The sequence below is a fragment of the Rhinoraja longicauda genome, chromosome 2 (assembly GCF_053455715.1).
Source record: "Rhinoraja longicauda isolate Sanriku21f chromosome 2, sRhiLon1.1, whole genome shotgun sequence".
In the NCBI taxonomy this organism is placed as follows: domain Eukaryota; kingdom Metazoa; phylum Chordata; class Chondrichthyes; order Rajiformes; family Arhynchobatidae; genus Rhinoraja; species Rhinoraja longicauda.
Genome location: NC_135954.1, coordinates 48854092 through 49379737, shown reverse-complemented (window position 1 = coordinate 49379737; position 525646 = coordinate 48854092). Strand labels below are relative to the sequence as shown.

Sequence of the window (525646 nt, the reverse complement as noted above, 5' to 3'; positions counted from 1 at the left end):
GGCTATGACTATCCCGCGGTCTAGGCTTAAGCTCAGGGGTGACCGCGCTTTTGCAGCTTCTAGACTGTGGAACAGCATCCCACTCCCCATCAGAACTGCCCCCTCCATCGACTCCTTTAAGTCCAGGCTCAAAACCCATTTCTATTCCCTAGCGTTTGAGGCCCCCTGAGGAGGCGCTGTAAACTGTTTATGTATGTGCTGTTAGATTCGTGTGCTAATGTATGTTCTTTTTTCGTACCTGCACTGATGTACAGCACTTTGGTCAACGTGGGTTGTGTTTAAATGTGGTATACAAATAAAATTGACTTGACTTGACTTGACTTATATACTAGACCAAGTGGACCCGTTGGGCCCTCACCTCTCCTGCATTGGTGCAGCACCCTCTCCTCCCCCCTCCACTCTCCCCCCTCCCCCTCACCTCTCCCCCTCACCTCTCCCCCTCCCCCTCCCTCCCTCCTCCCTCCCCTTCCCCCCTCCCCTCCCTTCCCCTCCCTCCAATCCCCCCACCCCTCCCCCTTCCCCTCCCCACTCCATCCCCCTCAACCCCTCTTATCCTCTCTCCTTCCCCCCTCCCTCCATCCCCCTCCTCCCTCTCCCCCTCCCTCCCTAGGAGATAGATTTAAACTTTTAAATGTGAATAACTTTTAAAATATGACACCAATTTCAATGAAACGTCTTCCATTAGCACCAAAGGGACGATGGTGAGTAAGGTGGGCCTAAAATTGTCACGCTATTGTGTACCGTTTTGGCTGTAGTTCAGGAACAAACAAACGAGAATTTCAGTATATAGATCTCATTCTTTTAAAAAGAATAGTATAAAAGATTTGATTCTTTTAAACTCCAAAGATTATGGTTGCATTTATGCATTCTCCCCTCAAACAGCTAGCCCACCATCCCTAAATATTTGCTGCATTCCTTTTATGCCAAGATCATATGGTGCTGTCATATCAAAGATCTATATAACTGCAATAAACCTTAGGCATTGCCAATAACCATACACACAGAAAAAGGCTGTCAGCCCAACCCTCAACCACCCATTAACTCCAATTGTACGTTCATCCCGTTTATTCTCCACACATTTCAATTCACTCCCACAATATTCTACCACTCACCCACAAATTACGGGCAATTTGAATTGGCTAATTAACTTACAAACCCACTTGTCACAACCTTGCACAATAACGGTGAACATATTGTTTGCTTTCATAATCACTTGTTAACCTATTTAACCAAATCTGCTTTTCTCTTAGGTGCACCAAAGTGGATTACCTCACATTCCTGCACATTACACCTGCCATGTTCTCATCCTCTCACTCAGCACGCTGACTACTGAAGTCTCTTGGCATCATCCTCTGTATTCATAATCCCATCTTATTTTCACCAAATTTGGAAATATGACATATTGTCCCTTCAACCAAGTATAGGACTATATACAGGGTGTGAATAGCTGGGACATAAGTACCAATTCTTGCAAAACCCCACAGCCTGGCAAGTTGAAAAGGTTCTGTTTATTCCCACTCTTTGCTTCCTTTCCAATAACCAATTCTCAATCAATGTCAGTACATTACCTCAATACTCAAAGTATTCTAACTTTGTTAACCGATCTCCTGTGTGGCACCTTATTGAAAGCCCTGTAGATATTGGGACACAGCCTCCTCTCGAGGCATCTACACGCTATGCACAGTCTATACTATCTCTTCAGAACAAACAGCACACTGTCAATTGTTTCACAAAATGCTAGAGTAACTCAGCAGGTCAGGCAGCATCTCGGGAGAGAAGGAATGGGCCCATTCCTTCTCTCCCGAGATGCTGCCTGACCTGCTGAGTTACTCCAGCATTTTGTGAATAAATACCTTCGATTTAGACAATAGACAATAGACAATAGGTGCAGGAGGAGGCCATTTCGAGCCCTTCTGGCCCTTTGAGCCAGCACCGCCATTCAATGTGATCATGGCTGATCATTCTCAATCAGTACCCCGTTCCTGCCTTCTCCCCATACCCCCTGACTCCGCTATCCTTAAGAGCTCTATCCAGCTCTTCATTTGTACCAGTATCTACAGTTATTTTCTTATACTGTCAATTGTTTCATTCATTACGTTAAATTTATATGTGATTAACCCAGTGTCAATAGTAATATTTATTCACACTTTGCATAATGAATATATGACAATATAACATAAATATTTTTCAAAAGGAGATAATGTCATGAAAAGGTTAAAGTGCAAAACCTTTTTGGCTTGCTTTTCCAGCTGTCTGCATTCCACAAGTTGCTGGTTGAGTCTGGTGCCACCTTTGACTGCAACTTATTAATGCTCTGTCGTTCACTGATAAGTTGAAACCACTTCCTTGACATTTGCTGTTGCTGTGGTTTTATTCAGATTTGAGTAATTCTCCAGGCTGAAAATGAGCATTAGAAGTTCCTGTCAGAGTGAAAAAAAAGTCTATAGATCACAGTCATTTCAGGGAAATGAGCAAGATTTTAAAAAAATGAAGACCCATGTTGCTCTGTAAATTTTTAATCTTACTCATAATACTGCAAGAACTGTTCATGTGGAGCACTTTGTGAGATAAAGGCTGTTTCGGTTAAGCAGTATGTAATTGAGGCCTGGGCCATTCTTTCATTTCTGACAGAAGCCAAGCTATGTTTGTGTAAATTCACAGAGGACTTCCACTTTACAGAATACAATGGATGATTAAAACAAGTTGGAATTAAGGACATGAAATTCCATTATTTGATTCATTTTCTACGTTTTTTTCTTCATTCCTTCAAGTCCGTTACAGCTACGATTAAAAACTGCTGATTAACAGAGTTCAAAACCCCATGTCTTTATATAAATTTATAGAAATTTCCTATTCAATTCAGTTGGGTTTAAATCAATTTATAGTTGAATGACAGCATACTAATACCTTCCATTTATTTATTCACAGAATGCATTTGATATATCTCCTGATACTTAATTATTTTGAGCAGATTTTCTTTGTGGGGGGATGGTGGGGAGGTAAATTCTTTGTGTTGCCATTATAATTGAAAGTGAAATTTGTTTTAAGATCATATTGGAATATCTTGCTTAGAGTATATAAATCTTCAGATGTATACTGATATGTTTAAATGTATTTCTCTACAAATAATCCTATTTATAAGTAATAATTATATGAAATAATTATATGAAATAAATTATTTTCTTGCAGAATATTTCCCATCTCTATTTACTGTTGTCTGCAGAATGCTGTACATATTTTCTCCAATCTAACTGGCTTTATGCTCACACCCACAAATTCTGGTAAACATTACAAATATCAGTTTCTGTATAGGTGTCTATGCTTTTCCCTATAAATCAACTTGGCGTCAATTAAGGCTTCATTATGCTACTTCCATCATTTGTTTTATTTTTTTCTCCACACTTCAATTACTATACTGTCGTCCTTTGGACCACAAATAGCATTTCTTACGTGTAAGTCTAGACTTTTAAGTACAAAATAACCATTTAATGTTGCCATTTTTCATTCTCGTGGGGCAAACCTTTGTGTCTATTTTTGGTTCATTACTAATCTCACCTGCTTTATCCTTTTGAAGGTATTACAAAAGCTGGAGTAACTCAGCGGGTCAGACAGCATCTCAGGAGAGAAGGAATGGGTTTTTAATCTCCTTGACTGCCCAAACCTACAATAAACTTGCCATTTCCGCTTATATCATCTTTGTGCCTTTGTGCTTGTTTAAAACTGAAATATCTCTACTTCCACTTTTGACAAACGTCTTTCAATTAAATCATTAATATTGTTTCTCTCTTCACCTATATTGCCTAATCTTCAGAATATTTTCAGCATTTTATTTCCCTTGTTCACATTGTTTGATCTTATGAAATAACGTACACGTTTTGTTACACTCAGCAATACATACCAAACCACTATAGTCTCATTTCTTAGAAACATAGAAACATAGAAAACAGGTGCAGGAGGAGGCCATTTGGCCCTTCAAGCCAGCACCGCCATTCATTGTGATCATGGCTGATCATCCACAATCAGTAACCTGTGCCTGCATTCTCCCCATATCCCTTGATTCCACTAGCCATGAGAGCTCTATCTAACTCTCTTTTAAATTTATCCAGTGAATTGGCCTCCACTGCCTTATGTGGCAGAGAATTTCACAAATTCACAACTCTCTGGGTGAAAAGGTTTCTTATCAACTCAGTTTTAAATGGCCTCCCCTTTATTCTTAGACTGTGGCCCCTGGTTCTGGACTCCCCAAACATTGGGAACATTTTTCCTGCATCTAGCTTGTCCAGTCCTTTTATAATTTTATACCTCTCTATAAGATCCCCTCTCATCCTTCTAAACTCCAGTAAATACGAGCCCAGTCTTTCCAATCTTTCCTCATATGACAGTCCCTCCATCCCAGGGATTAACCTTGTGAACCTAAACTCAATAGCAAGGACGCCCTTCCTCAAATTAGGAGACCAAAACTTCACAGATGTGGTCTCACCAGGGCCCTATACAACTGCAGAAGGACCTCCTTCCTCCTATACTCAAATCCTCTCATTATGGAGGCCAACATGCCATTAGCTTTCTTCACTGCCTTCTGTACCTGCACGCTTACTTTCAGTGACTGGTGTACAAGGACACCAAGGTCTCATTGCACTTGCCCTTTACCTAATCTGACACCATTGAGATAATGATCTGCCTCTTTGATTTTGCCGCCAAAGTGAATAACATCACATTTATCCACATTATATTGCATCTGCCATGCATCTGCCCACTCACTCAACCTGTCCAAGTCACCCTGCAACCTCCCAATAAGGGGTAGGCCATTTAGAACGGAGATGAGGAAGAACTTTTTCAGTCAGAGAGTGGTGAAGGTGTGGAATTCTCTGCCTCAGAAGGCAGTGGAGGCCAGTTCGTTGGATGCTTTCAAGAGAGAGCTGGATAGAGCTCTTAAGGATAGCGGAGTGAGAGGGTGTGGGGAGAAGGCAGGAACGGGGTACTGATTGAGAGTGATCAGCCATGATCGCATTGAATGGCGGTGCTGGCTCGAAGGGCTGAATGGCCTACTCCTGCACCTATTGTCTATTGTCTATTGTCTATTGTCCTAACATCCTCTTCGCAGTTCACACTGCCACCCAGCTTTGTGTCATCTGCAAACTTGCTAGTGTTACTTCTAATTCCATCATCCAAATGATTAATATATATTGTAAATAGTTGCAGCCCCAGCACCCACCCTTGCTGCACCCCACTCGCCACTTCCTGCTATTCTGAAAAGGACCGGTTTATTCCTACTCTGTTTCCTGTCTGCCAACCAATTCTCTATCCATGTTCAGGGAGGAGCCAGCGCTGCCGTCGCAGCTGCGGCTTGCCTGCAGTCCGTCTGTTTTTTGTGTTTTTTGTTGTTTTTGTCTGAATTGTAGTTTTAACATGATGTAGTGTTGTATGTTATGTTTTGGGGGGGGGGGGTGGGAGGGAACGGGAACTGTAACATTCTCTCTCCCGAACGGAGACGCGACCTTTGTTCTGTGTCGTGTCTCCGTTCCCGTTGCGGCCTACCACCGGCCATGCACCTGGGACCACCTGGGGCTCTGGTTCGCAGAACCCACGGCCCGGACTCACCACCTGCGGCGCTGGCTGCCTGCGGATGCTGCGGGAACGGCTGCGACTCGTCTCCGGAGGCTCCGGCGCGGGCCGCGTGGACGTCGGAAGCCCGCAGGCCCCTGGATGGGGGCCGACATCGGGAGCTCTGGCAGCGGCAGAGGCAGCGTGTTCGCCCGCCCCGAATCGCGGGGCTTGGGTCGGCCCGCCACGGACCTTTCACCATCCGGCGCGGCCTGAAATAGGCCGCGGGATTTTTCACCGCCCAGCGGGGGCTTCAATATCGGGAGCCCCGACCGCCCCGACGTGGCAACTCCAACAGCCTGACCGCGGGACAAGACGGCAGGGAAGAGAAAAAGACATTCTGGCCTTCCATCACAGTGAGGAGGGACTGGAGGAGACTCACTGTGATGGATGTTTCTTTTTGTTTGGTGTTAGTTGTGATTGTATGTGTTATTGCATTTTTATTGATTAATCTTATTGGTCTTATTGTTCAACTGCGGGTAATTTTTCATTTCACTACACATTTATGTGTATGTGACAAATAAACGACTATTGATGTCAGTACCCTACCCCCAATACCATGTGCTCTAATTTTGCTCATCAATCTCCCGTGTGGGACCTTATCAAAGGCTTTCTGAAAGTCCAGATACACTACATCCACTGGCTCTCCTTCATTCGTTTTACTTGTCACATCCTTAAAAAAATCCATAAGATTAGTCAAGCAGGATTTCCCCTTCATAAATCCATGCTGACTTGGACCAATTCTTTTACTGCTATCCAAATGCGCCGTTATTACTTCTTTAGTAATTGACTCCAGCATCTTCCCCACCACCGATGTCAGGCTAACTGGTCTATAATTCTCTGTTTTCTCTCTCGCTTCTTTCTTGAAAAGTGGGATAACATTAGCTACCTTCCCTCCAATTCCCAATTGCATTTCTCGCCTAATGCAAATTTCTTTCAATGCCTCTGAATCCCTAGATACTCTGTCCTCTAGTACATCTGGGAGATTGTTTGTGTCTTCCTTATTGAAGACAGAACCAAAGTACCTGTTCAACTCTTCTTCCATTTCCTTGTTCCCCATAATAATTTCACCTGTTTCTGCCTTCAAGGGACCCACATTTGGCTTTACTAATCTTTTTCTCCTCACATACCTAAAGAAGCTTTTACTATCCTTCTTTATATTCTTGGCCAGTTTACCCTCGTACTTCATCTTTTGCCCTTATTGCCCTTTTTTTCTTCTTTTTTGTTGTTGTTACCTTCTGTTGTCCTTTGAACATTTTGCAATCCTCTGGCTTCCTGCTACTCTTTGCTATGTTATACACCTTTTCTTTTAGTTTTATTCCATCCCTAACTTCTCTTGTCAGCCACGGTTGCCTCTTACTTGTAAAGTGTATTATCAAAACAGCCACTCGTGTCAAATCAAAAAAGGAGCAACACTGAAGCCTAGAATCAGAGGAACATTTTTTTCCAAAAGGTAGCAAGGAGAATTTGTAAATAAAATGAATATTCTGAATTAAATGTTTTGGAGTATAAAATTCAATAATTTGTAGTTTGTAAATGAAATGAGGTATTAGCGAGGAGGGAAAAGTTCGTAACGTAGATTGTGATGCTCATATTCATTAAAAAATTTATGAGTCACATACCTTTAAAGTAAACCAGGTGGTCACAAAATGAGTTTCATACAATTATGACATGCTTATCTGTTGTATATCTTCTGTCAATATTCAGCATCCAATTATGCACTCGCACACAAATAATTAAATTCACAGCTCTTTGTACCCTAGTGCAGTGATAGTTAAGGGGGCTAATTTCCAAAGTGCATGTGGTTACTTTCTTTCCAAGACAGGGCAAATTTAAACGTTTTTTTAATGTAATGGTGCCCAGCAAATGAATTGTGCACACAAATGACTCATATGGATGATTGAGAGGATCTTGTGGGATAGAAGTTTAACATTGTGCTAACTTTCATTCTGACTGGTAGATTATTGCAACTGATGTGGGTGTTGGTGGAAGGTTGTTTTTCGGGCTGGAGGTCTGCGACTAGTGGTGTGCCTCAGGGTTCAGTGTTGGGCTCATTGCTGTTTGTCATCTATACCAATGATTTGGATGAGAACATGCATGGCATGATTAGCAAGTTTGCAGATGACATAAAAGTGGGTGATATTGTAGATAGTGAAAATGGTTGTCAATAATTGCAGCAGGATCTTGATCGGTTGGGCAGGTGGGCTGAGGAATAGTTGATGGAATTTAATACAGAGAAATGCGAGGCATTGCATTTTGGGAAGACTAGCATGGGCAGGACCTACACAGTGAATGGCAGGGTTCTGGTGAGTGTTGTAGAGCAGAGGGATCTAGGAGTGCAGGCGCATAGTTCTTTGAAAGTGGCATCACAGACAGGGTGGTCAAAAAATGAGTGGTCATTAACAGATGAAATGAAAAAAGCTCAGAAAATGTGGAAACACATAGCAGGTGAAGAAGCATCTGTGGAAAGAGAATTTGGAGTTAATGTTTCAGACACATTATCAGTGCTGGTAAAGAGAGAAAACAAGTTGGCTTTAAGCTGGAGAGAAGGTCTGGGAGAAATGGATAAGATAAATGAAAGATTTCTTACAGGGTGAAGCCTCAGTGACTGTTATGATAAGTTGTTGGTGAAGCCATCTGGTTGATAGTTTGAAACAGGAAGATGTAACGACGGGAAAATAAAATAAACAAATGAACATAAGAGCTGCAAAATCCAGAGCTGCATGAAATCTTTAGACTTTACTTTAGACAGCATGGAACCTGGCCCTTTGGCCCACTGAGTACATGCCGACCAGCAATCACCTCCGTACACTAGCACTATCCTACACACTTGGGAGAATTTACAATTTTTACCGAAGCCAATTAACCTACAAACTTGGATTTTTTGGAGTGTAGGAGGGAACTGGAACACCCGCAGGAAACCTATGCAGTGACGGGAAGAACGTACAAACTCCATACCAGACAACACCGGTAGTCAGTATCAAACCCTGGTCTCTGTAAGATAGCAAATTTACTGATGCGCCATTGTGTTCTGATGGAGAAAGAAAAACTAAGTCAATCCAGCTAATGCCTCCTAAAGTAGACACCATTCTCTAAAACCATCTCCAAAGCCTCTACATCCTTTCTGTAGTGGGGTGACCAAAACTGCATACAATACTCCAAACGCAGCTGAAACAACGTCCTATAAAGCTGCATCATGACTTTCTGATTCCTATGCTCAATGCCCTGACCAACTAGGGCAAGCATGGCATATTCCTTCTCTACCACTTTATCCACTTTCATGAGCGTGCTTTTTTCCACGACTGATTTTCCTCTCCCTGGTGTAGAGGTGCCCTATTGTCACGCTCCAGATATGACAATAATCAACTAATGTTCCCACAGAAAAATTATTGACCTTTTGAGCGGTTAGGTGTGAATTGGAAGCTTCTCTACATTTATGTGGAGATCAAAACTTTTGGGTTTTCTTTTCAGATTATATGGAGCAGCATGTTATTTATTGTTGATCACTAATTCAGTAAAATAAATATGTTCAGCGATCGCGTGATAACTTCTAGCTGGAAAGTGGTTGTTGGATCAAAGATAATCTTGATATTTACATGGGTGAGGTTTCTAATTAGGAAGTAGTGTTGGGGGTTGCAAGGAGGCAGGTGTTTGGCACAGGAGGACCTCTGAACCCAGAGGTCTAAGTTTCAACTGTGGTGTCAAAGTATTCACTATTTTCACATCCCTCCTCCACCACAAAAGCTGGAGACAGCCTCATTGACAGGTAACATCCATTGATGGCCAGAATTCCTCAAAGGAAGCTACACTGCTGACAGGGTGGGTTCTTCCTGCTGGGAACAGTGGTGATGAGTTGTATGAGCATGGTTTGAGGGATTCCAAGGGGCAGGTCCAAAGACAGGGAAGATATTCTTTGGGATAGTTCAATCAATTATGAGTTGGTATGAGGAGGGAATGCAAAGAGTGTTTACTCAACGATCAGCACTGTTGATGAGTGAGAAACAGACTTGTTTGGGAGACCAAGGGGGCAAGGTGCGGAAAACTGCATCTGCTGCTTTTGACCCACAAGTTATGCATTCATTCAAAGCATTCACCTCTTGCATCTAGCAATTCTCACCTCCCTTTATCCTCACATCTGGGAAACCTGGGCAGCCGTTGTCACGGCTGGAAGAGGGATAAAATCTGCAGTTGTTAGCATAAATATATTTAAATAGGAAAGCAATTTGTGGAAGCAGACTGATGCGTCCTTCTATTCATCTTCTCCACTGTTCAGAGGGATAAAGGATTTGAGATGGGTTTGACGTCGTTTACCTTTTAGTTCCTAAACATCCTACCCACTCCAAATTCTCCTTTTTTGGGTAATAAAGATTATGTGAAGCATTGTCAAAATTTAGGATTTCTGTATGCAGATTGAAAGTTTGGAATGTTATTTTCCTGCTCTTCTCAGTGCACCTCCCAAACGTCCTATAATTCTTATTTTCACTAATGCGTTAATTCCAAATGTACCTTGGTTTGATTCACTACTTTCTTCATAGAAATAATAGTTGAAGAATAAGGAATAGTTGAAGAAAAAGGAAGCAGAATTAGGTCATTTGTCGCCCATCCCTGCCAGTTCTGATATTTGCTGATTTCCTTCTATGCCACATTCTTGTACTAACCATGTATCCCTTGCTTCCCTTAATACCAAAATACTATCAATATTCATCATAAATATACTCCCTGACTGATCTTAAACAGAGCATATAGGGCCTAGATTAAAATTGTGGATTAAGAGCTTCTATTTATGTAACTTCCACAAATCAAATAAACACATGCCCAATCTATATCATATGTACTGTGATGTCTTGATCATGTTCACCAATTGATTTTACACTTTAATTTAATCTCATAAATACAAATATAGGTATTTGAATTTCTATGCTATTATCTCAGTAAATGTCCTTTCTAAATCGTGCAACACAGCAATGTTGATCCACTGTCAGTAGCAATTTGAGTCATATGTACAAACTGCAATAATTTTACTCTCCACTTATCAACATTAAGTAGCATTAGCATACTCTCTAATCATAATACAATTTATTGGTAATACTTCTAATCTTTATGGGGTATAAACAGCAATAAAAATCTAACTCTGCTGAATAAAATCACTAATTTGACATCAATTATCGTGTAACACATGTTTGACATGGAGTCATCACAGACCAAAAAAATGTGGATCACACACAGGAAAACAGCTGAGAACAAATGGAAACAGTTCTGCTTGTATTCCATTTGAAAAGAAACATGAGATTGGACTCCTTGAATGAGCGCCTATTCCAAGTGCTAGCAGACCTCATTTATGAGGATAAGTATTCAGCGACTGGGCAGAAACAGAGCAAAGGAGACCAAAAAATCAACCTAAAGAAGGGTTGCAATAAGAAATGTTACCTGTCATTGCCTTGTAGAGATGCTGTCTTGTAGAGACCCGCTGAGTTATTCCAGCACTTTGTGTTCCATACAAGGGGGAACAGATGGATTTAGACATATCCAGTCTGGTCCTCGGGTCAAAGACTCCAATTTCTTGTTTTTTGTCAGTTTGCTCTTATATCTCAAGAATCTGCAGTAACCGTCTAAGGAGAATGGCACCTTTGAGTACATCATCTGATGTCCAGTATATTAACACAGTCGGAAATGGGCAAGTCTGGAAATTTCATACAGCCAGCATGTACCAGACATATCTGGTATATAGAGAGTAATTAGTGAGCCACTGAGGAATGTTCATGAACAAAGAACTAGGGGTCTACGTCCGTGGTTCCCGCGTAAAGTGACAGCAGATAGATAGGGTGGTGCAGAAGGCTATATGACACATTTGTCTTCATGGAATGTAAGAGTTGGGACATTATGTTGCAACTTTACAAAATACTAGTTAGGCTGCACTTGGAGTGTTGAGTACAGTGCTGATCGCTCACTCAAGGAAGGATATGTTTGGATTCGAGGTCATGCAGTGAAAATTCACCGATATTGCATGGATTAGAAGAGTATAACTATGGGGAGGGTTTGGTAGACTGGGTTTGTTTTGCCTGTAGCCAAGGAGATTGAAGGGTAACCTGATAGAAGTATAAAAGATTATGAGAGGCATGGTTAGAGTAAACAATCAAAATCTTTTGCCCAAGGGGGTGAAAAATAAGAGGGCAACAGATAGCAGATAGAACAAGGAACATAGAACATAGAACAGTACAGCACAAGAACAGGCCCTCCGGCCCACAATATTTGTGCCGCACATGATGCCAAGATCATCACTTATCTGCAAGAGGGAGAGGGGACATTCCAAAAGGGCATAGGTTTAAGGTGAGATGAAAAGGGTTTGAAAGGAAAGTTTTGTTTTGCACAGAGTGGTTAATCTCAGACAACGTCTGTCACCGTGATCTCCAAGTTATCTTTTGTGATATCATGAGAGGTAGAGTCATAGAGGGGAGATACATTTCCTCCCGGTGGATGCAACAAGGACTACAAACCATCATGGCTGCCAGCAAAAGACTACAAAACCCATAGTCAGCAGGGCTGCCTGCCCTGCTGACACTGATTGCTGCTGACACTGATTGCTGCTGACACTGATTGCTGCTGACACTGATTGCTGCTGACACTGATTGCTGCTGACACTGATTGCTGCTGATTGCTGCTGACACTGATTGCTGCCCAGGTGAACCAGATGAGCTGATTGCCTCAGTGAGAGAGCTAAAAGGGAAGGGAAGCAGTATATTTAAAGAGAGCTAAAAGGGAAGGGAAGCAGTATATTTAAAGAGAGAGACAACGACTGGAGCAGAGAGGGAGAGAAGCAGTGTTTGAGTTATATTTTGTAGGAACGCAGCAAGCTACAGTTTTGATTTAACTACCTGTTTTGGTTTTGTGTACCTGTCTGCAAACAATTAAGTTTACTTGTTTTTGGAAAAGACTAAATATATGGAATTTAAGTTTGAAAACAAAAACTTTTCTGTCTTCATTTCCGGCACCCACACCTCCCAACCTTCAAGAGAAAAGCTCCCGACCTCTCAAGACATCACACTTTGAATAAGCGGAGTGCTTTCTCACATTTTGTTATAGCACTCTATACAGAAATTCACTCTGACCCATCCAAGAACATCTAGAAATTGAGAAAATGTATTTTAAGAAATCAGATCAAAATGTGATATATGATTCGGCTTGCAGGCCATGGGTGACTCTGGAAGTTGCATGCAGCCAATGTGCACAACAGTGCAAAAGAATGAATCATGCTGCTTACACATGAAAACATTAGGTGATCTGCACAAGCTCATTGCAATAAACTGCTATGAGTCTATCTGTGGCGATATGGAAGCCCATGTTTCAAGTGAAAATAAACTTCCAGAAAATGTGCTTTCTGACTTCTTTCTGACATTGAAAATCCAGTGACTGAACTTGCAAAGCTAAAGGATGGTGCATGTGGTCATCTAAGTCTCATAGCATAGCAGCCAGAACTCTGGGGTTGTAACTTCTGCCTAACCATGTTTAGTTGCAACTTCAATTACCTTCTCCCTTTTTTTTTATATTGATAGAATGTTTTCTGCTCTTTGACAATGCAAGGGCTCAGAAATAAAATCAAAATAAATAATTTTCAAATAGTTACTTTGGAAGCATGAAGTGGTGAAAGATTACCACATTATGGAAGTCTTGAAAATGAAAATACATAAAACGTAAATTTTGATTGTCAATACATAAATTGTCATGAGCCATTGTTTTAGTTATTACAAGTGGACCGTTGGGTCCAAACCTCTCCTGCATTGGTGCAGCACCCCCTCCTCCCCTTCACCCCTCCCCCTCACCCCTCCCCCTCACCCCTCCCCCACCCCCTTCACCCCCTCCCCCTCCCTCCCCTCCCCTCCCCTCCCCCTCCCCCTACCCCATCCCCAAGACCCCCTCCCCATCCCCTCCCCCAACCCCCCTCCCCCATCCCCTCCCTCCCCTCTCCCTCCCTCCCTCTCTCCCTCCCTCCCTCCCCCTTCTCCTCCTCCCAGCATCCCCTCCACGCATCCCCTCCCTTCCCCCTCGGCCCAATCATGGAGTTGTTGCCGGGCGGAGAGTGCCCCCATGGCCGTGTGCCAGCAAGGGGGAGAGGGAAAAAGTAGTGATGACGTCGGCCCCGTTTCTCCTGCAGAGCCGAAGCGTCTCCTGCAGCTCGGCTGCAATCTGCGGCGGGGAACGGTGGCGACGGCATGGACCCGATGCCGGGCGGGGAGCGTCTCCCGAGGCTGTGGGTGGGTGAGAGTGGACAGGGAGAAGGCACTGACCTCGGCCCCATTTCTCCTGCTGCGATCAGCGGGGAGCAGCGGGGACGGCCATCTTGTTGGACCCTCTGCCACAGCCTCTGCGGCGCGCTGCAGCATGGGAGGAAGGTCAGGCACTGGGCACATAGGGACGGGCACCGGTCATCCTGCTGTCGTTCGGGGGGGGGGGACGACGCATTTATTAAAAGTTTATAAGGTAAATTGTTTTTAAAAAGTGACAAAAGTGGGTTTATTCACACCACAGAGGAATGGTGAGTAGGGTGGGCCTAAAATTGTGGCGCCGTTTTGGCTGTGTAGAGGGCATGGTACACAAAAAACACAAACAAACCAAGAGTTTTAGTAGTATACTAGACCAAGTGGACCCGTTGGGCCCAAACCTCTCCTGCATTGGGGCAGCACCTTCTCCTCCTCCCTCCCCCCTCCCTCTCCTCCCCCTCCCCCTTCCTTCCCCCTCCCCTCCCCTTCCCCTCCCCTCCACTTCCCCTCCCCCTTCCCCTTCCCCATCCCTTCCCCTCCCCCCCACCATCCCCCTCAACCCCCCTTATCCTCCCTCCTCACTCCCTTCACCCTCCCTCCCTAGGAGATAGATTTAAACTTTAAAATGTGAATAACTTTCAGCAATTTCAGTAAAACTTTTGTTCGGTGAATTGCACTTCACATTCTGTAGCTTGTGCTTATTGCCATTTATCACAGCAACAAGATAACCATTACAGCTAATGCCTGCAGCAGTCTTGTTAACTTGATTTTTATTTCCCAGTGCTGTTTTATTACCACCAGTAGAACATCATCACCGTGCCAAACAATCACATTTTCTTTTTAGTTGCAACAAATCTTGTTAACCATAGGAGCTTGCTATTTACCCAGCAGGTAGGCACTCTGAGCAAAGAATCACTTACATAAAATTGAGTAAAGATGTCTCCTCTTTCTTCTGGAGAGAAGAGTTGCCCGGCTGTTGTGTGGATTAGAGGTCTTTCGTTATGGAGAGAATGGATAGGCTGGGTTTGTTTTCGCTGGAGTGGGAAACAGAGAGTGGTTGATATATGGAACATGATGTCAGAGGAGGTGATAAAGTCATACACAATTATCTGTTTAACGGGTATTTAGACATACATTTATACAGGAAGACATTGAAGGATAGGGTTCTCATATGACAAATGGTATTAGTGTAGATGGGCAAATAGGTTGGCATGTACTTGATGGGGAAAAGGGCCTGTTTGTATCCTGTTATGACTGAAACATTCAACCTTTAAAATCTCTCAACCATATTTTAAGTTAAATTTATATCCACTCTGTTTTCTATTCTTTCAATTAATGAATGTTAATTTTGCTTAATGGTCACAGTTTTAGGAATATTTCTAAATTTATACTTTGCTACATTCCTTTTGGTACTTAAAATTCTTTTATTGCAAGAACCAACTTTGAATTATCAGTAAATATGATAATGGACCTCACCAATTACTTACTGCAGGGTTGATCCCATCTTTTTTTATTAGATGTATTTTCATATTCCTGCAATTTAAAATGCACTCCCTTAGTTCTTCCACTTTGTGAGTATGAGGTGAAAATACACCCAAGTACCTAAACAACATAAAAAACTGCAGATGCTGGAAATACAAAATAAAAACAGAGAATTACATAAACACCCAACAGGTCAGGTAAAATTGTGGAAAAATAGTTAAGGCTGATGAAGTGCAGAAATTATGCACTCAAAAATTAAAATCAAGCTTGGACTCAGACTGGACAAGATGAGAAAACAAGCACAGATTGAATGCAAAGTTAGCATGAACTAGACACTGGGGAATTTATTTGCAGTATCTGCAGTTTCTTTTGTCTCCAAGACAATTAGTATTTTGGCCTTAATGGCAAGAGGATTTAAATACAAGAATAGAGACTTCTTGACCTATTATATGGGTCTCTGAAAGCATCCTACCATGGAGGTCTAGCATGCAGGTCTAGTCTCTCTATCTAAAGGAGGATATACTTGTTAAGTAAACATGTAGCAAAAGCTTACTTGCCTGATCCTCAGGATAAGAGACGATCAATGAGGAGACATTAACTAAGAATCCACAAAAGTACACTGCCGATGAGGAAGACTTGACAAATGCATTCAATGCATTCAAGAGAGAGCTGGATAGAGCTCTTAAGGATAGCGGAGTCAGGGGGTATGGGGAGAAGGCAGGAACGGGGTACTGATTGAGAATGATCAGCCATGATCACATTGAATGGCGGTGCTGGCTCGAAGGGGCGAATGGCCTCCTCCTGCACCTATTGCCTATTGTCTATTGTCTATTGTCAAAGAATCAAAGCTGTGGGAGGCATTGTATGGCTTGATACACATTGCAGTGGGGTGATTGGATGCAATGGGACTTAAATTTAGACTCGGGCACAAAAGAACTAAAGACTCATAACAGGTATAACATAACAGGTATAACAGAGCTTTATTTGTCGTTCAGTACCGAAGTACCGAACGAAACTACATAACAGTCATAGAAGAAAAAAAAGAACACAAGACACATAACCCCAACACAAACGTCCATCACAGTGACTCCGAACACCCCCTCACTGTGATGGAGGCAACAAAACTTCCACTCTCTTCCCCACGCCCACGGACAGACAGCTCGTCCCCGACCGACCCGCACAGTCCCCGCACCGGGCGCTGAAACGTCTCGCGGCCGAACCGGGCGATGAAAGGCCCACGACCAAGCCTTGCGCAGCTAAGTCCCGTGGCCGAGCCGCACCAGCGATGTAAAGCCCCGCAGCCGAGCTGCACCGGGCGATGTTAAGTCCCGCAGCCGAGTTGCACCGGGCGGTGTTAAGCCCCGCAGCCGAGCTGCACCGGGCGGTGTTAAGCCCCGCAGCCGAGCTGCACCGGGCGATGTAAAGCCCCGCAGCCGAGCTGCACCGGGCGATGTTAAGTCCCGCAGCCGAGCCGCACCAGCGATGTAAAGCCCCGCAGCCGAGCTGCACCGGGCACTGTTAAGTCCAGCGGCCAAGCCGCACCGGGATGTAAAGTCCAGCGGCCGAGCCGCACCGGGGGATGTAAAGTCCAGCGGCCAAGCCGCACCGGGTGATGTTAGGCCCCGCAGCCGAGCCGCACCCCGCGCCGTGAGGAAGAGAAAAGTCCCCCCCCCCCCACACCCACCCACACCACCACCCCCTCCCACACATACACAACCAAAAAAAATATATAAAAACCATCCCAACACCGACACACAACAAAAAAAGGAAAAAAAAAAGACGGACAGACTGCTAGTCAGCCGCTGCCGTTAGGCGCCGCCATCTTGGAATATCAAGTTAAGAGTGGATGACAGAGCATGGGATTCTACATTTTACAAGTAGAATGGACGCATATGTTTTTTGGAGCACACCATAATATTGAAATTGATGACAAAGGCAAAATGTGCAACTCATCTGATTAAATAATGTCAGAAAGCAATCATACCCAGAGAGATTAATGGGATCAGATATAAAAAACAATGTAACAGATTTCCATCCAAGTTAAAATATGCTTTGGTTGATGAGATAATGGGATAACATTTCCAATCTGTCAACCTCAAAGAGAATAGAAATATATAGATTAGGGAATTATACACCAGGTAAAGCGATCCATGGTTATTATAGTTGTGTTAAAGAATGTGTTTTGACATTGCAATTTTGGTGCTTCATGAACTGAGTGTGACAAGACAAATTCACAACGAATTTAACTCATCCCATCGATGAAGACAGGTTCATGAATCCTCAGTTTTCATTTCCTGCAGACAACAATTGATGTGGATGCTGGTTTATACCAAAGGTAGACACAAACTCTTGGATTAACTCAGCGGGTCAGGCAGCATCTCTGGAGAAAAAGGATCCCATTCCTTTTCTTCAGAGATGCCGTATGACCCGTTGGATTACTCTAGAACTTGTGTCTATCAGTCAGCTCCTTGAAGCTGCTAACATTAAGAATCTGAAGAAGGGTCTTGACCCGAAATGTCACCTATTCATTTTCTCCTGAGATGCTGCCTGACCCGCTGAGTTATTACAGCATTTTGTGTCTAACATTAAGAGCAAGATTGTTATTCTGGCACCATTGAATCAGATTAATGATAACACTTCTGTGCACCTGCACCTCCTCCAACTTCATCTATTGTATCCGCTGTTCCAGATGTCAACTTCTCTACATCGGCGAGACCAAACGCAGGCTCGGCGATCGTTTAGTTCAACACCTTCGCTCAGTCTGCCTTAATCAACCTGATCTCCTGGTGGCTCAGCACTTCAACTCAACCTCCCACTCCCAGTCTGACCTTTCTGTCATGGGCCTCCTCCAGTGTCATAGTGAGGCCCACCGCCCAAACTGAGTAAACCATTTTGAAGGTAAAAATTAATATCAAGTATGTCAGTTTAAAGCAATAACATTATTTAACCTTAAAAAGAAGCCACATTATTTCAATATATAACATAACAAGCCAGAACAATGTCAGATAAGTAGACATAAAGTAGTAAATAGGATCCCAACCTTTTTCCCCAGAGATGCTGCCTGACCCACTGAGATACTCCTGCACTATGTGCCTATCAATCAGCTCCTTGAACCTGCCAACATTAAGAGCAGGATTGTTGTACTGGGACCATTCAATCAGATTATTGATATAGACAATAGACAATAGGTGCAGGAGTAGGCCATTTGGCCTTTCGAGCCAGCACCACCATTCAATGTAATCATGGCTGCTCATTCACAATCAATACCCTGTTCCTGCCCTCTCCCCATACCCCCTGACTCCGCTATCATTAAGAGCTCTATCTAACTCACTCTTAAAAGCATCCAGAGAATTGGCCTCCACTGCCTTCTGAGGCAGAGAATTCCACAAATTTACAACTCTCTGAGTAAAAAAGTTTTTCCTCATCTCTGTTCTAAATGGCCTACCCCTTATTTTTAAACTGTAGCCCCTGGTTCTGGACTCCCCCAACATTGGGAACATGTTTCCTGCCTCTAGAGTGTCCAATCCCATAATAATCTTATATGTTTCAATAAGATCCCCTCTCGTCCTTCTAAATTCTAGTGTATACCAGCCCATATCACTGGGAGTATATCCTCCAAGACCACCTCCAATAAGATCATGGAGGTTATGGTACAACTTCATGAAACATTAGTTAGGTCTCAGCTGTTGTACTTGTACACTTGTGCCGATGTGCCATCCAATCTTCTCAGTTATCACATTTCCCCCGCTTTGCACTTTATCACAGAACTTTCCGTTTGCTTTCTCAGCCCCTCATCTCAAAATCACATCCTAAAATGTGTTTAAGTTTCTCCCAGTTATGATGAAAAATCATCAGCCCTTAATGTTAACTTTGTTTCTCTCTGTGCGGATGTTGACAAACCTGCATTGTATGCCCTGAATTTTCTATCTTTATTTCAGATTTCCAGCAGATGCAATATTTTGACCTTTTTAACTGGCCAAAGCATGGTTGCAAATCATAGAAATTTATAAAACTGAAGGTCACTAGACTCATTGGAAATAATGAAGATATTAAAGCAGTTGAGTAGGGATGAGTCCGTCTTACTGCTTAACTCACATTCAGCTGTGATATTAAGGTGGGCATCTTCTAAAACACTAGTCCAAAATGGTACAAATGGTGTCAAATAAGTATTTCAAATTGACTGAAGTCGTATTCTGCCTCCGCTACCCATTACCAGTGGACACTAGTGTTGCTCATCATACACTCAGCAACAAGTTCGCATCCAAAGCAATTCATGGCAAAAGTGTTCACACGTATATCTGAAGGCATTTTGGCATCCAGAAGAGACATCATAGTACCCAAACAACAAGTATGATCAATCATATTGCACATCAATTTTTCTGAAAGATATAACCCAATGAAAGCATTAAAGCTAATAACTTTCACATTATTAATAGCCAAATACATATTTAAGAGATAACTGGAATATACATTTTGAGTTACTTTATGCATTTACTGTATTAAGCTCTTTTGTGTATTTAAAATAACTTTCTTTGAATTAAGCTCTATTTCCAGTCTGAATCAAATTCATCTATGCCCTCTTGTGCTCTGTAATTGACTGTTTCCGATTATATGACTAGTCATTAAATGCTTATTACATCTTACAATACTATCATCAACTTATCTATGATTGCTTTCCATTAGCTAACCAGAAGAACCTTTGATTTTACTCATTCGTCTTAATTTTCTAATAATTTTAATAAGATAGAGTTTCAATGGCAGGAAAGCATCCTTCTCTACCAGTGGCATATCACATCCTGCACATAATTATCCTATGAAAATTGATGCATTAATGTGTAAGTGAAAATTTAATTGACTCAAACATTATATGTTATAATAAATTTCAAGCCAAAAAGATTTCTAAGATCATTGGGAAGTACTTTTTTTGTATTCCAAGTTCACTCCTAATTTGAAAAACATTTAGTTATATTATATCCCGTATTAATGCATAATTTTAATAGACAGATTTCCATTAGTTGGGCATTATATCTTGATAATTTATAAGCAAAGTACAATATGTATTATTTGGCCCATCAGCTGCATGCAAATTAAAATTAGTACATTAGTACATTTAGTTCCAATAAAGGTTATTCTGGTTATTCTGATTCTGATTAGTGCTCTTGCATTGCAATTAATTTCCAAAACTTCAGTTTGTCTTTTGTAGTTTGAGAAATTGCTATGTTGTTGTCAACACACATAATAAGAAAATATTTCATTTATTGTAAGCTAAATGCAAATACTGGAAACTTGAAGTGAAAACTGTAATCGCAGGAAACACTCAGCAGGTCAAGCAGCGCCCGTAAAAAGAGAAACAGGGTTAACATGCCAGGTCAAAGACCCTTCATCAAATGTGATAATAACTGTTTGTCTTTCATAGATAGAAATATGAGAAAATGAACAACCTCCAAAATATTATTTTTATGGGTGCAAACCTTTGACTGATCCTTTTGATGAACAAAACAATTCAAGGTAAAAATGATTGATAATTTTCGACATTTGGAATTTTGTGACTTTTTATGTTTCCATATCGGATTGGACAAATGTGAATTAGGACTCTGGTGAATCATGTCTAAGAAGATAAAGGTTAGTCTATTTGACTTACATGTTAATAAAATAAATGAATGGGTAGGATTCCATATTTTTTTGTTCTTTATTTTGAAAGTTTTCAATATAGCTAAGTTTCAGAATTCTAAGCTGAACATGGTGGTGTATTAAGGTGTTTTTTTAAAGACATATTCAAGAATAGGAAAGCGCTCAATAAACAAAAGTTTAAAAAAGGTTTAAAAAAAGGACAAAATTAATCTTTGAATCTTTAAAGGGGAAGCACACATTAGATTTATGCTTTAAAATTATTGCAACTGTTCCTTCGTAGGAATCAATGGTCAAGAAAGGGGAAGCAGAAGTTTAAAAAAATCAGGATGCAAGCAAAAAAAGAACACATGGAAAAGACTAGATAAGGAAGTAAATGCAATGCATGTAGTTGGAAGAGTTGGGAAAGCGGAACAAGATCGAATTGCTGGGTGCGCAGAAGATTTGAATTGAGTAACTTTCTTCAAACATTACAATTTTCCCTTGCAGTACAAGACATTGGAATCCAGAATCCACAACAAATCCTTTGAAGAATACAACTATGAAATTTAATTATGTTCATAATAAAAACTGTTCTTACCTTAAGTAAAAACTGTAAGATCCATACAGCATTAGTAAAAGAAACAAAAATAGACAGTCCAGGAAATGATAAGACAATTTGAAAGTCCAAAACTGGTTAAATTTCCAACAGCAAATTCATCTGACCATCTCACTGTAAAATGAAAAAATAGAGTGTTTTCAATTTCAGATGCTCAAAATATGTGATTCTTTAAATTACGTTACAGGATTTAAACTTGCATGGAAAGGTGCCTATGAAAAATAAGGACTTTAAAAATAGTGGGCATAAAATTCAGCACTCAGGAGTTATTTTCACATCCAGTTTCTGAACCTGTCATTTAGCATTGTTGGCCTTTCACATACATACATACTTGCTTCCCAATTTTGAGTTCGGCCAACAATATAGTTTTTTTTCTTTGGGGATTTGCGTTGGGATTTGTTTTTCTTTAATTTCAGGTTAAAAGAAATGGTGTCATCACATGTTATCAGTAATCTGATTTATGAATCAGAAAAGAAAAAATGTAAATAGAATCATTATGCAAGATGTGGCCATCAACACATTAAAAACGACGGCCAGTAATCTGCTGCAGAATGCCTCTAATTCATCTAGCAGAACCTCTAGAGACTGCAACAGGGCTGGTTAATTGCCCTTGCACCTATTTTTAAATAAAATTGCAAAAGCATTACTAATTGCTGATAATTTTTTAGGTTTTGGTTTAGCATAGTATTGTCAGGTATACCAAGGTATAGTGAAAAGCTTTGTTTTGCATGTTATTAAATCAGATCAGATAATACTATACGTGAGGAAAGTTTAAATATTTCACACCCTACGTGAGTGCACCTTTTTCCTTAAGAACATTTTCTTGGCTGAGGTTTTTGTATCGTGTGTGCCTGTGTAATGGTGAGTGCCATTAGATTCATCAAGTTCAGGAACAATCTGCTCTAAATACAGCTGCGTAATTTCCACCGCTGTTTGCAATCAGAAAATCTCGGAGTGTGAGGGATGGCTTATAGTGGTATATAATTAGAGAGCATTGGTTAAGGAGAGGAGTAAGATTTAAAGGGTATCTGAGAGGCAACTTTTCAACACAGAGGTTAATAGGTATGTGGACTGAGCTGCCAGAGGAAATGGTACTGGCAGGTACAATTACAAAGTTTAAAGGTTATTTAGACAGATACGTGGATAGGAAAGGTTACATGGGAGAAGGATACGAGCCAAAAGTTGGCAAATTTGATGAGGTCAGGTGGACAATTTGGTTGGTATGAACAAGTTTGGCTGAAGGGTCTGTTTCTGTGCTGTGTAACTCTGCAATTCTGTAAAAGCATTAGTTAATATGCGGATTGGTCTCTGTGAAGTTTTGGGTTATAAATGATATTTTAAAAAGTATGTAAAATGATGTATCACACGTAGATACCAATTGCAGTACAGGTATATAAAATCTATTGGAATACCGATCCCTTGGGATTATGAAGGTATCACAAAGGTATCACAAAATGGGTGACCCTTCTTCAGACTGATGTCAGGGGAGGGGGCGGGACAAAGATAGGATGTAGTTGGAGACAGGACGACAGAGGGAGAACTGGGAAGGGGGAGGGGAAAGAGAGGGACAGAGGAACTATCTGAAGTTAGAGAAATCAATGTTCATACCGCTGGAGTGTAAACTGCCCAGGCAAAATATGAGATGCTGTTCCTCCTTTGGATTATGAGGTCCACAGGTATTGCTGTTAAGTTGAACTTATTGCAAAGTTGGTAAGACAAAGAAATAAGTGGGTGGTTAAATTTAAGAACCATGTTGTGCAGCCCTAGAGAGAGATAAAACAAAGAAACAGTCCTTTTGGTCCACTAAGGTCGCACAATCCATCAATCCATTTACACTAATACAGCATTAATTCAATTTTCTAGACTTCTCATATTCTTTGTAACTCCCTCCCCAGATCCTACCATTCACCTACACATATTGTATGTTCTTGGTGTACACAAGAACATACAAAATGCACACATTCAGTACCCGAGGACAAGGTCTCTGACACTGAGGCATCAGCTTTACTGTGCTTGCCTGTATGCATCCGTTGAATATATCCCTATAAACAGTTAATTATACAATTAATGGAATATATTAATAAAAGTGGTCATTGAAAATCTGAAATAGAAACAAAATAAAAATGAAATCCCTAAAGATGCTGAGGGTATTCATCAGTCAGGCATCATGTGTGGAGAGAGAAAGAGTTAAATAAGTTAATAAGTTCATAAATTATAGGAGCAGAATTAGGCCAATTGGCCCATCAAGTCTACTCTGCCATTCAATCATGGCTGATCTATGTTTCCCTCTCAACCCCACTCTCCTGTCTTTTCGACAAGAATCTGTCAATCTCTGCCCAATGACTTGGCCTCTACAGCCGCCTGTGGCAATGAATTCAACAGATTCACCACCCTCTGATTGAAGAATTCCTCCTCATCTCCTTTTTAAAGGTACATCCTTTATTCTGAGGCAATGGCCTCTGGTCCGAGACTCTGCGACTAGTGGAAACATCCTTTCCACATTCACTCCATCCAGGCCTTTCACTATTGTGGGCGGCACGGTAGCGCAGCAGTAGAGTTGCTGCTTTACAGCGAATGCAGCGCCGGAGTCACAGGTTCGATCCTGACTACGGGTGCTGCACTGTAAGGAGTTTGTACGTTCTCCCCGTGACCTGCGTGGGTTTTCTCCGAGATCTTCGGTTTCCTCCCACACTCCAAAGACGTACAGGTATGTAGGTTAATTGGCTGGGTAAATGTAAAAATTGTCCCTAGTGGGTGTAGGATAGTGTTAATGTACGGGGATCACTGGGCGGCACGGACTTGGAGGGCCGAAAAGGCCTGTTTCCGGCTGTAGATATATGATATGATATGATATGATATTCAGTAAGTTTCAATGATGTCCCCCCTCACTCTTCTAAACTCCCGCACGTACAGGCCCAGCGCTGCCAAACGCTCATCATATGTTAATCCAATCATTCCTTGGATCATTCTCATAAACTTCCTCTGGACCCTCTCCAACACCAACACATCCTTCCTCAGATACGGAGCCCAAAGGTTAATGTTTAAGTTAATGTTTAAGGTCAATGAACCTTCATCAGAACTTGTTCAGTTAAACATTTTCTTTCAAGCAGTTGTTGGGAATGGAGTTGTCAGTTTTTGAATGTGAGTGCATCTTTAGGATTTTTGTTGGCAGTTGTTTGTGTATTTGTTTGAATAAAGTATGTTTCACAGGAAACTCTATCCTTGTTACTTACCTTATTGAGCAGGAAGACAGAAGAGCCCATAAGGTTCTGCATTGGGGGCTCTCCAAAGTAAAATAGCCAGAATACACTGTGGCAAGGCTAAATTCATGGGATACGATAATATAGTCATTTTTGGCCATCGATTTCACATTCCACTTCTCTTCTCATCTGCCGGTTCATTACAGTCAGACTTAAACTTGACACGATTACTTCCCCCTCATCACGATTTTGTTCCTTTGTCCTTTCAAATATCCTAGAGGTTCAACCCCATCAGCTACATTGTAAGAAATGGAAGTAATCTCCAGTCACTCGATCTAACATATGTACCAACTCCGATAATGCCACTCGGCAGATATTAGTTTAGGGAATATTCAGGGATATTCTGTTTGTTTTTAATTATTTGGTTCTGGTAACTTTCAACCAAGCCTTGTATTCAAGGAGTTGTGCACTCTGGATTCATTACTTTGTTTTGCGAGATACAGGAGTTTAAATGTACATTCTTCATTTTCAGTCCCTTTGTTTCCTCTCATTCTCTAATTGCCCTCTTTTCATATTGTTTATTTTTTCTTTCTCTAATTGCTCCAACAAATCCATTATCTGGATAACTTTAACTCTTATCCTCACAATAATTCTTATCTCACTCTATTATATACAACCCCTTTGTCCTATCCTATCCACTATCAACCTCTTAGCAACTTAAAACTAACATTTTCTCTCTTTCCTTGTTTCGATGAAGGGTCCCCAGTCTGAATCCTGAACTCTGTTTCTCTTTCCACAAATGCTTGTGGAAATGTTTGCAGAATTTTCTGTGTTTATTTCCAATCTTTACCGCAGCATTAGATAAATAATTAACTTTCTCTTCTATTTATCCATAAAATTTTAATTCCATTTCCTTTCTGAACATCTACGGAATGAACTTCTACGATTTTGCATAAGACTGGTGAGTAATTTACCAGTGCAGCAGCTGGTCTGATCCTACCATACCGGGGCTGAAAAGGTTAAATAGTCCAAGTAACTTTCAGTGGGATAAGTGGCCTGCCGCTGCACTGGGTGGAAATGTCATGCTGGCATATCAATGAAGGATGTAGTGTGGTCTCAGAGAGGCAGGAAGGAAGCAAAGTTTTCACTGGATCATTGCAAAATCGAGGGAGGAAGAACTTCATGCACAAGCACAGCCAACTGCTTCCAGGGAACATTGCAGAATCGGTATGAATTTCAACGATAAAAAGAATAAAAGAGCATGAGAAAGAGGAACAGGTGTAGGTTATTGATTGAAAGATACAGCATGGAAACGGGTCCTTCTGTAAATCTTGTCCGCAACGACCATCGATCATCTGTTATCCAGTCCCTTAAATCCATTCTGTTTTTTATCACATTCATGGTTGATCTTTTACCTCAAACATAATTTTCCTGTTCTATCCCCTACTTATCTTAGTTTTGAATGCAACCAATTACAGAGGCTCCACGGCCCTCCAGGATAGAAAACACCTTTCCTTTCAAGTGACAACCTTTCCCCTCATTTAGGTCATCAGTGGCCTTTAAGATGATGACTTCTCATTCTAAACTCCTTACCTATCTTCCTCATATTTAACTCGTCAAGCCCTTTAACAATTTTATGTATTTCAGATGGTCCCCTCTCAGGCACCAAGACATGAGTTACACTCAGTCATTAAAATGTAACCAATTTTATCATGTGTAACCAAAGATTTTTAAAGATTACTTTTGGGGCAGCTGTGGTTCTTGAAATAACTGTGGCAAAAGAAAAACAGTTTAGTTTTCAGATCACTAAACTTACATTGAAACCATTTCTGTTGAAAGTTCATTAAACTGAAACATTCACTTGGTTTCTCTCTGTGTAAATGCTACCCTACCTACTGAGTATTTCCACATTCTGTTGAGTCATAAATGTTCATGCTAAATGGGGTCTGAGATATAACAAGCAGGATATCTGCGTTGTATACTCATCTTTGGAGCATAGGCAAAGGAAGCTTATTTTGGGGGTTTAGTCCGAGTCTCCAAGATATAATCTAGACTTGCCCAGATGTCACTGACACCAAAAGAGCTTCTAGAATTATCAGGCACAAATACATGTTAATAATTTGAGTTAATCGCAAACAAATTGAAATTTAATCCAAGCAAGTGTGAAGTGCTGCACTTTGGGAGGTTGAAAATAAGATGAAGGTATACAGTTAATGGCAAATCCCTTAAAGTATTGACGTGCAGAGGGATTTTGGGATCCAAGTCCATAGATCCCTGAAAGTGGCACCACAAGTAGATAGAGTGGTAAAGAAAGCATATGGTATGCCCAACTTTAATGATCAGGGCCATGAGTATAGGAGTCAGAAAGTCAAGATGCAGCTCTATAGAACTTGTGGTTTTGGGTCAATTTACTTATGTTAATCATTCATTCATGATGAGTCACTGGGAGGATTATCAAACATCAATTATACCACAATAATCTGCTCACCATTCCCCAATTAGTTTATGCCAAGACAAGAAGACCTCCTTTGTGAAAATTCAACCTAAACGTGGTTTACTGGAAGTAGTTAAGAATAACATTAGATCCAATGAGGAGTTATGCCAGGCTGCTAGAAAAAGGAACAACCTTGAGGATTGGAAGCATTCAGGATTCAGCAAAAATGGCCAACAAGATTGATTAGAGAGCAAAAATGGGATATGAAAGTCAATGGCTACAACATAAAAGTTCATAAAAAGATTAGTGAAGTCAAATATAGCTCCCCATTATAGCTCCCTGACAGTAGAAAAAGGAGAATTTATAATGGGAAACAAAGAAATGCCAGAGCAATTAAATACTTTGGTTCTGTCTTCAGGGAACAGGACCCAGATAATTTCCCAGAACTACTGCGGAACAAACTTATTTTGAAAAGGAGGAATTAAAGAAATTTGGTATTAGCAGAAAAAAGTGTTGGAGAAATTAAAGAAAGATAATTAATAGCCAGGGCATGGTAATCCATATTCCAAAGTACTGAAAAAAGGAACCAGGGAAACAGTGCATGCATTGGCTGTCATCTTCTGAAACTCCACGGATTGTGCAATGGTTCCTGCACATTGACAGCGGTATAATTAAAGCTCACTATTCAAAAAAGGAGAAAGAGAGAAAGCAGAGAACTACAGGCCGATGTGTTTTGTATCAAGATGAGAGAAAATGCTGGAAGAAAGGATGTGATGACAAAATATCAAGAAAGGATGAGAGGGGATCTTATAGAGATGTATAAAATTATAAAAGGACTGGACAGGCTAGATGCAGGAAAAATGTTCCCAATGTTGGGGGAGTCCAGAACCAGGGGCCACAGTCTAAGAATAAAGGGGAGGCCATTTAAAACTGAGGTGAGGAGAAACTTTTTCACCCAGAGAGTTGTGAATTTGCCACAGAAGGCAGTGGAGGCCAATTCACTGGATGAATCTAAAATAGAGTTAGATAGAGCTCTAGGGGCTAGTGGAATCAAGGGATATGGGGAGAAGGCAGGCACAGGTTACTGATTGTGGATGATCAGCCATGATCACAATGAATGGCGGTGCTGGCTCGAAGGGCCAAATGGCCTCCTCTTGCACCTATTTTCTATGTTCCTATGTTTCTAAAATATCAACATCACTAGAAAACATCACTAGATTTATGAAAGAGATATCACATTTGACACACGTACTTTTAGTTTTGAGGATGTAACTCGTAGAATAGATAAGGGAGATCCAGTATACGTGATGTATTTGTATTTTTACAAAGCTCCACATAAGAGGATACTGTGCAAGGTGAAAGAACATGGAATTGGGGGCAGGGGACAATGGTTATGTACTGGCATGGATTGAAAATTGGTTGACACACAGGAAACTGAACGAGAATAAATGGGTTTTTCCAAGGTTAAAGTCTTTCTCAAATGCAGTTAGGAGGTTGTGATAAAAACTGGCCTAGCCAGCAACACCTGCATCCTGTTAGTAAGTATAAGAAAATTACCATGTTGGGAGTAGCTCTGGTTGTATTTAAGACATCAATGCCACCCAGAACATAACAGCCTGCTTGACTGGCAATCCATCCACCATCCTAAATGCTCATTCATCAGTAAACAATTGCTGTAGAATTGCTGTAGTATCCACATGATGTACAGTGGCAACTTATGTGGACTTCTTCAATGTGACCTTGTAATTTGATCATTTCTATTGCTTAGAAAAACCAGGGAAGGACACATGTGAACAACAGTACCTGGAAGTTCTGTAGTTCAGTACTACCATCTGCATGCATGAGCACCACTGCTGCATGAGCACCTTCACAACATGGGATTTGATGGTTCGTATTGGTATAATATGCAATCATGCTGACCCTATCATGATGCCATGATTGAATATCATTTTACTTCCTTTTTAAATATTCTGGCTGCATTAAAATGATACTCTCTGATGTGCTAAATTAATGTCTGGTTTTCCATATGAGATTGAATTCCCATAACTGCCAAGTTAATATCAAATTCCAAACGTAATGCAACAAAATAAACATAATCATTAAACTAGATTTACTGTAAATCCCCCTGCAGGACAAATAGGTTTCAGAGAGGAATTCTGAATCTTTAGAGAAGTAGGTATCCTTGACTAAATGAAAGATCCTTTAATTTCAGTGAGATTCATTAGACTGGTTCCTGAATAGCAGGTCTGTTCGATGAGAGGAGATTGAGAAGAGTTGGCCTGTATTCTCTAGAATTCAGAAGAATTGCAAGAGAGCTCATTGAAGCTTACAAAATTCTTATGAGACTCTATGGGATAGAAGTAGCGCAGGTGTTTTCCCTGGGAGAGGACTCTAGAATCAGGCGTTACAATGAAGGGCATGCTCGTTTGGACTGAGAAGCGGAGAAAATTATTTCCTCACAGGCTAATGAAGTCTCATTTACCATAAAGATCATTTACAATAAAGGTCCATATATTCATGGATACTGAGGGAAATAAAAGAATAAGAGATAGCTCCTACAATCACTTAGAAGAAGGGTTCCAACCTGAAACGTTAACTATCCATGTTTTGCTAACATCCCAACTTCTTCTTGTAGGAAGGAACTGCAAATGCTGGTTTACAATGAAGATAGACACTAAATGCTGGAGTAACACAGAGGGTCAGGAAGCATCTCTGGGAAAAGGAATAGGTGACATTTCGGGTCGAGACCCTTCTTCAGACTGTCTCGACCAGAAATGTCACCTATTCCTTTTCTCTAGAAATGCTGCCTGACCCACTAAGTTACTCTGGCATTTTATGTCTATCCTAAATTCTGTGCTGAGTACCTTTGACTGATGAAGGCCAATGTACCAAAAGCTTTCTTGACTACCCCATCTACCATTTGGCACAATTTTCAAGGATCTGTGTACCTGAACCTTTCGATCCTACTGCTCTACAACACTCCCCGGGGCCCTGCCATTCACTATGAAAATTCACTTGCTCCAAACAACCAACTCACTGTGAATCCCATGCATCTTATTCTTCTGGATCAATTAGGGATTTTGTCAAATGCCTTACTAGATCCCATGTAGAATACATCCCCTGTCTAACCCTCATCGATCACCTTTGTCACCTCCTCAAAAAACTCGATCAAAAAGTGAGACATGACCTGCCGCATACAAAGCCACGTTGGCTTCCCTAATTAGCCCACTCTCTTCCAAATTTGAGTAAATCCTATCCCAAAGAACACTCTCCAATAGGTTCCCAATTACTGATGTGACATTTATTATCCGATACTTTCCTGGATTGTCTCCACTAATGTTAAGCTTCAATGCTCATCTGCAGATATGGAAAAAAATATGAAGTAGGTTGAACAGTGGGATAAAAAAAGTGCTGGAGATACTCAGCAGGTCGGGCAGCATCAACAAGAGAGAAATAGAATTGTTTCAAGACTATGGCCTATCATCTGAATGAGAAAAGTTAGAGAACAAGCTTTTTTTAAATTGTTAGCCAAGAGAGAAGGGAGGGAAGCGAATGACCGCGATAAGGTTGTGTTTAGTTAAAGCTTTACTGGTGGTACAAATGAAAGAGGAATTTGCAATGACACAAAGAACTGTAGTCGCTGGAATCATGAACAATAAGCAAAGTGTTGGAGGAACTCAGTAAGTCAGGCAGCATCTGTGGAGGGAAGTGGACAGACAAGTTTTGGGTCGAGATTGGAGTAGGGGAGAAAGCTGGAAAAGAGCAGTGAAGGCAAAGGCTGGCAAATGATAGCTGGATAAAGGTGAGGGAGTATTTGATGGGCAGGTGGATGGAGTGAGTCACTAAGGTGGATGGAAGTCAAAAGAAGACAAAAGAAAGCTATGGAGAGAAGAGTCGGAGAGAAATGTATAGTCCGAGGGAGGGATATGGGTGGAAGGGGACAGGGAGGAATGGAAAGAGGAAGGATAAGAAGGATAAGTGGGACGCCAATGGGAGATGAGCATATGGAGGGGAAAGGAGAGGGAGCGGACGAGCACAAGTGTTCAGCGAAATGAAAACCTAGTCTACGCTTGGTGTCGGCATTCTAAAGGAGGCCACATTGGGAGCACTGAATGAAGCAGACAGAGTTGGAAGAGATGCATTTAAACATCTGTCTTACCTGGAAGGTTGCTGGGATCTTTGCATGGAAATGAAAAAAGGGAATTGGTGATGGAAGGAGCCCTGTTCCTGCAAAAATTAATCATCCATGATTGCATTACTTCTATTTTTATAAGATATATTTGGTTCTTCATACAGATTGGAATTTTAGTACCTGGGATGTCTACATTCAGTTGCCGGATAGGCCAGAGATATAGAGGTTTTGCCTATAAATGCACTTTATTCTATTCATTAAGGATTATTGGAAGCATTGATCTATTGTAAATGTAATTGAGCCTGATTGTGAAAGTTTCTCCATACACAAGGACACAGTCACTATCAGATGTGTTTCTTTAACCAGTGAGTTTGCAGCGTGGGTTTTCTCCGAGATCTTCGGTTTCCTCCCACACTCCAAAGACGTACAGGTATGTAGGTTAATTGGCTGGGTAAATGTAAAAATTGTCCCTAGTGGGTGTCGGATAGTGTTAATGTACGGGGATCACTGGGCGGCACGGACTTGGAGGGCCGAAAAGGCCTGTTTCCGGCTGTAGATATATGATGATGATGATGATGATGATGATAAGAATTTAGGATGGCAGCCATATGTTATTTTTCTTTTTTGCAGGAAGTCTTGTCACATTTATCAGATTTGGCATGGAAATAGTTGGTGTGAACTAGTTATGTTTTCGCATTCTGTGACAGTTTACATCAAACACTTAGAGCATTTACCTCATGAAATTTGCCATGCTGAATAAATTATCCACCTGCTATTCCAGCCCTTCCCACACACACTGATCCAAAAGATTTTTGCCTGGCAATCATCGATTTATTTTGGAGAAAATAACAGCTGTTCATCAGAAATAGGTTCATTTCTTTTTAGCAGCTAAATGATATATATGTATATATCTTTCCCATTATTTTGCTATTGTCTTTCTATACATCTTTGGCTCAACATTCATTTGTTTTTCTTGTTTCTGTGAAATGTTTGTTCACTACAAAGGTTTTACGTGACAGTAAGATTTATTTAATGCTAGCATTGATGATAATGCTGATGAGGATTTTTAGTTTAGTTTAGAGATACAGTACCGAGTCCACACCGACCAGCGATCACATTGACACTATCCTTCACTAGGGACAATTTTTACATTTTATGCCAAACCAATTAACCTACAAACCTGTACGCCTTTGGAGTGTGGGAGGAAACCGAAGTTCTCTGAGAAAACCTATGCAGATCACAGGGAGATCGTACTAACTCCCATAAAGACAAGCACCCTTAGCCGGGATCGAACCCGGGTCTCTGGCGCTGAAAGCGCTGTAAGGCAGCAACTTTACCATTGTGCCACCATGGATGATGAGAAACTTTTGTGAAAGGGAAATCATCTACAATTCACCCTGTAGCATGATTATTTATTTATTTTACTGCCTTTTCCGGTTTGGGCTAGTACATAAAGATGAAACTAACCAAAAATAATGCAAACACACATGGATGTCATTCTAGATACTCAAAACGACAAGAATCCTAAAATTGCACAAGGACATGAACTGAGCAACTTATACTGGGAGTGTGTCTGTCAGTACCCTGGAACGGTAGCCCCTCTAATGGGCAGTTAGGTTTCATCAAATTAGAGACAATCAATGAGCAGTGATGTATTTTATGCATAGTGCTGCGACCATTGCATTTCCAGCCATCTTAAGGAGGCAGGTACTGTTACTTCTAAAAAATGATATGTGTTCCCTTTGTGGATCTTGAGAATAAGGTCCTTAATAGCATTAATGAAAACAGGGTGGCATGGTGGCGCAGCAATAGAGTTCGATCCTGACTGCAGATGCTGTCTATACGGAGTTTGTATGTTCTCCCCCTGACCGCGTGGGTTTTCTCCAGCTGCTCCAGTTTCCTTGCACACTCCAAAGATGTTAATTGGCTTTGGTAAAATTGTAAATTGTCCATTGTGTGTAGGATAGTACTAATGTACAGTGATCACTGGTCGGCATGGACCCTTTGGGCTGAGGGGCCTGTTTCCGCCCTGTATCTCTAAACTAAACTAAATATCCATCTGCCTTCTTTAAGACGAGGAGAACTCTTGATGATCTGTATGTCAATGTATTATAATTACTTTTTGTTCTGCTCCTCTTTTTTTAACCAACATTTTAGAAGAATGGGAAAAATGTTGCTTTTTTCCTTTCACTAAACTTCTTTATCAGTTCATCAGTTTAATTTATTGTCACGTGTACAGTGAAAAGCTTTTGTTGCGTGCTAACCAGCCAGTGGAAAGATGGTACATGGCTACAATCGAGCCATTCAAGTGTACAGATACATGATAAGGGAATAACCTTTGGTGCAAAGTAAAACCAGTAAAGTCCAATCAAAGAAAGTCCGATGGTAGTTCAGGACTGCTCTCTGGTTGCAGTGGGATGGTTCAGTTGCCCGATAACAGCTGGGAAGAAACTGTCCCTGAATCTGGAGGTGTGCATTGTCACACTTGAAGATGACAGAATAATGGAAAAAACTTATGAGGCTAGGTAGTATTTAGACATCCATGCTTGCTCCACGAGCGAATGTCATGACTGCAGTAATTGTTTGAGGTCATGTGGCTGCCATCCACTAGAACTCTCATTCCTCCAGATGTCTCACAATTGGATCAGAACATGAGTGGCAACCAGATATCCTGATGACATGTCTTAACGCTCAAACCACCGCAACCTCTTCTCCACCAGCAATTCCCAGGAAGTTCCTGGCAGGTCAGTTTAGTCTTAAAATCACTGATCATCAGACATTTAAAAACAGAAAAGCCCTAGTAAACATTGAAATTAAAATATCATAAAATGACATGGAGTCACACAGAACAGAAACATGCCTTTAAAGCCCATCATGTGCATGCCAATCATCAACTACCCATCTATACTCACCATTTTAGCAGCACTTGGTGCATAGCTTTCTATGTCTTGGTGATTTAAGTACTCAACCAGATGCATATTACATGTTGAGACAGTTAATTATATTTAATTTATTAAATCATCTATATTTTAAAGTGCATTACACTTCTAACAATTAATTGAAATTAAATACAGAGAAATAAGGTACATATATAATATGTTTAACAAAAATGTACTTGTTAATTATGAACAGCAGCCTCATTTGCATGACTGGAGATGCACTAGATATTCCATCAATGGGAGATCTAAAAATAAGGAGCCGGATAATAGGAATATCTGCCACAGCTCAATAAAGTGCTGGAATACCCATAGACCCATAAAGGTAGAATTAGATGTCAGGCGCATGGAAATACAAAATGAGTTGAGCTGCATTCGGCCTACATGGAACATAGAACAGTACAGCACAGGAACAGGCTCTTTGGCCTACAGTGATTATGCCAAACATGACAACAAATTAAACTGATTTCTTGTGCTGCACATGATCCATTTCTCTCCATTCCCTGCATGTCCATGTGCCTATCTAAAAGCTTTTTAAATGGCACTATCATATTCACCTCCATCACCACCCCTGGCTGTGTGTTTCAGGCAACTACCACTCTTTGTGCAAAAATCTTGCTCCACGCATCTCCATTAAACATTCCTCCTCTCACCTTAAAATTTTGCCTTGTGGTATTTGATATTTCCACCCTGGAAGAAAGATTATCTACCCTAACATGCTTCTCATAATGTTATAAACCGATCCAGTCTCCCCTCAGCCTCTGACGTTCCAGAGAAAACAATCCAAATTTGTCCACTCTCTCCTTGTAATAAATACTCTCCAATCCAGAAAGCCTCCAGATAAACCTCTTCTGCACACTCTCCTAAGCCTTCATATCCTTCCTGTAATGGAGGAAACCAGAAGAGAACATAACATTCCAAATGTGGCCTAACCTATACTAAAGATAGACACAAAAACCTGGAGCAACTCAGCGGGACAGGCAGCACCTCTGAAGAGAAGGAATGGGTGACATTTCGGGTCGAGACCCTTCTTCAGACCTATACTAAACATTTGTTTACTTTTATATTTGTAAGTTCATTATTATATCTATCACGCACATACAAAATATGGTGCATGCTAGATGCTACAAGCTGGAGCTGTAAGCCGCAGTCAGCATCTGTTATCCGCAGTCGGCTATGTGCTTTTCTTGGAACTGGTACCGTGGGACAGCTAGACTGCATACACAAAGAAAAGTCCCGTTTATTTCTGCAATAAAAATAAAAATGCTGCAACAATCAGCAGATCATGCAATATCAGTAGAAAGACAAAGGTAAAATATTTCAAATTAATATCCTCTTATCTAAGCCCAGAACATTGGGGTCAATCACTGCATCATGACCTTCTGTCTCTTATACTCAATGCTACAACAAATGAAGGCAAGCATACCATATGGTTTCCTTACTACTCTATCTACTGGTGATGCTACTTCAAGGAACTATGGACTTGGACACCAATATCTCTCTGCACTTCAATGCTCTTACGCATACTGCCATTAACTACATACTTTATCCTTTAACTTGACCTGACACAACACCTCACACTTGCTCAGATTAAGCCCCATTATCTATATCCTGGTGCATACAATGATAGCCTTCTTCACTGTCCTTTTCTTTTGAGCAAATGTATGACTTTCTTGTCATCCAAAGTTCCCTGACTTGGCCATCCTTGCCCCTCCTCTTTATTGGAACATGCTGTTCCTGAACTCTGATGAGCTGGTCTTTAAGTGACTCCCACATGTCAGATATGGACTTAATGCCAGCTACTCTCACTCATAGGACATCCATGCGATCCACCCCAATGTTCTGGGCTTAGATAAGAGCCTGTTAAATTGAAATATTTTATCTTTGTCTTTCCACTGATATTGCATGATCTGCTGAGTGTTGCAGACTTTTTTTTAATTGCAGAATTCCAGCATGTACCACATTTTGTATTTGTGAGATAGATATAATAATGAATTTGCAGATATAAAAGTAAAAAAATATTAAGTAAGACTAAACCTTTACATATTTCAACTAGTAGAATAATTCCATACTGCAGTATTATTGGTAAATGAAAATAAATTGACCAACATGATTCCCACTGAATAAGGACAATGTGGGCACACATGTGCCATTTTTTGCTGCTTTCCTTTATTTTTAATTTAGAATGTGGTAAATAGGCAGTAGAAAAGGGAGGTGGAGGAAACCACTTTGCAGAAGTCTATGGGGTATTAGCAAGATGAGCGACGGAAATAAACGGGACTTTTCTTTGTGTATGCAGTCTAGCTGTCCCACAGAACCAGTTCCAAGAAAAGCACATAGCCGACTGCGGATAACAGATGCTGACTGCGGCTTACAGCCCCAGCTTGTAGCATCAATGTGTTTAACGTTTTTTTCTTTCGGTGTCATTCCACTATGTTTCATCATGTCAAGGGTTACTAAACATCTCTGTGACTAATCCATGAATAAAAGACTAAAACACCACAAAAAATATATATTTCGAAGGGAAACTGTTAAACGTACTTAAGAAATACTTATCTCGTGTAATTTATATAGGGATCCATGCTACTCTTCCTTTCTATTTTTCAACTGAGTGATTTGTTTTGCAAGCATTCTACCAACATACCTATTTTAACAAATAAAATAATCAACACAGGAAGCAATTTGTGTGCAGCAGATGTGCGTAATGCATAACAGAAATAAAGGAAACTAATTTATCCCACAGTGTTGACACTGAACTCATGGCAGCTTAAGTCTTGTAACAGTCCTTTTGACACCCTTTATAGAAAAACCAATCACTCACCGGAAATGGATTGTGAGTTCTACAGTGTCTGAGTGAAATATTTATTGATAATTAGAAATGATTCAATGGGGCTGACCATCTTATACAACTTTAACATATCTTGGATGCTAATTCCAACTCTACACAAGTCATAAGTAATTGAAAAATCATAATGTATTTGAAGATCCCAGGAAACATTTTTCAACTTGCCTTTCTTGGGTCATTGGAGTGAGTGCTGCAGTTTAATATTGCAAATTCAATGCTGTGAAAAAAAAGATTTTATGAGATGCTGTTCCTCCAATTTGCATTTAGTCTCACTCTGACAATGGAGGAGACCTAGGGCAGAAAGGTCAGTGTGGGAATGGGAAGGAAAATTGGCTAAAAGCAAATTGGAGGAACAGCATCTCATATTTTGCTTGGGCAGCGATATGAATATTGATTTTTCTAGCTTCAAGGTGAAGGAGGCAAAGAAGATGTGCGGGGCATGTTCACACAGAGGGTGGTGGGTGCCTGTATTGTGCTGTTCAGGGTGGTGGTGGAGGCAGATACGATAGTGGCTTTTAAGAGGCTTTTCGATTTGCAAGAAATAGAGGGATATGGATCAAGTGCAGGCAGATGAGATTTGTTTACCTTGGTATCATGCTCGTCACAGACATGGCGAGCTGAATGGCCTGTTCCTGTGCTGTACTGTTCTATATTCTATGTTCTAATTCACTTGCTTGTTTGCCAAGATGTTTAATGAACTACGTTCATACAAAATGAATGAATGAATGAATGAATAAGTTTATTGGCCAAGTATGCATATACAAGGAATGTGCCTTGGTGCTCCGCTCACAAATGACAACACAAATATACAGTTAACAATTAAGAATAAAGCATAAACACATCAAAACAATAATGATACACCATTAAGGTCTAAACATGTGGGTGAAAATAAACCAGAGCAAAAAAGGGACTACAGACTTTGGTTATTGAGTAGAACTATCACTCGTGGAAAAAAACTGTTTTTATGTCTGGCTGTGGCTGAGATCAATCAAAAGAACTAATAACAAAGCAGACAGACTAAAAGACAAGTGATTTCTACCCAGAATGTGCTGGTGTAAATCATTCAGCAAATCAAAAAGGTTTTTAATTCTGCTAATATGAAATTAAATTTTCAGTTTAAGTAGTGGTATTTTCTTTCTTCCAATGAGTTGTGTAGGATAGAATCTCGGCCAAAAATAAATGCATGAATCTCTGGGAGCACATTTTCTTTTAGTCCGATTGTACTATGTCCATAAATCTTTGTGTAGAATGTTTCATTTTAATTTAATATTGGCAGATTGTAGGTGAAGGAATTACAAGACTTACCCCATAAAGCGCATTGATTCTGTTTTCCCACTAAGGCTGCATTAAACTGATGTCAGCAAGCTGCTACAGTTTAGCTTGATCTATGCATAGACTTTAATAATGTGAAGAAATTGGAACTAATGAATGTTGGGTTTGCCTTTTGTGTATTCAAGGGTTAATTTCACAATCCTTCAGTCCCAGAGGGGAAAATGCACTCAGGCAGAACAAACGGTAGATGAGCTACATCACTGCAGTCATTGCTTTCTTGTGAGTGTGCAGGATTAATTTAGTTTTTATTCAATCACAGAATACGGACATCACTGACAACACCAGTAATTATTGTCCACCCCTAATTGCTTCTGAGGACGCAGTTTAGAATTAACCACATTGGCAAGCCCTGAGTCACATCTAGGACAAACCAGGTAAGATTGGCACATTTCCTTCCACAAAGAACATCCAAGAGAAAGGGGTTTTAATGAAAAATTAAGTGTTATGCTCTCTGTAATTATTGGTGGTTTTTTATTTACATTTCATATTTATTTTATTATTTGCATTTATATTCCCCAGCTGCTGGGATACAAACTTGTGTCCCTTGATCAATGATTCAGAACTTTAGCTGCCGGTCCAGTATCTTACCCACAGCCCTTATGGTAGTAATTGTGGAATTCCCTCATATTATTAATTTTGCACATGATAATTCAAATCAGTAATTTCCCTTAGCACAAAAGACTTCCCAGGTTGGATGTCAGCAGTGTAATTGTTGTAGATGACTATTCAGTACAATTCTGAAAAAGAATGGTATGAAAATCTGAAGAAGAATCCCGTACCGACACGTTGCTTGTCCGTTCCCTCCCGGATGTTGCGTGACACACTGATTTCCTCCAGCACTTTGTGTTTTGCTCAAGCTTCTAGAATCTGCAGTTTCTTGCATCCAAACTCGCGGGACTTGGTGTCAGCACTCATCTCTGCAACTGGATCCTTAACGTCCTGACCAACAGACCCCAATCAGTGAGGATAGGGGACAAATCATCCTCCACAATAATCCTCAACATGGAGGCTCTGCAAGGATGCGTTCTCAACCCCCTTATTTACTCCTTGTACACCCACGACTGTGTAGCCATGTACAAATCGAATTCAATTTTCAAATTAGCAGACGACACCACCATTGTGGGCCGGATATCAAATAGTGATGAGATGGAGTACAGGAAGGAGATTCAGAACCTCCTGTCCTGGTGTCGAGACAACAACCTTTTTCTCAATGTCAGCAAGACAAAGGAGATAGTGATCGACTTCAGGAAGCGAAGCGGTACACATACCCGAGTTTGCATTGACGGTGCTGAAGTAGAGATGGTTGAAAACGTTCAAATTTCTAGGAATCAATATCACCAACAACTTCCCCTGGACCACCCATATTGAAGCAACGACCGAGAACGGACGCTAATGCCTCTACTTGTTTGGAAGGCTTAGGAAGTTCAGCATGTTCCCTACAACTCTCACCAACTTCTACAGATGCACCATAGAAAGCATTTTATCAGGATGCATCACCGTTTGGGTTGAGAACAGCTCCATCCAACTGCAAGAAATTGCAGCGAATTGTGGACGCAGCCCAGACTATCACACATACCAACCTCTCTTCTATTGATTCCAGTTATTCCTTACGCTGCTTTGGTAAGACCAGCAGCCTAATCAAGAATGAGTCACATCCTAGCCACTCCCTCTTCTCCCCTCTCCCATCAGGCAAAAGGTATAGAAGTGTGAAAAAGCACACCACGAGATTCAGGGACTGTTTCTTCCCAGCTGTTATCAGGCAACTGAATCATCCCACCACGACTAGAGACCAGTGCTGAACTACTATCTACCCCTTTGATGAGCCTCGGACTGCCCCTGATCGAACTTTGCTGGCTTTGCCTTGCACTAAACTTTATTCCCTTATCATGCAGCTAGACACTGTAAATAGATCGATCGCGATCATGTATTGTCTTGCTGCTGACTGGTAAGCACACAACAAAAGCCTTCCACTGTACCTCGGTACACGTGACAATAAACTAAATTGAACTGAAGTCCTTGCTATAAAAACCTATTATTATTTTTAATACTGAAAACTCAGGATACTGGAAGCTAACATTAGCCTTTTGGGTTTTTTCCCCACATTTCTTGCTTTACTTACTTTTAATTTGTGTAGTTTTGTTTGCTGCTTCAGTGATTACCCTCTCCTGTATGCTTTTTAATCAATGGTAAAGTGAAACATTCTTAAAAATAAACTAGAATTAGGAGCAGTGTTATGTCACAGCCTCAAACTTATTCCAAATTCGGTCGGAATGTAGGTGATCGGATCTTGCCTTTAGCTACAATTCGATACCTATTCCTCTAATCCTTAACTCTCTTACAAACTAAAATCTGAACTCTTTCAGCCCTGAACGCAGGAAAAAAATCTATTTCCAGTCACAGGCCAAAGGACCACAAAGTTTGTGACAATTTCAAAGAAAAAAAAGTCCTCCTCCTTTCGTGTTTAGTAAATGTCCCTTATTCTAAAACCAGTTCAGACCATTAGTAATTTTATATGTGCAGTAAGATCACTGTTACTCCTATACTCCAATAATACAGGCCCAACCTCTATAAGAGAGCTCTTTCATCCCTGGAACCAACAGAGTGGAACTTCCCTGAAATGCCTCTGATTCAGGGCAGTAAAATTCCAATTAGCTAGCTTTTAATTGTTTTGAAATCTATGGACACAAGCAACTGCTGATGCTGGTTAACAAACAAGTTGCCCGAGAATAGGTGGGAAGATGGGGAGAAGAGGGAGTGACCGTGGTGAGACTCATCCTTGGTGATGCTGGTGGCCTTGCTGAGGCAGCGTGAAGTGTAGAGAGAGTCAATGGAAGGGCAGTTGGTTTGTATGATGGTCTTGGCTACGTCAACATCTCTCTGCAATTTCTTGTGGTCTTGGATGGAGCTGTTCCCAAACCATGCTGTGAAACATCCCAATAAAATGCTTTCCACGATGCATCTGTAGTTGGAACTCAAGGGGAAATCTGAGGATTAGAGAGTCATAGTCATAGAGTGATACAATGTGGAAACAGGCCCTTAGGCCCAACTTGCCCACACCGGCCAACATGTTCCAGCTACACTAGCCCCAAATGCCTGCGCTTCGTCCATACAGTGCATTCAGAAAGTATTCAGACCCTTTCACTTTTTCCACATTTTGTTCCATTACAGCCTTATTTTTAAATGGATTAAATTCATTTTTTTTATCATCAATCTACACATAATACCCCAAAATGAAGAAATGAAAACAGTTGTTTCGAAATTTTTGCAAAGCAATTACAAAGAAATAACTGAAATATCACATTTACGTAAGTATTCAGACCCTTTGCTATGACACTCAAAATTGAGCTTAGGTTCAACCTGTTTCCATTGATTATCCTTGAGATGTTTCTACAACTTTATTGGAGTCCACCAGTGGTAAATTAAATTGATTGGACATGGAGGAAACCAGGCACCGCTCATCACCTGGCCAATACCATACCTGCGGTGAAGCATGGTGGTGGCAGCATCGTGCTGTGGGGATATTTTTCAGCAGCAGGAACTGGGAGACTAGTGAGGATCAAGGGTAAGATGAATGGAGCAAAGTACAGAGAGATCCTTGATGAAAACCTGCTCCAGAGCGTTCTGGACCTCAGACTGGGGCGGGGGTTCACCTTCCAACAGGAAAACGACCCTAAGACAATAGACAATAGACAATAGGTGCAGGAGTAGGCCACAGCCAAGACAAGTTCAATGACATGGCTTAGGCAGCAACAGGGCATTGAGCAGATGCCACCTCCCTGAAACAATATCTTTGATATTATTTGTTAACAATCAACATGAGCTCAGGGCGTCACCAGCTGTAATCAATTTTAATATATTTTGAATGCCTTTGCCATTTAGAGACATCTAAACACCATTAACATTTAAGTAAAAAAAATTAATATGCAATTATTCAATTAAAAAAAAATAATGGTAGCCAATATGAAAGTACTTAAATATTTAAAACATTAGGTAAAATACATTAAAACGTACCTTCTGCCTTTGTCTCTTAAATTTGTGCGTTAAAATTTCCCTTCAACCCAATTCAGCTTCAGATTCTGTGCCTATTCAAGAGTCAAGAGAGTGTAGATCCACTGGAGGGACAAGTAGCAGCGAAGCAAGCTGACTTATCTGGCAATAGTCTGCACAATGCAGACCACTATGATTTATATCCACATACTACCAATAACTGAATGATGTGTAAGTTAATGAATCACATTTCAGAATTAACTCCATTCTCCTAATAGAAAAACAAAATATATGAAGATTGGAAATCTGAAATAATTTGAGTATCTGAAATCTAAAATAAATTATTTAAATCATCTTTGTACCCTCATATGAGATTTGTTATGAATCTAGACTGGTTTTATTCAATCAATAATGCATTTAAGTCATTCATATCTCCTATCTTTGTCTGCTTAGTTTCTCTTAGCCATAAAGAAATGCTTCTGCCTCATAGCTTATTGTGTGCCAGATAACTTCATTTTCCATCCCACTGTAAAATATTTATTGTCCTTCACTCATCGTTCAATAATTTCAATATTTTATCTTTCCTCTCAAGTTTCCACTGGTAATCCCTTAATTTGCTATGAAACAGCAATAGATCTTGAGGTACATCAGCAATCCAATCCTAAACCTGTTCATTCATCCCCAGAAATGGTAGATCCATCATCATACCAGTGGAAAGGCTTTGGTCAAGCATTTTAGATGCCAAATAAATGAAAAGGGTGGCATTTAAAACCAAAATTTAGCACAAAATATAATTTGGTAAAGGACTGAAACCAGCCCCTGAAATTACTTCCTACGGGGTGTTTTAACACCTGCTTGACAGATGCCTGCTTGTATTCATTACAAAATCTGCACAGCATCTCAATGGTTGGTGACATCAACACCAACATTTTTCAATTAAAAACATTTAGTCACTCTCAAGTACTAAAGGGCATTACTCAAAAAGATATTGCTTCATGGTCATGGTTATTAGTGATATGAATAAAGCCTTTAAAACATATCACAGACTTTCTGGAAGACTTTATCAAGACTGCAAAAAATTTGAGTGACTACACTTATGTCTCAGTGATCGTTTCGCTCAACACCTTCGCTCAGTCCGCCTTAACCAACCTGGTCTCCCGGTGGCTCAGCACTTCAACTCTCCCTCCCACTCCCAGTCTGACCTTTCTGTCATGGGCCTCCTCCATTGTCATAGTGAGGCCCACCGCAAATTGGAGGAACAGCATCTCATATTTCGCTTGGGCAGTTTACACCCCAGAGGTATGAACATTAACTTCTCCAACTTCAGATAGTTCCTCTGTCCCTCTCTTTCCCCTCCCCCTTCCCAGTTCTCCCACTATCTTCCTGTCTCCTACTACATCCTATCTTTGTCCCGCCCCTCCCCTGACATCAGTCTGAAGAAGGGTCTCAACCCAAAACGTCACCCATTCCTTCTCTCCTGAGATGCTGCCTGACCCACTGAGTTACTCCAACATTTTGTGTCTGCCTTCAATTTGAACCAGCATCTGCAATTATTTTCCTACACACTTATATCTTGTTCTTTTTTGCAGTCTTTTTTCTTTTTACTTGCTTATAGAATTTTACGTGTAATTTATGTAAAATTTATGTTTTTGTGTATTTGGCTGAGTCTCTGTGCTGGTGTTGCTGCTGTGGGCAATATTTGCATTGCTTCTGTACCACACCACACTATTGCATAGGCCAATTTGACTTGACGTGAATTGACTTGATTTTGTCTGGTAATTCTGACAATTTCATTTAAAACGAGTAAGTACTGGACTACTTCCTTTACGTATGTCAGGAGAAGTAGGGCAGTGCTTGTCAAGGGCATCTAAAGCTAGGAATTTCCCTGTGATCTGGGCACAGAGTGGGAGGAAGACAAGAAATGAGATAATGTGGTACTGGTTGCTGGTGGAGAGAGGAAGAGGAGACAAGGAGGGCTATGCAGAGTGGTTCCTGTCTGCATGCAGATGACTCATATGGATTAATACTATAAGACCAATGGCCACACATTTAATAACCCATGTGTCCTCTCACGGTCACTGAGCCATTCCACAATGTGCCACTCTGCGCATCCAGAACCGCTCATACTGTGAATGAAAGTGGGTGCAGAAAGTCTACATATATTGCTTCTTGAAACTTGTTTCTTATCAACGGGTACTTACCCTGATTAATGCCTGCAGATCCATTCATTTGATAAGTTTCAGATAACCAAAAACAGGTTCAACTGTCCTTTCTTAATACCACATAACCCAATTAAACATGTTTGCAACCCTTATCCAAACACCACACATACTTTTTTGAAGAACTCTACTCTATGTTCCTATCTGCCTATTTATCGCACATTATCTAGTGGATTTCGCAAAATAGTTTATTTATCATTTTCCCAAGGTGTTTCATTTCTGTTACATGGTATTTTACATAATCAATACTTCTCCACGCCAGACTCATAACTTGCAGAGTTTGCTAATCTGCCAGTTTCTAAATGATTCTGAGCAAAAAGCTGTTTGGTGCAAATTCAGTTAAATTTTTTAAGTGTGAGTTCAGAAGATTTTGCTTTAAAACAAGGTCAGTGTTATGTGATCATGAATCTGCTCTGCCAAAGCAGTCATAATAACAATTAAAATTACCTCCATTACTGTGTTCTCAAAGCTTTGTTTCCATAAATTAATTTGATGATGCTTTACTATTGAAATTAGCCAAATTGTTCAGACTTGATCAGCCCCAAACAGAAACATTGTTGGCTCTGCACTATGCATTTATAGAGTTATAGAGTCATAGAGGTTTACAGTGTGGAAACTGGTCCCTCCGTCCAACTTGCCCACTCCAGCCAACATGTCCCGTCGACACTAGTCCCACCTGCCTACGTTTGGCCCTTAGCTCTAAACATGTCCTATCCACGTATCTGCCTAAATGTTTCTGAAACGTTGTGATAGGACCTGTCTCAAAAACCTCCTCCGGCAGCTTGTTCCATACACACGCCACCCTTTGTGTGAAAACGTTACCCCTCCTGTCACCATTAAATCTTTCCCCCCCCCCCTTCACCTTAAACCTATGTCCTCTGGTTCTCGATTCCCCTACTCTGGGCAAGAGATTCTGCGTATCTAACCAATGTATTCCTCTCATGATTTTGAATACATTTATAAGATCACCCCTCATCCTCCTGCACTCCAAGGAATAGAGTCCCAGCCTGCTCAACCTCTCCCTATACTCAGGCCCTCGAGTCATTGCACCATCCTTGTAAATCTTCTCTGCACCCTTTCCAGCTTGGCAACATGTTTCCTATAAAATGGTGCCCAAAACTGAAAACAATAACTCTAAATGCAGCCTCATCAACATCTTATACATGACCTCCCAATTTCTATACTCAATAGATAGACACAAAAAGCTGGAGTAACTCAGCAGGCCAGGCAACATCTCTGGAGAGAAGGAATGGGTGGTGTTTCAGGTCGAGACCCTTCTCTATACTCAATACCCTGACAGATGAAGGCCAAGGTGCCAAAATACCTTTTGACCACCTTATCCACCTGTGATGTCACTTTCAATGAACTATGTACATCTAGATCCCTCTGCTCTACAACACTCCCCAGAGCTCTACTGTTCACTGTATAGATCCTGCCCATGTTAAACTTCCCAAAATGCAACACCTCATTTCTTTAACGGTAATCCATTTATAATTATAATGTTAATATTTACGTGTGCAAGAAGGAACTGCAAATGTTGGTTTAAATTGAAGATAGACACAAAAATATTACGTTTATTATTATTATTATTAATATTTACGTGTCAGTCAGACATCAAATAATGATGAGACTGAGTATAGGAAGGAGATTGGGAACCTCATAACTTGATGCTAAGCCAACAACCTCTCCCTCAATGTCAGCAAGACAAAGGAGATTGTGATCGACTTCAGGAAGAGAAGTGGTACACACACCCCGGTATACACTAAGGGTGCAGAAGTAGATATGGTTGAAAGCTTCAAGTTCTTTGGAATAAATATCACCTGTAATTTGTCCTGGATCAGCCACATCGAAGGAATGGCCAAGAAAGCACACCAATGTGTGCTTCCTTAGAAGGCCCAGGAAGTTTGGCATGTCCCTAACAATCGTCACCGACGTCTACAGGTAGACAATGCTTCTACAAAGCATTTTATTGGGATGCATCCAGTAAATCATGCCATACATAAGTACATCAGATAATGCAAAAGGGAAAACAGAGTGCAGAATACAGTGTTACAGTTACGGGGCAAGAGTCTGATAACAGCAGGGAAGAATCAGGTGTATGTGCTCCCAAGCATTTGTATCTTCTGCTTGATGGGCAGAAGATATAAACGCTAGGGATAGGGCAGGGGACAAAACATTCTACATGATGATTCTCAGCCCCACAGGGCTGCAGCCTCAGCCTCTCACTGTACCACCAATACATTCATGAGTTTGCAGCCAAATACCTCTCTAACACCTTTAAAAGGTTTTCAGACTACATCACAATAATGAATTCCAAATCAAACAATGATGGGACGGAGTACAAGAACGGGAAAATACATTCTGGCCTTCCATCACAGTGAGGAAGGACTGGAGGAGACTCACTGTGATGGATGTTTCTTTTGTTTGGTGTTAGTTTATGATTGTATGTGTTATTGCATTTTTATTGATTATTCTTATTGGTCTTATTGTTGAACTGCGGGTAATGTTTCATTTCACTACACATTTATGTGTATGTGACAAATAAACGACTATTGAGATATAGAGCAGAGTAGCATAATATCAAGACAACATTCTCTACTTCAATGCTGGCAAAGAAGCTGGTTATGAACTTCAGGAAGCAGGGTGGAGAACACGCCCCTGCCCACATGAATGGCGCAGAAGGGGAGATGGTTGAGAGTATCAACTTCCGAGGTGTAAATATTATCAACAATTTGTCCGGGTCCAATCATATTCATGCCGTGGCCAAGAAAGCACATCAGTGCCCGCACTTCCTTGGAAGGCTGAGGAAATTTGTCAAGTCTCCAATGATTCTTACCAATATCTACATAATAGAAAGATAATTTCCAGATACATTGGACGGCAACTACTCTGTCCAATACTGCAAGAAATTTCAGAAAGTTGTGAACAGAACCCAGTCCATCACACTAACCAGCCCTCCTCCACTGATTCCATCTACTTTTCATGCTGTTTCGGAATCCCAGCCAACATATTAAGGACCACCCTCTTCCATCGAGAAGATATACAAATGCTGGAGAGCACATACTCCAGATTCAATAACAGCTTCTTCCCTGCTGTTATCAGGCTCTTGCTCTGTAATGATAACACTACATTTTGTGCTCTTTTTTAAACTCTTTTGCAGTATCTGATGTAATGAATAGCATGCAAAGCAGGATTTCACTGCTTCTTGGTAGATGTTACAATAATAAACTAATAAACCAGTGCTATCCATAGAAACATAGAAAATAGGTGCAGGAGGAGGCCATTCAGCCCTTTGAGCCAGCACCGCCATTCATTCTGATCATGACTGATCATCCACAATCAGTAACCTGTGCCCATCTTCTCCCCATATCCCTTGATTCCACTAGCCCCCAGAGCTCTATCTAATTCTCTCTTAAATTCATCCAGTGACTTGGCCTCCACTGCCCTCTGGGGCAGCGAATTCCACAAATTCACAACTCTCTGGATGAAAAAGCTCCTTCTCTCCTCCGTTTTAAATGGCCTCCCCTTTATTCGAAGACTGGTTCTGGACTCCCCCAACATTGGGAACATTTTTCCTGCATCTAGCCTGTCTAGTCCTTTTATAATTTTATATGTCTCTATAAGATCCCCTCTCATCCTTCTAAACTCCAGTGAATACAAGCCTAGTCTTTCCAATAGAATATCCATACATATATTGCTACAGTAGAATTTCATTACCGGAAATAGTTATCAACTTCCTGACCCGTAGGCCATAGTCAGTAAGGATAAGTGACTAAGCATCCTCCATGATAATTCGCAACACCCAGGCTCCATAAGGATGGGCTCTCTGCTCCTTACTGTACTCCTTATTCACTCTTGACAGTGCGGCCAAAAATGTTCTAACCATTTAGAAGTTAGCAGATGACATTATCATAGTGCTCCAGAAGTTGAATAATGATGAGAGGGAGTACAGGAAAGAGATAGACAGCTTAGTGACCTGGTGTCAAGGCTACAAGCTTCCCCTCAATGTCAGCAAGATGAAGGACTTGATCACTGACTTCAGGAAACGGGGTGGTGTATAAGCCCAGTCAGCATCAACGGTGCTGAAGTGGAGATGATCAAGAGCTTTAAGTTCCTCGGTGTAAATATAGCCAATAATTTGTCCTGGACCAACAACATTGATGCTACAGCCAAGAAAGCACACCAACACATCTACTTCCTCAGAAGATTAAGGAAATTTGGTAAGTCTCCAATTATTCTTAACTGTGTTTCACATGCACAACAAAAACTTCCTATAGAAATGCATCACAAGTTGGTTTGCTAACTGTTCTGCCCATGACTGTAAGAAATTTCAAACTTGTGGATGCAGCCTAGTCCATCACAAAATCCAGCCTTCCCCCTCCGGTGACTCCATCTACACTTCAAAGGAGCCAACTCTGGAAAGCAGCCAACATAATTAAGGATATTTACACCTTGGCCATTCCCTTTTCTTCCCTCACCTCTCAGGCAGCAGATAATAAACCAATATCAATACCAGTCCATTATCTTAGGATCCAATTATTTCCACCGCATTACCTTTCTCCAAAAGCACTATAGTATTCTCCATAGCCCCCTTGGCCACATCCCATATTCTATTTCCCAATCTTTCATCTTGTAGTTTGCATTGTTAAGGTCTGGTTACCTAGTATAGCTGATCATCTTGTATTTTTGTTTATTGTATATTTATCAGTTATGTTGTTGCACTAATGTGTCTGTAAAAACTGCAGCAAGTGAGAATATAATTCTTCCATCCCTGGTGCTTATGGCAATTAAACACTCTTGCTCTTCACCAACACGTTATTCTGTGTGTTTCCTCTCTCTGTGCCTCCTTGTCAGCTCAGACACTGATCTCCTTTATGAAAGCAAAACTAAATTTTAATTTTCAAAATGATGTGGCTCATAAAGCACACAAACCTGTGGAGAGGGAAAGTCAGTACTATTCATAATCCAACAGTTCCAACTGTCACACTTCTGCAGCTTATCACATGCGTCAGTGTGGTTTGGAATAAAGTCAAGATTTAATCAATTGTGAACTCATGAACTATGGATTGGCTACATGATCCCATCTGCCATTGTAGCCCATACTATTGGTTAACCAACCAGGAGCAATCTTAGTAAACTCAACAATCTTCTCCTATTTGAAACTGCACCCCAACTGAGTTTGACTGTTGGTAGTTACATTGACCTTTTTAGTTAGCATGGTTGCTAGATGCTGCAGTAATGCATCTTGACATTTTAATAAATCTTAACCTGTTTTGAATCTTCCTCCATATCAAACAATAAAAGGATTATCTATCTATTTTCCTGTGACATTGCCAGGAGAACAATGATGCAAGGAGAAAATGGATGTAACTATCATGGTGCATGACCAATCCACACCACTGCACGTTTTGCAGGAATTATTGTGAAATAGCAGCCACGACCAATGTAGCATGATATTATACCATATCTTTTATTGAGGAAGTTCTTATGTTTGTGATGCTGGTATTTTAAATCATTTCTGCATGATGCCTCCAATACACTACTGTAGGATCCAGCATTGCAAGTGCTTTGTACTTTCCTTAAAAGAAAGATATAGTAAGATGAACACTTATTTCCAAAACAGAATCAATGTTGGGATAGCTTTAACGGTGATTAAACATGCAAGTGGATATCAATCTGGCATTTCAGACACTGTAGTGGACACTATGGTGCAGAAAGAGAAAAAAACACCAAAAAATAACTTCGGAAAGGTAATGAGAGGAATGATGGGAGTGCTACATGAATTCAACGTCGGGTCTAATGACATCTCACTGTTGGACAAAATGAGTGACTTCATTTTCAAATAGAGTATTCTGCCAACTGCATCAATAGCTTCAATCTCAATTCACTGGTTCCATCACGCACCTGTAAACTAACATTCAAAACTAACATTCAGGCATTTTACCTCAACCCCAACAGTTATAACTACTTAAGGATTTAAGTCCACAACTTTCAGCTCACGGGCATGTTGAACCAGTAATGCTACGTTACTAAAATATATTGAACATGATAGGCGCACATGCTTCCTTCTTTGTTGCAGCAGACTGCAAAAAGGATTTGGACAAGGACAAGCATGTCTGAGGGTGCATTCTTAATTTCATCCAATTTGCGTGCCTTTAGCTCACATCCCCCTAAACCTTTCCTTTCTGTGTACCTGTCCAAACGTCTTCTAAGCATTATAATTGTACCTCATCTCCACCACTTCATCTGGCAGTTTGTTCCATATACTGAGCAGTTTCTGTGTAAATGCCAATGTTCCCCATTTCTCTCCACATCCCAATCACTAATTTTGTTGAATCGAGCAGTCCTGGCATTGAGAGGCCAGGTCCAGAAGTGGTGAAAGGGTTCTAAATGATGCAATTGGATGATGCTAGGGGTGAGAAGGGGATTCTTGATTCTTAGCATCAAAGAGATAAACCCATGCTTCTGCAAAATGCTGCCTTCGGGGACTGGGTATTTAGTTATAGCACAGTAGTCAAGGTGAAAGAGGTAGTAGTTCCCATTATTTATAGCTGGTCCCTAATTTGAGTATTTGTGCAATGTGCAGTATCCACTTACTCTAGTAAATAAGGCTGCCCCATTATCTAAGACTGTACCTCCAATTCTAGAGTCCTCGGCCAAAGAAAACTTCCTCCACCATCCCTTCAAGTCCTGAAATAATTTGGTATGTTTCAGTGAGATGGCCTCTGATTCTGCGGAATGATCGATATTTCAGACATAGCCCCAGTTTATTCAATTTTGCCTTCTACAGAAAATCATACCTGGCAGCAGTCTGGTGAATCTTTGTTGCACTTCCACTTTGGCAAATATATCCTACTTTAGATAAGGAAGCCAATATTGGACACAAAACTCATCAAGGTCTATACAATTGCACTAAGATATCTTTACAGCTATATTTAAATCTTCTTACAGTAAAAACAAATGCACGATCAGCTTCTCTTCTCATAGCATACATGAGCATTCAGTTACAATATTCAGTACAATATTAACTACTTCCCATTAAATATCAACAAATCCCATTTGGTTTTCTGGACTTCCTCTGAGAACTTTATTAATAACCTCCTGAGATTCTAAATGCACCACATCCACATCCATAGTTCCCCCCTTTTCTATTCTACAAATCACATCCCCAAATATTTCTAAAAGATTAGGCAAACATGATTTCATAAATCCACAATGATTTTGCTCAATCCCATAATTATTTTCTGAGTTCTATTGAGGCACACCATCATGTATTCCCTATAATTAAAGTTAGACAGACAGGTTGATTTTTTTTATTTTCTCTCTCCTTCCTTCATAAATACTGTAGGAGGTCACATTTGCTACCATCAAATCCACAGGAACTTTGTAACAACTTGAAAGGTGATAACTCATTTACTCAATAACTCTTTAACCACATCCTTCAACACTCTGGGAAATACATCATGTTCAATTCTATTCTATTTGTGTTTTTCAGTGCAAATTTAACTCAAAGAAATATGCATCTTGCCAAACTTTTTGGAATTACACTATTCCCTCAATATCCAAAAATCTATCGATCTCTGTCTTGAATATATTCAGCCACAGAGTAGACAATCACAAAAGGTTACTATCCTCTGGATGAAGAAATGTCTTCCAATCTCAATCTTGAATAATCAAATCTTCATTTTGAAATTGTAACTGTGCTTTGGGGAAGGAGAAATATCAAGCTGCTTTGTCAATTGTCAAGCTACGTAAGAATTGTGTACATTTCTATGAGATTAGTTCCCATAAGCTTTAGGGCATGACACTTTCTTTGCCTACCAGATGCAAACAAAAACCACAAGTTTAAAAAGCATAAAACAAGCAGCTGTGCTATTTGTTTCACATAACGTTAGGAAGGCTCAGATTTAAACTAAAAACAGAATATGCAGAAACCGTTCAACTTCTGTGAAAAGCAAAACAACTTTAGAATTTCAGATCAGAAACCTTTCGTCAGAATTAGGAAAGTGAGATTAAAAAAAAGGTAATTTTAACATGCAGTCTAGAAGTTTAGGGTTTAGGGCTTTAGGTTTAGTTTTAGGTTTAGGCTTATTATTGTCACATGTACCGAAGTACAGTGAAATGTTTTGTGTGGCATGCTAACTAAACTGATCAGATATACTATACATCAATACAATAAGGGCAAACTCAAGTACAATAGATAGATTCAATGAGGCATAGGTCTGCTTAATCAACCCTAGTTGGAAAATAACCCAATTGCAGGCATCACTCTGGTGAACTTTTGCTGTACTCCTATTTTAATTATAACTATTGGAGACCAGATCTTAGCACGATACTCAGGTACAGTATCAATAGGGCCTTGTATAATTGCTGTGAGGCATTTTTATTCTTGTACTAAAATCCTCTTACAATAAAGACCTATGTACCATATGCCTTCCTAATTCCTTACTGTACCAGCGTGATAATTTCCATTGATTTGTATATGAGGATGTTCAGGTCCCTTTCAACACCAACCCCTTTCAATCTCTATCCATTTCAAAAACTCTACATTCTCTTTTATTTATTTCTGTGTGAATGGCCTAAATTTTCCAATATTGTATTCCATGTCCTCGAATATTCCCCCAGATGTTCTATAACCCTAGACACCTTTCTAGATCCTTCTTACACCCTCATGCTACCCTGATTTGTATCATTAATAAAGTAACCTCCATACATTTCTTCATTGCCTGGGTGTATTCCAGCCCATTTTATGTCTTGCACATGTTTCATTGCTGCCAATTCAGTACATAGTACTCTCAGAGATATTGTTCACACTGTGTTGGAGAAAGAAAAGTAAATAATTTAGATCAGCTAGGTTGATTCTGAAAACCAAAATTAAACTGCACATTCTGGGAATTCTGAAATGCTAATAAAAAATGCTGGAAACATTCAACTGATCCAAAAGTATCTTTGGAAAAAGAAATAGACTTAACATCTCAGGTGTGAAGCCCTTCATCAGAACTGGAAAGAAGAGATAAAAAAAGGCACATTTTAAGTTGCAGAGGCAGGAGTAGGGGGGATGGAGAGGATTAAAGGAATATCAGTGAAAGGGTGAGAGAGGTCAAATGGGATTAACAGAGCAGCTTGATGGTGATCGAGTTTGTGTCATTTGTTCCTCATTACATGACTGTTGGACATGCCCTGCCTGTTAGTCAGTACTAATGGAGAAAGAAAAACTGATGTATATCACAGATGGATGACCTACAGCAGAAATAGCCGATTCAAATATATTTTTCTTTTTCCATTAATCTAGACTGCATGTTAAAATCACCTTTTTTTATCGCGCTTTCCCAGTTCTGACGAAAGGTCTCTGATCTAAAATCATAAAGTTGTTTTACTTTCCACAGAAGTTGAACCGTTTCAGCATATTCTGTTTTTAGTTTAAATCTGAGCCTTCCCTATATTATGTGAAACAAATAGCCCAGCTGCTTGTTTTATGTTTTTTAAACGTGTTTGGTTTTGCTTCTGGTAGGACAAAGAAAGTGTCATGCCCTGCTTCCTATTTTTCCGTTCCTTATGCTACTGGAATGGGAAGCTACAAGTTTGCCAGCAGCCATGCTCAGCAACATTTTGTCTTGACACGAGATCGCAAACTTATTTTTCCTTTCAGTACTTTGTTTTAAGACATATTTCACTAACAAAATATCACAGATTTGGAACAAAATCTACTACGTGTAGCTGTTTTTTCCATATAGTTTAACACATCTCCAGACCTTACTACATTCACTGAACGGCTGTTATATCGATCATAAAATGGTTTATGTGAGCAGTTACATATGATAACCACAAGATGTGCCTTTCATGTGACACAATTTAACACATTCTCATCACTGAATAATAAGTATACTGCTAATAAAGATAAGAAATTCTGGGCCAACCAAACTACATAAAAGATGACTTAGCACTCTTCAATATGCTAAATCTTGTGTGGAGGTATTGCATCATACATTTCCAAGAAGATTACATATCGGAAGTTAAAAAAAAAAAAATCCGTTTTCTGGATGATACAGCTCCTGAAAAAATAATTGCTGTTTTTTGTTGACTTAAATTAGGAACAATTTAGATTCAAGTTCAGAATAATATTGCATGTGACGAACAATTTTTTGACAATATGATTTAACAATGGACATCCTTTAAATGACAAAGAAACAAAATATTTAAATACGGTAACTTTCTAAATATTAATTATTTTCATGAAACAATTATGGCTTATTACATTTATAAAATTTAATGGACACATGGAAATTAATAATTTTCAGGACATCATCAAATTCTCTTTTGATATAAATAAATTGTACTGGAAGTTTTATTTTAGTTTGAAATAAACTAGGTTATGAGATGACCAGACTGGCTTGGAAAATTGTTTGGAAAATGGAGGCTAAGATGGATAGAGTCAAGTCAAGAGTGTTTCATTGTCATATGTCCCTGATAGAACAATGAAATTCTTACTTGCGGCAGCACATTAGAATATGTAAACATATTACACTGTAAACAATATAATAAATGAGAAAAAAAGTTCAGTGTGTGTATATATACACACATACTCACATATATACAGATCATATATAAATATATATTATGTCTAAACTATATATATACAGTATATACACAGACACACGCATACATACACATAAAAAACAAACAAACAATAATAGTGCAATAATAGTCTATTCAGAGCTTATTTGAGGTTGTAGTGTTTAATAGCCTCATGGCTGTAGGTAAGAAGCTGTTCCTGAACCTGGATGTTACAGTTTTCAGGCCCCTGTACCTTCTTCCCGATGGCAGGAGTGAAATGAGTGTGTGGCCAGGGTGGTGGGGTCACTGATGATGCTGGCTGTTTTTTTTTGCAGTAGGGACTCTGGTAAATCCCTTCAATGGTGGGGAGGTCAGAACTCGTGATGGACTGGGCAGTGTTCACAACTTTTTGTAGTCTTCTTCGCTCTTGGGCATTCAAGTTGCCGAACCAGGCTGTGATAGTGTGAAGATTGACATAATGTGGAGGACAGCAGGTTCAAAAGCTTTTGGATGTTGTACTGGAGGGAGTAAAGATGTTCTATATTCATGGAAGGTGAGGAGGCCAAAAGGCAAAAAAAAAAAAAAAAAATCTGTGACAGACAAGAACAGGATTTAACTAGGAAGCAATGCTGCTAAAAGTTCACAGCATTTACCCAGCAATTGTTTTTAAATGCTTAAGTATGTAACATTAAAAAAAAACAGGTCAAATTTGACCAATTACCTCCTAATCAGTCTCTTCTCAATCTTCAGCTAAGCCATGGAAGATGTTATAGCAAAATGCTATCAAGCAATAGGATCAGTGAATGAACCTTCAAATGCCTTATCTCACCAGCGCACCATACAGGGAGCTGCATCAGGCATAGCTAAACTGAGGTGCCAACCTAGTGAAGTTGCAACGCAGTTGTAACATTGATACTAAGGAGTAAAGAATCCATGAAATAGACAGAGCTAATTGATCACATCAAATCCCTTGTAATCATACCACATCTGGTCATGAATACAGGTGAAAATATAAACATCTAAAGAGAGGAAAAGACTCCAAGAATATATCTATCCTCAGAGATGGCTGGCCCCAGGTCATAACAAAGTGGAAGCATTTGGGACCAAGTGCCAAGTGGATGATATGGCTCAGCTTCCTCCTGAGATCCCCACCATCACAGAAACCAGTTGTCAGCTAATCAGTTCATTCCACATAAAGCCAGGTGACTGCTGAGAGCACAGGATAATATAAAGCATGGTAATATTTCAACTGTAGTCCTGAAGAAGTGTGATCAAGAACCAAGTATTTTTAGGCAAGTTACTCCAGAACATTAGCATCCACTCAGCAATATGGAAAAATGTTCTGTCTACAGAAGCAGGACGTGGTCAAATTGAATATTTACAATACAATCATCAGGAAAGTAATTGAAGGTGTCTTTGAAAATATTGAGTGGCATTTAGCCTCCAATAACCTGCTCACCAAGTGGCCTTTGCCAGGATCATATAGTTCTGGGTCTCCTCATAGCCTCAGCACAAACAAGGACAACAATTCTGAATTCCAACGGTAAAGTGAATGCCACTGACATCACATGACTCAAGGATCACTGTTAAAAATAAAGCAAATGAGCATTAATCAGAAAACAGGAGTTGTACTTCACATAATGGGAAATGGTTATCATTATTGGAAATCAATCACCAGCCTTGCATTGTCACTACAGGAGATAGGCAGGGAAGTGTCCTCAGCCCAATCATCTATAACTACTTCATCATTGACCTTAAGTACATATTTAACAGCAATGATTTCCTCCACACTATGCTGAGATTGTGCAGCAAATGCGAGAAGATCAAAAATCCTGACATTTGCTCTTGTGAGTAATGCAGCACTTTTCCAGAAGAACTCAGGCACTCGAAGAGTTGTTTAAGCATTACAAAAGTTTGTTCAATGTTACTTTGCTTGACAAAATGGTCTTCTTTGTATGAATGCAGGAATGTATTGCTGGGTCATACACAAGAGTCATCAGCCTTGCCATTAGCTGATTGCCCAGTCACACATTAACCACCTATTGGTTTGTTGTGACAGCTCAAAAGTAGCATACACAAAATGAAGATATGTTGCTGTTGCAAGTATACTGGGCATGAGCACCGATTTTGAGCAGTGGATTCCATTTTGGTTCCTATAAAGAGCACAGTAAAAATATAGAGTTTGCAAAACAATATGTCCACAACCAATGGTAAGCTCCACCCTACGGATCCTGTAATCATGGTTCAGTCTCTGTGGGGGATGCAAACGAAACATGATTACTTTTCTTAGTGACCTCCTTTATCTAACAATGGATGGCCAACTTTGACAAGCTGTGAGAATTTGCAGCTTCAGCCTGGAACAAGCTAAAAGCATCAAATTTTACTGTCAAGTTCAACTGAATACCAACTGATAGTGCAGGCCTTGTTATGCTTCGTGGTTGTTTTTGTGGTTTCAGCAGGAACATTTAATGAGGGCATCTTTGAGGAAACCCAGATATCTTAAACACTTTTCCTTCCTGAATATCAGTCGTAGAATTGCTCACTGATCAAACCTGTGGAAATGGCCTCTGCTTCTCGTGCATTTATTCTTCTCCTTCCCTTTTAGTTCCTTACCCTGGTCTGTGTCCTGTGCATATTCTTCCATACATGTTGTATGCTATTGAAAGTCATTATTTATACAATTGTGTCTGAGAGAAACTGGTGCAGAAGACTCAAAGTTAACAAAAACAGTCTTCATCACCTCCCACACCACTTCCTGTAGAATTTTGCAACTGAGACAACGATAAAAAACAACTAACTCTTTGCAGAATCATAGCAACAGCTAAAAGAAATCAACAAGTAACTAACCTTTGATAAAGCTTTTAAGGAGAACTGGTATAGGGCCCTTTCTTCTGCTGAAAGCAGGTTCGGCAGGCAAGGGGAACAGAGAGTATTAGATGGATCAATGAGTTCATAAACACCAGATGTTGGAGCAGTTTGTAATACCAGTGGAGATCTGAATCTGCACACTTCCTAAGTACATTCACGGTCTCAATGTTAGACAATAGACAATAGGTGCAGGAGAAGGCCATTCGGCCCTTCGCGCCAGCACCGCCATTCACTGTGATCATGGCTGATCATTCACAATTAGTACCCCGTTCCTGCCTTCTCCCCATATCCCTTGACTCCGCTACCTTTAAGAGCTCTATCTAACTCTCTCTTGAAAGCATCCAGAGAATTGGCCTCCACTGCCTTCTGAGGCAGAGAATTCCACAGATTCATAACTATCTGGATGAAAAAGTTCTTCCTCATCTCCGTTCTAAATGGCCTACCCATTATTCTTAAACTGTGGCCCTTGGTTCTGGACTCCCCCAACATCGGGAACATGTTTCCTGCCTCTAGCATGTCCAATCCCTTAATAATTTTATATGTTTCAACAAGATCCCCTCTCATTCCAGTGTATACAAGACCAGTCGCTCCATTCTTTCAACATATGACAGTCCTGCCATCCCAGGAATTAACCTCATGAACCGACGCTGCACTCCCTCAATAGCAAGAATGTCCTTCCTCAAATTTGGAGACCAAAACTGCACACAATATTCCAGGTGTGGTCTTACTAGGGTCCTGCAGAACTGCAGAAGAACCTCTTTGCTCCTGTACTCAACTCCTCTTGTTATGAAGGCCAACATGCCATTAGCTTTCTTCACTGCCTGCTGTACCTGCATGCTTACTTTCAGTGACTGATGAACAAGGACACCCAGATCTCGTTGTACTCCCCTTTTTCCTAACTTGACCATTCAGATAATAATCTGCCTTCCTGTTCTTGCCACCAAAGTGGATAACCTCACATTTATCCATATTAAACTACATCTGCCAGGCATCTGCCCACTCACCCAACCTGTCCAAGTCACCCTGCATCCTCATAGCATCCTCCTCACAATTCACACTGCCACCCAGCTTTGTGTCATCTGCACATTTGCTAATGTTACTTTTAATCCCTTCATCTAAGGGTTAACACCCTTCATGTACGTTGTGAGGCAATTTTCTCCAAATACACATGAGTACCATAAAAAACTGTCTTAGAATTCAAAGAGTATTAGAGATAGCTGGTAAACAAGCTCTAATGATCTAGTTTCTCACCTCATCGTTCTCCCAGAGTAAAGAAATTCAGAAAAGCACTAGTTCTTAATGTATGGGTGCTAAATCATTTTTAATAATAAATGATTACCTAAATAAATGGCCATAAGTAAGACACACTAATTTAAGAACAACTTGTGTCTTGTTGGAAAGATAAATCAATGAGTATTTTTGGAATTTCAAATAAGCAAGTGACAATATTTCGATGCTAACAGTCATGGTTCACACACACTACAGAAAGAGAACACTCTGAGAATGAGTATTGACAACTTTATTAAAAATCAAATCGTAACAAATGATCAAAAATCAACATTGATAGTTATAAAGTGCCATTTGCTGAAAGAAGAAAAGGGTAACGAACATTCTCTGTTAAAAATCAAAAGATATTATTTTTCTACCAGTAGAGACTGAACAGATCTTGGTCTTTACCTGTGACCGAGTGTTTGACTTCTTGAAAATTTTAATTTGTTGTGCCAAGAAATGGGGCAAAATACACTGTTGGAAAGTAGTTGCTGAAAATCATCTTCACAATGAAGTTTTAGTTTGTCACAAATAACAATTACTAATCACAGTATGTATTAGGCATTCATGAGTGTTGTATTCACTCAACTTGAAATGTAATAGATATGAAGACTTGAATAATTAAAATATGTGTGCTCAATGTGATCCCTTCAAGACCTCAAAAATGTTTAAATAGAATTGTGGAAGAGATATCTGATCAATAGCTCTGAAGAACAGGGAATTTTTTTTTTAATTACTTAAATAATTTTACTTAAATAAAGGAATGGAGAAATTAATACTGCTTAACTTTTCTATGAGCAATGGTAAAACATGATACTTTCTGAATAAATCTTTAATCATTTTGGAGAGATCATTCTTTTGGGATGGCTTGAACCTATAACAATTACATTAAGGGTTTTCACAAGTGTCAAACAACAGAGGTATCAAATTCAAAAAATCTGCTTATTCTGAGGTAAGCCTTTATCAATGAGGAAAGTGAGGCTGGCTCACAAGATGTGAAGATGAAATACTTCTCACAAACAAATTGCAAGTTGTATATCAACTAGCTTAGGTGCAGAATCATAGAGAGGGGACAGCAACACCATTTAAATCAAATCTATACATACATTTTACACGTTTACAATCATGCTACATTTTAACAATGATTAAATTGTCAGATAAATAGAATTTAAGTTAAATTTATATTGTATTTGGAACAGACTGCATTGCACAGTAATCAGTTACCTTCTTATTATGGAGGAGGTATAGGCACTGCAGAAAATGCAAAACACATTACAAGGATGATACCAGATCTGAAAGGACCAACTAGAAAGAGAAACGCTAAGAATTGATCTGTTAGAGGTCTTCGGAAATACGAAGGGGTCTAACAGGGAAAATGGAGAGAAGATATTTCTAATTGAGAAGGAATCCAAACCTGATGGCCATAGATCTAAAATGTCACCCATAAATCCAATATGAAGTTAGAGAGAAACTTCTTTATTCAGACTGATGAAAATGTGAAAGCTGTATCACATGAGGAAATTGAGTTGACAAGTATTGATGAATTAAAGATAGGTTATATGAATGCAGGAGGGTGAAGGGATTAGCAAGATTTGTTGATTGGTTGAAATTTAATGGAGGGTGGAGCTTCATGTGCTACACAAAGACCAACATAGATCAACTGCTGATTTGCCTCACACATGTTTTTCATTAAACGAGAATAAGCAAAAAGAGGACATGTTATTCTTCATTCGATTAGAAACCTGGTACTTTATCCAGTCATTGTTGTCCAGGATCTCTCCAATGGCTATATCTTTGCTCTCCACGTTCCCAACCGGGCCACTCCCAGTCTCTCCCAGCTCCCCACTGACATCTCACCATTCTTTTTACACTTGTCTCTACTGTTTACCTCGTCCTACAATCTCGTGTCTTCATCAGGATATTATCAGCCATTCCAGAACTACCCCATCAAAGCTCCATCTAGAGTGTGGAAGAACAGCTGGTGAGGATGATGAATCTTGCATATAACGGATCCTTGTCTTGGACAGGAATCCCTAAAAAATATGTTAATTTGGTTGAATGAAAGGAATAGAATACAATAAATATACTTTTACTTGCATCTGTTTAGCATTTTGACCAATCTCTACCTTAAAAAAACTGCTCTCAGTTACGTTTCATATATAGTGGCTGCAGAAGCACATATTTCCTACACCCATGTGGCTACACAACCGTATACATAAAGAAGCTGTTACATATATAAAAGGATGTGAAGGTAGCAGAGACCTGATTCAATGCTGACATTGGGTGCTTTCTGTGTGGAATTTGAATATTTTCCCATTGAATGCATGAAGTTATTCCAGGTGCTCTGATTTCCTCCAATATCCCAAAGATGTGCAGTTAATTGGCCAATGTAAATTTCCCTTAGTATGTAGATAACTGATAGAATCTAAGAGCATGGATGTGGGGAGTTGATGGGAAATGAGTTACGGCAGGATTACTGCAAATATGTATGGTTCACAGTTGGTGATTCAAAGTGTCAGTTTCCAATACATGGTATTGGGGGTAGGGTGTTGACATGGATAGAAAATTGGTTGGCAAACAGGAAGTAAACGGGTCCTTTTCAGAATGGCAGGCAGTGGCGAGTCGAGTGCCGCAAGGCTCGATGTTGGGGCCGCAACTGTTTACCATATATATTAATGATTTGGAAGAGGGAATTAGAAGCAACACTAGCAACTTTGCGGATGATACAAAGCCAGGTGGCAGTGTAAACTGTGAAGAGGATGTAAGGAGGTTGCAGGGTGACCTGGACAGGTTGAGTGAGTGGGCAGATGCGTGGCAGATGCAGTATAATATAGATAAATGTGAGGTTATCCACTTTGGCGGCAAAAACAAGGAGGCAGATTATTATCTCAATAGTGTTAGGTTAGGTAAGAGGGAGGTGCAGTGAGACCTGGGTGTTCTTGTACACCAGTCACTGAAAGTTGGCATGCAGGTATAGCAGGCAGTGAAGAAAGCTAATGGAATGTTGGCCTTCATAACAAGAGGGTTTCAGTATAGGAGTAAAGAGGTTCTTCTGCAGTTGTATAGGGCCCTCGTAAGACCACATCTGGAGTATTGTGCACAGTTTTGGTCTCCTAATTTGAGGAAGGACATCCTTGTAATTGAGGCAGTGCAGCGTAGGTTCATGAAATTGATCCCTGGGATGGCGGGACTGTCATATGAGGAAAGATTGAAAAGACTAGGCTTGTATTCACTGGAGTGTAGAAGGATGTGAGGGGATCTTATAGAAACATATAAAATTATAAAAGAACTGGACAAGCTAGATGCGGGAAAAATGCTCCCAATGTTGGGCGAGTCCAGAACCAAGGGCCACAGTCTAAGAATAAAGGGGAGGCCATTTAAAACTGAGGTGAAAAAAAACTTTTCTGGAATTCTCTGCCATAGAGGGCAGTGGAAGCCAAATCACTGGATGGATTTAAGAGAGAGTTAGATAGAGCTCTAGGGGCTAGTGGAATCAAGGAATATGGGGAGAAGGCAGAAGGGAGAAGGGTTATTGATTGGGGACGATCAGCCATGATCACAATGAATGGCGGTGCTGGCTCTAAGGGCCGAATGGCCTCCTCCTGCATCTATTTTCTATGTTTTCATGTTTCCATGCTGTATGTCTGCTTAACTATAAGAACTGGGATGCAAATAGATAACCTTGCATAATTTCTAGAAAAGAGAAAGTAAAGACGACGTGATCAAAGATCCCATTTGGAGCATTGTGTACAGTTCAAGTCACTACACAAATGGACAGCGTAGTTAAGGTGCAGAAGAGGTTTACCAGGATATACTTGGATTGTTTTTGCTGGAGCATCGGAGCTGAGGGATTACATGAAGTTTATAAAATTATGAGAGACATCGAATGCGCATATTCAGAGCCTTGTTCTAGATTGTAGGGTCCAATACTATGAATGAATGAGTGAATGAATAGTTTATTGACCAAGTATGCATACACAAGGAATGTGCCTTGGTGCTCTGCTCACAAATGACAACACAAACATACAATTAAGAATAAAGCATAACCACATCAAAACAATAAGGATACAACATTACGGTCTAAACATGTGGGTGAAAATAAACCAGAGCAAAAAAGAAAATACAGACTTTGGTTATTGAGTAGAACTATCACTCGTGGGAAAAAAAAATGTTTTTATGTCTGGCTGTGGCTGCTTTGACAGTCCGGAGTCGCCTTCCAGAGAGAAGTGCTTCGAAGAGTTTGTGGTGAGAGGGGTCAGAGATGATCTTGCCCGCTCACTTCCTGGCCCTTGCATAGGTTTAAGGTGAGAGAGGGAAAATTTAAAGGAGATTAACAAGAAAGGGAGGTTCCTAAAATGTGCTGCCTGGGGATGTGGTAGAAGCAGATATGATAAGGACATTTAAAAGGCATTTAGACAAACACATGAACAAGGAACAAAAGAATGCAGACCAAATGCAGCCAGAGTGGATTAATTTGGATTGGCATCATGGCCAGTGGATATATTGTGGTCCGAAAAGTCTCTATCTGCGCTATATTGTTCTATGTTGTACCCTGTTGATGTTATAACCATTCTTTTTTATTTTCTGAGTCACCAGGGAAGCACAATGTATAAGGCAGCACAATGGTGCAGCTGGTAGAGTTCTGTCTCACAGCACCAGAGACCCGGGTTCGATCCTGACCTCAGATGCAGTCTGTGTGGAGTTTGTAAGTTCTTCCCCTCACCACATGGGTTTGCCCGGGTTGCACTGGTTTCCTTCCACATCCCAAAGACATGCTAGTTTGTAGGTTAATTGGCCTCTGTAAATATCCCCAGTGTGTATTGAGTGGATGAGAAAATGGGATGACATAGAGCTAGCATCAATGAGTTACCGATGGTCAGAATGAATTTGTTAGGCCAAAGGACCTGTTTCCATGTTGTATGTTCAATCAATCCAATATTATCACATATTTTATCTATTACAATAGACAATAGACAATAGACAATAGGTGCAGGAGTAGGATATTCGGCCCTTCGAGCCAGCACCGCCATTCAATGTGATCATGGCTGATCATTCTCAATCAGTACCTCCTTCCCGCTTTCTCCCCATACCCCCTGACTCCGCTATCCTTAAGAGCTCTATCTAGCTCTCTCTTGAATGTATTCAGAGAATTGGCCTCCACTGCCCTCTGAGGCAGAGAATTCCACAGATTCACAACTCTCTGACTGAAAAAGTTTTTCCTCATCTCTGTTCTAAATGGCCTACCCCTTATTCTCAAACTGTGGCCCCTGGTTCTGGACTCCCCTACCATTGGGAACATGTTTCCTGCCTCTAATGTGTCCAACCCCTTAATAATCTTATACGTTTCGATAAGATCCCCTCTCATCCTTCTAAATTCCAGTGTATACAAGCCTAGTCGCTCCAGTCTTTCAACATATGACAGTCCCGTATTACCTTTTTCCTTTGCCCCAACTTGAAATCTGGTCATTACGGTGTTGTAATGTGCAACATTGATTACTTTATTGAATGATCCTTTAGGCTGGCAAGCAGCCTGAGCTGACCAATTACATGATCTTGGACACATTCTTTCCTGCAGCAGGTTACCTTGTGCATCCCTCTGCCGAGAGGCAGATTCCGAGCTAATCAGAGACTCAAACAATTCAGGCTTCTACCATGGGTTGCTTTGACAGCCAGTGAGAGCCCTCTGGCTCATTGGCTGTGAAATCTGTCATTAAATTGAAGTTTGTGAATGTCTTCAGTTTTCACACTCTTTCAAAAATACTTTTTATAAGATTATATGCACTAAAGTCACTAAAATCTAGTCAAAATATTTAAATCCATTGGATAAAAATAAAAAGGAAATTAGTTTGTATTTACTTTTGTCCTCCAGAATATTTCAAAGGGCATAGCAAATAAATTTCCCAGACTAAACACTGCATATTCTGGAGGTCTACACATAACCTCTGGACTCCAAGCAGGGTCCATTCACCTGACAGATCTGTCCTGAGGGCAGCATTCATCCATATGTTGAATTTTAGAGTGCACTTCAAACTGCACCAAAGGATCTCAGCTAAGTGGCTTAAGGATGACAGACACAAAGTAAACATAGAAAATAGTTGCAGGAGGAGGCCATTTGGCCCTTCGAGCCCAAAGTACCATCATTTAAGGAAAGATTGGGGCCCAAGGAACAGGTTGCCCTACACGGGTGGGTTTAAACTAAACAGTGGGGGTGTGGAGTCAACAAGATTAATGCAATAGCAAGGAGAGACATTAGCTTGGATGCTGTAGAATCGGTATGGGTAGAACTGCGAAATAGCCAAGGGCAGAAAATGCTTGTTGGAGTTGTACACAGACCACCAAACAGCAGTAGGGAGGGTGGGATAGCATCAAGCAGGAAATTAGGGACGCGTGGAGCAAAGGTACAGCAGTTATCATGGGTGACTTTAATCTACACATAGATTGGGTCAATCAAATTGGTAGCAGCGCTGAGAAGGAGGATTTCCTGGAATGTATACGGGATGGTTTTTTAAATCAATATGTAGAAGAACCGACTAGAGGGCAGGCCACCCTAGACTGGGTATTGTGTAATGAGGAAGGATTAGTTAGCAATCTTGTTGTGCAGAGCCCCTTGGGCAACAGTGACCATAATGTGGTTGAATTCTGCATTAGGATGGAGAGTGACACGGTTAATTCAGAGACTAGGGTCCTGAAATTAAAGAAAGGAGACTTTGAAGGTGTGAGATGGGAATTGGCTAAGATAGACTGGCAAATTATGCTTAAAGGGTTGACGGTGGAGATGCAATGGCAAAGATTTAAAGACCGCATGGATGAACTCCAAAAACTGTTCATCATTGTCTGGCAAAAATAAATAAAACGGGGAAGGCAACTCAACTGTGGCTAATGAGGGAAATCAAGGGTATTGTTAAATCCAATGAAGAGGTATATAAATTGGCCAGAGGAAGCAGCAAACCGGAGGACTGGGAGAAATTTAGAACTTAACCGAGGAGGACAAAGGGGTTAATTAAGAGGGGGAAAAAAGAGCATGAAAGAAAGCTTGCGGGGAATATAAAAACTTACTCTAAAAGCTTCTTTAGATATGTAAAAGGGAAAAGATTAGTGAAGACAAATGTAGGTCCCTTACAATCAGAGACAGGTGAATTTATAATGGGAAACAAGGAAATGGCAGAACTGTTAAACGAGTACTTTGGTTCTGTCTTCACGAAGGAAAACACAAACAATCTCCTGGAAATACTAGGGGACCGACGATCTAGGGGGAGAGAGGAACTGAAGGGAATCCACATTAGTCAGGAAATGGTGTTAGGTAAATTGTTGGGACTGAAGGCAGATAAATCCCCAAGGCCTGATGGCCCGCATCTCAGAGTACTCAAGGAGGTGGCCCTAGAAATTGTGGATGCATTGATGATAATTTTCCAATGTTCTCTCTCGACTCTGGATCAGTTCCTGTGGACTGGAGGGAAGCCAATGTAACTCCACTTTTTAAGAAAGGATGGAGAGAGAAAATGGGGAACTATAGACCAGTTCGCCTTACACCGGTAGTGGGGAAGGTGTTGGAGTCGATTATTAAAGATGTTATAGCAACACCTTTGGAAAGCAGTGACAGGATTGGTCAAAGTCAGCAAGGATTTATGAAGGGGAAATTGTGCATGACTAATCTTCTGGAATTTTTTGAGGATGTAACAAGTAGAATAGATAAGGGAGAGCCAGTGGATGTGGTGTATTTGACCTTTCAAAAAGCCTTTGACAAGGTCCCACACAAGAGATTAGATTGCAAAACTACAGCACATGTAATTGGAGGTAGGGTATTGGCATGGATAGAGAACTGGTTGGCAGACAGGAAGCAAAGAGTAGGAATTAACGGTTCCTTTACAGAATGGCAGGCAGTGACTAGTGGGGTGCCGCAAGGCTCGGTGCTGGGACCCCAGTTATTTACAATATATATTAACGATTTAGACGAGGGAATTAAATGTGACATCTCCATGTTTGCAGATGGCACAAAGCTGGGTGGCAGTGTGAGCTGCAATGAGGATGCTCTGAGGCTGCAAGGTGGCTTGGATTGGTTGGGTGAGTGGGCAGATGCATGGCAGATGCAATATAGAGTCATAGAGTCATAGAGTCCTACAGCACAGAAAGAGGCCCTTCGGCCCATCGTGTCCGTGCCGCCCATTACCAAACACAGTCTAATTTTAATCCCATTTTCCCGCATTTGGACCGTAGCCCTGAATGTTGTAGCATTTCAAGTGCCCATCCAAATGCCTCTTAAACGTTGTGAGTGTTCCCGCCTCCACCACCACCCCAGGCAGTGAGTTCCAGACTCCAACCACCCTCTGGGTGAAAAAGTTCTTTCTCACATCCCCCCGAAACCTCCCTCCCCTTACCCTGTATCTATGTCCCCTCATTGTTGAACCTTCCACCAGTGGAAGAAGTTCCCCGCCATCTACCTTATCTATGCCCCTCATGATCTTGTACACCTCGATCATGTCCCCTCTCAGCCTTCTCTGCTCCAGGGAAAACAACCCCAGTCTGCTCAGTCTCCCCTCATAGCCAAGGCCCTTCATCCCTGGCAGCATCCTGGTGAATCTCCTCTGCACCCTCTCCAAAGCTATCACATCCTTTCTATAATGTGGTGACCAGAACTGTACACAATACTCCAGCTGTGGCCTCACCAGTGTTCTGTACAATTCCATCATTACCCCCCTACTTTTATATTCGATGCCCCGGCTAATGAAGGCCAGTAACCCATATGCCTTTTTAACCACCCTGTCCACCTGTCCTGCTGCCTTCAAGGACTTGTGTACCTGTACTCCAAGGTCCCTCTGTACCCCTGTCTTCCTTAGGGTCCTTCCATTCATGGTGTACTCCCTCTCCAAGTTATTTCTGCCAAAGTGCATCACCTCGCACTTTTCAGGATTAAATTCCATCCGCCACTGCTCCGCCCATCTGACCATCTCATCTATATCTTCCTGCAGCTTGCAGATCCCTTCCTCGCTATTCACCACCCCCCCCCCCTACCTTTGTGTCATCTGCAAACGTGCTGATCATGCCCTGTACGTTGACATCCAGATCATTTATGTAGATTACAAACAGTAAGGGACCCAACACCGATCCCTGCGGCACCCCACTGGACACCGGCCTCCAGTCACAGAAGCACCCTTCTACCATCACCCTCTGCCTTCTGTCACTAAGCCAGTTTTTTATCCATTTTGCCAAGGTGCCCTGGATCCCATGGGCTCTTACCTTCTTGACTAGTCTCCTGTGTGGGACCTTGTCAAAAGCCTTACTGAAATCCATGTATACCACATCCACTGCACTACCCCCATCTACCTCCTTGGTCACCCCTTCAAAAAATTCAATCATGTTAGTCAGACACGACCTTCCATTAACAAAGCCATGTTGACTATCCTTAATTAACCCTCGATCCTCCAAGTGAAGACTGATTCTGTCCCTCAGAATCTTTTCTAGCAGCTTCCCCACCACCGATGTCAGACTCACCGGCCTGTAGTTCCCAGGTTTATCCCTACTGCCCTTTTTAAATAATGGCACCACATTAGCTATCCTCCAGTCCTCCGGTACATCCCCTGTTGCAAGAGAGGCTCTGAAAATTTGTGCCAGAGCCCCCGCAATCTCCTCCCTTGCCTCTCTCAGCATCCTGGGATACATCACGTCAGGGCCCGGAGACTTATCCACTTTTAAACTTGCCAGAGCCTCCAGCACCGCCTCCCTGTCAATAGCAATATGCTCAAGAACATCACAACCCTCCTGCTCCATTTCTAAGTCTGCATCGCCCTCCTCCCTCGTAAAAACAGATGCAAAAAATTCATTTAAAACATCTCCTACATCCTCTGGCTCCACACACAGCTTTCCACTATGGTCCCTGATGGGCCCCACTCTTTCCCTCGTCATCCTCTTACCCTTGATATACTTATAGAACACTTTGGGATTTTCTTTTATTTTGCCCGCTAGTGCTATCTCATGGCCCCTTTTTGCTCTCCTAATTTCTTTTTTAAGAACCGCCCTACACCTTCTGTATTCCTCTACAGGAGGAATTTATTAAATAATAATAATAATAATAATAATAATAAACATTTATTTTATATAGAGCTTTTCCAAATGCTCAAAGACGCTTTACAAAACAGTCAAAACATAAAAACAAACAAACTGACAAACTGACGCAGAAGCGGTGAACAAATAGCGCCAGCATCCTCTCACGTCAGGGTCCGGCAGTAAACAATAAAAACACAAGACACACAATTACAATTTAACTCAAACAGCCATCACAGTGATTGCTCCAGGCACACCCTCACTGTGATGGAAGGCAAAGAAAAGTCTTATCTCCTCCTCATTCTTCTCCCGTGGTGCCACGAGGCGATCGAGGCTCCCGACTTTTGAAGCCCCCACCGAGCGATGGAAAGTCCCAGGCCGAGCCGAGCAGGCCGATGAAGGTCCTGAGCCCCCACCGGGCGATGGAAAGTGCCGCGGCCGAGCCACGCAGGGCGATGAAGACCCTGCGAGCGGGTCGATCGTACCTCGCGCTTCGGGGCGGTCGAAGCTGCTACGGCTGGAGCTCCCGAAAGCTGGTCGCCAGCCAGGGACCTGCGAACTCCCGATGTTGCGGTCTGCAGGGCCCACGGACGAAGCCTCCGAGATGGTAAGTCCAGGCCCTGCGACTGGAGTCTTCAAGGTCGATCCCAGCTGGAGGCCGCCGACTCCATGATGTTAGGCCGTAGCGCAAACGGAGATACGACACGATAAAGGTCGCATCTCCGTTGAGGAGGAGATTGGAAAAAAAGGTTTCCCCCACCCCCCCACCACATATACAGAGTTAAAAATAAATCAAAACATACATTTAACGATAACAATAGACAAAAACAAAAAAAAAGACAGAGAGACTACCGGTGAGCTGCAGCTGCAGAACGCAGCCACGCCCCCTCAGGTGGCAAGAACAGGAAGGTAGATTATTATCTGAATGGTGTCAGATTAGGAAAAGGGGAGGTGCAACGAGACCTGGGTGTGCTTGTACATCAGTCACTGAAAGTAAGCATGCAGGTACAGCAGGCAGTAAAGTAAGCTAATGGCATGTCTGAAAAAGGGTCTCGACCCAAAACGTCACCCATCCCTTCTCTCCGGAGATGTTGCCTGACCCGATGAGTTACTCCAGTATTTTGTATCTATCTTCAAGCTAATGGCATGTTGGCCTTCATTGTGAGAGGATTTGAGTTTAGGAGCAAGGAGGTCCTACAGCAGTTGCATAGGGCCCTGGAGAGACCGCACCTGGAGTATTGTGTGCAATTTGGGTCCCCTAATTTGAGGAAGGATATTATTGTTATTGAGGGAATGCAGCAGGTTCACTAGGTTAATTCCCAGAATGGCAGGACTGACATATGATGAAGGAATGGGTCGACTGGGCTTGCATTCACTGGAATTTAGAATGAGAGGGGATCGTATTGAAACATATACAATTCTTAAAGGATTGGACAGGCTAGTTGCAGGAAAAATTCTCCCGATGTTGCAGAAGTCCAGAACCAGGGGTCACAGTTTAAGAATAATGGGTAGGCCATTTAGGACTGAGACGAGGAAAAAAAAATCTGTGACTCTGTGGAATTCTCTGCCACAGAAGGCAGTGGAGGCCAATTCACTGGATGTTTTCAAGAGAGAGTTAGATTTAACTCTTAGGGCTAAAGGAATCAAGGAATATGGGGGAATAGCAGGAACGGGGTACTGATTTTAGATGATATATTAAATCATATTGAATGGCGGTGTAAGAAAATAACTGCAGATGCTGGTACAAATGAATGGCGGTGCTGGCTCGAATGGCCGAATCGCCTACTCCTGCACCTATTTTTTTTCTAGTCAATGCCTATTCTCCCAGCTTGTCCAGACCTACTTTCTCTGGATTTGGAGAGGTATGCAAGTTTAAACCAACATGTACACCATGCTCCTGGCGAGAAGCCGACTTCAAACATTGTGTCCAGTTTTTCTGACTCTGCAACGTCTTTGACCACTCATTGGCTGACAAAGGCCTTTTAACAATATTCAAATGTCTCTGATATGTCAACTAACTTTTCAAATTATTTGAAATAATTTAAATTAATAAAGTTGTTAAAATATACCAATAACATACCTAACAGTGTTTATAAAACAACTACATAGACATACTTGGGGGCATTGTTTTTTGTCTTTGGACTATTATTGTATGTTTAATATATATTATATGATATATTTTATTATGATCTTTACAGAGCATTATGTTGAAATATCTGTTGTGCTGCTGCATGTAACAATTTCATAGTTCCGTTTGGGGATATATGACAATAAAATACTCTTGACTTGAGTAAAGTGACATAATTGTTTATTTGCAATGTCATTTTTGCATTGGGTCAAATTAATGGAGCTTCACCAGCTGCAAAATGCTCTTTAGTGAATCATTACTTCTCTGAACTTAATGAAGAGCACTGGAGCAGACAGTCTGATGCGTTAACATCTGACCTTCAGCATGCCTTGTACTTTTGTGCTCGATAGCCCATGTGTGGATGTCAGATACATCCTGAGACACATCAGGCCGAGAGCCAGCAGTTCCCTTCAGAAGTGCAGGCTCCCAGTTAACATGATTCTGGCCACTGTTTCAATTCCTAAATGGTAAATTCGTGCTTTTTAGTTCCAGGGGGCCCATGATCAAGTATTCTTGAATCATCTACAATCTATATAACTGCACATTAGTAATTTTTTTTGTTCTGTGTCTCCTTCACTATTCAAACATGTATCATCTAACAGAATATTCGATGGTTCACACAAATCTGTAAAAGTTCTATTATTTCACACTAATTATGTTCATTGAGTGCTATTTTATGGTGTCTTGTAATGCTGAGTATGATTTTAAATATTTTCAGGATTGACAAAGAATATAGAAAGGTACAGTTCCTTCGGCCCATAATGTCTGTGCCAAACATAATGCCAAGATAACAGAATCTCATCTGCCTGTTCATGAACCCATATCATTCCATACATATCCATGGGCCGGTCTAAAATACCTTATATAATATTATTGAAAAGTTAATATTAAATCTGCTTCCACCATCATTGTCAAGTCACGTTGTCATTAACATTAATAAGTAGAGGAATTTCTCGGACAATAACTTTACTCAAAGACAAACAGTGACTCCGAAACCAAAGTGGTAGGGAAGAGACACTGAGAGATTCAGTAACAATGAAATGTAAATAACAACACTGGGGATTTCCTTTGGGGTTCTTCTAATTGCCCACCAAGTTTTATGGAAACCCCATTTAAACTCCTATCAGTAGCTTCCCAGTATCCTATCAAAGTCATGGTGCCTGATAGGCAGAACCCCAGGGGAAATTTTGGGAAATATTGTTTTCGATTCATTTACTATGCCTGTCAATGATATTTGGAATTTCTCTTCCAATATCTGTAAAAATATAAGCATAGTTTACTACTAGTCTATTTCCTCAGAAGACTGAGGGAGTTCGGCATGTTTCCAAGGACTCTTACCAACTTCTACCGATGCACCATAGAAAGCACAATGCCTCGCAGCTTAGCTTGGCAACAGCTCTGCCCAAGACTACAGCAATTTTAGCGAGCTGTGGATGTAGCCCAGTCCCTCGCACAAACCAGCCTCTCCTGCATAGACTCCACCTACATTTCATGATACAAAAGCTTGAAAGCAGATTCAGGAACAGCTTCTTCCCCACAGGGAACAAACTACTGGATGGCCCTCCCATAAGTTAGGATGTAGTTCCAATTCCAATCATCCAACCTTAATGGACCTTGCACTTATTATTGTCTGTATTTTCTTGGTAATTGTAATGCTATAATGCTGTAGCATTATATTCTGCACTTTGGTGTTTTGCATGGATTGATTGTACTCATGTATAATATGATTTGACTGATGGTATGCAATGAAAAGCTGTTCACTGAGTCTCACTTCACGAGAGAATAATAAACCAATACCAATACTGAGTAGATATGGCATCATCATGAACATATACGTACCTTTTCTGCATTTCACAACAAACAATTGGGCACAAATGTCTAGTAGAAGCATACTAACAGCAAAAGTTGAACATCATACTCCATTGCATCATAAAGAACCTTTGGAGGATTCATAAGGAATATGAAAACTAACTAAAAATGTCTTTAAATATACTGTATGAAGGGAAAGAGGTTTAGTGCAAACAAATCAGAAGGCAGTGGAGGCCAATTCTCTGAATGCATTCAAGAGAGAGCTAGATAGAGCTCTTAAGGATAGCGGAGTCAGGGGGTCTGGGGAGAAGGCAGGAACGGGGTACTGATTGAGAATGATCAGCCATGATCACATTGAATGGCAGTGCTGGCTCGAAGGGCCGAATGGCCTCCTCCTGCACCTATTGTTTATTGTCTATTGTCTATTGTCTAAATCCCTCTCTAGTCAGAAACAGGGGAAATTATAACTGGGAACAAAAGGCAAGGGAAAACAATTAAACATATACTGTGATTTTTATCTTCATAAAAGAGGACACAGTTAGGCACTTCCCAGAAACGGGGAGGCTATTTGTGTCCCCTTTTATGTGAGAGGGAGGGACTAAAGTAAATCACTATAGTGCTCAGAAAATTAATGGTGCTAAAGTGACAAAACCCCGAGGCCTGATAATCTACATTCCAGTGTACTGGAGGCAGTGGTCTGGCAATTGTGAATGCATTGGTGATCATCTTCCAAAATTCTTTGGACTCTAGAGGAATTCTTACAGATTGGAGGTCAGCAAACGTAACCTCACTTATTAAAGGAGGAAGACTAAAAACAGGAAATTACAGACTAGTAAGCTGTCATCAGTAATGGGAAATGCTAGAACTAATTATAATAGATCCATAGCATACTGTAGCCTTTGAAAAGAAAGGGACAAAATCAGCGTGGATTTAAAAATTAGAACTCATGCTTAACAAATCTTTTGGGGGGGTTTTGAGGATATACCAACCAGAATAGATAACGGAGAACTAGTGGATGTGGTATATGTGGATGTCCGAAAGGTTTTTGGTAAGGTCCCATATTAGAAGTTAATGTTCAAAATGAAAGCATGTGTAATTGTAATTCATATACTGGGATGGATTAAGAATTTTTTTTTAGTCTTGAAGCATACCGTACGTATAAATGGGATATTCTGCTGATATCAAGAAGGAGGAGGCATTAGGTCCCCTCAACAACATTAAGATAGTTATTCCCACGGGCCTAATGGAATCTAATCCATGTTGTTGAGAACAGCAAGAGAGAAGATTGCTGGTACTTTAACAGAGATCTTTGTATCGCCATTTGCCATAGGCAAGGTCCCATGTTGTTCCTCTGCATAAGGGAAATAGGGACAAAACAGAAAGTTATAGACTGGGTGATCAATGACCAACGACCTGAACGAGTTCTACTGCAGGTTCGATAAACATAAACATAAACCTGGGACCCCTCCCCCCCCATCACCACTTCACACCTACCCACAGCTTGACTCCGTTCTGCAAAGACTGAAACCTTCCCCATCCACTCCTCCCCAGTCACAACTTCACACCGACTCACAGCCTGACTCCAGTCTGCGAAGACTGGCCCCTCCCCCCCCCCCCCCCCCCATCCGTTTGCAATCACCACTTCACACCCACTTACAGTGTGACTCCAGTCTGCAAAGACTGGGCCCTCGTCCACTACCCACCCTCTCCTTGCTGCCCAACATCAGTCTGGCCACTTCTCCATTTCCAACAATAGAAATGGAGGAGGTGGAGAGGCTATTCAGGAGACAGAAAAGCCGGAAATCTCCAGGACCAGACAATGTTTCCCCCTCTACCCTCAAGCTCTGTGCCAAACAACTGGCACTGGTCTACACAGACATTTTCAACCAATCCTTGCAAACCTGCACTGTCCCTGCCTACTTCAAAGTCTCCACTATTGTCCCTGTACCCAAAAAGACAAGGATCACTGGTCTTAATGACTACAGGCCTGTCGCACTGATCTCTATTGTCATGAAGATCTTTGAAAGACGTGCTGGCCCAGCTGAAAAATATCACAAACCCTCTGCTGGACCCTCTGCAGTTTGCATACCAGGCCAATAGATCGGTGGATGACGCAGTCAGCCTAGGCCTGCACTTCATCCTCCAGCACCTAGACTGCCAGGGGACATATGCAAGGATTTTTGTTGTGGACTTTAGCTCTGCATTTAGCACCATTGTGCCAGAGCTACTGCACTCCAAACTCTCCCAGTTGATTGCGTCTGTCAGTGGATCATCAACTTTCAGACAGACAGGAAGCAGCATGCGAGGCTGGGAAAGCACATCTCGGACCCGCAGACCCTCAGCATAGGAGCACCGCAAGGCTGCGTACTCTCCCCTCTCCTTTACTCCCTCTGCACCAACGGCTGCATCTCCACAGACTCCTCTGTCAAGCTCCTCAGGTTTGCGGATGACACTACCCTGATTGGACTGATCCAGGATGGGGAGGAATCTGCCTACAGATGGAAAGTTACACAGCTGGCGTCCTGGTGCCATCGCAACAACCTGGAGCTCAATGCTCTCAAGACAGTGGAACTAATTGTAGACTTTCGAAGAGATCCTCCTCCCCTCCCCCCACTCACCATCAACAACACCATAGTCACATCTGTGGAGTCATTTAAGTTCCTTGGAACCATCATCTCCAGGGACCTTAAATGGGGGGGTCACCATCGACTCCACAGTCAAAAAGGCCCATCAGAGGATGTACTTCCTGCGGCAACTGAGGAAACATCACAGGCAATGATGGTCCAATTCTATACTGCTATCACTGAGTCCGTCCTCACCTTCTCCATCATGGTCTGGTTTGGCTCAGCCACCAAGCACGACATCCGGAGGCTGCAAAGGATCGTTCGCACAGCTGAGAAGGTTGTTGTCTGCAACCTTCCTCCCATTGACGAACTGTACACTGCAAGGGCCAGGAAGTGAGCGGGCAAGATCATCTCTGACCCCTCTCACCCTGGCCACAAACTCTTTGAAGCACTTCTCTCTGGAAGGCGACTCCGGACTGTCAAAGCAGCCACAGCCAGACATAAAAACAGCTTTTTTCCACGAGTGATAGTTCTACTCAATAACCAAAGTCTGTAGTTTCTTTTTTCCTCTGGTTTATTTTCACCCACATGTTTGGACCGTAATGGTGTATCCTTGTTTTGATGTGTTTATGCTTTATTCGTAATTGTTAACTGTATGTTTGTGTTGTCATTTGTGAGCAGAGCACCAAGGGACATTCCTTGTATATGCATACTTGGCCCTTCAAGGGTCTCGACCCGAAACGTCACCCATTCCTTCTCTCCTGAGATGCTGCCTGACCTGCTGAGTTACTCCAGCATTTTGTGAAATAAATACCTTTGATTTGTATCAGCATCTGCAGTTATTTTCCTGCGTACTTGGCCAATAAACCTATTCATTCATTCATTCATTCATTCATTCATTCATTCATTCATAAACGTATTCATTATTATCTCAGTGACAGGGAAATTATTAGAGAAGATTCTCAGGGATTGGATCTACTCACATCTGGAAAAGCATAGACTTATTATGGATATTCACCGTTGCTTTGTGCTGTGGAGGTCATATCTTACAAACATGACTAAGTTTTTTGAGGAGGTGACAAAAATAATTGATTAGGTTAGGACAGTGCATATTGTGCAAAATGGACTTTAATAAAGCTTTTGATAAGGTTCCTCATGGTAGGCTGATCCAGAAGATTAAAACACATAGGATCCATGGAGGCTTAGTAGAAAGGATTCAAAAGTGGCCTGGTCATAGATTATCAAGGGTAGTAATGGAGGGGTGTTATTCTGACTGGAGGTCCGTGACTAGTAGTGTTCTACAAGGATCAGTACAGATATTTCTGATGTTGGTAGACACAAAATGCTGGAGTAACTCAGCGGGACAGGCAGCATCTCTGGAGAGAAGGAATGGGTGTCGAGACCCTTCTTCAGATTTCTGATGTTGGTGATATACTTACATTATTTGGCTGATTAGTAAGTTTACAGATAACACAAAAAGTAGCAGGGTTATGGATAGTGAGGAAAGTTGTCAAAGGATTCAGTAGGTTATAGACCAGTTAGACATTTGGGCAGATAGCTGGCAGAGTTTAATCTAGACGAGTACGAAGCGCTCCACTTTGGGAGGTCAAATGTAAGAGGAAAGTGCACAGTGAATGATAGGATCTTAGGAGCATTGATGCGCAATGATCTTGGGAAGCAAATCCATAGTTCCCTGAAAGTGGAAACACGCATGCGTAGGGTGGTAACGAAGGCATACGGCACACTTCCCTTCATCAATTGGGGCATTATTGGAGACACAAGAATCTGCAGATTATTAAATCTTGAGCAAACAAAACTGTTGAAGGAACTCAACAGGTCGTATCTGCGGAGAAAAATTGACAATTTGATGAAGAGTCCCGACTCAAAACATCATCTGTTCATTATCTGCACAGATGCTACCTGACCCATTGAGTTCTTCCAGCATTTCACTTTTTGTGTTGATTATAAAAGTTGGGAAGTCACGTTGCAGCTGTATGGAACTTTGCTTAGATCGCATTTGTGGTATTGTGTGCAATTCTGGTGGCCACATTAGAGGAAGGATGTGGAAGCTCTGGACAGGGTGCAGAAGAGGTTTATCAGGATGTTGAGCAAAAAACAAACTGCTGGAAGAACTCAGGAGGTCAGGTGGCATGTGTGGAAGGAATGGATAGGCAATATTTTGGGTTGAGACTCTTCTTCAGAGTGACGGAGTAGGGGGAGAAAGGTGGAAAAGAAACATGTTGATGGGGCAAGGCCAGCCAGTGATAATGGGATACAGATGAAAAAGTGACAAAAGGGGTGTCAGGTCAGATAAGGAAAGGTGTGAATTGTAAAGCCGGAGCAAAGAATATACGTGGAAAAGGACAGGGAACGGGAAGGAAGTGGATAGAAAAGAAATTGGAGACTCAAGGATGGATGTTGCTAACAAATTTAGCTCCCCTTCCCATTTCCATAACAACCGTTTTTTTGTCCTTGCCTTCCTCTATTACCAGTGAGGCAATATGTAAACTGGAACAGCACCTCATATTCCTCTTAGTTAGCCTAAAACCCAATGGTATGAACATTGAATTCTCCAATTTCAAGTTGCACTCCATACATCCCCTCTCTTTCCCATGCAACACCACCCCTCCCCCTCCCCCATCCCGGTGTGCAGGCATTTCTCCCACCACCTCCCCAGTCACTCTGCTCTTCTCCTTTCCTCCATATGATCACCTCCCATCCCCAAGTCACATATTTTCTCTTCATCCTAACTCTCTCCCCTCACCCCTCTCTCGTTCTTCTTATAAACATATTTTTCTCTGGATCATTTGAAGCTGAGTTGTGGCCGAATAGAAGTATATAAAGTTATGAGATGATTGAAAGTGTAGGTGGTTAGTCTTTTTCCCAGAAGGGAAATGTCAAATACTACCAGGGGGGGTGGAGATGCCATCTCCCCTGGCAGCATGTTCCAAGCACTTCCTATGCTTTGCAACATTTAAGAGGCATTTAGACAACGCAAGAACGGGCAAGTAATAGTGTGATGGAGATCAGGTGCAGACAGATGTACAGCTTAAATTGGCATCCTAGTCAGCACAGACTAGAACACTAATTCTGGCTGAAGGACCTGTTCCTGTGCTGAACTGTTCTATGTCTATATCTGTGGCACAATATTTAAGTTGCCAAACTAGTAACTTAGAGGCCTGAGTTTAAATCCCACCATGGTAGCTATGGGATTTAAATTTAGTTATAATGTGGAACTGTAAGATAAAGAGGTTTTAATAAACTTTATCATTTATAATGAATGAGGATCTCGAAATTACTGTTGTAATAATCCTTCTAGTTCACTCATGTATTTTAGAAAAAAATAAATGTAATCTTTAGCTTGTCTAGCCTATATATTAGAACAAAACCACCAAAGCAGTTGACTCATAACTACCCTCTGAAATGCCCACAAAATTATTGTTTTACCCCTTTGCTGAAATCATCATGACAACGACTGCAGTAGTTCAAGAAAATAGCTCACACCATCTTCTCAAGCGCATTAATGGTCAGTGGCAATAATGCTAGCTTTGAAAGCAATACCAAGATCGTGAGAAATTAATACTCTAATTTTTTTTTAAATCTGTATCCAAATTTGATATAATTGTGTACCCTGGAACTATAAGATACTACTTATGTGTGTACAACCACAAAATCTTACACTACAAGAAACCATTCAGCTGGTTGCCAGACCACTGGAACAACACTTCATATTGTCCCATTATCCATAATGCAAATAGAAATCCTTCTCAAATATTTTATCACTCCCCTTTAAAAACTGTTACGGATTTGGTTCACATTATTCTTCAGAATATTTAATGTCCCAGTAACCCACTGCATTAAAAAAAAGTAAAACTCTTCACTATTTATACACCTCTTTATACTATTCCCTTCAACTTGTTTTTCCTGAATTTCTACCGCCAAACGCCTCTTAATTTTAAGCATTTTTATCAAATTCCCTCTTGACATTTTTGTTCTAATAAAAAAGAACCACTGTACTCCCTGATCAAAACAGAACCACCGATCTCTGGTGACATACAGTACCAATGAATCTGTAAAATCCTTCTGTACAATCAACAAAACTTTGACACTACATCAAAACAATACAGTCAATTTATTGGCTGGGGCCAATAATTGTTTAGGTCAAGTCCTATATTTTTGTTTTGACACCCTATACCTCTACGTATGGTATGCATAAACAGAGTTTTATATCTTTATCAACTTCTTCTTTACCACTTCCTGTTCCTGTATTTCTAAAAAAAATCTTTTCCTTTTTATGTATCTTCTCTTATAGTTCGTCTGAAATCATTTTTTATTATACCACAGTAATCTTTCTTTGGAAGTCTACAAAAATTGCAAAACAATTCAGAGAGTAGGGACAGGAAAACATATATGTGGCAAAGGTGTCACAGCTACTGAACATGGCTGAGCACGACATGGAAATGGAGCATTGCGTGAAGAAATGTGAAGTTGTCAACTCTCTTCAACAGTGGCAGTAAAGGACCAAGGTATTGCACAGTATTGAACCGTTTACCGAGATATAGTGAAACACTTTTGGTTTAAGTACAATCCAGGCAGATCATGTCATACATGAGTATGTTAGGTAGTGCAAAATAGAAAATAAACTGAGCATGATAAGTTATACAGCATGGAAACTTCCTTATCTATGTATCTACTTCTCCCCTGACATCAGTCTGAAGAAGGATTGCGACCTGAAATGTCACACATTCCTTCTCTCCAGAGATGCTGCCTTTGCTGCTGTTCCTCCAGCATTTTGTGTCTATCTTTGGTTTAAACCAGCATCTGCAGTTCCTTCCTTCACTGAATAAAATGTTACAGTTACAGATAAACAGCAGGTAAAAAAAGTGCAAGGGCCACAATGAGCTAGATTGGAAGATTCATAATACATCCATAGAGTCATAGAGTTATACAGCATGGAAACAATCACTCCGGCCCAACTTGCCCACATTGTCCAACATATAACCATATAACATATAACAACTACAGCACGGAAACAGGCCCGTTCGGCCCTACCAGTCCATGCCGACCACTCTCTCTAACCTAGTCTCACCTACCTGCTCTCAGACCATAACCCTCCAATCCCCTCTTATCCATATACCTATCCAATTTACTCTTAAATAATCAAATCGAGCCTGCCTCCACCACTTCCACCGGAAGCCCATTCCATACTGCCACCACCCTCTGAGTAAAGAAGTTACCCCTCATGTTACCCCTAAACTTTTGTCCCTCAATTCTGAAGCTATGTCCCCTTGTTGGAATCTTCCCCACTCTCAAAGGGAAAAGCCTATCCACGTCAACTCTGTCCGTCCCTCTTAAAATTTTAAAAACCTCTATCAAGTCCCCCCTCAACCTTCTACGCTCCAAAGAATAAAGACCCAACCTGTTCAACCTCTCTCTGTAGCTTAAGTGCTGAAACCCAGGCAACATTCTAGTAAATCTCGTCTGTACCCTCTCCATTTTGTCGACATCCTTCCTATAATTTGGCGACCAGAACTGCACACCATACTCCAGATTCGGCCTCACCAATGCCTTGTACAATTTTAACATTACATCCCAACTTCTATATTCGATGCTCTGATTTATAAAGGCAAGCATACCAAACGCCTTCTTCACCACCCTATCCACATGAGATTCCACCTTCAGGGAACATTGCACAGTTATTCCCAGATCCCTCTGTTCCACTGCATTCCTCAATTCCCTACCATTTACGCTGTACGTCCTATTTTGATTTGTCCTACCAAAATGCAGCACCTCACACTTATCAGCATTAAGTGTGAGGTGCTGTAGTTGTTATATGTCCTGTCTAAACTAGTCCTACCTACCTGTGTTTTACCCATACCCTTCTAAAGCTATCATATCCAACGGTAGAGTTGCTGCTTTACAGCGAATGCAGCGCCGGAGACTCAGGTTCGATCCTGACTATGGGTGCTGTACTGTAAGGAGTTTGTACGTTCTCCCCGTGACCTGCGTGGGTTTTCTCCGAGATCTTCGGTTTCCTCCCACACTCCAAAGACGTACAGGTATGTAGGTTAATTGGCTGGGTAAATGTAAAAATGTAAAAATTGTCCCTAGTGGGTGTAGGATAGTGTTAATGTATGGGGATCACTGGGCGGTGCGGACTTGGTGGGCCGAAAAGGCCTGTTTCCGCGCTGTATCTGAAATATGAAAAATATATATATCCGTGTACCTGCCCATACGTTTCTTAAACATTGCGATAGTACATGCCTCAACTACCTCCTCCAGCAGCTCATTCCAAACACCCGCCACATTTTGTGTAAAAAAGTTACCCCAAGCATCCTATTTAATCCTTCCCCTCTCACCTTAAAGCTCCTGTCCCAGTTCGGCGATTTTTTAGGCGACTACAGGCGATTAGGCTGTCGCCGCACGGTTGCCAGGGTGTCACGGGCATGGTCGTGAGAAGTCTCCAAAGAGTCGTAGCATTTTTCTGGTCATCGCTGGATTTTGTGATTGCATGAAATTTTTCGGTGACTGTTGGTTTGATGCCAATGAGCGTAGCTTGACGTCTCCAGACGTGGGCGCTGTCGTAGGATGTCGCCTGGTGAAGTAGGTTGTCGCCCGGTTGTCGCCAGGTGATTAGGGTTGTCGCCGGTGCTGACTACGGCGAATTCCAAGTGTGGACTTGATCTGATCATCCATCAGTGTAATGTGTCCATAAATGATGTTAGGTTTTGTATGTTTTTGCACTTGTATTCTGTTTAAAGTTTGAATGTTAAAGTTTGAAGTTTGAAGTTTATTGAAATTTATTGAAGTTTATTACAATATTTTTGTATGCACTGTTGTATGTCCTTATCAACCTTTTAAAACATTTTGTTTGCATATCAATAAAGGAAATTCTTGACATTTTGATGGAAAATTGATGTATGAAGTTATTGTATTTCAGAGTAGTTTCTCACGGCATCACTTTCAAATAATCACGATGCAGAATGATTGGAAACGCTACGGTACACCCCCTTTTATAGGGAAAGTGGATGAAACGTCAATTGTCTTCAGTTGTCTTCAATCTTCAGGGTCATAGCTTGTCGTAGCTTGTCGCGGGTGGACGTAGGCTTTCTTTAGTTGTCGTAGGTTGTCGCCTCTGTGGTGGTAGGTTGTCGTAGGTGCGGTTGTAGGTTGACGTTCTACTTGCGACGATTGGGTCGCCGGTATTTAGTTGCTTGCCGTAGCTTGATGTCGACTAGGTGGTAGGTTGTTGTAGCTTGTCGTAGACATTGTCGTAGGGGGGGTCCAGTTGCCAGTTTTTCGACGACATGCAACGACTATGCCTGTCGCCGGCAGTCTTCTTAAAAAACGCCTAACTGGGGCAGGGCCTTAAAACTTTGTCCCCTACTCTGGGCAAGAGACTTTGTGCGTTTACCCAATCTATTCCACTCATGATCTATAAGATCACCCCTCAGCCTTCTGCACTCCAAGGAATAGAGTCATAGAAACATAGAAACATAGAAACATAGAACATAGGTGCAGGAGGAGGCTATTCGGCCCTTTGAGCCAGCACCGCCATTCATTGTGATCATGGCTGATCGTCCACAATCAATAACCCGTGCCTGCCTTCTCCCCATATCCCTTGATTCCACTAGCCCCTAGAGCTCTATCTAACTCTCTCTTAAATCCATCCAGTGATTTGGCCTCCACTGCCCTCTGTGGCAGAGAATTCCACAAATTCACAACTCTCTGGGTAAAAAAGTTCCTTCTCACCTCAGTTTTAAATGGGCCTCCCCTTTATTCTAAAACTGTGGCCCCTGGTTCTGGACTCCCCCAACATTGGGACCATTTTTCCTGCATCTAGCTTGTCCGGTCCCTTTATAATTATCTGAATGGTGTCAAGTTAGGAAGAGGGGATGTTCAACGAGATCTGGGTGTCCTAGTGCATCAGTCACTGAAAGGAAGCATGCAGGTACAGCAGGCAGTGAAGAAAGCCAATGGAATGTTGGCCATCGTAACAAGAGGAGTTGAGTATAGGAGCAAAGAGGTCCTTCTACAGTTGTACCGGGCCCTGGTGAGACCGCACCTGGAGTACCGTGTGCAATTTTGGTCTCCAAATTTGAGGAAGGATATTCTTGCTATTGAGGGCGTGCAGCGTAGGTTCACTAGGTTGATTCCCGGAATGGCGGGACTGTCGTATGTTGAAAGGCTGGAGCAATTAGGCTTGTATACACTGGAATTTAGAAGGATGAGGGGGGATCTTATTGAAACATATAAGATAATTAGGGGATTGGACACATTAGAGGCAGGAAACATGTTCCCAATGTTGGGGGAGTCCAGAACAAGGGGCCACAGTTTAAGAATAAGGGGTAGGCCATTTAGAACGGAGATGAGGAAGAACTTTTTCAGTCAGAGAGTGGTGAAGGTGTGGAATTCTCTGCCTCAGAAGGCAGTGAAGGCCAGTTCGTTGGATGCTTTCAAGAGAGAGCTGGATAGAGCTCTTAAGGATAGCGGAGTGAGGGGGTATGGGGAGAAGGCAGGAACGGGGTACTGATTGAGAGTGATCAGCCATGATCGCATTGAATGGCGGTGCTGGCTCGAAGGGCTGAATGGCCTACTCCTGCACCTATTGTCTATTGTCTATGTTTCTATAAGATCCCCTCTCGTCCTTCTAAACTCCAGTGAAACTCCAGAGTCCTAGCCTGCTCAACCTTTCGCTACAGCTCAGTCCTGACAACATCCTTTTAAATCTTCCCTGCACCCTTTCCGGCTTGACAACATCTTTCCTAAAACACGGTGCCTAAAACTGAACACAATACTCTAAATGTGGACTCACCAACGTCTTATATAATTGCAACATGACCTCCCAATTTCTATACTCAATACTCTGACTGATGAAGGTCAATGTGCCAAAAGCCTTTTTGCCTACCACATCTACCTGTGACGCCACCTTCAAGAAACTATGTACCTGGACTCCTAAATCTATGTGCTCTAAAATACTCACCATAGCCCTATCATTCACTGTGTGGGTCCTGCCAATGTTAAACATTCCAAAATGCAACACCTCGCATTTGTCTGTATCAATCTTCCATCAACCATTCCTCAGCCCACCTGCCCAACAGATCAAGATCCTGCAGTGCGGAACCCTGAGGAGCACCACTAGTCACAGAACTCCAGTCAGAAAAGCAACCTTCCACCATCACCTTCTGCTTCCTTCGATGAAGCCAATTTTTTGTCCCTTCAGTTATCTCTCCTTGGATCCCATGCGATCGAATGTTCCAGAGCAGCCTACCATGTAGAAACTTGTTGAATGCCTTGCTGAAATCCATATATACATCTATAGCTTTGCCCTCATCAACCTTTTTGGTGACATCCTCAAAAAACTCATTCTGATCTGTGAGACACAACCTGCGACGTACAAAACAATGCTGACTATCCCAAAATCAGCCCTTGTCCATTTAAATGGCTTGCAGCCTGTGGCATTGGAGCCAGAAAATTAGAAGTTGTTCATGGAGAGCATGCAAGATGTCCAGGATGTAGGTGGGAAGGAGTAAGACAGGAGGGAACATGGTAGAGGGACCTCCTGTTAGGAAATGAGACGGGTCAGGTGACGGAGGTATGTGTTGAGGAGCACTTTGGGTCTAGTGATCACAATGCCATTAGTTTCAATATAATTATGGAGAAGGTCAAATCTGGACCAAGGGTTGAGATTTTGGATTGGAGAAAGGCTAATTTTGAGGAGATGAGAAAGGATTTAAAAGGAGTGAAATGGGACATTTTGTTTTATGAAAAGGATATAATAGAGAAATGGAGGATATTTAAAAGTGAAATTTTGAGAGTACAGAGTCTTTATGTCCCTGTTCGGTGGAAAGGAAAGAATAATAATTTGAAAGAGCCGTGGTTTTCCAGGGAAATTGGACACTTGGTTCGGAAAAAGAGGGAGATGTACAATAAATATAAGCGGCAGGGAGTAAATGAGGTTCTTGAGGAATATAAAGAATGTAAAAGGAATCTTAAGAAGGAAATTAGAAAAGCGAAAAAAAGATATGAGGTTGCTTTGGCAAGTAATGTAAACGTAAACCCCAAGGGGTTCTACAGATATGTCAATAGCAAAAGGATAGCGAGGGATAAAATTGGTCCATTAGAGAGTCAGAGTGGACAGCTATGTGCTGAGCCGGAAGAAATGGGGGAGATATTAAACAATTTATTTTCTTCGGTATTCACCGAGGAGAAGGATATTGAAATATGTGAGGTAAGCGAAACAAGTAGAGTAGTGATGGAAATTATGAGGATCAAAGAAGAAGAGGTACGGACACTTTTGAAAAATATAAAAGTGGATAAGTCTTCAGGTCCTGATAGGATATTCCCTAGGACATTGAGGGAAGTTAGTGCAGAAATAGCAGGGGCTATGACGGAAATATTTCAAACGTCATTAGAAGCGGGGATGGTGCCGGAAGATTGGCGCATTGCGCATGTTGTGCCTTTGTTTAAAAAAGGTTCTAAAAGTAAACCTAGCAATTATAGACCTGTTAGTTTGACGTCTGTGGTGGGAAAATTAATGGAAAAGATACTTAGGCACAATATATATAATTACATGGATAAACAAGGCCTGATTCGAAACAGTCAACATGGATTTGTGCCTGGAAGGTCATGTTTGACTAATCTTCTTTAATTTTTTGAAGAGGTTACCAAGGAAATTGATATGGGCAAGGCTGTGGATGTTGGCTATATGGACTTCAGTAAGGCATTTGACAAGGTTCCACATGGAAGGTTGATTAAGAAGGTTAAATCGTTGGGTATTAATAGTGAGGTTGCAAGATGGATTCAACAATGGCTGAATGGGAGATACCAGAGGGTAATGGTTGACAACTGTATGTCAGGTTGGAGGCCAGTGTCTAGTGGATTACCCCAAGGATCTGTGTTGGGTCCACTGTTGTTTGTCATTTACATTAATGATCTGGATGATGGTGTGGCAAATTGGATTAGTAAGTATGCAGATGATACTAAGATAGGTGGTGTAGTTAATAATGAAGTAGATTTTCAAAGTCTACAGAGAGACTTGGGCCTTTTGGAAGGGTGGGCTGAAAGATGGCAGATGGAGTTTAATGCTGATAAGTGTGAGGTGCTGCATTTTGGTAGGACAAATCAAAATAGGATGTACAGGGTAAATGGTAGGGAATTGAGGAATGCAGTGGAACAGAGGGATCTGGGAATAACTGTGCATTGTTCCCTGAAGGTGGAATCTCATGTGGATAGGGTTGTGAAGAAGGCATTTGGTATGCTTGCCTTTATAAATCAGAGCATCGAATATAGAAGTTGGGATGTAATGTTAAAATTGTACAGGGCATTGGTGAGGCCGAATCTGGAGTATGGTGTGCAGTTCTGGTCGCCAAATTATAGGAAGGATGTCGACAAAATGGAGAGGGTACAGAGGAGATTTACTAGAATGTTGCCTGGGTTTCAGCACTTAAGCTACAGAGAGAGGTTGAACAGGTTGGGTCTTTATTCTTTGGAGCGTAGAAGGTTGAGGGGGGACTTGATAGAGGTTTTAAAAATTTTAAGAGGGACGGACAGAGTTGACGTGGGTAGGCTTTCCCCTTTGAGAGTGGGGAAGATTCCAACAAGGGGACATAACTTCAGAATTAAGGGACAAAAGTTTTGGGGTAACATGAGGGGTAACTTCTTTACTCAGAGGGTGGTGGCTGTATGGAATGAGCTTCCGGTGGAAGTGGTGGAGGCTGGCTCGATTTTATTATTTAAGAGTAAATTGGATAGGTATATGGATGGGAGGGGATTGGAGGGTTATGGTCTGAGAGCAGGTAGATGAGACTAGGTCAGAGAAAGTGGTCGGCGTGGACTGGTAGGGCCGAACGGGCCTGTTTCCGTGCTGTAATTGTTATATGGTTATATGGTTATATGGTTATAAGAAGGCAGAAATAATGGCCCTACTAAGGCAGTCCTGCCTATGAATCCTGGGTAGGGGATAGAAATGAGCAGTACATAGAAACATAGACAATGGGTGCAGGAATAGGCCCCACTGCCCTTCGAGCCAGTACCACCATTCAATGTGATCATGGCAGATCATCCTCAATCAGTACCCGGTTCCTGCCTTCTCTCCATATCCCTTGACTCTGCTAGCCCTAAGAGTTCTATCTAGCTCTCTCTTGAATGCATCCAGTGAATTGGCCTCCACTGCCTTCTGAGGCAGAGAATTCCACAAATTCACAACTCTCTGCATGAAAACGTTTTTCCTCATCTCAGTTCTAAATGGCCTACCCCTTATTCTTAAACTGTGGCCCCGGTTCTGGACTCCCCATGGGAACACGTTTCCTGCCTCTAGTGTGTCCAATCCCTTAATAATTTTATATGTTTCTATAAGATCCCCTCTCATCCTTCTAAATTCCAGTGAATACAAGCCCAGTCGCTCCATTCTTTCATCATATGACAGTCCTGCCATCCCGGGAATTAACCCCGTAAATCTGCGCTGCACTCCCTCAATAGCAAGGACGTCCTTTCTCAAATTAGGAGACCAAAACTGCACACAATACTCTAGATGTGGTCTCACCAGGGCTCTGTACAACTGCGGAAGGACCTCTTTGCTCCTATACCCAACTCCTCTCGTTATGAAGGCATACATACCATTAGCTTTCTTTACTGCTTGCTGTACCTGCATGTTTACTTTCAGAATCAGAATCAGAATCAGAATCTGAATAGCCTATATTGTCATCCAAAAAAACAAGTCTTTTGGAAGAAATTCCGTTACCCACAGTCCAACAATAAGAGCAATAAAAATAAACAATAACACACACAATCATAAACTAACACAAAACAAAAACAAAAAAACATCCATCATAGTGAGTCTCCTCCAGTCACCTCCTCACTGTGATGGAAGGCCAGAATGTCTTTTCTCTTCCCTGCCGTCTTCTCCCACAGCCAGGCTGTTGAAGTTGCCACGTCGGGGCGGTCGGGGCTCCTGACATTGAAGCCCCCGCCAGGCGGAGAATATCCCGCGGCCTGTTCCAGGCGGCACCGGATGGTGAAAGGTCCGCAACGGGCCTTTCAGTGACTGATGTACAAGGACACCCATGTCTCGTTGTACTTCTCCTTTTCCTAACCTGACACCATTCATACAATACTCTGCCTTCCTGTTCTTGCCACCAATGTGGATAACCTCACATTTATCCACAATTGCAGATAAGTTGAGGAACCATCAGGTTGGAGGCTTTGGAGGAAAAATCTCGAAGAGATGTGATGTGTTATGGTTTGGAAGACAGTAGCCTAATGATTGATGATGTGAGTTATGGTCCAGGGGTAGGTATAAGGAAGTGTTTTAGAGCTGCTGCCCTGCCTCGGCAAGGAAGAGGTCAGTCTACAACTGCCCTCGTCTAAGGTTAATGATGAGGTTGGGATTGGTGTAGAGTGAGCAGAAAGATGTGCATTCAGAGGGGTTGGGTGAAGAGAGTGGAGAAATCAAGACAGTTGATGTTGCACGACAGTTGGAAATGAAAAGATCAAGAGTGGGTAAAAGGTCTGAAGTGGGTGTCCAAGAGGTAGAGGAATGTTGGAAACAACCCCCACTCTTTCTCTCAACCGCAACACTCTCAAGGAATCCTTGCCAAAGAAATAGGTGTGGAAATTGAGGTGAATGAAGAAGAGCTCAACATTATGATAGGCCTGGAATGCATTGAGGTGCAGTCGCAAGGATACAAAGGTAGTAGATTTTGTGAAAAACTGTTCATTGAAAATGCATTGTGTAGGACACAAAGGATTGGCACTAAGAGATCTAAATACTAGTTAATCTCACTGCAAAATATAAAATTCCTGAGGAAAATAATTTCTTGGAACAGATGTGTGATGGTATGGATGATAGTAACTTAATATTCATTGATGTGTGTTACGGTCCAGAGGTGAGTATGAGGAAGTGTCCTGAACAATAAAAATACATGAAGCTATAGACTTCCTTTAATTATAAATCAGATAATTCCTTTACTGTCTCATCATTATTGCTGGTGGACGATTAAATAGCAAACAGGTAGGAGATACAATAATTATGTCTGCCTCTTCTATATAACCATTCAGAACTGACCTCCAAAGATCTGTTACTTCTGGTTTAAATTCCATCTGCCACTGCCCCGCTCAACTTTCTAACTGACCTACATCCTGCTATATTCTTAAACAATCTACTTTGTTATCTACAAGCTCACAAATTTTGCATAATTTGCAAACTTACCAATCACTCCCCCAACATTCTCATCCAAGTTATTTATATATATCACAAACAACAAAGATCCCAATACTGGTCACAGTGGTGCACCACCTTTTGCAGATTTCCAGTCTGAAACACATGTTCATCAACCAGTCGATTTTGGATCCAGTTTGTAAACAAACCTCAGATCCCTTATGCCTTGACTTTCTGGTCCAGCCTATGTGGGGTCTTGCCTAAAGCCTTACTAAAGGAAATGTAAACCATGTCTACTGCTTGCCCTCTACAATTTTCCGAGTCACCTCCTCAAAAAATTAAATCACATTTGTGATTCATGATCTCTCTTGCACAAAATCATGCTGACGCCTAACTGGACCCTGTCTTTGCAAGTCAGAATAAATCCTGTTCCTCAGAATCTTTCCCAACAATTCCCCTACCACGGACGTAAGCTTATATTTTCCATGCTTATCCCTACTACCCTTTCTGAACAAGGAGACGACTATCTACAGGTACCTCACTAAGTACTAAGTGGTACTCACTAGCTACTCATGATTTATGAAGATGCAAAAATCTCTGCCAAAGCCCAACAGCCTGCTCCTTGCTTCCATTAGCATTCCATGATAGATCCTGTTAAATCCTGGCAATTTATCCACACTAATGTACGCCAATATATCTGGCACTTCCTCCTTCAAGAAACTGGATCTCCCTTTTGGAAAGGATTTTAACTCCCTTTCTCATTCCAACACTGAACTTTCTGTCCTGGGCTTCCTCCATTGCCAGAGTGAGGCCATATGCAAACTGGAGGACAAGCAACTAATTCTGTTTGGGTAGCATACCAATAGTATAAACAATAAATTCTCCAATTTTTGGTATTCTCTAATTAACCCCCTCGCAACCCTCACTCCCACTCTTCCTCTCCCCCTTCCCTCCACTGTGCCCCAATTGGGTTCTTAACAGTTTCTCCCCTCCAAACCACTCCCTCCTGTTACTTTACTCCGACTGGCTTCACAATCCACAACTCTTCAAACCTGCCTCACACCATCTGTTCTTATCTCTGGCCTTTGTTCCAACCATCTGCCTATCGTAAAGCCCCCCTTCCCTATGTCAACCTATCATCTGCCATGCCATGCCCTGCCTTTCCCCTTTTCCAGCTTTGTTCTCCCCCTCTACTATGTCTGAAGAAGGGTCTTGACCTGAAACGTCACCTGTCCATATTGAAGATGAAGATGAATGAATGAATGAATGAATGAATGAATAAGTTTATTGGCCAAGTCAGTACACATACAAGGAATGTGCCTTGGTGCTCTGCTCGCAAGTAACAACATGAACATACAGTAAACAATTAAGAATAAAGCATAAAACATTAAAACATTAAGAATAATGGGCAGATGCATGGCGGATGCAGTTTAATGTGGATAAATGTGAGGTTATGGTGGAAAGAACAGGAAAGCAGATTATTATCTGAATGGTGTCAAGTTAGGAAATGGGGGTACAAAGAGATCTAGGTGTCCTTGTTCATCAGTCACTTAAAGTTAGCATGCAGGTACAGCAGGCAGTAAAGAAAGCTAATGGCATGTTGGCCTTTATGATAAGAGGGGTTGAGTATAGGAGCAAAGAGGTCCTTCTGCAGTTGTACAGGGCCCTAGTGAGACCGCACCTGGAGTACAGTGTGCAGTTTTGGTCTTCAAATTTGAGGAAGGATATTCTTGCTAGTGAGGGTGTGCAGCGTAGGTTCACTAGGTTAATTCCCGGAATGGCGGGACTGTCATATGTTGAAAGACTGGAGCGACTAGGCTTGTATACACTGGAATTTAGAAGGATGAGAGGGGATCTTATTGAAACTTATAAGATTATTAAATGATTGGACACATTAGAGGCAGGAAACATGTTCCCAATGTTCGGGGAGTCCAGAACCAGGGGGCCACAGTTTAAGAATAAGGGGTAGGCCATTTAGAACAGAGATGAGGAAAAACTTTTTTAGTCAAAGAGATAGATGTAAATCTGTGGAATTCTCTGCCTCAGAAGGCAGTGGAGGCCAATTCTCTGGATGCTTTCAAGAGAGAGCTGCATAGAGCTCTTAAAGATAGTGGAGTCAAGGGGTATGGGGAGAAGGCGGGAACAGGGTACTGATTGTGAATGATCAGCCATGATCACATTGAATGGCGGTGCTGGCTTGAAGGGCCGAATGGCCTACTCCTGCACCTATTGTCTATTGTCGGGTGGCTAGTACGGGTGGCTGCGGTCCTTGAATTACTGCTGATCATTGATTGCAGCTGTGTTGCTTGGGAAGTATTGTGTGGAGATAGTAAGGAGTAAGACCTGTGTGATCTCCTGGACAAGTTTCGATCGCCTAGCTTGGGGTCGGAGAGGAATTTCCCGGATTTCTTTTTCCCAAATTGGCCTGGGTTTTTATCTGGTTTTTCGCCTCTCCCAGGAGATCACTCAGTTCTTTTGGGTGGGCGTTTGGAGCGGTTGGAGTAGCGGCCGGGCGGTAGGTTTGGCAACCGAGCACGGGGCTTTGTTTTCACAGAGACCCAGGAGCGGTAGGAGAAGTTGGAGTAACGTCCGGGCGGTAGTTTTTTGGAAACCGAGCACGGGGCTTTGTTCTTACAGAGGCCCAGGAGCGGTTGGAGCGGTTGGAGCAGACCACTCTGCAACGTTCCCAGTTAAGGGGGAGTATGAGTGCCAGGGCAGTTTATTGTTCTGGGTGTCGGATGTGGGGAATCTGGGAGTCTGATAGTCTTCCAGACATCCACATCTGCGCCAGGTGCGACGAGATGGGGCTCCTAAGGGATCGTATTAGGAACCTGGAGCGGCAGATTGATGACCTCCGTCTGGTCAGGGAGAGGGAGGTGGTTATAGAGAGGAGTTATAGAGAGGTGACCACTACAAGACCACGGGAGGTAGACAAGTGGGTCACGGTTAAGGGGGGCAAGGAGCAGAGGCAGGGACTAGAGAGTACCCCAGTTGATGTACCCCTTGGTAATAAATACTCCTGTTTAGGTACTGTTGGGGGGTGCAGCCTACCTGGGGGCAGCGACGGCGCCCGGGCCTCTGGCACGGAGTCAGAAGGGTAGGGAAAGGAAGAAGAGAGCGATAGTGATAGGGGACTCTATAGTGAGGGGGTCAGATAGGCGATTCTGTGGACGCAGTCGGGAGACCCGGATGTTAGTTTGCCTCCCTGGTGCCAGTGTCCGGGATGTATCTGAACGTTATGGCGAGTCTGGAGGCTCGTTCTTTGTTGAAGAAGTTTATTGCGACAGCAATATTCGATCACAAAGTTTACTGAACGAGATTACAGACAACCATTAATTCTAACTGTTCACTTCGAAGAAGTCTCCCAACTGGTTTTTGGGCGCCAAAACCACACGTGACGACGCTGTCCAATCAGCGGTCTCACTCCCTGAACCAATCCCTACGGTCGCACCCACACGTGACCTTGCTGGCCAATCTGAGGGTTCGACACCCAGGACCAATCTCTATGGTCGCTACATGACCCCCCCCAGAACCCAAGGTACGGAACATAGCAGGGAGCCGGATTTTGCGACCAGAACGAGTAAGGAGAGGGGCAGCCGGAACCACAGGAGCGGGGGGTCCTGGACCGGGTGGAACTGCAGGAGCGGGGGGTCCTGGACCGGGTGTAACTGCAGGAGGACGGCCCCGCCGAGGCGGTTGGCCGACCAGGACCGGGCTGTCCGGATCCAAGTGCGCAGGTTTGAGCCTGGACACCAAGACGAGCTCACTCCTGCCGCCCACGTCCAAGGTGAAGGTGACCGTCCCTTTAAGCAAAACCCGGAACGGCCCTTCATAGACCCTCTGCAATGGGGAACGATGGGCATCCCTACGCAGAAACACAAACACAGTCCTTCAAGGCAGGCGGTTCATGCACCATGAAACACCAATGACGCGAAGTAGGAACCGGAGCCAGGGAACCCACGCGTGCCCGGAGTGCTGCTAAAACCGACGGAACTGAAGGCAGCTGACCAGAGGACTCTGGCAGCAAATCTCCGGGCACTCGAAGTGGCGAGCCATATACTAGTTCCGCGGACGAAGCACCGAGATCCTGCTTAGGAGCGGTCCGGATGCCCAAAAGGACCCAGGGAAGTTGGTCTACCCAGTCCGGGCCCTCCAGCCTCGCACTGAGGGCCGCCTTAAGTTGCCGGTGAAACCTCTCCACGAGCCCATTAGCCTGTGGGTGGTATGCCGTGGTGTGTTGCAACCGGGAGTCGTACAGCTCTGCTAACGTGGCCCAGAGGGTAGAGGTGAACTGTGGCCCTCTGTCGGTGGTAATAACGGACGGAACACCAAAACGGGCCACCCAATGGAGGACCAGGGCCCTGGCACAAGAGGCAGCGGAGGTATCGGACAATGGGAAAGCCTCCGGCCACCGGGTGAATCGATCCACCACCGTGAGCAGATGGGTGTAGCCCCGGGAGGAAGGTAAAGGTCCAACTAAATCCACATGAATATGGAAAAATCGGACCGCTGGGACCGCAAACTCTTGTACCGGCGGCTGGACATGGCGTTGCACTTTAGCTGTCTGGCAGGGAACGCAGGAACGGGCCCAAGAGGCTACCTGCTTTCGCAGGCCATGCCACACAAACCGAGCGGCCACTAAGGCAGAGGTGGAGCGGATGGACGGGTGCGCCAGCCCGTGAATGGCATCAAACACCCAGCGCTGAAGGGAGGGCGGCACCACCGGCCTGGGGCGGGGAAGGGAAACATCACACCAGACTTTTGTGCCTGCCGGCCCGCAGGCCACCTGAGCCAACTTCAACCCTGAAGTGGCCGACTGGTATGCCGAGGCGGTGTCCGCCAGGAGCTGTGCCTCCGCAAGCTCTTGGGGATCCACCTCGCAGTCTACCGCTGAAATGGGGGAAACAGCAGGCCGAGACAGGGCGTCAGCAACGGCATTAAGCTTACCCGCGACATGACAGACATCGGTGGTAAACTCAGAGATGGCAGTCAGGTGCCGCTGCTGTCGGGCCGACCATGGGTTGGACAATTTGGAAAAAGCAAAAGTCAACGGTTTATGGTCCGTAAAGGCCACAAACGGGCGGCCTTCTAGGAAATACCTAAAGTGATGGACAGCTAAGTAGAGAACCAGAAGCTCTCGGTCAAAGGCGCTATATTTCAGCTCAGCCGAACTCATTTGCCGGCTGAAAAACGCCAAGGGCTGCCAAAGGCCACCGACCCGCTGTTCCAAGACCCCTCCCACCGCCACGTCAGACGCATCAACCGTCAGGGCTCGGATGGACAAGCATGGTGGCGTCTGCCAAAGCCGCCTTAGCTGCTGCAAAGGCCGACTCCACGGCCGAGGACCATACTAACTCTACAGGTTTGCCCGCGAAGGCACTGGAAGAGCGGGCGCATGACCCATGCTGCTGCCGGGACGAACCTATGGTAGAAGTTCACCATGCCCACGAACTCTTGCAGACCCTTCACTGTGGTGGGCCGCGGGAATGCACGGATAGCCTCCACCTTCTCGGGTAAAGGGATGGCGCCGGCAGGGGTGATTCGATGCCCTAAGAAATCAAGAGAATGGAGGCCAAATTGACACTTGGAGGGTTGGATGATGAGCCCGTGGTCTTGGAGCCGCTGGAATACGGTCCGCAAGTGGGCCAGGTGTTCCTGCTCCGAGGGGCTGGCGACCAGGATATCATCTAAATAAATGAAAACAAAAGGCAAATCTCGACCAACACGGTCCATGAGTCGCTGAAAAGCCTGTGCCGCGTTCCTTAAACCGAAAGGCATACGCAACCATTCGAACAACCCAAACGGAGTGATCGTGGCAGTCTTTGGTATGTCCTCCGGACGCACAGGGATCTGGTGGTAACCCCGCACCAAATCGATCTTGGAGAACACCACGGCACCTTCCAGCCCAGACGAGAAGTCCTGGAGGTGCGGTATGGGGTAGCAGTCGGCCGTGGTGACGGCATTGAGGCGCCGGTAATCGCTGCATGGTCTCCACCCCCCCAGATGCTTTGGAGACCATATGCAATGGCGAGGCCCAAGGGCTGTCGGACTGACGAACAATGCCCATTTCTTCCATCTTCCTGAATTCTGCCCGCGCCACCACCAGCTTGTCGGGCGGTAACCTCCTGGCCCGAGCGAAAATGGGGGGGCCCTCGGTGCGGATGTGGTGGACTACGCCGTGCCGGGCAGAAGGGGCGTCGAACCATTGGACAAGCAGCTCTGGAAACTCAGCTAGGACCTCAGCATACGGGTCAGGGGCCGCGACGACGGCCTGGACAATCGGGCTGGGCGGGGCGGCGGCCAGCGGAGCGGCGGGCTCATCGCTGCTGGCGGAGGGTCGAAGGTCGTTACCGCGGACATCGGGGACTAGTGAAAAGGCCCAGAGGAAATCTGCGCCCAGGATTGCCTGGCTGACGTCTGCGATAATGAATGGTCATTCGTACGTGCGGATGCCGAAAGCCAGGGACATTGTCCACGTACCATACGTGCGGATGGGACTGCCGTTAACCACGATGAGGGTAGGACCTGTCTTACCCGATCTGGTCTCGAGGTCGGTCGGCGGTACGATACTGACTATGGCTCCCGTGTCAACCAAAAATTCTGTGTCCGTGAATTGATCTCGGACGTAGAGGCGTTGGTTCTGGCCCATCGCAACCGCCTCTATGTACGATCGGCCGAGGCATTTCCCGAGAAGGTACAAGGTGAGCGGCAGTTGCGGGATTCTCCACCCCATCGTAGATGGTAATAACGCCAGCTGCGCTTGTGCGGATCCTTTTGACGGGCTTTTGGAGAAATGGCGGGAGACGCGGCGCCATTTTGCTGCCGCTGTGGCTCGCCCGCTGATGCCGAGACCTTGTTGATTGAACTGCTTCTTTTTGATTTGGACGCCATGAGCGCATCGGCTTTTTCTGCATATGCCACGGGGTCCTTAAAAGAACAATCCGTGAGCATAAGTTTGACATCTTCGGGAAGCTTCTCTCGGAATGCCTGCTTGAACATGAGGCACTCCGTGTGTTCACCTGCTAGCGCTAACATTTCAGCCATGAGAACGGGCGGCAGCCGATCTCCGAGATCCGGTAGGTGCATAAGCCTCTTAGCTCGGTCATGCCTACTGAATCCAAAGGTTCGTAACAAGAGTACCTTCAGTGCCTCATACTTGTCTTCTGCGGGAGGGTTGACGATGAACCGCATCACCCGCGTGGTCGTCTCCAGCGGTAGAGTGCTGACGAGGTAGTAGTACATTGTCGCGTCCGTTGAGATGTTTCTTAAGTGAAACTGGGCTTCGGCATGGACAAACCAAGATTGTGGTTGATGTGCCCAAAACGACGGAAGGTGAACGCTGACCGTGCTTAGCTGCGGTGTGCCGGGCGTAGGAGCCAAAGACGAGGCGTCTTGTTCACTCATGATAAATGATCGGCTGGATCACGTCGGGGTCACCAATATGGCGAGTCTGGAGGCTCGTTCTTTGTTGAAGAAGTTTATTTTGACAGCAATATTCGATCACAAAGTTTACTGAACGAGATTACAGACAACCATTAATTCTAACTGTTCACTTCGAAGAAGTCTCCCAACTGGTTTTTGGGTGCCAAAACCACACGTGACGACGCTGTCCAATCAGCGGTCTCACTCCCTGAACCAATCCCTACGGTCGCACCCACACGTGACCTTGCTGGCCAATCTGAGGGTTCGACACCCAGGACCAATCTCTATGGTCGCTACAACGTGTCCAAGATATCCTGAAAAGGGAGGGAGAGGGTCCAGAGGTTGTGGTACATATAGCTACCAACAATATAGGTAGGATAAGGGAAGAGGTCCTGAAAGGAGAATTTAGGGGGCTAGGAAGAGAGTTAAAAAAAAGGACTTCCAAAGTGATAATCTCAGGCTTACTGCCTGTGCCACGCGATAGTGAGAATAGGAATGGAGTGAGGTGGAGGATAAATACGTGGTTGAGGGACTGGTGCAGGGAGCATGGATTCAAGTTTCTGGATCATTGGGACCACTTCTGGGGGAAGTATGACCTGTACAAAAAGGACGGGTTGCATCTGAACCTGAGGGGAACCAATATCCTGGCGGGGAGATTTGCTAAGGTAATTGCGGAGACTTTAAACTAGTACGGTTGGGGGGAGGGACTCAAACACAGATAGCTAATAGGCAGTGTGTGAGGCAGGAGGCAGAAAAGGGAAACACTCAGACCCAATATGTAGGAGAGAAAGAAGTGAAAAGAAATAAATTGAGAATAAGAAATGATGGGTCCCTTAAATGTGTATATTTTAATGCTAGGAACATTGTAAGAAAGGTGGATGAGCTTAGAGCCTGGATTGACATCTAGAAGTATGATGTTGTGGCGATCAGTGAAACATGGTTGCAGGAGGGTTGCGTTTGGCAATTAAATATTCCAGGATTTCATTGTTTCAGATGTGATAGAATCGGAGGGGCATGAGGTGGGGGTGTTGCATTGCTTGTCAGGGAGGATATCACAGCAGTGCTTTGGCAGGATAGACTAGAAGGCTCGATTAGGGAGGCTGTTTGGGTGGAACTCAGAAATGAGAAAGGCTTAGCAACACTTATAGGGGTGTATTATAGACCGCCAAATAGGGAACGAGAATTGGAAGAGCAAATATGTAAGGAGATAGCAGATATTAGTAGTAAGCACAGAGTAGTAATTGTGGGTGATTTCAATTTTCCGTACATAAACTGGGAATCACATTCTGTTAAAGGGGTGGATGGTTTGGAGTTTGTAAAATGTGTGCAGGATAGTTTTTTGCAGCAATACGTAGAGGTACCTACCAGAGAAGGGGCAGTGTTGGACCTCCTGTTAGGAAATGAGACGGGTCAGGTGACGAAGGTATGTGTTGAAGAGCACTTTGGGTCTAGTGATCACAATGCCATTAGTTTCAGTATAATTATGGAGAAGGTCAAATCTGGACCAAGGGTTGAGATTTTGGATTGGAGAAAGGCTAATTTTGAGGAGATGAGAAAGGATTTAAAAGGAGTGAAATGGGACATTTTGTTTTATGAAAAGGATATAATAGAGAAATGGAGGATATTTAAAAGTGAAATTTTGAGAGTACAGAGTCTTTATGTCCCTGTTCGGTGGAAAGGAAAGAATAATAATTTGAAAGAGCCGTGGTTTTCCAGGGAAATTGGACACGGTTCGGAAAAAGAGGGAGATATACAATAAATATAAGCGGCAGGGAGTAAATGAGGTTCTTGAGGAATATAAAGAATATAAAAGGAATCTTAAGAAGGAAATTAGAAAAGCGAAAAAAAGATATGAGGTTGCTTTGGAAAGTAATGTAAACGTAAACCCCAAGGGGTTCTACAGATATGTCAATAGCAAAAGGATAGCGAGGGATAAAATTGGTCCATTAGAGAGTCAGAGTGGACAGCTATGTGCTGAGCCGGAAGAAATGGGGGAGATATTAAACAATTTCTTTTCTTCGGTATTCACCGAGGAGAAGGATATTGAATTATGTGAGGTAAGGGAAACAAGTAGAGTAGTGATGGAAATTATGAGGATCAAAGAAGAAGAGGTACGGACACTTTTGAAAAATATAAAAGTGGATAAGTCTCCAGGTCCTGATAGGATATTCCCTAGGACATTGAGGGAAGTTAGTGCAGAAATAGCAGGGGCTATGACGGAAATATTTCAAACGTCATTAGAAGCGGGGATGGTGCCGGAAGATCGGCGCATTGCGCATGTTGTGCCTTTGTTTAAAAAAGGTTCTAAAAGTAAACCTAGCAATTATAGACCTGTTAGTTTGACGTCTGTGGTGGGAAAATTAATGGAAAAGATACTTAGGGATAATATATATAATTACATGGATAAACAAGGCCTGATTAGAAACAGTCAACATGGCTTTGTGCCTGGAAGGTCATGTTTGACTAATCTTCTTTAATTTTTTGAAGAGGTTACCAGGGAAATTGATTGGGGCAAGGCTGTGGATGTTGTCTATATGGACTTCAGTAAGGCATTTGACAAGGTTCCACATGGAAGGTTGATTAAGAAGGTTAAATCGTTGGGTATTAATAGTGAGGTTGCAAGATAGATTCAACAATGGCTGAATGAGAGATACCAGAGGGTAATGGTTGACAACTGTATGTCAGGTTGGAGGCCAGTGTCTAGTGGAGTACCCCAAGGATCTGTGTTGGGTCCACTGTTGTTTGTCATTTACATTAATGATCTGGATGATGGTGTGGCAAATTGGATTAGTAAGTATGCAGATGATACTAAGATAGGTGGTGTAGTTAATAATGAAGTAGATTTTCAAAGTCTACAGAGAGACTTGGGCCTTTTGGAAGGGTGGGCTGAAAGATGGCAGATGGAGTTTAATGCTGATAAGTGTGAGGTGCTGCATTTTGGTAGGACAAATCAAAATAGGACGTACAGGGTAAATGGTAGGGAATTGAGGAATGCAGTGGAACAGAGGGATCTGGGAATAACTGTGCATTGTTCCCTGAAGGTGGAATCTCATGTGGATAGGGTGGTGAAGAAGGCGTTTGGTATGCTTGCCTTTATAAATCAGAGCATCGAATATAGAAGTTGGGATGTAATGTTAAAATTGTACAGGGCATTGGTGAGGCCGAATCTGGAGTATGGTGTGCAGTTCTGGTCGCCAAATTATAGGAAGGATGTTGACAAAATGGAGAGGGTACAGAGGAGATTTACTAGAATGTTGCCTGGGTTTCAGCACTTAAGCTACAGAGAGAGGTTGAACAGGTTGGGTCTTTATTCTTTGGAGCGTAGAAGGTTGAGGGGGGACTTGATAGAGGTTTTTAAAATTTTAAGAGGGACGGACAGAGTTGACGTGGGTAGGCTTTTCCCTTTGAGAGTGGGGAAGATTCCAACAAGGGGACATAACTTCAGAATTAAGGGACAAAAGTTTAGGGGTAACATGAGGGGTAACTTCTTTACTCAGAGGGTGGTGGCTGTATGGAATGAGCTTCCGGTGGAAGTGGTGGAGGCTGGCTCGATTTTATTATTTAAGAGTAAATTGGATAGGTATATGGATGGGAGGGGATTGGAGGGTTATGGTCTGAGAGCAGGTAGATGAGACTAGGTCAGAGAAAGTGGTCGGCGTGGACTGGTAGGGCCGAACGGGCCTGTTTCCGTGCTGTAATTGTTATATGGTTATATGTTATATGGTTATATGGTTATTGTCTATTGTCTATACTACAACATTATGGTTTAAACATGTGAGTGATATAAACCAGAGCACTACAGACTTTTGGTTATTGAGTAGAGCTACTACTCGCAGAAAAAAAGCTGGTTTTATGTCTGGTTATGGCTGCTTTGACAGTCTGGAGTCGCCTTCCAAAGGGAAGTGCTTCAAATAGTTTGTGGCCAGGGTGAAGGGGTCAGAGATGATCTTGCCCGCTCGCTTCCTGGCCCTTGCAGTGTACAGTTCGTCAATGGGGGGAAGGTTGCAGCCAACAACTGTCTCAGCTGATCGAACGATTAGTTGCAGCCTCTGGATGTTGTGCTTGGTGGCTGAGCCAAACCAGACCATGATGGAAAAGGTGAGGATGGACTCAACGATGGCAGTATAGAATTGGACCATCATTGCCTGTTCTCCAGGGATGCTGCCTGACCTGCTAAGCTGCTCTGGCACTTTGTGACTTTTTGTGCTTTTTATCCAGTTTACCTCTCTAAGTCTCCAATGGGGATGAGAAGCATTCACAGGAATTGACTGAAGAGCCAGAATTGATTTGTCTTGTACTTTTTGGCCAGGGAGACACCTGAAGATTTACTGGGTTTTTTTAATAGATGCTGGTCTTGCAGCTGTATTAAAATAGCTTGGCGAGAATAATGACTGATTATAATTCCCTGATTTTAAACTACTTCTTCACATGTTGGTATGAATGAATGAATGAATGAATGAATGAATGAATGAATGAATGAATGAATGAATGAATGAATGAATGAATAAGTTTATTGGCCAAGTATGTGCATATACAAGAAATGTGCCTTGGTGCTCCGCTCACAAATGACAACACAAACATACAGTTAACAATTAAGAATAAAGCATAAACACATCAAAACAATAAGGATACAACATTACGGTCTAAACATGTAGGTGAAAATAAACCAGAGCAAAAAAGAAACTACAGACTTTGGTTATTGAGTCGAACTACCACTTGTGGAAAAAAGCTATTTTTATGTCTGGCTGTGGCTGCTTTGACAGTCCAGAGTCGTCTGCCAGAGGGAAGATTAATTGACATTCTGGCAATGCCAGAGCCATTCCCTTTTACTGAGTTCCTTTTCACTGCCTGATTCTTGCAGAGGACTCTGTATTTCCTTCTTGTCAAAGTTGACATTTTCCGTCAAGTGCAAAACAATTTGGTGAAAGCACAAATACATGCCACATTTGTGCCATTTGCCATTTCTGGAAATGAACTAATTTCTCATTGTGTTTCACAGTAGACACATGGGATTGCTGTCCTGAAGTTTAATAAAAGTCCTGCAGTTGGAATAAAAATGGTGTTTTAACCAGAACTGGGGCCATCTCTCAAGAACTCTTAAGAAATACATTAGAAGGACATCTTTAACAGAAAAATACTCATTGGCTATCCAGTTTGTCCACAATATATACAGGTATAAAACAGGCATTTTTAAGAAGATGAATAGCCAAAAAAGCAACAATATCACATACACATCATTTATTATAATTCTTTCACTACAACAGAGAAACAAATTTAAGTAAACCTTGATATGATCTATGCTTTATGCTCTGAGTTTTTCTCGTAGTTTCTTTCATAATACTATTACTTTTTCAAGCAACAAGCGTACTTTCTTAATCCAAATTTCCCAATAATTATTTCCTAAAACTTGGCATACAATTCCTTCAAAGAAGCAAATAATTGTCCTCTATTATGTTTATCCATTTATTTCTTTAATGTATATAAATTCCTTCTTTAAAATTGCTGAGTAATAGATCATGCATCAATACATTCTGTAATTAATTTTTCAACTCTGTACTATAGCATAGAGAAAATCTCACATTAATCTGATTAAGAAAAACCCATTAAAAGTTACATGTTATGAATAAGTGCACTTCCAAATCTAATGGTATATCAGCTGTTTAGGTGTGGTGATCAGTGGCCTCTCCTAAACCACCTACTGTCCATTTAAATAATACCTACAAACATTCATAATCCAATCAGTTGCTTCACACCCCTTACAATTATGTACAATAGGCTGAGAAATGCCATTGGACCTAATGTCCCTGAAGTTGCAGCTCACCCACCCATCATCCTATCCCACCCCATTACTTCCAACCTCTTAGCCACTTGCAGATCTTGACATGGTAAAATGAAAATCATTGCTATGAACACGCAAATGTCATACTGGGTTGAATAGTCAGATCTGTTAATGTCACCACAATAATTGGTATCACCTAAAGCCATCAACACTGAGTGCTGAATGGCTGGAAACTGCCGAGAAACCTCCATGGGTTGGGCAGAGAAGCAACCAGGTGTGCGGTACTAGGTCTTGCCTCCAAAAAAAGAAATGCTACCAAACAGCAGATGCCATGATGGACCGGGCTGAGGTTTTAGTCTGGACCACTGATGGGGCATCCCAAAAAGCATATGGATTGAAGCTCCTGAACCCAACCTGACTCTTACCCCTTCCCCCACCCCACTCCCCTCACTTGAATCAGCCTATTTTGTGAGATGCTGAGTTTTTCTAGAACTTTGTATCTTCGTTGACTTCAAACAAACTCTGTTTCTGCTTTCTTTTAGGACCATCAGCTAGGCCAAGAGACAGAAGTTGCTAAATGGACACTGCAAGTATTTTTGTGCCAGCTGCCTGGGCCATTGTGATCAAATGAAATGTGAAGTTTGAAGTTTACAGCCAGTGGGTAGACTGGATGCAATATTTGCCATTACTTGGCAAATGCCAATGACAACAACCTCTGGTAAGAAGTTGCTGCTTCTGTAGGGTGAAGTAGTCTGAGCACTCAACATGGTATGGAGCATTCCCTAACATTGCTCAAATTTGAGAGGTGTGACAGGGAAATAATGTGTTATTCAACCCAGTGAAATATGAAGGAGCATTAATATTAGAGGAAATCAAACTCTTCTTTCATTTGGGAAGGGATGAGGCCAAGACAATATGCTATAAAATCATGGCTATTGCAGTTGATCGGTCTTATGTTTTGGTTCACGAGTGGGGAAAAAAGCTGGCCACTTTTAATAAAGATGGAGATGCCTTAAGTAATTCGAAACTGAATATTTGCACAACCTTAAGATGACAGTTTAAGCTTCGACTTCTCTGATGTTCCCCATCACTTGGAATAACAGCCGGGTGGCGTGTGGTCCACACTTCCCCATTGCCCTTGGCAGCATGTAAAGGACTCTGGCCGTGCTTGCACTCTGCTGCAGCTCCGTTGCCGCGATGAGCGAGCAGCGGCCGGTGCCTCATCCCAGCGCTCGGCTGCAAGGGCATCTGCCGCGTCCGAGCCCTGGGCTCTTCCACCAATCCCAGCACGAGGGTGTGCGCGCGTGGCCGGCGCATTGGAAGGAGGAAGTCGAGCGGGGAGAGATGTACAGCTGCAGGGACTCCAAGTGCTGCCTGCACATGGAGCAGGAACTGCCGGGCTGTGTCTGCCGCCAGCGACCAGGGATCCAGGTAAGGGAAGAACGGCCACGCAACTCGTCCAACTTTGCCCGAAAGTTCGCCCCACACCGCGTAAAACTGGCACATTCACACACACACATCCACGCAGGGACTAAAATGCTGTGGGATTGTCAATTGCAACAAAAAATAATGCGGAAAGTCTGATTGTATTTTGCCATAGTTTGTTGGGGCACCTGTTAGCCTGTTAAGCTTTGCTGTCATCGCTGCCTCGAATCGCCTGTGACCGAAATGACTTCGGAGGCCCATCATTCGCAATCTGAATAGAGTTTTATATCTATATATCTATCTATCCATAACTTTTGTTGGGGTGTTATTCATAAAACTTTGTAGCGCTGCAGAATCCCGAAGCACATTACTGCGTATGTCAAAGCTGTTGCGATGGATTAGTTTCCATTGTAATTTATTGTCAGAGTTTGAATGCTGAATTATATGACTTCGTAATCTATTGGAATATTTTTTTTGCAGTGAGAAACTATTATGCGGTGTTATCGTTTATTAATTCAGTTCAGAAGCTGGCACACTTGTTCATGTCCCAGCGCTGGTCGAGGAATTTGCATACCACAGTGGTGCGCTTCTCTCTCCCCGGGATGTTTCACTTCTGAAAGTTTCGAATAAATGTAATTCTGGAGATTAATTGAAGACTTGTTTTCTCCCCCATTAGAATCGCTAACATGCACGGTCTAGAGAATGAGGAAGGTTAGTTGAACTATCTTGAGGAAGTTGGATAAAACAACTTCTGTTTTTCAGATGTGGTATAGAGAACTTTATTCGATCGCTAATTTCAACAAATTTGCGACTTATATTTATTTGCGGCCACGTGTAATTGTTCCAGATTGTCAAATAAATTGGGCGAACCTTCGCATATGAAAGAGGAGGCTCAATTTGCTCCATTCCTACGGAGAATTTGAAAAATAATAATGTTGTGTAAATTAGTCATTTCAGAATTATATAGGATTGGGGTGTGCAGCAGGAGGAACTCATTTATTTTGAAGGCTTGCTATTAGCCAAATTAGTATTCAGGTATTTGCATAAATCTTTATTTATCTGGATGGATTGGGGGAGGTTGGTGAACCTTAAATTGAACATTGGGTATTGGAGGTACATTTTGGAATTTGGACATTAAAATGAACATTGGGCATTGGAGGCACATTTTGGAATTTGGACATTAAAATGAACATTGGGCATTGGAGGCACATTTTGGAATTTGGACATGTTGGACATAAGTTTGTAAATTTTGGAGTTCAAATTTGTTATTTGATAATCCTGATAACGAATTGCATTACTGGTTTTGCAAGATTTCCTTTTGTAACTGTTGAATATGACATCTCTGGATGTCAATCATGGGAACTTGCAATCCTGAAAAAAAAAACTGTAAATTATTTCCACCCCACTGAACGTCAACCCACCCCCCCCCCCCCCCCCCCTCCCTCCCTCCCCCATTCTATGCTGTTCGCCATTGCTCAAAACCAGTGTTCATAAAGTGCCATTACAGAAGGGTAACAGCTTCCCATCATTTGTTCCAAATCTGTGGAGCCATCTGTCAGTAAAACAGGAAGGCACGGGTTCCCTTTCTCTCCTTGGTTTGTTTCGCTATTTTAGGGAGATTCACTTCTCCCTATGTAGGAGTTAACTGACAAAATTGGTCACCGAGCCTTCCTGAAGTGAGGACAGAGTCTAAAGCTGCGTTTCTGCCCATCTGCCGTTGTATGAGGTGTATTCATTATTAATCAAGGCAGAACTGATGCTGCTCAAATATGCAGTCCTGCTTGGGTAAATGAGACATTCTTCTGTAAATTGCTTCATTTTTGATTGCTGATTGTACAAGTGTCACAAAGCTGACTCAAGGTTCATCGATGCATGCTCAGTAAATTAGAGAGAACATAACTATAGATCAACCAGAGAATGAATTCTGTGCTTCTCTTCACATACAATGACCTAGGGCCATTTAATTTTCTGCTTAATTTTGTTGCAGTCAGTTTGCATTTTTGGGTTATTATGGAGTGGGAAATTAACAATAAATAACAAATTTTGTCAACCTCTGCCTATAATGAAATTTCTATAAATCTTTATAATCTGCGAAAGAACAGGATCTCCTTGTCAGATAGTAATTTACAGGTTTTTTTCAAGATTATTTGAAACTGAAGGGAGAAGGGAATATCTTTCCATATCCGTTAGTGAGTTAGAATAGTAAGCAGTTTCATTATCATCTATCTAGTAACTCGCCACATCATTCCTTTCCTCACCACAGAGTGCCAGCAGAATATGGAAACTGAAGAGGCACAGGACATTTCCCAGCTGTCAGGTGAGACAGGTAAATGGCACTTATGTATTTGCTCCAAACTCTTATACAGTTATCTCTCAGACATTAATACGTGTTTGCACTTGAAATTCTCAATGTTTTGTGCTGTTTTTTAGGAAGTTAACTGCACAAGTTTTATGCTATAGCACACAAGACAGTTGAACTTTCATGAACTGTTGTAGTCAGGGTGGAGAAGACACACCCACAGCCAACTTCTTCGATAACACTTTTTTAGGCCGATGCTAGGCTTGCAAAACCTAATAATCCATATTCAGGATACTTATCTACAATTAAGGTTTATTATAAAAAACAGGAATTGTATCAGTAGCACAGACAGAAACAGTACATAATGGATAGAGGAACTTAAAGGAATGACTCTTGGGATTGATTGCACAATATGGAACAAAACAAAATTCTTTCTTTGTATGAATGTAATTCTTGTGTTATTTGTATTTTGTAATCCAGCCATATTGTATTTTTCCCAATAATATATAAACAAAGGAAGCATTTTGAGAAATAGTTATGTTGAGAGCAAGAAATTACCTTAGTTTAATTTTCATATTTCCCTTGATAGTTATGTAGCTTAAAATATATTTTCCTCATTAACTTTATATATATTGAATGAATAAAGTTTATTCAATTATTTGCTTTTTAAATATTACCTGTTTAGTTCTTTCTGGTTGAGGCTTGCTTCTCAGCACCCTGAGTAGAATTTTCTCACATATGTGGCACAAATATGAAACATTAAATGCAATGACTCATGTCACACATCCACCCCCACATCTAGACTACATTATCTGCAATAACGTTCCACATTAGCCACTGATGTTCTTGAGTGCCAAATCCTCACATTCACAAACATGAAACATGCCTGTCCTCAACGATATCAGCCATTCCATTTGCTAAACTGTTACTATTACATTTTTTTGTGTGACGACCATAGAAAAATGAAATAAAATTACTAAATAACGTATTTTTCAACAAAAAAAACTGATTGGTTACCTTTAAAGTGAGGCCACATAACCTGAATGGAAGTGTATGATGTGTGTCACTGTAATTGCAATTCAGGTCATTTCCAATGTGGCAATTATTCCCCTCAGTCCAGGTTCCTCCCAACAGCTGCTTATCATCTCATCCTGTACTTAATGACAGCTGTTCAGCTTTCTGTCCAAGTCTTTTAAAACAGCCATGTATTTCCTGGTTCAGGTCTTTTTTAGGACCAGCATCTACTCCAAAGTTCAATAGCTTGCAGGTGGATCCCTCTGCAATCTACTTCCACAGGAGTGAACTGTGATAAAAAGCCCCTTGGTAGATTTTGATCATGATTCTGGTTTACATCCTGAGATGGATTTCTGTAAGAGAGTACAAAAATTATGAATTTAAAATTTTAAATCAAATATTGGAACAAGCAGAGCACCTGGCCATGCTCATGGAGCACCAAGATGTTAAATATAACAGGTAACATTGGAGGTCAAGCAGCTCTTGTGAGAATCTTCAGAAACATGATTTCTCCCTCCACAGATGCTGCTTGACCTGCTGAGTATATCACGATTTTCTGTTTTATTTTTGATTTCCAGGAACTAGAGTCTTTTGCATTTAGCCATTGACTTTGGGTATCCAAAGGGCAAAACAACTCGAGTATTTTTCCTAAACACATATTAGCACATATCTTTTCACTAAGTATATTCTCTATTGCCTTCTACTTCTAATCGTTTTTATTCCTTTCTGGCCTACAAAAGACCATCTTTCATGACCTCAGGATGTGCTAAATTGATGTATTTGTCATTTATTATCTTTTAAAATGAATGTTCTCTATTGAAAAATGAAAGAAAACAAATGATGTCAAAAAAGACATTGGGCTAGATTCCTCGTTGAGCAGCATAATGTCATTTTGTTAGATTTCCATAGAAGATGAGAATTTTCATTGAAGTTTGTCTTTTGCAAATCTGTGCCCTCTGCAGCCAACCAGACTGATGAATAATAAGCATGGCAGATTCTGAACTAGGAAGTGTTAATTAGAATAATGAATTCAATGTCAAATCAGGTGCGGGAAGTAAAATAAAGAAAAGGAAAGAAAGAATTAATTAAGAGAGAGAAGGGGAAAAAAAGCATGATTGGTGTCTTAAAGATCTTTGAACAAAACCTTAGAAGCTGAAGGAAGTAGACTTCATATTTTTAAAGGATAAATTTCAATTCCTGAGAAACAATTAAAACAACACATCATTAAAAGAGTACCCTGACAGGAATGCTGGTAAAATTTGTATAAGATGCCACTTTTAATAATTCATTTAATACCAGAGACCAAGATGTTATTTTTGTACAGTTAATAAAGAAACAAAATATCTCTGATGGCTTATGTTAACGGTAATATTTTTGAATGAAGGACCTAGCACTAGAAGGTGGAATTAGGTTAGGGACACTTGTTTGGTCTTTACAGGCTCAATGAACCAAATAGTCTCAATCCATGCCATAAATGTAATATGTTTTTATTATTGCTATGATTGCAGACAGTATGGAAGTCTGCATTGGACATTATTCCATCTTTTCTTACAACAATCTTTCAGTGAGGCTGGCAGCATTTCTAATTCAATACAGCTAAAGTAAATATGCCAACCGTGTATGTATTTGTCAGAATTTGCTGTCTGATTCGCACATAAATAGCAAAGAGTTGTGATCAACTCATCATTTCTATCATAGCAAATTCCAGACTACTCTTACTTTAGCTGCATTGCATTGGAAATACTGCCAGCCTCACTGAAAGATTGTTGTAAGGAAAGATGGAATACCTTCCAATGCAGATTTTCATACTGACTGCAATCATTGCACTAAAAAACAAATAAACAACATATTTGAATCGTTTATTATCCACCACATTAACCATTCACTTATTCCAGCATCAGCAGACCATGAATGGTTATGTTACCTCAGCAATCCAATCTACGTACTTGCCATGGTTTTCTTATCAAAGCCTCCCAAGTTGGCAATTCCCGCCACTGAGGGTAATGGCAATAGGCACACATCTACAACTCCATTTCTAAGTAATATACAATTCCACATTAGTTCCATTTCTACCATTCTTCATTGGCCTCAGATCAAAATCTTGGAATTATTTTCCTTCCTGCACCCTCACCATGTAGACTGCAACATTTGTGAAGGCAACTCATCACCAGTTTCTCATGGGTAATCTTCTCAAGCAATGTCTAAATTTCATGAATAAATAAAATTTCAAATATATTGTTGAAAGAATAATTATAAATACAGTGTCAACAAATTTTATAGTGAGTAATTTAATGTGACCAAGATTAATCCGCAACCAATTTCAAACCGAGCTCAACAGTAACTAATTTGATGTTTCTCACAAAGTTAATTTATCACAAATTAAAATTTTGAATGTGGAACAGGTATCAACATTTGTGCAGGTACAGGATTAAATTCATAGAAGGAATTCTGTGTTTTCGGAACTGCACTGCACTGCACTGTGACATACTTTTTCAAAGATTCTATTTTGTCTTTTTGCGGCAAGTTTTCCTGTTATGTGGTGTGAAATTATGTACATTACATAGAAGAGTGAAGGGCAACATTTGCCTCCTCGTTAAATGAATTTTTCTCAACTATTCTTAAAGTCTTACCTAAATTTATTTCACAAATACTTGCGCAGAGAACCAAAAGCATTGGAAGACTTGAAGATGCAGTGTACACTTTTTTACTTGTAGTAAAGCAATGGGAAGAGTAAAGGCCATTTGAAACTCTGTGCTTGTTTATATCAACAGTTATTATTCTTCATATTTAGGTATGTTTAGATTTAGTAACGTGAATGAGAAAGAGTTAGTTGAATGTAAACCAGTGTCAGAGCAGGCAACTATAGTTCCTCGAGTCAGATCTGCTATTCAGTGAGACCATGGTTAATCCAATTAAAACCTCAAGTCTACATTCCCAACTGCACCTGCTAACCTTCCACCCATTTGGCTACTTGCCTCTGCCTTAAAACATATTCAAAGTCATCACAGTGGTGTAATTAATAGGTTCTGGATCAATCCTAATCTCCGGTGTTATTTGTGTAGAGTTTGCATGTTCTCTGTGGCTGAATGGGATTCTTCAGGGTGCTGTGGTCTTCTTCTTTCATGTCCATCATCTACGTTTCAAATGTTGACATCGCTGTCATCGTCCGTCCTGAAAAGGGAGCAAGCTTCCGGCGACAATCAGTGGGAGCCATTACTTGCTACAATAGATGATGATGGTAGCAAAATTAGCTCAGGATACTTCCAGTTTCCAGCCCCGCGACATGGACACTCCTGCTATAGGGCCAGGGTGCTGTGGTTACCTTCACAATGCCAAAGATGTGAGGGTTGGTAGATTTATAGACCACTATTAATTGTTCCTGGTTTATAGTTAGGTTAATGTAGGGAGAATAAAACAGGATTAGTGTAGGACTAGGGTAAATGGGTAATTGATGATTGGCATGGACGAGGGCCATAAAGCCTATTTTTGTGCTGTATGTTTGTATGGCTTTATGACTGCTTTAGCAAAAGCATTTGAGGACTGAATTTCCAAATCTTGACCACCTTCTGAAAGAACAAATTTCTCTCCTATGTGCTTAAATAGATATTCTTTTTATTTTAAACATTGACCTCGTTCTGGATTCTCCCACAGAAGGAAACATCCTCTCCACATTGAGCCTCTCAGGACACATTTGGATTGGGTATGTTTCTGGGAGAAAAGATAGACATTCAGGAGGAGATATAAGGGTTCACACCCAATAAAGGAAAGTAAAACACAAAATCTAGACCTCAGTGGATGTCATGGAACACGTGGTGCAAGATAGGGTAAAAAAAGACGGAAAACTTGTTACAAACACTGAGAGCTTAACACTGCAGCATAACTAAAGGATGCAGTGTTGAAACTAAAAAGGAAGTTCAGAGTGCCTATGCAGAAATATTTGCAGGTAAATTCATGGAAAAGCAAAGGGAAAGACTAACCCAAGAGTAGTTACTAGCAGAGACCAAAGCAGTTAGTTAGGAGGGGCACTGAGTTTAGTTTAGTTTAGAGATACAGCGCGGAAACAGGCCGTTCGACCCAGCAAGTCCGCGGCGACCAGCGATCCCCGAAAACTAATGCTATCCTACACATACTCGGGACAATTTACAATATTTACTGAAGCCAATTAACCTACGCACAAATGCGTCTTTGGAGTGTGGGTGGAAAAAAGAGCACCTGGAGAAAACCTACACAGGTCATGGGATGAACGTACAAATTCCATACAGACCGCATCCGTAGTCAGGATTGACCCAGGTACAAAAGCTTTTAAATTACGATGTTGCCTCTGGCTTCAAGGTAAAGGTGGATGATATGGGCATTGACATTAATAAAAATAATGCAAAGTAGCATAATGAACATAGAGAGGACATTCAAGGGTTTTAATGCCTAAAAATGTTCCCAGGCCCATATAAAATACATGTCAGTTTCCAAAAGAAAGCCACTGAAGGCTCCAATGATAATATTCTAGTTCTGGAAAACTGCAGCCATCTTGCAGAGAACATGAAGACTGATAAGATGGAGCCATTATTTAAAAGGGAAGAAAGTCAGAGGATCAAATAGTCGAAGAAATTCAGAGGATCAGCCTAGATCAGCATTTAGACAGTCAGGGTTAAATCAAGACAGTCAGCATGATTTAATTAAGTGGACGTCATGTGTGACCAAGTTAGTTGAATTTTAGAGGTGGTAATAATGAGGGTTACATACAACATGCTGGAAAGACGTAAACCACCATATGTGCATCTATTACCCAAGTTGAAAAAGTTAATGTTTCAATTTCAATCATCAAGCATCAAGCAGAATAATATTGAGATTAGCTTTATTAACATTTGGTGAATTAATTTCCAGGTTCCGTATTAACCAGGCATGGACCTGTTTTTCACCTGTCTCATTCTCTTCTCAACCCGTATTCCAACTCATATCATGGAGTTTGGCTTACCCAAGATGATTAACGTTATCTCAAACCTGGCATGAGCATGGGCTCTCTTGTTTTTACGTCTTTGCTCTTCTCCTTTGAAAAAAATGGTCTTAACATGTACTCATTAAATTAGAGTTGCTCAAGTCAAACATATATTGAGAGACAATAAATAGATCAAACTCATAGTAGTTTTACATGGCAGAAAAGGGAATAAACTTTGTATTAGATTCCTCCATTTTAACTGCTTCAGAGGATCAAATAAATCACAAAATACATGTATTTTATATAACATTAATTTTAAGTAAGGAAAAAACAAATGATGGATTGGATGATTTAGGAAATCATTATATTCAGACCATAAGATCAAACCTGCTTCATGCAGAAACAAGGAACTGCAGATGACGGTTTAGACAAAAAGACGCAAAGTGCTGGAGTAACTCAGCGGGTCAGGCAGCATCTCTGGAGAACATGGATAGGTGACATTTTGGTCGGGACCTTCTTCAGATGAAACGTAATTTATCATGTCCTCCAGAGATGCTGCCTGACCTGCTGATATACTCCAGCACGTTGTGTCCTGCTTCATGCAGAATGGTTTTAGCTTTTTACAATCCACTGCTGTTTTTGACATCAGAGGCCAGATTGTACCATCCTCCATTGTTCAGTGTGTCTATGATTTCCCCCTCTGCCCACTGCAACAAGAAGCACAGGACATGCTCAAATTTAGAAGTTGGATGTTATACATCCGACCTCCCTCTTTGAGTCTTTGAGAAGTGGTGTTCAATCACACAAGGCAAAAGAACCAGATACATTTTGTATCTGGCCTCTAAATGTTATGCTGGTTTACCTGATACAGTCCCACTCATTTAAGAGGGTTCACCAACCAAGACAGTTAAGGTAGGTGACACAAAGTGCTGGAGTAACTCAGGAGGTCATTCACCAAAGATGCTGCCTGACCTGCTGAGTTACTCCAGCACTTTGTGTCTTTGTTTTGTAAACTAGCATCTGTAGTTCCTTGTTTCTACATTCAAAAGATGAGTGATTTTCTTTTTCTTTATTAAATGAATTTTTTTTTTTGTAAATCAACTATGTTTTAAATACATTCATTGTTAATAATATTATTTTTAAACATTGTAAATTTTGAATGTTTATAAATGTATTTCAACAGTTGTAAGGATATTTGACATGAGTATAGTTAGGGTGGGTTTTGAGGTTCCACCACTTGAGATCTACTCGCTCTTCATGGAATGCTTCATTTCAAGTTAAACCTCTTGCTTAATCAGACATGTGAAACCTGGAAAGGTTAGTGTAGCTGGTTGAATAATGTCTGAATTGTAGGGTGGGAGGGGGGTGCATGCCTACAATAGCAATCTGTTTTCCATATATGTATTCAAGGGAGAGTTAGATAAAGCTCTTTGGGCAATTCTGAATTTAGTGTTGTCCAATGAGCCAGTTTTAATAAGGGAATTCAAGGTAAAGGTGGTAGCGACCATAATATGATTAGTTTATGATTAGTTGCAATTTGAGAGGGAGCAGGTTAAATCAGGAATGTCAGTGTTGCAGTTGAACAAAGGGGACTATGAAAGCATGAGAGAGGAGCTGACCAAGGTCGAAAAGAAAAGGATCCTAGCAGGAATGACAGTGGAACAGCAATGGCAGGAATTTCTGGGCATAATCCAGAAGATGCAGGATCATTTCATTCCAAAGAGGAAGAAAGATACTAAGGGGAGTAAGAGGCAACTGCGGCTGACAAGGGAAGTTAGAGATGGAATAAAACTAAAAGAAAAGATGTATAACATTGCAAAGAGTAGCAGGAAGCCAGTGGATTGAGCAACTTTCAATGAACAACAGAAGATAGCAAAAAGGGCAATACGGGCTGAAAAGATGAGGTACGAAGCGAAGCTGGCCAAGAATATAAAGAAGCACAGTAAAAGCTTCTTTAGGCATGTTAAGAGAAAAAGATTAGAAAAGACAAATGTGGGTCCCTTGAAGGCAGAAACGGGTGAAATTATTATGGGTAACAAGGAAATGGCAGAAGAGTTGAACAGGTACTTCGGATCTGACTTCACTAAGGAAGACACAAACATTCTCCCAGATGTACTCGTGGACAGAGGATCAAGGGAGACAGACGGACTGAAAGACATTTGCATTAGGCGAGAAATAGTATTGGGTAAACTGATGGGACTGAAGGCTGATAAATCCCCAGGGCCTGATGGTTTACATCCCAGGGTACTCAAGGAGGTGGCTTAAGAAATCGTGGATGCATTGGTGATCATTTTCCAATGTTCAATAGATTCAGGATCAGTTCCTGTGGATTGGAGGGTAGCTAATGTTATCCCACTTTTCAAGAAAGGAGCGAGAGAGAGAAAACAGGGAATTTTCGACCAGTTAGTCTGACATCGGTGGTGGGAATGATGCTGGACTCAATTATTAAAGAAGTAATAACGGTGCATTTGGATAGCGGTAAAAGGATTTATGAAGGGGAAATCCAGCTTGATTAATCTTCTGGAATTTTTTGAGGATGTGACAAGTAAAATGGATGAAGGAGAGCCAGTGGATGTAGTGTATCTAGACTTACAGAAACCCTTTGATAAGGTCCCACACGGGAGGTTGGTGAGCAAAATTAGAGCACGTGGTATCGGCGGTAGTGTATTGACATGGATAGAGAATTGGTTGGCAGACAGGAAGCAAAGAGTAGGAATAGACGGGTCCTTTTCAGAATGGCAGGTAGTGGAGAGTGGAGTGCCGCAAGGCTCGGTGCTGGGGCCGTTACTATTTACAATATATATTAATGATTTGGATGATGCCACCCAGCTTTGTGTCATCTGCAAATTTGCTAATGTTACTTTTAATCCCTTCATCCAAGTCATTAATGTATATTGTAAATAGCTGTGGTCCCAGCACCGAGCCTTGTGATACCCCACTAGTCACTGCCTGCCATTCTGAAAGGGACCCATTTGCTTTCTGTCTGCCAACTAATTTTCTATCCATGTCAGTACCCTACCCCCAATACCATGTGCTCTAATTTTGCCCACTAATCTCCTATGTGGGACCTTGTCGAAGGCTTTCTGAAAGTCAAGATACACTAAAGTCAAGATGCTCTCCCCTGTCCATTTTCCTAGTTACATCCTCAAAAAATTCCAGAAGATTAGTCAAGCATGATTTACCCCTTCATAAATACATGCTGACTCAGAACGATCCTGTTACTGCTATCCAAATGCTCCACAATTTCGTCTTTTATAATTGACTCCGGCATCTTCCCCACCACTGATGTCAGACTAACTGGTCTATAATTTCCTGTTTTCTCTCTCCCTCCTTTCTTAAAAAGTGGGATAACATTAGCTACCCTCCAATCCACAGGAACTGATCCTGAATCTATAGAACATTGGAAAATTATCACCAATGCTTCCACGATTTCTAGAGCCACCTCCTTAAGTACCCTGGGATGCAGACCATCAGGCCCTGGGGATTTATCAGCCTTCAGTCCCATCAGTCTACCCAACACCATTTCCTGCCTAATGTTAATTTCCTTCAGTTCCTCCGTCACCCTAGGATCTCTGGACACTAGAACATCTGGGAGATTATTTGTATCTTCCTTAGTGAAGTCAGATCCAAAGTACCGGTTCAACTCGTCTGCCATTTCCCTGTTCCCCATAATAAATTCACCTGCTTCTGTCTTCAAGGGACCCATATTTGCCTTAACTATTTTTTCCTCTTCCTGGTTGGCAGACAGGAAGCAAAGAGTAGGAATAAACGGGTCCTTTTCAGAATGGCAGGCAGTGGAGAGTGGAGTGCTGCAAGGGGCTGCAACTATTTACAATATATATTAATGATTTGGATGATGGAATTAGAAGTAACACTAGCAGGTTTGTGGATGACACAAAGCTGGGTGACAGTGTGAACTGCGAAGAGGATGTTAGAAAGTTGCAGGGTGACTCGGACAGGTTGAGTGAGTGGGCAGATGCATGGCAGATGCAGTATAATGTAGATAAATGTGACTTTATCCACATTGGCGGCAAAAATAAGGAGGCAGATTATTATCTCAATTGTTTCAGATTAGGTAAAGGGGATGTGCAGCGAGACCTGGGTGTCCTTGTACACCAGTCGCTGAAAGTAAGCGTACAGGTACAGCAGGCAGTGAAGAAAGCTAATGGCATGTTGGCCTTCATAACGAGAGGATTTGAGTACAGGAGCAAAGAAGTCCTTCTGAACTAGTATAGGGCCCTGGTGAGACCACATCTGGAGTATTGTGTGCAGTTTTGGTCTCCTAATTTGAGGAAGGATGTAATTGCTATTGAGGCAGTGTAGGTTCACGAGGTTAATCCCTGAGATGGAGGGACTTTCATATGAGGAAAGATTGGAAGGACTGGGCTTGTATTCACTGGAGTTTAGAAGGATGAGAGGGGATCTTATAGAGACATATAAAATTATAAAAGGACTAGACAAGCTAGATGCAGGGAAAATGTTCCCAATGTTGTTGTCCGGAACCAGGAGACACAGTCTAAGAATAAAGGGGAGGCCATTTAAAACTGAGGTGAGAAGAAACTTTTTCACCCAGAGAGTTGTGAATTTGTGGAATTCTCTGCCACAGAAGGTAGTGGCGGACAATTCACTGGATGAATTTAAGAGAGGTAGATAGAGCTCTAGGGGCTAGTGGAATCAAGAGATATGGGGAGAAGGTAGGCACAGGTTACTGACTGTAGATGATCAGCCATGATCACAATGAATGGCGGTGCTGGCTCGAAGGGCCAAATGGCCTCCTCCTGCACCTATTTTCTATGTTTCTAGTGTATCTAGACTTTCAGAAAGCCTTTGATAAGGTCCCACACGGGAGGTTGGTGAGCAGAATTAGAGCCAATGGTATTGGGGGTAGGGTATTGACATGGATATAGAATTGGTTAAACAATAGACAATAGGTGCAGGAATAGGCTATTTGGCCCTTTGAGCCAGCACCACCATTCAATGTGATCATGGCTGATCATTCACAATCAGTACCCCGTTCCTGCTTTCTCCCCATACCCCCTGACTCTGCTATCTTTAAGAGCTCTATCTAGCTCTCTTTTGAAAGCATCCAGAGAATTGGCCTCCACTGCCTTCTGTGGCAGAGAATTCCACAGATTTACAACTATTTGACTGAAAAAGTGTTTCCTTATCTCCGTTCTAAATGGCCTACCCTTTATTCTTAAACTGTGGCCGCTGGTTCTGGACTCCCCCAACATTGGGAACGTGTTTCCTGCCTCGAACGTGTCCAATCCCTTAATAATCTTATATGTTTCAATAAGATCCCCTCTCATCCTTCTAAATTTCAGTGTATACAAGCCAAGTCGCTCCAATCTTTCAACATACGACAGTCCCGCCATTCCGGGATTCAATCTAGTGAACCTACGCTGCATGCCATCAATAGCAAGAATAGCCTTCTTCAAATTTGGAGACCAAAACTGCACACAGGTGCGGTCCAGTACTCCAGGTGCGGTCTCACTAGGGCACAGTACAACTGCAGAAGGACCTCTTTGCTCCTATACTCAACTCCTCTTGTTATGAAGGCCAACATTCCATTGGCTTTCTTCACTGCCTGCTGTACCTGAATGCTTCTTTTCAGTGACTGATGCACTAGGACACCCAGATCTCATTGTAGGTCCCCTTTTCCTAACTTGACACCATTTAGATAATAATTTGCCTTCTTATTCTTACCACCAAAGTGGATAACCTCACATTTACCCACATTAATCTGCAACTGCGATGCATCTGCCCACTCACACAACCTGTCCAAGTCACCCTGCAACCTCACAGCATCTTCCTCACAGTTCACACTGCCATCCAGCTTTGTGTCATCTGCAAATTTACTAATGTTACTTTTAATCCCTTCATCCAAGTCATTAATGTATATTGTAAATAGCTGCGGTCCCAGCACCGAGCCTTGCGGTACCCCACTAGTCATTGCCTGCCATTCTGAAAGGGACCCATTTATCCCCACATTTTGCTTTCTGTCTGCCAACCAATTTTCTATCCATGTCAGTACCCTACCCCCAATACCATGTGCTCTAATTTTGCTCACTAACCTCCTATGTGGGACCTTGTCGAACGTTTTCGGAAAGTCAAGATACACGACATCCACCGGCTCTCCCCTGTCAATTTTCCTAGTTACATCCTCAAAAAATTCCAGAAGATTAGTCAAGCATGATTTACCCCCTCATAATTACATGCTGACTCGGAACGATCCTGTTACTGCTATCCAAATGCTCCACAATTTTGTCTTTTATAATGGACTCCAGCATCTTCCCCACCACCGATGTCAGACTAACTGGTCCATAATTTCCTGTTTTCTCTCACCCTCCTTTCGTTAAAAAGTTGAATAACATTAGCTACCCTCCAATCCACAGGAACTGGTCCTGAATCTATAGAACATTGGAAAATGATCACCAATGCGTCCACAATTTCTAGAGCCACCTCCTTAAGTACTCTGGGATGCAGACCATCAGGCCCTGGGGATTTATCAGCCTTCAGGCCCATCAGTCTACCCAACACCATTTCCTGCCTAATGTTAATTTCCTTCAGTTCCTCCGTCACCCTAGGATCTCTGGCCACTAGAACATCTGGGAGATTATTTGTATCTTCCTTAGTGAAGTCAGATCCAAAGTATCGGTTCAACTCGTCTGCCATTTCCTTGTTCCCCATAATAAATTCACCTGCTCTGTCTTCAAGGGACCCATATTTGCCTTAACTATTTTTTTTCCTCTTCCTGGTTGGCAGACAGGAAGCAAAGAGTAGGAATAAACAGGTCCTTTTCAGAATGGCAGGCAGTGGAGAGTGGAGTGCTGCAGGGTGCTGCAACTATTTACAATGTATATTAATGATTTGGATGATGGAATTAGAAGTAACACTAGCAAGTTTGTGGATGACACAATGCTGGGTGGCAGTGTGAACTGCAAAGAGGATGTTAGGACGTTGCATGGGGACTTGGACAGGTTGAGTGAGTGGGCAGGTGCTTGGCAGATACAGTATTATGTAGATAAATGTGAGGTTATCCACTTTGGTGGCAAAAATAAGGAGGCAGATTATTATCTTAATCGTGTCAGATTAGGTAAAGAGGAAGTGCAACAAGACCTTGGTGTCCTTGTACACCAGTTGCTGAAAGTAAGCGTGCAGGTACAACAGGCACTGAAGAAAGCTAATGGCATGTTAGCCTTCATAACGAGAGGATTTGAGTATTGGAGCAAAGAAGTCCTTCTGCAGTTGTATAGGGCCCTGGTGAGATCACATCTGGAGTATTGTGTGCAGTTTTGGTCTCCTAATTTGAGGAAGGACGTCCTTGCTATTGAGGCAGTGCGGCGTAAGTTCACAAGGTTAATCCCAGGGATGGAGGGACTGTCATATGAGGAATGATTGGAAAGACTAGGCTTGTATTCACTGGAGTTTGGAAGGATGTGAGGGGATTTTATAGGGACGTATAAAATTATAAAAGGACTAGACAAGCTAGATGCAGGAAAAATGTTCCCAATGTTGGGGGAGTCCAGAACCAGGGGACACAATCTAAGAATAAAGGGGAGGCCATTTAAAACTGAGGTGAGAAGAACCTTTTTCCACCCAGAGAGTTGTGAATTTGTGGAATTCTCTGCACAGAAGGCAGAGGAGGCCAATTCACTGGATGAATTTAAAAGAGAGTTAGATAGAGCTCGAGGGGCTCGTGGAATCAAGGGATATGGGGAAAAGGCAGGCAGCACAGGTTACTGATTGTAGATGATCAGCCCTGATCACAATGAATGGCGGTGCTGGCTCAAAGAGCTAAATGGTCTCCTCCTGCACCTATTTTCTATGTTTCTCTGTTTCTAATGGAATCAAGGGATATGGGGAGAAAGCAGGAACAGGGTACTGATTCTGGATGATCAGCTATGATCATATTGAAAGGCGGTGCTGACTTGAAGGTCCGAATGGCCTACTCCTGCACCTATTTTCAATGTTTCTATATTTACCTTTATGCATTATCATTTTATGTTAAGGTAGACACAGTTGGCTGAAGGGATAGTTTCCATACTGTATGAATTTGACTCGGCCACCTTTATTCCTTCTCTATCCCTTTCTAGTCCTTCCCTTTAATACTTTTTACTTTTGTATAATTTTACTTATCTCCTTTTACACTATAATTAAAACCCAAGTATAATTTGAATAACAGAATAATTTTAGGTTGGATTTGAATGATTGCATGATTCCCTTGGCATCCTCTCAAGTATATACCCTGTTAACCAGTTTAAACATTTTGATGACTGGAACACTTTGCTCATGAATTGGCTATAATTTAAATTAATTCTTGAAATGTGTGTAAACCAATAGTCATTGTTTTTCTTTCACTTAAACTGATTAGATGGGAAATTATTGAAGTTATTTGTATATAAATGAGTTCAAAAAAAGAATTTTGTATATAATATTTAACGTAATAAGAACTCGAGGAGTTGAACGATTACATTGATATAGACTAAAAAGAAATAGAAAGGGAAAAAGACTGACTGTGTCAAAGTCATACTGCGTGGAAACAGGCCCTTCAGCCAATTGTGTTTACATTAACAGAAAATGATAATAGAGAAAATAAAGTATGGGAATAAATAAGCCGTTTGTATATTGGTCAGCCTCTACATACTGAGAGGCCACTAGGCTCAGGAGGAGGTCCTCAGCTATTTACATGGGACTGTGCATGACTCCCAGAATCAGCCCACTCCTCCATCAAGGTCCCTCAAGGTCCCCGTAAATCTGCACTTAACTCACTTGCTCTGTACATCCTCAAGTTGGATACTGTGATCTGAATGCTCAATAGACATCTGCAGGCAGGAGGGTGCACAGTTCCTTCATCTAGAACACCCCTGAAGACATACAGAACACAAAGCTGGAGATGGACCTCTGCTTTCTGTTAATGCTGTTATTTTAACCACTCACTAATCTCCCCAACATTCAGAGAAATTAAAAAATCAAATCACTATTTAAATTTAGAATAAAAGGAATGATGTAAAACACATCTAAGTAGTTTGAAATAATTGAAAATCTTTAAAATTGTGAAAAAAAGTTGTGCCTTCTTACTTATCTTTGAATCTGCAGCGTTAGAATTCCGTACTGTATTCAGCGGGGAGAGAGGGGGGGTGGGGGTCAGAGTCCATGCCAGGCATGATGGGAGCAGGATTGGAGAGGCAATTTTCCATTGCATTACTGAGAAATCGCTGGCATGGGGATTAAGAGGTGTCCAGAAATAAAGCAATGTCACATTTTCAGACTCTTAAATCTGTCACTCAGTCCTGGAATTAAACCTGTGTATTCAAGTCCAGGATTGAAGTTGTGATGACTCAAATCCTGTGGTCCCCTTCAGAATTGCCAGCAACAGATAATAGTTGGCAAGAGACAACAATTGCCCTGAGGTGTGTTAATAACAAAGGGAAATAGACTTAATATATTCAAATTTGCTGATAAAACTAACTAAAATGAAAGGTGATCTTTTGGAAACAGAATGCAAAGAGCCAGGAATGGATTGGTTAAGTGAAATAGAAAGTATTTGGCAGATTATAATGTGAGAAAAAATTGAGGATATCCACTTTAGTAAAAGCATAGAAATTGCCTGGAAATTGCATTCCATTATATTGAAAACTGGTTTAACCCAGTATACAGAATGAATTTTTTGAGTAGTTAAGATGGGCAGAGAAATGGCAGCTAAAATTTTATGAGATGATGCATTTTGGGAGGACTAATAAAACTAGGCTATACACAGTGAGAGGTATGTAGGAGCCGAAGGACCTTAGTGCATATGATATGCATTCAAGAGAGAGCTAGATAGAGCTCTTATGGATAGCGGAGTCAGGGGGTATGGGGAGAAGGCAGGAACGGGGTACTGATTGAGAATGATCAACCATGATCACATTGAATGGTGGTGCTGGCTCAAAGGGCCGAATGGCCTACTCCTGCACCTATTGTCTATATGGCCCAGGATCTCTGAAAAAGGCAGCACCATAAGGCACGAGGAAGGTATACAACATACCTACCCATTATTACCAAGGCATAGAATATAAGGGCAAAATGGTTATAGGACAACTGTATTAAATATTGGTTAGACATCTGCTGGAGCACTGTATGTGGTTCGGCTTGACACTCGATAGGAAGGATGTGATTGCACTGGAATGTATATAGAGGATGTTGTCTGGGATGGAGAGTTTGCAGAAATGTGGAGAGGCATGAGTGGCTGGGTTTGTTTTCCATGGAGTGGAGATGTTGACAGGGAACTTGATTAAGGTACTGTAATTGATCAGAATAAACAGAATATAACAACAGAGAAAGTGCAGACATAAAAGAAGTCTGCAAGGCCTGCAACAAGGTAGATAGGAAGTGTAAGAAAATAACTGCAGATGCTGGTACAAATCGAAGATATTTATTCACAAAATGCTGGAGTAACTCAGCAGGTCAGGCAGCATCTCAGGAGAGAAGGAATGGGTGACGTTTCGGGTCGAGACCCTTCTTCAGACAGATAGGAAGATCAAGAATTCATCCTTAGTATTTGAGAGGTCCATTCAAAAGTTTGATAGCAATAGGAAGCAAATTGTTCTTAAATCTGGTGATATTTGTTTTAAGCTTTTGAATCTTCTGCCTGACAGAAGAGGGTGGAAAGAGGGAATGTCTTAGGTGTGAGTGGTTCTGTTTTTCCCAGGACCCTAGCTTGATCCAGAATCCATTCTCGGCCTACTTGATGGCTTTATAACGATCATAAACTAATTTCTTGTACAACTCAGGCTTGTTTGACTTGAAAACTGCAAACTTAGAGTTCACCTGGGAGTGGACCTCATGGCTCATCCATGGTTTCTGGTGGGGAACGCTCATTTTGTCTTCTTTGGCACATGTTCCTCTACAAATCAAATTAAGTGAATTCCCACAGCAGGTAGTAGGGACAGCACTTCACCATTAGATATTCCAGGTCCAGGGAGCTTTGCCCAAGCACCAAAAGGTCAAGTCAAGTCAAGTCAATTTTATTTGTATAGCACATTTAAACACAACCCATGTTGACCAAAGTGCTGTACATCAGCGCAGGTACTAAAAAAGAACATACAATAGCACACAAACCTAACAACACATATAAACAGTTCACAGGTGTTAATTAGGAAGCAGACCCCCGCAGCCCTAATTTTGCCTGGGGTTGCTTTACAGTCCATCCAGAGAAGGTTGTATCACAGTCAGGTTATATTCATTTAGATAGACACAAAGTATTGAAGTCACTCAGTGGGTCAGGCAGTATCTCTGGAAAAAAGGAAAAGTTGACATTCCTTAGTACTTTCTTTCCCAAAGTACACATATTTGACATTTTGGGTCAAGACCGAGAGTCTCAGTCTGAAGAATGGTCTCAACCTGAAATATTCCCTATTCCTTTTCTGCAGAAATGCTGCCTGACCCGCTGAGTTACTCCAGCATTTTGTGTCTAGCTTGACAGGACTTTTGCTGTTCTCCAGTTTGAGTTTTAGGATATCAGAGGCAAGAGTCACTATAAAAGGTTAGCCATTTCAGTCTGAGATAAGGAAATGTGTCTTCTCTTTTTCAGAGAGTGTCAGATACTCAGTCATTGATATATATTCAAGATAGATATGAATATAATTTTGGATATTGGGAATAAAATAAAAGAGGATTGGATGGGAACAGAGACTTGAAGACCAGAATCAGCCATGCTCCCTTGAATGGAAGGACAGTCTTTACTGTCTGTATAACTTACCTGTACTTCTTATTCATGCTATATTCCAAGAATTCATAGACAAAGATAATTAAAGAACAGTTACAGTTAATACATGGGTACACTTTCCTTCCAAAAGTACACATATTTGACGTTATTCTGATATAGGTGCTGCCTGACCTGCTGTGTATTTTTGTTTCAGATTTGCACTTTTTATGATGATTGTTTTTTTATTTATATATTGCAACCAATTTATTTTTATTAAGGGAGTAAAGAAGCTCTTTCCATAATTGACCAACCAGAAGAACTTGAGCAGATGCCCGTCCCCGAAGATTTATCAACCAGCACCGGGGGCAAAATCAACCTGCAGGGTGACACGGTTATTGGTAAGTGTGAAATCTTTGGAATGAATTTGAAAAGATTTCTCTCCTAGAGTTAATGCTCTGCAAGGACCTCCTCGTTTTCCTTTGTAGCTAACTCTGCCATCCTCAACTTCTAATTCTTTCTCCCTCGTGTATTTATTTAGCTTCCCCTTAAATGTATTTTAATTTAGATATAGATAATGTGCTATCAAAATGTGTTGCTCGGAATTCATCCCTTGTCAGTATCGTTAAACATCCGATATGGAGGTGGTAGCTCAAGTTATTCTGCAAAAATCAATTCTGGAGGCCAATTACTTTGAACTATCATTATTGTGCATTGTGTTTAGAGTCAGCAGCTGGGATTAAATTAATGTGCATGTGGCTTTTCAAAATAACATAGTCAATTTGACTATCTCCAATATATTTGCTCTATCAATGACTAGAAAAGAAATTTGGTTTCCATAAGTCTACTAAATAAAGCAGGCTTTAATGTGTATAAATTCATAATCAAATATGCCATACAAAATAGCAAATCAGTTTCAGTTCAGTTTATTGTCACGTGTACCGAGATACAGTGAAAAGCTTTTGTTGCGTGCTAACCAGTCATCAGAAAGACAATACATGATTACGATCGATCCATTTATAGTGTACAGATGCATGATAAGGGAATGACGTTTAGCGCAAGGTAAAGCCAGCAAAGTCCGATAAAGGATAGTCCGAGGGTCACCAAAGAGGTAGATCGTAGTTCAGGACTGCTCTCTGGTTGTGGTAGGATGATTCAGTTAAAATCATCTTTTAAACGTAAAAAAATGCTCAAGATATTTCCAGTCTGGCCTTGCATGATAGATTGGGCCAGGATTATTTCTATTACGTCATGAGGAAATAATTTAGAAAGAATCCTGACTGGCCTGATGGATTATTTATGATCCAACAATGTACCTATAATAACCTACCATCATAAGATAATTTGATTTTAAAGATTGAAATAAAAGCAGAAGAACATGAGCACCAGGTTTTCTCATGTCTGATCCTTGGCCTGTCTCGGAATAAGCAGATCTCATACGTAGAGACCAAGTGTGACAAGATATTTTTGAATTTGGTTTGTGGTGAGCCTATTAATTTAAACTTAGGTTGTGTTTGGGCCAGAAAGGGGAGAAGTTAGGCAGGTTTGCTGAGAAGTGGTAATACCTCCTGCAGAGAATGTGAGGAAGGCAAGTATGAATAGGCTTGCAATTTTCCAAGTTGAAAAGCCTGCTTGCACTTGTTTATTTCCCTCTGAGAAGACACATTTCTCTAATGGATTCTAAAGATGATAAATGACACCCCACCCAAACCCCCACCCCTGAACAGGTAACATTGGCTGAAATTCTATTTCAGGTCTCCATCATGGATGACTGAAAAAACATATGACCAGAATGTATAACCCTACAAAATTGGTTGTAATGAACAACCCTGTATCTAAGTTGTTAATAAAATAAGAGTTTAAATTTTAATTACATTTCCAAGGGAATGCCATTTATTACATTCAGCCATTCAATTTCCCGCAATTACTATTTGTAGATATGTAATGTGTCCCTGTTCAGTAGCAAATTGCAATTACCTATCGCCAAAACAGTATTGTCCAACAGCTGTGCTTTGCCTTAGAAAGGATTGGACTATGAGTGGCTAACTATTCAAAACAGATTCAAGTCATATATTTATGAAACAGTACTAAAACAGTGTGCATGCATCTGTTGTTTCTATTACTTTTTAACACTACAATCCAAAAATGCTTTCAAATACTCAGAGAAACAATGTAACTAATTTGCTAAATTTGTTATCACCTTATTTTATTTAAATTTGTTTCTGGGATATATACATTGTTATTAGTATTATCTTTTTATTGTCAAATGTACCAAATACAGTAGGAAAATAAGTTTGCATGCTATCTAGTCAAACATACTATACAGAAGTACAACCAGTAGTGCAAAAAGAAAAATACCAGAGTATAGAATATAGAGTTACAACATTATAGAATTCTCTGTGGAGATAAAAAAAGATGCCAGGTCAACCATGAGATATCTTTGAGATCGGGACTACACCCTAGATTATGTGAGGACTGTTCAGTAGCCCTATAACATCTTTAATAATGTTCATTATTTTCTAATGGGTAAAGGGGAGAAGACGGAGCGGCCAAGGTGAAATGATGCTTGATTATTTTAATTGTTTTCCCAAGGCAATATGAAGTATTGATGGAGTTGATGGGGGTTAGGCTGGTTTGTGGGCTGGGCTTCACAACTCTCTGCAAATTGTTGTGGTCTCGGGCAGAGCTTCTGCCAAACCAAGCTGTGATGCATCCCAATAAGATGCATATTTCAGATTTCTATCTTCTCGGGTATTTACGTTTTAAAAGGAATCTCCGCAGTAACTTTCTGCAAAATATTTAGAAAACCTATTATTTCTCCGCTGCACCTTCACCCATCCCCAGACCCAACCTTCATACCTCTCAGCAATATAGCCCAATCCATCATACAGACCAAGCTCCGTGCCATCGACTCCTTTACACCACGTTGCCTCAGGGAAGCAGCCAACATAATCATTGATCTTTTGAAGCTCAGTCATTCCCTCTTCTCCCTTAATTGGTAAAGGCAAGTAACTGAAGTGTTAGTGGGCAAGCCTTTTGGGATCACAATTCTATTAGCTTCAAAGTATTCATGGTTAAAGACAGGGTAGGCCCACAAGTTAAGATTCTGAATTGGGGCAAGGCCAACTTTGATGGTATTAGACTGGAACCTACTAAAGTTGATTGGAGTAGTTTATTTGTGAGCAATGAGACCTCTGGAAAATGGGATGCTTTTAAAAGACGAGAGTTCAGGGTATTAGTGAAGGACAAGGCAGGTGGAGTAAGGAAGAATTGATAATGAGAGAAATTGAAGCTCTAATCAGGGGGAAAAAAGAGGCATGGGCCAGGTATAGGCAGCTGGGATGAAGTGTAACCCTAGAGGAGTTTTGGAGACTGAGGAGCATGCATAAGAAGGAAATGAGGGTAAAAGGGGGCAGGAGATAGTCTGGGACATAACATTAAGGAGAAGATAATTAGGGGATTGGACACATTAGAGGCAGATAACATGTTCCCAATGTTGGGGGAGTCCAGAACAAGGGGCCACAGTTTAAGAATAAGGGGTAGGCCATTTAGAACGGAGATGAGGAAGAACTTTTTCAGTCAGAGGGTGGTGAAGGTGTGGAATTCTCTGCCTCAGAAGGCAGTGGAGGCCAGTTCGTTGGATGCTTTCAAGAGAGAGCTGGATAGAGCTCTTAAGGATAGCGGAGTGAGGGGGTATGGGGAGAAGGCAGGAGCGGGGTACTGATTGAGAGTGATCAGCCATGATCGCATTGAATGGCGGTGCTGGCTCGAAGGGCTGAATGGCCTACTCCTGCACTTATTGTCTATTGTCTAATCCAATGAGATTTTATATACATTAAAGGAAAGAGGATAACTAGAGAAAGAAAAGGGTCCTTCAGAAACCAAAGCCGACATTTCTGTGTGGAGCAGGTGTTGGACTGAGGGAAAAGATAGATGCATTGGGATAGACAAAGGCTGAATAGGGATACTCAGCATGGTTACATACGTGGGAGAATGTGTCCTATGAATCTGAATACGTTTTTTGAAGGAGTAACCAAAAAGGTTGATGATTATAAAGTCGTAGACCTTCTCTATATGGACTTCAGTGAGGCCTTTGATAATGTTCCACATAGTAGGTTGCTCTAAAAGTTTAAATTGCATGAGATCCAGGGAGAGCTAGCCAACTGGATAAAGAATTCACTTCGTGGAAGGAAGCGGAAATGGATGGTAGAAAGTTATTTTTTGGACTGGAGGCCTGTGACAATTATCTGCCCCATACCCTACTACAGGGTCATATATTTTTCTGCTTTATCAATGACCTTCCTTCCATAATAGGGTCAGTAGTCGCGATGTTTGCTAATAATTACACAATATTCAACCGATTCACAGCTCTTCAACAAACGTGGCAAGAAATATTTGTGCCACAAAAGTGCCAGCAAGGACTATTTCCAACAAGAGAGATTATATGGCACGCTCTTGTTCAGATATTATCATCACTGACACCCCATCATCGATGTCCAGGGGATTAGCAATGACCAGGCACTCAACAAGACCGGTCATATTTTTAATGTAAATGTAATTATTTAAACATAATAGGACAATCCTAATGCAATAATCTGGAGCAAAATTCAAAGGTTGGAAGAACTCAGTGGGTTAAGCAGCAACTGGAGAGGCAAACTATTAAGTCTCTGGACAGGTCAAGAGTGTAAAGTGAAGAGTTGTGTTTGTGTGAGTAATTTTCCATTCCAATCAGTAAAAGAAAGCCATTTCGCATTAATGCATTAATGCAGTGGAGCTAAACATTAATATTACAAAACTGTAATTCTAAGTCTTACTAATAATTACTGAATGTTGTCAATTCAAGTCTCATGCTCTCTATGTTTTTTTCATCTGAAATAACTATGTAGAAAAATCTGGAGTTATATCACCAGATTGCTATTTTGTTACTGGAGGCAGAAGTTTCCTGCTGGGAATGCAATTTCACTACATTTCTTAAATCATTTTTATTCATTCATAACATTTTTAGATTTTCAAGCTTTGGTTAGCTGATACCAGATATTTCATGTATAAATTGTTCCCAACATACCCTTGTAATTTACATGGCAAGCTTCAGTAGACAGGAACATGGCTCACAAAACTTTCAGGTGCCAGATAAGTAAAGCATGCAAAAATTGCAAATAGCCAAACAGGCAGAACAAGTTCCACAATGGAGCCCTACCCTCGATAGACACCAAACATTTTTAAACCTGTCCTACAACAGCTTGCATCAACATTGTACAGTGATATTGAACAGAAAGTCGTGTAGTTCCTCTGATGCACATTTTGGTATTTGTATAATAGGAACACATATGAAATCAAGCACTGAAGTCAACAAGCTATGTTATTTTCCATTCATTAAAGTAAGGGCACATATATCCTCACCCGAGTTCCTGTGAGCATTGAATTGTAATCTTTATACAAGGATATCTTCAAAGTACTTTTAAACCATTGCTATCTGGAGTACTTGTATAACAAGGAAGTGAGTTTTTGTGTGGGTTCTCCCAATGCTCTGTGTTACTAATGCTGAATTAGATCCGCCAGCAAATTCTGCCTTTTAATTATTAGCGGCTTTATTTCTATGATGTGTTGCGGAATATTGACTATAGTAATACAGATGGGCGCTGATGGTAATTAAAATCTATCATCTCTGTAAAGAAAAGTAATAACCATATAACCATATAACAACTACAGCATGGAAACAGGCCTGTCCGGCCCTACCAGTCTACGCCGACCATTCTCCCTGACCTAGTCTCATCTACCTGCACTCAGACCATAACCCTCTAATCCCCTCCTATCCATATACCTATCCAATTTACTCTTAAATAATAAAATCGAGCCAGCCTCCACCACTTCCACCGGAAGCCCATTCCATACAGCCACCACCCTCTGAGTAAAGAAGTTACCCCTCATGTTACCCCTAAACTTTTGTCCCTCAATTCTGAAGCTCTGTCCCCTTGTTGGAATCTTCCCCACTCTCAAAGGGATAAGCCTACCCACGTCAACTCTGTCCGTCCCTCTCAAAATTTAAAAAACCTCTATCAAGTCCCCCCTCAACCTTCTACGCTCCAAAGAATAAAGACCCAACCTGTTCAACCTCTCTCTGTAGCCTAAATGCTGAAACCCAGGCAACATTCTAGTAAATCTCCTCTGTACCCTCTCCATTTTGTCGACATCCTTCCTATAATTTGGCGACCAGAACTGCACACCATACTCCAGAGAGAATTTGATCAATTTGAAGTGTTAAAGAAAATAATAAGAGCGTGTTAATGAAATTAACTTTAATCTCTATCTTAAAAACATTTTAACTTAATTTCAACTTTTTTAATGACGATAAGAGTTTGCAGTGATCTTTACAGTTTTGACATGTCTAAGTATTGCCTAGACAGAACATGGGAAGGAAAATCTGGTGAGGGGGATTAAAGGGGATATTAGAAATTGTCTAGTTTTACTTCCATTTAAATTAACAGAAGAAAAATCAAAGTTCTCTAGCGGGACATGTTGTCCAACACAGCAGATAATTGTACCTCTTCCCTGCTTGATGACCATGCAAGATGCACCATACAGTCAACATTTTCACTGCACAAATAAATGATTTAAAATAGTTTCAATATCCTAAGAAAATGCCGTAATGTATAACCCATGCATGTATTTTTGCCATTGCAATGAATATTACAGAATATTCAGCAGAATATTTAGCCCATCATGGCTTCAATAATAAGATAAACAGAGTTAACATTGCAGGTTCGTGACCTTTCATAGGAACATTCTGAAGAAACATTATCAACTGAAATACAAAGTCTTTCTTTCTCCATAGATGCTACCTGACCTGCTGTGTAGTATTGCCATTTCATATAATTTCATTTTTCCAGCATCAGCTGGTCTGCTTTGGATCTTGGGCAGTTCCTTCTCTCCTCCATACTTTGCTCTTGCCATCACTCTGATAAAAGTTAATCGGCATCTCATCTTTCCACAAGACCTTTTTCCAGAACACTGGTTGCTCTTTTAAGTACTTCTTGGCAAACTGTAACCTGGCCATCCTATTTTTGTGGCTAAAGAGTGGTTTGCATCTTGCAGTGTAGCCTCTGTATTTCTGTTCATGGAGTCTTCTGAGGACAGTGGTTATTGACAAATCCACACCTAACTCCTGAAGAGTGTTTCTGATCCGTCGGACAAGTGTTTGGGGATTTTTCTTTACTATAGAGAGTATTCTTCTGTCATCAGCTGTGGAGGTCTTCCTTGGCCTGCCAGTCCCTTTGCAATTGGTAAGCTCACCAGTGCTCTCTTCTTAATGATGATCCAACCAGTTGATTTTGGTAAGCCTAAGGTTTGGCTGATGTCTCTAACAGTTTTATTGTTTCTCAGTCTCATAATGGCTTCTTTGACTTTCATTGGCACAACTTTGGACCTCACGTTGATAAACAGCAATAAAATATTCCAAAGGTGATGGAAAGACTGGAGGAAAGACTAGGTCAAGTCAAGTCCATTTTATTTGTATAGCACATTTAAAAACAACCCACGTTGACCAAAGTGCTGCACATCTGATTAGGAAAAAAAAAAAGAAACATACAGTGGCAGGCAGCCAAACACAACGGCGCGGCCATCTTGAACAAAATGTTTAACTAAAGCAGAGAGTTCTCTTATACCTGCGTTAAGGAGGCATTTAAACACACCTGATCAATTACAAAACACCTGTGAAGCCATGTGTCCCAAAAATTATGGTGCCCTGAAATCGTCGTGGCTATCCCTCGAGGTCGAGGATGATGGTCTACGTTCCGATGTCAGAACAAAGACATCTGTGCGTGTTTTTGTTCAACGTGTACTTGATGATGCACTCCAAGAAGCACACGGTCGTTCATAAATCAATCAACTAATCCCAATGGCAAGGGAACCAAGACGATTGGAGCTGATAGATTTGTTGCAGCCTTCATCCGCCTTCACAGCCATTGAGTTCAAGATAACTTTGTCCGCCTGGTCCGCCGTTGAAGTATTGTACGTTGGATCGTTCTTAGTCTGGACCCTCATCCTCAACCTTACCGCCATGGATGGCCCTACCAGAAGCTAGTGCTTCCGACGGTATCACTCTTGGAATCATGGGGGCACGCAAGCCTCTTCACCACAACAAGGTGAACGATCCGAAGAGAGGGGACTATGTATAAACACTGCTGTAATTTCTACATGGTGAAACCAACATGTGTAGAAATGGTCTATATTAAAATTTGATAAAGTGCACTTTAACCACATGTGATTTTTTTCTATTACAAATCTCAAATTGTGGAGTATAGAGGCAAATAACTAAATGATAGGAAAGGTGAACCAAGGTCTTTGTCCCAAACATTATGGAGGGCACTGTATGCCAGATTACACCTACATCCCAATTTTGCTCTTTTTTGGTTCTAGCTGAAGGGCTTGTTGATGAGTTTGGTGCACACCAGGGACCATTGTGAAGGTGCATGTGGGCATCAATGCATGTACGCACAAACACACACACACATATGCCAACTCACACGCAGCCCATAAGAATTGTTTGAAAGTCTGACAGTGAGTGTGGGGCATTGATATATAATATGTTCCCACTGTTTCATTGGAAGCAAATTTTAGTTTGTGTCGTGTCTTGTAAGTCTGACTAATTTTCACATCTCACTGCTCTAATGAGATGAAAGACAGAGAATTAATCACTAACCTTTTTCTTTTGAATTTTACAATTGTCCTTTTTCTATACAGCACCATTTCCTTTCTCTTGAAGATTACATTTTGCACCCATGTACCACTGAGTTTGTTCCATAATTTTTATTGCTACATTGATCCTGAACTGTTGGCAAATTCTATGTATTTCATGGATTTGTACTGCTACACAGGCAGGAACACAGATCTTGAAAATGTGACAAAAAATTGAAATACTCAGATGTGTTATAATTGTAATCCTCGGAACCAAATGTCAATTGTTGTAAACTTATTGTCAAAAATAATAGAAATATTATTACATTGCATTACATTAAAACAAATTAATTGTACAGCTGACAAATGATTGGCAGCCTAGAAATTATTACACATTAGGTTCGTGGAATTATAGAGTTAATTATCTAATGAGTTTTGTATGTCATAAAGACTACATGGACACAATTGGCATGGCAATTATTACGGATTAGATTTTAGAAACAGGAAAATAGGTGCAGGAGGAGGCCATTTGGCCCTTCAAGCCAGCACTGCCATTCATTGTGATCATGACTGATCATCCACAATCAGTAACCTGTGCCTGCCTTCTCCCCATATCCCTTGTTTCCATGAGCCCCGAGAGCTCTATCTAACTCTCTTTTAAATTCATCCAGTGAATTGGCCTCCACTGCCTTCTGTGGCAGAGAATCCCACAAATTTGCAGGTCTCTGATTTTGATATATCAGAAAGGAAAAAATATATAAATCGGAAAAATTATAGTAAAAATACATTGTTTATAGAGTCAAGTTATTTCTTGAAACACAAAACATTTAAAATATTGTCGATAGACCCAAAGAGCTGGAGTAACTCAGCAGGTCAGGCAGCATCTCTGGGCAAAAAGGATATTGTAAGGTTGCATTTCCATATGAATTCTCTAAAATGATTAATTCAACTTCACAAGAACATCTGTTGGAAAACACAGAGAGATTTCAGTAGATGACTGGACCAACTATTGTAAAAAATAACAATATATTAAGATTCATATTTATATATGTGTTCCAAAAATTGAGTTAAACTCCTCAGACACAAAGATTGTATCCGTCAAGGTTCCTGGCACCACACGCTACAAAGTAGTTTGCCGTAACAATTTAACACAAGTTTGTTAACTTGACTATAAACTAATAAATATATATACATTCAAGCATATTTCTTAACAATTTTGTACTCTTATATCATTCTTGGATATTCTAACGTTTGAAGATAAAGGAAAAAATCTAAAAAGTCGTCACAAATTATCATTAACTAAACAGTAAAATAGAGATATATATACATTTCAAATTGCTTATTTAACAGTGCAGTACCTAACATGCCACTTTCCTGTCTATTTTTAATTTTAAGCAGATTTAAGCAAATAATTAGTGTGCAATAGTGTCACTCCCGACATCAGTCTGAAGAAGGGTCTCGACCCGAAACGTCACCCATTCCTTCTCTCCAGAGATGTTGCCTGTCCCGCTGAGTTACTCCAGCATTTTGTGTCTACCTTCTAGTGTGCAATACATGATCAGCATTTCCTGTTCACTGTGGAAGTGCTTTAGCACTTTCATCTCCACTGTATAGTCATTTTTAAATTAAAAAATTCACTAGTATAGTTGGAGTGGGTAAGATATAAACATAGACCTTCATACCCACTGCTCCATTCAATATGATGATGGTTAATCATCCACTTTAGAATTCTGTTCCCACTTTCAACCCATATACATTCTGTTCCCATATACATTGTTCACTTCAGCATTAATAAATATATCTTGCTCCTTAATTAATATATTTAATGACCTGGCCTCCATTGCTGTCTGTGATAGAGAATCTCGCAGATGCACCAAAAATTCCCTGCAAAATGGCATATCTCTGATTCTAAAATCTACAGCCATCAGGAACATTCTTATTGTACCTATTCCATCCAATACTTATGTATTCTTCTGTTTGTGTTTAGGATAACAGTTTTCCCTCAGGAATTTAAAGTACTACTTTAAATTTAAAGAACTACTTTATTGTTATGAAAATAGATTTATTTATTTTACTAAAATAAAATAATCTGATAAAATTTCAATAATAATTGGCCAGGAAAGTCAAACCTGGACTATTAGAAGATGCTTTTTTACTAGGTTCAACATAAAGAAGGCAGAAAATAGTCCAACATGTTTGCAAAAAAATTGTAGAACGGCTAAGAACTGTCACAAAGCAATTTTATGTAAAAGATATAAAGATAAGCATAATGATCCCAAAAACTATAATGGGGTGTTTATAGTACATTGAAAATTTCATTTCATTTCAGTATAGAAATATTTCATTTTATTGGCAATTTTTCTTTGATGGTTTCAGTCAAAATGAGGAGATAGAGAACATATGAGATATTTTGTTCCAAATCAAGAAAACATGTTAGTGAGTCCATTATTTAACGTCTTGTTGTGGCAACCTCAAAAAGACATGGCCAGGTTCATAAGAATGAAATATATGATAATTATGGAAGGAATATCTCCAACATTCAGAGATCAGTCCAAAGAAACAGAAATTATTTGTATTTTTGAAAATAAAATTTAGAGGCAATCTGAGTGTAATCTTTGAAATCTTTGAATAGATGAAAAACATTTTAATTTTAATTACAACATAGAATGAAGATCATGTGGCTGTTGTGGAAATATTTATCTCAAAATAATTGACATTTAGGATGATGTTCCAGCATGAACTCCTTAGTTACAAAAAATGCGGTTATAAGGCGGTAACGATACGATACAATAGAACTTTATCTATCCCAGGAGGGAAATTTATCTGAAGTTATAAAAACTTTAAATATTTAAGTAGCATTTAGAATGATATTCAAGGCAGGCATATTTGTAAGTTGAAAGTTCATTGTCATTGGAAATTTATATCACATAAATCAACCTTTTCCAAAAAACTTGTAACTAAGCATTTTAGTATTTTGCAGTGAATCAGTAATGGCCTTACCTTATTCAATAGTTTATCATGATTTAAATCCTAAACATGGATATTGTTGTTTTATGCATATAATTTTAATGAAATTATATTTCCCTTTAGCTTTGACATAGAAATTCTATGGGTGTTTTAATAATGTAACTACGATCCCTTTTATGTGGAACAAATGTGGCAAATCATATACAGCACACTTCAAGATGTAGAGGATTCTTGATTTTAAAACTGAAAGAGGATCAATAAAGGGATATTTAGTAATAAAATGCCCTTAATTTAATCCATTGCATCCAAAAAGTAAACAACACATTAGCCTGACTCATAACTTATGCCATTGTCTGCTCCAGTAATTTAAAATTATTGCTTTCAGTATCAGTTAAACAACAGTGGTTGGCTTCAGAATTCACTGAATTTTACTTTTTTCATAATGAATTATTAACAATTTTAAGGAATTCAGGTGGGAACCTTAACGACTGAGAACAACTTTAAAAAAATACTCTACATGTTAGTATCTAGAAATCAAATTGAGCAACACCATATTTTTGTGCACTATGTTAATGAAAGATAAAACACAATTGAAAGATTGTGAATTGTACATGGTCTGTGATTTTCATTCCAGAGCCTCCGTGCATCTGATGTGCTAATGCACAGATGCAGCTGGCAATTATAATAGCGTCCATTGGCATGCAATGCACACCTGAAAATCAATTCCATATTTTTAGTTTGCATGATCATTGTTTGCATGTGCCACAGGGCCCTCATCCAGAAAAGGGCTTGAACAAAGCCTCTGTCACCTATGCATACCAAGTTGAACCCCTTTCTGTTCCCACCTGACAACTGACCCGTCCTCAGCCCCAAACTATGACCACCAATTGCACACTCACAGTTACTGATCCCTCCCCATTACTATCAACATAACTACCAATCCTATCCCATTACTGTCAACATCACTGTTCAATTAACAATCCTATCCCACAACTCCAGCCACAGTCATAATTGCACAGACAGTTATGAACACCACTCTTTTGATTACCAGTTTAGATTAGAGGTACATGGACAGAGGCCCATTGGCCCACTAAATCCATGCCGACCATCAATTAACCGTTCACACTAGTTCCATGTCATCCTGCTTTCTCATCAACTCCCTACACAGTACGGAAAGTTTACAGAGGCCAATTAACTTACAAACCTGCACATCTTTGGGATGTGGGAGATAACCGGAGCACCCAGAGGAAATCCATGCAGTTAAGGGGAAAAAGTACAAACTCCACACTGACAGCACCCAAAGTCAGGATTGAACTCAGGTCTCTGACACTGTGAGGCAGCAGCTGTAACAGCTGTGCCACTGATTTACACAGTTTTATCTCACAATAACTAATTTTATCCAGAGTGATTCTATTCTCTCTATCCCACGTATCCCCAACTACTCTAACCATTGTGAGCTTCCAGCCACACTTCCAAATATCATATTCTCCCCATTTCAAACCTTTCTCCCAGGCGTATTCCTCTGGACCAAGCCAAGGTTTAGACTCATCGAATCATTTTTTCTATGCCCTGCAATGCCTGTGCAAGATGAAGGTCTTGAGTGTTCCAAGGTCTAATCAGCCGTACATATCATATCATATCATATATATACAGCGCGGAAACAGGCCTTTTCGGCCCACCAAGTCCGCGCCGCCCAGCGATCCCCGCACATTAACACTATCCTACACCCACTAGGGACAATTTTTACATTTTACCCAGTCAATTAACCTACATAACACTCTTGATGTTTTATTTTACTGAATTTCGGAGTCACTTAGTTGCATTACATACTTTTGCAAGCTAATTTCTAGGCATAACTATTTCAGTGGTTATTGAAATGGATTCTGATTTTTTACAAACATAACCAGCAACATTGATTGGTGTAGTTGTGAATTAGAGAAAGGTAGAAAATGGAAGAACTTACATTGATACACAGAACTCTTGAAATAAGTCACAACATTGTAATCTTGATAATGTTTGAAAACTGCAGTTCTGTTCTATGCTGCATAAGATCCTGAAGATTTAAATGAGATTAGTATTGCCTTAATATAAATCTGAAGCAGAAACCTAATTTTGTTGATTGGTGTTATGTGACATGCCAAGTCTGACAATGTTCCTTTTTCAGAGCAGTACTATTTACAGAATTAATGTTGTTTTAATGAGTATACATTGGTTACTGAAGCGTTACCAATAGCAGTGCAGGTGTCAGCTGTTAAATGTCAGTGGTGAGCAGAAAAGGTACAGGCTTGTGTTATTTATGACAGAATGATTAAGGCCACAAGAGCTGATAAACTCAGTCTGCCTGAGGGAAGAAGCTCTTTGCTGTGTGGCTTCAGCTCAGACACTGTGCTTAGTGATCTAATCTGCAGCAAGAGGAAGTTGTTTTTATCAGAGAAAAACATATCTTCTTTTCAGATCAACCTCATCTCTCTGGAGAGCTAAATTATCTTGCAGAATCTAACGGTGACTGCAACAGAGCTCAGGCATGCAATGAACAGGGGATGGAATCTTTAAGTGCGCAAGAAAGAACCAGCGGCAGCAGGTTGCTAACCTCAGGGTTTTATTTTTAGCTTAAAACCCTGATATGTTAACAACAAAAATGTTTTAGGTTTTCAGTACTCATTCTTTCTGGTGTAGAGATGCTCGATGTTTCAACAAAGGATTTCATTCTACAATTTTTCAGTATCTTTATGGTTCAATTTGCACAGGTTACATTAGGCTATATTATAGAGTCAGGATGAGAAGCATATAATTTCAGTAATAAAACAGAGGGGTGTTAGGAGATACAAAAGACGATTAAACATTGAAGAAAAAATATAATATTTTATCTCTAAGATTGACTGATCTCCCAATTTTTTTTGTAATTGACAAGTTTAAGTTTTTGTTGGTTATAAAATGAATTCAAAATAATCCTTGAACTATATATTAATGTCAAATTACTGAAATATTATTTTTTTCCGGTGCCTAATTCAGAGATTAGGAAAAGTCCTATGTGATTATTATGTTCCAGGTCAGTTCTAAAAACATTTTTTTTAATTTCATTTCTCTTTTGAAGTAGAAAAACAAAGGAACTGAGTATGAGCATTCTGAACATTTTGTGCTGCTCTTCAAATCTGGCTTTTTTAGATGAAGTCATACGTAAATGTTTTTGGTAATTTACATTTGCTTAAAAATTGGATTGCACCTTTTTTGATTACACAAAGTATATTGGAAAGCATTTTTAAAACTAATCAGACCCTGCATCAAAAATCATTACATTAGTCAAAGTTCAATGAGAAACATCTTCAGGGTTGTTTACACACTGAAACAAAATGGGATCCACACCATTCAATTCAGCGCAACTCCCGACACTCAGCTACGCAACAATCAGCGATGGGCTTCAGTTCTCAAAACAACACTCGTATGACAAACACACTTTTTGGCTGCCATGGAGAAGACAGGGGCTGCTGGGAAGTGGGAAGGAATTCTTGCGTTCCCTTGCAAGGACTTGCATGACCGGATTAGCAAGCTATGTACTAGGATACAGATCCTCTGCGCCACCGGGGCAAGAAAATTTACATTGTCACAAAATATGTCAAGGTGATCTGAACACCACTGTTTACATTTTCAGAATAGAGACCCTTATTCAGAAGTGTACTTTATGTAACTGGAGCAGGATTTCTTTCATTCATGTGTTATAATTAGTGCAGGTGGACCTGCAGAGCTGGATATGCAGGATTTTTATGTGTCATCTGGATTTCCCCACCCTAACATTCTATGAGTCTATCCAATTGTCAGTGGATTCTGTTCATGGTAACAACTGGAATGTGGAGGGGTCATTTGGTTGGATTTGGGGACTATAATTTTACAAGTTTCTTACAGGGAGTGTCTGTCAGGGCATCCATTAGACCCATGCAGATAATTGATATTTTCTGCACTCACATGGGAAATTGAATGCTGATCAGGAATCCTCCTGATACCTGCCTTCCTCCTCCTGCTCCTCTGTGCTGCTGCTCTGCAAGCTTGGTCTCAGGTTCCAAGTCTCCCTCCTCTTTGTCTGGCACCAGGTGTTACCTTTGGATTGCAAGATTATACGATATTCTTAGCACACACTGCAGTGAATAAAAACAATAAAATCTCATCCTGAGAAAAAGAAGAATATGATTGTGGTACTTATGAAGCTCTTGTTGAATCTATGCTCGGCTGTTTTCTTTGGAGAATATTCTTGCATGAGCAACTATGGATGACTCTGTCCTCTATGATCCATTCCTCTGGGTACTCGCCACTGAAAATGTCCATCTGTGTGGGCACTCTCAAAATGAAAGAGTTGTGTGTATTTCCCAGAAACATAATTTCATCAAGAGAATGTTTTTGTAATCTACATCAAGATCCATGTTGAGAGAATGGGAACTTTCCCGGCTGATGAAAGGACTTGGGACTTTCATTGATACATGGCTGCTACGCACTTGTGGGAAGCCAGAAATGCTGGCAAATCTTAGTTACATTGCGCCTGCTATTCCTTCCTCAAGTCTAAGAAACCATTTCTTTACAAATGATGTGACCACAATGCTGTGTAACGGTGAGCAGCAATTTGTGAGACACGGCTGTGGCCACATGGAATGATTCAGTGGTGAGGATGTTGCCTATGACCTCCAAATAGAGTGTGGTTTGGACATATAGGCCTGGCTGAATGCTGCTTTGGAAAACTGAGCTTGTGAAAGCTGTCTTCATTAGAGAGCTCCAAGTGGGTAATGGTGGAGGAACTTTCAGGCCTAATGTCTCAGACCCACCCTGTCATAAAATATCATAATTTTGTGGCCATCTATGTTACAAACCCTTACAATAATGGAGTGCTGCCTGCAGTGTCACTATTGACTAACCCAGGGAATAAGTATATCTGCAGCTAAAACCTAGAGAATGTTACTCCCTGTTAGTCTTTGCACATTCTGTACACTTAAAAATGTGTCTAAACAACCTGCATATACTTCTGATACCAAGCATTCAGATATCCCAGTGTCAGAGGATTGTCCCTTTAAAAGCAACAAATTAGCAGAGTGTGCTTCCTCATTCTTGTAATGGCTGAAGTGTGGAGTTTTACACTCCTTTTTTTGTTGTTGCAGTTGGGAAGAAATGGTGTGTGACTCATAACATCACCGGGAAAATGTTGGAAATGATCCAATTTTGCGATTGGCTCAATTTCAACTGGAAATAGAAACATAGAAAATAGGTGCAGGAGGAGGCCATTCGGCCCTTTGAGCCAGCACCACCATTCATTGTGATCATGGCTGATCATCCATAATCAGTAACCCGTGCTTGCCTTCTCCCCATACCCCTTGATTTGATTCCCCTAGCCCCAAGAGCTCTATCTAACTTTCATTTAAATTCATCCAGTGTATTGGCCTCCACTGCCTTCCGTGGGAGAGAATTCCATGAATTCACAACTCTTTGGGTGAAAAAGTTTTTTCTCATCTCAGTTTTAAAAATAGCCTCCCCTTTATTCTTAGACTGTGGCCCCTGGTTCTGGACTCCCCCAACATTGGGAACATTTCTAGCTTGTCCAGTCCTTTTATTACTTTATATGTTTTTATAAGATCCCCTCTCATCCTTCTAAATTCCAGTGAATACAAGTCTAGTCCTTCCAATCTTTCCGCATATGACAGTCCCGCCATCCCAGGGATTAACCTCGTGAACCTACGCTGCACTGCCTCAATAGCAAGGATGTCCTTCCTCAAATTGGGAGACCAAAACTGCTCACAATACTCCAGATGCTGTCTCACCAGGGCCCTGCACTACTGCAGAAGGACCTCTTTACTCCTATACTCAAATCCTCTCGTTATGAAGGCCAACATGCCATTAGCTTTCTTCACTGCCTGTTGTTCTTGCATGTTTACTTTCAGTGACTGGTGTACAAGGACACCCAGGTCTCGTTGCACTTCCCTTTTTCCTAATCTGACACCATTGAGATAATAATCTGCCTCCTTGTTCTTGCTGCCATAGTGGATAACCTCACATTTATCTACGTTTATACTGCATCTGCCTTGTATCTGCCCACTCACTCACCCTGTCCAAGTCACCCTGCAACCTCCTAGCATCCTCTTTGCTGTTCCCACTGCCACCCAGCTTTGCGTCATCTGCAAGATGATGGATTTACACTGAACTTAATTTAATATTTGTTGTTTGGACCTAAACATGAGGGCTATGCAGTTGAATTACAAGCAGTTCTGCCATAAATATGGAGAAGCTAAGATTTCTCTATAGCCATACAACTGTTCAGTTGGGCACCAAAGAGCCTATGTACAATATGGATTGTTCTTTGGCACATCTCAGCTCGACCATTAGTAAAATTCTACAATGCTATCTTTGAACCATTTCAACAAATGATTCCAAGGTTTCTGTATGAATAACACCTCCCCAAATATATTTTCAGATATTTGTGATCCTTGGTGTGGCCTGTCACATCAAGTTCTTTGGTGGAACTAAGCTTCATAAGTTCTAAACAAGCCTTCTGTAGAGTTTCCATGTCTTACTATATTTATTGACTTTGAAGTTCTGTCTTTCATTAATGTTTACTGAAGTATTTTCAATTATTATCTTTTCTTCGTTCCCTTTAATTAATATTTGAGTGATCTGTACCTTCAATTGTACTGCTTGCATTTTGTGCTGTTTACAAAAAACAAATGAAGGTATACTTTTCCCCAAACTTGGAACTCTGAGCCTTCTTTCTAAAAAGAACCCATAAAAACAAGTGCTTTTATACAGTCAGTAATATATTATTTCCAACACAATTGTGACATTTTTGGACATTCCACAGGATGTAATGAAGATTGCTCAAACTTTGGAAGTTTCACAGGATGTAACACATCTTGCTCAATAAGTAAAGTGACTTTGAATTCTGAAAAATTTGTTGAAGAGGAAGCCTGAGGCAAATTCCTGAGATGTCAAAAAACATGCACTTCAATAAAGGATATATGCAGCACTTTCATCTCTTTAGTTTAAAAACATACTGGGAAATTGTGGCTGCAAAATCCAGCTCTGTAGTTGACATTGTTTTGGACATGTCAACTTGCTCCTAGATTAGCAAATGATCCCAGCAAACCTTTAAAGTGATTTTTGTGCTGAACATAATACTGTTGAAAGTGCTAACTATGCAAATATTTGCCAGAAAGATGCAGAGTTGGTGGATCATGATATAGAAACATAGAAACATAGAAAATAGGTGCAGGAGTAGGCCATTCGGCCCTTCGAGCCTGCACCGCCATTCAATATGACCATGGCTGATCATCCAGCTCAGTAACCTGTACCTGCCTTCTCTCCATAGCCCCTGATCCCTTTAGCCACAAGGGCCACATCTAACTCCCTCTTAAATATAGCCAATGAACTGGCCTCAACTACCTTCTGCGCCAGAGAATTCCACAGACTCACCACTCTCTGTGTGAAGAAATGTTTTCTCATCTCGGTCCTAAAAGACTTCCCCCTTATCCTTAAGCTGTGACCCCTGGTTCTGGACTTCCCCAACATCGGGAACAATCTTCCCGCATTTAGCCTCTCCAACCCCTTAAGAATTTTATATGTTTCAATAAGATCCCCCCTCAGTCTTCTAAATTCCAGCGAGTATAAGCCTAGTCTATCCAGTCTTTCTTCATATGAAAATCCTGCCATCCCAGGGATCAATCAGGTGAACCTTCTCTGCACTCCCTCTAAGGCTAGAATGTTTTTCCTCAGATTAGGAGACCAAAACTGTACACAATATTCCAGGTGCGGTCTCACCAAGGCCCTGTACAACTGCAGCAGAACCTCCCTGCTCCTATACTCAAATCCTCTTGCTATGAATGATGTCATACCATTCGCTTTCTTCACTGCCTGCTGCACCTGCACGCTTGCTTTCAATGACTGGTGCACCATGACACCCAGGTCACGTTGCATCTCCCCTTTTCCTAATTGGCCACCATTCAGGTAATACTCTGCTTTCCTGTTCTTGCCGCCAAAGTGGATAACCTCACATTTATCCACATTATATTGCATCTGCCATGCATTTGCCCACTCGCCTAATCTATCCAAGTCACTCTGCAGCCTCCTAGCATCCTCCTCGCAGCTAACACTGCCACCCAGCTTCGTGTCATCCGCAAACTTAGAGATGTTGCATTCAATTCCCTCGTCCAAATCATTAATATATACTGTAAATAACTGGGGTCCCAGCACTGAGCCTTGCGGTACTCCACTAGTCACTGCCTGCCATTCCGAAAAGGACCCGTTTATTCCTACTCTTTGCTTCCTGTCCGCCAACCAATTCTCTATCCACCTCAACACTGAACCCCCAATACCGTGTGCTTTAAGTTTGTACACCAATCTCCTATGTGGGACCTTGTCGAAGGCCTTCTGAAAGTCCAGATATAACACATCGACTGGTTCTCCCTTATCCACTCTACTAGTTACATCCTCGAAAAATTCTATAAGATTCGTCAGACATGATTTGCCTTTCATAAATCCATGCTGACTTTGTCCGATGATTTCACCACTTTCCAAATGTGATGCTATCACATCTTTAATAACTGACTCTAGCATTTTCCCCACTACCGATATCTGTTAATTTGCACTGATGAGCTAGTCACACAGAGCTGAACATTCGCACAGCAACAGGAAACAACCCCTACCACCTCTCTATACCACCAGCACTGATCTACAAATACATGCAATCGGTGTTGCTGTTATACCACAAGCGCATGGTACTTCCTGTGGTCCTTTAATGTTGCTAAAGTCCATAGAGAAAGAGGCCTTTGCCTTGGCTTCAAACTTCTGCACATGTCAATTGATTGCAGATACAGTGCATCAATAAACTCTCCCTTTGAAATGTAGCATGATTTGGAGAATGATCAAAGGGCATGTTAAAGTGGAAGAAAGAATGGGAGGAGAATAAGAGTATTCAACCTAAATGTGATTCAAGGAAAAGTTCTCCAACTTGAACCGTAAGGCAGAGTAAGTCATCTGGGCTTCAGTAAAAGCATTTCATTACAATAAATCAACTGTTGAAACCAGGTCTCCAACTTGGCAATAAAAGGCTGAGGATGGTTTTACCAGTAACTGTGAATGTTACTATTAGCTGTGAACCATTATCCATTCAGATTATCCTTCCAAACTAGAAAATGAGACATTTGCATCATCTTGTATATTGATGTCCATGAATGCATTAGGCATGTCACTGATCCACTCTAATCCAAGAGCGTCTTATAGTTTTTCATGCCAGAGAGCAGTAGGCATTGTGAAAATGTATCTTTTTCATAGTGCAGGGAATTATTGACTTGCAAGCATGGCATTCTGCAGGCATTAAATGTCATTTAAGTGGTGTTCTGAAGGATTCAATCCCCTCTATCCTGCCGGTAAATGATCTAATGCAGGTAAATATTTTGTGTTCTGGCAGTGTTAATTGCACGTGAGCTATTGAAATAAACCATGCATTGTTTTGGTCTCCAAATTTGAGGAAGGATATTCTTGCTATGCGTAGGTTCACTAGGTTAATTCCTGGAATGGCGGGACTGTCGTATGTTGAAAGGCTGGAGCGATTGGGCTTGTATACACTGGAATTTAGAAGGATGAGGGGGGATCTTATTGAAACATATAAGATAATTAGGGGATTGGACACATTAGAGGCAGGAAACATGTTCCCAATGTTGGGGGAGTCCAGAACAAGGGGCCACAGTTTAAGAATAAGGGGTAGGCCATTTAGAACGGAGATGAGGAAGATTTTTTTCAGTCAGAGAGTGGTGAAGGTGTGGAATTCTCTGCCTCAGAAGGCAGTGGAGGCCAGTTCGTTGGATGCTTTCAAGAGAGAGCTGGATAGAGCTCTTAAGGATAGCGGAGTGAGGGGGTAGGGGGAGAAGGCAGGAACGGGGTACTGATTGAGAGTGATCAGCCATGATAGCATTGAATGGCGGTGCTGGCTCAAAGGGCTGAATGGCCTACTCCTGCACCTATTGTCTATTGTCTATTGTTCCTGAACAAAAGGGCTCCCCTGCTCAAATTGCTCAGGAGGTTGACTTGGTGAACAAAATATATGATAGATATTGAACAACTCATGATAGTGATGGTTTTACATTTACCACCAGTCATATTGCAAGCAGCTCCAGACGCGTATAAGGAACATGAGAAAAGGGTAAGGAGCATGGGGTGGTGCAAACTAGGCAGCACTTTTCTGCATTAATGTGTTACAATAGACATGCCAAATCACCATTCATTACCATTTCCACTTCCTATGTCGACTCTGGCAATTATCATCTTAGTGTTTACCTGCTGCTATGACAAAATAAAAGCCAAAAAGGAAATGTTTCAAACAAAGTTTATCAATCAATGATGCCTGATTGCTCAAAAATGTGAACAAAATACTCCTGTACACCCCATCAATGCATATCTCCAGCATAGCTCTGCCTAACTGGGTGCTCTCCTGCAGGGCTACTTCAGCAGTTGTCACTTAGCTCAACTAAAACCACTTATTTTCACTGGAAGAGACTGCAGGTAGCTATGGAAACAACCTCAAGCATCTTTGGGCTGAAGAGCCCAACACAGCTTCTAAATACAGCTTCACAACATGAGCAGTGGTAGTCTGAGATTGATCAGCTGGCTGAAAGGCAACAGTAGAGTTACTGGCAATATAGCAGCAAATAAACATTGCCATTCCCCTCAACAGCACCTAGAAATCCTCAATGCGGTGGAGGGCAGGATCTATAACATCTGATATTTGCGGTCTCAATTGCATTGATATGCATTAATGGCAGTAAATCCAAACTGCAAAACAGATGTGTGAACTTCGATGGCAGCACCTCAACACTGGTTGGCATCTATTTGTGTCAGAATGGAGATGAGATAGTTGGAGTGCCTGTGTTCAGAGTCTCATACATGGCATACACAAAGAAAAAAACAAGACTACAAACTCCACACAAAGCTCTGCACAGAATTGTTGCTGGAGTTCTCTGAGGTTTCATGACATTGTGTGCAGGCTTGCTGGAAGAACTGCCAATGCATATGTATATTCATCAACATTCTTCCACAAGCTGTCCATTCAAAATACTCGCCTGAAGCCTGTGCAGAAAAACTAGTCTATGATTTCACTTCCAAATTGTGCTGCTCAGTGATGAAGTGATGAACTGGAAAGTGATGAAATGCCTTTATCTTTTCTTTCTGTGTTCATTTCTCAACCCGAAGACTGTGCTTGCTGTCTAAAATGAAGAAGGCATAAGGCTGGATTTAGTGAGGGGGCATGAGTGAGTGAGGGCAATTTTACATCATATTCCTATTGTTAATGAGAAGAAATTGGAATGAGAACAAGTTGTGAGAAGGAAAATGTGGTGCAAAGTTTTCACCATCTTCAATGAATTCTGTCCAGGACCTCTTTATGGCCATATTAGGCTTCAGGTGAATACTTTCGATGGCCTGCATATAAAAACATAGCACAAAAAGTAAGGAAATTTGTGTTTGATAGATTATTTCTTTGTTGCAACAATGCTTCTTGGCAATAAATCTTATGCCGTTGGAAAGCCTGTTTATTTCCCTTTTAAATGGTGCCACATTTGTAAGGAACATACATTTGTGGGATGAGCAGCAGAGCTGAGTATATGGGTTGCGCCCATGAAAAATTTGCCAAATCTTCTCTGCCAATGCCAAACAGCTTATTCTGCTGTTGCTATTGACTCTTGTTTTGAGCTTCTGGTACCCCCAGGTGCTGACAATCAGGTGCCTGATTGGCACCTGATTGGCAGCATCTGTGAGCATGGGCCCTGCTACAGTGGTCAGTAGGTGTCTGCTCCAAGAATCGGCATGCCACGTTTGACTGATCTGGATAGGGCCCGTGCGATAGGGCAGCTTCAAGCTGGTGTTCCGCAAAACCAAGTTGCGGCATTATTTGGAGTGAGCCCTAGTACCATCTCCAAAGTGAAGGCCAAGTTCCATATAATGGGGGATGTCAGAGACAGGCCGCGAAGTGGGCGTCCCAAGAAGACGACACCCGAAGAAGACCGTTTCCTCACCCTGTCAGCACTTAGGAACCGTAGGCTGTCTTCTACAGATTTGCAGTCAAGGTTTGCAGGACGATATGGCCGACGGCTCTGTGCCCAGACAATTCGGAACAGACTGCACGCAGCTGATCTCCGGTCTCATAGGGCTGCTAGGAGGCCTGCCATGACTGCCCTTCACCGTCAGGCCCGTTTGCGCTGGTGTCGGCAACACGTGCACTGGAACCTGAACATGTGGAGGAACGTTATGTTCAGCAATGAGTCCAGATTCTGCCTACGGCAGTTGGATCATAGGGTCAAAGTGTGGAGAAGACGCGGAGAACGCTATGCTGATTGCTGCACCGATAGAGTAACATCTTTTGGTGGAGGCAGTGTGATGGTGTGGGGCGGCATCTCCCTCACTGGAAAAACGAGGCTTGTCATCATTGGAGGCAATCTCAATGCAGAGAGATATCGAGATGAGATTCTGCAACCAGTGGCAATCCCATATCTCCACAGTCTGGGACCGAACTCTATCCTCCAAGATGACAATGCTCGCCCCCACAGAGCAGGGTTTCTCAGACTACCTCCAGAATTTGGGAGTGGAGAGGATGGAATGGCCTGCCAGCAGTCCTGACCTCAACCCCATTGAACACTTGTGGGATCAGCTTGGGCGTGCTGTTCGTGCCAGAGTGACCAACACAACCACGTTGGCTGACTTGCGACAAATGCTGGTTGAAGAATGGGATGCCATCCCACAACAGTGTGTGACCAGGCTGGTGACCAGCATGAGGAGGAGGTGCCAGGCTGTTATGGCTGTGTATGGTTCTTCCACACGCTACTGAGGCTCCTGTTTATTAAATGAATAAATTGTTAAATTGCCAATATGTCTTGTTTCTTCAGACTTCAATCATCCAATCCACCAAACAACACCGAACAAGAGTCAATGGCAGAATAAGCTGTTTGGCATTGGCAGAGAAGATTTGGCAGATTTTTCATGGGCGCAACCCACATACTCAGCTCTGCTGCTCATCCCACAAATGCATGTTCCTTACAAATGTGGCACCATTTAAAAGGGAAATAAACAGGCTTTCCAACGGTATAAGATTTATTGCCAAGAAGCATTGTTACAACAAAGAAATAATCTACCAAACACAAATTTCCTTACTTTTTGTGCTATGTTTAGATGAAAATTAATGGATATGCTTTGGCAGGCCTTCCAGCAAGTCTGCATTGATAGTATTCATTATCAATTCTTCCCAGTTGTTTTCCCACTTTTTCTGCAACTTGCACTAAGTATCTGACAACTTATTTGTAGAACATAGTACAGCACAAGAACAGGCCTTTCAGCCGACATTGTCTATGCTGAACAGGATGCACAGACCATCTCATCTACCTGCGCATAATCCATATCTCTCCATTCCCTTGCATGTCCATACGCCTATCCAAAAACCTCTTAAATGCCACTATCGTATCTGCTTCAACCACCACCTCTGACAGTGCGTTCCCAGCACTCACCACCCTCTGTGTAAAAAAGTTGTTCCACACATCTCCTTAAAACTCTGCACCTCTTACCTTAAAATTATTCGTCCAGTTTTTGATTTTTCCTTCCTTGGAAAAAGGTTCCGACTGTCTACCCTATGTCTCTCATAATTCTATAAACCTCTTATCAGCTCTCCCTGCAACCACTGGTGTTCCAGAGAAAACAATCCAAGTCTGTCCAACCTCTCCCTGAAGCGAATACCCCCTAGTCCAGGCAACATTCTGGTAAACCTACTCTGCACCCTTTCCAAAGCCTTCATATCCTTCCTGTAATAAGACGACCAGAACACCATGCAGTATTCCAAATGTTGCCTGACCAAAGTCCTATAAGGCTGTATCATGATATCCTGACTCATACTCAATGTCACATCATATGATGAGAGGCATGCCATATGCCTTCTTTACCATCTTCAGGGAGCTATGAAGTTGGACCCCAAGATGCCTCTGTACATGAATGACATTTGCTCAGATTAAACTCCATCTGCCATTTCTCTGCCCATTTTTGTAGCTGATCTATATCCCACTATATACCTGGACAGCCTTCTTCACAATCCACGACCCCAGCAATCTTGGTTTCATCTGCAAACTTACTAACCAACCCATCTATGTTTACGTCCAAGTCATTTATATACATATCACAAACAGCAGCAGTCCCAGCACAGATCCCTGCAGAATTCCACTGGTCACAGACCTCCAACATGAATATTGTCCTTCCACTATAACCCTCTTGCTTCTATCAACAAGCCAGTTGCAAATCTATATAAACAAGTCACTATTATTCATTTGCATCTTAATTTTATGGATCAGCCCATTATTGGGAACTTTATCAAATGCCTTACGAAAATCCACATAGTCACAGTCAACCACCCTATTATCCTCATCGATCACCTTCGTCATCTCCTCAAAAAACTCATTCAAGATGTGACATGCCATGTACAAAGACATGCAGACTGTCCCTAATTAACCTATTCTCCTCCAAATGGGAGTAAATCCTATCTTGAAGATCCTCTCCAATAGCTTCGCTACCACTGACAATGAGGCTCACCATCCTATAATTATCTGGATTCTCACTACTTCCCTTCTTCAATAAGGGAACAATATTAGTTACTATCCAATTCTCCGGGACCTCGCCTGTAGCTAGGAAGATGCAAATATCTTCATCAAGGTTCCCAAAATCTCCTCTCTTGCCTCAATAACCTGTGATAAACCCCATCAGGTCCTAGGGATTTATCCACCTTAAGGCTCTTCATCGCCATAATCTCCTCAGACTACCTTTTTTTGTGTTGCTGGAGCATATCCAGGCTCTTTGCAAAAATGGCACATCTTTCCAGTGCTCTTTCATGCAAGGAGGCTTCTCTGTACCATTGACAAACTATGGAGCCCACTCTCTCCCATAAACCATGATTGTGAAATGCTTCCCAGTGCAGCATCATGTGAAACTCACCAATACCTGCTGAGACTCAATGCATCAGTTTTGAAGTGCTGCCTGCATTTGATGGTGGAGGGAAACAGTGTCCTCAATAATGTTTGGGACAAAGACCCATCATTTATTTATTTGCCTCTGTACTCCACAAATTAAAATTTGTAATAGAAAAAAATCACATATGGTTAAAGTGTACATTGTCAGATTTTATTAAAGGCCATTTTTATACATTTTGGTTTCACCATGTAGAAATTACAGCTGTGTTTATACATAGTCCCCCCATTTCAGGGCACCATAATGTTTGGGACACAGCAATGTCATGTAAATGAAAGTAGTCATGTTTAGTATTTTGTTGCATATCCTTTGCAAGCAATGGAAATGCAATAATGCAAGCAATGACTGTTTGAAGTCTGCGATTTATGGACATCACCAGTTGCTGGGTGTCTTCTCTGGTGCTACTCTGCAGCCATCTTTAGCTTATGCTAGTTTTGGGGGCTAGTCCCCTTCAGTTTTCTCTTCAGCATATAAAAGTCATGCTCAATTGCGTTCAGATCGGGCGATTAACTTGGCCACTCAAGAATTGACCATTTTTTAGCTTTGAAAAACTCCTTTGTTGCTTTTGCAGTATGTTTGGGATAATTGTCTTGCTGTAGAATGAACCGCGGCCAATGAGTTTAGAAGCATTTGTTTGAACTTGAGCAGATAGGATGTGTCTGCACTTCAGAATTCATTATGCTACTACCTTCAGCAGTTATATCATCAATGAAGATAAGTGAGCCAGTACCTTCAGCAGCCGTACATGCCCAGGCCATAACACTCCCACCACCATGTTTCACAGATGAGGTGGTATGCTTTAGATCTTGGGCAGTTCCTTCTCTCTTCCATACTTTGCTCTTACCATCACTCTGATATAAGTTAATCTTCGTCTCATCTGTCCACTAGACCTTTTTCCAGAACTCTTTTAAGTACTTCTTGGCAAACTATAACCTGGGCATCCTACTTTTTTGCAACTAACCAGTGGTTTGCATCTTGCAGTTTAGCCTCTGTATTTAGAAACATAGAAACATAGAAAATAGGTGCAGGAGTAGGCCATTCGGCCCTTCGAGCCTGCACCGCCATTCAATATGATCGTGGCTGATCATCCAGCTCAGTAACCTGTACCTGCCTTCTCTCCATACCCCCTGATCCCTTTAGCCACAAGGGCCACATCTAACTCCCTCGTAAATATAGCCAATGAACTGGCCTCAACTACCTTCTGTGGCAGAGAATTCCACAGACTCACCACTCTCTGTGTGAAGAAATTTCTGTTCATTAAGTCTTCTGCGGACAGTGGTCATTGGCAAATCCACACCTGAAGAATGTTTCTGATCTGTCGGACAGATGTTTGGGGATTTTTCTTTATTATAGAGAGAATTTATAGAGAGAATTCTTCTGTCTTCAGCTATGGAGGTCTTCCTTGGCCTGCCAGTCCCTTTGCGAATAGTCAGCTCACCCGTGCTCTCTTTCTTCTTAATGATGTTCCAACTAGTTGATTTTGGTAAGCCAAAGGTTTGGCTGATATCTCTAACAGTTTTATTCTTGTTTCTCAGTCTCATAATGGCTTATTTGACTTTCATTGGCACAACTTTGGTCCTCGTGTTGATAAACAGCAATAAAAGTTTCCAAAGCTAATGGAAAGACTGGAGGAAAGATTAGGTGCTGAGAGCTCTCTTATACCTGCATTAAGGAGACAATTAAACACACCTGAGCAATTACAAACACATGTGAAGCCATGTGTCCCAAACATTATGGTGCCCTGAAATGGGGGGACTATGTATAAACACTGCTGTAATTTCTACATGCTGAAACCAAAATGTATAAAAATACCCTTTAATAAAATCTGACAATGTGCACTTTAACCACATATGATTTTTTCTGTTACAAATCTCAAATTGTGGAGTACAGAGGCAAATAAATAAATGATGAGTCTTTGTCCCAAACAATATGTATGTTACATATGCATCAGTAACTGTATACAGATCTAATCCAATGTTCTTCCCTAAAATGGAGGTGATGAAGTTGTTTTTATGTGAAATAAGGAAATTGTGAAACATCTTAGTACAAGTTTCTAAGGAAGTCATAATTCTTGCCATGGAAAGTTTCAGAGGCTGAAAAATAGATTTTGTATATCACCAACAGTTTCCCAAAAACATTACTAACTTCTGATTGTAAGTTTGCTTTTTTGAATATAGAACTGGCCCTTCAGCCCATAATATCTGCACTGTACACTGATGCCAAGACCAACTCTAATCTGCCTGCACACAAACCATATCCCTCCATTCCCTGCATATCCGTATGCTTATCCAAAGGTCTCCAAAATGCCACTATCGCATCTGCCTCCAATATCATTCCTGTCAGCACATTCCAAGGGCTCACTACCCTTTGTGTAAAAAATGTTGCCCCTCTCACCTTGAAGCTATGCCCTCTAATATTTGATTTTTCCATCCTTGGAAAATGATTCTGTCTACCTCATGTATACCTCTCATAATTTAACATACTTCTATCAGGCCTCCCTTCAATCTCTGGCATTCCAGAGAAAACAATCTAAGTCTGTCCAAAATATCCTTGTTAATACACCCTAATCCAGGCACCATTCTGGTAAACCTCCCCTGCAGCCTTTCCACAGGCTCCACATCCACCCTGTGTGGATGCAATCTGAACTGCAAGCATTACTCCAAATGCAGTCTAACCAAAGTCCCATAAAGCTGCATCATGACTTCCTGACTCTAAGACTCAATGCCCTGGTCAAAGAGGGAAGCATACCAAATGTTTTCTATTCTGAAAACAAAGGAGAGGGCACATTTTAGGGCACATCAGGGAGTCATAAGTGGTGTTAAAAAATCACAACAATTTTAAAACTGAGGTCACAGTTCATAACTTTTTTTGCAAAATGACAATATGGCAATGGAAATAAGTTGGAAATATTGGTTTGCCCTATGCCGGCATTGCAGAATAAACAAATTTGATGTTATCAAGGAAAGTTATATGATCTGTGGATAAATCTTCCAACTCCATAGCTCCTATAATCAAATTTGATGTTGTCAAGAAAAGTTATTTGCCTTCATCGTCAGGGCATTGAGCGTAAGAGTCAGGAAGTCTTGTTGCAGCTTTATAGGACTTTGGTTAAGCTGCATTTGGAGAATTGTGTGCAGTACTGGTTGCCACATTACAAGAAGGATGTAGAGGCTTTGTCAAGGGTGCAGAAGAGGTTTACCAGAATGCTTCCTGAATTATACGTTTTTAGCTATAAGGACAAACTTGTATTATTTTCTCTGGAACATCTGAGTTTGGGGTCAAACCTCATAGAAGTATATAAAACGATAAGAAGCATAGACAGAAACGTTTCCAAGCTTGGAAATATAAAGTCTAGAAAGCGTAACTTTAAGGTGAGAGGGGCAAGTTTAAAGGAGATATGTAGGGTAGGTTTTTTCTATAGAGAGAGATGGGTGCCTGGAATATACTGCTGGGGGTGGTGGCAAAGGCAGATGCAATAGTGGCATTGAAGAACCTTTTGAATAAGCACATGGGTATGCAGGGAATAGAGGGATGTGGATATAGTTCAACTTGTTGTCATGTTCAGCATGGACATTTTAGGTTGAAGGGCCAGTTCCTGTACTGTACTGTTTTATGTTATATTTTGACAAATTAAAGTATAAAAGCTAAATCCAAAGGGCTAGATTACCCCGGACCTAGCATGATGCTCAGAGCCCTATACCTGTGCACATCTTTTTCCAGATGAGCTGTTGAAGCTAGTGTTAACATTTGTAGGTCAGCCCTAACTTATGTAAAGCTAAGGATCAAATATAAAATGAAAAAAAAACAAAGTGGTGGAACATCTCAGTAGGGCTGTGGAGGGGAATAGACAGACAACGTTTTGGGTTGCTGGAGGAGGGTGAAGAAAAGCAGAAAAGAGAGGTAGGATGGTTTAAATTTAGCACTACCCACTACAGCACTTCTAAAATGAGTTTATACACAGCTACATGGTCTTGACTCATTCAGTGTGAGTTTTTGAATGCTAAACAGTTCCTACCACACTATTAATTTCTACAACTATTAAATACCAGATCAGTACTTCCAAATGGCAAAGTTGATTTGTGAGCATCTGACCACATCTTGCATTGTTTTAAATAAATATCATTCCAGATTAAAAAAACCTGCATAAAATTGTACAATTAATAATGTATCATGAGTATGCTGAAGTATCTAAGTAAGCTTTGCTGATCAGGTATTCTACCACCAAAGCCTATTTATACAGCATATGAGATTCAGTCATGAGTTCACCTCACCAGCAGTTTTGGAAGCAAATACGCTGGTTGCGTTTCTTGTAATTATCATCTACATCTTTAAAACATGCTCTGGTGATATTTGCTGCAGAGTGTTGCAATTGTTCATTACATTGAAGTATTTATGTAAATAATACAATCATTTTTTTCAGACTCAGATGCTACCATTTTGATCACAATTAGAATGCCTTTCTTTTCTGGAGTTCCTAAAAATGTTAGCAAACATTCTTTGATCGCAATCATTCTTTGATTGTGATATTTAATAAAACCTAACATTTTAAACTTTGTTAAAAGCCTTCAAGTATAAACTCTCAGGAAATATTTTTTGTTGATGTTTTCGCTTGGATTTGACTGGAATCCCTGAAAGCCATTTCAGGATTAATTAATTTTACGCCATAAGTAGCTATCTTGGACAGGCAAGGAAAGTCCCAGGTGTTGTGCGATTTAATTGATCAAGGGCTATAGTTAGTGCGCTCCATGCTTCTGGATAATAAGGCAATAAAGCCACTCTATTTACATACCAAAATGATTTTAACATCTGCTAGGTAAAAAATATGTCACAATCTGCCCCCTCCAAACTAGCCAGTCATCACACTCTGGTTTGTCATTAACAGGGAAAGATGGTGCTTTATTAAGACTTATTTTACAAAGTATCACGAAGCACTGTACGTTATTGATTAGATTTGGACCTGTAAAAGTTACTGGAATTGTTGGATTGTTGTAAGACTCCTACAGATTCTCGAAGGAAATTTAACATATTTACCAATTGCTGCATATATATGACCATTCCTCACCATGGTGACTCTAGCTTGCCCTGAGATGTGCCATAACAAGCCACTTGGTTGCTCACGCCACTTGTGGGTGGATAATAAATGCCAGCCTTGTCAGCAAAACCCACATCCTGAAAATAAAACAAAGCCAGAGGAAGTCTTTTTTTTAACGAATGATTGATTTTAATATAACTGCATGCATTCCTGCAAATGTGGTTCATGTGCTTTGCAAATACAATTTTTTGGAAACAAATTTCAAACATAATTTAGCTTAACTCCCTTAACTTCCCCAAGGCCTGGGTAATTTATATTTACGAAAAATGTATTCAGCACTTTATGCGCTGTGCAATCGGGAACAGAGGTTTTTCTATTGCCCAGCCAGGCAACTTCCATGATTATTTTGATTTATACTGTTGGTTTATAATTTGACAAATTGACATATTCTTTAGAAATGAAAATGGACACTTGCCATTTTTACTTCTAAAACGCTAAAATGCTGAGAAATATATTCTGCACTAATAAACCTAAACCTAAGCCTTCCGTTGCATGTTTGCTGATGACAAGTTGTGAGTTCTCTCGAAAAGTGACAATCCGGCATTGGGTGAAACACCATAAAAATTCACATTTGGAGGACTTTCTGATTTTTTTACTGAATTGTACTGAATTGGCTGAATTCTGATTCAAGAGAAAAACAGTTACAGTTTCCCATCATGCAAAATATAGGCAAATATCCAGACACAGTGTGTAGGAAGGAACTGCAGATGCTGGTTTAAACCAGAAATAGACACAAAATACTGGAGTAACTCAGTGGGTCAGACAGCATATCTGGAGAAAAGGAATAGGTGACTTTTCGGGTTTTGACTTCTTCAGACTGAGAGTCAGGGGAGAGGGAAAGCAGAGGCATGAAAAGGTACCTTGAGGATATTCTCTGAATATCCATATGCCCATCTAAAAATCTTTCAAATGTCACTGTCATAGTGCCTCAGCCATCACCACAAGCACTTCATTCTAGGCATGCACTGCCTTCTGTGTAAACAAAACTCGCCCCCACATCTCCTTTAAACTTTGCTCCTCTCCACTTTATGCTACCATCTGGTATTTGATTTTTCTATTCTGGCAAGAAGGTTCTAATTGTCTACCCAATCTATGCCTCTCGTAATTTTCAATGCTTTAATTGGGTCTTTCCGCAACTACCTGTGTTCCAGAGAAAACAATTCAAGTCCGTCCAACCTCTCCCTGTAGCAAATACCCCTTAATCCAGGCATCATGCCAGTAAATCTCCTCTGCACCCTTTCCAAAGCTTCCATTTCCTTCCCATGATGGGGCGATCAGAACTGCACACAACACTCAACATTTTTGCCATGACTTGAGAGGCTAAGCAACAGTGAAAGGTTGGGCAAGTTGGGCAGATTAAGACATCATTCCTTGGAGTGCAGGAGGCTGAGGCATGATCTTATAGAGGTAGATAAACTCATGGGGGGAATAGATAGATTAGATACACAGAGTATTTTACAAAGGGTAGGGGAATTAAGAAGCAGAGGACATAGGTTTAAAGTGAAAAGGGCAAGGTTTAACAGGAAACAGGACTGATGTCAGTTGGGAGGGAAATACATAGATAAGGAAGTGTGAGTGTGTGTAAACAGGGCAAAGTGAATGAGGTTCAAGGAAAATGTAGACAATAGACAATATGTGCAGGAGTAGGCCATTTGGCACCGAGTCAGCACCGCAATTCACCATGATCATGGCTGATCATGCACAATCAGTACCCCGTTCCTGCCTTCCCCCATATCCCCTGATTCCGCTATCCTTAAGAGCTCTATCTAACTCTCTCTTGGAAGCATCCAGAGAATTGGCCTCTACTGCCTTCTGACGCAGAGAATTCCACAGCTTCACAACTCTCTGAGTGAAAAAGTTCTTCCTCATCTCCGTTCTAAATGGCCTACCCCTTATTCTTAACTGTGGCCCCTGGTTTGGGACTCCCCCAACATCGGGAACATGTTTCCTGCCTCTAGCGTGTCCAATCCCTTAATAATCTTATATGTTTCAATAAGATCCCCTCTCATCCTTCTAAATTCCAGAGTATACAAGCCCAGTCGCTCCAGTCTTTCAACGTACGACAGTCCCACCATTCTGGGAATTAACCTCGTGAACCTGTGCTGCATTCCTTCAATAGCAAGAATGCCCTTCCTCAAGTTTGGAGACCAAAACTGCACACAATACTCCAGGTGTGGTCTCACTAGGGCCCTGTACAACTGCAGAAAGACCTCTTTGCTCCTATACTCAACTCCCCTTGTTATGAAGGCCAACTTTCCATTGGCTTTCTTCACTGCCTGCTGTACCTGCATGCTTCCTTTCAGTGACTGATGCACTAGGATACCCAGATCTCATTGTACTTCCCCTTTTCCTAACTTGACACCAGTAGAATAGATCATTGTTAGCCGGGGAAGGTAACAACAAAGCAAACAGAGATAAAATGTAGTTGGTGAAGGGGGAGGGGTGCAGAGAGAGGGAAAGCAAGGGTTACTTGGTTGGAGAAGTCAATGTTCATACCGCTGGGGTGTAAGCTGCCCAAGCAAAATATGAGGTGCTGTTCCTCCAATTTATGCTGGGCCTCACTCTGACAATGGAGGAGGCCCAGGACAGAAAGGTCAGTGTGGGAAAGTGTTTAGCAACCGGTTTTATCTCTGCTTTGTTGTTACCTTCTCCCAGCTAACAATGATATATTCTACATTTTCCTTGATCTCCATTCCCTTTGCCCTGTTTTCACACCTTCACACTTCCTTATCGATGTATCTCCCTTCCCCCTGACATCAGTCAGAAGAAGGGTCTTGACCCGAACTGTCACCCATTCTCTGCAGAGACACTGCCTGTCCCGCTGAGTTACTCCAGCATTTTGTGTCTGTCCTCTAGTGGTTTGTTTTTCACTCCAGATTGCAGCATCTTCTGTCTCTTTAGTCTCCTAATTTGCACAAGAATTGCTCTCCACGCCTTCCTCATTCTGAAATAATCATGCAAAAACATACAGGCCAGTTCTTTTGCTCCTTTGGATAGGCACACCACAACATTTATTCGGACATATTTTTTAAAAGATAATCAGTCATAAACTAAAACACAGATACAGAAAACTGAAATGAAAACAGAAGAGAGGTGGAACAACTCAGCTGGTCAGGCAGCATTTGTGAGAGAGATTCAGAGTTAATCTTTCAGGTTGATTATCTTTCATCAGAATTCAGTCATTTCAGTTTCACTCCACAGACACTGTCTGACCAGCTGGAATTTCCAGTATTCTCTGGTTCTATTTTTATAAAAGGACTCCAATCATTTTTTTTTTTGTTAGTGATAATTTACAATTATGTTCCTAACAATTTCAGATTTTTTAATGTACAAGCAGTAGAAATAAACAATAATAAATTTGAATAGATAAAATAGGAAATCAGTGGGCAGAATTGTTTCAGTTTCGTTTATTGTCATGCGTTGTCACATGTACCGAGGTACTGTGAAAAGCTTTTGTTGCGTGCGAACCAGTCAGTAGAAAGACAATACATGATTACAATTGAGCCATTTACAGTGTCACAATCGAGCCATTTACAGTATCACATGATAAGGGAATAACGTTTAGTTTGCAGGTGTAAGGGGTTTCTGCGCCGAGCTTTCGCCCGACCTAAGGTCCCTGTGCCTTGCTCTGATCCCTTGACCAGGCCGTGCACACTGGTTCCCCGTGAGTGGTTCGACCCACTCACCCCTTACGGTTCTAGACACTGGACTTAGGTGCAGGAGCTCTTATAGTGCAGAAAAATTCAACCAGACCAGATTTTAAAACCAGGGTTTAAATGAAAAAGGCTTTTATTCAGCACTTGGGACTATTGTCCATGAATACTTATACAGTTCTACAATACATGTCTATGAAACACATACCGAATCACACGAATACTTATAACTATGAATCATAAAACACAGTTCTATAAGACATATACACGAATACCTTTTACTTATGAATTCTTAAACACAGTTCTGCAAGACACATACACAACTGTAAGATGGGGAACGCACAACGCATCGCAACCTTGACCGACACATATTTTAGTACACACCCAACGTTTATTCACAACCACCCTCCCCTCTACACTAAACTATGTCCAGGATATGTAGGATTTGGAATGCATGCTCACCATGGGGCTATTACTGGGGTTACTGGCTGTTCGTTTGGCAGTATTTCTCCTCGAGTTGCGTGCTTGTTCCTCTCTCTTGCATCCGTTTTTCTTGCCTGTCTTTTCTTCCTCCTGCATTCGTTTTCTTGCCTGCTTGCGTTTCTTGCAGGTTTTCTTCTAGCTTCAGCTTCTTCTTCCAGTATTTCTTCTTCAGTTTAAAACCCAAAAGTAGTGGCCAGTTATACTGTTTCTGACCCGTCCTATCTCCCGCCAGATCTTGGAATCTCTTTGTTCAAAAAGATATGTATGAGGTTTTCTTCTGATCTGCGCTTATGTTCGGGGATACCGGGGATGGCCAGAAGGTGTAAATTGGGATTTCATTGTGAGGTGATGGGTGTTAACTGGTTTCCCATCACCTACCAGGTAGTTTTCTATGGGCTATTGTGCCCCCTCACTGAGATGAATTGTTTAGGTCGGCTTGGGGCATTGTGAGTATGCTGATGTCAGCGCCCCAGTGTCTGGACTCCGACCTGGTTTCGTAGGTTTCTGCATGGCCAATACCCATCCTTTGTTCTGGCCATGGCTTTGCAGAAAACCTAGAGACTGGGATGTAAGGTTTTTACCTTTTTTTTGTGGCTGGTCACGAGGTCCTGCAGCCATTTTAGGACCCACAGATTGTGACATCCTTTGGTAAACTGACTGCAGCCTTTCTCCGCTATCAGCCCCAGTCTCCCGTTTAAAATGTCCAAACTGCAGCTCTTTGGTTTTGTGTTGATTTCAGAATGAGGGAAAACTTCTCAAATCTTACAGTCCCTCCTGTTGATTTGCATAACCCCAGCTTATCGAATCAATTAAATAATGTGGTTGAGCAATGTTTTCCCGATTCTCCATATCCAGACCCCTGAGGTTTTAACTAAACTAGTGTTTCATTGCGAACGTACAGTCCCCATCTCTTAGACTGATCTTTACTGCCCGTGTCCCGGGCAAAACTATATTACATGTACATTTTCATATCGGACATATACACCTACACCTTGTCCCAGGCCGATGCCTCCGCCATCCTCCTACTGGTGTCAGCTGCAATGTAGGACATGAAAACAATACAACAGTAAAACGATACATTTTGTACATTTCTTCACAATCACTCTTGATACAAATTTGAAGAAGACAATACAAAAAACACAGTTTATACAAATTTTAAAGAGGACAATATAAAACACAGTTCACTCGGTGTGGGGGGGGGCACGTCCTCCTAGCAGCTTGCGGCTGGGTCCTGCTCGCTCACCCGCACGTAACGGTCTCTCCATTCTCCTTGATATACCCGGTAAGTCTTTCAGTTTCCCTGGGGCACCACTCCGGCAACCGCACCTCGGTGAGGTTTAAAATCACCGAGGCTACCGCGTAGTGCACCCCCTGGTACAATACCTGGTCAGTCAGTATCAGTACCAGGCCATTCCCGGGCCCCTTAGTGGTTTTTGGGCACTCACCCTCCTGTGCTACTGCCAGCGGAACTGTGGGAGGTGTCATGCGTGGTCTGGTGATGAGTTCAGTGGCGTTTACCGGGATCGGGGAAAGGGGGACCCCACAAGCCCGCGAGCTAACATCCCACCTCATCCCCTTACCGTCATCCTGCCACTGTCTCTGAAAAAAATATGCTGTTGCCCGTGGGGCAACGATACCTTGAACCCCACAAAAAACATATAAATCCCCTCATCCGGTTCCCACCATTTGTCCCAACACACACTCAACTGTTCTTTAGTCCCAGAAATAGTTCTGTGAGTGTTGTTGTTAAGTCTCTCCCACTCAACAGTGGAGTTGGCCATTGTCCTGCTCATTTTCCTCAGCCACCACCGCCTGCTCGCGGGGACCTTCCCCGTGCATACCAGGCAGATCCTTTTGCCAACGGTGGCGCTGATCTTTTGGGCGATGATCTTGATTCTCGGGCACAATAATGAAGAGTCCCGATAAGCAAAACCTGGGGCGCTGGAATACTCTGAAGAGTTCGATCCCAGCCACCCCGGCCACCGGCCTTCATGGAAGTAAACTGCGGTCTCCTCCGCTTCTCTCCTTCCAGTCCCATCGGTCGTGATGGGAGCCGTGTCCCCGGAGCAGCCGTAGACGATGATGTCCTTGGTGTGGCCCCGATAGGTCCACCCACATCCGATCGCCGTGGCCAAGATCCACCATACGAATGCCTCCTTCCACTCCAGAAAACAGATAAAGGAGAATGGTATAGCCAGCCTCTTGGGGAGCGCTTGGCTTTGTTAAACGCCTCTGCGGGCGGGTCTCTTGACCCCCAGCCTGCACCCCACACCCACACATCCTGGACGCATCATCTTTATTTAAACGCTAACTATCCCCACAAAACTTATCTAAAATAGCTTATCCTTATCTAAAATTTACCTAAAATATAATACAGTGCCGCCTTCCCAGGGCGGCTCAGCTAATCCCTGTCAGGGCTGCAGCGGGTCGTCTCCTGCGGCTGCACCACGCTGTCTCCCACCTTTGATCCTCCGCAGCCTGTCGCTGCCTGGCGGGGGCTAGGTCCCCTCCGGGATGTAAGCTCCCTCCTCCCTACTTGGCTCCTGTACCTCGGGGTGTGATTGACCTCTGGCCAAAACTTCCTAAGTTGGGGTTTCCTGCTGGACCTACGGAGGATCACCTTAGACACTGCCCCCTGGACAGCCTGGCTGAGGACCGGTTCCTGCCGTGCCGCAGCTCGGGTACCCCCTGCAGCTGCCAACCCTGGCCCCGCCTCATCCAGCTCTGCCCCCTTGGTGCTGGGTATACCCGCGGCATCCGGCCTCACTCTACCTGTATCTACAGGTGGTGAGCCTTCGCTCGCTACCCCCGCCTTCCTGGTGCATGAGTCGGGGACGTTACTGTCGTCCCCCTCCGACTCCTCTTCCTCCGTAATGGGATCCAGCCCCTGGTTGAGCTGATCAGGCTCTTCCTCACCTGAATCCCACCCAAAACGGGAGACCCTCCATTCCTGGAGAATTTCCTCCCCCCTCACGCAGGCAACCTTGCCTGTCTGCGTGACCTGCCTCATCCTTGGCTGTGAACGCGCGCCAGCCTGTTCCTTCCCTGTGAACCCCGCCAGTGCGAAAGGGACCTCCGTGGACAGGGGAGAGTCAAAGGGTTGCTCTGTGTGGACCACGGTGCATGAAGCCCCCGTGTCCAACAGATAACTGCCCCTTTGCCTCTCCACTACCATCTCCACAAGCGGTCTCTTCCACGCTTCGTAGCGGAGAGGACACAGATAGGCAGGCTGCGTGGGCTGATGTCATTGGGGAATGTCCAGTGCCCCCCTCGCACCCGGGGAGCCGGTAGCGACTGCCACCTTCCCCTGGGCGGCCATGAGGGACTGCATCACGTCGATCATCGTTTCGATGATCTCGGGCTTAACTGGGACATCGGTGCGCTGGGTGGTGCCAACCCTATCTTCCTTGGTGTGGGCCCTGCAATCCTTCTGCCAGTGTCCCACCTTACCGCACCTGAAACACTTGGACTGTGTGGTAGGGTTACCCTCCTGTCGCCACTCCTTTTGGGCCGGTGTAGTAGCCTCCGCTACGTACACCTTCCCTTTTTCGAGTCGGGTAGACGTACTCCGGGTGTTTCTATACCCTACCGTGAGATGGTCCAAAACCGCCTCCTCCGTGCTATTTGTGGGATCAAACCAGGCTTTCGCCTGTTCCCTGACGGCTGCCAGGCTGTTTGACACCAAGCAACGGAGCCACTGGGCTCTCCCATTCCCGACCAGGTCATCCCGCGCGGGGACGTGCGGGCAACTGCTCTGATATACTGTCCACAGTCGCGCCGCAAAAACCCTTGGGGGTTCTCCCTCCATCTGGAGGGTCTTCCCTAATCGGGCAAATGGACCCTCATCGCCTACCCCCAAGACTTCCAGGACCTCGTCCCGCAGGAGATCGTAGGTCCTGGTCCCTCTTTTACTCTCGTCTGAGAGGCATTGGAGGATCGAGCTGTCTAGGGAGAACAGCAACATTTTTGCCCGTTCTCCCTCGTCGCAACCGTTGATTGCGGCGGTTTGCTCGATCTCCCTGAAATGTATTGAGGGGTCCCCTGATCCGGACAATTTTGTAACATGCCCGATCATGGCTCTTAAATGCTGGGAGTTGTGGGGCACCACGATCTCGCTCTGAATGGGTCCTGTGTCCCCATTGTCCAGGGGGGGTCCCCGTCGGGTTTCCAGGACCGGGCACATGGGTGCCGGTGCCGAGTATTCTACCGGGAGCTCCTCTCTCTCTCTCTCCCCTACACTACCCCTTTCCCAGTATGCCTCGTAGCTAGGGGGATCGCGGAGTTTGGGGGCTGAAACCACCATGGTCTTTCTAGGGATCAGAACCGGGACCTTCACACCCGCTAGTGACTGGCCCGCTGAGGGGTTCATTAAACAAACCAGCCCGCTTGCTTTATTTAAAGCACTCCGCAGACCCTCTATCTCCTGCAGGCATGCCCCGTGGTCAGCCCCTTCTGACCTGTCCTCCAAAACCATTTTATAGGCTGCCCTAACTCCCTTAAGTTTCTCTTCCTGGGTCTCCAGCTGGTGGCTCAAGGAAGCGCACTGCTCCCTGAGCTTGCCCTTACTGCGCATAGCCTCAGTGATCTGGCACTCCATCAGCTCTACCCTGGCTTTGTGGCGGTTGGTCACGACCCGGCGCTCTTTGTTTAAAGAGTCCAGAGCCTCAATCAACTGGTTCCCACCCGCAGCCTTCTCCTCTACCTCCTCCTGAAGGTCCCTGATCTGGGCTGCCTGTGCCACAACCACGCGGTCCAAAAGCTGGACCTGCTTTTTATAGCAGGTCAGCCAGACCGCCTTCTCTACAGATTTCTTATGGGCTTTACTGGCCGTCCACCGGATTGCTGCTTCCAGTGGGCGCTTGTCATCTAGTAACGCACACATCCATTGTTTGGTGATATTCACCTTACTAAAAACATAGTCCGCAATGCGCTCGTCCATTAGGTCCCTAGTTTTAAAATCCTTTTCTGGTATACTATCATCCTGCTGCCAGTGTCCCTTCGTGGTCGCCATTATCTGTAAGGGGTTTCTGCGCCGAGCTTTCGCCCGACCTAAGGTCCCTGTGCCTTGCTCTGATCCCTTGACCAGGCCGTGCACACTGGTTCCCCGTGAGTGGTTCGACCCACTCACCCCTTACGGTTCTAGACACTGGACTTAGGTGCAGGAGCTCTTATAGTGCAGAAAAATTCAACCAGACCAGATTTTAAAACCAGGGTTTAAATGAAAAAGGCTTTTATTCAGCACTTGGGACTATTGTCCATGAATACTTATACAGTTCTACAATACATGTCTATGAAACACATACCGAATCACACGAATACTTATAACTATGAATCATAAAACACAGTTCTATAAGACATATACACGAATACCTTTTACTTATGAATTCTTAAACACAGTTCTGCAAGACACATACACAACTGTAAGATGGGGAACGCACAACGCATCGCAACCTTGACCGACACATATTTTAGTACACACCCAACGTTTATTCACAACCACCCTCCCCTCTACACTAAACTATGTCCAGGATATGTAGGATTTGGAATGCATGCTCACCATGGGGCTATTACTGGGGTTACTGGCTGTTCGTTTGGCAGTATTTCTCCTCGAGTTGCGTGCTTGTTCCTCTCTCTTGCATCCGTTTTTCTTGCCTGTCTTTTCTTCCTCCTGCATTCGTTTTCTTGCCTGCTTGCGTTTCTTGCAGGTTTTCTTCTAGCTTCAGCTTCTTCTTCCAGTATTTCTTCTTCAGTTTAAAACCCAAAAGTAGTGGCCAGTTATACTGTTTCTGACCCGTCCTATCTCCCGCCAGATCTTGGAATCTCTTTGTTCAAAAAGATATGTATGAGGTTTTCTTCTGATCTGCGCTTATGTTCGGGGATACCGGGGATGGCCAGAAGGTGTAAATTGGGATTTCATTGTGAGGTGATGGGTGTTAACTGGTTTCCCATCACCTACCAGGTAGTTTTCTATGGGCTATTGTGCCCCCTCACTGAGATGAACTGTTTAGGTCGGCTTGGGGCATTGTGAGTATGCTGATGTCAGCGCCCCAGTGTCTGGACTCCGACCTGGTTTCGTAGGTTTCTGCATGGCCAATACCCATCCTTTGTTCTGGCCATGGCTTTGCAGAAAACCTAGAGACTGGGATGTAAGGTTTTTACCTTTTTTTTGTGGCTGGTCACGAGGTCCTGCAGCCATTTTAGGACCCACAGATTGTGACATCCTTTGGTAAACTGACTGCAGCCTTTCTCCGCTATCAGCCCCAGTCTCCCGTTTAAAATGTCCAAACTGCAGCTCTTTGGTTTTGTGTTGATTTCAGAATGAGGGAAAACTTCTCAAATCTTACACAGGCTAACTTGTGATTTTTTAAATTGTGCATTGTGCATTAATTGCATACAGGGGAAGAAAAGTAGAAAACTTATATTGTGATCGTTTTTTATACTGTGTAAAAGATGACAAAAAAAAGACCCTGAATTGTTATCCCAACTAAGGGGTAGGTGAAGATGATCAGTGGAACAGGAATTTGAAAAGCAGTAGAAATCAATTCCACCACAATTCTATACCTCTGACCCCTTAACAGAAAGCTCAGGATGTTGGAACTTCCTCCATCTTATGCATTTTCTCACCATCTACCACCCTCATATTGATGCAAAGTCCACAGGCTGCCCATGGAATTTTCCCTTGCTATTCCAACAATAGGATCTCTGTTTTGATTCCAAACTTCAAAACCTAAATTCATTACTCACCTTTTTCCTACCAAAGCACCTTTAACTATATTTACTTTTTATGTTATGTTCACCCTTTGCTTTAATTGAGCTACTTAAGTAAGGAGGTGGTTGCTATTCCCTTCACCTATACCTCCTCCTGCAACTATAGTCCACCCTTCTTCTGGCAATAATGCGCCTGCCCTTCTGCTTCCATCCAACTCTACTGACACTGTTGTTCATCGATTAAATAATTTGTTCTGTGCATTAGCTGGAAGGTAATTTTAATCATTAAAGTTGTCACATTTGTTACGTACTTAGCCAATGCACTCATATTCAAAATTTCAAGTTACTTAAATTTTAATTTATTTCTCATTTATCCTCTGGTAATTAAATCTCTAATATATCTTAAACTATGTAGTATGTTTTTTTATGTCTGCCTAAATGAGACGCAATACAGAAAATTATCTGTAAAATCCACCATTCACTTATTGTACAAATGACAAAGTCAGATATCAGAGACATTTCTATGCCAAACTACTGGCATTTTACAGCAGGGGTGCAATGAGTTCAGGATTCCCACCCAATTGGGGAATGTGTTAACTACTGGCCATTCTCTACTGTCAGTTGTCTGGTCATACTTTGATGTTGAAATCCTGCTGGAGTCCAGTAGCAGACACAAATATGCTGCAATTTCCCAACAGCTTCCATGAATCCTGCTCACTGAGTGTGTGCCCTGTAGACCTGGTACAGGGACAATGATGCTATCCATTTGAATGAAGACAGGATCTATGGGGGACCTAGAAAAGTTTTAGGTGGTTTCTATTGGCAAACTGTAAGATCCAAGGTAGTGTCCAAGCCAAACGACTTCTTGTGTGATAGTCACAGAAATTGATCCACAATCACACATTACAATCGTTCCGCTCTTTTAAATCTCTACTCCGACAGCAACATTTCTTATTTTAACTATGCTCTTCTGAATCTCCTCTCAGGTATTTTGCACTAAACGTTATTCACTGTATCATGTTTCTGTATGTTGTGGATGGCACGATTGTAATCATGTATTGTCTTTCTGCTGACTGCTTGGCATGCAACAAAGGCTTTTCGCTGTACCTTGGTACAGGTAATGATAAACTAAACTAAACCAAACAAACTAACTATATTAATTATTTTAAAGTGTTTAGATTTTTATAATGTCTAAACTTTTTTGATTTTTGATTGATTTGATTTAATTTTAATTGGTTTTGAATGTTTCCGAATGCCAGGGGCTTTGGTATCACCAACAGCAAATAAGCTTTTCTGCTATTTCATAGGGGGTGTGGTTTGTTCTCTTATGGCAGTTGTTTAAGGTTATGTTTATGCTTAGAGATACAGCATGGAGACAGGTCATTTGGCCCGTCGAGTCCATGTCAACCATCAATAACTCATTCACACTGGTTCTACATGATCCTACTTTCTCATTTATTTCCTATCCCCAGGAGCAATTTACTGAGGCCAATTAACTTATTAACATGCACATCTTTGCACGTGGGAGGTAACCAAAGCACAGGGAAGAAATAAATGCAGTCACAGGGAGAATGTGCAAACTCCACAAAAATAGCACTCAAGGTCAGATCGAACCCAGGATCAGAGGCAGCAGCTCTACCAGCTGTTATACTGTGGTACCCAACCTTACCCTTCACAGGACAGAAAGGTTAGAGTGGAAGTGAGAGAGACTGGCAGCTGGAAGCTCTGGGGCACACTTGCAGATTGAACAGAGGTTTTTCACAAAGTTTTCACCCAATGTGTGTTGGTTTCCCCATGTTGACAAAACATACCATAAGCAATGAAAGCTGCATGCCAAATTGGGGTGGTCTAGTGACAGGGCAGGCAATGATTCTGACTCACAGCTCCAGGGACCTGGGTTTATATCTGACCTCCAGTGCTAGCGGTGGATGTTGCATGTTCTTCCTGTAACTGCATGAGTTTGCTCCACATTTCCAAATGGGTGCAGATTAATAGGATAAATGGCCACTATAAATTACCCCTTAAAGTGTAAGTGACCATGGGAAGAATTGGGAAGCAATGTCAATGGGTATATGTGAGAGAATGCAAGGAAATAGGTGGGGAAATGAGATTCATAGATTGCTCCAAGAGCTGACATAGACTTAATGGGCTGAATGGCCTCCTCATTTGAGAGGAAGTATGAAAAATATGAAATAAGTACAAGTAAATTGCTGCTTCACTTGCAAGAGTGTTTGGTACATTGGATGGATGAAAGAGTGGAGGTAAAAGGGTAGGTGTGGCACGTCCTGTAAGGGCAAGGAGAAAGGAAGTGGTTATAGGTGGAGATGGAAAAGCATACGTTTCTGAAGTGAGTTTATTATTTGCTCTTAAGTGTTCCATTGCCAAATAATGAAATGATCATCATAAATCACTCAATGTCGTTTTGAACACTTATCCTCCTTATTTAAACTGGAAACTTGCTGAAATTCACTTTAAATTCTGCAACAAGGTAGTGAATTGGAATGATTTAATAAATAGACTTTTTATTTGAGAGGTAGTATGAAAAATGAAGTTGTTATTATCTTTTAAGGTGAAAACTGGTTGATTTAGATTCCAGAGTATATTACACTTCAATGATTACTATTACTTAAGAAGTGAAGAGTCTGGTTTATTTTAATGTAAAGTATTCAAACTGATTAAATATTGTGATATTGGACATTGGACGTAATTAATTAATATAGCTACAATTAATATCAGATGTACAATAAAACCTAAATCGACTGAAGATATTTAGTAATGCATGGCATTTTTCCTTAACCAAATCTAAATTGAAACCTCATTTTAAAAATCTGTTCTAAATGTACAATAGATTAGTCAGTATGTAAAGCAGAAAGGTTAATATTTTAGTTGGAATATAATGTAATTGAGGCTTTAATTTATTTCATTTGATATGCAAATTGAGGATTGTCACTTTGATGATAATATTTGAATGGACAGCAGTACCTGGAAAGGTTATTATGCAAAACCATAAGAATGGCCGGATTTAATAACCTCAGGCATAAAAATGTTGTTCTACCTTCCAAATTATGTGCTTCCACTGATAACTACAAACGTAGCACTCAAAACCATGCTTTGAATGGCTTATTAACTGACTTCCATTTGTAAAACTTAGAAAATGCTCCATAATATAGCATAAGTTATAAATTGAACTGACTTGGATGAATTATGGGAAAAAAAATCTTTAAATATACTGAATGCAGCTGCCCGGAAAAGACCCCTTTTTTCTTTTTCTCAAGTATTATTTTTTTCATCAGAGCTCTGAACTTGATGTAATCCAGTTTCAAAATGTAATCATAACTGAAGTATTTTCAATTATTTTTGATAATAAAATTTTAATTATTAATTCATTTTATTATTATCTATGGCATCAACCTGAAACAAGATTGAGCAGTCATTTTGAAAGATATGCGAAGAGGAATTGCAGATAAAATTAGCTAAATTCAGCTCTTTTCATGCTGCAGACTATGCTCGGACCAGAACACTATAAAATTAGAAACACTGCAGTTTTAAAGGCGTCATTGTTGCAATTTATGGAAGAAATCATTTGTAGCTATTCCTATCTTCCAGGAAACATTCAGAGTTATTTGACACTACCCTTTTTGTGAAAGGGATTGCGTATCCTTAGTGCTATTAATTAGCCAGCAAGTCAAATAAGATTGCTCGATTTGGTCCTGCCAAGTTTCGGAGAAAAAAAACCTTTGAGCAAATTTTCTGCTTGTGCTTTAAAGGAATACTACATAAACTGGCATTGGTGTCAGAAAATCATTTGATTATTTTATAAAATTTTACAATACAATTAAAGTTGTACTATATATTCTGCACTTAGAGCACACAAATAAATCTTCCCTGACATCTTTTCTTAAGCTTGTAATGATACAGAAAGTGGCCATTTGATCCATCAGGTCCATACTAGTTCCCTTGGAGCAATCCCATTAATCCCATTCCCGTTTTATTTCCCTATACTTGTGCAATTTATTCTTTCTCGCATAGGCCCGTAAACTTCCCTTTGATTTTTTTTTTGCATCGAGGCATAAGATGAACATTAATGTTCCCAATGTTGGGGGAGTCCAAAACCAGGGGCCACACTCTTAAAATAAAGGGGAGGCCATTTAAAACTGAGGTGAGAAGGAACTTTTTCACCCAGAGAGTTGTGAATTTGTGGAATTCTCTGCCACAGAGGGCAGTGGAGGCCAAATCACTGGATGAATTTAAGAAAGAGTTAGATAGAGCTCTGGGGGCTAGTGGAATCAAGGGATATGGGGAGAAGTTGGGCACAGGTTACTGATTATGGATGTATTGTGGATCAGCCATGATCACGATGAATGGCGGTGCTGGCACGAAGGGCCGAATGGCCTTCTCCTGCACCTATTTTCTATGTTTCTATGAGGTAGCTAATTAATCTTGCAGGAAGACGTTGAAATGCATTATATGTTATACATTTATCTTTATTGTTCTTGTCCTTTACTGTTATTGTAGAATATGGCCTACAAAAAATACACACTTTCTCTTCTTCCTCCTCATATGTAGTTGAGTTTAGTTGAGATTGAGTTGACTAGTTTATTGTCACATGTGAAAAGCTTTTGTTGCATGCTAACCAGTCAGCGGAAACACAATACATGAGTACAATTGAGCCATCCACAGTGTATAGTTTTTAGTTTAGTTTGGAGATACAGCTCGGAAACAGGCCCTTCGGCCCACCAGGTCCGCACCGACCAGCGATCCCTGCACATTAACACTATCTACACACACTAGGGACAATTTTTACATTTACCAAGCCAATTAACCTGCATACAATAACAATCACAATAAAACATTATTAGCCAAGTTTGTTTTGTAACATACGAGGAACTTCATTTGCCATACAGTCATAACAATAAAAAGCAACAGGACACACAAAATACATTTTAACATGAACATCCACCACAGTGACTCCTCCACATTCCTCACTGTGATAGAAGGTGGAAAAAAAAGTTCAATCTCTCCCTTCTTTGTCCTCCAGTGGTCGGGGACTCTAACCTTCCGTTGACGGGATGATCTTGACTCCCGCAGCCGGCGGCGAGCCTTCCTCATCGGGGGGATCAAGCTCCTGCATCAGGGTGGGGGGGATCTCAGCTCCCCCGCGCAGGCGATCTACCCCAGGTTGGGACCAGTCGAACCTCGTGCAGCTTCACGTCTTTGTACGTCTTTGTACCTGTACATCTTTGAAGTGTGGGAGGAAACCGAAGATCTTGGAGAAAACCCACACAGGTCACGGGGAGAACATACAAACTCCATACAGACAGCACCCGTAGTCGGGATCGAACCCGAGTCTTTGGTGCTGCATTCACTGTAAGGCAGCTACCCCACCGCTGCACCACCACATGATAAAGGGAATAACATGAATAACATTTAGTGCAAGGTAAAGTCCAGTAAAATTAGATCAAAAATAGCCTAAGGGTCTCCTATGAGGTAGATAGTAGCTCAGGTCAGCTCACGAGTTGTTGGTAGGATGGTTCAGTTGCCGGATAACAGCTGGGAAGAAACTGTTGCTGAAATTGGTGGTGTGCGTTTTCATACCTTTTGCCCGATGGGAGAGGGTTGAAAAGGGAGTGGCCAGTGTGCGACTAGTCCTTGATTATGCTGGTGGCCTTGCCAAGGCAGCATGAGGTGTAAATGGAGTCAATGGAAGGGAGGTTGGTTTGCGTGATAGTCTGGGCTGTGTCAACACTTCTCCACAATTTCTTGCGGTCTTGGATGGAGCTGTTCCCAAACCATGCTGTGGTGCATCCTGATAAAATGCTTAAAATGTAGGTTATTATATTGTCACTATTTCACTGGGCATGTTGATTATATGTTGTCTTTTATTTCTTCCAGCAAATTCCATTAAAGTAGAAACTCCAAGTGATGAAGAGAATGGAAGAGCCTGTGACACAAATGGTGAAGAGTGTGCTGAAGACTTGCGCATGATAGATACTTCTGGGACTAAATTGAATGGACCACACAATGGCCAAGGCAACAAAGCATTTTCTGGAGTTGGTGGCATTCGACTTCCAAATGGCAAGCTGAAGTGTGATATCTGTGGAATAATTTGCATTGGCCCAAATGTCCTCATGGTGCACAAACGTAGCCACACTGGTAAAAACAGGCACCGCTTTTTACTGTTTTTTACCTTCATCACTTTCATTTGGATTTTACTATGCTGCATTTTTGCATGTCATTTCCCAAAACGTTCATAACCGAAATAGTAAAATGCTTCACATTTATAATAAGAATGTGATGCAGAGATTAAAGTCAGAGCCTGAAATGCATTTTTAATAAGTTTCCTTTTTTTCTTACTCATTGGCATTTTTTTTAAGAACCATTGGAAAAAAACATATTAAAAACAACATGCCACAACCTTCAGAAATCAAATCTGTTTATTCAGAAACTGCTGATCAGGAAGAGCAACTCTTAACACACAATGATGCAGACACTCCATATAAATGAGTTTGAATCTTCATTGTGATGTGCCATTTTGATTTTTTAAAAATTAGATTTTTCAGATCAAATTGACCCAGCCACTGAAGCGTTGAGAAACTGGCAGGTTTAGTCTGAATGCCTAATGCAATTTCAAGTGTTCATCTGGCAGAAATTAGAGAACAGCAGCAAAGACACATCTTTATCTGAAATTCCTCACATATGATATTTAGGCGTTTTATTTTGCTAATAAATATACTCTGTCTTGCAGGGGAACGCCCCTTCCAATGCAGTCAATGTGGTGCATCTTTTACTCAAAAAGGCAATCTACTTCGTCACATTAAGTTGCACTCTGGTGAGAAACCATTCAAGTGCCATCTTTGTAACTATGCCTGTCGTCGTCGAGATGCACTTTCAGGTCATCTACGGACTCATTCTGGTGGGTACAATTATCACCAGTGTATGCAGTGAGTTGTCTGCCTGTTGGTCAAAAAGTAGACAGAATCACGAAAACAAACAAAGAAACATGTTGCTTATAATGCAGAGAAATGATTACCATGTGCACATATTGCTCCTCTTTCCATTCTTTTAATAATGACATTAACTTCCATTAAAATAATGAGAAGATGACTGAAATATTAACCGATAATGTGAAATTTGAACAACAGCAGCTTCCAGAGTTCTTGTATTGATTGATTGTGAATCTTATCTACAGTTAGTCTTCTCTTGGTTCCTTTGAATTTCCTGGATCACTTTACTGACACATCAGTTAAAGTTTATGTATGGATGGCCCATCAGATAAGATAACTTGTTTATAAAGCTTTGTTTCACACACCAATGAAGCCATTAGCAAAGCTGTGCCATGTTAAATGCTAATTAACAATTTGTCTTTGTGCTTCAATGAAAAAAAGCATCTGGAATTATAAACTTAATCTTACTCGATATGTCAAGAAGCAAGAGGTGCATGTGTGGCACTGAGTCATTTGAGATGTTGCTGAATTGGGAGACAATATAAGTCAGTGAACATGAGATTGACAGAGTAATAGGACTTGGTGCAAGCCAGGATATCAGCTGCAGAGCTTTGGATGAAATGAGGAAGGATATTCATGATGGTTTCCATTCAGGTTCCTGCATTAACAAGTGGAAACGAGGCTCATGTGTCGGTAGACCTTAAGTGAAGTAGATTTAAACACCAAAGTATAGTTGGACTGAGATGGGAAAAAGTAAGGTGCAGTTCTGAGTTGTGCATAGTTGATTTTGTGAGAAAAGGTTAGTTAAGTTGAGGCCCTCACTCTTGTCTCCTCGGGACCCGCAGCTCTGCCCTTGCTCCCCCTCCCCCTAGTCACAACAGAGACAGAGTCTCCCAGTCCTTACCTTCCACACCATCAGCCGTCGCATTCAACACATAATCCTCCGAAATCTTGGCCAACTCCAACGAGATCCAATCACTGGCCACATTTTCCCATCTCCATCCCTTTTGCCTTCTGCAGAGACCATTCCCTCTGCAACTTCCTGGTTAACTCATCCCTTCCCACCAAAGCTACCCCCTCCCCAGGTGCCTTCCCCTGCAACCACAGGAGTTTGTGGTGCACGTGTGGTACTGAGTCATTTGAGATGTTGCTGAATTGGGAGACAATATAAGTCAGTGAACATGAGATTGACAGACACCTATACCTCCTCCCTCGACTCTGTCCAGGGACTCTGACAGTCCTTTCAGGTTAGGCAGAGGTTCACTTGCACCTCTTCCAACCTCATCTACTGTATCCATTGTTCAAGATGTGGACTCTTATACTCAGTGAGACCTAAACATAGACTAGGCGATCGTTTCGCTGAACACCTTCACTTTGCCTGCCTGAACCTACCTGATCTCCTGGTTGCTAAACACTTTAATTCTCCTTCCCATTCCCACACAGACATTTCTGTCCTAGGACTCCTCCATTGTCACAGTGAGGCTAAACGCAAATTGGAGGAACAGCATCTCATATTTTGCTTTGGCAGCTTACACCCCAGTGGTATGACTGTTGATTTCTCTCACTTCAGGTAGCCTCAGCATTCCCTCTCTCTCTATCCACCCCCCACCCAAGTCGCACTAGCTTCTCATTTTCATCCAACAAACAGCTAACAAAGACCAGTTCCCTTTATCATCGTTACATTTTTACATATCTTTTATTCATTGGTCATAATCTCTCTACATCACCCTCTATATCTCCCATTTCCCTTATCCCTAACCAGTCTGAAGAAGGGTCTCAACCCGAAACGTCACCCATTCCTTCTCTCCAGAGATGCTGCCTGTCCCGCTTACTCCAGCTTTTTGTGTCTATTTTTGGTTTAAACCAGCATCTGCAGTTTCTTCCTACACAGGTTAGTTAAGTTAGAGTGTATCAGTAAATAAGGTCAGATTTATAGAAGAGAATTTGAGGAAAGGCTAGATAGAATGGATGTGGAGAGGATGTTTCCAGTGGTGGGGGAGTTCAGGACCAGAGGGCACAGCCTCAGAATGGAGGCCAAGTCATTGGATATTTTTAATATGGTTCTTGGTGAGTAAAGGTTACGGGGAGAAGGCAGTAGAATGAGGTTGAGAGGGTAAAATAGATCAACCATGTTTGAATGGCGGTGGAGACTCGATGGGCTGAATGGCCTAATTCTGCTTCTATGTCTTCTAGGTCATGATGATCTTATGATGAAAATGACAGTTTAATTAAATGTAACAATAAGGACAGTATTTAACACAAATGCTGATCCTGAATATGCCTTTAACAATTTTTAGGATGCTGATAAACGTGGCATAATTTTTAAAATGCATTATATTTGTAGACAGCGTACTAGGAAATAACATATGCATAAAAAGGTCCAATAGGTGCTCTAATACTTTCTCTGTGGCAGCTACAAAAAGAGGTAAACAAACCATGAGCTGTGAACAATTTGCTTTAAAGGCCAGGTCAATCAGCAAAATGTATGGGTTTATTTAGTTCAGCTATTAAAAGAGGAGCATTAGACTCCATTTATATTGTAGATTTGAATTCCTGTACGTTACCCGATCGTCCGTTCTAATTTTAGAACAAGATTTTTAAAAGCAGTTTTGATTCTGTTAATAATAATAATAAATTTAAATAATAAATTGTATTTATCAAATGTAGGTTGGCACAGGGTCAACGGTACAATGAAATGTATTTGACAAGACAATGGGTCACCTCAGCAGTAATATTCCAAGGATAAATAAGATTTAAAATGACATTAGTAAGGTAAAAAGACAATATTAAAAATAGTTAAAAAGACAATATTAAAAATAATCAACATATATGATTTGAAATGTGTTTATGAGTTCAGAAGCCTGATGGCCTGATGGTAGAAACTGTTCTTAAGCCATACTCCTGTATCGTCTGCCTGACGGTAACAAGGAGAACAGCCTGCGTGCTGGGTGGCTGTGGTCCTTGATAATGCTGCGTGCCTTCTGCAAGCATCGCTGGTAGAAAATGTCCTGAATGGCCGGGAGACAGTTGCCAGTGATGTGCTGTGCCGTCTTCACCACTCCCTGTAGTGCTGGAGTTTGAAATCAGATTAATTCTGCACATTGGATCATGAATTAAAATTTCAAATTCTTCTCTTACATTCCAGAGCTTTTATTTAGACTTTAGAGATACAGCATGGAAACAGGCCCTTCAGCCCACCGGGTCCATGCCGACCAGCGATCACTATCCTACTAGGGACAATTTACAATTTTTCTGAAACCAATTAACCTACAAACCTGTATGTCTTTGGAGTATGGGAGGAACCTGGAGCACCCGGGGAAAACCCATGCTTTTGACCCATCGAGTCCGCACCAACCACCGATCGCCCGAACACTGGTTCCATCCTACACACCAGGTAATCTACAGAAGCCAATTAACCTACAAACCTGCATGTCTTTGAAATGTGGGAGGAAACTGGAGCTGCTGGAGTGAACCCACCCAGTTACATGGAGAATGTACAAACTCCGTACAGACAGCACCCATAGTCAGGATCAAACCTGAGTCACTGGTGCAGTAAGGCAGCATCTCTGCCACTGCGCCACTGTGCCACCCCTATTTCCAGAGTAGGAACTTGGAGAATACCTCGCATTTACTTTGCAAGGGACAAAGGGGAGCCTGCCTAAACTTAATAAAGGCAATTACAGTACTATGAGGGCAGATTAGGAAAATAGAGTAAAGGGACATTTCATAAATTTCAGCAGAAGTGTATTCCAGGCACAGATAAAGCTAAATGAGAAGGTGCATCATTTGTGGCTCACTAATGAAGTTAAGGATGCGACCAAATTAAATGAAAAGCTAGACAATGATGCAAAAGATTAGTGGTGGCTGGTGATTGGGGAAAGTCTTTAGATAAAAGATGGGAAAAAATGCGTGGTCTACTTTGAAAGGATAACTGAGAAAGCAACTTATTATTTAAATAGAGTGAAACTACAAAATGTTGTAGTGAAAAGGGATCCACGGGTCCTAGTGCACAAAGACAAAAACGTTTACAAAGGACAGGATGGCACAGTGGCGCAACGGTATATTTGCTGCCCCGACAGCACAAGAGACCTGGGTTCGATCCTGACTACAGGTGCTGTCTGTATAAAGTTAGTACGTTCTCCCCATGACTGTGTGGATTTTCCCTGGGTGCTCTAGTTTCCTCCCAAACTCCAAAGACGTGCAGGTTCGTGGGTTAATTGGCCTCAGTAAAATTGTATATTGCCCCTAGTGTGTAGGATAGTGCTAGTGTGTGGGGATCACTGGTCGGCACGAAACTCGGTTTCCACACTGTATCACTAAACTATACTAAAGACAGCAAGGTATTAGGAAGCCTGTTCGAAAGTCACGCTTTATTGCAAGGGGTATGGAGTACTAATATCAGAAAGTTATGACGATATTTCACAAGTGCAATGGTGAGACCATAAATGGAGTACTGTGTACAATTTTGGTCTTTACCTTTAAGGAAATATATACTTACATCAGAGTGCAGAGATGCTTTAGTAGTTTTCTAAGATGAAAGGAAGTCTTGATTGGGTGACTCGGTAGCACATCTGTCAATGGATCTGAAACATTAGACAATGTTTCAAACTCACAACATGGGAAACAAATGCAGTAATAGATTAATAAATAACATATAACAGACTTTCAGGGATTTATGCAGCACAATGATGTAGTTATTACATCTGCAGTTCATAGTTCCAACGCTTTGGGATCAATCCTGTTCTTTGATGGTGTCTATGTAGACTTTGCACATTCTTTCTGACGGCGTGGATCCCTTGAGTACTCCTGTTTCCTTCCACATCCCAAAGAAATGTGGGTGGCAAGGTCAATTGGCCACTGTAATTTGCCTCTAGTGTGCAGTTGAGTGATAAAAGTGGGAAGGCCTTGATGGGAATATGGGAGAATAGGTCACAGAGAATATTGATAGGAGAATGGGAATACGCTGTGTGCCAGCGTGGACTCAATGAGATAAGATGATCTTTATTTATGTAATGAGGAAATAGGGGAATTAAAGTTTTGATATACAAGGAAAGGTTGAAGAGGTTGAACATAAACACATTGGAATTTAGAAGGATAAAAGGCAATCATCTTGAGACATAAAAATATTCTGAGAGAACATAACAGGGTGGATGCTGAGAGAGTTTCTTCTAGTAGAGGTATTTAGAACTCGATAAGGCATAATTTCAGAAGAAGGGATCACCCATTTAAGATGGGGATAAGAAGGTCATGAGTCTTTGGAAGTCCTGTGAAGGTGGAATCATTGAATATATTCAAGACTGAAATTGACAGACCCTTCAACTGCAAAGAACATTGGGGAAAATGGCAGGAGAATGAGTTTGAGGCCTAAATTGAATCAATTATTATTTATTGATTCACAAGCAGACTTGTGGGGACAGTTGCTCTATTCCTTCTTTTAATGACCTATGAAGGAAATTTTATATTGTTGTTGTGCCTTCTGTGCAATGAGATGTTAATCTAGGGCCCATTTTTCTATTCTACTTAGTTACTGTTCATTCATCTCATTTCCCTTGTGCAAATTCATTGTCGCATTTACCTATTTAACAACTTTGCTTCAAGAAGTATTTGTTGGCTGTGAAGATATGCAATTCTTTTTCTTTATAGCGAAGCAGTGTATTGCTTGAGTCATCTTGCATATCTGAATCATTTTCCGCTGCCTTGCAATCCTCTTAACTCTTCATTTACTGAAAATGATCTTGCAATCAATACCAGTGATCAGTGTTTGCTATACTGTGCCATTTTGTACTGAACAAGTGACCTGCATAATTGTAATAACTGTTCTTCCCGCTAGCCTATGATGTGGGCAATAAGTTATAATATTGGAATATTTAAAATCAGGTATCACTAAAGAACCTCATTAACCATTTTTGCAGATTTCATTTTTAGTTGATGTTTGGTTTACATTTTTATTTTATACTTGTGTATAAAGTGTTGGTATTACAGAGATTTCATAAATCGTGTTATATTCTTTAGAATTGGGCCCTCCATAGGCATCACTTGGTGCTCTATTTCCTGCAAAAGTACATGTTGAAAGTTATATGATGGATTGCTGGTAAACAAGCGTCATATGGGATCCCTAAAGTCACACCTTTTACAGCCATGCAGTTCGCAATAAATATGCATTGTGTAAGGCAGAGTGCCGAGACCAAGAAGCAGGGCAGTCAGTGAGCTGTCAAAAGGCTCTTTCAACTTTGATGATCAGAGACTTTGAGAAACAGCAAAAATGCATTCAAATAATTCAAATATTGAAAAAATTTCAATAACAACTTTAGTTTAAGGCATGTTCTATTTAAATTTGAAATTAATTGAAAATATATAAATTAACATAAAGTTGAAAAGAACGCTTACCTGCAGTTCCTTTGTAATGAAGGCTGGTGGCCAGGTTAAAATGAATGGATCCATGCTAGATGCTCGGGCAAAAAACAGTTAAAGCAGAGGAACCGGCTCCCAAGTGTATCTGAAACCTAGTCGGAGTGGGATCAGGAATTACCCCTGGACTCTGTCATGAGTGCAGAGGTGCTGAACATGGTTGCGTGCACTGCAGCAACCCAGTGGTTCCCTCCAGAAACATTGTCAGCATTTTGCATCCCTTTGTGAGGCAAGTTATTTAGTTTTCTACCATAGCACAATTCATAATAGCAAAGCTCTTTAATGATCATAAAGCCTTTATCCCCACACTGTAAGAAGAGTTAACTATTTTCTAATGCTTTACTATTTTCTTTTTAACCCTGACCCTGCAAGAACTATTAAAATTCAGATCCCTCCATTATTCACATTTCATTGCATGTTACCATTAAACAAACTAAAACAGGTGGTGCAACAAAGTCTAACATATGAAGTACTTCAAAAGCTTACTGTTAAAATAATATAATCAAAGACACAAAGAGGTAACTGGGGTAACTCAGCAGGTCAGGCAGCATCTCTGGAGAACATGGATAGGTGTTTTGGGTTGGGAATAGTGGGAGAATCTGGATTTCAATAGTTCTGGTAGAGTCAGGGTTAAAAAGAAAATCATAAAGCATTAGTAAATAGTTAACTCTTCTTACAGTGTAGGGATAAAAGCTATATGATCATTAAAGAGCTTTGCTACTGATTTTGGGAGTGGAAAGAAAGCTGTAAAAAATTAATATAATAACAAATAACATTTGGTCTTAATGTCTAGAAACCATCTTAAGAGCTAGAATCTCACTAATTAAATGCCAATATCGTGCTCCCTTATGTTAGATGTCTAAAACTAGAGGGCATAGTTTTAGGATAAGGGGTAAAAGGCTTAGAGTGGATCTCAACATAGAAAATAGGTGCAGGAGTAGGTCATTCGGCACTACGCGCCATTCAATATGATCATGGCTGATCATCCAAAATCGGTACCCCATTCCTGCTTTAACCCCATATCCCTTGATTCCATTAGCCCTAAGACCTACCAGGAAGTATCTTTTCACCCAGACAATTGTTAGAATCTAGAACGTGTTGGGTGGTGAAAGCAGATGCATTCATAACATTTAAGAAATAACTAGATGAGCACTTGAGTCACCAAGGTATAAAGAGCTATAGACCTGAAGTGGGTACCTGATAATGACCATGGACATGATGAACCAAAGAATCTGCTTCTATGCTGTATGACTCTATGACAATGTGACTTTGCATTCATATCTTAGTTAAGCAGCCTGGTTCAATTTCATAACTGCTTCCTGAACACGCTAACTGTTTAATCACACATGAGACTAGGTTTAATTAAATATTTCATTTAATCAAGCAGACCTTGAGGTTTAATAAACATGCAATTATTACAAACGATGCAGTTTGGGCCCAGGTTAATGTCTGATAACTGAACAATTAACAAAATTAAAACATATGAAGTCTATACTATAATCCTCTCAATGACTCTTTCTGTTTATGTTCAGTTGGAAAGCCTCACAAATGTAGCTATTGTGGGCGAAGCTACAAGCAACGCAGCTCACTGGAGGAACATAAAGAACGCTGCCATAATTACTTGCAGACCATGGGATTGCACAGTGCTATATATTCAGGTAAAAGAAAATCCTTTTCATGAAAACAAAAGCTTTAGCTGATGTCATCAAACATCATAATTATCCCATAAAGGTGGGAAACAACACAAGGAAAATACCTCAGGCTAGAAACTAAATTGTGTAGCCTTCATTTCAGTATGGCTTGTTAATAAGAAGGCAAGAGAAACAGCAGATGATGAAATCTAGAATAGAAACAGAACGCTGGAAGAAGCAGGGGATCTTGACCTGAAACAACTTACACCATCATCTTACACCTTTTGCCTCCACAGATGCTCTTTGATCCATTGAGTTCTTCCAGCATTTGTTTTTGCTGATTAATAAGCATTGGTCTGGATGATATGTGATAATGCCCCTCACCCAGCCACCATTCTCCCTCCTAATTAGCAGAGGCCCAAGGCCCACAGATTAACTCACAGGAGACCTTGATCTCCGTTGTTAATCCCTTGTTAATCGAAATGTAACCATGTTCACCGACTGCCCCAACAACACAATACAATACCATACCTTTCACTGCCACCCTTGTATGGTTGCACCCTGAGCCCCACCCAAAACTCTCATTTACCCCTCTCCCCCCACCCCCAACAAATCTTAATCACCACACCAAGAAAAATCCAAGGGTGGTAGGGGGGAGCAAACACACAAAATATGTCTAACTCCATTCATTTATTCACAAAATGCTGGAGTAACTCAGCAGGTCAGGCAGCATCTCAGGAGAGAAGGAATGGGTAACGTTTCGGGTCGAGACCCTTCTTCAGACTAAAATATGTCTAACTCCCTTGTGTCACCTCCATGGCAGCTTTTGCACATTTGCCCTGGCAGCCTTGATTGGGTACTTCAAAGCCGTATTCTTCCCAGGAACCATAATGGCGACAATAAAGCAACTGCAATGCTTGAAAGCAGTTGCAATTAAAATCACACGGGTCCTATTTTAATCCACCAAATTGGGAGATGAACTTAATAATGAACTTTAAAAAATAATATTCCCCAATTCCATGTTTTTTGGGAGTCCTCTGATCGGACATTAATTATAAATACAAATTTTGTTTACTGCACCATTTAAGGATGAAATCTAATTTCTAGGTTAAGATCTTAAGTGCTAGGTTAAGTGCTACGGCATTAGATTGTGTATAAATTCAAGTGTATGGCATTCATAGGAAATGGGTCTCAAGAGCAACAGTGGGTCATTGCAACAAAGCTAATGAACAGAGAGAGAGCAGCTGGAGTGAATGGCGGGTACATGTTCACTTCTTGTGTATTCCACCAGAAATCTGATCCAGGTTTGTTACTACTGTTTGTGCTTCACAGAATTGTTTTAATCATTATAAAACAAGAAGAAAGACACAAAAAGCTGGAGTAACTCAGCAGGACAGGCAGTATCTTTAGTTTAGTTTAGTTTGGTTTAGAGATAAAGCGCGGAAACAGGCCCCTTTGGCCCACTGGGTCCGTGCCAACCAGCGATCCCCGCACATTGACACCATCCCACACCAACTAGGGACAATTTTTACATTTACCAAGCCAATTAACCTACAAACCTGTACGTCTTTGGAGTGTGGGAGAAAACCCATGCAGGTCACGGGAGAACGTACAAACTCCGTACAGACAGCACCCGTAGTCGGGATCGATCCCGGGTCTCTGGCGCTGCATTCGCTGTAAGGCAACAACTCTACCGTGAGGTTTCGGGTCGAGAACCTTCTCCAGTCTGAAGAAGGGTCTCGGCCTGAAACGTTACCCATTCCTTCGCTCCAGAGATGCTGCCTGTACCGCTGAGTTACTCCAGCTTTTTGTGTCATTCTTCGGTTTAAACCAGAATCTGCAGTTCCTTCCTACACATTATAAAACAAGAAATGTCCTAGTGCTTTCACTTCTCTATTTTTGGATGGAATCCACACAAGGGTGGGGTGAGATGTGTTCCACAAACAACTGGCATGCTTGCCTTCTTCGTTAGGACATTGAGTATAAAAGTTGGGAAGGCATTTTGCAGCTGTATAAAACTTTGTTTCGGCCTCATTTGGAGTATCCTGTGCAGTTCTGGATGCCACACTACAAGAAAGGCATGCAGGCTTTGGACAGGGTGCAGAAGGGGTTCACCAGAATATTATGATCTAGTTACCTAGTATTAATGATAATTGATTATTTATACATTATTTTATATTAGTTGTGTGTTATGTCAATGTGCCTGTGTAGCTGCAGCAAGTAAGAATTTCATAGTTTTGTTCCTCATGAATATGATAATCAAACACTCTTGACTTGACTCTTGAATAAAGAGTATTAGTATTATATGTAGAGGTTGGACTAACATGGGTGTTTTTGTTGGAGTATAAGAGGCTGAGGGGTGGCTTGATAGAAGTAAATATAATTATGAAGGACATAGGTAGAAATGACCAGTGGATGGTCATTTTTTTTCCCCAGGAAAGAAATGTAAAAAAACTAGAAGGCATCGGTTTAAGGTGAGAAGGGGAAAGTTTAAAAGAGATTTACAATAAAAGTTTTTTTTACTCAAATGATAGGTGTCTGGAAATGCCAACGGGAAGTGGTAGAAGCAGATACATTACCAATGTTTAAAAAACATTTAGACAGAAACATGAACAGGCAGGGAAAAGAGATAATATGGAACTTGTGCAGGAAAATGGGATTAATTTAGATTGGCAGCATGGTCACAGAAACACAGGTGTAAGGGGAAACTGTTCTGTGTTTAAGTGCTAGGATAAAAGTATATTTGCAGTTCCTTATTTCTGCAATGCAAGTCCTCCATGCTATTTTACTCCTCATTCTTAGGACTCTATATTGAGGAAGTAATGGATTTGTGCAACATCTGAAGTTTGTCACCAACACATACTGTTCTCCATTGAGTTGCACAATATTCCATAACGGAATTTTTCTTTTTTTTTTCTTCATTGCCTTTTCCAAATTCAGGAAGAAATGTCCCAAAATTAAAGCAAAGTTCCATGCAAAATCTTGTAAAAACATGCAAGAAACATGGAAGAAACATGCATAAATAACTTCATGGACTTTGTTTGGTAGGACTGTATTTGAGTTATTTTTAACTATAATAAGCTATCTATTGATTCTTATAATTTATCCTGTAATAATACTTTAGTAAAAGATTACTAAATACACTAACAATCCACTTTTTTATTAAAGAGAAGCTTTAGAGTGATGAAGTTTTAAAAGCTGAAAGAGCCAAAAAAACAATTAACAGACAACTAATTGGCATTGTGACCTCTTTTTTTAAAAACGGATTTGCATTTTTCTTTTTCTTTGTTTTGTAGTGAAAGAAGAAAGCAAATCACATGTACTAGCTGAAGGAGCGAACAAGATCGGATCAGAAAGAGCTATGGTACTGGACAGACTTGCAAGTAATGTTGCAAAACGTAAAAGTTCAATGCCACAGAAGTTTGTTGGTAAGCAAAAGAGAATTAAATACAATACCCCTATCTGTTACATACAAACAGCACTCCGATGTACATTGGTTTACTGTTTGCTAATGCCGGAACATATAAATAAGTTCTATTTTTATAATCTGCCCTGGCTGAATTTGAACTAGCTTTCTACAATTCCCCCATTTCATTCAAGACCTAAAATGCACCTGGATTAAAATATTGACACATGGCTTCCATTTTTTAATCTCTTTATTGAAGAGAGCTAAAATGAAATAGAGTATAAATTAGGGTGGAGAAGAGGGATATTAGGAAATAAGTAGAGAGAAGTGTAGTACTTTTAAAGCAGGATTGTTACCATTTGGACCATTAAATAACCATACATTAGAAAACATTTACTTTAGATTTTTGTTTGTCAATTTTCAATGCTATTTTTCATTTTGTTAACATGAAACAACATCATGAGGATATTTAATTTCTCTCCAATCAAAGTTGCTAAGTTTGGAAGGATAATGGCTCAACTAAGAAGGGCCTGATAGTTTAATATTTAATAGCAATTATTTGAATATTTTTGAAGAATCATTCAGAGTAAGGGGAAATGTCACCAATTGTAAGAAAGACTTTTAAAAAATGAAGTAATTCTAGTTAAGAAACAAAAATGGAAATATTTTGGTTAAAATTACTATTTTTTAAAAATAATTAAATACACACACAGAGCCTGAAACAATATCTGGATTTCAAAGTTAGCTTAGTTTATTTATTGTCATGTGCACTGCGTGCAGTGAAAAGCTTTTGTTGCGTGCTAACCTGTCAGCAGAAAGACAATACATGATTACAATCGAGCCATTCACGGTGTACAGGTGCATGATAAAGGGATTAACGTGAATATTTAGTGCAAGATAAAGCCAGTAAAATCTGATCAAAGATAATCCGAGGGTCTCCAATGAGGTAGATAGTAATTCAGGACTACTCTCTAGTTGTGGTAGGATGGTACAGTTGCCTGATAACAGCTGAGAAGAAACTGTCCCTGAATTTGGAGGTGTGCATTTTCACACTTCTATACCGTTTGCCCGATGGGAGACGGGAGTAGAGGGAGTGGCCAGGGTGTGACTCTTAGCTGCATTGAACATCCTAAGCTTACGTTAGTAATATTCAGTTCCAAAAGCTGCATTCTATCATTTGCTCAATTTAAAACATTGCTTACATTGGTTCATGTCAAGTTTGAATGAAATTATTATCACAATACATTTCCCAGTTAGAATAGGCAAGTAACTGTGATGTAAATTGAATTTATCAGGTGCAATCAACTTAATACTTTGGTAATTCAGGGAATGGCCATCAATATCACTAACAATCCACTTTTTTATTAAAGAGAAGCTTTAGAGTGATGAAGTTTTAAAACTTAAGAAGAGGTACGGACACTTTTGAAAAATATAAAAGTGGATAAGTCTCCAGGTCCTGATAGGATATTCCCTAGGACATTGAGGGAAGTTAGTGCAGAAATAGCAGGGGCTATGACGGAAATATTTCAAACGTCATTAGAAGCGGGGATGGTGCCGGAAGATTGGCGCATTGCGCATGTTGTGCCTTTGTTTAAAAAAGGTTCTAAAAGTAAACCTAGCAATTATAGACCTGTTAGTTTGACGTCTGTGGTGGGAAAATTAATGGAAAAGATACTTAGGGACAATATATATAATTACATGGATAAACAAGGCCTGATTAGAAACAGTCAACATGGATTTATGCCTGGAAGGTCATGTTTGACTAATCTTCTTGAATTTTTTGAAGAGGTTACCAGGGAAATTGATAAGGGCAAGGCTATGGATGTTGTTTATATGGACTTCAGTAAGGCATTCGACAAGGTTCCACATGGAAGGTTGATTAAGAAGGTTAAATCATTGGGTATTAATAGTGAGGTTGCAAGATGGATTCAACAATGGCTGAATGGGAGATACCAGAGGGTAATGGTTGACAACTGTATGTCAGGTTGGAGGCCAGTGTCTAGTGGAGTACCCCAAGGATCTGTGTTGGGTCCACTGTTGTTTGTCATTTACATTAATGATCTGGATGATGGTGTGGCAAATTGGATTAGTAAGTATGCAGATGATACTAAGATAGGTGGTGTAGTTAATAATGAAGTAGATTTTCAAAGTCTACAGAGAGACTTGGGCCTTTTGGAAGGGTGGGCTGAAAGATGGCAGATGGAGTTTAATGCTGATAAGTGTGAGGTGCTGCATTTTGGTAGGACAAATCAAAATAGGACGTACAGGGTAAATGGTAGGGAATTGAGGAATGCAGTGGAACAGAGGGATCTGGGAATAACTGTGCATTGTTCCCTGAAGGTGGAATCTCATGTGGATAGGGTGGTGAAGAAGGCGTTTGGTATGCTTGCCTTTATAAATCAGAGCATCGAATATAGAAGTTGGGATGTAATGTTAAAATTGTACAGGGCATTGGTGAGGCCGAATCTGGAGTATGGTGTGCAGTTCTGGTCGCCAAATTATAGGAAGGATGTCGACAAAATGGAGAGGGTACAGAGGAGATTTACTAGAATGTTGCCTGGGTTTCAGCACTTAAGCTACAGAGAGAGGTTGAACAGGTTGGGTCTTTATTCTTTGGAGCGTAGAAGGTTGAGGGGGGACTTGATAGAGGTTTTTAAAATTTTAAGAGGGACGGACAGAGTTGACATGGGTAGGCTTTTCCCTTTGAGAGTGGGGAAGATTCCAACAAGGGGACATAACTTCAGAATTAAGGGACAAAAGTTTAGGGGTAACATGAGGGGTAACTTCTTTATTCAGAGGGTGGTGGCTGTATGGAATGAGCTTCCGGTGGAAGTGGTGGAGGCAGGCTCGATTTTATTATTTAAGAGTAAATTGGATAGGTATATGGATGGGAGGGGATTGGAGGGTTATGGTCTGAGAGCAGGTAGATGAGACTAGGTCAGAGAAAGTGGTCGGCGTGGACTGGTAGGGCCGAACGGGCCTGTTTCCATGCTGTAATTGTTATATGGTTATATGGTTAATATAGAGTAAGGAAAAATTCTCAGGTGTTTAATAGGTTATTATGGTTTCAGAATAGTTCAAGGCATTTTTTAAAGTTTATTAGATATTGGCATCAGTCACTTTTACTCCATGGCATGAAACTCAAATAATCAATTTAATGTTAGGTAGCAGAGTTTGCAATTGAAGCAAACATAGATTAATTTACAACTTTTTTGTGCTATTATGATTTTGCAGAACTGCATATAAATTGAATGCACTGCACAGAGTATGGTGATTGAGGATTTGATGGTGCATAAAAAAAGGAATTGAATAAAACAAATTACAGAGTGATGCGGAAAGAACCAGAGAAGGAGGATGCTGGGCTGCTCTGTAAATAACTGACAATGACTCACCTGATGGGAAGGGTGCTCTACAATCCAATTATTCTGTGAATCTGTCAGGAAAATATGATTATTTATCTGGGAGATATTGTTAAGATACTTTTTTAATGCAAAATTTAACCCATAAATTAGCTTTTAAAATGATTATTCATTAAATGGAGTCTAGCAATAACTCAATTATACCTGGCTTAGCTTAAATGAGAAGTTTAAACAAAGGCGATCTTGGAAATGGCATGATATGAGATCCAAAACTCAGTACGGGTCAAATGAGATCAAGGTTGCTAACAATCTTGTTCAAAGTCAAACTTCTGCAGGGAGAAGAAGCAAAGGAATGATGAAGACAGAAGGTGGTAATTTCATTCTTCTAAGTACTGAATTGGTAGAAGTTTTTCCCTTATCAAAACCAGACTCAAAATGTAGACAAAATATAAGGGTCAAAGAATATTTTGCACTTCTTTTTGGAAGTACGACCAAAAGAAACAGGGAAAAGTCATTTCGGAAGATTGTTGGCGGGAAGCAAAAGAAGCCAAGGGTTAATTTTGCAATCTAGGGTGACCCTGAAAAAGTTAGGCTTATGATTGAAAAGCCCAGAGAGGAGGGGGTGAAGAGCAGGTGGCAAGTAAAGACCAGGACCAATCGGGGCAAGCAACAATTGACCTCAGGCAGGGTGGTGCCCTGGTAGGCTCATTGTTGGCTAGGAAGAGTGTGATCTCGAGGGATACAATGTGGTGAACGGTGGAACTGGTTAATGGACCAGGGCGGGCAGTTGAGTGAGAATAAAGGTTTCATATGAGAGGCATGGTGGTGGGACATAATGAGAAGTTTCAAGAAAGAGGAAGTACTAGAATAGAGAGCAGATAATGTTTCAATTTGTTGTTGAGAGTCAGATCACAACCAAGATGGTTTTTAAAATGCACTGGGTGGAATGTGTAGCCAAAAGGTGTAGGTACATAAATTCAGGAAGTATTTTTCATCACCTACAATTAAGATTTCCATCTATTGAACAGTTTAAAACATAAAATACCTCATTAGCAAAATATGAATAAAATTAAACTGAAACAGTAAAATTTGTTCTCAATGCATAGCAAGCTGTGCAATTTGAACTGAATTATATTTTAGAACAAGAAATAATGGATTAAACTTCATAGTTTTATGCTCTTTGTGCAAATGTTCACGAAGCAAACACATCTATTGGGAATTCGGATATGTAATATTCCACACTCCATTTACACCCTCACAACTCTCTGCACATTAGAAGTCCTGTGTCAAGAGTACTAATTTTACATTTACAAGTGAAGTTTGATGCTTATTTTAACTGCAGAATCTTAAGAAAGCTTGTCACCCCAATGGAGCCAAGGAAAAGTGTTACCTAAAATGGGAATATTAATAGAAGACAGTAAGACTTTTGAACTAGTGACATTACATTTTCTGCAAAGATTTAGAAGTATTGGAAATCAGACATAAAGGACAATTCAACCTATTGTTTCTGTGCCATTTTCAGCACTTCAACTATAAATTTGCTGAGCACTGTTATAGTGTAGGAAAGGTGCCAGTTAATTTAAACTGCAGCTCCTCCAAACAACAATGCAATAATGCAATGCAATCATATTGTTTTTATGCTGTTGGTTGAGGACTTCACAAAGACTTGAACTCTGAGGATGACTTTACCCCACTTTCCAAACATAGTGCATTGGATCTCTTACCTCTATCAAAGAGACCAGAGAAGCCTTGGGTTAATTTTTCATCTAAAAGACAAGACCACAAGATCATTTTGAAAAGTAAATACATATATATATAGAAAGCTAGAAGGAGACGCTAGTGACAAAAATATGATTTTAACGCATGTTTTCTGAAAAAATGCAGTATGCCCCCCTTCATAAATGCTTCATATGTACAATCCAGGATTTCTGCAAAGAGTAAATCTAAGTTCATGATGTCTGAAAAAACCCCTGTCGATAATAACCGATTGACTCTGGCTCATCAAAATATCACATTACTTTTCAAAATGACAAATGAACACCAGAACCTATAAGTTGGATTGTCCCCTTTATGGTGTACTTCATTTGAGTGCTATGTTTTACACTAAAGACCAATTGAGGAGGTGGGGGTTACTTTAAAAAGTTGGGCAATTGGGATATCCTGGCTTTAAGAATTCATTATTACACTTCTTTTGCTTGGTCCCTACTGGGAATCAGATCGTCATTTTAAATGAACTTTCCTTGAAGATGAAACAGAAGTGAAGGGGTTGTCAAAACTGATTAGGAACAGGGTGGAAAGGGAAAATGGCACACTGGTCTCCTCGTGGAAATACCCTTCTGTAATAGAGTGTCTGAACCTGCCCTAAACTCTATCCCAAGTCACCGGGAGCAATGGGTCCATTCCTGTCAGGTTCCTTGCATTTGCTTATGGTTCCTGACTTTGTGTATGTTTTGCTGCTTGTTTCACTGTGAGTGAAAAACAAAGGTTACAAAGTTTTGGTCCATTTTCTGATGAAAAGGATGTAGTGAGATCCATGCACACTGATGACATCATTACATGTTCAGATGCTGATAGGGATTGCTACCTGCAGTAGAGTGAATTGTGACCAGAGGTAGCTGGTCCAGTTTCTCAATGTAAAGGATGTTAACAGAAAACATTGCAGAGCTCACGACCCCCCCACCCCAAATCTGCAAATGGCAGATCTCACCACATCTTTCCCTATTATGTTGATTTAGTTTACCATGACCCTACACAGCACCTGACTTAAGCTTAATATCTTTCCTCGTATTAATGTTTATCCTCCATCACAGCTGTATTTATTCTGTGATCATATTGGAAGTAATTTGGTTCATCTATATTCATATTTAGTAGTATGAGAAGTTTGCTGGCAAATGTATTATATGTATCATTAGCTGGTTTGCTATTTCTACCAGTCTTACATATATTTTATTCAGTATATTCACTTGTATCATTTGTTCTCTAGAACACATCATGAATGCCACTTCCCAATCAACAATTCATGTTGACTTTTTCTTTTCAGGCTAAGCAGTTATCTTTATGATTTATGAACGTTTTGCAGCTGCAGGATCCTTTGATTGTTTAGCTAGAAGTCTTATTTCTCTAATCTGTGTAAAATAATACCATATTGGTTGTTCATATGCTAATTACACAGGTGAAAAGACGGTGCAGCTTGGTATTTCAGAGCTTCAGTGTGACGCTAATTCAAATTATGAAAAGGAGAGTCAGATGATGCAGACTCATGTTTTGGATCAAGCAATTAACAATGCTATCAATTATCTAGGGGCTGAATCCTTGCGTCCACTTGTCCAAACTCCTGCTGGAAGCTCTGAAGTGATACCGGTGTTAAGCAACATGTACCTCATGCAAAAATCACATTCAGATACTCTCGGGCATCCTAACTGTGCCACAACCCAAAATGGCGCAGTTGAAAATCTAATGCTTATGTCAAAAGCTAAGTCGCAAACATCTGAAAGAGAACCTTCTCCAAGCAACAGTTGCCCAGACTCGACAGATACCGAGAGCAATAATGAAGAACGGAACAACCTTATATACCTAACCAATCATGTAGCTCCACAGGCAAGAAATGGATTGCCATTGATAAAAGAAGACCAGAGATCTTATGACCTGATGAGAGCGGGTATGGAACCTAATCAAGAAATCATCAAAGTGGTTAGTGCTGATGGAGAACATATGAAAGTTTACAAATGTGAGCACTGCAGAGTACTTTTTCTGGACCATGTGATGTTTACAATACACATGGGGTGCCATGGATTCCGTGACCCTTTTGAATGCAACATGTGTGGATACAGAAGCCAGGATAGATATGAATTCTCATCACATATAACAAGAGGAGAACATTGTTTTCATATGAACTAGTGAATCATTCCAGACTCATATTTTGACTTTATTTTTCATTTTGTGCGATTGATTTTAATGTGCACAAAAAACAACAGGATAAAGGATAAAGAACTCTTGGTTACATGTTACCTTTTTGAACTTCATTTATTTGTCTGATCTAAACTGTTTACTGTAATATGCGAAGAGTTTAATATACTGGACAGTTTCATGTTTCTCCACATCTGAAAGAGAATTCTCAAAATTGTATTTATCATAAAATGGCACTTAAATTATTACTTGATTTCTATGATCAATTGAACCGTATATATGTGAACAGTTCAGCAGAAACCTCAAATACATGGACAGAAAAATGCTTCCATTTTTATTAGTTTGTAAGGTGTAGTTGCTAGAATTTTTCAACAATTTGGAGCTTTTCAGTTTTGCATTCTTTATATATGGATAATGTGTGAGTAATTTAGTGTTGTAAATTGTAGAATTAAGCACACCTATAGTCTTGTTTCTTGGACCATGGGCTTTTTTGTATATACTTATCAGTTAAACTGAGTATCTTAGTACATTAATTACATGTTAAAATTCAATATTACCTACGGTATCTTAAGGTTCATCGCGTATGTAAAAGTCACACCTAATCACATTGGCTACATTATTGAAAATGTTTCCTTAACAAAAATGTCACCTTACATTGGTGTTTTAAATTTATAAATGTTTATTAATGTAAATCTATATTTCGGTGCCGATAGTGTATGGTTTATTTATTATGAGATGTGTTAAGTTTTAAACTGGATTGATCAAAATGAAATATTGATTGGATAGTTGACACAAGTTAAAATGTATCAACTTTCAGACTCATCTAATAGGGGTGTCACAGTATGTTATGCCTAAATCCCCCTTTATCTTTAACCTTTTGAATATTTACTCTCTTTTATTGCAGATTTGAATCCTGCATTAATTTTAGTTTAAAAGATAATGCCAAAATAACTATCTCAAATATTCCTAACTTGTTTATTAAGTTTTGGTAATGATGTTGCAGCTGCACTACTTGTTACTAAATCATTGACTATTGGAAATGGTTGTTTAATTTTATCTCCACGAAATCTCTAAAAGGTTTTGAATATCTTTAATGAAAATATTTCTTAATCACTTTGCTCTGTTCAAAAGAACCAGAAAGTTTCTAAAGCCTCATATCACTGGTAGAATAGAGTAACCGGCATTGTATATCCGGCTATTGGAAGCCCACAAAGGGTTAATAATCAATAATGATTCATGGGAATGGAGATCATTTGGGGCACAAATAGAACATATTGGCAGACCCGAATTTCAAAGTCTGTTTAATCACAGAGAATCTCTTATTTAAACTCTCCCGATACTTTCAGACCCTTCTATATGCAAAACAATGAACACGGAATACAGTGTAAGAAGTAATTTATATTAGGTCTTTCCCATTTGCTCACATATTAAAACATTAAAACCCCTATATGCCATCTTTTCTACTTTTTCACTTTGTCACCCCACTTTAAAAGAAGTCTAAACCTCAAACTCTTTTCTCTATCCATTTAAAGTTTTATCATTTTGTTGGCTCATTCTGCCTTCCAAAATTTCTTTCAACTGAATTACATTTCATTGCTTGATTTGTTACTAAAGATATTATTCTGAATGTGAACATCGGAATTAAAAACAGAAATTGCTGTAAATGTTCAACAGATCAGGCAACCTCTCGGAAGAAAAACAAGTTAGCATTGCAGATCAATAATCTTATTCATTAGTCATTGACATGAGATATTAACTCAGTTTCTCTATCCACAAATACTGTCAAACATTTGGTGCATTGACAGCATTTTGTTTTGTTTTATACCTTATCTACTATTTACTATTTACATCCGAGATGTCTTCATTCTTTAGGGAATGGGGGTTCCCCTCTCCCATCATAGATGAGGCCCTCACTCATGTCTCCTCGGTACCCCGCAGCTTCACCATTGCACCCCCTCCCCCTGGTCGCAACAGAGACAGAGTCCCCCTAGTCCTTACCTTCCACCCCATCAGCCAATGCATACAACACATAATCCTCTGAAATTTCCACCACCTCCAACGGGATCCCACCACGAGGCACATTTTCCCATCTCCACCCCTTTCCACCTTCCGGCAGAGACTGTTCGCTCTGCAATTCCCTGGTTAACTCATTCCCTTTCCACCCAAACCAACCCCTCCTCAGGTACCTTCCCCTGCAACCGCAGAAGATGCAACACCTGTCGCTATACCTCCTCCCTCAAATCTGTCCAGGGACCCCGACACTCTTTTCAGGTTAGGTAGAGGTTCACTTGTACCGCCTCCAACCTCATTTACTGTATCCATTGTTCAAGATGTGGACTCTTATACATTAGCGAGATCAAACATAGACTGGGCGATCGTTTCACGGAACACCTTCGCTCAGCCCACCTGAACCTACCTGATCTCCCGGTTGCTGGACACTTTAATTCTCCATTTCCATTCCGACACAGACCTTTCTGTCCTAGGTCTCCTCCTTTGTCACGGTGAGGCAAAATGCAAATTGGAGGAACAGCATCTCATATTTCGTTTGGGCAGCATACAGTCCAGTGGTATGACTATTGATTTCTCTCACTTCAGGTTCGGTAAAGGTTCACTTGCACCTCTTCCAACCTCATTTACTGCATCCATTGTTCAAGATGTGGACTCTTATACATTGGCGAGACCAAACATAGACTGGACGATCGTTTCACAAAACACCTCTCTCTCTATCCCTCCCCCACCCAAGTCACACTAGCTTCTCATTTTCACCCTACAAACAGCTAATAATGGCTTGTTTCCTTTATCATCGTTACTTTTTTGCATATCTTTCATTCATTGTTCTTTATCTCTCCACATCACCCACCGTCTATGTCTCTAGTTTCCCGTATCCATAACTAGTCTAAAGAAGGGTCTCGACCCGAAACGTCACCCAATGCTTCTCTCCAGAGATGCTGCATGTCCCGCTTAGTTACTCCGGTTTTTTGTGACTATCTACTATTTTCTTTTTTGTACCTCTAATTCACTGCTAGATTAAAAACTAGCCTTTAAATGCATTATGTCTTTCCAATTTTCCTTACCTTTAACATTACAATGCAATTCATTCATTGTCCAACTCTGGAAAGATATAGCTAGATGATACTATTCCCTAACTTTGATATATTTCCAAATTGTAATCCACTCCTGCTAAATGCCAGAAAAATGTTACAGCATGTAATTAGAATATAAAAGTGCTTACATTATATATCATTTTGACATTATCAAAAATTTTAAGATCGTGGTTTCTCGTTTAAATCAATCCTAAAATGTTTAGGCTACACAATTACAAATCAGCCATGCTCTAATTGAATGACAGCTTAGACTTAAGGGGCTTCTGTTTCTATGTTCCTTTTCAAATATAATGCAGAAACATTTTATCATGTGAAGTTTTCCATGTTGTTACTTACGCATGTCCTAAATTTTGTAGCATTTTATAATGCTTTATATTGTACTCAATATGATCAATAATTCTCCAATGAAGCTCTGAAAAAATACAAAAATATTTGAATCATTATCCATATGTTCTTTGAATAAAGACAATTGATTCATTTGTTCAAAATCCAGGTTATTTTGATTCAAAGGGCACACCAAACATTTACATTTTAAAACATATTAGCTTCGGTTTACTAATCACTTTTAAGAGATAAGGTTGATAGAAATGTAATGTTTCATTTTTCAATTTTGTTTAGAAATTGTATTATAGTGGTAATTTTTATCTATGAAAAGACTACGCTTGTCTAAAGGAATACAATTAAATATTTTAAAATCTTCAAAATGTCTATCATTTGTTGTTAAATATTAGGATGTCCTAAGAAAAAATGTATTAATGTTTATACAGTAAAACACAATTTAGATTCCTGTGGATAGATTCACAAGATTGAGAAATTACCAGTATCATCTTTAGCCATGATAAAATTGTTAAAGGCAATCATACACATTTGTCAAGAATTGCCAGAATAAAGGGTAGATTTGTGCTCATTTGAGACTGATAGATTCGGAAGTGAGTTCATTTTAATCTGTTTTGGATGATGTAACATTGTCTTTCTTACTATACTGAAGTACAGGAAAAAGCCTCAAAGGAGGCATTGGAAATGTTTGGACCATTGTGTGATATTTTTCAACCTCTGGATAAGTGACAGATGTTGGAGTTAAATTCTGGTTATGTGGCAGGTATTGCATTTAATCTGCCCCTTCTAGTCCTAACTAGTCTCCTCGTATAAATAACATTGAACTATTTCCTCTTATTGCAATGTGAACAAAATTATCATCTTAATGGTTAGCATTCACCTGGTCAATACTAGCCTCTGAAACATGAATTTTCCTACAAACATCGGGACATAATATAGCATGAATTTTAATTCTAAGTGAATGCCAGTTCATCGTTGGTGTGATTGCATATGGGGAAGGCATTCATTCCATACTCCTACCTGCCTTGCCCCTTACTCTAACAGGAACCGAGAGCACATACCTTGAACTCTCACTATCACACTTTTAACAGCATCCCACTTTCCCAATATTCCTTTGCCCGCAAACAAAATGCTCCAATCAACATAAGCAAGTTCCTGTTGAATGCCTTAAAACGTTGGTCCCAATTTAACTTGTGGATCAGTCCTGGACCTATCCATGACTATTTTAAAGTTAATAGAATTGTGGTCACAGGTCCCACCCACTAACACTGTATCACTTGCCTTGCCCAATTTCCTAAGAGTTTGTCAGGATTTGCAATCTGCCCGTAGGGCTCTCTACATTTTGCCTGAGGAAAATTTCCTGAGAACTCTTGACAACCTCCACCCTATCTAATGCTTTGACACTATGACAGTCCCAGTCTATAGCAAGAAAGTTAAAATCCCCAAACATGACAATCCTATTAGTCTTGCAGCTGTCTGCAATCCCCCAGCATGTTTGTTCCTCTAACTCCCATTGACTATTTGGGAGCCTGTGGTATAATGCAAAACAAGGTGATCATCCCCTTATTATTTCCCAGCTCCACCTTCATGGCCTCACAAGACGATCCTTCAATAATGTAATCTTAGACTACTGCCGTGATGTTCTCTTTAATCAGTAAAGCAACTGCCCTGCTCTTTTACCCCCACTCCTGTCCTGTCTCGAGCACCTGTCAGTCCTGTTACACCCTTAACCATTCAGCTGTCAGTGCTGTCCCACCCTCAGCCAGATTTTTTTATTGGCTTTAACATTCCAGTCGCACATACCTATCCACACCCTGAATTCATCTATCAGGACACTGGCATTGAAATAAATACAATCTATCCAACCTTCTTTCTACGCTACCTGCCATGCCCCTATCTATCCTGTCTATGATCATTGACCTCTGTACTGACTTCCAATCTCCCACCTGCCTCACTATTTGCATTGGATCCCATCCCACAGCCAATCTAGTTTAAACTCTCCCGGATAGCACTAGCAAATCTACCCGCCAGGATATTGGTCGCCCTCCAGTTCAAGTACAATCCATCCCTCTCGTCTAAGTTACCTCTGCCCCAGGAGAGCGCTCAGTGATCCAAAAATCTGAATCCCTGCTCCCTGCACCAACTTCTCGGGCACATCTCCTATCTTCCTATTCCTACCCTCATTAGCACGTGGCACTGGGAGTAATCTGAAGATCGTTACGCTTGAATATCTGCTTTTTAACATTTTGCCAAGCTCCCAATAATCACTCTGCAACATCTCATGTTTTCCTACGTATTTTGTTTGTGCCAATATGCACGATGACTTCTGACTGCTCACTTTCCTCACTTTATGTTCTGCAGTTGCTCAGAGATATCCTTGAGTCTGGCAAATGGAGGCAACTTGCCATCCTGAGTCCCATTTGCTGCCACAGAATCTCCTGCCTGTCCCCCTAAACAGGGCGTCTCCTATTACTATAGCCCTATCTGACTTCAGCCTGCCTCGCTGTGCCTCAGACCAAAACCTGCTGCCAGAGATTTGACTGCTGTTGCTGCTCTTCTCTCAATGGTCATCATCCCAAATGGATGCAAACGAGTCTACTTGTTTTGGCAGGGAGAGGAGCGTTCCTGCACTCTGCCCACTCCCTTTCCTAGTGGTCACCATCTCCTTTCCACTTGTTGCTTAGGTGTGACCACCTTAGTGTAACTCATATACATCACAGATGTCCTGGAGTGGAAAGCTTCATCTTGAGGGCAGGTGCTACAGAGATGGAAAAACTAAAAGAAAGGGGTGGTTTCATTGCAATAGACAGGGTGGAAGGAGGTATGGTCAAGATAGCTGTGGGAATCAGTACATTTGATGTAGATATCTGTTGCCTGAAATGGAAATAGGGAGATCACAGCTTCACCATAACCTTAAATCCCTCCTGCACATCCCCTGCCTATGGATTTCTGCACGTTCCTCTGGCTTTACCAACTGCTGACGGCAGAGAACTGTAATATACTAATGCAAAATCAATGAAAAACCATAAATGGCTATTTGGTCATTTATGCCAGCCCTACGTGGTTTCTGCACATCTCCACTTAAGCTCATGGGAAGATTAGGCACACTGCATTGACAATTTTCTTCAGTTCATTCCCCCAGTGCCTGCATTCATGGTCAGCCATCTTTAACTTTTTTAAATATAAGATGCAACATGGAAACAGGCCCTTCGGCCCACCTAGTCCATGCCAACCATCGACCGCCCATTCACAGTTAGACATAGACATAGAAAATGACATAGAAAATAGGTGCAGGAGGAGGCCATTCGGCCCTTCGAGCCAGCACCGCCATTCATTGTGATCATGGCTGATCATCAACAATCAGTAACCTGTGCTCAACTTCTCCCCATATCCCTTGATTCCGCTAGCCCCTAGAGCTCTATCTAACTCTCTCTTAAATTCATCCAGTGATTTGGCCTCCACTGCCCTCTCTGGCAGAGAATTCCACAAATTCACAACTCTGGGTGAAAAAGTTCCTTCGCACCTCAGTTTTAAATGGCCTCCCCTTTATTCTAAGACTATGGCCCCTGGTTCTATGTAATCCCTTTTTCTCATCCACTCCATACACAAAGTAACACAAAGCAACACAAAGTAACTCAGTGGATCAGCCAGCATCTTTGGATAACATGGATAGACAGAATCTGAAAAAGAATTGCTACCCTAAATGTCACCCATCAATGTCCTCCAGAGGTACTGTCTGACCCGTTGAGTTGCTCTAGAATTTGCTACTAATTATCCTATTTGGGATTCAGACTTATCATTTCCCTTGTTACTTGGTTATTCCATTTTTTTAAATCACATTTTACAATTACAAGATGTCATTACTGATCACAATCAGACATTTTATGAAAATACAAATGGAAACAAGGTAGCTAGATTTGAAATTATTTTACAAATGGGTAGAATTGCAGAGGAAATGAGGCAAGCAATTTTGGAACAAAAAGGAGAAGCAAAGGAAATATTCTTTCTTTTTTCCCCAGAAAAAAAACACATGATCCAGCAGGACAAGAATAGGCGTGACATCTCCTTCCCCATTTCTGGAAATGACAGCCTGCCTTCATTGTTGGTTCATTTTTAGCAGTCTAACTTTAGTAAGCTTGTAGTTTCAAACTGAAACCTGTTCTAAATTCCTGATGAATTGATTAAAAAGTGTACTCCATTGGCCCAGTGTTCTGCTTCATGTGCGAAGACCCATGAAAGCAACAAGTCTAAAAACTGAAGAATGGGCGGAAGTTTTTGACATAAGAAGTGAAAGCAGCTAATTTTACTTAAATCCATGGTGAATATGAAAGGGACATTATGTGTGCAAGATTATCCCTTTATGCAAATATTCTCACTGACTGTGTTGTTTCCAGTTATGCACTGAAAGAAGCCATGATGCATCTGCTTCCCGTTTTCTCAAGTGAAAAACCTGACCATCTGCTTGGCCTCATCCCGACTGGTCTATTTGGTTCAGCTCAACTACCTCACACTGCCACCTTAGGTTCTACCGCCTACTGCAACTACTTTTAAAAAAAACTTTTTTTGCTCACAAAGCAGAACCTACTAACCCACCCCAAGAGACAGGAAGGTGCTGCTATGTGCAACTTCCAGTCACTGACAGCAGAACTACAGATCTTAATCATACGTGTCATGTATGGTGTGAGTTGATAAAGCTGGAAAATGTTCCATTCCTTTCTGCACCACTGCAGAAGATAATTCTGCTTCTAAGTTCAAACTATGTAAAGTGCATTAGAAAAACAAAATTAAACAATTCTTAGATTTTCACAACGGGTGATCTGACCACATATAGGGATTGGAGACTGTGTCTGTAAGTCCTTTACACATGATTTAGCTTAGCAATCAGACAAATATATACTTTGGAAGCCTTGTCACATACTTTATGTTGAGAACAGTACTGCATATTTTAAACTGTCACTGCACTCAAATTATGTGCTGACTCAGAATCTAATATCATCAAGTTATCTAATTCAAATTGGGCCACTTAAGGCAATCAAAAATACTTTTTGTTGAGAATTACCATACTTTAAATTTGCCCAGATATTTACTATTTCAACAAGGGACCATCAAATGAAAGCATTAATTCTGCTCCTTGATCTACTGATTTGCTAAGTATGTCAGCCACACAGCAACCTGAGCAGCAGAAGCATGGGGTGCATGCATTCTGAGAGAGAAACCAAAATGCTCCAAATCGCTCCAGTCTAATCACACAAGTATACTGGTGGAATAAGTGGATTTGCTTGAAGCACTACACTGGGTGTAGGCCCACACCCCAAGATTAACCACTACTAAATAAAAACTTACTCAAACGTGCATTTCATGTGGTTTGAGATAAATTCATATCAAGTGGACACTTGTTTATGCTTAATGTAAACGCAAAGACACAATGCTGGGAGTAAGAGATAAGAAAACTGAAAAGTATATAGCATATCTGTTGTATTTGAAGTGAAATTGCAAGTAAATTCACTTTGGATCAATCTATGCAGACACGGTCAGGAAAAACATGAAGGCATGGGTCAGCTGGTTCAAGTGTATCCCTGGAAGGATTAAATGGGTTGGAGGTGTATACTTATGGAAATCAGGAGAGTAAAAAGGATGCATTAGATAGCTCTGGCAGATAAGAATAAGGAGATTTCAAAGAGATTTTATGTTTATTATGGAGAAATTACAACTGGAAAGAGAAAAGGGCCCCTCAGAAACCAAAGCTGTCGTGGTCATCTGTGTGTGGAGCCGCAGTGGACCACCAAGTAGATATATGTTTAGAACAGTCTATACTACTGTCAAGAAGATGGTGGACATCCCAAGACATATGAAGGTAAATAAATCTCCCTTCTACTCCAACAGTCTGAAGAAGAGTACTGGCCCAAAATGCTTCTATTCATCTCCCTCTACAAATCCTCCTGGCGTGCTGAGCTCCTCCAGCAATTTGTAACCATATTAATGGCCTGTGGGGTGGCATTCCCCCTTCTATACCGTATTAACCAGTTCTTGCACAACTTTGCACTCTGTGACCTACACCACAGCACACCCTGCTCATCCATCATTCCTCTCCCTGCTGGTCAATTTCAGCAATACTCTTACCAGTGAATAAAGTGAAAGGAAGCAGTGTATTGATTGTTGACAAATGATTGTCTCACAAATAATCCCCTTCATTAATAAAAGGTAGCAAAACCATGACCAAAATTAAAATCCAACATAACTGGAAATCAAAGCTTCCCAACATATTAACTTTTGTTGACAGCTAGAAAATTGGATCCTATTTGTCAACTATGATACTTCTTCCTACTCAAATAGATTGTAGTTTATGTAGATTTGCTTGAGGCAATATTGAAAGCAGTTTAATAATTATAATGTAGTTTAACAAGATGCCTAAGCTTGCCAGCCTTGCCCTTCACCCTGACAGGAACATGCTGCCCCTGAACACTTGTATCTCACTTTTGAAAGCCTCCCACTTGCCAATGTTCCCAAGATCTGCAAACAGACTCCCTCGATTGACCTCTACAGGTTCCCACCTAATGCCTCCAAAATTGGCCTTGCCACAATTTAGGACCTTAACCTTTGGACCAGTTCTATGCTTCTCCATAACTACTATAAAACTGATAGAATTATGGTCACTGGTCCCAAAGTGCTAACTGACTGACACCTCAGCCCTTTGCCCTACCTTGTTCCTTAAGAGAAAATAAATTCTGGGGAAGTTGAAATCTCCCACTAATACTACCCTAATATTCATGCAACTATCAGCAATTCCTCTATACGCCTACTCCTCAAATTCCCTCTGACTGTTAGGGAGGTGGGGGGAGGCTATTAACACAGCCCCACCAGGTTAACTGGTAATTTGCTTCCTGTTTCTAAGTTCTACCCATTTAGACTCACTGGATGTGTAGGAAGGAACTGCAGATGCTGGTTTAAACCGAAGATAGACACAAAATGCTGGAGTAACTCAGTGGGACAAGCAGCATCTCTGGAGAGAAGGTATGGGTGACGTTTCTGGTCGAGACATCTGAATAAGGGTCTCGACCTGAAACGTCACCCATTCCTTCTCTCCAGAGATATTCCTGTCCTGTTGAGTTACTCCAGCATTTTGTGTCTAGACTCACTGGATGATGCCCCAAGAATATCTTCACTGAACACTGTAGTTATATCCTTCTGGATCATAAAGGCATCCACCCTCTTTACTTGCATCTCCATTATTTCATTTTGACAGATTGAGGGAGTGCAGAGTAGGTTCACGAGGTTAATTCCCAGGATGACAGGACTGTCATATGTTGAAAGAATGGAGCGACTGGGCTTGTATACACTGGAATTTAGAAGGATGAGAGGGGATCTTATTGAAACATATAAGATTATTAAGGGATTGGACACGCTAGAGGCAGGAAACATGTTCCTGATGTTGGGGAAGTCCAGAACCAGGGGCCACATTTTAAGAATAAGGGGTAGGCCATTTAGAACGGAGATGAGGAAAAACATTTTCACCCAGAGAGTTGTGAATCTGTGGAATTCTCTGCCTCAGAAGGCAGTGGAGGCTGATTCTCTGGATGCGTTCAAAAGAGAGTTAGATAGAGCTCTTAAAGATAGCGGAGTCAAGGGATATAGGGAGAAGGCAGGAACGTTGTACTGATTGTGGATGATTAGCCATGATCACAGTGAATGGGGGTGCTGGCTTGAAGGGTCGAATGGCCTACTCCTGCACCTATTGTCTATTGTCCATTGACAATGTTTTATACTTCAACACAAACTAAGAAACAAAAGTATGTAATATTGTTCAATTAGTTTACTCTTGGGAAAGCTGTTATCCAGCAGAGTGGTATCAAGGCCAGAAAATAACACTGTTAATGGATCCAGAGCCAAATGGAAACAACTTCAAGATAACTCAATTGGTGCCCCCCAGGTGCATAGTTGATCTTTGTTGATCTTTCACTTGCATGGTAAGTTCAAGGTATCACAAAATGCTGGAGTAACTCAGCAGGTCAGGCAGCACCTTGGAGAGAAGGAATGGATGACGTTTCGGGTCGAAACCCTTCTTCAGACTGATGTCGGGGGGGGGGCGGGACAAAGAAAGGATATAGGTGGAGACAGGAAGACAGTGGGAGAACTGGGAAGGGGGAGGGGAAGAGAGGGACAGAGGAACTATCTAAAGTTAGAGAAGTCAATGCTCATACCGCTGGGTTGTAAGCTGCCCAAGCAAAATATGAGGTGCTGTTCCTCCAATTTCCGGTGGGCCTCACTATGACACTGGAGGAAGCCCATGACAGAAAGGTCGGACTGGGAGTGGGAGGGGGAGTTGAAGTGCTCAGCCACCGGGAGATCAGGTTGGTTAAGGCGGACTGAGTGAAGGTGTTGAGTGAAACGATCGCCAAGCCTGCGTTTGGTCTCGCAGATGTAGAGAGGTTTTTGCATTTATTCACTGTTTTAGGTCATGAATGTCCATTGTATTCAGTAGATATGTCAATTACTTCAATTTCAACAGTAAATCTGCACTGCTTAACTAACATGTGGGTGCCTTAATTTAATGTAGAACATGATTTCATAACTGGATGATAATAGAAGACAGTTAATACGGCAGAAGTGAATAAAGTGCTTCAAAATGTGGCTATTTAAATACTTGTAGTTCCTGGATTTGCTGAAATTATAGTTATACTGTTCCCTTGTGATCAGCCCCACCTTGTGGTTAATTGTCACTATGCTACTACATTCTGCGTCTTACCTTAGTTCCACTGTATTTGCAATATATATGATTTTGACCTTTGTGAAAAGACCTCAAATGGTGCCCAAGCAACATATACCTTAACATTTAAGGTAACACGAGACCAAGTGAAATCGTTGGGCCCAAACCACTCCGCTCGCCCCCCTCCCCCGCCCCTCGCCCCCCTCCCCTCGCCCCCCCTCCCTCCCCTCCACCCCCCTCTCCCTCTCCCCCCCTCCCACTCCCCCCTAGGGTTGCCTCTCCTGCATTGTTGCAGCCCTCTCCTCCCCACTCCATCCTTCCCTCCCCCTCCCTCTGCCCCTCACTCCTCTCCCCCTCTCCCCTGTCCCTCGCCCTCCTCTCGCCCCCTCCCCCTCTCCCCCTCCCCCCTTTCCCCCTCCCCCCTAGGGTTGCCTCTCCTGCATTGGTGCAGCACCCTATCCTCCCCCACTCCCCCTCCACTCTCCCCCCTCCTCCCCTCTCCCTCCTCCCCCTCCCTCCACTCCTCCACCTCCCTCCCCTCCTCCACCCCCTTTCTTCCTCCTCTCCTCCCCCTCCCCCTCCCCCCCACCCCTCCCTCCCTCCTCCCCTTTCCCCCCTCCCCTCGCCCCGCTCCCCCCTCTCCCTCCCCTGTCCACCACCCCCCCCCCCAGGGTTGCCTCTCCTGCATTGGTGCAGCACCCTCTCCTCCCCAACTCCCTCCCCCTCTCCCTCCCCCCTCTCCCTCTCCATCTCCCCGCTTTCTCCCTCCCCCCTCCCCCCCCCTCTCCATCTCCCCCCTTCTCCCTCCCCCTCCCCCCCACTCCCTCTACATCTCCCCCCCCCCTCTCGCCCTCCCCCCCCCCCCCCCCAGGACTGCCTCTCCTGCATTGGTGCAGCACATTCTCCTCCCCCCTCCTCCCTCCCCTTCTCCCTCTCCCCTCCCTCCTCCCACCTGGAGTCCCTGTACAGCATCACCTCTTTGGCCTGAGTCACCTTAAACTCCTCCTCCAGGGACTTCAGAGGCAGCTGGAGTTTGGTGTTATTAGCGTAAAGGCGATGCTGCTAAGCCTCCTGGGCAGTCCCAGCCACCTCCTGAGGAAGCTGCTGACTTTCCTCTCCAAGCTCTCTATGATGGAGATTGGGGCTTCATAGACAAGCAGTGGCCAGAGTATCCTTGGCAGGATACCATGCTGGTAGATCCATGCCTTGAACTTGCCGGGAAGCCCTGACCGGTCCACTGCTCTCAACCAGCTCTCCAGCTCCTGACAGGTTGCCTGGACTGATGCTGTATCCTTCAGGCTGCTGTTAAACACCTTGCCAAGACTCTTCCCTGGCCTTTCAGAGACAGTTGGGATTGGTGTCCGTTCGATGCTGAAGCGGAACCTGTCCATGACTTTGCCCTTCTTCAGCACCAGTTACCTTGATTTTCCTGGCTTAAACCTCATCCTTGCCCATCCAATCAGTTTCCCCAATCCTTGCAGGATCCACCTGTCTCCTAGCACTGACTCAGTGGTGACAGTCGAAGTCGACAATCATCGTCAGCCTAGCTGTGGAAAGGTTTTGAGCAGTGGAGAAGAAGCCTGCCAGAACACCCTTCACCATGAACCAAAGAGCAGCAAAGATCCACAACATCCGGCAGGAGCTGAAGTCTCTCAAGAAGCAGTACAAAGAGGTCAGTGAGGAGCACTGGCTGAGGAGGAAGCTGCTGACCGTAGAGCTGAGTGGCACCGAAGACACCGGAAGGAAAGAGCCAGGAAGCGAACATCCTTCATAGCCAACCCCTTCGGCTTCACCAAACAACTGTAAGGGCAGAAGCGCAGTGGGAGTTTGGCTTGCTCTAAAGAGGAGATCGACCGGCACATCCAGACCACCTACAGCAACCCCGTCAGGCAGCAGGAGCTGGGCCAGTGCAACATCCTGGTAAAACCACCTCCACCCATCAAGGACAGTGCTCTGGCTTGACCTGGCCAATGTCTACGGCTCCATCCCACACAAGCTGATCCAGACAGTCATGGCCAAGCATCATGTGCCGGGCTAGGTGGCAGATCATATCCTGGACTATTACAACCAGTTCAGCATGAGAGTCACAGCAGGGGCAGTAACATCAGAGTGGAACAGACTGGAGGTTGGGATCATCGCAGGCTGTACCATCTCTGTGATCCTTTTTGTCTTGGCGATGAACATGATCAAGTCTGCTGAACCAGAGTGCCGGGGCCCTCAGACCAAGTCAGGAATACGCCAACCACCAATCAGGGCCTACTTGCAAATCTTCTCATTCACGTGTAAATTAAAATAACAAAAAAACAGCAGATGTATACACAAAATGCTGGAATAACTCAGTGGACCAGGCAGCATTTCGCGAGAAAATGTATACTTGACGTTTTGGGTTGGGACCTTTCTTCAGACTTGAAACCGTCTGAAGAAGGGTCTCAACCCAAAACGTTACCCATCCATTTTCTCCAGATATGCTGCCTGACCCGCTGAGTTACTCCAGCATTTTGTATCTATCTTTGGTACAAACCAGCATCTGCAGTTCCTTGTTATTACAAAAAACAGCAGATGCTGGAAATCTTAAATATAAACAGTATTTTGGAAATGTACTGCTCCCCTTTAATACAGACCCTCCCAGAAATGACCAGAAGTGAATGAACAGACTAGGTCTCTTTCCTTGTGAGGAAAACTGGCCTAATATGGCCTTTAAGATAATTTGATTGAATGGATATAAAGGAAATGTATCCATTTGTGGAGAAGAGCATAGGAGGTTATCATAATAAAATAGCACAAATCAATAGGAACCAAAACAGATCAGGCAGCATCTGTTTACCAAAATGTTTCCTGGATTAGTGGGCATTAGCTACATGGAGAGGTTGGACAGACTTGGAATGTTTTATCTGAAGCGTCGGAAGCTGAGGGAAGAGCTGACAGAAGTAATGAGAGCCACAGATTGGGTTGACACTTCAAATCTTTTTCCCAGGATTGAAATATTAAAAACTATAGGGCAGAGTTTTAAGGTGAGAGGGGCAAAGTTTAAAGGAGATGTTTTCGCCAAGGGGGTTGAGTGCCTGGAACGCACTGCCAGAGTTGGGTTTGGAGGCAGATATGATAGTGGCCTTTAAAAGGCTTTTAGATTGGTACATGAATCCGCAGGGAATGGAGGGATATGGATCATGTGCAGTCAGATGAGATTAGTTTATCTTGGCATCGTGTTCCGCAGACATTGTGGGCCGAAGGGCCTGTTCCTATGTTGTACTATTCTATGCTCTATATATGATTAGAGAAACAGGGCTAACATTTTATGTAAAAGTCCCGTCCTTAGAATTGCTTCTTTTTAGGAGTTTTGGTGATTATGATTGAATTATTCATAAATAATGCAACATTTCACTTATTGTATTTAATTACGTTTACATCGATAAACTCCTTCGCTCCTGTATAAATTGGTGCAGAACAGTTGACGGAAACGTGTTGCCTATTCCAAAATTCCGATAATCTGCAATCCTCTTATTCTGAAAGTTTTAATCTGCTTTCCCAGAAAATACACCTGTCACCAGCCCTAATTGTAATGGATTGTGATTGTAATTCAGATAGTGAGACCCTGGGGTAGGTATTGCATGAGTAACCTTGTGTGCTTGTGTGTGTGAGCATAACGCTGTTTTAGGATTTTAGGTAAATGCAATTGTGATTGAAGTTTTCTTTAAAAATGAAACATATTGCTTATTGTATTTGATGACATTTACAACATCAATGTACTCCTTCGTTCCTTTGTAAACTAATGCAGAACAATTTACAGAAAGGTATTGCTTATTCCAAAAATCTGCAATCCACTTATTCCAAAATAAGTTGGAATCTGCTACCCCAGCAGACACCTGCCCGCAGTCCTAACTCAGACAGTGAGAGCTTGGGATAGGTACTGCATGATTGACTGTGTGTTTGTGTGTCAGTATAAAGCTGTGTTTGCACTGAGATACGTCTTGTGTCCTTTTGATTGTCTAATAGCACCAGGGAGTGGTGACATTTGACGTGACGCTCCAGTTGAAACATTTAAAAATCTCATGATTTCTTCTTACTACCTCTCCGTTCCAGTGCTGAGAAAGTCATTAGATTCAGTGCTTAAAGTCTCCTGTCAATCTTGGAACTCTCAGAACTACTGATCTTTGACACCACACCTTTGGCACAACTTAGTTCAAATAAATCAATCAACCTGGGCCAAGGGGTAAGGGTAGCTCCAGATGTGCTGAAACGACAGGGGTTTCCAGCCTCTCCCCTTTTCCAGCGTACTTATAGCTACCGTTCAATCACTCCAGAACAAGTTTAAAGAGCTTATAGCAAGGTTGCTCTGTTAAAGATCAGGGACTGCTGTGTTCTTTGTTTCACTGAAACCCTCTGACCCACTTGACCCTGCTATACAGCCTGGGCGTTTCTCCATTTATTTAATGAACCATACAGAATCCTCAGGCAAGGGTAAAGGTGGTAGCTTCTAGTTTTTTGGTCAATGCTTTGCGGTGCACTGATGTGACTGCCTTAACTCAATTCTGCTTCCCTGACCTGGAATACCTGTTTATCTGATGCCATCCCTTTTATCTACTTTTGGTATCTTTCCAAATACCTGAGCCATGTCTCCTGACTCTTTATTTACTTTTTTCACAACAAAATTGTAAGAACAAATTAGCTGCGTAAATAAAAGGTAAGCCCCAAATAGTCAATTGGTGATAGCAATAATTCACAATTCAAACATTTATAAATCAAGGAAACATGCAACTTTTCAGCTGCTCCAATTGTATACCGTTGAACATTTTAGTCGAACTTAGTATCTCTTGCTGACGTGCTAGGAATTTATTACATCTATAGAAGTATTTTAGTTGAAAACCTTGCAGGCCTCACGGCTTACCTATGCCTAAGTAAATATTTTGACCCAAAAGTATAGCTGGTTTCCATTTATTTTGGCTTGTCTATGGATGTTACTAATTATTCTATCAAGTAAAGATGTCAAGATTCCAGCATCTGCAATTCCTTCTGTCTTCAGAGATATCAATATATTTATTTCAAAATCCTCCAGCATTTTTGTGAATTCTGCTCCCTTGATATACAAACCAAGCATTAGTCTGTCAAAAGCTTTCAAATGGTTGACGGCATTCAATTGAAATCCCGTGATCATTTGTATAATTGCAATGCAACGTTTGATCAAAATGACAAACTACTTGGAGTAGAACTGGGCCTGCAGTTGAAATGTTTAATCTATGCCAAAACCTCAGTACTTTCACTGGGAAATGAAGTACACAAATATAATTTGTCTGTAGATACTAAAATATTCTACAGTCTGAATTACAGTACACCGTTCCTTTGGAACATAACAAGTTAAACTGATTTGAATATAATTTGTACCTTAAGCAGTGTTTAAATTGTAAAAGTCAATTTTAATGGATATGCATAGGAAAACAAATATCAATATAAGCATTTCTCAAAAATGAACTTTGAAGAGCTCCTACAATCTAAAACAGTTTTGCCATGGTCATCGTCCACAACCAAACGTTTTATTCCATTCTTCATACAGTTCCAGATCTTTTGGAGAGACACTTGGCCTAACATTTACAAAAGCATTTTTAAAGTCTATGAAGGCAATAGGCCGAACTTGATCTGGTGTGATGGTGGAGATGTCTGCTATCTGAATGCTGCGAATTGGCCCCAAGGCTGCCTCCCGACACAGCTGAGTCATGTCAGCCCCTGAAAATCCCTTCGACTGTTCAATGATTACCTCAAATTCCTCTTGACTCAAGGAACAGTTTTCACAGGACATCAGCTTCACTACGATATCCTTCCTTGCTGATCCTTCAGGCAAAGGTATGTACAGTCTTTTGACCAGACGCCTACGAGCTGCTTCATCTATTTCCTGGGGGCGGTTTGTGGCTCCTACCACTAAAATTCGATCTTCTGCAGATGTAGTAGCGCCATCCAACTGTATTAAAAACTCCGTTTTTATTCTACGAGAAGAATCGTGCTCTCCATCGACTCGTTGAGATAAGAGAGAGTCAATCTCATCAATGAAGATGACTGCAGGTTGGTGGCAGCGTGCTACAACAAACATTGCACGTACCATTTTTTCACCCTCACCAACCCACTTGGATGTCAGTGAGGAAGCACTGATGCTGAAGAAAGTAGCTCCTGATTGACATGCAATGCATTTACCAATTAGAGTTTTACCTGTTCCAGGGGGGCCAAATAAAAGGATTCCCTTGGGTGGTCCACGGAGCCCTGTAAAGATATCTGGTCTCAGCATTGGCCAAACAACTATTTCCTTAATGGTTGCTTTAGCAAACTCCAACCCAGCTATATCATCCCAGTTCACTGGAGGACCATGGTCCATGATCTCACTCATAATTAACTGAATCATCTTTGGCTCAAGATTCTTCAAACGCTCATCCACAGGTTGGGACGGATCAAAAGAACTGTTTCCATGAGGCAAAGACATCTCACCATTTTCATCGCCATTATCCTGTTTTGAGACTGGAGAAATAAATTTTCCAAATAAACCTCGAGACCTGGCCGTTCCCAGTGATTTCTTTGAGGTGTTGTACGCCGTTGCTGTTGATACGGGTAGTCGCTGTGGTAGATTACCACATTTTTTCAGTTGTTCCACTTGCAGTTGATCCTTCGCAGTTTTAAAAGTAACCATACATCTGTCATCAATGGCACATCCATCACTTTTCATACTTTTTGTCATGCTTTCAAAACCTTTTTGATTGGTATTAGTCCAACTTTGGTTTTGAAAGTGTCCATAAGGCACGTCATTATATGATTCGCTGCCTCCATCTCCAGATAAGGAGGAAGATTTCCTTTTTGATGAACTACTCGAAGGAACAATGAGTGATTTGCTATCAAGAGCCAAACACTGTCCAGAAACAGTGCCTCTCTGACTTGCCTGAGCTCCAGAATAACTTGCCGATTTGCTTAATTTCAGCAGGGGGCCATCATGAATATTTTTACAAGGTCCCAACGCGGATATATTTGAAGAATCCAAAGCATTCATCTCATCATTCCCTGGATTAGCAATCAATGGATTTTGCACCATTTTCATACCTGTAAAGGCTGTAACTGTGGATGAAATGTCTGAAAATTTGTTTCGGACAATATTTTTGGGGGGAATTTCAAAGGACGGAATAAAATTTTGAGATGCTGAACATTCGGCATCACTGGAAGATCTAGGTCCCATTTTCATATGGTCTGAATTTGCTTTGTGATTAGGTTTCCCAACCACTGTTGCAACATCAACTGCTGAAACTAGCAGGTCTCTCGTTTTTTTGCTAGAGTTAAACATCTCCTGCACACATTTTAATTTGCAAACATTGTCTATCGTCAAAGACGACTGCCACTGACTGCTGTCATTTTTCTGACATCTTGATAAACTCAGCGCACTGTCGGCATAATTATTCAACCCAATTTCTGCATTGTCTGAATCAATAACAGCTGCATATTTTTCAGTACATCTTCTAAATAAGCTGGCAGCACATTGCTCCGAGATGTCGGCATTTGCCCAAGCATACTGTAACTGCAACAGATGCCCGCGATAAGCATCTGCTTTCACTCCAGGGGTGCAGTGACTAGATATTATATTGAAATAATGCTTCTGCCATTCACTGAGGTGCAGCACATCATGAGGCTGCATGTTACTTAACCTGTGCAGAAGAAAGCAGAGATTAACATTGCCATAATTACAGGAATCTTAACTTTGGATGGCAAACTCATACTCAAGATTTTTACCCTGCATAAAAACAGGTTAGTCTAAATCAACAGAAAGCTGCATTTCATATTTGCTCTAAGGATCACTTTGCTTGACCCAGTTGACACCTTTAAATCATAATCAGTGCATCTGTGCCCTGAGTTCTGAATGTCTGAGGAAGGGTCTTGACCCGAAACGTCACCCATTCCTTCTCTTCAGAGATGCTGCCTGTCCCGCTGAGTTACTCCAGCAGTTGTATCTACCCTGAGATCAAGGTTGGGTGCTGAGATGGTATTGCTATTAAAAAAAGACCCTGTAGTTTTTAGCAAAAAGTAGGCAGCAAGGAAAATGCCAACACTCTGCATACAGCCCTACAGCTTCATTCTCCATCAAGAGCCAACAACACATCCTCACATCAGCCCCTTCTTTTCCTCGTTTCGCAACTCCGTCCACTCCCCTAAAACTGTTTTCCCCTCCCCAAGCCCTTCCCCTCTCTCTCCCTCTCTCCCTCCACCCCTCCCTCCCTCCTCCCTCTCTCTCCCTCCTCCCTCTCTCCCTCCTCCCCCTCCCTCTCTCCCTCCTCCCCTCTCTCCCTCCTCCCCCTCCCCCTCTCTCCCTCCTCCCCCTCCCTCTCTCCCTCCTCCCCCTCCCCCTCTCCTCCCTCTCTCTCCCTCCTCCCCCTCCCTCTCTCCCTCCTCCCCTCTCTCCCTCCTCCCCCTCCCCCTCTCTCCCTCCTCCCCCTCCCTCTCTCCCTCCTCCCCCTCCCCCTCTCTCCCTCCTCCCCCTCTCTCCCTCCTCCCCCTCTCTCCCTCCTCCCCCTCTCTCCCCCTCTCTCCCTCTCTCCCTCCTCCCCTCTCTCCCTCCTCCCCCTCCCCCTCTCTCCCTCCTCCCCCTCCCTCTCTCCCTCCTCCCCTCTCTCCCTCCTCCCCCTCCCCCTCTCTCCCTCCTCCCCCTCTCCCTCCTCCCCCTCCCCCTCTCTCCCTCCTCCCCTCTCTCCCTCCTCCCCCTCCCCCTCTCTCCCTCCTCCCCCTCCCTCTCTCCCTCCTCCCCTCTCTCCCTCCTCCCCCTCCCCCTCTCTCCCTCCTCCCCTCTCTCCCTCCTCCCCCTCCCCCTCTCTCCCTCCTCCCCCTCCCTCTCTCCCTCCTCCCCTCTCTCCCTCCTCCCCCTCCCCCTCTCTCCCTCCTCCCCCTCTCCCTCCTCCCCCTCTCTCCCTCCTCCCCCTCTCTCCCTCTCTCCCTCTCTCCCCCACCTCGGGCTCGCGCCGCCACCTCGCGCTGTCCGGGTGCGCCAACAATCACGGACAGCGCGGCAAGATGGTTGTTGGAGGCGCGGCCGGACACAGCGCCGCCCCCTGGCGGCCGGACACAGCGGCGGCGCCGCCCCCTGACGGTCGGACACAGCGCCGCCCCCTGACGGTCGGACACAGCGCCGCCCCCCTGGCGGCCGGGCACACAGCGGCGGCGCCCCCTGGCGGCCGGGCACACAGCGGCGGCGCCCCTGGCGGCCGGGCACACAGCGGCGGCGCCCCCTGGCGGCCGGGGGGGGGGGGAGAGGCGACCCCAGGCGGCGGCTGCAGCGATTTGACAGGCGACCTTTTTCCAGCCTCAAAGCTTCCCCCGAGGAGGAGATGTTACCGGCGACATCACAGTATGTCAGAGAGAACATTAAAATAAAAATAAAACATAATGTAAACGGTGATTTTTGATGAGGAAGAGATGTTAAAAGGCAGATTTGATGATAATACATTGGCAGTTGTAATATTCACACTAATGTCTCATTGAAGTGCACCGGGCACCGGGCACCGGGCACCGGGCACCGGGCACCGGGCACCGGGCACCGGGCACCGGGCACCGGGCACCGGGCACCGGGCACCGGGCACCGGGCACCGGGCGCAGGTAGATAATGCCCTGGACCTGCATTCTAATTCAGGATGTAGTTACCAATGTGGCAAAAGTATAATGAAGAACCTCCTGGCTGGAGGTTCAAACCTGGTAGACCATGATGAACAATGGTGAACTGAAGTGACCTGAACGTAAATGTGATGCCCATAACATGCACACAAGGGGATAGTTTGTCATTTTACCGCAGTGAGTCCAGCTCCGACCCTTGAAGCACTAATCTCTAGAATTACCATACAGAGAAAGCTGACTAGGTCCATTTTCCAAAACTAACCACATCTTTAGATTGCATGCATCCAGGGAGAGCTAGTGAACTGGATACATGGTAAGAAATGGGCTGGTGGTGGAAGGTTGCTTTTCTGACTGGAGACCTGTGACGAGTGGTGTGCCTCAGGGATTGGTGTTGGGCTCATTGCGGTTTGTCATCTATATCAATGATTTACATGAGAATATACAAGGCATGATCAGTATTTTTAATATGACACAAAAATAGGTGGTATCATAGACAGTGAAGATTGTTATCAAGAATTACAGCTGGATCTTGGACAGCAGGGCAAATGAGCCAAGGAATAACTAATGGAGTTTAATTGAGGTTTTACTTTAGTGTAGTTTATTGTTGCATGCTAACCAGTTAGCTGAAAGACAAGGTATGTGTAAGCTGTTGGATTTTGGGATGTCAATAGAGGGAAAGATGTTCACAGTGAACAGTTGGACACTGGGAAATGTTGCAGTGCAGACGTATTGAGGAGTAAAAGTGCATTGTTCCTTGAAATGGTTCAATGGAACTGCTAAGTTCCGGTTCTGGGGCTGTGCACACGGCAGCCAGCCACCAATCGATCGTTTTTCCTTTTTTTAACTTATTTAATTCCTATTTATTTGGTAATTTTTTGGTTAGTTATTTCGATTTTCACACCGTGGTGTGGATGTGCAGTTTACAAAGGAGTACAAATACCTTGGAGTTTACCTGGACAGTAAACTGGGCTGGTCCAGGAATGCTGAGGCCCTGAGAAGATGGGACAGAGCCGGCTGTACTTTTTGAGAAGGCTCCTCTCCTTCAACGTGTGCAATAAGATGCTGCAGATGTTTTATCAATGATGGCTAGTGCCAGCTTCTTCGCTGTTGTGTGCTTGGATAGCAGGGCAAAAGGCTGCGGAAGCTAACAGGATTAACAAGCTCATCAGGAAGGCTGGCTCCATCCTGGAGCGGAGTTGGATTCATGGGAGGTGGTCTTGGAGGGGATGATGCTCCTCAAATTGCACAGCATCTTGGACAATACAGCTCACCCTGGTCAACCTGAGGAGTACTTTCAGCAACAGACTGGTTCCACCAAGATGCAATACAAAACGCCACAGGAGATTCTTTTTCCCTGTGGCTATCAAACTGTACAACTCCTCCCCCTTTTGTTGTGGGGTAGACTAACTCCCCTCCCCTCCAACCCCCACCTCCCCAATCTTTACACATCCCCAATCCTTTTCACTCCTCACTTTAAATTCATGTATCTTGTGTTTTATGACTGTTGGCAGACCAATTTCTCTCCTGGGATAAATAAAGTTCTATCATATCGTACTGTCACATATACCGAAGTACGGTGAAATTCCTTTTTTTTCTATATGGTTCAGTAAAGTATTACTATTCCTAAACACAATCTTAGATTAAGTACAACATATATGGAAATAGTTTACTGAGACAATATACCCAGAGTCATCAGGTTTTGGCACCATTTCAAAGCCCAAGTAACTTTAAGTGCAGCACACTCTCTTATACAATTTAAAATATTACATAGACTACATTATTCCAAAACTAAATTACATAGTATTTTTCCAAATATATCTGCCATTTGTGATAAATGTCAGCAATTGGAAGCTAATTTAACGCATATATTTACAAACTGTGAAAAAATTACTAAATTCTGGTCAGAAATATTCAAAATAATTTCGAATGTGATTAATATGAAGCTGACCCCTGACTCAAATTTAATAATACTGGGAATATTAGAAACAGATCAATTAACAACAACGAATCAAAGAATTTTTATTGATTATAGCTTAATAATTGGGAAAAAATTAATACTGAAATTTTGGAAAGGTCCTACATCCCCCACAATTAAAATGTGGATTACAGGAATGTCGGAGACACTCCATCTGGAAAGATTGAGACTTGTACTCATGGACAGGTTGATTCTTTTCAGAGGAATATGGTCTCCATTTATCGTATATTTAAAGGGTCAAAATGGCTTGGTGCGAGGACCTGACCGCGGCCTGAATAATGGAATGGAGGAAGAATTATGAATTGTAAATCATCGATATATCTCCAATGATGGATAACTTTTTTAATACTCCATTCATTTCTCCAATTTGGACTTCTTATTTTTATTTTATTTTTCTCTATCTTTCCCTCTTTGAAAAAAAAAAAAAAAAAGTATAGAAATGTATAAGATATAATAATTTATTAATATGTACTTATGACTAATAAAAATATTTATCAAAAAAAAACTTTAAGTGCAGCTGAACAGGAAAGCTGGAAATTGTGCAGAGAAGATAGGGCGGCACGGTAGCGCAGCGGTAGAGTTGCTGCTTTACAGCGAATGCAGCACCGGAGACTCAGGTTCGATCCTGACTACGGGTGCTGCACTGTAAGGAGTTTGTACGTTCTCCCCGTGACCTGCGTGGGTTTTCTCCGAGATCTTCGGTTTCCTCCCACACTCCAAAGACGTACAGGTATGTAGGTTAATTGGCTGGGTAAATGTAAAAATTGTCCCTAGTGGGTGTAGGATAGTGGGATCACTGGGCGGCACGGACTTGGAGGGCCGAAAAGGCCTGTTTCCGGCTGTAGATATATGATAAGATTTACATTATAGTTTACCTATTAGGAGTCAGGTGTCACTACCAGAGCCAACAATAACGTGTAGTCAAAGGGCCTTTTACATATCACAAACGTTTCCCAAGAATTTTATTAAACAAAATTTGACATTGAGTCATATTACCGATTAGGGTGGATAACAAAATACTTGTTCAAAGGATTATCTGGATGGAGAAAAGAGAAATAGAAATATTTATTAAGGTAGCTCCAGAAACTGGGGAAAGTTGAGGCCATGGTGGGATTTGAAATTAACAATCTGAAACAATTTGATATCTAATATATTGTTTTTCAATAATCAATTTTCAGTAAAGGTAAAGAAATGCTTAGGATGTGTAGGAAAGGACTGCAAATGTTGTTTTAAATCGAAGGATAGAAAGCCAACTTCAACCTTTCTGCACGGTGACTCTATCGACTCTCCTCGAGCCAACAACAATATCAATCCCACCACCATAGACCTCGCCAGATACCTTGCCCGCAGCCAGCTTGTTACAACGGGATTGACGACCTTCAATGACAAGCCCGAGAATTACTGGGCTTGGAGATCCTCCTTCCAAAGCGTCGTAGCGGGCCTGGGCCTTTCACCCGGAGAAGAGCTAGAACTTTTGATAAAATGGCTTGGAAAAGAATCCTCGGAGCAGGCAACAAGAATTAAGGCTGTCCACATAAGACGTCCATCAGCAGGTTTGACGATGGTTTGGCAGAGGCTTGAAGAAACCTAAGGCTCACCTGAGTCTATTGAGCATGCCCTCTTTACCAAGCTTGAGAACTTTCCCAGGATGACCATCAGAGAGCCGTACAAGCTACGTGAGCTCGGGGACCTTCTGTCAGAAATCGAAGCGGCAAAGTTCGATGGGTATCTACCCGGTTTGTCTTACCTTGACACCTCCAGGGGAGTTGCACCGATTGTTGAAATGCTTCCTTATAACATCCAGGAAAAGTGGACCACCTTTGGGTCTAAGTATAAACTCCAGCACAACATCTTTTTCCCCCCATTTAGAGTGTCGACTTTATCCGCTTGGAGGCAAAAATCAGAACGGACCCCAGCTTCAATCTCTGCTTCCCCAATCCAGCAATTGACAAAAGAGAGAAAATAGAGAGACATGGTAAAACTCTCATATCCGTCCACAGGACACAAGCATCTCCAACAACTCCTGAGACACAGGAAACCCGTGACCCAGCCAAGCTGTGTCCCATTCATGCTAAGATACATCCATTAAAGAAGTGCAGAGCCTTCAGAGAAAAGAGCCTGGAAGACCGCAAGCACTTCCTTAAGGAACATTCCATTTGTTTCCGCTGCTGCTCCTCCACGAGTCATTTTGCCAAGAACTGTAAAGCAGAAGTGAAATGTACTGAATGCGACAGTGACAGACACCTCTCTGCTCCACATCCAGACCCAGCCCCCTGGAAGTCCAAGCCATCTCCCCCCGCATCTGAGCATGGCGGGGAGGAAGAGGTAGCGGCAAACCAGGAGATCACCTCCAGATGCACAGAGGTGTGCGGTGTAGGGGTCAGCGCGAGAGCATGTGCTAAGATATGTCTCATCTCAGTCTATCCAGAAGGACGTCGTCAAGAGGCACGCAGGATGTACGCCATCTTAGATGAACAGAGCAACCGCTCTCTCGCAAAATCAGAGTTCTTCAATATCTTTAAGATCAAAGGAAATCTTCAGCCACATACGCTGCGGACATGCGCTGGGCTAACCCTAATGCAGCAAAAGCCCCTTCAGCCCAACTGATCCATGCCAATTGCCCATCCACGTGCCCATCTAAGCTATTCCCATTTCCATGCGTTTGACCCATATCCCTGTAAACCTATCCTATCTAAATACCTGTTTAAACGTTATTGTACCTGCTTCAAACACTTTGTTTGGCAGCATTTTCAATACAAGTATCATCCTCTATGTGAAAAAGGTGCCCCTTAGGTTTCTCTTAAATCTTTGACCTTACATCTATTGTTTCCCCAAACCTGGGAAAAAGACTGTGTGAATTCACCCTGTTGCTGTTGCAAAGCAGTTACATACTCTTACTCTACACATAGCCTCCCGGCTTTAATAAAAGCATAAGATGCTGTAATGCTGGATCGATCTGCATTGAAAGATTACTTTACCCCTTCCGCTTTAGCCATTTTTGATGAATTCTTCTTAATTGTATCCAATTAGTGGGTTTGATAATATTATTCATCCATATACTTAATTAAGCCGAGGGAAAAAGCAAAGTGAAAAAAAGTGCATGGTTTTTTAAAAGTTCAATATTGATCATATTAATTTGCTAAATTTACATTATTCTTGGAATGAGGGCTGCTAATATTGCAAGTCAAGTCAAGTCAAGTCAAGTCAATTTTATTTGTATAGCACATTTAAAAACAACCCACGTTGACCAAAGTGCTGTACATCTGTTTAGGTACTAAGGAAAAAAATGAAACATATCATGAAAATGAAACAAACATATCAGCACATACAAAACATACAAAACAAGTCATTGCGAGCTTGATAGTATAAAGGCCACTCAAGTGTTTAATGTTGAGAGAAACTGTATTTGTGTGGAGGCAATCGATGATCTAACATGTGACTAATTATCCCATCACATGATGCCACCTTCTAAACGTAGAGTTATTGAGTAATAGAATCATACAGCACAAAAGCAGGCACTCTGGCCTGACTTGTTCATGCTGACCAAGATGTCTATCTAAGCTAATCGCATTTTTCTGCAATTGACCCAAATCATTCTATCTTTGCTATCCACGTACCTGCCTCAAACTTATCGTCTACATGTGGAGCCATGAGAGATGAGCAGGGTCTTAAATGAATATTTCTTATATGTATTTCTTGGATGTTTTTAAAAGAGTGCTGACAAAAGCTAAGCTCACGATATGTACACCCCTGTTGGAATGAAGGGCAAATCAGGCAAACGTTAGGAAGCTTGGCTGACGAGGGAAAGTGAGGCGTTGGTCCGAAACAAGAAGGATGCATGGGTCAGGTATAGGCAGCTGGGATCAAGTGCATCCCTGGAGGAGTTTCAGGACCCAAGGAGAATACTGAAAAAGGAAATCGGAAGGGCAAAAAGGGGCCAGGAGATAGCTCTGGCAGGTAGCATTAAGGACAATCCCAAAAGATTATCTTGAGGGAAAAGGATGACTTGAGAGAGAGTGGAACCTCTCAGGAATCAAAGCAGTCATCTCTGTGTGGAGCCACTGGAGATGGGCAAGGTCCTCAATGAGTATTTCTCCTCTGTATTTATCGAGGAGAAAGACAGGAGGACAGAGGAACTTGGGGCAGTCAACGGAAATGTCTTGAGACCGGGTAGGCACCTACAGTCTGTGTGTCCTTTTTGTACTTTATTTGTTATTTTTGGTAAGTTTTAAAAGTCTGTGTTAATGTTCTCTGGTTTGTTTTATGTGGGGGGTGGGGAGAGGATCAGGGGAAACTTTTTGTTCAACCTCTTACCTTGCCGGAGATGCGATTTTTTCTGGATCGTATCTCCAGTCACTGTGCGGCCTAACATCGTGGTGCTGGAGGCCTTGCCTGGGACTGACTTTGAGCCCCCGTGGGGCGTGGATTTACCATCTGAGCGTGCTGGACCCTCCTCCTTTCACAGATGAATCTGAAGATTGAAGGTCTGTGCGAGCCCAAGCTCGCGGCAAATTTAGTATATCCCGGAACGGCCCATCGGTGTTCCGTGGAGAGGGTCTGGGACGTCGACATAGGTCTACGGGCTGGGATCCATCCCACAGGCCGGGAAATCTATGTGGACGGCTCCAGCACGGTGTCAGCTGGCGAACGACTCACGGGATGTGGAATTTATGACCCCAAGGCAGGCATTGCCTTGGCAATTAAGCTCCCCAGTATCATGAGCGCGCAGCAGGCCGAGCTGTCCGCAGTGGCGTACGTTATTACCCTCCCAGAGAGGTTCCCAACCCCGTACACGATCTGCTCGGACAGTATGTTTACCTGCAATTCGTGTACCGAGTACCTGGCCATCTGGTCCCGTCGCGGATACACTTCCTCAGACGGGAGGCCCTTAACGGTTAAGCCTCTGCTAGAGCAGATCTTGGCCGCAGTAGGGGAGAAAGGGGAGGTTTTTATACATAAGGTGAAGGCCCATTCCACCACAGAGCCCCGGGGGGAGGGCAACAAGCAGGCGGACGCCCTGGCTAAGGAGGGCGCCCGCAGTGGCATTTTCTGGGACCCCTATGGGCACAGGCAGATAGCAGCGATCCAGGGTAAGGAGGGTAGCGTCGGGACCCCAAAGGTCACATTGCCTCTGGACCTGAGGACCGTCCAAGCTCAGGATCCTGCTTTAAAAGCCGTCCTCAGAGCTGTTAGTGAGGGCGAGCAGGTAGAGGGTCTCTACGGTAAGGCGACCCTCTCTGTAAAAGAAGGCATGCTCTTCCATGCCGAACAGTGGGTTGTGCCACAGCAGCACAGGAGGGAGTTCCTCCAGCTGGCACATGAGGGTCCAGGGGCAGGGCACCCCGGACCGGAGGTTACGTGGCAGCGGGTAGAGCAGGCGGGATGGTGGCCGGGGCTTAGGGACGAGGTCCGTGAGTTCTGCGCCAGCTGCCTCGTCTGTGCTGCCAATAACCCAGACCCCCAGAAAAGGAAAGCGCCCATGGGACACGTCAGGAGGGTGGAGGGACCATGGCAGTCGATCCAGATCGACTACATCGGGCCCTTGCCCATCACCCAAGGAGGCTATAAGTACTGCCTCGTCCTGATAGACGTGTTCTCCAAGTGGGTGGAGGCTTTCCCCTGTAAGGCAGCTACAGCACTGGGTACTGCCAAGATCCTGGTCCGGGAGGTGTTCTCGCGGTGGGGGCTCCCTCGTTTTGTGGAGTCCGACCAAGGGAGTCATTTCACCGGACAGGTGATGCAGAACACCCTCATACTCCGAGGCATTGAGGGGAAGTGGCACGTAGCCCACAATCCTCAGTCATCAGGGATTGTGAAGCGTATGAACAGGACCCTGAAAGAAAGGTTGAGGAAGGAGGCTATGGGCTCGCCCCAAAAATGGGCAGTCCTGCCTCTAGTCCTCATGGGGATCAGGGCCGGCCAGTCTAAAAGCACGGGGTATTCCCCGTACGAGCTGATGACCGGCAGGGTTATACGCACTCCCACCCATGTTCTGGCCCCGGTGCTCACGGAGGGTCAGCTCGAGGAGGTTAACAGGGACAGGTTTGTCCAGAACCTCTTCGAGCGTCTGAAGCAGGTCCACGGGCAGGCGGCTGGGAACATGGGAAGGCAGCACCTGGGCAACAAACTGTTGCTGGAGTCGCGCAAGCTGCAGGAGTGGGAGGTAGGAGAATTGGTAATGGTTCGGAACTACGCTATGGTAGGTAGTTTCGAACCACTCTACATGGGGCCCTACAGCATTGTACATAAAGCCAGCCCCATGGTCTACGCCGTGAAGATGCCCCGGCGGGTTAAATGGTTTCACATCAACCAATGCAAATCGTATAAGCCGGGAGCACAAGGGTCAACCACAGGGGCCAGCCCTGTGAGTGGGGACTCACAGCCAAGGATGAGGCAGGTCACGCAGACAGGCAAGGTTGCCTGCGTGAGGGGGGAGGACATTCTCCAGGAATGGAGAGTCTCGCGTTTTGGGTGGGATTCAGACGAGGAAGAGCCTGATCAGCTCGACCAGGGGCTGGATCCCATTACGGAGGAGTCGGAGTCGGAGGGGGACGACAGTAACGTTCTCGACTCAAGCACCAGGAAGGCGGGGGTAGCGGGCGGAGGCTCACCACCTGTAGGTACAGGCAGGGTGAGGCCGGATGCCGCGGGTATACCCAGCACCAAGGGGGCAGAGCTGGATGAGGAGGGGCCAGGGTCGGCAGCTGCGGGGGGTACCCGAGCTGCGACACGGCAGGAACCGTTCCTCAGCCAGGCTGTCCAGGGGGCAGTGCCTAAGGTGACTCTCCGTAGGTCTAGCAGGGAACCCCAACCTAGAAAGTTTTGGCCAGAGGTCAAACACGCCCCGAGGTACGGGAGCCAAGTGAGGAGGAGGGAGCTAGCGTTTCAGAGGAGATTTAGCCCCCGACAGGCAGCGACAGGCTGCGGAGGATCAAAGGAGGGAGACAGCGTGGTGCAGCCGCAGGAGACGACCCGCTGCAGCCCTGACAGGGATTAGCTGAGCCGCCCTGGGAAGGCGGTGCTGTATTATATTTTAGAATAGATAAGGATAAGTATTTTAGATAAGGATAAGTAATTTAGATAAGGATAAGTATTTTAGATACAGATAAGTAATTTAGATAAGTTTGTGGGGATAGTTTAGAGTTTAGATAAAGTTGATGCGTCCAGGATGTGTGGGTGTGGGGTGCAGGCTGGGGGTCAAGAGACCCGCCCGCAGGGGCATTAACAAAGCCAAGCGCTCCCCAAGAGGCTGGCTATACCATATTTTTTATCCGTTTTCTGGAGTGGAAGGAGGCACTCGTATGGTGGATCGTTGCCACGGCGATCGGATGTGGGTGGGCCTATCGGGGCCGCACCAAGGACATCATCGTCTACGGCTGCTCCGGGGACACGGCTCCCATCGCGACCGATGGGACTGGAAGGAGAGAAGCGGAAGAGACCACAGTTCACTTTCATGAAGGCCGGTGGCCGGGGTGGCTGGGGTCGAACTCTTCAGACTATTCCAGCGCCTCAGGTTTTGCTTATCGGGACACTTCGTTATTGTGCCCGAGAGTCAAGATCGTCGCCCAAAGAGTAAGCGCCACCGTTGGCAAAAGGATCTGCCTGGTATGCACGGGGAAGGTCCCCGTGAGCAGGCGGTGGTGGCTGAGGAGAACGAGCCGGACAATGGCCAACTCCACTGTTGAGTGGGAGAGACTTAACAACACACTCACAGGACTATTTCTGGGACTAATGAACAGTTGAGTGTGTGTTGGGACAAATGGTGGGAACCGGATGAGGGGATCTATATGTGTAAGTGGGGTTCGAGGTATCGCTGACGTGCGGGTGGGCGAGCAGGACCCAGCCGCAAGCTGCTAGGAGGACGGGCCCCCTCCGCACCGAGTGAAATGTGTTTTGCATTGTTTTCTTTCTTTATTATTAAAAAATTGTATAAAGAATGATTGTGAAGGAATGTACAAAATGTATCGTTTTGCGGTTGTCTTGTTTTCATGTCCTACATTAAAGCTGACACCAGTAGGAGGATGGGGGAGGCATCGGCCTGGGACAAGGTGTGAGTGTATAGGTAGACATGAAATGTAAATATTTGTAATGTAGTTTTGCCCGGGACACGGGCAGTAAAGGTCAGCCTAAAAGATGGGGACCGTACGTTCGCAATAAAACCTCAGGGGTCTGGATGTGGAGAATCGGGAAAACATTGCTCAACCACATTATTTAATTGATTCGATAAGCTGGGGTTATGCAAATCAACAGGAGGGACTGTAAGATTTGAGAAGTTTTCCCTCATTCTGCAAAACAACAAAACCAAAGAGCTGCAGTTTGGACATTTTATACGGGACTGGGGCTGATAGCGGAGAAAGGCTGCGGTCAGTTTTTTAATAAGGGATGTCACAATCCGTGCGTCCCAAGATGGCCGCGGGACCTCGTGACCAGCCACAAAAGCAAAAACCCCACAGCCCAGTCTCTAGGTTTCTGCAAAGCCACGGCCAGAACAATGGATGGATATTGGCCATGCAGAAACCTGCGAAACCAGGTCGAAGTCCAGACACTGGGGCGCTGACATCAGCATACTCACAATGCCCCAAGCCGACCTACACAGTTAATCTCGTTAAGGGGGCACAATAGCCCATAGAAAACTACCTGGCAGGTGATGGGAAACCAGTTAAACCCATCACCTCTCAACGAGAAACAGATTAACAGACCGTCTGGCCATCACCGGTACCCCCGGACATAACGCAGATCAAAGAGAAATCTCAAATACCCATCTTTGAAACAAAGAGATCCCGAGATCTGGCGGGAGATAGGATGGGTCAGAATTAGTATAACTGGCCACGATTTTTGGGTTTTAAACTCAAGAAGAAAAGACAGGCAAGAAAGGCACGCAAGAAAGGCACGGACAACAGGAGCACAAGGACAAGGACAGGAACACAGGAACACAGGCAGCGTAGTCGGGTTGCGCTGAGCAGAGGCGATCGCGAACGATAACGACCCCTGGGCAAGGTGAAGCCCGGGACCACTCGAAAGACCGAGACGACCGCCGACAACCCTTCCACAGCTACCTAATCAGAGGAAACAGCACGAACAGCCAGTAACCCCAGTAATAGCCCCATGGTGAGCATGTACCCCGATCCTGCACATCCTGGACATAGTTTAATGTAGAGGGGAGGGTGGTTTTAATTAACGTGGGTGTAAGTGTATATGTGTTGGCCAATTTTACGATCTGTCGTACGTTCCCCATCTTACAGTCAAGTATATGTCTTATAGAACATTGCGTTTAAGATTCTGTGTCAAAGCATTCGTGTAGTTATGCATATGTCTAATAGAACTGTGTAATAGAACTGTGTCAAAGTATTCGTGTAGTTGTGCATATGTCTAATAGAACTGTGTAATAGAACTGTGTCAAAGTATTCGTGTAGTTATGCATATGTCTTATAGAACTGTGTCAAAGCATTCATGTACCATAGTCCCAAGCGCTCAATAAAAGCCTTTTCCGTTTAAACCCTGGTCTTCAAATCTGGTCTGGTTGAATTTTCTGCACTATCAATGCTCCTGCATCTAAGTCCAGTGTCTAGAACCGTAGGGGGTGAGTAGGTCGAACCACTCACGGGGAATCAGTGTGCGCGGCCTGGTCGAGGGACCAGAGCAAGGCACAGGGACCTTAGGTCGGGCGAAAGCTCAGCGCAGAAACCCCTTACAGAATCGAGGACCAGAGGACATAGGTTCAAGGTGAAGGGGCAAAGATTTAATAGGAATCTGAGGGGTAACATTTTCACACAAAGGGTGGTGGGTGTACAGAACAAGCTGCCAGAGGAGGCTGGGACTATCCCAACGGTTAAGAAACAGTTATACAGGTACATGGATAGGACAAGTTTGGATGGATATGGACCAAGCGCAGGCAGGTGGGAATGTCGAGTTCGACTTCGCGTTCGCGGTCAGTTGGATGACAATAATCGCCTTTTAGAATCTGGGGCTTTTGATCTACCTGTGTCTGCCCAAAAGGCCGAACAGTGTAGCTGGGACATGTTGGCCAGCATGGGCAAGTTGGGCCAAAGGGCCTGTTTCCACACATTATCACTCTATGACTCCATGACTCTATTTCCCATGGAGAAGATCATGGAATAAAGAATTCAGGATAGAGAAAAGTGATGTCTTGAAACATAGTCACCTTGCAAAAGAGGAGGTGCTAGGGTCTTAAAGCACATAAAGGTGGATAAATCCCAAAAACCCTGATCAAGTGTATTCTAGGACACACTTATGGGAAGTCAGGAAAAATTGCTGGGGTCTTGGCAGAGATATTTGTATTAGAATACAAGAACCTCAAACAACAGATGTTCCAGCACAGGAATGTGTGGAACTTCATTGGTCACAGTCCTCCAGTCTGAATAACACAATTTCATGCTGTCTTCTATCAGTAAGCCAGTTATGAATCCATACAACCTCGTCACTGTGAATCCTATGCATCTTAATCGTCTGGATCAGCCTACCCTAAGGGACTTTATCAAATGCCTTACTAAAATCCATGTTGACAACATCCACCATCCTACCCACATTGATCACATTAGTCAGCTCCTCCAAAAACCTGATCAAGTTAGTAAAACATGACCTGTTGTGGACAAAGCCATCCTTATTGTGCCTGAGTAAACCATTCTCTTCCAATTGGGAGTAAACCTTATTTTATGCTTTGGGCAATAAAGCAAAATAAAGTGCCAAGAGATGGTGGACTTCATCGCAGATTACCTGCAATCCATCACACAGTCTATCTGGCGGTGCAGCCCGGGTACTTGCAGCCACTCATTGAGGAATTGTAAAGGTAAGAAGACACTAATGGGAATTATCTACAGGCCCCCAAACAGTAGCCTGGATATAGGGTATAAGTAGCAGCAGGAGTTAAAACTGGCATGTAACCAAGGTAATGCCACTGTGGTTATGGGGGATTTCAATATGCAGGTAGACTGGGAAAATCAGGTTGGTTCTGGACCCCAAGAAAGGGAGTTTGTGGAGTACCTCCAAGATGGATTCTTAGAACAGCTTGTACTGAAGCCGACCAGAGAGAAAGCAATTCTGGATTTTCTGTTGTCCAATGAACCAGATTCAATAAGGGAACTCAAGGTAAAGGAACCATTGGAGGCAGTGACCATAATATGATTAGTTTTAATCTGCAATTTGAGAGGGAGAAGGTTAAATCAGAAGTGTCAGTGAGGCAGTTGAACAAAGGGGACTATGAAGGTATGAGAGAGGAGCTGACCAAGGTTGACTAGAAAAGGATCCTAGCAGGAATGACGGTGGAACAACAATGGCAGGATTTCTGGGCATAATCCAGAAGATGCAGGATCATTTCATTCCAAAGAGGAAGAAAGATTCTAAGGGGAGTAGGAGGCAACTGTGGCTGACAAGAGAAGTTAGGGATGGAATAAAACTAAAAGAAAAGATGTATAACATAGCAAAGAGCAGCGGGAAGCCGGAGGATTGGGGAACTTTCAAAGGACAACAGAAGGTAACAAAAAGGGGCAATACGGGCTGAAAAGATGAAGTACGAGGGGAAGCTGGCCAAGAATATAAAAAAAGACAGTAGAAGCTTCTTTAGGTATGTTAAGGGAAAAAGATTAGTAAAGGTCCCTTGAAGGCAGAAACGAGTGAAATGATTATGGGTAACAAGGAAATGGCAAAAGAATTGAACAAGTACTTCGGATCTGTCTTCACTAAGGAAGAAACAAACAATCTCCCTGATGTACTAGAGGACAGAGGATCTAGGGAGACAGAGGAACTGAAAGAAATTTGCATTAGGCGAGAAATAGTATTGGGTAGACTGATGGGACCGAAGGCTGATAAATCCCCAGGGCCTGATGGTCTGCATCCCAGGGTACTGAAGTAGTTTGCTCTAGAAATTGTGGACGCATTGGTGATCATTTTCCAATGTTCAATAGATTCAGGATCAGTTCCTGTGGATTGGAGGGTAGCTAATGTTATCCCGCTTTTCAAGAAAGCGAGAGAGAAAAGGGGGAATTATAAACCAGTTAGCCTGTGGGGAAAATGCTGGAGTCAATTATTAAAGCGGTAATAACGGCGTATTTGGATAGCAGTTAAAGGATTGGTCCAAGTCAGCATGGATTTATGGAGGGGAAAACCTGCTATTGAGGCAGTGCAGCGTAGGTTCATGAGATTGATCCCTGGGGTGGCGGGACTGTCGTATGAGGAAAGATTGGAAAGAATGGGCTTGTATTCACTGGAGTTTAGAAGGATGAGAGGGGATCTTATAGAAAATAATAAAATTATAAAATGACTGGACAAGCTAGATGCAGGAAAAATGTTCCCAATTATGGGGGAGTCCAGAACCAGGGGCCACAGTCTAAGAATATAGGGGAGGCCATTTAAAACTGAGGTGAGAAGAAACTTTTTCACCCAGAGTTGTGAACTTGTGGAATTCTCTGCTACAGAAGACAGTAGAGGCCAATTCACTGGATGAATTTAAAAGAGAATTAGATAGAGCTCTAGAGGCTAGTGGAATCAAGGGATATGGGGAGAAGGCAGGCACGGGTCACTGATTGTGGATGATCAACCATGATCATATTGAATGGCGGTGCTGGCTCGAAGGGCCAAATGGCCTCCACCTGCACCTGTTTTCTATGTTTCTATGTATCGCGGAGAGCGCGCCCCAGTACCCCAACAGTTATGAGGAGCTGATGAAGGATATTGAGAGAATGATCATGCCAGGGGTAAAAAAATGCAACCAACCAATCCATTCCCTGGCTGTAGAGAGCGCACAGGCTCTTCCCCACAAGAAACGCTGCTATTGCAATTAAAACACAACTCCTTGCCATGGACGTGAACATTGGGCTGGAAAAATAAACACATAAAAAATAAGATGCTTAGGACAGAATAAGAGTAAATGTGGGCGAAAGCTTTTGGCCACTTGTTATTGGGAACATTTTCGAACAAAGATCTGTGAAATGATCAATAACATTGGCAAAGTTTTCTGCCATTTGCAAAAAAAATCCTGCTGGAGGATTTCAACAGGTCATACAGCATCTGTGGGGGCAAAGGGATAGGGCAAAGGGATAGGGCAAAGGGATAGGGCAAAGGGATAGGGCAAAGGGATAGGGCAAAGGGATAGGGCAAAGGGATAGGGCAAAGGGATAGGGCAAAGGGATAGGGCAAAGGGATAGGGCAAAGGGATAGGGCAAAGGGATAGGGCAAAGGGATAGGGCAAAGGGATAGGGCAAAGGGATAGGGCAAAGGGATAGGGCAAAGGGATAGGGCAAAGGGATAGGGCAAAGGGATAGGGCAAAGGGATAGGGCAAAGGGATAGGGCAAAGGGATAGGGCAAAGGGATAGGGCAAAGAGGTGGCCCTCTGCATTTCTCCACCAGTTTTTTTTTTTTTAATTCAGATTACAGCAACCAGTCTTTTTTGTCTACATTTTCTGTCGTATGCTTGGTTTTTATTCAATCTGATCATTATGGTGTTTTTCTCCATGTCACTCATTGGCACAGTCCTTATTTCCATGCTTAATATCCTGCTGCCCAGTCCTTTCCCAGTCTTCTGAGCAATATACTGTCTGGATCCATCGGCCTCATTGGCTATTCCTGGGTATGACTCTCCCTGTGTTATTCTGCCTTTAAAATATAGGATAGATAATTTGATAACTATATATCAAACTGATTATATAATGTCAAGCATTTAAAACATGAAAACGTATGTAGATAAATCTATTTATTCTTTGTTCAGTGATACCAAGCATTTTTTCTCCCAATTTAGTTTGATTATTCATTTTTAATCAGAAACCTTCAAATTAATTTCTATTTTGGTTAATGATATATGGTATTGGTGCATATTCCCTAGATTCATGTTCCTCCCAGATGCAAAGCGCCAATAAATCTAACTGCCATTCTGTACAATACAATATATCTTTATTGTCATTGTACAGGGGTACAACGAGATTGGGAATGCGACTTCCGTTCGATGCAATAAATTAATTAGCGAATCAACAGAAATTTAGACAACCCAGAGAAACAAAATTAGAAACAGTTAAAACAGTATAAAGTGCAAATAGGTCTGTGCCGGGTCGCTGTGCGACGTGACCATCCGAAGGAAACAGTTCAGGGGGGGGGGTGCATTCAGCAGGACCGGTTCATAGCAGCTATGGCCCTGGGGATGAAGCTGTTCCTGAGTCTGGAGGTGTGGGCGTAGAAGGCCTTGTAACGTCTGCTGGATGGTAGAAGTTCGAACAGACTATTGCAGGGGTGTGAGGAGTCTTTATGAATGCTGGTGGCTTTCCTGAGGCATCATGTGTTGTAGATGCCCTCCAAGGCTGGAAGCTGCGTCCCGATAATCTTCTGAGCTCTGTAGACTACCCGCTGAAGAGCTCTCCTCTCTGCCTCCGTGCAGCTGAGATACCACACAGAGATGCCATGCGTTAGGATGATCTCTGTGGTGCAGCGGTAGAAGGTCGTCAGCAGCTGTTGGGGCAGACCAGCCTTTTTCCGTTTTCTTAGGAAAAACAGTCATTGCTGTGCCTTCTTGACCAGCACAGCAGTGTTAGTGGACCATGTGAGGTCCTCCGAAATGTGTGTGCCTAGAAACCTGAAGCTGAACACTCTCTCCACACTGTCCCCGTTGATAAAGATCGGGGCTTATTCCCCGATCCTCCTGAAGTTGATGATCAGCTCCTTGGTCTTAGAGGTGTTTAGGGACAGGTTGTTATCTGAGCACCAGTCCGCCAGGTTCTGCACCTCCGCTCTGTAGTGTGTTTCATCACTGTTGGTGATAAGCCCGATCACCGTTGTGTCGTCTGCAAACTTGACAATGGTGTTGGTGGAGAATGCAGGAACATAGTCGTGTGTGAAGAGGGCGTAGAGCATGGGGCTCAGAACACAGCCCTGTGGTGTGCCGGTACTCAGGGTGATAGTGGAGGACAGGTGCGGGCCCATTCTCACTGCCTGCGGTTGCTCCGTCAGGAAATTCAGGATCCAGTCGCATAACGATGAACTGAGGCCTAGCTGGTGGAGTTTGGTGTTGAGCTTGGTGGGGATGGCCGTGTTGAAGGCAGAGCTATAGTCTATGAATAGCATCCTCACGTACGTGCCCTGTCTCTCCAGGTGAGTCAGGACAGTGTGAATAGCATCCTCTGTGGATCTGTTTGCCCTGTATGCAAATTGATGCAAGTCCAGGGATGCTGGATTTGATGTGTGAGAGGACCAGCCTTTCAAAGCACTTCATGAATATTGGTGTTAGGGCAACCGGACGGTAGTCGTTCAGGTTGGTGATTTTTGTTTTTTTCGGCACCGGCACTATGGTAGCCGACTTCAGGCACTTGGGGACCGTTGCCAGAGATAAAGACAGGTTAAAGATCCTGGTGAATATCTCAGCCAGCTGTTCAGCACAGTCCCTAAGTACCCTTCCTTGAACTCCGTCCGGGCCTGCAGCTTTGCGTGGATTGACCCTTCGCAGAGCGCGCTGTATATCCAGTGTGCTCAATGTTAAGACCAGTCCCTCCGCCTCGGACGGGGTTCTTCCACTCAAGGTGGTGTTGCCAGTTTCAAAGCGGGCAAAGAAGGTGTTCATCTCGTTGGCCAGTGTGACATCACTGTGTTAGCAGGCAGGGCTACTCTTGTAGTCAGTGATGTCCCTGACACCCTGCCACATGCTTCTGGTGTCCGTGGTATTGAAGTGGTCTTCCATCCGTTGCCTGTGGATATCTTTGGCCCTTTTTATACCTTTGTTCAGGTTTGATCTGGCAACACTGTATGCATACATGCCCGCATACAAACCCCTCATCCGCAAGACCAAACCTGCAATAAAGACGGTCAAAATATGGCCCGAGGACGCCACCCTACAACTCCAGGACTGCTTTGATCACACCGACTGGGACCTGTTTGCACAACAGGCGACCTGTGGTTCAGAGGCAGACTTGCAGGAGTACACATCCACTGTATATCAGAAAATGGCTGAGGACGTACAGAGGTCGTTCCATTTGTTTTATTATATTGAATGCAACCTTTAGATTTGCAGATATATCAAAGTTTTGAGCCCTTAGTAAATTTTAATTGGCCCAAATCTTATCACAAGGAAGTTGTGGAATGGAGAGCAGAGTATATGATTAAAGTAGAAATATACGGAGCATATTATACAATGAGGGGAAGATTATACGATGGGAGAAGAATGACAAACAGATTATCCGATGGGAAGAGAAAGAGAAAAATGGCAGATTGGTTAAATGAAATTACAAAGGAATGTAGAAGGAATACTGGAAATTTAGAATTAGATCCCTGGAAGTGCTCAATTTTAGAAATTGTCGAATTCAATGTTAACTTTAAAGATGAAAAATTAAGTGTTGTTTATTGAGTTTGCATTCATCTTCAACTAAACAGTTGAGGAGGCCAAGGACTGAGAGTAAGAGTGGAGTAAGATGGAGAATTTAAAAGACAGGTAACAGAAAGCTTGAGGTGATGTCTGCAGATTAAATACAGGTGTTCTTTAAAGTGGTTACTTGATCTGCGTTTGCCCGTCCCAGTGTAGGAGAGATCGCGTTGTGAGCTAAAAATGCCATATGCTAACTTGAAAAAAGTTTGAGTAAATCTGCTCTCAGGAACAGAAAAATGAATGCATCCCAAAGAAGGGTGATAATTTGTATTATCATTGATAATAGGATAATAGCATGACTGACACAGAAAGTGAAACAAAGATGAAAGATTTTGTGTATTTGCCAGAGTTCCCACTCCATCGAAATTCTCACCTCAACACAATGTTTAGCCACTCGACTTGACACCATTAGTTGTGATCATTGAACAAAATGAACAGTCCTAAAGAGAAGCAGTGCCCTCTCGCTGAATTAAATCTTTCCCAGAGCAAAGTTCTAGTATCTCCTTAAACCCTAATTGACATTATGTGAGATATATTAGTTGAATTCAGCAGTAATTTACCTGGCATTGAGAGTTCCAAATGCATAATGTATTTTGCCTGCCAGACACTGGTGTGCAGGAATGGTTAATCTCTATGCAAAGCACATTTGAAGGCAGGAGCGCCACATGATAAGGAAACTTTTTGTTATTTGTTAAAGGCTTCGATGTGCTGCCCCCAGGGTGGACCAGAGGCGCAACGGTAGAGTTGCTGCCTTACAGACCAAAGACCCGGCTTCGATCCTGACTATGGGTGCTTGTCTGTACGGAGTTTGTACATTCTCCACATGATGGGGGTTTTCTCCGAGATCTTCGGTTTCCCCCCACACTCCAAAGACGTACAGGTTTGTAGGTTAATTGGCTTGGTATAAATGTAAATTGTCCCTTGTGTGTTAATGTGCGGGGATCACTGGTCAGTGCAGACTGGGTTGGCCGAAGAGCCTATTTCCGCGCTGTATCTCTAAACTAAACTAACTGTGTTCCAAGTGCCGGCTGCTCTTGAAAAGGTGTCGCAGTCCTCTTTCTTACAGTTTGGCTTTCTGCCCAACCAATTGTTCCAGCGCTTTTGATTGCAACATGCGCCTTAATTTAGTTCAACAAAGAAACTGACAAGTTACTAAAGTTCCTGCCATCTCCAAATCATTATTGGGTTAATAGAGTGGTCACTCTATTGTCTCCTTGCCACTAAACAATTATGGATCAATCGCCACTTGGAGTCTCGAGGTGCAGACATAACATGTCTTTGTTCAGTTGTACAAGAATACAATGGTGATGAGTCCCCCCAGACAATGATTGACAGTTAAGAGATATGATGTGGGAAGAGGAATGAAAATGTCTGGCATCTGGAAGATTTAGATGGCCCAGACACAGCGTGTAGGTGCACTAGGGAAAATTTACATTTATAGAAAGCCAATTAACCTACAAACCTGTATGTCTTTGGAGTATGGGAGGAAACCGAAGATCTCGGAGAAAACCCATGTGGTCACAGGGAGAACGTACAAACTCCGTACAGACAGCATCCATAGTCAGGATCGAACCCGGGTCTCTGGTGCTTAAAACGCAGTAAGGCAGCAACTCTACCCCTGCGCCACCGTGCCACCCTTATGACATAGTATAAAGTATAAAGTTGATCAAATACCACATGGGAGGCTGATCCAGAAGATTATGGTATGGGATTAACAGTGACTTGGTTGTATTGATTCAGAATTGACTTACTGATAGAAGATCGAGGGTTGTGGTGGAAGGACAATGAGATCGATGACCAATGGAGCTTCACAGGGATCTGTGCTGGGAACACTGCTGTTCATGATATATATAAATAACCAACCATAGATGGGTTGGTTAGTAAGTTTGCAGATGACACCAAGATTGCTGGGGTCACGGACTATGGGGAGTACACACCTGCAGAAATGGGTGAAGAAATGGTAGATGGAGTTAATCCAAACAAGTGTGAGGTGTTGCACTTTGGGAGATTGAATGAAAGGGGAAAATATACAATTAATGGCTTGATCCTTCATAGTATTATTGTATAGAGGGATCTTGGCATCCAAGTCCATAACTCCTTGAAGTGGCAACACAAGTAGATGGAGTGGTACAGTTGGGATATGGTGTGATTGCCTTCTTAGGTCCGGGAACTGAGTGTAAGAGTCCGGAAGTCATGATGCACCTTTATAGAACTTTGTTCAAACTGCTTTTGGAGTATTGCGTGCAATTCTAGTTGCCCCATTACAGGAAGGATGTAGAGGCTTTGGAAAGTGCAAAGGAGGTTTGCCAGAATGATGCCTGGGGTTGGGGTTATTAGCAACAGGGAGAAGTTGAACACAGTTGGACTGTTTTCTCTGGAATGCTGGATGTTGCTGGGAGACCTGAAATTATGAAAGGCATAGATAGGGTAGGCAGAATCTTTTTTCCAATATACTAGATGGCACAGCTTTTAGGTGAGAGGGGCAAAGTTTGCAGGAGATGCGCGGGGCAGGTTTTTACGTAGAGGGTGGCTAGTCCCTGTAACGCTGCATTTTGTGCTCTAGTGGTGATTGGATTATTGAGAGGATGGCTCGTTTTGATGGGGGCAATCAATGATGTGGTATGATGGATAGCTAATTGTCCGCTCACAAAATGACCATATCTCATCCATATCCACCAACAGAATTCAACAATAAATCTGCATGACTTTGGAAGAGGCATCATCTTCTATTAAATGGACAGTGCTCACCATGAAGCTCTGCACTGCATTCCCATACTCTTTTATTTGGGTTCTGTTTGCCTATGTTCTCATTCTCCGAGTTTATCGCCGTGATCATGCATCAGAGATAATTCCCTCCCATGCACTCTCTGCTGTTGAACACGCTTTTCCCGCCCCCTTCCCAGTTCTGACAAATGTTCTTGGAGCTACAACGTCAACTCTGTTTCTCTATAGATGCGATCTGACCTGCCAAGGAGTATTTCCAGCATTTTCTCTTGTAACACGGGTCAACGGTGTTGCCGTCAAATGTAAGTACAGTTTATTCTACGCCATTTCAACAGTAGACTGGCCAACATTTAATAACCATACAGTTTACACTGCTGTAACCCAGCAAGACCACGATCCGCAACTCTGCTTAAAGCGGTGGAAAGTGTTTGGTGGAAAGTTCACGCGTAAAGAAAATGCTTGGTGGAAAGTTCACGCGTAAAGACAAACTGTCACTTACGGGGAGATTTGCATTAAAAAAAAAAGGTAAATGCAAATAGTTAACACCATTAGTTTACTTTAAATCTCACCATAGTTCCTTGGCCCGAAACTCTAACTTTATTTCTCTACACGTATGCTTCTTGACCCACTGACCATTTCTTGTGTTTGTATTTTCGTTTGATGCTGGTTGGTTAAGACCAGCAATATGAAATATACTTCACGTGCATTATAATTGGACCGATGAACGATCTCCAATGTGCGTCGAATTATATAAAACAGTTCTAAGCAACCGAATTGGACTGGAAATGGAAACAGTTCTCCGCGAACAGATGAGATGTAGCTGTGATTAGTTTAACTTGACATCATATTCACACAGACATTGTGGGCCGAAGGGCCTGTTCTTGTGCTGTATATTTCTATGTTTGGAGGGATAAAAACAGAAAACGTGAACACGCTCAGCAGTCCAGGTAGCTTCTATCCAAAGAGAAGCAGTTAACCTTTCAGGTCAAAGCCCCCCAGTGTCTCTCTACCATTGCTGCTTGGCCTGCTCAGTGCTCTGAGTGTTTTCTTTTTATTAATCCGTAATTAGATTACATTATCAACTATTTCTTCATCTGAAGAGAACCGGTCATTTCATTATGATAATAGATAAATGTAGATTTATACACACACTGAACTTTCTTTCTCGTTTATTACATTGTTTACAGTGTACTATGTTTACATATTCTGTTGTGCTGCTGGAGGTAAGAATGTCATTGTTCTGTCTGGGACATTTGACAGTAAAACACTATTAGATTTCCCATTAGCTTCAGAGGCAGAGGTTTTGTTTTATGCTTTAGGCATTGCCACATTTTCCTACCATTTACTAATACGTTGAAACCTCTGATGTTCCTTTCAGTCGGAATTTGAACTAAAGCGCAATGGACTGCGAGGAGTTCCGTGCAAGGGGTAAAGAGATGGTGGACTTCATCGCAGATTACCTGCAAACCATCGAACAGCGTCCAGTCTATCCGGCGGTGCAGCCCGGGTACTTGCGGGCACTTATCCCGGAGAGCGCGCCCCAGGACCCTGACAGTTATGAGGATCTGATGAAGGATATTGAGAGGGTCATCATGCCGGGGGTAAGCAAATGCAACAAACCAATTCATTCCTTGGCTTTAGAGAGCGCGCAGGCTCTGCCCCATAAGAAACGCTGCTATTGCTATTTTAATTCAACTCCTTGCCATGGTGGATGTGAGCAACAGGATGGAGAATTGACTACATGAGGACGAAAGCTCTTGGCCACAAGTTTATCTAAAAAAAAATAGAAAAATGATCTGTAAATTGATTTGTAGCAATAACATTGGCGAAGTTTATGTCGTTTGCAAAAAAAACTGCTGGAGGATATCAGTGGGTCAAGTGGAGCAAAGGGATGGTCGATATTTTGTATCAAGTTCCTACAGCAGATTGATTTTTTAATTATTTTTTTTACGGAAACTGCAGTATTGTATGCCTCCGTTTTCTATCGTTTGTTCGGATTTTATTCAATGTGAATTTTTTTGTTGTTTATTTTTTTCTCCCAGGTCACCCACTGGCAAAGTCCTCATTTCCACGCTTATTTTCCCAGTGCTCTCTCCTTTCCAAGTCTTCTGGGGGATATGCTGTCTGGAGGCATCGGCTGCATTGGCTTTTCTTGGGTATGACTCTCCCTGTGTTACTTTAGTTTTTAAATTTAGGACGGATAGTTTGTGAACTTTATGTAGTGGCAAGCATTTAAACTAGGCAAATCATTTCAGGAGAAGATTAATTTTGAATATTCAAATTCTTTTTATTTTTGGCACATAAATAGTTTTGATACCTAGTTGTGGATTAATGTACAGTTTCTCCCAGACTCAAGGAAACAATCAATCTAATTGTCACTCCATATATCAGGAAAAGGCTGAGAATATACAGAGGTCCTTCTATTTGGTTGATTACATTAAATGAGAGCTATGATTTGCAAAGTTTTGAGCGCTTGGTAAATATGAATTGGTTCAGATCTTATTTAATTTTAATTGGATCAGACAATACATGATTACAAACGATCCACTTACAGTGTCTAGATACATGATAAGGGAATAACTTTTAGTGCAAGGTAAAGCCAGCAAAGTCCGATCAAAGGTAGTCCGAGGCTCATCAAAGAAGTAGATAGTAGTTCAGCACTGCTCTCTGGTTGTGGTAGGATGATTTGGTTGCCTGATAACAGCTGGGAAGAAACTGTCCCTGAATCTGTGGTGTGCATTTTCACACTCCTACACCTTATGCCTGATGGGAGAGGGGAGAAGAGGGAGTGGCCAGGGTGTGACTAGCCCTTGATTACGCTGCTGGCCTTGCCAAGGCAGTGTAAAGGATAACTGGAATCAATAGAAGGGAGTTTGCTTTGTGTGATAGTCTGGGCTGCATCCACAATTCGCTGCAATTTCTTGCGGTCTTGGATGGAGCTGTTCCCGAACCAAGCTGTGATGCATCCTGATAAAATGCTTTCTATGGTGCATCTGTAGAAGTTGGTCAGAGTTGTTGGGGACATGCCAAACTTCCAACGTTTTCTAAGGATGTAGAGGCATTGGTGTGCTTTCCTAGACATCTATATACTAAAACTCTTGTTTGTTTGTTTGTTTGTTCCTGAACTACAGCCAAAACGGTACACGATAGCACGACAATTTTAGGCCCACCTTACTCACCGTCATCCCTTTGGTGCTAATGGAAGAAGTTTCATTGAAATCGGTGTTATATTTTTAAAGTTATTCACATTTTAAAGATTAAATCCATCTCCTAGGGAGGGAGGGGGAGGGAGGGAGGAGGGGGAGGGGAGCGTTAGGGGGGAGAGGGGAGGGGGGAGAGGAGGGGGGAGGGGGTAGAGGGGAGGGGGAGGAGAGACGAGAGGGTGCTGCACCAATGCATGAGAGGTTTGGGCCCAACGAGTCCACTTGGTCTAGTCGATTCAAGGAGAATCTTGGTCCAGGAGAAGTTGTTGGTGATATTGACTCCTAGGAATTTGAAGTTTTCATTCATCTCTACTTCAGCACTGTCAATACAAACTTGGGTATGTGCACCGCTTCGCTTCCTGAATTCAATTACTGTCTCCATAAGTGAGTGTGAAGGGAGTGTGGGAACTGAGACCCCCAGTGAATGAAAGAGAGTGCGTGAATCTGACCCCAGGAACTCGATGGGGAAGGAATGTGGTATCCAGAATCCTGGTGAGTGGGAACGGAGCGCAGGAACCAGGTGGCTTTTGAATCTGATGGGAGTGTGACAAACATCACCTGTTGTGCACAACCATTGTAAGGGGTTTCTGCGCCGAGCTTTCGCCCGACCTAATGTAAGATTTGAGAAGTTTTCCCTCATTCTGAAATCAACACAAAACCAAAGAGCTGCAGTTTGGACATTTTAAACGGGAGACTGGGGCTGATAGCGGAGAAAGGCTGCAGTCAGTTTACCAAAGGATGTCACAATCTGTGGGTCCTAAAATGGCTGCAGGACCTCGTGACCAGCCACAAAAAAAAGGTAAAAACCTTACATCCCAGTCTCTAGGGTTTCTGCAAAGCCATGGCCAGAACAAAGGATGGGTATTGGCCATGCAGAAACCTACGAAACCAGGTCGGAGTCCAGACACTGGGGCGCTGACATCAGCATACTCACAATGCCCCAAGCCGACCTAAACAGTTCATCTCAGTGAGGGGGCACAATAGCCCATAGAAAACTACCTGGTAGGTGATGGGAAACCAGTTAACACCCATCACCTCACAATGAAATCCCAATTTACACCTTCTGGCCATCCCCGGTATCCCCGAACATAAGCGCAGATCAGAAGAAAACCTCATACATATCTTTTTGAACAAAGAGATTCCAAGATCTGGCGGGAGATAGGACGGGTCAGAAACAGTATAACTGGCCACTACTTTTGGGTTTTAAACTCAAGAAGAAATACTGGAAGAAGAAGCTGAAGCTAGAAGAAAACCTGCAAGAAACGCAAGCAGGCAAGTGAAGACGGACAGGAGGCAAGAAGCGCAGAGAAAACCGGGTTCAAAGTCAACTGAAGTCAAGAAGAAAGTCGGAAAGAAGAACGGATGCAAGAGAGAGGAACAGGCACGCAACTCGAAAAGAAATACTGCAAAAACCGAACAGCCAGTAACCCAAGTAATAACCCCATGGTGAGCATGCACGGGGACCTTAGGTCGGGCGAAAGCTCGGCGCAGAAATCCCTTACACTAAGGTCCCCGTGCCTTGCTCTGATCCCTTGACCAGGCCGCGCACACTGGTTCCCCATGAGTGGTTCGACCCACTCACCCCCTACGGTTCTAGACACTGGACTTAGATGCAGGAGCGTTGATAGTGCAGAAAAACTCAACCAGACCAGATTTGAAGACCAGGGTTTAAATGGAAAAGGCTTTTATTGAGCACTTGGGACTATTGTCCATGAATACTTATACACAGTTCTATTAGACATATGCACCACTACACGAATACTTAGACACAGTTCTATTAGACATATTCTTGACTGTAAGATGGGGAACGTACGACACATCGCAAACTTGACCAACACATATTCATTTACACACCCACGTTTATTCAAACCACCCTCCCCTCTACACTAAAACTATGTCCAGGATGTGCAGGATGTGCTCACCATGGGGCTATTACTGGGGTTACTGGCTGTTCGTGCTGCTTCTCCGCTGCTTTCCATGAGGGTCGTGCTTGTCCCGTGAGTTTCTTCCTTCCGTTTCTTGCGTTCCTGGCCAGTCGTTGCGAGCGTTGCTGTCCCTGCTGCGAGCGTTCCTGGCCAGTCGTTGCGAGCGTTGCTGTCCCTGCTGCGAGCGTATCTTTCTTGCTTGTCCTTTTCGTCTTCCTCCTGGCTTGCGTTCCTTGCAGTTTCTTCTTGCAATATTTCTTCTTGAGTTTAAAACCCAAAAGTCGTGGCCAGTTATACTATTCTGACCCGTCCTATCTCCCGCCAGATCTCGGGATCTCTTTGTTTAAAAGATATGTATTGAGTTTTCCCTTTGTCCTGCGTTATGTCCGGGGGTACCGGGGATGGCCAGACGGTGTTAAGTGGTATTTCGTTGCGAGGTGATGGGTTTAACTGGTTTCCCATCACCTACCAGGTAGTTTTCTATGGGCTATTGTGCCCCCTTAACGAGATTAACTGTGTAGGTCGGCTTGGGGCATTGTGAGTATGCTGATGTCAGCGCCCCAGTGTCTGGACTTCGACCTGGTTTCGCAGGTTTCTGCATGGCCAATATCCATCCATTGTTCTGGCCGTGGCTTTGCAGAAACCTAGAGACTGGGCTGTAAGGTTTTTGCTTTTGTGGCTGGTCACGAGGTCCTGCGGCCATCTTAGGACCCACAGATTGTGACATCCCTTGGTAAACTGACCGCAGCCTTTCTCCGCTATCAGCCCCAGTCTCCCGTTTAAAATGTCCAAACTGCAGCTCTTTGGTTAGGTGTTGCTTGCAGAATGAGGGAAAACTTCTCAAATCTTACAGTCCCTCCTGTTGATTTGCATAACCCCAGCTTATCGAATCAATTAAATAATGTGGTTGAGCAATGTTTTCCCGATTCTCCACATCCAGACCCCTGAGGTTTTAACTAACTAGTGTTCCATTGCGAACGTACAGTCCCCATCTTTTAGGCTGACCTTTACTGCCCGTGTCCCAGGCAAAACTATATTATAAGTATGTACATTTTCATGTCAGACATATACACCTACACCTTGTCCCAGGCCGATGCTTCCGCCATCCTCCTACTGGTGTCAGCTTTAATGTAGGACATGAAAACAAAACAACAGCAAAACGATACATTTTGTACATTCCTTCAAAACAATCACTCTTTATACAATTTTGAAAAAGGTCAATGCAAAACACAGTTCCCTCGGTGCGGAGGGGGCCCGTCCTCCTAGCAGCTTGCGGCTGGGTCCTGCTCGCCCACCCGCACGTAACGGTCTCTCCATTCTCCTTGATACACCCGGTTAGTCTTTCAATTTCCCTGGGGCACCACTCCGGCAACCGCACCTCGGTGAGGTTTAAAATCACCGAGGCTACCGCGTAGTGCACCCCCTGATACAATACCTGGTCAGTCGGTATCAGTACCAGGCCATTCCCGGGTCCCTTAGTGGTTTTAGGGCACTCACCCTCCTGTGCTACTGCCAGCGGAACTGTGGGAGGTGTCGTGCGTGGCCGTGTGATGAGTTCAGTGGCGTTTACCGGGATCGGGAAAAAGGGGGACCCCACAAGCCCGCGAGCTAACATCCCACCTCATCCCCTTTCCGTCATCCTGCCCCTGTCTCTGGAAAAATATGCTGTTGCCCGTGGGGCAGCGATACCTCGAACCCCACATACATATATAAATCCCCTCATCCGGTTCCCACCATTTGTCCCAACACACACTCAACTGTTCATTAGTCCCAGAAATAGTTCTGTGAGTGTTGTTGTTAAGTCTCTCCCACTCAACAGTGGAGTTGGCCATTGTCCTGCTCGTTTTCCTCAGCCACCACCGCCTGCTCGCGGGGACCTTCCCCGTGCATACCAGGCAGATCCTTTTGCCAACGGTGGCGCTTACTCTTTGGGCGACGATCTTGACTCTCGGGCACAACAACGAAGTGTCCCGATAAGCAAAACTTGAGGCGCTGGAATACTCTGAAGAGTTCGATCCCAGCCACCCCGGCCACCGGCCTTCATGGAAGTAAACTGCGGTCTCCTCCGCTTCTCTCCTTCCAGTCCCATCGGTCGCGATGGGAGCCATGTCCCCGGAGCAGCCGTAGACGATGATGTCCTTGGTGCGGCCCCGATAGGCCCACCCACATCCGATCGCCGTGGCAACGATCCACCATACGAGTGCCTCCTTCCACTCCAGAAAACGGATAAAAAATATGGTATAGCCAGCCTCTTGGGGAGCGCTTGGCTTTGTTAATGCCCCTGCGGGCGGGTCTCTTGACCTCCAGCCTGCACCCCACACCCACACATCCTGGACGCATCAACTTTATCTAAAACTATCCCCACAAAACTTATCTACATTACTTATCCTTATCTATCTTACTTTATCCTTATCCTTATCTAATCTAAAATATAATACAGCGCCGCCTTCCCAGGGCGGCTCAGCTAATCCCTGTCAGGGCTGCAGCGGTTCGTCTCCTGCGGCTGCACCACACTGTCTCCCACCTTTGATCCTCCGCAGCCTGTCGCTGCCTGGCGGGGGCTAAACCTCCTCTGAAACGTTAGCTCCCTCCTCCTCACTTGGCTCCCGTACCTCAGGGCGTGATTGACCTCTGGCCAAAACTTTCTAGGTTGGGGTTCCCTGCTAGACCTACGGAGAGTCACCTTAGGCACTGCCCCCTGGACAGCCTGGCTGAGGAACGGTTCCTGCCATGCCGCAGCTCGGGTACCCCCCGCAGCTGCCGACCCTGGCCCCTCCTCATCCAGCTCTGCCCCCTTGGTGCTGGGTATACCCGCGGCATCCGGCCTCACCCTGCCTGTACCTACAGGTGGTGAGCCTTCGCTCGCTACCCCCGCCTTCCTGGTGCTTGAGTCGAGGACGTTACTGTCGTCCCCCTCCGACTCCTCCTCCTCCATAATGGGATCCAGCCCCTGGTCGAGCTGATCAGGCTCTTCCTCGTCTGAATCCCACCCAAAACGCGAGACTCTCCATTCCCGGAGAATGTCCACCCCCCTCATGCAGGCAACCTTGCCTGTCTGCGTGACCTGCCTCATCCTTGGCTGTGAGTCCCCACTCACAGGGCTGGCCCCTGTGGTTGACCCTTGTGCTCCAGGCTTATAACTACCTACCCTACCACAATCGTGTTTGTGGGTCACAAACGCGTTCAGGTTGTTCCCCACACCCTCTTGCAGTTCGGCCGGGACCTCCGCCACCATGCGCTCGAGGTCGTAACTCTCGGGCGGCTTCATGGTGCACAGAGTCCCTTTCCCCTCTTTTCCCCTAATCCCCTTCCCACCCCCTGCTGTCCATTTCATCAGGATACACTCCCATGTGGTGCGGAGTGCTCCCAAATGAATGGACAGTGGGATGGAACGCGCGCCAGCCTGTTCCTTCCCTGTGAACCCCGCCAGTGCGAAAGGGACCCCCGTGGACAGGGGAGAGTCAAAGGGTTCCTCTGTGTGGACCATGGTGCATGAAGCCCCTGTGTCCAACAGGTAACTGCCCCTTTGCCTCTCCACTACCATCTCCACAAGCGGCCTCTTCCACGCATCGTAGCGGAGAGGACACAGATAGGCGGGCTGCGCGGGCTGATGTCATTGGGGAATGTCCAGTGCCCCCCCCGCACCCGGGGAGCCGGTAGCGACTGCCACCTTCCCCTGTGCGGCCATGAGGGACCGCATCACCTCGATCATTGTTTCAATAATCTCGGGCTTAACTGGGACCTCGGCGCGCTGGGTGGTGCCAACCCTATCTTCCTTGGTGTGGGCCCTGCAATCCTTCCGCCAGTGCCCCACCTTACCGCACCTAAAACACTTGGACTGTGCGGTAGGGTTACCCTCCTGTCGCCACTCCTTTTGGACCGGTGCAGTAGCCTCCGCCACGTGCACCTTCCTTTTTACTAGTCGGGTAGACGTGCTCCGGGTGTTACTATACCCTACCGTGAGACGGTCCAAAACTGCCTCCGTGCTATTTGTGGGATCAAACCAGGCTTTCGCCTGCTCCCTGACGGCCGCCAGGCTGTTTGATACCAAACATCGGAGCCACTGGGCTCTCCCATTCCCGACCAGGACATCCCGCGCGGGGACGTGCGGGCAACTGCTCTGGTATACTGTCCACAGTCGCGCCGCAAAAACCTTTGGGGGTTCTCCCTCCATCTGGAGGATCCTCCCCAATCGGGCAAATGGACCCTCATCGCCCATCCCCAAAACTTCCAGGACCTCGTCCCGTAGGAGATCGTAGATCCTGGTCCCTCTTTTACTCTCATCTGAGAGGCATTGGAGGATCGTGCTGTCCAGGGAGAACAGCAACTATTTTGCCCATTCTACCTCGTCACAACCGTTGATTGCGGTGGTTTCCTCGACCTCCCTAAATTGCAGCGAAGGGTCCCCTGTTTCGGACAATTTCATTACATGCCCGATCATGGCTCTTAACTGCTGGGAGCTGTGGGGCACCACGATCTTGCTTTGAATGGGTCCGGCGTCCCCATTCAGCGCGGTGGGTCCCCGTCTGGTTTCGAGGACCGGGCACATGGGCGCCGGTGCCGAGTCCTCGACCGGGAGCTCCTCTCTCTCTCCCCTACACTACCCCTTTCCCAGGATGCCTCGTAGCTAGGGGAATTGTGGAGTCTGGGGGCCGAAGCCACCACGGTCTTTCTGGGGACCGGAACCGGGACCTTCGCAACCGCCAGCGACTGGCTCGCTGGGGGGTTCATTAGATAGACCAGCCCGCTTGCTTTATTTAAAGCACTCCGCAGACCCTCTATCTCCTGCAGGCAGGCCCCGTGGTTGGCCCCTTCCGACCTGTCCACCAAAACCATTTTGTAGGCTGCCCTAACTCCCTTAAGGTTCTCTTCCTGGGTCTCCAGCTGGCCGCTCAGGGAAGCGCACTACTCCCTGAGCTTGCCCTTACTGCGCATGGCCTCAGTGATCTGGCACTCCATCAGCTCTACCCTGGCCTTGTGGCGGTTGGTCACGACCCGGCGCTCCTTGTTTAAAGAGTCCAGAGCCTCAATCAATTGGTTCCCACCCGCAGCCTTCTCCTCTACCTCCTCCTGAAGGTCCCTGATCTGGGCTGCCTGTGCCACAACCACGCGGTCCAAAAGCTGGACCTGCTTTTTATAGCAGGTCAGCCAGACCGCCTTTTGTACAGATTTCTTGTGGGCTTTACTGGACGTCCACTGGATCGCTGCATCCAGTGGGCGCTTGTCCTCTAATAAAACGCACATCCATTGTTTGGTGATATTCACCTTACTAAAAATATAGTCCGCAATGCGCTCGTCCATTACGTCCCTAGTTTTAAAATCCTTTTCTGGTACACTATCGTCCTGCTGCCAGTGTCCCTTCGTGGTCGCCATTATCTGTAAGGGGTTTTCTGCGCCGAGCTTTCGCCCGACCTAAGGTCCCCGTGCCTTGCTCTGATCCCTTGACCAGGCCGCGCACACTGGTTCCCCGTGAGTGGTTCGACCCACTCACCCCCTACGGTTCTAGACACTGGACTTAGATGCAGGAGCGTTGATAGTGCAGAAAAACTCAACCAGACCAGATTTGAAGACCAGGGTTTAAATGGAAAAGGCTTTTATTGAGCGCTTGGGACTATTGTCCATGAATACTTATACACAGTTCTATTAGACATATGCATAACTACACGAATACTTAGACACAGTTCTACTAGACGTATGCACACTTACACAAATACTTTTGACTCTGAATTCTAAAACGTACAGTTCTACAAGACATATGCATAACTACACGAATACTTAGACACAGTTCTATTAGACATATTCTTGACTGTAAGATGGGGAACGTACGACACATCGCAAACTTGACCAACACATGTTTACTTATACACCCACGTTAATTAAACCACCCTCCCCTCTAAACTATCTCCAGGATATGCAGGATTGGGGTACATGCTCACCATGGGGCTATTACTGGGGTTACTGGCTGTTCGTGCTGCTTCTCCGCTGCTTTCCGTGAGGGTCGTGCTTGTCCCGTGAGTTTCTTCCTTCCGTTTCTTGCGTTCCTGGCCATTCGTTGCGAGCGTTGCTGTCCCTGCTGTGAGCGTTCCTGGCCATTCGTTGCGAGCGTTGCTGTCCCTGCTGCGAGCGTTCCTGGCCAGTCGTTGCGAGCGTTGCTGTCCCTGCTGCGAGCGTTCCTGGCCAGTCGTTGCGAGCGTTGCTGTCCCTGCTGCGAGCGTTCCTGGCCAGTCGTTGCGAGCGTTGCTGTCCCTGCTGCGAGCGTTCCTGGCCAGTCGTTGCGAGCGTTGCTGTCCCTGCTGCGAGCGTGCCTTTCTTGCCTGTCTTTTTCGTCTTCCTCCTGGCTTGCGTTCCTTGCAGGTTTTCTTGCAGTATTTCTTCTTGAGTTTAAAAACCCAAAAGTCGTGGCCAGTTATACTATTCTGACCCGTCCTATCTCCCGCCAGATCTCGAGATCTCTTTGTTTAAAAGATATGTATTGAGTTTTCCCTTTGTCCTGCGTTATGTCCGGGGGTACCGGGGATGGCCAGACGGTATGTTAATTGGTATTTCGTTGCGAGGTGATGGGTTTAACTGGTTTCCCATCACCTACCAGGTAGTTTTCTATGGGCTATTGTGCCCCCTTAACGAGATTAACTGTGTAGGTCGGCTTGGGGCATTGTGAGTATGCTGATGTCAGCGCCCCAGTGTCTGGACTTCGACCTGGTTTCGCAGGTTTCTGCATGGCCAATATCCATCCATTGTTCTGGCCGTGGCTTTGCAGAAACCTAGAGACTGGGCTGTAAGGTTTTTGCTTTTGTGGCTGGTCACGAGGTCCTGCGGCCATCTTAGGACCCACGGATTGTGACATCCCTTGGTAAACTGACCGCAGCCTTTCTCCGCTATCAGCCCCAGTCTCCCGTTTAAAATGTCCAAACTGCAGCTCTTTGGTTAGGTGTTGCTTGCAGAATGAGGGAAAACTTCTCAAATCTACACCATCAGGTGATCAGATGGTTGATTATCAGAGTTTTATTGTATTTCTGCTCTAGGGTCTCATCTAAGTTGCCTGACATGCAACAAGGCAACATTGTGACTGTAATTTGGGAGGTTATTTATTGATTAAAGCACTCTTGGGCAGCCTGAGGCTGTGAATTTTGCTATTCAAAATTGTGAAGAACAGTACAAAAATCAAGTCCTCCTCACTTTCTGTCCGATTTCCGGTTTCATTGATCCCTGTGCCCCCAAAAATTCCCCATCCGCACTCACCACACCCCTTAATCATCTGTGGTTGAATATTCATCTGACTGTCTAACAAAGCCTGCACCCGACTGACTGTAGAGGAGATTGACACTATATTCTTCATTTTATTTCTTCACTCTCTCAGAGAGGCAGTGTGGCACTTGGTGTGATCAATACTGTAGCAGCTCTATGGATGCAGCTGCCTTCCTTGATTATTAAAGTGACCTGCTCTTCTAGATCTTAGATGCAGTTGATAATCACAGCCATAATTGCTGGACAACTTGCTCTTTTGTGATGCTTCTTTCTGCCACTTAAGGTATTCAAATAATTACAAGACTGTTTCAGTTATGGATGAATTTCCATGGCGCTTACCCCAAAATGGAATCATAATTACCGTATAAATTCAACAGAAACTCCAGTTACGTTTCGCAAAGCAGGAGACATCTTTAGCCATTTAATTCCATGTGCCGACAGTGTTTTTTTAAATGAACTAACTAGTAATTTATTCAATGATAATCTTTAAACAAAATATTTGACATTGAACAACATTACAATGACCATGGAAGTGACTAAGTAAACGTGAGGTGTAAGTCACTGTTTGATTCATGCTTTAGGCTGCAAGCCCTGCACACACTGAGTTGGAAATGATGATGCTTGACTGGCTGGGGAAGATGCTAAAACTTCCTGAAGAGTTTATATTTGGGACTGGAGGGACAGGTGGTGGAGTGATACAGGTAAGAACAAACAAGGTTTAAGTTTATTGTCACATGTACCAAGGTACAGTGAAAAGCTTTGCTTTGCATGTTATCCAAAGAGATCAAATATACCATGCATAAATACAATCAAACATACCATGCATAGATACAATCAAGTCAAACATAAGTACAATAGATAGAGTAAAGGGGAAGATACAGAATACAGAATATAGTTCTCAGCATTGTAGAGTATTGTAGTGCGTCAGTTCCATAGATAAAGTCCACTGTCCTCAATCGGGGAGAGGTGAATCGGACAGAACCCTAGCTTACGGCAAAACCATTCATAAGCCAGATAACAAAGGGCAAGAACCTGTTCCTGAGTCTGGTAACCAGCATTAAATACTTTTTAAATTTCTGTCATATCTTAGTTTTTCAAAACTGCTTGAAAAATAATGGGGAATTCTTGGTACCAGATATTATGAGTATGCCAAAAACAACAATCTCTCTGATAAGGAGAATTTCAAATTACCACCATTTGCACAGCTACATCATCACATTTGCAAAGAAATGCATTTATCAACAACCTTGTTATTTGCTTCATGAAGTATGAATACACCTCTCTGAATGCTGTTACTCGTGTGTTTTAGAATGAAATTGATTGCCAGCTCAGTAGTGGAACTGGTGTTAAAGATAGAGTGTCAGACAAGCATTTTAGTTTTCAGGAGTCAGCATGGATCTGAAAATGATAAGATGAACCTAGCATTTTTTTAAAACAAGAAATTACTAGAATAGTGTAAGGGAATGTTCATCAACATTCATTTTATGCCATCCAGAAAAATTTAGATAAGGCCCCTCGTAAGGAAATTGGCTAATTTACTGTCCTAGCATTCAAGTTGCTGCTTAATTGTACACTGTAAAGCATCCTTCGTGTTATTAACCCAAGAATGGAACCTCGATCGATGGCGCGGTCCAGTCCAGTCGCCGTCGTGGTAGCTCTGCGGGAACTGTGCGTTTTAAACTGGTATGTGTAACTGTAATTATTTTTGTGCACAACCCGCAGGCATTGCCACTTTCATTTCACTGCACATCGAGTATGTGTATGTGACAAATAAATTTGACTTGACTTGACTTGACTTCTATAATTTTGAAAAATTAAAGGTTGGCAAGGAGTGATTTTTATGTTTATTTAGGGGTCAGCCAGTGAATGTACACTGGTGGCACTTCTTTCTGCAAGAAGGAATATTATCACACAAATTCAGACAAATAATTCTGCTTGTGAAGAAAGAATGATCATGTCTAAACTGGTGGCCTACACATCAGATCAGGTGAGCACTGCAGTCATCTCTCTTTCTCTCTTTGTTGAACTGATCCAATCAAAGATGAATTGATGATATTAAGTTATCTGTAAGATATTTGTGATGTTTCATTAGAAAACCTCTGAACACTGACAGACAGCTAACAGGGTACTCAAAAAAAAATATATATTATAAGAACTCTTATTTTCTGTGATTATTTTCTATATGGTATTTAGAAAAAAGTGACACTTCTAAAGAAAGGCAAAGTGTTTTTGTGATTTACTGGATTTAACTGTGATAATGTGTTTAGTTGTAACAAATGAGTAAATTTACTAGGATTTAAATTATTTTGTGCAAAGGTTTCGCCACAAACATGTTGGAATTCTCATGCAAGAATTCATGACAGATTATGGCAGACACCTAAATCAGTTAGGTTTCTGCCCTTGTTATCAACATCTTAAATGATGATAAACTTGGCGAGGAGGGACTAGTTGTGGAGGAGGAGGGGAGGGAGGGAGGCCGAGGTGATGAGCAGGCAGAACTTCCCATCCCATATGGCTTGGAAGCATGTCTGAAATATTCCTGATCCCTAGAGAATTCTTAAGGTTGGGCCTTTTATAGACCATGTGCTATATGTACAGAGAAAAGGCATAGCTTTGGTTATACATGTTTTCAGTACTTATATCTCAAAGTTAAAAAAACCAAAACAGATAGTTCCAGAGGAACTAATGAGAAGGAAGGAACTTTAGCACTGAACTTGGAAAAGACGTGCCTCTTCAGTTTGATCTGCCTCTAGCTCTCACTCTCGGAGAAACATTAATTAAAGCAGGAAATGTTGGAATTGCCCAGTAGGTAGGGCAACATCTGTTGAGGTAAATGGTGATTTAACATTTTAGATAACATTTTCAGTATCTGAAGTGTTTTGCTTTTGAAGTGTTAATATGCATCCTGACTGTAGGGATAGCAGCTATTACAGGTGTGGATGTTCAATATTCAATAAGGATGGTGAATCTGTGGAATTCTTTGCCACATAAGACTGTGGAGGCCAAGGTAATAGATATTTTTAAGGCAGAGATAGATAGATTCTTGATTAGCACGGGTGTTCAGGGTTTATGGGGAAGAAGACGAGAATGGGGTTAGGAGGGAGAGATAGAGCAGCCATAATTGAATTGCGGAGTAGACGATGGGCCGAATGGCCTAATTCTGCTCCTATCACTTATGACCTTAATATTGTTGTTTGAATAATCCCATCCCTGCGACTCTAAAAGTGACTCTAAAATATTATTACCACCTGTCCAACTTTATTTCTCCTAATTTCAGTTCTTTAGGAAAAATGGGAGTTACAGCCATAGAGAAGGAAATTAAGCAAAAGTGCAAACTAATTTAAATTAATCCAGAGAGCAATACAGTTAGGCTAATGAGGAGGTAATTACCAAACTGGAGAATTACTATTTTATGGTAGTCATCAATATTTTTTCCGATAGGGTATTCCAATAAATAACAGAGGCAGTGAGACAGAAGGTAGCAAACTCATTTTTAGATTGTTTACATGATTCTCTCTTGTACAAATAAATTCATCAATTTATCTTAAAATTTACTCCATAGGAAGGAACTACAGATGCTGGTTTACACCGAAGATAGACACAATGTTAGACTAATTCAGCAGGTCAGGCAGGATCTCTGGAGAAAAGGAATAGGTGACCTTTCGGGACGAGACCCTTCTTCAGTCTGAGAGTCAGCCTGATTCTGACTCACTAAGTTACTCCAGCATTTTGTGTCAAAATTTAATCTGTCAGCCTTGAAATTGCATAAAATAGTAATCATCAGAAACATATCCGTTTGTAGGTTACAGGGAGAAATTTGAGAGGAACTGTATATTGTATGAAATCAAGCAAAACTAGGACATTTCAGTCATCAATGTGTGATTTCCTATGCATTGAAATGAAGGGACAGAAAATTGTAATTGGTCAACATCCCATGTTGTGTTTGCTCTAAGTGCCTTTCCAGTTGGAAATGCCAGATTGCAGAATCATCCCAGCAGAATGGGAAAGATAATTCAATGCACTGCTTTTTCTTTCATCATTGGACTGTGTGAAAATAGTAACTTATTGATTTACTTAATTCATTTTCTACCACACATGAAGCATGAGTAAAACATCCACAAAGATCAAAGCTAGAGACTGATTAGCCCCATCTGCTCTGTCAATGAGCACACAGAAAAAGTCAACTGGCAGATTGGACTCAGCTTGGCTCACGGAGGCATTTGTCAGGTTGTGGAGATTACTCTTAATTCATTTATAATTTTCACGGAGCATACCCAAGGAGCAGAATAGGCTGAACCAGCTCCTATTTCTCATGTAATACCTTGGTGATGAATACTGGTTTGAATTCCCACTCATGCTGGGCACTGGTTAATCCAAGCTGTGAATTGTGCACGTGAAGACATTAGATTAATCTGTAATGTTCTCAAGTAGTCTGCTGCCAGGTATTATCTGGGCTCATGATTGACAATTTAGATGGTAGTTCAGATGGTGGTAAACCGGTGTAATGGTTCCGTTGCAGAGATTCGTCAGTAAGCCATTTTCTCCATAAGTCCAAAAGTTTGTTTTCCATCTTAATCAATATCCTATTATTCTACTACCCTTGTTTTAATCCTTTCATTTCACCTTAACACAACTCATAATTAACCTAATGGAATATGTACTGTATTCAGACATTGTAGGATACTATGAAACATTTCATTGTTATTATTACTAGCAAGGAAATTGTTTTAAAAATGCATGGAAGAATTTGCGAAATAGTTGGATTTCTGTAAATGAGATCATTCATAACCTACGGAGCTACTGTCCAGGAAGGCTCCAGGGAACTAAAACGTCATTCTGTCAGCAACACTTGGGGGAAGGTGGGGTGGACTAAGTTTTAGTGAGTTTGATTGATTCTTAATCATGGTTTAGTAGGGCTATCAGTTTTGGGGAGCGATAGTGGAGTTGCTAATTATGTTTGTTATTAAACCAAAACTACTTTTATATTTCCTCCAGTCTCATTATTCTGTTGAACGAGCAGGAATGATTGGTGGCATCAAAATGAGAAAATTATCCACTGATAAGAAATTCAGTCTTCGTGGGGAGACACTGAAACAAGCCCTGGACGAAGATAAAGCTTTGGGTCTCATCCCTTTCTTTGTATGTGAATATTTCCTTTTGTTTTCTGGTCAGAATTGACTTTTATTAAACTTCAGAATTTAGTTCTCAACATTTTGTCCCTTCCTACCAGACCAAATTATTGATGGTTTGAAGTATTATCAGGGCTATAGAAAACTGCATTCTTGTATTTTGTGCTGTGCTATTAAGGGATAACTTGTGTGAGAGAGGTTCATCACTTTTCAAGCATTGCTGAATGGTGCAGAGACTGGGGAATTGATGAGCAGATTCAGTTCACTTCTAATATCTTGGTATGGAGCTCTATCTCTTTAATGTTGGTACTGTCTTATAAAGCACTTTATCCAATTGTATTACTATTTTCTAACCCTCACTACTCACCCTTTCCTCTTTATACAGGCCACCATCACTCTCCACTCTAAGTCTTGATGCAGGGTTTTGATTAATTGTTTTAGGTTTGTGGAAGTGCGATTCACAGATAAACAATCTGCTCTTCAGCAGAGATATTGGCAGAGAGGCAACAAAGAAGAATAATACAGACACTTGGTTATCAAAAATTGCAGCAGGATCTTGATCAGTTGGGCAGGTGGGCTGAGGAATGGTTCATGGAATTTAATACAGAGAAATGTGACATGTTGCATTTTTGGAAGTCTAACAAGGGCAGGACCTACACGGTGAATGGCTGGGCTCTGAGGAGTGTTTTAGAGCAGAGGGATCTAGGAGTGCAGGTACATAATTCCTTCAAAGTGGCATCACAGATAGATAGGGTGATCAAAAATGTTTTCGGCACATTGACGTAATCAGTCGGAATATTGAGTATAGAAGTTGGGAGGTCTTGTTGCAGTTATATAAGACATTGGTGAGGCCACAATTAGAGTATTGTGTTCAATTTTGGTCACCATGTCATAGGAGAGATGTTGTCAAGCTGGAAAGGGGGCAGAGAAGATTTACGAGGATGTTGTCAGGACTTGAGGACCTGAGCAATAGGGAGAGGTTGAGGTTGAGTAGGCTAGGACTCTATTCCTTGGAGCGTAGGAGAATGAGGGGTGATCTTATAGAGGTGTACAAAACCATGAGAGGAATAGATCGGTAAATGCACAGAGTCTTTTGCCTAGTGTAGGGGAATCGAGAACCAGAGGACAAAGGTTTAAGGTGAGGGGAGAAAGATTTAATAGGAACCTGAGGAGTAACTTTTTATACAAAGGGTGGTGGATGTATGGAACGAGCTGCCGGAAGAGGTAGCTGAGGCAGGTACTATTGCAATGTTTAAGAAACATGTAGACATGTACATGGATAGGAGAGGTTTAGAGGGATATGGGCCAAATGTAGGTCGGTGGGACTAGTGTAAATGGGGGATGTTGGTCGGTGTAGGCAAGTTTGGGCTGAAAGGCCTGTGTCCACGCTGGATGACTCTATGACTAATTATAATATTCGAGGTTTATTGATGTGGAGGATCAGCCATGATCAAATTGAAGGGCAGATCAGGTTTAAATAGTTAAATAGCCTATTCGTGATACTACTTTTCTGTTTTTATGATAAGCTTGCAATATTTGCAGTCCACCAGAAGCTTCTGATCAAGGCTGTCGATTTTATTTTGGTTTTGCAGCAAGACACTCCAACATACAAGGTTAATGCCATAAAAAATACAGTTACATCATTACATTCTAAAACCACGTGATTTATTTATGTACTATACATATATATCTATTTAACGTGTTTCAATTTTATTCTTCTTGGTATCTAAAGAATCTATAATAAACCCAAATGTCTCAAAATAATCCTTAATTAGGTCATGTGATGTTCAGAATTTTAGTCTTAATGGCTGTGAACAATTCAGAAACTAACCGCCTCTTATTCCAGGAAGCAACTGAATGAAACTACTCCACACTGACCCCAAGACACCAATTTTGTTCTTCAGATGTAAAGGCCAAAACTCCTCAAAATACTTATAGGATGATGCCCTCCTCTACATTGGCAAGATCAAGTTCAGACCTGGCAACTGGTTTGCAGAGCACCTGAGCTCCGTCGCAATGGCCATTCTGAGCCCATGATTGTATGCCTTTTCAACTCCCCTTCCGTTCCCACACAAATCTGTCCATCCTCAGCCTTCTCTGCTGCAGTGTGAGGCCCAATGCAAACTGGTGGAACAATACCTCGTATTCCACCCAGTATAGTGGGTTATGAACATCCAACTTATGGACAGCCCATATGTATTAACAAGCTCCCATATATATTATTAAGTTCAAATGCACAGACATTTGTTTCCTTATTATGGTTCACTTTCTCATGTAGCTATGTGTCATCAGAATTTTGAATGCAGTACAGTCTGTATTTTCATCTACATTATAGGTAACAATTGTATGTTGGTGAGGGACCAGGACTGATCCTTTTTGGACTCCATGAGTAAAAGTCTGTCAACCTGAAACACTCCATTTATTCTTGCCTTTATCCCTTTAAACAATCCTCTAATCATAGTAAATGTTACACCAAAGCCACGAGTCCTTATTTTATGGAATAATCTTCAATATGTACCTTATTAAATTCCTTTTCAAAATCCACATGCAGTGCATTAGCCATACGGTATTCAGCAGAGAGGGAAAATATTCCCACTTATTTGACATAGAATAAACAAAAACAAGTGCTTTCTCTGATTGCTAATTTGCATTATATTTTTCTTCTTGTATCTTCAGCTTTGCGCAACACTTGGTACTACTGCCTCCTGTGCATTTGACAACATTATGGAACTGGGACCCCTCTGTAAGATATATATATATACATATATTTAACATATTTAAATATCCCATTTAAAAGCTTTAAAGTTGAGATCTGGCCTTTGATTTATTTCAGACCTGTAGCTATATATTTTTCTGTACGAAGTATTCAAACATTTTGATGACATTTTTTTGGTTGTCTTATGGTTGGTCATCATTGATCTTCACTATGAACTTGGTACACCCTTACAGAGAGATGTTTCAATTTATTATGATCATATTATTATTGAAGTGAGCATGTCCTTGTATTTACATAACTGTATTCTTCCTAAAAATAGTTTTGATAAAGAGATGCATCTTGAAAATTGGAAGAGAAGGTGTGTGTTATCTATCTATTCCTCTACCCATCTTATAAAAATATCTACAGTGATAGATATTCACTCTGGAGTGTCTGCCTCCACACTCCAGGACGTAGAGGTGCTGCATCACGATGCCAGGGATCTGGGTTCAATAGTGACCTCGGATACTGTCTGTATAGAGTTTATATGTTCTCCCTGTGACTGTGTGGGTTTCCTCCAATGTTTAGTTTTGAGATACAATGCGGTAACAGGCCCTTCAGCCCACCGAGTCCGCGCCGACAGCGATCCCCGCATATTAACACTATCCTACACACACTAGGGACAATTTTTTACATTTACCAAGCCAATTTACCTACATACCAGTACGCCTTTGGAGTGTGGGAGAAAACTGAAGATCTCGGAGAAAACCCATGTGGTCACAGGGAGAACATACAAATTCCATCCAGACAGCACCCGCAGTCGGGATCGAATCCGGGTCTCCGGCACTGTAAGCGCAGTAAGGCAGCAACTCTACTGCTGCGCCACCATGCCGCCCTGTACATTTCTGCACATCAATTCTGCCATTAACTGTTTACTGTCTCCTTACATTTAACCACCCAGAGTGCAACACCTCACACTTGCTCAAATTAAACTCCAACTGCTATTTCTCTGCCCATTTCAGTAGCTGATTTATATCCCACTGAATCCTTTGACAGCCTGCCTCACAGTTTGAAACCCCATCAATTTTGGTGTAATCTGCATACTTACTAACCAACCAATCTATATTTATATCCAAGTCATTTATATCAAAAACAACAAAGGTGCCAGCACAGATTCCTGCAAAACTCCACAGACCACCAACCAGAATAATACCCTTGCACCACAACCTTCTGTCTTCTATGAGTTCTGAATCCAAATAATCAGGTCACTGTGGATCCCATGAATTTTAATCTTCAGGATAAGCCTACCATGGAATGAATGAATGAATGAAATAATGCTTTGCTTTATTGTAACATGTGACAAGTCACAGTGAAATTCCTTGTCTGCATACCCAAGGTATGCAATAGTCGCCACATAAAGGGCCCAGTCAAAGTTACAGAGCATCCTGTGCCAGGTCATCATTTGTTCTCCCCCCCCCACGGTGGTCCCCCCACGCCGAGTTGGTTCTCCTTTGTTCCTCCCCCCAGCAGCGGCATCCTCACTACCACATGGTCCGTCCTCATCCGTTGGTCGGCGCCCACATCGACTGCCACACCGACTTCTCTACTATCGTCGCCGGGTCCCCCCCCCGACGCCTTCAACCCAGGCCCCATCTGCGGGCTCCGTCGACCAAGGCTCCATCGGCCACGGGGGCTCCGACTCCTACCTGTGAGGCTGCGGCCCCGGCATCTCTGCGGCCTCTTGGGACGGGCCTGCGCCATCTCCGTGAGGCTCCGTCGCTACCTAGGCTCCACCACCGCTGCTGAGGATCCACCGCCACCAAGGCCCCCGCCACCGCCGAGGCTGCACCGCCGCCGAGGGTCACTGTTGCCAAGGCTCTACCAACCCAGGCAGGCTTCACCACCCGACTTCTCCGCGGCCTCCTGGGAGGCATCTGTTGCTCGCGGCCTCTTCGAAGGTGCGGACCTTATCAAATGCCATCGTAAAATCCATGTAGACAATATCCACGATCCTACCATCATCGATCACCTTCATCTGCTCCTCAAAAGAATTAAAATTGCTCATAAAGGATGATCTGCCGAGGACAAAGCCATGCTGACTATCCGAATTAACCCGTTCTCTGCCAAATGCACGTATACCGTATCCTGACAAATCCTACCACTGGCAAGGGCCGCACCACCCTATAAAAGATACAAAGACCTTCATCAAGAGCCAGCAACATTATGGGGGACCCCTACCACCCCAGCAAAGGACTGTTCCAGCTGCTACGGTCAGGCAAACGCCTCCGCTGTCACGCTGTGAAAACAGAGAGGATGAGACGGAGTTTCTTCCCACAGGCCATCAGGACTGTTAACTCTCATATCACCAGGGACTAATTTAATTTACTGTATTAATTTATTTTTTGTGTTAAAAAAAAATAATTCTATTCTGTTTTGTAGTTTTAGCACAATCCGCAGGTGTTGCCACTTTCATTTCACTGCACATCTTGTATATGTATGTGACAAGTAAAGTTGACTTGACTTGACTTGCAATCGCCTCGCTCAATAATCTGGGATAGATCCTATTAGGCCCAAGGGGTCTATTCTCCTAAATGCTCTTCAAGAGACACAACATCATCTCTTTCTTGTTCTCAATATGCCCTGACCTATTACAGTACCTTGCACTGATCTCACTGTCCTCGTTGGTGAATACAGACGCAAAGTACTAATTTAATACCTCATCATACATCCTCCAAAAATAAATTACCTCCTTTAGCCTTGACCTTCTCTGTGGTTGCCTTCTTGGTTTTAATGTAAGTGTAAAAAGCCTTGGGATTATCTTTAATATGACCCATTAATTACATTCCATGGCCCCTTTTAGCCATTCTAATTCCCCGTTGAGTTCCTTCCTGCCTACTTTATATTCCACAACAGATTTCTAAACCTTATATATACTCCCTTTTTCTTTTTGGTCAAATTTACAACCCCTTTGGTCATCCAAGGTTCCCTTGCCTTGCAATCCTTATCCTTCCACTGTAGTGGAACTTTCAAGTCCTGAAGTCTGATCAGCTGGCCTTTAAATGACACCCAATTTACTCTCTCTAGTTTTTGTCTAACAATGCTACAATTTGCCTTACCCCAATTTAATACCTTCGCCAAGGTTCGGACTTATCCTTATTCATAACAATCTTAAAATTTATGGAGTTATGATCGCAGTTCCCAAAATTCTCTTCCACAGAAACACCAGCCACCTGACAAGGCTCATGTCCCAGTACAGAGTCTAGTCTGGTCCTTCCTTTAGTTGGACTATCCACATGCTGTTTCAAGAAACCCTCTTGGATGCACCTAAGAAATTCTACCCCATCTAAGCCTTTTGCACTAAGTCTGAGTTGGACACTAATGTTGGAGAAGTTAAAGGGTATACCTTTCTATCCAAACAGTTCACTCCCAAATTTGATATCCAATTTGTTTCAGGAAAGTACAGACTTAGATGTACCTGAAGGGTTGAAAAGAAGTTTCCAGGTAGTTCAGTTGCTTAAGAGCAGTTCAACTGGTTAACGTAAAACATGTATCAATAAAAAGGTTAATGAGTAAAGCCAAGAGACCATTGTGAATTTGCCTATGGTCACCACTGGAATAATATTTCCATAAAAAACAATGATATCATATCTAATCAATTTCAGGAAATTTACATTTATATGCCAATGTTCTATTTTAACCCTTTAATTAAAGATGCTAAATAATGTAGAAAACATTACCTTATTAGTTTCAAGTTTCTTTAATGCAATTTTAATAATCTTTCAATGTGTCCTTTTCGCAATAGAAATGTACATCACTCCATTAAAGCATGGTGAGTTAACAAAGAAAATTCATGTTCCACAATCTAACATCGAACAAAAGGAAAAATGTTAGACTTTTAAGTGGCTGCCTGGCCTCAATTAGAATGTTGTCAAATTGCAAGGTCTTAATCTCCAATAAAGAGACTCGAGGGCAAATGTTTTGATGTCAAATAGTGTTGCACTGTTGGAGGTGCAGCCTCCAAATTTGATATTAAATTGAAACTATATTTATTCTCTCAAGTCTGCAAAAAATTATATTACAATGAAAAAGGGTTCAGGTACCTTTAACCATGCCTGTCACATAACATCACACAAAAAAAAATGAGTTTTTACATTATTGGTGCCAGGAGGCTTCACTGGGTTAAAATACCAGTTTTTTTTCCAAGTAATAACACATTACGTTAAGTTGCACAAGCATTTCATTAGCTATGGAATTCTTTTGTGCAGTGCCCTACCAGGGGCTCAAACACACTGGATAAGGTGTACACCAATGTAAAGGACGCCTACAGAGCTCTCCCCTGCCCACCCCTGGGACAATCCGATCACCTCTCACTGTTTCTACTGCCCGCATACAAACCCCTCATCCGCAAGACCAAACCCACAATAAAGACGGTCAAAATATGGCCCGAGGATGCCACCCTACAACTCCAGGACTGCTTTGATCGCACCGACTGGGACCTGCTTTCACAACAGGCCACCTACGGTTCAGAGGTAGACTTGGAGGAATACGCATCCACTGTGCTCTCCTACATCAACTGCTGTGTGGAGAATGTCACGGGGGACAAGGAGATAAAGATGTTCCCAAATCGGAAACCCTGGATGAACAAGGAGGTTCAGAACCTGCTGAGGGCACGCAACAATGCCTTTAAATCTGGTGATACTTCAGCATACAGTGTTGCCAGATCAAACCTGAACAAAGGTATTAAAAGGGCCAAAGACACCCACAGGCAACGGGTGGAAGACCACTTCAACACCACGGACACCAGAAGCATGTGGCAGGGTGTCAGGAGCATCACTGGCTACAAGAGCAACCCTGCCTGCCCCCACAGCGATATGGCACTGACCAACGAGCTTAACACCTTTGCCCGCTTTGAAACTGGCAAAACCACCTTGAGTGGAAGAACCCCAGCCGAGGCGGAGGGACAGGTCTTGCAACTGAGCACACAGGAGGTACAACGCGCTCTGCAAAGGGTCAACCCACGCAAGGCTGCAGGACCGGATGGAGTTCAAGGAAGGGTACTGAAGGACTGTGCTGAACAGCTGGCTGAGGTATTCACCAGGATCTTTAACCTGTCATTATCTCTGGCTACGGTCCCCAAGTGCCTGAAGTCGGCTATCATAGTTCCGGTGCCGAAAAAAGCAAAGATCTCCAACCTGAACGACTACCGCCCGGTTGCCCTAACGCCGATAGTCATGAAGTGCTTTGAGAGGCTGGTCCTCTCACACATCAAATCCAGCATACCTGACTCACTGGACCCACATCAATTTGCATACAGGGCAAATAGATCCACAGAGGACGCCATCTCTCTGGCGCTACACACTGTCCTGACTCACCTAGAGAGACAGGGCACGTACGTGAGGATGCGTGAGGACTTCCTGCTGGAACGACCGCAGGCAGTGAGAATGGGCCCGCACCTGTCCTCCACTATCACCCTGAGTACCGGCACACCACAGGGCTGTGTTCTGAGCCCCATGCTCTACTCCCTCTTCACACACGACTGTGTTCCTGCATTCGACACCAACACCATTGTCAAGTTTGCAGACGACACAACGGTGATCGGGCTTATCACCAACGGGGATGAAACAAACTATAGAGTGGAGGTGCAGAACCTGGCGGACTGGTGCTCGGATAACAACCTGTCCCTAAATACCACCAAGACCAGGGAGCTGATCATCAACTTCCGTAGGTCACATAACGGGGAATATGCCCCGATCTCTATCAACGGGGACAGTGTGGAGAGAGTGTCCAGCTTCAAGTTTCTGGGCACTCACATTTCGGAGGACCTAACATGGTCCAATAACACTGCTGCGTTGGTCAAGAAGGCACAACAAAGACTGTTCTACCTAAGAACACTGAAAAAGTCTGGTCTACCCCAACAGCTGCTGACGACCTTCTACCGCTGCACCATAGAGAGCATCCTAACGCATGGCATCCCTGTGTGGTACCTCAGCTGCACGGAGGCAGAAAGGAAAGCTCTACAGCGGGTAGTCCATAGAGCTCAGAGGGCAATCGGAACACAGCTACCAGACTTGGAGGGCATCTACAACACACGATGCCTCAGAAAAGCCACCAGCATCCACAAAGACTCTTCACACCCCTGCAACAGTCTGTTCGAACTCCTTCCATCGGGCAGACGATACAAGGCCTTCTACGCCCGCACCTACAGACTCAGGAACAGCTTCATCCTCAGGGCCATAGCTGCGATGAACCGGTCCTGCTGAGCCGGATGGTCACAACGCATAGATCAACTTGCACTTTACCCTGTCTAAATTACTTAAATTATTGCATCGTATGGGAGGCGCATTCCCAATCTCATTGTACCCCTGGGTACAATGACAATAAAGATATATTGTATTGTATTGTATTGTATTATATTGTATAAGGTTTTCAATAAAGGAATTTCTCTCTAACTTTCATGCTGTTGATGCATGTGACAGATGTAACACCACATGTTATTAAACATTCCTCTTCCCTTCCAGGCATTTGTACTTCACTGCATAAAATATAAAAATTCTATTGCGTCACTGATTAACATTGTATAATATTTCAGGTAATTCTGAAAATATCTGGATGCATATTGATGCAGCTTATGCAGGAAGTGCTTTCATTTGTCCAGAGTTCAGACCGCTTTTAAATGGAGTGGAGGTAAGGTCTTCAACCTTTGATGCACTATTCTGATTTATTTGTTTGTTACTTATCAGATGACAACCAAAAATAACACTTAACCAATACATATACTGAGTAATTGAGCTGCCACTACGCAGCCTACCGAGGGTCGTTGTTACAAAAAAGACACATCACATAAGTCTACTGGTAAACAGGATCATAGTATGCATCCACAGAAAGATACACACACAGGTACTGAATATGCCGTTCGGCAGAATTCCCCTTTGGACATCTTGTACTGGAACATCAATATGTTTGAGACAGATCATTGTGTATCTTTCACTGTGTTCATGATCTTCCTGGCTGGTGGTGAAAGGAGCCCTACCTTTCAGGTCCTTCCTGTATGGTTGGAATATCATTCCCCAGCATTTGATAGCATTTGATGTCAGTCGTGTGCATCCCCAGAAACAGCTCATAGATCAGAGAGCAGACCTCCCAACCCTTCCGAATTTGGCGGAAAGTTTCCACTTTCTTATTTCATTTCCGCCATTCCGATTTCGCCTCACATTTTTCCGCAAAACACCTGCCTCGCCGCTCGCCTTGCCCCGCCCCACCGCTCGCCTTGCGTCATCGCTGGCCCGGCCTTGCCGCAGTACTCGCCTCGCCGCTGTACTCACCTCACCTCGCCGCTGTACTCACCTCACCTTGCCGCAGTACTCACCTCACCTTGCCGCTGGCCCAGCCTCACCTTGCCGCTGTACTCACCTCACCTTGCCGCTGTACTCACCTCACCTTGCCGCTGTACTCACCTCACCTTGCCGCTGGCCCAGCCTCACCTTGCCGCTGTACTCACCTCACCTTGCCGCTGGCCCAGCCTCACCTTGCCGCTGTACTCACCTCACCTTGCCGCTGGCCCAGCCTCACCTCGCCGCTGTACTCACCTCACCTTGCCGCTGTACTCACCTCACCTCGCCGCTGGCCCAGCCTCACCTTGCCGCTGTACTCACCTCACCTTACCAGAGAAATTTGAAATTTGCATATATTTAGCATAATATGCAAACATGCCAAGAACCCTTCGTAGAGAGTTTAATGTAGCTGGAACAGGTATCTCTTGGAGTGGGCGGAGTCTTTCTGGATCAGGCTTGATCGTATTATTTCCAACCCAATAACAGAAAACTCTGCTTTAAGTTTCGAGTAGGTCAGTAGGACACATTATTGGCAACCTAGATTCAATTGTCATCTCCTTATGCCAGTTTACCCACTAAACAAAAGTCAGATTCGTTTCTGGAGGGAGAGACAGATTGTATTCTGTAATGATCTTTGGCAAATATCCTCCTAGTGCATCATATTAACTAGTAATATGTGAGCACGCTGGAATAATTTTGGAACTCTTACATAAGCCGATGATTCATGTTGTGTAATGATGCTGCATAACCATATCTGGTCATTGCATATAATGTTTTATCATTTTTGTTTCTTGGTTAGTATTCAGATTCTTTCAACATTAACCCTCATAAATGGCTTTTGATCAACTTTGATTGTTCAGCTCTGTGGTAAGTTACCCATATTTTGTTTGTAACACATTTTCATCTTCACAAGATATTTCCACTTCAGATGCTTCTTGCCTAGGACCTCAACCCCAGCTTGTTAAACATACTTTACAGCAGCAGGAGCAAGGCCCACTGTGCCCCCAAAATTCAGTCATTTTGATTTCAATGGAATTGAATTTCAGAAAGAGAATGGACAGTGTACATATGTACACATATGTACACATATGGACAATATGTACATAAGAACAAATCTTTCCTCATCTCCGTTCTAAATGGCCTACCCCTTATTCTTAAACTGTGGCCCCTGGTTCTTCACTTCCCCAACAACAGGAACATGTTTCCTGTCTCTAGTGTGCCCAATCCCTTAATAATCTTATATGTTCCAATAAGATCCCCTCTCATCCTTCTAAATTCCAGTGTATACAAGCCCAGTTGCTCCATACTTTCAACATATGACAGTTCAGCCATCCTGGGAATTAACCTCGTGAACCTACGTTGCACTCCCTCAATAGGGGTTGAAAGGGAATAGTAGATCATCCATGATCATCCATGATTGATTGGCAGAGTAGACTTTTTGGGCCGAATGGCCTAATTCTGCTCCTATAACTTATGAATTTACTATCCATTTGGAGCAGGAGTTCAGCAGACAAACTGTTCCTGGATGTATTTCCTCCAAGAGTTTCTTCCCATTGTGTTTGAATACTGCTTTCCTGAAAAATAAAAAAAATGACTGGATTTGCGGGAATATACTTAATCTTGCATTGATATATGAAGTCTCACCCAACAGAGCTACATTGACTCCAGACAATAAATAATAAATTATTCTTCTCAGCCAAGCAGCAATTCTGATAGTGCTCTACTCATTGGATCATTAATGTTGGTTAAGTTTGGAGTTCTTCATTGTGTATGTTTGCAAAATAATGTCAATCATATTTATGGAAAATTAAAATTTGAAAGAGAATACCATCATGTAAAGCCCCAAGTGTAAATGTTAAACACAAATTTGGATAATACAGCTGCAATTATCATATTTATAAATGGCTATTAACAAGAACTTGACCTGTTTGCTCTTGTTTGCAATGGTGGTCTTTTGAAACCTACATTCCAAAGTGCATGTTCACTAAATGTAAGGCGTCGTGCAATTCTATAACAAAATAAAGGTTTCAGAGGGTATGCAAAAAATATTTTTGTTCATTGTGGTATCTATCTTATTAAAAGTCAGATCTTGCGTTAAATGTATATGTATATATCTGTGATTTCGCTGATTACGGCAAAACGGTAAACCGTAGCGCCACGATTTTTGCGCCGCCTTAATCACCACGCGGACAGCTGCTGCAAAATGGTTTTTTAATTTATTTTGGTCGCATATTTTTTAAGTTACAGAGGTTTTAAAGCGCTGCCCCCCTGATTTATCGAAGGTTTTAAAGAAGGGGGGCGCTGTGGTGCGGATTTAGTTTTCAGCGTGTGTATGTCTACGATTTCGGCTGATTTCGGGAAAACGGTAAAGCGTATCGCCACGATTTTTCCACCGCCTTAATCACACCGCTGGACGCTTGCCGAAAATGATGTTTTTATTTAATTCGGTCGTATATTTGTTAAGTTACAGAGATTTAAAAGTCAAGACTTTTTTTTCTCAGTTATTTCAGCTGATTTCGGAAAAAACGGTGAACCGTAGCGCCACGATTTTTGCACCGCCTTCATCACCGCGCTGAACGCGGCTGGAAAATGATATTTCTATTTGGATCGGTCGCGTATTTTTTAAGTTACAGAGGTTTTAGTAAAAAAAAAATTAAAAACCCAGCCGTTTTTTCAATTGCCTTCAGCGAGTGACGTCAAAAAGCTCGCGCAACCCCCCTCCTACTGATTTATTGAAGGCTTTCAGCGTGGCGCTGCTGTGCGTATGGGCTCACCTCTCCTCTCTCCCCTTGCTTCTCTCTTCTCTCCCACACCCGGGAGACCCTCTCCCCGCTATCCCCCCCCCCCCCCCCGGACCTTTCACTGATGCGCTCCCCCCCCCCCCCCCCCCCGGGACCTGTTGGTGCTGGGGGCAAGAGAGAGTAGGGGAAAGGGGTGTGCTGGGGAAAGGGGGGAGAGTAAGAGTGTGTCTGGGGGAGAGAGAATGGTCGTCCGGAGGGGGCTTGGTGGTGGGGGAAATGGGGATACTGGGAAAAGGGGAGGTCTTGGGGAAAGGGGGGGGGTGTGGGGAGAGTAAAATTGGGCTTGGGGGAGGAGAGAATGGGGGGGGGGTGGTGGGAATGGGCCCAACCGGCCCTCTTCCCTGGTAACTAATAAAGATGGATATGCATTAAATGTGATTTCATGTGTTTCTTTAGGGTGAAGAAAAGATCCGTAATCATCGATGCCTTTAACTTGAAACCTCTTTACCTAAGACATTATCATGAGGACTGTGGTAATTTTTTAATGTTACAATTTCTCATAGTATTTTGGGATACTAGAGTTAATAGAGGGCCAAAAAGGGGCCAATAAATTTATTTCATAGATAAGATTAAAGAAAACATATTAAATACAAGAGGGTAATTAGTGAGAGAGTGGAATTAAGTCTTGGAAGCAGAGTTTGTAGTAAAGGCACTAAACAACTACTTTGCATCAGTATTCGCCAAAGAGAAGGATGTGGAGGATATTGAGATCAGTGTTGGATGTAGTAATAGATGAGGCCATGTTGAGATCCAGAAGGACGTGATATTGGGGCTCTTGAAAAGATTAAGGTCTATCCCATATTATTGGGAGAACCAAGAGAGAAGATCGCTGGAGCTTTGATGAAGATCTTTGTATCCTCTCTAACCACGAGTGAGGTCTCAGCAGCATGGAGAGATGTTTTTCCTTTTTATGAGAAGGGAAATAGTAATGATCCAGGAAATTATAGACCGGTGCGCCTCTGATCAATGTTAAGGAAGCTGTTGGAGAGGATCCTTAGGGATAGGACTGAGCTACAGTGAAAGAGAATGAGCTAATTATGGACAGTCAGCATGGATTTGTCCTGGGCAGGTCATGTCTTACAAATGTTGGTTGAGTATTTTGAGGAGGTGATGAAGCTGATTGATAAGGGTAGGGCAGTGGATGTTTTCAAATGGACTTTCCTAAGTCATTTAACAAGGTCCCTCATGAGAGGATGCATGAAATGCAAAGTGGCTTGTTAGTTTGGGTTCTGAACAGGCTTATCCATTGAAGACAGAGGGTAGTGGTGGAAGAAACATAGAAAATAGGTGCAGGAGTAGGCCATTCGGCCCTTCGAGCCTGCACCGCCATTCAATATGATCATGGCTGATCATCCAACTCAGTATCCCGTACCTGCCTTCTCTCTATACCCCCTAATCCCTTTAGCCACAAGGGCCACATCTAACTCCCTCTTAAATATAGCCAATGAACTGGCCTCAACTACCTTCTGTGGCAGAGAATTCCACAGATTCACCACTCTGTGTGAAAAAAAACTTTCTCATCTCGGTCCTAAAAGATTTCCCCCTTATCCTTAAACTGTGACCCCTTGTTCTGGACTTCCCCAACATCGGGAACAATCTTCCTGCATCTAGCCTGTCCAACCCCTTAAGAATTTTGTAAGTTTCTATAAGATCCCCCCTCAATCTTCTAAATTCCAGCGAGTACAAGCCGAGTCTACAAGCCGAGCCGGAAGGGTGTTATTCAGACAGGAGCTCTGTGACCAGTGGTGTTCTGCAGGAATCAGTGTTGGAAACTGTTGTTTGTGATATATATAAACGACTTGGATGGAATGTAAATGGTTTGGTTAGTAAGTTTGAAGATGACTCCGCAATTGGCTGAGTTGCAGGCAATGAAGAAGGGAATGGAAGTCCATAGCTCTCTGAAAGTAGCAAAGCAAATGGATAGGATGGTAAAGAAGGCATATGGAATGCTTGCCTTTTTCAGTCAAGCCATTGAGTATAACTTTCAAGATGTCTTGTTGAAGCCTCATAAAACTTTGGTTAGACCACATTTTGGACTATTGTGTGCATTTATAGTCGTCCCATTACAGGAAGGGTGAGGAGGCTCCAGAAATGTGCAGAAGAGGTTGACTTAATCAAATATTATTGCAGGTTATGATAACACCTCTTTTTATTCTGTATTTCCAGAACTCATTACTGATTACAGAGTAAGTAAATTTGCAACGTTACAATAGATAATGACGGGATTTCATTCAAATTCTGGACAGATTTTGCATCCTAACTGATGGTTAAACTTGTTAAATATGTTAATGGTTATTTCTATCTCAACTCTGTATTTCACGTGTGTGTGTGTGTGTGTGTGTGTGTGTGTGTACATAATATACATCCATTATAATACAATAATGTATATTAATCTATATACTAAAACTCTTGTTTGTTTGCTTGTTCCTGAACTACAACCAAAATGGTTCACGATAGCGCAACAATTTTAGGCCCATCTTACTCATCGTCATCCTGTGGTTCGATGGAACAGGTTTCATTGAAATCGGTGTTATATTTTTTAAGTTATTCACATTTAAAAGTTTTTAAAAACACGCATGCGCAGTTGGGGCTCCGTTAATCTGGTACTTGCGTAAGATGGCCGCCGCATTCGCACTTGCGCTAAACAAACGTGTCCGCACCTGCGCAGTTGCGGCCGGTTGAGCAGGGCTCGGTCGCCTGTCTCTTGGGGGCGGGAAGGCCAGGTCTGGTGCCGGGGAGGCAGCCGGAGCCTAGGCCTGGGCTTGGAACGTGACTGGGTAACAGCGAGCCTGAGGTGTGCCATGGGGAAAGGCGGTAGCAGCAACAATGGCGTTGAGGTCGGGCATTGGTGGAGGCCGGGGCCTGGGCCTGGCGCTGGGCCTCCCTCGGCTCCCCCATCCCCCCCCCTCTCCCCGGCCGGCTCCGCGCCTTCCCCACGCCACCCAGAGTCCAGCGGCTCAGCAACAGTGGGAGAGCCGCTGCCGTCAACCATTGAACATCCCTGCACAGGGACAGCACAGGAGGGGGAGGGGGGGAGGGAGGGGAGGGGAGGGGGAGTGGGAGTGGGGGAGGAGAGGGTGCTGCACCAATGCAGGAGAGGCAACACTAGGGAGGGGGGGAGAGGGAAATAGGGGGAGGAGAGGGTGGGGGGGAGTGTGGGGGAGGAGAGGGTGCTGCACCAATGCAGGAGTGGTTTGGGCTCAGTGTCCACTTGGTCTAGTGTATATTAATACTCTCTAGAGTTATAATAGAAACATAGAAAACAGGTGCAGGAGGAGGCCATTTGGCTCTTCGAGCCAGCACCGCCATTCATTGTGTTCATGGCTGATCATCCACAATCAGTAACCTGTGCCTGCCTTTGCCCCATATCCCTTGATTCCACTAGCCCCTAGAGCAGTATCTAACTCTTTTAAATTGTTGCCTCTTATTCCCCTTAGAATCTTTCTTCCTCTTTGGAATGAAATGATCCTTCATCTCCTGGATTATGCCCAGAAATTCCTGCATTTGCTGTTCCACCGTCATTCCTGCTAGGATCCTTTTCCATTCGACCTTGGCTAGCTCCTCTCTCATGCCTTCATACATTCTTAGAGCAGCACTATACTACAAGCTGCTCTAAGAATCCATCTCGGAGGCACTCTACAAACTCCCTTTCTTGGAGTCCAGAACCAACCTGATTTTCCCAGCCTACCTGCATATTAAAAATCCCCCATAACCACAGTGGCATTACCTTTGTTACATGCCAGTATTAACTCTCGCTGCAACTTAAACCCTATATCCGGGCTACTGTTTGGGGGTCTGTAGATAATTCCCATTAGTGTCTTCTTACCTTTACAATTCCTCAACTCTATCCACAGTGACTCTATATCTTCAGTCCCTACGTCACCCCTCGCAAGGGACTGAATTTCATCCCTCACCAACAGAGCTACCCCACCTCCTCTGCCCACCTGCCTGTCTTTTCTATAGGACATATAACCCTAAATATTCAGTTCCCAGTCCTGATCCTTCTGCAGCCACGTCTTTGTAATCCCCACAATGTCATATCTACCAATCTCTAACTGAGCCTCAAGCTCATCCATTTTTCTTCTTATACTTCGTGCATTCATATATAGTACTTTTAATCCTTTGCTCATTTCACCTTTCACATCAATTCCTATTACACTTGGCCATTCTCTCCTATTCCTTTGTAGGCTTTCTGTCCCGTTAATTCTGGGGTCTTTCTTAACTTTTCCTATACTTTCTTTCCCTTTAACTCCATTTTTATCTATCCCATTTGAAATGTACGTATATTTTATATATATATATACTATATGCCTATATATAATGTATGTATATTTTTATATATACAATGTATGTATGTTTTAATAGATATATTTGGTTTTCTTACTGTTTTATTTTCTCCGACAGTGTTACTTCGTTAATGGCAGTTATTCCCTGATACCCTGTCAATCCTTTTGTTTACCAAGACCAGCAATGTTGTCAGTATATTTGAGAATTTGGAACTCTATAAACAAACCCAATCATTTTGTATGCCCACATGTCTATTTGGTAATGTTCAAAGTTCAAACTCCTGACTGCTTTTTATCCTTCCTCACTGACAGATGGCTGAAGCCATTTTTGATCCTTTACTGTCATCTGGTGGAGATCAATTATGTTGCACAAAAAGAAATTCCAACGGGGAAGTCCTGTTCAAATTTGTTCTAGTGTTAATTTAGTTTTAGAGATACAACGTGGAAACAGGTCCTTTTGTCACACAGAGTCCACGCTGACCAGCGATCACCCATACACTAGTTCTATCCTACACACAAAGAACAGTTTACAGAAGCCAATTAACCTACAAACCTGCATGTCTTTTAAATGTGGGGATAAAACGGAGCACCTGGAGAACACCCCCATGGTCACAGGGGGAATGTACAAACTCCGTACAGACAGCAACCATGATCAGGATTGAACCTGGGTCTCAGGCGCTGTAGGGCAGCAACCCTGCTGCTGCGCCACTGTGCCGCCCACGTGTGGCTTTTATTGAACGAGACATCGAGGTGCGAAAATTAGTGCATCCTATAATTTACAAGATTGTCACCTGTCACAATAAAGCACGAATCAATCTGAATCATCAAATAGACATATAGATCCCAACCATATAACCTTAGTGTCCTATCTCCATGTAATCACTTCCTTTCTTTTGTTTTCCCTGCTCATTTTTGCTCATTGGAATAAATATGTCAGTCATACACCTTGGCATTTTGCCACTTCTCAATCCGTATCTGAAATGTTGCCTATCCATTCGCTCCACAGATACTGCCTGACCTGTCGAGTCACTTCGGCACTTTGCATTTATTTTGATTAAAATTTGGCAGTTGGCAGTGAGAAGAGCTGTGGTGCACTTAAATCTATTATTTTGTTTTATGATCGTCCATCTTATCTTCCTAAAAGAGGGAACAGCTTTAAAAAAGTGACAATTGCATTAAGGCTGTTACCTTATCATGTAATTAACTGCTCTTTGATTGTGCAACAATTGCCTGTAAGGGTGGCTGAACCATTTAGAGAGCACCTTGCATTAAGTCCACTAAGTTACACCAAGTACCCAGAATTCACAAGACTGTTGAAATTGTGGGCTGTTGTATAGAGAGGAATATTATCTTGAACTGATTCTCCCATTATAAGAGGCAGTGCATTGAGTCTAGGTTGTTTTTATTTCCTTCTTGCAACATAAAAGAAAAAAGAATCAATGATTTTTATGCTATGAAACATTATGATTCACAGCATTTTATTACAGAGGCTATGATAAGCATTTGTTTGACTGCCCTTATGATGTTAATGTTTTGACTGATGTTGTTTAATTCAGCACTGGCAGATTCCCATGGGGAGCAGATTCCGCTCACTGAAAATGTGGTTTGTCTTCCGATTGTATGGGGTAAAGGGACTTCAAGAGCATATTCGCAGGGTAAGTTACACATATTATTGTGGAAAGTACCGACAGAGCATGTACTAAATGTGTTCCCAGAATACTTTGATTAAAAATATATTAATCCATTTCATGTGCCTATAAATGGTATTTGGATGCTTACAAAACTGATTCAATAGATTTTTTTAATCATTTTTGGCATCACTGCCAAAATTTACTGGACTTAGTTTCCTTTCCCATGTTGGACAAGTGTGGTTGATTTTACTCGTGTTCGGCTGGTTTACCTTATTAGCATGCAAAACAAAACTTATACCAATACCAAGTATTGCATCACCTGCAATTGCATGCCATAAGAAATGTGTGTTTTTGAAGATGGAAGATTAAACCAGAGAATTGTGATGGGAACAGTCCTTTAATATCTTGAAGGAAAGAGGAAAGCGTGTTTAAGTGAAGAAACATCTGATTGAAAATGGTGGAAACTCATTCATTCAATGTACATACAAGTGGGGTGTGGTGGGTAAAGAGAAGAAAATAAAGAAGACTATTATTGCTTTGGTTGAGAGAAAAGATGAGAGCTGATGTGTGGGAGATGGGACAGATGTATTGAGCACTATATCAACTCTGGAAAAAGCCAAGTTTAAGGAGAACACCCAAAACTTCATCCTCAATATTGATGGTCTCCCAGTATCCACCTCCCCTCACATCCGGAATCTTGGAATCATCTTTGATCAAACCCTCTCCTTCGACAAACACATCAAACACATCACAAAGGCAGCCTTCTTCCACCTCAAAAACATTGCCCGTCTCCGTCCATCCCTCTCCTCCACAGCTGCAGAAACCCTCATCCACGCCTTCATCACCTCCCGTCTGGACTACTGCAACAGCCTCCTCTATGGCGCACCCTCAAAAATCATCAGTAAACTTCAATACATTCAAAACTCCGCTGCCCGTCTACTCACCCACACCCCGATCCGTGACAATATCACCCCCGTCCTTTACAAACTCCACTGGCTCCCCAACCCCCAGAGAATCCAGTACAAAATCCTCCTCATAACCTACAAAGCCCTCCATAACCTGGCCCCATCCTACCTGACCGACCTCCTCCACAGGCACACTCCCACCTGCACCCTCCGCTCTGCTGCTGCCAATCTCCTATCCCCCCACATCCGGACCAAACTCAGATCCTGGAGGGACAGGGCTTTCTCCATCGTTGCTCCCACCCTATGGAACTCACTACCCCAAACCGTTAGAGACTCCTCCACACTCACCACATTCAAAACATCACTGAAGTCTCACCTGTTCAGTACTGCCTTCAACCACTGAAGGTCACCTCACCTTCTGTCTCCTTTCTCTGCTCGTTTACTTATTTACTTATTTATCTATTTATTCATTTCCCTATGTTCTCTAAATCCCTGTAAAGCATCTTTGAGTATATGAAAAGCGCTATATAAATGTAATGCATTATTATTATTATTATTATATTGTGTGAGACTGGCATACTGTAACTCATGGACAAGACACAATGGGCAGTAGTCATTCATATTTTTATAGAAGGGTTAGAGTTTATTAAGTACAACTGTTGAATTCATCCATCTCCTTTTACTTTAGTACAGTTTAGCCCCGACAATACTGAATGCCAAGGTACATAAAGGGCACCATATCTGAGGAAGAATGTGCTGGCTCTGGAGAAGGTCCTGAGGAGGTTTATAAGAATGATCCCAGAATGAGTGGGTTTTCAAGAATGAGTAGGTTAACCTATGATGAGTGTTCGTTGGCACTGGGCCTCTACTCGAGTTTAGAAGAATGAGGGAGGACCTCATTGAAACATACAGAATAGTGAAAGGCTTGGATAGAATGGATGTGGAGAGGATGTTTTCACTAGTGGGAGAGTCTAGGACTAGAGGTCATAGCCTCAGAATTAAAGGATGTTCTTTTAGGAAGGAGATGAGGAGAAGTTTATTTGGTCGGGGGTGGTGAATCTGGAATTCTCTGCCTCAGAAGGCTGTGGAGGCCAAGTCACTGGATATTTTTAAGGCAGAGATAGATAGATTCTTAATTAGTACAGGTGTCAGAGGTTATGGGGAGAAGGCAGGAGAATGGGGTTAGAAGGGAGAGATAGATTAGCCATCCATTTATTTAAAAGATGTTGAAAGGAAAATGCAAAAACAATAAAGAAAGATTTTGCTAGTTCTTTAATTTTTTGTTTCGATAGATTCGATAATGGTGGACTTTTTTTTGTGCAAAAAATTATTTACTTAAATGTATATTTATTTCAACATCTACCCATTTTGTTTTTATTATAGCATGTGGCTCTCGCACATGAATTTGAGATTTTGGTACGCCAAGATGAACAGTTTGAGATTATTGGTGATGTGGTATTGGGTCTGGCGTGCTTCAGAATGAAGGTTTGTAAAAATATTCTTAATATGACATGTGCTACATTTTCCAGTTTAGCATGGAGGCTTGTCATCTGGTGCAATATATCGAACTACAGACCAAGTGTTGAGTTTATTTTATCATGATCCCCAATCAATTTGTGCAGTGCATGACCAATCGTACAGATTTGCATTATTACCATTAAATAATGAAAATTATGTAAATACACAATCGGTATCCAAAGGCAAATATAGTTATCTTTCTTGTATGCTGACTAAGTAAATTCTATCTTATGATAGCATACTACGACATTTGAGTGAATCAAGGGTAGATGTAAATTATTTTCAAAAATCATTTTTTTCCTATTTATGAAGTTTAATGTTGGAAATGCAGTTTAAAGCTTTACATGAAATATACCAGCCTTGAGAAATGTTTACTACTGAGCAGTTCCTAGCTCCCATCGTTCTTACTAAAAATAGTCCCTGTTCTTACAAATTCTCTCACAATAAATATGTGGCATTATTTTTCTCTGCCATTAAGGATGAGCCTCCAAAATGTGATTCCAGTACTTCAGTCATGTTGCAGATGGATTCATGAACCAGCAGTTTAGTTAAAATTATCCATTTATTGTTGAAATCCTTTCTGTTAAAACCTATTAAACTTGAACTTGAATGGCACCATCCATCCAAAGATCCTATTTCTCCTCAGCAACTCTATTTTCAAGATGATGTCAAGGAACTGCCAGGGTATGTCAAATTGACAAGGTGCATCGACTTAAGATTGTCATTCCACAGTAGCTTGGGGGCATTCATGCCTCATCAAGTTGCGAGGGCATTCATGTATTTCAATTAATAAATCTGTATTTAATATTGATGTTGAGAGCACCCAATCACCACCCTTTCTTCACCACCTTCCACCACCTCCGGTGGGTCTGTCATCCTGTTGAGATTTTCTAGCGATTATGTTGGGAGAATCCAGATCTTTAGATGCAAGACTTTGCGCCTCGGTCATTCCTTCTTCGATCTGTTCCCTTCAAGCAAAAATACAGAAGCTTGGTAGTGCATATCACAAGACTCAAGAACAGCCTCTTCTACTCTCTTATCAGGCTTTTGAATGATCTTTCCATAAGCTACGGCACTGATTCACCTCTGCCCCATTGTGGACATTGGACTTGGGCTAAGGAACTGGTGCTTTATAGTGCTGAGAACTATATTCTGTGTAGTTCCCCTTTGTTTCACTAAGGTGGTGACTATATTACTTGAGTTTAGCTTGATCGTATTTACATATAGTAATGTACTTTGGTACATGTGACAATAATAAAGCTAAACCTAAACTGCAAAGTTATGTTTTTATGAGCACAACTATGAATGAATGAATGAATGAATGAATGAATGAATGAATAAGTTTATTGGCCAAGTATGTGCATATACAAGGAATGTGCCTTGGTGCTCACCTCACAAATGACAACACAAACATACAGTTAACAATTAAGAATAAAGCATAACCACATCAAAACAATAAGTATACAACATTACGGTCTAAACATGTGGGTGAAAATAAACCAGAGCAAATAAGAGACTGCTTATGTTAGGCTGTTCATTGATAAACCTATTACTCTCTCATTTTAGACACATCCCCCGATATATGTGAGAAGGAATCTGATAGATTATCAGGGATGAGAATAGCGTTGCCACTTCTGTGCAGTATACAATTAGATTCTAATGTAGAGTGGTTACATTTAATTCACTTATTCATGAATGAATGAATACTTTCATGAAAGTCACCGTGAAATTCTTTGCTTGCAAACCTTGCCAAGGTATGCAATAGTCACCCATGAAGGGCGCTCACAAAGTTACAAATTCCCTCCCACCCCCCCCCACGCCAGTTCCCGCTTTGCTCTTCACCCCCCCTCCCCCACCCTCACGGCGGTCCCCCCATGCTGGGTCCCCATTGTTCATTGTTCTTCCCGGCGGTGCCTCCCACGCCGGGTCCTTCATTCCTTCCCTCGGCAGCAGCGTCCTCATTCCCATGTATCCGTCCTCGTCCATCGGTCAGTGCCCCTATCGACCGTCGTACCGACCACTCCACAACCCTGCCGGGTCCTCTCCTGAAGCCTCTGCGGTGCCAACCCAGGCCTCAGCCGCGGGGTCTGTCAGCCACTCCTCCAACCCGAGCTCCATTCGGACCGGGGCTCCGACCAGATCATTATAATGCATATCTAACGAATAATTCAATGTTGGTATATTTCATATTTTAGGGCTCCAATAATCTAAATGAAAGACTCATTAAAGAGATAACCAACATGGGGAGGATTCACATTGTGCCTTGCCAACTTCGAGAGAGGTTTGTGCTCCGTTTCGTTGTATGCACTGAAACCGCCAAAAGTGAACATATTCAATATGCCTGGAAAAATATAAAGGAGGCTGCCGCTAAAGTGGGTCAAATGTAAGAAAATATAAGAAAATAAAGTGCATGAAATACAAGTCGAATGTAAGGCAGCACATTTTGAATTGTAAAGTGTATTTGAAGTATAGAAATATATTTTAAGTTCATGAAATATCTGATCTGTGGGGCAGATTTTGCTGAGCAGAGAATGCTGAAAACAAATAACTGCAATGTAATCTAATCGTTAAATAACTTGTGATTGTGTATTTGACAGCGTAAATCTTATTTTCATGGGTTGATGGTGTGTAACGTAATTACAACTTTTAAAAATATATTTTGATTAAAATTATTGCCAATCATATTTGGTTCTTCATTTTTGTCATGCCTTACATATTTTAACTGGTGCGTCTGATTGCTGTTATACTTGAGGCCCACTTTCCTTGCTTCTTCAAGGATGTTAACAGTCCTTTAGTTGTTTAAGAGCTGACACAGAATTATTAATTAGTTCACACAATAAACTCAGCCAAGATGTTGAGTTATACAGTTTGAAAAGTAGTCCTTCGGCCCAACTCATCCATGTCAACCAAGATCTCTTCCTGAGCTAGTCCCATTTGGCTGTATTTGGCCCATATCGTGTGAAAGCTTTCACATCCATGTATCAGTCCATATGTCTTTTATATGTTGTAATTTTACCCACCTCTTCCATTTCCCCCTCCGCTGCCAGCTTATTCCGCACGGCTACTACCCCCTAGGTGAAAAACCTGCTCTTCTGGTCACATTTAAATGTTATTCCTCTCAACTTAAACCCGTGCCTTCTAGTTTTAAACTCCCCAACCCTGGAAAAAATTATTGCCAATCACTTCCACCTTATCTGTGTCCCTCATCGACATACTAAAACTCTTGTTTGTTTGTTTGTTCCTGAACTACAGCCAAAATGGTACACAATAGCGCGCAAATATTAGCCCACCTTACTCACCGTCGTGCCTATGGTGCTAATGGATGAAGTTTCATTGAAATCGGTGTAATATTTTAAAAGTTATTCACATTTTACATTTTAAATCTATCTCCGGGGGGGGGGGGGGGGGGGGGAGGAGGGAAGGAGGGAGGTGGAGGGAGGAAGGGAAGGGGGAGGAGGGAGGATAAGGGGGTTGTGGGGTTTGGAGGGGGGAGGGGTGGGGAGGAGGGAGGGGGGAAGGACGAGGGAAGGAAGAGGGGAGGGGGGGAGGAGAGGGTGCTGCACCAATGCAGGAGAGGTTTGGGCCCAATGGGACCACTTGGTCTAGTGATTAAATAAACCTCTACAAGATCACTCCTTGGCCTCTTTTGCTCCAGGAAAAACTGTCCCAGAGTATCCAGTTTCTTCTTCGAGCCCTCCAGTCCTGGCAACATTCGTGTGAATTCTTATTGTACCCTCTTTATCTTAATCATGTCCTTCCTAAAATATGGCAACTGGAACATAGAAACATAGAACCATAGAAAATAGGTGCAGGAGGCCATTTGGCCCTTCAAGTCTACAAACAGTAACCTGTGACTGCCTTCTCCCCATATCCCTTGATTCCACTAGCCCCTAGAGCTCTATCTAACTCTCTTTTAAATTCATCCAGTGAATTGGCTTCCACTGCCTTCTGTGGCAGAGAATTCCACAAATTCACAACTCTCTGGGTGAAAAGGTTTCTTCTCACCTCAGTTTTAAATGGCCTCCCCTTTATTCTTAGACTGTGTCCCCTGGTTCTGGACACCCCCAACATTGGGAACGTTTTTCCTGCATTCAGCTTGTCCAGTCCTTTTCAAGCCTAGTATTTCCAATCTTTCCTCATATGACAGTCCCTTCATCCCAGGGATTAACCTCGTGAACCTACGCTGCACTGCCTCAATAGCAAGGACGTCCTTCCTCAAATTAGGAGATCAAAACTGCACACAATACTCCAGATATGGCCTCACCAGGGCCCTATACAACTGCAGAAGGACTTCTTTGCTCCTGTACTCAAATCCTTTCACTATGAAGGCCAACATAGTATTAGCTTTCTTCACTGCCTGCTGCACCTGCACACTTACTTTTAGTGACTGGTGTACAAGTACACCAAGGTCTCCTTGCACTTCCTCTTTACCTAATCTGACACCATTGAGATAATAATCTGCCTCCTTATTTTTGCCGCCAAAGTGGATAACCTCACATTTATCTACATTATACTGCATCTGCCATGCATCTGCCCACTCACTCAACCTGTCCAAGTCACCCTGCAACCTCCTAACGTCCTCTTCACAGTTCACACTGCCACCCAGCTTTGAGTCATCTGCAAACTTGCTAGTGTTACTTCTAATTCCATCATCCAAATGATTAATAATAATAATAATAATAATAATAATGCATTACATTTATAAAGTGCTTTTCTAAACACTCAAAGACGCTTTACAGGGTTTACTAAAACATAGAAAAAAAAAAGATAAATAAGTAAGTAAACGAACAGAAAAAGAAAAAGAAGGTGAGGTGACGGTCAGTGATTGAAGGCAGTGCTGAACAGGTGAGACTTCAGTGATGTTTTGAATGTGGTGAGTGAGGAGGAGTCTCTGACGGTTTGGGGTAGTGAGTTCCAGAGTGTGGGAGCAGCGATGGAGAAAGCCCTGTCCCCCCAGGATCTGAGTTTGGTCCGGATGGGGGGGGGGGGGACAGGAGGTTAGCAGCAGCAGAGCGGAGGTTACGGGTTGGAGTGTGTCTGTGGAGGAGGACAGTCAGGTAGGATGGGGCCAGGTTATGGAGGGCTTTGTAGGTCATGAGGAGGATTTTGTACTGGATTCTCTGGGGGATGGGGAGCCAGTGGAGCCTGTAAAGGACGGGGGTGATATGGTCACGGATCGGGGAGTGGGTGAGTAGACGGGCAGCGGAGTTCTGGATGTATTGGAGTTTATTGATGATATTTGAGGGTGAACCATAGAGGAGGCTGTTACAGTAGTCCAGACGGGAGGTGATGAAGGCGTGGATGAGGGTTTCTGCAGCTGTGGAGGAGAGGGATGGACGGAGACGGGCAATGTTTTTGAGGTGGAAGAAGGCTGTCTTGGTGATGTGTTTGATGTGTTTGTCGAAGGAGAGGGTTTGATCAAAGATGATTCCAAGATTCCGGATGTGAGGGGAGGTGGATACTGGGAAACCATCAATATTGAGGATGAAGTTTTGGGTGGATTTGGTGAGCGTTTTTGGTCCAATGATGATGATTTCAGATTTGTCGCAGTTGAGTTTGAGGAAATTGAATTGAAGCCAAGATTTTATTTCAGTGATGCAGTTTGTCAGGGTAGAGTGTGTGGTGGTGGAGATTGACTTGGTGGAGATGAGGAGCTGGATATCATCGGCATAGCAATGGAACTTGAGACCATGACGGCGGATTAATTGACCAAGGGGCAACAGGTACAGGATGAAGAGGCAGGGGCCGAGAACTGAACCTTGGGGGACACCTTGGGGGAGGGGAGCGGTGGGGGATTTGCAGTTATTAATGGAGATGAACTGGTGCCTGTCGGAGAGGTATGATTTGATCCAGGATAGGGCTGTGCCGGTGATGTTAAAGGTGGTTTCAAGTCGGGTGAGGAGGATGGAATGATTTATGGTGTCAAAGGCGGCACTGAGTAGGATGATCCTCAAGTTAAAAGTCCTAAATTGAGGGAAGCCTAATATTGATGGGATCAGGCAGGAACTTACAAAAGTTTATTGGGAGAGGCTGTTTGCAAGTAAACAGATGTGCAGCAAGTTGGAGGCATTTAAAGGTGAGATCAGGCTGATTCAAAGCAAGGTGAGATCAGGCTGATTCAAAGCGAGGTGAGATCAGGCTGATTCAAAGCAAGGTGAGATCAGGCTGATTCAAAGCAAGGTGAGATCAGGCTAATTCAAAGCAAGGTGAGATCAGGCTGATTCAAAGCAAGGTGAGATCAGGCTGATTCCAAACCGACATGATACTGTTAGAGTGAGGTGCAAAGCTGGAAAGATTGGAGGATGCAATTACATAGGCATGTGATATTGAGGATCTGGTTCTCAAATAATGAGAAAAAATTAAAATTCTTAGAAATAGAATACTTTGCTTGTAACAACTGGGGCAATGCTGTAATTCTGCGTAAAAGGGATTTTGGAAAGTATCTGAAAACATGCAATTGAAATGAGAGTGAAGAAACAGCAGCCAGGAAATGCTGGTTTAAGTGGTCATCTTTAGCGAAATATCCATGACACAAGCCCCGGTGACCACTGTTCTTTGCCCGGCCGGTTACTCCAAGTGCCTACGTACAACGTAAGAGGAGCTGTATTCTGTCCGCGATTGGTGGTTGAAGTTGGGTCGGAGAGCGGTTTGGCAGTGCTCGTCTCTGAGTGGCTGAGGTCGCTCATATATATGAAAAAATCGCTTAGCCCGAAGCGGCAGAGAATAAAGTCCTGGTCAGCGGTCCTGTCGTTAAATGTAAGTATTGTTGGCTCCACGTTGTTATTTCAGCGGCAGAATGACACACATATAATCACCGTGCAATTGCAGGTGTCAACACAGATGGTTCTCGTAAATACGGTGGGATTACTCCTGGTCAGATTTATTATAAACCTCGCCCCGTTAAGTACAACAGACAGTGTTAAACGACCACAGCAGAATCTGTAATTGTTGCAGTGAAGCTAGAGCAGTAAACATGGAATAATATAAACAGTTCTCAGCACTTCATCGCAGATTTCCTGCAATCCATCGAACAGCGAATTGACCTGGAGAGGAAACAGTCCACGTTCAAAGAGCACCGGTCTTTGCGTAATCCTGGTAGATACGTCCAGATTTCCATGTAGTTTTCAGGCGTGGGTTTGTTTTGGGCTTTGCGGGCGATGACACGTTTCCCAATCATTACATAGAGCGATGGCATTTCTGATGTTCCTTTTGAATAGGATCTGAACCAAAGCGCCATGGACTGCGAGGAGTTCCGTGCAAGGGGCAAAGAGATGGTGGACTTCATCGCAGATTACCTGCAAACCATCGAACAGCGTCCAGTCTATCCGGCGGTGCAGCCCGGGTACTTGCGGGCACTTATCCCGGAGAGCGCGCCCCAGGACCCTGACAGTTATGAGGAGCTGATGAAGGATATTGAGAGAGTCATCATGCCGGGGGTAAGCAAATGCAACAAACCAATTCATTCCCTGGCTTTAGAGAACGCGCAGGCTCATCCCCACAAGAAACGCTGCTATTGCAATTTTAGCACAACTTGCTATGGATGTGAGCAACAGGATGGAGAATTAAACACACGAATGATAAGATTGCATAGAACTGAATAAAAAGCAATGTGGATGAAAGCTTTTGGCTACTTGTTTATCTGGAAAAAAAGTAGAACTAAGGTCTGTGAATTAATCTGTAACCACAACATTGGCAGAGGTTGTTGATTTTCAGTCGTTTGTTGATTTTTATTCAATGTGCCTGCTTTGCTGTTTTTCTCCCAGGTCACCCACTGGCAGAGTCCTCATTTCCACGCCTACTTCCCTGCTGTCATCTCCTTACCCGGTCTTCTGGGCGACATGCTGTCTGGAGCCATCGGTTGCATCGGGTTTTCTTGGGTATGACTCTCCCTGTTTTGTTTACATTAAGCTACAGAGGTTGTAGGCATTGAACGTGGAACCATACCTGGGTGACAGCAACATCAAAAGCGACATTTTAATCTACTTCTCAAATCCTTAAATTATTTTTTTCTTACATTTTCTTTTTATAACCAAATCTTCAAGGATTCCAATTGTTGGTGAATATGTGCTTTGGCAATGACCCCTCATATGAGTTTATATAGTTCTCAGAAAAATTGATTGTAGAAACATAGAAACATAGAAAATAGGTGCAGGAGTAGGCCATTCGGCCCTTCGAGCCTGCACCGCCATTCAATATGATCATGGCTGATCATCCAACTCAGTATCCCGTACCTGCCTTCTCTCCATACCCCCTGATCCCTTTAGCCACAAGGGCCACATCTAACTCCCTCTTAAATATAGCCTCTGAACTGGCCTCAACTACCTTCTGTGGCAGAGAATTCCACAGATTCACCACTCTCTGTGTGAAAAAAAACTTTCTCATCTCGGTCCTAAAAGACTTCCCCCCTTATCCTTAAACTGTGACCCCTTGTTCTGGACTTCCCCAACATCGGGAACAATCTTCCTGCATCTAGCCTGTCCAACCCCTTAAGAATCTTCTAAATTCCAGCGAGTACAAGCCGAATTCCAGCAAGTACAAGCCGATATAAATGTAGATATAATGTAGATGTAGATATAAAAAAAGTTGTTGCAAGTAAAGCAAAGCTCAAATCAAGGAATCAATCTGTATGTATTATTACTCCAATTGTTGGTATATTATAAAGTGGTTCTTCTATCCCTTTGGTTTCTGATTTTCTCAAGTGCAGTTAATGTTCTCATTTCTTCTGTTGGAGTGTCACTGCACAATTATCTATATTAGATTTATCAAATCACTGTTATAGAGCACAATTTTATACTTACATTCAATAGATGTTGGCCTTCATAGCAAGATGATTTGAGTATAGGAGCAAGAAGGTCCTACTGCAGTTGTACAGGACCCTGATGAGACTGCAATTTTGCTCTCCTAATTTGAGAAAGGACATTCTTGTATTCAGGGAGTGCAGCGTAAGGTGAACTAGGTTAATTCCCGGGATGGCGGGACTGACATACGATGAAAGAATGGATTGACTCGACTTATAATCACTTGAATTTAGAAGGATGAGAGGGGGTCTAAAAGAAACATATAAAATTCTGAAGGAATTAGACAGGCTAGATGCAGGAAAAATGTTCCCGAAGTAGGGGGAGTCCAGAACCAGGGGTCACAGTTTTAGAATAAGAGTAGGCCATTTAGGACTGAGACGAAAAAAACCTTTTTCACCCAGAGAGTAGTGAATCTGGAATTCTCTGCTACAGAAGGCAGTGGAGGCCAATTCAATGGATGTTTTCAAGAGAGAGTTAGATATAGCTCATAGGGCTAACGGAATCAGGGGATATGGGGAGAAAGCAGGAACGGGGAACTGATTTTGGATGATCAGCCATGATCATATTGAATGGCGGTGCTGGCTCGAAGGGCAAAGTGACCTACTCCTTTCTATGTTTCTATGTCCTTTGTTCTCACTTTCTTCTTTCTCTTTTAAACATTTGGTACATATTCCGCTACAAGACCTCTAATAGAGAAGCATAATTGGCTGTTTGTCAATTCACTGTGTGATATTATGACAATGTCAGTGCCTCGCCGACTCTTCCTTGATTTCCTTGACTTTTCATCGGCATATACTTTTTGGACCTAGATTTGTTTTTCTCTTTTCTGCTTTGTTAATTTGTCAATGTTAATATTCCGGTTATGTCCATCTTTCTATGTCGTAGCTATCGCAATGTATTTTCCAGCAAAAATCATCTCTTGTTTCTCTGTCATAAACTGTCAAGCTTAATTTTTGTCCCTATTTTATCATATTTTTTGTTAATTATGTGTTTACAGAATACTCTGATATTTCCTTTTCTGTCCTCGGGTGCTGTCGACTTTGTTGTTACTAGGAGGAATAGATGTGGTACCAGCAATAAATCTCTGGGACAATCTAAAGGAATTGTAGGATGTAAAGAGAAGCTGTTACAAGTGATGTTGGGGCCGCAACTGTTTACCATATATATTAATGATTTGGATGAAGGAATTAGAAGTAACACTAGCAAGTTTGCGGATGACACAAAGCTGGGTGGCAGTGTGAGCTGCGAAGAGGATGTTAGGAAGTTGCAGGGTGACCTGCACAGGTTGAGTGAGTGGGCAGATGCAGTATATATAATATAGATAAATGTGAGGTTATCCACTTTGGCGGCAAAAACAAGGAGGCAGATTATTATCTCAATGGTGTCAGGTTAGGTAAGGGGGAAGTGCAGCGAGACCTGGGTGTCCTTGTACAGCAGTCACTGAAAGTTGGTGTGCAGGTACAGCAGACAGTGAAGAAAGCTAATGGCATGTTGGCCTTCATAACGAGAGGATTTGAGAATTGGAGTAAAGAGGTTCTTCTGCAGTTGTATAGGGCCCTGGTAAGACCACATCTGGAGTATTGTGTACAGTTTTGGTCTCCTAATTTGAGGAAGGATGTCCTTGTAATTGAGGCAGTGCAACGTAGGTTCATGAGATTGATCCCTGGGATGGCGGGACTGTCATATGAAGAAAGATTGAAAAGACTAGGCTTGTATTCACTGGAGTTTAGAAGGATGAGAGGGGATCTTATAGAGACATATAAAATTATAAAAGGACTGGACAAGCTAGATGCAGGAAAAATGTTCCCAATGTTGGGCGAGTCCAGAACCAGGCGCCATAGTCTCAGAACAGAGATAGATAGAGCTCTTAAGGAAAGCGGAGTCAGGGCTTATGGGGAGAAGGCAGGAACGGGGTACTGATTGAGAATGATCAGCCATGATCACATTGAATGGTGGTGCTGGCTCAAAGGGCTGAATGGCCTACTCCTGCACCTATTGTCTATTGTAATAAAGGGGAGGCCATTTAAAACTGAGGTGAGAAGGAACATTTTCACCCAGAGAGTTGTAAATTTGTGGAATTCTCTGCCACAGAAGGCTGGGGAGGCCAAATTACTGGATGGATTTAAGAGAGAGTTAGATAGAGCACTAGGAGCTAGTGGAATCGAGGGATATGGGGAGAAGGCAGGCAGCGGGTTATTGATTGTGGATGATCAGCCATGATCAGAATGAATGGCGGTGCTGGCTCGAAGGGCCGAATGGCCTCCTCCTGCACCTATTGTTTCTATGATTGTCTGCCATGTCATTCATTGAACTAATTTCACCTGCCAGATACATTTAAGAGAATGCTGGATAAGTAAATGTAGGAGAAATGAATAGAAATATATGATCAGGAGAAAACTAAAGGTAATATTTCACGTTCTTGATTTTCCTCAGAACTGGAACAAATTAGAGATATGAAGTAGTAGCAGAAAATACACGAAGACATTACATTTTAATGAAGAGGAAAAAAAGGGAGATGGTTTGTTATGGTGTGGAAAAGGGGAGAGATTAAATGATAAAAGGAACTACTGTATGTGCAAGGCAAACGAGGCGATGGTGGGCCACAAAAAGAAATTTCATATAGGTTCGATGAAGTTGTAAATTGGAATAATATTCATTATCTGAAATTGTTAAAGTCCAGCTCCAGTTCTCTGAACTGTAATCTGGCTGATTAAAAGATGAGGTGCTGCTCCTTGATCTTTTCTTCATAGCTTTCAATAGTCCTTTGCTCTTTTGTTCATTCAATTTTCTCTAAATAGATACACTGGTGTCTGCCCAAACCTTATCCCGTGGGATAAGCCTCTTTGCACTCACGGTAGCATAATAATTTTTCTTTATCTCTTTCATCAAAATTTTATTGACCATGTTAAATTGAACTTTTCATATCAATGCCATTTTATCAAATGTTTTTACATTTTGAGCTAACCACTTAGAATCAGAGTTAGACAACTCAGCATGAAACACCCCAACCAATTGTCCAGGTTTGCCCATAGCCCTCTAAACCTTTCCTATCCATGTATATTGTTATTGTAGTTGCCTCAACTACTTCCTCTGGCAGCTCGTTCCATGTACCCATATGAAAAAGTTGCCCCTGAGGCTCCTACTATATCTTCTATTAAACCAGGTCCTGCCATGGTTTGACTTCCCGAAATGCAACATGTCACAGTTTCTGAACTAAACTCTATTAGCAATTCCTCGATTCCCTTGCCCAGCTAATCAAGAACCCGTTGCAATTTTTGATAACTATCTTCACTCTCTGTGATACCACATTTTAATATAATTTACAAATGTACTAATTATGCCTTGATTAGTAATTCTCATCCAAATCCAAATCCTTGATATAGATGACGAACAGCAACATGCCCAGTACCGATCCCAGAGGCACACCACTAGTCAGTGGCCTCCAATCCAAAAATCAATCTTTCACCACCACTCTGCTTCCTACAATCAAGCCAATTCTGTATCCTGTTAGCTAACTTTCCTGGGGATCCTATGTCTTATTGAAGGTATCACAAAATGCTGGAGTAACTCAGCGGGTCAAGCAGCATCTCAGGAGAGAAGGAATGGGTGACGTTTTGGGTCGAGACCCTTCTTCGGACTGATGTCGGGCGAAGGGGCGGGACAAAGAAAGGATGTGGTTGGAGACAGGAAGACAGTGGGAGAACTGGGAAGGGGGAGGGGAAAGAGAGGGACCGAGGAATTATCTGAAGTTAGAGAAATCAATGTTCATACCGCTGGGCTGTAAGCTGCCCAAGCGAAATATGAGGTGCTGTTCTTCCAATTTGCAGTGGGCCTCACTATGTTAATGGAGGAGGCCCATGACAGAAAGGTCAGACTGGGAGTGGGAGGGTGAGTTGAAGTGCTAAGCCACCGGGACATCAGGTTGGTTAAGGCAGACTGAGCGAAGGTGTTGAGCGAAACGATGGCCGAGCCTGCTATGTTTTATTGAAGCGCCTTGTAATTTTATCTGCTTCAGTCACGATAATCCCCCTATCTTGGCTCGCTTTAGCTCTCTTTATTTTTTCTATTCGTCACCAATCAATTCTTTCTGCCCCATGTGACATCTGAAAACGTTAAAAAGAAGTATAAAGTTGGCTTAATTGACCATTACATCTTTACACATGTACATCCTCATCCATAAAACATCGATGGTGTTAGCCTTTTCTGTGGTTTTATTTCAACACTTGCCCATTTTATGACTTAATGAGCATTTAAAGCCTGTTAGAAATTTTCCAACAAATGACTATTACAAAAACTGAGGTACAACTGAACGAAATTTATTGAGAGAGAGAGAGTCATACAGAGCCAGGCCTATCCTTCGCAACACCGGGGACAGGTAGAACCTCAGCACGTAGTGGCACTTGGTGCCCACGTGCCTTGGCTCTACGCTCCGCCTGATGCAGCCACACACGAAGGTGGCCATCAGGATGAGGGCGACGTTGGGCACGCATTTACCCCCGTTTTCTGCCGACTTGTGCATTGTGGCTCGTCGCACCCGGTCCATCGCCGACCCCCAGATGAAGTGGAAGACGGCCCGGGTGATCCCCCTGGCATAAGAGGGAGGGACGGGCCACACTTGCGCCAAGTACAGCAGCCCCGAAAGCACCTCACACCTGATGACCAGATTTTTCCCCGTCATGGAGAGGGAGAGCTGCTTCCACAGCTCCAGCTTCTTCCCCACCCTGGCTATCCGCTCCAGCCAAATTCTTGTTGCATGCCTCAGCCTTCCCGAACCAGATCCCCAGCACCTTCAAGAAGTCGGGCTTGATGGTGAAGGGGATGGAAGATCGGTCGGGCCAGTTGCCAAAGAGCAATGGCCTCGCTCTTCCTGCGGTTTACCCTGGCCCCCGTGGCCAACTCAAACTGGTCGCAGACGCTGATCAGTCTGCGGACCGACCCTGGATCCGAGCAGAAGACGGCGACATCGTCCATGTACCGGGAGGCCTTGACCTGAGTGCCCCCACTGCCTGGCAATGTCACTCCTCTTATGCTCGCATCCTTCCTGATGGATTCAGCAATGGGCTCAATGCAACAGACAAACAAGACAGGGGAGAGAGGGCAACCCTGCCTGACTCCAGACCTGACGGGGAAGCTGTCTGATTCCCACCCATTAATTTGGACTGCACTACAGATATCGGTGTAGAGCAGGTGTATCCACTTCCTGATTCCCTCCCCAAAGCCCATTTTGGAGAGCACGTCCCTCATGTACATGTGCGATATCCTGTCGAAGGCCTTCTCCTGGTCCAAGCTGACCAGGCAGGCATCCACCCGTCTGTCCTGCACGTAGGCAATGGTGCCTCTCAGCAGCACCAGGCTGTCTGAGATTTTCCTGCCAGGTACAGCACAGGTTTGGTCCGGGTGGATCACCTGTCCCAGATGGCCTTAGACAGGATCTTGTAGTCTACATTTAACAATGTGATGGGTCTCCAATTCCTTATGTCATTCATCTCCCCTTCTGCTTGTAGATTAGGGTGATGCTGCCCTTCCTCATAGTCTGACATGCTGCCGGCTAGAAGTATGTCGTACACTTCCAGCAGGTCCGGGGCCCACCCAGTCCCACAGAACCGAGTACAACTCTGTCGGTAAGCCATCGCCTCCGGGTGTTTTACTCGAGTCAAAGGAACGGATGGAGCCAGTCAGCTCCTCCAGGTTCAGTGGTTTGTCCAGACTCTCCCGCTTGCTGTCGTCCAAGACTTCCGTGATGGAGGACAGGAAGTTCTGGGAGGCGGTGCTGTCTGTGGTCTTTTTATCGTACAGATCCTTATAAAAGGATCTGCAGATCCTCAGCATGTCTGTCTGCAAGGATGTTACCGAGCTGTCCTCCTCCCTAAGGCTTTTGATCACAGAGCTCCCCCTGTGAACCTTATTGTGTCTCACAGTAATACAGTTTAGTTTATTGTCACATTGGTACAGTGAAAAGTTTTTTGTTGCGTGCTAACCAGTCGGCATAAAGACAATATATGATTAAAATCGATCCATTTACAGATACATGGTAAAGGAATAACGTTTAGTGCGAGGTAAAGCCAGCAAAGTCCGATCAAGGATAGTCCGAGGGTCATCAGAGGTAGATAGTAGTTCAGCACTGCTCTCTGGTTGTGGTAGGATGATTCAGTTGCCTGATAACAGCTGGGAAGAAACTGTCCCCGAGTCTGGTGGTGAAAGTTTTCACACTTCTATACCTTTTGCCTGATGGGAGAGGGAAGAAGAGTGACCAGGGTGAAAGTGGTCCTTGATGATGGCTGGCCTTGCCGAGACAGTGTGAGGTATAAATGGTCTGATTGAGTTTTTTTAAGAGGTCTAGGAGTGCAGATATATAGTTCTTTGAAAGTGCCGTCACAGGTAGATAAGGCGGTCAAGAAGGCTTTTGGCACTGACCTTCATTTGTCATGGTTTTGAGTATAGAAGTTAGGATGTCAACTTACTGTTGTACAAGGTGCAGGTGAAGGCACGTTTAGCGTATAGTGTTCAGTTTTGGTCGCACTATTATAGGAAAGATGTTAAGCTGGAAAGAGTGCAGAGAAGATATACGAGGAAGTTGCTAAGACATGAGGGCTCAGCTATAGGGAGAGGTTGGGCAGGTTAGGACTGTATCTCTTGAAGCATAAGAAGTTGAGAAATGATCTTATTGAGGTGTACAAGATCAAGGTAATAATCTCTGGATTACTACCAGTGCCACGTGCTAGTCAGAGTAGAAATAGGAGGATATTTCAGATGAATACGTGGCTTGAAAAATGGTGCAAGGGGGAGGGATTCAAATTTCTAGGACATTGGAACCAGTTCTGGGGGAGGTGGGACCAGTACAAACAGGTCGGTCTGCACCTGAGCTGGAATGGAACCAATGTCATTGGGGGAGTGTTTGCTAGTGCTGTCGGGGAGGATTTAAACTAATGTGGCAGGGGGATGGGAGCATGAGCAGAGAGATAGAGGGGTGTAAAATGAGGGTAGAAGCAATAGGTAGCAAGGTGAAAAGTAAAAGTGGCAGGCAGACAAATCCAGGGCAAAAATCAAAAAGGGCCACTTTTCAACATAATTGTATAAGGGGTAAGAGTGTTGTAAAAACAAGCCTGAAGGCTTTGTGTCTCAATGCAAGGAGCATTTGTAATAAGGTGGATGAGTTGAATGTGCAGATAGTTATTAATGAATATGATATAGTTGGGATTACGGAGACATGGCTCCAGGGTGACCAAGGCTGGGAGCTGAACATCCAGGGATATTCAATATTCAGGAGGGATAGACAGAAAGGAAAAGGAGGTGGGGTAGCATTGCTGGTTAGAAAGGAGATTAACGCAATAGAAAGGAAGGACATTAGCTTGGAGGATGTGGAATGGATATGGGTAGAGCTGCGAAACACTAAGGGGCAGAAAACGCTAGTGGGAGTTGTGTACAGGCCACCTAACAGTAGTAGTTAGGCATCTACTGGCATGGGGATGGCATCAAACAAGAAATTAGAAATGCGTGCAACAAAGGTAAAACAGTTATAATGGGTGACTTCAATCTACATATAGATTGGGTGAATCAAATTGGCAGAGGTGCTGAGGAAGAGGATTTCTTGGAATGTATACGGGATAGTTTTCTAAACCAACATATAGAGGAACCAACGAGAGAGCAGGCTATTCTAGACTGGGTATTGAATAATGAGGAAGGGTTAGTTAGCAGTCTTGATGTGCGTGGCCCCTTGGGCAAGAGTGACCATAATATGGTTGAGTTCTTCATTAGGATGGAGAGTGACTTAGTTGATTCAGAAACAACGGTTCTGAACTTAAAGAAAGGTAACGTTGAGGGCATGAGACGTGAATTGGCCAAGATAGACTGGCAATTGATTCTTAAAGGGTTGATGGTGGATATGCAATGGAAGGCATTTAAAGACCGCATGGATGAACTACAACAATTGTTCATCCCAGTTTGGCAAAAGAATAAATCAGGGAAGGTAGTGCATCCATGGCTAACAAGGGAGATTAGGGATAATATCAAAACAAAAGATGAAGCGTACAAATTAGCAAGAAAAAGCAGCCTACCACAGGACTGGGAGAAATTCAGAGTCCAGCAGAGGAGGACAAAGGGCTTAATTAGGAAAGGGAAAATAGATTATGAAAGAAAACTGGCAGGGAACATAAAAACTGACTGCAAAAGCTTTTATAGATATGTGAAGAGAAAAAGATTAGTTAAAACAAATGTAGGTCCCATGCAGTCAGAAACAGGTGAATTGATCATGGGGATCAAGGACATGGCAGACCAATTGAATAACTACTTTGGTTCTGTCTTCATTAAGGAAGACATAAATAATCTGCCAGAAATAGCAGGGGACCGGGAGTCAAATGAGATGGAGGAACTGAGTGAAATCCAGGTTAGTCGGGAAGTGGTGTTAGGTAAATTGAATGGATTAAAGGCCGATAAATCCCCAGGGCCAGATAGGCTGCATCCCAGAGTGCTTAAGGAGGTAGCCCCAGAAATAGTGGATGCATTAGTGCTAATTTTTCAAAACTCTTTAGATTCTGGAGTAGTTCCTGAGGATTGGAGGATAGCTAATGTAACCCCACTTTTCAAAAAGGGAGGGAGAGAGAAAACGGGAAATTACAGACCAGTTGGTCTAACATCGGTAGTGGGGGAAAATGCTAGAGTCAGTTATTAAGGATGGGATAGCAGAACATTTGGAAAGTGGTGAAATCATTGGACAAAGTCAGCATGGATTTATGAAAGGTAAATCATGTCTGACGAATCTTATAGAATTTTTCGAGGATGTAACTAGTAGAGTGGATAAGGGAGAACCAGTGGATGTGTTATATCTGGACTTCCAGAAGGCTTTCGACAAGGTCCCACATAAGAGATTAGTATGCAAACTTAAAGCACACGGTATTGTGGGTTCACTATTGATTTGGATAGAGAACTGGCTGGCAGACAGGAAGCAAAGAGTAGGAATAAACGGGTCCTTTTCAGAATGGCAGGCAGTGACTAGTGGGGTACCGCAAGGCTCAGTGCTGGGACCCCAGCTATTTACAATATATATTAATGATTTGGACGAGGGAATTGAATGCAACATCTCCAAGTTTGCGGATGACATGAAGCTGAGGGGCAGTGTTAGCTGTGAGGAGGATGCTAGGAGGCTGCAAGGTGACTTGGATAGGTTAGGTGAGTTGGCAAATGCATGGCAGATGCAATATAATGTGGATAAATGTGAGGTTATCCACTTTGCTGGCAAGAACAGGAAAGCAGACTATTATCTGAATGGTGGCCGATTAGGAGAAGGGGAGATGCAGCGAGACCTGGGTGTCGTAGTGCACCAGTCATTGAAAGTAGGCATGCAGGTGCAGCAGGCAGTGAAGAAAGCGAATGGTATGTTGGCATTCATAGCGAGGGGATTTGAGTATAGGAGCAGGGAGGTTCTGCTGCAGTTGTACAGGGCATTGGTGAGACCACACCTGGAGTATTGCGTACAGTTTTGGTCTCCTAATCTGAGGATAGACATTCTTGCCATAGAAGGAGTACAGAGAAGGTTCACCAGATTGATTCCTGGGATGGCAGGACTTTCATATGAAGAAAGACTGGATAGACTCGGCTTGTACTCGCTGGAATTTAGAAGATTGAGGGGGGATCTTATAGAAACTTACAAAATTCTTAAGGGGTTGGACAGGCTAGATGCAGGAAGATTGTTCCCGATGTTGGGGAAGTCCAGAACAAGGGGTCACAGTTTAAGGATAAAGGGGAAGTCTTTTAGGACCGAGATGAGAAAGTTTTTTTTCACATAGAGAGTGGTGAATCGGTGGAATTCTCTGCCACAGAATGTAGTTGAGGCCAGTTCATTGGCTATATTTAAGAGGGAGTTAGATGTGGCCCTTGTGGCTAAAGGGATCAGGGGGTACGGAGAGAAGGCAGGTACAGGATACTGAGTTGTATGATCAGCCATGATCATATTGAATGGCGGTGCAGGCTCGAAGGGACGAATGGCCTACTCCTGCACCTATTTTCTATGTTGCTATGTTTCTATGAGAGGAAATAGGTGAGGTAAGCGAAACAAGTAGAGTAGTGATGGAAATTATGAGGATTAAAGAAGAGGAGGTACGGACACTTTTGAAAAATATAAAAGTGGATAAGTCTCCAGGTCCTGATAGGATATTCCCTAGGACATTGAGGGAAGTTAGTGCAGAAATAGCAGGGGCTATGACGGAAATATTTCAAACGTCATTAGAAACGGGGATGGTACCGGAAGATTGGCGTATTGCGCATATCATCATATCGTATCATATATATACAGCCGGAAACAGGCCTTTTCGTCCCACCAAGTCCGTGCCGCCCAGCGATCCCCGTACATTAACACTATCCTACACCCACTAGGGACAATTTTTACATTTACCCAGCCAATTGACCTACATACCTGTACGTCTTTGGAGTGTGGGAGGAAACCGAAGATCTTGGAGAAAACCCACGTACAAACTCCTTACAGTGCAGCACCCGTAGTCAGGATCGAACCTGAGTCTCCGGCGCTGCATTCGCTGTAAAGCAGCAACTCTACCGCTGCGCTACCGTGCCGCCCTTTGTTGTGCCTTTGTTTAAAAAAGGTTCTAAAAGTAAACCTAGCAATTATAGACCTGTTAGTTTGACATCTGTGGTGGGAAAATTAATGGAAAAGATACTTAGGGACAATATATGTAATTATATGGATAAACAAGGCCTGATTAGAAACAGTCAACATGGATTTGTGCCTGGAAGGTCATGTTTGACTAATCTTCTTGAATTTTTTGAAGAGGTTACCAGGGAAATTGATAAGGGCAAGGCTGTGGATGTTGTCTATATGGACTTCAGTAAGGCATTTGACAAGGTTCCACATGGTAGGATGATTAAGAAGGTTAAATCATTGGGTATTAATAGTGAGGTTGCAAGATGGATTCAACAATGGCTGAATGGGATATACCAGAGGGTAATGGTTGACAACTGTATGTCAGGTTGGAGGCCAGTGTCTAGTGGAGTACCCCAAGGATCTGTGTTGGGTCCACTGTTGTTTGTCATTTACATTAATGATCTGGATGATGGTGTGGCAAATTGGATTAGTAAATATGCAGATGATACTAAGATAGGTGGTGTAGTTAATAATGAAGTAGAGTTTCAAAGTCTACAGAGAGACTTGGGCCTTTTGGAAGGGTGGGCTGAAAGATGGCAGATGGAGTTTAATGCTGATAAGTGTGAGGTGCTGCATTTTGGTAGGACAAATCAAAATAGGACGTACAGGGTAAATGGTAGGGAATTGAGGAATGCAGTGGAACAGAGGGATCTGGGAATAAATGTGCATTGTTCCCTGAAGGTGGAATCTCATGTGGATAGGGTGGTGAAGAAGGCGTTTGGTATGCTTGCCTTTATAAATCAGAGCATCGAATATAGAAGTTGGGATGTAATGTTAAAATTGTACAGGGCATTGGTGAGGCCGAATCTGGAGTATGGTGTGCAGTTCTGGTCGCCAAATTATAGGAAGGATGTCGACAAAATGGAGAGGGTACAGAGGAGATTTACTAGAATGTTGCCTGGGTTTCAGCACTTAAGCTACAGAGAGAGGTTGAACAGGTTGGGTCTTTATTCTTTGGAGCGTAGAAGGTTGAGGGAGGACTTGATAGAGGTTTTTTAAATTTTAAGAGGGACGGACAGAGTTGACGTGGGTAGGCTTTTCCCCTTGAGAGTGGGGAAGATTCCAACAAGGGGACATAACTTTAGAATTGAGGGACAAAAGTTTAGGGGTAACATGAGGGGTAATTTCTTTACTCAGAGGGTGGTGGCTGTATGGAATGGGCTTCCGGTGGAAGTGGTGGAGGCAGGCTCGATTTTATTATTTAAGAGTAAATTGGATAGGTATATGGATGAGAGGGGATTGGAGGGTTATTGTCTGAGAGCAGGTAGATGAGACTAGGTCAGAGAGAGTGGTCGGCGTGGACTGGTAGGGCCGAACGGGCCTGTTTCCGTGCTGTAGTTGTTATATGGTTATATATGGTTATATGGAAAAAGATAGGGTAGATGCATAGTCTTTTACTCAGAGAAGAGGAATCAAGAACCAGAAGACATAGGTTTAAGATGAAGGGGGAATGATTTAAATGGAATCTGGGGGGTAACTTTTTCACACAGTGGGTGATTGGCATGTGGAATAAGCTGCCAGGAGACATAGTTGAGGCAGAAACCATAACAACATTTAAAAGACATATGGACAGGTACATGGATAGGAAAGGTTTAGAGGGATATGGGCAAAACATGGGCAGGTGGGACTAGTATAGATGGGGCACATTGGTCATCATGAGCAAGCTAAGCTGAAGGGCCTATTTCGTACTGTATGACTATGACAAATTTGTCACTCTAGATGAATGTATCTTTCACCAATTTCTCTTGTTTTCCTGTAATCCCTTCAGTTAACCTCACTAGATGCTAAACCTTAATAGTTGTCTAAAAGAAGACACAAAGTACTGAAGTAGCTCAGGAGGTCAGGCAGCATCTCTGGAGAACATGAATAGCTCGGGAAGGGTCATCGTCTATCCATGTTCTCCAGAGATACTGCGATGCAATCTCACAGTATCTTTCCTATGGTGCATCTGTAGAAGTATGAAACAGTCATTGGACACTTGCTGAATTTCCAGTCTCCTGAGGAATATGATGTGTCCCCTTGGCTGTCGGTTCAATGCAGTTGGTCCATGACAGATTATTGGTAATAGTATTGGTGAGGAACTTGAAGCTCTCAACCATTTCCACTTCAACAGCATTGATGCCGATTTGAACATATACTTCATGTTTCCTGTAGTTGATAGCGAACTCCTTCATCTTGCTGACATTGTTGGAGAGGTTGTTGTCCTGACACCATGTTACTGAGTTCTCAATCTCTTTCCTGTACTCTGTCTTGTCATTGTTCATGATTTGGCCCACCACAGTAGTGTCATCTGCAAACCTGTAGAGAGAGTTAGAGCTGAATTTGGCTGCACAGTTGTGGCTGTATGGAGAGTATAGTTGGGGTCTGAGAATGCATCCTTGCAGGGCACCAGTATTGAAAATTATGGTAGAGGTGGTGTGGCACCTATCCTCACTGATTTGGTCTGTGGATCAGAAAGGCAAGGATCCAGTGGCAGAGGGGGCTGATAATTCATGGATCCATGAGTTTGGGGATGTTTGGATGTAATTATGGTGTTGAAGGCAGAACAATGGCCAATTAATAGGAGTATAACATATGAGTACTTACACCTATTCACCCAAAAAGCCACATTGCAATTACCTTGTTTTAAACAGCAAACCTTCTCCATACTGCAACATTAATTCCATGCTACAAGTCTATGCTTTTCTCACGTCCCTAGAAAAGACTATGTTAAGCAACATCTGCAAAACTCTAGTTACTACACACCTAGACGGCTCTCCTTTTATCTATGCAATCATATCTTCAAACAAAAACTTATTTTTATTAAACATGCCTTACCTGTAATACTTCCTGACTGGGTGCCTTTATTTGTGCATTTCTAATTAATTTTATCTCAAGTTCGTTGAGTCAATAGAGATAAATGAGTCCATACCAGCTCTCCCTTTCTCTCCCTCTGGAATCAGTGTTATGGAACTTATTCAAACTGTATTTTTAATGAAAGTTAGAAAATTGCACCTGCATCTTAATTATATTTATTCCAATTTAGCCTATGATGCATAATTGAAATGCATTTCCTTAGCAAACTAAGTTCTACTTTTTTACAGAACCTTCATTTTTTGCAAGTATTTCTAGCAATTTTCTGTATTGCCCACCAACACACATATTCTCAATTACACTGTCAATAGACAATAGGTGCAGGAGTAGGCCATTCAGCCCTTCGAGCCAGCACCACCATTCAATGTGATCATGGCTGATCATTCTCAATCGGTACCTTGTTCCTGCCTTCTCCCCATACCCCCTGACTCCGCTATCCTTAAGAGCTCTATCTAGCTCTCTCTTGAATGCATTCAGAGAATTGGCCTCCACTGCCTTCTGAGGCAGAGAATTCCACAGATTTACAACTCTCTGACTGAAAAAGTTTTTCCTCATCTCCGTTCTAAATGGCCTACCCTTTATTCTTAAACTGTGGCCCCTGGTTCTGGACTCCCCCAACATTGGGAACATGTTTCCTGCCTCTAATGTGTCCAACCCCTTAATAATCATATGTTTCGGTAAAATCCCCTCTCATCCTTCTAAATTCCAGTGTATACAAGCCTAGTCGCTCCAGTCTTTCAACATACGACAGTCCCGCCATTCTGGGAATTAACCTAGTAAACCTACGCTGCATGCCCTCGACAGCAAGAATATCCTTCCTCAAATTTGGAGACCAAAACTGCACACAGTACTCCAGGTGCGGTCTCACTAGGTCCCTGTACAACTGCAGAAGGACCTCTTTGCTTCTAGATATTGTGCTTCCTATCTCTGCTGTAACTTACCTTATCAAACTAGGGGTCCAGAGCTGGTTTTGTTAACAGCCTCTTCTTGATCTAAGATGGAAGCAGGTCTAGTTGAATAGAGCCAATCATTTTACTGCCGTTCTGAATGAAGAATATGAAAATCTTATCTCATGGTGTTGAGTTGCTGCAGGTTGCACAGCATAATGTGTTAACAGAGGAGGTCATGATAATGTAATTGTCAATATGTTGACATTACGCTAACAATCACATTTGCCAATTACACTTAATTTTCCTTTCAGTTAAACAAACAGACAGTTATATTTGCTCTGTCACAGTCGGGGAAGCAGTTGTACCACAGCTTCTGTCAGGCCATTTCCTAGTTGCTACAGGAACTGAACATGATAACATATTCTAAAGAGAAACAATACCCCTCTGGCTTTATCCATTGGGAATCTCGTTTACTTGATAAATCTTACCTGACATTGGGTAAGATGGGTTCTTTGTATTTTACTGCTCCTTTGTTTCAGTATATTTACTGTTACTATACTGTGCAGTAGCAAGTTGTGTAGATTGGAAAACAAAAAAAATGAACAGATGTTAACAAAAATAATGGAAGAAGTACTTAAAATGCATCCTGTTTGTCTCCTAATTTCTTAAAAGTTTACAAATTAAATTTTTGATTATTAATTTTGCTTGAAACTTTGTATGAATGCATTTACTAGAAAATTGGGTTACGCTGTACATATTGAAGAGTGCCAGTGGAAGCCAACAGATACATTTGGATTGGAAGTGTGGTGAAGAATTTTGGGTGGTATCCTTATTCTGTTTTCTGCTTCATGTAATTAGCAGCTTGCTGTCCCTCAAATACAGTGAGCATCTGTTATCTGTCTCTATGCCAGGATGTGGGGATTGTAAAGACTTCCGGCTGGATTTCCACTGATAGGATGCATCACATTACCTTTTTTCTGATGGGAGTGGGGGACATTTCAACCAGTCCTGCTCAGCGTGCCTTCCTTCTCCATATTTGCAAGTCTTAGTCTTTTATCTAAGATCTCACTCTAACTGCTCCCATTCATTCATTGACCAGATACCCTTATTTATATCTCACCCCTCAGTTATCAGGAACAACCCTCTCCCTACCCATCCTGCAGCTTAGTAAGCTTCTTTGTCCTTTATCCCAGTTTAGTTTAGTTTTCAGTTTTTAGAGATACAGCGTAGAAAAAAGATCCTTCGGCCCATCGAGTCCGCGCCAACTCGTGATCCCCACACACTAACACTATCCTGCATACACTAAGTACTATTTACAATTTTACAAAGCCAATTAGCCTACAAACCTGAACGTCTTTGGAGTTCTGATGTTCAGTTCTGATGAAGAGGCTTCTGTCTGAAACATAAACATGTTTCTCTTCCCACAGATGTACCACGACCTGCTGAGATTCTCAAGCATTTTCAGTTTTGTTTTAGATCTATAGCTTCTGCAATTTTTTGTGATTTGCAATACATTCTGAATTGAGACAGTATTTTCCTGTTTGGATAATTGGTAGCTGTAATTAAATGTCTCCTATTATTAAATGGGAATTACCATGATGCTTTCACTGGCAACTTATAATTTGACATTTCTCATGTAGTCAAACTCATCAGAAACTATGGCAATAGGACTCATTTCTGGACAAAGAGGTAGTTTTTCAATAGCTAATTAGAGAGCTGGTGACATGGGTTGCAGCCAAGTTCAATGTGTTTCACACACTTGCTGGCAAGCACCAAGGTGATTAGAAGGAACAAGGAACTGCAGATGCTAGTTCACAAAAGAAGACACAAAGTGCTGGAGTAACTGAGCAGGTCAGGCAGCATCTCTGGAGAATGTGGATAAATGATGTTTTGGATTGTGGCCCATCTTCAGATAGATTGTGAGGGGAAGGGGAGAAGCAAACTTTGTACATTTTAATCACCAAGGTGAATAAATGTACCTAAATGACTCGTCCCCAGAAAGCATTCCTGCATCCTTGTCAATCACCATGACCACCTAAAGAAAAACTAAACATTCCACCCCCACCTGTGCAAAGCAATTATGCTGGTTAAGAAAAGACAAACTTTTTACTATCACTTTTTCTCATTACATGTGTCAATTAACCTACAAACCTGTACATGTTTGGAATGCAGGAGGAAACTGGAGCTCCCGGAGAACACTGGTAACAGGAGAATGTCGAAACTGCCTATAGCCAGTACTTGTAGTCAGGATCAAACCCGTGTCTTGCGCTGTGCCGCCAACCACGGTGAAGAGAGGGACTCGACTCCCCTGGAGAAGAAAGTCCATGGCTGAGGCTCGGAGACTCACTCCATCCCTCCTTCCCACTTACTTTCACTTCTTCCATTCTTGTTCATTTAACCATGACCTGGAAGGATCCCAACCAAAAGTGTCGCCTATCAATTCCCTCCATAGATGCTGCCTGACCCATCGTATTATTCCAGCACTTCGTGCTTTGCTCAACATTCCAACATCTGCAGTTCCTTGTGTTTTCACCCTTTATCTTATTTTTCATGGTCGGCCCCACTCTTATTTTCATTCCTCACCCACCTCCTTCATCTGTTGTCTTATCTTTCATATCTTCCCATTGACCCACATCATCACTATACGAAGAAAACACGTAAACTATTGGAGTAACTCAGCGGGTCAGGAAGCAGCTCTGGTGGACATGGATAGGCGATGCTTCAGGTCGGGACCCATCTTCGGACTAGTTTTACTATGGAGGTGAAAGCAGGAAAAGAGGTGGGGGCGCAACAAAGCCTGGCAAGTGATAGGTGGGTACTGGTAAGGGAGGGTTTTAATTAGCAGATGGGTGGACAAAGGCTGAAGATGAAAAAGAGACAAAAGAATGACACTTTCAGATGTGCAGTCTTTTGGGTGAGATGGTAAATCAAGTCCACCCATATGAACATTACCTCATGTAGCATCGTAGAAAAGTTGCAATTGTCTTCCCAGGGAACTGATTAATATTTATGTGAATGAACATTGTGAAAACTGATATTTTACTTCATTACATTGCTCTATGTAAATTGGCTTCTCTGTTTCCTACATCACACCTCAAGAGGACGTCATTGGCTCTGAAGCTTTTTGAGAAAACCAGGGCAGACATGAGCAGCCTCCCATTTTCTTTCCTACCACCTCTCTCATTTTCCCATTCACTTGCCTCTCATCCTTCATTCCTATCATCCTTCCCTCTCCAATTTGTACCCAACCTATCTGTTGTATTCAAAGATTTAATCCTCCCCCTGCCCTCTACCGATGATACAATCTCATTGGCTTTATGAGATTGTGCCAATCTCAGTAATTGAGATAAGTGAAAAAATGTAAAACTTCAACCTTGCTTTAGCACTTTGCAGAGATAGTGACTTTAGACTTTAGACTCTCGAGTACACCAGCTTTATCCTACACACTAGGGACAATTTACAATTTTACCAAAGCCAATTAACGTACAAACCTGCACATCTTTGAGATATGGAAGAAAACCTAGGTGACCACAGGGAGAATGTACAAACGCCATACAGACAGCACCCATAGTCAGGATTGAACCCGGTGCTGTAAGGAAGCAACTCTACAGCTGAGCCATTGTGCCCTCCATAGTGTACCACTCTCATTTTAGATTGATGTGATCACTTCTACATGAACCGGCAGGAATAAACTCTATTTCTATATTTATTAAAGTGACCATTTTCTTGGGATCGGATATGTGATCAGCAATAACAGAAGGGACCTGCCAGGAGACTTGTTCTGCTGTCAAACTATCACACCGCACCTTTGTGATGATACTCTGTTGTGACACTTCTCTCTCTCTCTCTCTCTCTCTCCAGAAGTTCAAGTAAAGACTAAAATATGGTTCAATGTATTTTAAGGCAGTTATTCCAACGCCAGCAATGTCAATTCAGTGAAAACCTCAGTGGCAGATTGGGAGAACTACAGACACTATGACTAGTAGAGAACATACAGTGCTGGAGGAACTTAGCAGGTCAGGCAGCATCTGTGGACGGAATGGACAGGTGATGTTACACCCACCACTTGCCAGGCTTTGTCCTGGCCCATCTTTCTTTTCTAGCTTTTCCCCCCTGCTATAATTGGTCTGATGAATGGTCCCAATCTGAAATGCCTGTATATCCCCTCCACAAGTCAAGTCAAGTCAATTTTATTTGTATAGCACATTTAAAAACAACCCACGTTGACCAAAGTGCTGCACATCTGATTAGGAAAAAAAAAAGAAAGTTACAGTGGCAGGCAGCCAAACACAACACAGATGCTGCCTGCCCCACTGAGATTGTTCTGCTCAAGATTTCAACATTTGCAGTTCCTTGTGTTTCCACTGTGACTAATGGTATTGTTGTTCTCGAAATGCCATCTATCCATGTTTTTCAGAATTTATGACTGACTTGCCGATTTACCAGCACTTTGTGTTTTTTTAAGGCAGCATCTGCAGTTACTTGTGTTACTAGTATTGCTGTTCTTCTTTTACTCACTGTATTCATGATGCCCCTCAGTAAAATATTTTTACATTGAAGAGTATTATTCAAATAAAAATAGCTATTGGCAGGATTTCAATTTAAGGTCACCAAAGATACGTGAACTCCTTGCCCTTTAGGCTGCAAGCCCTGCATGCACTGAGTTGGAGACGGTGATGCTCGACTGGCTGGGGAAGATGCTGAACCTGCCTAAAGAGTTCCTCACTGGGACAGGGAGTGAAGGTGGCGGAGTGATACAGGTAAGAAAGGTTTCAGTAACAAAAAATGAATTCTGTTCTGATAAATGTTGTCAACATTTGCAGGAAGAGCAATAATGAATTAATGGAACGTGCATTGCTTGTGTGTTTTAAAAAAAAAAAAAAACAGCAATTTTTGGCAAAAAAGAGCTTTTGAATTTTAATCGCTACAGATCTGCATTACTGAAGAAGCAAAAGAAGGTAACCCAATTAAAGTTAATTTCTGTGTTGAATCAGTGCTTATGATTTAAATGGAGAAATAGGAAGTCCTTTCCCAGAGTTTATTATTGTTAATTCCTTATCAAATAGTCCCTAAATAGTCAATAGTCAATAGTTGTTTATTTGTCACATACACATAAATGTGTAGTGAAATGAAACATTACCCGCAGTTGAACAATAAGACCAATAAGAATAATCAATAAAAATGCAATAACATACAATCATAAACTAACACCAAACAAAAAGAAACATCCATCACAGTGAGTCTCCTCCAGTCCCTTCTCACTGTGATGGAAGGCCAAAATTTCTTTTTCTCTTCCCTGCCGTCTTCTCCTGCGGTCAGGCTGTTGGAGTTGCCACGTCGGGGCGGTCGGGGCTCCCGATATTGAAGTCCCCGCTGGACGGTGAAAGGTCCACGGCCTATTCCAGGCCGCGCCGGACGGTGAAAGGTCCGCAGCGGGCCGACCCAAGCCCCGCGATTCGGGGTGGGCGAACACGCTGCCTCTGCTGCTGCCGGAGCTCCCGATGTCGGCCGCCACCCAGGGGCCTGCGGGCTTCCGACATCCACGCGGCCCGCGCCGGAGCCTCCGGAGACGAATCGCAGCCGCTCCCGCAGCATCCGCAGGCAGCCAGCGCCGCAGGTGGTGAGTCCGGGCCGCGGGCTCTGCGAACCAGAGCCCCAGGTGGTCCCAGGTGCATGGCCGGTGGTAGGCCGCAACGGGAACGGAGACACGACACAGAAACAAAGGTCGCGTCTCCGTTCGGGAGAGAGAATTTTACAGTTCCCGTTCCCTTCCCACCCCCCCCACAAACATAACATACAAACCCTACACCATATTAAAACTACAATTCAGACAAAAACAACAAAAAACACAAAATACAGACGGACTGCAGGCAAGCCGCAGCTGCGATGGCAGCGCTGGCTCCTCCTTCAAAATGGTGATTGCTGGACTACTCGTCCAATTGAGCGGCCACGATGGTGCAGCGGTAGATTTGCTGTCTTACAGCGCTTGCCGTGCCAGAGACCTGGGTTCGATCCTGACTATGGGTGCTGTCTATGGAGTTTGTACATTCTCCCTGTGACTGCGTGGGTTTTCTCCAAGATCTTTAATTTCCTCCCACACTCCAAAGACGTACAGGTATGTAGGTTAATTGGCTTGGTTGTCCCTAGTGTGTGTACGATAGTGTTAATGTGCAGAGATTGCTGGTCAGTGCAGACTTGGCGGGCCGAAGGGCCTGTTTCCATGCTGTATCTCTAAACTAAACTAAAAAAAAGCTTTGCAGAAGCAGGAGCTGATCATCAACTTTAGTGACAGAAAATACAAATTAATTATCACAAATATTTGGAACCGCTGATTCATGTTGGAAGGATTCTGCAAAACCGCCATTAAAAAAAACTTAAGTGAGTGAGCCAGGGAATTGGAATTCAATTAACCTAATTTCTGTTGTCAGGAGATTATCAGAATCTTTAATTGAAGATAAAGTGACTGAGCACCTGGAAAATTTTAATCTGATCAGAGAGATAGAGATACAATAAAAGAGTTGCAATACTGATCAGGAAGATTGTCAAAGTGGCAAATCTTGAGCACTTTGAGGGCTCATGCAGAGAGGAAATATGGATAGAACTCTGGAATAAGAATGATTAAATTATAATGTTAGGATGAGACACAAGTTTTGGCGATAGCCCATGGAAGATAAATAAGCAGATACGTAAACAGATCATGGAAAGATGGGAAACATTATTGAAATGGGTGGCTTTAATATCCCCAAGGCCCATTGTTGGCTAGGGAAGGTGTGATGTCAAGAGGGATTTATTGTGGTGAACTATTCCCTCTTGAATGTGAGGGGAGTGTAGGCAGATGTAACTTAAAATTAGAGAATTCAACATTCAGTTGTAAACTACTCACGCAAAATATGAGGTGCTATTCCTCCAATTTCCGTGTGGCCTCACTCTGGCAATGGAGGAAGCCCAGGACAGAAAGGTCAAAATGGGAAGGGGAGTTGAAATGATTGGCAACCAGGAGATCCTGTAGAATGGTAGCAACATTTAAAAAGCATTTAGTTAAGACCATGGAGAAGCCCCAGATAAAACCTGATAAAATCTGGTGCTGGGATTTCTCTACCATTTATCACAAGGAAGAAGTGTGGTTCTGAGGAATTAGACTGAATAGTTCTAGGTATTCTTTAATTGTTTGACTTCCTTTGAATGTTTCTTAAATTATTTTGTCCTTTTTTTTGTAAAGTTTAGATATTATCGTTTTTAACATTTGTTTTGGAATAATTATATTTGTGAATGTCAGATACAGTAACAAAAAAGTCTCGACACGGAACAGCACCTATCCATGTTCTTCAGAGATACTGCCTGACTTGCTGAGTTACTCCAGCACTTTGTGTCCTTTTGTGCGTTAACCAGCATCTGCAGTTCTTTGTTTCTACAGTAACATTCATAATGTTTTTTGTAACAGTTAAGACAGGGATGGGGATTAGTTAGCTGGCAAATGTTTTCTCTGTGGATTCATGGTCATGGTTCATTCCAAACCTCATTACCACCGTACTGTCCTACTTACCCCACCCGAAAATTGTAAAGTGGCTGAGACGTAGCATCGATGGAGTTAAGTGGATGTTGATTTGTGTACAAATTAAAAATGAACAGCAGATAGGGTGAGATGAGTGAAGGTTTAGAGAGACATGACTGAAGGTAAACACCACCGTACATCTGTTGCGTTGAATTATTTTTCTCTGTGATGTAAGTTCTATGTGAAGAACCAGGAAGGAAAAAGCAAATACTAGAGGGCATAGTGTTAAGATGAGAGGGACAAAGTTTAAAGGAGATGCGCGGGGCGGGTTTTTTTTTAACACAGAGGGTTTTGAGTGCATGGAACATGCTGCTGGGACAATTGTGACATTGTAGAGTCTTTTGGTTGGACATATGGACATGCAGGGAGTGGATAGATATGGATTATTGCAGGCAGATAAGAGTTGGTCTTGGCGTGTGTTGTAGTTGCGCTGTATTGTTCTATGTTCTATATTCTAAGAACAAATGAGAGACTGGAAATTTTGCAATGAATTCTCCTTTTCACTACCTACAGGATATCTCAGGTGTGTATCAATAACAATTTATTTACTGAAAAGAGAGGAATTAGGATAAAACAGTCTGTCACTGGCACTGTAAACATTTATTGCCATTACATCTGGAAATAAACATAGCACAAAAAGTAAGGAAATTTGTGTTTGGTAGATTATTTCTTTGTTGTAACAATGCTTCTTGGCAATAAATCTTATACCGTTGGAAAGCCTGTTTATTTCCCTTTTAAATGGTGCCACATTTGTAAGGAACATGCATTTGTGGGATGAGCAGCAGAGCTGAGTATATGGGTTGCGCCCATGAAAAATTTGCCAAATCTTCTCTGCCAATGCCAAACAGCTTATTCTGCTGTTGCTATTGACTCTTGTTTTGAGCTTCTGGTACCCCCAGGTGCTGACAATCAGGTGCCTGATTGGCAGCATCTGTGAGCATGGGCCCTGCTACAGTGGTCAGTAGGTGTCTGCTCCAAGAATCGGCATGCCACGTTTGACTGTTCTGGATAGGGCCCGTGCGATAGGGCAACTTCAAGCTGGTGACATTGCTCGCCCCCACAGAGCAGGGTTTCTCAGAGACTACCTCCAGAATTTGGGAGTGGAGAGGATGGAATGGCCTGCCAGCAGTCCTGACCTCAACCCCATTGAACACTTGTGGGATCAGCTTGGGCGTGCTGTTCGTGCCAGAGTGACCAACACAACCACGTTGGCTGACTTGCGACAAATGCTGGTTGAAGAATGGGATGCCATCCCACAACAGTGTGTGACCAGGCTGGTGACCAGCATGAGGAGGAGGTGCCAGGCTGTTATGGCTGTGTATGGTTCTTCCACACGCTACTGTGGCTCCTGTTTATTAAATGAATAAATTGTTAAATTGCCAATATGTCTTGTTTCTTCAGACTTCAATCATCCAATCCACCAAACAACACCGAACAAGAGTCAATGGCAGAATAAGCTGTTTGGCATTGGCAGAGAAGATTTGGCAGATTTTTCATGGGCGCAACCCACATACTCAGCTCTGCTGCTCATCCCACAAATGCATGTTCCTTACAAATGTGGCACCATTTAAAAGGGAAATAAACAGGCTTTCCAACGGTATAAGATTTATTGCCAAGAAGCATTGTTACAACAAAGAAATAATCTACCAAACACAAATTTCCTTACTTTTTGTGCTATGTTTATAAGGGTTCTATGCATCCTTGTACGATGCACTGCAGTAATTAGTCTAGGCATCTCTGAAAGCACCAATCATTTATCTATAAGAATAAAATTGTCATCACATGTGAATTCAATTCACCTCCAATCCATTCATTATTGCTGGACCAAAAACAAGTGAACACCCTACCTGACAGTATATTCACAAAATGCTGGAGTAACTCAGCAGGTCAGGCAGCATCTCGGGAGAGAAGGAATGGGTGACGTTTCGGGTCGAGACCCTTCTTCAGACTGATGTCGGGGGTGGGACAAAGGAAGGATATAGGTGGAGACAGGAAGATAGAGGGAGATCTGGGAAGGAGGAGGGGAAGGGAGGCACCAGCAGGCCCTCTGAGCAGGCACCAGCAGGCCCTCTCTCTGAGCAGGCACCAGCAGGCCCTCTCTCTGAGCAGGCACCAGCAGGCCCTCTCTCTGAGCAGGCACCAGCAGGCCCTCTCTCTGAGCAGGCACCAGCAGGCCCTCTTTCTGAGCAGGCACCAGCAGGCCCTCTCTCTGAGCAGGCACCAGCAGGCCCTCTCTCTGAATCTTCTGCCTCGTGATTTACCCTACCTGACAGTACTGTGCGTGTCACCTTGCTTCCCACAGGTAATTTGGGAGACAAAAGATGTTGGTACTGCAACAATATCTAAATCCTGTAAATAATATGTATCAAAGAGAGCCTGCACTACTCAAGAAGGAACAGGATAACACAATTAAAGGAGCTAATCTTTACATTGAATTATTGCTTGTGCTTTAAATGGAAATATAGGAGGTCCTCTCCCATAGTTTACTATTGTTAACTCTATCCAACAATCCTTAAGATGGTGTTTGCTGATGACACTGTGGTGGTGGGCCGGATCTCCAACAACGATGAGAAGGCCTACCGGGAGGAGGTGGCTGATCTGGCACTCTGGTGTCAGGACAATAGCCTCCTCTTGAATGTCACTAAAACAAAGGAGCTGATTGTGGACTTCAGAAGGGCTAAACATCCAAGGACGTACACGCCACTGGAGATAAATGGGTCTATTGTGGATAGGGTGAGCAGTTTTAAATACTTGGGAGTCCGCATTACAGAGGATCTGACGTGGGCAACGCACATTGCCGCACTGGTGGGTAAGGCTAAGCAGCGCCTTTACCATCTTAGACAATTGAGGAAATTCAGAGTGTCTCTGAGGATCCTTCATTGCTTCTACTCTGGGGCTGTAGAGAGCATCCTGTCCGGCAACATTACAGTCTGGTTTGGGAACAGCTTTGCCCAGGACAGGATGGCCCTGCAGAGAGTAGTGTGTTCGGCAGAACGCACCATGGGAACTACACTCATCCCCCTGCAGGACCTATACATCAGGAGGTGCAGATCCAGAGCAAGCAAGATCATGAGGGACCCCTGCCACCCCAGTAACGGACTGTTCCAGATGCTACGATCAGGCAAACGCCTCCGCTGTCACTCTGCGAAAACGGAGAGGATGAGACGGAGCTTCTTCCCACAGGCCATCAGGACTGTCAACTTTTATAACCCCAGAGACGAAATTTTTGTCGACACTAATAATAACTTATTAACTTTATTTATATGCTGTAACTGTAATTCTTTTTTGTGCACAACCCGCAGGCATTGCCACTTTCATTTCACTGCACATCGTGTATGTGTATGTGACAAATAAATTTGACTTGACTTGATTGCAATAGCAGACAGGATAACAATTGTGTAGCATATTAGGGCTTGCTTTTTTGCCACCATTTGCATGAGATACTTGCCAAAGGAGCACCCAGGTGTTTTCATTGTTCGTGAAGAAGAATAGTCTAGGTGAGGATATGGTAGTTGGGTTCAAACGGATTCATCCTCTACTATCTGCTTGACTTGCAGATAAATTAATGTAGAAAATTCCAGGTGTCTCTTTTTGTATGTATTCAAGGGTTGGTTGTAATTTCCTTGGTTGAAGTAAACTTGGATTGTGTTGGTAATAATATTGATTGTGTTGAAGATAGACACTTCTTTCAGGCAGTGAAAGCAATAACCGCTCATGAGTAGTGATCTTTATTTTGATTAAAAAATAGCTCAAATATCACAGCGAGCAGAGCATCCGTTCCATTATTTGATGCTTATCATTTGCAAATGTCACTCTCTTTCCAAGAAGCCTGTGGTTACTTGAAATTTCAGCTTGCACAGAATTATTAATTGTTTGTGATAGAAAGAAACCTTTCCACTTAATTGGAATCTGTGAAGCTGCTCCTGACAATGATTTCCTGTGAGGGAGGAAATAGTGACAGCATAATAGCAGGCAGCATAAATCCACTTTTGTTTCAAAATATAATTTTGATGTTGGCAAAGCGTGTGTCTGAATGCAATTTTGTCATCTATTGTGATTGCCACCTGGCAGTGAGCAGATTACAGATACATTTCAGCAGGCATTAGAAAAAGGTAGAAGATGGAAAAAGAACACATCTATCGATTTTTTATGTGGGAGAATGTGCGTCATTTTGACCGTGTTTCTTCTCTGTTTATCTCACCATAGCAACAATTGTCCATACTATGCCGACAGCGGAGAAATAACGTATCTTAGCAACTTAGTATGAGTTTCCTCCTAGAATTGGTGTGGAAAGCAGCGTGCTCATAGAGTCATAGAGTCCTACAGCACAGAAAGAGGCCCTTCGGCCCATCGTGTCCGCGTCGCCCGTTACCAAACATAGTCTAATTTTAATCCCATTTTCCCGCATTTGGACCGTAGCCCTGAATGTTGTAGCATTTCAAGTGCCCATCCAAATGCCTCTTAAACGTTGTGAGTGTTCCCGCCTCCACCACCACCCCAGGCAGTGAGTTCCAGACTCCAACCACCCTCTGGGTGAAAAGGTTATTTCTCACATCCCCCCGAAACCTCCCTCCCCTTACCCTGTATCTATGTCCCCTAGTTGTTGAACCTTCCACCAGTGGAAGAAGTTCCCCGCCATCTACCTTATCTATGCCCCTCATGATCTTGTACACCTCGATCATGTCCCCTCTCAGCCTTCTCTGCTCCAGGGAAAACAACCCCAGTCTGCTCAGTCTCTCCTCATAGCCGAGGCCCTTCATCCCTGGCAGCATCCTGGTGAATCTCCTCTGCACCCTCTCCAAAGCTATCACATCCTTTCTATAATGTGGTGACCAGAACTGTACACAATACTCCAGCTGTGGCCTCACCAATGTTCTGTACAATTCCATCATTACCCCCCTACTTTTATATTCGATGTCCCGGCTAATGAAGGCCAGTAACCCATATGCCTTTTTGACCACCCTGTCCACCTGTCCTGCTGCCTTCAAGGACTTGTGTACCTGTACTCCAAGGTCCCTCTGTACCCCTGTCTTCCTTAGGGTCCTTCCATTCATGGTGTACTCCCTCTCCAAGTTATTTCTGCCAAAGTGCATCACCTCGCACTTTTCAGGATTAAATTCCATCTGCCACTGCTCTGCCCATCTGACCATCTCATCTATATCTTCCTGCAGCTTGCAGATCCCTTCCTCGCTATTCACCACTCCCCCCCTACCTTTGTGTCATCTGCAAACTTGCTGATCATGCCCTGTACGTTGACATCCAGATCATTTATGTAGATTACAAACAGTAAGGGACCCAACACCGATCCCTGCGGCACCCCACTGGACACCGGCCTCCAATAACCGAAGCACCCTTCTACCATCACCCTCTGCTTTCTGTCACTAAGCCAGTTTTTTATCCATTTTGCCAAGGCGCCCTGGATCCCATGGGCTCTTACCTTCTTGACTAATCTCCTGTGTGGGACCTTGTCAAAAGCCTTACTGAAATCCATGTATACCACATCCACTGCACTACCCCCATCTACCTCCTTGGTCACCCCTTCAAAAAATTCAATCAAGTTAGTCAGACACGACCTTCCCTTAACAAAGCCATGTTGACTATCCTTAATTAACCCTCGATCCTCCAAGTGAAGACTGATTCTGTCCCTCAGAATCTTTTCTAGCAGCTTCCCCACCACCGATGTCAGATTCACCGGCCTGTAGTTCCCAGGTTTATCCCTACTGCCCTTTTTAAATAATGGCACCACATTAGCTATCCTCCAGTCCTCCGGTACATCCCCTGTTGCAAGAGAGGCTCTGAAAATTTGTGCCAGAGCCCCCGCAATCTCCTCCCTTGCCTCACTCAGCATCCTGGGATACATCTCGTCAGGGCCCGGAGACTTATCCACTTTTAAGCCTGCCAGAGCCTCCAGCATCGCCTCCCTGTGCTCTTTGATATACAATTAGGAAACAAGTCACTATGTTAGAAAGAGTGAAGAAATTGCAACTGTTAATGGACAGTGAGTTTCTCACCACACACAGACATGATTCAGAAAAGCCTCCTTTTAGACAAAATTTTGCAGTGGTTGATCATGAATGGTAAAGTTCTGGCAGTGTGGTCCTGAAATTTCTTCCCTCATATATCAGGTGTTAAATTTGAATTGATTTGAATGAAAATATACAGCGTGGAAACAGGCCCTTCGGCTCACCGAGTCCACGCCAACCAGCAATCACCCATATGTTAATTCTATCCAACACACTAGGGACAATTTACAGAAGCCAATTAACCTACAAACCTGCACGTCTGTGGAATGTGGGAGGAAACTGGAGCACCCAGAAAAATAAAGCGGTAACATAGAGAACATGCAAACCATATGGATAGCACCCATAGTCAGGATTGAACGCGGATCTCTGTCGCTGTAAGGCAGCAACTCGACTGCTCACTGTGCTGCCCAAGATGCAGAAGCCTGAGCATTATGAAGACCCCTGGATGGTGTTGGGCAATTTGGCTTAATTCCACAAAACTCCCGATTTAACAATTTTGAGGCGATTGCAAAGAAAGGAATTCATCATATTTCTGTACACAGAACCTCTATTGTACACAAGAACAGAAGGAATTTGGAGCAAGAGCAGGTCGCCTGGTGTCTCAAGCCGGGCCCGCAATTCCATATGATCATGGTTGACATGTGCTGAACTCAACTCCCCTTCTGTGCCAGATCACAAGACAGGTTGAAACTCTATAATCCTGTGACCAATGGATCGGCATGTTTTGAATCTGTAATGCAGATCTACATTAATTAATTTTATGTAAGATCTGCACTAATCTGAGCTAATTACCAGTACAACTTTTGTAATCTCAGCCAACAGAGTTTCTGATTTACGGAAACGTTGGGTTACGGACTGCTCTTGGAAACGTTATGTGACCAAGAGAGTGCCCAAAAGAACAGTACTAAAAATAATAATTCTCCTGCACAGATTAAGATGATTGGGGGCAATTTCTATGGTCTAGTAATTGTTGTGGTTTGCCACTGGTCAGATCCCAGAGTTTCACCTGCATCCTCAAACCCCTGAACTTTCAAAAATGTATCGAACTCCACTTGAAATGTGTCTAATGATCAATAATTCAAAAGCAAAAAAAAGTATTTTGGTCTTTTGATGAATTGGCAGATGCTGTAAATACTTGACAGATTGGGCAACATTTTAGGAGGGAGAAACTGAGATTATATTTATGGTTGATGAATTCTGGTGAAAAGTAATTGATTTGAAGCATTGACTCTATTTCTCACATCAGATAGTTTGCATCACTCAATAAGTACTTTCTGCATTTTTGTTTCAATTAAGCTTACTCACTCTTTTTAATTTTGTAAAATTACAACAGTGAACTTTTAAAAATGATGATTTAACTTATTTAGGGTACAGCCAGCGAAAGTACTCTGGTGGCACTTCTATCAGCAAGAAGGAAGGTAGTTATCCAAATTCAAGCAACCAGCCCTGATGTTGAAGAAAGCATAATCATGTCTAAACTGGTAGCCTACACGTCAGATCAGGTGAGCACTGCCCTGTCTTTTAATCCAATCGAATGTGAAACAGCGACGTCAGGCTACTTGTAAGGTCTTTAGAAATCTACAATATTGAGAATGTTTGAATGGTGAAATATAGCTGGACTGTTAACTATTATAACTCCAGGGACTAAATTTTCTGTATTAACTTTAATTTATATGCTGTAACTGTAATTCTTTTTTTTGCACAATCCGCAGGCATTGCCACTTTCATTTCATTGCACATCGTTTATGTGTATGTGACAAATAAACTTGACTTGGCTTAACAACTCAAAATATAGAGTATCAAAAACTCTTTATTTTCTGTAATCATTTTCATTGTGTTCTTCGGGGAAACTGATGCAGCCTCAATTGTTCTGTAGAAGGAGGCAAAATATGTCTGTTTAAGAGGATCTAAGATTTAAAATGAAGGCCTGTTTCAAGAAATGTCAGGATATGGATTATGTTAATTTGGACATTTTTGCTGATTTCATCATGGAAATGGCAGCATCTTCACAAACATGGTTGGGAAACATGGCAGAAATCCAGTTTGGTGCGGATTCGGCTATTTTTAACCATTTCAGACAGTCTTGAAGGGAGAAGAAGGTGGTGGGAGGTAGGGTCCTGGCTTTTACATTCTTGTACATGTTGGTGTCGTGCAGAAGCATCTTTGGAATTTTCTACTGTATTCATGGAATTGGACAAAATAGTCTTACAATCAGACTAAGCCCAGATAAAAATGTTGTTCTGAGACCAAACTGACCACACAATCAACAGGTCAGTTAATCTGAAATGGCTCATCAGACTTGGAGAAAGAATCTTTCACTGTACCTTTCACTGTACCTTTCACTGTACACATGAATATTTCACTGTACACATGACAATAAAACTAACTCAAACTGAATCTCAATAAATATCTGTTTGCTTCTGAGGAAGTTCAAATAGAATTGCACATTGCACAAAATAAGAAGAAAATGGGAAGGAAATTCTGAGCAGTGTATCCAGATTTCTAATTCATTGAAAGGGATGGGAAATTGGGGCTGCACACTGCTGACTTTCATTGTAAATTCCAAGTTGGAAACTCCAGATTCCAGAATAGCCTCTGGAATGAGGAGTGGGAAATGAAACCATTCTAACCATTCTACATAATGTCAAAATGACATATGATAGATTTTCTTCCATGCTCATTGATCTTATAATGGACGTGGAGATACACAAGTTAAGCTTGGACAAAGATTAAACACTCCAACGCCTAAGGAGTGCACTGGAAACTTGGAAGGAACTGTAGATGCTGATATGCTGATTTTTTTAAAACAACGTGCTGGAGTAGTATAGCCAGGCAGCATCTCTGGAGGACATGGATAGGTGAGGTTTCAGGTTGGGACCCATCTTCAGGCTAAATGTAGTAGGGGAGAAACCGGGAAAAGGGATGAGAGCGGGAGAAAGCTGGCAAGTAATAGATGGGGAGGGGGGGGGGGCTAGGTGGATTAAGGCTAGAGATGAAAAGAAGACAAAAGGATGTAGGAAAAGAGAAGAGGAGTGAAATATGAAACCAGAGGAATGGATATTGGTGGTAGATGAAAGGGGGTGGGGGAGGGGGGCTGGATAGTGGGAGGAATGGGTGTGCATCTGGGTGAGACACAGGGAAGGGGGAGAATTCAAATGTTCATACAATTAGGTTGTAAGCTACCCAAGTAGAATATCAGATGCTTTATCAGAAGGTGTTGGGAGACCTGGACATGACAGTGATAAGCCATAATCAAGAATGAAAAATGGTTCAATGGGTTCTTTATTATCATGTGTACCAAGGTACAGTGAAATACTATTTTTGCATACAGAGGACACATGTTGCACATGGCTGTCAGGAAATGGTTGTCATAAACCCATTTGAGATGAGAAAAAACTTTTTCACCCAGAGAGTTGTGAATTTGTGGAATTCTCTGCCACAGAGGGCAGTAGAGGCCAATTCAGTGTGAATTTGAAAGAGAGTTAGATAGAGATCTAGGGGCTAGCGGAATCAAGGGATATGGGGAGAAGGCAGGCACGGGTTACTGATTGTTGATGATCAGCCATGATCACAATGAATGGCGGTGCTGGCTCGAAGGGCCAAATGGCCTCCTCCTGCATCTATTTTTTATGTTTCTATGTAAATACTAACCAAATTGCTGGTCCTCTTTACTGCCCCCGGAGAACCTTGTCCTGAGGGCAGCTGGTGCACATGGTTGTCAGGAAAATATGGTGGCAAACCCAGATCTCTGACAGTATGTAAAATACTAATCAAATTATTGATCGTCTTTACTGTACCAGAAGCACTGTCGGCACTGCTGATTTCCATCTTCCACACCCAACCCCCCGGTCTGAACAGTACTGCTGCTTGATTGGTTGGCATGAACAAGTAGGTCCAAAGGGCCTGCTTCCGTGTGCTGGATGTGACTCTATTACAAAATATTCAACTAGGTTAATTTTTTAATTTTTATTAAAATCTGCTCTGTGTATCTTTTATAATTGCTCATTGTTTTTATTGCTTGAGGTTTCCTTTCATGTCCTTCAGATACACCATTATAATTTTTTGCCTTCATACATTCACAAACATTGGCTAACCTTGCCCTTCAGGGAACAGATTGGAAAATAAAAAAGACCACCTTCTATGATTTCCAACAAAGGTGAGATGCCTTGATAAGAGAAACTTTGTGTTTCTGGTTTGTGCTATCAATGGTTGCAGGACAGGGCAGAAAATGAGCATTCAGCAAACCAAGCCTAATATACTATGACAGGAGTTCCATGGCCTTCACATTCACTGCAACTCTTAGTGACCGTCAAGCTCTCAATATAGGAAGGAAACTTGCATACATTTCTGGACCGCCGTACACTGCCTGCCATTTTGAAACTTGCATACATTTCTGGACCGCCGTACACTGCCTGCCATTTTGAAACTTGCATACATTTCTGGACCGCCGTACACTGCCTGCCATTTTGAAACTTGCATACATTTCTGGACCGCCGTACACTGCCTGCCATTTTGAAACTTGCATACATTTCTGGACCGCCGTACACTGCCTGCCATTTTGAAACTTGCATACATTTCTGGATAGCTGTACACTGCCTGCCAATTTGAAACGATTTAGCGACCTGTTCCTCAACCACATGAAACAATGTTTTTTTTGGTCACAATGAATCTTCGACCTGTTTGTCATTTCATATTGGATAATGTCACAAAGAGAGGGCTTAAAAAACAGGGCTTCTCAGAAAATATTAAGGAGCATCGGACTTCTTGGTGAAGGGCACAAATTTGATGTTTATCAGTAAACAATGGGATTCAATGATGTTGCTGCTTTAAAAACTCTGATTCATTTTTAACTGATTCAATCTAACTAACCATCATCTAATCAGCAATACACTGTTTAGTTAAAGTACACAAACCCATCTGTTTCATATAATTTATTGATTTTGTGTGTAAATTCTCCTAACATAATTCTTTGAAAAAAGTAGAGATTGAAAATGGGTTTTACATTTCTCATTTTCAGATTTCATAGAGATTTTCTTTGCAACAAAATGTAAGGTTGTTTTAATACTAATCTCCAATCAACATCTTAAATGCTAAATGTGTAGGTAAAGACAAAGGTCAATTAATACTTGGTTATAATTTGTTTGATGAGCATGCTTCAGAGTGCTCATTTAATTCATTTAACTCTAGAATCTTTTGTGTGCTAATTACATTAAATTGAGCGGTGAAGTATAACTGCTGCTGACTGGCAGATGAAAATTTAAAAGACAACATTTCGACAAGCGTTGCAGGTCAGAGTACTTTCCTTCTGTTTGAGGATGTGCCTTGAGGCACAAGTGACCTTTCTTATTTGATTTAGTGAATATGTCCAGCTCTAGAGACGGAAGCAATGCATGATCCATGGTTTGTTCTTAGTTCACCAGATTGCTTGTTGTATAATATCTGCGTCTTAGAATGCAGACATAATTTCTCCAGCTGCCCATTGTAACAATGTTTTAAATTTATGATAATTTGAAAGATGGTCTGTAATAGTGAATTATAGCCAATAACATTACAATTCAAAGAAATTATATTTTGGTATAATAGCCTACTGATAGAGTAAACTAATCTTGACAATTACAGAAGAGCTCAGTTTGAATCTACTAATTGTGCAGTTATGGTCAGAGATAGGGTGAATGAGTAGCAGTGGTCAGATTATTCATAGCGATAAATGGTGGACTGTACCTCCTGTTAGAGTAATAACAGCTTGCAATGTCAGGATAGTTCATTTAAAAAAGAATCATTAGGTTATTTGTTTAAGTTAAAGCCTTGTTTAGAAATATCAATTTCCTTGTACTGATGGTAATTAGAACTGAGGTTTATTGATGAAAAAATGATCAATGATATTCACATTCAAACATAAAACATCAGCAGACTCGGAGCTAAGAACAGAATCAAAGGTTGCTTTTTTATGCGAATCATAAGTGTTGAACAATGTGCATGGCTCACTTCAGTGATACAATACTGATTGTGTGCAAGAGCTCATGTATATGTAAATGTGCTTTCATATTTTAAACCATATTAGACCCCAAATGCATCAACAAATTAGGCCTATTCATTTGAAAATGATATGTTTTGATTTCAGAGGCAAAAGGGATTAAAAGAAATCAAGAACCTACTTGGGACGCAGCTCTGGTACTTGCCAGAATGGAGTCATCAGGGTTAGCTGGTGACGCAGGGCATTGACAGTGCAGAATAACACAATCTGGTGCTGCTTTGTCCAATTCAGCCAGATGTACTGAGAAAGGAGGACATGAGGTGGGAGAACCACTTGGTGGTGGGGTGGGGGGGGGGGGGGGGGGTTGGAGGGGAGAGGAGAACAAAGGAGGACCTGGCGTGGGATACTTTGTAACTTTTGTTGCCACCCTTTATGTGGTGACTCTGCATACATTGGGTGGGCAAAACAAAGAATTGCATTGTGACTTCTGAAATGTCATCATTATCCTGAAGCCAGTTTAGGGATGAGGCTGTGGTTTAGCTTCCAAGGAACAGTACCCTTAATTCCTGTGGGAATGGAAATCAAAAAAGTATGCAAGGTCAGAAATTTCAAAATAAAAAGTGCTGGAAATACTCAGCAGGTCAGGCAATATCTGTGGAAAGTGAAACTGTGTTAATGTTTCTTTTCTGTGGGTATCGTTTAAATTATTTTTGTCTGATTTACCAAATAGCATCCTTGGCATTGCATTGCCTCTCCATGTGCACAGATATAACAACTCGCGTTGTGTGTGTTGGCTTCCACAGCCATGTTAAGTCTTGACCAGTAAATGGGATCCACACGACCAATGTCACGTCCACCTCCCACCAATGCAACCACACTCCTTGCTATTATTTTTCACCTTACCTCAACTCCCTCCCCGAACCCATACTACTGTTTGGTAATTTCCACATTTTACAAGTCTGTTGTAAACCTCAAATGTCATAACGAATATCCTTTACATTTGCCAAGGAAAATTTGCTAGAATCTTTATGCTCCCATCATCACTGGATTGTTTTTGGAGTAACTCAGCGGGTCAGCCAGCATCTCTGGAGAAAAAGAATAGGTGACATTTTGGGTGGGAACCCTCCTTCAGACTGCCCATCCACTTTGGGAAGTGGGATGCAGCACACATGCCCTCGTCAGCATCAATGCTGCCAGAGTGGTGATGGTCCAGAGCTTCACGTTTTGGTGTGTAAATATCACCAACAATTTAACTGGTTCAACCACATCTAAGCTATAGCCAGTACACCAACTCATCGGCCTCTTCAGAAGACTAAGGACATTTGGCATGTCTACAATGAATCGTGTCAACAACTATAGATGCACCGTGGAAATCATTCGATCTGAATGTATCACATCTTGGTGTGGGAATTCTCTGCTCAAGATGGTAAGAAATTGCAAGGAGTTGTAAACAAATTCCAGTCATCAGGTAAACCAGTAAGTCTCCCTGTGGAGGAAGGAACTGTGGATGCTGGTTTAAACCGAAGATAGCTTTGTATGTATCTTCACTATGTCTCCCTCCCACCCTGGCAAGTCTTTCTTTCCCCACTCCCGTCAGGTAGAAGATATAAGACCCTGACAACACGTACCACGCAATTCAAGACCAGCTTCTTCTGTGCCATTATCAGACACTTGAATGTGCCTCACATATGCTAGGGATAAATTTGTGATTTTCCAATTTACTAATTCGCAGCCCTTGCACTTTATTTTTACCTTCACTTTCTCTGAGCTATGACAAAAAAAAATCTATGCTGTTTTCTCTTTTGTACTGTCCATGTATGGAATGACTTGGCTGAATAACACGCAGAACAGTATTTTGCTGTTTCTCAGTGTGCGCGTCAATAATAAACCAATACCAATAGCCTTGAAAAAACTTGCTAGAGTTCATTGGTCATAGGTCATAGGAGCAGAATTAGGCCATTTAGCCCATTGAGTCTACTCCGCCATTCAATCATGGCTGATCTATCTTTCCCTCTCAACCCCATTCTCCTGCCTTCTCCCCACAACCCTTGATACCCTTACTCATCAGTTTATTTTCTTGGCTTAACATTGAACAATCCTTTCTAAATATAATACAGGTGCTGACATTGCTGAGCTCATGTTGTCTGAGCTCTTGCTGGAATGTTAATTTGGATTAGGGTCTAAAAGGCTCAGGTGAACCACAAAGTCACAGTTCATTGCTCTCAGGAAGAAAGAAACTTCCAAAAATCGTTTACATTTTGCAGTACATTTGATTCTCCTTAGGTAGTTTAATATTGCAATTTTTTTTTTCTTGGCTGATCAGGCCCAATTTTTAAATAACCCTTTTTTTCTTCCAGTCTCACTCTTCTGTTGAACGAGCAGGATTGATTGGAGGGATCAAAATGAGAAAACTGTCCTCTGATGACAAATTCAGTCTTCGTGGGGAGACATTGAAACAAGCTCTGGAAGAAGATAAAGCTTTGGGTCTCATCCCTTTCTTTGTAAGTGAATATTTCCATCGTCTTTGGTTGGAGATTATATTTATAATACACGTTATTTATTTTTATAATTTTCTGCCTTTTTGGCTCAAACCATACATTGTCTGCATTTTTAAATCGCCTTTGGAAAAGATACATCCTCACATTCTGTGATAATAAAGGCGAGCTTTGTGAGGTGAGTCACTTGACTGCTGCACCTTCTGGGTATTTGGAAGCAGACTTTTGTCATCAGTCCTGATTTCTAAGCATGGATTTGTGCCTTACAAACCACAAATGTTAGTGCCCTTCATGCATCATTTTTTTTACAGCTGTACATCTGGTGACGTAGTAACTGGATTAGTTCAACTGTAAAATGTCAATCGTGATTCTCATCAAAGTGAAATACTGCGTAAAACATTGCAACAGAATGGAATCATAGGATTGTTACTAAGCAGAAGGAGGCTATTCAGTCCACCGAGTCCATGCTGAATTCTCAGGGAGCAATCTATGTTACTATTCTTTTGCTCTTTCTCTACCTCTGCAAATTGCAGAATCAGTATTCCTGCCTTATTTGAATAGACATCAATTTATGTGATGCTGATAAAGACCAGTTTCAACTTTATCTTCTTGCTACCTGCAACATTTCAGAAAGGTAACTCTGTTCCTTTACCACAATCACCCATTATCACTGGATCGTGCATTAATGTTCACCCTTTCTTTGTTGTGAAATGAAACTAAAAGATAAGCTGCAGCTTATCTTTTAGTTTTGCATTATATTATTGCATTATATCCGTTTGTTGTAAATGTAGTAGGGCGCAAATTGTATTCTGCCTCGAGGCAGGATGACCATTTTCAATACATTAATTCCAACAATTAAAAGTATTAGTATAACAAATCTAAGGACCCGAAAGTCAGGCAGATAGCTCTAGAATAGTTCTGGCAGTCTGAATTTGTTATTTCTAAAAATCTTTGCCAAAAAATTAAGCTTGGTTGGAACATTTGGTGTTATTTGTTTAAACTAATTGAGCCTGCAGAGATTCCTATCCTGTTTGCACAACTAACACATGGCCACAACAACTAATCTTAATCTTATTATACTTCAGTTTTCCTTAGCCCTGGGGTATAATATGTTTCTGAACAGTTGCATTCAATAAAGTAAATGTAATAATGCATCAATAAATGTAGTTGCTTGGAGTGGAGATGTTTTAGATGCAATTAGCTTTCCAAACCTGGAAAACCGCAAGCAATCCAAGCAATATAGATAAGCAGTATTAAGGTCAGCTGATGATCTGTCTTTGTATTCATCCTTTAAAATCCAAGTGACAATTGATAAGCATCAAGAAACAATTGAAAATATTCTTATAATTCCAGACCTAAATTATATCTGCATGGCTCCTAAAGCTGTGAGTGCATATTAATTACCCAAGAGCACTAATTAATTACTCCATCGCTGCTCCCACCCTCTGGAACTCACTACCCCAAACCGTCAGAGACTCCTCCTCACTCACCACATTCAAAACATCACTGAAGTCTCACCTGTTCAGCACTGCCTTCAACCACTGACCGTCACCTCACCTTCTGTCTCCTTTTTCTGTTCGTTTACTTATTTATCTATTTATTTTCTTCTCTATGTTCTAGTAATCCCTGTCAAGCGTCTTTGAGTGTTTGAAAAGCGCTATATAAATGTAATGCATTATTATTATTATTAAGAGCAGATTGCCCATAAATGTAAATATGATTTGGGATCCACTGCTTTGTATCCTTGATTTCTTTGTTAATAATTTTTTATCCCAATCCTAACTAAAAAGGCAATATGGGGAGAAAAGATGAGGTTCGAAGGTAAGCTAGCCAATAATATAAAGGAGGATAGTAAAAGCTACGTGAAGAGGAAAAAAATAGTCAAGGCAAATGTGGGTCCCTTGAAGACAGAAGCAGGTGAATTTATTATGGGGAACAAGGAAATGGCAGACGAGTTGAACCAGTACTTTGGATCTGTCTTCACTAAGGAAGATACAAACAATCTCCCAGATGTTCCAGTGGCCAGAGATCCTAGGGTGACGGAGGAACTGAAGGAAATTCACATTAGGCAGGAAATTGTGTTGAGTAGACTGATGGGACTGAAAGCTGATAAATCCCCAGGGCCTGATGGTCTGCATCCCAGGGTACTTAAGGAAGTGGCTCTAGAAATTGTGGACGCATTGGAGATCATTTTCCAATATTCTATAGATTCAGGATCAGTTCCTGTGGATTGAAGGGTAGCTAATGTTATCCCACTTTTTAAGAAAGGAGGGAGAGAGAGAAAACAGGAAATTATAGACCAGTTAGTCTGACATCAGTGGTGGGGAAGATGCTGGAGTCAATTATAAAAGACGAAATTGCGGAGCATTTGGATAGCAGTAACAGGATCGTTCTGAGTCAGCATGGATTTACGAAGGGGAAATCATGCTTGACTAATCTTCTAGAATTTTTTGAGGATGTAAATAGGAAAATTGACAGGGGAGAGCCGGTGGATGTGATGTACCTCGACTTTCAGAAAGCCTTCGACAAGGTCCCACATAGGAGATTAGTTGGCAAAATTAGAGCACATGGTATTGGGGGTAGGGTACTGACATGGATAGAAAATTGGTTGACAGACAGAAAGCAAAGAGTGGGGATAAATGGGTCCCTTTCAGAATGGCAGGCAGTAACTAGTGGGGTACCGCAAGGCTCGGTGCTGGGACCGCAGGTATTTATAATATACATTAATGACTTGGATGAAGGGATTAAAAGTACCATTAGCAAATTTGCAGATGACACAAAACTGGGTGGTAGTGTGAACTGTGAGGAAGATGCTATGAGATTGCAGGGTGAGTTGGACAGGTTGTGTGAGTGGGCGGATGCATGGCAGATGCTGTTTAATGTGGATAAGTGTGAGGTTATCCACTTTGGTAGTATGAATAGGAAGGCAGATTATTATCTGAATGGTGTCAAGTTAGGAAAAGGGGACGTACAACGAGATCTGGGTGACCTAGTGCATCAGTCACTGAAAGGAAGCATGCAGGTACAGCAGGCAGTGAAGAAAGCCAATGGAATGTTGGCCTTCATAACAAGAGGAGTTGAGTATAGGAGCAAAGAGGTCCTTCTGCAGTTGTACAGGGCCCTAGTGAGACCGCACCTGGAGTACTCTGTGCAGTTTTGGTCTCCAGATTTGAGGAAGGATATTCTTGCTATTGAGAGCGTGCAGCGTAGGTTTACTGGGTTAATTCCCGAAATGGCGGGACTGTCGTATGTTGAAAGACTGGAGTGACTAGGCTTGTATACACTGGAATTCAGAAGGATGAGAGGGGATCTTATTGAAACATATGATTATTAAGGGGTTGGACACGTTAGAGGCAGGAAACATGTTCCCAATGTTGGGGGAGTCTAAAACCAGGGGCCACAGTTTAAGAATAAGGGGTAGGCCATTTAGAACAGAGATGAGGAAAAAGTTTTTCAGTCATCCCTCATCCTCCTGCACTCCAAGCAATAGAATTCCAGCCTACTGAACCTCTCCCTATAGCTCAGACCCTCAAGTCCTGGCAACATCCTCGTAAATCTTCTCTGTACCCTTTCCAGCTTGACAACATCTCTCCTGTAACATGGTGCCTAGAACTGAATACAATACTCTAAATGTCACCTCACCAATATCTTAGTCAGAGAGTTGTGAATTTGTGGAATTCTCTGTCTCAGAAGGCAGTGGAGGCCAATTCTCTGAATGCATTCAAGAGAGAGCTAGATAGAGCTCTTAAGGATAGTGGAGTCAGGAGGTACGGGGAGAAGGCAGGAACGGGGTACTGATTGAGAATGATCAGCCATGATCACATTGAATGGTGGTGCTGGCTCGAGGGGCCGAATGGCCTACTCCTGCACCTATTGTCTATTGTCTAAAACAGTCAACAGACTCCATGTGGCTCAGCTAATCTGCTGCTGGAACCCTCGTTCATTCTGTGTTGCAACTAGACATAATTATGTCACTGCAGTAAGAATTTCATAGTTTCATTCCCAGTGCATGTGACAATTTAACACTCTTGACCATCTTGACTCCTGCTTGCCTGGACAATGTTCTCATGACATGCCCCTGGATATTTTGTGTAAATGGCGCCATGTAAACCAGTTATTTTGTTGCCTGGAAAATGCCATAACATGGATTTTCATGTACTCAACCTTCATGTGACTGCATAGCTTCTGGGCTATTAATTAGATATAACATACATATGAATGTCAGAATGCTGCCTGGATGGGAAGGTATTAACTTTAAGGAGAGGTTAGATAAACTTGAATTGTTATCTCTGGAGCATTGGAGGCTGAGGGAAATATATAGAATTATGAGACGCAAAGGGTAGATAGTCAGAATCTGTTTTCCCAACTTGGATAGGTTGGGTGAGTGAGTGGGCAGAAGCACGGCAGATGCAGTATAATGTGGATAAATGTGAGTTTATCCACTTTGGTGGCAAGAACAAGAAGGCAGATTATTATCTGAATTCCGGTTGCTAAGCACTTCAACTCTCCTTCCAAATTCCCATGCAGACCTTTTTGTCCTCGGTCTCCTCCATTGTCACAATGAGGCTAAACGCAAATTGGAGTAACCGCATCTCATATTTCGCTTGGGCAGCTTACAGCCCAATGGGGTGAATATTGATTTCTCTAACTTTAGGTAGCCCCGGCATTCCCTCTCTCTCTATCCCTCCCCTATCCAATTCGCACCTGCTTCTCGTTTTCATCCAACAGCAAACAATGGCCTGTTTCCTTTATCAGCATTACTTTTGCATATCTTTTATTCATTGTTCTTTATCTCTCTACATCATCGCCTATATCTCCCATTTCCCTTATCCCTAACCAGTCTGAAGAAGGGTCTCGACCCGAAATGTCATCCATTCCTTCTCTCTAGAGATGCTGCCTGTCCCGCTGAGCTATTCCAGCTTTTTATGTCTATCTTCAGTTTAAACCAGCATCAGCAGTTCCTTCCCACACATTATCTAAATGATAAGGGAGGGGCCGTGGTAGTCTGGGGCATTGACCTCTACCGGACTGAGGTCAGGCGACAGCTCGCAGACACCTCCTCCTGAGTATCCGAGTAAAGAGGTCCTTCTGCAGTTGTACAGGGCCCTGGTGAGACCACATCTGGAGTATTGTGTGTAGTTTTGGTCTCCTAATTTGAGGAAGGACATCCTTGCTATTGAGGCAGTGCAGCGTAGGTTCACGAGGTTAATCCCCAGGATGGCGGGACTGTTATTTGAGGAAAGATTGGAAAGACTGGGCTTGCATTTACTGGAATTTAGAAGGGAGAGAAGATCTTATTGAAACATATAAAATTATAAAAGGATTGGACAAGCTTGATGCAGGAATTTTTTCCCCAATGTTGGGGAGTCCAGAACCAGGGGACACAGTCTAAGAATAAAATGGAGGCCATTTAAAACTGAGATGAGAAAAATCTTTTTCACCCAGAGAGTTGGAATTCTCTGCCACAGAAGGCAGTAGAGGCCAATTCACTGGATGAATTTAAAAGAGAGTTAGATAGAGCTCTAGGGGCTAGCGGAATCAAGGGATATAGGGAGAAGGCAGGCACGGGTTACTGATTGTGGATGATCAGTCATGATCACAATGAATGGGGGTGCTGGCTTGAAGGGCCAAATGGCCTCCTCCTGCACCTATTTTCTATGTTATCCTTGACCATGACCCCACAGACGAGCACCAGGCCTTAATCTCAAACGCCATTACTGATTTCATTACGTCCGGCTGTCTGCCCTCTAAAGCCTCCAACCTTATCGTTCCCCAGCCCCGCACGGTCCGATTTTATCTTCTCCCCAAAATCCACAAACAGTACTGTTCTGGCAGATCCATTGTTTCTGCTTGCTCATGTCCCACCAAATTAATTTCCACATACCTCGATTCCATCCTATCCCCCCTGGTCCAATCCCTCCCTACCTATGTCCAAGACACCTCACACGCTCTTTGTCTCCTCAATCACTTCCGTTTTCCAGGCCCCCACTCCCTCATCTTTACTATGGATGTCCAGTCACTCTACACCTCCAGCCCCCACCAGGAGGGTATTAAAGCCCTCCACTTCCTCAACTGCAGAACCAGCCAATTTCCATCTACCAATACCCTCCACCACCTAGCAGAGCTGGTCCTTACCCTCAACAACTTTGTCTTTCTGTTCTGGGCCTCCTCCATTGTCAGAGTGAGGCCCAGCGCAAATTGGAGGAACAGAACCTCATATTTTCCTTGGGTAGTTTACACCCCAGCAGTATTGACATTGACTTCTCTAACTTCAGATAGCCTTTGCTTTCCCTCTCTCTCCATCCCCTCCCCTTTCCCAGTTCTCCCACTAGTCTTGAGGGCCTGTCCCACTTAGGCGATTTTTTGGCATCTGCCGGCGACTGTCAAAGTCGTAGCAGATCGCCAAAATTTTCTTTTACCCGACGACAATGCCGAGTCAGGTCGAGATTACACCGTCTTTGGAAACATAGCGAAAATTCCCACGCTGTCAATGCTTCTCCGGTGTCCTGATTTTCATTGAAATCACTGACAAGTCGGTAAGTACTTGAGAGTTTTGAACTTATAACACCTTGTATGGGTTACTTAAAAACCAAGCTTCACTGTAACAAGGAATAAACTGGATTTAATTCCAGTTTACTAATAGTTGTATTAAAAAATAATAATTTTAAAAGTGGTTAAGTGGATATTTGTGAATAGTGTGTGGGCATTCTTTGAAAATCTAAGAGAGATGCATATCTGGATCCTGGGTTGAATATCTGGGTTTGGAGCCCACTTTAAATGTGATGGCTGATGGCCATAAACATCGTGAAATTCCCACGCTTACCTGACCGTCAAACTGTCGCCTCCAATCTACCTGTCAAATGCCCTGACGGTAAATAAATTGGTTAAACACAAGCATTTTATGGTATTTTGAAATTACTTTACTTATTTTAATATTACGTGCTTCTAAATGCATCTAAGAGAACCTAGCAAACCTGGGGACAGCAGGCGACAGACAGTGCCCACAATAAGCAACGATACCTGGCGACAAGCCAACTGTCACCGACAAAAATTCAAATTGGATGATTTCTCAGCGACGCGCTGAGATCCACTACGATTTTTGGAAGACTCCTCACGATCATGCCCGCGACACCACGGCGAACTGTCGGCGACAACCTAGTCGCCGGCAGTCACCTTAAAATCGCCTAAGTGGGCCAGGCCCTTTACTGTCTCCGACTACATTCTATCTTTGTCCCGCCCCCTCCCCTGACATCAGTCTGAAAAAGGGTCTTGGCCCGAAACGTCACCCATTCCTTCTCTCCAGAGATGCTGCCTGACCTGCTGAGTTACTCCAGCATTTTGTGTTTATCTAAATGATATCAGATTAGGAAAAGGGGAGGTGCAACAAGACCTGGGTGTGCTTGTACATCAGTCACTGAAAGTAAGCATGCAGCTACAGCAGGCAGTGAAGAAAACCAATGGCATGTTGGCCTTTATTGCGAGAGGATTTGAGTTTTGGAGCAAGGAGGTCCTACTGCAGTTGAACAGGGCCCTGGTGAGACTGCACCTGGAGTATTGTGTACAATTTTCGTCTCCTGAATTGGGAAAGCACATTATTGCCATTGAGGGAGTGCAGCGTAGGTTCACCGGGTTAATTCCTGGGATGACGGGACTGACAAATGATTAAAGAATGAATCAACTGGGCTTATATTCACTGGAATTTAGAAGGATGAGAGGCAATCTTATAGAAACATACAATTCTTAAGGAATTGGACAAATTAGATGCAGGAAAAATGTTCCCGATGTTGGGGGGGGGGGACTCCAGAACCAGGGGTCACAGTTTAAGAATAAGGGTAGGCCATTTAGGATTGAGTAGAGGAAAAACCTTTTCACCCAGAGAGTTGTGAATCTGTGGAATTATTTGCCACAGAACGCAGTGGAGGCCAATTCACTGGATATTTTCAAGAGAGAGTTAGATATAGCTCTAAGTGCTAACGGAATCAAGAGATTTGCAGAGAAAGCAGGAATGGAGTACTAATTTAGGTTGATCAGCCATGATCATATTGAATGGCGGTGCAGGCTCGAAGGGCCGAATGTCCAACTCCTGCACCTATTTTCTATATTTCTATGTTTGTTTGAGTTAAATGAATATTCCTAAGATAGATACTGTCTGAAGAAGGGTCTCGACCCGAAACATCACCCATTCCTTCTCTCCAGAGATGCTCCCTGTCCCGCTGAGTTACTCCAGCATTTTGTGTCTATTCCTAACATACATATGCACATAAATTATGCAGATATGCAAGTATAGGGTAAAGCAATGCCTCATTCTAATGGTTGATATTTTATGTAGTCAGAGATTGCATGATTTCTTAAGTTTTAACTCTTTAATTATCTTAACAATTTGCTAGTCTAATCCGATTGTAACCAAAACTCTACGTTCTGGTCCAGCTGCGGTAATCTTTCACCTCTTTGCTCATCATAACTCTGCTTCCACCAACACTTTGAGGAAGACAGTGTCAATGACTCTCAACACACCATTGTGCTGGAATTATGCATAAGTGGCATGCATTATTGCCATGAAACACATTGATAACAATAAAATTAATAATTATTTCTACTCCAATGCTCCCCTTGGCACCATTTTAAATGCATAAATATTATCAAATACCAAATGCTTTATAATTCTTGTTGCTCTTTTGTAGTTCCCTCATGCTTCATTTTTGAAGTGAATGACATGTCATTGCCTACGTTATTTAGTATGGAAAGTCATGGGAATAAACCTACACTTCTTGTGTTCTGTGGAGCATTAACTTGAAACACAAACTCTACACTTCATTACCTGAAAAATACTTTGTTTAAATATTTACTTGATGACCATGCAGGAACGGGTGTGGATGTGTGCTGAACAGCTCCAGAGGTCCAGGTGCACTGCTGACTCAGATCAGTACCACCTGGATTGGCAGGCTGTGGAAGCTGTCCACTGGCTGTGGGCAGCACGGTGGCACAGTGGTAGAGTTGCTGCCTTACAGTGCCAACTGTAAAATCCTGACTACGGGTGCTGTCTGTATGGGCCTTGTACGTTCACCCTGTGACCGTGTGGGTTTTCTCCGGGTGCTCAGGTTTCCTTCCACACTCCAAAAACGTGCAGGTTTGTAGGTTAATTGGCTTTGGTAAAAATTGTAAATTGTCCATAGTGTGTAGGATAATGCTGCAGTATGGGGGTGATCGCTGGACAATGCGGACTCGGTGGGCCGAAAGGTCTGTTTCCACGCTGTATCTCTATAAAGTCTCATCCAAAAGTCTAATTCAAGTTTCTGGAGATTCAGCAGGGATGTTGAGTTCTCGCAACAACTTAGTGTCAGAGCTGCTGTTGGATTGAGGTGTGGCTAATTGGAAGGCAGTCAAATTCTTCTAGGTAAGAATGTTTCCATTACATTTTCTATGTAAACGTTTTGGGGGGAAAAAAACAAAGAAAACCTTCATGCATTGGAGTTCTAGGCCATGCAGCTCCACCATCCAATAAAATCATAACCAAACTGATTATAATCTGATCTCCACACTCCAATCTACCTACAGTAATGCTTCATCCCCTTGTTCATCAAGAATCGATCTTTGATTTAAACAATTCACGACCCTGCTTCCACCACCCTTTGAGGAAAAGAGTTTCAAAGACTCAACATTCCATGCGAAAAACTTTTGTCTCAAACAATAGTTCTGCCACAGAAAAAATATACTTAGGGCTACAATGGGGCAACTAATAGGAGATGATTGATGAGGAATATGTGGAAATGGTGAAGGCATATCTGGCGCTCCCTAAAGTCTGACTGAGATATTTAGGAGCCTGGATGACAGCATTAGTTTTGTATAGTTTAGAGATACAGCATGGAAACAGGCCCTTCGGCCCATCGTGTCCACATTGATCATCGATCACCCATTCACACTAGTTCTCTGTTATCCTACTTTTGGATTTACTCCCTTTAAATTAAGGACAGTTTTTACAGAGGCCAATTAACCTACGTGTCTCTGGAACGGGGAAGGAAACCAGAGCACCTGGTGGAAACCCATGGAGTCACAGGAAGAATGTGCAAACTCCACACAGACAGCACCCGAGGTCAAGATCGAACGTAGTTTTCTAACGGTGTGAGGCAGCAGCTATACCAGCTGAGCCACTGTGCCACTCCTATCCTGTACAGAATGCTGTCAATATAGTCAGAATCAATCATTGCACAGCATTGGTAAACATGACAATAAACATAACTAAACTAAGCCAATGCATCATCTGCAGTATTCAGGCAGCAGACAAGATTTATGTTAGTGGTAGTTTTGACATTTGCCATTCAAACCCAGTTTCTTGCCACTTAGGCTCAGACTGCTAACATCAAGGCCTGGATAGAGTGGACGTGGAGAGGATGTTTCCACTAGTGTGAGAGTCTAGGACCAGAGGACACAGCCTCAGAATAAAAGGACGTACCTTTCGGAAGGAGATGAGGAGGAATTTATTGAGTCAGATGATGGTGAATCTGTGGAATTCTTCGCCATAGAAGGCATAGAGGCCAAGTCAATGGATATTTTTAAGGCAGAGATTGATAGATTTGTGATATGTAAGGGTGTCATGGGGCAAAGGCAGCCGAATGGAGTTGAGAGGGAAAGATCAGCCATGGTGGAGTGGACGATGGGCTAATTGGCCAAAATTCTGCTCCTATCACTTATAATCTTAGATTCAACTGCTGGCAGGTGCCCCGATGGTGCCGTGGCAGAGCAAGCTGTCGGACAGCAAGTACTGAACATATTAACGTTTTGCCTGAGGGGCATGGCAGTGGTTCTGTGACATTTTAACTTGCTGTCTCGTCTCTTAAAGAGAGATTGCTCACAGGGCCCTTACAGATGACTAATAGTTGGCCTATGTTGCCGCCACACACAATGTGACATTGCAGACCTAGATTAGAGCTACCACAAGCCAGCTGCAATCTCCTCAACAATGAATTCTTAAAAATATATATTTCATTAATTTAAGACTTATAGTTTGAAAGTTTGCCCTTTTTATTAATTTATTGTGTCTCTTCACTGGCTGGATTGAAGAAGATTATATTTTGATTACTATCCTTTCTTTGTCCCGCCCCCCTGACATCAGTCTGAAGAAGGGTCTCGACCCGAAACGTCACCCATTCCTTCTCTCCTGAGATGCTGCCTGACCTGCAGTTACTCCAGCATTTTGTGAATAAATACTGTGAATGATCTGATTGTTAACATGCTTTAATATGTTCTCTTTCATTCACAGCTTTGTGCAACACTTGGTACCACTTCCTCGTGTTCATTTGACAATATTATGGAGATTGGACCAATCTGTAAGAATTACTTTAGATCTTTTCTCTAATCTATTAAAACGATGGCATAATCTAATATTTTGTTTTCTGAATCCCCACAATACATTATTTCTGTGTATAAAAACGAAGAATTGTATATTTCTCATTAAAAGTCATCAACATGAACATTTGGATCAGATCACAATGAAGGTCAGCAGACAAGATGTGTAGGGAGGAACTGCAGATGGTGGTTTAAACCGAAGATAGACGCACAAAGCTGAAGTAACTAAGCGGATCAGGCAGCATCTCTGAAGAAAAGGAATCACTGATGCTTCGGGTATTAAGAAGTGTCTCGACTGGAAGCGTCACTAATTCCTTTTCTCCAGTGATACTACCTGACGCGCTGAGTTACTCCACTTTTGGGTCTGTCTAGGGTTAGCGGACAGTTCTGTGGCCCATTCTGGACAAGGTATGATGGAGCACCAGAGGTTTTTATTGTATACAGTAATACTTGGGAATATAATTTATAATGCAGGTTGTAGCGTTACCAGACTTGTAATCCTTTCTAGGATATGTACATACCTTTTGGTGCACATGAGACATTAGGAAGAGGAAAACAAAGATGGCCTGTTAAAAGTATTAGCCTTGGATCACTGTCACCAGTGACCTATCTAGCAGATGCTTAATCTCCATTGTGACCACTTCTAATCTCTACTTGTGCCTACATCTGAAATAGCAAATGGTCCATTTTTTCAGACGAGATATGAACTGAAACCTCTGGCTGCAAAATTTGCTATGCACCATTTAAAGAAGATCAGAGTAAAAAGTTTCAGTCTATGCTTATCCCACAACTGACCACTAAAATAATCAGATGGTAGAACTTTGCTGCAAGGATATTAGTAAATGCAGTTTGATATCTTACAACAAAATTAACCAAATGGCAGTTCAGAAGCAAGCTGGTGACTGTGAATTCTGGAGGTGTACTTAATGCTGCAGAGTTAGAATTTATTGCCTAAACTTAAAGACCCCTTGAAAAAAGTTTCTTGCAGGACTATTGGCAGTTCTCGACTGGTCCATGGGTCATTTTAGATAAGGACAGCAGATTTCACACCTGAAGGATATTACTGAACTGGATGAAGTTTTGTGACAATTGATACCTTCAAATAATGTGTACTTCCATCCATCAGATACATGTATTATGATTCCACTCCCATAATTATGTTGCAGGCATGTCTATACATTTCATGGTTTTTTATTTCATGGTGTAAAATTATCGAATATTATTTCTTCACTGATTAACGTTGTGTGATATTTCAGGTAACTCCGAAAATATCTGGATGCACATTGATGCAGCCTATGCTGGAAGTGCTTTCATCTGCCCAGAATTTAGACCTCTTTCAAATGGAGTGGAGGTAAGAGCTTCACCCTGTGGTGCATTGTTCTGAATCTGTGCGCTGTGAGTGCCCTGAGACAAAGAGCCTGGTTACTTGGCTCAAGCCCTACAGGGCCAAGTATTGGGATGGTCAGGAGGATTTGCTTGCATTTACTAACATATAAATAGTATATTACAATGGCAAAAAAATTGTATGCTCTAGGGTGGGTTTAATTTTTTTAAAATTTTTAACATTTTTCCCCGCATCAAGGACTGGACATGCTAGATGCAGGAAAAATGTTCCCATTGTTGGTGGAGTCCAGAACCAGGGGCCACAGTCTTAGAATAAAGGGGAGGCCATTTAAAACTGAGGTGAGAAGGAACTTTTTCACCCAGAGAGTTGTGAATTTGTGGAAATTCATCCAAATCACTGGATGAATTTAAGAGAAAGTTAGATAGAGCTCTAGGGGCTAGTGGAATCAAGGGATATGGGGAGAAGTTGGGTACAGGTTACTGATTATGGATGATCAGCCATGATCACAATGAATGGTGGTGCTGGCTCGAAGGGCCGAATGGCCTCCTCCTGCACTTATTTTCAATGTATCAAAGCAGATCCTCATTTTGACAAGTATCTGTGCAGTGCTAGACTGCTTGTGATGTGAATCATGGCAGACAATACGGTGATGGGGTATTTGTGATCATGTGCCCACCATGAATGCCCGGTAGCAGTATGCAGAGTAGAGAGAATGTGACTCTGATAGTGTGCCATTTAGAGTTCAACATTGTAGTCTGAAGCAGGGTTCTGACCCGAAAAGTGCCTTACTCCTTTTCTCCAGAGATGCTGCCTGACCCGCTGAGTTACCCCAGCATTTTATGTCTATCTTCGGTGTAAACCAGCCATCTGCAGTTCCTTTCTACATATTGTAGTTAATACCCTTTTTTAACGAAGGAGCGTTGTGTTTATTCAGCAAAAAGAAGAATTAAATGGACAATGCATCACTGCCATTACATGAATCATTAACAACCTGTAGGCTAGTTACTGGCTTCTGATTGATTTGATGCCTCTGTGCATGTTTCACATTGCAAATGTCCAGCAGGATTATGATGTTCAGAATTGTAGGACATTTAGATGACTACGAACTTCCTACACAAATCACAAACCAAGACACTGAGATGTCTGTGGGCATTACCCTTACAATCAACATGAAGATGAGCAGTGAACATTGTCCCACCTGGACCGCAGTGAGGAACAGTGTGCAAGACATTTACACTTCAAAAAGAAACTCCTCGTTAAAATCTGCCAGCCAGACTAAGATCAAAGACGGGCAAAGGCTGAATCACCCGATCTATTAAGGGGACCATAGCGACAAATTATTACGCATTTTGTTTTTTTCAGGCTATTGCATGCAATCTTTGTTTCCTGTGCTTTCTTTCGTAATTGAAGTCATCAAAATAGTTATTTCAAAGTGAGATAATTACGTTTAATTTATCCTTGCTGATAACAATAAACAAAGAAAGCCTGCAACTCTGCACGGATTGCAGCCATTGACTTGTTACTCATCACCTTGCAGACACCACCCATGTCAACCCTAATCTACACTGGAACTAAGAGTGCCCATTTCTTCAGAGTGCCTTTAATGAGTTGCTATAATTACTGACTCATGCCAACCTTTATACTGACAACAATCCTAAATCTGTTAGACAAATAGCCGTGTCTAGAAATAGACTGAAAAGTTACAATGTTGGCAGATAACATAATAATAAAATTCAATAAAGCTCTCGTCCTTAGTGCAACCAAGCCAGTTTATAGTTCACTATATGAACTAATATAGTTCATAACTTATTTGGAGTTTGAAGTGTTTAAGAGTACAATGGTTGTTGAATGTGCTGCATTGAGCATAATGCACGTTTAGATTTCCTAGAAACAGACAAAATTTTGAGAAAAAGAATTAAATTAACACTGGAGCATTTACTGGACTGATTAATGCATTAAACCTGCCTCTGCAGTTTCCATCAGGGCTTCTCTGAATGCTGGAGGGCAGGTCAGGGCTGAGAGAACTTTTCCCATTGCGGACCCAGTCCAGCGTCAGCAAAGGTTGCCAAGGAGATGAGAGAAAATGTGGGAAGGAGCAGAATGTGGACACAGAACCACTTTGTGCGTCAGGCCTGGACTCTCTCGATTCAGTAAATTGACCTGTTCAACTCCTTAAAACGCTGTAGGTCAGAAGCAAGCTGATCAAGGAGCCAAAGATCACTGCAAGCAACTCGCATTAGATTTTTTTTAAAGGTTGCCATCAGTGAAGGGAACTCTTGTAAATTATCCACCGTTCTGCTGGTCATGGAGCAGTGAGGCCATTCACCCGGCAGTGCAGGTTTTTGGTTGCTGTGGGAAAAGGCAATGGAAATACTGAACAGGTCAGGTGGCATCTGTGAATTGAGAAATCAAATAAAATTGCAGACCCTTTGTCAGAACCAGAAAAGAGTGATTTCAAAACAGAAAGTGGTTTTAAGTTGCAGAAAAGGTGATGGGAGGTATGGGTAGGACAAGGGGAATGCTCTTGATAGGGTGAGAACTGGTGAAATGGGTTAATGGGCAGTTGATGGGTGATTATTTGTGCATTGCTAAACAAGTCTACAGTAGAGTGACAAATAAAAATGTTATTAGCTCTGAATTTATATCCAAGCCTCCACTCCATCTTCAATCCAAGTTCCTTTGGTGACCAGCAGCCCCATCATTTGCAGTTCTGGTTATAGGTCAGCAGTTATGAAGACCCACTCCAAACTGCTTTAATTTATTAAGAATGGTCTTTTCCTTCAAGTGGATATCAAATGTATAGATATTAACCTTAGGAAGAATAGGCTGTTACGTGTCATGTTGAGCCCTATGGTATCTCCACCAATATATTGGGCACCTTCTCTATGAAAAGGTTGTGCTCCATGCTCATACTTTGTCACTTCCCAACCCAAGCCCCATTTGAACGAGGTATTTTTTGAGATCTTCAGGTTGCATAGCATCCATTTGAAATTGATGTTGCAATATAAATGAATACTACTCTGTTGATCTTTGCCTGTTCTTATTAATGTCTCTCTTAAGTAATGCTTTTTCCACATTTGCTCTTCTGCATAAGTGCTAAGTAAGCAATAAGTGGCAGCAGCCCTTAATTAGCTGCTGGTACCGAAGAATGTGAACTACGGATTTGGCGGATTTGATTTGGCGCAGCAAAGGCCCAAATGCCATATTAACCCCATTATGTATCAGCTCGCAAATGTGCAGCACATAACTTCTCTACAAATCTCTACAGCTGTCTCTACAAATTGTACAGGTTATGCAGAAGTCATAAGGCATAAGGTGAACAGTTATGATATTGTGTAATTAGACGTTCAATCACAGCAAAATATTTTTCAGTTTTCATTCTTTTTTCAGTTTTCCAATTCTTTCAACTTTAATCCTCACAAGTGGCTTTTGGTGAACTTTGATTGCTCAGCCATGTGGTAAGTTACCCACAAGATGCCTCAACTGAGAAGTTGTATACTTAATGCTTGTACCTGAAGATATTCTCCTTAGTAGAAATAGAACAGAACAGTACAGCACAGGAACAGACCCTTCGCCCACAATGTCCATGCTGAACATGGTGCAATGTTAAAGTAATCTCCTCTGCCTCAAGAGATCCATTCTCCTCATAGAACATGCCCTTCAGCCCACAATGTCTGTACCAAACATGATGCCAATTTAATCATCTCTGCCTCAAATGAACCATTCCCCTCATAGAACATCGGACAGTGCATCACTAGAATGTGCCCTTGCAGCCCACAAAGTCTGTGCCGAACATGATGCCAAGCCTAACTCTTCTAATCCATATCCCTCCATTCTCTGCATGTCTATGTGGCGTGAATAGATCTATTTAATTTGCAATTGACTGCAATAGCATTGGCAAATGATTTTTCTTTGTATTCGCTGTCATCATATCCCAACCATGTTCAGTTGTTTCTTCAATGATCATTTTCTTTCTTAAGATCAGAAGTGATCTCATGTAAATTTTTACATCATAAGATTAGAGTAATGGTATCATATCTGAAATGGAGCAAGAAAGAAAGAAAGTATGTTGAAAGACTGGAGCGACTAGGCTTGTATACACTGGAATTTAGAAGGATGAGAGGGGATCTTATCGAAACATATAATATTATTAAGAGGTTGGACACGTTAGAGGCAGGAAACATGTTCCCAATGTTGGGGGAGTCCAGAACCAGGGGCCACAGTTTAACAATAAGGGGTAGGCCATTTAGAACGGAGATGAGGAAAAACTTTTTCAGTCGGAGAGTTGTAAATTTGTGGAATTCTCTGCCTCAGAAGGCAGTGGAGGCCAATTCTCTGAATGCACTCAAGAGAGAGCTAGATAGAGCTCTTAAGGATAGCGGAGTCAGGGGGTATGGGGAGAAGGCAGGAACGGGGTATTGATTGATAATGATCAGCCATGATCACATTGAATGGCGATGCTGGCTCGAGGGGCCGAATGGCCTCTTGCACCTATTGTCTAAGAAGAAGGAATCACAAATATTTTGTTGCTTTTAGGGTGAAGAAAAGATCAGAAATTATTGGAGCTTTTAAAATGGATCCAATTTATCTAAAACATGATCATCAGGACTCTGGTATGTTTCAGATTATTGTTTTTATTCAAATTCTGTGAATGTGGCTAACGGAGCTAACCTTGTCTGAATGCATACCATGTTACAAAACATGTTTCATTTGTTGCAGCTCCGTGCATCTGCCTAGTTCCTGGGTGTGATCATTCTGACAGAACAGGTCCTGTACACATTAGATAAAAGTGCATAGGAAGGAATTGCAGATGCTGGTTTATACTGATGTGGGCTCCCATATATTGGCGAGACCAAGTGTAGACTTGCCGATCGTTTTGCTGAACACGGGCTCAGTCCGCCTTGGCCTAAACAATCTCCCAGTTGGCAAACATTTTATCTCCCCTTCCCATTCCCTTACTGACTTTATGACCTGGGAATTCTCCACTGTTAAAGTGAGGCCACAGGCAAATTGGAGGAACAACACCTCATATTTTGCTTGGGCAGCTTACAACCCACTGGTATGAATGTTAATTTCTCTCATTTCAAGTAACTCCTATATCCACTTCAAAGTATTGCTTCTTGATCAAAATCTTGTGACATTTCTTCCACAGTCTCCACAGGATTTAATTCTTGCTGACTTGGCACATCATAGAGTTTGGCTAAAGGTCATTGTGGATATGGCTGGAGTAGCTTACTTAGGCATTCCCAATGAATGTGTGAACTGGGGATGCAAGGTGAGCAGGAATATGCAATTATTATATAATAAATATGTATTCAGCCTAGATTTAAAGGGGCAGATGCCAATTAAAATGACCATAACCCTATGATGTGATGGTCAGCAGGAATTAGCAAATGGGAAGGAGGTCTGAATGGGGTGTGGAGTGGCAAGGTGTGCAAAGGGCATGATGATAGTAAGGATAGATCAGTCAATTATATTGTGGTTGCCTGGTACCCTTCCATTAGTTGTCCAGGCAGCAACCTTTCAGGAAAAGGGGACATGAGACTGAGAATGTTCCCATTAGCCTACCACAAACAGTTCATTTCAAGATATCATAAGAGTGAAACACTGGTTATAGACACAAAAAGCTGGAGTAACTCAGTGGGACAGGCAGCATCTCTGGAGAGAAGGAATGGGTGACCTTTCAGGTTACCCATTCCTTTTCTCTAGAGATGCTGCCTGTCCCCTTGAGTTACTCCAGCTTTTTGTGTCTATCTTCGGTTTAAACCAGCATCTGCAGATCATTTTTACACCTGAAACACTGGATAGATCGAGACAAACTTATGACTTTGAAACCACCTCTGTCATAGGTACTAAATTTCAATCAATTAAGAATAGGGATTTGGAAGAAATTCTTGATGAAATAATCCTGAAATGTAGTGATACATTTATCCCCAACCCTAAACGAAGATTCACCAGAATGGAATCCCAGCAGTGCAAGGTATAATTTTGTCCCAGGATTCGGTTGCAAGGAGTTCCTGCCTTATGAGACCATCCTTTCAATCTAAGGAAAATCAAAACAATTGCGAATGCTGGAAATCTGAAAAGCTCAGTAAGTCAGGCAGCATCTATGGATATGGATACTCTGAAGAAGGGTCCAGACCAAAAAATTTCATGTTTCCGTTTCCTGCACAGGTGCTGCCTGACATTCTGAGTTTCTCCAGCACTTTGTGTTCAAGATTTCAGCGTCTGCAGTTTCTTGGGTCAATGGACAGGGATATGTGTTGACTCTCTTTCCGCAGATGCTGTCTGACCTGAGATTGTTTCTGTCATGTTCTGTTTTTATTAACGATATAACATGTCTGATCATAAACTGGCAATTGCAAAAGGGCGGCACAGTGGCGCAGCGGTAGAGTTGCGGCCTGACAGCGCTTGCAGTGCCGGAGACCCGGGTTCGAACCCGAATACAGGTGCTGTCTGTATGGAGTGTATACGTTCTCCCCGTGACCTCCATGAGTCTTCTCCGAGATCTTCGGTTTCCTCCCACACTCCAAAGACGTACAGGTATGTAGGTAAATTGGCTTGGTAAATGTAAAAATAAATTGCCCCTAGTGTGTGTAGGATAGTGTTAATGTGCGGGGATCGATGGTCAGCGCGGACTTGCTGGGCTCAAGGGCCTGTTTCCGCGCTGTATCTCTAAACTCAACTAAACTAAAGACATTGTTTCCCACCATTTGTATCCTATAAATGTGAATTACATATAACACCCGTCACCTGTTGTTCAATATTGATGTTGCCAATAAAAGGCTCAGCTTTTCCCTTTGTCGTTGATCAGGGAAAAATTACTCGCAGTACAGAATGTTCCAAATTTGAATACAAGGTCCTTGATTTGGCACCAGTACAGCTACTGTGTTACTGAGTTTCCACCTCTTACCTGAGGCAGTCAACTCATTTTCAAATGGACACAGGCACTCGAGACTGAGATTAGATCCTGGCTGCCAAAACTGGCTGAACCACCTGTGAACACTAGACTATTAGTTTAAAATATTATATAAAACATTACTGGTAAATTGAGTTTTAAATCAAAAGAGTAGTTTATTTATCATGGTCTGAGCTGCCCCCAACCCTTCGATCCTTCTAGTTCTCCCCCAGTCCTCCAATTTTTTTGTCCCCATTCCCATACCTTCCCCCATCATCTAGTCTCACCTCCCCCCTCCCACCCTCTTTCTGTTTCCATCCACCTAATTCACATATACTTCACCCACATGTTTTCTGAAGGATGGTCCTGACCAAAAACACGTCTGCAAGTTCTCCAGGATGCTACCTAACCTGCTGAGTTACTCCAGCATTTTGTCTCTTTCCTTGGTAAACCCACATTTGCAGTTCCTTGTTTCTACCTTGCACCCCAGACCCTGTGTCATCCTGGTTCCATCTGTCATTCACCTCTCACTCAATGACTTCCACTATCGCCCTCCGTACTAATCTGATTCCAGCATTGGCGGCATCTTTTGCGTTACTGCTTATTCCCTTACTTCAGCTGCCTGCACATTCACCATTCTTTCCTCTCAACTGGCCCCTCTCGGTTTTTTTCCTCTTCAGTCAGTCTCCATCCATCAGCTACCTGCCTCTGCCTCACAACACCATTCCTTCCCCTCCCCTGCCTGGCTCCATATACCCATCATCCTTCAGCCCTCCTCGGTCCACCAATCACCTCTCGCTACCGTCTCGCCTCCGTATGTAACAAGTAGAATGCGTAAGGGAGAGCCAGTGGATGTGGTGTATCTGGACTTTCAAAAAGCCTTTGACAAGGTCCCACCCAAGAGATTAATGGGCAAAATTAGAGCACATGGTATTGGGGGTAGGGTATTAACATGGATAGAGAACTGGTTGGCAGACAGGAAGCAAAGAATAGGAATTAATGGGCCCTTTTCAGAATGGCAAGTAGTGACTAGTGGGGTGCCGATTTAGACAAGGGCATTAAATGTAACATCTCTAAGTTTGTGGAAGACACAAAGCTAGGTGGCAGTGTGAGCTGCGAGGAAGATACTATGAGGCTGCAGGGTGACTTGGATTGGTTGGGTGAGTGGGTAGAAGCATGGCAGATGCAGTATAATGTGGATAAATGTGAGGTTATCTACTTTGGTGGCAAGAACAGGAAGGCAGATTATTATCTGAATGATGTCAGATTAGGAGAAGGGGAGGTGCAACGAGACCTGGGTGTGCTTGTACATCCGTCACTGAAAGTGAACAAGCAGGTACAGCAGCAGCCAGTGAAGAAAGCCAATGGCATGTTGGCCTTCATTGCAAGAGGATTTGAGTTTAGGAGCAAGGAGGTCCTGCTGCAGTTTACAGGCCCCTGGTGAGACCACACCCGGAGTATTGTCTGCAAATTTGGTTGTCTGGAGTATCATGTGCAATTTTGGTCTCTTAATTTGAGGAAGGAGATCATTGCTATTGAGGGAGTGCAGTGTCAGTTCACCAGGTTAATTCCCGGGATGGCGGGACTGACGTGTGATGAAAGAATGGGTTGAATGGGCTTGTATTCGCTGGAATTTAGAAGGATGAGGGGATCTTATAAAAACATATAAAATTCTTAGAGGATTGGACAGGGTAGATGCAGGAAAATGTTCCTGATGTTGGGGGAGTCCAGAACCAGGGGTCACAGTTTAAGAAAAAGGGGTAGGCCATTTAGAACTGAGATGAGGGGAAATCTTTTCACTCAGAGGGTTGTGAATCTGTGGAATTCTCTGCCACAGAAGGCAGTGGAGGCCAATTTACTGGATGTTTCCAAGAGAGAGTTAAATTTAGCTCTTAGGGCTAAGGGAATCAACGGATATGGGGAAAAAGCCGGAACGGGGTACTGATTATGGATGATCAGCCATGATCATATTGAATGGCAGTGCTGGCTCGAAGGGCCGAATGGCCTTCTTCTGCACCTATTTTCTATGTTTCCCCTTTTCTTCTTTACACCGGCTGCCTCTCTCTCACCTCATTCCTGGTGTTAGGTTTCGACCCGAACCATCGATCATTTCTTCCCCCCACAGATGCTGCTCCACCCATCTGTGCCAAAGGAGGTAGTTGAGGCAGGTACTATAACAGCATTTAAAAGACACTGGACAGGTGCATGGATAGGAAAGGTTTAGAGGGATGTAGACCAAAGGCAGGTAGGTGGGGCATCTTAGTTGGCCCAAAGGGTCTGTTTCCATGCTGTTTGACTCTGTGACCTGCTGGCTTCAACCAGCAGATTCTCTGCTGCTCCAGATTCCAGTATGTGCCGTGTGTTTTGTCTGCATATTATTCTGCCTGCTCTGACAATCTTCAATATCAGTTACTCAAATATTTAACAAATTATTTGAAGCTGCGTTGAATTATCTAAACAAATTAATTTCATTTTAAAGTAACTTTTCTCTTTTTATTTCCAGGACTCATCACTGATTATAGGGTGAGTGCTCTTATCAGTGATTGCTGCAGTTAATTGCCGCAGTTTTAGTCAGCTTTAGCACTGTAGCTTATGTATGTTTGCTATTGTAATTTGGGTTTCCTTAATGTTTTAGCTGCACTTCAAGGCTAATGCGATTCTTCCTTGAAATAATAACGAATCTGGACTCTGTATCGTCAAAGTGCTCAACAATCGTGAGATGTGCAATCAAACCAAATCCTTTTCCAGTGACACACATGTGTTATCAGATAACGTTCAGAGCAGAAACTCATTGCTGGTGTTTCACCAGAGATTCAGAAGTCAACTTGGAATCTCTGCTGCCATCTAGCTGAGAAAGCTAAGCAGTGCTGAAAGAAAATACATTGGGACCTTAGCTTCGCTTAGCTTAGCTTAGTTTAGAGATACAGCATGGAAACAGACCCACTGGCCCACTGAGTCCACGCCGACCACCAATCACCAATCTATCCTAGACTCAAGGGATAATTTACCGAAGCCAATTAACCTATAAACCTGCACATCTTTGGAATGTGGGAGGAAACCGGAGCATCTGGAGAAAACCCATGCGATCACAAGGAGAATATGCAAACTTGCACAGACCCGTAGTCAGGATTGAACCCAGATCTCTGGTGCTGCAAGGCAGCAACTCTACTGCTGCACCAGCGTGCCTCCTCTAAAAGTTTAAATTCCCATACTGGGAACCCGGGCCGCCTGGGTGAAAACCAGGAATCCTAACCGCGAGACCAAATGGGACCTTCTGGTTAAAGATGACTTTAAACAATGATGCCCTTACAAAATGAGCCAATGAGGTATGAGTGTCATTCACAATTTAGAAATCATCTACAGTTAAATGAATGCATATAATACAACAAACATTTGGAATAAGAATATTAGAACAGAGAATGTAAGAGGCATAAGCCGGGCGGCCCTGCTAAACCTATTGCACCATTCGTAATATCAAAACCTCAGCTCTGCTTTCCTGCCCATTCTTTTGACTCGCACAGTCCAAAAATCTGCTTCAGCCTTTAATGTACTTCATGTTTTCTGGAGTTGGTAATTCCAAAGATTCAGTAACCTCCAAGAGAAGAAATCTCTTGACCTTTGTTTAAAGTAGCTGCTTTAAGGAGGCTATCTGTTTGTGTTTACCATTCCGCCACCAGGAGAAATATCCTCAGAATATTTACGGTCAACTCCTCTTAAAATTATTTATTTTTCAGTGAGATCAGTTTACTTTTTCCAGAGTATAAGGTCATTCTGCTGATTGTTCCTGATAGGATGACGCATGTATGAGGGTTAGTGTATTTTTGAGTTCTGAGTGTATCATTCGGTATAACGTTTATACATTGTTGTACTGGTGTTAGTTTGCACATGATAGGCTTCAATAAAGAATGTTCCATTGACAGCTCCACCTCTGTTACTTGCCTTAGTAAGTATCAAAGAACCACCAGACATGATGTTACAGAGATGTTCCTGATGAGTCAGAGATGTTACTGCTTGACAGTGTCGTAGGACAAAGATCCAGTGTTGTTCTGCACAAATGACTCAATCCATGCCAATGAATCTCTTCAAATATACCAGTAATGATGGCAAGCAGTGCACATGGTGAATTGAAGAACTATCCAGCCATTTTCCCTGTATGTGGAACAGGATGAACAATATTGTCAAGGTTTAGGAAAGGACGGAGAAAAGGATAACAGAAAACATGATATTTTTGCTCATGGTAGGGCTGGAGTCATGCGACATGCTGATGGCACTACTAGTGCCATGAATCATGGGCTTGTACAGGAATGCAAGTTGTTTTGCTATAATGCAAGTGGCGTGTCAGCACTTATTTGTATTACATAGGATAAATTGGTTATAATGCAATTTGGATCGTGAACCAGAGAGCTACTTAAAAACTACTTTTGATATTAAAAACAGGAAGAAGATTGTTTTGTGTGTGTGTGTGTAAAAAAAAATGTCTAGGGGGAAAATAACAGTTTCCGTGTTATCTCCCCACAGAAATCAGACACCATTGTCTCTTGAGAACACAGCTGCTTCTTTAACTGCAGCTGGACATTGACATTCTCAAAGCAATCACTTCTATACATGTGCAACAGTACCTTATTAAACAATATAACATGCAGCCTTTAGACTTTAGCTTGTAGTAATAAAAATAAACTTACTACAATTGAAGAAACATTAGCTGGTAAACAAAGGTCGAATAGAGTTACAGCTTCAGTTCCAATGAAGTAGTCATTGGAAAATGAGAGATCTATGTCTATCATACCATTACCTTGTACAGCAAAAGGAAATACAACCGGAGATGAGGTGCGGCAAAGACAGACGACAAGAGGGAAATTATTGCAGGTGGAATTTGATGAAGACACATGTGAGCATGAGGCTAACGAGACGAGCTAACATAACTTTATATGAGACTTCCTTTGGTCAGAGAGTAATCTGTCTGACGTGTGCAAAGTTTGCAGGAGCAAACTAAGGAGAGCAAGGAAAGTTTGATCACTCTTGAGTCAAGGATAGTGGTGAAGCCTCATGGTGGTGAAGCCTCATGGTGGTGAAGCCCCATGGTGGTGAAGCCCCATGGTGGTGAAGCCTCATGGTGGTGAAGCCCCATGGTGGTGAAGCCTCATGGTGGTGAAGCCTCATGGTGGTGAAGCCCCATGGTGGTGAAGCCCCATGGTGGTGAAGCCTCATGGTGGTGAAGCCTCATGGTGGTGAAGCCCCATGGTGGTGAAGCCCCATGGTGGTGAAGCCCCATGGTGGTGAAGCCCCATGGTGGTGAAGCCCCATGGTGGTGAAGCCTCATGGTGGTGAAGCCCCATGGTGGTGAATGGGAATGTGGTTTTTCCAAACATGAAGAAACTACTTTCAATGATGTGAGGAGAATATTCTTTGAAAGCCATGGATTTGAAGTGCTGACCATTTGGGCTTCTTCCTGCAAAGGCTGGGCATGTGTCTGTTTTGTCGCAGGTGAAGGAGAATTTGAATTGGGATGATGGGCAACTTGGAGAGAAAAGTATGTCAAAATCATTGTTACTGACAACAATTGATAAACACTTTCAGCCTGTGGTGTCTTTAATGTTAACAGCTGATGTTCAGAAATGTTGATTACTATGCATTGTTATAAAGGCACTGGCAGCAATTATAGAATAAGATCCAGGAGACATAGTTGATTGGCATTATCAGTACCTCTTAGATACTTCACAAATGTTGAAGACTAGATGCAAATACATTTATAATTTATATATCTCCATGAATATTTTTTAAATTGTATGTTGTTGCCATTTTATGATTTAATATTGGGTTGCTGTCCCAGCCACTGCAAGTTTACTGACTTCAACAAGTATGATTTATTGGTAGCTCTACATCAACTACTTGCCTCAGTAAAAATCAATGTTGCAGAACCATCATTCCTTTAATGCCACAACTGCACTTTGAGAAAATTACATCATATATACTGCTTTCCAAACCGTTGTATAGGATAGAAGTGGGGAATTTGAACAAAGATTTTAAGCTCTGCACGTTCTTAACATGTTCTTTCTGCTATCTAGTAACTAGTACATCCCCACTGCCTTGTCTGCTAGGATTTGTACATAACTGTTTTAATAAAACCAGTCACCTTGTTACACCATTGCATTTATCACCACACTCTTCGTCTTCACACCCTTTCTCCCATGGCCTTTCTCCCATGACCCTTCTCCCATGACCTTTCTCCCATGACCTTTCTCCCATGACCTTTCTGTTTCAACTCTTCTGAAGAAGGTGTATCTTGCTGGGATTTAGAAGATTGAGGTGGGATCTTATAGAAACTTACAAAATTCTTAAGGGGTTGGACAGGCTAGATGCAGGAAGATTGTTCCCGATGTTGGGGAAGTCCAGAACAAGGGGTCACAGCTTAAGGAAAAGGGGGAAGTCTTTTAGGACCGAGATGAGAAAGTTTTTTTTCACACAGAGAGTGGTGAATCTGTGGAATTCTCTGCCACAGAAGGTAGTTGAGGCCAGTTCATTGGTTATATTTAAGAGGGAGTTAGATGTGGCCCTTGTGGCTAAAGGGACCAGGGGGTATGGAGAGAAGACAGGTACAGGATACTGAGTTGGATGATCAGCCATGATCATATTGAATGGCGGTGCAGGCTCGAAGGGCCGAATGGCCTACTCCTGCACCTATTTTCTATGTTTCAATGGCCCTCTAATGGAGGAAGAAATAAAGAAGGAACAGCCGCAGCACATGAATGTGGAATGAAAGAATGGCAGGGGACACGAGCCCTCTCGAATCTGTAGGCAGGATGTTTCATCAGCGATCCCCTGGAATCTCTGTATTTATTCACACGTCCACGATTGTTCACAGCTGCTGTTTCACAACGTGGGATCTTGAAGATATTAAACTGCACTACACAGCTTGTTGGTGACATTTTAAGAATTGTATCATGTAACTAACATGTCCAAATGTGATTAGACTGTGATGTTTGGTGTAGAATTTGCCAGGAATCTGTCTGCTTTGTGGCAGAAAGCCACTGAAAGAATGCTGTCCTTCACTATAATCTCTCGTATTTATTTAAATACCCTTTTTTTGATTTACCAGCTATTATCTTTAGAGAAAGAGATATTGCACTAAAGCTGTTCTAAGATCTTTGGTGTTCGATCCTTTAAACAACATTGTCCAAGAGTCGGTAACTCTTATCTTGCACCTTTTCTCAGATATTTTCCTAAAATTCACTGAAGTGCAGACCTACATTTGGACATTGTGAACAAAGCTAAGCTGTGGCTGATTTTGAGAGACTGAGTAGTTAGAAACCAACAAGATTAAGGAAAGAATAGCATCACATTTGGAAAGTGGTGAAATCATCAGACAAAGTCAGCATGGATTTACCAAAGGCAAATCATGTCTGACGAATCTTATAGAATTTTTCGAGGATGTAACTAGTAGAGTGGATAAGGGAGAACCAGTCGATGTGTTATATCTGGACTTTCAGAAGGCCTTCGACAAGGTCCCACATAGGAGATTGGTGTACAAACTTAAAGCACACGGTATTGAGGGTTCAGTGTTGAGGTGGATAGAAAATTGGTTGGCGGACAGGAAGCAAAGAGTAGGAATAAACGGGTCATTTTCGGAATGGCAGGCAGTGACTAGTGGGGTACCGCAAGGCTCAGTGCTGGGACCCCAGTTATTTACAGTGTATATTAATGATTTGGACGAGGGAATTGAATGCAACATCTCTAAGTTTGCGGATGACACGAAGCTGGGTGGCAGTGTTAGCTGCGAGGAGGATGCTAGGAGGCTGCAGAGTGACTTGGATAGATTAGGCGAGTGGGCAAATGCATGGCAGATGCAATATAATGTGGATAAATGTGAGGTTATCCACTTTGGCGGCAAGAACAGGAAAGCAGAGTATTACCTGAATGGTGACCGATTGGGAGAAGGGGAGATGCAACGTGACCTGGGTGTCAAGGTGCACCAGTCATTGAAAGCAAGCATGCAGGTGCAGCAGGCAGTGAAGAAAGCGAATGGTATGTTGGCATTCATAGCAAGAGGATTTGAGTTTAGGAGCAGGGAGGTTCTGCTGCAGTTGTACAGGGCCTTGGTGAGACCGCACCTGGAGTATTGTGTGCAGTTTTGGTCTCCTAACCTGAGGAAAGACGTTCTTGCCTTAGAGGGAGTACAGAGAAGGTTCACCAGATTGATCCCTGGGATGGCGGGACTTTCATATAAGGAAAGACTGGATAGCCTGGGCTTGTACTCGCTGGAATTTAGAAGACTGAGGGGGGATCTTATAGAAACATATAAAATTCTTAAGGGGTTGGAGAGGCTAGATGCGGGAAGATTGTTCCCGATGTTGGGGGAGTCCAGAACCAGGGGTCACAGCTTAAGGATAAGGGGGAAGTCTTTTGGGACCGAGATGAGAAAACATTTCTTCACACAGAGAGTGGTGAGTCTGTGGAATTCTCTGCCACAGAAGGTAGTTGAGGCCAGTTCATTGGCTATATTTAAGAGGGAGTTAGATGTGGCCCTTTTTGCTAAAGGGATCGGGGTATGGAGAGAAGGCAGGTACAGGCTACTGAGCTGGATGATCAGCCATGATCATATTGAATGGCGGTGCAGGCTCAAAGGGCCGAATGGCCTACTCCTGCACCTATTTTCTATGTTTCTATGTTTCTAATCGAAGGAAAGAAGCCTCCTCTTGTTATTGCCTCTTGCATTGGCAGAGACTGACCCCTTCTGCAGCTTCCTTATGCTTACACTGCTCTCCATTCCTTAAGAATAAGTCACATAGGAACTCTCACCAATTCCCATGATAGTTAATCACATGTGTTTGCCTCTGCTGACTTTTTGATACGATTGCATTATTGATGATCGAGGAAATTCCAGGCTTGAAATGTTTGAAATGTATCTCCACGTCTAGCATTTGGAGAATTTATGCCAAGTTGATTATTTAAAGCTTCATGGAAAACACGAGGAGTTATGTAGCAGATTTAAATCACTATGACAATTGGTAGAAGATAATATTTTAAATGACAATGTTTACATTCAGCACTGGCAGATTCCTCTGGGACGCAGATTCCGCTCTCTGAAAATGTGGTTTGTGTTCAGATTGTACGGAGTAAAAGGACTTCAAGAATTTATTCGCAAGGTAAGGGACCAGCATTAACAAGTACTGATTAATATTGAAAACACCCTTAAGGTGCATTGTAAAATCCTTGCAATAGCAGTGTACTATCTGTTTACCCCATTTTGGTAAAGCCACAGGTGGCATATTCATCTCGATCACTGGAGTGGCTAAGTAGAATAAGAATATCTTGACAGTTAAATAGTATGAAAGTCACTGCCTGTTCCTTTAAATGCACTCTGTGAACTTTTGCACAATATTTAAGCCTGGAGTACGTTCTGAAATGCCCAATGAACTTTGCAAGTTCCCCATGAGTAGTAAATGTAAAAAAGTACAATACTCTGCCTGTTTAAACAAAACTTGTATGTTGAACTCAAAATCAAGTTTAGATCAATAAGGGAAGGTACTTATGGTGTATGACATGTGATCATGCGCACAGAATTTGTTGGGAAACCATCTGATGCACAAAAATGAATTGTGCTTGGAAATGCCTTAGCAGTTCCCCAGTGGGTATCATTTCACCTGGATCATTTATAAACGATATAAAATCGTTTATACAATTTAAGCTTGGTTAAATCATTTCATGAGAAATAAATGCAACATGCAGCTATTTTCTAATCTTCCAAAAACGTTGCTGTATGGCCACAAGGTGGCGCAGCAGTAGAGTTGCTGCCTTACAGCGCCAGAGACCTGGGCTCCATCCTGACTACTGGTACTTGTTTGTACGGAGTTTGTACTTTCTCCGGTTTTCTCCCACACTCCAAGGTTAATTGGCTTGGTATAAATGTAAATTGTCCCTAGTGTACAGGATAGCATAAGTGTGTGGGGGAACGCTGGTCGGCGTGTACTCTGTGGGCCTGTTTCCATTCTCTAAATTAAACTAAACCTCACATTATGGGCTTTCTTTTCCATTATTTTGATTTTGTGACAGGAATCTTTTATTTTTGGTTAAATGTATAATGATGAAAAGCTAGTATTTCAATGTCTACCCATGTTGTGTTTACTGCAGCACGTGGCTCTAGCACATGAGTTTGAGAGCTTGGTACGTCACGATGAACGTTTTGAAATTGTTGGTGATGTGGTATTGGGACTGGTGTGTTTTAGAATAAAGGTATGTATAAAAAATATCGTTAATAGTTTCAGAGCTCCCGTTAGATTCCTCTCCTAACCTTTCCATATTAGCGTGGAATTCTACATTTGTAGTTGATATCCACAGCCACTGGGACCATTCCTGGTTTGTAATGGATCTACATTGTAGTTGATATCCACATCCAATGGGACCAATCCTGGTTTGTACATGGATCTACATTGTAGTTGATATCCACAGACACTGGGAATGTTCCTAGTTTGCACTTCCATGTACTTGCAAGCTAGGCTTCTTTAGTGTGGTCCACAACAAACCTCTGCTGAATATTGAACACAAGAACACAAGAGAGGCTATTCATCTCTTCTGGCACTTTCTTTCGAATTATTGAAAAAATCCCCTACATCTCTGTTCCTTTTCCAAATGCAATCACACTGATCGATTACAGGCAACCGCATGGTGAACAGGAGATAAAAGAATGGACATGAAGACAAATACTTGGGATTAAAAATAGGGCTATAATACCAGGAAATTTCAATTTTCCAACTATTAACTGGGATTGCCTAGGCATTAAAGGCTCAGAGGGGGCAGAATTTTTGAAATGGTTTCAGGAGAGTTTTTTAAAACAGTTTAAAGATAGGCCAACATGGTAAAGAACATTACTGGATCTTGCCTTGGGGGATGTAACCAGCCAGGTGGAGCGAATATAAGTGAGGAGCATTTTGGAGATAATAACCATAACTGTACACTGATGAGCCAAAACATTATGACCACCTGCCTAATATGCTGTTGGTCCTCTGTGTGCCAACAAAAACAGCGCCGACCCACCGAGGCATGGACTCTACAGGACTCCTGACGGTGTCCTGTGGCATCTGGCACCAAAACATTAGCAGCAGATCCTTCAAGTCCTGTAAGTTGCGAGGTGGAGCCGCTGTGGATCGGACTTGTCGATCCAGCACATCCCACAGATGCTCAATCGGATTGAGACCTGGAGAATTTGGAGGCCAGGGCAACCCGTGAACACTTCATCATGTTCCTCAAACCATTCCCGAACAATGTGTGCAGTGTGGCAGGGCGCATTATCCTGCTGAAAGAGGCTGCCATCAGGGAATACCATTGCCATGAAGAGGTGTACCTGGTCTGCAACGATGTTTAGGTAGGTGACACGTGTCAAATTGACATCCACATGAATGGCTGGACCCAGGGTTTCCCAGCAGAACATTGCCCAGAGCATCACACTCCCTCCACTGGCTTCCCTCAGTGCATCCTGGTGCCATCACTTCCCCAGGTAAACGGCACACTCGTACATGGCCATCCACGTGATCGAAAATAAAATGGGACTCATCGTACCAGGCGACCTTCTTCCACTGCTCCAGGCTCCAGTTCCGACGCTCCCGTGCCCAATGTAGGAGCTTTTGACGGTGGATAGGGGTCATCATGGGTACTCTGACCGGTCTATGGCTACGCAACCCCCTACGCAGCAGGGTGCGATGCACTGTGTATTGTGACACATTCCTCCCGTGGCCACCATTAAAACTTTCTGTGACTTGTGCCACAGTAGACCTGTCGGTTCGGACCAGACGGGATAGCCTTCGTTGCCCTCACGCATCGATGAGCCTTGGGTGCCCAACACCCTGTCGCCGGTTTGTGGTTTGTCCCTCGTCGGACCACTGTCGGTAGGTACTCACCACTGCTGAGTGGAAGCACCCCACAAGAGATGCTCTGACCCAGTCGTCTGGCCATAACAATTTGGCCCTTATCAAAGTCGCAGATCTTTACATCTGCCCATTTCTCCTGCATCCAACACATCAACTTCAAGAACTGTCTGTTCACTTGCTGCCTAATATATCCCACCCCTTGACAGGTGCCATTGTAACAAGACAACCAATGTTATTATCAGTGGTCATAATGTTTTGGCTCATCGGTGTTATGCAAAAAGATGTAGACAAGGAATAAAGGTATTAACTTTGGGGAAGGCCCATTTCATTGAAATAACACAGGACCTTGCTAACATTGATTAGGAGCATTTACTTGCAAGTACGCCTACATCTGCATAGTTGGAACCCTTCAAAGGAGAAATAACAAGAGTTCAAGGCCATTTGTGTTTCTGCAAGGAATAAAGCTGGGGTTAACAAACATAGATAACCGTGGATGTTGAGGATAAAGAGATATAAAGAAGCATGTGGCAGGTATAGAGAATTAATGGCAGATGGCTATTAAGGTTAAGTGTAAGTTCGAAGTTGTCATAAGCAAGTCAGAAGTTGTTTTATAAATGTATTAATAACCAGGGAACCAGTGGGGCCCATTAAGGACAAGATGGGCAGAAAGTATTCAGACCCCTACACTTTTTACACATTTTGTTACGTTGCAGCCTTATTTTAGAATGGATTAAATTCATTTTTTTATCATCAATCTACACACAATACCCCATAATAAAAAACTGAAAACAGGTGTTTGGAAATTTTTGCAAATTAATTAAAAAGAAATAACTTAAATATCACATATACATAAGTATTCAGACCCTTTACTCAGTACTTTGCTGAGGCACCTTTGGCAGCGATTACATCCTCAAGTCTTCTTTGGTAATGACGCCACGAGCTTGGCACACCTGTATTTGGGTAATTTCTCCCATTCTTCTCTGCAGATCCAATCAGGCTCTATCAGGTTGGATGGGGAGCGTAGATGCACAGCTATTTTCAGATCCCTCCAGAGATGTTCAATTGGGTTCAAGTCCAGGCTCTGGCTGGGCCACTCAAGGACATTCACAGACTTGTCACGAAGCCACTCCTGCATTGTCTTGGCTGTGTGCTTAGGGTCGTTGTCCTGTTGGAAGGTGAACTTCCGCCCCAGTCTGAGGTCCAGAATGGTCTGGAGCAGGTTTTCATCAAGGATCTCTCTGTACTTTGCTCTGTTCATCTTTCCCTCAATCCTGACTAATTTCCCAGTTCCTGCCGCTGAAAAACATCCCCACAGCATGATGCTGCCACCACTATGCTTCACCGTAGGGAGGTATGGTATTGGCCAGGTGATGAGTGGTGCCTGGTTTTCTCCAGACGTGACGCTTGGCATTCAGGCCAAATAGTTCAATCTTGGTTTCATCAGACCAGAGAATCTTGTTTCTCATGGTCTGAGAGTTCTTTAGGTGCTTTTCGGCAAACTCCAAGTGGGCAATCATGTGCCTTTTACTGAGGAGTGGCTTCCGTCTGGCCACTCTACCATAAAGGCCTGGTTGGTGGAGTGCTACAGATATAGTTGTCCTTCTGGAAGGTTCTCCCATCCCCACAGAGGAACTCTGGAGCTCTGTCAGAGTGACCATCGGGTTCTTAGTCACCTCCCTGACCAATGCTCTTCTCAGATTGCTCAGTTTGGCCGGGCAGCCGGCTCTATAACGAGTCCTGGTGGCTCCAAAGTTCTTCCACTTAAGAATGACGGAGGCCACTGTGCTCTTCGGGACCTGCAATGCTGCAGAAATTGTTTTATACCCTTCTGTGTCTCGACACAATCCTGTCTCGGAGGTCTACGGACAAGTCCTTCGTCTTCATGGCTTGGTTGTTGCTCAGACATGCACTGTCAACTGTGGGATCTTATATAGACAGGTGTGTGCCTATCCAAATCATGTCCAATCAATTTAATTTACCACTGGTGGACTCCAATCAAGTTATAGAAACATCTCAAGGATAATCAATAGAAACAGGATGAACCTAAGCTCAATTTTGAATGTCATAGCAAAGGGTCTGAATACTTATGTAAATATGATATTTCAGTTATTTATTTTTAATTATTTTGCAAATTTTTCTAAACACCTGTTTTCATTTCTTCATTCTGTGGTATTGTGTGTAGATTGATGATAAAAAAAAGAATTTAATCAATTTTAAAATAAGGCTAAAACGTAACAAAATGTGGAAAAAGTGAAGGGGTCTGAATACTTTCTGATCATAAAAGTGGGAGGTATGTTCACTAGATTGTTAAAGCAACGGACAAGCTACTTTTCTTTATAAATAGAGGCAACAAATTCACAAGTGAGGAGATTAAACTGACTTCAGTTAGTATTAGTCTGGGTACCACATATCAGAAAATATTCAGAGTACAGATGAGTTCTCAGGAAATTCAGTTGTGACGAGAGGTTGGAAAATTGAGACTATTCTCCGTTGGATTGGAGAAGTTGAGAGATGAGTTATTAAAGGTTTTAAATATGAGGGGATTTTGCAGATTGAAAATCAATGTTTTTTCTGCTGAGTGGTGAATAGCTGGAAATTATAGAGGAAAACAATTATTGGCAGAGAGAAGAACCATTTTCACCCTTAGAGATTGGGAGAACTGGAAACTGGAAAGATGTTTGAAGTTTGTTCCATAAATAAGTTACAAAAGAGAGTTGAGGGACTGTTGGGGTTATGGACCAAAGCAGGAAAGGAAAAAGACAAAGTATAACTGCTCCTTCAAAGAGCCAGCATAGGCATGGCATGCCAAATATCCTCCTCCTAAGCCATAAGTTTCTAAACCTCTACAACAGAAAGTTTGTATTTAATCAAAATATGTAGCAATATATTTATTCAAGGCCTATTTGGTGTATTTCTTTTATATTTAAGGGCACAAATGATTTAAATGAAAAACTCCTGAAAAAGATAAATGATGCAAGGAAGATCCATATTGTGCCATGTCAACTTCGAGACAAGTTTGTCCTCCGTTTTGCCATATGTGGACGCACAGTTGAAAGTAAACATATCCTATATGCATGGAAAATCATACAAGAGTCTGCCATAAATCTTCAAAATGGCATCTCCAATGCAGCACATCTTACTTTGTAAAGCATATTTGCACTAAATGAAGTAATTTTAATTTTATTTTCAATTATTTGTCCATTTTATTGATCAGAAATTAATGTCTAATATAACTCGAATAACTTTTGACTGTGATTTCATTGTGAATTTTGTTTTGTAAGTTCATCAAATAATGAGTATTTAAAAATACAATTAAATTACTGTTCATCATTTGTGTGACTTACGCTACCGTTATGCTTTATGTATGTTTGTATTTGTGAGTCTGATTGCTACCATATGTGTGACAGTGATGCTTGTTCCATTCTCAACTATAGTTAATTCTACATCTAGCCTAACTGTTTGATGGTGCAATCAGGAGTACAGAGTTATTGTTGGAATATATATATTTTTAAGTTTTAAACATTTAAAATATATTTACTCATTGCATTGAAAACCAACCAACCAATTAACGGTATCAAATACACATTGCAAATGTTAGACTATTTACAATTACAAAAAAAATAAATGTTCTGCAAGCTCTAAACTGTACTTTACAAGTTATTTTTGTGCATGACTACTATTTAATACTCTGATGGACCACTGGTGGTGTTATCTTATCCTCAACATATCTACTGTACAGCCTCAGGTGTTTTGAAATACAATCCTGATTATTATTAGTCCATCATTGGTAGATTTGACTGTGCTGCTTAGTGTTAAACTCTAACATTTTTCCTTTAAATTATTCCTTTCTCTCTTTGTTTTTGATATTCTTTAAAACCCACTTCTTTGACCAACCTTTTGGTTACAGCCAAACTCTTTGTGATGTTAATATGTTGTCCATTAACATTCCATGAAGTATTGCAGGACATTTTATAATAAGAGTTCCAAACAATTCATACCATATATTGACTGCCCAATCGATCACCTACCCCAACACCCTTACCAAACTATTGTGGAATAATAATTACTTAGAAATAAATATGTAATAAGATTGACTTTTAACAGATGATTATATTTACCTAGCATTTTACAATAAATATGGCTTAGAAACAGATCATTTGGCCCATTCAGTCCACCCTGACAGTTATGCTCCATTTAAACCTTTTGTCTTTCCATTGTAAGTTTACTAATATCCTCCAATTAACTTATTGTCCATTATTGTCTATTCTCTTTCTCCCTTAATTATTACCAACAGATTTAAAGGTTGTGTTTTATTCTTTAGCATAGTTAAAGAATAACAATGGTGCTGGCTCGAAGGGCCAAATGGCCTACTCCTATACCTATTGTCTATTATTTAAATTACTTTTCTTTAAATCCCAAGCTTACATTATCATTATAAATAGGCTCTAACATTTTTTGGATGAAAGATGTTAAGCAAACTGATTTGTAATTGCTGGTATCCAATCTAATGGAATACTAATGTAAGGAATTTTGGAAAATTAAAACCAATACATCAGCTATCACATTGGCAACTTTTAAGATCTTTAGATGAAGTTGCTCAGGCTGGAGACTTGTCAGTTTGCAACTCCAACAATTTCCTGATGTCCTGATTATATTAATTTTCCTGAAGTCTTCCCTTACAGTTCAGTTTTTGATTTAGAGATAAGTTTGGATTGTCACCTGTGGCTGTCATAGACATCCTCTCTTTTACTCCCCACCTCTAATTCTATCAGGAAATGTTTCTGTCAGTAGGTGGGTACTAGAAAAGAGGAAAAATTTGACCTCTGGGGAAGTAAGGAAGGACAGGTGACTGAAGTGTTCCATGTCCATAATTTTATTAATTTAAAAATAGTTATGGAAAGAAATGGGACTGGTCCACAAGTTAAAGTCTAAAGTTGTTTAGTGGAGGCTGTTTGCAGATCAGGAGGTGATTGAGAAGCGGGAGACTTTTAAACATGTTACAGTTAAGATCGATACTGGCTGCAATGGGGAACACTGGATAAGGTATTGATGCTGTGGTCAAGAAAAAGGAGACATATTCAGATATAGTCTGAAGAAGGGTCTAGACCTGAAACATCACCCATTCCTTCTCTCCTGAGATGCTGCCTGACCTGCTGAGTTACTCCAGAATTTTGTGTCTACCTTCAGATATAGGCAGCTGGATCGTGAATATCTTGAATAAAAAGCTATTGGTGTACACAATAGGGAAATCAAGGGAGCAAAAATGTGATGAGATCACTTTGGAAGACAAGATTAGATCATATGGGATTGAGTGAGCTAGCCAATTGGATACTAAATTGGCATGAAAGTAGGTGGTGGTGAAGTGTTTTATTTTTTCAGACTGGAGGACTGCAACAAGTGCCACAGACATTGGTGCTGGGTAGATGGCTGTTTTTTATATTAATGAGTTGGATGTGAATATAGATAGTATTGTAATTTTGCAGACAATCCAAAAATTGATATAGTATAGGAGTGAATTAAAAAGATCATTTAAGATTAGAATGGGATCTTGATTATTTGGGCCTATGAGCTGAGGAATGGGGGATAGAATTTAATTCAGATGAAGGTCGATCATTGCATTTTGGCAAGGCAAACCAGGGTAGGACTGACACAGTAAATGACAGTGCCTTGGAAAATGTTGTAGAACAGAGACTTTGGGATGCAGGTCCATAGTTCCTTGGAAGTGGAAGCACAGATAAACAGGGTGGTGAAGATGGTCAGTATATCGTGTATAGGAGGTGGGACATCATCTTGCAGCTATAGAAGATATTAGTACGTCCACATTTGGAGTACTGTGTACAGTTCTGGTCAGCTTGCTACAGGAAGGATACAATTAAACAGGAAAGGAGATTTACAAGGATGTTGTCAGGTCTGGAAGGTCTGAATTACGTGGAGTGGTTGGATTTTTTTCCCCCTGAAGCTTCGGAAACTTGGGGGTGACCTAATAGAAGTTTATAAAATTACGAGGGACTTAAATAAGGTGAATAGCCACAGTCTCTTCCCCAAAATAGGAAAGGAAGGTGAGGAAGAAAAGGTATAAGGTGAGGAAGAAAATATTTAGAAGAGACCCAAGGGGCAACTTTATCCACACAGACTGGTGTCTACACAAAAAGACATGCCAGAGGAAGTTGTAAAGGTCAGTACAATTACAATGTAAGAGAATTGGACAGCTACTTGGAGGGAAATTGGCCAATCACAGGCAAACGGGACTAGCTCCATTAGGCACTTTGGTCAGTAAGGATGTTTCAGTGCTTAGTTTCAGTAAGGATGTGTAGCTCTATAACTAAAGTGACTGCTGCTAAAAAAAGCTGAGGAAATGTACCAAATAGAAACAACAGATAAGGTGAAAATTGCTGGAAAGAGCTGTGATTTGGTATAGAGGATGCATCTCATGTTAAGGGAAACGGGTGATATTTGAAAAGGACTGGCTATAACCTTTCAATTCTATCCACATACAGATGTGCCAGAAGGCTGAAAAATAATAAATACGAGATCTTTGTTTGAAAATAGACATGTGGGCATTTCCAGCAACTACCACCCAGCCACTTTAACTTACTTCATAAGAAAGCTACTCATTTTCACACATTTACAAAAAAAAACTTTTTCTGCATGGAGATAAAATTATTAATTAAAAACAAATGCAATAACGGAGACTGAATATGAATTTATTAAAGACAGATTTAATAAGCTGATGAATTTGGCAAGGTAAAAGAGCAGAGCCACTAATAGTTAATGAAATGCTACCTGAAAATCCACATTGATGAAATCATTAAAAAAATTCTGGCTAGCAATTTTGGGACCCAAAGGAAAAAAAGGTAGAATTGAAGTGACATGAGTCTGACCACAAGTCTGTCCCCAAGATCAATTGCTTTCAGACAGGAGGAAGATACATAGTAGCATTCCATATTTAGGTTGAAATTTAATGGTAAAATATAAAATTACATATTGTGGGTGGGCTGTAAATTGTAAATGTTGCTGTTGTAAAAGGTGTGCAAGAACAAAGTAACCAAGTCAAATTCTCTTTTTGCAAATGCTAACACTTCTATGACTCCCAAAAGTGAATTTGAGAACTGCTAATTGTGGTGCAATTCCAGATGATCAGTTCAACCTGTTATTTTAAGAATAGTCCCCAAATTGTCTATTGTTGAAATGTTGTCTATTTCACAACTGATCCAAGGAAGGAGCAGGCTTTCATGTTGAGCCAACAGGCTGATGCTTTTCAATTAACTAGATATTATATTATAATTTTCTTTGATAGTTTTAAGTGAACTTTTGCTTATACTGGGCTTCTGTTAAGAACATTGATTTTAGCACTTTGAGTTGAGATACATTTTCTCCACGAAGCAGATTTTATTCCGTGTATATAATGAGCATGTTGATAGGAAAAGAAGCACCCAGATCTTTAAGTGGAACTAAGCAAAAATTTGGGGACCAATGTTCTAATGCAGAAGGCACTTTGACAAAGGTAACAAAATTAAATTACTGGTGAGCGAAAAGAACAGTCTGAACATTTGTATTAAGTAGTTGCAAATGAGCAAGTTTGCATTAATGTTTATTTCTAATTACAATAAACAGAATATATCAGTCCCTTATTTATACAAAAATACCTGGACAGTTACAGTTAAGTTCACAAGCCTTATTGCTATTTACACCAAGCATATTATGAATACAGATTTCCATTAAAAAAATTAATACCTCCAAGCATTCCCTGAAAAAAAGGTTTGCTGCATTCCATTTCCTAGTCATCAGTTTTGCATTATGTGAAACTTAAGCAAATCCCATCAATGGAAAAGGTGCGTTGATTGGTCAAATGATTGATTATATCTTAATGCAGAAACATATTGAGGAACAGACCCATTCAAACTGAAGCACATTACCTATTTTCATTTTGATGGGTAAATTAGTTTGCTGTTAAATGTGGACAAATATATCGTGTATGTTAATAACCAAACATATTTGGTATATTCTTCTCAAGCCAAATACGATATGATATATAGTGATTTTTTTCTTCACAAACTAAGAAAAAAAATCAACAGGCTTCATCAACCCTGAGAGTCTCCTTTTACTGTACATTCATATCACAAATACAAAAATAAAATATCAGTCATTGGCTTTTTATTGATAGCCAGCCAGATTGTTGGGCCAGTCAGATTGAAACCCTGTCAGAATTTCAGTAGAAGAGCTCAGTCAAGCTGATAATAAGAATATAGTTAGTAGTATATGCATATTACCTGCTGAACTAATGGATAAAACTAAATGATGCATAACTATTGAATGTTCAAAATATTAACCATCACATTATCATAAGGGCTCCTACACACCTTTTGCTTCTCTAAATTTAAATATAATTTACAATCATAAATATGCAAAAAAGACGCAATACTGATTTAACAATTCTGGCTTGGGGTTTCCAGATAATATGCAAGGATCCTGTTCTCAAAATTATTCAAAAATTTTCAGAATATATTTTATGGATTCGATGATATTTGATAAAATTGAAATGCCTTCACCAACATTTACTGTGTAGAGCAGTTTATGCAAATTATTACAAAAGCGCATGTATATATAGTATGGGTACATTAAGCAACCATTATTTGAAGGGGCACTATATGACAAAAATGAAAATTTACTTGTAGTAAAAGGAAAATAAACAACATCCTTAAACTAAAAATCTTTTTGCAAGCAAGTTGACGGAATTTGTAAGAGAATCAAACAATTATGAGCCAAAAATGTAATCTGTAAACTGTAGTATTCTACACTTCTACACATTCTTTCAAACCAGGTCTGTCTTGATAGCTTTTATTTAGAACTGCATTGTGAAAACAATTTGGTAGTTTTACACTGCTGTGTCATCTGAAATGAAGTCATTAATCTTATATCATAACATTACTATTTTAAAAATGGATTCAGTGTATTTGAAAACATTTATAGTGCTTTTGTGTAATTGAAATAAGAGTTTAATTCTTGTGATCTGATAACTCGAGGACCCTAACCTACACAATGCAAATGCTGGACAATTTAACACCTTTGTAGATATCACGTAAAAACAAATACCACTTGGTGATTTAACAATGGGTCAAAGCTTAGCAGAAAAGAAATGCAATTTGGTGCAGTGCAGCAAAACTTCAAAAGACAAAATCCACATAGTAATGCGACATAATATTTGCCTGGATTTCTAGTCCAGAAGTGTTAGGAACAATTTTCATTTTGTCTATAAGTAGCAAACTGACATTTGCCAATTGAACAGCCGGTATATGCCATATCTAACTTTTTTCCTCCACTGAAATCATTGCATAAGAGATCAATCAGCAATTGCTAGTTTACTGTCTGTATCTAAAGGTCATCTCCATAGTGCCTGCTTTTATTTTATACTTGCCAGCTTTTCAATAAACTTCACAGGGTACATTAAACTGGATTAACTTTAATCCACCATAGTTTCATAAGTTGATTTGAAGAATTTAATTCACAGCAGTAAAATGTGTTGGATATGAATTTTTGCTTGACCTATTATTTACTTGACTTTGGACAAATGATGTGCTTGTGGATATTGTAAATGACTATGTTAACCTTCCAAAGCAGCAGTTACAGAACTCTTTTTTTTTCAAGATGCTTACATCTGAACACTATTCACAACAGGTTGCATTCAAGAAGCAAAAGAAACAGTAAGTGCTGCAGGAAATCATGTCTCTTTAGCAATGCCATTTAAAAAAATTTGAATGGACAAATTGCCAGCCCATATTAGAATATAAATTCATTTCTTTAATTCAAATACAGTATCAAGATTACCCCAGAGCAGGTGCAATAGTCATGTTTTTTGCTGTAATATACAGTTTATGTAGTTCATCTTGAATATCATTATCAGAATGAACACAAAGTGACTAATAAAATTTAAAAATACTCTCAGTCACTCACACCATCTTCTGCATTTTTACCACGATTTTGTGAATAGGTGCGGTCTCAATTTAGTCTTCGATTTATGGTTTTACTTGATTTCACAGTTTTGTTGAAAAATAGTTATTTCCTCCAAAAAATCCCAAAGTCGATGCAGAGATAAAGGTAGCATTTCTTGTCATAGATTGTCATCTTGTCAAATCAACTATCATAAAGAAATCTGGGCACAGTAATGCTTTAGCTTACAAGGAAGAATTCCTCGGTTCAGTTGATAAAATTCAACAAGTTGAATAAGATCAGTAAATCTGGTATTTCCATCATCAAGACTGAAGACATGCTGTCCATTTTCCTCACACTACAAAAGTAAAAGAAATTGAATTGAATACAAAACTATGACAAAAACAATTAATATCCCAGAAGATACAAATGTTTGACACTGGAACATACATTTATTATGGGTATTTTATGTTCATAAGACAAGAGCAGAATCAAGTCTACTCTGCCATTCGATCATGGCTGATCTATCGTTTGTTCTCAACCTTATTCTCCTGTCTTCTCCACATAACCTTTTACTAACCAAGAACCTGTCACTCCACTTCAAAAATACCCCAAAACAGCCTCTACAGCCATCACTGGCAATGAATTCCACAGATTCACCACCCTCTGGCTAAAGAAATTCCTCCTTATCTCCTTTCTAAATGTACGTCCTTTTATTCTTGAGTTTTGCCCTCTGGTCCAAGACTCTCCCACTAGTGGAAAAATCCTCTCTACATTCACTCTACCCAGGCCTTTCTTTATTCGGTAAGTTTCAATGAGATTCCCCCCCCTAATCCCCCCTCGTCCTTCTAAACTCCAATGAGTACAAGCCCAGAGCCGTCAAATGCTCATCATACGTCAACTCAATCATTCCCGGGATCATTCTTGTAAACATCCTCTGGACCACTTCCAACTCCAGCACATCCCACCTCAGATATGGGACCCACAATTGCTCACAATATTCCAAATGCTGTTGGACCAGTGCCCTATAAAGCCTCAGCATTACATCCCTGCTTTTGTCGTCGAGTCCTCTTGAAATGAATGCTAATATTGCATTTGCCTTCCTTACAACCGATTAAACCTGCAATTTAACTTTTGGGAGTCCTGCAGCAGCACTCTAGTCCCTTTGCACCTCCGATGTCTGAATCCTCTCCCCATTTAGAGAATAGTCTACGCCTTTACTCCTAGTACCAAAGTGCACGACCGCATACGTTGCTACGCTGTATTCCAGTCAGCCACATCAACCCACTCTCTCAACCTATCCATGTCCTCATACAGATTTTCTGCTTCTTCTATATTACCTGCCCCTTTATCTATCTTAGTATCATCCGCAAACTTGGCCACATAGCCATCAATTCCATCATCCAAAGCCAACCAGAAAAAGCCCCCTTTATTCCCACTCTTTGCTTTCTGCCATTCAACCAATCTTCTATCCATGCCAGTATCTGCCCTCCAATACCATGGCTCTCATCTTTTTTAGCAGCATCACATGTGGCATCTTATCAAAGGCCTTCTGATAATCTAAGTAAACAACATCCACTGACTCTCCATAGTCTATTCCGCTGTTTACTTCTTCAAAGAATTACAACAGATTTGTCAGGCAAGATCTCCCTTTCACTAATCCATGCGGACATCGGCCTATCACGGAAACCTCATCCTTAATAATGAACTCTCAAGTCTTGGCCTGGGGATTGGCCACTCCAGGCCAGGCAACCAGTGATAGGGATCAAAGCGGCATCCATGGAAGGGGGTGCTGTCACAAGCTGCAAAATTATTTCTTGACACCTATACTCAATGCCCCTCCTATGAGAGAAACCATATCATGAAGTTATGCTAACCGGCCTATAGTTTCTCCTCTTTTGCCTTGCTCCTCTCTTGAACAGTGGAGTAACATTTGCAATCTTCCAGTCCTCCTGGACCACTCCCAACTCTAATGATTATTGAAAGATCACGACTGATGCTTCCACAATCTCAAAAGCTACCTCTCTTTTAGAACCCTGGGTGTCATCCTACTGGTGCAGGTGACTTATCCACCTTCAGACTTTTCAGTTTCCCAAGCACCTTCTCCTTAGTAATAGCAACTCCAGTAACCTCTGTCTATGGGTGACACAGTGGTGCAATGGTAGAGTTGCTGCTTCAAAGCACCAGAGACCTGGGTTCGATCATGACTACTGGTGCTGTCTGTATGAAGTTTGTCTGTTCTCCACGACTGCATGGATTTTCTCCGGGTGCTCCAATTTCCTCTCGCATTCCAAAGACGTGCAGATTTGTATTGTAGGTTAAATGGCTTCTGTAAATTGTCCCTAGAGTGTAGGATAGAACTAGTGTATGGGTGATCGCTAGTCAGCGTGGACTCGGTGGGTCGAAGGGCCCATTTCCACACTGTATCTCTAAACTAAACTGGCACTCATGAATTTCTGGCATATTGTTGCTATCTTCCGCTGCGAAGACAGACTCAAAAACATTTAAATCAATTTGTCCAGCGTTTCTTTATCCCCATTACAACTTCTCCATCATATTTTTTCAGCAGTCCAATGTCCACTCTTACCTCTTTTACTCTTTATATACTCTTTACTCTGAAGACACTTTTGATTTCTGCTTTTATATTATTGGCTAGCTTACATTCATATTCCATCTTTTCTCCCCTTATTGGCTTTTTAGTTGCGTTCTGTTGGTTTTTAAAAGCTTCCCAATCTTCTAGCTTTCCTCTAATCTTTGCAATATTATATGCCTCTGCGTTTCCTTTTATGCTGCCCTTGGCTGCCCTTGTCAGCTACAGTTGGCTCTTTCTCCCCTTAGAATCTTTCTTCCTCTTTGGGATGAAGTAATCCTGCATCTACTGATTACTCCCACAAACTCCTGCCATTACTGTTGTACCCTTATTCCTGCTGGGGTCCCATTCCAATTAGCCAGCTCCTCCCTCGTGCCTCTGTCGTTACCTTTACTCACAGTAATACCGACACATCTGATTTCATCTTCTCCCTCTCAAACTACAGATTGAATTTTATCATATTATGATCACTACCTCCTAGGTGTTCCTTAACTTAAAGATCACTAATTAAATCCGGCTGATTACACAACACCAAATCCAGAATTGCCTTTTACCTAGTAGGCTTGACCTCAAGCTGCTCTAAGAAGCCACCTCGAAGGCACTCTGCAATTTCCTTCACTCGGGAACCAGTACCAATCTGATTTTCCAAGTCGATCTGCATATTGAAATCCCCCATAACCACTATAACATAGCCTTTCTTACATGCCGAATGTATCTCCCAATGTAATTTGTACCCTACATCCTGGCTACTGTTCAAAGAGCTATATATAACTCCCATCAGTCTTTATACCTGTGCAGTTTCATAACTCTCCCCACAAGGATTCTACATCTGATCTTATGTCATCCCTTGCTGACTGAATTTCATTCCTTATCAGCAGAGCCATCCCATTCCATATGCCCACCTGCCTGTCTTTTCAATAAGATGTGTATCCTTGGATTTTCGATAGGATGTGTACCCTTGGATGTTCAGCTCTGATCGTCTTCCAGCCACATCTAAGTGATGCCCACAACATTGTACCTACCAATTTCTAATTGCACTATAAGCTCATCCACCTTGTTCCGTATACTGCGTGCATTCAAATATAACATCAGGTCAGTATTCACCTTCTCTCCTCTCAAATTGGTCCCCATTTGGCCTGACCTTAGACTTATCCCTTTTAAATCTTTCTGAACTAATACTGCTTTTGGAGATTTCAGTAACCTCAGGTGGACTCAGTCCCATTGGAACAGCTCCCTCCTTCCCCATAAAAGACTTGAAGGATACATTTTAGTTTTTAAGGTCATTAAATTTACAGAAATAATCAGTTAATTAAAAAAGATTGAAAGTTTTGTACTTTTTCCACATTTAACAAACAGATATTGTAACTTCATCTCCATCAGTCTGAAGAAGGGTCTCGACCCGAAACGTCACCCATTCCTTCTCTCCCGAGATGCTGCCTGACCTGCTGAGTTACTCCAGCATTTTGTGAATATAGATATTGTAACTTTTCAGGTATGGCCAAAAGTTTGACATTCTACAAAGTTTTGGAATTAAAGTTTATGATTCATTCCAGGTTCACCACCCTCCGGCTCAAGTAATTCCGCATCTCCTTTCTAAAGATGCGTCCTTTTGTCCCAGACTCTCCAAATAGTGGAAACATCCTTTCCACGTCCACTCTATCCAGGCCTTTCATTATTTGACATATGATGAAAGAATAGGTCGACTGTATTCAATGGAATTTAGAAAGATGAGAGGAGATCATATGGAAACATATAAAATTCTTAAAGGATTGGACAGGCTAGATGTAGGAAAAATGTTCCCGATGTTGGGGGAGTCCAGAACCAGGGGTCACAGTTTAAGAATAAGGGGTAGGACTGAGATGAGGAAAAACCTTTTCCCCAGAGAGTTGTGAATCTGGGGAATTCTCTGCCACAGCAGGCATTGAATGCCAATTCACTGGATGTTTCAAGAAGGTTAGATTTAGCTCTTAGGGCTAAAGGGATCAAGGGATATAGGGAAAAAGCAGGAATGGGGTACTGATTTTAAATGATCAGTCATGATCATATTAAATGGGTGTGCTGGCTTGAAGGGCCGAATGGCCTACTCCTGCACCTATTTTTCTATGTTCTCTGTCTTCTATTTGGTAAGTTTCAATGATACCCCCCTCATCCTTCTAAACTCCAGCGAATACAATCCCAGAGCCGTCATACGCTCATTACACGTTAACACAATCATCACCGGGATCATTCTAGTAAATCTCCTCTGGACCCTCTCCAACGTCAGCACATCCCTCCTCAAATATGGAAAACTGCTCACAATACTCCAAATACGGTTGGACCAATGTCGTTATCATTACATTGCTGCTCTTATATTCTAGTCCTCTCAAAATGAATGCATACATTGAGTTTGCTTTCAACCTGCGATTCAACTTGCAAATTAACCTTTTGGGAATCCTGCACCCGCATTCTCAGTCCCTTAGCATCTTTGAACCTTAAATATTACTCTGAATAGGAACTGCCACTGTTTTATATTCACTGGAGATAATGTCAGAAGAAATTAAAAAGGAAATTTATATTGACCATAATAAGACCTTGATAGAAATTGAAAGACAATGAATATTAGTTGCAGCCTACGTATTCCCTTTTGTGAGGATATACGACAGATAATTATTACATCTATACTGTCAAGTTGCCATCAATGGTACTTGTTAGTTACAGACAGATAGAAGCAATCTTATTTTAAACATTGTCGACAAAACACTTTTGCAAAAATGTTAATGATTGCATAGGTTATAAAAGATTAAAAAAATTCAAAACATTTAAAAATACAATTGAAAACTTACCGGTAATATTTGGAAATGTCTGATCTTCAGCTGACAGTACAATGTTAGCACAAATGTCTTTGGGTTACTCTGACTATCTCTCAAAAGAAATAACCTGCATCATAAAAATCACAACTATAATTACATTTAAATTATAGGTACACTTTACTGTGAGTAAAATTAAAGAACAGAGTTCCCAATGAATAAGTGCTAGAAGAGCAAAACACACAATGCTGGAGGAACTCAGCGGGTCAGACAGCATCTCATTGGGTCAAAGAGCTTGGAAACAGGCTCTTCGGCCCAACTTGCTCACGCCGACCAACATGCCCCATCTCCGCAAGTCCCACTGGCCTGTGTTTGGCCCAGATCCCTCTAAACCTATCCTATCCATGTACCTGTTTAAATATTTCTTAAACATTGAGATACTACCTGCCTCAGCAACCTCCTCCGGCAGCTCGTTCCACACCCACGGTCCTTTGTGTATAAAAGTTACCCCTCAGGTCCTTATTAAATCTCCCCCCCCCCCCCCCCCCCCCTCACCTTAAACCTATGGTTCTTGATTCCCCTTCTCTGGGCAAAAGACTGTGCATTTACCCAATCTACTTCTCTCATTAATTTGTACACCTCTATAAGATCATCCCTCATGCTCTTCCACTCCAAGGAATAATGTCCTAGCCTGCTCAACTCTCCCTATAGCTCAGGCCCTGGAGTTAACATCCTCGTAAATCTTCTCTGTACCCTTTCCAGCTTGACATCTTTCCTATTGAAAATATCAAAACTGGTGACCAAAACTGAAGGCAATACTCTAAATGGGTCTTTTTTTATAACTGTAACACTCCCCAGAGCCCTGTCATTCACTTTATAGGTCCTGCTCTTGTTAGACTTCCCAAAAACAACACTTCACATTTCTAATAATAATAATAATAATAATGCATTACATTTATATAGCGCTTTTCTAAACACTCAAAGACGCTTTACAGGGTTTACTAAAACATAGAAAAGAAAGTAAATAGATAAATAAGTAAACGAACAGAAAAGGAAAAAGAAGGTGAGGTGACGGTCAGTGATTGAAGGCAGTGCTGAACAGGTGAGACTTCAGTGATGTTTTGAATGTGGTGAGTGAGGAGGAGTCTCTGACGGTTTAAGGTAGTGAGTTCCAGAGGGTGGGAGCAGCGATGGAGAAAGCCCTGTCCCCCCAGGATCTGAGTTTAGTCCGGATGGGGGGGGGGGGGGACAGGAGGTTAGCAGCAGCAGAGCAGAGGGTACGGGTTGGAGTGTGTCTGTGGAGGAGGTCAGTCAGGTGGGGCCAGGTTATGGAGGGCTTTGTAGGTCATGAGGAGGATTTTGTACTGGATTCTCTGGGGGATGGGGAGCCAGTGGAGCTTGTAAAGGACGGGGGTGATATGGTCACGGATCGGGGAGTGGGTGAGTAGACGGGCAGCGGAGTTCTGGATGTATTGGAGTTTATTAATGATTTTTGAGGGTGAACCATAGAGGAGGCTGTTACAGTAGTCCAGACGGGAGGCGATGAAGGCGTGGATGAGGGTTTCTGCAGCTGTGGAGGAGAGGGATGGACGGAGACGGGCGATGTTTTTGAGGTGGAAGAAGGCTGTCTTGGTGATGTGTTTGATGTGTTTGTCGAAGGAGAGGGTTTGATCAAAGATGATTCCAAGATTCCGGATGTGAGGGGAGGTGGATACTGGGAAACCATCAATATTGAGGGTGAAGTTGTGGGTGGATTTGATGAGCGTTTTTGGTCCAATGATGATGATTTCAGATTTGTCGCAGTTGAGTTTGAGGAAATTGAATTGAAGCCAAGATTTTATTTCAGTGATGCAGTTTGTCAGGGTAGAGTGTGTGGTGGTGGAGATTGACGGTGGAGATGAGGAGCTGGATATCATCGGCAAAGCAGTGGAACTTGAGACCATGACGGCGGATTAATTGACCAAGGGGGAACAGGTACAGGATGAAGAGGAGGGGGCCGATAATTCTCTGTATTAAATTCCATCAACCATTCCTCAGCTCACCTGCCCACCTGATCAAGATCCTGCTGCGATTTTTGACAACCATCTTCACTATCTACAATACCACCCACTTTGGTGTCATCTGCAAACTTGCTAATCATGCCTTGTACGTTCTTGTCCAAATCATTACTATAAATGACAAACAGCAATAGTCACAGGCCTCCAGTCCAAAAAACAACCTTCCACATCACCATCTGCTTCCTTCCATGAAACCATTTTTCCATTCATTCAGCTATCTCTTAGCTGACTATCCCTGATCAGCCCTTGTCCATCTAAATGCATGTCTATCCTATCCCGCAGAATACTCTCTTGTGACATTCCAACCACAACTATTAACCTCACTGCCTTTAGTCCCCAGGCCTTTCCCTGCAGCCTTTCTTGAGTAGAGGCACACCATTTTCACCTTCCAGTCTTCCGGCACCTCACCCATATTTAATGACAACTCATAAATCTCAGCGAGGGCACTTGCAATTTCCTCTCTGATCCGGCCCAGGAGAATTGTCGAATTTCATATGGGTCAGGATCTTCCACGAATCGCAACAAATTGCCACAATTTAGAATTTCAACTCACGGGCTTGCCCTATCTCTATCCATAACTATCTTAAATCTAATAGAACAGTGGTCGTTCCATGAAGGCTTATCCACAAACTTGTCACCCACATGCCCTTCCCAATTTCCCACGACTAGATCAAGTGTTGCCCTCTCCCATGTGGGGCCCTCTATATATTGCCAGACAAAACTTTCCAAAAAACATTTGACAAATTCCACTCCATCTAAACCTTCTGCGCTATGACATTCCCAATCAATATTGGGAAAGCTAAAGTTTAATACATTTTTTAAGATACTTTCTGAAAAGTATACTTTCTAAAGCTTCTTTAGATATGTAAAAAGGAAAAGATTAGTGAAGACAAATGTAGGTCCATTACAATCAGAGACAGGTGAATTTATAATGGGGAAACAAGGAAATGGCAGAACAGTTAAACGAGTACTTTGGTTCTGTCTTCACTAAGGAAGACACAAACAATCGCCCAGAACTACTAGGGGACCGAGGATCTAGTGGGAGGGAGGAACTGAAGGGAATCCGCAGTAGTCAGGAAATGGTGTTAGGTAAACTGTTGGGACTGAAGGCAACAGTCCAGAGTCTGATGGTCTGCATCCCAGAGTACTCAAGGACGTGGCCCTAAAAATCGTGGATGCATTAGTGATCATTTTCAAATGTTCTCTCAACTCTGGATTAGTTTCTGTGGACTGGAAGGTAGCCAATGTAACTCCACTTTTTAAGAAAGGAAGGAGAGAGAAAACAAGATATTATAGACCAGTTAGTCTTACATCAGTAGTGGGGAAGATGCCCGAGTCGATTATTAAAGATGTTATAGCAGCGCATTTGGAAAGCAGTGACAGGATTGGTCAGTCAGCATGGATTTATGATGGGGAAATCATGCTTGACTTATCTTCTGGAATTTTTTGAGGATGTAACAAGTAGAATGGATAAGGGAGAGCCAGTGGATGTGGTGTATCTGGACTTTCAAAAAGCCTTTGACAAAGTCCCATACAAGAGATTAGTGTGCAAAATTAGAGCACATGGTATTAGTAGGATATTGACATGGATAGAGAACTGGTTGGCAGACAGGAAGCAAAGAGTAGGAATTTTAACGTGTCCTTTTCAAAATGGCAGGCAGTGACGAGTGGAGTGCCACAAGGCTCGATGCTGGGACCATATATTAGTTTATATATTACAATATATTATATATTACAATATTTTATATATATATTATAATATATATTATTGTACAGTATATATTAACGATTTTGACGAGGGAGTAAATGAAATATCTCCAAGTTTGCGGATGACACAAAGCTGGGTGGCAGTGTGAGCTGCAAGGAGGATGTTACGAAGCTGCAGGGTGACATGGATAGGTTAGGTGAGTGGGCAGATGCATGGCAGATGCATGGCACATGCAGTCTTATGTGGATAAATGTGTAGATATCCACTATGGTGGCAAGAACAGGAAGGCAGATTATTATCTGAATATCAGATTAGGAAAAGGGCAGATGCAACGAGACCTGGGTGTGGATGTACATCATTCACTGAAAGTAAGCATGCAGATACAGCAGGCAATGAAGAAACTAATGGCATGTTGGCCTTAATTGCGAGAGGATTTGAGTTTAGGAGCAAGGAGGTCCTATTGCAATTGTACAGGGCCCTGGTGATACCGCACCTGGAGTATTGTGTGCAATTTTGGTCTCCTCATTTGAGGAAGGACGTTATTGCCAATGAGGGAATGCAGCGCAGGTTCACCAGGTTAATTCCTGGGATGGCGGGACTGACAGATCTGAGCACAATAGTCCAGTTGTGACCAAACTAGTGTTTTATAAAAGTTTGTCATTACTTCTTTGATTCCGTATTCTAACCTTCCATTTATTTTTCATTCTTCCCACTGAAATGTAAAAATGTTCATCTGTGCATCGCAATTCAGCTGCCACCAGTCTGCCCAGTTCTGGGGTCCTGCCTATATCTTCTTGAAGTCTATTGTTATCAGCCCCACAACTCTCAATGCCTTCAAGTTTTGTGTCATCTACAAACCCGAGAATCGTATCTGGTACGTTGAAGTTCAAGTTATTAATTCATATTAAGAAAAGTTGAGATCCTAGCAAAGTTATGGCCAAGATCTATTATTTTCAACCGTATTTCACTCAGCAACTAATAAATTGTATTGGATGAGATGACTTTTGCACTTGAGAGCAGGTAGCCTTTTTAAGATATGAAATAGATGGCCACTGGTGTCAATGGCCTGGTGTCATTATTTTACATCAGCCATTTTACTGTACTAACCCTACGATTCACAACCCAGAGCAATCTCATGAACCTTGATTGTGCACTATCTATCACATGTATATTTTTACATAAGAGACTAAACCAGTATACATTATTCTAGATGTGATTGCACCAGGCCCTATATGGTTGAACTGAGATATAATCAAAGCTCTTGCTAATTTTGAGGTCTTCCATAATCTTTTAATCTTACCACTGCAGCATCTTCCTGGTAAAGATTTACGTACAAGTAGTTCTTCTAAAATGTGATAGTTATATTGCCTAAGAAACCTTGTGTTATAGAAAATACAATCATAAAACCAATTCTGTCAAGAGGGGCAAGGAGGTTAGGAGATAGAGTGGAAGACTCAAAGTTATTTTTCTTGCAGGATTTTCAAAAATAAAAGTCTTCTCAATAGTAATAAGTTTACATTTGTTACTGCAAGCTACAAATACCGAAGACAGTATGTTACATTGTTTAATTGCATATCATTCCACAAGTGTCAAGGGAAGAAAATGCTTGTCAATTTCAATAACCTCCTGTGATTAAAGTAGCAGCTGAGCAGCTGTGTTCTTCAGAGACAATGATATTTGATTACTATGGGAAAAGTATTTTCTCCCCATATGATGTTTAAATCGAAGGTGGCTGTTTTTCTGTTGTCAATTCCAAAGTAACTTTTAAATGGTTCTCTAGTTCCTGATCAAAATCGCGTTATAACCAATTTGGCGTGCACAATGCAAATACTATTTCTTAATTCATCACTCATGTTCTATTGAATTCATGCTATGGACACACGTGCTATAGCAGAACTATTTTCTGCTTCAACGAGTAGTATTCTTTTGAAAGTGCAAAAGATTGGAAGAATGTTAAAATGCACGTGCACAAATTCCTGGATGTTATGGATTCAGAGAATATACAGCACAGAAACAAGCCCTTTGGCCCAAATCATCCAGGCCGACCATGAGGTCTATCTGAGTTAGCCCCATTTCCCTGTGTTTGGGCCACATCCATCCATCTAAACATGTATGAAGTTTATTCTGAACAAATGTGAGGTGTAACACTTTGGGATGTCCAATGCAAGGGGAATATGTACAATTAATGGCAGTGTTGATGTTCAGAGGGATCATGGGGTCTAAGTACACAACATGAAAGTGGCAACACAAGCAGTAGTGTGGTAAAGTAAGTACATGACAGTAGGCTTGAAAGTATGACAGTAGGCTTTCATTAGACAAGGCATTGATTATCAGAGTGAGAGGGATAAAGACTTTAAAGTGAGGGACAAAATTTAAAGATGTGCGAGCAAGATTTTTTTTAAACGGAGGGTGGTCAGTGTCTGGAATGCACTGCCGGGGAAGGCAATGCAGGCAGATACGACAGTGGCATTGAAGAGATATGTGGGGAATGGAGGGATATTGATTCTGTGTAGGCAGTTGAGAGTTAGTCTTGGCATCATTTTTAGCACAATGTGGAGCCGAAGGGCCTGTTCCTGTGCTGTGCTGTTTTTATAACTATTATGGCTATTTATAATCTCCTTATATATTTGCTCTTTTAATTCCCGCTGACTAATTGGAAGCTTATAGTACGATAGCATCAATGTGATCACTTGTTCATTTCTGAGTTCCACCCACAAACCCTCGCTGTACAATTCCCCCCTGCATTATCTTCTCTCAATACTGCCCTGAAGTTCTCTCTGATCAAAAAAGCAACTCCTCCTCTATCATGCCTGAAGCACCTGTACCCAGAAACATTGAGCTGTCAGTCCTGCCCATGCCTCAACCTCACAGGATATTGGTCTCCCTCTAGTTCAAGTGCAACCCATTGCTTTTTTATGGGTCACCTCTACCGAATGAGATCATAACAGTCCAGGAACCTGATTCCTTCTTTCCTTGACTTCCTTATTCTATGTTCTTCAGTCTCAAATTTATAAGAGTCTTCCACTTGTTACTCTTTTTTTCTTTTTACATGCCTATTAAAGATTTGACAGTCTCTTTCTGTTCTTTATGCCAAGCTATTATCATGTTTCATCTTGCCTTTATCAATTTCTTGGTTGTTCTATTTGTTCTAAAATGGTCCCAATATAATGCTATAAACCTATTTCTTGGGTTTAGCACCAACTGTTTAAAATCCATTTGTCATTAAAAGAGAAAGAAAATTCAGTCACATTTCGAATAATTAGCAACAGTTTGGCAGAAAACATTTTGTTATAAATACTGATCTTCAGGTTTTGGACAAAAATTGCTTGATTCGTAACAGTATGCAGATAAATTGACATATGGAAACTTTTTGGGATTATGAAAGCATAACGATTTTTCCTTTTATTTCTTACCCGTCCACAGGGCCCTGCTTTTCAATTATACTATGAGCTTCTTTTCGAGTGATCCGTCCATGAAACCATGGTTGTGTTCTGTGAATAGCTGGACATTTAAACAAATCATGTTTAGTTTCAAACTTTGTGAGGCTTCCGCTATTAAATAACTGAATAAAATCAAACTTTCATTTTGCTTATGACTTACTGTGACAGAGCGTAGGAGGGTGTAAAGGACTTGAGCTACCCAATGTGTTCATCCGTTGACCACGTTTCTGTCAATTATATCATTAAATGGAAATAGGTATTAAGTTATGCTGATATTGCTAAATGCTTAATTGTAACATTGAGTCATTAACTTAATGATAGAAGGTTTGATCGCATGGAATCTAAGGAGAGTTAGCCAACTGGATTTAACATGAGCTTGGAGGAAAACATCAAAGGTTGTTATGGATGCACAAAGTGCTGGAGTAACTTAGCGGGTCAGGCAGCATCACCAGAGAACATGGATAGGTGACATTTTGGGTCGGGATCCTTCTTCAGACTGAATACGGGTCCTGACCTGAAACGCCATCTATCCATATTCTACAGAGATACTGCCTGACCCACTGAGTTACTTCAGTACTTAGTGTCTTTTTTTAAACCATGGATCTGATGGGTTGCATTTCTGATTGGAGGCCTGCAACTAGTGGTGTGCTGCTGGTATTGGCCCCTGACATACTTTAACAATATAGATGACAATGCTGTTAACATTGTTCGTAAATTTGCGGATGATACAAAATTGGTGGTAAAGTAAAAAGTGAAGAAGAATATCTAAGTTTACAACAAGATCTAGATCAAATAAGAATGTGGACCAAGGAAGGACTAATGGAATTTAACTCTGACAAGTGTGAGATATTGCACTTTGGTATGTCAAACCAGGGCACAATCTACACAGGAAATGATAGAGTCCAAGAAAGCATTGCAGAACAAATAGATCTGGGAGGGCAGTTGCATGGTTCCCTAAAAGTGGCGAGTCAGGTGGAAAGTGTGGTGCAAGCTTAAAAATGCACTTCATTGGCAAGAATATAGAGTACACAAGTTGAAATATTGTGATACAGTCATATAAATTGTTGGTCATAGAGTGATACAGTGTGGAAACATGCCCTTCGGCCCAACTTCCCCACATATCCCTTTAAACCTTTCCTCTCCATAGATTTGCCATGCTTGCCACAAATAATTAGTTTGAATTATTTGGTTCACTATTTGATACAAACCACTGTCCAATTATCTTGTTTAACAAAAGAGTGCTGAATACATTAAGATGTGGAGACTGATTAACTTTTGAATGAAATTCCTTCTTGCAGCACATGAAATGTTATGTTGGGATATTTCTTGGCCCATGGACTTTTAAGTTCCAGACTAATATAATGCCTGTTACGAGAATGAGTACTAGATAAACTATTAATAAACAAAGTGCAACAAAGACAACTCTGGGCAGTTATTTTTAACTTTCAGACTTTTTGGAATCCCTCAATAAACTTCAAATGAGAAGTACGGATTTCTTTACCCTCCATGTTTGACCTTCTTCCATTGCTGCACTTTGGGCCTCTGCAGGATCTTCAATAACTCGACCTGTCTGACCAGAGAAGTCCATTGCAACCAAGGAATTTTCAGATATGCTTCTCTGAAAATGAATGGCAATGTAAACAAAATAATACTTTGAAAGGATAGGTCTCTCATAATGCTGGTGTATTTCTCAAAAGAAGAATGAATATAGAAATCAAATATTTTTTCCCCCAAAATGTTATCCTACCGCTGGTGTGGAGAAGTGGGATAGCAGTGTTTTCCTTTGTTGGGGTATCCGGAAGTTCTGGTATAAAAGAATCCCATACTAGAGACAGAAATTAATGGGGGAAAAAATTGCTCACTGCATTCTTTAAAGAGAATTCATGTAAAGAGAACTTTAAGATATCACAGTAGCCATACATTTATTTCCTAATCAAGGAGTCATATTACAAAATCTACAATTACAACACAAAATTACAAGTCGCAACCATTCTGTATGTTCTTAAAGTACATTTTTAAGTAGCCCTATGTTAATGACAAGCAAAACAGAAAGTGAGCTCTCAAATTTTGAACAGAAAAGTAAAATACAAGGTAAAACGATTTGATGGCATGGCTGAGTAGTGACAGAAACAAAGGAATACCTTGAAGAGTCGGAAGGCTGTCATCCAACATGTCCTACTCGGTTCATCTTCTGCACAAAACAATCGAAGGTCTTTTGCTTCATTTTTCATTTTTATGGGCTGCATTAAGCAAGAAGCAAGAACATGACTGCTTTTTAAGAGATATTCATGTTTTCATTTTAGTCCATAGAAATATGACTAATTGTTTACCTTCTCTTAAAAATGAGAGTACACAGAGCTTGAAGCATCTTCTCAATAAATGGAATAGCTTGCTTGAGAAAACCTCTCTGTTGCAAAGACTTGAGGGCCTGATCTATCGGGAGAACTGTTCCTGGCACTGCTCAGCTCAACCCAGGGGTTGTTGTTGTGGTCTGCAGGGGGGTTTGGGGAGATATGGCACATGGAAATGCCCCAATCCCACCCAGCATAAAATGCCCACAGCTCTGCAGCAGCTGTCAAATCCATCCAGGCAGTCTTCCAATCACTCTTTCATGCATCTTTGGAGTATGTGTAAGATGGGAAGGACCTGATCGTTCGACATCCAGCTTCCTGGGTAATGTTTTGTGTTTCCCCCAGTACCCACATTTAAAGGGAGAACACAGCAAAGGATATATACATAAGAAACATTTTTAAAGCAGTGTTTTGAAACGTCAATGAAAAATTATGCAGTACAAAACTTACTTTTCAGAATAAACTCAAGAATGGACAAAGTGGCAGAGACTGAAAATTCTTGGGCAGTGATTGGAATTAGGTGTAGTTTGTAAAAAGGACAAAAGGCAGACCAGTAGTTTTTAAAAAAACTCTAAACTGAACAAAGTCTATTTTACCGGGCTGGGTTATGATTTTGCAAAAGTGGACTGTAAACAGTTACTAGATCGTAAATCAAACTCAGAGCAGTGGAAAGGAGGAGGTCATGAAAATTCAAATAAGTAGGTTCCCTTTAAAATAAAATGAATATGGCCCAAATCTCATATCCCTGTGGATGTCACGAAGCAAACTGCAGGAAAAAGCAACAAAGGGAAACTGTTGAAAGATGATGCAAAGTGCTGGAGGAACTCAACAGGTAAGGCAGCATCTCTGGAGAACATGGATAGAACACTATTTATGTTCTCCGGTGATGCTGCCTAACCAGCTGAGTTACTGCACCACTTAGTATATTTTTTTGTAAACCAGCATCTTCAGTTCCTTGTTTCGACAAGCCTTTGAAAAATACTGAGCACTCAATACAACGGATGTCTGAAATATTTAAAAGGAAATTCGGAAAACAATAAAAAATGAAAATGCTGGCAAATTAAATCAAGGAACCCCCCAAAAAGTTAAATATTTGAAGAGAAAAAGGATTAAAAAGCAAACTATGGGCCTCCATTTGGAATCAAAGACGACAGGTTGAGTGTCTAGTTCAGAAGACATGTATAATTTCACATCTGTATTTTTGGAGATTGATACAATTCTAGTCTTAGCCAGCCAATGGCTCACGTGATTGCACTTTCTACTTTGCATTCCCTTCTATCTGCAGAGACCTTCATCCATATAACCATATAACATATAACCATATAACAACTACAGCACGGAAACAGGCCCGTTCGGCCCTACCAGTCCACGCCGACCACTCTCTCTGACCTAGTCTCATCTACCTGCTCTCAGACCATAACCCTCCAATCCCCTCTCATCCATATACCTATCCAATTTACTCTTAAATAATAAAATCGAGCCTGCCTCCACCACTTCCACCGGAAGCCCATTCCATACAGCCACCACCCTCTGAGTAAAGAAGTTACCCCTCATGTTACCCCTAAACTTTTGTCCCTCAATTCTAAAGTTATGTCCCCTTGTTGGAATCTTCCCCACTCTCAAGGGGAAAAGCCTACCCACGTCAACTGTCCGTCCCTCTTAAAATTTTAAAAACCTCTATCAAGTCCCCCCTCAACCTTCTACGCTCCAAAGAATAAAGACCCAACCTGTTCAACCTCTTCTCTCTGTAGCCTAAGTGCTGAAACCCAGGCAACATTCTAGTAAATCTCCTCTGTACCCTCTCCATTTTGTCGACATCCTTCCTATAATTTGGCGACCAGAACTGCACACCATACTCCAGATTCGGCCTCACCAAAGCCCTGTACAATTTTAACATTACATCCCAACTTCTATATTCGATGCTCTGATTTATAAAGGCAAGCATACCAAACGCCTTCTTCACCACCCTATCCACATGAGATTCCACCTTCAGGGAACAATGCACAGTTATTCCCAGATCCCTCTGTTCCACTGCATTCCTCAATTCCCTACCATTTACCCTGTACGTCCTATTTTGATTTGTCCTACCAAAATGCAGCACCTCACACTTATCAGCATTAAACTCCATCTGCCATCTTTCAGCCCACCCTTCCAAAAGGCCCAAGTCTCTCTGTAGACTTTGAAACTCTACTTCATTATTAACTACACCACCTATCTTAGTATCATCTGCATATTTACTAATCCAATTTGCCACACCATCATCCAGATCATTAATGTAAATGACAAACAACAGTGGACCCAACACAGATCCTTGGGGTACTCCACTAGACACTGGCCTCCAACCTGACATACAGTTGTCAACCATTACCCTCTGGTATCTCCCATTCAGCCATTGTTGAATCCATCTTGCAACCTCACTATCCATTTGTTTATCAAGCATTTGTTTACCTTTGCATTATGAATATTTAAAGATTCTGCTCCCACCACCATTTTATTTAAAAAGTTTAATGTACAACCACTCATTTTTACAGTTATTTCCTAGTTCAAGATTCTCCCACCAGAAACAGCGTCAACACATCCACCCTGTCAAAAACAGGTCAAAAACCTAGTCGTATCTCGCACATCCAAAGTCCGATAGATACAGGACTACCCGTGCAACCTTTGCTCATAAAACAATCCTTCATTCTCATAGTCTATTTTCCCTTTTTTGGAAACCAATTTATTGGTTGCCTTTTGTTCAATTCTAAATTCTTGGATATACTGTGCTTTCAATCTTAAACCTTTTCTCTGGATTTAATACTATTTTTAATGTTTCTGTAATCCACAGTTGTATCACTTTTTCTGTTTGTCTTCTTGTGCCTAAAAGCAAAATATATTAGTTGTAAATATATGTAGCATTTATTTAAATGCCAGTCACTGTCTATCAACTAGCATTACCTTTAATGTAGTTCTCCAATCTATGCCAGGATACATCCCCCTGCCCACAGATTCTGATGATTAGATTGAAAACCCTAATGTCAGATTGAGCTACACTTTCAAATAATGCAAAAATCTAATGGCTAATCATTCCTGTGCAATATTTATAAAAATATTAATTTACTTTATATCACAGCACTGTATAGGCCATCAAGAAAACAAGAGGTGATATAGGCACTGTTGATTTGGGGGAGGAATCTTAAGAATTCAAGAGAGTACCAACCGAGGGTCCAAAACTTAAAGATAGATAAATTATCAAACCTGAATAAAATGTATCCCAGGTGCTTAAAAGACAAAATGGAGGAAATACTACAGACTCCAACTATAATTACTCATGCATTTTAGCCACAGATGTGGTACCAGAGAACTGCGAGGTTGTGGGTGATGTATTAGTTGTTTATAAAGGGAGATATAGCAAGATTGATTGCCCTGCAGTTACTCAATGTGTTATCAGTAGAAGGCAAATTGTTGATACATTCCAAAGGACAACATAAATTGGCAGTTAGTAATGTATAGATTAAGCAAAGATAGCCAGTATAGACTTATTATATCAAAGTCATATCTGACAGAAGCCGATTTGCTGAAATGGGGAGTTTCAATGAGTAGAGTATTTGATGTAGCTTATATGAATTTTAGGCGGCCTTCGATGAAGTTCCACATGGCAAGCCAATTAAGAAAATAAAATGGAAAGTAATAATGGATTAAATATTGGTTCAGACGCAGAAAGCAGAAGGTAATACTCGATGGCAATTTTATTGATAGAAGGGCTGTATACGTAGTGCAGATCTATGGGCCTCAGTACTAGGTCTCTTGCTCTTCCTGGTTTTATATAAATGATGAAGCTCACAGAGGCATAATTAACATATTTATCAATTATTTAAATCAGCAGTGTGGAAGGAAGTTTTAGACTATATCAAGGTACCAATGTACTGATAAATGCTAAATAGGTAAATGGAACGATTTAAGTGTGAAGTGATGCAAGTGATGAGAGTAAGTAAAATAAGAAGATACACTATACTGCAGAAAGTGGAAGAATATTAAAATACACATCCATAAATTCCTGGAGGTTAGATTCAGAATTATACAGCAGAGAAACAGGCCCTTCGATCCAATTCATCCATGCCATATCATCGCATCATCTGCGATCCCTTGATTCCGCTAGCCCCTAGAGCTCTATCTAACTCTCTCTTAAATTCATTCCGTGATTTGGCCTCCACTGCCCTCTGTGGCAGCGAATTCCACACATTCACAAAAAAGTTCCTTCTCACCTCAGTTTTAAATGGCCTCCCCTTTATTCTAAGACTGTGGCCCCCTGGTTCTGGACTCGCCTAACATTGGGAACATTTTTCCTGCATCTAGCTTGTCCAGTCCTTTTATAATTTTATATGTCTCCATAAGATCCCCTCTCATCCTTCTAAACTCCAGTGAATACAAGCCTCGTCTTTTCAATCTTTCCTCATATGACAGTCCCGCCATCCCAGGGATCAATCTCATGAACCTACGCTGCACTGCCTCAATTACAAGGATGTCCTTCCAAATCACAAGGATGTCCTTCCTTCTTTGTTATCTTATCTTCATATGTTACCACTTCCATGGAAATATGTATCTATATCCCCGAGTTACTCCAGCACTTTGTATTTTACTCAAGACGCAGTTTCTTGCATTTACATGGGATAATGAAGGTCCAGTCAGGAAAAGGGAGCCTTATGTCTGCTATAGGCAGCTCAGTTAAGTACACAGTTAAGAAAGAAATCAGGAGGCCAAAATGGGGGCATTAGGTATTCTTTGCAGATAGCCAAAGGAAATTCCTAAGAGATTCTATAAGTCTATAACAAGCAGAAGAGTAACTGGGGAATGAAAAAGTGCCCTTAGGAGCTTGGGAGATGGGCAAGGTCTTAAAGAATAAAGAAATACTGATCAGAAATTGCTGGGGCCTTGCTGTACCGTTTTCAGCCACGGGTGAGGTACCGGAAGACTGCAGGGCATCTAACGAGCCTTTAAGATAGGCCACAATGCTGAGCCAGGCATCGATAGGCCGGAGATCCTAACATCAGCGGTGGGAACTTTACTGGAAGGGATTCTGTCTGCATTTGGAAAGACGAGGATTTGATTATAAATGAAAGGCTTCCCAGTCGGTTCGGACCAGGCGGGATAGCCTTTGTTGCCCTCGCGCATCGATGAGCCTTGGGCACCCAAAATCCTGTCGCCGGTTTGTCCCTCCTCGGGCCACTGTCGGTAGGTACTCACCACCGCTGACAGGGAGCACCCCAGAAGCCTTGCCGTTTCAGAGATACTCTGACACAGACAATTTGCCCCTTGTCAAAGTCGCCCAGGTCTTTACTCCTGCCCATTTCTCCTGCATCCAACACATCAACTTCAAGAACTGACTGTTCACTTGCTGCCTAATATATCCCACCTCTTGACAGGTGTCGTTGTAACAAGATAACTAATGTTATTCACATCACCTGTCATTGGTCATAATGTTTTGGCTGATCGGTGTATGTTGTCTGTGTCGACTTTTGAAAGGCTTATGACAATATTTTGCATGGTAGGTTGGTCTGGAAACTGAGATTCGAGGGATCCAGGGTGAGCTAACCAATTTGATTAAAAAAGTGGTTTGGTTGAAGGAATGATAGGGTGGTAGAGGAGGGTTGCTTTTTTAGGTTGGAGGCTTTAACCAGTGGTGTGCTGCTATAGAGATCGATAGTTACATATATTAACAATTTGTATGACAATGTAGGAGACATCATGAGTATGTTTGCAGATAACAGTAAAGTTGGTGCTATGGTGGATAGCGAAGAAGATTATCTAATGTTAGAACACGATCTAAAACAATTTTAAAAGTGGGCAAAGGAATGATAGCTGAATTTAACCAAGTGATACATTCATGTGAAGTTAAACAAGGGCAGGATATATACAGTGATCCCCATCACCACTCACATCTTCCCATCCCCACCCTTCTCTGCTTTACACAGAAACTGCTCCCTCCATGATAGGTTCACTCATCCCTTCCCACCCAAGCCAACCCATCCTAAGGTACTTTCCCCTGAAACCGCAGGCAATGTTACACCTTCCCCTCTACTTCCTCCTTCACATCCATCCAGGTACATTAGCAGTCCTTCTAGAAGAAATAAAGGTTCACATGCACCTCCTTCAACCTCATCTACTGCATTTGTGACTGGATCCTGGACTTCCTGCTGGAACGACCGCAGGCAGTGAGAATGGGCCCGCACCTGTCCTCCACTATCACCCTGAGTACCGGCACACCACAGGGCTGTGTTCTGAGCCCCATGCTCTACTCCCTCTTCACACACGACTGTGTTCCTGCATTCGACACCAACACCATTGTCAAGTTTGCAGATGACACAACGGTGATCGGGCTGATCACCAACGGGGATGAAACAAACTATAGAGCGGAGGTGCAGAACCTGGCGGACTGGTGCTCGGATAACAACCTGTCCCTAAATACCACCAAGACCAAGGAGCTGATCATCAACTTCCGTAGGTCACATAACGGGGAATATGCCCCGATCTCTATCAATGGGGTCAGTGTGGAGAGAGTGTCCAGCTTCAAGTTTCTGGGCACTCACATTTCGGAGGACCTAACATGGTCCAATAACACTGCTGCGCTGGTCAAGAAGGCACAACAAAGACTGTTCTACTTAAGAACACTGAAAAAGTCTGGTCTACCCCAACAGCTGCTGAAGACCTTCTACCGCTGCACCATAGAGAGCATCCTAACGCATGGAATCCCTGTGTGGTACCTCAGCTGCACGGAGGCAGAAAGGAAAGCTCTACAGCGGGTAGTCCATAGAGCTCAGAGGGCCATCGGAACACAGCTACCAGACTTGGAGGGCATCTACAACACACGATGCATCAGAAAAGCCACCAGCATCCACAAAGACTCTTCACACCCCTGCAACAGTCTGTTCGAACTCCTTCCATCGGGCAGACGATACAAGGCCTTCTATGCCCGCACCTCCAGACTCAGGAACAGCTTCATCCCCAGGGCCATAGCTGCTATGAACCGGTCCTGCTGAGCCGGATGGCCACAACGCATAGATCAACTTGCACTTTACCCTGTCCAAAACTGTTACAACTGTTCGTTTCGTTGGGTTGCTGCTGTCTAAATTACCTAAATTAGTGCATCGTATGGGAGGCGCATTCCCAATCTCGTTGTACCCCTGGGTACAATGACAATAAAGATATATTGTATTGTATTGTATTGTATTGTATTTGGTGGTCCCCATGTGGCCTCTAATCAACGATACCCACCATAGACTAGGTGACTGTTTTGCCAAACACTTGCACTCGGTTTGGTTGCTAAACATTTGAACTCACAGTTGCTAAACATTTTAGCTTCCTTCCCATACCAACCTTTTTGCACTGAGCCTCCTTCACTACCAAATTGAGGCCACATGTAAACTGGAGTAAAAGCAGCTCATATTCCACTTGTGCAGCTTATAACCCAAGGGCATGAACACTGAATTCTCCAATTCTAAATAAGTAACAAACAACCCCCCCTTTCCCCCTAATCTTTCCTCGAATGAATAAAGGCATAGACTATTTTCTAAATGGGGAGAGCATTTAGAAATCGGAAATGCAAAGGGACTTGGGAATGCTGGTGCAGGATTCCCAAAATGTTAATTTGCAGAAAAGGAATAGGTGATGTTTTGTGTCAAGACGAAGGGTCTCGACCCAGAACATCACCTATTCCTTTTGTCCTGTCTGACCTGCTGAGTTACTCCAGCTTTTTGTGTTTATCTTCGGTTTAAACCAGAACCTGCAGTTCTTTCCCATAGGTTAATTTGCAGGTTAAATCAGTCATAAGGAAGGCAAATCCAATGCTAGCATTAATTTCAAAAGGACTAGAATATAAAAGCAAGGATGTAATGCTGAGGCTTTATGAGGTGCTGCTGAGGCCATATTTGGAATATTGAGACCAATTTTGGGCTCCATATCTGAGGAAGGCTGTGCTGGTTTTGGAAAAGGTCTAGAGGTGGTTTACGAGAATGATCCCGGGGAAGAATGGATTAACGTATGAGAAACGTTTGAAGGCTCTGGACCTGTACTCGCAATAGTTTAAAAGGATGCAGAGGGATCTCAAAGACACCTACTGGATGATTAAAAGCCTAGATAGAGTGACCGTGGAAAGAATGTTTCCTGTAATGGGAGAGTTTAGAACCAAAGGGCGCAGCCTCCAAATAATGGGATGTATGTTTAGAATGGAGATGAGGAGAAATCTCTTTAGCAAGACAGTAATGAATCTGTGGAATTTATAGCCTCAAATGGCCATGGAGGCAAAGACTTTGGGTATTTTTAAGGCGGAGATTGATAGGTCCTTGATTAGGAAGGGGTCAAAAGTTACAGGGAGAAGGCAGGAGAATGGGGTTGAGAGAGAAAATAGATTAACCGTGATTGAATGGCGAAACAAACTCGATGGACTCAATGGCCTAATTCTGTTCCTATGTCTTATGGTCTCTATCTCTTCCTCTGATTTCACATTTTTACACCTCTTGTTACCTCACCCCCTTATCTGTCTTTTGTCTACTTCCCATCTCTAGCTTTTATCCACCCAACTGCTGATCAAAAGCCCCCCCCCGTATCCACCTATCACATGCCAGGCTTTACACCACCCCACTTTCAGATTTTTCTTCCCCCCCCCCAAACACAGCCAGTGTGAAGAAAGGTCCCGACTGGAAACATCACTAAAACAATGTTGTCCTGAAAATGCTGCCTGACCTGCTCAGTTAATCTAGCTAGCACTTTGAGTCTTTTTTTTGTAAACCAGTATCTGCAGTTCCTTATGTCTCCAATATTCCATTTGTTATTTTCTTCAGTGTTCTTTCACAAAAGTTGATTATAAAAGTACTTTTCAAAAACTTTGTGGCATGATCAATTAAGTTAACATAGATTTCTATGAAATAAAGCAAACTAATGTATTTGCAGAAGCAATGTAATTAGAAAAAAATACCTTTATACAGAAACCATAGTCAGTTGGTGCACTGTATGTTTTCTTTCCAGCTATTAACAAAAATATATTATTATCTTCAATGTCAGCCAACAGCTGCAGATGTCTTGGTTCCTGTGCAAATGACAACATGAAAAACATTCAGTATTTGCAAAGCAGCTGCCAGGAAATTAATTTTATTCATGAGAAAGTGATTTAGACACAACTTAAGTAATTATGCAGCAAAACTATCATGTTTCAGGCGAGAGGATTCAACTGCCAATGAAATCGTAACGTTCAAGCAAACAACTACAGAATGGGCATATTTAATTGCATTTTAATTATTAGACTCACTGGACAAAGAACTAAAGTTTACATCATTGTTAACTGACATGTCACCTCCTTTTCTCCCACCTGGCTCCATCTGCCAACCATTCTTCATCCTCCTACACCCCTCCCCCTCATCATAATACTGGCTCTCTTGCCTCTCCACTCTAAGACCAGATGCAGGGTCTTAACCCAAAATGTTGTCACAGATGACATTGAGGGCGGGCAGCGTAGGTTTACCAGGTTAATTCCCGGAATGGCAGGACTGTCGTATGTTGAAAGACTGGAGTGACTAGGCTTGTATACACTGGAATTTAGAAGGACGAGAGGAGATCTTATCGAAACATATAAGATTATTAAGGGGTTGGACACGTTAGAGGCAGGAAACATGTTCCCAATGTTGGGGGAGTCCAGAACCAGGGTCCACAGTTTAAGAATATGGGGTAGGCCATTTAGAACGGAGATGAGGAAAAAAAAATTCAGTCAGAGTTGTAAATCTGTGGAATTCTCTGCCTCAGAAGGCAGTGGAGGCCAATTCACTGAGTGCATTCAAGAGAGAGCTAGATCGAGCTCTGAAGGATAGCGGAGTCAGGGGGTATGGGGAGAAGGCAGGAACAGGGTATTGATTGAGAATGATCAACCATGATCACATTGAATGGTGGTGCTGGCTGGAAGGGCCGAATGGCCTACTCCTGCACCTATAGTGTAAGAAAATAACTGCAGATGCTGGTACAAATCGAAAGTATTTATTCACAAAATGCTGGAGTAACTCAGCAGGTCAGGCAGCATCTCAGGAGAGAAGGAATGGGTGATGTTTTGGGTCGCGACCCTTCTTCAGACAGATACTCCTGCACCTATTGTCTATTGTCAAATTCCTCCAGCATTTTATATTTTGTTCCAAATTCCAGCATCTGCATTCTCTTGCATCTCTTCCAAAACTTATATATCAGGATAAATATTTTCTCAGAACTACATCGAATTTCCATATATTTTGCATTGTTACTGTATTAAATTCAGGCAGCAGGAAAGAGGAACTGTCAAAAGTTTGTTTAAATAAGAACCACCTCAATTTCTGCTGTTCTAAACCTTTGAGATTGATCCACGAAGATCCATATAGTATGGAAACAGGCCCTTCAGCCCACCTTGTCTGTGCCGACCTGCATTTGCCTCATAGCCCTCTAAACCTTTCCTTTCCTCATATCTGTCCAAATGTCTTTTTAAAAGTCATAACTGTATTAGTTTCTATAGCTTCCTCTGGCAGCTCTGCCTTTATTCAGCTATGGTATTCCCTCGGAGTGAAAAGGTTGCCTCTTAAATTTCTTCCATAGAGGTCTATGCCCTCTAGTTTTAGAATTCTCTGTCTTGGAAAAAGACTGAGCCTTCATTTTATTCATGACCCTCATGACCTTGCACGTCTCATTAATAGGTCAGATGGTATGCTTGCCTTCAGTAGCTGAGGCACTGAGTTCAAGTCAGGAAGTCAAGCTGTTGCTTTATAAATTTTTGGTTAAGCCGCATTTAGAATATTGTGTGTAGTTCTGGTTTCCCCATTACATGAAAGACACAGAGGGAGATGGTGCACTGGAAAGGGCTTTACTGGAAAGGGATTTACTGGAAAGTTGCCTGGATTAGAGAATATTAGCTATAAGGCGAGGTTCTATAAACAGATTGTTTTCTCTGGAACTTCAGAGGATGAGGAGCAACATGATAGAAGTATATATAATTATGAGAAGCATATATAGCGTTGACTGTCAGACCCTTTTCCCCAGGGCAGAATTGTCAAAGACAAGAAGGTATAGCTTTCAGGTCAATGTTTAAAAGAGATGTGCAAGACAAGTTTTTTTTAGCATAGAGAGTAATGGGTGACTCGATCATGTTGCCTGGGTGGTGGTGGAAGTAGACTTAATAGTAGCATTTAAGGGGCTCTTACACAGGCACATGGTTTATGCAGGGAATGGAGGAATATGGAGTAAATGCAGGCAGAGATTAGTTTAGCTTGGCTCATGTTCAGTACAAACATTGTGGGCTTGAGGGATGTTTCCTGTGCAGTACTGTTGTATAAGATCTTCGATAGAAAAATTCTAAATAACTTACCTTTGAAGATCCTTTTGAGGAGATGTACAGCCCTGATCTTCGTAAAAAAACACACAGCTTCTTCCAAGACTTTTTCCCCAATTCCTTCACATGCAAGGATCCTTGAATTTCTGGGCAACTGCTAGAGTTCAAGAAGTTCTGTAACAAAATTAACAAAATATTTTAAAATTTATGTCCAAAAATATTTCTATTCCAAAGCGGCTGCTTCATTTTTTGTGGACAGCAAGAATGGGCACAAGACAAGATTTAACAGACCTGTAGACTATCCGTTGCATCAGTTGCATTGTTTTCTTATCCTGTCTACATATTCAGCCTCTACTACTCCTCTGTTTATGATACCATTGTTCATGCATCGTCTCTACCTTAGACCCAAATTCCAAATTCTCTTGGTGCGCTTTGCAATTTCCATCTTGTAAGTTTTATTTTCCACATATATATTCCTAAAGTTTTTGAATTAATCAAGCTAAATGCATTAAAATGTTTTTGTTAAATTAACAATTTCGGTCACCTGATTGACTCCAATAATGGAACATGAGCAGGTTGGGCCTGCAGTTTAGATGGATGTGAAACGATCTAATTGAAGCATAAGATTGTGAAGAGATTAACAATCTCAGCATGTTGAGAGATTGGTTCCCTTGGTAGTGTAATGCAGGATTAAGGGACAACGTTACAAAATAAATATGGCCCATTTAAGAAGGAGATGTAACATTTTTACTTTGAGAACCACGGATCTTTGTTCTGAACCGCAGAGCAATGTGGAGAGAGAAGTGCTGTCTTGCTGAAGAGATGTCCAGATTTTTAAACTAGAACAGAGTCAAAGGAGATGGGGAGAGAGTGGGCCTTACTGAATGGGTGTAGGCTCAAGCCATCTACTGACTTATTTCTGCTCCTATTCCTCTTGCTCTTAACCCGCCCCCTCCCCTGACATCAGTCTGAAGAAGGGTCTCGACCCGAAACGTCACCCATTCCTTCTCTCCCGAAATGCTGCCTGACCTGCTGAGTTACTCCAGCTTTTTGTGTCTACCTTAAATGTACTTAATTGTTTTTCCAATGTGCTTTTTCCATGTGTAGTTTGGCTTAAATTTTGTTGAAATGCTTTTAAAATAATAAAATGTTGGCACTTAAATACAATACAAAGACCACAATTTTGGATGCGAGCTCGCATGGAGTGGGGCACATCTGGCTGTTAAAGCATTTCCTGGGGCTGGGTCTGACATCAACTATAGGAGGACCAAGCATAGTATACCATCTTTCCAATTAGGAACTGGCTACATACGCTCCTGCAAATCAGATGAATACATTCCATAAACCACTAATCTATTAACTTGTCCCTATAAATCAACACTGATCTTTGTCCACCAGTGTCTGTACTTATGATATGTTTGAATCGTTTTTCACCTTGTCCCTAAATATCACTCATTTTTTCAGCCTGCTTAGCACAAAAGTCCTGATTCAGGGTCTTGACCCAAAATATCAATAATTCCCCCCCCCCACCACCACCACTACAGATGTTGATCTACTTGCTGAGTTGTTCCAGCAGATTGATTGTCGCTTCAGATTCCAGCATCTGCAATCTCATGGCTCCACTATAGTTCTGACTTTGCCTTTGTCAAAAAGATTCTCACACCTTCCACTCAGCTGCACCATGCTTACTAGAATTCCCTCCTTAAATCCTTATAGTTCTTGACAGTTTTATGAATGACTAAACACAACCTTCTTAGTCACTGTTTGACCACCAACTAATAGCTTGGTAACAATTTTAGTTGATTACGTTATGTAGCATGCTGACTTTATGAATAATATTAAAGTGCAAGGAAATTTGATTTTACAAAGTGTTAAACAATAGAAGCAAGCAGTACACTAATCGTTATTACTGTATCTCAAACTTTAATTTATATGCGCAAAATATCGTAACTCTATACTGTAATCTGTTCTTTAGTTTAGTTTGTCACGTGTTCCTATGTACAAAGTTTTGTTTGCATCCAGTCAAGGAAAAGACCAAAGATGATTACAATCAACCCGTCCACAGATAAAGGATAAAGGGCACAACATTGGTGCAAGATAAAGCACGATTAAAGATAGTTCAAAGATCTCTAATGAGGATGGGAAGTCAGGACTGCACTCTAACTGATGAGAGGACCGTTCAGTTGCCTGATAGCAGCCAAGAAGAAACTGTCTCTGAACCTGGAGGTATGCTTTTTCAGACTTCTGTGCCTCTTGCATGATGGGAAAGGGAAGAAGAGGGAGTGCTCGGGGTGAGATTGGTCCTTAACTATGCTGGCGGCCTTGCTGAGGCAGCATGAAATGTAGATGGAGTCAATGAAGGGGAAGCTGATTTGCGTGATGGTCTGGGATACGTCCACAACTTTGCAATTTCTTGCGGTCCTGGATGGACCTGTTCCCAAACCATGACTTATGACCAAATATGTAAGATTTGAGTCCTAGGCCTCCTCCATTGTCAGAGTGAGGCCCAGTGCAAATTGGAGGAACAGCACCTCATATTTCACTTGGGTAGCTTGCACCCCACCGGTATGATCATTGACTTCAAATAGCCCTTGCTTTCCCTCTCTCTCCATCCCCTCCCCCTTCCACCAGTTCTCCCACCAGTCTTACTGTCTTCAACTACATTCTCTGTCCCACCCACTCCCCTGACATCAGTCTGAAGAAGGGTCTCTCCTTCACACACTTGGGGTGAAGAAGTCTGTCACTGAGGAGCTGTTCAACGCAGTGACAGTGTCCTGCATGGGGTCGGAGTCGTTGTCCAGCAGTGATGATAGCTTTGCCATCAATCTCCTCTCTCCCACCGCCTGCACTGAGTCGAGGGGGCATCCCAGGACAGAGCTGGCCTTCTTGATCAGTTTATCAAGTCTCTTCCTGTCAGCATTACCTTCTATACATTTAGCTCTCTCCAAGATTTCTCAATGCTGTCATCATCTAAACATTGCACTCTGATAAATTTCAATTTATTTCAAACTTACATACATGTTGTTCTTTGTTACTAATTAAAAAAGATTTTCATATTCACAGAAAAACTTTATGCAAAGTTTGCAAAAGCACAAATAGCCTACCTGCATGAGCTGCGAGGGTGGATTACTTCCATTGAATTCCTGGCAACAGGATACCATCTGCTCTGGAAAGAAACTCTGTCCAAGCAAATAATATGATTCAAAGATTGGCTAATAGACACATTTCATTCTACATTTGTCCTCAGGATCCTTACCTATGACAATATTTAACTAAAAATACAAGAAACTTTAAACATTTGAAATCCAATAAGGATTTGCTGATTAATTTATTTTCACTGCAAAGACAACTATTTACAACAATTAATTCTCATGTTTCACTCCAGATTCAACTTGCAAGCTACAAATTTAAGGCTTGAGCTTCTTAAGGATGCTCAGGACTCTTACTTTATTATCCCATTAAAAAAATTAACAAAGGACAAACTGCAAAAATACAATAATCCACTATCTGATTGTTGGAGATTCTGATGTTTTACATCTGGAACACCAGTTGGTTTCTTGTGGTCTCTTTAACCTTTAAATTTACTGGGAAATTTATTATATAACTGTTACATCTTAAAGTGAATATAGAAAGTGTATTTGGGTCTCAATAGGAATAATAACTAATAGTCAAGAAAATGTGAGTCAAAATCCTGAGGTGCCATATTACTGGGGTTTTACTGTGTTAACTAATAAAACATAAGTGCTGGAAATACTCAACAGACAGGCTGCATCCTTAAAAAAGATAAGTGGAGTTAACCTCGCAGAACTACCCAAGGGTCCCTAGCCTGACACATTAACTTTGTTTCTCTTTCTGCAGCTGTTTGCTTGACCTATTGAATTGCCAGGATTTCTGTTTTTTGTCATTTAAGATTTCCAGCGCTTGCAGATATCTCGTAACATAAATCAACATTTCTGAAATTGAAAATATTAGCAGAGTTACAATGTCAGTAGATAAATAATCCACATATCCTGAAAAAGAATCCGGAGACTTTCGGAGACTTCAAATTCTAACAAGACAATGTGGAAGCTTAAATCATTAATGAAGAAGTGGAGAAAGACTTAAACTGACGATCGGTAATCATGGTCGTGAAATTGGAAAAAACTTTCTTTTTTTTTTGTCTGTGCAGTTTAAAAATTTCCGCCAAATCAGGAAAGACTTGCATTTGACTCCAGACCCAGAATAGATTATCAACTCTGAAATGTCCCCAGAAATAGCCTAGCAAGTCACTTGGTTACACCAAACCAAGAGCGAGCAAAAATAAAACTGGTTTAGATATGCCAATCCAATCAACAATGCAAAGTCCTTCTCACAAACAATTGGGTACATGAGAGTAATTTTGGAAAGCTGTCTAAGCATAAGCACAGGAGGCAGCACAGATTTCATCACATTATGTGGCACTGACACCTTATTAATTATATTGGATTAGGAGCTCTGGGCATCACGAGGCACTGTGAGCCTCCAGGAGCAACACCACAGTATTCTCAGTGACTCCTCATAACCCACACGTGATGATTAGGTCAGGAGATTAAACTTGATTAAATGTAGGAAGGATAAAAAAGCAGGCAAGGAGCAACACCAGGCATAACTAGAAATTAAAAGATAATCTGGTGAATCTGGAATAAATAGCATGATTTAACGCAAAAACTACAAAAAGTTTGCTATTGACAGCTAACTGATAACACAATGGAGAGAACAGATCAAGACTCTACAATCTTATTTTAGCCAGGATGGTGGACCATAAAACAATCAAAGGCCCATCCTCAATAACAGCAGAGGGCAGCAGGCAAGTGTAAAGGCAAGGTTGAATGATAACCAACCATCTTCAACCAGAAGTGATATTGAATTAACTATCTTGACTTCCTTTTGCAGTCAGCAACAAACACTGGTTTGCAGTCATTTCAATTCACTCTACATGATACCAAGAAATGGCCAAATGCTCTACATGTAGCAAAGAATTGGAGTCTTGACGCCATCATTGAAGATTGACATCACAACTAGCCACACATTGAGCCAACCTGTCGCAGTAGAACTTACATAATGAAGGACAGCTTGAAGGAGGATGAATCTATTCCATGAATGGACTCATAATATTCTATGTGTTGAAACTATGTGAAGCCTTTTCTTCAGACATTCAGTTGAAGGAATAGAATTGAGGAACAGGCAAGCATAAATAAGCCCTGCGGTCCACTGAACGAATGCTGTACCTGAGAGAGCACTAATTAGTCTCATTCTCAATCACCCTGCATTTATTCAAGTTTTTATTCAATTCCCCTTTGAAAGCTGCTCTTGCATTGTTTCCACTGTATCAGGCAAATACTCTTGATCCTAATTAACCACAGCATTTTCCCCCCTTCACATTACTTGCATATTGCCTTCAATCTATAATTTCCAGACATACGGAACTGCAGATGCTTGTACAATAAAATACAAAGCTGGAAGAGTGGTGGAACAGGACAAGGCATGGCATGTAATAGGTGGATAGAGGTGAGGGAGGGTTTGATTGACAGATGGGTGGACAAAGGCCAGAATTAAAAAGACAAAAAGTGTGAGATAAAAAGATAAGGCATAGTAAAGGTGTGCAATGAAGGCGGAGGAAGGTATATAGGGGGAGTGGGTGGGGGACGGGGAAAGCGAGAAATGTGTGCACATCCAGGTGGGGCACAGGGAAGAAAGGGAGGAAAAAGAGAGGGGTGTTTGTTGTTTATAGGTTCTCCATTGCCAGAGTGCCCACGGTTGATAACTCTCCTGCCCTTTCCGGTAATGCTTTAATGACCTTTCTGTCCTGGGCCTCATCCATTGTCAGATTGAGGCGACATGTAAATTAGAGGAACAGCTCTATTCTGCTTGGATAACTTTCAACCCAACATTAGGCAACCTGCAAATCCACACTTTTCCCCCATCTTCCCTGTGCCCCTCGTGGATGCGCATCCATTTCTCCCTTTCACCTATTCCTTCATCTGCCTTCACATTTCATGCCTCTGTTCTCCTTATCTTGCTACCTTTATTGTCTTTTCATCTTTTGCCTTTGCCCGAGGAGCCAGCGCTGCCGTCGCAGCTGCGGCTTGCCTGCAGTCCGTTTGTCTTTTGTGTTTTTTGTTGTTTTTGTCTGAATTGTAGTTTTAATATGGTGTAGTGTTTGTATGTTTATGTTTGGGGGGGGGACGGGGGACGGGAACTGTAAAATTCTCTCTCCCGAACGGAGACGCGACCTTTGTTTCTGTGTCGTGTCTCCGTTCCCGCTGCGGCCTACCACCGGCCATGCACCTGGGACCACCTGGGCTCTGGTTCGCAGAGCCCGCGGCCCGGACTCACCACCTGCGGCGCTGGCTGCCTGCGGATGCTGCGGGAGCGGCTGCGACTCGTCTCCGGAGGCTCCGGCGCGGGCCGCGTGGACGTCAGAAGCCTGCAGGCCCCTGGGTGGGGGCCGGCATCGGGAGCTCCGGCAGCGGCAGAGGCAGCGTGTTCGCCCGCCCCGAATCGCGGGGCGTGGGTCGGCCCGCCGCGGACCTTTCACCGTCCGGCGCGGCCTGGAATAGGCCGCGGGATTTTCACCGCCCAGCGGGGGCTTCAATGTCAGGAGCCCCGACGTGGCAACTCCAACAGCCTGACCGCGGGACAAGACGGCAGGGAAGAGAAAAGACATTCTGGCCTTCCATCACAGTGAGGAGGGACTGGAGGAGACTCACTGTGATGGATGTTTCTTTTTGTTTGGTGTTAGTTTGTGATTGAATGTGTTATTGCATTTTTATTGATTATTCTTATTGGTCTTATTGTTCAACTGCGGGTAATGTTTCATTTCACCACACATTTATGTGTATGTGACAAATAAACGACTATTGACTTGCCAATCAAAAACCCTATCACTTGACAGGTTTTGTCCCGCTCCATCACTCTTCCAGCGTTCTCCCTCTCCGACAATTAGTGTGAAGAAGGGACCCGATCCGAAATGTAACCTATCCGTGTTCTCCAAAGATGCTGCCTGACCTGCTGAGTTACTCCAGCACTTTATCTTTTTATCTACGCTCTCTAGTTAGGGTTCCTTCAGACATAAGAAACAGTTTTCCTAAAAAAAAGAATCATGATTTTAAACAGTACTTTCCTCTGAACCTTTCTTGCTCTCAGAGAAAATACTTGCATTGGTATACATCTTTCAAGACTTCCTAGCATTTGGAAACGTTCCAGCAAATTGGTAAGCAGCAAATAAAGCACCTTTGGCTAAGAAAAGGAGAATGAAGGAAGGAAACTAATTGCCGATTGTTAATCATCAGTAAAATGCTAAAATTTGAGTATAGGAGTAAAGAGGTCCTTCTGCAGTTGTACAGGGCCCTGGTGAGACCACATCTGGAGTATTGTGTGCAGTTTTGGTCTCCTAATTTGAGGAAGGGCATCCTTGCTATTGAGGCAGTGCAGCGTAGGTTCGCGAGGTTAATCCCCGGGATGGCGGGACTGTCATATTAGGAAAGATTGGAAAGACTCGGCTTATATTCACTGGAATTTAGACGGATGAGAGGGGATCTTATAGAAACGTATAACATTATAAAAGGACTGGACAAGCTAGATTCAAGAAAAATGTTCCCAATGTTGGGGGAGTCCAGAACCAGGGGCCAGTCTAAGAATAAAGGGGAGGCCATTTAAAACTGAGATAAGGAAAAACTTTTTTACCCAGAGAGTTGTGAATTTGTGGAATTCTCTGCCACAGAAGGCAGTAGAGGCCAATTCACTGGATGAATTTAAAAGAGAGTTAGATAGAGCTCTTGGGGCTAGCGGAATCAAGGGATATGGGGAGAAGTCAGGCACGGGTTACTGATTGTAGATGATCAGCCATGATCACAATGAATGGCGGTACTGGCTCGAAGGGCCAAATGGCCTCCTCCTGCACCTATTTTCTATGTTTCTAATCCTTATTAAGGAAATATTTAGGCAGAGTCAGCATGGCTTAATAAAAGGGAAACTTTGTTCAACAAATTAAGAGACCTGAGAGGATATAATTAGCAGAAAAGATAAAAGAGGAACTAAGGGATACCAAAAGACATTTATCATGATGCCATACAAGAGCTCTTGCATGTGCTAAGACCTCATGGAATAATGGGTCACAATCAAATTGACAAACTGCAACCAGTTAAGGGACCTTAGATAATACATTTTGTACTAACAACATATGAAGGAACTAAGTTTCCCACACAGGACACTCCCGCATCTGCAGTCTTAGTGAACGCTTTGTATCATGATTTTTGTAACATGAAGCTGCAACATTTGTGCATGTGTCAAGATATGCAAATTGAAAAAGAAAAGTACTTATTTATTCACTTTGCATCACATAAATTCCATATCTCATACTTTCAGGTAGAGATTTGAGAGATCTGTCAAGCTGAATTTCTGTTACTTGAACAGCTGTAAAGCTGCGATCAGCTGTATTCAAGTTTTCTGACATAAAGATTGGTGGGGAAAGTGAGTAGTGAAGATGAAACAAAAAAATCTGCAAAAAGGTGCAGATACATTAAATGAGTGGGTTTAAAAAATGGAAATGGAAGAATAGTGATAAATACAGGTGGGAAGAACAGAAATAGAAATTATTAAAATGGTGTAAGATTAGCATTAATGTTCACAAATACCTGAAGTGCCTTTTAAAATTACTAAGTTAGCCATCAGGTAGAGGAACTTATTAAGTTAAATGGAGACTTTGCGAGGCATATCTGCATTATGAAGGAGGTGTTGGCAGTCTTGAGTGAAAAAAGGTGAATAAAACCCTAGGACCTGACCAAATGTGGTGTTGGATATTATGGGACGCAATGAAGGAGATTGATGGAACCCGGCAGAGATTTTGGTGTTTTTATTGGCCATGGATGAGGTAACTGAAAATTTGAGATTGGCTGATGTTATGCCTTTATTTAAGGGTTGCAAGGACAATTTAAAGAGCTACATGGCAGTGAGCCTTACATCAGTGGTGTTAGTTATTGGAAGGGATTCTGAGGCACAGGGGGATTTATTTTCATTTAGAAAGGCAAGGACTGATTCGGGATAGTCAACATGGCTTTGTTCATGGGAGGTCACATCTCATGAGTGACCAAAAAGACTGAATAGGGAGGGCAAAGGATGATGTCTACATAGACCTTGGCAAGGCTTTTGACAATCCCATAGTGTAGGTTGGTCCAAGAGGTGAGAAAACACGAGGCCCAGGGGGAGACAAATTCATGTGGCCGGGGAAGCCTTTATGTGCTTTCTGGGTTGTGGTGTTAATGTGATTGGAACAGGACAAATTGTTGTCCTGATCACATCTAGGCATTTGAAACTCTTGACTATCTCCATTTCAGCACCATTGATGTAGGCTGGGGCATGCAAGAGGTATAGTCTCAGTCTCAGACTTTTCTCTCGGGCATAGGAGTCTTAAATGATGGAACATAAGTTTAAATGAGAGGGGAAAGATCTAATAGGAAGTGCAAAGAGACTGAATCAGTAGTAAGACAGGCAAATGCAATGTTAGCATTTATTTCAAGAAGACACGAGTACAAAAACAGGAATGTAATACCGAGGCTTTATAAGGCACTGGTCAGACCGCATTTGGAGCAGTTTTGGGCCTCATATCTGAGGAAGGATGTGCTGGCACTGGAGAGGGTCCAGAGGAGGTTTACAAGAATGATCCTGGGGATGATTGGGTTAACATGTGATGAGCGTTTGACGGTATTGGGCCTGTACTCGCAGCAGTTTAGAAGGATGAGGGTGGACCTAATTGAAACTTACTGAATGGTGAAAGGCCTGGATGTGGATAGGATGTGTCCACTAGTGGGAGAGTCTAGCACCAGAGGTCAAAGCTTCAGAATAAAAGGACACACCTTTGGAAAGGTGATAAGGAGGAATTTCTTTAGTCAGAGGATGATGAATCTGTGGAATTCATGGTCACAGACAGCTATGGAGGCCAAGTTATTGGGTATGTTTAAAGCAGAGATTGACAAATTCTTGATTAGTAAGGGTGTCAAGTGGTGTGGGCAGCAGGCAGGAGAATGGCCTTGAGAGGGAAAGACAGATCAGCCATGATTGAAGGCTCAATGGGCCAAATGGCCTACTTCAGTTCCTATGACTTATGAACATATAATCATTCGGTATCAGAAACGGAAAAATCAAATGGGGTGGTAGGATTTGGAACTGGGGAGAAATGGGATCAGAGGTGATTTAAGGGAAAGAAAGCCAGGAAGAGTTTTGGAATACAAGACCTGTAGAAATTTGCAATTTTTGATGTCTGAAAGATAGAAAAAAGTACTGTAAGTTGCAGCACTAACTGCAGTAGAGAATAAAGTGGAACTAGTGACAGCCGTGAATGTTTCATTTTAGATTTCCAGCATTTTCATTTTTTTTGTCATTTGATAAAGCTTTGATCGATTACAATGTATAATAGGTTTAGCTACAATCACTGATTTTGCAAGACCATTTTCTACATTCTTTTTTCAAAAATGATTCAGTATAAGTACTAGAATAATTTCTGGCTGATTTTCTGTGTATTTTTTCTTCTTAAACTAGCTCACATTCCAATATGTATTCACCAACAAGAGCAAAGGACTTACAATCTTCATTTCAACAGCCTTGGTTATACCTTTGCCCTTTTTTGGCCACACGATCATGTCCAGGAGTTAAGCTTTCCCTTAATATAATACAATCATTTGTAGTCTCTGCGAGAAATCATCTGTTTACCATTAGCTTCATTCATCTCAAGCCATCTCTCACATTGGACCAAAATGACCAACTCATTTGATCCCTACATGATTTTGTAATCTTAACTCACCCCCATCAAATAGACTACTTTCTTCCAGTTACTCATCGTCACCCAACATCATTCTTCTTGACTTAAGTGCAGTGTAAGGAAGGAAAAATCCTATAGGTATTTACTTCAGTTCACATTTGAAAAACTCAATTTAAATCTTTTCAAATTCAGAAAATAAGAATATAACAAACCAATTTATTTTAGAAAAGGCAATGATTTTAACACCTATTAAGATCATGCTATTCAATCATGCTCTTATGTACATTTAAAATGTAAGCCATCTTTACTAATAGTAAATTGACATTATACCATTAGATTTTGCTATGGCTACCACAAATGTAATCCTGCACAATACACATTTTAATAAGCAATACAGATTTAAAAACATGAATAATCGAGATATAAATTATTCAAAAATGTTTAAGCCATTTTAAATGATAGTTAAATCTGGATAGGTACTTACCACTGGATGCTTAAAAAATTCATATTTGGCAAAGTTTTTTCTGAATAAAAGTCTGCTTTCATTTCCCAATGTCCATGTGGATTGTACGTGCAATACAAGTTCATGATCCTCCAAACATCTTTCTGTAAATATGTTTGATATCATGAATTTATCAACTATTACAAGCAGAAGATATGACAGTGCACGAATGCTATTCTAATACTTAGCTGTGCGCACTTAAAACCGAAGAAACTAAAAACCCATAGCACTCTTGAGCCCGCTCTACAATTGAGATCATGATTAATCTGATCTTGGCTTGAACCTCGGTTTACTGCCCAATTCCATAACACAACCTCCCACTGAAAATCAATGAAAGCCTTGAATACATCCAAAAATTCACCCACCACAGCATTCTTATGTCAACTGTTCCATCCTACGAATCAGATCATGACCTTTCTCCGAATTAAATGCACAACAAATATATTCCTCAAAATTAAGAATTCAAAAAACTCCAGTCCGGAGTCCAGCTGTGGTCCTTGCATCAAATGTACATTTATAACAAAATTTCCTACTTGTACTCAATTACCCTTGCAATAAAAGAGCAAAACATCTTTCTAATTACTTGCTGTAAAGTTTGTTTTATAGAAAACAATGGCCCAGAATGTCTGTGCCAAACAGATCTCATCTCTTCTGCCTGCACGTGATCCATCTCCTTCTTTCCATATTTATGTGCCTATCTATAAACCTCTAACACCACTATTGTATCCACCCTTGCCCCGATAATGTATTCAAAGCATCTACGTTCTGTGGTAAAACAAAGACCTGTCCCACTCATTGCCTTTATACTTCTCCCTCTGAACTTGTAGCAAGCCCTCTTGCATTTGGCATTTCCACTGCGGGTAAAGTTTAGGATATTCAGCAACATCCAGACCTCTCTCTAAAGCAGCATTTGAGATCCAGTCCCATGTAAACAATGTTCTGCTTTTCAATTGTTCCTACCAAATGTTTTGCACATTTTATACACTTGCTTAACATACCCATACCTCTTTGCATCCTCCTTATTTTCTCAGCAATCTTTTGACACAATACAAATGATTCCTTCACTTAAGTAAATTATAAATAGTTGTGGTTGTGGTATTGATCCTTGTGACACACCACTAATTCACTAATTTGATTACCAACCCGATAATAATTTATCCTCACACTCTTTGCTCAGCCAATCCTCTATGCCTGTGTGTGCGTGTGTGTGTGTGTCTATATATATATATATATATACACATATAGTGTAAGAAAATAACTGCAGATGCCGGTACAAATCGAAGGTATTTATTCACAAAGTGCTGGAGTAACTCAGCAGGTCAGGCAGCATCTCAGGAGAGAAGGAATGGGTGACGTTTCGGGTCAAGACCCTTCTGAAGAAGGGTCTCGACCCGAAACAACACCCATTCCTTCTCTCCTGAGATGCTGCCTGACCTGCTGAGTTACTCCAGCATTTTGTGAATATATGAATATATATATATATATATATAAATATAACCTGTAATTCCATGAGCTCTATTTTTTATGTGACAACATAGCAAATGTATTTTCTAAAGTTACAAACTCAAACATATGTAATAAAATTGTCCAATGTGATTTTCCTTTCATAAAGTTATGTTAACTTAGATTGCTTTAAGCCTTAATTTAAAAAAGATCTGCCACTGGTTCCATTATTAAAAATTTAATTATACAATTTTCCCACCAATAGATGTTAATTTAACTGTTCAAGTTTCCTGCCTTCTGTCAAGAGTTAACACTCAGAAACGGGTCCTTCGGGCCACCAAATCCTCGCTGACCATCAAGTAGCAATCTCCCTTAATTCCACTCATCAGCATTTGGCATCTAGCCCACCAGTCCATGCCAATTCAAGTGCTTCGCAAGAGTATTTAAATGTTTTGTGAAAACATGCTTCCATTATGTACATTCCAACCAATCCCATGAAAATAATTCCTCCTTAAATCCCTGCTAAATTTCTTGCTTAGTCTCAGATGCTCCTGAAAAAACAATCCAAGTCTGTCCACTCTTTCCTTGTAGCTAGCACACTAATCCAGGCAATAACTTGGTGAACCTTTTTCAAACTCACTGTTTCATTCGTTGTAAATTTACTTGTAAATCATTTCTTGTAAATGTATTATGTTCTACTTTTTACTTGAAATACCTTTATTATTCATATCTATTTTCCAAAATGTTCTGAGTCTTCTCGTTGATCATTTACATTTTGCAACATTATACACCTTTTCTTTCAATTTGAAACCATCTTTAACTTGTTTAGATTTTCATCAATGGATTATCTTTTTCCTGGAATCTATTTCTCAGTGGAATGCCTCGTGTGAATTGTGAAATATTTACATTTGCTTGTCATTGTTTATTTTACCCTTTAATCTATTTTCCCACCCATTTTAGCCAATTGTATTCATAGCTTTGTAACTGCCATTTTTAAGACCCAATATTCCCTTTCTCAAACTGAATATTAAATTTGATTGTGTTAGGGGTATCTTTAAGTTTGAAATTATTTAATCTTGCATCATTGCACTTGGTTTGGTCGGTACTACATTGTTTGAAGAAATTGTATCAAACACACCACGAACGCTAACCCCGACTTTTGTCAATTTGATTTGTCCAATCTGTAGGACAAGATCTGAAGGTTACAATCACCTAGCACCACTTGTGCAGTACCACTTGTACAAGCAGCAATTATTTTTCGATTTATACTCTGCTCACCACTATAATTAATGTTGGGGTCCTGGAATCTACTTCCATTAAAAATCAGTTTACATTTTTATTGATACATAAAGCTTCTTTATACTTGGAAATAAGGACACATTTTGTTCTTTAGTTCCTGAATTTCGGAAATGTTGAAGAAGTTGACCAGCAGGCAAGCATTCACAAACTAGATTCACAAAGTAGGTGAGGAATATGTACAATAGTTCAGAAGAGAGAATGGAATTGCTTTAAAGGTAACACTTCGTGTAGAAGTTCACAAATATGCTTTACTAGTTTTAAATTATGTCATTTAAGTGAGGAAAGAGAAAGCAGGAAACCAAATTTCAATTAGCTTTCTTTCAACAAATGAAAAATACTGGTGTCCAATTACAAATGATAACAGTACAGCATAAAATTGACTGAGTCAGCAGTTTTATCCTCAGTAACCTGCTGTTGATAAGTTTACTCAATTTGGATAAAAGGGTGCACATCGAGGTGCCATATTTAGATTTACAAAAGGCTTTTGATAAGATGGCCTTAAGAAATTGTTCAGAAGGGCTTATCAGGCCAGGGAGAAACAAGCACGGACATAGGATTGTCAAATGAACGCAATTGGATTCAACAGTTCACTTTCCAGCTGGCGAACTGTGTTACAAGGATCAGAGCTTGAGTTTTGGCCATTGATAATCTACACTAATGCCTCCAGCAGGGTATTGGATTTTACCTTTTCTTGCTGGCAATATTGAACACTATTAGACTGCACTGTGTAAGGAAGATGAAAAGATATTGAATAAGTCCAAGTGTTTGAATGGGCAAGATGCGATAGGAATAATTTTTAAATGACGCTTAGATGTTTTAAGTGGTGATGTTTGAGTGATTTGGATGTCAGTCATAAAGCCATGGTGTGGAAACAGGCTCTTCGGCCCAAATTGCCCATGCCGACCAATATGTCCCATCCGCACTAGCCCCACCAGCCTGTGTTTGGCCCACATCTTTGCAGTTAAAACACCAAGTTAATAAGCAGGTTTGGGAAGCAGTTAGGAAGGTATATTACACAAGGGATTCTGGCGTAGAAGTGTAAGGAAATCTTGTACATTGTGCAGGGCTATGATAAGACCTCACTTGGAGTGATGCTGCCTGTTCAACGTTTTGAGCATTTTCTATTTTTATCTCAGATTTCCAGCATCTGCAATGTTTTTGTTGTGAATCGCACCAATATACTGCCTTCTAAAATGTCCTAGAATGCCATTCAGGGACAATTAATGGCAGCCTTGCTGGTGACATCTATATCTTCTAAGTGAATAAAGTTGTGGGGTGAAGGAGAAATGGAATTGCTACTTGTGCTCACAAGCAGAAGAAATCAAAAGCAAAACTGAAGATTCTGGAATTTAAACTTAAAATAGAAAATCCTGGAAACACAGCAGGTCAAACAATAACTGTTGAAAGAGAAACAGAAGGACAGGTTCCAACAAAGGGTCTTTGACCTAAAATGCTGACACTGTTTCTCTTTACACTGATGCTGCTTTACCTACTGAGGCAAGGGTAGAGTTGTGCAACATTGTGAACATTAAAGAGTGTGTCCTAGTCATGATGCAAATATGTATTCCAAAGCTGATACCGGGACCTAATTAACTAAAGGTTGCTGATAGGTTCAGTTTAAAACAGTTATCACAGAGTCAAGTCGAAGCGAACCAACTGGATTTAAAACTTGGATCAAAGACAAGTATAAATTTTCCCAAATTTTATTGACAATAGATATCTGTTCATCCAGTTCTAGATATCATGCAGGTTGACAACTTATTCTCTCAGACTTGAGAATTAACGGCAGGCTGAGCCATTGGTATACACATGTAAAATAACACTGTATTTAAAATTTATTCTTAATTGTTAACTATATGTTTGTGTTGTCATTTGTGAGCGGAGCATCAAGGCACATTCCTTGTATCTGCATACTTGGCCTATAAACTTATTCATTCATTCATTCATTCATTCACATGGCATGTAGTAACTTTGCAGATAAGACTGGATAGACTCGGCTTGTACTCGCTGGAATTTAGAAGATTGAGGGGGGATCTTATAGAAACGTACAAAATTCTTAAGGGGTTGTAACTAGTAGAGTGGATAAGGGAGAACCAGTCGATGTGTTATATCTGGACTTTCAGAAGGCCTTCGACAAGGTCTCACATAGGAGATTGGTGTACAAACTTAAAGCACACGGTATTGAGGGTTCAGTGTTAAGTTGGATAGAAAATTGGTTGGCGGACAGGAAGCAAAGAGTAGGAATAAACGGGTCCTTTTCGGAATGGCAGGCAGTGACTAGTGGGGTACCGCAAGGCTCAGTGCTGGGACCCCAGTTATTTACAGTGTATATTAATGATTTGGACGAGGGAATTGAATGCAACATCTCTAAGTTTGCGGATGACACGAAGCTGGGTGGCAGTGTTAGATGCGAGGAGGATGCTCGGAGGCTGCAGAGTGACTTGGATAGATTAGGCGAGTGGGCAAATGCATGGCAGATGCAATATAATGTGGATAAATGTGAGGTTATCCACTTTGGCGGCAAGAACAGGAAAACAGAGTATTACCTGAATGGTGAACGATTAGGAGAAGGGGAGATGCAACGTGACCTGGGTGTCATGGTGCACCAGTCATTGAAAGCAAGCATGCAGGTGCAGCAGGCAGTGAAGAAAGCGAATGGTATGTTGGCATTCATAGCAAGAGGATTTGAGTTTAGGAGCAGGGAGGTTCTACTGCAGTTGTAAAGGGCCTTGGTGAGACCGCACCTGGAGTATTGTGTGCAGTTTTGGTCTCCTAATCTGAGGAAAGACATTCTTGCCTTAGAGGGAGTACAGAGAAGGTTCACTAGATTGATCCCTGGGATGGCGGGACTTTCATATGAAGAAAGACTGGATAGACCAGGCTTTTTACTCGCTGGAATTTAGAAGACTGAGGGGGTATCTTATAGAAACATATAAAATTCTTAAGGGGTTGGAGAGGCTAGATGCGGGAAGATTGTTCCCGATGTTGGGGGAGTCCAGAACCAGGGGTCACAGCTTAAGGATAAGGGGGAAGTCTTTTAGGACCGAGATGAGAAAACATTTCTTCACACAGAGAGTGGTGAGTCTGTGGAATTCTCTGCCACAGAAGGTGGTTGAGGCCAGTTCATTGGCTATATTTAAGAGGGAGTTAGATGTTGCCCTTTTTGCTAAAGGGATCAGGGGGTATGGAGAGAAGGCAGGTACAGGTTACTGAGCTGGATGATCAGCCATGATCATATTGAATGGCGGTGCAGGCTCGAAGGGCCGAATGGCCTACTCCTGCACCTATTTTCTATGTTTCTATGTAACACCTTGTCTGTTTTTAATGACAACTCGTAAATCTCAGCCAGGGCTCCAGCAATTTCCTCTCTAGCTTACCACCGAGTCCTTAGAGATATCCCGAGAGATTTGTCTACCTTCATACGCGTCAAGACCTTCAGCATTCTTTGACCGTGATACTAACTGCTCTCAAGACACTTCCAGTGACTGCCCAAAGTTCCTCTGTCCTCCTGTCTTTCTCTGTGGTAAAACCAGAGGAGAAATACTCATTAAGGACTTTGCCTATCTCCTGTGGCTCCACAGAGTTGACCGCTTTGATTCCTGAGGCATCACACTCTTTCTCGTTACCCCATTTCTCTTTATGCCCTTATTTTCATATCATGCATCATTTTTATTAATTCCATCTTAGTTCTTAAGCTTCATAGTTTCCAAAAAACTAGATAAATGAATATGTGGACAGCTTGTAGTGGCAAACTTTATATATTTGAAATGTCTCCATAGGATGAAGAACACGTCAAATTATTATAAATCATTCATTAACATGCACAAATAGACATTATTATTTTTTCTTCTTTCTTTTAATTCCATAAGATGGCCAGACAATTGTAGGGAAAAATGGGTCATGTTTTCACATTATTGATGTAAAAAAAATCAAATGTACATTTAATATATTACACATGAAATCAGCATAAATTTTAATAATTCTGTACACAAGTGCTCCTGAGGTCTCCACGAGTAATTCAGAGGTTTCTTCAAGATACCTTTCTCCAATGTCCATTGTTAGTTCAAGCATTATTTTACCATTGGCACTGTTTAAATAAAATTGGAAAATTACTAGCCCTTGCATGCTGTCTTTGTCAGTGAACTAGTCATGAAGTCAATAAGATCATACTCTGAAGCACACGCTAGCAATCAAAGTGGAGTTCATGGCCAGGTATGAAGGAAAATAATTGCTAGGGTACATCGGGAAAAAAGGAGGGGGTTACGGGCATATGGACTGTTCCCGTGATCCAGCATGAACCTAATAGGCCATATAGCCGCCTCCTTTGGTGTGATGCATTAGCCAAGAGTACATAAACTTTTGAAAATGGCAATTGAGACAAAAACAATCTCTAAATTTATTTTTAAATAATAAATGGTACGGTACATATAATTCATCTCAAACATACTTTATGTACTTATGCTCTTATTCAAAATCTTTTTCATGCTTTACTACCACAATTGATATCAGAAATATTTATAGTTATATTGATGTTTTAAAATCAATGAAAGTCTGAGAGCAAACAGAGGTCTTGTCAATTTTACTTTTCTTAAAACTTCTCATGCAACCCACTCCTCCCTTGCTGTCAATAAAATGGAACAACATTTGACTATTGTAATGAATAATACGCCCTAAATTTATTCTGTATTATATAACCATCTTACCTAGACCTAGATGTGGGTGATGTTCAACTAAAGTCCAGCTATTGTCATCAACACAATGGCATCGATATATCAGCAGCTGGCAGACGTCTCTGGCAGTCATATCAGATGGAAGTTCAATTGCTTTGCTCGTTCCATCTTCACTAAAAACTTTAATAACCTACCAAAAACATTGGAAACATTGATTAACAAATAATAATTAACAAATAATGTCACCTAATTTTAAAGATTGGCAAATGAACAGATAATCAAGAAACATTTATTTATTTATTTATTTCGAGCACTTCTTGTGGTCTAAAATTCCAAAAACAATTCCCTTAGTCAACTGTATCATTCAAAGTAAAAAAATTGAAAATTGAAACCAATGTCTGCTTTCTTCCATTGGCTTTGTATGTTAGATACATAGAACTTACCATTCTGTCCTTCCCTGTTGACCTTGTCGCCCACCCCCACAAACTCTCTGACATTTCAATCCTATGAAGCCATTATAGACAGCAAAACAAAAAGTGCGGGCGTAACTGAGCGGGTCAGGCAGTGTCTATGGAGGAAATGGATGGGCAATGCTTCGGGTTGGGAGCTTTGTTCAAACATTGTAGTACCGGGGAGAAAGCTGGAAAAGAGTTGGGGACAGGTCAAATTCTGGCAAGTGATAGGTGGATACAAGTGTGGGGGGCAGTTTGATCGGCAGATGGGTGGACAAAGTCTAGCAATGAAAAGAAGACATCGGGGTCCATTGCGGGTAGTAGCTTCAACACAATCAGATGGATCTACAGGAAGCTTTCCTCAAAAAGGCAGCTAAAATTGGCAAAGACCAACACCACCCTGGCCATGCTTTCGTCTCACTGAAAGTGTCACAGGAGCCCGAGAACACCTCCTGGTAACAATCAGCTTCTTCCCATCAACCATCAGGCTCATGATCCACTCCACAACCTGAACCCCACCAACAATCTACTAAGATTTGATTTAGATTACATTATGTAATTTGGTTTGCAGTATGATGGTCTAGTTACTGAGCTTCACTGAGAATTTATTGTGTTATTGTGTTATTGATTATTGCATTTTGATGTGTTGTGTTGTTGCGTTAATGTGCCTGTAAAACTGCAGCAAAGATTTCATTGTTCTATTCCTCGTGCATCAGACAACTAAACACTCTTGACTTGACACGTCACAGAATACAAAGGAAATGTTGAACATAATTTGCTGTGTGAATATCCTACCTCATTTTGTCAGTCAGCAGTTCAGAGAACAGGATAGTACCTTAAAAATGAGCCTACAGTTTTAAATAGACCTCTTTGTCTCTTCCAAGGCACTTTAGTAGTGTAGCACTGTTATAATGTATCAAAGGATTACTGTACTTGTCACATATTTCAAACACTGACTAATAATGAAACAGATTACATTTCCCTTGGGTGTGTACAATGAGCTCCATAAAAAGTCAGTACACATAGTTAGGAACTGAATCAAATAATGCATGTTAATCAGTCACCTTTTATGGCTGACTAGACGGCCAGCCAGCAGGAGAGCTCTCCTCACCAACCCCCCCCCCCCCCCCCTTATTGGCCGCCACTCCCATCACTCGTGCGGGTCCCGCAACCCTCCCCAACTTTGCACGCATGGATGCAGCGGCCATCTTATGCAAGTATCAAAGTTGAAAAAGTGATCGGCAGCTATCTTTCGTAAGTATTAAAGTTTAAAAAGTGATTTTTAAAGCTCTCCTGCGGGCCCGGCAACCCTCCGTGCAAACCTCTCCTGCGGGCGCAGCAATCCCCATTGGTTGCAAATCTTTCCTGCGGACTCGGCAACCCTCCCCCAACTGACGATCCGTGGACCCGTTGCCGGCCGGGGAGTGTGCCCTGGGCAGGCTAGGGGGGACAGGGAAGGGGAGAGGGAGCCACTCACCATGGTGCTGCGGGCAGAGCAAGCAGTGGACCCGAAACCTCTCCTGCAGCTCGGCGACGAAGGCCATCTTGTTTGACCTTCTGCCGCTGCGCTGCACCACGGGAGGAGAGTTAGGCGCGGGGCACGCCGGGACAGGCGCCAGTCCTCCCGGCAGGGAGTTGGGAGTGGGGGGGACTGCATTTATTAAAGTTTATTAAGTTAATTGTTTTTAAAAAGTAACAAAACTTGATTAATTGCAACCGCGGGGAAATGGTAAGTAGGGTGGGCCTAAAATTGTTGCGCTATCATGTACCATTTTGGCTGTCTTTCGAGAACAAATATATCCACATACCCACAAACAAGTTGAGAGTTTTAGTAATATATTAGACCAAGTGGACCCGTTAGGCCCAAACCTCTCCTGCATTGGTGCAGCACCTCTCCTCCCCCTCTCTCCATCCCCCTCAACCCTCCTTATCCTCCCTCCCTAGCAGATAGATGTAAACTTTAAAATGTGAATAACTTAAAAAATATAACACCGATTTCAATGAAACTTCTTCCATCAGCACCAAAGGGACGATGGTGAGTAAGGTGGGCCTAAAATTGTCACGCTATCGTGTACCGTTTTGGCTGTAGTTCAGGAACAAACAAACAAACGAGTTTTAGTATATAGATAGATATAGATGTAATCAGTTTCCACAAAGATCAATACAGTTATAGAGTCACAGAGCAATACGAGGAAACAGGCCCTTCGGCCCAACCTGCCCATAACGGCCAACATGTCCCAGCTATACTAGTCCTACCTGCCTGCGTTTGGTCCATTTCCCTCCAAACCTGTCCTATCCATGTACCCGTCTAACTGTTTCTTAAACGTTGGGATAGTGCCAGCCTCAACCACCTGCTTGTTCCATACACCCACCACCCTTTGTGTGAAAAAGTTATCCCTCAGATTCCTGTTAAATTTTTTCCCCTTCGCCTTAAACCTCTGTCCTCTGGTCCTCGATTCCTCTACTCTGGGCAAGAGAGTTTGTGCATCTACCCGATCTCTTCCTCTCATGATTTTATACACCTCCGTAAGATCACCCCTCATCCTCCTGCACTCCAAGGAATAGAGTCCCAGCTTACTCAACCTCCCCCTATAGCTCAGACCCTCTAGTCCTGGCAACATCCTCTCAAATCATCTGTGTACCCTTTCTAGCTTGGCAACATCTTTCCTATAACATGGAGCCCAGAACTGAACACAATAATCTAAATACGACCTCACCAACGTCTTATACAACTGCAACATGGACTCCCAACTTCTATACGCAATACTCTGACTGATGAAGGCCAATGTGCCAAAAGCCTTTTTGACCACCCCATCTACCTGCGACTCCACCTTCAAGGAACCATGCACCTGCACTCCAAGAACCCTCTGCTCCACAACACTCCCCAGAGCCCAACCATTCACTGTGGGTCCTGCCCATGTTCGACTTCCCAAAATGCAACCCCTCACATTTCTCTATTAAATTCCATCAACCTCAGCACACCCGGCCAATCATTATTAGCTGTTCCTTAATTGGGAGTGACACACGTTCCCAAACCAAAAGAGGAGAAATGTTTTTGTTCAATTGAAATGCAACTCAAAAGCTGAATGAAACATTGAATGTCATGTCAAGTCAGTCTTGAGGTGTATAATCACAGTAAAATAACTATGGTTTATTTAAAATTAAAATCTTTCTAAGTGTTATAAAACATAAATGGACCTTTTGGCTCATGCAACACAATGAAAACCACATACAGATCAGTGGTAATTAATAGCCAGTGTTTGTCAGATCCTGATGTAAAATTAGAACCAATTTTGGCCTCGTTTGAAATAGAAAAGGGAAGAAAATACTGGTCGTGACTCAGAGATGTAGGCTAAGTGACGCTGCTACCGGGATGACCAGGGATCAGACACCTTCGCAAAGGCAAAACGTGAGTGGCTTGTGATCGGTAACAGCCGTGAAATCCCTGCCCTTGAGGAAGTGGCGGAAATGCCGGATGTCCAGGTAGAGCACAAGGAGCTCTCGGTCAAAAGCGCTGTACTTCTGCTCGGGAGGTCTCAGGTGATGACTGAAAAAGCCAAGGGGCCGCCAGCTACCATCGATCAGCTGTTCCAGCACACCACCCACGGCTGTGCCAGATGCGTCAACCGTAAGAGCAGTCGGCATGTTGGCCCACGGATGGACCAGCATCGTCGCCTTTGCCAGCGCCTCTTTGGCGTCGTTGAAAGCGGTCGTGGCTGTATCGTTCCAAAGGAGGTCTCTGCTTGCTGGCTAGGACCTTGAACAGCGGTTGCATGATCCTGGCAGATGCTGGCGTGAAACAGTGATATAAATTCACCATGCCGATGAACTTTTGGAGTCCCCTCACAGTGGAGGGTTTGGGAAATTGGCAAATGGCCTCAAACTTGGTCGGGAGCTGGACCGCGCCGTGCCGATTGATGTGGTGGCCGAGGAAACTGATCGAAGGGAGGCCAAACTGACACTTAACAAGGTTAATGGCCAGGCCATGCTCGCTGAGCCACTGGCATCGCAGCCGGAGGTGTGTGCGGTGCTCCTGGCAAGAGCGGCTGGCGACGAGGATGTCGTCAAGGTAAATGAACAGGAAATCCAGCCCAAGGCCTACCATGTCCATAAGCCGTTGGAAAGCCTGAGCGGCGCTCTTGAGGCCAAAAGGCATCCGCAGGTACTCGAAGAGCCCAAAGGGAGTGATGATAGCCGTCTTGGGGATGTCGTTCGGGTGGACTGGAATTTGATGGTAGCCACGTACCAGGTCGATTTTTAAAAAAATCGTGGCGCCATCCAGATGGGCCGTAAAGTCCTGGATGTGAGGGACAGGGTACCGGTCGGCCGTTGTGACATCGTTGAGATGGCGGTAGTCCCCACTGGGCCTCCAGCCCCCAGACACTTTGGGGACCATGTGAAGCGGAGATGCCCACGGGCTACCTGAGCGGTGCACAATGCCCATTTCCTCCATCTTGCGGAACCCGACCTCGGCCCGTTTGAGCTTGTCGGAGGGAGCCTGCGTGCGCGTGCATGGAGTGGCGGTTCGGTGGTGGGAATATGGTTCTCCACCCCATGCTTGGGGCTGGCCGTTATGAACTGGGGGGATTAGGATGTCGGAGAAATTGGCCAGGATGCGGGCATATTCATTATCGGAGGATGTCACGGAGCCGAGATGTGGCGCAGTCAAGTCAGTGTGGTGTCAGGCGATCGACTCGAACGTTTCAGAATGAACGAGATGTTGTCCCTTCACGTCGATCAGCAAGGATTGAGCCCAGAGGAAATCGGCGCCCAGCAACGTTTGGGAGACGTCGCTCCCGTGTCCACCAGAAAACACCGCCCTGAATGACGAACCAAGGCGTAGAGGAGGCGATGCCTCTGGCCGGCCGCAGTAGCCACTACTGGCTGCCGGCCGAGGTGTTTCCCGGAATGTGCGCAGGGTGGTCGGTATTGGCGGGCCTCGGAACCCAACCTTTGGTGGTAGTAGCACCACATACGTTTGCTGGCATCGCTCATGTCCAGCTTCACTGCCACACCTTCGGAAATTGGCCTTGACCCGCTGAGGCCGCGCCGCCACCTGGTTGATGGTGGCGCCACCCTGCTGTTTTTGCCTGCTGCAGCACGTCCGCACGGGCAGCTACCTAAAAGGGGTCGATGAAACCCTCGTCCGCGAGGAGCAGGCGAATGTCATCAGGCATCTATTCAAGGAAAATCTGTTCGAACAGGCGGCAGGGCGCATGGCCGTTCAGCAAGGCGAGCATTTCACTCATAAGCGCGGACGGCTTGCGGTCGCTGAGGCCATCCATGTGAAGGAGCTTGGCCGCCCTGTCGCAGCGGCAGAGGCTGAAAGTGCGCAAAAGGAACGCTTTGAGGCCCTCGTACTTGCCCACAGCTGGTGGCTGGCGAAGGTAATCGATTAGGCGCCCGGCGGTGTCCTGGTCCAGCACACTGACCACATAGTAGTATTTTGTGGCATCGGCAGTGATCTGTCGAATGTGGAACTGGGCTTCAGCCTGTTCGAACCACACTTGAGGCTGTGATGTCCAGAAAATGGGCAGTTTAATGGAAACTGCATTCTGCTGGTCCAGGTTGCTGGCTGCATACATGGTAAAAATCCAAAATAAGCCGTTTTGGATCGTCGGGGTCACCACTGAGGATGTCCACACATCGTGTAAACACGCTGTTTAATCAGTAACCCGCGCATGCTTTGTTCTCCTGGCACACGACGACCACCCCCCTGTCCACATGATTGGTCGGCCCAGATCACGCCCGGTCCACGCGAGAGTTCGAGCCCGACAAACGAAGGTTCGATACCAAAGTGGCTCGGCCCGCCACAGTCGGAATTATTTATACAGGTCCATCACCGACTTTCTGCCACCCTTGGTTAAGAAGCGTTTCTGGATTATCCGTTTTACCGGACCAACGGAGGTCATGGCCTGGGGGGGGGGGGCTGAGGTACCTGCCCATGGAAGTTTGCTATGGGAACGGGTCTGCCTGCTCCGGCCGGGCTGGAGTTCCAGAGCGCCGGCTGCAGGCAGCAAATTTGCCCCGCCGATTAGCAACAGGAGTCGACTATGGGAACCGATCTGCCAGCTCCAGACGGGCAAATTTGACCCGTCGTTCGGTGTGGAAGTCCCGATGAGGTCAAGAACGGCCGCCTCACGTGGCCTAGGCGCCATATTTTCGTGAGGGCAACGGGTCTTCTCCCCGCATCTGTCGGGCAGAAGATACAGAAGCTTCAAGTGTACATCATCTGAGTCAGGAGCACCTTCATCCCCTCTGCTATCAGGCTTCTGAACAGTCCTTCCATAAACAAATGTACAGTCCGATTTTCCTTTACCTAATTACAGGCATTGGACTTTGACTCTGGAACTATTACGCTGCATTGCTGAGAACTATATTCTCATTCTCTACATCCTTCCCTCGCTCTACCCATTGTACTGAACCTAAAACCTAAAGGAATGATGACTGGAGACATTTAAAAATCAAAGGAGCAAACTGATTTTTTTTTAAAAGGGAAGATTGAACATGAGGAGATTGCGAAAAAGGAAAATAGACAGAAAGAGCCTTCAAAGGTAATTAAAATGAGAAGGAACAGCAAGGGCAATGTTTTACCCTTAAAGGCAGGAAGAATTTTTGAAATCAGAAATAGGATAATAGCAGAGAAAGTAAATAGTTACCTTGTATGTCTTCATAGACGATACAAAATATGTTGGGCGTACCAAAGAATCAGAAAATCGCATCCGGGAAATTGATGAACATAAAAGCTTATAAATCACAAGACCCTACCGATCTACTTCCCAAAGCTTGCAAGGAGATTGCGTTAATGAAGGTGGATGCTTTGGTTGTTTATGGATTTTTGGAGGTATTTGTGGATTGGAAGGTAGCAAATGTGACTCAAATATTTAAGAAAGGAATGAGAAAACAAAGGGATCAACTGACCTATCCATAAGCATAACATCAAAGGTGAGAAAATGATGGTCCATAATGAATGACATAACAACCCAATGCCTTGAAAAGAATGAGGATTGAACAGAGTCAATGAACAAGAAAATAAAATGGTGTTGATTACTATCTTTAATCGGACTTTATCTTGCACTAAACTTTATACCTTTTATCCGGTATCTGTACACTGTGGATGGCTTTTCTTTGACTGGTTAGCACGCAACAAAAAGCTTTCCACTGTACCTCTGTACACATGATAATAATAAACTAAACTACTTGAACACTGCAATCCTTGAAGTGAAGATTCGACTACGGTGTTGGTTCGCAGAATTCCAGGATTTAGATCTAACAGCAAAGAAGGACAGGCAAAACCTTTCTAAGTCAAGATCGTGAGCAACTTAGAACCATACAGTCATACAGTATGGAAACAGGTCCTTTGGCCCAAATTGTAAATGCTGACCACCATGCCATCTACACTAGTCCCACCTACCTGACTTTGGCCCATTTCCTTCTAAATCTATCCTATCCATGTACCAAAAGTCTTTTGAATGTTGTGATAATACCTGCCTCAACTACCTCCTCTGACAGATCGTTCCATATACCTACTACTTTTTGTGTAAAAAAGGTGCCCCTCAGGTTCTTATTCATTCTTTACCTCCTCACCTTAAACCCTGGTTCATGATTATCTTACTCTGGGTGAAAGACTCTGTGCATTTACCCTATCTAATCGCCTCATGATCCTATCACCCCTCATGCGCCTGCACTCCATGGAATAAAGTTCTAGCCTGCTCAAACTCTCCCTACAAGCTCAGGCCCTCGAGTCCTGGTAACATCCTCGTAAGTTTTCTCTGCATTCTTTCCACTGTAACAACATCTTTCCTATAACAGGGGGACCAAAACTGAACACAAACACCAAATGTGGCCTCACCAACGTCTAGTACAAATGTAACATAACCTCCCAACATCTATACTCAGTACTCTGGCAGATGAAGGCCAACGTGCTGAAAGCCTCCTCAATCACCCTATCTATCTGTGTGATGCAACTTTCAAGGAAGTATGTATCTGCACTCCTCGATCCTTCTGCTCTACACATTCCCCAGCCTTGCCACTCATTGTGAAGGTCCTGCCCTGCTTTGACTTGCCAAAATGCAACACCTTGCATTCATCTGTATTCATTTCCATTAACCAAACCTCAGCCCACCGACTCAACTTCTTCACAATCTACAATGTCACCCACTATTGTGTCATCTGCAAACTTGTTAATCATGCCTTGTACATTCTCATCCAAATCATTGACATAAACCACAAACAGCAAAAGGCCCAGCACAGATTCCAGAGGCACACCAGTAGTCATAGGCCTCCAGTCCAAAAAACAACCTTCCACCATCACCCTCTGCTTCCTTCCTTCCATGAATCCAATTCTTAATCCAGTCAGTTACCTCTCCCTTGATACCGTACGTTCTAGCCTTCAACACCTCCGCCCAGTCCACCCAAACTTACCTGATCTCTCGGTTCCTCAACATTTTAACTCTCCCTCCCATTCCCACATTGACCTCTCTTTCCTGGGCCTCCATTGTCAGAGTGAGGCCCAGCGCAAATTGGAGGCACAGCACCTCATATTTTGCTTGGGCAGCTTACACCCCAGCAGTATGAACATTGACCTCTAACTTCAAGTAGCCCTTGCTTTCCCTCTCTCTCCATCCCCTCCTTCTTCCCAGTTCTTCGATCAGTCTTACCGACGACATTTTATCTCTGTTTTCTATGTTGTTACCTTCTCCCAACTAACAATGATCTCTTCTACATTTTCCTTAACCTTCATTCCCTTGTTCCTGTTTTCACACCTTATACTTCCTTATCTATACACTCCCTTATCTACGTACTGCCCACTCCCCTGACATCAGTCTGAAAAAGGGTCTCGACCAGAATCGTCACCCATTCCTTCTCTCCAGAGATGCTGCCTTTGTTACTCCAGCATTTTGTGTCTATCGTCGATTTAAACCAGCATTTCTGTCCTACACATTGTACAGTGAGGTCTTGGGGTTAGAATGATAAACATTCCGCAACATAATCATTTGCCTGAGTGTGAGGAACAATCTAGCTCTTGAGTGCTTTCCTTTTATTGCCCACTGATTTCAGTTTAACCATGGCACCTTGATGGCACAATTTGTCAAATGCTGCATTAATGACCTGCTCAGTTCACCTCTGGAATTTGATTCTTTGATCTATGTTTGAACTAAGGCTGTGATAAGGTTTACAGCATAGTGCTACTGATCATTAATGGGTATGGTTATTGGCTGTTTGTTAGCACTGGCAATGCCAACATCCACCAATTTACCAATGAAAGAGTGCAGACTGATTAGGTGGTATTTAGCCGGATTAGATTTGTTCTACTTCTTGTGAACAGGGCAAATCAAAGCAATTTTTTGCATTGCTGGGTAGGCACCAGCGTTATACCTATACCTTGCAGGCAAACCTGGCCACAGCAATATACTTCCATTTTTACTGATCCACTTCAGGTTAATCTTCCTTGCATCAGTCAAACAAAAATGCAACCACAATCATCTCTAAAACAATGCAATTTATTTAAAATAGATTTGATACATTTCAGCTGTGTCATTTTCTGGTGGCATTTAAGAAAGTAACACCTTGGAAAATAAATTTCCTACCTTAAAATCTAATCCTATAAACAACTGTTAATCGTACAACTGTGCAAAACCTCATCACTATATTTTTGAAGCTGACATGGTTATCACGCACACATTTTCCAGCAGATCTATGTGGCTTAAACAAATTTGCCACTATTTTAATTGCCCTAAAGACAAAAGTTCATATTTGGAATTCAACATATTAAGCAACATTAAAGTGAAAATGTATAAATCATGCCATTGCATTTTTCTTTTGTTCCAAGTTTATCCTCAAAATTGACCTTAATATAAAACAGATTGTTCTTCATCTGGTTGTGGCTAAAATATTTTGTGGTTTCCTCAAAACAGAAACCACAAAAAAACATCCAATGACATTTGATTTTGAAAATACATAGTGAATAATTCAGGCTAACGCAGCAAAAGTTTCAGTATGTCCTTAAATTACTTACTGTGAAAAAAATTGAGGTAATTTCTAATTGTTTTTTCAAGGCCATTAATTCAACACAGATTTACTTTACATGCAAAACTTTTTCTGCATCAGATTTCAGAATAATTAAGATCAAGAGTTTAAAATAAAGATTTAGAAACATTTTTTTCCCAAACCAAATGCAGCAGAGAAACCAATTCATAAGATTAAAAACTATCAACCATTCTATTTCATTTATGAGTAATGAAATTTAAATTTGGACATGGTTAATATTTGTATAATAAGGCAGAATTTGAGAAGATTCTGTAAGATATGATGCAAGTTTATTTTCCCCAAGATGTGATAGGATATTCCCTAGGACATTGAGGGAAGTTAGTGCAGAAATAGCAGGGGCTATGACGGAAATATTTCAAACGTCATTAGAAACAGGGATGGTGCCGGAAGATTGGCGCATTGCGCATGTTGTGCCTTTGTTTAAAAAAGGTTCTAAAAGTAAACCTAGCAATTATAGACCTATTAGTTTGACGTCTGTGGTGGGAAAATTAATGGAAAAGATACTTAGGGACAATATATATAATTATTTGGATAATCAAGGCCTGATTAGAAACAGTCAACATGGATTTGTGCCTGGAAGGTCATGTTTGACTAATCTTCTTGAATTTTTTGAAGAGGTTACCAGGGAAATTGATAAGGGCAAGGCTGTGGATGTTGTCTATATGGACTTCAGTAAGGCATTTGACAAGGTTCCACATGGAAGGTTGATTAAGAAGGTTAAATCGTTGGGTATTAATAGTGAGGTTGCAAGATGGATTCAACAATGGCTGAATGGGAGATACCAGAGGGTAATGGTTGACAATTGTATGTCAGGTTGGAGGCCAGTGTCTAGTGGAGTGCCCCAAGGATCTGTGTTGGGTCCACTGTTGTTTGTCATTTACATTAATGATCTGGATGATGGTGTGGCAAATTGGATTAGTAAATATGCAGATGATACTAAGATAGGTGGAGTAGTTGATAGTGAGGTAGATTTTCAAAGTCTACAGAGAGACTTGGGCCTTTTGGAAGGGTGGGCTGAAAGATGGCAGATGGAGTTTAATGCTGATAAGTGTGAGGTGCTGCATTTTGGTAGGACAAATCAAAATAGGACGTACAGGGTAAATGGTAGGGAATTGAGGAATGCAGTGGAACAGAGGGATCTGGGAATAACTGTGCATTGTTCCCTGAAGGTGGAATCTCATGTGGATAGGGTGGTGAAGAAGGCGTTTGGTATGCTTGCCTTTATAAATCAGAGCATCGAGTATAGAAGTTGGGATGTAATGTTGAAATTGTACAGGGCATTGGTGAGGCCAAATCTGGAGTATGGTGTGCAGTTCTGGTCGCCAAATTATAGGAAGGATGTCGACAAAATGGAGAGGGTACAGAGGAGATTTACTAGAATGTTGCCTGGGTTTCAGCACTTAGGCTACAGAGAGAGGTTGAATAGGTTGGGCCTTTATTCTTTGGAGCGTAGAAGGTTGAGGGGGGACTTGATAGAGGTTTTTAAAATTTTGAGAGGGACGGACAGAGTTGACGTGGGTAGGCTTTTCCCTTTGAGAGTGGGGAAGATTCCAACAAGGGGACATAGCTTCAGAATTGAGGGACAAAGGTTTAGGGGTAACATGAGGGGGAACTTCTTTACTCAGAGGGTTGTGGCTGTATGGAATGGGCTTCCGGTGGAAGTGGTGGAGGCTGGCTCGATTTTATTATTTAAGAGTAAATTGGATAGGTATATGGATAGGAGGGGATTGGAGGGTTATGGTCTGAGTGCAGGTAGATGAGACTAGGTCAGGGAGAATGGTCGGCGTGGACTGGTAGGGCCGGACAGGCCTGTTTCCATGCTGTAGTTGTTATATATGTTATTATATATGTTATGTAACTGAACTGAAACTGAATTTGTTTCCATGAAGAAAGCCAGATCTCAAGGTCATGAATAACCACAAGGAAACAAACATAATAAATTGAAACCACAAAGTACCTCTCATACGTTTTGTGGATTTATATGTTCATTTCTAGCACAATGACACACATTGTTATCATATATGGTCCTACAGACTTGCTGGCTGCAGTGTTAAGCAGTAGCTCATCTACTATTGTGTTGAAACAAGATTATCTGAAACAGTACGGAACTGCTCATTAGTACCTCAACGATTCTGCATAAATAAATACACAATAGTTATGAAGCTAGCATGTGAAGTAAATAATGTTGTATTTCTAGAAGCCAACTCAGATGAATGGGTAAGGAGATGGGGCTTGAGAAAAGACAAAGGAGATGGTGGAATTGAATGAATGATTCCTTATCACCATCAATGCATTGTTGCTAGATAATTAAGCTTGCTAAAATATGATGTAAGATGACGTGCACATTAAAAACTTGTTTGACAAATTTTTGCAAAGATCATTATTTTGATTTGTCATGTAAGAAGGGACATACATGGAATTTATAACATTTTTATAAAATCAGCACCATAAATTTCCAGAAGTGGAAATAGTTGGCAAAATTGCCTTTTAAACTTGTACCCGATCAGAAATTAGATTGCACGAATTCCCAAAATGAAAGGACAATGAGTGAACTGCAGCTAATGGCTGATGAGAGAAAAAATGTGCAGAAACAGAACTTCTACAGCAGCAAGCACCCATAACATTTGTAAGATTTATAAAATAACAAGCTTCCTTTGGGACAAAAAGAATTTCAAATAATTAAAATAGTCTGGTATGATAACTCCTCCATCAAGATTCTTATTCAACAACGATCTCAATTGGGTAGCTGGTTCGGAGCACTTTGGCTGCCTTTATGCTTAAATAACTACTTTAATATTGTGTTCTCCATTACCTCAACTTGCTATACATAATTTTGGATTATCCTGACCTTGGTATGGTACTCTATAAATAGTTCACATGAAGTTAATTATTCTCATAAATTTCTAGTTTACTGAAACATATCTTGCACATGGACTTGGGAATTACTGCATTAAGCACTGAAAAGTACATTTTCAGAACTTTCAATCTTTGACAACCAAAGATATGAAATTCTCAATATCCTCTTGGGGAAATAAGATATTGAGCTTGGCACAAGTACAAATGCATAAAGGAGAGCGGTGGAAAGGAAGAGAAAATCTGGAACCTGTTCGCGATATATATTAATGATGTTAATGTTAGCAGAATGATTGGTAAATTTACAGATGACAAGAAAATTTGTGTTGTGGATGAGAAAGGTTGGCTGAGGCTAGCGAAGAATATAGATTAAATGGAAAGTTGAGTGGAATATTAGCAGTTGGAATTTAATTGTGAAAAGTGAAAAGCAATGTATTTTGGGGAATTTAAATAGAGAGGTCATAGGACACTGATTTTGGGGTGCAAGTCGATAGTTCCTTGAAAGTAGCAACACAAATGAGTGGAATGGTAAAGGAGGAGTATGGTACACGACTTCATCAGTCAGGACATGGAGTATTAGAGTCAAGAAGTTATGTTGTCGCTTTATAAAACTGGTTAGGGCCCATTTTGGAGTATTCTGTACAGTTCTGGTTGCCCCTTTACAGGAAGGTATGGAAGCTTTGGAGTAGGTGTGAAGGAGGTTGCTCAAATTTGATATCAGATATAAGGAGAGGTTGGACAAACTTAAATTGCTTTCTGTGGAGCATTGGAGGCTGAGGAGAGATCTGCTGGAAGTTCATAAAATTATGAGCAGAGATAGAGTAGACAATCAGATTTTTTTTCCAGCTGGAAATGTCATAGCTTTTAGGTGAGAGGGCATAGCTTTTAGGCGAGAGGGAAAAGATTTAATAGAAATGTGCGGGACAAGTGGGTTTTTTTACGAAGAGGGGTAAGTGCTTGGAATGTTCTGCTAGGGATGGTGGTGGAAACAGATACAATAGTGGTGTTTAAGTGGCTTTTAGATAGATACCTGAATATAGAGGGATAAGGATGTGTACATACATGGGATTTGTTTAATTCATATTCGGTACAGACGTTGTGGAGTATTGGTCCTGCTCCTGTATTGTTCTGTGTAATCTAATTACAAACACACAGTGAAAATACCAAAAGTATTCAGCACTTTGGGCATGTATGCGCAAACAGCGAGAGCAGCAGAGTCAGTATTTCAGGTTAATGATCCCTTAGAACTGAAATATTGAGTAATCTTGCTTGTTTGAACTGTGAGGGGTGATGAGGGACAATGCCTCTAATGCACGTTGACGTTTTCAGAGTATTCATTATTCATTATTTTATGTTGCAGCAAATGGAGATAGAAGAGTAAAGAAACAAAGGAATAGAATAAAACGAGTTTTGAAAAGATAGGGTACTAGGACCCTTTATTTTAACGATATCCATTTATGATCTGTACGATTACCTGGGGTCATTAGGAATATTTCTATAATTATCAAAATTGACATTGCGGTTTATAGCAAGGAATAATTCTAGCTTGCAGGAAAACGTCAATGGGCTGATTGGGAGCATATAACTGGCAAATGCAACTTGATCTAGCAGTAATACATTTAGGAGGGCAAATAATGCAAAGGAATATACAATTAATCGTAAGACATACACCATTATAGAGAACAAGCACCTGGGAAGTTATAATCTACAAGACCACAATCAGTAGCAAGCAATAGGCAAAGTGCCGAGATACTAATTTTGACAGGAATGAACATAATCTAAATATCCGGTTTCCATGTCATAAATTTCTACAATCTGAACACATGTCAAATATATATAGATTTCTTTTAACATTTTAAGAACATTTCAAATATAGAACAACAGCACTTGAAACAGAATTTAAAATAAATATTGTTATGGCACAGATAATTTAATTTAATAAAAGAGGATGAGGGAAAGCAGGCAACTTTGGAGCAATTAGCCGCACACGTTAGAAAATGTAGTCATCCATTATCAAGGAAGTAGTAATAGGACAATTGGATATTCATATGATTAATTAAAAGTCACATGATTTTATGAAAGGGAAATAATATTTGTTCAATTTATAGAATTATTTTAGGATATAATTATCAGGGTGGGAAAAATAACATGGTGTGCATTTGGATTTCTAACAGACTGACAAATTTTAAATGCACATCTTAGAGTGACCTTTAATGATATTTAGGGTTATATATTAGCTCAGATAGCAAACAAAGGTTAGGGATAAATGGTCATTTTCAAGTTGGCAATCTGCAACTCGTAGGGTGTCAATAGAGATCAGTAACTAGAGCCACAGTTTGGGATTATAGTCTTATCATTAAAAAAGAGTGGAATCACATATAATGTTTCCCAGATTACTAATAATAAAAGCAAAGTGAGAAAGTAAATTGTTCCAAGATGATAGACATTTGTGAAGCGACATGACAGACATTTGTGAAGCTGGTTGGTGAAGAATTTTGCAATTTCGCAATTTTGGTCTCCTAATTTGAGGAAGGACATTATTGCTATTGAGGGAGTGCAGCATAGTTCACCAGGTTAATTTCCAGGATGGCGGGACTGATATATGATGAAAGATTGGGTCGACTGAGCTTGTATTCACTGGAATTTAGAAGGATGAGAGGGGATTTTATAGAAACATATAAAATTCTTTAAGAATTTGGACAGGTTAGATGCAGGAAAAATGTTCCTGATGTTGGAGGAGTCCAGAATCAGGGGTCACAGTTTAAGAATAAGGGATAGGCTATTTAGGACTGAGACGAGGAAACATTTTTTCACCCAGAGAGTTGTGAATCTGTGGAATTCTCTGGCACAGAAGGCAGTGGAGGCCAATTCACTGAATGTTTTCAAGAGAGAGGTAGATTTAGCTCTTAGGGTGAAAAGAATTAAATGATATGGGGAAAAAGCAGGAACGGGGTACTGATTTTACATGATCATATTGAATGGCGGTACTGGCTCAAGGGGCCAAATGGCCGACTCCTGCACTTATTTTTCTATGTCTCTATGTTTCCAATTAAAAGGTTTCCACTTTAGCAAAAAGAGTAGAAAAACAATTTCATTGAAATGGTATAACACGAATGAATGTTGGTTGAGAGAGATCCGCTAACTCAAAAAAAACATGAAGTTAACAGGCAGATATAGCAAATAATTAAAAGACAAATGTACTGCGAGCCATCATTGCCAGATGAATGGGAAAAATAGAATACAAAACAGTAAAGAACAGGAACAGGCCCTTTGGCCCACAATGTCTGCAGCAAAAATGATACCAAGAACAACTTATCTGCCTACACATTATCCAAATCCCTCCATTCCCTGCATATCCATGTTTATCCAAAAGTCTCTTAAATGCCACTATCGTATCTACTTCAACCACCAACCTTGGAAGCATGTTCCAGGCAATCATCACCCTCTGTGTAAAATAACTGGCCCCGTACATCAATAGACAATAGACCAGACATGTCCAAAGTCCGGCCCGGGGGCCAATCGCGGCCCGAGGGCCAATCGCGGCCCGAAGTCAGATTTTATACGGCCCGCAGCTTCCGTCTTAAAATTTATTATTGATGGCCCGCCAGCACTGTCTAACAGAATGAAGGTAGGGGGAGGGGGAGAGGGGAGGGCGACTACACCTCCCGGTGGTCAGCGCTGCCCTACCTCCCCCCTCCCCCGCCCCGAGCGGGAGAGGCGACGGCGACTACACTTCCCGGCGGCGGGGTTGAGGGCGTGCGGGGGGGGGGGGGGGGGAGAGCAGCAGCAGAGCTGTCCTCACCCCGCACGCTCATTGGCAGGCACTCCCATCAGTCAGACGGGTGCAGCATTCCCCCCCCCCCAGCTGGAGAGGCGACGGCGACTACACCTCCCGGCGGTCAGCGCTGCCCGATCTGTGGATTGTCAGACGCGAGGTCCCGGGGGGGGGGGGGGGGGGAGGGGAGGGGAGCGCATTATTAAAGGTCCGGGGGGGGGGGGAGCGCATTAGTTAAAGGTCCGGGGGGGGGGGGGGAGCGCATTAGTTAAAGGTCCGGGGGGGGGGAGCGCATTAGTTAAAGGTCCGGGGGGGGGGGGGGGGAAGCGCATTAGTTAAAGGTCCCGGGGGGGGGGAGCGCATTAGTTAAAGGTCCGGGGGGGGGGGGGGGGGGAGCGCATTAGTTAAAGGTCCGGGGGGGGGGGGGGGGGAGCGCATTAGTTAAAGGTCCGGGGGGGGGGGGGGGAGCGCATTAGTTAAAGGTCCGGGGGGGGGGGGAGCGCATTAGTTAAAGGTCCGGGGGGGGGAGCGCATTAGTTAAAGGTCCCGGGGGGGGGGGGGGGGGGAGCGCATTAGTTAAAGGTCCGGGGGGGGGGGGGGGGAGCGCATTAGTTAAAGGTCCGGGGGGGGGAGCGCATTAGTTAAAGGTCCGGGGGGGGGGGGGGGGGAGAGCGCATTAGTTAAAGGTCCGGGAGGGGGGGAGCGCATTAGTTAAAGGTCCGGGGGGGGGGGGGGGGAGTGCATTAGTTAAAGGTCCGGGGGGGGAGCGCATTAGTTAAAGGTCCCGGGGGGGGGGGGGGGGGGGAGCGCATTAGTTAAAGGTCCGGGGGGGGGGGGGGGAGGAGCGCATTAGTTAAAGGTCCGGGGGGGGGGGGGGGGGGGAGCGCATTAGTTAAAGGTCCAGGGGGGGGGAGCGCATTAGTTAAAGGTCCGGGGGGGGGGGGAGCGCATTAGTTAAAGGTCCGGGGGGGGGGGGGGAGCGTATTAGTTAAAGGTCCGGGTGGGGGAGCGCATTAGTTAAAGGTCCGGGGGGGGGGCATTAGTTAAAGGTCCGGGGGGGGGAGCGTATTAGTTAAAGGTCCGGGTGGGGGAGCGCATTAGTTAAAGGTTCGGGAGGGGGGGGGGGGATTGGCCCATGGGTATTTTCACATTATCAAATCTGGCCCTCTTTGAAAAAAAGTTTGGACACCACTGCAATAGACAATAGGTGCAGGAGGAGGCCTTTCAGCCCTTCGAGCCAGCACCGCCATTCAATGTGATCATGGCTGATCATTCTCAATCAGTACCCCGTTCCTGCCTTCTCCCCATACCCCCTGACTCCGCTATCGTTAAGAGCTCTATCTAGCTCTCTCTTGAATGCATTCAGAGAATTGGCCTCCACTGTCTTCTGAGGCAGAGAATTCCACAGATTCAGAACTCTCTGACTGAAAAAGTTTTTCCTCATCTCAGTTCTAAATGGCCTACCCTTTATTCTTAAACTGTGGCCCCTTCTTCTGGACTCCCCCAACATTGGGAACATGTTTCCTGCCTCTAACGTGTCCAACCCCTTAATAATCTTATACGTTTCGATAAGATCCCCTCTCATCCTTCTAAATTCCAGTGTATACAAGCCCAGTCGCTCCAGTCTTTCAACATATGACAGTCCCGCAATTCCGGGAATTAACCTAGTAAACCTACGCTGCACGCCCTCAATAGCAAGAATATCCTTCCACAAATTTGGAGACCAAAACTGCACACAGTACTCCAGGTGCGGTCTCACTAGGGCCCTGTACAATTGCAGAAGGACCTCTTTGCTCCTATACTCATTGAGACTCCTCTTGTTATGAAGGCCAACATTCCATTAGCTTTCTTCACTGCCTGCTGTACCTGCATGCTTCCTTTCAGTGACTGATGCACTAGGACACCCAGATCTCGTTGTACGTCCCCTTTTCCTAACTTGACACCATTCAGATAATAGTTTTGGGTGGATTTGGTGAGTGTTTTTGGACCAATGATGATGATTTCAGATTTGTTGCAATTGAGTTTGAGGAAATTTGATTGAAGCCAAGATTTTATTTCAGTGATGCAGTTTGTCAGTGTAGAGTGTGTGGTGGTGGTGGAGATTGACTTGGTGGAGATGAGGAGCTGGATATCATCGGCGAAGCAGTGGAAGTTGAGACCATGACGGCGGATTAATTGACCAAGGGGGAACAGGTAGAGGATGAAGAGGAGGGGGCCAAGGACTGAGCCTTGGGGGACACCTTGGGGGAGGGGAGCGGTGGGGGATTTACAGTTGTTAATGGAGATGAACTGGTGCCTGTCAGAGAGGTAAGATTTGAACCAGGATAGGGCTGTGCCGGTGATGTTATAACAGATAACAGGTATAACAGAGCTTTATTTGTCGTTCGGTACCGAAGTACCGAACGAAACTACATAGCAGTCATAGAAAAAAAAAAGAACACAAGACACATAACCCCAACACAAACGTCCATCACAGTGACTCCACACACCCCCTCACTGTGATGGAGGCAACAAAACTTCCCCTCTCTTCCCCACGCCCACGGACAGACAGCTCGTCCCCGACCGACCCGCACAGTCCCCGCACCGGGCGCTGAAACGTCTCGCGGCCGAACCGGGCGATGAAAGGCCTGCGACCAAGCCTTGCGCAGCTAAGTCCCGCAGCCGAGCCGCACCAGCGGTGAAAAGTCCCGCAGTCGAGCCGCACCGGGCGGTGTTAAGTCCCGCAGCCGAGTTGCACCGGGCGGTGTTAAGCCCCGCAGCCGAGTTGCACCGGGCGGTGTTAAGCCCCGCAGCCGAGTTGCACCGGGCGGTGTTAAGCCCTGCAGCCGAGTTGCACCGGGCGGTGTTAAGTCCCGCAGCCGAGTTACACCGGGCGGTGTTAAGCCCCGCAGCCGAGTTGCACCGGGCGGTGTTAAGCCCCGCAGCCGAGCTGCACCGGGCGATGTAAAGTCCCGCAGCCGAGTTGCACCGGGCGGTGTTAAGCCCCGCAGCCGAGCTGCACCGGGCGATGTAAGTCCAGCGGCCAAGCCGCACCGGGATGTAAAGTCCAGCGGCCAAGCCGCACCGGGATGTAAAGGCCAGCGGCCGAGCCGCACCGGGGGATGTTAGGCCCCGCAGCCGAGCCGCACCCCGCGCCGTGAGGAAGAGAAAAGTTCCCCACACCCACCCACCCACACCCACCCCCACCCCCCACCCCCACACACCACCACCCCCTCCCACACATACACAACCAAAAAAATATATATATAAAAAATCATCCCAACACCGACACTCAACAAAAAAAGACGGACAGACTGCTAGTCAGCCGCTGCCGTTAGGCGCCGCCACGTTTCAAGTCTGGTGAGGAGAATGGAGTGATTTATGGTGTCAAAGGCGGCGCTGAGGTCAAGTAGGATGAGGATGTTGAGGTTGCCAGAGTCGGAGGAGAGGAGAGGAAAAGGTCGTTTGTGATTTTGAGGAGCGCAGTTTCAGTACAGTGGTTGGAGCGGAATCCGGATTGGAAAGTTTCATACAGGTTATTGGTAGAGAGGTGGTATTTGAGTTGGGAAGCTACAGCACGTTCCAAAACTTTGGACAGAAAGGGTAGGTTGGAGATTGGTCTGAAGTTGTTTGGGGTGTCAGGGTCGAGACCAGGTTTTTTCAGAATGGGGGTGACAGCAGCGATTTTGAGGGATGGCGGGACGATGCCAGTGGACAGGGAGGAGTTTATTGTTGCAGTGATAAGTGGAGAGAGAGCAGGAAGGCAGGCCTTGACAAAGCTGGAGGGGATGGGGTCCAGAGAGCAGGTGGCAGTTTTTATTCCTGTGAAGAGGTCAGAGAGGTCGGTGGTGGAGACTGGGGAGAACTGAGGCAGGGGTTGACAGGATAAGGGGGAGCAGGTGGTTTGAGGGGGAGCAGGTGCGTTGGTGGTTAAGGTGCTGTAGATGCTGTCTATTTTGCTTTGGAAGAATGAAAGGAAAGTGGTGCATTTGTCAACTGTGAATGATTGGGAGATGGTGTCCAGGGGGCTGAGGAGTTTGTTTATTGTAGAGAAGAGTGTTTTGGGGTTTCCGGAGCCAGAGTGAATTATTTGAGAGTAGTAGGTGGAGTGGGCACGGGAGAGGGCATCTTTGTAGTGCTGCAGGTGGTCTTTGTAGGCTTGGGAGTGAATTGTGAGACCTGTTTTGTTGCGGAGTCTTTCAAGTTGGCGGGCATGAGTTTTCATCATGCGGAGTTCGGTGGTAAACCAGGGAGCAGAGTGGGTGAAGGAAACTGTTTTGGTTTTTGTAGGTGCAAGCTGGTCGAAGCAGGAGGAGAGAGTGTGGTTGTAGTAGTCAGTGAGGTCAGAGGGGCTGTGGAGGTCAACGAAGGGAGAGGCGGACATTATTTCAGAGAGGGAGGATGAGAGCGGGGTTGGTGAAACAGAGTTCAGCTTACGGAAGTTGATTTTGCGTTTTTGCCTTGGAGCTGGGGTGGGAATGTTGACAGACATGGTGATGGCTGTGATCAGAGAGGGTGGGGTCGGAGCCAGAGAGGTGATGTAAATTTAGTCCAGTGGAGCAGACAAGGTCCAGAATGTGCCCACGGTTATGGGTGGGAAAATTGACGTGTTGAGTGAGGTTAAAGCAGTTGAGTATTTCAGTGAAGTCAGCGGTTATTGTGGAGTCAGTGGAGTCCATATGGATGTTGAAATCACCGAGGAGGATTGAGGGGGAGAGAGAACAGAACTGGGTCAGAAAGTCAGAGAAGTCAGAAAGGAATGATGGGTGTGGTTTGGGAGGGCGGTAGACAACTGCCATGACTAATTGTGTGTGGCCAGAGAGTTTGAAAGCCAGGTGTTCAAATGAAGGAGCAGATGAGATGGAGATGAGGCTGATCTTGAAGTCCTGTCGGTGAATTACGGCAATCCCACCACCTCGGCCCTCCGAGCGTGGTTTATTGATGTAGGAGTATCCACATTAAACTGCATCTGCCATGCATCCGCCCACTCACACAACCTGTCCAAGTTACCCTGCAACATCATAGCATCTTCCTCACAATTCATACTACCACCCAGCTTTGAATCATCTGCAAATTTGCTAATGGTACTTTTAATCCCCTCATCCAAGTCATTAATGTATATTATAAATAGCTGCGGTCCCAGCACCGAGCCTTGCGGTACCCCACTAGTCACTGCCTGCCATTCTGAAAGGGACCCATTTATCCCCACTCTTTGCTTTCTGTCTGTCAACCAATTTTCTATCCATGTCAGTACCCTACCTCCAATACCATGTGCTCTAATTTTGCCCACTAATCTCCTATGTGGAACCTTGTCGAAGGCTTTCTGAAAGTCAAGGTACACCACATCCACCAGCTCTCCCTGCCAATTTTCCTAGTTACATCCTCAAAGAATTCCAGAAGATTAGTCAAGCATGATTTCCCCTTCGTAAATCCATGCTGACTCGGAACGATCCTGTTACTACTATCCAAATGCTCTGCAATTTTGTCTTTTATAATTGAGTCCAGCATCTTCCCCACCACTGATGTAAGACTAACTGGTCTATAATTTCCCGTTTTCTCTCTCCCTCCTTTCTTAAAAAGTGGGACAACATTAGCTACCCTCCAATCCACAGGATCTGATCCTGAATCTATAGAACATTGGAAAATGATCACCAACGCATCCACAATTTCTAGCGCCACCTCCTTAAGTACTCTGGGATGCAGACCATCTCCTTGAAACGTTGCCTTTTTCATCTTAATGCCCTGCCCTCTAGTATTGGACTTTTGCATCCTGCTAAGTCCTGTTACATTAGTAGAGGGCATTGCTGAGGCAACATCTGGAGTACTTCAGAGTGTTTTTTTCTCACGTTTTGCCTTTACTCTAGTGGGGGTAAATTTAAAATGAGGGGTATAGTCTCAGAATAAAGGATGACACTCTGAATGAGTTGGGGCGGAATATATATTTGACATAGAAAACTCTTGGAATTCTCTGCATGAGAAAGCTATGGATGGTGCCATTAAGCATATTCAAGGCTGAGATAGATTATTGGACTACAAACAATCTCATGCAGGAAAAGTGAATTATGTCTAATGGTTAACTCAGCCATGATATTACCGAATGATAATTAAAAGAGTTGCTTTGACCTACCACTGATAATCTTGTAGTTTGGAATAGGAACTTTGTAACAATGTGAGCTACGAAGAGATTGCTGCAAAATGGGAAATTGCAAGGCAATAAAATTTACTACCATTGAATTGGACACAGCAACCATCATCAACTCATAAAAATGTCACTATTACAAATTCCTACCAGTTGACAATCAGATTAGTTTCAGTAAAATCTAATGTAAAGAATTTTGCACAAAGTTTAGTTTACAGTGTAAACTAAAAATAAAATGTTTCCGGAAGGTATGGTCATGAAAGTTAAGAAATAAATTACACCACTTGAAATGTTCCATGATACATGCATTCATTATGTAGCTCAGATTTTGGAATACTCTAAACGACAATGTTACTCACATGATTATGGGTAGGTGGACTCTGTGGCATGGAACTAGGAGTCAACACTGGAGAACTAGCAGGACTGCACAACTCTGGAAATGGATTTGGGATGGCAGGCAACGATGATGTACGGAACTGATCTTCCTCCTGGAGTCTTCTGAAAATTGAGAGTATGAAGAAAAGATTCAATTTATGAGAAAAAAAATTGCTTGATAGATATGTGCAGTCCTTCAAACATTTTACTTCTTGTTTATGGTCTACAGATGATAATTTGGAGCTTTAAAAAAAACAAATTTGTTCTAAATATTAGAATACAAAACACACTAAATTTATATAATAGATTCAGTTAAAAAAAACATAAATGTTCAAAAGAAGAAAGCTAAAGCAAGTGCAATCAGACAAACCCTCAAAACTTTATCAGAAGATAGGTTTAATAAGAACAAAGAAAAATGAAGGGGAATACATGTTATTTTAGAAATTTCAAAATACTACCCAAAAAAGTGGGATCATCTATTGTGAAGGAATGGTGACTTTTTTTCTATAGGGTAGAGAGAATAAAAGAAAAAGGAAAGCTGGAAATTGTGGTTAGTATGGTTGAGGGAAAACAAAACATAATACTTCACTGATTTCCTATTCTTACTATAATTGGATCCCCCTCCCATTGTAATATCCAAAATTTCATTGACCAAAAAACTGAGGTGAATAATCGCTGAGTTCCTCTGCTGCAGCTGAAGTCTGATTAGACACTACCAATGATGAAAATCAGCCAAAGCTGAATAAGATGCTTACCCAGAGAGTTTAATAAATTGTAATTAAGGTTAGTGAACCTCTGGATGAGATTCTGGGCCACAGATTAATCATTATTATGAGCCTTTGTGCAGAATTCAGAGTGGAGTGTAACTTGATAGTTAGTTTGTGGGTCAGTGTTGTTCCACTGAATGCAATCTTAAAGCCAGGGACTGGGAAAGATGAACAGGTACAATGATGTTCACAAGTCCAATGCAAAACAAAATGTACTTGAACTCCAAGCAGCTTCATAGCAGTTTAATGACATTCCAAAGAGGTACAGGTTTGTAGGTTAATTGGCTCTGTAAATGTAAAAATTGTCCCTAGTGGGTGTAGGATAGCGTTAATATGCGGGGATCACTGGTCGGCGCGGACCCGGTGGGCCGAAGGGCCTGTTTCCACACTGTATCTCTAAACTAAACATACATTAGGATCTGCTATTATCAATACAGCAGATAACTGTTTGTTGTTGCAAATATTTTAATGGTTATTAAACACAGGGGGTTAATTTGTAGTTGGCTGAGCCTGCTGCTCTAGTACTGCTTTATAGACAGCATGTTCCAGGCAATCACCACCCTCTGTGTAAAATAACTGGCCCCGTACATCAATAGACAATAGGTGCAGGAGGAGGCCATTCGGCCCTTCGAGCCAGCACCGCCATTCAATGTGATCATGGCTGATCATTCTCAATCAGTACCCCGTTCCTGCCTTCTCCACGTACCCCCTGACTCCGCTATCCTTAAGAGCTCTATCTAGCTCTCTCTTGAATGCATTGAGAATTGACCTCCACTGCCTTCTGAGGCAGAGAATTCCACAGATTCACAACTCTGACAGAAAAAGTTTTTCCTCATCTCAGTTCTAAATGGCCTACCCTTTATTCTTAAACTGTGGCCCCTTGTTCTGGACTCCCCCAACATTGGGAACATGTTTCCTGCCTCTAACGTGTCCAACCCCTTAATAATCTTATACGTTTCGATAAGATCTCCTCTCATCCTTCTAAATCCCAGTGTATACAAGCCTAGTCGCTCCAGTCTTTCAACATATGATAGTCCCGCCATTCCGGGAATTAACCTAGTAAACCTACGCTGCACGCCCTCAATAGCAAGAATATCCTTCCTCAAATTTGGAGACCAAAACTGCACACAGTACTCCAGGTGCGGTCTCACTAGGGCCCTGTACAACCGCAGAAGGACCTCTTTGCTCCTATACTCAACTCCTCTTGTTATGAAGGCCAACATTCCATTGGCTTTCTTCACTGCCTGCTGTACCTGCATGCTTCCTTTATGATAGATGTCACAGGTTTAGAGGTGCTACCAAAATGGGGTTGGAGTAGCCAAGATACATTTTGTAGATGGTGCACACTAGCAACAGAGAATTTATGGTGGAAGAAGCCAATGGCTAAGGTAGATGAAACAGTGGCAATATATCTATCATGATCTATCAATCTATCACCTAGGGTGCAATAACCTAGTCAGGTGGAGAGTATTCCAACACACTACTAATTTGTGCCTTGATGATTTAAGGTGAGACACTCAAATGATACCCAAATTGGGACTGTAATCCCCTTCATCAAGCTGAGTTAATGAGGCCCAGCTGTTGCTATCTGAGGACTCAGCCACGATAATACAATTGAATATTATCAATAGATCATTACACTATGTTGGAGAAGCTCATTGCCTGGCACGCGTGGCATGCTCATTACAATGCATGTCAAAGACGACATAGTTCCTTTGTCTAAATTTGGACTACGGCTATAATGAGGTCTGAAGCTGAGCAGTCCTGGCAAAATTCAAACTGCACATCAAACAGCAATTTGGTAGCACAACGCAAACTATTACTCGTGATGTGCACCATGGTTGCACTGGATGAATTGCACACCGCGATCAATACCTTGAAATGAAATACTTCCGAAGCCTTGTTCTTAATAGCCAGGGACTTGTTCTTAATAACTAGGCAAACTTCAAGAGTGTGCTATCAAAATACTATCAGCATGTCTCCTATCCCACCAGAGGCTCAAACACCCTCAACCACTGTTACATAACCAAAAACGTCCACCAATCCATTCCCGACTGCATTTTGCATAATGTGACCACCTGGCTATGCTTCTACTCAACGCTTACAAACAGAAATTGTCGGAAGTGGATCCAGTACAGAAAGCTACATAGTACTAGTCTGAGTAAGCTGGTAAGATCCTCTGCAAGTGCTTTGGGTTGGTGAACTGGTCCATATTCAAGGATTCTACAGCCAATCTAAATGAATATGCCACTGTTGTCACAGGTTTCATCAGTAAGTGTGTAGTGGAATGCATGCCTAAGACGACAATACGTGTGTTTCTCCACTGGAAACCAATTGAAACATGGAAAACGTGGCAAGAATAAACCAATAACAAATCCATACTGACTTGCCTTAATTCATCCACTTTCCTACAATTAATATTGGTTCTGTCTCCTATCAATGTTTCAAAAGGCTTTCCTACCACTGAGGTGCAACTGAATAGTTGAAAGGTGGCGAGCTATCCTTATTCCCTTTTAGGACAAGGGAGTAACATTCACCAATCCTCTGCTTTATGCCTTCTATACCTTTCTGTACATAACAATTAGTGCATTAATTACCAACATGTTATTGGAAAAGCGCACACAAATTAAGTGAATAGAGAATAGTTCACATTAAACACATCATTCTTGACAGTATAATAAAAATGGAAATGTCCATTCTGGAAATTAGTAGTAACATTTGAGATTCAACATTCACATTCACAGATGTTTTGTTCAAAGTTGAGTCATTGGTATTTGTTTAGTTGAAGCACTTTTATTTGGGAGTACAGTAAATAAAAAGTAGGAACTTATTCTATATCTCACCTAACTGCCAGGATGTGCATCGGCTGAGAACGTTGCAGCTTCTGCCTTGGTGATGTTGGCTGTGGTGAATTTGTCCTTGAACTTGTCCGTTGAGGCTGACCATTTTGAATAAGTGGAGCCGTTTCCGACTGATTGCAACATACAGAATACAAACTATCAAATGAAGTGTTCATATCATTCACCAAAGCCTCCAGGTCTACATCATCATCTGAAAGGAATAAAGAGCAATGTTCTTAATAATACTTTGCTATTCGTAATTCTTAGCTAAATGTACAGAGATGAATAATGTAACTCTCTGCAAGGGTGAACTGTGAACAGTCTCACCAGACGTTCTAAGCTCTATTACTAATCGTTAGTTCACCAGCAAATGTGGTAAGCAAATACAATGTTGAGTACTGTGCAGAGTTATGAAATGATATACTAGCATTAGAAGAAATCAAAAAGAGATTCACTTGGTTAATTCCAGGAATGAGAGTTCCTAGAATTCCTATCATAAGTAGAAAAGAAAGTTGAAACTGATTTAATTGGAGTTTAAAAGAAAGAGGGATGATCTTAATAAACATACAAAATCCCAAGGAGACGTGATTGGATCATGTTGTGGTTTTTTCCTTTCATGTGAGAATACCAAGTGGGGTAGAGTTAGAAAGTATGGGGACAGCCATTTAAAACAAGGTTTTCTTAACAGAATCTCTGGTGGAGACCCCAGAGGTTTTTGGAGGTATTTAACGAGGAATTAGAAACATTTTTGAGTGAGGGAGATTCAGGGCTATGCGAAACTAGCACTGAAGAGTTGAGGTCTGGTTGAATCATATTGAATGCTGGGCTGGCTTGATGGACGAGATGACCTATTACTGCTATTTTCTTGTGTACAAGTTTAATAATCAAAATTAAAATGCAACTTATGAAAATATAATCTAGCAGTCGTAACCTTATTTACTCAGATAAATGTAATCCCTGCATAACCATTCTCATCAGTGATAAATGTTATTCATATATTCTGAACAGAGGTTTACCGCAAACTGTTACATGTAAATAAAATTTGACATGTCTATTTTCAATATCAAATCAAAGGATCTACCTTTGTTCAGTGCTGACACTTCTGAATTTGAATCAGAAATTTACTACGTATCCATATTTTCAGATGCTCTCAATTGATACACTAAGTTTCTTTCCATTCGCTCAGATTACTGGAACAGCATTTAAGCCTCGGCAACAACACCAAATAACTAATCTTTCGGTTGCATTTGTGCAATAAAGTACTGATATACCAGCACTTTATATGTACGATGCCTCATTGACCAAGAAATGCATTAAATGTCTCAGGTGTGCAAAGCAGATTTACAGTGCTCTCCATAATGTTTGGGACAAAAACCCATCATTTATTTACTTGCCTCTGTACTCCACAATTTGAGATTTGTAATGGAAAAAAATCACATTTGGTTAAAGTGCACGTTGTCAGATTTTAATAAAGGCCATTTTCATACATTTTGGTTTCACCATGTAGAAATTACAGCAGAGTTTATACATAGTCCCCCATTTCAGGGCACCATAATTTTTGGGACGCAGCAATGTCATGTAAATGAAAGTAGTCATGTTTAGTATTTTGTTGCATATCCTTTGCATGCAATGACTGCTTGAAGTCTGCGATTCATGGACATCACCAGTTGCTGGGTGTCTTCTCTGGTGATGCTCTGCCAGGCCTGTATTGCAGCCATCTTTAACTTATGCTTATTTTGTGGGCTAATCCCCTTCAGTTTTCTCTTCAACGTATAAAAGGCATGCTCAATTGTTTTTGAGTGATTGACTTGGTCACTTAAGAATTGCCCATTTTTTAGCTTTGAAAAACTCCGTTGTTGCTTTAGCAGTATGTTTTGGATTATTGTCTTGCTGTAGAATGAACCGCCAGCCAATGAGTTTGAGGCATTTGTTTGAACTTGAGCAGATGAATGAATGAATGAATTAATAGGTTTATTGGCCAAGTATGTGCCTATACAAAGAATGTGCCTTGGTGCTCCGCTCACAAATGACAACACAAACATACAGTTAACAATTGAGAATAAAGCATAAACACATCAAAACAATAAGAATACAACACTACGGTCTAAACATGTGGGTGAAAATAAACCAGAGCAAAAAAGAAACTACTGACTTTGGTTATTGAGATAGGATGTGTCTATACACTTCAGAATTCATTATGCTGCTACCATCAGTAGTTGTATCATCAATGAAGATAAGTGACCCAGTACCTTCAGCAGCCATACTTGCCCAGGCCATAACACCCCCTCCACCGTGTTTCACAAATGAGGTGGTATGCTTTGGATCTTGGGTAGCTCCTTCTCTCCTCCATACTTTGCTCTTGCCATCACTCTGATTTGAGTTAATCTTTGTCTCATCTGTCCACAAGACATTTTTCCAGAGCTGTGAATGCTCTTTTAAGTACTTCTTGGCAAATTGTAACTGGGCTATGCTATTTTTGCAGCTAACCAATGGTTTGCAACCTGCAGTGTAGCCTCTGTATTTCTGTTCAATAAGTCTTCTGCGGACAGCGGTCATTGACAAATCCACACCTGACCAGAAGAGCGTTTCTGATGTGTCGGACAGGTGTTTGGGGTTTTTTCTTTATTATAGAGAGAATTCTTCTGCATCAGCTGTGGAGGTCTTCCTTGGCCTGCCAGTTCCTTTGCGATTAGTAAGCTCACCAATGCGCTCTTTCTTCTTAATGATGTTCCAGACAGTTGATTTTGGTACGCCTAAGATTTGGCTGATGACTCTAACAGTTTTATTCTTATTTCTCACTCATAATGACTTCTTTGACTTTCATTGGCACAACTTTGGTCCAACTTTGGCCGTCATGTTGATAAACAGGAATAAAAGTTTCCAAAGGTGATGGAAAAACTGGAGGAAAGACTAGGTGCTGAGAGCTCTTTTACACCTGCATTAAGGAGGCATTTAAACACACCTAAGCAATTACAAACAACCGAGAAGCCATGTGTCCCAAACATTATGGTGCCCTGAAATAGGGGTACTATATATAAACACAGCTGTAATTTCTACATGGTGAAACCAAAATGTATAAAAATACCCTTTAATAAAATCTGACAATGTGCACTTTAACCACATATGATTTTTTCTATTACAAATCTCAAATTTTGGAGTACCGAGGCAAATAAATAAATGATGGGTCTTTTGTCCCAAACATTATGGAGAGCACTGTACATGCGGGTTTGCTCATTCAAGTACCTGCCTAAATGCCCTTTAAATGTTGTTACTGTCCCTGCCTCAACCATCTCTTCTGACAGCTCATTCTAGACACTATCAATAATAAATTTACCCTCTGCAACTCCTGCTTCTCACCTATGCTCTCAGTTTTAGACAGGCCAACCATGGGAAACAGACTAACTATCTATGCCTCACATAATTTTAGATACTTCTATCGTTACCTCTCAGCCTCCTTCACTCCAGTGAAAATAGTCACAGTCTTTCCAATTTCTCCTTATGAATTAAGCCCACCAATCCAGGCAACGTCCTTGTGAATCTTTTCTGTACCCTCTCTCGCTTCATCATGTCTTTTCTCTAGTAGATATGTAAAAATAAAGCAATACCTCATAATCTGGTCTGTTCTTAAATAAGTTGTAAATATTTAGGGACTAAGCGGCAATATGGCTGAAGGACAGAAGTGAGGCCTTAAATGAATACTTCTCATTTGTATCTACTGTGGAGAAAGTCTTTGTAGTTGGAGAATTCAGAAAGTGGGAAAGTAGATTTCTAGAATAACATTGAAAAGTATTAAATCTCTTTAATTTGCTCCACGAAAAGCTGCCAATCCCAACCAAAGAACAGCTACTGTGACTGGAAGACCTGGAAGTCCCTCAATAGGTTACGTACAGGGATGGGCCAATGCAAGACCAATATGAGCAAATGGGGCTGTGAAGATGCAGCAGACACAGAATGTGAAACATCTGTCCAATCCATGCCACACCTACTAAGATGCCCACTTCTTGGTGAACAATGCTGCCTGGAAGATTTAGCAGTGGCAAACAAGAAGGCTGTCCATTGTGCAAGAGCCTGGCCAAACATTTGAAACATGGATGATGGACATGAAAGAAGCTCTTATGTTAGCTGCAATTACTTAAGAACCAAAGTGGCTCATAAAACAATTTATTCTTAGATAGGTTGTAACTATTATTAGTATCGAAGTTTTAAGACAGGCAGAGAAATGTGCAGAGTTGCATTTTGGAAGAATTAATAAGGCTGGAACATATAAAGTGAATATTAAGAACTAAGAAGTACCAAAAAGAGATACTTCAACTAAGCATCCAAGGTTCTCTGAACACAACACCACAGATTGTTAAATTTGATCGGGTGTAAATGGTATATTTGCCTCCATTAGCCAAGGCTTGGAAAACAAGAGGAAGAAGCTCATGGCAATAACTATTTGAAACATTAAATGCCACAGCTAAAGTACTGTGTGGATTTCTGGTCACACTATAGAAAGAACATTATTGCAGAGAGAACATAAAGCAGGGTATTGCCAAGTACGGAACATTTCACCTACAAAGAGAGACTGGATATACTGAGTTTTTATTTGGAGCAGAGAGAATAGACAATGGGGACCTGATTAAGTAGAAAAAATGTGATAGGATACAGAGTGAGGAACTTACCCTTGAAACAGGGATGTCTGTAACTTGAGGCATAGGTTTAAAGGAAGGGATTGGAGATAGAGAGATATCTTGAAAGAATGTGGCTGGAATCTGGAATGCACTGCCAGAAGTGGTAAACATTACTTACATGAGTATTTGAAACACCATGGCAGATAAGGCTTAGGATGTGGGGGAAAAGGAGGTTAGGGTTCGAGAGTATCAGACTCTGAATATGTTATATTTCCTGCAGGATTTACGCAAGTAAAAGTATTTTTCATAGCTACACATTTATTTTTGTTACTGTAAGCTAAAATACTAGATTAGAGGCTGTACGTTACATTGTTTAATAGAGTATCATTACACAAGTGTTAAGGGAAGTACGAGGTTGTCAATGTCCAATGGCCTCCCATGGTGAAAGCAGCTGTTTTCTTGAGAGAATGGGGAGGTTATACAGAAAGAGTTTTATTTTCTAACCTTTTTTCTCCCCCGCACCCAAGACAGTTGAATGAATGAATGAATGAATGAATATAACGTTATTGTCATTCAAAACTATAGACAAGTGCAAATTTTAACGAATTCTGTTGCAACTGGCTTCAATGGAACACCAAATAATAAAAATTGATTAAAGAAAAATAAATAAATAACTGGCACATAAAATAATGGCGGCGGGTCATTGTGAATTCAAGAGTCTGATGGCTCGGGGGAAGAAGCTATTGCGGAACCTGGCTGTTCTGCTCCGTATGCTGCAGTACCTTTGACCAGAGGGCAGCAAGGTGAACAGACCATGATGGAGATGGGTGGGGTCTTTAATGATATTTTTGGCCTTGGACAAGCAGCGTTTGTGTGCAATGTCCTGGATGGAAGAAAGTGAAGTCCCGATGATTTTCTCAGCCGTCCTCACCACTCTCTGCACGGACTTCCAGTCTGAGGCTTTGCAGCCCCCAGACCAGACAGAGATGCAGTTGGTCAGTATGCTCTCTATGGCCCCTGTAGAAAGTGGTGAGGATGGGATGGGGGAGGTGTGCTTTTCTCATCCGGCACAGAAAGTGCAAACGCTGCTGGGCTCTCTTGACTAGAGATGCAGTGTTTAGGGACCAGGTCAGGCTGTCTGTGATCTGCACCCCCAGGAACTTAGTGCTACTGACTACCTCCACTGCGGTGTCACTGATGTGGAGTGGTGTGTGCCTGCGCCATTTTCTCCTGAAGTCAACGATGATCTCCTTTGTTTTGGCGACAATCAGGACCAGATTACTCGTGTTGCACCAGTCCACCAGTTGTTTCACCTCCTCCCTGTAAGCCAGTTCATTGTCGTCTTGGATAAGGCCCACCGCTGTTGGGTCATCCGCGAACTTCATGATGTGGTTTGTACTGAACCTGGCACAACAGTCGTGGGTCAGCAGGGTAAACAGCAATGGACTCGGGACACAGTCCTGAGGGGAACCAGTGCTCAGAGAGATGATGTTGGAGATGTTGTTTCCAACCCGCACAGACTGGGGTCTGGCAGTGAGGAAGTCCAGTAGCCAGTTACACAAGGGAGTGTTAAGGCCCAGTGGACCCAATTTGCTTACCAAGTGCTGAGGGATGATAGTGTTGAATGCTTAACTGAAGTCCAAGAACAGCATTCGCACATATGTGTTCTTCTCCTCCAGATGTGCCAGGCTCAGGTGGCGTGCAGAGTTGATTTTCTACTTGTTAATTTCCAAAGTACCTTTTAGATAGTTCTTGTAGCACACAGCCCCTACCTTCATCAACACTCCCCAGGCCCTACCTCTTATTGTGTATGTCCTATTCTTACATAACCTTCCAAAATGTATTACTTTGCACTTGTCAGAATCAAATTCTATCTGCCATTGCTTCTCCCAACTTTCCAGCTTATCATTATGCTGGATAGCTAAACAGAGTTTGAAGTGGAACACATTTATTTATTCAAGAATTGAAATCCACAAGTAAATTGAAATCTATGAAAAAAACGGCCTTTTCCAAATTTTAACTATGATCCCTAAGCCACGAGGGATGGATCAAACTAGAAACTCTACCAGAAATTAAAGTATACACCCATACAGCATGTCATTAAGAAAACTATCGCCTTAAATTACTGGTTTTGGTCAATGGCCCAGGAAGAAAAATGAATCTTCCTACTCACACTGATTGAGTTTCTCAATTCTTTAAAACTGAAGATTGAGAAATTTCCTTGGTTTCCCTTCATTCCAAAAGAAAAAAAATCACAGCAGACACAACCAACAAATACCAACCTTGATTGTTGGATGAATTATGATTGCATGAAGCTTGGAAACTAGCTCCAATTGCTTCCCTAGTTCTGCACGATGTCCGATCTACATCGTCCTGAAATAGACATAGTTAAATGCATAGTTGTGTTTGAAATGGATTTAACATTTATTGTATTTTTCATGTACAGAATTGATCTCTCATACTGTTGCCAATGCATAATAGAAATAACTTTAATGACATTACATAACAGCACAGTGCGATATTAATTGAATGAATGCAGGCAGTCATACACTTGGTCACATTAACACATTCTGCTTAAAGGCTGGAAAATTGCATGCAAGAACACATTAAAATTGGTTGTGTAAATAGATCTTTTTTTCCCCAGAAAGATTCTTAGCGGAAAAGGTGCTCCAGCCTCAACTAAAGTATTGTGCTCAGTTCTAGTTACCAGTCTATTGGAGGCCATGAAGGTATTAAAGAGAGCCGAGAAAAGATTAATGAGAATAGTTTCTGGTTAAAATTCCAAAGAAAGATTCGAAAGACAGGAAAAAAGACAAAGTGCTAGAGTAACTCAGCAGCATCTCTAGAGAACATTGACATGTTTCGGATTGGGATCCTTCTTCTGACTGAAGACTCTAATCCAGCACTGTCTTTTTTTGTAAACCAGCATCTGCAGTTCCTTGTTTTTTCAAAGGACTGGAGACGTTTTTTTCAAAGGACTGGAGACATTTCCTCTGCAGAAGAGACTACAGTTTTGATAGATAAAATGATGAGGGGTTTATACAGGGTGGTATGCTGCTCCTTCAGTGAAGGGATGAATATCTAGAGGTCAAAAGTATAATGGGGAAGGGTGACGTGAGGAAAATGTTTTTGCAGTTTATGGTTATAATCAAATGCACTACCAGCAAATGTTGTGGAGGCATGTCCCACTGTAGCTTGTTTCAAGGATGGATTGAATAAATATGTTAGAGAAGAATATGCATGGCTACAAACAAGGGACCAGTGGGTGGAACTAGAGAGTTGCTTTGATGGACACCCAGCAAAGACAGGTTGAACATTTTCAACTCAATTTAATATCGGAGCACCATGGGTTAAAAATGACTTGACATGAAAATCCAATTTTAAGCAAGTTCTCAGGATATTTAAAGCATTTTTCAAGCTAATAATAAAAAAATGTTTCATGGTATACATTAATGAGTGTATACTTTATATATTTCATGCATTTAATTATAGGAAGAGTTTGGGCGATTATTCAATGAAATGCAGTTATAGCAAGAGTATATAGACCAATCTGACGTTTCCGACTTATGGAGAAATCAGCTTATAGTCAGCAGGGTTTTTTGAACGTGGGGGGGGATTGTATCTTACGGATCTGATGGAGTTTTTTTAATAACCAAAAAGGGTAATGAGAGCAAAGCCATAAGACATTGCAAATATGGACTTAAAGCAAGTCCTTTAATAAGGTTCCATGTGGTAGGCTACTCTGGAAGATTGGATTGCATGGGATCCAAGTAGAGCTAGCCAATTAGATAGAGAAGTGGATTCATGGAAGGAAGCAGGGGGTGATGGTGAAAGATTATTTTTCGCTCTGGGATCCGTGAGGCCCATTGCTATTTGTGGTCTATATCAATGAATTGGATGAGAATGAAGAAGGCATCATTAGTAAACTTGCAGATCACTCTAAAATGCAAGTGCAAGTCCTGGCATTTTGAAAAGTCAATCTAGCAAGATCTTCACGGTGAATGGCAGAGCCCTGGGGAGTGTGGGAGAGGGATCCAGGAGTGCAGGTACATAGTTCCGTGAAAGTGGCATCACAGGTAGATAGAGTGGTCAAAGCAGCTTTCGGTATATTGGGCTTCATCAGTCAGGATATTCAGTACAGATGTGGAATGTTATGCTACAGTTTTACAAGACCTGCATTTGGAGTATTGAGTTCAGTTTTAGTCACCCCACGAGAGGAAAGATGTCACTGGAAAAAGTGCAGAGAAGATTTACAAGGATATTGCTAGGACTTGAGGGCCTGAGCTATAGTTTACTGTTAAGCGTACCAAGGAACAGTGAAAAGCGTTTATTTTGCTTGTATCCGGTCAGTGCAAAGACTACACATGGTTACATTCAGGCCATCCACAGTGTACAGATACAGGGTAAAGGGAATAACGTCGAGTAAAGTGTGATGAAAGATTGTCCATGTCTCCAATGAGGTGAATGGTAGGTCAGGACTGCTCTCTAGTTGGTGATAGTATGGTTTAATTGCCTAATAACAGCCGGGAAGAAATTGTCCCTGAATCTGGAGGTATGTGTTTTCACACTTCTGTACATCTTGCCAGATGGGAGAGGGGAGAAGAGGAAGTGCTGGTGGCCTTGCCGAGACATTGTGTGGTGTAGATAGAGTCAATGGAAGGGGGGGGTTGGCTTGTGTGATGGTCTGCACTGCGTCCACAATTCTCAGTAATTTCTTGCAGTCATGGATGGAGCTGTTCCCAAACCATGCCGTGATTCATCCTGATAAAGTGCTTTCTACGACGCATCTGTAGAAGTTGGTGAGAGTTGTTGGGGACATGCCGAACTTCTTCAGCCTTCTAAGGAAGTAGAAGCTTTGGTGCGTTTTCATGGCCATTGCTTCGATATGGCTGGTCCAAGACAAGTTGTTGATATTTATGCCTAGGAACTTGAAGATTTCAACCATCTTTACTTCGGCACCGTCAATGTATGTTGGGGTACATGTTCCCGGAGTATTTGCTTCCTGGAGGCGAGCACAATTTCCTTTGTCTTGCTGACATTGAGGGAAGTTGTTGCCTTCTCATCAGGTTATGAGATTCTCAATGTCCTTCCTGTACTCTGTCTCATCATTATTTGGTATCCGGCCCACTGAGTTGGTGTCATTTGAGAATTTGTAAATTGAGTTTGTATTTGGCTGCAGTCGCAGGTGTAAAGAAGGAGTAAAGAAGGCGGCCGAGAATGCATTCTTGTGGGGCACCAGTGTTGAGAATTTTCGTAGGGAAAGATTTGTCACCTATCCTAACTCAGGTGAGTGCTGACTCAAAGTTCCTTGAGTTTGGAGATGAGTTTGGATAGGATAATGGTATTGAAGATACCATTGGTAGGTAGGGGAGGTTGTGCAGGCCAGCACTGTATTCCTTGTGCAAGAGTGCAAGAGACTGAGGGGTAATCTTATGGAGGTGTGTAAGAACACACAGGGTTTATATAGGGTGAATGCATAGAGTCTTTTACCCAAAGTTGGGTAGTCAAAAACCAGCCAAGTTTAAGGATTCCCAACGGGCTGCTGCTTTGGACTGGGAACGCGGCCAGAGGCCTTTATTGAGGAGCCGCAGTCTCGATGCCTCCTGGATCACCAGATCGGGCAAAGCGGCCGGGTCGGCACCGTGGAGGCGTGAATTGGGGCGTCAACAGCGGTTCGACCTCGGCGGCCTCGTGGCGATGGGGTTTTGGTGGTGGTGAAGCCTCGCGGCAGCGGCGATGCCTTTCGGGTCGACTAGAACACGGAGGACTACCATGAGGCGGGAAGGGAAGAACAATGGAAGACCCGGCGTGGGGGGACCGTCGTGAGGAGGGGGGAGAATAATGGACAATGGGGGGGAAGAGACAAAGGTCAATGGGGAACAGGCGTGGGGGAACTGTCGGGGGGGGGGACACAGAAGGCGGAGCCGGCGTGCTTTGTAACTTTGTCAGCGCCGTAGGTGGCTGCTGTTTGTATACATTGTATATCCAAGCAAAGAATCTCACTGTGCCTAGTCACATGTGACAATAAAGTATTCCTATTCCTAAGATGAGTGGGGTAGATTTAGCAGGAACTTGAGGGGTGACCTTTTCAACATAGAGGGTGGTAGGTAGATGGAACAAGCTGCCAGAAGAGACAGTTGAGGCTGGTACTATAACAACGTTTAAAAGATATTTGGCCGGGTCATGGATAGAAAAGGTTTATTGGGATATTAGCCAAACGTCGGCAGTTGGGACTATTGTAGATGGGGCATCTTGGTCGGCATGGGCAAGTTGGGCCGAAGAGATTGTCACCATGCCGCGTGATTTTTGACTAAGATTTGGCAGTTTTTCATGCTTTGTGTTCACATTTATTGTCTATAAACTCCTATTTTCGCATTTATAATGTGCAGACTCATTGCCAACTCATTAGTCATGCGATTTGCTGATGTATTTTCCCAAAAGTATACTCAAAATATTTCAAAGATATTGCTCAAACACCATTTTATTCATATTTCATACAGGTGTAAAATAAAACAAAAAGTGTCAATTTCACAATCTGATTAATTGTATCCATTGAAATTTCAATGATCACCATAATAGTCATTGCTCCACTATTCTAACGTCATCCCAGTACATTTTTTCAATAATTTCAGTGCAATCTTTCATTACTCCGGTACAATCTTAGGTCACTCAACAATGCTGAATGTAAATGTGCTCCAGACAATTAAAATTGCAATTACAACATTTTGAATTACAGTTACTGTCAGTATAAATCCAGTTAAAACATAAATGCAACTTTGTACCTTCAAACAAAGAGAAGCAATTGGCATGGCCACATGAATAACTCTCACCCCTTTCTGAAAAAAAAAAATATGGCTCAGCTATCTCTCTCAATGAAACATTTTACATTTTTGGTTAGAAAATTTAGGAGTTTTTGGTCACTAGTTTTCTTTTTTCACTGTAATTGTCAGCTAAATGGAGAGATTGCCAAAAAGTCCCATAAGCATTTAATGTTTTGCCATCTTGCTAAATATAGTCCAAATTATTATGCAAGTAGAGCCCCAATTGAAATAATTACCTAATCTTCCATATTTATATATGCCAATAGAAATGCTCCACAACCACACAGCTAATCAATACACTTTTGTAAGTAGGTGAAGAGTTGCAATGCTGTCTCCTTGTTAGCAATTTCGAGTAACTAAATTTCATCTTGCAGCAACGAATGATTTTAATTTTAAAATGACAGCTGATGAGTACACTAGAGGGCACTTGCTTCTAAGCTTTCCTTGTAGCAGAATGGATAAGAATGATATATTTGAATCCATGCTGTTGTGCTTTAGTGAGAGGATACGACTAGCATTACCTTTAATTACTAATAAAAACGTTTGGTCAAACGTGAGCATATTTTGCCCTCCAGATGTTTTTCTTGTAATCTAATCCTTTAAGTAAGGCTTGATATTGAGCTAATTTTATATAGTTCTCTCAATGACATCTTTCTCCCTTTCATATACAAAAATCAGATTTGCACTTTCACTACAGGTGATCCCCAGGCTACGAATGGCCAGCGTATGGACTCCATACATACAAATGAGCTCCTATATTATAAAATCCAATGTACATAGATGTGTTCATTCCTACAAATGCATCTATGCACCTGACCTCTTGTCAAAATTGATTAATGGATCTATATAAAAACAGAACCCATTCATTACCCTGTAAGCCTGTAATCTTTTGGCACTGCAGTAAAACTTAAATTGGGACTTTACTGGCGCCAGATTAACAAAATTTCTGACAATAAGACGTTATTCTTCATCATTGCATATTTAATACACTTTTTTAAAAATGTCACAGAGTACTATAATACATTTCCTCACAACACCCAAATGTAGAAAGAGCAGGGAACCGGGACCCTCGCAAATGAACAGGGAGGGGATCAAACATCTGAGAAACCATGGGTATTCTTAAAACACATCAATTTGGGTAGCTACCCTAGTCCATTTTCCTCATTCCTTTCTTTCACTAGAGCACAATAATGAATCAAGATTTCAGCTGCTGAGTCAGATGCCAAACCATTGGGCTTTCCAAATAATTAACTGGTGTATTATCACAATGTGTCTGTATTTCCTTTTCTGATGGCATGTTGGCAAGTCTCTGATTAAGTGGTCAACTTTGTGTTCAGCCACATGAGGTGGGTAAGTCCCCAATAATTATTTCTCCTCTGTTTTTATTGTGGAGAAAGACATGAGGACCGAGGAACTTGGGGCAGTCAATGGAAGTGTTCGGAGAACAATTAGTATTATGATTGATTAATTATATTAATGATTTGACGAGGGAATTGAATGCAACATCTCTAAGTTTGCGGATGACACGAAGCTGGGTGGCAGTGTTAGCTGCGAGGAGGATGCTAGGAGGCTGCAGAGTGACTTGGATAGATTAGGCGAGTGGACAAATGCATGGCAGATGCAATATAATGTGGATAAATGTGAGGTTATCCACTTTGGCGGCAAGAACAGGAAAGCAGAGTATTGCCTGAATGGTGACCGATTGGGAGAAGGGGAGATGCAACGTGACCTGGGTGTCATGGTGCACCAGTCATTGAAAGCAAGCATGCAGGTGCAGCAGGCAGTGAAGAAAGCGAATGGTATGTTGGCATTCATAGCAAGAGGATTTGAGTTTAGGAGCAGGGAGGTTCTGCTGCAGTTGTACAGGGTCTTGGTGAGACCGCACCTGGAGTATTGTGTACAGTTTTGGTCTCCTAACCTGAGGAAAGACGTTCTTGCCTTAGAGGGAGTACAGAGAAGGTTCACCAGATTGATCCCTGGGATGGCGGGACTTACATATGGGGAAAGACTAGATAGACTGGGCTTGTACTCGCTGGAATTTAGAAGACTGAGGGGGGATCTTATAGAAACATATAAAATTCTTAAGGGGTTGGAGAGGCTAGATGCGGGAAGATTGTTCCCGATGTTGGGGGAGTCCAGAACCAGGGGTCACACCTTAAGGATAAGGGGGAAGTCTTTTAGGACGGAGATGAGAAAACATTTCTTCACACAGAGAGTGGTGAGTCTGTGGAATTCTCTGCCACAGAAGGTAGTTGAGGCCAGTTCATTGGCTATATTTAAGAGGGAGTTAGATGTGGCCCTTTTTGCTAAAGGGATCAGGGGGTATGGAGAGAAGGCAGGTACAGGCTACTGAGCTGAATGATCAGCCATGATCATATTGAATGGCGGTGCAGGCTCGAAGGGCCGAATGGCCTACTCCTGCACCTATTTTCTATGTTTCTATGTTTCTAAGACAAATATCCCGAGTCTGATCAGATATATCCGAGGACACAGTGGGAAATGAGAGGGGAAATTGCAGGTGCCCTGGCTGAGATTAATAAGTTATCATTAAATACGGGCGAGGTGCCGGAAGACTAGAAGGTGGCAAATTTTGTGCCTCTATTCAAGGGCTGCAGGACAAAGGCTGGGAACTAGGTCAGTAAGCCTAACATCTGTGGTCAGAAAGTAACTGGAGAGTATTTTAAGGGATGATATATATGCATTTAGATGGAGAAGGGCTGATTAGGGAAAGTCTGCATGGTTTTGTACATGGGAAGTCATGTCTAACGAATCTAATTGATTTTTTTGATAATGTGACCAGAGGTTGATGAAGGCAGAGTTGCAGACATTATATATGTAGGAAAGAACTGCAGATGCTGGTTTAAATTGAAGGTAGACACAAAATGCTGGAGTAACTCAGCGGGCCAGGCAGCGTCTCTGGAGAGAAGGAAAGGGTGACGTTTCGGGTCGAGACCCTTCTTCAGTCTGAAGGGTCTCGACCCGAAACGTCTACCTGCAGACATTATATACTTGGATTTCAGCAAGGCACTCGATAAGCATCCGCATGGTGGGCTGCTCTGGAAGGGTAGATCCCATGGGATCCAAGGAGAGATGGTTAGAAAATTGGCTTCATGGATGAAAGCAGAGGGCGATGGGGGTTGTTTATCGGACTGGGGGCCTGTGACCAGGGGTGTGACTCAGGGTTTCGTGCTGGGCCCAATGCTGTTTGTTATCTATATCAATGATTTGGATGAGAATGTGCAAGGCATGATTGGCAAGTTTGCAGATGGCACGAAAGTCTGAGAGTATTATATTCAGCTTTGGTCACCATGTTATAGGAAAAATGTTAACAAGCTGGAAAGAAGATCTGAGTGCAGAGAGGATTCACAAGGCTGTTGTCAGGACTTGAGGTCCTGGGCTCCAGGGAGTGGTTGAGCAGGTTAGGACTATTCCTTGGAGCGCAGAAGGATGAGGGGTGATCTTATAGAGGTATTTACCCTGTATAGATCGGGTAAATGTACAGAATCTTGTGCTCAGAGTAAGGTGAATCGAGAACCAGATGACACAGGTTTAAGATGAAGAAAGATTTAATATGAACCTGGGGGGTAACATTTTTTTTAAACACAAAGGACGATGGATGAGCTGCCAGAGGAGGTAGTTGAGAGAGGTACTATCGCAACGTTTAAGAAACATTTAGACAGGGGAAATAGTTGGGATAGGTTTAGAGGGACATGGGCCAAATGCAGGCAAGTGGGACTAGTTTCGATGGGCCATGTTGGTCGCAGTGGGCAAGTTGGGCCAAAGGCCTGTTTCCAAGCTGTATGACTATGAACTGATTCAGTTGCCACTCAATCCATCCTCATCTGAATCCATACATCACTTGCTAGTTCTTGCCCCACACCTTCCCCTCATCTCTGCCAGCTCCCTCCACTCCATCAGTCTCAAGAAGGGACCCCCAGAAATGTTGTCTGCCCACTTCCTCCACAGATGTTTCCTGACCAGCTCAGTTCCACAAGTAGTGTTATTAATAATTAAGATGTGATAGAAATGCAGTTCGATAGATACATTGAGGCATTAAAATTATTAAAACTGAATGAACCTTAGAGAAACATGAAGTCTGTTTGCATAGATGAAAACATCGCAGGCTCAGGTTGGTATCCAGGCCCTAAGGCAGCTATTCTGCAAAACTTTCTTAAAAACAATGCAATTTTATTTTGAATTTCTAATATTTCAAACAGTTTAAATGTACTTCAAATGTTTCTTAAATAATTTAAAATTACTTTAACTGTTTTCAATGCATCTATTTTCAGATATTTAAAGAAATCTCCAGACCTTTGAGAGCAGGAAGCTATAAAAAGACCATCCAGGGCAGAGCCTCAATACTTACTGCCTAGGGCATCATTGTTGCTAGGAGACTACACTGGCTTGCAGTATGGCTGCAGTAGAGTGAGGCTATCCAATCCAAGCCTGACTATGTATTGGACTAGTTGAACTGGAGCTCAAAATAATTGCAAGTTCTCAGACGGTCACAGCAGGTTTTGCCTAGCCATGATTGGGCAATTGTAACCCTGAACAGATTTCTAGCAGTGAAACTTAGTTTGATCAGTCCAGCAGACTGAACTTAAAATAAATATACCTGTTAGAAAAAAAGATAATGGCTGACTACAGGGGAGTGAGACTTTGAGCATAATCCAGCTCTCTTAGGAAATAAATAGGATAGATATGAGAAATTATTTCTGTTAATTGAAGAGACAAATACTCAAACAAAGTAAAAAAATTGGAGCCTGATTTTAAGGACCGAAGTGTAGTTCTTATACTTGCATAAATATTTGTAACGGTTTCACAGATGACAGTATATTATTAACTTTAAATTAGAACTTGGTTTCGATGAAGAAAATATCAAGGAATTAGTGGAAAAGACAGTGTATGGAATTAGGCTAGAAACATTGACGAGCAGAACAGTCCTCAAAGACAGAATGACCTACTTAAGTTCTTACTATGCCTTATGTACTGGATACTATTAATTCCTGCAACTACCTCAAGGAAGAATTCTACTTCACTGAAGTTGACAGGGTGTCAACTCCATATCCTATACTAATGGTCTCATCTCTTCAGCTCCCGAGGAGCCACAGTTGGATCTCCATATTCATCTTCCATTGGAATACTACCCACTCATTTAAAAATGTATGTATGAGAAGACAGCCACAATGGAGTCAGCCCAATTAATGCAACTGGAATAAATGATGAACACAGCAACCTCAATTTAGGGAACAACTTCTAGAATTTATTTTGAAATCGCAATACCTGCAAAAGATCACTGTTAGACTTATGCAATAACAGCAGAAACAAAGATGTGCCTCTAGCATTGTATCATAGAAAAATATTTCACAGTATCTCTGTTGAACAAAATTTGACACAAAAAGCTAAGCTGGCATATAACAAAAGTAAAAAACTTGGTCAAATAAATATATTTAAACACGTGCCACAGAGAAACAAGATGCAGTGTTACAGAGATTTAAGCAGAGAATTACAGAGATTTACACCATGGGACATCAAGCTGTGGACAAAGCTAATGGAACACTAAGAAAATAGAATATGGCAAAATAAATATATCACTAGAGATTTGGAGAAGTTAAACAAATTCTGAAAGGGAGAGGAAAGTAAACTGATTGTAAGAATAATATTCTCCAATGAGCAGTTCCAGGAATTATCAAATCTAACATGAATTTATTACAGATAAGTTAGTTAAAAGTGTGCAAAAACAAATTACTTCAGAAACAATATAAATAAATTATGGTCCAACCTGATAATAAGGATGGTGTAGAAAGGAGTCTGGACATCCAGCCAAAGCCATGATGATTTCAATCTTCAAGTAAGAATTTTGCACATAAAAGATATCCACGTCCAACAGCAATATTTGGAACAATCTGGTGATTTTAACAGAAATGTAATAGTGAATCATGTGTTAAACTAAAAGTATTTACTGAAACCTGAGCTGTATGCAATTTTCAATAAAAGAGAGAATAGATTTAAAAGCATGGAGCTGGCTGAAGAACCATCATTATCAGTGGGCAAATAAACAGTAAAACTCCAACAATCTGACATTCTTGGGCCTTTGGCACTGTTGGATTGGCAGATGTCCTAGACTATTAAATATTACTATATTAATACTTTAAATTAACTTTTTTGACAGTACACAGTTGTATTATTTTTGTTAAAGAATCCTGTGAGATTTAGAGAGCGCGAATGAGACAGCACGTGCTGAGGCAGATTTTTGAACAATTGGATAGTGAATAATTGGAGACACAAGAGACAGCAGGTGCTTGAATATGAAGTAATAAAATAAACTGCTGGAGGAACTTAGCGGGTCAGGCAGCATTTGTGGTGAGAGAAGAATAGTTGAGGGTCTCCAGTTGTTTTTTTTATGACAAATTATTGGAATTTTACTGTAATGCGATTTTTGGTAAAGAACAGCCACTATTACAAATCTAGGAGGATGCTCCTCAATGGTAATTAATTGCATGTGATATCTTGAGCTCAGGCACAGAACAACGTTAACTCACTGCTGACCAGAACAATACTGCACAGCTGTACTGTGGTTTATTCAATCATTTACAATCCTCCAACCAAAGGTGGCACTATTACAACTCCTTCCACCCTAATAAAAAAATTATTTCCTTGTGGACATTTTGTTTTGAATATAACCAACAGTATGAAATTATTACAATCTTGTCTGATAGTTTACTTTTATATAACCTGAATAAAATGAGGGCATCATGCATATATGTTGCATATACAATGATATGTGCAGTTCAGGAAATAACTTCACAAATTTAACCAAATTTGGGTTTCTCCTCCTTTCTGGATATCTTCCCTGACCAAAAGTTTCTGACTGTTTAGAACCACTTGGACTCATTTTGAATCGAGTCAAGCCTTCCTTTTGACCTACATTCATAGATTCCAGTCCATCAGTCAATTTTGTTTGACTGTCAACCCCACTTGAACCTCCATTTTCAGGCTGATTCAAACTCTCACTAACTTGTGTACCTTCTTGTACCATTTCAGGTTCATCTGGTACCTGTACTTGAGTGGGAACCCAATTATCTGACTCGTTTAATTGGTCTGATTTCAACCCTGCCTGTGCTTGCATAGGCATGACATGGTCAATGTGTACTTTTCTCACCTTTCCACTTCCAAACATCTTGACCAAGTATGTCCGTGGTCCGCACTTTCTCACTACTCTTCCAGGTAACCACTTCACCCACTTGTGATGATGGTGTTTCACCTTTACCTTCTGATTCAACTCAACGCTTCACAATTTGCACTGTGCGTTCTGCTGCTCCATTGGAAGTGGGATGGTATGGAGCTACTCTAGTGTGTTTTACAGCATTCCCTTTCATGAATTGTGCAAACTCTTGTGAACAGAATTGCGGTCCGTTATCAGACACAATTTCCTCTGGAAATCCATAGGACGCAAACAACCCTCGCAAAATGTCTATCGTTTTGCTGGATGTCGTTTTATCCTTCGAAAACATCTCAACCCACTTGGAGTGACTATCAATCACAATGAACAATTGTTGTCCATCTAACTCTGCAAAGTTAATGTGTAATCTTCGCCACACTCTAACCGGCCATTTCCATGGCTGTAGCGGTACTATGGGTGGATTCTTTCCAACTGCTTGACATGTGCTACACTCTTTCTATGTCCTTATCTAGACCAGGCCACCATAGATAGCTTCTAGCTAGACTCTTTGCTAGACACATTCCCAATTTCTGATCATGGAGATCTTCTAGCAATTTTACTCCATATTTTTCAGGTATTACAACTCTCGCTCCCCACATGACACAACCTTGGTCTACTGTGAGTTTGTTCCTACGTACAAAGAATGGTTTCAGTTCTGCCTCTGAATTCGGCAATTTGTTTGGCCATCCATTTGTAATATATTCCTGCACACTTGACAAAAATCTGTCAGTTCGAGTAGCCTTCCGAATGTCCCCTGATGTGATAGGTAACTCATCTACATGAGAGAAGTAAAACAAGTCCTCTCTGTTTGGGGTAACCTCTGATTCCAAAGGTAATCTAGACATGGCATCAGCATTGCTGTGCTCGGCTGCCTTACGATACTGAATATCATACTGGTATGCAGACAATATCAATGCCCATCTTTGCATTCTGGCTGCTGCCAGAGTTAGTATGTGTGCTTTGGGATTTAGGATCACTGTCAACGGCTGGTGATCTGTCTCGATTACAAACCTTCTACCATACAAGTATTTGTGAAACCTCAATGACTTGAACCAATGACAAAAATCAATGCAAGAGCCACTCGCTCTATTTTGCGCATAATTTCTCTCACTGGCATTGACGCAAATGCTATTGGCCTTTCCTCTCCATTTTCTAACACGTGAGAGATCACAGCAACAATACCGTATGGTGAAGCATCACATGCTAACTTCATTGGCTTATTGACATCGTAATGAACAAGCATTGAACTCTCTGCCAACTGAGCTTTACATGACTTGAAAGCTTGATCACATTTACGTGTCTACTTCCATGGTACATCTTTTCTCATAAGCTCATTCAAGGGATGTAAACAGGTGGACAGATTTGGCACAAACTTCCCATAATAATGCACTAATCCTAAAAAGGATCGGATCTCAGATATGTTTCTGGGAGTGAGCGCATTTTTGATCGCATCAACTTTACCCTTGGTGGGGTGTAGACCATCCTTGTCTATCTTATGACCCAGGTACTCTACCGAGTTCTGAAAGAACTCACATTTCTGTGCCTTCCCTCTTACACAGTGTGTTTCAAGTCGTTCGAGTACCACTCCCAACCTTTCATCATGTGTCTGCCTGTCAGGGGCTGAGATGACGATGTCATCCAAGTAACACACCACACCTTCCATTCTCTCTAGAATTTGTGTCATTACCCCTTGAAAAATCCATGGGGCTGATGATATACCAAATGGAAGTCTATTGAACTGAAACAATCCCAAATGCGTGTTAATAGTTAGCTTGGATTTAGATTCGTCATCTATAGACAATAGACAATAGGTGCAGGAGTAGGCCATTCGGCCCTTCGAGCCAGCACCGCCATTCAATGTGATCATGGCTGATCATTCTCAATCAGTACCCCGTTCCTGCTTTCTCCCCATACCCCCTGACTCCGCTATCCTTAAGAGCTCTATCTAGCTCTCTCTTGAATGTATTCAGAGAATTGGCCTCCACTGCCCTCTGAGGCAGAGAATTCCACAGATTCATAACTCTCTGACTAAAAAAGTTTTTCCTCATCTCTGTTCTAAATGGCCTACCCCTTATTCTTAAACTGTGGCCCCTGGTTCAGGACTCCCCCAACATTGGGAACATGTTTCCTGCCTCTAACATGTCCAACCCCTTAATAATCTTATACGTTTCGATAAGATCCCCTCTCATCCTTCTAAATTCCAGTGTATACAAACCTAGTCGCTCCAGTCCAGCTGCAAGCAGCCATTTGTCAAGTCCATTTTTGTGAAGACTTGGCCACCTGTGAGGGTGCTAAACAAATCCTCTGCCGTTGGTAGGGTATTTGGTATGCTATCTTCAAGTACCTGGTTTACGGTCACCTTATAATCCCCCACAAAGTCTAACACTACCATCAGGTTTAGGTCCAGCCTTTAATTTGAATGGAGACATCCACAGTCATACAGAGTGGAAACAGGTCTTCAGCCCAACTTGCCCACACAAACCAACATCTACACCACTCCCACCTGCCTAAATTGGCCCATATCCCTCTAAACCTGTCCTATCCATGTACCTGCCTAAATATTTCTTAAACATTGCAATAGTATCTGCCTCAACTACCAGCTCCAGCATCTCGTTCCATACACTCACTGCTCTGTGAAAAAACTACCCCTCTGGTTCCTATTAAATCTCCCCCCACCCCCCTCCCCCTTCACCTTAAATCTATCTCCCCTAGTTGCTCTATACACTTGTAAACACATTTCAAATATAGGTTAAATATTTTAATGGTCCAATTCACAACAAAACAGTGGGTGGTGAGGTTTACAACTTTCACTTAAACTTTCTGGACCAATTTTAAACATCTTGAGGGTAAGTAATATGGGGAAATCTTGGGAAAAAACTGTAATAAATCCCTTTTATGCTTGCCTGTCAGCTGCACCGGCGCAGTAATACCTCCGTGCTTGATGTCACAATAGGAACCCAACGGGTCTGCGCCTGTGCAGTTGGAGCCCTTTGATCTAATACAGATGCTCCCCGACTTATGATGCTTCAACTTACGATATTTCGACTTTGCGATAGTGCAAACGGCCGGGGGGGGGGGGCAGGGAGGATAAGGGGGGTTGAGCAGGGATGGAGTGGGTGGGGGGGAGAAGAGTTGAGGGGGGATGGAGTGGGTGAGGAGAGGAGGGGGGTTGAAGTGGGTGAGTGAGGGGGGAGGGGAAGGGGGCAGAGGGGGGGGGAAGAGGAAGGGGAGGGTGGTGGGGAGTGGGGGAGGGGAGGGTGCTTGACCAATGCAGGAGAGGTTTGGGCCCCAATGGGTCCATCCTTTTCTAGTGTTACTATAAAATTCAGTTAGAGGATCTTTCTAGTCCATGATTGATCCGCTAATAATCATTTATACTGCACTTCCAAATAATTCTGGCCTCACCCCCACACCAATAACACACACCTTAGGGGCTAAGTTTATTTAATCAATTCTTTTCTCCCTGTGAAAACAATAGCACTACATTAACCATTTTTCAGTCCACGAGCACACAGAAGAATGATTCAAAGATAAGTTGTCTTTTTCAATACTTTAATACCACTGCAGTTTCTTCCCTTGGTTCTCGTAACTGTCTGGAATAACTTTTGTTTAAACTTGCCCACAAGTGTACTTTCAAAGACACTTGCTAATATTTCTTATTTTGCTGTGCTCATCATATTTCACACAACCAAAATGTCAGTGGGGGAGCATTTTGGGACAAGTGAACGTACTTCTATTAGTTTTTAAATACTTATGGAAAAAGATAGGACTGGTCCACAAGTTAAAGTCCTAAATTTGGCACAGCTAAGTTTGATGGAATTACGATAGGAACTTGTAAAGTTTGAGTTTAGTTTATTGTCACGTGTACCGAGATAGTGAAAAGCTTTTGTTGCGTGCTAACCAGTCAGCGGAAATACAATACATGATTACAATCGAGCCATCCACAGTGCACAGTTACATGATAAAGGGAATAACACAAATAACATTTAGAGCAAGATAAAGCCAGTAAAGTCCGATTAAGGATAGTGCCAGGGTGTCCAATGAGGTACTTAATAGTTCAGGACTGCACTCTTGTGGTTTAGAGATACAGTGCGGAAACAGGCCCTTTGGCCCACCGAGTCCGCCCATCTAGTGCTAAAAGACAGCAACTGTACCGCTGCGTCACCATGCCGCCCACGGTAGGATGGTTCAGTTGCCTGATAAAAGCTGGGAAGAAAATGTCCCTGAATCTGGAGGTGTACGTTTTCACACTAGGTAACCATAATACTGCAGAAATGAAATCTGTAGTGCAACCAAAAACACAAACTACAGAAGACCATAGTTGTGCAGTGTTCAAGAGCCTGATGCTTCCTGGGGTGAACATTATTTTTTGACCCCTATACCTTCTTCCCAATGGCAGTCGCAAAGTGAGAGCAAGGTAAGGGTAGTATGAGTTTTAGGCAGCCCTTCCTACCGAACCCCTCAATAGTGAGGTCAGTATCTATGATGGGCCGGGCAATGTCCACGGCTCTCTGCAGCCTCCTTTGTTCCTTGGCATTTGAGTCACTCACAGAACCTGGCTGTGATTTAACCAGTAAATATGCTCTCTACAGTATAACTGTAGACGTTCGATAAAATATTATGCAACATAATGAATCTCTTCATTGGCGGTACAGAGGTAGCGTTGCTGCCTCAGTGCCAAAAACCTGGTTTTGATCCTGACCACGGGTGCTGTGTATAAGGAGGTTGTATGTTCTTCCTGTGACTGTCTGGGTTTTCTGCTGGTGCTTTGGTTTCCTCCCGCACTCCGAAGACTTACAGGTTTGTGGGTTGATTCTTCTGTAAATTGTAAATCGTCTCTGGTGTGTTGGATGGTGCTAGTTTACAGGGTAATCACTGGCCGGCAGCACAGACGCGGTGGGCTGAAGGGCCTGTTTCCATGCTGTACCTCTAAAACCGTATAATTCAGGGAAGAAATGTGATGCTGTGAAATATATCGATTTTACAGGTGCTAGCAATTTTGAGGTGCATAAAAATGGATAAATCCCTGGAGTCTCACCAAAAGTATCCTAGGACATTAAGGGAAGCAATGAAAGAAATTGTTGGGGTCTGGGATATTTACCATAAACTTTCCCTTGTTGTCTTCTATCCTGTGTGCTCCATGACCATTTTGGGAGTAACACCTTTTGTCTGTACTGTCAGTTTCTCTTGTTTGAATACCACCAATTATACTAACACAAATTGCTAGCAGATGTTTACAATCCATTCCTGGTATTTGTATCCCAAAGAAACCAAATTCAGAGCAGGTGTAGAGATATTATGTGCTTTGAGCCTGTTCTACCATTCATTATCATCGAAGCTGTTCATCCAAATTCAGCACTGTTTCTGCCCCCCATATACCTTAACCTCTTCAGCACTGAAAACGATATCTAATTCCATAATCATACAGCATAGGAACAGGCCCTTTGGCCCAACTTACTCATGCTAACCAACATGCCCCATCTACCTACATTTCTTCACACAGAGAGTGGTGAGTCGGTGGAATTCTCTGCCACAGAAGGTAGTTGAGGCCAGTTCATTGGCTATATTTAAGAGGGAGTTAGATGTGGCCCTTTTTGCTAGAGGGATCAGGGGGTATGGAGAGAAGGCAGGTACAGGCTACTGGGCTGAATGATCAGCCATGATCATATTGAATGGCGGTGCAGGCTCGAAGGGCTGAATGGCCTACTCCTGCACCCATTTTCTATGTTTCTATGTTTCTATGTTTTGGCCCATATATCTCTAAATCTATCCTATCCATATACCTGTCCAAATGTTTCTTAAATGTTGTGATAGTGCCTGCAGCCATTACTTCCTCCGGCAGTTTATTCCATACACCACCCTTCGTGTAAAAAAGTGATCTTTCAGGTTCCCATTAATCTCCCCCCCGCACCCCCCCCCCCCCCTCCCCCCTCACCCATGTCCTCTCATTTTCGATTCTCCTGCTTTGGGCAAAAGACTCTCTACATTTACCAGATCTATTCCTCTCATGATTTTGTACACTACTATAAGATCACCCCTCATCCTCCTCGGCTCAAAGGAATAAAGCCCAAGCTTGTTCAACATCTCCCTGTAGCTCAGGCTCTCGAGTCCTGGCAACATCCTTACAAATCTTCTCTGAACCCTTTCAAGCTTGACAACATCTTTCCTATAACACAGTGGCCAAAACTGAACACAATACTCTAAATGTGGCCTCACCAATGTATTATATAACTGTAACATGACCTCCTAGCTTCTTTACTCAATACTCTTGACTGATGAAGGCCAATGTGTCAAAAGTTGTCTTGACCACACTATCCACATGTGACGCCATTTTCAAGGAGCTATGCGCCTGCACTATGAGATCCCTCTGTTCCACATCATTCCCCAGAGCCCTACCAAAAATGGTGTAGATTCTGCCCATGTTAGACTTCCCAAAATGCCACACCTCACATTTCTCTGCATTAAATTCCATTAACCATTCCTCAGTCCACCTGCCCAACCGATCAAGATCCTGCTGTAATCTTTGACAACCATCTTCACTATCTACTATACCATCCACTTTAGTGTCATCTTCTTAAATATATTTAATGAGTTGGCTTTAAATGCTTTTTGTGATAGAGAATCCCACTCTCTGGATGAAGAAATTCTCATCTCATGGCTTACTTAGCCTTAGACTGTTATTACTAGTCCTGAAATCCCCAACCATTAGCAATATCCTTCCTGTCTCCAGTCTGCCTGTTCTGTCATAACTGTCTACATTTCTGAGATCTCGTCTGAAGTCCAATCTCTCAAATTTCTCTTCCCATGTCAGTCCTGCCACCCCAGGTATCAGTCCAGTGAACACATTGCACTCTCAACTTATCCCTGATGGTGCAGATCATACATTTGGGAAGTACTTTTGGAGGTTTCATGAGTAACGTCCAAGAATTATACCAATTTTAGGCAATGCTGCTCAGTTGAATGGAGTGAATGTGTAGGATAATAGAAGGAGTGGTGATAAAGCATTGTGCTTTATCTTCATCATTGCTGAGCTTCATTCATCCGGGCAAGCAGATGGTTATACCATTACACTCACTTGTACTTTGTGAATGGTGAAAAGACTTCAGGATGTCAAGTAATGAATGCAAGAGTCGTAAGAGGTATCCCGACCTGAAATGTCATCGATCCATGTTCTCTCCAGCATTTTGCGTCTTCCTTTGGTAAACCAGCATCTGCAGTTCCTTGTTTCTACAATTGATCAGATATATCCGAGGACATTGTGGGAAACTAGGGAGGAAATTGAGAGAGCCCTGGTTGAAACTTATAAGTAGATAGACATAAAATGCTGAAGTAACTCAGCAGAACAGGCAGCATCTCTGGATAGAATGAAAGGGTGCATTTTCAGGTCAAGACCTCTCTTCAGACAAGTCGTCTTTAAATACAGGATAGGTACCAGAAGACTGGAGGGTGGCAAATGTGTGCCTCTATTCAAGAAGGGCTGCAGGGGAAATGCTGGGAACTATCAGCCAGTGAACTTAACATCTGTAGTTGGAAAGTTACTAGGGAGTATTCTAAGGGATAGGATTCAGAGGCATTTAGACGAACAATTCGCATATCACTTTACCTTAATTGGTACAAGTGACAATAAAAGACCTTTGAAACCCTTTGAACAAGTTTTTGTGATGATATAACCAAAATGGTTGATGAAGGTAGAGCTGTAGAAGTAAAAATGGCATTTGACAAAGTTCCACATAGTATTCTGGAAGGTTAGAACACATGGTATCCAAGGAGAGAGAGCTGAATGGATAAAAAATTGGCTTCATGGAGTAAAATTACGTACAACTGGATATCGGGATACATTACTCTGCATGAATGAATACTTTTATCATAAAAAGTGAATTTTCAAGGACTTTCAAGGACCATTGATAAATCCAAGGACTTTCAAGGCCTTGAAAAACAGTTTCAAATTCCAGGACTTTCAAGGACCGTACGGGGCCTGTTTAAATAGAGAATTGGCCTATTGATTACAGTTGCCGTTTAAATTAAAAGCTTCCAATTAATCAATTACTTGCATGCTAAAATCTAAGTTCACATTTAATGAGTTTAATTAATTTTTCACGGAGTTCTCTTATTCAGCATTAAATTTTCATTTGCAGTTAAAATTCTGAACAAAATTCCTCATTTCACTGATTTGCTTTTCATTTGAAAGTTTAGCTTTAATAAATAAATAGTGCAACCAAACTAATAAAATGAGTTTTATTTTTGTTAACATTATGAATAATGTCAATATGTATATTCATTGCATGAATAAAGGCCTAGTTTCTATGACATTTTGTGCTATAATTAAGGAAATATGAAATTGATCATATCCTGATAATTTAAAAGAATCTCTGAATTCAGGATGAGACAAGAAAATGGAGAGACGAACATTGTGCCAATTTACAAAGATGGAACAACTGAGAGAATTACAGACCTGCAAGCTTGACATCAGTAGTTGTAAGCATCCTGAAAAAAAGAATAATGAAATGTCAGGAAAATGTCACATAGGTAGCAGACCATGCTTGATTTGAGTTCTTAGAAAATACAGTGTACTTAACATGTATAGACTTCAATACTGTTTGGTTTTGACAATTATTCCACAAGGAACTCCACAGGAGAAAAGCTTGAGTGTTGAGTCAGAAAATACAAAGTCCAATTTAGGAATCAGCATCAACATGAAAGAAATCACCAGGAATTAGTTATGACTCCGGAGTATGCACTATTGTATGATAATTTGATGTGAATTTTACAATAATATTAAAAAGAATAATGCCAAATGCAGGCAAAGAGCATAGCTTGAAGATCCTTGAAAGCACCAAGATAGTGGCAACAGGCAGAGACGCTACACGAGTTCAAAGGGTGCTAGCAGATTGTTCTCACAGTAGTTTGCAAGTTGTCGTGCTCTTATTAAAGGAAGCTATTTTGTGAGCATTGCCTACTTCTTATTGCACGTTCTAGCTTTTAAAGAGCTAAGCTTACAGGAACAGATACCAATGAATGCAATCAAGTGGCTTGAATGAGTGGGTAGATAGGAATCATGAGAATAGACTGGAGGTGTATCAATATTCCACTGGTGAATTGTGCTTTTCTTATTGTAGATTTTAAAAATAAATGATTATAAACAAACAACCATCGTGAGATGAAACAAGGAGACAAGAATGTAGATGCTGGAACCTGGAGCAAAAAACAAACTGCTTGAAGAACTCTGTAGAGCGAGCAGCATCTCTGGATGCAAAGGGAAGGTCACTATTTTGGGTCAAAATCTGGGGTTTAAATGGATTGAAGGACCCCAACTGTTTTTTTTATAGAGATAACATTATCTGCAAATGGAGATCAAGAGAAAAATTGTTGGTGCTTCATTTTGCAATATAGTTGAGGTTTATTGATCCAAACAGATCAGATATACCGTACATAAGTACAAGTCAAACTCAAGCACAACAGATAACCTGAAGCTACCCCTCTCAATATTCCCAGTCAAACAGAGCTAGTTAATTATGGACAATTGAAAAGTTGCTGGCAATAACCATGCAGGCTTTATCACTTTGGAGCATGATGAGCAAATGTAATAATGGTCAAGGTGAGATTTATATTGAGAATGTTAGTGACAAACACTTAATGTCCTGGAACTATGATTTTGGAAAAAAAATCAGAAAGCTTTTCATGACGGACAATTGGTGATGATTTCCTTGTATTCAAAATCCATCTACATACCAAATGATTTGGGCATCTGAAACACTTTATGCTTAGGACACAACGCAATATTTGTAGAAGAGTTTTCACTTAAGGTTCTTTTGAAAACTGTTCACAAATGTGCTCCTGCCTACTAATTCAATATGATCCTCAAATGTGCTATTGTCCAAACAAATTCACAAATTATATTGTCTCCTTTCTTGTGCTTTCTTTCCACTTTAGTTGGTTTTTGTTAGTCCTCCCCTGCCCTGTAGGTTGAGACTTTTTATTTTTGCAGGGAATGCTCCATGCAGATGCTCTGATACACAAAGGGTGTTGTCTTATTAGAAAACCACAGAAACTTTAACTGTATTAATTAAGGGTTAATCAAGATTTTCCCTATTTTCATGTATTAAAAATATACTTTTTAATGTAATTGTAGAAATGGTTTGTCTTTTGCTGTTTCCAGCACACTCGTATTTTTACCATCAACACACTTATCCCCAAATAAATGGTCAGTGTGTGGGGATTCTGAAACTCAAGTGTTTCATTAAAGCAAAATTAATGTCAATCTAAATTTTACATAGTTGAAATTTATTGACAGATCCAAGGGTGGCACGGCGATAGAATTGCTGCCTTACAACGCCAGAGACGCAGGTTCGATCCTGACTATGGGATGCTTGTCTGACGGAGTTCATATGTTCTCCCAGTGACCTGCATGAGTTTTCTCCAGTATTTCTGGTTTTCTCCTACACTCCAAAGATGTATAGGTTTGTAGGTTAATTGGCTTGGAATAATTATAAACTGTCCCGAGTGTGTGTAGGATAGTGTTAGTGTGCGGGGGTTGCTGGTTGGCCCGGACTCAGTGTGTCGAAGTGTCTGTTTTTGCTCTGTATTTCTAAATTAAACTATGTTTAACTGGTGAAATCAATAGAGTTCAGATGTGACTTCCAAAGTGTCCCTTCCCCACATTTTAGTTAACACCCCAAAATTAACACCCCACCAATTTAATATTTCAGTGTCTCTTACTATTTAGTCAACATCTCTAAATGCAATCCAGTGAATACAACAACAGAAGCTAAAACTGAAAAATATGTAGTGGTTGGCTTCTTACCTCCACTCTCTCAAAAAAAAAATGGAGAATGAGGTTTTATTTTCCTGAGGTTTTCACTGTCCCAAGGTAAACCTTGTCAGATTCAGAAATTGATTCAGCTTGCATCCACAATTTCCCCAAACATCTTTGTTTTAAAATGTAAATTGCCGCAGAATTCTTAAAGCGTAGCTGACGTCTCCGTAAAGCCAATCTTACCAAGACAGACATAGATAAGAACTTAAAAGAAGCTGGCACAGTCCTGATCTTTCTTGATGAGTAAGGGCATCAGAGGTTCCAAGGACGGTGCAAGAGAATGGGAACGAGAGGGAAAAATCGATCAGTCTTGATCAAAGGGTGGAGTATATTCGATGGAATGAATGGCCTAATTTGCTCCTAAGTCATGTTAGTGGGGTCCTGAACAGCCTAGGGCAGCAGCTTTGACAACTCGGATCTCTTTGATGGAAAGACTCATCTTGGGAATTGGAGCGACAGATAAATTGCTAATAAGGGATGGACTGGAAAAGGCATGATGGAAGGAGGTGTAGACGTTAACTGTGGGTTTGTAGTAGACGTTAGTGGATAAACTGCCCTCTATGATGGAAAAGAGAGATCAAGCGAAGGGAGAGAAGTGTCAGAAATAGTCTAAGTGAGTGCACTTTTACTAGTAAAGGTGACAAAATTAACGAGTTCTGCATGGATGCAGCCCTAATGCGATCATTAATGTCAAGGAGAATGCATAAGGGAATGATGCCAGGGTATGTTTGGAACACAGTATGTTCAAAGTAACCAAATCTATCCATCTGCCAATCACATCCCGTGACCTGTATCCACCTATCACTTCCAGATAGACACAAAATGCTGGAGTAACTCAGCAGGTCAGACAGCATCACTGGAAAAATGGAATGGGTGAAGTTTCGGGTCATCTTTCTTCAGTCTAAAGGTGGGCTTCAACCTGAAACGTCACCTACTCCTTTTCAGTAGCAAAAAAGGTCTTGACCCAATACGCCTATTCCTTTTCCCCAGAGAGGCTGCCTGACCCACTGAGTTACTCCAGCATTTTGCATCTATCTTCAGTTTAAACCAGCAACTGTAGTTCATTCCTACATATCCACCTCTCATGGCCAGGCTTTGCCTTATCCCCACCTCTCTTTTCCAACTTTCTCACCCCAATCCCATCAGTCTGAAAAGTGATCTAGACCTGAAATATCATCTGTTTATTTCCTCCACAGATGCTGCCAGACCTGCTGATGATGTGACAAGTAAAATGGATGAAGGGGAGCCAGTGAATGTAGTGTATCTGGACTTTCAGAAAGCCTTTGATAAGGTCCCACACAGGAGATTGGTGAGCAAAATTAGAGCACATGGTATTGCGGGTATAGTCTTGACATGGATAGAGAATTGGTTGGCAGACAGGAACCAAAGAGTAGGAGTAAACGGGTCATTTTCAGAATTGCAGGAAGTGGCGAGTGGAGTGCCGCAAGGCTCGGTGTTGGGACCGCAACTATTCACCATATATATTAATAATTTGGAGGAAGGAATTAGAAGTAACACTAGCAAGTTTGCAGATGACACATAGCTGGGTGGCAGTGTGAACTGCAAAGAGGATGTTAGGAGGTTGCAGGGTGACCTGGACAGGTTGAGTGAGTGGGCAGATGCATGGCCCACATCTAATGTAGATAAATGTGTCATTATCCACTTTGGCGGCAGAAAAAAGGAGGTAGATTATCATCTCAATAGTGTCAGGTTAGGTAAGGGGGAAGTGCAGCGAGGCCTGGGTGTCCTTGTACACCAGTCACTGAAAGTTGGCGTGCAGGTTCAGCAGGCAGTGAAGAAAGCTAATGGCATGTTGGCCTTCATAACGAGAGGATTTCAGTAGAGGAGTAAAGAGGTTCTTCTGCAGTTGTATAGGGCCCTGGTAAGACCACATCTGGAGTATTGTGTACAGTTTTGGTCTCCTAATTTGAGGAAGGACATCCTTGTAATTGAGGCAGTGCAGCGTAAGTTCACGAAGTTGATCCCTGGGATGGCAGAACTGTACTACGAGGAAAGATTGAAAAGACTAAGCCTGTATTCACTGGAGTTTAGAAGGATGAGAGGGGATCTTATAGAGACATATAAAACTATAAAAGGACTGAACAAGCTAGATGCACGAAAAATGTTCCCAATGTTGGGGGAGTCCAGAACCAGAGGCCACAGTCTTAGAATAAAGGGGAGGCCATTTAAAACTGAGGTGAGAAGGAACTTTTTCACCCAGAGAGTTGTGAATTTGTGGTATTCTCTGCCACAGAGGGCAGTGGAGGCCAAATCACTGGATGGATTTAAGAGAGTTAGATAGAGCTCTAGGGACTAGTAGAATTAAGGGATATGGGGAGAAGGCAGGCACAGGTTACTGATTGTGGATGATCAGCCATGATCACAATGAATGGTGGTGCTGGCTCGAAGGGTTAAATGGCCTCCACCTGCACCTATTTTCTATGTTTCCATGTAACTCACCAAATTCCCATCTTTGCCAATTATCTAACACGATAACCCTCCTAACAATGTATTTTCTTCAATTTTGGCCTCTTGTGCATGCCTTATTTTAACTTTTACCCGAGTGTCAATTAACTCTGTCAGCAAATCATTTTTAAGCAGCGTTTAGCTGGGGTTTACTGCTGGAGACTTAAGGAACTGCACATGCTTTTCTCTTGCATAATAATATATAATAATAATAATAATAATAATAATATAATAATAATAATAAACATTTATTTTTTATAGCGCTTTTCCAAATGCTCAAAGACGCTTTACAAAAACAGTCAAGACATAAAAACAAACAGACAAACTATCCTGACGGAGAAGCGGCGAACAAATAGCACCAGCGTCCTCTCACGTCAGGGTCCGGCAGTAGACAATAAAGAACACAAGACACACAATTACAATTTTTAACACAAACAGCCATCACAGTGATTGCTCCAGGCACACCCTCACTGTGATGGAAGGCAAAGAAAAGTCTTATCTCCTCCTCATTCTTCTCCCGTGGTGCCACAAGGCGATCGAGGCTCCCGACTTTTGAAGCCCCTACCGGGCGATGAAAAGTCCCAGGGCCGAGCCGAGCAGGCTGATGAAGGTCCTGAGCCCCCACCGGGCGATGGAAAGTGCCGCGGCCAGGCCATGCAGGGCGATGAGGGGCCTGCGAGCGGGTCAATCAAACCTCGCGCTTCGGGGTGGTCGAAGCTGCTACGGCTGGAGCTCCCGAAAGCCGGTCGCCAGCCAGGGACCTGCGAGCACCCGATGTTGCGGTCTGCAGGGCCCACGGCCGAAGCCTCCGAGATGGTAAGTCCAGGCCCTGCGACCGGAGTCTTCAAGGTCGATCCCAACTGGAGGCCGCCGACTCCACAGTGTTAGGCCGTAGCACGAACGGAGACACAACACGGTAAAGGTCGCATCTCCGTTGAGGAGGAGATTGGAAAAAAGAGGTTTCCCCCACCCCCCCCACCCACATATACAGAGTTAAAAATAAATCAAAAGAAACATTTAAACGATAACAAAGACCAAAACAAAAAAAAGACAGAGAGACTGCCGGTGAGCCGCAGCTGCATAGAAAACTAAGTGATAAGAGTAACTCAGTGGGTCAGGCAACATCTCTGGTGTACATGGAACATGACATTTCAGGTCGGGACCCTTCTTCAGAATCATTGAAGAGCACGTGAGGTGTCTCGAATGCAGGTCAGAAGTGACTGGAAATGATAGAATCGAGGTATTTGGAGATGAGTCCAGTGGGGGAGCAGAAACAATGGATTTGCCAAGGCAGTCCTAATGGTGGATTTTAGGAAGGAGATAAAAAGAGATGGTGTGGGGAACTGTAGGATGTGGAGGGGAGGTAGCCAGAGGTGATGGGATCATGGCAACCTGGGAGATGCTGGCTTGGTATTCATCCATGGGGTCATGGTCAAGGGGTTGGTATGACGTATGACAGGGTAATTGGAAATAAAAAAGATCCAAAGAGGGTTCCATGAAGGGATGGAATGTTGGAAGGTGCTGCCTGACTTGCTGAGTTACTCCAGCACTTTGTTTTATTGTAGAGATACTCAGAATACAATTTAAACTGATAATCACAATGGTTAAATGAATGCTGAGTAACTTGTTCCAATAAAAGTTAATTTTTCCATAACATTTCAAAGAGCAGAGGACGATTACATATAACTGTTAGTTAACGAAAAATTAAATTGGTAAATTGGTTGATTGATTTTAATTAGTACAAATGTAGCCTGCACTCCAGGCTTGGCATAGTATTGGTCTACAGCCTTTGATGCCGTAACAATTCAAGTGCTTATTCAGACAATTTTTGCAGCAATCCCTCCGGCAGCCTTTTCCAGGTACTCGCCACTCTCTGGGTGAATACAGTCCACCACTGCACCCACCTACCCCTACCCCCCTACCCCCCTTCCCCCCCCCCCCCCCCCCAACACCACCCCCACACATAACTGTTAAATATTTTCATGTTGTGCACCTCTGAGCCTATGATTCATGTTGTATGTCTGAGCCTCATTGGCACTCCCAAAATACATGACCTCACCTGACTGGATTCAACACCACCCACCATGTTTCAGTCCATTTCACCACAAGATCAATATCTCTGTGCAACATAAGATTTATTTCCATACTATCAACAATGACATCAATTTCTGTCATCTGCAAATTTACTGTTCGTCACCCACGTCCAACTCATTCACATGTATCACAAACAAAGCATATTCAATCATATTTCTTGTGAGTCGGCGGATGCATGGCAGATGCAATTTAATGTGGATAAGTGTGAGGTTATCCACTTTGGTGGTAAGAATAAGAAGGCAGAGTATTATCTGAATGGTGTCAAGTTACGGAAAGGGGATGTGCAACGAGATCTGGGTGTCCTAGTGCATCAGCCACTGAAAGAAAGCATGCAGGTACAGCAGGCAGTGAAGAAAGCCAATGGAATGTTGGCCTTCATAACAAGAGGAGTTGAGTATAGGAGCAAAGAGGTCCTACTGCAGTTGTACAGGGCCCTAGTGAGACCGCACCTGGAGTACTGTGTGGGGTTTTGGTCTCCAAATTTGAGGAAGGATATTCTTGTTATTGAGGGCGTGCAGCGTAGGTGTACTAGGTTAATTCCCAGAATGGCGGGACTGTCATATGTTGAAAGACTGGAGCGACTAGGCTTGTGTACACTGGAATTTAGAAGGATGAGAGGGGATCTTATCGAAACATAATATTAAGGGGTTGGACACGTTAGAGGCAGGAAACATGTTCCCAATGTTGGGGGAGTCCAGAACCAGGGGCCACAGTTTAAGAATAAAGGGTAGGCCATTTAGAACGGAGATGAGGAAAAACCTTTTCAGTCAGAGAGTTGTAAATCTGTGGTATTCTCTGCCTCAGAAGGCAGTGGACACCAATTATCTGAATGCATTCAAGAGAGAGCTAGATAGAGCTCTTAAGGATAGCGGAGTCAGGGGGTATGGGGAGAAGGCAGGAACGGGGTACTGATTGAGAATGATCAGCAATGATCACATTGAATGGTGGTGCTGGCTCGAAGGACCGAATTGCCTACTCCTGCACCTATTGTCTATATTAGTCAAGCAATATCTCTTAGAGAGCACAGAAACAGGTCCTTTAAGCTCAACTTGCCCATACCAACCAAGATGTTCCATCTATGCTTGTCCCATCTGCCCATGTTTGTTCCATATATTTCCAGGCTTTTCCCTGTTGATTTTCTTAGAAAGAAGAACCAGTATTCCAGTAGACACTTTTACCCGTGTGTCAATTAACACCGTCAGCAAATCATTTTTAAGCGGCATTTAGCTGGGGTTTACTGTAGAGTTGGAGGTGGCCCCAGCTACTCCCCACCCATACAATGGTCCTCATGCCCCCCTCCTCTCTGAAAACCAACCACCCCCCCACCAGACATTGCCTCGGCCTCCATCTGCTCGCCTGCCTTCATCCAACCCCAACCCCCACACTTGCTGTGTTCACCAACCCCCCTGACCTCCCCCTTTCTGATACCGAACAGTCTGTCCACAGCAGAGGCCTCATCTTTGTTCCCCTCCGCCCCATCTCAACGAGTTCCGGGTCCGCCACGATGTGGAGCTCTTCTTCCGTCGCCTCCGGCTCCGGGTCTTTTTCCATGGGAAGGAGTCCTCACCACCCAGTGATGATCCCTTCTCCTGTCTCCAGCGGATCCCCTCTTCTTGGACTCCCCCGGCCGGCCATCTACCTTCACTAGACCTTTTCATTTCTAACTGCCAGCGGGACATCAACCGCCTCAAATTTTCTACTCCCCTGACTTACTCTAACCTCTCCCCTCCTGAACGTACAGCCCTCCGCTCACTCTACAGCAACCTCAACAGTTATCAAACCCGCCGACAAGGGAGGTGTCGTGGTAGTCTGGCGCGCTGACCTCTACCGGACTGATGCCAGATGACAACTCTTGGACACCTCCTCCTACTTATCGTTGGACCATGACCCCACAGACAAGCACCAGGCCTTAATCTCTATCACCATGACTGATCTCATCACTTACGGCTCTCTGCCCTCTAAAGCCTCCAACCTTATCTTTCCCCAGCCCCGCATGGCCGATTTTACCTTCTCCCCAAAAACCACAAATAGAACTGTCCTGGCAGACCCATTTTTTCTGCCTATTCATGTCCCACCTAATTGATTTCAACCTACCTCAACTCCATCCTAACCCCCTGGTCCAATCCCTCCTTACCTATGTCCAAGACACCTCACAAGCTCTCCATCTCCTCAATAACTTCCGTTTTCCAGGCCCCCACTCCCTCATCTTTACGATGGATGTCCAGTCACTCTACACCTCCATCCCCCACCAGGAGGGTCTTAAAGCCCTCCATTTCTTCCTCGACTGCAGAACCAATTTCCATCTACCCATAATCTCGCCCGCCTAGCAGAGCTCGTTCTTACCCTCAACAACTTCTTCTTTGAATCCTCCCACTTCCTCCAAATCCAAGGCGTAGCTATGGGCACTAGCATGGGCCCTAGCTGTGCCTGCCTCTTTGTCGGGTACATCAAACAATTCCTGTTCCAGGCGTACACTGGCCCTATCCCCGAACTCTACCTCCGCTACGTTGATGACTGCATTGATGCCACCTCTTGTACCCATGCAGAACTCAACGACTTCATTAATTTCACCACTAATTTCCATCCTGCTCTTAAATATACTTGGACCATCTCTGACATCTCCCTACCGTTTCTGGATCTCACCATCTCCATCACAGGAGACAGACTAGTGACCGACATCTACTACAAACCTACTGACTCCCTTAGCTATTTTGACTACACTTCTTCCCACCCTGTTTACTGTAAAAACTCTATCCCCTACTCCCAATTCCTCTGTCTATGCCACATCTGCGCCCAGGATGAGGTGTTCCATACTAGGGCGTTCCTCGTTCTTTAGGAAACAGGGGTTCCCCTCTTCCATTATAGATGAGGCTTTCACTAGGGTCTTCTCAAAATCCCATAGCTCCGCTCTTGCTCCCCGTCCCCCTATTCGTTACAAGGATAGAGTCCCCCTTGTCCTCCCATTCCACCCCATCAGCCGTCATATACAACAAACTATCCTCCAACATTTCCGCCACCTCCAACGAGATCTCACTACTGGCCACATCTTCCCAGCTCCACCCCTTTCTGCTTTCCGCAGAGACCGTTCCCTCCGTAACTCCCTGGTCCACTCGTCCCTTCCCACCCAAACCACCCCCTCCACAGGTACTTTCCCCTGCAATTGCAGGAGATGCAACAGGTGTATCTGTCCCTTTACCTCCCCCCTCGACTCCATCCAAGGACCCAAACAGTCTTTCCAGGCGAGGCAGGGGTTCACCTGCACCTCAATGGAGTTAGGTTAGGTAAGGGGGAGGTCCAGCAAGACCTGGGTGTCCTTGTACACCAGTCACTGAAAGTCGGCGTGCAGGTACAGCAGGCAGTGAAGAAAGCTAATGGAATGTTGGCCTTCATAACAAGAGGATTTCAATATAGGAGTAAAGAGGTTCTTCTGCAGTTGTATAGGGCCCTGGTAAGACCACATCTGGAGTATTGTGTACAGTTTTGGTCTCCTAATTTGAGGAAGGACATCCTTGTAATTGAGACAGTGCAGCGTAGGTTCACGAGATTGATCCCTGGGATGGCAGGACTGACATATGAGGAAAGATTGAAAAGACTAGGCTTGTATTCACTGAGTTTAGAAGGATGAGAGGGGATCTTATAGAAACATATAAAATTATAAAAGGACTGGACAAGCTAGATGCAGGAAAAATGTTCCCAATGTTGGGGGAGTCCAGAACCAGGGGCCACAGTCTTAGAATAAAGGGGAGGCCATTTAAAACTGAAGTGAGAAGGAACTTTTTCACCCAGAGAGTTGTGAATTTGTGGAATTCTCTGCCACAGAGGGCAGTGGAAGCCGAATCACTGGAAGGATTGAAGAGAGAGTTAGATAGAGCTCTAGGGGCTAGTGGAATCAAGGGATATGGGGAGACGGCAGGCATGGGGAATTGATTGGGGACGATCAGCCATGATCACAATGAATGGCGGTGCTGGCTCGAAGGGCCGAATGGCCTCCTCCTGCACCTATTTTCTCTGTTTCTATGTTTCCTCCAAAAATCTATTGTATCCGCTGTTCCAGATGTAAACTTCTCTGCATCGGCGAGACCAAGCACAAGCTCGGCGATCGTTTCAACACCTCCGCTCAGTGCGTCTTAACCAACCTGATCTCCCGGTGGCTCAGCACTTCAACTCCCCCTCCCAATCGGACCTTTCTGTCCTGGGCCTCCTCCATTGTCAGAGTAAGGCCCAGCGCAAATTGGAGGAACAGCACCTCATATTTTGCTTGGGTAGTTTACACCCTAGCGATATGAACATTGCCTTCTCTAACTTCAGATAGTCCCTGCTTTCCCTCTATCCCCTCCCCCTTCCCAGTTCTCCCACTAGTCTTCCTGTCTCCGACTACATCCTATCTTTGTCCCGCCCGCTCCCCTGACATCAGTCTGAAGGGTCGTGACGCGAAACATCACCCATTCCTTCTCTCGAGATGCTGCCTGTCCCGCTGAATTACTCCAGCTTTTTTGTGTCTACCTTCGACAGCATCTGCAGATATTTTTCCTAACCAGTATTCCAGTAATCTGCTATCTCATTTGTGTCTAGCGAATAATTAAAAATCTCAGAGACTCAGCAATTTCTTCCCTTGCCTCCTACAGCACTCTGAGATAAATCACATTCAATCCTGGAGATGTGATGGTTTTAGGACTGCCAACAAATCAAGTATTACCTATTTATTAAGATCTGTAGTATTCATCTGTGCTTTCACCAAATTCTCCAATTACGAAGTGTTTATTGTAGTTGCTTCACAATTGATGAACAAGCCTTTACCTTAGAAAACATTCAACTTCAGAACATTTTCACTGAATCCTTTCAACTTCTGTACACCTGTGCTCCATTACGACACTCTTTAAAAGCTGCATCTGATGAATCTTGTGGCTGTGTGCTTTAGTGTCTACTTCAGATCCATCCATTGTGCCCATTACAATGGCTTGCAAACAGTCATCCTAATAGTCAACAGCAGATCTAATCTGAGTACAGACCAGTGTTAAACAAGACTGCATCAATGCTTAAATAGGTTTATGTTCCCTATCTTTTTCACTACAACACTGCATATCCTGTGGAAGTGGAAACAAATTTACAGGCTCAATGGTAAACTGTTCAACTTGCCTTCACTTCCCAACCACGGAACTACAATTATTCATAAATGACAATCTGCTTTTTCAAATTTGATTACTTTATATTTTCCCCACATTGCTCTCCTTTTATCAATTTCAGACATATTAAATTAATTCATACCCATTCAATTCAGGGCAGCATGGTGGCGCAGTGGTAGAGTTGTTGCCTTACAGCGCCAGAGACCCGAGTTCGATCCCGACTATGCGTGCTGTCTGTACGGAGTTTATATGTTCTCCCCCTAACATGTGGTTTTTCATCCAAATCATTAATATATAATGTAAATAATTGAGGGCCCAGAACTGATCCCCATGGAACAATAGTAGCTAGTGATTGCCAATCTGAAAGTGATTTATTTATTCCTATTCTGTGGTTCAGACATTGTAAGTCAAATGGTCTGTTCTTGAGCTGCACTGTTCTATGTTACGTTCTAAGTCTACATTTTCATCCAATCTCACAATTCCCCAACTTCAATTCAGCCCCAAGCCATGTTCCTACTCGAATACTCTGTTCAGTGTGTATCTTCATGGGGCACTGTTAAGCTTCATTCTCCAGTAAGTTAATTTTAGCATCATAGTTCTCAGCTGTTGGGAACAAGTGCAGTTCGAATTTCTCTTCTCCCGATGAATTATGTATACTTTGTATTACACTTCTACTGAGTTTAGATTAATCTCAATTAATTCAATTTTCTTACCAACTCTACAAATGTAACAATTACTCTTGTCAATGTTGTAGCACATTTTTAGGATCAGACCAGGGATCATAGATCAAAATATCACAAAGTTACTAGTGGTAGCCGACAGATGATCCATCTACCTATCATTAGATCTAATTGCAAGGGCTCCCCAGTTAACAAATGACATACTTGTGGATACCCAACTTAATGCAAATTCTCCCACACATTTTTTGAAGCAACTTTCAAGCATGACTGATAGTGGCATTATTAATAATAAAAAATAATACAAGTTCCATGGTATTTATTAGAAACTGGATACAGCATACATACGATTAATTTAATAGTGTGCAATTACTGAATTAAATAAAATTATACAAAGTGTTTATGGGCCAGTACAATATGAATTACTGTAGAGAACATACATCATTGACTTTGAGAAATTAGCTTTTGAACAGTTTAGGTTAAGCATAGGCCTTTCTGCCCATTGAATCCACACAGATCATTGATAGCACGTTAACACTAGTGCTATTATCCTACTACATTAACTTACTACATCCACTCCCTACACACCAGTAGCCAACTAACCTACAAATCTCCTGTCTTTAGGATGTGCGAGGAAACCAGAGAACCTGGAGGAAACGCTCAGAAGTACGGAACAAATGCTCAGAGGTACGGAACAATACAACATACCTTTCCCTGAATAAGATCCAAACAATATAAAGATCTCTGAATGTGATCTCAACTAAAAGATTAACAATTGTGGCAAGACAACCTTACTTTTCTACTCCATTCCTCTCATAATGAAAATTAACATGCCATTTGGCTTCCAAACTACTTGTCATACCCAGGTGCTAACTTCATGTTTCTTCTGCAAGGATATACTGTTTTCTCTGATCGAGCATTGATCGAGCGATGCGTGATACTTCCAATGTCACACATTTATTAGATGGCAATTTAATAAGAGAATCTCTTATTAAATAAAGTTCAAGAGTGTCCATTTGTCATTGCACCGGATACGAACAGGAACAATTAAATTCTTACTTGCTGCTGCTTTACAGGCACATTTAATGAAACAACAAATAAATATACAATAAATTAACAATTATTCTAAGTTAAATAACCATGATAGTGCAATTTAAGTAGTGCAAAATCCACAGTTGTTTGGCTTGGAGGCAGGATTGTGGTTAAAGTAGAGTAGTTCAAGAACCTGATGTTGATGGAAAAAAGTTTTTTTTTTTTTAAACTGGGAGGCCACGGTTCTCAGATTCCAGTATTTTCGTTCGGATGATAGCAGGGAAAAGTTAACTGTGTGGTACTTTGATGAAAATAGTGGCTCAGTCAGCATCATAGAATCAAACAGGCCCTTTGGCCCAACTTGCCCACATGAACCAATATCCCCTATCTCCACTACTCCCACCTGCCTGCACATGGCCCATAACCCTCTAAATCTATCCTATCCATGTATCTGTCCATATGCCCCATGAATGTTATGACTGATGACAGTCTGAAGAAGGGTCTCGCCCCAAAAGGTCGCCCATTCCTTCTCTCCTGAGATGCTGCCTGACCTGCTAGTTACTCCAGCATTTTGTGAATAAATACTTTCGATTTGTACCAGCATCTGCAGTTATTTTCTTACACTTCTTGTACACCTCGAAGATCATCCCGCATACTCCTATACTCCTGCACTCCAATAATAATAATAATAATAATTCATTTATTTTATATAGCGCCTTATCGCATGCTCAAAGCGCTTTACAGAAACAATTAACATAGAAACAAACAGTCAAACTATCCTGACGGAAAAGCGGCGAATACACAACGCCAGCGTCCTCTCACGTCAGGGTCCGGCAGTAGACATTAAAAAGCACAAGACACACAGATATAATTTTTTACACAAAACAGCCATCACAGTGATTGCTCTAGGCATACCCTCACTGTGATGGAAGGCAAAGTCTTATCTCCTCCTCATTCTTCTCCCGTGATGCCACGAGGTGATCGAGGCTCCCAACTTTTTGAAGCCCCCACCGGGCGATGGAAAGTCCCAGCCTGAATGAATAAAGTCCTAGCCTGCTCAACTCCCTATAACTCAGACCCTCAAGCTCACCCAACATCCTTGTAAATCTTCTCTGCACTGTTTCCAACTTGATGTCTTTCCTATAACATGACCTATTGAACACAATACTTTAAATGTGGCCTCACCAATGTCTTATACAACTATAACATGACCAGCCAACTTCTATACTCAATACTCTGATGAAGGCCAATGAGCCAAAAGCCTATTTGACCACCCTATTTACCTGTGATGCCTTTCATGGAATTATGTACCTGCACTCCTCGGTCGCTCTGCTCTACAACACTCCCCAGAGCCTTACCATTCACTGTGTAGATTCTGCCCTTGTTCGACTTCCCAAAACACCTCACATTTCTCTGTATTAAATTCCATCAACCATTCCTCAGTCCACCTGCTCAACCAGTCAATTTTGACAATAATCTTCACTACCTACAACACTACCCACTTTCGTGTCATCCGCAAAACTTGGTAATCATGCCTTGTAAGTTCTTATCCAAATCATTGACACAGATGACAAATAGCAATGAGCCCAGCACCACTAGTTACAGGCCTCCAGTCTGAAAAACAACCTCCCACCATACCCTCTGCTTCCTTCCATGAAGTCAATTTTCTATCCATTCAGTTATCCCTCCTTGGGTCGGATGCGATGTAACTTTCCAGAGCAGACAACCATGCGGAACCTTGTCAAATGCCCAGTTGAAATCCATATTTACAATGTCTACAGCTCTGATCTCATCAACCGGGTTAATTCCCAGGATGGCAGGACTGACATATGATGAAAGAATGGGTCGATTCGGCTTGTATTCACTGGAATTTGGACGGATGAGAGGGGGTCTTATAGAAACATATAAAATTCTGAAAGAATTGGACAGGCTAGATACAGGAAATCTTCCTGATGTTGGGGGAGTTCAGAACCAGGGGTCACAGTTTAAGAATAAGGGGTAGGCCATTTAGGACTGAGACGAGGAAAAACTTCTTCACCCAGAGAAGGAATCAAGGGATATGGGGAAAAAGCAGGAATGGGGTACTGATTTTAAATGATCAGCCGTGATCATATTGAATGACGCTGCTGGCTCGAAGGGCCGAATGGCCTACTCCTGCATCTATTTTTCTATGTTTCTAACCTTTTTGGTCACATCTTCACAAAACTCTTCTTAAGTTTCTTCTGTTAGTGCTTCCTGTAGATCACTTCAATGGTATGGAGGTCAGTACTAAAGATGGACCGTATCAGCGTCCACTTTTTGCGGCTTCCTTCATTCTTGAGCATTCGAATTACTAAAGCAGACCATGCTCCACTATACACTTGTAAAAGTCTGAATATTCAGCAACATGACTAATTTCCTTAAATTTCTGATGTAGATGTTTACCTGAGCTTTCTTTGTGATTTCATCAATGTGCCGAGACAGATGTTCAGAGATTTATCTGCCTCGGAACTTGAAGTTGTTGACTCTCTCTACCACCATCTTGCCAAAGACAATGAGTTCATTGACCTTTGGCTTTCCATTCCTGAAATTAATAATCAGCTTCTTGATTTTGCTAATGTTACGAGTAAGACTGTTGTTCTGGCACTGATCAACAAGATTATCCATCACCCCCTTGTACTCTGACTCGTCATTACCTGTTATTCGTCCAATGAAATTAGAATCACCAGCAAATTTAATGATCTGTTGGAGTTGTGTCTGCTACAGTCTTAGGTGTAGGGAGAGTAGAGGGCAAAACTCAGCACACACGTCTGAGGTGTCCTAGTGCTGATGATCAGTGTGAAGATGGTGCTGTTGTCAATTTGTACTAATTGAAATCAGTTGCCTAGAAACAAGCAGAGACCCAGTTCCCAGAATCTGATGACGAGTTTAGAAGAGATGATGGTTTTAGACGCCCAACTATAGTTGATGGACAGCCTGATGTATGCATTTCGGTTGTCCAAGTAATGCAGTGCAGAGCGGAAACCAGCAAAGTCATGTCTGCATTGATCTGGAGACACAATGCAGATGCTGGAATCTTGAGCAAACTTAAAGTGCTGGATGAACTCAGCAGGCTAGGCAGTTTCTGTGGAGGGAATGAACAGATGATGTTTTGGGTCGGGACATTCTTTACACAAGCTGTCAACTTTGGTAAGAATACATACGGAAGCTTGAAGCATACGAGATGAATGAACATTCGAATAAGGTTGAGAGGGATGTGGATCTCTACAAGAAACAAAATTAGTATGTACATATGTGTCAATAAATAAGCAAATGGAATATTGGTCTGTTGCACTAAAGATGGGATCCAAGAGTAAGAGAGTCTTTCTATAACTGTGCAGAGACCTCATCTAAGAACACCATGTACAATTTTGGTGTCCTTATTTATCAAGGGTATACTGCCATGGTGGCAGTGCTAAAAAACATTGACTCACCCCAATATGCTCCAGAAATTGGAAGAATTAGTTTAGTTTAGTTAGGTTATTATTGTCACATGTACTGAGGTAGAGTAAAAAACTTTTGTTTGCATGCTAACCAGTCAAAGACAATAGTCTATACATGAGGGGTCAGTTCCGGGTCAGTTCCTGTGGATTGGAGGGTAGCTAATGTTATCCCACTTTTCAAGAAAGGAGGGAGAGAAAACGGGAAATTATAGACCAGTTAGTCTGACATCAGTGGTGGGGAAGATGCTGGACTCAATTATAAAAGACGAAATTGCGGAGCATTTGGATAGCAGTAACAGGATCGTTCCGAGTCAGCATGGATTTATGAAGGGGAAATAATGCTTGACTAATCTACTGGAATTTTTTGAGGATGTAACTAGGAAAATTGACAGGGGAGAGCCAGTGGATGTGGTGTACCTCGACTTTCAGAAAGCCTTCGACAAGGTCCCACATAGGAGATTGGTGGGCAAAATTAGAGCACATGGTATTGGAGGTAGGGTACTGACATGGATAGAAAATTGGTTGACAGACAGAAAGCAAAGAGTGTGGATAAATGGGACCCTTTCAGAATGGCAGGCAGTGACTAGTGGGGTACCGCAAGGCTCGGTGTTGGGACCGCAGCTATTTACAATATACATCAATGACTTGGATGAAGGGATTAAAAGTACCATTAGCAAATTTGCAGATGATACAAAGCTGGGTGGCAGTGTGAACTGTGAGGAAGATGCTATGAGGTTGCAGGGTGACTTGGACAGGTTGTGTGAGTGGGCGGATGCTTGGCAGATGCAGTTTAATGTGGATAAGTGTGAGGTTATCCACTGTGGTGGTAAGAATAGGAAGGCAGAGTATTATCTGAATGGTGTCAAGTTAGGAAAAGGGCCCCACAAAGACCATCCTTACCAAGCATCTTTCTCGCCAATGTCCGGTCACTCTCCAACAAGCTGGATGAGGTAAGGCTGTGGATCAACACCCAGCGATCCTTGAAAGACTGCTGCGCGCTGATCTTCATGGAGACGTGGCTCAACGCGCTGGTCCCCGACGGGGCTGTGGAGCTAACAAACTGCTCACTACATCGAGCTGATAGAACAAAGGACTCCGGTAAGAGCAAGGGCGGTGGGCTCTGCATCTACATTAACAATGACTGGTGCACCAACCACTCCGCAATAGAGAGCTACTGCTCCCCAGACCTGGAGTACTTACTGCTCAAATGTAGGCCATTCTATCTGCCGCGGGAGTTTACGGTGGTCATCATCATGGCCGTATACATTCCCCCACAGGCTAATGCTAACCTAGCACTAGCACAGCTACACTCGGCCATCAGTAAGCAGCAGGATGCCCACCCCAACGGTGCCTTCATTGTTGCAGGGGACTTCAATCAGGTCGACCTACGAGCCTCACTCCACAAATTCCAACAGCATGTGCAGTGCCCTACCAGGGGCTCAAACACACTGGATAAGGTGTACACCAATGTAAAGGACGCCTACAGAGCTCTCCCCTGCGCACCCCTGGGACAATCCGATCACCTCTCACTGTTTCTACTGCCCGCATACAAACCCCTCATCCGCAAGACCAAACCCACAATAAAGACGGTCAAAATATGGCCCGAGGATGCCACCCTACAACTCCAGGACTGCTTTGATCGCACCGACTGGGACCTGTTTGCACAACAGGCCACCTACGGTTCAGAGGTAGACTTGGAGGAATACGCATCCACTGTGCTCTCCTACATCAACTGCTGTGTGGAGAATGTAACGGAGGACAAGGAGATAAAGATGTTCCCAAACCGGAAACCCTGGATGAACAAGGAGGTACAGAACCTGCTGAGGGCACGCAACAATGCCTTTAAATCTGGTGACACTTCAGCATACAGTGTTGCCAGGTCAAACCTGAACAAAGGTATTAAAAGGGCCAAAGACACCCACAGGCAACGGGTGGAAGACCACTTCAACACCACGGACACCAGAAGCATGTGGCAGGGTGTCAGGGACATCACTGGCTACAAGAGCAGCCCTGCCTGCCCCCACAGCGATATGGGCACTGACCAACGAGCTTAACACCTTCTTTGCCCGCTTTGAAACTGGCAAAACCACCTTGAGTGAAAGAACCCCAGCCGAGGCGGTGGGACAGGTCTTGCAACTGAGCACACAGGAGGTACAACGCGCTCTGCAAAGGGTCAACCCACGCAAGGCTGCAGGACCGGATGGAGTTCAAGGAAGGGTACTGAAGGACTGTGCTGAACAGCTGGCTGAGGTATTCACCAGGATCTTTAACCTGTCATTATCTCTGGCTACGGTCCTCAAGTGCCTGAAGTCGGCTATCATAGTTCCGGTGCCGAAAAAAGCCAAGATCTCCAACCTGAACGACTACCGCCCGGTTGCCCTAACGCCGATAGTCATGAAGTGCTTTCAGAGGCTGGTCCTCTCACACATCAAATCCAGCATCCCTGACTCACTGGACCCACATCAATTTGCATACAGGGCAAATAGATCCACAGAGGACGCCATCTCTCTGGCTCTTCACACTGTCCTGACTCACCTAGAGAGACAGGGCACGTACGTGAGGATGCTATTCATAGACTATAGCTCTGCCTTCAACACGGTCATCCCCACCAAGCTCATCACCAAACTCCACCAGCTAGGCCTCAGCTCGTCATTATGTGACTGGATCCTGGACTTCCTGCTGGAACGACCGCAGGCAGTGAGAATGGGCCCGCACCTGTCCTCCACTATCACCCTGAGTACCGGCACACCACAGGGCTGTGTTCTGAGCCCCATGCTCTACTCCCTCTTCACACACGACTGCGTTCCTGCATTCGACACCAACACCATTGTCAAGTTTGCAGACGACACAACGGTGATCGGGCTTATCACCAACGGGGATGAAACAAACTATAGAGCGGAGGTGCAGAACCTGGCGGACTGGTGCTCGGATAACAACCTGTCCCTAAATACCACCAAGACCAAGGAGCTGATCATCAACTTCCGTAGGTCACATAACGGGAAATATGCCCCGATCTCTATCAACGGGGACAGTGTGGAGAGAGTGCCCAGCTTCAAGTTTCTGGGCACTCACATTACGGAGGACCTAACATGGTCCAATAACACTGCTGCGCTGGTCAAGAAGGCACAACAAAGACTGTTCTACTTAAGAACACTGAAAAAGTCTGGTCTACCCCAACAGCTGCTGACGACCTTCTACCGCTGCACCATAGAGAGCATCCTAACGCATGGCATCCCTGTGTGGTACCTCAGCTGCACGGAGGCAGAAAGGAAAGCTCTACAGCGGGTAGTCCATAGAGCTCAGAGGGCCATCGGAACACAGCTACCAGACTTGGAGGGCATCTACAACACACGATGCCTCAGAAAATCCACCAGCATCCACAAAGACTCTTCACACCCCTGCAACAGTCTGTTCGAACTCCTTCCATCGGGCAGACGATACAAGGCCTTCTACGCCCGCACCTCCAGACTCAGGAACAGCTTCATCCCCAGGGCCATAGCTGCTATGAACCGGTCCTGCTGAGCCGGATGGCCACAACGCATAGATCAACTTGCACTTTACCCTGTCTAAAACTGTTACAATTGTTTCGTTTCGTTGGGTTGCTGTTGTCTAAATTACTTAAATTATTGCATCGTATGGGAGGCGCATTCCCAATCTCGTTGTACCCCTGGGTACAATGACAATAAAGATATATTGTATTGTATTGTATTGTATCTGGGTGTCCTAGTGCATCAGTCACTGAAAGGAAGCATGCAGGTACAGCAGGCAGTGAAGAAAGCCAATAGAATGTTGGCCTTCATAACAAGAGGAGTTGAGTATAGGAGCAAAGAGGTCCTTCTGCAGTAGTACAGGGCCCTAGTGAGACCACACCTGGTCTCCAAATTTGAGGAAGGATATTCTTGCTATTGAGGGCGTGCAGCGTAGGTTTACTAGGTTAATTCCCGGAATGGCGGGACTGTCATATGTTGAAAGACTGGAGCGACTAGGCTTGTATACACTGGAATTTAGAAGGATGAGAGGGGATCTTATCAAAACGTATAAGATTATTAAGGGGTTGGACACATTAGAGGCAGGAAACATGTTCCCAATGTTGGGGGAGTCCAGAACCAGGGGCCACAGTTTAAGAAAAAGGGGTAGGCCATTTAGAACAGAGATGAGGAAAAACTTTTTCAGTCAGAGTTGTGAATCTGTGGAATTCTCTGCCTCAGAAGGCAGTGGAGGCTAATTCTCTGAATGCATTCAAGAGAGAGCTAGATAGAGCTCTTAAGGATAGCGGAGTCAGGGGGTATGGGGAGAAGGCAGGAACGGGGTACTGATTGAGAATGATCAGCCATGATCATATTGAATGGTGGTGCTGGCTCGAAGGGCCGAATGGCCTCCTCCTGCACCTATTGTCTATTGACACATTTTAAATAGTTTTTTTATGTGATAATCACCCCAATCCTGGCCCATATGTAACATTAGTGAATGACAACTTCAATTTATACTGATATCCAAATGTAGTTCTGTATATGTATGCTTAAATTAGTGTTTTACCTTTCTGGCTCCATTTTTTCACCTCTGGATCTTAGAAACATTCTACTCTTCATTTACATATGCACGGAATCTTTGACTTATCCTAATTGTGATAATGAAAAGTGGCTTATTGTCCCAATTTTGTGCCTCTGTTAATGGATTTCTTTTGCAGCTGAAAGTCGCTTGAATGTGTCCTCCTGAATTTATCTTTAAAGTCAGCTACATTTAAAGTCAGCTACATTGCACTAGCTTAGTACCAAGAGATAATCTTCTATCCCAACCGCCTCCCAAGTGCAGCCTTATGGCATGTGTTGGAAAATGTTGATGGAGACTATCTCACCTCAACACGTAGTAGTCAATGCTACCTGTTGGATCAATAGCTACTCCCGGGAAGTAAACCAGCATCTGCAGTTCCTTCCAGCATCAGTAATTCTATTAGTTGAATTCCCCTACCCCCCCCCCCCCCCACTTTTACTTCCGTGCTTCCATGCAACTTATTCTTAAAGCGACCTCAGTATGAAACTTTCCTACTGAAAACATTCAATTTAAATAGAATCCTCAAAAATGCAGAACAGGAAATGCTTATTTATAAATCCTCCAGATCAACATGTGTAGCATCAGTGCCTTTATGATAACCATTGAATGATATATTCCAAACGTTGCATCTATTTCTAATTTCAACTGTATATTTACCAAAGGTTTGTTCAACTAAAATACAGACAAACATGTTTGTAAAGAAATATTGTTGATCTTTGGCTGTGTATGTGACACAGACTATTTCACCACTGAGGTCAACGCTGAAATATAGAACTTTACTATCATGCTAAAAATAGATGGCTATTTTAGACAGTGGCCCAATTAGGGAAAGAAAATGCAAGGTTCTTCAGTGCACTTAAGATTTATTAGAATCTTTTAAGTATTTAAGTAAACAAAAATCAACAGGCAAATCGCGGTGTAGTATAGTAATATGTTCTGAAAGCAGGTTTTTGGCTTATATCAATGGCAACCTGTTCAGAGATTTTTGGGCAGTTCATTCCATCAAATCTCAATATGATGGTCTCACCACATGACTAGGGTTGCCAACTGTCCTGTATTAGCCGGGACATCCCGTATATTGGGCTAAATTGGTTTGTCCCGTATATTAGGCCCGGGGACTGCAGTAGGCCCGGACAGTGTCGGCCCGGGCGCCGCCTGATGGAGGTTGCATAGCAACCTGACCCGGGCGTCCGCCATTGGTGGAGTGGGAGCACGTGACCGCTGGCTGGGTGACGTCACGGGGGGGGTGTCACCCAGCGTAAATGGCCTCCCCTTTATTCTTTTATGAATAAAGGGGAGGCCATTTAAAACTGAGGTGAGAAGAAACTTTTTCACCCAGAAAGTTGTGAATTTGTGGAATTCTCTGCCACAGAAGGCTATGGAGGCCAATTCACTGGATGAATCTTAGAGAGTTAGAGCTCTAGGGGCTAGTGGAATCAAGGGATATGGGGAGAAGGCAGGCACAGGTTACTGATTGTGGATGATCAGCCATGATCATAATGAATGGCGGTGCTGGCTCGAAGGGCCAAATGGCCTCCTCCTGCACCTATTTTCTACGTTTCAATGACACCATCATAATGAGGCAGATATCAAATAATGATGAGATGGAGTAAGGAAAGGAGATTGAGAACCTTGTAAACTGGTGCCAGGACAATAACCTCTGTCAAAGTCACCAAAACAAAGGAAATTGTGATTGACTTCAGGAAGTGAAGCAGTACACACACACACACACTGGTATAGATTGATGGTGCCTTTGTAGAGATGATTGAAAGCTTCAAGTTCCTAGGAATAAATATCACCAGTAAATTGTCTTGGAACAGCCAGGAAAGCACAAAAACACTTCTACTTCGTTGGAAGCCTTAGGAAGTTCAGCTTATCCTAAACAACTCTCACCAACTTCTAGAGATTCGCTATAGAAAGCATTTTATCGGGATGCATCATAACCTGGTTTGAGAACAGTTGTATCCCAGATTGCAATAAATCAGAGATTTGTGGATGTAGCCCAGAACATGAGGCAAACCAACCTCCCTTCCATTGACTCCATCTACACTTCATGCTACTTCGGCAAGGCCACCAGCATATGCAAAGATCAGTCTTACCCATGTCCTCCTTTAACTTTCCAATTTTATGATTCTAATGTACTGTGTAGGCTTACCTATGAGAATAGGTTCATCTATTTCAACCAAAAATATAATTTTTTATCTTTTAGCCCTATTATGTAGTATGGTTCTGCTGTAATTGCAAGGGAATAAGTGCTTGCTCTGTTCAAAAAAAGGATTACATGTTAACCCACTTTATGCAAATACCCTGTTTTAGAATCAATGAAAAGGTCCATTGATATTCAACAAACCCAACAAAACCTATCTCAGCATGGTCTGTTGTGACAGATGAGCAAATGGTATCTTAAAATATCAAATCCAAGATAGATCACAACAAAACTATTTCTTGCTAACTCTGTAGGTAATGCAAAATGCCCTCAATCTTTCAGTCGGGATGTTTTACAACACAGAAAACTGTTATGATTTCCAAAACCAAATACAACAAACCAAGGGACTAAAATATCTACGCAATTGAGATATGTGCAATGTTATCAATAACATTCATCGCTAATGGTACTAATGAAGCATCATGACTTGGGAAAAACACGAAAATTGATTTGATATGAGAAAAATAAACTGATCTATGATATTTTCTGCTAATGTATAAAATGTAATACAAATATGGAAGAGTTTTCATGACAATGGATGGGAAAACCTTTGTTTTGCTGAATTGAGACATTTGCTCCCTTACTCTGATATCAGCAAGCTTGACACTTAAGAAAATATTAAATATTTTCAATGCTGGAAACCAGAAATACACGATTGTGAGACCCTTTCTAATTTAAGTGATTTCCATGTATGCACAAGCATGGCGATGTTTCTAGTTGCATTTGCATCCTGTCTCTTATACTACAGCAAAGTTAGCAGTTCATCTTCTGATGCACTATGTAGTCTGCCAGACTTGACATCCATCACTGAATGGAGATGGTTTGGATTGCTCTGAGAGCTGGTATAGGCTTTTTATAAAGCAGAATAGCCTGATATGTCTGACAAACTATCAGGAATGATGAGATCAAGATGAATGGCCCTGTGAAGCTCAAATTAGGTAACGGTAAGCAGGACATCAGTGAGCATCTGTCACTCCATAGCATTGTTAACAACATTTTCATTAATAAATAGGAAGATTGGTTGTACTGATTCCATCAAAAGTCACGATTTACAGAGAAAATAAGTTTGTTTATTTCCATTTTTTATACATTATTTAGAATTTGTCAGAATTTGGCTAAGGCAGCATTTATTGCCTATCTTCAATTCAAAAGGACAACCATTTTCCTGTGTGTAAGGTATGACTCCAACAAACAACTTCAGTGTTATGTGGACTCCCTTATGCCACACTTGGTCAAATACTGCCTTGATGTCAAGGATAGCCTCCCTCACTTGAACCCTCCAATTTATTTCCTTAGTTCATATTTAGACTAAGAATCTGAGGTTTGGAGTCAAGTGAAATTCAAACCTGGCATCCATGCAGAGGCGATTGAAAAGTAAGATCACCGTAGATACCTTGTGTCACTCAATAACTGAGAGGAGACCAACTAGTCCAGCCAATTAGCTACATTAGGTCCACTCATCCCTTCCTACCCAAACCACCCCATCCCCGGGCACTTTCCCCTGTAACCGCACGAGATGCAACACCTGTCCCTTTACCTCCCCCCACAACTCCATCCAAGGACCCAAACAGTCTTTCCAGGTGAGACAAAGGTTCACCTGCACCTCCTCCAACCTCATCTATTGCATCCGCTGCTCTAGATGTCAACTTATTTACATTGGCGAAACCAAGCGCAGGCTTGGCGATCGCTTCGCTCAACACCTGCGCTCGGATCCGCATTGACCAAACTGATCTCCCGGTGGCCGAGCACTTCAACTCCCCCTCTCATTCTCAGTCTGACCTTTCTGTCATGGGCCTCCTCCAGTGCCATAGTGAGGCCCACCAGAAATTGGAGGAACAGCACCTCATATTTCGCCTGGGCTGTCTCCACCTATATCCTTCCTTTGTCCCTCCCCCCTGACATCAGTCTGAAGAAGGGTCTCGACCGAAACGTCACCCATTCCTTCTCTCCCGAGATGCTGTCTGACCTGCTGAGTTACTCCAGCATTTTGTGAATAAATACCTTCGATTTGTACCAGCATCTGCAGTTATTTTCTTATTTTAAGCTACATTAGATTAGTCCTTTTCTGTGACCCGGACATCCCTTGACTATTTCTATACTCACACATAAGTGCTGGTGTTGTTGCTGTACTGACAAAACTTGAATAGAGACTTCAGCTGGTCAGTTCCCCAGTACTTTGACCTTGACCTTTCGACAAAGGGCTTCTGTGACCTCTCATGCATCCGATAGTCAGCCATTTTTTTTTAAAAACAGGTAGAGTAAATTGAATATGTTGAAGCCTGGCTTCTCCCATCACAGGGATATTGCGAGTGAGCAGCGTAGAAGAGCAGTGTGGGACATTTAAAAAGCAGCCGTTAGCACGAGGCCAGGTTAGTTTCAATTGCGAGTGAGAAGAGCAGCAGCGTGGGAGATTTAAAAAGCCGTTGCTGCCCAGGAGATACAACAAATGAATACATGGCTGAGGATTTGGTGCAGAGGCCAGCAATTCAGATTTTTGTATCTTTTCTGGGCCAGAGGTGACCGATACAAGAGGAACAGGTTGCACCTGACTGGAGGAAGACAAGTATCCTGGTGGGCAGGTTTACTAGGGCTATTCTGGAAGGCAGGGGGACAAGATCTAATGCAGTAGTGAGCATGGGAAGATGATAATCAGTACAGTCAATGAGAATAAGTTCAGTGGACAGGGTAAGCAGGAGCACAGCAGGGAGAAAGATCAAACAGTTGGATTTAATTGCATTTATACAATGCTAGAGGCCTGACAGGCAAGACAAAGAAACTCAGAATATTGATAGGTACATACATGTAACTAGGACATTATAACCATTACGAAACCTGGCTAAGGGAAAGACAGGACCAGCAGCTTTCATTTCTAGGATTCAGGTGCTACAAATAGATAGAGTGAAGGTAAAAGAGGAGATAGAGATGCTTTATTGATTAAGATTAATAAAATTAATGAAAATTAACTTGGACAAGTGAGAGGTGCTATATTTTGTAAAGTTAAATCAAAGGTGGCTTTTATCAATTGAAAGGAGAGATATTTAAAAATGAGGTGTTTAATTGGCTCAATGAGGGTCTGCAATTAAACGAAGATAAAGAATTGTGGGAGATAATTTTAATCTTCGAAAGTCGAGCAGAGTTGGTGAGCCGAGCAAGCTTTTTGAAAATTCAGCATGAGAGTTGAGAAAAAAAGTATCCAAGTCATAGAAGGCTTTTACCAAGTTAAAGGAGTGACATCTAAAAAACAGGCATTCGATTGGCTCAGTTAGGGTCCCAATGGCAATAAAAGGAAGAAGGTTTAATGGAGAGGCTGTGTTTGATGTGAAGTGCAGTATGGAGGCTTCAGCTCAAGAAGCGTCAGCAAGAGGCCTGAGCAACGGGCAATGACAAGTTAAGGTACAATTAGTTTCTCTGTAATTTTTCCCAAGTTCAGGTGTTATCAGAATCAGAATAACCTTTATTGTCATCCAAAAAACAAGTCTTTTGGACGAGATTTCGTCACCCACAGTCCAACAATAAGAGCAATAAAAATAAGCAATAACACCCAATCACAAACAAACACAAAACAAACAACAAAAAAAACATCCATCACAGTGAGTCTCCTCCAGTCACCTTCTCACTGTGATGGAAGGCCAGAATGTATTTTCTCTTTCCCTGCCGTCTTCTCCCGCGGTCAGGCAGTTGAAGTTGCCACGTTCCAGGCCGCACTGGACGGTGAAAGGTCCGCAGCGGGCCGACCCAAGCCCCGCGATTCGGAGCGGGCGAAGACGCTGCCGCAGCACGTCGGGGAGGTCGGGGCTCCCGACACTGAAGCCCCCACCAGGCAGAAAAAAATCCCACGGCCTATTCCAGGCCGTGCCGGACGGTGAAAGGTCCGCGGCGGGCCGACCCAAGTCCCGCGATTCGGGGCGGGCGAAGATGCTGCCGCTGCCGGAGCTCCCGATGTTGATCCCCACCCAGCGGACTGCGAGCTTCCGACGTCCACGTGGCCCACGGCCGAAGAAGCCTTCGTAGCCTCCGAAGGCGAGTCACAGCCGCTCTCGCAGCGCCACCACAGCCTCCGAAGGCAGCCAGCTCCGCAGATGGTAAGTCCAGTCCGTGGACTCTGCGAACCAGAGCCCAGGTGGAGGCCGCCAGCTCCAGGTGTTTGGCCGATGGTAGGCCGCAGCGGGAACGGAGACACGACCCAGAAAACAAAGGTCGCGTCTACGTTCGAAAGAGACAATTTTTACAGTCCCCCCCCCCCCCCACATAGTACACAACCACAAAAAACGACATAACATCTAAACACTACAAAACACTACAATTAAGACAAAAAACACAAAAGACAAACGGACCGAAGGTAAGCCACAGCTTCTAGGGCAGCGCCGCCATTTTTTAAAAGTCTTATTTTTGGCAGGATAGTGGAATGCCCCTCCTGCAGGATGTTCAAAGTCAGAGGGATTCCAGTGTGCCACTCGCCCAGGACCAAACCTGCAGTGTGTTCAGTTTACGGCCTGTCAAAAAACTAGTGAAAGGCGTGGATAGAGTGGATATGGAGAGGATGTTTCCACTAGTCGGAGAGTCTAGGACCACTTGGCACAGCCTCAGAGTAAAAGGACATACCTTTAGAAAGGAGACGAGGAGAACTTTCTTTCGTCAGAGGGTAGTGAATCGGAGAAATTCATTGCCACCGTTGGCTGTGGAATGCCAAGTCGTTGGGTATTTTTAAGGCAAAGATTGACAGATTCTTGATTAGTAAGGAGAGAAAGCAGGAATATGGGGTTAAATAAGAAAGATGATCAGCCATGATTGAATGGCAGAGTAGACATGACGGGCTGAATGGCCTAATAAAGCTCCTATAACTTATGAACTATATGTGGGTCACTGGCATCCATAATTCTCTGAAACATGCAAGGCTGTTTCAGACGGCAGTTAAGATTGGACCTTGTGGCTATGGTTGATGTGAATTTGCTAATTAGGCAAAAGCAACAGTTCCCAGATATGTATTAAAAAGAAAATGGTCACCATCGCAGATGCAGTTTCCAATTTTATGAATTTAAATTCCCCAGCTGCGATAGTCAGATTCTGCTGTACTGTTCTATGTAAATCAGGACAGGATTTGCACAGTAAGTGACAGAGTCCTGGAAAGTGTTGTGGAACAGAGACACTTGGAGATGTAGGTACCTAGTTCCCTCAAAGTGGCGACATGGGTTGAAATGATATTGAAAGGGGTATTTGTCCTTATTAGTCAGGACACAGAGTACAGGAGTTAGGATTACACATTGTAACTGTACAAGTTGTTGGCTACACCACACTTGGGAGTATTGTGCAGTTATTGTAGCTCAGCTGGAGGAATGGTCTGGAGGGTTTGCATTATAATGAGATTCTGGCCAAACTAGGATCTTTTCCCCTGGAGTATAGAAGGGTTGATGTCATGGAGGGATATAAAATCATCAGGAGCATAGTCTTTTCCCCCCGAAAGTAATGAAATCAAAAGCGAAAGAGCAAAGATTAAAGGTCTTTTTAATCCCAGTATATATTGACAGCACCGATATAGAGATGGTTGAAAGCTTCCAGTTCCTCGGAGTGAATATCAACAGCAACTTCTCCAGGACCAGCCCACATCAAAGCAATGGGCAAGAAAGCACATCAACGCCTCCACTTCCTTACCTTTTCACACTTTTTAAATTATTACATGTGACAATAAACTAAAATGAAACTGAAGGCTTAGGAAGTTTGGCATGTTTCCAAAAACTCTCACCAGCATCTACAGATGTGCTGTAGAAAACATTTTATCGGGATGGTTCACAGCATCGTTTGGTAACAGCTCCATCCAAGACCGCGAGACGTTGCAGAGAATTATGGAGGCAGCCCAGACCATTACACAGAGAAACATCGCTTCCATTGACTCAATCTACAGTTCACACTGCCTCGGCAAGGCCACCAGCATAATCAAGGACGAGTCCCACTCCGGTCACTTCCACTGCTCCCTTCTGGCAAGAGGTAAACGCATCAGAAAACGCATACCTCCAGATTCAGGGACAGTTTCTTCCCAGTTATCAGCTCACTGAGCCATCCTACCAACAACTAGAGAGGAATCCTAGGCTACTATCTACTTCATTGAAGACTCTTGGACAATCTTTAATCACTTTACTGGACTTTATCTTGCACTAAAACTTATACCCTTTATCCTCTACATGTGGACAACTCAAATATAATCATATATATTCTTTCCGCTAACTGGTTAGCAAGCAACAAAAAGCTTTTCACTGTACCTCAGTACATGTGACAATAAACTAAATTAAATTTAAAAGGGAGACAGAAGAAACTGCAGTTCCTGGAATCTTAGGCAAGGCACCAAGAACATGGGGAACTCAATGGGTCTGGTCAGGCAATGTTTCGGGTTGAGACTCTTCTTCAGACTGACTGTAGGGGGAAGAAAGCAGGAAAGGAGGTGTACATGGGGACAAAGCCTTGCGATGGATGGATGGATGGACGTGCGGATAGACAGATGGAGACAAAGGGGTATCAGACAAGGAGAGGGAATGTGGGTGAAAGGGGACAGGGCGAAGGGGAAAGAGGGCGGAATAAAAGGGGGACTCAGGGATGCGAGATGATTGCACAGGAGAGAAGGGGAAAGGACAGAGACTTGGGGGAAAAATGGCAGTTGGGAGATAATGGTCAATGTATTGACCTTAACTATAATCCAGTTACCCTGACTATACTTCCTTTCACCCAGCCTCTTGAAAGTTCATGTTCATAAGTAATATAAGAATTAGGCCATTTGGCCCATCAAGTCCACTCCGCCATTTAATCATGGCTGACCTAACTCTCTCTCCTAACCCAATTTTCCTGCCTTCTCTCCCTTACCCCTGACACCCATACTAATTAAGAAACTATCTATTCCTGCCTTAAAAATATCCATTGACTTAGCCTCCACAGCCTTCTGTGGCAATGAATTCCACAGATTCACCACCCTCTGACTAACAAAATTCATCCTCATCTCCTTCCAAAGGAACGTCCTTTAATTCTGAGGCTATGACCTCTGGTCCATGACACCATCTCCTTTGATACCATGGGCTCTCATCTTTCTTAACAACCTCACATGCGGAACCTTAAAGGCTTTCTGAAAATCTAGGTGTACAGCATCCACTGACCCTCCCTTCACTTACTCTCAAATTTGGTCTCCACCATATCTGCTCCAAAGGTTTTTCACTTTGTGATTACGAGATGTCATAGTGTCATGGAGTGATACAGTGTGGAAACAGGCCCTTCACCCAACTCGGCCAATAATATCCCAACTACACTAGTCCCACTTGCCTGCACTTAGTCCCTATCCCTCCAAACCTGTCTTATCCATGTACCAGTCTGAAGAAGGGTCTCGACCCGAAACGTCACCCATTCCTTCTCTCCCGAGATGCTGCCTGACCTGCTGAGTTACTCCAGCATTTTGTGAATAAATATTATCCATGTACCTGTCTGTTTCTTAAACGATGGGATAGTCCTAGCCTCAACTACCTCCTCTGGCAGCTTGTTCCATACATCCACCACCATTTGTGTGAAAAAGTTACCCCTCGGATTCCTATGAAATCTTTTCTCCTTCACCTTGAACCTATGTCCGCTGGTCCTCGATTCCCCAATGCTGGGCAAAAGACTGTGCATCTATCCGATCTATTCCTCTCATGATTTTGTCTACCTCAATAAGATCTCTCCTCATCCTCCTGCACTCCATGAAATAGAGTCCCAGCCTACTCAACCTCTCCCTATAGGGGGATTGCACGGTAGGTCATAAGGTCAAAGGGCGTGACGCACGGAGATGCTCAAGCCTTCTGGAGTACAAGGCAGCTTCCGGCATACACTCGTAACGCATGCAACACGTGTGTCCCATTGCGTTACTCCAGCATTTTGTCTACCTTCGATTTAAACCAGCATCTGCACTTCTTTCCTACACATTTTGTCCGTTCCACTGCAAAATCTCCTTAAGGTATGTCTACTTTGAAGTTCTCCTCCTCTCTCCGATGAGAGTTCTCTCTCACTGTTCCCCCTCTGTGATTGCGCTATATTATTTTGTCAGGCCAAACCCTTGGCCATCCTTTTCTTCTTAACTTCATCCAGCCTGGCTACACTCCCTGTCTCCATTGTCTTTCAATTCCAGCATTTAAGTGAGCTGATTTATATCCCTCCACCACTGGTATCCATAACCTTAAAGGCTTTGCAGAAATATCTTTTGAAATGTAACCAGAGCCACTGCAATTGGTCTTCTGTGTACCAAAGCAAGAAAAAGGAACTGTAAAATATAACTAAGCTCTTTTTCATTAACCCCTAAAGAAAGACACAAAGTGCTGGAGTAACTCAGCAGGTCAGGCAGCAACCCAGGAGAAGAATGCAGCGCCGGAGACTCAGGTTCGATCCTGACTACGGGTGCTGCACTGTAAGGAGTTTGTACGTTCTCCCCGTGACCTGCGTGGGTTTCCTCCGAGATCTTCGGTTTCCTCCCACACTCCAAAGACGTACAGGTATGTAGGTTAATTGGCTGGGTAAATGTAAAAATTGTCCCTAGTGGGTGTAGGATAGTGTTAATGTACGGGGATCACTGGGCGGCACGGACTTGGAGGGCCGAAAATGCCTGTTTCCGGCTGTATGTATATGATATGATGATATGATGAACATGGACTGGTGATGTTTTGAGCCGGGACCCTTCTTCAGATCAGTCTGAAGAAGGGTTCCGGCCAGAAATCTCGCCTATCCACGTTCTTCAGGGATGCTGCCTGACCTGCTGAATTATTCTGGCATACGTGCCTTTCTCTGGTATAAACCAGCATCTACGGTTCCTTGTTATTACAAGCCCCAAGGAACTGAGTTTTGCAGCTGGCATCTGGCTTATCATCGGTCATCAAAAGAGCATCTTAAACTTAAATATCATCTTCACCATAGCTGTACTAAGTTTCTTGGCATGAAGTTAAGCAGCCTGATATAATTAAGCACTGTAATTATGTGGCGCCATTCATAAAGATTTTTGGTTGGGACTGAGGTGTTGCAAGTTTAGTGGCGATTTTGGCTTCAGAGTTCCTGGCGGAATTCTGGCAAAATACTGCGACAATTCAACGGCTGCTGGGACCAAAGACGGTCCCGCTGTATTGGCAGCCATAGTAATGCTTGCCTGCAGTACACCGCTTGTACTCCAGAAGGCATTGCATGGCAACAGTACGGGTCAGGGGTCATAACCTTGCCTGGCAAGGGCCCTAAATCTCACACCTTCTCGTCCTGACCACATCCTCGTAAATCTTTTCTGAACCCTTTCAAGCTTGACAATATCTTTCCGATAACATGGTGCCCAGAACTGAACACAATATTCTAAATGCGGTCTCACCAACGTCTTATATCACTGCCACATGACCTCCCTACTTCTATACTCACTATTCTAACTTCGATGAAGGACAAAGTGCCAAAAGCCTTTTTGACCACCTTATCTACCTGCGACTCGACCTTCAAGGAACCATGCACCTGTACTCCTAGATCCCTCTGCTCTACAACTCCACCCAGAGGTCTACCATTTACTGTGTTGGTCCTGCCCTTGTTCGACGTCCCAAAATGCCACACCTCACACTTTTCTGTATTAAATTCCATCAACCATTTCTCTGCCCACCTGGCCAATCGATCCAGATCCTGTTGCAATCTTTCACAACCATCTTCACTATCTGCAAAACCACTAACTTTTGTATCATCAGCAAACTTGCTAATCTTGCCCTGTATTTCTTATCCAAATCATTGATGTAGATGACAAACAGTAACGGGCCCAGCACCGAACCCTGAGTCACATCACTGGCCTTCAGTCCGAGAAGTAACCTTCCACCATCACCCTCTGCTTCCTTCCATGGGGCCAATTTGCTATCCATTCAGCCATCTCTCCTTGGATCCCATGCGATCTAACCTTCCAGAGCAGCCTGTCATGCGGAACCTCGTCGAATGCCTTACTGAAGTCCTCTTTTCAGTAAATGTGGATTCTCTCTGCTACTTTGGACAGAGTCCTCACCCATGTCTGTGTCCTGTAGTTCAGCTTGCATTTCCCCTCCTTCCTCCTCGATGGAACTGATCCGCTCCTTTCACCCTAACAGCCTCTGCAACAAACGCATCATTCCCCGATATATCTGCCTCCATCAACATGATTCCACCACCAGTCACATCTTCCCGTTCCCACCCCTTTCTGCTCTCTGTAATGACCTCTCTCTGCAACTCCTCGGTTCACTCATCTCTTTCCAACCAAGCCACCCCCTCCTCAGTTACATTCCCCTGCAACCATATGTACCCCTGTACCGCTCACTTCCGTCCAGGGATACCCAGCAGGCCTTCCAAGTGAAACAAAAAGTTTATGTGCACCTCTTCAAACCTCGTCTACTGCATTCAGTGCTCTTGATCTGGGATCCTTTACATTGGCAATACCAAGCATGTCCAAGTGACTGTTTCGCTGAATACTTTCACTCTGTCTGCCAAGGCTTGCTGGATCTCCAGGTTGCTAACACTGTTGAATTCTGACTTTTGTGTCCTTGCCTCTTTCACTGCTAGAGTGAGCCCACAAGCAAAGAATATGAGGAACAGCACCTCATATTCTGCTTGTTTAGCTTACAGCCGAATAGTATGAACATTTAATTCTCCATTTTCAAGTAATACCCTTCCCCAATTCCCTTTTTCCTGTGCCCAGCACCACCAGTCCAGTGCACTATCACTTCTCAATCTAATGCCTCCCCGTCACTCTGCTCCTTTCCCTCTGTACACTCATCTCGTATCACTGATTCCTCCGTTTCCTTTATAACCCACCTTTCCCAACCCCTTCTACCCACACCCTCCCACATGCTTAACATGTCACTTTCCCTGTCCTTATCTGATATCATTTGTCTCCTTTTTGCCTCTAACCTTTGTCACTTATTCGGCCCATCTGTCAATCAAAGCCTCCACACCTGTATCCACAATAATTTGTTGGGCTGTCCCATTCACACCTCTTTTCCAGCTCTCTTCTCGCTATTCCATCAGTCTGAAGAAGGTTCTTGACCCAAACCGCCAATTGTCAATTCCCACCCCAGATGCTGCCTGACCTGCTGAGTTCCTCCACTACTTTACTTTGCTCAAGATCTAAAAAGAACCCGAGGGGGCATATTTTTCACTCAGAGGGTGGTGGGTATATAGAAAAGGCTGCCAGAGGAAGCTGGTACAATTATATTTAAAAGCCCATTGTACAGGTACATGGCTAGAAAAGATTTAGAGTGGTATTGGTTAAATATAGGCAAATGGGACTAGCTCAGATAAACATCTTGGTCAGCATGAGTGAGCTGGGCTGAAGTGCCTGTTTCCATTCTGTACAATTGGTACGAGACAGGAACTTGCTCAAGTTGATTGGAGTAGGTTGTTTACGGGTAAAGGAACGTCTGGAAAGTGGAATGCCTTTAAAGGTGTGATGCTAAGAGTTCAGAGCATGCCTGTTCCTGTTAGAGTGAATGACATGGCAAGTGAGCACAAGGAAGCTTGCATGAAAGAAATTGAGGCTCTGGTCCAGAAAAAAAGAGACATAGTACAGGAATAGACCGCTGGAATAAACTGTATCTCTGGAGTTTTGGGAACTAAGGAGAATGCAATGGAAATCGGGAGGGCAAAAATGGGGACAAAAGATAACTCTGGCAGATATTAAGGGAAATCCAATTTTTTTTTAAAGCGCATTAAGGGAAAGAGGGTGACAAAGAGAATAGAGCCCCTCAGAAACGAACGTGGTCGTCTGTGTGGAGCCTCACGAGATAGGCAAGGTCCTCAATGAGTAGACAAAGACCAGGGAACTTGGGATAGTTAATGAAAGTGTCTTGAGAACACAGTATTACATCTAGGAGGTGCTGAACGTCCTCAGGCATATGAAGGTAGACAAATCTCCTGCACCTGATCAGATATATCCAAGGGTACTGTGGGAAGCTAGAATTTCCCTGGCTGAGATATACAAATAATCAATAGATTCAGGTGAAGTGCTGGAAGACTTGTGCGTGGCTAATGTTTCAGATGGGTTGCAAGGGAAAGCCTGGGAACTATAGAACTGTGAGCCTAATATCTGTGGTAGGCAAACTACTGGCGAGGATTAAGGGATAAGATATATATGCACTTGGATAGACAGGAGCTGTTTAGGGATAATCAGCATGGTTTTACGTGGGGGATTATGTCTTATGTATCTGATGGAGTTTTTTGAAGAAGTAACCAAAAAGGTTGATCAGGGCAAACCCGTTGACATTGTCTATATAGATTTCAGCAAGGCATTAGATAAGTTTCCACATGATAGGCTGCTCTGGAAGTTTAAATTGTATGGGATCCAGGGAGAGCTAGTAGACTGAATAAAAAATTGGCTTCATGCAGGAAGCAGTGGGTAATGGTGGAAGGTTGTTTTTCAGATTGGAGGCCTGTGACTGGTGATGCTGGGCTGTTTGTGGTTTATATCAACGATTTGGATGAGAATGTACAAGGCAGAATTAGTAAGTTTGCAGATGACACTAAAGTGGGTAGTAACGTAGATAGCAAAGATGGTTATTAAAAATTACAGCAGAACCTTGATCAGTTAGGCAAGTGAGCCGAGGAATAGATAATGGAGTTTAATGCAGATAAATGAGAGACGTTGCATTTTGGGAAGTCAAACCAGGGCAGGACCTTCAGTGCACAGTGAGGTTCTGGCAAGTGTTATGAAGCAGAGGGATCTGGGAATGCAGGTACATAGTTTATTGAAAGTGATTCGCAAGGTACTTAGGGTGGTAAAGAAGGCTTTTGGTACAATGGACTTCATGTCAGGGTATCGAAAATAGACACAAAAAGCTGGAGTAACTCAGCGAGTCAGACAGCATCTTTCGAGAAAAGGATTAGGTGACTTTTCAGGTCAAAATACTTCTTCAGACTTAGAGTCAGGGGAAAGGGAAAGGAGAGATACAGACAGCAATATATAGGACAAATGAGTGAAAGATTGCAAAAAAGTAACAATGATAAAAGAAACAGGCCACTGTCAGCTGTGGGCCAGGTGAAAACTAATTGCAGACAATAAAACTCAACAAGACGACTTTGAAGCAAGTCCAATGACTTGGGTGGGGAAGGACGTAGAGGGAGGGGATGAAAGGGTTACCTGAAGTTAGAGAAATCAATATTCATACCCCTGGGTTACAAGCTGCCCAGGCGAAATATGAGATGCTGTTCCTCCAATTTGAGTTTGGCCGCACTCTGACAATGGAGGCGGCCCACGACAGAAAGGTCAGTGTGGGAATGGGAAGGGGAATTAAAGCGTTTGGCAACCAGGAGATCAGGTAGGCCCACACAGACTGAGTGAAGGTATTCAGCAAAACGATCACCAAGTTTACGTTTTTGTCTCGCCAATGTACAAGAGTCCACACCTTGAACAACGGATACAGGACATGAGTTTAGAGGAGGTGCAAGTGAACCTCTCCCTAACCTGAAAGGACTGTCCGTGTCCCTGGATAGTCCAGGGAAGAGGTACATGGACAGGTGTTGCATCTCCTGCAGTTGCAAGGGAAGGTACCCGAGGAGGGGGTGGTTTGGGTGGGAAGGGATGAATTAACCAGGGAGTTGCGGAAAGAAAGATCTCTGCGGAAGGCGGAAAGGGGTGATGGGAAGATGTGGCTAGTGGTGGGAACCTGTTGGAGGTGGCGAAAATGTTGGAAGACCATGTGTTGCCTGCGATGGCTGATGGGGTGAAAGAGTATAGAAGTTGAGGCAATATGTTACAAGCCAATATGTTAGTGTCACAGTTGTACAAGAAGTAGGTGAGGCCACATTTGGAGTATGGTCTATACTTTTGGTCATCTTGCTGTCGGAAAGATGTTAAGCGGAAAGTATGCAGAGAATATTTAAGAGGGTGTTGCCAGGACACGAGGGCTGAGCTATTGGGAAAGGTTGGGAAGGATGGAACTGTATTCTTTGGAGCACAGGGGTTGAGAGGTGATGTTTTAGAGGTGTAAAAGATCATGAAGGAATAGATCGGGTAGATGCAGTTTTTTCATCTAGGGGAGGGGAATTAAGAACCTGAAGACATTAGGGTTATGGCGAAAGGGGAATCGTTTATTAAGAATCTAAAGGGTAATCTTATCACACGTTTCCAAGGTTCCACTCATGCAATCAAATTTCCGCTATGGCACAAGTTTCCATGCATCAATCCAGGTTTTAACCTCGTGCGCGCACTCGTTCCCTCTGTCTCTTTCTTGTCTTTTAGCAAGTACGTTCTTGTCAATCTTGTGCTCTTCTTATGCCATTCAATATAATATTTGTGGTTTTGGTTTCCAGAGAGAAATTTATATGTATTTGCCAATTTGCAGATAAAATACTTTGTAAAAACAGAACCTGCTGGTTACTTGGGGGTAGACTGTATAGGTTTGCCAGATTGATTCTGGGATGGTGGCAAGGAGTGTGGGAGCGAATTGTCCCCCGAGGAAGAATAACAGAAGTTCTCATTACAACATGCAAAATTATTAGATGGCTAGGCTAGAAGGATATTTCCCTCAGCTAAAGTGTCTAGAATTTGGGCTCAGTCTCAAAATAACCAGGCCATGCACCCGGACTGAAATGACAACATATTTCTTCACCCAGAAAGTTGAGACTCATCATAATTCTCCACCCAAGAGGACTGTGGAGACTCAGTATATTCAAGATAGAGATTTTTTAAATATCAGTTTGATGACCTCATTGGATCTTGATCAATCATTATAGATTAGTTAAGTATAGATTGAAAAAAGATAAACTGAAAATAAGGGCAAAGCTTTGATGGAACTGAGTCCAGGAGTAAAAGCTACAGAAATTCAGCAATATCTGGGGGGGGTATGGACAGGAAACGTTTCAGGTTGTGACCTTTCTTCAATATGGGAATAGAGGAGAAATACCTGGTATAAAGAGAAGGGAAAGGGTGGGGCAAGATCTGGCAAGTGAAATGTATCCAGATGAAGGGTTAATTTGGTAGTTGAGGCAAGGTCCAAAAAGGTGGAGATAGTCAAAGGCTTAATTCAATGTTCAAGCCATTGGGTTGTAAGCTAGCCAAGCTTACAAACCTGTTCTTCTTATGTGGCCTCATTCTGACCATGGAGACCATCTATGAGAACCAGGTTTGTACACGCTTGGGAAGGAGAATTAAAGTGGCTTGCAATTGGGTTGCTCCAGCTCTCTGGTGGACCGAGCGCACGTGTTCAGCAAAGTGGTCACCTAGTCTACGCTAGGCCTCATCGATGCAGAAGAAGCCATGTGGAAAGCATTAAATGCAATAGACGAGGGTGGAAGAGATGCATGGAAACCTCTGACTCACCCAGACGGGCTGTTTCAGTCCTTCAATGAAGGTAAAGAGGTGGTGTAGGGACAGGTATTGTACCTCCTGATGTGGCAGGGGAAAGTGTCTGAGAAATATGTTGGGTGTGGCCGCGAGTGGGATGAAAGGCAAGAACCAAGGAACCTCTACCCATGTACTGTCTGGGGGAGAGGGGGCAGGTCAACAGCGAATTTCAGGGAACAGAGACATGGGTGAGGGTTCAATCGACAACTGGGGGGGGGGGTTCTGACCCCAAACCTCACCTGTCCATTTTGCACCACAGATGCTGCCCGGCACACTCGGTTCCTCCAGCAGTTTATTTTTTCTGTTGCTCAGGATTCCAGCATCTGCTGCTCAACTACATTTGAATTATGTAAAATTTATCCCCCGGAAATGTTTCAAGTCCTGGATACTCAAAAACAAGGCAGGTTGAGACAAAGAGTATACCATTTTGTAAAATGCCACTTAGGCAGATGCCATGGGAAAATGGAAGCATTGAAAACAGTTCTCGCAGAAAGTATGGAAGGATGTCCACAATATCAATGACAAAAATAAAATATTATTACCCATTTTATTGACACCAATTCCTTCCAAGCTTTTCAAAGACTGCATTATTGTAGCTTTGGAATGAAGTGATATTTAAATGTTCCACTCATACAGCCAAATGTATAGAAATCTGGCAAATTACTTGACAATACTACAACAGATGAGAATAAGTGTATTTTAGGCAAATTACTGCTCCAGTTTCCTTTGAGAAATGATTACCAATATGGCCTGAACACTTAAAGCAACGACATCTATCTATCTATACCTATCTATCTATATACATTATATATAGGAACAGCACCTCATATTTCGCTTGGGCACCTTGCAGCCCAGCGGTATGAACATTGACTTCTCCAACTTTAGATAGTTCCTCTGTCCCTCTCTTCCCCTCCCCCTTCCCAGTTCTCCCTCTATCTTCCTATCTCCACCTATGTCCTTCCTTTGTCCCACCCCCGACATCAGTCTGAAGAAGGGGCTCGACCCGAAACGTCACCCATTCCTTCTCTCCTGAGATGCTGCCTGACCTGCTTAGTTACTCCAGCATTTTGTGAATAAATACCTTCGATTTGTACTAGCATCTGCAGCTATTTTCTTACACTATCAATATACATTATATCAATAAAACTGTTTGTTTGTTATGTTACTTGTTTGTTATTTGTTATATATGTTAGGATGTTTGTTAGTTATCAACCATGTTTTTGCGCCCCCGTCACACGATCACGCTACAATTTTAGGACTACCTTACTCACCTTTGTCCTGGGGATCCTTTCATTTAAGTTTTATTCAAATTGGTCTTATCTTTTAGAAGTTACAGAGACCTTAAAGTTTACAATTCCCTCATAAAAGTGATTTCTTGCCATGTTCAGCGTGTGACATCACAATGGGACCTGCACGAGTGCCGGCCAATGAAGGGGGGGAGGGGCAGGGAGTCGCAGCCAATGGGGGGGGGGGGGGGGGGAACTGCCTTTACAAATGTGCTCCAACCCCGGATGACCAGAGGGAGGACCACCTCCAGTCCCGGCATGCCTTACACCTGACCTTCCTCCCGTGGTGCAGCACGGCATCAGAGAGAAGCCAAAAGAAGATAGCCGCTGGCAGGACAGCCGCTCTCCTGCTGCTGGCCTCTGTGAGTGGCTCCCTCTCCCTATCCTCACCACCCTCGCTCGCCCGCACCTGGCCCCGGGGGGAGAATTTGAGCAGGAGGAAGATTGCCGTTGTCCCTGTCGTCTCATCGTTCCCCTCCGTCTCCTCCTGCCCTCGCTTCGACTGACGGCATCGTCGAGTTCCCGCTCCCGCCCTGGGGCCCACTGCCCCGGACCATCACCGGATTACAACCCCCAGCGGACAGCTTTTCCTCCTCCTCCTCCCACGTTTCCTCCAGCGCCCGCTTCAACTGACGGCGTCGACGACGACTCCAACAGAAATGGCGGCCGCTCTCCTTCTCCTCCCGCTCCGCCATCTTGTGCACAACTCCCGCCGCCGGGCTGCCCACCGGGAGGTGTAGTCCCAGCTCCCGCCCGGCAACAGCAGACTGGACAATACCGGACTGCAACCCTACCGCGCACACACACACACACAGGATAATACAATGTACTAATAAAAATACTTTAAATGTATTAATGTAAGAATATAATATGCTACATTGTATATCTTTCAATATATCAATCTCTTGCAGGGGAGGGGGATGTGGGGGTCTAACTGATGCCCGGGTTGAGGGTGGGGAGGGAAATGGGGTTTGGGGGGACGGAGTGAGGGACGGACGGAGTGGGGGGGACGGACGGAGTGGGGGGGACGGACGGAGTGGGGGGGGGACGGAACGGAGGGGTCGGAGTGGGGGGGGGGCGGGGGGGGAACGGAGTGGGGGGGGGGTGGCAGTGGAAGGAGTGGGGGAGGGGAGGTTGCTACACCAATGCAGAAGGATGGCTGCTGCATCCGCGCGTGCGCGGTTGGGGGAGTTGCCATTTTATGTTCAGCTCCGACCTCACGCTCGATGCCCGATTGGCCTGGGTGCCCATGAGGGAGGAGTGCCGACGCTCCCCGCTCAGGCTCTGATTGGTCGCCAGCAAGTCCTGATTTGCTGCTGCCGTTTACCCCCACATGGTGTCCATTGATTGGCTACAACCTCCCGCTCGACGCCTGAGGGGTAGCAGTTTCTTCCCGCTCAAAACAACTCGGTTGAACAAATCAAAGAAGAATGGGAAGCTAGTGGATTGGGACTCTTTTAAAGAGCAACAGAAGATGACTAAGAAGGCAATACGGGGAGAAAAGATGAGGTATGAGGGTAAACTAGCCAATAATATAAAGGAGGATAGTAAAAGCTTTTTTAGGTATGTAAAAAGGGAAAAAATAGTCAAGGCAAATGTGGGTCCCTTGAAGACAGAAGCGGGGGAATTTATTATGGGATACAAGGAAATGGCAGACGAGTTGAACCGGTACTTTGGATCTGTCTTTACTAAGGAAGATACAAGCAATCTCCCAGATGTTCTAGTGGGCAGAGATCGTAGGGCGACGGTGGAACTGAAGGAAATCCACATTAGGCAGGAAATGGTGTTGGGTAGACTGATGGGACTGAAGGCTGATAAATCCCCAGGGCCTGATGGTCTGCATCCCAGAGTACTTAAGGAGGTGGTGCTAGAAATTGTGGACGCATTGGTGATCATTTTCCAATGTTCTATAGATTCAGGATCAGTTCCTGTGGATTGGAGGGTAGCTAATGTTGTCCCACTTTTTAAGAAAGGAGGGAGAGAGAAAACGGGAAATTATAGACCAGTTAGTCTGACATCAGTGGTGGGGAAGATGCTGGAGTCAATTATAAAAGACGAAATCGCGGAGCATTTGGATAGTACTAACAGGATTGTTCCGAGTCAGCATGGATTTACGAAGGGGAATTCATGCTTGACTAATCTTCTGGAATTCTTTGAGGATGTAACCAGGAAAATTGACAGGGGAGAGCCGGCGGATGTGGTGTACCTTGACTTTCAGAAAGCCTTTGACAAGGTTCCACATAGGAGATTAGTGGGCAAAATTAGAGCACATGGTATTGGAGGTAGGGTACTGACATGGATAGAAAATTGGTTGACAGACAGAAAGCAAAGAGTGGGGATAAATGGGTCCCTTTCAGAACGGCAGGCAGTAACTAGTGGGGCACCGCAAGGCTCGTTGCTGGGACCGCAGCTATTTACAATATACATTAATGACAATAGGTGCAGGAGTAGGCCATTCGGCCCTTCGAGCCAGCACCGCCATTCAATGTGATCATGACTGATCATTCTCAATCAGTACCCCGTTCCTGCTTTCTCCCCATACCCCCTGACTCCGCTATCCTTAAGAGCTCTATCTAGCTCTCTCTTGAATGTATTCAGAGAATTGGCCTCCACTGCCCTCTGAGGCAGAGAATTCCACAGATTCACAACTCTCTGACTGAAAAAGTTTTTCCTCATCTGTTCTAAATAGCCTACCCCTTGTTCTTAAACTGTGGCCCCTGGTTCTGGACTCCCCCAACATTGGGAACATGTTTCCTGCCTCTAATGTGTCCAACCCCTTAATAATCTTATACGTTTCGATAAGATCCCCTCTCATCCTTCTAAATTCCAGTGTATACAAGCCTAGTCGCTCCAGTCTTTCAACATATGACAGTCCCGCCATTCCGGGAATTAACCTAGTAAACCTACGCTGCACGCCCTCAATAGCAAGAATATCCTTCCTCAAATTTGGAGACCAAAACTGCACAGTACTCCAGGTGTGGTCTCAATGGGGCCCTGTACAACTGCAGAAGGACCTCATTGCTCCTATACTCAACTCCTCTTGTTATGAAGGCCAACATTCCATTGGATTTCTTCACTGCCTGCTGTACCTGCATGCTTCCTTTCAGTGACTGATGCACTAGGATACCCAGATCTCGTTGTACGTCCCCTGTTCCTAACTTGACACCATTCAGATAATACTCTGCCTTCCTATTCTTAACACCAAAGTGGATAACCTCACACTTATCCACATTAAACTGCATCTGCCATGCATCCGCCCACTCACACAACCTGTCCAAGTCACCCTGCAACCTCGTAGCAGGTTATTAATTTGGCCAGCTCCTGCCTCATGCCTCTGTAATCCCCATTTCTATACTGTAATACTGACACTTCCGATTTTCCCTTCTCCCTCTCAATTTGTAGAGTAGAACTTATCATATTGTGATCACTGCCTCCTAATGGCTCTTTTACCTAGAGTTCCCTTATCAGATCAGGTTCATTACGCAACGTTAAATCCAGAATTGCCTTCTCCCTGGTAGACTCCAGTACAAGCTGTTCTAAGAATCCATCTCGGAGGCACTCCACAAACTCCCTTTCCTGGGGTCCAGTACCAACCTGATTTTCCCAGTCTACCTGCATGTTGAAATCTTCCATAACCACCGTAGCATTATATTTGCGACATGCCAATTTTAGCTCTTGATTTAACTTGCACCCTATGTCGAGGCTACTGTTTGGGGGCCTGTAGATAACTCTCATTAGGGTCTTTTTATGCTTACAATTCCTCATTTCTATCCATACTGATTCTACATCTCCTGATTCTATGTCATCCCTTGCAAGGGAGTGAATATCATTCCTTACCAACAGAGCATTTAGTGTCTACCTTCGATTTAAACCAGCATCTGCAGGGTTTTTTTCCTAATTATCTTGCATTAATCAATGAACACGTGGCAGACTTGGAGCTTGCTTTCTGGACTTGCGTATATGCAGTTTCCATTTCTCCTGTGTATTCCACTCCAGTAGGAAGCTTCTTGTAAACTGTGTATAGTATTATGGTGAGAAAGCCCAAGAAAATAATTGGACCTAGGCAACCAAGATTGACATCAGTTTGCACTGAGATTAGATCTACTGTGGACCCACTTCGTAAAACCATGGCTTGCATTTCATTAAATTCTAGGAAAGAATTGAGATCAAGTTTAGAGTGTGGCCAAATTTGAGAAAGATACCGCCAGTCCCTCTCAACGACCAGGCCAAAAGGCTTTCCCAGAGATCAAAAAGGCCACGTATAGTGATTGATACCGCACCCTGCATTTTGTTGAAGGATATGTGCAATGAAGATCGTGCTCACTGGTTTTCTAGATTAACTGCATTCACACTGGTTACGAGTTCAGCTTCAGACTAGCAAGTTGAAGATCACTGACTTTTTCTGCGGCAGAGAGGAGGAAAACTTCTATTGCTCCACAACCACATTTGAAGATGGTCAAAATCAAAGCAACTCTCAAATCCCTTCCTCCTTTCTAGATGTGGGAGAGGAGGCTGAGAGTTTAAGAGCCAAAATTTATTTCTGCCAAGATTTAGAATTTTAGCAATGATTCCCACTGCTGCCAAGGCTTGCTTTTTCTATTCTTAGTTAAACTATGAATTTTTCAACATCTTGATGTTCTGGGATCATGGGAAGACTGGACAAGATAGTTTGCATTGGAATGGAGTCATTTGAAGACTTCTTATGAATTTAGATGTTATCTGCTTTTCTATAGATATATTTTACACAGGGCAGGCACTTGGTATCTTGGACACTGTGATAACTCTGAAGCATCCGAGCAAAAGGTTAGTGAACCCGCTGTAAGTTTTCCATCCATTATCTGTTCTTTAGGTCATGTGCTCGCTGTTCGATCTGAGTCTTCAGGCCTATAGAGATTTTTCCTTTCCATTGTAACATGATGATGTTCCCAATGTAACAAAGCCTTCGGTCAATGGGAAATTAGACCATTATGGCACCTGAAATTAGATTGGTCAACTTCAGACCAGTCCAGGCACTGTAGCATCTCTGCTGCTCTATTGGAACAGCAGTCATCAGGCTGTCTCTCTTTTAAAGATATTTTTGTTTGCAGGGATTCCCGAGACTGTCAACACTGATTTTCTTGATATTTCAGCTGCCGTCATCATTTTGTGGGCAGGCAGATGGAGGCAACCATGGTCTAGATAGTGCTCTATCCCACAGTTATTGGAACCTATCATGAAGCTCCAATGAAATAGGATTCTGGTTTAACGTCCCCATTCTAAGCATTTTGACAGGAGGGCAATTTATATTCACTTTATATTCTTCCACCTTGCCAATCACATTCTTTCAACTCTTGGGATAAGATCAGTCTGTCTCCCTCAGGGAATGCATAGCAGGGTTTAAAATTGGAATAGAAATCCTCCTTGGCTTCCACAGTTGGAGCATATGTTCTCTCAGATGCAGTTTGCCAATTCCACAACAAATTCAATTGAATGGTTATAATCCAACAGGGGAAGCCACTGAGATGATACATCACCTCATTCTTGACACCAAACTCATCTTCCAGTTTGCCCATCAAGAAGAAGAGTACTCAGTCTTTTCTTTGTGTTAGCTGTCACCTGCCTATCATGTCGTGCTCAAAGCAGCAATGTCAGAGTGCCAAAATTCCTGCGCTCTGAGAGTGGAGTGACATTCAAAAACTATTGCTGTTGTGGCTGTCATGTCCAAACCATCATGAGTGGAAGTTGCCTGTGCATTACTTATTTTAAAGTATGAAAGTATGGCACAGCAAATACCACAGACTTGACAGAGTGGGGCTAAGGGAAAAGAGATGGGGGAAGAAGGTTCCGAGAAAATGGAGGGTGAAAATTCCAGAGGCCAATCTGCAGTCATCTTTTATCCCCTCAGCCTCTGGGTTATTGCATCACTCTGTTAAGTCTGTGTGGAAGATGGTGTGAAACTTGAACCCACTCCAATGTAAAACTCGCTTCTTTAATGTATGAAACAATTTCAACTAATCAGTCATTTATTTGTGGATTTTAGTGCATAAAAATGCCAGGTGGTAAATCACAAAAAAAAGATAAACAGTGAACAATAGATTAATGAGTCTCAAAATCTTTACTCAACACCTGCGTACATGTGTGGATTACTGCCTTAAAAGCTCACCTCACTTAAAGTGGTTGAATTACTCAGTTGACAACAATTATTTATTCGAATTAGTAAAACAAAACTATTCACTACAAAACCACAAATCTATAAAATTCCAGACAAAATTTCAGTAAGGCCTCCCAAAGGTAAATGTGTACACAAGCTTTTGTTTAAAAAATGTCGTTCTTGGCAAGATCAATAAATATGCGCTTTTTACATAATCACCCATGTGAAACGGTTTGGCTTCAGTACCTTGAATCAATCGTTCCACAATCTTATCTGCCATTGGCAACCTTCACTTTGCTTATACCCCACCCCCAAAACAAAACAAACTTTCCCCGGGTTTGTAGGATTGACCGCTAAAGTGCTGTTTTATCAATTTAATATTTCTCCAGACAAGTTACACAAATATATCCATGTTGTAATAATCATACCCACATTCATCAGGAAGTTTTAAACAGAGCATGTCAAAATTTCGCCCTTCAGTAATTAAGCCGTCGTTTTATAACCACACGTTACAATATTTTGTATTAAAGTAATATTTCTAAATAATTGCAATTTGACTTCGTTCAAGAATCCAAATATCGAACACAGTTCTGTATCCAAGTGGAAGTGACGTTAACATTTTTTTGGATAGAGTTGGCTCTTCGTTTGCTGCGAAATGCTGTAACATTCTCCGGTTATGCGCAACTCAAAATACTAAGCTTGTCCAGCATTATATTTAAAGTGACCAGAGAAACATACACGTAACAACTTAGTAGCACAGTTACTTTTCCACATTTCAAAACAGTTAACAAGACTGCTCCTAGTCTATCCCAGGGCCGCACCGTTTGTAAACTGTATTTAAAGAGATACCTGTATTATTTCAGATCCTCGCGGCCCAGTCAGGCTTCAATGAACGAATATCATAAAGTAGTGACGCATAAAAAAGCGTTATCACAGAAGTGGTTTACGAAAAAAAGTTTCGACGAAGTAGCATAATACTCTGAAATCGAGATCAGCTTTTCCTGTTCCTTTTCGCATACCGGGGTTCACCCGCGTTGGAGTGTATTGGAATGCAAGCGACATTGAAGTCAAAAAGCTCACTTTAAAAAAAATAATAGACCTGGGGCACGCTCGTGGTACTTTAAACCAAGCTGAACTCGGGTTTTCGGCTGCACTGGACGCAGACTCTACCTCCGTCAAACGATGTGGACGTGCACCGGCCGCTATGACCCTTCACTGAAAACGCACAACGTGCCGAGGACTTCCAGAAAAGAAACTGCGAGACACCCTTGACCACCACTTTACACGCTGCACACAAACAGCCGGACATTTCACAATGCACCAAAACACTTTTCAACTGCTCCCACCCTCCCAAGAGCACACGAGAAAACTAACAGATATTCGCCCACTCAAGGTAAGCTGGGGAAGGGGGTGGTGGCGAGGAGGAAGAAAGTAAAGATAAAGCAAAACGCACACTTACTTCTGGTTCTGAGACTGTATTTTTTTGTGCGAGTGTGTATGTTCACTGCCCTGGGTAACTGACCGCCTGCCTCTAGCCACTCACTCACTCTCACCCGGTAACTCCTCCTTGACGTGCGCCGCAACCAGTTTAAAAGAAATGGCGACGCCTCGCCTCTGCGTGCGCGTGACCGCCCGCGCCCACACCCAAAGCCAACTTCTTTCGCCGCCCGCCCGCGAGAAAGAAAAAGCAAACTCCTCTGCGCGTGAACTCGCACAGCTCGACAAGGGACCCCGCCCGCGCGGCAAAGTTACCCCGCGGCTCCGAATGAATAACCGTCGTCGTGCGCGAGCATTGGCTCGAGCGCCGCCGTTACCTCCACGCGGGCACAATGACGGACCATCGGGCGATGGAGGGAGAGTGATGGAGGGAGGGAGGGAGGGAGGGTGGAGTCCGACGGTGAGCAACTGGCGGAACAAAGTACTTTAATTTCATCATTCCAAAGTCCATTCTCTCATCACAAAAAAACAAACGTTTACTTCTGTACCACTACTTGGCACATTTGGCGAAGGGACCGAGTGAGTGGATTTTTGTTTCCGCCACGCGTGGGAAATTGCAAAGTCGGAGCCACTTGCGTCCGAGAGCTGAAACTGAAGGCTATTTCCTTCTCGCCTTGTGCAATGCCAGCGGTGAAATGGTGTAACTTGGGGGAAAATGCGTGCATGTGGTTTCCAAGGCGTCAGCTGTTTGACTTACCTCCTTCGATGTTTGCTGCCCGGATCGCGCAGAGGCGATGGCACCAAATCTCACGCCCTGCGCTTTTATTTTGTTGATGTTTTGACCGCTCAAAGGTTGCACTTTATTTTATTTCGTACTTTGCCTGTCCACTGCAAATTTCCGGTTGCACATGGCAACACCCGGAGGTGTCCTTTCGCCCAGCTCGCACTCGGGAAGACCATCATTGCTACGGTTCAACAGTCAGCAAGCTAGGAGGAGCGCAGATTTACCTAGCCCCTCGAGTTCGCCCCGTGTAATTCTGGACCAAAGTTTCTGCTCGGGTTCGAATATTTAAATCGAGCCATTGCTGCTCATATGCTTTAACCAGGTCATTTATGTTCCACAACGTTGTTGCTCCTTCCACATGGACCACGTGTTTCATTCTCACAGATAAAATGTCCAGCTCTTGTTGGTTGACAATAAGAATAATCCACTCGTTATTATCTGTAAATTCTTCCAAAACCTTTTGTACAGAAGGAAATGGAACACTGTTGTGAAAACAGTTCCATTAATAGTTAACCCTCAGTCCTACTATTTAAAGCAAACTAGACCAAGTGGACCCGTTGGACCCAAACGACTCCTGCATTGGTGCAGCACCCTCTCCTCCCCCACTCACTCACTCACTCCTTCCTTCCTTCCCCCCCCTCCCCCTCCCCCTCCCTCCCCCTCCCCCTCCCCCTCCCCCTCCCCCTCCCCCTCCCCCTTCCCTCCCCTTCCCTTCCCCTCCCTCCCTCCCCTCTATGTGATGCATTGATTACTTTAATCGGTATCAGATATAGATAGATTCTTGATCAGTACCAGTACAGCTGTGAGGGAGAATGGGGTTAGGAGAGAGATAGATCAGCCATGATTGAATGGCAGAGTAGACTTGATGGGCCGAATGGCCTAATTCTACTATTCCTTTTGACTATGATCTTAAGATGAGTTTACTTTGTCAGAAAAAATACTCAGAATCACTGTAAATTCCTCCCCCGTTTCAGAATGACTGATCCAGACCTTGAACTTTTCTGGAGGCACTCTGTGATACGTGTGATGCTGCTTAAGATTTAATTTTCTTGGCTCTCTCCTTCGTCATTCTCCACAAAAATAGAACATTTCTCCCCTCTGCTTGAAATCCTTTAGTATAGTTTTTTTTAAATGCCTTCTTGTGCAGTTCCATGAGTCTCGTGATAAGTTGTAAATGTTTGTGAGTGGGTACATTCAGAGGCACTCCGGTGTATACAAGTCCTTTATTAGCAGATCATTGGCAGTACAGATGCTGGCTACCGTTACCTCCAGCCCTCGGGATAGTCTCCTAACTAACACCAGGATAACGCAAGATAACACAGTACAAAACCCGGCCTGGATTATGGACCGGATGCACAACAGTAAAACCAGACATGGATCTACATCCCCCTTCTTAAGCATAAGCCCCAAAAAACTACAGCCTACCGACATCCTAATATAAGGGATGAAAACAGCAACTACGACAAACGCTAAGCAGAGGAGGATACAAATTGAGTAAGATAAATGAAAGAGAACGGTAAGGACTGTAATTAATCAGAGTCCATAATAAGTGTCTAGCCACAGTCTTGGTACTTGGGATTGGGCTTACAGACCCGTCCTGCACGAGTACGATACAGGCCCTCAGCCGTAGCCATTGTAGGTGGCAGGACCATAGGTGGTAGTTCAAACGGCACTGGTCTCGCAACAGCCTTTTGCACAGGAGACTGCACCGGTGATGTCACGGATGACTATAGGTGATTTTATGGGTGATTCCATGACCGGCACCAGCGACTCCTTTGTTGGTATAAAGACCAGCTTGCGGTTTGCCGACGCCTGTCCTCCATCGGTCTGTAACCTGCCATCTCTGACCTCCGTGTAGCCATGTGGACGCGGCTGAGATGGCACCGGCTCATTCACCGGTAGAAGGTGTTTTCTGTTCTACCGGTAGGTTCCTCCTTCCGATTGGACAAGATAGGACCGTGGCTCCTGGCAGGTCCCTCTAACTACGCCCAGACGATCACGACCCTTCTGGGTTTGCAGACGGACGTCTAAACCTGTTGTAATACGCTTTCTGGATCTGCCGTTTATGTTGCAGCTGAGCCTGAACAGATTGGGGCTCGTGAGCATGGGGCTGCAGCAGGTGTCTTGCAACAGGAAGGGTGGTACGAGTTTGTCTGGACATTAAACGGTAGGCTGGCGAACCCAACACCGGGTCACGTGAAACGTTACGGAGATTGAGGAGGTCCAGGAATACATCGGACCCGGCTCTTCTGACAATAGACAATAGGTGCAGGAGGAGGCCATTCGGCCCTTCGAGCCAGCACCGCCATTCAATGTGATCATGGCTGATCATTCTCAATCAGTGCCCCGTTCCTGCCTTCTCCCCATACCCCCTGACTCCGCTATCCTTAAGAGCTCTATCCAGCTCTCTCTTGAATGCATTCAGAGAATTGGCCTCCACTGCCTTCTGAGGCAGAGAATTCCACAGATTCACAACTCTCTGACTGAAAACGTTTTTCCTCATCTCAGTTCTAAATGGCCTACCCCTTATTCTTATACTGTGGCCCCTTGTTCTGGACTCCCCCAACATTGGGAACATGTTTCCTGCCTCTAACGTGTCCGACCCCTTAATAATCTTATACGTTTTGATAATTTTGGATCTCTCCATGACCTGTTTGGCATTACGGATAGCCCTCTCGGCTAGCCCGTTCGACTGGATACTCCGGGCTGCTGGTGATGTGTTTAAAATCCCAGCGCGTGGCAAAGTCCTTGAAACACTGACTGGTAAATTGACCGGCATTATCTGACATGAGGGTGTGAGGAGACCCATGGACCGAGAAATGTTTTGCCAGTTTTTGAATTATCGCCGCTGAGGAAATTGTGCGGAGCAAATCGATCTCAAACCACCTGGAATAGGAATCCACCAGGACCAGATATTGATTTCCACGCCACTCAAAAATGTCAGTGGCCACAGAGGACCAGGGTAAATCAGGAAGCGGGTGCAGCAAAACCGGTTCCCTTTGCTGATGCGGGGCCAATCTGTTACATACCGCACATGATTGCCCCCTCTGGTGCACGTAGTCAGACATAGCAGGCCAGAAAAACATACTTTTCACTCGCTGAATCGTTGCCTCAGCGCCAGGGTGGCCCCTATGTATTGCGTCGAAGTACTGCTGCCGTAGTGAGGCAGGGATCACCGCTTTGTTGCCTTTCATAAAGACCCCATTCTCGATAACCAGCTCTTCTCTAACGGGAAAGTACGGCTGTACAGACAGTGGTAACATATGCAACTTGCCCGGCCAACCGTGTCGAATGACGGACGCGAGCGTCTGCAAAGTGTCGTCCTCCGCGGTGTGTGCCACTAACATGTCCAGATAAGACGAGGGGAGATGATCGACCATCATTATGTCAAAACAATCCTCTGCAGCATATAGGTCTTCCTGGGCTCACGGGACAGGGTGTCAGCCAGGTGCATGTCCTTGCCGGGTTTGTAAATTAATGTAATGTTGTATTTTTGGAGACGCAGCAGCATCCGTTGCAGCCTCACCGGAACAGCATGGAGTGGTTTGTTCAGTATGGAAATCAGTGGTTGGTGATCAGTCTCCACAATGGCAGTCTTGCCGAAAATGTAGTCATTGAACTTTTCGCACGCGAAGACAACCGCCAACAGTTCTTCTCGATTTGTGCGTAGCGTGTCTCCGCATTCATCATGGTCCTTGAGGCATAAGCAATGGGCTGGCCATCCTGCAGGCACGCAGCGCCGAGGCCGTACTGGGATGCGTCGCAGGTCAGCGTAACTGCTCGATTGATGTCAAAATATGCTAGGGTGGGAGGACACGACATCAGGTGTCTGAGTGTCAAAAGCTCGCTGTTGTTGCTCATGCCACGTCCATGCAATGTCTTTGTGAAGCTGTCGCAGTGGAGCGGAGAGTTCGCTAAAGTGAGGAATAAACTTGCCAAGATAGTTCACCATGCCCAGGAACCTCTGCAGGCTGGTGACGTCAGTCGGTACTGCCATCTCACTGATGGCTGCTGTCTTCTCAGGATCAGCCTTGAGGCCCTCACTGGTGTCCCACATAGTTCACCTTGTTGACATGGAACCTGCACTTGTTGGGGTTGAGTTTTAAATGTACCTCCCTGGCATGATTGAGTACCTTCCTTAAGTTAACAACGTGCTCCTGTACTTCTTACCCGCCACGATAATGTCATCAACAACAATCGCACAGGGGTATCTTCACAACAACAGGCACATCGTTTATCTTTAATGTGACCATGGGATCTTTGTGTTTATTTAACTGGTCCCGGACAGAGTGTGTATTGAGGCGAACTCCATCCACTGAAGGCATACTCTCTTGAAGGTTTACAGTATCACTATCAGATAAGTTGTGTGAAGGCTTCGGGTGTATCAAATGTACAGCTTGTTTTGTCTCAATCGTATTGGAACTTCTGCAGCATTTCCAGAAATGATTTATTCATTTGCAACCATGACAAATCTGTCCAAAAGCCGGGCAGTTCTCCCGTTTGGTTCTCTGAGAGTAACCACAATTAGTGCAATCGTTAACAAATCTTATGCCAGACCTGCCAGGCTGGGCTTGTATCACTTTGAACGGTCAACGTTCCTTTCTGATATACGGTCCTGTCGAGTCAATGCGGAAAACAGGCTGAGGCGCGGCACTCAAAGTTTTTGCATGAACATCGGTCAATTCATAAATCCGACAAGTGCTGATCGCTTCAGCTAGAGTCAGATCGCAATCACACAGAAGGTCCCTTCTCAATTTGTCATTAGTGATACCACACACCAGCTTGTCTCTAGTGAGTTCATCACAGAGGTCACCAAATCTGCAACTCGACGCGGCGTGTTTTAAAGAGTTTGTATAGGCTTCAACCGGCTCACCCGGTTTCTGGGCACATGCAACGAATTTGTGCCGTTCCATGATAAGGTTAGTCTGGATCACACAGCTGCCAAAATTTATTCTTGAGGCACACAGGGTCATGAATCGTCTCGGCAGGTGTGGTAACTGCACCACCCGCATCCAGCACAGCCTCAGCATAAACAAACAGTTTCGCCCGACGGCAGGGGAAGGGAAAAGACATTGTGGCCTTCCATCACAGTGAGGAGAGGACTGGAGGAGACTCACTGTGATGGATGTTTCTTTGATGGATGTTTCTTTTTTTGTGTGTTTTTGGGGGTTGTGTAATTTGCCTATTTTAATGCTTTATTGTGTAATCTGCCTATTTTAATGCTTTTATTGTTGGACTGTGGGTGACTGAATTTCGTCCAATTTGGATGACAAATAAAGCTATCTTGAATCTTGCTTCCAAACCTGCTAGATTGAGGAGAATGGATGCTTGTACGCGGGGAGTCTTGTCGTGGTGTGCAGCAGCCATGAATACATCGTAATCCTCCTCGAAGGTGCGCCAACGTTCACCAATGTTGCCGTCGAAGACAAGTAGATCAGGCTTCCGAAAAGATTCAGCCATGGTTAGAGACGTCAAAAGTCTTGAGGAAACAAATGGTGGTGACTCAAAAAGCTAAATTACGGCCACTTCTGACACCATGTTTGTGAGTGGGTACATTCAGAGGCACTCCAGTGTATATAAGTCCTTTATTAGCAGATCATTGGCAGTACAGATGCTGGCTACCGTTGCCTCCAGCCCTCAGGATAGTCTCCTAACTAACACCAGGATAACGCAGTACAAAACCCGGCCTGGATTATGGATCGGATGCACAACAGTAAAACCAGACATGGATCTACAGTAAACATTTCAAGAATGCCTTGCACTAAGTATTGCAATCACAAGCTGCCTTCCCTTTAATAAGTAAAACTGGTTTCAATCAGTGCTGCCAATTTACTACTGTGAAATGTCCTGAGATGATAAGCTACATGAATTGTATTGATAAAACATTGCAAAGAAATAAGTAGGCTGATTTTTCTACCTACAATATAGTGAATAAATGCATATTGTGATGCTAGTTCCCATTTTTAGGAGCTATATGATTTAGTTTTCATGATGCTTAATTGTGGCAAACTTAGTGGCGCAGCGGTAGAGTTGCTGCCTTACAGCGAATGCAGCGCCGGAGACTCAGGTTCGATCCTGACTACGGGTGCTGTACTGTACGGAGTTTGTACGTTCTCCCCGTGACCTGCGTGAGTTTTCTCCGAGATCTTCGGTTTCCTCCCACACTCCAAAGACGTGCAGGTTTGTAGGTTAATTGGCTGGGCAAATGTAAAAATTGTCCCTAATGGGTGTAGGATAGTGTTAATGTGAGGGGATCACTGGGTGGCGTGGACCCGGTGGGTCGAAAGGCCTGTTTCTGCGCTGTATCTCTAAATCTAAAAAATCTAGTCTTAGCCTTAATCTTGGAGATACTGCATGGAAACAGGCTCTTTAGCCCACTGAGTCCACGGCAACCATCACTCACCCATTAACACTAATTCAATGTAAACCCACTTTCTCATCCACTTCCTACACACTAGGGGCAATATACAGTCCAATTAACCTCCAAACCCACATGTCTTTTGGATGTGGGAGGGAACCGAAGCACCCTGATGAAACCCATGTGGTCACAGAGAAAACATGCAAACTCCACAAAGACAAGGTTAGGATCAAACCTGGGTCGTTGGTACTAAGGCAGCAGCTCTACCAGCTGCACCACTGTGCCAGCCTAATAACATTCTCATAAAAATCAGAATCCCCAGTATCACTGGGATACTGGTGATCGACACTTTACAGTGGTATTGATTACAACTGGTGTTGTTGGCTGAATCACAGGTGGTGATGAGTCAGTGTACAAGATTGAAATAGAATGCCAAGTTGAATGATAAAAAGCCTTTCACTCAATATCAACAAAACCAAGAACTTATCGTTGACTTCTTCCCATGTGACAGTTTTCATTGGTGGGTTGGTGGTGGAGGGAGTTAGTAACTTTAAATTCCAGGGCATTAACATCTTGGATGAGCTGTCCTGTGGCCAGCATAAAGATGGAATCGTGAAGAAGGTGCACCAGTGCCTCTATTTTCTTCAAAGTTTAAAGAGGTTCGGCATGTCACCAAGTACACTTTTTCACAGACCTCTGCAGATGCACCATAGGAAGTATCCAGGCTGATTGCTTCTTAGCCTGGTTTGGCAATTTCACTGCACAGGACTGCAAGAAGCTGCAGAGGGTAGTGGACACAGCCCGGTCCACCATAGGCACTGCCCGGTCCACCATAGGCACTGCCCTTCTCATATTGATAGCATCTACATGAGGCATTGTATCAAGAAAGAAACACTTATCATCAAGGATAACCACCTTTCGGGCCATGCCCTCTTCTTACTGCTACCATCGGGCAGGAGGTACAGAAATCTGAAGTCCCAAACAATGTTCAGGAACAGCTACTTTCCTACAACTGTCAAGGTTCTTGAACCATTGAAACAAGGAACTGCAGATGCTGGTTAACAAAAGGACGCAAAGTGCTGGAGTAACTGGCTGGATTAGGTAACATCTCTGGAGAACATGGAGAGGTGATGTTTTAGGTCGGGAACCTTCTTGAGACTCATGAATTGGCCTGCACAACCGTAGCTCATCAATAGAATGCAGACCATCTTTTGCACTACAATGACATGTTACCAATGGTGTTTTTGCATTAATATCTTGTTTTGCACAATCATTCTTTTCACTGTTATATATAATTTATGTTCTGTGTGTTGTCTATATGTGCACATTATGCTGCTGCAAGCAAGCGTTTCATTGGATCTGGACCTCATCACATTTGTGCCTATGACAATAAACTTGACTTGATTAAGGCATAGAAATTGTACCACATAGTACAATGGTGATTTGACTTTATGCATACGATTTTATCAGAAAATTCATGTTATTCATAATCGATAATTTCCATGCCTAGAGTTATATGTAACAGTATATAACATGTGCCTTAATATTTTCTTGATTGCCTGGTGATGGTTACTGATAGGCCTCAGAACATGTTTCACAGTCTCGGAACCCATTTTTGCTATATATACTGTTAATTAAGAAATTAGCTCCATGCCAGTTTTACCCAAGGAATCCTTTCTCCCATCGTCTTAACTCCCTCCCTCCAACCAGAATGCAATGTCTATCCACCTGATGCCAACCTGACCAGCAGCTGATTATCTTTTCCTTCACCCCCCCCCCCCCTCATTATCCTGACCTATCTCTTTTCCTTAGTAGCCTTAATTGTACTGATGGGTTATGGTTGATTCTTTAATGTCTTTGGCCTTTGGTGCGACAGAATGTTACACTGTAGGTCCTCAGAATTTTTTTTGGATTATATGAGTAACACTCAATGATTTGGATAATTTGCCACTTCAGAAACTCCTGAGGGAGTCTGATTATTGGCGTTTTAATGAAAATGTTCTCCAATGGTAGATAATTAAAATCCTTTTCCTATGCTGGGGGTATCAAAAGCAAGACTGCATAGTCCTAAGGCAAGAAGTAGGTGCTTTAAAGGGAATCAGGGTTATATTTCTATGCAGCGTGGTTGACATCTGCAACATGCTGTCAGAGGAGGTGATGGAATCATATACAAAACAACATTTTGGCAGCCACTCAGATTGGCAAGGCAAAGAAGCATATGAACTCATGCAGACTAATGAGATTAATGTAGATGAGCAAAAAGTTGGCATAGGCACTATGGGCCTAAGGGCCTGTTTCTGTGCTGTACAACTCTATGGTTCTATAATTGTGTGCCATCAATGGTATTCTTTTAATATAAAATCCCAGTGCAAATGTGACAATAGTTCCTTTGATTCTGAATCACCTTAGCTGTTCAATTGCAGAACTATTGAATGCTGCAAAATCCAAGTGAATATACCAAAGGTAAGACTGAAACATCAATCTGGCATCCAGAAATCCTGATGATCATGCTGCATCATTCAGTCGTCTACAATTTGAGCTGTGGTTCCAGAGTGCAAGCAGGATGCCAGCATGAACTGGATGTCTGGAAGGTTGCAGGGATCAGAGTGTGGACCATGATCCAGGTGTGCAGTTGGAGCTAGGGTTAAGATCTGAAGCACCATGGGTTAGGAATGTGGGTAGGTCTACAGATGGTGTCCTGGTCCAGAGGATTTATCTTTCCTGCTTCCTTTCAAATTAATAGGTTCACTGGGAATTCTATACTGTCAGTGTAACATTAAAAAGGTGTGATGAAATTGTGTTTAGATATTAATTGGAATAACATCTGAAATGTTTCGAAAATCTACTATTCCAGCATTATCAAAGTTTCCAAGGTACTGGATTATTGAAGGTTTCAAAGAAAAGTTTTGTTTCCCCCAGTTGTGGAGGTGCAGCGAAATGGTTTGTGATCCAGATTCTGATTATTTTTTTAAAATGCAGAATTCCAAGTGGTAGTACAAAAAAATATAAACAAAGTTTGAGGTTTTTTTTAAACCATAATAACATTATAATTTCAGCTTTATAATTGAATTTTTTAAAATTTCAAAAATATTGTTAATGCCTCTTTTTACTACAATAAATAAAGTTAAAGTAACCAGTGTGATGATAATGAGTTTCAAGGTTGTTACACAACTTGAAGGAATTTCTTAGAGTGAAACCAATAAGGATTAACTTACATCAGGAATGTTTTTGGAATAGTTTTGCTTTAACCAATGTCCCTATTTCATCATTTATATACTGTATAACTCCAAATTAGCTCAACTGAGAATCTAGTTCAGAACAAAGAACCAGAATAGTTTCAACCATGATTAATGGTTAAATCTAACGTAGCTGGATGATGCAAGTCAATGCAACCATACGCATTGTTATCGATATGCGGAAATAATTTGTTTGTAATTCTGCCAATTACATTTTATTTTCTTATGCAATTGCAGAAGACATTGCAAAATGCTGAAAAATCTTAGTGGGTCAGACTGTCGAGCAAGACATGGGTAATATTTCCGATCAATGAACTTTCAATGGAAATGGGAAGACTTAGAGATAAAATAATTACCTGATGCGGAGAAATTAGAGATGAAAGAATGAATAGGAATGTCTGTGATAACTGAAGGTAGGAGAGATTTACCAAGAAAGGGTTGCAGTTTAGGTTTAAAAATGGGGGAAATAAAACAAGCAAGGCAACGAAAAATTAACAAGGAGTAATTATAAATACAAAATAATTATCTGAAATTGCTATAGGAAGATAGAATATATGCTGGAAATCAAATAAAAATGCCAAACAGAATGATTATCAGAAATCATTGCAACCAGAAGCTATAATAAGCCCAGTCAGAAGGTAAAATGCTGGTTTTGAGCTTGCATTGAACTTGATAGGAATAGTATAGGACAGGGTAAAGCTGAAGGCAGGAAGGTAGGATTGAGACGGAGAACTAAAGTGGTACATAACTCTGTTTGGGTTCATGCTTTCAGACTGAATAGAAGTGTTTCACAAAGCAGGAACCCAATCGGTAATTGTAGATTACAATGTAGGGAATCTTATATCATGAGCAACAAATACAACATACAAAACTGTATCTCATGTGAATGCGTGGATAAGTCAACAATAAGGTGTTGCATTTTCAGCAGTTGTATGGGAATGTGTCATGAAAGTATAAGGAATACTGGTGGAGATGGCAGAGTGAACCACAACAGCTACATGGGAGCCACTCTATTTAGAACGCTGACATTATCAGAGCAGAATTGACATGAATTAAATGAAGAAGGGTTGTAAATATAGTCAAAGTAGCTGTAAGAATTGCGTGTTAGTCTTGCAGTGGATACTTGCCTCTTACCTATTCCCTTAAATGGAGATAATGTAGTCAGGGAAGGGAAGAGACAAGTTGAAAATTTCTCAAATGATTGCAAGACTATGGTGAAGCTTTATTTTTAATCTTTAAAGGAGGTTAGCAAAAGAACTATATAGCAGAAGATCCAGCAATCTTTCTTCTCATCTCACTCTCTCGTTAAAAACTACCGTCAACTCATTAAAAAAAGAATAGATACAGCCTAATTTTAAATTACAATTTAGTTATGATTACTTTTCTCTTCCTATTTATTCATACATAGCCACTATACTGTACATGGAAGCATGGCCAATGTTGAAAGCTATTCATGCATTTCAATAAGCATGTCAGAAATCCGGGTATTCCACCTCTATCTCGACTCAAACTACATTTAATATACTGTAGAAAATGAAAATACTAGGACGTACACAAAGGCAATTATAAAGGATTTTTTTTTTTTTTTTAAGGAATTGAGGTGCTGTGAGGTTGGGCTGGTGTTGAGTCAATCCTGACACATTTTGAACTATTATAGAAGTCGGGACACCCATTTAGTAACAGATGCCTCAAATCTTGTTACTTCTTGGATGCTGCCATCATCAAGAGATGTCCAGTAAGCATCTTGGGTGATGTGGCGGTGCTGCGCAGCAGCTGCGGCTCACCTGCAGTCCGTTTGTTTTTTGTTGTTTTTTTGTCTTAATTGTAGTGTTTAGATGTGATGTAGTGTTTTTTTGTGGTTGTGTACTATGTGTGGGGGGGGGGGGACTGTAAAATTGTCTCTTCCGAACAGAGACCCGACCTTTTTTTCTGGGTCGTGTCTCCATTCCCGCTGCGGCCTACCATCAACCAAACACCTGGAGCTGGCGGCCTCCACCTGGGGCTCTGGTTCGCAGAGCCTACGGACCGGACTTACCATCTGTGGAGCTGGCTGCCTTTGGAGGCTGTGGTGGCACTGCGAGTGCGGCTGCGACTCGCTTTCGGAGGCTTCGGCAGCGGGTCGTGGGCCGCATGGATATCGGAAGCTCGCAGGCCCCTGGGTGGGGGCCGGCTTTGGGAGCTCCAGCAGCGGCAGCGTCTTTGCCCGCCCCGAATCGTGGGGCTTGGGTCGGCCCGCTGCGGACCTTTCACCGTTCGGCGCGGCCTGGAACAGGCCGTGGGATTTTCTCCGCCCGGCGGGGTTTCAATGTCGGGAGCCCCGACCGCCCCAATGTGGCAACTTCAACAGCCTGACCGCGGGACAAGACGGCAGGGAAGAGAAAAGACATTCTGGCCTTCCATTACAGTGAGGAGGTGACTGGAGGAGACTCACTGTGATGGATGTTTCTTTTTTTTTTGTTTTGTGTTGGTTTGTGATTGTGTGTGTTATTGCTTATTTTTATTGCTCTTATTGTTGGACTGTGGGTAATGGAATTTCGTCCAAAAGACTTGTTTTTTTGGATATCAATAAAGGCGATTCTGATTCAATCACAGCACAAGTCCCACCTAATGATTTTGGAAACATTCACCCATCCAGGCCTGTCTTGATTGCTGATATGCATTTTCAGCAGGCCTGTGGTGTGATCAATAATACCGATAATGATTACTTCAATCTTGTGTTCTGGAGAATCACTTGTAGGGTTTCTCACAGGTGTTTTAAGCTAAACTTTAATGTTCATCCTCAGCATTGCAACATTATCTCAGCTCACAAGGAATCCATCAAACACCTACATAATCCACATTTTGTGATTACACACTGACTGCACAACGATAGAAATAAATTATTTGTGGTTCCAAAAAAATCCTGCTTAACCAGAGATGCTTGCATTATCATGACATCCTATACATATAAAGCCAAGCTAAGTATATTTTGAATGTCTATCCTAGCAGGTTTCACAAGGAATATTCAGGAGAAACCATTAGGATTGCAAATCCTAGAGATGATAGATTTAAACCATTAAAGTGTATTTGCACAGAAACTATATTTGGAGATTAATGTTTCATATTGCACTTTCACTGAAGTGACAGTATCTTCTCTACTTCCAAAGGTAACAAAGGAATCATTGTTAAGGTATCACAAATGTGCACGGTGCAGATGAATTCATTTATTTTAGTCAGGCTACCTTAAAGTTTGGTTTGAAAAGAAAAGGGGAGTTCGAGAGTGGTATTGCCATCTTCAATTCCACATTATCTTCCAAAGATGATCATTCAACTGAAATTGTATTCTCTTTGAGTTTTAAAAGCACCAGGATATCTAGGATTGCTTGTCTGTTGCATTGTGTGATTTAAATGATCTACTTAGTCAACTCAATAGCAAAATGTAGGTATGTTTAAAAATGATTCAGAAAAATAGTATTTTTGCTTGGCAATTGTAGTGAGTGATCACCACTCACCTTTGTTGGAATCTGTTGCACAGTGCATCTCCAATCCCTTTCAAGTTTCAAATGTCAAAGATACAAGTTGATTTCAAAAGAAAATTCTTTCAATTAACAATTTTCTAACAAATAAAAACAAAATCATGGTTTCTGTCTCTCTCTTCAAAAATTACTGGTTGTGATCCTCTAGTGATGCTTCCTTTGGGGTCCCAACCAATTTGCATTTTTTTTACTTCTTCTGTACCCTTCTAGAGAGTAGGTTAGAGCTCTTAGAGATAGCGGAGTCAGGGATTATGGGGAGAAGGCAGGAATGGGGTACTGATTGTGGATGATCAGCCATAATCACAGTGAATGATGGTGCTGTCTGGAAGGGCCGAATGGCCTACTCCTAAACCTATTGTCTATTGTCTATAAAATGTTATCAGGATTGATTGCCATTAAATAAAATTTGGGGTGGGCAGTAACAGGAGGGATAGAAAATTGGCTAAGTGACAGAGTAGCAGTGAAAGACTAAAAAGTACTGGGGTAACTCAGCATGTCAGGCAGCATCTCTGGAGAACATGGATATGTGATGATTTAGGTCAGGACCCTTCTTTAGAATGTCAGCTATCCATGTCCCCACAGATGCTTTCTGACCCACAGAGTTACTCCAGCACATTGTGTCCTTTTGTGTAAGCCAACATCTGCAATTCCTTGTTTCTTCAGCAGTAAGTGACCTTAGTTGGACGAGTGGGGAGTACGATGATGTTCCTTTGAGGTCATCATTAGGCCCACAGGTTTCCTTACTATATGTATATTAATGACTGACTTAAGTACACAGACTGCAATCGGCCCTCAATGACTGCAGAACATAATCCCAAATTAAACTACTCCTTAGGGCACATGGTATTGGGGGTAGGGTACTGACATGGATAGAAAATTGGTTGACAGACAGAAAGCAAAGAGTGGGGATAAATGGGGCCCTTTCGGAATGGCAGGCAGTGACCAGTGGGGTACCGCAAGGTTCGGTGCTGGGACCCCAGCTATTTACAATATACATTAATGACTTAGACGAAGGGATTAAAAGTACCATTAGCAAATTTGCAGATGATACTAAGCTGGGGGGTAGTGTGAATTGTGAGGAAGATGCAATAAGGCTGCAGGGTGACTTGGACAGGTTGTGTGAGTGGGCGGATACATGGCAGATGCAGTTTAATGTAGATAAGTGTGAGGTTATTCACTTTGGAAGTAAGAATAGAAAGGCAGATTATTATCTGAATGGTGTCAAGTTAGGAGGAGGGGGAGTTCAACGAGATCTGGGTGTCCTAGTGCATCAGTCAATGAAAGGAAGCATGCAGGTACAGCAGGCAGTGAAGAAAGCCAATGGAATGTTGGCCTTCATAACAAGAGGAGTTGAGTATAGGAGCAAAGAGGTCCTTCTACAGTTGTACCGGGCCCTGGTGAGACCGCACCTGGAGTACTGTGTGCAGTTTTGGTCTCCAAATTTGAGGAAGGATATTCTTGCTATGGAGGGCGTGCAGCGTAGGTTCACTAGGTTAATTCCCGGAATGGCGGGACTGTCGTATGTTGAAAGGCTGGAGCGATTGGGCTTGTATACACTGGAATTTAGAAGGATGAGGGGGGATCTTATTGAAACATATAAGATAATTAGGGGATTGGACACATTAGAGGCAGGAAACATGTTCCCAATGTTGGGGGAGTCCAGAACAAGGGGCCACAGTTTAAGAATAAGGGGTAGGCCATTTAGAACGGAGATGAGGAGGAACTTTTTCAGTCAGAGAGTGGTGAAGGTGTGGAATTCTCTGCCTCAGAAGGCAGTGGAGGCCAGTTCGTTGGATGCTTTCAAGAGAGAGCTGGATAGAGCTCTTAAGGATAGCGGAGTGAGGGGGTAAGGGGAGAAGGCAGGAACGGGGTACTGATTGAGAGTGATCAGCCATGATCGCATTGAATGGCGGTGCTGGCTCGAAGGGCTGAATGGCCTACTCCTGCACCTATTGTCTATTGTCTATTCTGTTTATACCTGATTCATATCCCTACATTCCCTGCATATTCATGTGCCTATCCAAAAGCCTCTTAAACATCACTCATATATGATTCCTTCCCACCCCCGTCAGCATGATTCAGATGCCTACAACTCGGCAAAACACTTGCCCCGCACATCTCCTTTAAATTTCCCCCTTACCTTAAAGCTTGTCCTCTATTATTTGACATCTCCATCCTGGAATAAAGATTGTGACTGCCTAGCCTATCAATGCCTTTCATAATTTTATTTACTTTTATCAGGTCTTCCCTCAAACTCTGGTAGTCCAGAGCTAATATTCTCAAATCATGCTGGCAAACTCTTCAGCACCCTTTCCAAAGCCTCCACATCCTTCCAGAGTTCGGATGACCAGAACTGCATAGAATACTCCAAATGCAACCTCATCAAAAAGTTTTATAAAGCTGCAATAAGACTTCCTGAATCTTATACTCAATGCCCCGATCGATGAAGACAGGCATACCATATGCCTTCTTTACCACTCTATCTACTTGTGTTGCCACTTTCAGGGAGCTATGGACTTGGATCCCAAGATCCCTTCCTACATCATATTGTTAAGGGTCCTGCCATTAACTATATACTTTCCCCTTTTTTTTGATCTCTCAAAGCACAACACCTCAGATTTGCCCGGATTAAATTCCATTGGCCATTTCTCTGCCCATATCTGTAATTGATCTATATCCTGCTGTGTACAATGACATCCTACTTTCAGTAATTCCACCAATATTTGTGCCATCTGCAAATTTAGTAACCAACCGATCTATATTTTCGTCCAAGTCATTTATATATTTCCCATACAAGAGAGGTCCCAGCACTGCACCCGTGAACATCACTGATCACAGAACCAGATTGCGATTTGAGATCTTGTACTTTATCTTTACAGAATACTTTACAGGAACTAAAATGCAAGAACAAGGAAGTCATTGTTATTCTTTGTAAGACCACTGGATAAGCTGCAACTCAAGTATTCTGTTCAGTTTTTGACATCACATTTTAAATATGATGTGCAAACCTTAGGCATGGTGCTGAAACAATTTACTGGAATGATTTAAGAGATGAGGTTTTTGTATACACTGGAAAGGTTTACCTTAGAGTAAACTTGGATAATAGTTTACTTTGGACGAGGAAGTTTAGAAGGTATCTGACAGAAGTGTATGAAATTATGACAGGATAGAAAGCTACGGGAAAAGTGATACCATTTGCTGAAGGATTAAAAATCACAGGATACAATAAATATGATTGCTAAAAGTAACCTGAGAAAAACCAATAGTTTTTTATTAACAAGCAGTAGCTAATCTGAAGAAAGACACAAAATGCTGGAGTAACTCAGCGGGACAGGCAACATCTCTGGAGAGAAGGAATGGGTGACATTTCGGGTCGAGACCCTTCTGCGGACAATCTGAAATACAT

The 525646-nt window shown here is 42.5% G+C and overlaps 5 protein-coding genes across 17 annotated transcripts; 3 read left to right on the top strand and 2 right to left on the bottom strand.

Moving 5' to 3' along the window:
• Positions 1 to 104649: 104649 nt before the first annotated feature.
• On the top strand, positions 104650 to 196574 carry ikzf1 (IKAROS family zinc finger 1 (Ikaros)). The gene is made up of 9 exons (XM_078418714.1): positions 104650 to 104669; positions 105340 to 105374; positions 106927 to 106989; positions 124874 to 124993; positions 173076 to 173336; positions 173929 to 174096; positions 182068 to 182193; positions 185463 to 185594; positions 192104 to 196574. Exons 2-9 carry the CDS (start codon positions 105350 to 105352, stop codon positions 192826 to 192828), a joined length of 1620 nt encoding a protein of 539 aa, XP_078274840.1. The 5' UTR covers positions 104650 to 104669; positions 105340 to 105349; the 3' UTR covers positions 192829 to 196574.
• A 13797-nt stretch (positions 196575 to 210371) lies between these two features.
• On the bottom strand, positions 210372 to 214039 carry fignl1 (fidgetin-like 1). The gene is made up of 2 exons (XM_078427982.1): positions 213942 to 214039; positions 210372 to 212648 (listed from the first exon to the last, which is right to left on the bottom strand). The coding sequence occupies exon 2, from the start codon at positions 212636 to 212638 to the stop codon at positions 210488 to 210490; it is 2151 nt and encodes a 716-aa protein (XP_078284108.1). The 5' UTR covers positions 212639 to 212648; positions 213942 to 214039; the 3' UTR covers positions 210372 to 210487.
• Positions 214040 to 237056: 23017 nt separating this feature from the next.
• LOC144609465 (aromatic-L-amino-acid decarboxylase-like) lies at positions 237057 to 276745 on the top strand. Of its 5 annotated transcripts, XM_078427947.1 has the most exons (13): positions 237057 to 237257; positions 237699 to 237812; positions 248611 to 248730; positions 249882 to 250016; positions 253025 to 253168; positions 255835 to 255901; positions 262443 to 262537; positions 263984 to 264051; positions 266382 to 266458; positions 268152 to 268171; positions 271828 to 271926; positions 274191 to 274292; positions 276521 to 276745. In XM_078427947.1, exons 1-13 carry the CDS (start codon positions 237057 to 237059, stop codon positions 276710 to 276712), a joined length of 1434 nt encoding a protein of 477 aa, XP_078284073.1. In that variant the 3' UTR covers positions 276713 to 276745. The 5 variants fall into 5 exon arrangements, with proteins under 5 accessions (XP_078284073.1, XP_078284081.1, XP_078284087.1 ...); XM_078427955.1 differs by lacking the exon at positions 237699 to 237812; XM_078427961.1 differs by lacking the exon at positions 253025 to 253168.
• Positions 276746 to 280924: 4179 nt separating this feature from the next.
• On the top strand, positions 280925 to 354638 carry LOC144604368 (aromatic-L-amino-acid decarboxylase-like). 3 transcript variants are annotated; one of them, XM_078418682.1, is made up of 14 exons: positions 280925 to 281081; positions 281543 to 281761; positions 282089 to 282202; positions 302158 to 302277; positions 312460 to 312594; positions 319424 to 319567; positions 330819 to 330885; positions 332161 to 332255; positions 335640 to 335707; positions 336786 to 336862; positions 341651 to 341670; positions 348192 to 348290; positions 349276 to 349377; positions 353937 to 354638. In XM_078418682.1, exons 1-14 carry the CDS (start codon positions 281016 to 281018, stop codon positions 354153 to 354155), a joined length of 1545 nt encoding a protein of 514 aa, XP_078274808.1. In that variant the 5' UTR covers positions 280925 to 281015; the 3' UTR covers positions 354156 to 354638. The 3 variants fall into 3 exon arrangements, with proteins under 3 accessions (XP_078274808.1, XP_078274818.1, XP_078274827.1); XM_078418692.1 differs by lacking the exon at positions 312460 to 312594; XM_078418701.1 differs by lacking the exons at positions 302158 to 302277; positions 312460 to 312594.
• Positions 354639 to 358584: 3946 nt separating this feature from the next.
• Positions 358585 to 508467, bottom strand: grb10b (growth factor receptor-bound protein 10b). Of its 7 annotated transcripts, none has more exons than XM_078418623.1 (20): positions 508370 to 508467; positions 460205 to 460236; positions 458828 to 459018; positions 450313 to 450436; positions 444492 to 444545; positions 439992 to 440082; positions 433100 to 433307; positions 429474 to 429612; positions 405900 to 406056; positions 398437 to 398558; positions 390283 to 390357; positions 387215 to 387352; positions 384818 to 384928; positions 375658 to 375756; positions 375264 to 375341; positions 375018 to 375134; positions 373677 to 373743; positions 373490 to 373577; positions 366348 to 366441; positions 358585 to 361293 (listed from the first exon to the last, which is right to left on the bottom strand). In XM_078418623.1, the coding sequence occupies exons 4-20, from the start codon at positions 450361 to 450363 to the stop codon at positions 361147 to 361149; spliced, it is 1836 nt and encodes a 611-aa protein (XP_078274749.1). In that variant the 5' UTR covers positions 450364 to 450436; positions 458828 to 459018; positions 460205 to 460236; positions 508370 to 508467; the 3' UTR covers positions 358585 to 361146. The 7 variants fall into 7 exon arrangements, with proteins under 7 accessions (XP_078274749.1, XP_078274738.1, XP_078274768.1 ...); XM_078418612.1 differs by having other exon boundaries at positions 458902 to 459018; XM_078418642.1 differs by lacking the exon at positions 508370 to 508467 and adding an exon at positions 507760 to 507891 and having other exon boundaries at positions 458902 to 459018.
• Between the last annotated feature and the right edge of the window lie 17179 nt (positions 508468 to 525646).

What these genes read in the sequence shown, in the direction of transcription:
- ikzf1 (XM_078418714.1), top strand. Translation starts at nt 105,350, where the DNA reads ATGCACGGTCTAGAGAATGAGGAAG. An exon ending in GCACAGTGCTATATATTCAG is followed by an intron (nt 182,194 to 185,462) that starts GTAAAAGAAAAT and finishes TTTGTTTTGTAG; the next exon opens with TGAAAGAAGAAAGCAAATCA. An exon ending in AATGCCACAGAAGTTTGTTG is followed by an intron (nt 185,595 to 192,103) that starts GTAAGCAAAAGA and finishes CTAATTACACAG; the next exon opens with GTGAAAAGACGGTGCAGCTT.
- fignl1 (XM_078427982.1), bottom strand. Translation starts at nt 212,638, where the DNA reads ATGCAGCCTCATGATGTGCTGCACCTCAGTGAATGGCAGAAGCATTAT.
- LOC144609465 (XM_078427947.1), top strand. Translation starts at nt 237,057, where the DNA reads ATGGACTGCGAGGAGTTCCGTGCAAGGGGTAAAGAGATGGTGGACTTC. An exon ending in AGAGGGTCATCATGCCGGGG is followed by an intron (nt 237,258 to 237,698) that starts GTAAGCAAATGC and finishes TTTTTCTCCCAG; the next exon opens with GTCACCCACTGGCAAAGTCC. An exon ending in ACATTATCATGAGGACTGTG is followed by an intron (nt 266,459 to 268,151) that starts GTAATTTTTTAA and finishes CTGTATTTCCAG; the next exon opens with AACTCATTACTGATTACAGA.
- LOC144604368 (XM_078418682.1), top strand. Translation starts at nt 281,016, where the DNA reads ATGAAAAAATCGCTTAGCCCGAAGCGGCAGAGAATAAAGTCCTGGTCA. An exon ending in AGAGAGTCATCATGCCGGGG is followed by an intron (nt 281,762 to 282,088) that starts GTAAGCAAATGC and finishes TTTTTCTCCCAG; the next exon opens with GTCACCCACTGGCAGAGTCC. An exon ending in TAGCCTACACGTCAGATCAG is followed by an intron (nt 312,595 to 319,423) that starts GTGAGCACTGCC and finishes TTTTTCTTCCAG; the next exon opens with TCTCACTCTTCTGTTGAACG.
- grb10b (XM_078418623.1), bottom strand. Translation starts at nt 450,363, where the DNA reads ATGGCTTTGGCTGGATGTCCAGACTCCTTTCTACACCATCCTTATTAT. An exon ending in CCTCAAAAGGATCTTCAAAG is followed by an intron (nt 384,929 to 387,214) that starts GTAAGTTATTTA and finishes TCATTTGCACAG; the next exon opens with GAACCAAGACATCTGCAGCT. An exon ending in CAGCCTTCCGACTCTTCAAG is followed by an intron (nt 375,342 to 375,657) that starts GTATTCCTTTGT and finishes TTCTGTCTCTAG; the next exon opens with TATGGGATTCTTTTATACCA.